Consider the following 576,716-nt stretch of genomic DNA (forward strand, 5'->3'; position numbering starts at 1 on the left):
GAGAACTTAATGTTTTTGTGCTACTCCTAACTAGAGTACTAATAGGATTACATGCAATGAACTAAACACTGCATGTCATGTTTTGTAGTCTCAAGTCATTGAAAGCATGCACGGCCCACATCTCTCATTGGTTGATATGTCACGAAATAAGAAACAATGAGGGAGTTAATGCACCGTGCCTAAGTATTTTGGGATTATTTGGTTTTCGTAAGGTGACTTACACAACATTTTTGTTTACATGCATTAACATTTTATTAGTTAAATCAAAGGTCAAAACTTGGCGCAAAATGCAAAGGGGACCAATAAACCAGTAAACATAAAACTTCTCTCGTTTGGCCCCAACTAGAGGTCCGGTGAGATGACTATACTGCACCGGCACGGAGGGGGATGCAGCTTCATTGACTTACGGCAACTGCCTTTGGGTGAATAACACGTGGCCCCAGCATACAGCCAAAGGCAGGTGCAGTAGAGGGCCGAGGAGTAGTACGATACGCACCTATGCATGCTAACCAAGGGCTGAGTGATCACTCGAATCACAAGATCAGTTGACTAGAAGCTACGCTAGACCCTTGGAGGCGATGAGCGCGAGCATCAGCCGGCTGTGCCAGATGGTCCACGACGCCGGCCTGCGGCCCGGCACCGCGGAACGTCTCTAGGTAGTATTGCTTGAGGCCGCCAGGGCGAGGGGCCGCTTGGACGACAGCTTCATCTCCTTGTTCGATGAGGTCCTCATCGGTTTCCTCGACAAGTTCACCATCGTCAAGAAGCTTGTGGACGACTTTGACGTAAGCCTCCAGCCGACGCGCCCAGGCTCTGTGATGCCCGCCACCCTCAACAACCACTATGGTAACAACCTCTTTGACACACTGGTGGCCCTGCGACTGCCCACCGTCGCGCCGGAGAATGTCCACCTCGAGGTCGTGCTCGTCACGCAGCGCCTGGCGCAGCAAGACACCATCGACATAATCACCCACGTCTACGCGCAAATCGTCCACAAGGACTACTACATGCAAGAGGAGGACGATAGGATGCTGGCCTTCTTGGAGCACATGGCAACCTTGGACGGCACTGTTCAGAAGCACGTTGAGCTCGCCGCCAACGCCGCTGCTCCTCACACGTCGGTTGGTGACCCGACGCACTAGAGCGTGAGGATGTCGTTGAACGTTGATGGATCCGTATGTATTTTTATCTTTCCGTCAAATCCATGTAGTAGTATATGATACTACAGTAATTATCTTACCTTTCGCATCAACTTCATAATTTTCGTACGTACTCCATGCATGAACGGCGCCAGAACCAAACTTCTCATTACTCTAGGCAAAATCGTTATTTTCTATCTATCGGTCGCGCCATGGAGCAGAACCAAATTTTACAAGTTACGAGTCCAAAAGGAAAAGCCTGCCGTGTTCGCGTCACACCCCCAAACGGTTGGTCCGGCATGCCGCTCAAGTGGGAATGCGTGTGGTGTTGCATTTTCACTTACAAGTGGGACCGCAGTTGAGCAAACCGACTATCGGCAAACCCCCACCCCGCCCACCACGCGAGGGCTGAGAAAACAGGAGGGAGAAGAGATGGTTGTAGCATGGACTCCAAGAAAATTAGTGTCGGATGGGACTCGTGTGGGTGGCGTGTGCCGTACTGCTAGACGTGAATGCTAGTTATGGCCCATGCCACCCCACTATATCGAGTCTATATCGAGGTACATAGAACAAATTTCCTGCAGTCTGTGCTCAGCCCTCCTCTATCTCTCTTCTCACCCAGCCAGCGGACGCGTGGAGCCCATCGTCTGTTTGCTCACATGCAGCCCCACATGTCAGTGAAAACGCAAGAGGACCCACTGAACCTGCACATCTTTCACCTCGATGTGCTGGTGATGAAAAACAAATCCAATAAAGATCTTCTGTGGCCGCTTTTGGAGTTACTCAAGAGTAGTAGGATTCTATTTACAGTTTAACCCAAGATGCACATCTCGTGGCTTCAACCACCACTCTATTTTCTTTCATGACATGACCAGGATGCTGGATTCCCACGTGTCGGCAAAAGGACGAAGAACCCGACCAAATCTTCGGTTCTGCTCTCGGATTAGACTAGTTGTGCTAACTTAAAAAATTTATTGTGTACTCCATCCGTTTCAAAATACTTGACTTCCGTTTGTCCAAAAATGGATGTACCTATATACTAAGACATGTCTAGATACATATATATTTTGACAAATAGAAGGCATGTATTGTGCAACGGAGGGAGTAGAATGGATGCAAGTTTTTGTATTGGGAAGAAGAGTACATCCATATATTGATAGAGGGCAATTTAGTAGATGTTCTATCACTTTTAGCTAGCACAGACGCAAGATCGAGCCTCCGCAGATCAACGATGAATGCATCGAGAAGGCACTAATCCAACTTACAGGAGTAGTAAAATGTATTCTTGTGGTTCTTGTTTTCTTTGGTCTTGCTTTTCTAGTCAAAATTATCGTTGGAGTTCATGCAAAATGGAGGTGCGTTTCGGGTCGTGCGTTGGAGTTGGCCTTACAAGTGGGACCGCAGTTAAGGAAACCGACTATCGGCAAACCCCCACCTCGCCCTCCGTGCGATGGCTGAAGTTAGAGAAACGATGAGGTTGAAGAGATTGCTCTAGCACAGACTCCAAGAAATAATATGGTGTCAGATGGATGTTGTGGTGGTGGCGTGTGCCGTACTCCTGGACGTGAATGCTTGTTCTGGCCCATGCCACCCTACTACTCCTACTACTTACTCCTACTATATAGTACTAGTATCGAGGATTCGAGGTGCTGGTTACATACAGCGAACACATTAACATATGGCTACAGTAAAAACACCCGCCCGACGCGCGAAGCATGTGAAGCTAGTACAAATAGTGTACTACTATTGTTGATTGGCCTCATCCGATAACCTGTTGCAATGCACGTACAATTATGTATTCAGAAAATATATTTTTGCCTTGTCGCACCACTCACTCAGACAAGCGACTCGAAAGCCATTCATAAATTTAGTAAGTTTATCACACGCATATCATTTTATTACATACAATAGGTCATCAACCCACATCGACAACGAGGATACATTATAAATACTAAAGTTTTCACCACACAACAAATAACAAGCAATGAAATGAACTTCAACTCAACCATTCCTCGGCGTTGGAAACGCTTGCTTTGAACCACAAGTGATTCTCTGGGACGGGCCATCGATTATCGATCTGGAAACCAACGCAGGACTGATCATCCAGGCTGAAGCGGCCTACTATATCCCTACCAGGGTAGGGAACCACACAAATGTCCGAGGTATAGACACAGTTGCTTCTCATAAATGGAACTGTTAACGTTGTGTCAACAGCAGTTGGATCACCTTTCACCATCATTGGATAGTTTTGTCCAAGGAAGAGCGAGTTTTCTCCAAGACTATCAATTCTGTACCAGGGAGAAGGAGTTGGCGCTAGCACACTAGTATCCATCCCGAATACCATGCAACGGGTGTTGGAATAGGTCCGGAGAGTGCGACCATGGGAGACACTTGCTTCCTTAGCAGTAACATCATCAGTGGGCTGTATACACACAAGAAGAGGTGATCCATCGGAATTAGTTGCCAGGCGCCACAGAGTATATGGGCACTGCTCGTCCTCATGCTCGTGATCATCACCATCGTCATCTCCCCCTTGGTTATAAAAAATTTCAAGTATAGGTGGTGGCATGTTCACAGGACCTTGGAAACACAAGAAGAAGGTTAATTAGTATAGGGAAACTTGCTAACCCGCATGCATGTGGATGAAACAATTATAATTATGGTGGAAGACAAACGTACCAAAACCATGAGGATGCCATGCAAAAACAGTGCCACTAGTGGTGGCAGCAAACATAAGGCCCTCGTATTGAATTGCATCACAGTACTCATCCGTGTACAGAAACTAATTTTTGAGCAATATCCATCGAGTGCAACAAGCTTGTCGAAGATAGCAACAACATCATAGTTGCTGTAATTCTAAGAGCGGTTGGGAACTCGACAAATTGCTATCTTCCGTAGAATATAGTCACCATGATCGTATTTGAACGTGCGTACATTACCGGTGTGCTCAACCTCTGGGCAGTGTGCTGAGATTTTTGGAAGTGGAACCCGGTGACGAGTGTACACATTCACAAGTTCCCACTCACAGTTGGACCCAATGTAAACAACCCAATCTCCATTTGCGCCCACCCAAGCCTTGCCCTCAAGCGATGGCATCTTAACATCACACGTATCATTATCAGGCGGCATCAACTTGCATAGGGCGAGGCCTCCGTCGTGTCGGCGCCAGTCATCATCAGGGTCACGGAGAAGAAGATAGGGGAGATCAAACCGCTCCTTGACTCTTGGGTTCTTTGTAATGATGTTATTAGTTGAGTCAAGAATGGGCTTGAACGAACCTTCCATGCTAGCCGAGGTGATGACGTCATACCGATCAATGAGTTCCACACACGCGTCATCTTTCAGATCGGGGCAAGAATAATAGGGTCGTTTCTGGCCTGTTCCCTCCATGGAGAAGACGATCGAACAATGGCAGAAGAAAGGCTGAACGGCTGAAGGAAAATGGAGGAGGGAGAGGAAGAGCGTGCGACAGCGGTTCCAAATCGAGAGGGAAAGGCGAAGAGTCGGTGGACGGTTGCGAGTTTGTCGCGGTTCACGAAGAGGCGCCCCGGCCTACATGTCTGTTCGGAAATACTCCTACTACTCGCCGTCGTCTCACTGATATGTTGGAACGGGACCACATGTCAACGAAACATGTAATTTCTCGTGCAAAATGCGATCTAGCCGCGTTGGCCCGAGGTGCCGCATTAGTTATCGACCTTTATTTTTTTAATGGCATGCCGATCAGTTTTGAAGCACGACTAACTGGTACTGTACGCAGAGAAAATATAAACTACTCTACCACTACTCCACCTCCAGTACTAGTAGTATAAAAAACATATATAGGCTGGAGCTTGAGCGCTTTCTTGCTAAGGGCTGCCCACTTGCTTCTCACACTACCACCCTCTCTCTAGATCTAAAAAAGACGGCCCCTCTCTCCCTCCTCACTGGTGGTCACAGATCCGCCGGGGAAGAAAAGGACGTGCTACATTGACGCACTCATCGTCGGGGAGCGAGGTCACGCACTGACGACAAGGCCGTCCTCTCAGACCTAGCGCCCGCGCGGGATGGCCTCCGTCCCCAACCTCGCTGCCGTAGTGTGTGCGGAGGACGACGACCACGAGCGAAGCCACTTCCCGTCGACCCTCAGGTATGCTACCTCTTTTCGAACCATACCCTTGTTCTATTTCCCCATCTGCCACGTCGTTGCATGTGGATCTTTTTCCACTCCACCATCTTCCCAATTTGCTATCCTCTGCTCTGCTGGCCACGCAGACGAAAAGCATAATTTCCACTATTAAAGGAAACCCTACTTCATGCAGACTAATCCATGTCTGGGTTGAATAAGGAAAGGAAGGGAGACTGTACTGTCCAAGAGAGTAGGCATCGAACCCGCATCTAGGTTGAAAAGGGGAAAATCAGTAGCTAAGGAACGAGTCTCGTGTCTCTTGGTTGAAGAAGGGTAGAAAGGCATGACAACGCAATAGAGAATGACCAGGTCGATCGGTTTGTTGTCCTCGCATAGGAAAAAGGTGGCTAAAGAGAGCAAAAATGGGACGTAATCCACATATGCTACCTGGATAGTTGTTGCTCTGGGCAACCATACCTCCCTCACCACTCTGCGTCCGTGGAGGTACATCGTACTGGTGCACCCACTGTCCGAATGGGCCTCCCATGCTCTTATTGCCACTTTTTTTGATGTTAGTATAACGCTAGCAGTCAAGTCAAGCAATGCTACTGCTAAAGTGATGCCACATTTAACTAATGCCGCTCTCAGTCTAATGCCACCGATAAATTTAAGCAATGCCATTTAATGTCACTGGATTATTTTAGGGTTAGCTGTTGATTGTGGATGTATTAAAGATTTTTCAGCTAAGGCATTCTAATGTTGTTGCACAGCCAGTATACCAACGATGAAACTTGTTACTACCTTTAGATTTTTGCACTATTAATGGTTATAGATTACATACCTCACTTTCATGAGATAAGTTAATTTTTTTGTACAGTGTCACCAAAATACCAAGGCGTTGAAGTCATTTTATTTTGGTTGAACTGCACAGACAATTATGAAGACAAGAGGAAAGGTCAAGAGTGGGCACCTCCTCCTCCGGTTGTTCTCTTGATTCATTCGATCAAGTTTTTATGTTTGATCGATTATCAAGATTGGGATAGCAATTTTTAAGGTCCCCCCGAGTTCGAAATGATATTTACCTTGGAGGTACATGGTTTGCAAATTTTGTATACTATCATTAGTTAATAATGCTAGTTACCTTCATACTTTTGTATTTGGTTTAATGCTCATGCAGAGCTAGTATACCAATGCTGAAACTTGTTACCTTTACATTTTGTATTGTTAATTCTTATAGAAACCTTCCAGTGCTAGAGTTTATTGAAATATGTTCAATAAAACCATTGTACTATACCCTATAGTAAACTAACTACTCTACTATTGCACTAGCCACTAGATTAGTGTATATTTGTAGTATTCGAATGGTGTTGCATTAGCGTATGGACATAAATAAAGTGTGGCAAGCTTTCCCAGATATGTGCTCAAGAAAACTACTACCTATTTTTCTAAATACTAGACGTTTCGGTACTTTAAATTGAACCGCGAAAATGTCTTATATTAAGGAACAAAGGGTGTAGAGTTCACTCAAATTATCCCGGTAAAGCTAGTCACACCTTTGTTAAAATTAATGTTCATTATGTTATCGGAGGAGGTCTGTATGCTTGTCTCTAATGCCTATCGACTACATACCTGACATCATGATGTAATGTTAATTCATTTCCTTTTGTACAGTGTCACTGAATTGTCAAGGCGGTGATGGCATTTTATTTTAATAGAACTGCACAAAATTTGCTTAAAAGAAGAGGAAAGGTCAGGAATGGCTTAGTTTTTCAGAAAAAACTATGTATGCCTTCCTGACATCAGCCGCTGTTGCTTTATTTATTCCTTCAAACAGGTGGTTAGAAACAGTCTTGCTACCTTTTCCCATTATGAAATTGGAATGCTTATATTTGTGAGTCTATGCTTCAACTAGTGCCACTTTTAGAGTAATCACACTTCCAATATCTATGCAAACAGGGATGCTCGATTTTAGTGGAACTGGACAAAAAGTCCAACTGGTTCAACATTAGGAGCATGTTTTTTTCCAAACCTTTATATCCAATTGGTGGCACTATGAGCTGTTCATTACGAAGGTACATGGTTTGCTACTATCTTGCTACTCTTTTTTTACTGTCATTAAATAGTAATACTAGTGGTTTGCATGTGAATTTATTGGCAGGGTGGACCTACATTGGAGGTGCAGGACAGGATTCAATGATTGGATCCTCAATTTCGGTTGTATTGATTTCACCTCTTCCATCACTACGAACATGGATATCCTTGGTCTGATGAAGAATAGGCGCTATATTTCTGCTCTGAACCAGCAAATCAATTCAGTATGAAATTGTCCAGGGCAAAACATAACTGTATTAGATTGTCCAGTGCAGAACATGACAGATGCTAAGTGGAAGAGACATGTTTAAACCGAAAATACAAGGTGTCGTATATGTTTACTAGCTACTTGATATTTGTGCAGACAGAGATGTCTGCCCCTTGCTATTTGGCAAACAAACAAAGTGTCCACAATTTTGGTTGAACTGCACAAGAGAATAGTATAGTCACTGCATGCAGTGCCATTTGAAAATAGACACAGAAAGATTGGATAGTCACTTCATGGACTACAGAAAAGTAGTACTGTAGTATTTGTTGGCCAACACAAGGTGCTTCATTGCTTTGGTCCGATTATACAATGGGCATCATTTTGCCTAAGTTAAAGTTTGTATTCCGAAAATAGTCTCGCGGTGTGATCGAGAGAAGACCAAATCATATTGAAGTGGATGTTCCTCCATCATGTGTGGTTCATTCTCATGGTTCTAGCTGTTGGTGAAACCACTTACGTTTGCAAGAGGAACTGTAGACTTCACAAACAAATTTGTCTTTCAGTCTATACTGAATGTTGGCCAAGAGAAGCATCCATGTTAGTAGGAAGAACATATGTTTTTTCTAGGTCTCTACTTTTGGAGCTACATATTTGTATATGATCTGTGAATCATTGAGATGCATTAACATGTTGATCTTATGTATGGGAATCGTACTAGTTAGTTTTAGTTGCGACGCGAGATCCAAAGTGGCTGATCTTTGCTTTTGGAGCTACATATTTGTATTTGATATATGAATCATTGAGATGCATTAACAGTTATTTTTTCTGTTCGCTCAGTGTTTACAAGTTACTGATCGGTCACTAGCAAGCCTACAAATGCGCTCTTGGCAGTTTTATTTGCGACGCAAGATGCGAAGTGGCGGTTTTTTGAATACAAATGCCTACCTCTGAAGAAACTGACAGGCTACACTATCGATCCTACACGGATAAAAATGCCTACCTCTGAAGAAACTGACAAGCTACACTATCGATCCTACACGAATAAATAGCGGATCACGCACGTACTACCTCCTTTCCGGTTTGCAGGACTCAATTCAAGAAACGACCTACTTGATCCTACATGAATAAATAGCGGATCACGCAGTACTAGTACCTCCTTTCTGGTTTGCAGGGCTTAATTCAAACCTCTCACCAACCAAGGTACTCCCTCCGTCCAGGATTTATTAGTCCCGTGAGCAAAGCAGCAAAACCAAGGCATGGCAATAATTAACGGCATGCAGAAGTTTAAGCCTAATTAATTCCAGCGATTTAAGTGGTTGCATGCGTGCCCTCGGCTGTGACTCGTTGCATGCTGCTTCGCGTACTGCCTGCGAGCGATTCTGAGTGCCTGCATGCAGTCGGCCGTAATTAAGGCAGCTAACTGATGCGAAAAAAGATACGTTTTAAATCCGTGGAATCATTATTGACAAGGAGGGAGATGATTCGAGTGCACTCGTTTGACCACCATGCCGGCGTGCGACCCAGACGGGACGGGACGGCACAGTCATAATTTCAGTTTCTCTAGTTTTCCATGGCAAGCTGGCGCGCTAAGCCATTATGCATTGAATTCCGATGACCGTCGCGCTACCTTCCTCCTGTAAGTACTGTTTCCCGGCCTTCTCAGGTGCCACCGTGACCCAACTCGCCATATCCTCATAAGCCCCCACCGGCCCGACGTCGCTCGCCACGTCCGCCATGCCCCCCCACCCCCCCCCCCCCCCCCCCCGTCCGCGGTAGGCGACGCCGGAGGCGGTCACCGTCGGAACTAGTGTTCGGGTTTTCACCGGAAGGCAGACGGAGGGAGGAGGCATTCTATCCGTCTTTAGATGGCAATGCGGAGATCGAGGAGTTGTTGGAGCACGACCTCATGGCGGAGGAGCAGGAGTTGTTGGAGCACGACCGCCTGGCGGAGGAGCAGCGTATCGCCGATTTGCGCCGCCAGCGGGACATGGAGCAGCAGCGCACCGACGCTCTGAGTCACGAGCAGAGCGCCCGCAACTGGGCCGACTACATGGAGGCTGGCGCCCGGCAAATAGCCCTGGAGGCTGTCGGGCACGCACACGTTCACGATGCCGATTTTTACTACCAGCTCGTCAAGTGGGTTTCCCGCTTGGAAGCCGAAGCTTCGGTGGACCACGCCAGCATGGAAAGGGCCAACGCGCGCGAGCAACGCGCCCTATCGCACCTCTGCAAGTCCGAGGCGAGGCGGAGGACGCCGGTGCCGGCGTTTAGCATGGACAGCAGATGGCGGCCGGCATCGTCTAGTTAGCTAAGAGTAAGTTAGTACTTGTACGCTACTAGAGTGTTAGTGGGAGTAGATAGTTAACTTGGCTATGATGGTTGTCAATGTGGAACTTCAGTACTCTATATGTGGATCAGACCTGTTACTTTGCTCTGAATGTTGAACTTTCCGTTTGAACGTATGGAATGGGTTGTTATTTTTTTTAATGGGTTGTATTTATCCTGCACGGTTTAGAGGCTGACTTGTGGGCCTAGCAAGTTGACGCGTACACAATCAGGAGATGATTGTACGTGGAGAGGATGATAGCAGGGACCCGCCAAGGTCATGGCAGTACGCAAGCAAATGCCTCCTTATTTCAAGCCAATAAAAAATGGCTCCTCCTAGTGGATTTCTGACATCTAGGTCCCAAGCCATTGTCAACGTAGTCAATAAATGAGAGAATTGCACAATGAGCGGCTGACACCAGGGACCCAGCAGCTCGCCCAGTTATTTTTGTTTTTGGTTAATTTGATAAATGCCACTCCAAATCTGGTGTATCCGAGAAATGCCACTGCAATTTCCAAACTTTGAAAAATGCCATTTCATGCCATTTCTAGTGGCATTTTTCGAAGTCTGGAGTGGCGTTTTTCAAAGTTTGCAAACTGCAGTGGCGTTTTTTTTAAGTTTGCAAAAATTGCAGTGGCATTTTTCAAAGTTTGGAAATTGCAGTGGCATTTTTATGAATCGCCATAATTGGAGTGGCATTTATCTAATTTGTTTTTGAGACGGAAGCAGGGTGTCAACTGGGCTGTGCGGGACACTCTGGCCTGTCTAGACAGCCTTTTCTTTTATGTTTACCACAGACCAGCCCAGTAGTTTTTTTTCTTTCTGAAAATGGCTAGCCCAGTTCTTTTGTGATTTTTCAAGTAAGTCGCTTTATCAGGCCTGTTGGGCTGCAAATCTTTCAAGACGAGGAGAGCTTCATTCGGCTGGCCGAGAAAATGGCCTATCAGTAATGAGAAATAGGATGTGCATTTTTAAAACACATCAAACTGGCAATTATTTTCAAATATCTTTTTTTCATTTCGAGATTTTAAATTGCATTGATTTTTATGCGTGGACAATTTATTGGATTTTATATTGATATACATTTATTTTTAAAATCAGTCTGAATGTGACTCAAAATTTCGGGATTAAAAACAGTTCAGACCGCACCGACAATTGCAAAATTTCATATAATTTTTTAACCGTGGGCACAATATGGGCGGTAATGCTAACATAAAGAATATGGGCTCCAAAAAACCCCGTAAGAATTAGCAAATGGGCTGTAAATTATTTGAAATAATGGCAGATGGGATGTATGCTGTTTTCCACAGATTTGAGGCTTTCCACAGATGGCATGTATACTGTTGGATGTCCATCCAACAGCCGTCGTGCTTCTTCAATCTCTGCTCTTCCTGCTCCAGCCGCTCAAACAAGCGCCGGCGGGACTGCCTGCACCCTCCTCCCCGCGGCCGGCTGTGCTGCCGCGCCGGCCTCACCGCCCCACCGTACTCCCATCGCTGGCCTAGCCATCCTCTACTCACCCACACCTGCTGTTATTCTACGGCGACGGGAGACGAACCAGTAAACCCTCGTACAGTCATACTCCCCTTCGCGTGGGAAACAAAAACAACGGCAAAGTCTTCCCTGCCTCCGTGTCGTTCCCTTCCTAGGCCTCGCCGTCATCCACCGCCCTGGTGCTCTCGGCGTGGCGTGGTCAGCGTGGTCGACGACCGACATGCATCTGAAGTGGACTATACGTGGAGAGGGTGACAGCTGGGTCCACGGCCGCACGCAAGGAAATGCCTCCTTATTATGCGCAAAATAATGATTTCCTCCACCTGACATCTGGGACCCACCGAAACGGCCTCTGTATTTCGCGAAAAAAAATGTTACCGCCGCTGACAGCTCGGACCCACCAGCTATATCTTCGCACGCAAGGAAGTGCCTCCTTATTACGCACAAAAAAAATGAATACTCCCCCTGCTAGCTGGGACCCAGTATAGTGGGCCTACTAAGTTGACGGCGACGAAGGGCTTTGTCAACTTAGTCAATATGCACGATTCTAGCTCGACTGACCGTACGATGTCCATCCAACGGCCGTAGTGCTTCTTCAACCTCTGGTCTTCTTGCTCCAGCCGCCCAAAGCAGCGCCGGTCATGCCGCCTGCTCCTGCCTCCCGTGGCCGGTTGTGCTGCCACGGAGGCCTCACCGCCCCCATACTACTCCCACCGCTGGTCAGGCCATCCCTCCACTCCACTCACCCACACCCCCTGTTATTCTGCGGCGACGGCAGCGCAGCCAAACCAGTGAACCCTCATACTCCTCTCCGTGTGGGCACACTGCCGCGTCTTCCCCGGCTCCGCGTCGTCCCCTTCCTAGGCAATACTGTACGTGGAGAAGCTGACAGCTGGGTCCACGGCAACCGCAAGGAAGTGCCTCCTTATTATGCGGAAAATAATTATTCCTCCACCTGACAGCAGGGACCCACCGGACGCCCACCAGTATATCGTGAAAAAAACGTTTGCCCCTGATTGCTGGGACCCACCCGACGGGCCACCGTATTTCGTGAGAAAACGTTCCCCCTGCTGTCAGCTCGGACCCCACCGGAAGTGCCTCCTTATTACGCACAAAAAATGAATACCCCCTGCTAGCTGGGACCCACCTTGGTGGGAGGTTGACTTGTGGGCCTACTAAGTTGATGGGGATGGAGGGCTTTGTCAACTTAGTCAATATGCATGATTCTAGCTCCAGTATCCGTACGATGTCCATCCAACGGCCGTAGTGCTTCTTCAACCTCTGGTCTTCTTGCTCCAGCCGCCCAAACCAGCGCCGGTCATGCCTCGTGCTCCTGCCTCCCGTGGCTGGCTGCGATGCGGCGGAGGCCTCACCGCCCCCTACTACTCCCACCGTTGGCCAGGCCATCCCTCTACTCACCCACACCCCCTGTTATTCTGCGGCGACGGCAGCCTCACACCGCAGCGAACCAGTGAACCCTCGTACTCCTCTACGCGTGGGCATCCACTGCCGCATCATCCCCGGCTCCGCGTCGTCCCCTTCCTAGGCCTCGCCGTCGTCCACCGCCCTGGTGCTCTCGGCGTAGCGTGGTCAACGTGGTCAAGGAACGGCTTCCATCGGACGTGGACTGTACGTGGAGAGGCTGACAGCTGGGTCCACGGCCACAGCAAGGAAGTGCCTCCTTATTACGTGCAAAATAATTATTCCTCCACCTGACAGCGGGGACCCACCAGACGGGCCACCGTATTTCGCCCCCCTGACTGCTGGGACCCACTAGCTACATCTTCACACGCAAGGAAGTGCCTGACAGTCGGGACCCACCTGGTCGAAGCGTACGTAGCGTTGTCATTCTGGTCGCGAACGTGTACGTACATATATACTAGTGGATGTAGAGGCGCGCACGTGTCGTAGTAGAGGCGGCCAGGGTGCAAGAAAGAAAATACGGCCACGTATGTGTACATACGGGAGGGGTCTCGAACGCCTACTCACGCATACGTACGGCGAGGGCCTGTTGACATGGCTGGGTCGAAACGGAGAAACAGCGTCATCATCGTGTTCATGGGGAGGCAACGGAATGCATCATGTTCATGGGGAGGCAACGGAATGCGTCGTGTTCATGGGAAGGCAACGGAACGTGTGGGAACCAACCGGCTGGGTCGGAATGGAATGCGTGGTCGTGTTCATCAGGAGGGCTTGGACGGAACAGGTGATGGAAACGAGGCCTGGCATACCGCACAACGGAGGAAACAGACCTCCTATGTTCGGAACAGGGTCCTGTTGATCGGGAGGGGTCTGGCGTACCGCAAAACGGAGGAAACAGACCTCCTATGGTCGAAACGGGGGTCCTGTTCATCAGGAGGGGTGTGGCGTACCGCAAAACGGACGAAACGGACTTGTGTTGGAGCGCTACGGTCGAAACGGGGGTCCTGTTCATTGGGAGGGGTGTGGCGTACCGCAAAACGGGACTCCACGGGATAATGTTCATCTCCACCGTCGACCCCCTCCAGCCTCCACGAGCTACTGTTCATCCACCGTCGATCTCCACCAGCCTCCACCTGCGACTGTTCATCCACGGGCACCTGTTCATCCAGCCTCCACCGCGTGCTACTCCACCAGCTACTGTTCAACCAGCCCTCTCCACGGGCTCCTGTTCAACCACCCCTCCATGGGCTACTGTTCATCCTGCCCTCCACCGTCTACCGTTCATCCTGCCCTCCACGGGGTGGTCCTGTTCATCCAGCCCTCCACGGGGTCCTGTTCATCCAGCCCCAACCGGCTCAATCGATCGGGGTCCTGTTCATCCAGAGGCAACACCACGGGATCCTATTCATCCACCCCCACCGGGAACTGTTCATCCACCCACCCCCCGCAACGCTCACTGTTCATCCCAGAGGCAGCATCGATCGGCTTCAGTTAGCAGCAGTAGCGAAGGAATCGCTCGATCGGGTTCAGTTAACAGCCATCGATCGATCGCTCGGGTTCAGTAATGCGTAGCCTGCAGTGCAATCGCTCGGGTTCAGTTAGAGCCCAACGCCTCGCTCGGGTTCAGTTAGAGCCAACACCTCGCACACACACGCGTACGTGTATGAGAGAAACGCGCATCGCTCGGCCCCCAACCTCCCGCCGTAACCGGGAACTCCCCGAAATTTTCCTCGCCCTCGCTTCTACCACAGTTTTTTCCTCATGGACGGCCCAAAGAATGTCATGCAGCTGCGTCTCCGGCCCGCCCAGGACGAAAAGCCCATTTTCTGTCATGATTTTTTTGTCATAGAAGTAGGAGCCCACCACATCTATGATGATACCGGGTTTTGTCACAATTATCATCATAGAAGTGTCATATGTATGACAGAAAAAAATTCGTTCAGCCCAAAATGTCACGGATGTGTCTTTTTTTGTAGTGTGTGCAATTGAGTGAGGGTTCAGATCCCTCAAGAAGCTATGATGAGGGCAGTAGAAGCACACCTAGTAACTTGCCCAAGGCAACCACTAGAGCAAGGAAGAAGAGAACCTCAGACTCTGAGGATCAAGACTATGTGGCTGTTGAGGATGAGGCCACCTCAAAGAAGAAAGTTCTGAAGAAGGAATATGGCACAGCTGCTACAACAAAGCCAGGGATGCACAAGAAGGCACCTGCCAAGAGAGTGCCAACATCCAAGCCTAGGAAAGTAGCCTTGGAAGAACCTATGGAGTTCACTCTTGAACTCAAAGAGGCTGGAGAAGGCAAGAAGAGAAAAGAGAGGGTCAAGAAGACCACTGCCAGAGTCCTAGGGAGATCATACATGTTTAAGGATCCAGCAGAAGAAGAGGAAGAGGATGCTCCAGCACCCAAAGCTCAGAAGCTTATGGGAGATGCTATCAAGTCAGGGGCTGCAACATCAAAGCCCAAGTATGCTCCCAAAGCTCAAGCTCGGAAGTCAAAGCCCAAGAGAAACACTAGAAGTATTCCTGCAGAAGAGAAGAACAAGGCCCCAGTGCCTCAACCTGAAGAAGAGGATGATGAGTCTCTTATTTTGAGGAAATTGAAACCCAAGATCTCAGACCACAATGATGCTCATCCAGTCGCTGAGGACATGCATATCAGGAAAGATGCTGGACTGAGAGTGTGGAGATAGTCTGATCCCTATGCTGTGAGGAGAAGGACTGCAGTTGATTACAGATTTCATACCAAAGAACAGCAAGACTTCTATGAGACAATTTTGCTTGACAAGAAGCCCATTGTTTGTGACATGAGATGGGTTGATTGGGAATTCATCAAGGAGAATGAAGATCACTTCCCAGGAGTATATGATAGCTTCAAAGCATGTGGAGTAGATGATTTTCTTGGATAAAAGCTCACAAAATGGAATGATGAGCTGATCATGCAGTTTTACTCCATTGCTCACTTTTACCCAGATGGGAAGATAGTTTGGATGTTTGAAGGTACTAGGTACCAATCCAGTATTGAAGAATGGGCCAAGCTGATCAATGCCCCAGAGGAACATGAGGATGACTTGGATGTGTATGCCAAGAAGAAGAAAGACCACAACTCCATGGCAAACATATACAAAGAGATCCCAGATAAAGCTTTGGAGACTCACAAGCTTGGATCTGTACATTACTTATTGTCTGGTCTGCCTACCATCAACACCATCCTAAGGCACACACTGCTACCCAAGTCTAGAGATCACAAGATGATTAGAGGACACTCCATCAACTTGCTGCAAATCATTGATGTCCCTCAAAAGTTTAAAGTCATGAGTTTGATTGTAGAGACAATCAAGAGGACAGCCGCTGAACAAAAGAGAAGTTGTGGGTATGCTCCACATATTCAGGAGCTCATCGATTCTAAGATGGGCACAGTAACATTCTTGTTGGACAAGGAGCATCTACCCCTATATCCTGAATTTGAAGATAATGAGTTGTCATGAATGAGAATGAACTGTCATCAGCTCAAGCACAAGAGAAGAGAGCTAAAGCTATGGTAGAGAAAGCTGCAAGGATGCCAAGTGCAGAAGAAGCATCTCAGGTATTCCTCAAGTCAAAACAGGATCAATTGGGCTATCTGATTCAACCTACACTAAGAATTTAGAAGGGCTTGGACACCCTCACTCAGAATCAGGAGAGCCTGGAGGGGATTGTTGAGATGAAATTTTATGATCTTGATCTCAAGCTAACTGAGATACAGACCGCAGTTGAGAAGCTCCAGGAGGAAGCAGAAGAGAGGAGAGGGAAGGAAACTACTGATGCTTTTCAGTGTGTGCCACGAGGTCAGAGGTCTGCCGCAGTGCCAGTACCAGTTTCTAGAACTACTGTGTCAGCACCAGTCACTACAGCCTCAGTACCACCTCCAGCAGCCACTCCACCAGCCACACCACCAGCTCCAACTACATCGATATATGCCTTCGTCCTTGGAGTTCTCTCTACACCACCTCCCTAAGACCGAGCCTGAGAGACGCATAGCACTATGCATTTTCAAACTTTTTGGTAACTTGTTGCCAAAGGGGGAGAAATATGTATAGATCATAGGCTTCGAGAGAGAGTGTTTTGCGTGTTTTTCTTTTTATCTCTCTTGTTTTTGGTTGAACCTTTTTATGCGCTTGGTTGATACACTATGTCTTTGTCTGTGTGAGATACTTGTTTGATCATGTGATTGATCATATGATACTTTAATGCTTGCTTGGATGATATTATCTCTTATATTCCATATATGATCATTCACTTTGCTTGGTGATGAGTGCATGTTTTTAATGTTTATCATTTTGAGCACTCCACCAAGATGTATGTGACATGGAAGAGTGACCCATGATCCCAATCAATTGTGCATTTGCATTCAAACGCAAATTTTAAATAATGCACAAATATAGGGGGAGCTCTTGCTTATCACATACTTCTCAAAGCGATGATGTATTTCAATCTTATTATCATTTGTCGAAGCTTTGATCTATATGTTGCCATCAATTACCAAAAAGGGGGAGATTGAAAGTGCAACTATCCCTGGGTGGTTTCGTAATTCCAAACAACATATAGCTCATTGAGCTAATACTATTTCAAGATAAATATTTCAGGAAAGCTCAATGATTGGCATGGAATGGATTAGAAATGTGGACCCCTCAAAATTCTAAGGACAAAAGATTGGCTCAAGCTCTAAAGATCAAGATTCTACATTTTACTTTTAGTGATCCAAGATCACATTGAGTCCCTAAGAAAAGCCAATACTATTAAAACAAGATGAGGTGTTGCTTAATGGGTTAGGTGCTCAAAATGCTTAGTGATATGCTACAAAACCCTCAACCACTTTCTCATATCCACATATGTCCCAAACCAAAAGTCAAACTCGGCCCCACCAAAACTTTCTATCCAGCGCCACCGAGTTCAGTTGACATAGCCAATGCCACACAACACTAGTCTTTACGGTCTCACCGGTAGGGATCTCGGTTTCACCGAAATGGGGTTGCAACCTCTCTGTTTCCCTTCGTAACATTTCGGTCCAACCGAAATGAGCGATCGATCCCACCGAGTTCGCAATGAAAACTCTCTGTTTCCCCTTCATAACGTTTTGGTCCAACTGAGATGAGCGAATCAGTCCCACCAAGTTTGCCTGACCAACTCTCTGGTTAGCTTATTACCAAAATCGGTCCCACCGAGTTTGTGTAATCGGTCTCACCGAGATTACGTTATGACCTAACCCTAATGAAATTGGTCTCACCGAGTTGACATGTTGGTCCCACCGAAAATCCTAATGTTCACATTTTGAACTAAATCGGTCCAACCGAGTTTCATTATTCGGTCCCACCGAGTTTGGTGATTTGTGTGTAACGGTTAGATTTTGTGTAGAGGCTATATATACCCCTCCACCCACTCTTCACTCGTGGAGAGAGCCATCAAAACATGCCTACACTTCCATCATTCATTTTCTGAGAGAGAACCACCTACTCATGTGTTGAGGTCAAGATATTTCATTCCAACCATATGAATCTTGATCTCTAGCCTTATCCAAGTTGCTTTCCACTCAAATCATCTTTCCATCAAATCCAAATCAGTGAGAGAGAGTTGAGTGTTGGGGAGACTATAATTTGAAGCACAAGAGCAAGGAGTTCATCATCAACACACCATCCATTACCTTTTGGAGAGTGGTGTCTCCTAGATTGGTTAGGTGTCACTTGGGAGCCTCTGTCAAGATTGTGGAGTTGAACCAAGAAGTTTGTACGGGCGAGGAGATCGCCTACTTCATGAAGATCTACCCTAGTGAGGCAAGTCCTTCGTGGGCGATGGCCATGGTGGGATAGACAAGGTTACTTCTTCGTGGACCCTTCGTGGGTGGAGCCCTCCGTGGACTCGCGCAACCGTTACCCTTCGTGGGTTGAAGTCTCCATCAACGTGGATGTACGATAGCACCACCTATCGAAACCACGCCAAAAATATCCGTGTCTACATTGCATTTGCTCCCTCCAAACTCCTCCCTTTACCTTCATTTGCAATGCTTTAAATTCCGTTGCTATACTCTTAGACTTGCATGTGTAGGTTGTTTACTTGACTAGTGCTAAGTTGCTAAAATCTGCCAAGACTTAAAATTGGGAAAAGGCTAGATTTTTATTTGGTCAAGTAGTCTAATCACCCCCCTCTAGACATACTTTCAATCCTACAAGTGGTATCAGAGCTAAGATCTCCATTTTCCTTGATTTCCATAGCTTTTGGTGATCATAGCCTTGGTTTCACAACCTAGGAGAGTATGGCGTCTAGCGAGGGAAATTACCACCGTAGAGGTCCTCACTTTGATGGTACAAATTTTGCTAGTTGGAAGCATAAGATGAAAATGCATATTCTTGGACATAACCCTGCCGTTTGGGCTATCGTGTGTATTGGCTTGCAAGGTGAATTCTTTGATGGGAGAGAACCAAACCGTGAAGCTAGCGCGGAAGAGTTGAAGATGATGCAATACAATGCTCAAGCTTGTGATATTCTCTTCAATGGATTATGCCCCGAAGAATTCAACAAAATCAGCCGTCTTGAGAATGCAAAGGAAATTTGGGATACTTTGATTGATATGGACGAAGGTACCGACTCCGTCAAGGAATCCAAATTAGATGTGCTTCAAAGTCAACTTGACAAGTTCAAAATGAAGGATGGTGAAGGTGTCGCTGAAATGTACTCTAGGCTTGCTCTCATCACAAATGAGATTGCTGGCTTAGGAAGTGAAGAGATGACCGCTAGATTCATCATCAAGAAGATCCTAAGAGCCTTGGATGGAAAATATGATACCATGTGCACATTGATCCAAATGATGCCCAATTACAAAGATCTCAAGCCAACGGAAGTCATTGGAAGAATTGTTGCTCATGAGATGTCACTCAAGGATATGGAAGAGCTTCACAACAAGTCAAGTGGTGCTTACAAAGCCTCATGTGATGCTCCCACATCATCAGGTGAGAAACAAGCCTTCAATGAAGAATTGAGCTTAATGGTGAAGAACTTCAACAAGTTCTACAAGAGTAGAAGCAAGTAAAGAAGTTCCAAGTCAAGATCCTACAATGACAAAAGATCTTCAAGTCATGAACGCAATTGCTACAATTGTGGAAGACCCGGACACTACTCCAATGAGTGTACGACTCCCTACAAAAGAGTTGAACCTCAGGCAGAGGAGATGGCTAGAGTTGATCAAGGACTATGACATGAGATTGCATTATCACCCAGGGAAGGAAAATGTTGTAGCAGATGCCTTGAGTCGTAATAGCTATGTGAACACCCTCATAGCTAGAGGATTACCTCGAGAATTAGCCGACGATCTCAGAGATCTCCAACTAGAGATAGTACCGAGAGGATTTGTCTCTACCCTGGATATTCAATCCAGTTTGACTGGAAGAATCCGCGAAGCCCAGAAGACGGACAAGGAAACTGCAGAGATAAAAGAAAGGATGAGCAATGGAAAGGCTAAAGGTTTCCGTGAGGATGAGCACGTGACTTTATGGTTTGAGGATCGTATCTATGTGCCCAATGACCCAGAGGTCAGGAAGTTAATTCTTCAGGAGGCCCACGATTCACCGTACTCGATTCACCCAGGCAACACCAAGATGTATCTGGACTTGAAGGAAAGTTTATGGTGGAGAGGTATGAAGAAGGATATTGCCGAGTACATAGCAGTATGCAATATTTGTCAGCGAGTAAAGGCGGAACATCAGAAGCTGACAGGGTTACTTCAACCTTTGCTGATACCCGAATGGAAATGGGAAAAACTTGGAATGGATTTTATCACAGGATTACCCAGGACCCGTTCAGGTCACGATTCTATTTGGGTAGTAGTTGATCATTTGACCAAGGTAGCACATTTCATTCCCGTGAAGACCACCTATACCAGCGATAAGTTAGCCAAGATATACATGACCAGGATCGTATGTCTGCATGGAGTTCCAAGGAGTATCATATTAGATGGAGGAACATAATTTACCTCAATGTTTTGGAATCAGTTGCATGAAACTTTGGGTACGAGGTTGGAGTTCAGTATAACTTTTCATCCCCAGACATGTGGACAGACCGAGAGAGTCAACTAGATTCTGGAGGACATGTTGAGAGCCTGTGCGCTAGACTATGGAGCTAGCTGGGATGATAATTTTCCATACGCGGAGTTCTCGTACAACAACAGCTATCAGACCAGTTTGAAGATGGCCCCTTCCGAAGCTCTATACGGAAGGAGGTGCAGAACACCATTGTTGTGGGATGGTGTTGGAGACCGAAAAAATTTTGGTCCCAATCTTATAAGAGATTCCAAAGAGAAGGTCAAGCTGATTAGTAACAGACTCAAGATAGCTCAGTCGTGACAGGAGAGTTATATACTGACAGTAAATGCAAGGATGTGACATATGAAGTGGGAGACCGGGCTGATACGTCTCCAACGTATCTATAATTTTTTATTGTTCCATGCTATATTATATTCTGTTTTGGACATTATTGGGCTTTATTATACACTTTTATATTATATTTGGGACTAACCTATTAACCGGAGGCCCAACCCAGAATTGTTGGTTTTGCCTATTTCAGAGTTTCGCGGAAAAAGAATATCAAATGGAGTCCAAACGGAATGAAACCTTCGGGAACGTAATTTTCGGAACGAACATGATCCAGAGGACTTGGACCCTACGTTAAGACATCAACCAGGAAGGCATGAGGTAGGAGGCGCGCCTACCCCCCCCCCCCAGGCGCGCCCTCCACCCTCATGGGGCCCACGTTGCTCCACCGACGTACTTCTTCCTCCTATATATACCTACATACCCCAAACTACCAGAGACGGAGCCAAAAACCTAATTCCACCGCCGCAACCTTCTGTACCCGTGAGATCCCATCTTGGGGCCTTTTCCGGAGCTCCACCGGAGGGGGCATCGATCACGGAGAGCTTCTATATCAACACCATTGCCTCTCCGATGATGTGTGAGTAGTTTACCTCAGACCTTCGGGTCCATAGTTATTAGCTAGATGGCTTCTTCTCTCTCTTGGGATCTCAATACAAAGTTCTCTATGATTCTCGTGGAGATCTATTCGATGCAATCTTCTTTTGCAGTGTGTTTGTCGAGGCCGATGAATTGTGGGTTTATGATCAAGTTTATCTATGAACAATATTTGAATCTTCTCTGAATTCTTTTATGTATGATTGGTTATCTTTGCAAGTCTCTTCGAATTATCAGTTTGGTTTGGCCTACTAGATTGATCTTTCTTGCAATGGGAGAAGTGCTTAGCTTTGGGTTCAATCTTGCAGTGTCCTTTCCCAGTGACAGTAGGGGCAGCAAGGCACGTATTGTATTGTTGCCATCGAGGATAACAAGATGGGGTTTATATCATATTGCATGAGTTTATCCCTCTACATCATGTCATCTTACTTAAAGCGTTACTCTGTTCTTTTGAACTTAATACTCTAGATGCATGCTGGATAGTGGTCGATGTGTGGAGTAATAGTAGTAGATGCAGGCAGGAGTCGGTCTACTTGTCTCGGACGTGATGCCTATATTCATGATCATACCTAGATATTCTCATAACTATGCTCAATTCTATCAATTGCTCAACAATAATTAGTTTACCCACCGTAATACTTATGCTCTCGAGAGAATCCAGTAGTGAAACCTATGGCCCCCGGGTCTATTTTCCATCATATTAACTCCTGTCAACAAGCTATTTCTGGTGCCGTTTTTATTTCGCTTTATTTACTTTGCATCTTTATCATAAAAATACCAAAAATATTATCTTATCATATCTATCAGATCTCACTTCTGTAAGTGACCGTGAAGGGATTGACAACCCCTTTATTGCGTTGGTTGCGAGGATTTTATTTGTTTGTGTAGGTGCGAGGGACTCGTGCGTGGCCTCCTACTGGATTGATACCTTGGTTCTCAAAAACTGAGGGAAATACTTAAGCTACTTTGCTGCATCACCCTTTCCTCTTCAAGGGAAAACCAACGCATCAAAACAGATGTCTGACTGGTACTTGGGCGGTACTTGGCCGGCACAACCGTCCTAGCTTTTGCTGAGCATGGTGGCGGTACCACCGCCCGGAAGCAGCGGTACAACTGCTCGATCAAAGCTGGTAAGCGTCAAGAACCAGCGGTACAACTTCTCCAGAGAGTGGTACAACCGCTGGGAAGCCACAATAAGCAGTAGGAGAAGAAGGGAAATGATCTCTCTCACAAGTAAGGAAGGCAAGAGAGGGGTGAGGAAGTGTACGTGAGAAGATTCCCACAACTCTTTCCAATGTGGATTCCCTCTTGATAGTATGGGTTCCCTACGACCAAAGAGATAAAAAGCATAGAAAACTCCATCTTCGATCTTTTCCTTCCAGAGAGAATAGCTATGCGATGAAAGCCTAACCACCAAGAGCCTGAAGCACTTAGCACACGATTAGACCAACAACGTGTTGTCATCATCATCCAAAACACAAAGTTGGGAAATGCACTTACAATCTCCCCCTTTTTGGTGGATGATGACAACAACATGATTTGCATGAGGGAAGTCTGGAAAATGTAGACGAGACTCCCCCTAGATGTGTGCCCCAATTTTGGCACCCATTAAGGGTGAGACTCCCCCTAGATTTTATAGACTCACCACTCCTACTAGATAAGCGAAAGTAAGCAATAAGACCATAAAAAGGACTACAACGAATAGCGCAATAATATCACAGATAATAACAATAACTGGATAGCTTAGATAGGCGCATGTCTTACACCATGCAAGAAGAGATAAGTGACAAGGTTCACAAGCTGAAGTTCAAACACAACGCACGACAAAAGGAAACACAAAAACAAGCGACACAAACCCAAGCGAGGCAACAACCACCCATGCAAATCCTGAGACCTATAGAACTCTCTCCCCCTTTGGCATCAAGACACCAAAAAGGAAAAGAGCGAAGCTAGCGCCCCAGAGCTCAGTCGTCCTCCTCTGACTCCTCGGTCGCATCTGGATCCTCATCAGCAGAATCGTCATCATCGTCGTGATAGGATTCCTCCATGGTATCATCATCTGCAGCAAAGGAGGTGGATGGCTGGGGAGGAGCTTCATCATCAATCCAGGTGCTGTGGGTAGATATCCAACGCTCCTTTGGTGTGATGCTCTTCTCAGAGCCACTCTGAACCAGCATATTGAGGTGCTTCATCATTGCAATTTGGCGACGCCGGGCATGCTTCTCATTGACATGGGCCTCATACATCCTCTTCTGGATGTCAGACTGGAGGCAGAAAGTCTTCTTCACCTTGGCAGTGAGCTTGTCCACCCAAGAGGGCTTGGCCCCTGGCTCCATCTCAAAGTCTTCATCGTCAAAAGTGGCATAGACATCCTCAGGAGCATTGGCAGGGAAGCAAGGCTCGGCGTGCTTCTTCTTCTTAAGTAGCTTGACCTCATGAACAATGAGATTATCGGGAGAGGTGAGAGCCTCTCTAGGACGGCGAACCTCCCATAATGAGTTCATAAAGCACATGACAAATGGGGCATAAATGGGGACCTTCCTGTAGATGACCATGTTGAACATCTCGTGCCACAGCCAGTTGGACACGTCAAACGTTTCCCCAGAGCCCACCTTGGTCTTCATTGCAACCATCAAGTCAACAAGATATCCATGGATTTCATCTTGATTTCCCACCTTGGGCAAAAGCACATTGCGAAACATGTGATGCATGATGTCATAGACCTTCACCAAATCCTTAGATTCTCCAATAATACCACGGCCCCGAATGTACAGGGGGCAAGCTTCTCCTTGGGCATGGACTCAGGATGATCATGAGGACGAATGCCACCCCTTCCTTCCAGACTGGCATCATCGTACCCAAGAGCATTGCAAAAAGCCCTCCAGGGAACTTGAAAGAGATCATCACGACACATGAAAGTGAGAGTGCGTGTGTCATCTTCTCCAAAGTGAACCGTGGCATAGAACTGATGGATGAGTTGAACATCAAAGTCACAGTTGACAGACATGAGCTTGACAAGATCAAACTCCTCACAGAGAGCCAATGCCTCACCAAAATACTCCAAGTTGTTCCTCCAATGGTCAAGATCGATGGTCCACTTCTTGGCATACCTGTTCTTGTTGTGCTCAAAGAGTTCATGAACAATCCGCACTTGCATCTCATTTCGGAATTGAACGGTGGTCCAACGGGGAGCAATGGGAACCTCATAAGGATTCTTCGAGCGGAAAGCTTCCCAATCCTTGGCTTTCCAACAGTGCAACGGCAACACCACACGTTGCTTGGCAGCGGCAGACTTTTCACGGCGAGTGGGCTTGGTGGGAATCACAACCTCTTCTTTGTCATCAGACGCAACCGGGCGCAAGGTCCTTCAGGCCCTCTTCTTGGTCTTGCGAGGAGCAGAGGGAGAACTAGAGCCACCTGAACACACACACGAGGAGAACACAAGAAACCCAGAAAAGATGAGAGGATTGCACACACAAATAGAGGAAAATATAATTTGCACAAACAAAGAGAACAGAAGAGGGCCACGTGGTGCAGATATCCCGGTTGAACCGGTTCTCCCACCGGTAGTACCGCTCCAGCGGTTGTACCGCCCGTGGAGGCGGTAGAACCACTGAACAGTGGTACTAACAGTAGGGAGTAGATCTAACCGCGAAATATGAATCACACTAGCCATATTCTAATATCGAAGAAGTGCAAACTAAGCAGGAGGCAAAACTAGATTTCTTCCACCCAATAGTTTAAACAATAAACGCGGAACGTCAAGTAATGCCCTAGAAGTAGGGAACAAACCCTAGAACGAAGAACGAAGGACAATGGGGCATTACTGGCATCCATGGGAAGAAATCGGGAAGGAGGTGGCCTCCTTGGAGAGGATCCACGGAGACCCCACGGATCCGAAGCGCGAGAAGCACTCCGGGGCAGAGGCAATGGCGACCGGCGGCTAGGGCACAAGATGGGTAGGGCTGGGGAAGAGAGAAAAGAAATCCCCTCCAACCCCGATGGGTATATATAGGCCCAAAGTCGTGCGGCGGTTGTACCTCTCAAGGAAGCGGTTGTACCGCTGCCTGGTACTAGTCAGTGGTAGCGGGCGGTACTTCCGTCTCCAAGAGGCAGCGGTAGTACCGCCGTATCCAACCGGTAGTACCGGCCAGACGGGCATCCTAGTGGTTGTGCGGTGGAACCGCTCAAGCACCGCTGGGAGACCATCTGGGACGGGACAGCTTGAGCGCACCAGCGGTAGAACCGCCTGAAGCACCAGTTGTACCGCCCGGTCACCATCACCTAAGCCGTGAACAAGTGGGTGCAATTGGACTAGATGGTTCAAGGAAAGGGAAGGCTTGGGATAGACAGAACATAGGGTTAAAGTGTGAGGATCTCCAAGAGCCTAAGAGGAAAACACGAAAGAAAACCACACTTAGAGATCCCAACACTTAGATCCTACGAAAACAAACTAGGGCACGGACAAGAAGGACAAACACAAAGCATAAACTCTTCAAAAAGGGGGGGTCGGTAGCCGTAGCCACCTATGTATGAGTTAATTGGTATGGCACCACGAAGAATTATCCTTGGGCCCATTACCAAAACTCATCTTTAAAACACAAGTACCATCAACAATGGCTAATGTGAAAGAGTTGATCAATTTATGCATAATGGGGGGAGGGAGAGTTCATTGATAGAACAACACTCCCCCTATGTCCATGCCCACATCTAAACAAGACAACAAGTTGAGTATGGTGGGGTGTGCAAGTGTTCAAGCAACATTGCTCAAATCAATGATATTTAGCTCATGCCTTAACTCGCGAAATCTTGCTTCATCCGACGGCTTCGTGAAAATATCTGCAAGGTTATCATGAGTGTTGACGTAGTTGAGCTCGATCTCCCCTCGCCTAATGTGATCCCGGATGAAGTGATACCGAATCTCAATATGCTTCGTCTTGAAGTGTTGCACCGGGTTGAGAGAAATCTTGATGGCACTTTCATTGTCACACCAAAGAGGCACTTTGTCACAAATGACACCATAATCCTTTAAAGTTTGCCTCATCCATAAGAGTTGTGCACAACAACTACCGGCCGCCACATACTCCGCTTCGGTGGACGAGAGAGACACACAACTTTGCTTTTTAGAAGACCAACTTACCAAAGAGCAACCAAGGAATTGGCACCCTCCAGAAGTGGACTTCCTATCCACTTTGTCTCCCGCCCAATCAGAGTCTGAATACCCTACAGGCTTGAAGTTTGCTCCTCTTGGGCACCATAAGCCAAAGTTTGGGGTATGAGCCAAATATGAAAGATTCGCTTCACCACCACAAAGTGGCTTTCCTTAGGTGCGGCTTGAAAACGAGCACAAATTCCCACACTCAACATGATATCCGGTCTAGATTCACAAAGGTAAAGCAAAGGATCCAATCATAGAGCGATATACCTTTTGATCCATCGCTTTACCATTGGGATTGATGTCAAGTTGGCACTTGGTGGGCATTGGAGTGGAAGCCGGCTTGACATCACTTAGCTTGAATCTCTTGAGCATGTCTTGAGTGTATTTGGCTTGGTTGATGAAGGTTCCTTATCTTCTTTGTTTCACTTCGAACCCTAGAAAGAACTTCAACTCTCCCATGGAATACATCTTGAACTTTGGGGACATGAGAGCGGCAAATTCCTCATTGAAAGCTTTGTTAGGGGAACCAAAGATAATGTCATCAACATATAGTTGGCACACAAACAACTCCCCTTTGACCTTCTTAGTAAAAAGAGTGGGGTCGATTAGCCCAACTTCAAACCCACGATCTTGTAACAACTCGGTAAGGTGGTCATACCACGCACGTGGGGCTTTTTTAAGGCCATAGAGTGCCTTATTGAGTTGATACACATGATCGGGAAAGTAGGGATCCTCGAACCCCGGGGGTTGCTTGACATAAACTAACTCATTAATAGGACCATTAAGAAAAGCACTCTTCACATCCATTTGTTGCAACTTAAAGTTGTGATGAGAAGCATAAGCAATCAACAAACGAATGGATTCAAGGCGAGCAACGGGAGCAAAGGTTTCACCGTAGTCGATACCCTCAACTTGGGAATAGCCTTGTGCCACCAATCTTGCCTTGTTGCGAATGATGGTCCCATGAGCATCTTGCTTGTTCTTGAATATCCACTTGGTTCCAATGACATTGTGGTTCCCCGTTGGCCTTGGCACCAATCTCCACACCTTGTTGTACTCGAAGTTGTTGATATCTTCATGCATGGCATTAAGCCAATCCGGATCTTCGAGTGCTTCATATACCTTTTGGGGTTCAACACAAGAGACAAACGCGTGATGTTCACAATAGTCTGTCAATTTTCTACGAGTGCTTACCCCCTTTTGAATGCTTCCAAGCACATTTTTCATGAGATGACCCTTGGTGGAGAGCTTGGATGCAATCTTGGTGGCACGACGCTCCAATTCCTCCTCGGTGGTGAGTTGAGGAGCGGTCACTTAATCATCTTGAGCGCCGTCGTGAGCTTGTTCTTGATCTTGAACTTGCTCGGAGGGGCGAACTTGGCCTTGGGCATCACTTGGGGTGTCAACACCGTCTTGAGGATGATCTTGCCCTTGGTCTTGTTCACGAGGTTGAGGGCTGTCGGTGTCAAAACCGGCGGATCTCGGGTAGGGGGTCCCGAACTATGCGTCTAGGCCAGATGGTAACAGGAGGCAGGGGACACGATGTTTTACCCAGGTTCGGGCTCTCTTGATGGAGGTAAAACCCTACGTCATGCTTGATTAATATTGATGATATGGGTAGTACAAGAGTAGATCTACCACGAGATCAGAGAGGCTAAACCCTAGAAGCTAGCCTATGGTATGATTGTATGTTACGGTTGTTGTCCTACGGACTAAAACCCCTCGGTTTATATAGACACCGGAGAGGGTTAGGGTTACACAAGGTCGGTTACAAAGGAGGAGATATCCATATCCGTACTGCCTAGCTTGCCTTCCACGCCAAGTAGAGTCCCATCCGAACACGAGACGAAGTCTTCAATCTTGTATCTTCATAGTCTAACAGTCCGGCCAACGGAGATAGTCCGGCTGTCCGGAGACCCCCTAATCTAGGACTCCCTCAAGGGCCTTCACTTTGTTCTTCGGAAGCGTGTGGGCCTTGGGTTGGTGATGGCTCCACTTGAGTGGAAAATTGTCCTTCTCCTTCGGCCACAAGGGGTTCCTCAATGGGTAGGATAAAACCAACACCCATTCTTCTTATGTCTTGAGGAGGAATTTCATCACCTACATCACAAGTGCCACTTTGCTCCACTTGGGAGCCGTTATTCTCATCAAACTCCACGTTACACGTCTCCTCAATAAGTCCCGTGGATTTATGGAGGACACGGTAAGCATGAGAGTTTGTAGCATAACCAACAAATATGCCCTCATAAGCTCTAGCCTCAAATTTAGACAAACGAACACCTTTCTTGAGAATGAAACACTTACACCCGAACACCCGAAAGTACTTGAGGTTGGGCTTGTTACCAGTGAGAATCTCATATGGAGTCTTGTTCAAGCTCTTGCGGAGGTAGAGCTGATTTGATGCATGACACGCGGTGTTGATGGCTTTAGCCCAAAAGTTGTATGGAGACTTGAAATCTGCCATCATGGTCCGTGCCGCATCCATCAACGTCCGGTTCTTCCTCTCCGCAACACCATTTTGTTGAGAGGTGTAAGGCGCGGAATATTGATGTTTGAACCCCTCATCACTAAGAAACTCATCCGAGGTGTAGTTCTTGAACTCGGTGCCGTTGTCACTTCTTATTGTCAAGATCTTTGCATTGTGTTGACGGTGTGCTTCATTTGCAAAGTCAATGACTGTTTGTTGGATCTCGCTCTTCCTCTTGAAGAAATACACCCAAGTGTATCTTGAATAGTCATCCACAATCACCAAGCAATACTTCCTACCCCCAAGACTATCAAAGGATGGAGGCCCAAAGAGATCCAAATGAAGGATCTCCAAAGGCCTCTTCGAGTAAATGATAGTCGTGGGAGGGTGAGCCTTCTCTTGTAGCTTTCCTTTGATACACGCACTGCAAGCACGATCTTTAGCAAAACTAACATTCGTTAGTCCACGGACATGGTCCCCCTTGAGAAGACTTTGCAAAGATCTCATATTGACATGGGCTAAACGGCGATGCCAAAGCCATCCCACGTCAACTTTAGCCATTAGGCATGTCGCGGTCTTAGTGGGTCGCTCCGAAAAGTTAATCACATATAGACCATTCTCGACATGCCCAACAAAGGCTACTTTAAGAGTCTTTCTCCACAAGAGGGCCATGGTATCAATATCAAAGAAAGTAGCAAAGCCCATGATTGCAAGTTGACGAACGAAAAGTAAATCGTATGCAAGGGACTCAACAAGCATGACCTTCTCGATCGTGAGATCATGAGAAATGACAACCTTGCCTAGTCCCAATACCTTAGAAGACGAGGCATCACCCCACTCGACATTGGTGGGCATAGATGGAATCTTGTGCACGTCCACCACCAAGTCCTTGATTCCGGTCATATGATTTGTAGCTCCACTATCGAGCAACCATGATCCCCCACCGGAAGCAAACACCTACAAGAGATCAATGCTTGGTTTTAGGTACCCATTTTGTAATGGGTCCTTTGATGTTAGTAACAAGGGTCTTAGGAACCCAAATGGACCATTCAATATACTCATGAGGAGAACCAACAAATTTGGCATAAACATGCCCATCACTAGCACGGCATAACAAATAAGAAGGATTAAAGTCGCCGGCTTTGTTGGGAGGGGTGACATTGCCCTTCTTGACACCGCCACCCTTGGCATTGTTCTTCTTCTCCTTGGAAGCACCCTCTCCCTCCTTCACAAAAGTTTGATTGAGAGGAGGAGGCCGTTTGGTCTTGTCATTCTTCTTCTTGTTCTTGGGCTTGGATGTGAACCCAATCCCTTCCTTGGCCACAACTTCCTTTTGATTGCTCAAAAGGTCGTTGAGGTTCTTCTCACCTTGTATGCATGATACAAGGCCTTTCTAAAGTTGCTCCTTCAACTTAGCATTCTCCTCAACAAGATGCACATGCTCACAATAAGGGTTAGTAGCATTTGCATTATCAATTAACACCATATGAGGAAAGGTGGCTTTCTCCTTGGTTAGCTTCACTTGGAGTTGATCATGAGACTCCTTGAGGCTAGCATGAACACCCTTCAAGACTTTGTGAGCCTTGTAGAGAATGTCAAACTCCTCTTTGAGTCTAGCAATATCAACCCCAAGCTTTGCCTTCTCGGAGTTTAGCACACGAGAAACAACAAGCGCATGATCGAGATCTTTCTTTAACTTCGCATGATCATCGTTGTGTGACTCCTCAAGAGCCAAACGAAGACCACACTCTTCCTCAAGAGCATTGGAAAGATCCAAAATATCATCGTCATAGTCTCGACTATGCCCCTCCATCTTAGAGATGGTATCTTCATGAGCCTCGATCATGTCATTGGCTTCACCAAGTTGTTCCAAGAGAGTGACAAATTGCTTCCTGGATTTATCCTTGAGTTTACCCATAAAGCATTCAAACTCATTCTCCTCCACATTAGATTCCCCATGTTCATCAATGCAATCCATCAAAGAAGGATGATTAATGATGGTAGTTTTGATGTTGGGGGTTACCTTGTTGGTGGCTTTAGCCATGAGGCACTTGGCGATGATGCTCTCATTGGGTGAATCGAAGAGAGACACCCGTGGAGTCATCGCAATGGCAACGGAGGCCATGGCCATCGACTCACCATCTTAATCATCATCATCATCCTCATTGTACTCTTCTTGTACCACCAATGCCTTGGGAGCAGTCTTCTTGGTGAAGTTGCTCTTGTTGGGGAAAGACTTGGCCTTGTCCTTTCGGATGAGCTTGCCACCATTGTCTTCCCTCTTCTCATAAGGGCACTCCGCAACAAAGTGGCTCACATTCCCAAAATTAAAGCAAGTCCTCACTCGTTGCTTGCCCTTTGTGCCACTTGAATTGTTCTTGTTGAAGTTGGGCCTTGAGTTCTTCTTGCTCCATAATTGCCTTGAAGCAAGAGCCATGTGTTCATGATAGGCATACTTCGTATCTTCGAGGTTGCTCTCCTATTCTTCCTCTTCGTCCTCTTCCTCCATACTAACCTTGGCCTTTAGAGCAAGGTTGGGCTTCTTTACTCTTAGAGAGCGTAGTACCGCATTGTCGGCGGTCTTGTCCAATATGCTCATAGCAACGAACTCATCCAACACTTCACTTGAGGACAAGGTGTGGAAGTCCGGCCTTTGACGAATGACGGAGGACATAGCTTTGTGGTAGGGCATCATTGCCTTGAGGAATTTGCGCTTGATCCAATTGTCATCTGTGTCCTAACTTCCATGATCTCGGTGAGAGACCGCGAGTTTGGTTACCCTCTGATAAAGCTCACAAGGTTCTTCATCTTCTTTCATTGCAAACTCATCGGCTTCATCTTGCACCACTTCATAGTTGGAGAGTTGAATGCTTGTTCTTCCCTGATAGAGGGAAACCACTTGGTGCCAAGCATCTTTGGCCATGGAGTAAGGCCGGAGATGAGGAAGATCTTCGGGTGGGATCGCTTCTTGGATGATGAAGAGATCATTCTCATTGAATTGATTATCCACGGCTTCTCTAGGAGTGAAGTTGCTTCGGTCATGCGGATAGAAACCTTCTTCGATGATTCTCCAAAGGTTAGTGTTCACATGATTTAAATGACACTTAAAGCGGTAGACCCAAGAATCAAAATCCACATTCTTCTCAATCTTAGGGGCTGGGCCGGCATGATTCAAGTGAGTGGAAAGAAGCGGTCCACCATAGAAAAGTGGAGGTTCCACATGGGCAAAGATGTCGGTGCCATTTTTACCACTAGAAGAAGGAGCTTTCTCGCTAGTAGCTTCTCCCTTGTCGGAGGTAGCATCCGTCACCTTGTTAGCGGGATCACCCACTTTCAACGGTGCGGTGGAAAGTTTAAGCCCTCCTAAGAATTTATTAAGCATGCTTTTGACCTTGGTCGTCATGGAGGTTTTCAATGTGTCCAATGCCACATTGAATTCCTCACGAGAGACCGCGGTTTCCCCATCTCCCGTAGACGAGACCGGATTCGCACCGGAGTGCTCCTCACCGTCTACGACGTCAACAATACTCTTCGGACGGTAAAGTCCTTAATAAAGAGACGAGGCTCTGATACCAATTGAAAGGATCGATATAGTTGACTAGAGGGGGGTGAATAGGCAACTAACAATTTCTAGCTTTTCTTTACCAATTTAAACTTTGCATCAAAGTAGGTTGTCTAGATATGCAACTAGGTGAGCAACCTATATGATGCAACAATAGCAAGCACACAATCAAGCAAGGTAAGAAACACAAGTAAGCTTGAAAAAGTAAAGGGACGAGATAACCAAGAGTGGAGCCGGTGAAGACGAGGATGTGTTACCGAAGTTCCTTCCTTTTGAGGGGAAGTACGTCTCCGTTGGAGCGGTGTGGAGGCACAATGCTCCCCAAGAAGCCACTAGGGCCACCGTATTCTCCTCACGCCCTCACACAATGCGAGATGTCGTGATTCCACTATTGGTGCCCTTGAAGGCGGCGACCGGACCTTTACAAACAAGGTTGGGGCTCTCTCCACAACTTAATTGGAGGCTCCCAATGAAACCATGAAGCTTCACCACAATGGAATATGCCTCCGAGGTGACCTCAACCGTCTAGGGTGCTCAAACACCCAAGAGTAACAAAATCCACACAAGAAAGTATGGGGGAAGCAAATATCCTTTGGTGGAAGTGTAGATCTAGGTCTCCTCCTTCAATCCCTAGCAAATCAACAAGTTTGAGTGGCTAGAGAGAGAGAGATCGGGAAAAGATAGCTTGAGTAGCATTAATGGTGGAGTGAGAGAGGTAAGAGGTGGATGTGGTAGGTGGAAGAAGAACCCTTATATAGCAACCCTAAAAATCCAACCGTTACTGCGTTTTCTGTACTACATCGGTACAACCGCTCCTTGTCCCGGTACAACCGGGACTCATGGTTGATGTGCAAAACCCTACCAGGCGGTACAACCGGGCAACCAGGCAGTAGTACCGGTTTAATAGAATAACCGGACCAACCGCCCAGCCATCGCTCGACTACCGCATAGAAACAATAGGGAGTCACCCCTGAGTGCGGTAGTCGAGCGGTACATGACCGGTGCAACCGCTTTCATTGAGCGCTCGAGAGGGCTAAGTCCTGAGCGGTACAACCGCTCCGGACACCGGTTGTACCGGTACGACCGGACCAGCCGGGCCACCACCGCCCGAGTACCGCATCAAAACAGAAGTCTGACCGGTACTTGGGCGGTACTTAGCCAGCACAACCGTCCTAGGTTTTGCTGAGCATGGTGGCGGTACCACCGCCCGGAAGCCGCGGTACAACCGCTTGATCAAACCTGGTAAGCGTCAAGAACCAGTGGTACAACCGCTCCAGAGAGCGGTACAACCGCTGGGAAGCCACAGTAAGCAGTAGGAGAAGAAGGGAAATGATCTCTCTCACAAGTAAGGAAGGCAAGAGAGGGTGAGGAAGTGTACGTGAGAAGATTCCCCCAACTCTTTCCAATGTGGATTCCCTCTTGATAGTACGGGTTCCCTACGACCAAAGAGATAAAAAGCGTAGAAAAATCCGCCTTTGATCTTTTCCTTCCAGAGAGAATAGCTATCCGATGAAAGCCTAACCACCGAGAGCCTGAAGCACTTAGCACACGATTAGACCAACAATGGGTTGTCATCATCATCCAAAATACAAAGTAGGGAAATGCACTTACACCGGGCTGATACGTCTCCAACGTATCTATAATTTTTGATTGTTCCATGCTATATTATATTCTGTTTTGGACATTATTGGGCTTTATTATACACTTCTATATTATTTTTGGGACTAACCTATTAACCAGAGGCCCAGCCCAGAATTGCTGGGTTTTGCCTATTTCAGAGTTTCGCGAAAAAAGAATATCAAACGGAGTCCAAACGGAATGAAATCTTCGGGAACGTAATTTTCGGAATGAACATGATCCAAAGGACTTGGACCCTACGTCAAGACATCAACCAGGAAGGCACGAGGTAGGGGGCGCGCCTACCCCCCCCCAGGCGCGCCCTCCACCCTCGTGGGGCCCATGTTGCTCCACTGACGCACTTCTTCATCCTATATATACCTACGTACCCCCAAACTACCAGAGACGGAGCCAAAAACCTAATTCCACCGCCGCAACCTTCTGTACCCGTGAGATCCCATCTTGGGGCCTTTTTCGGAGCTCCACCGGAGGGGGCATCAATCACGGAGGGCTTCTACATCAACACCATAGCCTCTCCGGTGATGTGTGAGTAATTTACCTCAGACCTTCGAGTCCATAGTTATTAGCTAGATGGCTTCTTCTCAATCTTTGGATCTCAATACAAAGTTCTCCACGATTCTCGTGGAGATCTATTCGGTGTAATCTTATTTTGCAGTGTGTTTGTCGAGACCGATGAATTGTGGGTTTATGATCAAGTTTATCTATGAACAATATTTGAATCTTCTCTGAATTCTTTTATGTATGATTGGTTATCTTTGCAAGTCTCTTCGAATTATCAGTTTGGTTTGGCCTACTAGATTCATCTTTCTTGCAATGGGAGAAGTGCTTAGCTTTGGGTTCAATCTTGCGGTGTCCTTTCCCATTGACAGTAGGGGCAGCAAGGCACATATTGTATTGTTGCCATCGAGGATAACAAGATGAGGTTTATATCATATTGCATGAGTTTATCCCTCTACATCATGTCATCTTACTTAAAGCGTTACTCTGTTCTTTTGAACTTAATACTCTACATGCATGCTGGATAGCGGTCGATGTGTGGAGTAATACTAGTAGATGCAGGCAGGAGTTGGTCTACTTGTCTCGGATGTGATGCCTATATACATGATCATACCTAGATATTCTCATAACTATGCTCAATTCTATCAATTGCTCAACAGTAATTTGTTTACCCACCGTAATACTTATGCTCTCGAGAGAAGCCACTAGTGAAACCTATGGCCTCGGGTCTATTTTCCATCATATTAATCTCCCGTCAACAAGCTATTTCTAGTGCCGTTTTTATTTTGCTTTATTTACTTTGCATCTTTATCATAAAAATACCAAAAATATTATCTTATCATATCTATCATATCTCACTTTCGTAAGTGACCGTGAAGGGATTGACAACCCCTTTATTGCATTGGTTGCGAGGATTTTATTTGTTTGTGTAGGTGCGAGGGACTCGTGCGTGGCCTCCTACTGGATTGATACCTTGGTTCTCAAAAACTGAGGGAAATACTTCCGCTACTTTGCTGCATCACCCTTTCCTCTTCAAGGGAAAACCAACGCAGTGCTCAAGAGGTAGCAAGAAGGATTTCTGGCGCCGTTGCCGGGGAGTCTACACAAAAGTCAACATACCAAGTACCCGTCACAAACCCTTATCTCCCACATTACATTATTTTCCATTTTCCTCTCCCCCACTTCACCCTTACCGTTTTATTTGCCCTCTCTCTCCGTCCTCCTTCTCTTTCCCTATTTGCCTCTTTTTGCCCGTTTCTTGTTTGCTTGTGTGTTGGATCGCTTGCTTGTCGTTATGGCTAGTCCCCTATCTTCTTCGTTGTCTCCCAAAAATGAAGTTCTTAATTTTAAGCAAAGGGAAGGAGAAAATCTAAAAGATGCTTGGTATAGAATTTGCAATGCTCAAAATAGATCTACCAGGAAGCAATCTACTTCCATTCTTCTCCGCAATTTTTATGTAGGCGCTACTCCTTGTGTAACGACCCGACCCAAAATCAGTCAAGTCTCTGTGTAGCTGTACCATCCCAAGATCATGTTGGCACACACAGTACATTGATGAAAAGATTCAAAGTTCAATCACACCTGAATTTATTACATGATTCTCATATCGAGTATTTATTACAATAGAATAAATTCGGCCGAAGGCCAACTCATGAGAAATAAACTAAATAAAGCTGCGGAAGCATAGACGAATAGCGAGTCCATCCGACTCCATAGGGCAATCGCCAAGCGTAGATCGTAGCATCACTCCTGGTCGGAAAACTCCTCTGCAACATAAGACGTTGCAGCCGTGTAGGTCAGCATTTTGAATATGCCAGCAAGTCATAGAGAGAACCACAATAAAATTTCTAACACTATATGCAATTTGGCTGTGGGGCTCTAAGTTTTATGTTTTTGCGAAAAAGCCAATTTTTTCCCTATAACAAAGGACTTGCTTGCAATTACTACAAAATGTTGGTTGTTATTGAGATGGTTCCGCCAACCAATATCTCATTCCCAATTATTAAATAACCCCTCAATTAATTTAGTTCGGTGTTGAGATTTCTGATATGCTCCAATTTCCAGAGGCTCATTTATCCGTAACCGGGGACACGGCTAATCGATTAGGTTGTTACTCTGCAGAGTCTTGTGCACTTTACCCGCAAGAATCATTCCCTCCTTTATGTCCTCGCACTGCTTGGTGTTTGAAGACGGGATGAACGAAACAGGGTCTTCCGTAGAGTTTCTCTGAGCACTGCCGGTACCCATCCATGTCCTACCGTTCTTCTACATCTGCTGGCACCGTCCGTCCAGAGTCACGCCTAGGGTCAACCCAGCCAGAGCCCATAATGGCTTGCGGCTGCACAGGTAAGCTTCCGGTCAAAGAGTATCCATCTGTCTCTTCGTGGCTGGGTGAAGCTTTCCGCAAGATGTCATGGCGCTCCTCCATGCATCCCGGCCATCCGCTGGTTCCTCCAGGGTGCCCGTCAACCGTCCTCCACCCAGTAGTGAATTTGAAGTCCATCTTGAGCTTGAAGTCATGGGTTTGTCATCATCTTGACTCTCACATCTCCCTTATGAAACACTCAACCAACCCCATCTACGAGCATAGCAAAATAAACTACATCGTCCCGGGCAATGGTAACAAGGGTAACTGGGTTCATCCTACCTCATGATACTACTCAAGAACATAACTTAAAATTCTCCTACTGCATGCATGGTGGGAGGAATAGTTCTAATGCAACAAAATCATAGGTATTGTAAAACATGATCAAATAACTTGCCTGGCTGACGGTCTTCAAACGCTAGTGACTCGAGATAGCAAGCTTCGCACTCCGGAAATTCTATCGAGTCAAACAATAGCACAAATAAGTATTGCACTAATGACATACCGGCAAACTGAAGGAAAACACACAATCACTCAAACCAAAATCGAAGAAAACTCGAGGAAAACAAAAATCAAGGTTTCCATCACATCAAGCTACAACAAAGAAATAGTTTTAACCTACTAAAACTTTTCTTTATAGATCCAAAACAATGGTTTTACTAACTAACATAAAGGAAAACAACATACAAACTAGGTGCAAAAAGATTCAAACCAATATCTATTATAGAACTCCTGTTATACCTAAAACAAAACTATTAAGAAAATAAAATAAAACTTTTTATTTTGCTGTAAATAAATGTTCACTCTCTGTAACTACAGAAACTAATCTAAAATAAATTATAACATAGGAAAAATAAAATTTAAAAATAACTAGAACAGCAGAAACTAACAGCAAGCTAAATAAACTAGAAAACCTTGTTTTCGCATAAAAACTATTTTTAATAAAGACTAAAAATGCCCAAATAAATTCCTACTGCTAGACAAAGTCAAAACAAAGCAGTGACAAAAAGAATCACTAAAAAAATAATCCTAACTCAATTTATAGCAGAAAAACTAATCTGACTAAAACTAATATAAAACAATTTTTCAAAACCTAAACATGGCCGAATCTAATTTCTACAGCAACTATAGGAAATTTGCAAACTAGAGCAAAAAGAATCAACTAAAAATATTAAATAACTTAAAAGATATAGATTTTTCAAGACTGGAACTATTCTGTTTTAAAAACAGAAACTAAAATAAAACTAAACAAAGCTAACGCGCTAATGGGCCGAGAGGTGAGCGATCGGAAACTAAATAGCGCTCGGGCGATAAATAGACTAAACCGTGCACGCGCTTAATAATAGAAAACCGACCGGTTCGATCTAACTAAAGCAGGTAAATAAACCGGAAACAAACCGTGAACTAAAACCGGTCTAATAAAAATAACCTAACCCTTCGCTACTCTAATCTAAGCCGTGCCTTGCAGATCGAACGGTGGAGGGGGTCCGGTGGCTTACAGCGGCGACAATGAACGACGGCGGCTCGGGCGACGGTGGCGGGGGGTCCTCCGGTGGTCCGGGGCGGCGGCGGAGTCGTCGGGCGGGTGCGGCAGCTCGAGTGGAGGTCGGGGATGGAGTCAGGGGAGCTCGGGGACGACGGAGGTGGTTGGGGCGACGTCGACTGCTCCCTGGTGAGTTGCAGCTCCGACGAGCGGCGGTCGCGCTTAGGGGCGACGGCTTCGGCGGTTTCCTGGGTGATGAAAAGGTGTCAAAGAGGTGCGGAAGGTAGTGGAGGTTCGGGTGAAGGTGCTGGGAGGGGCAGAGAGGGCTCACCGGCGTCGGGTGTGGCGGCGAACCGAGGCGGCGGCGGCAAGATGCGTTTGGCGACGGCGGTGGCTGTGGTGGGTTTTGGAGTAGGGTTTTTAGGGGGATCGACAGAGGAGGCCGAGGGGTATTTATAGGGCACCTTCGAGGAGCAGGGGGCGACTCGAGATCACGATCCCGAGAGGATCGCGGTGTCGGGCGCGCTCTGCGCGTGCTCCGGCGCGGCGTATCGTGGGCGAGGGGTTAGGGATAGGGCGGGCCCCGCGGGTCAGTGGGACAAAGAGAGAAGGGGGTGAGCGGGCGACCGAGGGGAGAGGGGTTCGGGCGTGCGCCGCGCTGGGGCAGGCCGGCTCGGTTGCTGGTGGGCTGCTGCTCAGCGCTGCTGGGCCGGTTGGCCTGGGCGTCGGCTGGGCCGGTTGGCCTGGCTCACGCCTGGGCCTTTTCCCCTTTTTTTGAATTAAGGCAGAGAGAGAAAAAAATAAAATATGTGAAATCTATAATATTTTTATATAGGACATATATATATCAAAATTCTCAGGGGAATTAATCCTATAGCGTGGACATTTTTATAGAGGCAAAACAGAAACTAAAAAAAATTCTGCAAACTCCAAATAAAATTCAAATTTGAATTCAAACCTTTTGGCAATATTTTCTTCTGACATTTTTGGAGTGTCATGTTAGCTCCTCTCATACTTTTTCTCAAGTATTTTTCAGGGATATTGAGGTAGATTTTTAAATGCCAAGTTGAATCCAAATTCAATAAAAATTCAAAAGCCTCTGAAAATTTCCAAATGCCACTCAATTCAAACAAAATGCATAGATGCTTAACTAATAATTGTAAAACATTCCAAATTGAAAATTTGGGATGTTACACCTTGGTATAGATATATCCTTGATACCATTACCGGAGGGAATTTCTTGGGTAGCCATACTTTTGATTCTTATAATGCTATGATAGATTTGTTTGGCTCACCCCCTCTTTTGGTTAATGGAACTATGTTAACTTTGGAGCATGTAATGCAAAGACTTGAAATTATTGAAAATAAAGTTGCTACCATAAAGTTAATTGAAAATTTGTATAAAAAGATCCATAACCAAATTACCCAATATGGATCTAAAGTAGGAGTCACTTTGAAAAATATTAAGGAGAAGGAACCCATAGTTAATGAAAGAATAAATCAGGATTCCACTAGAATCGGTAAACTTGAGGGTATCATTACTAACTTGGGAACTTCTTTTTCTTCCGTAAAGAATCCTCCAAGTCCTCCAACTAAAATTGCCAAGCTTATGTATGTTCCTAAAAATAAGGGTGAATCCTCTAGCAAGGAAACTGCGGATCTCAAATCTATAAGTATGCATCCCAATATTTTTGCTATCATTAAGGAACCATTTGCTACAAATGAATTTTTCAATTTTGTGCCTATAAGTTTGATAATTAATAAAAATAAAGAAACTCCAAAGGGTGATAGATTTCTCATTAAAGAAATGCCAACCAAAGATGGCAATACCTAGATCTATCCTTGCTATTATGCCTACCTAAGGGCGTTAAACGATAGCGCTTGTTGGGAGGCAACCCAATTTTATTTTTATTCCTTGATTTTTGCTACTATTTAGTAATAAATAATTTATCTAGCCTCTGTTTTGTTTGTGTTTTTTGTGTTAAATTGGTGTTTGTGCCAAGTAGAACCGTTCGGAAGACTTGGGGAAAGTCTTTTTGATCTTGCTGTAAAAAACAGAAACTTTAGCGCTCACGAGAATTGCTGCCATTTTTATTTGGAAAGTGATATTTAGTTAATTATTTTTGCAGATAATTAATAGATAAATTACTCACATTCAGAAATTTATTTTAGAATTTTTGGGGTTCCAGAACTTGCGTTAGCTACAGATTACTACAGACTGGTCTGTTTTTGACAGATTCTGTTTTTCGTGTGTTGTTTGCTTATTTTGATGAATCTATGGCTAGTAAAATAGTTTATAAACCATAGAGAAGTTGGAATACAGTAGGTTTAACACCAATATAAATAAAGAATGAGTTTATTACAGTACCTTGAAGTGGTGTTTTGTTTTCTTTCGCTAACGGAGCTCACGAGATTTTCTATTTTGAGTTTTGTGTTATGAAGTTTTCAAGTTTTGGGTTAAGTTTTGATGGATTATGGAACAAGGAGTGGCAAGAGCCTAAACTTGGGGATTCCCATGGCACCCCAAGGTAAAATTCATGGACACCCAAAATCCTAAGCTTGGGGATGCCCTGTAAGGCATCCCCTCTTTCGTCTTCGTCTATCGGTAACTTTACTTGGAGCTATATTTTTATTCACCACATGATATGTGTTTTGCTTGGAGCGTCTTGTATTATTTGAGTCTTTGCTTTTTAGTTTACCACAATAATCCTTTCTGTACACACCTTTTGAGAGAGACTCACATAATTTGAAAATTATTAGAATACTCTATGTGCTTCACTTATATCTTTTGAGTTATATAGTTTTTGCTCTAGTACTTCACTTATATCTTTTAGAGCACGGTGGTGGATTTGTTTTATAGAAACTATTGTTCTCTCATGCTTCACTTATATTATTTTGAGAGTCCTACAAAACAGCGTGGTAATTTGCTTTAATTATGATAGGCATTCAAGATTAGTAAAAAAAATCTTATGAGTGCATTGAATATTATGAGAAGTTTGATACTTGATAATTGTTTTGAGATATGGAGATGGTGATATTAGAGTCATGCTAGTTGAGTAGTTGTGAATTTGAGAAATACTTGTGTTGAAGTTTGTGATTCCCGTAGCATGCACGTATGGTGAACCGTTATGTGATGAAGTCGGAGCATGATTTATTTATTGATTGTCTTCCTTATGAGTGGCGGTCGGGGACGGCGATGGTCTTTTCCTACCAGTCTATCCACCTAGGAGCATGCATGTAATACTTTGTTTCGATAACTAATAGATTTTTGCAATAAGTATGTGAGTTCTTTATGACTAATGTTGAGTCCATGGATTATACGCACTCTCACCCTTCCACCATTGCTAGCCTCTCTAATACCACACACTTTTCGCCGATATCATACACCCACCATATACCTTCCTCAAAACAGCCACCATACCTACCTATAATGGCATTTCCATAGCCATTCCGAGATATATTTCCATGCAACTTTCCACCGTTTCGTTTACTATGACACGCTCCATCCTTGTCATATTTCTTTGCATGATCATGTAGTTGACATTGTATTTGGGGCAAAGCCACCATTCATAATTCTTTCATACATGTCACTCTTGATTCATTGCATATCCCGGTACACCGCCGGAGGCATTCACATAGAGTCATATTTTGTTCTAAGTATTGAGTTGTAATTGTTGAGTTGTAAGTAAATAAAAGTGTGATGATCATCATTTTTAGAGCATTGTCCCAAGTGAGGAAAGGATGATGGAGACTATGATTCCCCCACAAGTCGGGATGAGACTCTGGACTAAATAAAAAAAAGAGGCCATAAAAAAGAGAAAAGACCTAAAGAAAAAAATGAGAGAAAAAGATAGAAGGGACAATGCTACTATCCTTTTACCACACTTGTGCTTCAAAGTAGCACCATGATCTTCATGATAGAGAGTCTCCTATGATATCACTTTCATATACTAGTGGGAATTTTTCATTATAGAACTTGGCTTGTATATTTCAATGATGGGCTTCCTCAAAATGCCCTAGGTCTTCGTGAGCAAGCGAGTTGGATGCACACCCACTTAGTTCCTTTTGTTGAGCTTTCATATACTTGTAGTTCTAGTGCATCTGTTGCATGGCAATCCCTACTCACTCACATTAATATCTATTAATGGGTATCTCCATAGCCCGTTGATATGCCTAGTTGATGTGAGACTATCTTCTCCTTTTTTGTCTTCTCCACAAGCACCATTCTATTCCACATATAGTGCTATGTCCATGGCTCACGCTCATGTATTGCGTGAAGATTGAAAAAGTTTGAGAACACCAAAAGTATGAAACAATTGCTTGGCTTGTCATCGGGGTTGTGCATGATTTAAATACTTTGTGTGGTGAAGATAGAGCATAGCCAGACTATATGATTTTGTAGGGATAACTTTCTTTGGCCATGTTATTTTGAGAAAACATAATTGCTTAGTTAGTATGCTTGAAGTATTATTATTTTTATGTCAATATTAAAATTTTGTCTTGAATCTTTCAGATCTGAATATTCATACCACAGTTAAGGGAATTACATTGAAATTATGCCAAGTAGCATTCCACATCAAAAATTCTGTTTTTATCATTTACCTACTAGAGGACGAGCAGGAATTAAGCTTGGGGATGCTTGATACGTCTCCAACGTATCTATAATTTTTTATTGTTCCATGCTATATTATATTCTGTTTTGGACATTATTGGGCTTTATTATACACTTTTATATTATTTTTGGGACTAACTTATTGACCGGAGGCCCAGCCCAGAATTGCTGTTTTTTTTGCCTATTTCAGAGTTTCGCAGAAAAAGAGTATCAAACGGAGTCCAAACGGAATGAAACCTTCGGGAACGTGATTTTCGGAATGAACGTGATCCACAGGACATGGACCCTATGTCAAGTCATCAACCAGGAAGGCACGAGGTAGGGGGCGCGCCTACCCCCCCCCCCCCCCCGGCGCGCCCTCCACCCTCGTGGGGCCCACGTTGCTCCACCGACGTACTTCTTCCTCCTATATATACCTACGTACCCCCAAACTACCAGAGACGGAGCCAAAAACCTAATTCCACCGCCGCAACCTTCTGTACCCGTGAGATCCCATCTTGGGGCCTTTCCCGGAGCTCCGCCGGAGGGGGCATCGATCATGGAGGGCTTCTACATCAACACTATAGCCTCTCCGATGATGTGTGAGTAGTTTACCTCAGACCTTCGGGTCCATAGTTATTAGCTAGATGGCTTCTTCTCTTCTTTGGATCTCAATACAAAGTTCTCCATGATTCTCGTGGAGATCTATTCGATGTAATCTTCTTTTGCGGTGTGTTTGTCGAGACCGATGAATTGTGGGTTTATGATCAAGTTTATCTATGAACAATATTTGAATCTTCTCTGAATTCTTTTATGTATGATTGGTTATCTTTGCAAGTCTCTTCGAATTATCAATTTGGTTTGGCCTACTAGATTGATCTTTCTTGCAATGGGAGGAGTGCTTAGCTTTGGGTTCAATCTTGCGGTGTCCTTTCCCAGTGACAGTAGGGGTAGCAAGGCACGTATTGTATTGTTGCCATCGAGGATAACAAGATGGGGTTTATATCATATTGCATGAGTTTATCCCTCTACATCATGTCATCTTACTTAAAGCGTTACTCTGTTCTTTTGAACTTAATACTCTAGATGCATGCTGGATAGCAGTCGATGTGTGGAGTAATAGTAGTAGATGCAGGCAGGAGTCGATCTACTTTTCTAGGACATGATGCCTATATACATGATCATACCTAGATATTCTCATAACTATGCTCAATTCTATCAATTGCTCAACAGTAATTTGTTTACCCACCGTAATACTTATGCTATCGAGAGAAGCCACTAGTGAAACCTATGGCCCTGGGTCTATTTTCCATCATATTAATCTCCCGTCAACAAGCTATTTCTGGTGCCTTTTTTATTTAGCTTTATTTACTTTGCATCTTTATCATAAAAATACCATAAATAATATCTTATCATATCTATCAGATCTCACTTTCGTAAGTGACCGTGAAGGGATTGACAACCCCTTTATGTGTTGGTTGCGAGGATTTTATTTGTTTGTGTAGGTGCGAGGGACTCGTGCGTGGCCTCCTACTGGATTGATACCTTGGTTCTCAAAAACTGAGGGAAATACTTACGCTACTTTGCTGCATCACCCTTTCCTCTTCAAGGGAAAAAACCAACGCAATGCTCAAGAGGTAGTACGGGCATATCTCCGTGTGTCCCCACTTCGAGGAATCAAGAGGTTCGATGTAAATTGAAAGTTAGCATCCAGGTTCATAGGACCATACAAAGTCCTTGAGCACAGAGGAAAAGTTGCATACAAGTTGGAATTGCCGGATGGATTGTCCGGAAATCACGATTTCTTTCACGTTTCCTAGCTAAAGAAATGCCATGTTGAGATGGCTGACATTCCTTTGAGAGACATAGTGCCCCTAGAGGCCATAGATCTTGACAATGATTTCACTTATGAGGAGAACCCCGTTAGAATTCTCGAGACTGCGAATAGAGTTACCCGCAGCAAGATCATCAAGTTCTGCAAGTTTCTATGGAGCCACCACTCCTAGGAGGCAGCCACCTGGGAGCGAGAAGAAGATCGCCGTCGAGACCACCCGCACCTATTTGCTAGCCAACCAGAATCTCGAGGGCGAGATTCATCTTAAGGTGGGTAGGTTTGTCACATCCAAAGTGTTCAATTTGGAATGTTTCACAATTATTAGCTAAGAATCTATGCATTTTATTTGAATTGAGTGGCATTTGGAGAAATTTAGAGGCATTTGAGTTTTATTTGACTTTGAATTCAAACTGGCATTTGAAATTTATTTCAAAAATCTCAGACAAATACTTTGCATAAGTATGAGTGGAGCTAACATGACACTCCAAAAATGCCAAATGAAAACAATGCCCAAAAAGTTTTGAATTCAAATTGGCTTTATTTGGAATTTTCAAAAAAAATATTTTTTTATAAAGTTTTTATTATGCCTCTAAATAATAGTTCATCTTATAAGGTTTATTTTTCCGATCATTTTGATATATATGTCCTATATAAAACTATAATTTATTTTTATTCTCTATCTTATTAAAAAAGAAACCTCAGCGGGCGGACAGGCCAACCCACCCAGCAGCGCCGCAGTCCACCAATGCCTCGAGCCGGCCTGCCCCAGCGCGCCCGCACCCGAACCTTGTTCCCCTCGGTCGCTCGCTCTCTCCCTCCCTTCTCTCGCTGACACCCCAGTCCCGCACCTATCCCTAACCCCTCGCCCACGCTATGCCGAGCCGGAGCACGCCAGAACGCCGCCTCCTCTGATTTCTTCGCGGATTCAATCCCGAGTCGCCCCCTTCCCCAAGAACCTTGCCCTATAAAAACCCTACCCCTCCTCCCTTGAACCCCCTTAAAACCCTACCCCAACACCCGTCGTAGTCCACGCGCTTGCCACTCTAATCTCTCCGCCGCCGCTGATCAGTGACGTCGTTTGTGATGTCGGTAGGTCATCCCAAGGCTCTTCTTTCTGACCTTCGGTTCCCTGCATTAGTTTGAGAAGCTATTGCATTCTTCTTTGCCCCACAACGACGAGCCGGAGCTCTCACTCTCTCGTCGGAGCGCGCCAGACACAGGAGCATTAACGAGCTTGTTCCGCTCATCTCCATCGTCCCCGACCGTCGCCGATGTCACCACCGTCTCTGCCTCGCTCCACCGCATCCGCCCAGCCGCTTCGTCGACATCCCCGACCGCCATAGTCGCCGCTCCGCTCGACGCCGACCGTTGTCGCTGTCCTCTGTTCGCCGTTGACCCATTGTAAGACCGCCCCTCCCCCTCCACCATTGGATCTCTCATCCAGGGCGTAGATTAGATTAGTTTAACGCTTCGGTTTTTTTATTAGATTGGTTTCTTTCCCTGTTTAGTTTACGATTTTCACGGTTTAGATCTAAGGGTTAATAGATCGGTTTATTTTAGCCGTGCGGTTTCGTTAAGTTTTGCCTGAGTGCTTGATAGTTACATATCGCACCCCCTAGGCCCAATAGCGGCCTTTTTGTATTGTTGTTTCTGTTTTTGAAACAGAAAAGTTTCAATCTTGTAAAATCTTTTTCTCCTAGGATATTTAATATTTTATTTTGAATCCTTTTGCTCCAGTTTGGAAATTTCTTAAAGTTTCTGTAGATATCAATTATGTGTATGTTTGAATTTTTTAGGAACTTCATTTAGATGCAATTTCTTGAGCTAGGATTAATTTTTTTAGCGTTTCTTTTTGCTACTGTTTTCTTAGGACTTTGTCTATGAGTAGGTTTAGTTTGGTAACTTTAAGAATTAATTAAAATTAGTTTATCATGAAAACATTATTGTACCTTTGTTGTTATTTCTTTTATTTTAAATTTTTTTAAAATTATTTTTCTTTTTGTTCTTTTTGATATGTTCAGATTAGTTCTATAGATTAACAGTAGCAAATTTATTTATTGCAAAAAAATGTTTTAGTAGCTTGTTTTCTTTTTGTTTTACTAGGAAAATTGTTTTAGGCATAATACGAGTTTCATAAAAGGTTTTAAAGTAATTCTTTTTGCATAAATTATTTGTTGTTTTATTTTCTATTATTTAATAAAAACCTTATTTTTGTTCTGTTAAAGAAAATTTTAGCAGTAGAAAACTATTTTATAGCTTGTTCTACTTGTAGTAAAAAACTTTGCTTTGAGTTTATTGCTTTCCTTGGTTTTCTTTTGTGTGATTCGATGATTGTGTGATTATTAATTTTACTTGTTGTTATGTTGTTATATTGTATGATGGTATGCGTATTATGCTTTGTTTGTTTCGATAGAGTACCCGGAGTGCGAGGCTTGTTACTATGAGTCGCTAGCTTTCGAAAATCGCCAGCAAGACAAGTCTTTAACCATGAGTTTTACTACCTATGTTTTATTGCATTGGTAGTATTTCCTCCCCACCATGCATGAAGTAGGAGAAATTGAATCAAGTCTTGAGTAGTATCATGTGATAGGTTGACCTAAAATCCCTATGTTACCATTTGTCCAGGGCGCTGTAATTTATCATGCTATGCTCGTAGACGGGGTTGGTTGAGTGATTCATATGGGAGATGTGAGAGTCAAGATGAAGACAACCTCAAGATTTCAAGATGCTCAAGACGAACTTCAAATTCACTAGTGGGTGGAGGACGGATGGACGGGTACCCTGGAGCACCCAGTGGTTGACCCAGGGATGCATGGAGAAGTGCCATGACATCTTCCGAAAAGATTCACCCAGCCACAAAGAGACGGATGGATACACCTTGACCGAAAGCTTACCTGTGTAGCCACAAGCCATTATGGGCTCTAACTTGGTTGACCCTAGGCGTGACTCTGGGCGGACGGTGCCAGCAGATGTAGAAGAACGGTAGGAAATGGATGGGCACCGGCAGTGGCCCAGAGAAACTCTATGGAAGACCCTACTTCGTTCATCCCGTCTTCAAACACCAGGCAGTGCGAGGACATAAAGGAGGAAACGATTTTTGCGAGTAGAGTGCACAAGACTCTATAGAGTGGAAATCTAATCGATTAGACGTGTCCCCGATAACGGACAACTGAGCCTCTGCAATTGGAGTTATTCAAAAATGTCAACACCGAACATAATTAATTAATTGTCACGTTATAATGATTTTGGGTATGAGGCACTGGTTGGCGGAACCATCTCAATAACCACCAATATTTTGTAGTAATTGCAAGAAATTCCTTTTGTTGTAGGAAAAAATTGGCTTTTCGCAAAAACATAAACTTAGAGCCCCACAGCCAAATTGCATATTGTGTTAGTATTATATTATTGTTCTCTCTCTATGACTTGCCAGCATATTTCATAATGCTAACCTACACGGCTGCAACGTCTTATGTTGTAGAGGATTTTTTCGACCAGGAGTGAGGCTATGATCCGCACTCGGTGATTTCCCTATGGAGTCAGATGGACTCGCTTATCGTCTACGCTTCCGCATTTAGTTTTTATTATGAGTTGGCCTTCGGCCGAATTTATTATGATGTAATAAAGACTATATGAGAATTGTGTAATAAATCAGATGTTATGGAACTTTGAAATTTTCATCAATGTATTGTGTGTGCCAGCATGATCTTGGGATGGTACGGATACACAGACCATTTTCGGATTGGGTCGCTACACCATGGCCAGCCAGGAGGCGAGCATGGCAGTGGCCAAGAGGAGGTGCACGGGTGAGCGCGGGCCAGCGAGCGTGTACGGGCGACAGTCGACGCGGGGTAGAGGTGCGGCCAGGGGAGCGAGTGCGGTCAAGGCGTGGGTCGCAGCAGCGCAACAGACAGTAGGCAGCGGCGACGACAGCGTGCAGCTGCGAGCGCGGGAGGGTGGCGGGCGCTCCGTGGGTGCGACATGCGGGCGAGAAGCAGCAGGCAAGCGGGGGCGTGCGCGTGAGGGCACAGCCAAGAGCTGCCAGAGGCACGCGGTGAGCGCGGCCACGGGCGTGGTGAGGGCGGTGTCCGTAGCATGGGGGCGGTGCTATGGCGCTGGATTCGAAGCGGGTTAGGATGGGATCGACAGAGGGCTCACCGGGGAGAACACGTGAGAGCTCGAGGGGTCGGGGAGGTGTCGACGCAGCGGGTCGATGTGGCGGCCGAGGAGGATGCGCCGGAGGGGAACGACGCGAGCGACGGCGGTGTTGATCCCCGGCTCCGATCTAGCATGTGTAGGTGACGAGGACGAGTCCGCGGGGCTCCTGGACCTGCTCCTTTGTGACGGGGAACCTGGTGGCCGTGAGATCGACGACGTGCGCGGTGACAGTGGCGTCGGCTCTCCTTCCAGAATGGAAACAAGAGGAAAGGGGCGTTATGGGGATCTAGGGTTTGTTGCACGGGGATCGAGGGCGACATCTTGACCCCAGGGAGGGCCGTGGGAAGCCCAGCACGTGGCCATGGTGGCATGATGCGCGCCACGCCCTCCCCGCTACTGTAGCAGGAGGTAGGAGGAGGCCTAGGTGGGTTGGGCCAGTACTATAGCAATAGGCTTCAAGTGTACAGTGAGTTCAGGTTCTTTTTCTTCTTCTTCTTTTTTTATATTTTGCATTTAAATTTAATAGCAAATGACTTTTATTAATTATGAGATTTGGCCCAAAATTAAAATGAAAATTTAGGCACTGCCATAAATGGTTTTGGAGACATTTGAAAAAGTTTGAATTTTACATAATTAGATAAGCATTTTAAATTACTTTTTTTGGCCCTGTTTTAATTAGGTTAAGGTATTTAACTACTTTATAAAAATGTTGGTTTCTTCCTAACAACTACTCAGTGATTATTTGCAATATTTGAATATTTTTTACTGTTTGAAGAAATATTTTATTCGACTTTATTTTAAATTTGAATTTGGCTTTATAAAGTGGCAATTTGGCTTAGTTAATCTTGATGACATGACATCACTAGGGGGTGTTACATGCCTCTCCCGCATAAGTATGATAACTATCACTTCGTTTCATATTCAATTGCCTTGAGACAATTTTTTCTTTATTGTTTTTCTACAAATCAGCGATTAATTTTTATTTACAAGTTCTTATTATCTTGCAAACCAATCACATTACACCTACAAAGTAGTTTATTTCTTATTTTTAGATAAAGCAAACTATCGGTGTACGTAGAGTTGTATCAATGGTCGATAGAATTTTGAAAAAATATTAATTCTACCTTCAGCTCATCGCTGAGTTCGGCACTTTTACTTATTGAAAAGGCTACAACTGACCTCCTACCCTTGTGAATTATTGTAACAGGGACTAGAGAGGGAGATTGGTGAAATCGATGATGTATCGCTTGAGCCTCGTGGGCATATATATAAGATTACATGATCAACTTGAAGTACAAGACAAGTCAGAACAAATTCTAATCTATCTCGTATTTCCTAACTAATCACGATACTCAACAGTTATCACTCCTCCACTACGAGTATGCTCTTCGCGAGCTCTCTAGACTGTTTTTTTTTGTTATAAGAAACCTTATAGAGGAGCTCATGTGATCCTCAAACAAAGAATTGATATAAAATCCACGTGTTGCCGACAATTCCACAGCCACAAAACCCCAAACCGAAAGGACCCAACTCGTCAAAAAGCATTCCACACCAAGCTAACAAATGTCAAAAAAGATGACTTGTAACCCATGACACATATGATACTTCACGTCCTTTTCTTCTCCAAGAAAACCGGTCTGCCGGAAGTAAGATGACAAACAGCAAGATGTGAATGCTACACTAGATGATGCTGACAGAAAATTAATCATGATTAGCAATTTCACCAACACATATGGTATAGTTATTTTTTATTACACATATACCACCTTGTCTCTCTTTCCGCTAACTATGGTTAGATCCTAAGTTCAGCAAAAAAAAACTATGGTTAGATCCTCACCGACTATTGGTTGAGTGGTTTATCTGTATTGATTTTTGACTATAATATTCTAGTGGGTCCATGATCTGTGTCATTGGGTTACCAAACCACATTTATAAAATTGAAAAGCAAAGTAGCATTTGGTCGATTCGAATGCATAATACAGATAGGTTCCTCAACTAATATCATCCAAGGAATACTTTCTCGGAGTTTTTTTTTTATAATTGTATACTTATTTTTTGAGAAAAATGTTGTAACATATCCAAGTTATTAACTTGTTAGACTGATTCTTTCTATTGTTTGACATTTTCGAGTTAAATTTGTAGAGTCAATGGCCCAATAGCCAAGAGTACTGGCAGGTGTGGCATATTTTTGTGGAAATTTTAGCACTTTTCTAACTAACATTTCATCATGCACCAAACAACTCATTAAAAAAGAGATCTTACATCATTGTACTCTCAGAAGGATCGAATATTTAACATAAACTATCCGAAAACAGAAATTAAATTTTAATCCATGTGCTTTGTGCCATAGCTGCTAAAGAAAAATAATATATTGTAAATCGGCGATGAACTTCCCTTCAAACATGCCATTCTCCTGTTAGTTACAGTGAATAATCAGCAACATATACTAGTGTTAAATATTCGCACTTTACTTATATTCATGTGTTCTCTCTATTTTGTTCTGAAACAAAGAATTCAGCGATAATTAGACTATAAGAGAATATTATCCTCATACCATGCATGTCCAAGGTAGTACTCCCTCCACAAAGAAATATAAGAGCATTTAGATCACTACTTTAGTGACCTAAATGCTCTTATATATTTTAACGGAGGAAGTACAAGTCTGTGTTACTAGATTAGGCTGTTAGGATATTTTTCCCCGGGGAAAAACCCGACATACATTTGTGACCTGAGCTAGTTTGGAATCACTTGAAACTTCAAGAAAACAAAAAGTTTTTATCATACTCCTCTTGAAACAGGCTTCCACCCTATTTCTTATATATAAAGCAACTCCTAACACAGTAATTGTTCATATTGGCGCACCCACGTTTTGCAGGTCATGTTGGTAGGCCCGAGACAGCAGCTCTTGTCTCCAGTGCAAGACCTTCGTAGGTAAATTATGCATGCCAGGATAATGCAGCCCAATTTTGTATCCCAGGTCACACAGTACATGTCAGCACAGCGGGTGAGCCAAGGCGTGAGGCGACCATACCGAGCCACCGTCCGTGCCAGTTGTTTTATTATGACAAGAAAGATGCATCGGTCAGGGCAGACGAGGACTCATTGATAGCGCATCAGAAATGAACTTCGCAGTGGTCGATGTGTACTATGATGTTAACCATCCAATCCTTTTCAATGCCTCCAGGAGAAAGAGAAGGGATCCGTCCAAATTCCAAGCACAATCTTTGTCAATGCCCCTGCCGACCTCGGATTCTTTTTCCCCGCCCGGAAAGGTTTAATTCCCTGCAGGAATGAAGAAAATAATTCCGGCATTTGGAACCAGCAACAACAGATGAACAACGATTACTCCACATAGATGTAATGCTGTGTGATGCTATAATGTAATCTGCATTTAGACAGTTCACTGTGAAGAAAAATCAAGCAGTAGCAGAACTTAATCTTGAAGGACGGAGCTTAATTTTGGAATAGCAAGTGGGAACTTTACATCAATCATGGTTCATGAATCTCAAGTACAACAACAATATGTTATTACAACAACCATGAGTCGAGTCATGGAGCAACAATTTGATGTAATATCCTTCTCCCCTCCCTAGTCCTTGGTTCACAACACAACCAAAGGATAAGGGGGCAACAGATAAGATAGTACCATAAGAGTAATTCACAATCCTCATAGTGAGGAAGTCACCTTTATAAAGATCAACGAGAAAGGGGGCACCAAAGTAGAAATATAAGGAGAAATGCCTCACCTAGGCAAAGCTGGCAACTTTGATACAGTTGATTAGGCTCCATTTCCTCCATTTGCTTCACCTGTGGCCAAGCTCCAAATGGTAGAAATCTCCTCACCTTCTACACCAAACAACCCCAAAAGAATGTGGCACCAGTACTTGCTAGCATGATGTCCTGAGGCTGGTAACTTAGCAGCAGTAGGCAGTAGCAGCCGGTTGAAGCACAGCCAAAAAATTGTCATCTCTCTTCATCTGTGTGTTTGGTTGTCCTAAACTACCATCTCATCGAGCTGGAGCTGTTCGAGCCAGCCACCAATGACACCAGTGGCGGCGTCCTCCTCACCGTCGATGCCCTCACGGTGGTTCGCTGATCCACCCAAGATGGCACTGTCATCACCGGCAATGCTCCCGTGGTGGCTTGCTGATCGGCCCAAGATGCCAATAGACTCTGTTGCCATGGTCCCGTTGGTTGATGATTTCTCCGGCGTGGGCTCCTTTACTAAGGTATTGACCCATGAGAGGTCAGGCTCATCGGTGTTGGCCCCAGACCGGAGATCAAACGAGGACGACCGCTTGAGACGGCCAAGCTCGTCGTTGTCGGCACCCCAGTCTGGGGTGCCCGAGGGGAGGCCCCATTTGGACCAGCTAGAGCCCACCACCGGTGAGCCGACCAGGAGCGGGGCGCTGGAACCCAGGTCTCTTGAGCTCATGCTTCGCAGTGTCTGCTGCTGCATCTTCTCCCGCTGCGCCAACGCAGCGAGCAGCCGGGAGCTCATTGGGGAGACAGGCTCTGGGGTGGCCGCAGCCCGTGGCGAGAGCAAGCTCTGATGCTGCTGGAACTGGTTCAGGAAGGCGGCCTTGTGCGTCGGCGAGAACGCAGCGCCGCCCTGGTCGCCGTACCGCGGCGAGTGGGAGGCCGCCATCTCCGCCGAGAACAGTTCATCCAGATTTGACGGCACAAGCGCCTTCCCCCTCGCCGACCGCACAGAGGCAGGCGATCCAAGGTGATTGTCATAGTCCCCCGAGGCCAGAAGCTCGTCGACCGCCATAGCCCTCGCGCTCAGCGAGGTGCGCAGTCGGCTCAGGTGCAAGTTCCCTGCGCTCCCGGGGAGGCACAGCGCCGGCAGGTTAGGCTGCGGCCACGCCATGCCACTCCCTCCACCGGACGGCGACAGCGGTGGCGTGAACGAAGATCCCGGAGATGACAGCCCCATCCCCATGGCCGCCATCTCCATCGCCCCGCGGGGCGACGGCACGGCCGAGCCTGTGGACACGTACAGCGGCCGGAGCTCCTCCGGCGTGTGAGCGAAGAAGCAGACGCGGCGCGCGCAGCCGACGCCGTCCTTGCAGAGGCGCGTCCGGTACTGCGCCGGGTGGAGCCAGCTCTCGAACACCCCGTGCGCATACTCGCACATGTCCCCTCTCCTGCACCCGGCGCCCTTCTTGAACTCCGGGCACGGCACGCAGCTGTAGTGGTACTTCCTCGGATCCCTCCGCCGAGCGTTCTCCCCTGGGTGGACGAAGGGGCACTCCGTCCAGTCGTGGGAGTAGGCCCTGGAGCACGCGCGGACCTTGAAGGAATACATGCGGAAGTCGTCGGAAGCGTATGCGCCGTTCTTGATGTCCGGGAGTGAGGGGTCCGGTGGCCACTCCTTCCGGGCGCCAAGGAGTGAGAGGATGTGGTTCTTGAGGGGCAACGAGTTGGGCGGCAGCGCGACGAGGTCTGACGGCCGGCGGTGGAGATGGTCAAGGAGGGTAGGGTCGGCGCCGGCGGCGAGGAGGCGGGAAACGGTGGTGGGTGCGGATGGAGCGCCGCCCGCGGCGGCGAGGTGGAGCGGGGTGGAGAGCGAGGAGGCGGAGGAGCGGTTGGGGTCGGCGAGGTGGGGCGGCGAGAGGAGGGCGTCGAGGCAAGCCACGGACCCGTACGCGGCGGCGACCATGAGCGGCGTCATGGGCTCCGCGCCCCGCGCCGGAGAGTACCACGGCGCCGGCTCATCCGCGAGGAGCGGGTGCGCGGCGAGGAGGTCGACGAGCGCCGTCACATCGTCGTCGGCCACCAGCTCCAGCAACCTCGCCGATACAGCCGCCACATCCACCCCGTCATACTCGGAGGCCTCCCCCATGGGCGGCGGCGCGCGATCGGAGAAGGTGTTCGACGAAATGGTGGAAAGCGGGGAGGGGGAGGGGAAAGGGAGGGGGACTTTGGGTTTTTGGACAAAGCTAGGTTTTGGTTGGGGTTGGGTTTTGGTATTTGCTATGCTCCATGGGCAAAAAATGTCGTTTTCACAGCTTTGCTCCTCGGGACACGGTGAATTTTTGGTTGAGATGCAATGGATTCTTCAAAAAGGAAAATAAATCGAATTGAGATGCAATGGATTCGTAGCTTTTAGCTTTTACTGGCGATGGTGCTGTAGGAATTTGGGTGGAGGAGGTTACACGAAATCAATTATATAGGGCAGAGAAAAAAGGTGCTGAATAGTTTGAGTGGAGGTGCTCACATTGAAGATTCACCCTATTAGAAAAAGCACATTCTCCTTCTTTATCTTAGAAAAGTGTAGACGGTATTTACACATGCTTCCTTTAGATTGGTCAAAAACTGTACTCTGCAAACACGATCTACGCAAGCAAGATTCCAAAGCACAATTTTGACCATCAATTTTTGCATTAACGTATTTACATAGCTAATGAAATTGCATATAATTACGATAATTACTTAGATATATATTCTTTTTGTTATAGATGATTCAACTATGAGTAGTTTGATCATAACTTTGCTATAAACAAAAACTATTAGAGAATCGAAGGAGATACATTAGTAGAGTAGCAACTAACATGTATTGTGTTGGCTGGCCGGCGGCGCTGCAGTCTAGGGCATGGTGGTGGTAATCCAGATCCGGTTGGCCGGGTAGCGGTGAATATAGAGTGTGCTGCAGCGACCTCCTGCGACTCCATGATGACAATGGTCGCCGAAAGGTCTTCATAAGTGTTCATCTCTTAAGATCTGGTGGTTATGAGATGCAAATTATTGACAACGGCTTGCAGAAGAGGCCCCTCCTTTTTTTGCCCATTTTTACAGCGGTTGGTCAAAATTATGGAGGACGATTTTGCAGCGGCGGTGGTTGCATCGTATTTAGCTGCTGTGATTAAGAAAAAAGTGGAGGAGACAACACTTAAGTGACTTCAATGGTGGTGCTACTCGAGCACCTTATCTCGAGTTGCGAAGTGACAGCCTAGGTCTGACCCGAACTGGTTATACCTACAATGACGCTGTTTTTTTACGTCGTTACTTGTTGAAGGCATTGCTTGGATATGTTCGTATTGATTCTTCAGATTCTAGATTCTGGCCTTGGTGGTTGGATCCGGTGACAGTGACACTTGAGTACCACTTCCTTTCTGAAGGCGTTGCTGCTGAAGAACCTCATCGTCTATGTGGTACTATGATACACTTGATGCGTATATGGTCATTGTTGCAGTTTTTCGATCGCGTATATGGTCGCTCTAGGTTTTTTCCTCGCCTACGCATGGCTTTGGTCTTATATGACTTTGCTAATTTGCCGGCATGTTTTTGTGTGTGTTGATGTTGGCTATGTGAATCCTAACTATACAAAGATCGGGTGTGTGCTCATTGTGTTATGTAGCCTTTTAATGCTTCATCTTGAGACAATAAAATTCATCATTTGACGAAAATATGTTTTTTTTCTTGTGATGACCTAATTGATGGTTATTAAAATTTGGACTTAACATGTCTGCAATATGAAATTTTAATCTTAGCCAACCCATTGTTCATTACACCATAACAACCTTGCAACACTCCTGACGCAAGTATGTTTGACGTGGTGATGAGTGTTATTAAGTATTCCTTTGTTTGACTTTGTTGGTTTTGTGATGCTAAAGCGCTTTGGCTACGTCCACTCTTTTTAGTTTATGCGGCAAGATGATTCATTGGGGTCTAATGCTGGTCAACATGTAAGATCACGTGAATGAATTTTCGAAAAGTACTCATTTTAGTTTTCTTTCTCACTAAAAGTAGCACATGTACTACAAGCATAAGAGTTAAAAGCACCGCGATGGTAAATAAAACAGAAAAGATTGGAGAATAAATGCATCCGCTACGTGTATCTTGCTTAGAGACTAAGCGTCTTTAAACAATCACTTGGTGTCATTATCCAAATATAGTAACATACTCCATGAAGTGTATTGGTCATTTTTTTCTCATTTCCTGGCAATAAAAATCAACCTATGTTATAGGAAATGATGGGGCGCACATGCCTATTCTTGCATTCATCATTTTAGACACCAAATGCGGCGTCTACAAGGTTTTATCATCTAGGCGTTGTTTAGATAGAGCGGATTAGATATGGGTATATAGAAAAACAAGTTTTAGCTGGATTTTAGCCAAATCGGTTTTACTTGCGTTTTTTCAAATAATCAGTATATAGAAAGTCAGTTTGGGCTGGGAAAGTGTCAAAACTGGTATGTATCCTTCCTTGTGAAGGAAATATGCCCTAGAGGCAATAATAAAGTTGTTATTTATATTTCCTCATATCATGATAAATGTTTATTATTCATGCTAGAATTGTATTAACCGAAAACTTAGTACATGTGTGAATACATAGACAAACAGAGTGTCACTAGTATGCCTCTACTTGACTAGCTCGTTGAATCAATGATGATTATGTTTCCTAACCATAGACATGAGTTTTCATTTGATTAACGGGATCACATCATTAGAGAATAATGTGATTGACTTGACCCATCCGTTAGCTTAGCACGATGATCGTTTAGTTTACTGCTATTGCTTTCTCCATAACTTATACATGTTCCTATGACTATGAGATCATGAAACTCCCGAATACCGGAGGAACACTTTGTGTGCTATCAAACGTCACAACGTAACTGGGTGACTATAAATATGCTCTACAAGTGTCTCCGATAGTGTTTGTTGAGTTGGCATAGATCGAGATTAGGATTTGTCACTCTGTGTATCAGAGAGGTATCTCTGGGCCCTCTCGGTAATGCACATCACTATAAGCCTTGCAAGCAATGTGACTAATGAGTTAGTTGCGGGATGATGCATTACGGAACGAGTAAAGAGACTTGCTGGTAACGAGATTGAACTAGGTATTGAGACACCGACGATCGAATCTCAGGTAAGTAACATACCGATGACAAAGGCAACAACATATGTTGTTGTGCGGTTTGACCGATGAAGATCTTCGTAGAGTATGTAGGAACCAATATGAGCATCCAGGTTCCGCTATTGGTTATTGACCGGAGATGAGTCTCGGTTATGTCTACATAGTTCTCGAACCCGTAGGGTCCGCAAGCTTAACGTTCGGTGATGATCGGTATTATGAGTTTATGTGTTTTGATGTACCGAAGGTAGTTCGGAGTCTCGGATATGATCGCGGACATGACGAGGAGTCTCGAAATGGTCGATACATAAATATTGATATATTGGACAACTATATTCGGACACCGAAAGTGTTTCGGGTGATTTCGGAGAAAACCGGAGTGCGGAGGGTTACCGACCCCCCCCCCCCCTATACGTCTCCAACGTATCTATAATTTTTGATTGCTCCATGCTATATTATCTACTGTTTTGGACTATATTGGGCTTTATTTTCCACTTTTATATTATTTTTGGGACTAACCTATTAACCGGAGGCCCAACCCACAATTGCTGTTTTTTTGCCTATTTCGGTGTTTCGAAGAAACGGAATATCAAACGGAGTCCAAACGGAATAAAATCTTCGGGAACGTGATTTTCTCACCGAACTTGATCCAGGAGACTTGGACCCTGCTCCAAGGAACAAAAGAGGCGGTCACGAGGGTGGGGGCGCCCCCTGCCTCGTGGGCCCCTCGTTGCTCCTCCGGCGTACTTCTTCCTCCTATATACACACACGTACCTCCAAACTATCAGAAGGGGATCCAAAAACCTTATTTCACTGCCGCAACTTTTTGTATCCACGAGATCCCATCTTGGGGCCTGTTCCGGAGCTCCGTCGGAAGAGGGCCGTCATCACGGAGGGCTTCTACATCATCATAGCCTCTCCGATGAAGTGTGAGTAGTTTACCTCAGACCTTCGGGTCCATAGTTAGTAGCTAGATGGCTTCTTCTCTCTCTTTGAATCTCAATACAAAGTTCTCCCCCTCTCTCGTGGAGATCTATCCGATGTAATCTTCTTTTTGCGGTGTGTTTGTTGAGACCGATGAATTGTGGGTTTATGATCATGCCTAGATATTCTCATAATTATACATAATTCTATCAATTGCTCAACAGTAATTTGTTCACCCACCGTAGAATACTTATGCTCTTGAGAGAAGCCACTAGTGAAACCTATGGCCCCCGGGTCTATTCTCAACATATCAATCCCCATCACTTTTATATTGTTTTGCTATTTACTTTGCCTTTACTTTTTACTTTGCATCTTTATATCAAAAATACCAAAAATATTCTATCTATCAGATCTCACTCTCGTAAGTGACCGTGAAGGGCTTGACAACCCCTAATCGCGTTGGTTGCGAGTAGCTATTGCTTTGTTCAGGTACGAGGGACTTGAGCGTGGGCTCCTACTCTGCTACATCATCCCTTCCTCTTCGGGGAAAACCAACGCAAGCTCAAGACGTAGTACCCCCCGGGGAACTAATGAGCCACATGGGCCTTAGTGGAGAGAGAGAGGGCTAGCCAGGGTAGGCCGCGGGTCGCCTCCCCCTTTGGTCCGAATTGGACTAGGGAAGGGGGGCGGCGCCCCCCTTTCCTTCTCCCTCTCCTCCTTCCTTTCCCCTTCCTAGTAGGACTAGGAAAAGGGGAGTCCTACTCCTACTAGGAGGAGGACTCCTCTCCTGGCACGCCCCAAGGGCCGGCCGGCCTCCCCCCTTGCTCCTTTATATACGAGGGCAGGGGGCACCCCATAGACACACAAGTTGTTCATTGATCTCTTAGCCGTGTGCGGTGCCCCCCTCCACCATAATCCACCTCGGTCATATCGTCGTAGTGCTTAGGCGATGCCCTACGCCGGTAGCTTCATCATCACCATCATCACACCGTCGTGCTGACGAAGCTCTCCCTCGACACTCAGCTGGATCGAGAGTTCGTGGGACGTCACCGAGCTGAACGTGTGCAGATCGTGGAGGTGCCGTACTTTCGGTACTAGGATCGGTCGGATCATGAAGACGTACGACTACATCAACCGTGTTGTCATAATGCTTACGCTTACGGTCTACGAGGGTACATGGGCAACACTCTTCCCTCTCGTAGCTATGCATCACCATGATAGATCTTGCGTGTGCGTAGGATTTTTTTTTGAAATTACCGCGTTCCCCAACAGTGGTATCCGAGCCAGGTCTATGCGTAGATGTTATATGCATGAGTAGAACACAAAGGAGTTGTGGGCGTGGGTATAAACATATTGCTTGCCGTTACTAGTTGATTCTTGATTCAACGGTATTGTTGGATGAAGCGACTCAGACCGACATTACCCGTACGCTTACGCGAGACTAGTTCTACCGACGTGCTTCGCACACAGGTGGTTGGTGGGTGTCAGTTTCTCCAACTTTAGTTGCATCGGATTCAATGAACAGGGTTCTTTCTGAAGATCAAAAAGCAATCACTATACCGCGTTGTGGTTTTTGATGTGTATGTAAGAACAGTTCGTTGTGGTTTTTGATGTGTATGTAAGAACAGTTCTTGCTCAGCCCATAGCAGCCATGTAAAACTTGCAACAACAAATTAGGGGACGTCTAACTTGTTTTTGCAGGGCATGTTGTGGTGTGGTATGGTCAAGACATGATGCTAAATTTTTATTGTATGAGATAATCATGTTTTGTAACACAGTTATCGGCAACTGGCAGGAGCCATATGGTTGTCGCTTTATTGTATGAAATGCAATCGCCATGTAATTGCTTTACTTTATCACTAAGCGGTAGCGATAGTCATAGAAGCAATAGTTGGTGAGACGACAATGATGCTTCGATGGAGATCAAGGTGTCAAGCCAGTGATGATGGTGATCATGACGGTGCTTTGGAGATGGAGATCAAAGGCACAAGATGATGATGGCCATATCATATCAGTTATATTGATTGCATGTGATGTTTATCCTTTATGCATCTTATTTTTCTTACTTCGGCGGTAGCATTATACGATGATCTCTCACTAAATTTCAAGGTATAAGTTGTAACACCCCGGATGTAACTTTCCCAATTTATACTCCAACTCTTGCCGTTTTGGTGTTAAGTTATTTTATTTTCTCGGGTTCGGGTCTTTGTCTCCATGTGTTGTTGTCGTTGTCATGCATCTCATATCATGTCATCATGTGCATTGCATTTGCTTACGTGTTCGTCTCATGCATTCGAGCATTTTCCCCATTGTCCGTTTTGCATTCCGGCGCTTCGTTCTCCTCCGGTGGTCATTTCTACCTTTCTTTCGTGTGTGGGGATTAAACATTTCCGGATTGGACCGAGACTTGCCAAGTGGCCTTGGTTTACTACCGGTAGACCGCCTGTCAAGTTTCGTATCATTTGGACTTCGTTTGATACTCCAACGGTTAACAGAGGGACCGAAAAGGCCTCGTGTGTGTTGCAGCCCAACACCCTTCAAATTTGGCCCAAAACCCACCAAAACCTTCTCCATCATCTAGAGCGTTCGATCACGATCGCGTGGCCGAAAACCGCACCTCATTTGGACTCTCCTAGCTCCTTCTACCTATAAAAAGGCATCCCCTCCCGAAATTCCGGATCAAACCCTACCCTAACCTTCCCCTCGCGCCGCCGGACGTTTCCCCTCCACCGGACGGACATGTCCGCCACCCTCGCCGCCGCCACGTGGCGCCTCCTGGTTCGCTGAGGCGCCGAGCCCCACATCGCCGCGCCTCCCCGCCGCCCGGCCCGCCGAGGCCCGTCGCGGGCCCCCACGGGCCCAGTCACCGCCACCCGCACCCGGCGTGCCCGTGCCGCCCCGCTCCGCCTTCGCCGCCGCGCCGCTCGGCTGCCGCCTCGCCGCCTCGCCATCGTCACCGGCCGCCGCGCCACCGCGCCGTCCCGTCGTCCGCGGCCGCCTCTCCTCGCCGACCGGTCGCCGCTCCACCGGCGCCGCCTCCGCGCCGACCCCGCGTCAAGTCCGGCCTCCGTTTTCCCTCTTCTCCGACAAGTCCGGCAAGAACTCCGGCGAGGACGGCGTCGAACCTCGGGAACCGTGTTCCCAGATCCAGATCCAAATTTTAGGGTTGACCCCGTTTTTTTCCCCTAAGTCTCTAATTTTTTGCTCATGTTCATAGCCTCGTAACTTTGCAACCGTAGCTCCGTTTTTGGCATATAGCATATCAAAATGTTCATCTCAGAGAGTACATCATTTCATTCCATTGCATCATTTTCATTTGAGTTCATCTTGATGCCCGAAATGCTGTTAGAAGAGGGCTACTTGAGACATTTGTCAGATCTGCTACTCCATTTAGCTTTTTGTCATTTTTGCCATGATTAATGTGTGCATGATATGCCCCTGAGCTCTACATATGTTTTATTAAGGGTTTTTCCATCTTTCCAGAGGTGCAACCCATGTATTTTTGTGATGTGTGTGGTGACTAGCACAAGCTTGCAAAGTGGTGCACTTGGTAATTCTGTTTTCAGGGACTTAGCATTTCCACTAAGTCCTTGAGCTGTTTATTTCATATGGCCATATGTTCATGTTGTTTCCTAGTGATCCGTGTCTCTTTTGAGGATGATAAGTAAGGATGTTTTGTTAATCTTGTAGTGCTCTATCCATCCATGTCTTTGTTTGCAATTATGGAGCACCCTAGCTTAAGTCAATCGAGCTCTACTTTTGCTACTTTGTGAATCTGGGCAGATTGTCTACTTGTTAGCGATTTTGCCGATGATGTTGTAGTTGATCCGTGCATGCTATTCTATTGTTCTTGCCTTGTCTAGCTTGCATTTTGTGTATTCTTGATGGGTGTATGCTTAGTTTATCATGACTTGCTCCGTAGTGAGTGCATCGAGCTCGTAAACATGCCTACTTGAGTTATGTGCCAGCATGTGCCAGTTTTCACCAAGTCTGAAAACTGATTATGTTTTTGCCATGTTCACGTGCTTGCAATTGTATTTTCTGATCCCTTTTGGCTCAAGGTCACTAAGGGAATTTTGTTAAGCTCTTTGAGTAGCTCCATGCCATGCTTTACTTTGCCATGTTCAGGTCCTGTAGCATGTAGTTTTGTTGCTCCGAAGTGTGCTACCTGATCTGAAATTCCAGACAAGTGTTAATTTCACTAAGTCTGAAATCTGTTTGTCATATGCATTTTTGCCATGCTTGTTTGAACCTGTTAATGGATGATTTGGCCGTAGCTCAGTGCTAGACTTTTGTCAAGCATCTTCTATGCATCCCTGCCATGTATTTTTATGCCATATTTGGGTGCTGTAGCATGTTCATCTTGTTGCATCTAGATGGCTACTTGCTGTAAATCGCAGACCGGTGTCATATTTGAATCGCTTGCCATTTCCAAACCGTAACTCCGATTCCGACGTTCTTTATATCGTTTTCAAGCGATTTCATCTCATCTTTACAGCGGCACACTTGGATTCCCAAGTTTAGGCCAGGCTCATGCATCCCTTGTCAATTCTTGCATATGCATCCCGCATCGCATCCCGCATAGCATACCATCTTTGCATCATGTTGTTTGAGTTGCACGTGGTTGATTTGTGTCCTTGTTGCTTGTTTGTCTTGTTTGGGTAGAGCCGGGAGACGAGTTCGCTAACGAGGAGCCCGTTGAGTTTGCTTTCGAGGATCCAGTCAACTCTGACAACTGTGCAGGCAAGATGATCATACCCTCGAAATCACTACTATCTTTGCTATGCTAGATTGCTCGCTCTTTTGCTATGCCAATGCTACGATGCCTACCACTTTCTTTCAAGCCTCCCAAATTTGCATGTCAAAACCTCTAACCCACCATGTCCTAAAAAACCGTTGATTGGCTATTTTACCGCTTTGCTCAGCCCCTCTTATAGCATTGCTAGTTACAGGTGAAGATTGGAGGCCGTTCCTTGTTTGAACATTTATTTACTTGATGGGATATCATTATATTGCATTGTTATCTTAATGCATCTATATACTTGGTAAAGGGTGGAAGGCTCGGCCTCTCGCCTAGTGTTTTGTTCCACTCTTGCCGCCCTAGTTTCCGTCATATCGGTGTTATGTTTCCGGATTTTGCGTTCCTTACGCGGTTGGGTTATAATGGGAACCCCTTGATAGTTCGCCTTGATTAAAGCTTTTCTAGCAATGCCCAACCTTGGTTTTACCATTTTCCACCTAGCCTCTTTTCCCCTTGGGTTTCCAGAGCTCGAGGGTCATCTTATTTTAGCCCCCCCGGGCCAGTGCTCCTCTGAGTGTTGGTCCAACCGAGCGATGTCTGGGGCTACCAGGGGCAACTCTGGGCTGGCCTACCCGACGTCTTTCTCATCCGGTGTGCCCTGAGAACGAGATATGTGCAGCTCCTATCGGGATTTGTCGGCACATCTGGGTGGTGTTGCTGGATTTGCTTTAACCTGTCGAAGTGTCTTGAAGAACCGAGATACCGAGTCTGATCGGAACGTCTTGGGAGGAGGTCTATTGCTTCATTGACCGTGAGAGCTTGTCATGGGCTAAGTTGGGACTCCCCTGCAGGGATTTGAACTTTCGAAAGCCGTGCCCGCGGTTATGGGCAGATGGGAATTTGTTAATGTCCGGTTGTACATAACTTGAACCTTAACTTAACTAAAATGAATCAACTGAGTGTGTTACCGTGATGGCCTCTTCTCGGCGGAGTCCGGGAAGCGGACACGGTGTTGGAGTAATGCTTGCGCAGGTTGTTCTCTAGTTTCTCGCTCGCGCTTTGCCTCCTCTTCTCGCTCTCTTTTGCGAATAAGTTAGCCACCATATTTTGCTAGTCGCTTGCTGCAGCTCCACATATATTTGTACCTCGCCTTACCTATAAGCTTAAATAGCCTTGATCGCGAGGGTGCGAGATTGCTGAGTCCCTATGGCTCACAGATTACTATTACACCAGATGCAGGGCCTGATGATTCCGCTCTAGGTGACGCGCTTGAGCTCAAGTGGGAGTTCGACGAGGACTCTCAACGTTACTATGTTTCTTTTCCTGATGACCAGTAGTGGTGCCCAGTTGGGGGTAATCGGGACCGTGTCGCATGTTGGGTTATCTTTTATTTTGGCGCCGTACTCGGGCCATGAGTGTTTGGATGATGTAATGTTATTTATGTACTTGATTGACATGGCGAGTGTAAGCCAACTATGTTATCTCCCCTTTTATTATCTATATTACATGGGATGTTGTGAAGATTGCCTAACTTGCGACATATGCCTTCAATGCGATTATGCCTCTAAGTCGTGCCTCGACACGTGGGAGATATAGTCGCATCGAGGGTGTTATAAGTTGGTAATCAGAGCCTTCCCTGACCTTAGGAGCCCCATTGCTTGATCGTTTTTAGCGGCCGAGTTGTGTCTATAAAAATGTTTTGAGTCATTTAGGAATTATATATCGGAGAGTTTAGGAATTCTTTTTACTTCCCAGTCTCCTCATCGCTCTGGTAAGGCATCCTGACGTAGAGTTTTGACTCTTCTCTTCTCAAATTTCACTAAATTATTTTTAGGATCACGCGGGTATCTTGGAATCGTTCCGATGGTTTTATGATGAGAACATTGTCTTGGTGCCTCCTGTCAGCGGTTTTGTGGAAGTGTCCCGGGGAGTTGAGCTCTGAGGTGTTGTCGTCATAATTTTATCGTTGCAGTTCTGGAATACCTGAGTTTAGTACGCCGACATCGAAAATCTCTTTTATGCAGTTCGTTGGTGAGATAACCTCGACGCCACCCAGTACTGGGGCGGGAGTTCGGGAGTATCACCATAACTTGTATAACGGATGCTTTTCGAAGGTTGAGGTAGATGGTTTCCGAAGGTTTCTTGGTTATGTGTTGAAGGATGGATACAACTGGATGTAGGATTTGCTAGTTTGGGTGAGATATTATGCTTCCCCTGTATCCCCAACACCTGATTGCATAACCGGAAAGGTTCGGGAGTTTCATAGGTGGGAATTCTAGTAGCTCTAGTTCTTCTTCCATGGGTATTTGGTTTGAGATTGGGATTTCTTACCGAGTATTCGTTCTTGATCCGTACCTTGTTGATTTATTTCTCTACCTTTATTCTACGTGGCTTCTCAATTTATGGATATGTGACCATTTCAAGAGGAATGCATTCGTTCATTGTGTTCGGATGTGAGGACTATATGTTGCAATTTTCATTCCGTTGGATTCAGCTTCAATATTTGTCTATCAATGTGCTAATGGATGTCAACCTCTTCAGGATGGCTCCTCCAATGCGCACGACTCCGAATCCTGATCCGCCACCACCTCCACCTCCTCCGGAGGCATGGCAAGCTGTGATGGCTGCAACCAATGCAAACACACAGTTGATCATGCCAATTCTTCAAGAGCGCAATCAAGGCAACCAAGGCAACCAAGGCAACAATCAGAATCACTTTGCTACACTCAACCAGTTCCTTGCTAATGGGCCAAAGACTTTCAGCAATTGTGTTGAGGCAACCGATGCTGACGATTGGCTTGTGGATCTGTGCAAGCATTTCGAGTGCAGTAACGTCAGGCCTGAGGACTTTGTCAAGTTCGCTTCCTTCCAACTCAAAGATCAAGCTGCAGAATGGTTCCAGTAGTACAAGGACTCCAGAGGCGGACGTGTTATCACCTGGGATGAATTCCGTCAAGATTTTCGAGCTCATCATATCCCTCAGAGCGTGGTTGAAAGCAAGCGTGAGGAATTCCGCAACCTGAAGCAAGGCTCTTTGTCTGTTTATGACTACAACAAGTTGTTCCAGAAGCTCGCCCGCTTTGCTAAGCAGGACGTACCTGATGAGAAGAGCATGATATACCAGTTCAGGGGTGGTCTCAGAGAAGAAATTCAGCTAGCTCTTGTTCTCTTTGAGCCCTTGAGGTACGATGAGTTCTACAACATGGCACTGAAGCAAGAGGCTCCTCAATTGAGGTGTGATGCTTCCAAGAAGCGAGTCAGAGATGTTACTCCTTCTTCCTCTACTCAAGTGGCCAAGCAGCAGAAGTATTGGCTTCCTCCTCCTCCGTTCCGTCAGCCGAATCAGTAGAAGAGCAAAGGTGGCAGTGGATCTTCCCACCCACCCAACCCTGGCTTTCAGAACAAGACTTCGTCTCAACCTCCAAGATCGAGTGCTTCGTATCACCGTCCGCTTTCAGAGGTCACGTGCAACAAGTGCCAACAGAAGGGTCACTATGCCAACAAGTGTTTCAACCAGAGGCGTCTTCCTCCTCCTCCTCCTGTCAGATCGGCAAGTACAGCTATGGTCAAGCATAACCCCAAGTCCGCCAAGGTCAACTTGCTGAATGCAGCTCAGGTAGAGGACTCACCAGATGTGATCACGGGTAACCTTCCTGTTAATGACATTCCCGCAAGAGTTCTTTTTGACACTGGTGCATCCTTATCATTTTTATCGAAGCCTTTTGCATCCATGCATGATGTGCATACTATTGATTTGCCTAAGCCGATAGCGGTTTCTTCTCCGGGTTTGTTCATGAACACCAAAATGATGGCTCCGGATGTTACTATCACGTTGGGCGATTACAAGTTTCTTTCTTCTCCAATGGTTCTTGGTAACTCAGATATTGATCTTATTCTCGGAATGGATTGGCTTACTAAGCACAAGGCACATCTTGACTGTGCAGCCAGGCAGATTCAATTGACTCATTCGTCTGAGGATGTAATTGTCTTTGCCGCTCATGATGATACTATCCGTCTGTTTTCTCTTAATGAGAAGGGTGAACTCGATGCCATCTCGCAAATTCCAGTCGTTTGCGAATATCAAGACGTCTTTCCAGAAGAGCTTCCAGGAATGCCTCCGCATCGGCCAGTTGAATTCGTTATTGATCATGAGCCCGGCACGGAACCTGTGTGCAAACGTACTTACAAGCTCGGACCTGAAGAGTTGAAGGAGCTGAAGAAGCAACTCGATATTCAAGAGAAAATGGGTCTCATCCGGCCTAGTTCTTCTCCGTGGGGTTGTGGTGTTCTTTTTGTGAAGAAGAAGAATGGAACAGACCGACTTTGTGTTGATTACCGTCCATTGAACAAGAAGACCATCAAGAACAAATACCCACTTCCCAACATCAACGAGCTGTTCGAACAACTCAAAGGTGCCCAAGTATTCTCCAAGCTTGATCTTCGTATGGGTTATCATAAGATTCGAATCCGTGAGCAAGATATTCCCAAGACGGCTTTCAGATCAAGCTATGGTTCATATGAATACACAGTCATGTCTTTTGGCCTCGTCAACGCTCCTCCGACTTTCTCTCGCATGATGAACTTCATCTTCAACGCCTACACCAATGACTTCGTTTTGGTCTATCTCGACGACATTCTGGTTTTCTCCAAGAACAAGGAAGATCATGCCAAGCACTTGCATTTGGTACTCGATAAGCTCAGGGAACACCAGTTCTACGCCAAGTTCTCCAAGTGTGAATTTTGGCTCGATGAGGTTCTTTATCTTGGTCATATCATCTCTGCCAAGGGCATTGCCGTGAATCCTGAGAAGGTGTCTGCAATTGTGAATTGGGAACCTCCTCAGAACGTGAAGCAACTCCGTAGCTTCCTCGGTCTCGCAAGCTATTGCCGAAGATTCATTGAAAATTTTTCTAATATCGCGAAGCCTCTCTCTAATCTTCTCCAGAAGCACGTAAAGTACGTTTGGTCTCCGGAGTGTGACATTGCTTTCAACACTTTGAAAGAGAAATTGATCACTGCTCCAGTTCTGACTCCGCCTGATGAATCCAAGCCGTACGAGGTCTTTTGTGATGCCTCTTTCCAAGGTCTTGGCGCAGTATTGATGCAAGTGAAGAAAGTTGTTGCTTATACCTCTTGCCAGTTGAAGCCCAATGAGAAGAACTACCCCACTCATGATCTCGAGTTGGCGGCAGTTGTGCATGCTCTTTTGACTTGGAGACATCTCTTATTGGGAAGAAAAGTGGACATTTTCACTGATCACAAGAGTCTCAAGTACATCTTCACTCAGCCTAATCTCAACCTCAGGCAAACTCGATGGGTCGAAATGATTCAAGAGTATAATCCGAGTATCGAGTATACTCCAGGCAAGGCCAATGTGATTGCTGACGCATTGAGCAGGAAAGCTTATTGCAACAGTCTGATTCTCAAGCCTTATCAACCCGAGCTTTGTGAAGCTTTCCGCAAACTTAATCTGCAAGTTGTTCCTCAAGGTTTCCTCGCCAACCTTCAAGTCTCTCCTACCTTGGAAGACCAGATTCGCCAAGCCCAGCTTCTTGATGCTATGGTGAAAAAGGTGAAGATTGGGATTGCCAAGAGTCAACCCAAGTACCAGTGCTACCGCCTTGACGACAAGGATACTCTCTTCTTCGAGGATCGTATTGTTGTACCCAAAGGTGACCTCCGTAAAGTGATCATGAACGAGGCTCACAATTCTCTCCTCTCCATCCACCCTGGGAGCACAAAGATGTATCAGGACGTCAAACAGGCTTATTGGTGGACTCGAATGAAGCGCGAGATTGCTCAATTCGTAAATGAATGTGATGTCTGCAGAAGAGTGAAGGCAGAACACCAAAGGCCAGCTGGTCTCCTCCAACCTCTTGCCATTCCAGAATGGAAGTTTGACCACATTGAAATGGACTTCGTGACTGGGTTTCCAAAGTCCAAGCGTGGCAATGATGCTATATTCATTGTCATCGACAAACTCACTAAAGTGGCTCACTTTCTGCCTATCAAAGAGTCGATCACTGCAGCTCAATTGGCGGAACTCTATACATCTCGAATTATCTCTCTGCACGGTATTCCACAAGTGATCTCTTCAGACCGTGGCAGCATATTTACCTCCAAGTTTTGGGATTCTTTTCAGAAGGCCATGGGCACCAACATCCGCTTCAGCACAGCTTTCCATCCTCAAACTAGCGGTCAAGTCAAGCGTGTCAACCAGATTCTTGAGGATATGCTCAGGGCTTGTGTGATCTCCTTCGGCATGAAGTGGGAGGATTGTCTTCCTTATGCTGAATTCTCCTACAACAACAGTTTTCAAGCAAGTTCGGGCAAGGCCCCATTTGAAATTCTGTATGGCAGGAAGTGCCGTACCCCTCTCAACTGGTCTGAAACCGGTGAACGTCAGCTTTTGGGTAATGACTTAATCACAGAGGCAGAGGAAATGTGCAAAGTCATTCGTGATAACCTCAAAGCAGCCCAATCCCGCCAGAAGAGCTACTATGATAGTAAGCACCGTGATTTGGCTTTCGAGATCGGAGATCATGTTTACCTCCGCCTCTCTCCTATGAAAGGTACTCGCCGCTTCGGTATCAAAGGGAAGCTTGCCCCTAGACACGTGGGACCTTTCAAGATTGTCAGCAAGAGAGGCGACCTCGCCTATCAACTCGAGCTTCCTTCAAACTTTGCAAATGTTCACGACGTGTTCCATGTCTCTCAGCTCCGAAAGTGCTTCAAGACTCCTGACCGCACCGTCAACTTTGAGGACATTGAGCTCCAAGAAGATCTCTCTTAACGTGAGCACCCAGTTGCTATTCTTGAAGAGACTGAACGCAGGACTCACAACAAGTCAATCAAATTTCTCAAAGTCAAGTGGTCACACCATTCCGATCGTGAAGCTACCTGGGAACGCGAGGATCACCTCCGTTCTGAGTACCCGACGTTCTTTCAGTCCTAGATCTCGGGACGAGATCCTTTCGTAGTGGTGGAGTGTTGTAACACCCCGGATGTAACTTTCCCAATTTGTACTCCAACTCTTGCCGTTTCGGCGTTAAGTTATTTTATTTTCTCGGGTTCGGGTCTTTGTCTCCATGTGTTGTTGTCGTTGTCATGCATCTCATATCATGTCATCATGTGCATTGCATTTGCTTACGTGTTCGTCTCATGCATTCGAGCATTTTCCCCGTTGTCCGTTTTGCATTCCGGCGCTTCATTCTCCTCCGGTGGTCATTTCTACCTTTCTTTCGTGTGTGGGGATTAAACATTTCCGTCTTGGACCGAGACTTGCCAAGCGGCCTTGGTTTACTACCGGTAGACCGCCTGTCAAGTTTCGTATTATTTGGACTTCGTTTGATATTCCAACGGTTAACCGAGGGACCGAAAAGGCCTCGTGTGTGTTGCAGCCCAACACCCTTCAAATTTGGCCCAAAACCCACCAAAACCTTCTCCATCATCTAGAGCGTTCGATCACGATCGCGTGGCCGAAAACCGCACCTCATTTGGACTCTCCTAGCTCCTTCTACCTATAAAAAGGCATCCCCTCCCGAAATTCCGGATCAAACCCTACCCTAACCTTCCCCTCGCGCCGCCGGACGTTTCCCCTCCACCGGACGGACATGTCCGCCACCCTCGCCGCCGCCATGTGGCGCCTCCTGGTTCGCTGAGGCGCCGAGCCCCACATCGCCGCGCCTCCCCGCCGCCCGGCCCGCCGAGGCCCGTAGCGGGCCCCCACGGGCCCAGTCGCCGCCACCCGCACCCGGCGTGCCCGCGCCGCCCCGCTCCACCTTCGCCGCCGCGCCGCTCGGCCGCCGCCTTGCGGCCTCGCCTTCGTCGCCGGCCACCGCGCCACAGCGCCGTCCCGTCGTCCGCGGCCGCCTGTCCCCGCCGACCGGTCGCCGCTCCACCGGCGCCGCCTCCGCGCCGACCCCGCGTCAAGTCCGGCCTCCGTTTTCCCTCTTCTCCGACAAGTCCGGCAAGAACTCCGGCGAGGACGGCGTCGAACCTCAGGAACCTTGTTCCCAGATCCAAATTTTAGGGTTGACCCCGTTTTTTCCCTAAATCCCTAATTTTTTTCTTATGTTCATAGCCTCGTAACTTTGCATCCGTAGCTCCGTTTTTGGCATATAGCATATCAAAATGTTCATCTCAGAGAGTACATCATTTCATTCCATTGCATCATTTTCATTTGAGTTCATCTTGATGCCGAAATGCTGTTAGAAGAGGGCTACTTGAGATATTTGTCAGATCTGCTACTCCATTTAGCTTTTTGTCATTTTTGCCATGATTAATGTGTGCATGATATGCCCCTGAGCTCTACATATGTTTTGTTAAGGGTTTTTCCATCTTTACAGAGGTGCAACCCATGTATTTTTGTGATGTGTGTGGTGACTAGCACAAGCTTGCAAAGTGGTGCACTTGGTAATTCTGTTTTCAGGGACTTAGCATTTCCACTAAGTCCTTGAGCTGTTTATTTCATATGGCCATATGTTCATGTTGTTTCCTAGTGATCCGTGTCTCTTTTGAGGATGATCAGTAAGGATGTTTTGTTAATCTTGTAGTGCTCTATCCATCCATGTCTTTGTTTGCAATTATGGAGCACCCTAGCTTGAGTCAATCGAGCTCTACTTTTGCTACTTCGTGAATCTGGGCAGATTGTCTACTTGTTAGCGATTTTGCCGATGATGTTGTAGTTGATCCGTGCATGCTATGCTATTGTTCTTGCCTTGTCTAGCTTGCATTTTGTGTATTATTGATGGGTGTATGCTTAGTTTATCATGACTTGCTCCGTAGTGAGTGCATCGAGGTCGTAAACATGCCTACTTGAGTTATGTGCCAGCATGTGCCAGTTTTCACCAAGTCTGAAAACTGATTATGTTTTTGCCATGTTCACGTGCTTGCAATTGTATTTTCTGATCCCTTTTGGCTCAAGGTCACTAATGGAATTTTGTTAAGCTCTTTGAGTAGCTCCATGCCATGCTTTACTTTGCCATGTTCAGGTCCTGTAGCATGTAGTTTTGTTGCTCCGAAGTGTGCTACCTGATCTGAAATTCTAGACAAGTGTTAATTTCACAAAGTCTGAAATCTGTTTGTCATATGCATTTTTGCCATGCTTGTTTGAACCTGTTAATGGATGATTTGGCCGTAGCTCAGTGCTAGACTTTTGTCAAGCATCTTCTATGCATCCCTGCCATGTATTTTTATGCCATGTTTGGGTGCTGTAGCATGTTCATCTCGTTGCATCTAGATGGCTACTTGCTGTAAATCGCAGACCGGTGTCATATTTGAATCGCTTGCCATTTCCAAACCGTAACTCCGATTCCGACGTTCTTTATATCGTTTTCAAGCGATTTCATCTCATCTTTACAGCGGCACACTTGGATTCCCAAGTTTAGGCCAGGCTCATGCATCCCTTGTCAATTCTTGCATATGCATCCCGCATCGCATCCCGCATAGCATACCATCTTTGCATCATGTTGTTTGAGTTGCACGTGGTTGATTTGTGTCCTTGTTGCTTGTTTGTCTTGTTTGGATAGAGCCGGGAGACGAGTTCGCTAACGAGGAGCCCGTTGAGTTTTCTTTCGAGGATCCAGTCAACTCTGACAACTGTGCAGGCAAGATGATCATACCTTCGAAATCACTACTATCTTTGCTATGCTAGATTGCTCGCTCTTTTGCTATGCCAATGCTACGATGCCTACCACTTGCTTTCAAGCCTCCCAAATTGCCATGTCAAAACCTCTAACCCACCATGTCCTAGCAAACCGTTGATTGGCTATGTTACCGCTTTGCTCAGCCCCTCTTATAGCATTGCTAGTTGCAGGTGAAGATTGGAGGCCGTTCCTTGTTGGAACATTTATTTACTTGATGGGATATCATTATATTGCATTGTTATATTAATGCATCTATATACTTGGTAAAGGGTGGAAGGCTCGGCCTCTCGCCTAGTGTTTTGTTCCACTCTTGCCGCCCTAGTTTCCGTCATATCGGTGTTATGTTCCCGGATTTTGCGTTCCTTACGCGGTTGGGTTATAATGGGAACCCCTTGATAGTTCGCCTTGATTAAAGCTTTTCCAGCAATGCCCAACCTTGGTTTTACCATTTGCCACCTAGCCTCTTTTTCCCTTGGGTTTCCGGAGCCCGAGGGTCATCTTATTTTAGCCCCCCCGGGCCAGTGCTCCTCTGAGTGTTGGTCCAACCGAGCGATGTCCGGGGCTACCGGGGGCAACTCTGGGCTGGCCTACCCAACATCTTGCTCATCCGGTGTGCCCTGAGAACGAGATATGTGCAGCTCCTATCGAGATTTGTCGGCACATCTGGGTGGTGTTGCTGGATTTGCTTTAACCTGTCGAAGTGTCTTGAAGAACCGAGATACCGAGTCTGATCGGAACGTCTTGGGAGGAGGTATATTCCTTTGTTGACCGTGAGAGCTTGTCATGGGCTAAGTTGCGACTCCCCTGCAGGGATTTGAACTTTTGAAAGCCGTGCCCGCGGTTATGGGTAGATGGGAATTTGTTAATGTCCGGTTGTAGATAACTTGAACCTTAACTTAACTAAAATGAATCAACTGAGTGTGTTACCGTGATGGCCTCTTCTCGGCGGAGTCTGGGAAGCGGACACGGTGTTGGAGTAATGCTTGCGCAGGTTGTTCTCTAGTTTCTCGCTCGCGCTTTGCCTCCTCTTCTCGCTCTCTTTTGTGAATAAGTTAGCCACCATATTTTGCTAGTCGCTTGCTGCAGCTCCACATATATTTGTACCTTGCCTTACCTATAAGCTTAAATAGCCTTGATCGCGAGGGTGCGAGATTGCTGAGTCCCTGTGGCTCACAGATTACTATTACACCAGATGCAGGGCCTGATGATTCCGCTCCAGGTGACGCACTTGAGCTCAAGTGGGAGTTCGACGAGGACTCTCAACGTTACTATGTTTCTTTTCCTGATGACCAGTAGTGGTGCCCAGTTGGGGGTGATCGGGACCGTGTCGCATGTTGGGTTATCTTTTATTTTGGCGCCGTAGTCGGGCCATGAGTGTTTGGATGATGTAATGTTATTTATGTACTTGATTGACGTGGCGAGTGTAAGCCAACTATGTTATCTCCCCTTTTATTATCTATATTACATGGGATGTTGTGAAGATTGCCTAACTTGCGACATATGCCTTCAATGCGATTATGCCTCTAAGTCGTGCCTCGACACGTGAGAGATATAGTCGCATCGAGGGTGTTACATAAGTGTTCTCCCTGAGTATGCACCGTTGCTACAGTTCGTCATGCCGAGACACCACGTGATGATCGGGTGTGATAAGCTCTACGTTCACATACAACGGGTGCAAGCCAGTTTTGGACATGCAGAATACTCGGGTTAAACTTGACGAGCCTAGCATATGCAGATATGGCCTCAGAACACTAAGACCGAAAGGTCGAGCATGAATCATATAGTATATATGATCAACATAGTGATGTTCACCATTGAAAACTACTCCATCTCACGTGATGATCGGACATGGTTTAATTGATATGGATCACGTGATCACTTAGATTATTAGAGAGATGTCTATCTAAGTGGGAGTTCTTAAGTAATTTGATTAATTGAACTTTAATTTATCATGAACTTAGTACCTGATAGTATTTTTCATGTCGATGTTGTTGTAGATAGATGGCCCATGTTGTTGTTCCGTTGAATGTTAATGCCTTCCTAGAGAAAGCGAAGTTGAAAGATGATGGTAGCAACTACACGGACTGGGTCCGTAACTTGAGGATTATCCTCATTGCTGCACAGAAGAATTACGTCCTGGAAGCACCGCTAGGTGACAAACCCGCTGCAGGAGCAAAGCTAGATGTTATGAACACTTGGCAGAGCAAAGTTGATGACTACTCGATAGTTCAGTGTGCCATGCTTTACGGCTTAGAACCGCGACTTCAACGACATTTTGAATGTCATGGAGCATACGAGATGTTCCAGGAGTTGAAGTTAATATTTCAAGCAAATGCCTGGATTGAGAGATATGAAGTCTCCAATAAGTTCTACAACTGCAATATGGAGGAGAATAGTTCTGTTAGTGAACATATACTCAGAATGTCTGGGTACCACAACCACTTGATTCGGCTGGGAGTTAATCTTCCTGATGATAGTGTCATTGACAGAGTTCTTCAATCACTACCACCAAGCTACAAGAGCTTCGTGATGAACTATAATATGCAAGGGATGGATAAGACTATTCCCGAGCTCTTCGCAATGCTAAAGGCTGCGGAGGTAGAAATCAAGAAGGAGCATCAAGTGTTGATGGTCAACAAGACCACTAGTTTCAAGAAAAAGGGTAAATGGAAGAAGGGGAACTTCAAGAAGAAGAACAAGCCAGTTGCTGCTCAAGTGAAGAAACCCAAGTCTGGACCTAAGCCTGAAACTAAGTGCTTCTACTACAAAGGGATTGGTCACTGGAAGCGGAACTGCCCCAAGTATTTGGCAGAGAAGAAGGATGGCAAAGTGAAAGGTATATTTGATATACGTGTTATTGATGTGTACCTTACTAATGCTCGCAGTAGCACCTGGGTATTTGATACTGGTTCTATTGCTAATATTTGCAACTTGAAACAGGGGCTACGGATTATGCGAAGATTGTCTAAGGACGAGGTGACGATGCGCGTGGGAAATAGTTCCAAAGTCGATGAGATCGTCGTCGGCACACTACCTCTACATCTACCTTCGGGATTAGTTTTAGACCTAAATAATTTTTATTTGGTTCCAACATTGAGCATGAACATTATATCTGGATCTTGTTTGATGCGAGACGATTATTCATTTAAATCAGAGAATAATGGTTGTTCTATTTATATGAGTAATATCTTTTATGGTCATGCACCCTTGATGAGTGGTCTATTTTTACTAAATCTTGATAGTAGTGATACACATGTTCATAGTATTGAAGCCAAAAGATGCGGAGTTGATAATGGTAGTGCAACTTACTTGTGGCACTGCCGTTTGGATCATATTGGTGTAAAGTGCATGAAGAAACTCCATTCTGATGGACTTCTGGAATCACTTGATTATGAATCACTTGGTACTTGCGAACCATGCCTCATGGGCAAGATGACTAAAACTCCGTTCTCCGGAACAATGGAGCGAGCAACAGAGTTATTGGAAATCATACATACTGATGTATGTGGTCCAATGAACATTGAGGCTCATGGCAGATATTGTTAATTTCTCACCTTCACAGATGATTTGAGCATATATGGGTATATCTATTAATGAAACATAAGTCTGAAACATTTGAAAAGTTCAAAGAATTTCAGAGTGAAGTGGAAAATCATCGTAACAAGAAAATAAAGTTTCTATGATTTGAGTTACGAGTTTGGTCTTCATTTGAAACAATGCGGAATAGTTTCACAACTCACGCCACCTGGAACACCACATCGTAATTGTTGGGGATATTACTACTGGACGTAAACTGGCCAGGGGTAGCCAGGTTAACTCTATGAAGATTAGAGGCCCATAAAGACGTAAGGATGGTGGCGCTTTACGAAGGCCCAAGGCCCAAAGGCGGGTTAAGGCCTGTAGATGTAAACTGACTTTCTCATGTAACTTGTATTGTAAGATAGGGAGGATAGAGACCGAGCTGGACACATTGATGATCCGGCCTCGGGACTCTATAAACCGATGGGCGTCGACCTATGTACATAAAGGGACGACCCGACGGCGGTTTAGGGACAACATACAACAACTCGAGATCCAGGCAAAGCGGATTCGCTCCCTGGTCATCGAAACCCCAACAATTCCATCGCAACTAGACGTAGGATTTTACCTTCATCGTAAGGGGCTGAACTAGTATAAAACTCTCGTGTCCCTTGTCTGGTTTAACCCCTTTAAGCTAACCCGTAGCGATGGCTCCATGACTAAGTCCTTTCACGAGGACATCTGCCGTGACAAAACCACGACAGTAATGGTGTGTCCGAACATCGTAATCGTACTTTAATAGATATGGTGCGATCTATGATGTCTCTTACTGATTTACCGCTATCGTTTTGGGGTTATTCTTTAGAGACGGCTACATTCACGTTAAATAGGGCACCATCTAAATCCGTTGAGATGACACCTTATAAACTATGGTTTGGCAAGAAACCCAAGTTGTCGTTTCTTAAAGTTTGGGGCTGCGATGCTTATGTGAAAAAGCTTCAACCTAATAAGCTCAAACCCAAATCGGAGAAATGTGTCTTCATAGGATACCCAAAGAAGACTGTTGGGTACACCTTCTATCACAGATCCAAAGGCAAGATATTCGTTGCTAAGAATGGATCCTTTCTAGAGAAGGAGTTTCTCTTGAAAGAAGTGAGTGAGAGGAAAGTAGAACTTGATGAGGTAATTGTACCCGGTCCCTTATTAGAAAGTAGTTCATCACTGAAATCAGTTCCAGTGATTCCTGCACCAGTAAGTGAGGAAGCTAATGATGATGATCATGAAGCTTCTGATCAAGTTACTACCGAACCTTGTAGGTCAACCATAGTAAGATCCGCACCAGAGTGGTACGGTAATCTTGTTCTGGAGGTTATGTTACTTGACCATGACGAACCTACGAACTATGAGGAAGTGATGATGAGCCCAGATTCCGCAAAATGGCTTGAGGCCATGAAATCTGAGATGGGATCCATGTATGAGAACAAAGTGTGGACTTTGGTTGACTTGCCCGTTGATCGGCAGGCCATAAATAATGAATGGATCTTCAAGAAGAAGACTGACACTGACGGTAATGTTACTATCTACAAAGCTCGACTTGTTGCAAAAGGTTTTCGACAAGTTCAAGGAGTTGACTACGATGAGACCTTCTCACCCATAGCGATGCTTAAGTCCGTCCGAATCATGTCAACAATTGCCGCATTTTATGATTATGAAATTTGGCAAATGGATGTCAAAACTGCATTCCTTAATGGATATCTTAAAGAAGAGTTGTATATGATGCAACCAGAAGGTTTTGTCGATCCAAAAGGTGCTAACAAAGTGTGCAAGCTCCAGCGATCCATTTATGGAATGGTGCATTCCTCTCGGAGTTGGAATATACGCTTTGATAGTGTGATCAAAGCATATGGTTTTATACAGACTTTTGGAGAAGCATGTATTTACAAGAAAGTGAGTGGGAGCTCTGTAGCATTTCTGATATTATATGTAGATGACATATTGTTGATCGGAAATGATACTGAATTTCTGAATAGCTTAAAATGATGCTTGAATAAGAATTTTTCAATGAAAGACCTCGGTGAATCTGCTTATATATTGGGCATCACGATCTATAGCGATAGATCAAGACGCTTAATAGGACTTCCACAAAGCACATGCCTTGATAAAGTTTTGAAGAAGTTCAAAATGGATCAGGCAAAGAAAGGTTCTTGCCTATGTTACAAGGTGTGAAGTTGAGTGAGACTCAATGCCCGACCACTGCAGAAGATAGAGAGAAAATGAAAGTCATTCCCTATGCTTCATCCATAGGTTCTATCATGTATGGAATGTTGTGTACCTGACCTGATGTGTGCCTTGCTATTAGTTTAGCAGGGAGGTACCGAACTAATCCAGGAGTGGATCACTGGACAAAGGTCAACAACATCCCGAAATACCTGAAAATGACTAAGGATATGTTTCTCGTTTATGGAGGTGGCAAAGAGCTCGTCGTAAGCGGTTATGTCGATGCAAGCTTTGACACTGATCTGAATGACTCTAAGTCACAAACCGGATACGTATTTTTATTAAATGGTGGAGCTGTCAGTTGGTGCAGTTCCTAGCAGAGCGTCATGGCGGGATCTACATGTCAAGCGGAGTACATAGCTACTTCAGAAGCAACAAATGAAGGAGTCTGGATGAAGGAGTTCATACCTGATCTAGGTGTCATACCTAGTGCATCGGGCCCAATGAAAATCTTTTGTGACAACACTGGTGCAACATAGACAAACAGAGTGTCACTAGTATGCCTCTACTTGACTAGCTCGTTGAATCAATGATGGTTATGTTTCCTAACCATAGACATGAGTTGTCATTTGATTAACGGGATCACATCATTAGAGAATGATGTGACTGACTTGACCCATCCGTTAGCTTAGCACGATGATCGTTTAGTTTACTGCTATTGCTTTCTCCATAGCTTATACATGTTCCTATGACTATGAGATCATGCAACTCCCGAATACCGGAGGAACACTTAGTGTGCTATCAAACATCACAACGTAACTGGGTGACTATAAAGATGCTCTATAGGTTTCTCCGATGGTGTTTGTTGAGTTGGCATAGATCGAGATTAGGATTTGTCACTCCGTGTATCGGAGAGGTATCTCTGGGCCCTCTCGGTAATAAACATCACTATAAGCCTTGCAAGCAATGTGACTAATGAGTTAGTTGTGGGATGATGCATTGCAGAACGAGTAAAGAGACTTGCCGGTAACGAGATTGAACTAGGTATTGAGATACCGACGATCGGATCTCGGGCAAGTAACATACCGATGACAAAGGGAACAACGTATGTTGTTGTGTGGTTTGACCGATGCAGATCTTCATAGAATATGTAGGAACCAACATGAGCATCTAGGTTCCACTATTGGTTATTGACCGGAGATGAGTCTCAGTCATGTCTACATAGTTCTCGAACCCGTAGGGTCCGCACGCTTAACGTTCGGTGATGATCGGTATTATGAGTTTATGTGTTTTGATGTACCGAAGGTAGTTCGGTGTCTCGGATATGATCACGGACATGATGAGGAGTCTCGAAATGGTCAATACATAAAGATTGATATATTGGACGGCTATATTCGGACACCGGAAGTGTTCCGGTGATTTCGGAGAAAACCGGAGTGCTAGAGGGTTACCAGACGACCCCCCTCGGGGGAACCAATGAGCCACATGTGCCTTAGTGGAGAGAGAGGGCCAGCCAGGGCAGGCCGCGCGCCCCTCCCCCTCTGGTCCGAATTGGACTAGGGAAGGGGGGCGGCGCCTGTCGTGGATCTAAGACTGACAGTAGAATGGGGGGGGGGTAGGTATGAGGAGGCAAGATCCTAGCTATGGAGTAGTTGTACACACGAGTTTTACGAGTTCGGGCCCTTCTCGGAGGAAGTAACAGCCCTACGTCTCGGTGCCCTGAGGCGGTCGACTGGATTATATGTGTGTGTGTGTGAGTTTACAAAAGTTCGAAGCCTTGTCCCAGAGGAGGGGGTGGCTTATATAGAGTGCGCCAGGACCCCAGCTCCCCTCCGTTACACAGGGTTCAATGCTCGTAAAGGAAAGGCTTTACTAGTAACGTCTACAGTAAAGTGTCATAAATGCTCATAATGCTATGGTTTAAGTCCTAACCGTTGCAGAGTGGAGGGTTCCTCATCTTCTGGTAGTCGAGTGTCTTCAAGGTGGTCGAGTGAGCGCATCTCCACGGTCGAGTGGATGATGGTTTCTCTTCGACTGCTTCTGATTCTTTGTAAAGATGTCCTTGGGGAGGGTATGCTGGACAGGTCCATGACCCTACCCTAGGTACATAGCTTCATCATTAGCCCCCGAATGGATCAGGGTTTGAGTGAGGAAGGGGTTGAGAACACTTCCGACCCACTCTTTGTGCTATGAATATGCCTTGTCCTGAAACAATGAGTTGAGGTGACGACGTCGACTCCTTTCTCAATCGCCTTGGTCCATTCTTGGTTGTTGTCGAGTGAACTTTCAGTCTGACAGGTTGTTCTGCTCTCCGCGGATCTCGCGGGATTCGAATTTTGGGAAGTGCGCCAGACGGGAGGAACCGAGGTTATCGGGACGGATTAGGAAAGTCTCCTCGATCCCTGTGCCACCTTTTTTGCCACGTACTGCGCGCGCGACTGTTGCGGGATTTGTTTAGATCGCTTGGGTCCACCAGTCAGCCACTCGGTGGAAGGCCTTATAAAAGGTCTCGAGCCAGGCCTCTGCTCCGTACGCTCCCATTCTCTCTTCTCTTTCTCCCGATCCCTCCGCCACTCTCGCTTCCGCCTCGTCGCCAGACCTCCACTCGAGCTCGATCCGCCACCATGGGGAAGGATAAGACGGCGGCGCTGGAATGCGCGAAGAAGGCGACCGCGAAGGCGAAGGGCAAGCGGACCAGCCGGGGCAGATCCTCGTCAAGGTCCGGCCTGCCGGCGGGCTGGATCCAGGGCGACTGGATCCGCTCGACAATCACGCAGGACGACCTCGATGACCTGGTGGAGGGGGGATTGATCCCTCACAAGTCGGCTCAGCTCCCGGGGGACGAAACCGAGCCGCAGCCTAGAGAGGGTGAGTGTGTCCTCCTCGCAACCCACATAGATCGCGGATTCTCACTGCCTCCCCACCCTTTCTTCCGGGGTTTTTTGAACTTCTTTGGGGCTCAGCTCCACCATTTCACTCCGAACACCATAGTCTATCTGGCCGCTTTCATGTCCATGTGCGAAAACTTCTTGGGCTGTCGACCGCACTGGGGGCTTTTCAAACACATCTTCACTTGCCGTTCCCAGTCGGTCAAAAAGGCCAAGTCGAGTGACGAAAGGACGCGGGTGATCCAGATGTGCGGTGGTCTGGGGATCCAGATGAGGAGCAAGAGTACTTTCCCAGCCATGATCCTTCCTGACTCGGTCCGGGGCTGGCAGTCGACTTGGTTTTACTGCAAGGATCAGCCAACCCCTGGCCAGTCGACTGTACTTCCTCCTTTTTCCTTGGCACGAGTGGAGAAGCCTGCTCCCCTGAAGGTAGTTCCAGAAGAGAAGGCGCAGGTCAAGGAGCTGGTTGAACGGGTCGTCCAGCTTGTCCGCGACGGAGTGACCGGGATGGATCTGCTGGAGGTCTTTCTCGGTCGACGCATCCAACCTCTTCAGGCACGCAATCATCCAATGTGGATGTACTCTGGGCTCGAGGATACCACTCGGATCCACCCGGAGGAGGTTAGCGAGGATATCTTGGAGAACTGGTTGAGGGGAATCACTGGCAACAAAGACAACCCTCGGGGATCCATGAGGGTGATTCCATTCGACAACTCACACCAGCCAGGGCAGGCATATTTCTGTTTTATCAAGTATCTTTCCGATTCACCACGTGATGTCCCGTTTGTGGTCGACTTAATGTCTTTTGATTGTTATCCTTTCAGGCCCTCATTGAAATGTACTCGATGCCCAACGGAGTGCAGGACCCAGGCGCTGAAGAAGAAGGGAGCGGGGGCGAGAGCGGCGAGGAGCATTCAGAAGCCGAGGAGGACGAGGAGAGCGATGAATCGACCGATGAGGAAGAAGTCGACTCGCCTCCTCGCAGGGAGAGGAGGTCCAAGCACACTCATGACTCGGCACACGCTTCGGACTTGGTGGCTGCGCTGATTGGGCAATCCTCGAAGCGCCCCAGGACGTCTTCCCCGACGCCGACTGAGAAGCCTCCAAAGCAATCCAAGGTCGCGCCGCTTCCAGCGCCAAAAGTGCCGAAAGCCATCTCTTCCAAACCGCCCAAAGCTTTGCCCCGGATCAAAGTGACCGTTCCTACTATCTCCGGGTAACCATCTGACTTGTCCTTTATGTGGATTCGATTAACCGGGTGTAACCTATTAAATGCAGGCCTTTGCAGTGCTGCTACGTCATGGACCTCTTCATACCAGTACTGGGACGAGGAAATGGAGGATGCAGTAACCTCTAACCCAGGTATGAACTCTTACGATTTCGATTCTTGATCCTTTTAGGGTCGAGTGGTTCACTTGGGGTCGAATGTTCTGTCTTGCAGCTCCACCCAACATCATTGACCTTCCGGACAACGACGAAGATGTGGCTCCTAAGCCTAGGAAGAGCAAGAAGGTAACAACTGGCAGGGTGGCTCGGCAAGAACCAACTGCAACGCCTCCCGTCCGTCAAGCTGAAGACGCAGGCAGGGCCACTGTGACGTTCGCTGCACCCTTGCCGAGTGGGCATCCCACGCGGTCGACCGCGCCTGTGGTTCCTTCAACTATCCAACTCCACACCACGGAGCCTCAAGTAGCCGCACCTGGGTCGTCTGCACACTTTTTCACCAGCTACCCCGTCCCAGACAACCAGTCGGAAGCGGCTGCGGAAGCCATCCGACAGGCTAATATGATGATGGAGTGGATGACGATAGTGCACGAGAGCAGTCAGGCTGCCTACGACGCTAGTGCCGCCCTTCGGGCCAACGTCAAGGTGAGTAGACTTTCCGACTGTTTTTGTTCTCGAAAAATCTTCTTCTGCACAATCTCCTGTTGTTCGCGTTGAATTAGAGCACCCTCTGGGTGTTGCTATCGTTTTTGGTAGTTTCGCTCTTCCACTTGGTCTGGGCGAGTGGGATCAGAACCGGTGGGGGCACGCTAAGTGCACCCACTGGGTGTAGTCCCCGAGACTGCGGTCGACTGCTGGCAGTCGACTGTGGTCTGAGTTCTTCTTTCTTGACGGCGCAATTGTTCTTTCTCTCTCTTTTTTTACTCCTTGCACTCGACTCCGGCGGGCCGGTCGAGTCGGATCAGAACCGGTGGGGGCACGCCAAGTGCACCCACTGGGTGTAGTCCCCGAGACCGCGGTCGACTGCTGGCAGTCGACTGGGGTCTGAACAGCTTGTTGTCCACTTCTTTAGGTTTTATTCACTCGGAAATGAACTGCCTTCGAACCTATCAATTGATCTGTCTCTTGCCTCCTACAGAAGTCTTGTACTCTTATCTCCAAGTTTGCCGAACTCGAAGAGAAGCAGAGGAAACTCAACTTAGACTTGGAATTGGCTTAGTAAAATCTGAAAAAAGCTCAAGACTAGGCCGCCGGTATGGAAGGTAACTGATTGCCGACTAAATTTCGATATATCTCTTTGATCTCTTTTTTGATTCAATTATTTCTCTTGCAGAGAAAATAAAGTTGGCTCTGGACAAGAAGGACTCGGACCTCGCCGCTGCACAAAAAGCAGCCCAAGACAAAACCGCTCTCGCAGACAAGAAGCTTGCTTTAGTCGGAACGCTTGAAGGAGAGGTGACTAGACTGACATCTTGTCTTAATGAAGCTAACCGCGAAGTGACCAGCCTGAAGAAGGATAAGGTCGTCCTGAACGAAATGTTGGAGTCTGCGATCCGCAAGAGGAACGACACAGAAGCTTATCTGAGGACCCTCGCCAAGAAGCTTTATCTCGTGCTGGGAGGTATTTCTTTTAATCTGACTGTGTTGATGCTTGCAATCGGATTTTGCTCGGTTGATGAACTGACTTTTGGCTGCAGAACTCTGTCAAGACTTCGACAAAGAAACTGGAAGGGTCGAGACGGGTCTGGACCCTATCGCTTCCCCAGTCTGCGACGAAACTGCGATGAACATGCCCCGACTGGAGTCCCGTATCGCTAGCGCCACAAGCTACCTCGCACGCCTGAAGGAGGTTGTCTCTCGAATCGACTCGACACTTTGGCTGGGGGCGACACTTCAGAATGATCTGGAATCTCTGATGACTCGATTGAACGAGATCCCTGACCGAGTGCAAGAATGGAAGAAATCCTCTGCCCGGTGTGGTGTTGATGTGGCGCTGTCCCTGGTGCGAGTCCATTGCAAGGAGGCTCGTGAAGACAAGCTGGCTGCGATCAAAGTCGCTAACACCAAAAAGCACGACTTCCAGTCCTTGATGGAGACTTTCATTGCTACCGCCACTCGGATCGCTGATGGGATCGATCTGGACTCATTCGTGGAGCCTTCCAGCCCTCCTCCGGCCGAGTGAACAATCTTATGAAACTTGGATACGCTTTAAATTTGCCTCGGAATGCCGAGTGGTTTCTGTAACCGTTAAACTCCTTCGGGCTTGGTGCCTGAGTACTTTCGATTCGCTGCTTGGAACCTTTTAGTATTTATTTGAATTTGGTTTATCTCCGAATGTGCTTGTGTTTGCCTCCGGATGGACTTTGCTTGCTGCACCTCATCGTCCTTGCGGATAGGGATGGAGCGGATGTTGTATTTGTGCCGCAGCTCCGAAGGAGAAGGTTGCAGTCGACCTGCACCTCGTCGTCCTTGCGGATAAGGATGGAGCGGACGTTTTATTTGTGCCGCAGCTCCGAAGGAGAAGGTTGCAGTCGACCTGCGCCTCATCATCCTTGCGGATAGGGATGGAGAGGATGTTGTATTTGTGCCACAGCTCCGAAGGAGAAGGCTGCAGTCGACCTGCACCTCGTCATCCTTGTGGATAAGGATGGAGCGGACGTTGTATTTGTGCCACAGCTCCGAAGGAGAAGGTCGCAGTCGACCTGCACCTCGTCGTCCTTGCGGATAGGGATGGAGCAGACGTTGTATTTGTGCCGCAGCTCCGAAGGAGAAGGTTGTAGTCGACCTGCACCTCGTCGTCCTTGCGGATAGGAATGGGTCTCAAACTTAGGCGAGTACTGGACTGCAGCTAAGCCCTCGAGTGGGAGGATTGCTCTCTACTCGGTAGGATTTTTCCAAACTTAGGCGAGTGCTGGACTACCGTTAAACCTCTTAGTGAGAGAACTTAGGCGAGTGCTCGACTGCAGCTAAGCCACCCGAGTGGGAGGATTGCTCTCCACTCGGTAGGGTTTTTTCAAACTTAGGCGAGTGCTGGACTGCCGTTAAGCCTCTTAGTGAGAGAACTTAGGCGAGTACTCGACTGCAGCTAAGCCCCCGAGTGGGAGGATTGCTCTCCAATCGGTAGGATTTTTCAAACTTAGGCGAGTGTCGGACTGCCGTTAAGCCTCTTAGTGAGAGAACTTAGGCGAGTACTCGACTGCAGCTAAGCCCTCGAGTGGGAGGATTGCTCTCCACTTGGTAGGGTTTTTCAAACTTAGGCGAGTGTCGGACTGCCGTTAAGCCTCTTAGTGAGAGAACTTAGGCGAGTACTCGACGACAGCTAAGCCCCCGAGTGGGAGGATTGCTCTCCACTCGGTAGGATTTTTTCAAACTTAGGCGAGTGCTGGACTGCCGTTAAGCCTCTTAGTGAGGGAACTTAGGCGAGTGCTCGACTGCAGCTAAGCCCCCGAGTGGGAGGATTGCTCTCCACTCGGTGGGATTTTTTCAACCTTAGGCGAGTGCTCGACTGCAGCTAAGCCCCTTAGTGAGGGAACTTAGGAGAGTGCTCGACTGCAGCTAAGCCCCCGAGTGGGAGGATTGCTCTCCACTCGGTAGGATTTTTTCAACCTTAGGCGAGTGCTCGACTGCCGTTAAGTCTCTTTAGTAAGAGAACTTAGGCGAGTGCTCGACTACAGCTAAGCCCTCGAGTGGAAGGATTGCTCTCCACTCGGTGGGATTTTTTCAAACTTAGGTGAGTGCTCGACTGCCGTTAAGTCTCTTTAGTAAGAGAACTTAGGCGAGTGCTCGACTACAGCTAAGCCCCCGAGTGGGAGGATTGCTCTCCACTCGGTGGGATTTTTTCAAACTTAGGCGAGTGCTCGACTGCCGTTAAGTCTCTTTAGTAAGAGAACTTAGGCGAGTGCTCGACTACAGCTAAGCCCCGGAGTGGGAGGATTGCTCTCCACTCGGTGGGATTTTTTCAAACCTAGGTGAGTGCTCGACTGCTGTTAAGTCTCTTTAGTAAGAGAACTTAGGCGAGTGCTCGACTGTAGCTAAGCCCCCGAGTGGGAGGATTGCTCTCCACTCGGTGGGATTTTTTCAAACTTAGGCGGAACGGATTCGTGACTAAGCCCACCCACTGGGGGATTTCAAAAGTAAATAAGAACAACACAATCGAATGAGAGAACCGTAAGCTCTTGTCTTTGATAAACGAATTACAAAAGGTGTTGCTTATTACATTTTATTCGAGCGAGTGTTTAAGTATAAAAGGGGCGGAGCAGCTCCGCGTTCCAAGCCCGTGGCTCATCTTTCTGATGCTCGATGCTGTAAAGATGGTATGCTCCGTTGTGGAGAACTTTGGTGACGATGAAGGGGCCTTCCCAAGTTGGAGCGAGCTTGTGTGGTTTCTGCTGATCCACTCGAAGAACCAAGTCTCCTTCTTGAAAGGCCCGACCCCTCACATTCCTGGCGTGGAATCAACGCGAATCTTGCTGATAAATGGTCGAGCGGATCAAGGCCATCTCTCTTTCCTCCTCTAGGAGATCGACTGAATCTTGTCGGGCCTACTCTGCTTCCGCTTCGGAGAAGAGTTCAACTCGGGGTGCATTGTGGAGCAAGTCACTTGGCAGAACAGCTTCGGCTCCATAAACTAAGAATAAAGGAGTTCTTCCAGTCGACCGATTAGGAGTTGTCCTTAAGCCCCACAGAACTGACGGAAGTTCATCAACCCAAGCACCTGCCGCGTGTTTGAGATCACGCATCAATTGGGGTTTCAGTCCTTTGAGAATTATGCCATTGGCTCTTTCTGCTTGTCCGTTCGACTGCGGGTGAGCGACAGAAGCATAGTCGACTCGAGTGCCCTGAGAGGCGCAGAAAGCTCTGAACTCATCGGAATCGAAGTTTGACCCGTTGTCCGTGATGATGCTGTGTGGGACTCCATATCTGAATGTCAATTCCCTGATAAAACTGACAGCGGTGCTAGCATCAAGGTTCTTGATAGGTTTGGCTTCGATCCATTTGGTAAACTTGTCGACTGCAATGAGCACGTGAGTGAAGCCGCTTTTGCCGGTTCTCAGCGGTCCAACCATATCCAGACCCCAAACAGCGAAGGGCCAGACGAGGGGGATGGTCTTCAGGGCTGACGCTGGCTTGTGAGACATATCGAAGTAAAATTGACAGCCATCACATCTGTCGACTATATCTTTCGCCATCTCATTTTCTCGTGGCCAATAGAATCCAGCTCGGTATGCTTTAGCCACGATGGCCCGAGAGGACGCATGGTGACCACAGGTTCCCGAGTGGATGTCATTGAGGATCATCCGACCTTCTTCTGGTGTTATGCACTTCTGACCGACTCCAGTCACACTTTCCCTGAACAGCTGCCCTCTTATCATAGTAAAAGCTTTGGATCGACGGACGATCTGTCGAGCTTCTTCTTCATCCTCTGGGAGCTCTTTTCTGAGGATGTACGCAATGTAGGGCGCTGTCCAGTCAAGAGTAATGGCCAGAACCTCCTTGATCAGGTCGACCACAGCTGGGACCTCGACTTCAGTCGGATCCGTGGCGCTCTTGGGTTGCGGGGGCTCTTCAGTGAAAGGGTGTTCTTGAACTGTCGGCGTGTGAATATGCTCCAAGAACACATTGCTGGGAATGGCTTCTCTCTTGGAACCTATCTTTGCCAATTCATCGGCTGCTTGATTTTTCAATTGGGGGACGTGGTGGAGTTCTAACCCCTCGAACTTCTTCTCAAGCTTTCTCACTGCGTTGCAGTAACCAGTCATGGCCGGACTTCTGACGTCCCACTCCTTCATCACTTGATTAACTACCAAATCTGAGTCGCCATAGACCATGAGGCGATGGACGCCGAGTGAGATGGCCATGCGCAACCCATACAGGAGTGCTTCATATTCTGCTTCATTGTTGGAGGAATGAAAGTGAATCTGGAGGACATATCTAAACTTGTCTCCTCGGGGGGATACCAGAACTACTCCAGCCCTAGAACCGTTCAACATCTTGGATCCGTCAAAGAACATGGTCCAGTGCTCAGAGTGAACTTGAGTCGGCAGTTGCTGTTTGATCCACTCGGTGAGGAAATCTGCTATTGCTTGGGACTTGATAGCTTTCTTTGCCTCAAACTTGATATCCAAGGGAAGGAGTTCAATCGCCCATTTTGCCACTCGACCAGTTGCATCCCTGTTGTGCAGAATCTTTGACAATGGAGCGTCGCTGACGACTGTAACAGAGTGATCTTAGAAGTAGTGCGCAACCTTTTTCGTGGTCATGTAAATTCCATAGACAAGCTTCTGATAGTGAGGATATCTCTGCTTTGACGGGGTCAGGACTTCAGAAATATAATAAACTGGGCGTTGAACTTTGTACACCTTTCCTTCTTCTTCCCGCTCGACCGTAAGTACTGTACTGACGACTTGTCCAGTGGCTGCTATATAAAGCAATAGAGGCTCTTTGCTGATTGGAGCAGCAAGCACCGGCTGGGTGGAAAGCAGGGCTTTTAGCTCTACAAATGCTGTATCAGCTTCTGGAGTCCACTCAAACTTATCTGATTTCTTCATTAGTCGGTAAAGAGGCAGCGCCTTTTCACCGAGGCGAGAAATGAATCGACTTAGAGCGGCCAAGCAACTAGTAAGCTTCTGGACATCATGCACACGCACAGGGCGTTTCATTCGGAGTATAGCACCTACTTTCTCTTGGTTAGCATCGATTCCTCGTTCAGAAACAAGAAAACCGAGTAACTTGCCTCCTGGAACTCCAAACATGCACTTTGATGGATTGAGCTTGATATCATACCTTCGGAGGTTGGCAAAGGTTTCAGCGAGGTTGGTCAGCAGGTCGGAACCTTTATGCGACTTGACCACAATGTCATCCATGTATGCTTCCACATTCCGACTGATCTGAGTGAGCAGGCACTTCTGAATCATCCGCATAAATGTGGCTCCAATGTTCTTCAAGCCGAATGGCATTGTGACATAACAGAAGCACCCGAACGGGGTGATAAAAGCTGTCTTTATTTCGTCGGGTCCGTACAGACGGATCTGATGGTACCCGGAGTAGGCATCCAAAAAGGACAAACGCTCGCACCCAGTAGTCGAATCGACTATCTGATCGATGCGAGGGAGAGGGAAGTGATCTTTCGGGCAGGCCCGATTGATATGCTTGAAATCGATGCACATGCGGAGTGAGTCATCTTTCTTTGGGACCTTGACAACATTGGCTAACCACTTGGAGTGGTAAATCTCTCGGATAAACTCAGCTACCAAAAGCCGAGCCACCTCTTCGTCGATTGCTTTTCTTTTTTGGACGGCGGACCATCGGAGATGCTCTTTGACTGGTTTCACTTTTGGGTCGACTCGCAAACGATGCTCAGCCAGTCCCCTGGGAACACCTGGCATGTTAGAAGGCTTCCATGCAAAGATGTCCCAGCTCTCACGGAGGAACTGGATGAGCGCTTCTTCCTATTTGGAGTCGAGTGTGGTCGAAATGTGGGTCGGATATGCATTTGGGCATGTCGGGTGAATGTGAACAGACTTCGTTTCGCCAGACGACTGGAATGCTGAATCCATGGCTGGCTTCTTGGCTCGCAACAAGTCACTCGGGTCTGCATTTTTCTGGTATTCTTGCAATTCTACCACGGCCATCTGGGCATCGGCGATCTTTGAGCCCTTCTGGAAACACTCTTCCGCCTTTTTCCGATTACCAGAGATAGTGATCACTCCTCTGGGACCAGGCATCTTCAGTTTGAGGTACACGTAACAAGGTAGAGCCATGAATCGTGCATAAGCTGGCCTGCCCAGAATTGCATGATACGCACTCTGAAAATCCACAACTTCAAACATCAACTTTTCTTTGCGGTAATTTTTTCCATCACCGAAAACCACGTCGAGTGCAATCTGACCGAGGGATGCAGCCTTCTTGCCTGGGATGACCCCATGTAAACTCATATGGCTTTCACTGAGTCTGGACATCGGAATGCCCATACCTTTCACCGTTTCTGCATACAGAAATGTTCAGGCCACTGCCACCGTCCATCAGGACCTTTGTTAGTCGAGTGCCTTCGACCACCGGGTCGACCACCAGCGCTTGCCTCCCAGGGGTGGCTATGTGCGCTGGATGATCAGATTGGTCGAACGTAATGGCAGTCTGCGACCATTTCAAGTAACTGGGTGTCGCCGGAGTGACCATGTTCACTTCTCTGTTGATGACTTTCAATCGACTCTTGTTTTCAACATCAGCAAAAATCATTAGAGTGGAATTCACGTGCGGATAACCATCATCATCTTCTCCTTCACTCTCAGCTTTGTCTGCCTCCTTCTCCTTTTCCTTAGGTTGTTTATCTCGGAACTGCTGGATCAGGAGCCGACACTGTCGAGTGGTATGCTTGGGGTAAATGAAATTACCTTCTTCGTCTTTTTTGGTGTGGATATGGCACGGCAGATCCAACACATAATTTCCATCTTGATCCTTTGCTTTCTTGGGGTTCCACGGCCCTTTGGGCTTCCCCTTGGACTTTCCTTGAACCATAGCCAAGGCCTCACCCGGAGCAGCTGGTTCGGCCTTGCGTTTCTGTTTCCGACTGGAGTTTCCTCCTCCGGCTTCGTGGGCGACTGCTTTGTGCTTGTCGCTCAGCAGTCGCTCTTCCTCTTCACCATTGGCATACTTGGTGGCAATTTCCATCATCCAAGTCAGAGTCATGTTTCCTGTCCGACCGAATTTCAGATTCAACTCCCGGTACCTGACGCCTTCCTTGAAAGCACAAATTGCCTGATGATCAGACACATCTTCCACCGTGTGGTGCAGGGTGATCCACCTCTGGATATAATCTCTCAAAGTTTCATTCAGTTTCTGGACGCAACACTGTAATTCTGTCAAACCTGCTGGCCATTTGCAAGTACCCTCAAACATTCTGACAAACACTCGGGCGAGATCTTCCCAAGTATAGATGCTGCCAGGTGCCAACTGATTCAGCCACGCTCTAGCCGAGCCCTCCAACATCAAAGGAAGGTGTTTCATGGCCACCTCATCATTGCTACCACCAATCTGGACAGCCACTCGGTAGTCTTTGAGCCAGGTGTCAGGCTTGGACTCTCCGGTAAACTTACTGACTCCCGTCGCCAACCTGAAGTTGGGGGGAATCACTGCAGCTCTGATAGCTCCGCTGAAGCACTCTGGGCGAGAGACATGCACCCTATTGCTGGTTTGCGGGCCTCTATCATGGCCATCTCGGTGAGCTCTGTTTTTCTCGACCAAGCCCTGCACGAGAATAGATCTCGCATCAAAGCCTAGCTCCCTGGGGTCAACTGGAATACCTCTTCTGACGCTGTTAGGGCGCCTGTCTTCATGTGCCCGCGGCGTGTATGACCCACTCCTTGGAGGAGGCATGGGCACTCGACGGCGACCATAGAGATCGGCTCGACGATCATACTGCTCTTGGTTTCTGTACTGGTCACGCCACTCTCCACGTCCCTCACGCCTCGGGGGCGATCTCAGGCTATGGGCCGACTGGACCGTATCTGCGACCACAGATCTGCTATGGATCCTATCCCGCGACTGAGACACGACCGTATTCTGCTCTCCTGCTGCCCGGAGCAAGGCCCTGATCTGGGCCAGACCTCGGCCAGCTTCTGACTGGGAAGGTTGAATCGACTCTGTATCCGGGCAGCAGCTGCTAGGTTTTGGATCGGTGTTCGCTATACCTGAGCTGGAGGTGGAAAAAGTTGGCGTCGGCTGGACTCAGGAGCATGTTGATGAGCGCGATTGTCGAGTACGCGCTGGAGGTTCTCCAGCCGAGTGCGCTCAGCCAGATTGGCCAAGCGAGCTTGCTCCAAGGCCTGGGCCTCGGGTGTTTCTCCAACTATAGGAGTATGCAGGGCATCCATGTTTCGGCGACGAAGTTCTTCTCTCTGCTGCGATGAGAGAGGCTCGGGGCGGTACTCCTCGTGAACGCGCGACGGATCGCCGTTCCCTTCACCTCCGTCTTCACGATTGAAGCCAGGAGGACCGCGTGGTCCATTGACCATCAGGACTTCCGTTGCCGAGTCATTGCTGCCGCACTCGGATGCAGTCTCTATGGAGCCAGTCGACAGATCGAACATGCCGTAGAGAGACTTGTCGGGCTCGATCGCCGCGACTTGAGGGGTAGCCGACTGGCGAGCCACTGCATGCTTCACCCACCGTTGAATCCTTGACCGGCCGGTGCGCTTGCTCCTGCGGGTCGCAGGGAGGGGGAAAGCCGTTGGAGTCGACTGGTACTGGGTCGACGGTTGCTGCAGGAGGACGCCGCGGACGCACGCGTGAAAGTGTGTCGCCCCGCGGGCGGGGAGCGCGTCGACATCGAGTGGTGCCTCCTGAAGCCAAGCGGAGTCGTCGGCGACAAACATGAGCGCACCAAGACGGATCTCGCGGCCCTCAGCCAAACCTCCGCCTGGAACCGTGATGATGGGGATCGGAAAAAATGCAACTCCTCCAATAAGTCGCTAAGACACCGGCCCCAAGGTGGGCGCCAACTGTTGTGGATTTAAGATTGACAGTAGAATGGGGGGTAGGTATGAGGAGGCAAGATCCTAGCTATGGAGTAGTTGTACACACGAGTTTTATGAGTTCAGGCCCTTCTCGGAGGAAGTAACAGCCCTACGTCTCGGTGCCCTGAGGCGGTCGACTGGATTATATGTGTGTGTGAGTTTACAAAAGTGCGAACCCTTGTCCCAGAGGAGGGGGTGGCTTATATAGAGTGCGCCAGGACCCCAGCTCCCCTCCATTACACAGGGTTCAATGCTCGTAAAGGAAAGGCGTTACTGGTAACGTCTACAGTAAAGTGTCATAAATGCTCATAATGCTATGGTTTAAGTCCTAACCGTTGCAGAGTGGAAGGTTCCTCATCTTCCGGTGGTCGAGTGTCTTCAAGGTGGTCGAGTGTCTTCAAGGTGGTCGAGTGAGCACATCTCCACAGTCGAGTGGATGATGGTTTCTCTTCGACTGCTTCTGATTCGTTGTAAAGATGTCCTTGGGGAGGGTATATTGGACAGGTTCATGACCCTACCCTAGGTACATAGCTTCATCAACGTCCCCCTTTCCTTCTCCCTCTCCTCCTTCCTTTCCCCCTCCTAGTAGGACTAGGAAAAGGGGAGTCCTACTCCTACTAGGAGGAGGACTCCTCCTCTCCTGGCGCGCCCCAAGGGCCGTCCGGCCTCCCCTTGCTCCTTTATATACGGGGGCAGGGGGCACCCCATAGACACACAAGTTGATCATTGATCTCTTAGCCGTGTGCAGTGCCCCCCTCCACCATAATCCACCTCGGTCATATCGTTGTAGTGCTTAGGCGAAGCCCTGCGCCGGTAGCTTCATCATCACCATCATCATGCCGTCGTGCCGATGAAGCTCTCCCTCGACACTCAGCTGGATCGAGAGTTCGTGGGACGTCACCGAGCTGAACGTGTGCAGATCACGGAGGTGCCGTAATTTCAGTACTAGGATCGGTCGGATCGTGAAGACGTACAACTACATCAACTGCGTTGTCATAACGCTTCCGCTTACGGTCTAAGAGGGTACGTGGACAACACTCTTCCCTCTTGTAGCTATGCATCACCATGATAGATCTTGCGTGTGCATAGGAATTTTTTTGGAAATTACTACGCTCCCCAACACCTTGTTTGGATAAGCTCGTTCCTATTCTCCCGATGGGTGGATCTCTCTCTCTCTCTCGTTGATTTGTTGAGAAACGAGTGGGCAGATAAAAACTGTTACGATCACGCATCTGGCAATCGCGTTTGTGGAAAAGTGGATAATACTCGTTTTTCTAGAAACATGAAATCCTGGGTTGTACAGTTCCTAGTTTCCTATATACGTGGATTTGTTACAGTAGCCAAACTAATTTTTCTTCAGTTCAACCATTTTCCTAGTTTGTAGATTCTGTATACATCCTCTATCCAAACAACGCCTTAGGGAACTTGTATTATCTTGTTCAGTTCAACCGTTTTCCTGGTTTGTAGAGTATGGATTCTGTATACATCCTCTATCCAAACAACGCCTTAGGGAACTTGTATGTAATTTGTGAGCGTCCAATTCACGTATTCTAGGTTTAGACCGAAGCATTAGTACAAAGTAACTAAACTTTGTTGAAAGAGCTTCAGTCCACCACTAATCTCTAGTGCAAGGAGAAAAGGGGCTAGGTGTGCTATTCAGTTGTGTTATACTCAGTGTTAATCGAGGATAATTTTGCATCAACTCTAGAGACGAACATGAATTAGATGTGCAAGATTCAGCATGGGTGTACCCAAGTTGAGCTACCCGGGTGCACAGGACATCGGGTGCAAGATGTTTCCTTTGTAAGTTTCATGCAAAATATAGTGTGTGACACCCCATCTGTAGATGAAAAATATGACTGATCATATGCTAGGACACCTGGTCATTTTCAGTCTAGGTCCGCCCCTGAGATTGAGGTGAAGTGTGAGCGAACTATCTTTTCTTCCAGCTCCACCAAAAAAACAGCTATACTTCATAAAATAGGGTAAACTCCAAAGTCTTTGGCACAAGCGTTGGTTTCACCAGTGAAGCCATGGAGTGAAAACGGTGTTTTACCATATGTGATTCAAGGTAGTTTAAAAATTGAAATTTACTTGACAAGTGAATTATGTAGTGCTTGTGTGTTTACTGTCGGGGGGGGGGGGGGGGGGAGGCATGTATCTCAGCCCATGGTGGATCAAACTTAAAGTGGGTAATTCTTTCAAAGGTAAACAACGTAATGGTTCATAATAGCCGTTTTTGCAGAAATAAAAATAAGGAACATTCATGATGAGTTCATTTCTATATAGTATTGGTGGTTCCGGCCTTGGATAGATGTTAGATGTTCTCTGTGAGTATATATACATCGTACTTGTACTTGATGTCTCGAAAAACAAAATAAGACTGTAACATTCCGAGAATGCGCGCGTGCCCAGGAACATAACACTCGTAGGAAGAGGAGCACACTCAGTCGCCGCCTTCAGCTAAAGTGAGCTTTTCCCGTCAGCGTCCTCCGGTAGCGGTCGGGGCTAGAGAGGTGTGGGATGGTGGCCAGAGTTCACACGTGCCCCCCCCAAGACCACAATGGGGAAAATAAAAGATAATGAGCATTCATCTACATCTATATTATTTAATATATAATAAAATATAAAAAGTGAATTACGGAGATTCAACACATCTCACACGTTCAACCACGTCTATTCAATGGTCTATATTGTCCCGACGTTTAGCATATCTTATAGCAGCATTAGAGCTAACCAACTAACTATATCCTACCTAATATCAACATGTAAGTATGAACTTGCCAAAATACTAGTGTGCAATGTGATTAATATATTACCAAATATTAACATGCATTGCATACACGATTACTAGTGGTGAATGAAAGATAACGAGCGTTCACTGTGAGTTCCTTGGCTTATATTATTAGTGGTTCTAGCCATGGGTAGATGTTCTTACGATTGCCTATACAATACATTTGGACCTCGATGACAGTGTCCTGGTCGAGGGGTCCTCTCCATGTCGGTTCCCAGCCTAGGAATAGACAAACTTTGCAGAGCCGTTTCACTTAATCGACTCTGTCAGTAGATCATCCGTGTCACGAATTGAATGTCACGCATAACTCGTACTAGTTCTTCATCCTACTTTTTTCAGTTAAAGACTATCAAGTCTAGTAATGGAAACTTTGGATCCCAGTAGACAGTTTTGGGCCGGGATGAGGACCCCTAGGTCAGTTCCATCCTGGGCCACTTTGGGTGGCCCATGATTATCGGAGAGTAACCCCCGGTATGCCAAACCCACGAATCAGAAAAACAACTGAAGAAAAATCAGCTAGAAGATCGGTTGCCCGGAGGCCTCAATGGTTGGCTGTAGCCCTGGCCATTTTCGTCGGCTGCCAAGCTAGGCCTGCCAATGGTGGGCTACTCCCTACAGCCTTGGTCGGCTGCCAATTTGTGGTGCTCATGGCTGGCTGGTAGGGCAACCACGACCGTCTGCCCCCAAGCTAGCCATGGTTGCCAGCTTCCCTTTGCCATGGTGATCGGCTGCCTCCTCTTTACTTGCACCGGTTGCACAAAGTCAACATCAGGCATCCCATTGGACACGAGCAAAAGACATTATGGCTGACAGACCATAGAGATAGTTATACCGCTACAGTCGGGCACTACTGACACACAGTGCCACCCACTACGTGACCTCACGGGACGAGACGGAGCAGCCAACTAGGTCCCGTGAGCCCCCCTGTTTACTCTCTCCCTCACACTCTTGTCCCCTGGGCACCGCGCTTATAAGGTGACCCAGGGAGCCTTCACGGGGATGGTGGGTCGGCCATTCATTCACCCACCCACACACTCGAGGGAGAGAGCACAGCAGAGCCTAGAGCCCTCTTCTTCCCCCTCTGATGTAGCTCTAGGAGCAACCTTTTTTTGAAATAAAACCTGAAACTTTATTCATTAGAAATAACCGATACATCATTTGTGAGGATCATTACAATTTCATTTAAAGATTCCTCAAACCAATCAGAAATCAAAGAAAACCTAGATAATCTAGCGAGCTCATGAGCAATTTTATTGCTTCTCTATTATAGTGTTCGAATCTAGTAATTATGAAATCACAAGCATAATGATAACAATCATCGAATATGGCCGCCGCCGCGCCCATCAACCGTCCTCCATCCTTCATGGTATCAATCACCTCCAGGTTATCCAAGTTAATAATAAGGCGATTACATCCTGCCCTTTGCGCCAGTGTTATACCAAATTTGAGGGCCAAGGCTTTAGCCATCAAGACATCCATGCAATAGTCAATCTTTCCATTCCCTCCAGTGATAAATCTGCCTTTGTCGTCTCTAAGGACTGCCCCCATCGTGCCTGAGGGAGTCCGGGATTAGGGGGTCTCCGGACAGCCAGACTCTATCCTTTGGCCGGACTGTTGGACTATGAAGATACAAGATTGAAGACTTCGTCTCGTGTCCGGATGGGACTCTACTTGGCGCGGAAGGCAAGCTAGGCAGTACGGATATGGATATCTCCTCCTTTGTAACCGACCTTGTGTAACCCTAGCCCCCTCCGGTGTCTATATAAACCGGAGGGTTTTAGTCCGTAGGACAACATACAATCATACCATAGGCTAGATTCTAGGGTTTAGCCTCTCCGATCTCGTGGTAGATCAACTCTTGTAATACCCATATCATCAAGAATATATCAAGCAGGACGTAGGGTTTTACCTCCATCAAGAGGGCCTGAACCTGGGTAAAACATCGTGTCCCCTGCCTCCTGTTACCATCCGCCTTAGACGCATAGTTCGGGACCCCTACCCGAGATCCGCCGGTTTTGACACCGACATTGGTGCTTTCATTGAGAGTTCCTCTGTGTCGTCGCCGTTAGGCTTGATGGCTCCTACGATCATCAATAGCGATGCAGTCTAGGGTGAGACTTTTCTCCCCAGACAGATCTTTGTGTTCGGCGGCTTCGCACTGCGGGCCAACTCGCTTGGCCATCTGGAGCAGATCGAAAGTTATGCCCCTGGCCACCAGGTCAGGTTTGGAAGCTTAAACTACACGACCGATATCTGTGGAGACTTGATCTTCGATGGATTCGAGCCTCTGCCTTGTGCATCACACGGTCACGATGAGTACCATTTAGCTCTACCATCGGACAGTGTTCAGGAGATCGCACCGGCAGCCGCTTCGACCCTTAATTCGGAGCCAGTTGCGCCGTCCATGGACGGGTGGATGGACCCCGCCACGGAGGCCTTATCCTCAGCGGTAATCGAGCCGAACATTTACCTTACCCTGCACGAGAGCCGTGTCGTCAAACTGCCGGATCCTTCTCCGGCCACGGACTCCGAACCGCCTGCGCCCGTTCCTAGCGAATCCGATTGGGCGCCGATCATGGAGTTTACCTCCGCAGATATATTTCAGCACTCGCCCTTTGGCGACATACTGAACTCATTAAGGTCACTCTCCTTGTTAGGAGGATCCTGGCCAAACTATGTCCGGCAGGATTGGGATGCGAATGACGAAGAAATTCGTTGCCCACCCACCACCCACTTAGTAGCCACTGTCGACGACTTAACCGACATGCTCGACTTCGACTCCGAAGACATCAACTGTATGGACGACGATGCGGGAGACGAAGAGGAACCACTGCCCACAGGGCACTGGACAACCACCTCATCATACGATATATACATGGTGGACACACCCAAAGAAGGCAATGGCGATGAGACAGCGGAGGATGACCCCTCCAAGAAGCAACCCAAGCGCCCACGTCAGCGGCGCTGCTCTAAGTCCCGCCAAAGCAAAAGTGGTGATACCAGCACAGGAGATAATAACACTCCGGATAGTGCCAAAGATGGCAACAATCCCCCCAGCATGATTTAGGGCAGGAGGATGGAGAAGCCATCCCTCCAGAAGGAGCGGCAGACGAAGAGGCGGAGGATGATAATTACATGCCTCCCTCCGAAGACGAGGCAAGCCTCGACGATGACGAATTCGTCGTGCCAGAGGATCCCGTCGAACAAGAGCGCTTCAAGCACCGGCTTATAGCCACGGCAAATAGCCTCAAGAAAAAGCAGCAGCAGCTTCAAGCTGATCAAGATCTGCTAGCTGACAGATGGACTGAAGTCCTTGCGGCCGAGGAATATAAACTCAATCGCCCCTCCAAGAGTTACCCAAAATGTAGGTTGCTACCCCGACTGGAGGAAGAAGCGTATGACGCGGCTGATCGGCCACCTCATGGCCGCGACAGAGAGGCATTCCAGCCAAAAGCTCAGCCTGCACCCTGACGCCATTCAAATAAAAAGGCATGGGGAAATACACCAGACCTGTGAGACATATTGGAGGACAAAGAAAAACATGCAAGATCGATCTACGGATCACGAGGGCGCGCCACTATGCGAGACAATAATCGTCACGCTGGATACAGTAAAAGTAAATCCGACCGGGCCGAGCACAGTGGGCAGGACTCATTGGAGTTGCGTCGCGATATAGCCCAGTACAGAGGCACCGCACACCCCTTATGCTTCACAGACGAAGTAATGGATCATAAAATCGCAGGGGGTTTCAAACCCATAAATATAGAATCATACGACAGCACAACAAATCCTGCGGTATGGATCGAGGATTTCCTCCTGCATATCCACATGGCACGCAGTGATGATCTACACGCCATTAAATACCTCCCACTCAAACTCAAAGGACCAGCTCGGCATTGGCTCAATAGCTTGCCAGAAGAGTCCATTGGCTGTTGGGAAGATCTGGAAGCCGCATTCCTCGACAACTTTCAAGGCACTTATGTGCGACCACCAGATGTCGATGACTTGAGCCACATAATTCAGCAACCAGAGGAATCGGCCAGGCAATTCTGGACACAGTTCCTAACAAAGAAAAATCAAATCGTCGACTGTCCGGATGCAGAGGCACTAGCAGCTTTCAAGCACAACATCCGCGATGAGTGGCTAGCCCGGCACCTTGGTCAGGAAAAACCGAAATCTATGGCAGCCCTCACGACACTCATGACCCGCTTTTGTGCGGGAGAAGACAGCTGGCTGGCTCGCAGTAATAACATATCAAAGAACCATGGTACTTCTGATACCAAGGACGGCAATAGCAGGTCACGTCGCAACAAACATAAGCGCCGCATTAACAGCGATAATACCGAGGATACGGCAGTCAATGCCGGATTCAAAGGCTCTAAACCCGGTCAGCGGAAAAAGCCATTCAAAAGAAGCACTCCGGGCCCATCCAGTTTGGACCGTATACTTGATCGCTCGTGTCAAATACACGGCACCCCCGACAAGCCAGCCAACCACACCAACATGGATTGTTGGGTGTTCAAGCAGGTCGGCAAGTTAAATGCCGAAAACAAAGATAAGGGGCCACATAGCGATGACGAGGAAGAGCCCCGACAGCCGAACACCGGAGGACAGAAGAGGTTCCCCCCACAAGTGCGAACGGCGAACATGATATATGCAACCACATCCCCAAGAGGGAGCGGAAGCGTGCGCTCGGGGACGTATATGCGTTGGAGCCAGTCGCCCCAAAGTTCAACCCATGGTACTCCTGTCCGATCACCTTCGATCACAGGGACCACCCCACTAGTATCCGTCATGGCGGATTCGCCGCACTGGTCCTTGACCCAATCATTGACGGATTTCACCTCACTCGAGTCCTTATGGATGGCGGCAGCAGCCTGAACCTGCTTTACCAGGACACAGTGCGCAAAATGGGTATAGACCCCTCAAGGATCAAACCCACAAAAACGACCTTTAAAGGCGTCATACCAGGTGTAGAGGCCCAGTGCGCAGGCTCAGTCACACTGGAAGTGGTCTTCGGATCCCCGGATAACTTCCGAAGCGAAGAGTTAATCTTCGATATAGTCCCGTTCTGCAGTGGTTATCATGCACTGCTCGGGTGAACCACATTTGCGAGATTCAATGCGGTACCGCATTATGCATACCTCAAGCTCAAGATGCCAGGACCTCAGGGGGTCATTACAGTTAATGGAAACACAGAGCACTCTCTCCGAACGGAGAAGCACACTGCGGCCCTCGCAGCGGAAGCACAAAGCAGCCTCTTAAGGCAATCCACTAGTTCGGCGTTTAAGGACCCGAACACCTTCAAGCGCGCCCGGAATAATCGGCAACAGGACTGCCTGGCACGTTTCGAGCTCGCATAGCAATGCGACCCCCACCCCGGCCCAAGCCAAACGGCGAAACTCGTGCCACACGTACATAATTACGCATTAAAAATACCATGGGCACAGGTAGGGAGGGGGCATGATTACGGCATGCTCCAAGACGCGGCTTAAACCGAACTAGGGGCTTCCTCCTTTGTTATTTTTCTCTTTCAGCACTTTAATCTCTGGAAACCCTGTCCGGCAGCATGATTGCCGAACATATGATGCAGCAACCAAGAAGGCAGAAAGCTATGTCACACCACGGAACTCCCAGGTGGATTACGATAACGAGTGAAATACTTGCTTTAATACTATTCTTCAGCTTTCCCTTGGAGGGGACATAGTCCTACTTTTTTCTTATCGCACTACCTGTATCATTCTGCTTTAACGCACCTTTTTGAATAAACAATGCATAGCATTAAGACTATTATTGCATTCTTCTTATATATATATGTTCATTCATGACATCCAGCACCCGTACACTCTGGTACGGCTAATATGCTAGGGGCTTAAGCATACCCCACAATACGGCGTGAGAAGTCCGAACACTTTCGATAGTGCGGCACCCCGAACTTATAGCATTATATGCATCAGCTCCGAATCATGTCTTGGGTCAATAGTTGGGTTTTCCCGGCTCCCATGTTTTGGTACCTTACGTTCCGCTATATCAGCTAAGGTAGCACTGGGAGAACTACTGCGATTGTGCCCCGGTTCTGCTGGGCTAAGCACCTCAGTAGAGAAAGCTAAAACTGACTGTCATGATAAGGCGAGAGACTAGTCGCTGTTCGAGAGGTTTTCGAGTCCTTAAAGACTTATGCCGCTTAGAGCGAGGAGTCGGCCCTGTCCAGCTTAAGGCGTGTATCGCGCCCCGAATTTGGCCTTCCGAACACTAGGGGCTTCGCTGAAATTTAAAATTGTAGAATTCTATGGCTAAGTGAGAGTGATAACGGATTATAGTCCGATTGCCTTGTTCGCTGTGCTGAGCACCTCCCTCGAAGGACCCAAAAATGGGAACAAGAGTGCTCAGGTTTATCCCGAACACCCCGGCACTCGTGGCATGGGGGCAGAAGCCAATGACTAGCCATCTCTCTGGTTTGATAAACAGCCGAAAAGAAGGTAATATTTTAAATTCAAACAAGCGTTGCATAGCGCATATGAACAAGTCTTCATAATATAGGATCACACGAGCAAGTTTACTCAAATATTATATCTTTTGTACACTCGTCCGCTACAAGACGACCACCCTTCAGGACACCCTCATAGTACATCTCGGGGTGGCGATGCTCCTTGCCCGCCGGCGGCCCTTCCTTAATCAGCTTCATGGCGTCCAGCTTGGCTCAGTGCACCTTCACACGGGCGAAAGCCCGGCGTGCACCTTCGATACAGACGGACCGCTTGATGACTTCCAGCCGTGGGCAGGCATCCATAAGCCGCCTCACCAGGCCGAAGTAGCTGTTGGGAAGGGCGTCGCCAGGCGACATCCAGACTATAAAGCCCTTCATGGCCTGTTCGGCCGCCTTGTGTAGCTCGACCAGCTGCTTTAGCTGGTCGCTCATAGGCACTGGGTGTTCGGTCCCAGTATACTGGGCCCAGAACAACTTCTCCGTCGAGCTTCCCTCCTCGACCCAGTAAAACTTCGCGGCATCCGACACGCTGCGGGGCAAATCTGCAAATGCTCCTGGAGAGCTCCGGATTCGGGTAAGTAATAAGTAATTTACTTTTACATGCTTGCTTTGCATATAGAATGCCTTACCCGCCTTTATCTTCTTCATCGCATCAATCTCCTGGAGGGCCTTTTGGGCTTCGGCCTTGGCATTCTTTGCACTCTCGAGGGCCGCGGCAAGCTCGGACTCTCGCGTCTTCAAGTCAAGCTCCAACGCCTCGTGCTTCGTCACGAGAGCGTGAAGATCTTGCTGCACCTCGCCCACCCGAGCCTCCTGCCTTTCCCGCTCGGTGCGCTCCTTGGCCACTTTGTTTTCGACCTCGGATAGCGCTTGCTTCAGGGTCGCCACCTCGGTCGTGGCCCCTGGCAAATTTACGATGATCCTGTTATTTTGCAATCGCATTCTTTTTATATATATCCATAGACTAGGTACTACTTACCTTTGTTCATGTAACACCCTCGATGCGACTATATCTCCCACGTGTCGAGGCACGACTTAGAGGCATAATCGCATTGAAGGCATATGTCGCAAGTTAGGTAATCTTCACAACATCCCATGTAATATATAGATAATAAAAGGGGAGATACATAGTTGGATTACACTCGCCACGTCAATCAAGGTACATAAATAGCATTACAACAATCAAACACTCATGGCCCGACTACGGCACCAAAATAAAAGATAACCCAACATGCGGCACGGTCCCGATCACCCCCAACAGGGCACCACTACTGATCCTCAGGAAAGGAAACATAGTATCGTTGAGAGTCCTCGTCGAACTCCCACTTGAGCTCAAGCGCGTCACCTGGAGCGGAATCGTCAGGCCCTGCATCTGGTGTAATAGTAATCTGTGAGCCACAGGGACTCAGCAATCTCGCACCCTCGCGATCAAGACTATTTAAGCTTATAGGGAAGGCAAGGTAAATATGTGGAGCTGCAGCAAGCGACTAGCATATATGGTGGCTATCCTGTTCGCAAAAGAGAGCGAGAAGAGGAGGCAAAGCGCGAGCGAGAAACTAGAGGGCAACCTGCGCAAGCATTACTCCAACACCGTGTCCACTTCCCGGACTCCGCCGAGAAGAGGCCATCACGGTAACACACTCAGTTGATTCATTTTAATTAAGTTAAGGTTCAAGTTATCTACAACCGGACATTAACAAATTCCCATCTGCCCATAACCGCGGGCACGGCTTTCGAAAGTTCAAATCCCTGCAGGGGAGTCCCAACTTAGCCCATGACAAGCTCTCACGGTCAACGAAGGAATAGACCTCCTCCCGAGACGTTCCGATCAGACTCGGTACCTCGGTTCTTCAAGACACTTCGACAGGTTAAATCAAATCCAGCAACACCGCCCGAATGTGCCAACAAATCCCGATAGGAGCTGCACATATCTCGTTCTCAGGGCACAATTGGATAAGCAATCCGTACAACTAAAACCAGCCCTCGAGTTTCCCTGAGGTGGCACTGCAAGGGGCTCTAGGGTGGACCAACACTCAGAGGAGCGCTGGCCAGGGGGGGTTTAAATAAGATGACTCTCGGGCTCCGGAAACCCAAGGGAAAAAAGGGGCTAGGTGGCAAATGGTAAAACCAAGGTTGGGCATTGCTGGAAAAGCTTTAATCAAGGCGAACTATCAAGGGGTTCCTATTATAACCCAACCGCGTAAGGAACGCAAAATCCGAGAACATAACATCGATATGACAGAAGCTAGGGCGGCAAGAGTGGAAAAAAACACTAGGCGAGAGGCCGAGCCTTCCACCCTTTACCAAGTATATAGATGCATTAATATAACAATGCAATATAATGATATCCCATCAAGTAAATAAATGTTCCAACAAGGAACGGCCTCCAATCTTCACCTGCAACTAGCAATGCTATAAGAGGGGCTGAGCAAAGCGGTAACATAGCCAATCAACGGTTTTATAGGACATGATGGGTTAGAGGTTTGACATGGAAATTTGGGAGGCTTGAAAGCAAGTGGTAGGCATCGTAGCATTGGCATAGCAAAAGAGCGAGCAATCTAGCATAGCAAAGATAGTAGTGATTTCGAGGGTATGATCATCTTGCCTGCAAAGTTGTCAGAGTTGAGTGGATCCTCGAAAGCAAACTCAACGGGCTCCTCGTTAGCGAACTCATCTCCCGGCTCTACCCAAACAGACAAACAAGCAACAAGGACACAATCAACCACGTCTAGGGATCAAACAATATGATGCAAGGATGGTATGCTATGCGGGATGCATATGCAAGATTTGACAAGGAAAGCATGAACCTGGCCTCAACATGGAAATCTAAGTAAGCCATTGGAAAGTTGAGATGAAATCGCTTGAAAACGATATAAAGAACGCCGGAATCAGAGTTACGGTTTGGAAATGGCAAGCGATTCAAATATGACACCGGTCTGCGATTTACAGCAATTAGCCGTCTAAATGCAACGAGATGAACATGCTACATCACCCAAACATGGCATAAAAATACATGGCAGGGATGCATTCATGATGCTTAACAAAAGTCTAGCACTTAGCTACGGCCAATTCATCCATTAACAGGTTCAAACAAGCATGGCAAAAATGCATATGGTAAACAGATCTCAGACTTAGTGAAATTAACACTTGTCTGGAATTTCAGATCAGATAGCACCCTTCGGAGCAACAAAACTATATGCTACAGGACCTGAACATGGAAAAGTAAAGCATGGAATGGGGCTACTCAAAGAGCTTAACAAAAGTCCCTTAGTGACCTTGAGCCAAAAGGGATCAGAAAATACAATTGCAAGCATGTGAACATGGCAAAAACATAATCCGTTCTCAGACTTGGTGAAAACTGGAGCATGCTGAAACAGATATCAAGTAGGCATGTTTACGAGCTCGATGCACTCACTACAGAGCAATTCATGACAAGCTAAGCATACACCCATCAAGAATACACAAAATGCAAGCTAGACGTTGCAAGAACAATAGCATAGCATGCACGGATCAACTACAACATCCTTGGCAAAATCGCTAACAAATAGATAATCTGCCCAGATTCATGAAGTAGCAAAAGTAGAGCTCGATTGACTCAAGCTAGGGTGCTCCATAATTGCAAACAAAGACATGGATGGATAGAGAACTACAAGATTAACAAAACATCCTTACTGATCATCCTCAAGAGAGGCACGGATCACTAGGAAACAACAAGAACATATGGCATCATGAGAAAAACAGATCAAGGACTTAGTGGAAATGCCAAGTCCCTGAAATCAGCATTAACGAATGCTCCACTTTGCAAGCTCGTGCTAGTCACCACACACATCACAAAAATACATGGGTTGCACCTCTGGAAAGATGGCAAAACCCTTAACAAAACATATGTAGAGCTCATGGGCATATCACGCACACAATAATCATGGCAAAAACGACAAATATCTAAATGGAGTAGCAGATCTGACAATTATCTCAAGTAGCCCTCTTCTAACAGCATATCGGGCATCAAGATGAACTCAAATGAAAATGATGCAATGGAATGAAATGATGTGCTCTCTGAGACGAACATTTTGATATCCTATATGCCAAAAACAGAGCTATTAGGCAAAAAATTAGGGTTATGGATAAAAAGTCAACCCGAGATCCAGATCTGGATCCGGGGTACTGTAGCAACACGACTCCCGAGGATCGCCGGAATCCACGCCGGAGTTGGAGGAGTGGTGGCCGGCGCGAGGAGAGGAGGAGGCCGGAGCCGGGGGTGGTGTAGACGGCGGCGGGGCTCGGCTCCCGCGGTGCCGGCGCACGGCGGCGAGGTCCGGCCGATGCCGGGCGGTGGCCGCCGGCGAGGATGGCAGCGGGGCCACGCGAAGAGGGAGGCGGGGCCACGCGAAGAGGGAGGCGGGGCGCTAGAGAAGGGCGGCGGTGGCGCGATGGGCCGCGGGGGCCTGCCCCGGGCCGGGCGGGCTGCGACGGTGGGAGGCGTTGGTAGGCCACGTGGCATCTCCTCAGTGGCTGCGGGCGGCGGCGGTTGTCCGGACCGGGACGGACATTGTCTGGCGGCGCGCGAGGTGGACTTTAGGGTTTCAGGGGAGGAGACCCGGGATTTGGAATGGGGGTCTTTATATAGACATAGAGGGAGCTAGGAGAGTCCAAATGAGGTGTGGTTTTCGGCCACGCAATCGTGATCGAACGCTCTAGATGATGGAGAGGGTTTTGGGCCAAATTGGAGGGGTGTTGGGCTGCAACACACACAAGGCCTTTTTGGTCCCTCGGTTAACCGTTGGAGTATCAAACGAAGTCCAAATGATACGAAACTTGACAGGCGGTCTACCGGTAGTAAACCAAGGCCGCTTGGCAAGTCTCGGTCCAATCTGGAAATGTTTAATCCCCACACACAAAAGAAAGCTAGAAATGACCACCGGAGGAGAACGGAGCGCCGGAATGCAAAACGGACAACAGGGAAAATGCTCGAATGCATGAGATGAACACGTATGCAAATGCAATGCATATGATGACATGATATGAGATGCATGAAAATGATAACAACACACGGAGACAAAAACCCGAACCCGAGAAAATAAAATAACTTAATGCCGGAAACGGCAAGAGTTGGAGTATAAATTGGGAAAGTCATATCCGGGGTGTTACAACACTCCACCACTACGAAAGGATCTCGTCCCGAGATCTAGGACTGAAAGAACACCGGGTATTCAGAACGGAGGTGATCCTCGCGTTCCCAGGTAGCTTCACGGTCGGAATGGTGTGACCACTTGACTTTGAGGAATTTGATTGACTTGTTGCGAGTCTTGCGTTCAGTCTCTTCAAGAATAGCAACTGGGTGCTCACGATAAGAGAGATCTTCTTGGAGCTCAATGTCCTCGAAGTTGACGGTGCGGTCAGGAGTCTTGAAGCACTTTCAGAGCTGAGAGACATGGAACACATCATGAACATTTGCAAAGTTTGAAGGAAGCTCAAGTTGATAGGCGAGATCGCCTCTCTTGCTGACAATCTTGAAAGGTCCCACGTATCTAGGGGCAAGCTTCCCTTTGATACCGAAGCGACGAGTACCTTTCATAGGAGAGATGCGGAGGTAAACATGATCTCCGATCTCGAAAGCCAAATCATGGTGCTTACTATCATAGTAGATCTTCTGGCGGGATTGGGCTGCTTTGAGGTTATCTCGAATGACTTTGCACATTTCCTCTGCCTCTGAGATTAAGTCATTTCCCAAAAGCTGATGTTCACTGGTTTCGGACCAGTTGAGAGGGCTACGGCACTTCCTGCCATACAGAATTTCAAATGGGGCCTTGCCCAAACTTGCTTGAAAACTGTTGTTGTAGGAGAATTCAGCATAAGGAAGACAATCCTCCCACTTCATGCCGAAGGAGATCACACAAGCCCTGAGCATATCTTCAAGAATCTGATTGACACGCTCGACTTGACCGCTTGTTTGAGGATGGAAAGTTGTGCTGAAGCGGATGTTGGTGCCCATGGCCTTCTGAAAAGAATCCCAAAACTTGGAGGTAAAGATGCTGCCATGGTCTGAAGAGATCACTTGTGGAATACCATGCAGAGAGACAATTCGAGAGGTATAGAGTTCCGCCAATTGTGCTGCAGTGATTGACTCTTTGATAGGCAGAAAGTGAGCCACTTTAGTGAGTTTGTCGATGACAACGAATATAGCATCATTGCCACGCTTGGACTTTGGAAACCCAGTCACGAAGTCCATCTCAATATGGTCAAACTTCCATTCTAGAATGGCAAGAGGTTGGAGGAGACCAGCTGGCCTTTGATGTTCTGCCTTCACTCTTCTGCAGACATCACATTCATTCATGAATTGAGAAATCTCGCGCTTCATTCGAGTCCACCAATAAGCCTGCTTGAGGTCCTGATACATCTTCGTGCTCCTAGGGTGGATGGAGAGGAGAGAATTGTGAGCCTCGTTCATGATCACTTTACAGAGGTCACCTTTGGGTATAACAATACGATCCTCGAAGAAGAGAGTGTCCTTGTCATCAAGGCGGTAGCACTTGTACTTGGGTTGACTCTTGGCAATCCCAATCTTCACCTTTTTCACCATAGCATCAAGAAGCTGGGCTTGGCGAATCTGGTCTTCCAAGGTAGGAGAGACTTGAAGGTTGGCGAGGAAACCTTGAGGAAAAACTTGCAGATTAAGTTTGCGGAAAGCTTCACAAAGCTCGGGTTGATAAGGCTTGAGAATCAGACTGTGACAATAAGCCTTCCTGCTCAATGCGTCAGCAATCACATTGGCCTTGCCTGGAGTATACTCGATACTTGGATTATACTCTTGAATCATTTTGACCCATCGAGTTTGCCTGAGGTTGAGATTAGACTGAGTGAAGATGTACTTGAGACTCTTGTGGTTAGTGAAGATGTCCACTTTTCTTCCCAATAAGAGATGTCTCCAAGTCAAAAGATCATGCACAACTGCTGCCAACTCGAGATCATGAGTGGGGTAGTTCTTCTCATTGGGCTTCAATTGGCGAGAGGTATAAGCAACAACTTTCTTCTCTTGCATCAACACTGCGCCAAGACCTTGGAGAGAGGCATCACAAAAGACCTCGTACGGCTTGGATTCATCAGGCGGAGTCAGAACTGGAGCAGTTATCAATTTCTCTTTCAAAGAGTTGAAAGAAATGTCACACTCCGAAGACCAAACGTACTTGACGTGCTTCTGGAGAAGATTTGAGAGAGGCTTTGCGATCTTGGAAAAGTTTTCAACGAATCTTCGACAATAGCTTGCGAGACTGAGGAAGCTGCGGAGTTGCTTCACGTTCTGAGGAGGTTCCCAATTCACAATTGCAGACACCTTCTCAGGATTCACCGCGATGCCCTTGGCAGAGATGATATGACCAAGATAAAGAACCTCATCGGGCCAAAATTCGCACTTGGAGAACTTGGCGTAGAACTTGTGTTCCCTCAACTTATCGAGTACCAAACGCAAGTGCTTGGCATGATCTTCCTTGTTCTTCGAGAAAACCAGAATGTCGTCGAGATAGACCAAAACAAAGTCATTGGTGTAGGCGTTGAAAATGAAGTTCATCATGCGAGAGAACGTCGGAGGAGCGTTGACGAGGCCAAAAGACATGACAGTGTATTCGTATGAACCATAGCTTGTCCTGAAAGCCGTCTTGGGAATATCTTGCTCACGGATTCGAATCTGATGATAACCCATACGGAGATCAAGCTTGGAGAATACCTGGGCACCTTTGAGTTGTTCGAAAAGCTCATTGATGTTAGGAAGTGGGTATTTGTTCTTGATGGTCTTCATGTTCAATGGACGGTAATCAACACAAAGTCGGTCCGTTCCATCCTTCTTCTTCACAAAAAGAACACCACAACCCCACGGAGAAGAACTAGGCCGGATGAGACCCATTCTTTCTTGAATATCGAGTTGTTTCTTCAGCTCCTTCAACTCTTCAGGTCCGAGCTTGTAAGGACGCTTGCACACAGGTTCCGTACCGGGTTCAAGATCAATAACGAATTCAACTGGCCGGTGCGGAGGCATTCCTGGAAGCTCTTCTGGAAAGATGTCTTGATATTCGCAAACGACTGGAATTTGCGAGATAGCATCCAGTTCACCCTTCTCATTGAGAGAAAACAGACGGACGGTATCATCACGAGCGGCAAAGACAATTACATCCTCAGACGAATGAGTCAATTGAATCTTCCTGGCTGCACAATCAAGATGCGCCTTGTGCTTAGAAAGCCAATCCATTCCGAGAATAAGATCAATATCCGAGTCACCCAGAACATTTGGGGAGGACAAGAATTTATAGTCACCCGAAGTGATTGTAACATCCGGAACGCATACTCGAGATGTCATTTGATGGGCCGGAGAGACAATAGCCAACGGTTTCGGCAACACTTGAGTAACAAAATCATGCTTAGATGCAAAAGGTCTCGAGATGAAACAATGCGATGCACCAGTGTCAAAAAGAACTCTTGCGGGAATATCATTAACAGGAAGGTTACCCATGATGACATCTGTTGAATCCTCTGCCTGAGCTGCATTCACCATATTGACCTTGGCGTATTTGGGGTTATGCTTGACCACAGCTGTACTTGCCGATCTGACAGGAGGAGGAGGAGGAAGACGCCTCTGATTGAGACACTTGTTGGCATAGTGACCCTTCTGTTGGCACTTGTTGCACGTGACCTCTGAAAGCGGACGGTGGTACGGAGCACTCGATCTTGGAGCTTGAGACGAAGTCTTGTTCTGAAAGCCAGGGTTGGGTGGGTGGGAAGATCCACCGCCACTTTTGCTCTTCTGCTGATACGGCTGATGGAACAAAGGTGGAGGAAGCCAATACTTCTGCTGCTTGGCCACTTGAGTAGAGGAAGAAGGAGTAGCATCTCTGACTCGCTTCTTGAAAGAATCACACCTCAATTGAGCGGCCTCTTGCTTCAGTGCCATGTTGTAGAACTCATCGTACCTCAAGGGCTCAAAGAGAACAAGAGCGAGCTGGATTTCTTCTCTGAGACCACCCCTGAACTGGTATATCATGCTCTTCTCATCAGGGACGTCCTGCTTGGCAAAACGGGCGAGCGTCTGAAACAACTTGTTGTAGTCATAGACAGACAAAGATCCTTGCTTCAGGTTGCGGAATTCCTCACGCTTGCTTTCAACCACGCTCTGAGGGATATGGTGAACTCTGAAATCTTGACGGAATTCATCCCAGGTAATAACACGTCCACCTCTGGAGTCCTTGTACTCCTGGAACCATTCTGCAGCTTGATCTTTGAGTTGGAAGGAAGCGAACTTGACAAAGTCCTCAGGCCTGACGTCACTGCACTTGAAATGCTTGCACAGATCCACAAGCCAATCGTCAGCATCGGTTGCCTCAACACAATTGCTGGAAGTCTTTGGCCCGTTAGCAAGGAACTGGTTGAGTGTAGCAAAGTGATTCTGATTGTTGCCTTGGTTCCCTTGGTTGCCTTGATTGCGCTCTTGGAGAATTTGCATGATCAACTGTGTGTTTGCATTGGTTGTGGCCATCACAGCTTGCCATGCCTCCGGAGGAGGTGGAGGTGGTGGCGGATCAGGATTCGGAGTCGTGCGCGTTGGAGGAGCCATCCTGAAGAGGTTGACATCCATTAGCACATTGATAGATAAATATTGAAGCTGAATCCAACGGAATGAAAATTGCAACATATAGTCTTCACATCCGAACAAAATAAACGAATGCATTCCTCTTGAAATGGTCACATATCCATAAATTGAGAAGCCACTTAGAATTAAGGTAGAGAAATAAATCAACAAGGTACGGATCAAGAACGAATACTTGGTAAGAAATCCCAATCTCAAACCAACTATCCGTGGAAGAAGAACTAGAGCTACAAGAATTCCCACCTATGAAACTCCCGAACCTTTCCGGTTATGCAATCAGGTGTTGGGGATACAGGGGAAGGATAATATCTCACCCAAATCTAGCAAATCCTACATCTAGCTGTACCCATCCTTCAACACATAACCAAGAAAAACTTTGGAAACCATATACCTCAACCTTCGAAAAGCATCCGTTATACAAGTTATGGCGATACTCCCGAACTCCCGCCCCAGTACTGGGTGGTGTCGAGGTTATCTCACCAACGAACTGCATAAAAGACATTTTCAATGTCGGCGTACTAAACTCAGGTATTCCAGAACTGCAACGATAAAATTATGACGACAGCACCTCAGAGCTCAACTCCCCGGGACACTTCCACAAAACCCCTGACAGGAGGCACCAAGACAATGTTCTCATCATAAAACCATCGGAACGATTCCAAGATACCCGCGTGATCCTAAATTTTTTTAGTGAAATTTGAGAAGAGAAGAGTCAAAACTCTACGTCAGGATGCCTTACCAGAGCGATGAGGAGACTGGGAAGTAAAAGGAATTCCTAAACTCTCCGATATATAATTCCTAAATGACTCAAAAACATTTTTCTAGACACAACTCGGCTGCTAAAAATGATCAAGCAATGGGGCTCCTAAGGTCGGGGAAGGCTCTGATAGCAACTTGTAACACCCTCGATGCGACTATACTCCCACGTGTCGAGGCATGACTTAGAGGCATAATCACATTGAAGGCATATGTCGCAAGTTAGGCAATCTTCACAACATCCCATGTAATATATAGATAATAAAAGGGGAGATACATAGTTGGCTTACACTCGCCACGTCAATCAAGGTACATAAATAGCATTACAACAATCAAACACTCATGGCCCGACTACGGCACCAAAATAAAAGATAACCCAACATGCGACACGGTCCCGATCACCCCCAACAAGGCACCACTACTGATCCTTAGGAAAGGAAACATAGTATCGTTGAGAGTCCTCGTCGAACTCCCACTTGAGCTCAAGCGCGTCACCTGGAGTGGAATCGTCAGGCCCTGCATCTGGTGTAATAGTAATCTGTGAGCCACAAGGACTCAGCAATCTCGCACCCTCGCGATCAAGACTATTTAAGCTTATAGGTAAGGCAAGGTAAATATGTGGAGCTGCAGCAAGCGACTAGCAGATATGGTGGCTATCCTGTTCGCAAAAGAGAGCGAGAAGAGGAGGCAAAGCACGAGCGAGAAACTAGAGGGCAACCTGCGCAAGCATTACTCCAACACCGTGTCCACTTCCCGGACTCCGCCGAGAAGAGGCCATCACGGTAACACACTCAGTTGATTCATTTTAATTAAGTTAAGGTTCAAGTTATCTACAACCGGACATTAACAAATTCCCATCTGCCCATAACCGCGGGCACGGCTTTCGAAAGTTCAAATCCCTGCAGGGGAGTCCCAACTTAGCCCATGACAAGCTCTCACGGTCAATGAAGGAATAGACCTCCTCCCGAGACGTTCCGATCAGACTCGGTACCTCGGTACCTCGGTTCTTCAAGACACTTCGACAGGTTAAAACAAATCCAGCAACACCGCCCGAATGTGCCGACAAATCCCAACATGGCAATATAATGATATCCCAACAAGTAAAATAATGTTCCAACAAGGAACGGCCTCCAATCTTCCCCTACAACTAGCAACGCTATAAGAGGGGCTGAGCAAAGCGGTAACATAGCCAATCAACGGTTTGCTAGGACATGGTGGGTTAGAGGTTTGACATGGCAATTTGGGAGGCTTGAAAGCAAGTGGTAGGCATCGTAGCATTGGCATAGCAAAAGAGCGAGCAATCTAGCATAGCAAAGATAGTAGTGATTTCGAGGGTATGATCATCTTGCCTGCAAAGTTGTCAGAGTGGACTGGATCCTCGAAAGCAAACTCAATGGGCTCCTCGTTAGCGAACTCGTCTCCCGGCTCTACCCAAACAGACAATCAAGCAACAAGGACACAATCAACCACGTGCAAGGATCAAACAATATGATGCAAGGATGGTATGCTATGCGGGATGCGATGCGGGATGCATATGCAAGATTTGACAAGGAAAGCATGAACCTAGCCTCAACATGGAAATATGAGATGAAATCGCTTGAAAACGATATAAAGAACGCCGGAATCAGAGTTACGGTTTGGAAATGGCAAGCGATTCAAATATGACACCGGTCTGCGATTTACAGCAATTAGCCGTCTAAATGCAACGAGATGAACATGCTACATCACCCAAACATGGCATAAAAATACATGGCAGGGATGCATTCATGATGCTTAACAAAAGTCTAGCACTTAGCTACGGCCAATTCATCCATTAACAGGTTCAAACAAGCATGGCAAAAATGCATATGGTAAACAGATCTCAGACTTAGTGAAATTAACACTTGTCTGGAATTTCAGATCAGATAGCACCCTTCGGAGCAACAAAACTATATGCTACAGGACCTGAACATGGAAAAGTAAAGCATGGAATGGGGCTACTCAAAGAGCTTAACAAAAGTCCCTTAGTGACCTTGAGCCAAAAGGGATCAGAAAATACAATTGCAAGCATGTGAACATGGCAAAAACATAATCCGTTCTCAGACTTGGTGAAAACTGGAGCATGCTGAAACAGATATCAAGTAGGCATGTTTACGAGCTCGATGCACTCACTACAGAGCAATTCATGACAAGCTAAGCATACACCCATCAAGAATACACAAAATGCAAGCTAGACGTTGCAAGAACAATAGCATAGCATGCACGGATCAACTACAACATCCTTGGCAAAATCGCTAACAAATAGATAATCTGCCCAGATTCATGAAGTAGCAAAAGTAGAGCTCGATTGACTCAAGCTAGGGTGCTCCATAATTGCAAACAAAGACATGGATGGATAGAGAACTACAAGATTAACAAAACATCCTTACTGATCATCCTCAAGAGAGGCACGGATCACTAGGAAACAACAAGAACATATGGCATCATGAGAAAAACAGATCAAGGACTTAGTGGAAATGCCAAGTCCCTGAAATCAGCATTAACGAATGCTCCACTTTGCAAGCTCGTGCTAGTCACCACACACATCACAAAAATACATGGGTTGCACCTCTGGAAAGATGGCAAAACCCTTAACAAAACATATGTAGAGCTCATGGGCATATCACGCACACAATAATCATGGCAAAAACGACAAATATCTAAATGGAGTAGCAGATCTGACAATTATCTCAAGTAGCCCTCTTCTAACAGCATATCGGGCATCAAGATGAACTCAAATGAAAATGATGCAATGGAATGAAATGATGTGCTCTCTGAGACGAACATTTTGATATCCTATATGCCAAAAACAGAGCTATTAGGCAAAAAATTAGGGTTATGGATAAAAAGTCAACCCGAGATCCAGATCTGGATCCGGGGTACTGTAGCAACACGACTCCCGAGGATCGCCGGAATCCACGCCGGAGTTGGAGGAGTGGTGGCCGGCGCGAGGAGAGGAGGAGGCCGGAGCCGGGGGTGGTGTAGACGGCGGCGGGGCTCGGCTCCCGCGGTGCCGGCGCACGGCGGCGAGGTCCGGCCGATGCCGGGCGGTGGCCGCCGGCGAGGATGGCAGCGGGGCCACGCGAAGAGGGAGGCGGGGCCACGCGAAGAGGGAGGCGGGGCGCTAGAGAAGGGCGGCGGTGGCGCGATGGGCCGCGGGGGCCTGCCCCGGGCCGGGCGGGCTGCGACGGTGGGAGGCGTTGGTAGGCCACGTGGCATCTCCTCAGTGGCTGCGGGCGGCGGCGGTTGTCCGGACCGGGACGGACATTGTCTGGCGGCGCGCGAGGTGGACTTTAGGGTTTCAGGGGAGGAGACCCGGGATTTGGAATGGGGGTCTTTATATAGACATAGAGGGAGCTAGGAGAGTCCAAATGAGGTGTGGTTTTCGGCCACGCAATCGTGATCGAACGCTCTAGATGATGGAGAGGGTTTTGGGCCAAATTGGAGGGGTGTTGGGCTGCAACACACACAAGGCCTTTTTGGTCCCTCGGTTAACCGTTGGAGTATCAAACGAAGTCCAAATGATACGAAACTTGACAGGCGGTCTACCGGTAGTAAACCAAGGCCGCTTGGCAAGTCTCGGTCCAATCTGGAAATGTTTAATCCCCACACACAAAAGAAAGCTAGAAATGACCACCGGAGGAGAACGGAGCGCCGGAATGCAAAACGGACAACAGGGAAAATGCTCGAATGCATGAGATGAACACGTATGCAAATGCAATGCATATGATGACATGATATGAGATGCATGAAAATGATAACAACACACGGAGACAAAAACCCGAACCCGAGAAAATAAAATAACTTAATGCCGGAAACGGCAAGAGTTGGAGTATAAATTGGGAAAGTCATATCCGGGGTGTTACAACACTCCACCACTACGAAAGGATCTCGTCCCGAGATCTAGGACTGAAAGAACACCGGGTATTCAGAACGGAGGTGATCCTCGCGTTCCCAGGTAGCTTCACGGTCGGAATGGTGTGACCACTTGACTTTGAGGAATTTGATTGACTTGTTGCGAGTCTTGCGTTCAGTCTCTTCAAGAATAGCAACTGGGTGCTCACGATAAGAGAGATCTTCTTGGAGCTCAATGTCCTCGAAGTTGACGGTGCGGTCAGGAGTCTTGAAGCACTTTCAGAGCTGAGAGACATGGAACACATCATGAACATTTGCAAAGTTTGAAGGAAGCTCAAGTTGATAGGCGAGATCGCCTCTCTTGCTGACAATCTTGAAAGGTCCCACGTATCTAGGGGCAAGCTTCCCTTTGATACCGAAGCGACGAGTACCTTTCATAGGAGAGATGCGGAGGTAAACATGATCTCCGATCTCGAAAGCCAAATCATGGTGCTTACTATCATAGTAGATCTTCTGGCGGGATTGGGCTGCTTTGAGGTTATCTCGAATGACTTTGCACATTTCCTCTGCCTCTGAGATTAAGTCATTTCCCAAAAGCTGATGTTCACTGGTTTCGGACCAGTTGAGAGGGCTACGGCACTTCCTGCCATACAGAATTTCAAATGGGGCCTTGCCCAAACTTGCTTGAAAACTGTTGTTGTAGGAGAATTCAGCATAAGGAAGACAATCCTCCCACTTCATGCCGAAGGAGATCACACAAGCCCTGAGCATATCTTCAAGAATCTGATTGACACGCTCGACTTGACCGCTTGTTTGAGGATGGAAAGTTGTGCTGAAGCGGATGTTGGTGCCCATGGCCTTCTGAAAAGAATCCCAAAACTTGGAGGTAAAGATGCTGCCATGGTCTGAAGAGATCACTTGTGGAATACCATGCAGAGAGACAATTCGAGAGGTATAGAGTTCCGCCAATTGTGCTGCAGTGATTGACTCTTTGATAGGCAGAAAGTGAGCCACTTTAGTGAGTTTGTCGATGACAACGAATATAGCATCATTGCCACGCTTGGACTTTGGAAACCCAGTCACGAAGTCCATCTCAATATGGTCAAACTTCCATTCTAGAATGGCAAGAGGTTGGAGGAGACCAGCTGGCCTTTGATGTTCTGCCTTCACTCTTCTGCAGACATCACATTCATTCACGAATTGAGAAATCTCGCGCTTCATTCGAGTCCACCAATAAGCCTGCTTGAGGTCCTGATACATCTTCGTGCTCCTAGGGTGGATGGAGAGGAGAGAATTGTGAGCCTCGTTCATGATCACTTTACAGAGGTCACCTTTGGGTATAACAATACGATCCTCGAAGAAGAGAGTGTCCTTGTCATCAAGGCGGTAGCACTTGTACTTGGGTTGACTCTTGGCAATCCCAATCTTCACCTTTTTCACCATAGCATCAAGAAGCTGGGCTTGGCGAATCTGGTCTTCCAAGGTAGGAGAGACTTGAAGGTTGGCGAGGAAACCTTGAGGAAAAACTTGCAGATTAAGTTTGCGGAAAGCTTCACAAAGCTCGGGTTGATAAGGCTTGAGAATCAGACTGTGACAATAAGCCTTCCTGCTCAATGCGTCAGCAATCACATTGGCCTTGCCTGGAGTATACTCGATACTTGGATTATACTCTTGAATCATTTTGACCCATCGAGTTTGCCTGAGGTTGAGATTAGACTGAGTGAAGATGTACTTGAGACTCTTGTGGTTAGTGAAGATGTCCACTTTTCTTCCCAATAAGAGATGTCTCCAAGTCAAAAGATCATGCACAACTGCTGCCAACTCGAGATCATGAGTGGGGTAGTTCTTCTCATTGGGCTTCAATTGGCGAGAGGTATAAGCAACAACTTTCTTCTCTTGCATCAACACTGCGCCAAGACCTTGGAGAGAGGCATCACAAAAGACCTCGTACGGCTTGGATTCATCAGGCGGAGTCAGAACTGGAGCAGTTATCAATTTCTCTTTCAAAGAGTTGAAAGAAATGTCACACTCCGAAGACCAAACGTACTTGACGTGCTTCTGGAGAAGATTTGAGAGAGGCTTTGCGATCTTGGAAAAGTTTTCAACGAATCTTCGACAATAGCTTGCGAGACTGAGGAAGCTGCGGAGTTGCTTCACGTTCTGAGGAGGTTCCCAATTCAAAATTGCAGACACCTTCTCAGGATTCACCGCGATGCCCTTGGCAGAGATGATATGACCAAGATAAAGAACCTCATCGGGCCAAAATTCGCACTTGGAGAACTTGGCGTAGAACTTGTGTTCCCTCAACTTATCGAGTACCAAACGCAAGTGCTTGGCATGATCTTCCTTGTTCTTCGAGAAAACCAGAATGTCGTCGAGATAGACCAAAACAAAGTCATTGGTGTAGGCGTTGAAAATGAAGTTCATCATGCGAGAGAACGTCGGAGGAGCGTTGACGAGGCCAAAAGACATGACAGTGTATTCGTATGAACCATAGCTTGTCCTGAAAGCCGTCTTGGGAATATCTTGCTCACGGATTCGAATCTGATGATAACCCATACGGAGATCAAGCTTGGAGAATACCTGGGCACCTTTGAGTTGTTCGAAAAGCTCATTGATGTTAGGAAGTGGGTATTTGTTCTTGATGGTCTTCATGTTCAATGGACGGTAATCAACACAAAGTCGGTCCGTTCCATCCTTCTTCACAAAAAGAACACCACAACCCCACGGAGAAGAACTAGGCCGGATGAGACCCATTCTTTCTTGAATATCGAGTTGTTTCTTCAGCTCCTTCAACTCTTCAGGTCCGAGCTTGTAAGGACGCTTGCACACAGGTTCCGTACCGGGTTCAAGATCAATAACGAATTCAACTGGCCGGTGCGGAGGCATTCCTGGAAGCTCTTCTGGAAAGATGTATTGATATTCGCAAACGACTGGAATTTGCGAGATAGCATCCAGTTCACCCTTCTCATTGAGAGAAAACAGACGGACGGTATCATCACGAGCGGCAAAGACAATTACATCCTCAGACGAATGAGTCAATTGAATCTTCCTGGCTGCACAATCAAGATGCGCCTTGTGCTTAGAAAGCCAATCCATTCCGAGAATAAGATCAATATCCGAGTCACCTAGAACATTTGGGGAGGACAAGAATTTATAGTCACCCGAAGTGATTGTAACATCCGGAACGCATACTCGAGATGTCATTTGATGGGCCGGAGAGACAATAGCCAACGGTTTCGGCAACACTTGAGTAACAAAATCATGCTTAGATGCAAAAGGTCTCGAGATGAAACAATGCGATGCACCAGTGTCAAAAAGAACTCTTGCGGGAATATCATTAACAGGAAGGTTACCCATGATGACATCTGTTGAATCCTCTGCCTGAGCTGCATTCACCATATTGACCTTGGCGTATTTGGGGTTATGCTTGACCACAGCTGTACTTGCCGATCTGACAGGAGGAGGAGGAGGAAGACGCCTCTGATTGAGACACTTGTTGGCATAGTGACCCTTCTGTTGGCACTTGTTGCACGTGACCTCTGAAAGCGGACGGTGGTACGGAGCACTCGATCTTGGAGCTTGAGACGAAGTCTTGTTCTGAAAGCCAGGGTTGGGTGGGTGGGAAGATCCACCGCCACTTTTGCTCTTCTGCTGATACGGCTGATGGAACAAAGGTGGAGGAAGCCAATACTTCTGCTGCTTGGCCACTTGAGTAGAGGAAGAAGGAGTAGCATCTCTGACTCGCTTCTTGAAAGAATCACACCTCAATTGAGCGGCCTCTTGCTTCAGTGCCATGTTGTAGAACTCATCGTACCTCAAGGGCTCAAAGAGAACAAGAGCGAGCTGGATTTCTTCTCTGAGACCACCCCTGAACTGGTATATCATGCTCTTCTCATCAGGGACGTCCTGCTTGGCAAAACGGGCGAGCGTCTGAAACAACTTGTTGTAGTCATAGACAGACAAAGATCCTTGCTTCAGGTTGCGGAATTCCTCACGCTTGCTTTCAACCACGCTCTGAGGGATATGGTGAACTCTGAAATCTTGACGGAATTCATCCCAGGTAATAACACGTCCACCTCTGGAGTCCTTGTACTCCTGGAACCATTCTGCAGCTTGATCTTTGAGTTGGAAGGAAGCGAACTTGACAAAGTCCTCAGGCCTGACGTCACTGCACTTGAAATGCTTGCACAGATCCACAAGCCAATCGTCAGCATCGGTTGCCTCAACACAATTGCTGGAAGTCTTTGGCCCGTTAGCAAGGAACTGGTTGAGTGTAGCAAAGTGATTCTGATTGTTGCCTTGGTTCCCTTGGTTGCCTTGATTGCGCTCTTGGAGAATTTGCATGATCAACTGTGTGTTTGCATTGGTTGTGGCCATCACAGCTTGCCATGCCTCCGGAGGAGGTGGAGGTGGTGGCGGATCAGGATTCGGAGTCGTGCGCGTTGGAGGAGCCATCCTGAAGAGGTTGACATCCATTAGCACATTGATAGATAAATATTGAAGCTGAATCCAACGGAATGAAAATTGCAACATATAGTCTTCACATCCGAACAAAATAAACGAATGCATTCCTCTTGAAATGGTCACATATCCATAAATTGAGAAGCCACTTAGAATTAAGGTAGAGAAATAAATCAACAAGGTACGGATCAAGAACGAATACTTGGTAAGAAATCCCAATCTCAAACCAACTATCCGTGGAAGAAGAACTAGAGCTACAAGAATTCCCACCTATGAAACTCCCGAACCTTTCCGGTTATGCAATCAGGTGTTGGGGATACAGGGGAAGGATAATATCTCACCCAAATCTAGCAAATCCTACATCTAGCTGTACCCATCCTTCAACACATAACCAAGAAAAACTTTGGAAACCATATACCTCAACCTTCGAAAAGCATCCGTTATACAAGTTATGGCGATACTCCCGAACTCCCGCCCCAGTACTGGGTGGTGTCGAGGTTATCTCACCAACGAACTGCATAAAAGACATTTTCAATGTCGGCGTACTAAACTCAGGTATTCCAGAACTGCAACGATAAAATTATGACGACAGCACCTCAGAGCTCAACTCCCCGGGACACTTCCACAAAACCCCTGACAGGAGGCACCAAGACAATGTTCTCATCATAAAACCATCGGAACGATTCCAAGATACCCGCGTGATCCTAAATTTTTTTAGTGAAATTTGAGAAGAGAAGAGTCAAAACTCTACGTCAGGATGCCTTACCAGAGCGATGAGGAGACTGGGAAGTAAAATGAATTCCTAAACTCTCCGATATATAATTCCTAAATGACTCAAAAACATTTTTCTAGACACAACTCGGCTGCTAAAAATGATCAAGCAATGGGGCTCCTAAGGTCGGGGAAGGCTCTGATAGCAACTTGTAACACCCTTGATGCGACTATATCTCCCACGTGTCGAGGCATGACTTAGAGGCATAATCACATTGAAGGCATATGTCGCAAGTTAGGCAATCTTCACAACATCCCATGTAATATATAGATAATAAAAGGGGAGATACATAGTTGGCTTACACTCGCCACGTCAATCAAGGTACATAAATAGCATTACAACAATCAAACACTCATGGCCCGACTACGGCACCAAAATAAAAGATAACCCAACATGCGACACGGTCCCGATCACCCCCAACAAGGCACCACTACTGATCCTTAGGAAAGGAAACATAGTATCGTTGAGAGTCCTCGTCGAAATCCCACTTGAGCTCAAGCGCGTCACCTGGAGTGGAATCGTCAGGCCCTGCATCTGGTGTAATAGTAATCTGTGAGCCACAAGGACTCAGCAATCTCGCACCCTCGCGATCAAGACTATTTAAGCTTATAGGTAAGGCAAGGTAAATATGTGGAGCTGCAGCAAGCGACTAGCAGATATGGTGGCTATCCTGTTCGCAAAAGAGAGCGAGAAGAGGAGGCAAAGCACGAGCGAGAAACTAGAGGGCAACCTGCGCAAGCATTACTCCAACACCGTGTCCACTTCCCGGACTCCGCCGAGAAGAGGCCATCACGGTAACACACTCAGTTGATTCATTTTAATTAAGTTAAGGTTCAAGTTATCTACAACCGGACATTAACAAATTCCCATCTGCCCATAACCGCGGGCACGGCTTTCGAAAGTTCAAATCCCTGCAGGGGAGTCCCAACTTAGCCCATGACAAGCTCTCACGGTCAATGAAGGAATAGACCTCCTCCCGAGACGTTCCGATCAGACTCGGTACCTCGGTACCTCGGTTCTTCAAGACACTTCGACAGGTTAAAACAAATCCAGCAACACCGCCCGAATGTGCCGACAAATCCCAACATGGCAATATAATGATATCCCAACAAGTAAAATAATGTTCCAACAAGGAACGGCCTCCAATCTTCCCCTACAACTAGCAACGCTATAAGAGGGGCTGAGCAAAGCGGTAACATAGCCAATCAACGGTTTGCTAGGACATGGTGGGTTAGAGGTTTGACATGGCAATTTGGGAGGCTTGAAAGCAAGTGGTAGGCATCGTAGCATTGGCATAGCAAAAGAGCGAGCAATCTAGCATAGCAAAGATAGTAGTGATTTCGAGGGTATGATCATCTTGCCTGCAAAGTTGTCAGAGTGGACTGGATCCTCGAAAGCAAACTCAATGGGCTCCTCGTTAGCGAACTCGTCTCCCGGCTCTACCCAAACAGACAATCAAGCAACAAGGACACAATCAACCACGTGCAAGGATCAAACAATATGATGCAAGGATGGTATGCTATGCGGGATGCGATGCGGGATGCATATGCAAGATTTGACAAGGAAAGCATGAACCTAGCCTCAACATGGAAATATGAGATGAAATCGCTTGAAAACGATATAAAGAACGCCGGAATCAGAGTTACGGTTTGGAAATGGCAAGCGATTCAAATATGACACCGGTCTGCGATTTACAGCAATTAGCCGTCTAAATGCAACGAGATGAACATGCTACATCACCCAAACATGGCATAAAAATACATGGCAGGGATGCATTCATGATGCTTAACAAAAGTCTAGCACTTAGCTACGGCCAATTCATCCATTAACAGGTTCAAACAAGCATGGCAAAAATGCCTATGGTAAACAGATCTCAGACTTAGTGAAATTAACACTTGTCTGGAATTTCAGATCAGATAGCACCCTTCGGAGCAACAAAACTATATGCTACAGGACCTGAACATGGAAAAGTAAAGCATGGAATGGGGCTACTCAAAGAGCTTAACAAAAGTCCCTTAGTGACCTTGAGCCAAAAGGGATCAGAAAATACAATTGCAAGCATGTGAACATGGCAAAAACATAATCCGTTCTCAGACTTGGTGAAAACTGGAGCATGCTGAAACAGATATCAAGTAGGCATGTTTACGAGCTCGATGCACTCACTACAGAGCAATTCATGACAAGCTAAGCATACACCCATCAAGAATACACAAAATGCAAGCTAGACGTTGCAAGAACAATAGCATAGCATGCACGGATCAACTACAACATCCTTGGCAAAATCGCTAACAAATAGATAATCTGCCCAGATTCATGAAGTAGCAAAAGTAGAGCTCGATTGACTCAAGCTAGGGTGCTCCATAATTGCAAACAAAGACATGGATGGATAGAGAACTACAAGATTAACAAAACATCCTTACTGATCATCCTCAAGAGAGGCACGGATCACTAGGAAACAATAAGAACATATGGCATCATGAGAAAACAGATCAAGGACTTAGTGGAAATGCCAAGTCCCTGAAATCAGCATTAAGGAATGCTCCACTTTGCAAGCTCATGCTAGTCACCACACACATCACAAAAATACATGGGTTTCACCTCTGGAAAGATGGCAAAACCCTTAACAAAACATATGAAGAGCTCATGGGCATATCACGCAGACAATAATCATGGCAAAAATGACAAATATCTAAATGGAGTAGCAGATCTGACAATTATCTCAAGTAGCCCTCTTCTAACAGCATTTCAGGCATCAAGATGAACTCAAATGAAAATGATGCAATGGAATGAAATGATGTGCTCTCTGAGGCGAACATTTTGATATGCTATATGCCAAAAACGGAGCTACGGATGCGGAGATACGACATGATGAACATAGGCAAAAAATTAGGGTTATGGATAAAAAGTCAACCCGAGATCTAGATCTGGATTCGGGGTACTGTAGCAACATGACTCCCGAGGATCGCCAGAATCCACGCCGGAGTTGGAGGAGTGGTGGCTGGCGCGAGGAGAGGAGGAGGCCGGAGCCGGGGTTGGTGTAGACGGCGGCGGGGCTCGGCTCCCGCGGTGCCGGCGCACGGCGGCGAGGTCCGGCCGACGCCGGGCGGTGGCCGCCGGTGAGGATGGCGGCGGGGCCGCGCGAAGAGGGAGGCGGGGCGCTGGAGAAGGGCGGCGGTGGCGCGATGGGCCGCGGGGGCCTGCCCCGGGCCGGGCGGGCCGCGATGGTGGGAGGCGGTGGTAGGCCACGTGGCAGCTCCTCAGTGGCTGCGGGCGGTGGCGGCGGTTGTCCGGACCGGGACGGACATTGTCCGGCGGCGCGCGAGGTGGAATTTAGGGTTTCGGGGGAGGAGACCTGGGATTTGGAATGGGGGTCTTTATATAGACATAGAGGGAGCTAGGAGAGTCCAAATGAGGTGCGGTTTTCGGCCACGCGATCGTGATCGAACGCTCTAGATGATGGAGAGGGTTTTGGTGGGTTTTGGGCCAAATTGGAGGGGTGTTGGGCTGCAACACGCACGAGGCCTTTTTGGTCCCTCAGTTAACCGTTGGAGTATCAAACGAAGTCCAAATGATACGAAACTTGACAGGCGGTCTACCGGTAGTAAACCAAGGCCGCTTGGCAAGTCTCGGTCCAATCCAGAAATGCTTAGTCCCCACACACAAAAGAAAGCTAGAAATGACCACCGGAGGAGAACGGAGCGCCGGAATGCAAAACGGACAACGGGGAAAATGCTCGAATGCATGAGATGAACACGTATGCAAATGCAATGCATATGATGACATGATATGAGATGCATGACAATGATAACAACACACGGAGACAAAAACCCGAACCCAAGAAAATAAAATAACTTAACGCCAGAAACGACAAGAGTTGGAGTACAAATTGGGAAAGTCAAATCCGGGGTGTTATAGTTCTCCTCGAGCTGCCTCTTGGCAAGGCCGAGCTCTTCCTTGGACCCTTGGAGGTCCTGCTTCAGTGTGGCGACCTCCGCAGTTAGTGCGACAGAGGCCAGCAGCGAAGCCTGCATACACATATAGACATACTTATATTAGACTCCTGCGATATTGTTTGATCCTCTGTTTGGCTTTTCTTTGTGAACACCAAATAGAGCATCAGGGGTTACTGTCTATGCGGTAATATTTTTCCTATATTTCAAAAACTTACCTCAAAACTTGTTAGAAGGCTGGCATAGGCTTCAGCCAGTCCGCTCTTGGCAGACTGAACCTTCTGGATCACCGCACTCATAATAGTGCGGTGCTCTTCGTCGATGGAAGCGCTGCGAAGCGCTCCCAGCAGATTGTCCGGTGCCTCTGGATGGACAGAGGTCACTGGCACAGGCATCTTGCCCCTCTTGGAAGGAGGCCGCTTGCCCGAGTCCGAAACCACTGGAGGTTCCTGCGTGGTGTTCGGCTGAGGGACGAACTCGGAGCCCTTGGGAGCCTTGCTCCTTCTGCTCCCAGAGTCTGGGAGGTCGCCTTGAGGCGCCTCTGGGACTGTCTCCCCTTGACCTGGTGCCTCTTGAGACAACACCTCGGCGTTGTTCGTAGGGCAAGGGGAGGTGGCGGTCGGAAGTGGATCGCTATCCATATCCGACGAGCCGAGGGAGCCGTCCGACGAGGGTACGTCGATACGGGCTCAGGGCGGTCTGCATAATCATAACTCGGCGTTAGGAGAAGTAGTGCGACAAAAGTATGCTATGAGTTACTCTGGTATCCGAATACTTACGAATTCGCCAGGGGCTTGGCCCTGAGCAGCCACTCGTCTTCGCCTTCGGTGGCGGTGGTGGAGTAGTTCGGAAGGAGAGTCCTTCCCTTCTTGGACCCTCCGGCCCTCCCAATGGGGGCGGCCTTCCTTTTCTTGTCTCCCCCGACTGAAGGGGGAGAATCTTCATCTTCCTCCTCGTCTTCGGGTGAGGAGTGCATAGCAGAGTTATCGGACGATGAGTCCAATAACACCTGGCGCCGGGAACTCTTTCGGGTTCCCTTGGCCTTCTTGGTCTTCTCTGGCACCTGGTAAGGAGCCGGAGTCAGCATCTCCGTCAGGAGAGCGTCCGCAGTGTTTTCGAGCAGAGGGGACGGACAGTTAATCTGCCCCGACGTCTCCACCCAGTCCTGTCAAAGGCATGGAGCTCAGACCCCGCACATGGTTAAGAAAGGGGAAATAAATATCCTACCGGATGTATAGAACTCACCGAATGCACTCGGCTCTTCACGCTTAGCCCGCGGTCCTCGGTGAGAGAGGGAGGGACCTCGGCGCCCTTGAACAGCACCCTCCATACGTCCTTGTGCGTCGTGTTGAAGAGCTCGCTCAGAGTTTGGTGCTGGGCCGGGTCAAACTCCCATAAGTTGAAATCCCGTTGTTGACACGAGAGGATCCGGCGGATGAGCATGACTTGGACTATGTTGACAAGCTTGAGTTTCTTGCTTGCCATGTTCCGGATACATTTCTGGAGTCCGTCCAGCTCCACCGATGAACCCCACGACAAGCCCTTCTCTTTCCAGGAAGTGAGCCGTGTAGGGAATCCAGATCGAAACTCGGGGGACGCCGCCCAATTGGTGTCATGCGGCTCGGTGATGTTGAACCAGGCCGATTGCCACCCCTTTATGGTCTCCACGAACGAGCCTTCAAGCCATATAACATTGGGCATCTTGCCCATTGTTAAGAAAACCGTTAACTGGTAGCTGCTTGGTTGGCTGGCGAGTAGGGGATTAATCGGTGAATCGGCAAGTTAATCGGCAATTTAATCAATTAATCGGGCGATTTTTTAGTTTATCGGCTACTCGGTGACCCTACGAGTAGGGATTAATCGGCAAGTTAACTGGTTAATCGGATGAAATCTTGAACAGGGATCTTGCCCACCATGGCTCCGCCGCATTCTGCTTGTTGGCCGCCCACCACCTTCGGCTTGATATTGAAGGTCTTCATCCACAAACCGAAGTGGGGGCAGATGCGGAGGAAAGCCTCACAGACGACGATGAACGCCGAAATGTTGAGGATGAAGTTCGGGGCCAGATCATGAAAGTCCAACCCGTAGTAGAACATGAGGCCGCGGACAAATGGATGAAGAGGAAACCCCAGTCCGCGGAGGAAGTGGTGGAGGAAAACTACCCTCTCATGAGGTTCCGGGGTAGGGACGATTTGCCCCGCAGTGGGCAGCCAATGCGCGATATTCGTGGCTAAGTATCCGGCTCCGCGCAGCTTTTTGATGTGTTCCTCAATAACGGAGGAAGCCATCCACTTGCCTCCCGCTCCGGACATGTTTGGAGGAGGTTGAGGAGAAAGATGTGGACTTGGGTGTTGGGGCTCGAGTGTGCAAGAATGGATGAGCAAGAAGGAAGAAGGCGTGGGTAGAGAAAGGTTAAACCTTATCCCTTTATAAGGGCGGCCGAAACTATGCGCCCCCACTAGCCTGGTAAAACTCGCTTATCCCCCAAGCGCCGTAATCAATGGTGCGGTTGGGTTACCCATGCCCGTATTGATGAGAATCCCGTAATAAGGGGAACACGATCTCTGCTTTGACAAGATGTGTCAAGAAACTGCCTCGCGTTATGTGCGGGGCAAGTTAAAGAAAAAACGATTTGAATAATCGCCGAGCCATGGCATGATTTCATGTTGCCTAAACGTGTCAGCATATTAGATTTGTGGAAATATTATTCTCAATACAGTGGTATGTGGAACTTATTTTGCAGGGTCGGACACTATCCTTTTATTTGAACTCTTCTGTGGTATATCCGGAGGAGGAACCCACCTTGCAATGCCGAAGACAACACTGAGCGCCGGACTCATCGTCATTGAAGCCTGGTTCAGGGGCTACTGAGGGAGTCCGGGATTAGGGGGTCTCCGGACAGCCGGACTCTATCCTTTGGCCGGACTGTTGGACTTTGAAGATACAAGATTGAAGACTTCGTCTCGTGTCCGGATGGGACTCTACTTGGCGTGGAAGGCAAGCTAGGCAGTACGGATATGGATATCTCCTCCTTTGTAACCGACCTTGTGTAACCCTAGCCCCCTCCGGTGTCTATATAAACCGGAGGGTTTTAGTCCGTAGGACAACATACAATCATACCGTAGGCTAGCTTCTAGGGTTTAGCCTCTCCGATCTTGTGGTAGATCAACTCTTGTAATACCCATATCATCAAGAATAAATCAAGCAGGACGTAGGGTTTTACCTCCATCAAGAGGGCCCGGACCTGGGTAAAACATCGTGTCCCCTGCCTCCTGTTACCATCCGCCTTAGACGCACAGTTCGGGACCCCCTACCCGAGATCCGCCGGTTTTGACACCGACAGTGCCCCTGAGCAGGTCGTGGTCGAAAGAGGTGTCAATGGTAAGTTTCACAAATCTCCTAGGAGGACAAGACCAGCCCCCTTTTCATAGAGGCCTCGGGGGATGATGCATTACCGAAGTTTATTGTAAGGGCTAGAATCCCTATAGAAATCGGATCCGCATTTTGAGTTGTCTCCTTGTGCACTAATTTTCGTCTTTCCCACCATAGATACCATGCTAAGATAGCAATCATTTCACGCACATTGTCATGACCCATAATCCACAATTCTTGGTCTGGTAGAAGAAGTAAGTACTCCAACACCGCCTCTGCAGCACGTGCTATCTCACATTCTTTATCAATAATATCATCCATCCCCAGCCGTTTACAAACCTCCTTTCCTTTACTACAGATAAAGAGCATGTGCTTTGTATCTTCTGAACCCTTAGAGCAACTCCAACGGGCCGACCCAAATGGGTGGCGATTTTGTCCGCTTTTTGTCCATTTGGGTCAGCCAGGCGGACACGAACTTCCGCTTCCGCGTTTGGGTCGGCGCGTGCGCCCAACGCTGTCCCGACCCATTTTTGACGGCACGAGAAAAATAAAGAAAACATGCAATAATTATACATTAAAGCCGACCACGAAGGCCGGCAAGAGTCCACGCGTCCACATTAGCATTAATAAAAACTGAAAATAAACTAAACTACGAGGTGGCGTGCTGCCCTAGGCATCATTGTTGTCGTGCTCGGGGTCCGTGAGGTCGATGAGCATCGGCGCAAGGCCGGCCCAGGAGAACGTCGAGTTCCAGAGGGTATTCATGTCGAGCACGGGCTATGCGGCCGCCTATGCCGCCGTGGCCTGGTGCTCCTCCTCCTTGGCCTGTCACGCCTCCTCCTCGGCCTCGCGCTGCTCGACCTCGGTGCCGCGCTCGAGCATCTCGAGGTACTCGCCGTTGCGGCACTCCTCGGCCAGCCGGATGTGGCGCTAGTTCTCGAGGTACGCCGCCTCCTGTGTTGGCATCTCCCCCACCCAGACCGGTGGTGCGCTGACCCACTCGCGCACTACTCCTGTCCAGGAGTAGCACTGATGGGGGACGGCTCTGGCTCTGGCTCGGCTTTCACAGGGGATGGCGGGGTCACCGGCGGCCGGACGGAGTCGCCCGCCGCGGGGAGGGCCATGGCCTGCGCCATGGCCGCCTCGTATGCCGCCTCCTCTTCCTCTGCCGCCACCACCCTACACCACTCGTCCTCCTCGCTCTCCCGATAGACTGTCGCAAGGGCAGCCTGGTAGGCGGCCTATGCCGCCTGGTCCTCCACGCGGACAATGAGCGGCGGTGGTGGCACACTTCGGTCGACCGCGCGGATGCCGCGTCGCCTCGCCTCCTTGTGCTCGAAGGCGAACCAACGCACCTAGTTGGACGAGTCGGAGGCATAGGCGGCGTCGCGGTGCTGCTCCAGCGTCAAGAGCGCCCGCCGGCGCCACACCTCCTCCGCGTGCACCCTGGCCAACTGCGGGGCTGCTGGTGATACGTCTCCAACATATCTATAATTTTTTATTGTGCCATGTTGTTATATTATCAATCTTGGATGTTTTATAATCATGTTATAGTCATTTTATATCATTTTTTGGTACTAACCTATTGACATAGTGCCAAGTGCCAGTTGCTATTTTTTTCATGTTTTTTACATCGCAAAAAATCAATATCAAACGGAATCCAAATTCCACGAAACTTTACGGAGAATTTTTATGGACCAGAAGACACCTAATGGGCCCTGGCTACGCCTAGGGGTTCTCCGAGGAGAGCACAACCCACCAGGGCGCGCCAGGAGGCCCAGGCGTGCCCTGGTGGGTTGTGCCCACCTCGGGTGCTCCCCAGACCGCCTCTTTGCTCTATAAATACCCCAATATTCCCAAAACCCTAGGGGAGTCGACGAAATATTGATCGAGCCGCCGCAGAGTCCAGAACCACCAGATCCAATCTAGACAACATCTCGGATGGGGTTCACCACCTCCATTGGTGCCTCTCCGATGATGCGTGAGTAGCTCTTTGTAGACCTTCAAGTCCATAGTTAGTAGCTAGATGGCTTCCTCTATCTCTCTCTCTCTCCCTCTCTTGATTCTCAATACAATGGTCTCTTCGAGATCCATATGATGTAACTCTTTTTACGGTGTGTTTGTTGGGATCTGATGAACTTTGAGTTTATGATTAGTTATATCTTTTTATATCCACGAAATTATTTGAGTTTCTTTGATCTCTTTTATGCATGATCTCTTATAGACTCGTATTTCTTCTCTAATATTTTGGTTTTGTTTGGCCAACTCGATCTCTTTATCTTGCAATGGGAAGAGGTGCTTGATGTCTACTACTCAACCTTCTTCTTGTAGACTTTGTTGGGCCTCCACGTGCAGAGGTTTGTAGGACAGTAGCAAATTTCCCTCAAGTGGATGACCTAAGGTTTATCAATCCGTGGGAGGTGTAGGATGAAGATGGTCTCTCTCAAACAACCCTGCAACCAAATAGCAAAGAGTCTCTTGTGTCCCCGACACACCCAATACAATGGTAAATTGTATAGGTGCACTAGTTCAGCGAAGAGATGATGATACAAGTGCAATATGGATGGTAGATATAGGTTTTTGTAATCTAGAAATATAAAAACAGCAACGTAACTAATGATAAAAGTGAGCGAAACGGTATTGCAATGCATTGAAACAAGGCCTAGGGTTCATACTTTCACTAGTGCAAGTTCTCTCAACAATAATAACATAATCGGATCATTTAACTATCCCTCAATATGCAACAAAGAGTCACTCCAAAGTCACTAATAGCGGAGAACAAACGAAGAGATTATTCACTACAAAAAATACACTTCCGTGATGATACGTGATTGTCACAGTAGGTCACGTTTTCTGTCATGCATGTACATCCATGACAAATTTATGACAGAATCAAGATAGTCATACCTGTGCTATTGTAGAAGTGTTCCATGACATTACCAAAATTATCATCACGGAAGTGTCCACTTCCATGACGATAAATCGCGCGTCACAGAAGTGCTTTCGTCAAGGGTGACCGACACGTGGCATCCATCGTAACGGAACGCCGTTAAGCTATCGGGTCCGGTTTTGGATCCAATAACTGATAACCCGCAAGTATAGGGGCTCACAACAGTTTTCGAGGGTAAAGTATTCAACCCAAATTTATTGATTCGACACAAGGGGAGCCAAAGAATACTCTCAAGTATTAGTAGCTGAGTTGTCAATTCAACCACACCTGGAAACTTAATATCTGCAGCAAAGTGTTTAGTAGCAAAGTAATATGATAGTAGTTGTAACGGTAGCAAAAGGTAACAGTAGTAAAAGTAATGTTTTTGGTATTTTGTAGTGATGATAGCAATAGCAACGGGAAAGTAAATAAGCGAAGAACAATATATGGAAAGCTCGTAGGCAATGGATCAGTGATGGAGAATTATGACGGATGCGGTTCATCATGTAACAATCATAACCTAGGGTGACACAGAACTAGCTCCAGTTCATTGATATAATGTAGGCATGTATTCCGAATATAGTCATACGTGCTTATGGAAAAGAACTTGCATGACATCTTTTTTCCTACCCTCCCGTGGCAGCGGGGCCCTTACGGAAACTAAGGGATATTAAGGCCTCCTTTTAATAGAGTACCGGAACAAAGCATTAACACATAGTGAATACATGAACTCCTTAAACTACGGTCATCACTGGTAAGTATGCCGATTATTGTCACTTCGGGGTTAACGGATCATAACACATAATAGGTGACTATAGACTTGCAAGATAGGATCTAGAACTCTCATATATTGATGAAAACATAATAGGTTCAGATCTGAAATCATGGCACTCGGCCCCTAGTGACAAGCATTAAGCATGGCAAAGTCATAGCAACATCAATCTCAGAACATAGTGGATACTAGGGACCAAACCCTAACAAAACTAACACGATTACATGATAGATCCCATCCAACCCATCACCGTCCAGCAAGCCTACGATGGAATTACTCACGCACGGCGGTGAGCATCATGAAATTGGTGATGGAGGATGGTTGATGATGACTATTGCGACGGATTCCCCTCTCCAGAGCCCCGAAAGGACTCCAAATCATCCCTCCCGAGAGGTTTTAGGGCTTGGCGGCGGCTGATAACCCACAAGTATAGGGGATCGCAACAGTTTTCGAGGGTAGAGTATTCAACCCAAATTTATTGATTCGACACAAGGGGAGCCAAAGAATATTCTCAAGTATTAGCAGCTGAGTTGTCAATTCAACCACACCTGGAAACTTAATATCTGCAGCAAAGTATTTAGTAGCAAAGTAATATGATAGTGGTGATAACGGTAGCAAAAGGTAACAATAGTAAAAGCAATGTTTTTGGTGTTTTGTAGTGATGATAGCAACAACAACAGAAAAGTAAATTAGCGAAGAACAATATAGGAAAAGCTCGTAGGCAATGGATCAGTGATGGAGAATTATGCCGGATGCGGTTCATCATGTAATAGTCATAACCTAGGGTGACACAGAACTAGCTCCAGTTCATTGATATAATGTAGGCATGTATTCCGAATATAGTCATACGTGCTTATGGAAAAGAACTTGCATGACATCTTTTGTCCTATCCTCCCGTGGCAGCGGGGTCCTTACGGAAACTAAGGGATATTAAGGCATCCTTTTAATAGAGAACCAGAACAGAGCATTAACACACAGTGAATACATGAACTCCTCAAACTACGGTCATCACCGGTAAGTATCCCGATTATTGTCACTTCGGGGTTAACGGATCATAACACATAATAGGTGACTATAGACTTGCAATATAGGATCAAGAACACTCATATATTGATGAAAACATAATAGGTTCAGATCTGAAATCATGGCACTCGGGCCCTAGTGACAAGCATTAAGCATAGCAAAGTCATAGCAACATCAATCTCAGAACATAGTGGACACTAGGGATCAAACCCTAACAAAACTAACTCGATTACATGATAGATCCCATCCAACCCATCACCGTCTAGCAAGCCTACGATGGAATTACTCACGCACGACGGTGAGCATCATGAAATTGGTGATGGAGGATGGTTGGTGATGACGATGGCGACAGATTCCCCTCTCCAGAGCCCCGAACGGAATCCAGATCAGCCCTCCCGAGAGGTTTTAGGGCTTGGCGGCGGCTCCGTATTGTAAAACGTGATGATTTCTTCTCTCTGATTTTTTTCTCGTCGAAACTCAATATATGGAGGTGGAGTTGGAGTCGGAGACGCAACAGGGGGCCCACGAGGTAGGGGGCCGCGCCCCCACCCTCGTGGCAAGACGGTGGGCCCCCTGGCCTTCATCTTTGGCAGGTATTTTTCTTATTTTCTGAAAAGTGTCTCCGTGAAGTTTCAGGTCATTCCGAGAACGTTGATCCTGCACATAAATAACACCATGGTAATTCTGCTGAAAACAGCGTCAGTCCGGGTTAGTTCCATTCAAATCATGCAAGTTGGAGTCCAAAACAAGGGCAAAATTGTTTGGAAAAGTAGATACGTTGGAGACGTATCAACTCCCCAAGCTTAAACCTTTGCTTGTCCTCAAGCAATTCAATTGACAAACTGAAAGTGATAAAGAAAAACTTTTACAAACTCTGTTTGCTCTTGTTGTTGTAAATATGTAAAGCCAACATTCAAGTTTTCAGCAAAGATTATAACTAACCACATTCGCAATAACACATAGATCTCAAGTTACTGAGATCAATAGCATAATCAACTAGCGAGCCATAATAATAAAACTCGGATGACAACACTTTCTCAAAACAATCATAACATGATATAACCAGGTGGTATCTCGCTAGCCTTTTCTGAGACCGTAAAACATAAATGCAGAGCACCTTTAAAGACCAAGGATTGACTAGACATTGTAATTCATGGTAAAAGAGATCCAGTCAAGTCATACTCAATGTAAACTAACAGTAATGAATGCAAATGACAGCGGTGCTCTCCAACTGGTGCTTTTTAATAAGAGGATGATGACTCAGCATAAAAGTAAATAGATAGGTCCTTCGCAGAGGGAAGTAGGGATTTGTAGAGGTGCCAGAGCTCGGTTTTGAAACAGAGGTGAATAATATTTTGAGAGGTATACTTTCATTGTCAACATAACAACCAAGAGATGGCAATATCTTCCATGCTACACACATTATAGGCGGTTCCCAAACAGAATGGTAAAGTTTATACTCCCCCTTCCACCACAAGCATCAATCCATGGCTTGCTCGAAACAACGAGTGCCTCCAACTAACAAGAGTCCCAGGGGGAGTTTTGTTTGCAATTATTTTGATTTAGTTTACCTAAAGCATGGGACTAGGCATCCCGGTGACCAGCCATTTATCTCGTGAGTGAGGAGCGGAGTCCACTCCTATTGAGTATAACCCACCTAACATGGAAGATACAGACATCCCTAGTTGATACATGAGCTATTCGAGCATACAAAACAGGATATTTATTTGAAGGTTTAGAGTTTGGCACATACAAATTTACTTGGAACGGCAGGTAGATACCGTATATATGTAGGTATAGTGGACTCATGTGGAATAACTTTGGGGTTTAAAGAATTTGGATGCACAAGCAGTATTCCCGCTTAGTACAGGTGAAGGCTAGCAAAAGACTGGGAAGCGACCAGCTAGAGAGCAACAACAGTCATGAACATGCATTAAAATTAATCAACACCGAATGCAAGCATGAGTAGGATATAATCCACCATGAACATAAATATCGTGAAGGCTATGTTGATTTTGTTTCAACTACATGCATGAACATGTGCCAAGTCAAGTCACTTAAATCATTCAGAGGAGGATACCACCCTATCATACCACATCATAACCATCTCAATAGCACGTTGGCATGCAAGGTAAACCATTATAACTCATAGCTAATCAAGCATGGCATAAGAAACTATGATCTCTAGTTGTCATTGCAAACATGTTTATTCATAATAGGATGAATCAGGAATGGTGAACTAATCATATTTACAAAAACAAAAGAGGTCGAGTTCATACCAGCTTTTCTCATCTCAGCCAGTCCATCATATATCATCATAATTGCCTTTCACTTGCACGACCGAACGATGTGAATAATAATAATAGTGCACGTGCATTGGACTAAGCTGGAATCTGCAAACATTCAATAAGCAGGAGAAGACAAGGCAATATGGGCTCTTTTGTCAGATCAACAACAATGCATATAAGAGCCACTTCAACAATTTAATCATGGTCTTCTCCTATTGACCCCCAAAGAAAAGGAAAGAAATAAAACTATTTACATGGGAAAGCTCCCAACAAGCAAAAGAAGAACAGGAAATCTTTTTGGGTTTTCTTTTTAATTACTACTACAAGCATGGAGAGTAAACTAATTAAAAGATACAACTATTTTTTTGTTTTTGTTTTTCTTAAGGTTTACTAAACACATAAGAAGAAAGCATAAAAAGGAAAATAAACTAGCATGGATGATACAATGAAAAAGTATGAGCACCGACATCTAGCAATGAGTGTGTGAGCATAAATGTAATGTCGGTGAGAAATACATATTCCCCCAAGCTTAGGCTTTTGGCCTAAGTTGGTCTATGGCCACGGCTGGCCTGGCAGATATCCATAATAATAGTTGTTGGGGTCGTACTGTGATGCAGCAGCTATCGCCTGCTGAGCTGCAGCGTGGCGATGAGCAGCCTCCTCTCTCCTATCGTACTCATCTGCCTCCTCTCTGGTAATAGTATATCCTCCTCTTGCCTGATAATCAAAGAAAGCAGGAGCAGGGAGAGTAATACGGACAACACGGCGTCTGTCAAAGATTAGTCGATATTGGAGAGGTGATTCGTTCCTCTCGACAAACTGGTGGTGAACCATAACATTAAAATCTAGATAGGCAGGAGGTAATTCAATATCATCTTCACGCACATCTATACCAAGAAAATTAGATACACGGGTTGCATAAATTCCACCAAAGAAATCTCCATTACGTCTATTAAGATGCAACCTACGTGCAACAATGGCTCCCAAATTATATGATTTGTCTCCTAACACAACACTCCTAAGAATACCGAGGTCAGGGACACACACGTGGCATGCCTCATCTTTACCATTTATGCATCTACCTATGAAGAGAGCAAAATAATGTATGGCAGGAAAGTGAATGGTCCCTATGGTAGCTTGTGTAATATCTCTAGATTCTCCCACAGTTATATCAGCAAGAAAATCTCTAAATTCAGATTTGTGAGGATCCCTTATACTACCCCATTGTGGAATTTTGCATGCAGTGGTGAAATCCTCTAAGTCCATGATATAAGATTTATTATAAAGATCAAACAGGACAGTTGGAGAATTACGTGAAGTGGAAAATTCAAACTCCTCACAAAGGAGCTAGTGAGCTCATGATATTGACTGCACTTCTCTTCCTCGAAGCTCATGAGATCAGCGTTATGCAAATATGCGTTGAATTCTTCTTTTATTCCCGCTTGATCCATAAAATTATCAGAAGGCCACTCACAAGGACGCACTGGAGCGTCTCTTGGTGGATCTTCGTCAGCATCACGCATTGCAAGCCTGGGTCCTTGCTTCTTTGAAGAACCACCTTGGAACATTTTCCTAAGCATTTTTCTTCCTCTGAAAAATTCTGAAATTTTTTAGTAACTTCAAAATAAAAGTAAACCAAACTCAATAATATTGATAGCAACTACTCCTACAAGTGCCTAGGGCCTATATCATGCATCAAAACTACTTTTGACCATATAAATATGACATGCAGGCTCAAGAACAAGGTCACCTAAGAAGCAAAAATTTGCAATGAATAAAGCACTAGAACAAAAACTAATTGGACCAATGGAGGAGTCACATACCAAGGAACAATCTCCCCAAGCAGTTTTGTGAGAGGTGCTTTGAGCAATGAGATCGAAAATGGCAGCAAAACGAGCTTGGACTCGGGTTTGAGCTGGTTATTCGTGTTTGGGGGACGAATATGAAGTGTGTGGGTGCAGGAATAAGTGGAGGAGGGCCACCGTGGGCCCACGAGGCAGGGGGCGTGCCCTCCACCCTCGTGGCAAGGTGGTTGGCCCCCCCTGGTGTGTTCTTTGTTCCATAAATCCTCAAATATTCTAGAAAAAATAATATTTAATTTTCAGGGCATTTGGAGAACTTTTATTTTCGAGGTATTTTTATATTGCACGGATAATCAGATAATAGACAGAAAAATATTTATTTTTATTTTATTTAATATAAATAACAGAGAGTAAAAGTGGGGAACAGAAGGTTGTGCCTTCTAGTTTCATCCATCTCATGGTCATCAAAAGGAATCCACTAACAAGGTTGATCAAGTCTTGTTAACGAACTCATTCCGAATAACATGGAACCGGAGAAATTTCGAATAACACTATGTTACCTCAACGGGGATATGAACATCCCCAATAATAAGAATATCATATTTCTTCTTGATAGTAGGAAGAGTAAATTCAAAACCTCCAAATATAATCGATGGAATTTTTCCAATAGAGTTGATACTATGAACTTGAGGTTGTTTCCTCGGAAAGTGTACTGTATGCTCATTGCCATTAACATGAAAAGTGACATTGCCTTTAGTGCAATCAATAACAGCCCCTGCAGTATTCAAAAAGGGTATTCCAAGAATAATAGACATACTATCGTCCTCGGGAATATCAAGAATAACAAAGTCTGTTAAAATAGTAACATTTGCAACTACAACAGGCACATCCTCACAAATACCGATAGGTATAGCAGTTGATTTCTCAGCCATTTGCAAAGATATTTCAGTAGGTGCAACTTATTCAATTCAAGTCTACGATATAAAGAGAGAGAGGCATAACACTAACACCGGTTCCAAGATCACATAAAGCAGTTTTAACATAGTTTCTTTTAATAGAACATGGTATAGTGGGTACTCCTAGATCTCCAAGTTTCTTTGGTATTCCACCCTTAAAAGTATAATTAGCAAGCATGGTGGAAATTTCAGCTTCTGGTATCTTTCTCTTATTTGTAATAATATCTTTCATGTACTTAGCATAAGGATTGGTTTTGAGCATATCAGTTAATCGCATACGCAAAAAGATAGGTCTAATCATTTCAGCAAAGCGCTCAAAATCCTGATCATCCTTTTCTTGGATGGTTTGGGAGGAAATGGCATGGGTTTCTGAACCCATGGTTCTCTTTCTTTACCATGTTTCCTAGCAACAAAGTCTTTTTTTATCATAATGTTGATTCTTTGATTGTGGGTTATCAAGATCAATAGCAGGTTCAATTTCTATGTCATTGTCATTACTAGGTCGACATCATTATGAACATTATTATTAGCATTGTCACTAGTTTCAAGTTCATTACCAGGTTGTGTTTCAGCATCATAAATAGAAATATCATTTGGATTCTCAGGTGTTTCAACAATAGGATCACTAGAAGCATGGAAAGTCCTATCATTTTTCTTTTTCTTCTTTTTAGAAGAGCTAGGTGCATCTATATTATTTCTCTAAGAATCTTGCTCAATTATCTTAGGATGGCCTTCAGGATACAAAGGTTCCTGAGTCATTCTACCAGTTCTAGTAGCCACTCTAACAACATTATCATTATTTTTACTATTCAATTCATTGAGCAAATCATTTTGAGCTTTAAGTACTTGGTCTACTTGAGTGGTAACCATAGAAGAATGTTTACTAATAAGTTTAAGTTCACATTTAACATTAGCCATATAATCACCCAAGTGTCCAAGCATATTTGAATTATATTTCAGTTGCCTACCAAAATAAGCATTAAAGTCTTCTTGCTTAGCCATAAATTTATCAAACTCATCTAAGCATGGGCTAGCAATTTTAGTAAAGGGATTACATCTTTATCATATCTATAGAGAGAATTTACCTTTACTACCTGTGTCGGGTTATCAAGACCATGAGTTTCTTCAATAGGTAAAGAAGTTGGATTATATGTTTCTTCAACAGGCGGTAAATTAAGACCGTGTATTTCTTCAATAGGAGGTAAATTCTTAACATCTTCAGCTTTAATACCTTTTCTTTCATAGATTTCTTTGCCTCTTGCATATCTTCAGGACTGAGAAATAGAATACCCCTCTTCTTCGGAGTTGGTTTAGGAATAGGCTCAGGAATTGGCTCCGGAGGTGTGCAATTATCATTTGTCAACATATTATTCAATAGAATTTCAGCTTCATCCGGTGTTCTTTCCCTGAAAACAGAACCAGCACAACTATCCAGGTAATATCTGGTGGCATCGGTTAGTCCATTATAAAAGATATCAAGTATTTCATTTTTCTTAAGAGGATGATTAGGCAAAGCATTAAGTAATTGGAGAAGCCTCCCCCAAGCTTGTGGGAGACTCTCTTCTTCAATTTGCACAAAATTATATATATCCCTTAAGGCAGCTTGTTTCTTATGAGCGGGGAAATATTTAGTAGAGAAGTAATAAATCATATCCTGGGGACTACGCACACAACCAGGATCAAGAGAATTAAAACATATCTTAGCATCACCCTTTAATGAGAACGGAAATATTTTAAGGATGTAAAAGTAGCAAGTTCTCTCATCTTTAGTGAACAGGGTAGCTATTTCATTTAATTTAGTAAGATGTGCCACAACAGTTTCAGATTCATGACCATGAAAAGGATCAGATTCAACCAAAGTAATTATATCAGGATCAACAGAGAATTCATAATCCTTATCAGTAACAAAGATGGGTGAACTAGCCAAAGCAGGGTCAGGTTAATAATCTTTTAACTTCAGGGATTGCTTACTCAATTTAGCTAATAATCTTTTAACTTCAGTTCTATTTCTGCAAGCTAAAATAGCTAAAGAAGCATCTCGATCAAATACATAACCCTTAGGAATAGCAAGTGGTTCTTCATCATCACTTTCATCAGTATCATCAGATTCAATATTTTCAATTTCTCTAGCCCTAGCAAGTTGTTCATCAAGAAAAGCACTAAGTGACATAGTAGTATCAGGCATAGTGGTAGTTTTATCATAAGTATCATGCATAGCAGAAGTGGCATCATCAATAACATGCGACATATCAGAACGAATAGCAGAAGCAGGTGTAGGTGTCGCAAACTTACTCAAAACAGAAGGTGAATCAAGTGCAGAGCTAGATGGCAATTCCTTACCTCCCCTCGTAGTTGAGGGATAGATCTTGGTTTTTGGATTTCTCAAGTTCTTCATAATAATAAGCAGATATATATCCCAAGTGACTCAAAGAATATAGCTATGCTCCCCGGTAACGACGCCAGAAAATAGTCTTGATAACCCACAAGTATAGGGGATCGCAATAGTTTTCGAGGGTAGAGTATTCAACCCAAATTTATTGATTCGACACAAGGGGAGCCAAAGAATATTCTCAAGTATTAGCAGCTGAGTTGTCAATTCAACCACACCTGGAAACTTAATATCTGCAGCAAAGTATTTAGTAGCAAAGTAATATGATAGTGGTGATAACGGTAGCAAAAGGTAACCGTAGTAAAAGCAATGTTTTTGGTGTTTTGTAGTGATGATAGCAACAGCAACAAAAAAGTAAATAAGCAAAGAACAATATAGGAAAAGCTCGTAGGCAATGGATCAGTGATGGAGAATTATGCCGGATGCGGTTCATCATGTAATAGTCATAACCTAGGGTGACACGGAACTAGCTCCAGTTCATTGATATAATGTAGGCATGTATTCCGAATATAGTCATACGTGCTTATGGAAAAGAACTTGTATGACATCTTTTGTCCTACCCTCCCGTGGCAGCGGGGTCCTTACGGAAACTAAGGGATATTAAGGCCTCCTTTTAATAGAGAACCAGAACAAAGCATTAACACATAGTGAATACATGAACTCCTCAAACTACGGTCATCACCGGTAAGTATCCCGATTATTGTCACTTCGGGGTTAAGGGATCATAACACATAATAGGTGACTATAGACTTGCAAGATAGGATCAAGAACACTCATATATTGATGAAAACATAATAGGTTCAGATCTGAAATCATGGCACTCGGGCCCTAGTGACAAGCATTAAGCATAGCAAAGTCATAGCAACATCAATCTCAGAACATAGTGGACACTAGGGATCAAACCCTAACAAAACTAACTCGATTACATGATAGATCCCATCCAACCCATCACCGTCCAGCAAGCCTATAATAGAATTACTCACGCACGGCGGTGAGCATCATGAAATTGGTGATGGAGGATGGTTGGTGATGACGATGGCGACAAATTCACCTCTCCAGGGCCTCGAACAGACTCCAGATCAGTCCTCCCGAGAGGTTTTAGGGCTTGGCGGCGGCTCCGTATCGTAAAATGCGATGATTTCTTCTCTCTGATTTTTTTTCTCATCGAAACTCAATATATGGAGGTGGAGTTGGAGTTGGAGACGCAACAGGGGGCCCATGAGGTAGGGGGCGCACCCCCACCCTCGTGGCAAGACGGTGGGCCCCCTGGCCTTCATCTTTGGCAGGTACTTTCTTATTTTCTGAAAAGTGTATTCATGAAGTTTCAGGTCATTCCGAGAACGTTTGATCTTGCACATAAATAACACCATGGTAATTCTGCTGAAAACAGCGTCAGTCCGGGTTAGCTCCATTCAAATCATGCAAGTTAGAGTCCAACACAAGGGCAAAAGTGTTTGGAAAAGTAGATACGTTGGAGATGTATCAGCGGCTCCGTATCGTAAAACGCGATGAATCCTTCTCTCTGATTTTTTCTCTCCCCGAAACACAATATATAGAGTTGGAGTTGGAGTCGGAGGAGCTCCAGGGGGCCCACGAGGTAGGGGGGCACGCCCTAGGGGGCAGGCGCGCCCCCACCCTCATGGACAGGTGGTGGGCCCCCTGGCCTTCATATTTTGCAGGTATTTTTTATATTTTCCAAAAAGTTGCTCCGTGAAGTTTTAGGTCATTCCGAGAACATTTGTTTCTGCACATAAATAACACCATGGTAATTCTACTGAAAATAGCGTCAGTCCGGGTTAGTTCCATTCAAATCATGCAAGTTAGAGTCCAAAACAAGGGAAAAAGTGTTTGGAAAAGTAGATACGACGGAGACGTATCAATAACCCGTTAACAGCCCAGAACAATGGGAATTTTCCACGTGTAAAATCATCATTGGCCGAAGGAAACACATGTTGCCTCACCGTTGGGACAGATGTCATCCACTCATTGGACAGGAGGCGCCTATGATAGGTCGACACGTGGCACGGCCCAACAGTGGCCCATTCCGGTGAAAAAGGCCGGCCCAGTAAAAAATTGTAGGCCGACCAATATAAGGCCTACTTGTGTCAGGTCCATTTAAGCCCACGACCCATACGAGATGTGCCAATTCGGCCCGTCAACGACCCGTTAAAGATTTGACACCATTGCAGCCCATCATCAGTTCGAGCCCGTTAACAGCCCGCTATATATTTGGGCTCAATATCGGCCCGATGAGATTTCGGCCTGTTAACGGCCCATTCAGTGGATGGGCCAATTTTCACGATGTACATCTTTCGGCCTTTTAGCGACCCATTTAAATATTGGGCTAATTTTCGGCCCAGTGTTTCTTTCAGCCTGTTGACGGCCCATAAATTGGTTGGGCCATTTGTAGTCGGACCTGAGTTTCGGCCTTTTAGCGACCCATTTATGTGTTGGGCCAATTTCCGGCCCAGTGTGTCTTTCAGCCTGGTGACGACCCATATATCTGTTGGGCCATTTGTAGTCGGACCTGGGTTTTGGCCTTTTAGCGACCCATTTAAGTGTTGGGCCAATTCCCGGCCCTGTGTGCCTTTCAGCCTGTTAACGGACCATAAATGAGTTGGCCATTTGTAGTCAGACCTGAGTTTTGGCCTTTTAACGACCCATGCCCTTCATGGTCCAATACCAGCCCGGTTTCTCTTCCGGCCTGCTAAAGACCCACAACATAGTTGGGCCATTTACAATACAACCTGACTTTCGGCCTCTTAGCGGCCCATGCTCTTCATGGTCCAGTACAATCCCACTGTCTCTTTTGGCCTGCTAAAGGCCCACAGTATAGTTGGGCCATATCTAGCCCGAACTTAGTAACGACATGTTAACGGCCCGTGAAATCAATTGGGCCCACCTATTGCCCGCTTGGATGTTAGCCTGTTAACGACCCGAGATTTAAGAGGGCCGACCATTAACTTTCAGCCTGGTAATGGCCCATTAACTTAATGGGCCGATGTCGGTGTCAAAACCGGTGGATCTCGGGTAGGGGGTCCCGAACTGTGCATCTAAGGCGGATGGTAACAAGAGGCAGGGGACACGATGTTTTACCCAAGTTCGGGCCCTCTTGATGGAGGCAAAACCCTACGTCCTCCTTGATTTATTCTTGATGATATGAGTATTACAAGAGTTGATCTACCATGAGATCGGAGAGGCTAAACCCTAGAAGCTAGCCTATGGTATGATTGTATGTTGTCCTACGGACTAAAACCCTCCGGTTTATATAGACACCGGACGGGGTTAGGGTTACACAAGGTCGGTTACAAAGGAGGAGTTATCAATATCCGTACTGCCTAGCTTGCCTTCCACGCCAAGTAGAGTCCCATCCGGACACGAGACGAAGTTTTCAATCTTGTATCTTCATGGTCCAACAATCCGGCTGTCCGGAGACCCCCTAATCCCGGACTTCCTCAGTAGCCCCTGAACCAGGCGTCAATGACGATGAGTCCGGCGCGCAGTGTTGTCTTCGGCATTGCAAGGCGCGTTCCTCCTCCGGATATACCACAGAAGAGTTTGAATGAAAGGATAGTGTCCGACCCTGCAAAATAAGTTCCACATACCACCGTAGAGAGAATAATATTTACACAAATCTAATTTGCTGACACGTTTTGGCAACATGACATCATGCCATTTGGCTTGGCGATTATTTGAACCGTTTTTCTTTAATTAGCCCCGCTCCTAACGCAAGGCAGTTTCTTGACACGTCTTGTCAAAGCAGAGATCGTGTCCCCCTTATTACGGGATTCTCATCAATACGGTCGTGGGTAACCCAACCGCGCCTGTCGGTGTCAAAACTGGCGGCTCTCGGGTAGGGGGTCCCGAACTGTGCGTCTAGGCCGGATGGTAACAGGAGACAGGGGACACTTTGTTTTACCCAGGTTCGGGCCCTCTCGATGGAGGTAATACCCTACTCTTGCTTGATTAATATTGATGATATCGGTAGTACAAGAGTAGATCTACCACGAGATCAAGGAGGCTAAACCCTAGAAGCTAGCCTATGGTATGATTGTTGTGTATGGAGTTGATTGCCTACGGACTACAACCCTCCGGTTTATATAGACACCGGATAGGGTTAGGGTTACACAGAGTCGGTTACAATGGTCTTGCATATCCGCATAGCCAAGCTTGCCTTCCACGCCAAGGAAAGTCCCATCCGGACACGGGACAAAGTCTTCAATCTTGTATCTTCATAGTCCAGGAGTCCGGCTGAAGGTATAGTCCGGCTACCCAAACACCCCCTAATCCAGGACTCCCTCAGTAGCCCCCGAACCAGGCTTCAATGACGATGAGTCCGGCGCGCAGATTTGTTCGGCATTGCAAGGCGGGTTCTTCTCCAAATCTTGTGTACCTGTAGGAATAATGTCCGATTTTTGTAATGTAGTCCTCCTCGGCTTCCATGCCCAATAATGGCCATCTTCCACGTGTTCAAACAAATGCGAAAAGCCGGGGCGTTTTTACATCCACACCCCTAGCCGTATAAACGAGACGCCTATTTAACGGGATGGGGATTTAGGTCCAAACCACATCTTCTCCTTTCCGCGAATTATCATCAGAGCGCTTCCAGCAAAGGTCCATTCCAACATGACCAGCCGTCGCAGCTCCTCCCCTCGCCCCTCCGGTCCCAAACCCTGGGACTGGGAGAGTTGCACCATCCCGCATAGCAAGTTAGCGTCACTTCAGGCCAAGGGATTCCTCCCTCAGGCATACATGGTCCCGGTCCGAGCCGGTCTCGCCACCTATAATGGCGGAAAACAAGCGGAGAGCACCCCCAATCCTTCTAAAGGAGAGCGGGTGTGCCTCGTCCCCTATCTAATAAGGGGACTGGGATTCCCAATTCACCCATTTCTCCGCGGGCTTCTAGAGTTCTACGGCCTCCAACTGCACAATCTCACGCCCGCCTCCGTATTGCACATCGCGGGTTTCGTCACCCTTTGCGAGCTATTTTTAGGCGTTGAGGCTCATTTCGCGTTGTGGAAGAGGTTATTCTGCCTGGTGCCCCATTCTGAAAAGGGGTCTATATATCAAGTGTGCGGAGCCGAAGTATGGTGCATTGCCGGGACCGGATACCTATCCGGAACCCCAAAGAAGGCGTCCGAGGACTGGCCATCGGAATGGTTTTACATAGATGACGTCCCGCTACCGGACCCTATCCGGGTCGGTCTCCCTGAGTTCAACAGTGCTCCATTGAAGAAACGCTTGAGCTGGCGTCCGCGGAACTCTCAGAGAGAAAGTGACAGAGACGTCCTTTACCTGATGGGCCGGATAAGACTGTTGGCTCATTCCGGACTAACCATGATTGGAGTCATGGCCGCATGCATTATGCGGGGGGTGCAGCCGCTTCAATATAGAGGCCACCCCATGTGGGATTTCAACGGGGAGGATGACGCCACACGTTACGGTCGTAAGGGGCCGGACTCAGCCGCCGCCTTAGTAAAGATCTTATCCTCTTTGTATAAGGGAGAAAAGGAGGAATTCCTCCGCGTCAATCCGCAGGCCGGATTTACTATGTACGATCCTCCAAGTTGGGTAAGAGAATAATTGCACTTGCCCATTTGTTCTATAATCCCACGGTTAGATATGTAGTCTAACGACTTCAGTGCAGGAACTGCGACAGGAGGTAAAGGATATAAACAGCCGCCCTCCACAGCCCGAGGACCCAGAACGGTCCCTCGATCCGGACTCCGAAGAGGATCCGGACATATCGGTGGAGCTTATCGACGGGGTGTTCCATCAGCTAAGCAAGGACAATACCTTGGTAGCCATCACGGCTGATTACCCAGGGTTAATCCCGGCCTCCCAGGTGATAGAAGCCGGAGTCTCATTCCCTCGAGAGAGATTGCACTCTCGCGTATTCTGGTGTTTCTGACGACAACCGTGTTTTGCAGGGGAGTTTTCCAAGGCAGGAGGCTGAACCTGCGGCGGCTAGCCAACGAGGGGCCGCAGGGCCCCGTGGGGCAAAAATGAATGAAGTCCGGACTGAGATGCCGACGCAAAGGTATAGCGCACCCTCTGTTTCCCTAGTGTTATTCTGTCAGGGCATATTAACGTTCCTGCTATCTTCAGAACGAAGAGACCTCGCCGGACTACATCCAGAGAGGTTGCCAATCGCGCCTCCACCAGCCAGGCTCCAACGGCTAGCCAGGAAACGGAGGCGAGCACAAGGCGCGTACCGGACGCTCCTCTGACAAAGGATGAGGATAGGCTGTCTGCCACAAATTCTGAAGTGGAGAGTGCCATGAACCACAGGCGTCGCCAGACAGTTCTACGCGACGCTTGTTTCTCCCAAGAGGCTTTAGATGCCTTTAATTCGGGAGATGCGTACCTCCGTGCCGCTCAAAATGGTTTAGCCAGAGCCACGGAGCAGTATGTAAAAGACATACGGGTAAGAAAATTTTGGTCAAATATATATATACCAGTAGCCCCCGAGACTTGAAACAGTTAGAGCAACTAATTTAAGGATCTTTTAATATGCAGGTTCTTACAGAGAAGAATACTGTATTGTCCCAGGAGCTGGAAAAGTGCAAGGCCCAACTAGAGGCCGCACTAGCCGCAGCAGGGGAGTCCAAAGAGACCCCCTCAGGTAAGATACACTTAGAAAGATTAGTATTGTGTGGTGTGGGTGTAAATCTGACAAATCATATTGCAGATGGCGCCGGACTCGATCCGGACAAACAACAACTCTTACGCCAGCTAAAGGCCGGTGAGAGTATGTTGACAAGCGTGAGGCGAGAGAAGAATGATCTTCAGGATGCCAACACCAAGCTGGACGTCGAACTTAAAGATGTTCGTGGCCAGCTGTCGGACTCCACGAAGGAGAATCAGCGGCTTCGACGCGGCATTTTTAGTAAGTGCTTGAATGAACTTTGAAAAAAGAGTTCGGCGAAGAAGTCGACTAACAGAGTAATGTCTGTAGGTATGCTCACAGATCTTCTTGCAGAGGAGATGCCCGGTTCTACGGGTGACCTTCTTCCCGAACTCATGCAACTGCACGAGCAAATTTGGCAGGCGATGCGAGGTGTTGCCCAAGCTTTATGGCCTGCCCACTCCATGCCCGAGGGCCTTGGAGAGCTTGCGGAGAAGCTGAAGGGAGCTTGGCGGTGCTTCCGGTTGTGGAAGATATCGGCCTGCCGACAAGGCGCTAGGGAAGCCTGGGCCATGGTGAAGACCCGTTTTACGAAGTTTGACCCAAACCACATGGCCGAGGTCAGACCAGTGGGGCCTGACGGGAAGGAGATCCCTGTGAGCTTAGTATACGGCCAAGTAGAGTTGGCCGCGAAGTATTCCCAGCAGGACTGTAAATTAGACAGCCTGTTAGATGGTATAGAAGAGGAATACAATCAGTCAGAATGACTGTAATTTTGAATTGACATGTGTAATGCCTTCTAGCCGGATTGTAGATCGTTTGTCATTGCCGACCTTTTTGCTTCAACCTCGGGACCTGACAGTCCGGAGTGTGTCCGAATACCATAGCGGTTATATAAGAACCATGGTATGCGTGGAGACCAGGCGTAGGGGTCATTAGTGCTTTATCAAACAAGTGCCCAACTAGTTTTGTTATATTACATGGTTAGTAAGAAACATCTTCCAGAGAGAATAGTTCCGTTAGGGGTTCCTTTCACTGGGAGGCATGCCCTAAAGTGCATGTCCGGACTACGTAAAAAGACGCAGAAAAAAGCATCTAGGGGCACATATAAAAAAGAAAAAAGATCATCTTTTATCTCACCGACCGAATATTCCCTTAAGAACGCTAGCTTTCGGCTTCACCCAGTCTGAGGTACACATCCGGCTGACCCGGCAGTAATAATCACAGAGGTGCTCCCTTTACCACCTAGCCGAACAATTGGGAACGTAGGGGTAAGCACAGGAGCCAGGCAACCCAGCTTGGCCAAAACTTAAGTCATATCGATGCATATAATGGTGAAGAAAAAGGTACATGCGGAAGTTTGACACATGTGTTGGGCGTGAAGCCCGTATAAATAAGCTTCTGTTAAAGAAGCCCCCAGGTTTAATGAGCGCGAGTGGCGCGTCACTAGATAAGCCTTTAAGGGCTATAAAAGAAAAGAGGGGAAGGAGAGAAATATAAGACAGAAAAATGCAAAAAATGGATAGAGGAAGGAGACGAACACAGAGTCCGGCGCTAGGCATAGAATCTTCGGAGACGGGTGGCGTTCCACGGGTTCGGCTCGAGTCGGTTATCCGACGCATCTCGCAGGCGGTACGCCCCGCCAGTCAGGACTTGGTCGATTATGAATGGACCTTCCCACTTGGGCTTGAGTTTTTTATTTTTCTTATCCGGCAGGCGTAGAACTAGTTCGCCAACATTGTAATTTTTGGCCCGTACTTCTCTGCTTTGATATCTTCGGGCCTGATGTTGATAAAATGCGGAACGGGCTTTTGCCACGTCGCGCTCCTCCTCCAGGTCATCCAAGTTGTCCTGCCGATCGAGCTCGGCTTCTCTTTCTTCGTACATGCGCACTCTAGGTGAGTCATGAATTATGTCGCAGGGCAGAACTGCCTCTGCGCCGTACACCATAAAAAATAGTGTGTATCCGGTGGTGCAATTTGGCGTGGTCCGCAACCCCCTTAGCACGGAGTCGAGCTCCTCTACCCAGTGCGTGTTAGATTTCTTGAGGGACCGCACCAGTCTGGGTTTAATGCCGCTCATTATAATACCATTTGCACATTCGACCTGGCCGTTGGTTTGTGGGTGATAGACAGAAGCATAATCGAGCTTGATGCCCATGTTTTTGCACCAGAGTTTTACCTCGTCGGCGGTAAAGTTTGTACCGTTATCGGTTATGATGCTGTGGGGGACGCCATAGGGGTGTACCACCCTGGATATGAAGTCTATCACAGGTCCGGATTCGGCCATTTTAACAGGCTTGGCTTCTATCCATTTGGTGAATTTGTCCACCATGACCAGTAAGTATTTTTTCCTATCGGTCCCACCTTTAAGGGGTCCGACCATGTCAAGCCCCCAGACCGCAAAAGGCCAGGTGATGGGTATAGTTTCGAGTGCGGTGGGTGGCATATGGCTTTGGTTGGCAAAAAGTTGGCAACCAGCGCATCGTTGGACTAAGTCCTGAGCGTCTTCCCGGGCCGTCGGCCAATAAAAGCCTGTACGGAAAGCCTTGCTAACAAGGGACCGAGCAGCGGCGTGGTGACCACCGAGTCCGGCATGAATTTCAGCCAGAAGGTTCCGCCCTTCCTCTTCGGAGATGCACCTTTGAAGGACTCTGGTAGTGCTTTTCTTATAAAGCTCTCCCTCATGGACTCTATAGGCTTTAGATCGCCGCACTATGCAGCGGGCCTCGTTTTGGTCCTCCGGGAGTTCCTGCCTAGTAAGGTAGGCTAGGAATGGTTCTGTCCACGGGGCGATGACCGCCATTATTACATGGGCTGAAGGTGTGATTTCATTAGCAAAGACTCCAATTGTGTCAGATTGTTCGGCGTCGAGTGGTGCGGCTGGGTCCGGGCTGTTATTTACGGGTTCCCCCTCCCATGTTACGGATGGCTTGAACAATCTTTCCAAAAAGATGTTGGGGGGACTGCATCGCGTTTTGCTCCGATGCGTGCCAGGACGTCCGCTGCTTGATTGTTTTCTCGGGCTATATGGTGAAACTCCAGCCCTTCGAACCGAGCTGACATTTTTAGGACGGCGTTGCGGTAAGCTGCCATTTTTGGGTCCTTGGCGTCGAAGTCTCCATTTATTTGGGATATCACGAGGTTTGAATCCCCGCGTACCTCTAGGCACTGGATACCCATGGATACTGCTATCCGGAGACCATGTAGGAGGGCCTCATATTTGGCTGCATTATTGGAATCCATGTACATGATCTGGAGCACATATTGGACTGTGTCTCCTATGGGGGACGTCAGGACGATGCCAGCCCCCAGTCCGGCCAACATTTTGGAGCCGTCGAAATGCATAATCCACTTTGAATATGTGCCGTACTCTTTAGGGAGCTCGGCCTCCGTCCATTTTGCGACGAAGTCGGCCAAAACTTGCGATTTAATAGCTCGCCGTGGCTTATAGGTTATATCAAACGGGAGAAGCTCGATGGCCCATTTTGCAATCCGGCCCGTTGCGTCGCGGTTGTTGATAATATCGTTGAGTGGTACTTCCGAGGCTACTGTTATGGAACACTCTTGAAAGCAGTGTCATAGCTTCCGGGATGCCATGAATACCGCGTATGCAATCTTTTGATAATGCGGGTACCGTGATTTGCATGGAGTGAGGACAGTGGATACGTAGTAGACCGGCCTTTGAAGGGGAATTTGTGTCCGTCCGTTTCCCGCTCGTCAACGAGCACTGCGCTGACAACTTGATGTGTTGCTGCAATGTACAATAACATTGGTTCGCCGGTGTTCGGCGCGGCCAGGACTGGGTTTGTTGCCAATATGGCTTTTATTTCATCAAGTCCGGCCGTGTCGGCCTCCGTCCACTCGAAGTGTTCGGTGCGCCGAAGGAGGCGATAGAGGGGTAGTGCCTTTTCTCCCAAGCAGGAGATGAAGCGGCTTAAAGCCGCCACGCATCCAGTTAATTTTTGTATTTGTTTGAGGTCCTTTGGGATATCCAATTGTGACAAAGCTCGGATCTTGGCTGGATTAGCTTCAACTCCTCTACCGGATACAATGAAGCCCAAGAGCTTTCCGGCTGGAACGCCGAAGACACATTTTTCCGGGTTGAGCTTGATGTCGTATTTTCAGAGGTTATCGAAAGTAAGCCTCAAGTCGTCTATTAGAGATTTGACATGTCTTGATTTGACGACCACATCATCCACATACGCCTCCACTGTTTTGCCGATCTGATTTGCCAGACATGTCTGGATCATGCGCTGATATGTTGCGCCGGCATTTTTCAGCCCGAAGGGCATTGTGTTGAAGCAGAATGGGCCGTATGGTGTGATGAATGCTGTTGCAGCTTGGTCTGATTCTGCCATCTTGATTTGATGGTAACCGGAGTATGCATCGAGGAAACACAACGAGTCGTGTCCTGCGGTGGCATCGATAATTTGATCGATATGGGGGAGGGGGAAGGGATCCTTTGGGCAAGCCTTGTTAAGGTCTTTAAAATCGACACACAGGCGCCAGGATTTGTCCTTCTTTGGTACCATCACCAAGTTTGCTAGCCAGTCCGGATGTTTTATGTCTCTAATGAATCCGGCCTCCAATAGCTTGGCTAGCTCCTCTCCCATAGCCTGTCTCTTGGGTTCGGAAAAACGCCGAAGGGCTTGTATGACAGGTTTGAATCCTTTTAGGATATTTAAGCTGTGTTTGGCCAGCTTGTGTGGGATCCCTGACATGTCTGAAGGGTGCCAGGCGAAAATGTCCCAGTTCTCTCATAGGAACTCTCGCAGTGCGGCGTCTACATCAGGGCTCAGTCGTGCCCTGATGGAAGCTGTTTTATTGGGGTCCGTTGGATGGACCTAGAATTTGACTATTTCGTCAGCTGGCTTGAAGGATGTGGATTTGGATCTCTTATCGAGTATCACATCATCCCTGTTAACCATGGAGCGCAGCGCAGTCAGTTCCTCGGCCGCTAGGGCTTCAGATAGTGCCTCAAGGGCTAATGCGGCCGTCTTGTTTTCGGCGCGGAGTGCAACGTCCGGATCACTAGCTAGAGTGATAATTCCGTTCGGCCCGGCATCTTAAGCTTCATGTACCCGTAATGGGGTATTTCTTGGAAGATTGTGAATGCTTCCCGTCCCAGTAAAGCGTGATGTCCACTCTTAAACGGGGCCACTTGAAACGTGACTTCTTCGGACCTGTAATTATCCGGCGTGCCGAACACCACATCTAGTGTGATTTTTCCTGTGCAGCGCGCTTCCCGACTGGGGATTATTCCTCTAAAGGTTGTGCTTCTTCGCTCGACGCGGCTCAAGTCTATTTCCATTTTTTGAAGGGTTTCCTCATAAATGAGGTTCAGTCCGCTGCCTCCATCCATGAGCACCTTGGTGAGGCGAAAGTCGTCCACTATGGGACTGAGGACCAATGCGGCTGGTGCTCGGGCTTTTCGGAATTTAGGTTCATCACTTGCGTTGAAGGTAATAGTAGTGTCGCTCCATGGATTTATTGTTGCAACTTGATAGACTTCGGCAAGGCTGCAGAGTGTTCTTTTTCGCACATTGTTTAATGCGAAAGTCTCGAAGACTTTGAGAACGGTACTGGTGTCCTCGGGCTGGCTTTTTGCGGCCTCCAGGATTAAGAGGTCCTCGCCAATTTTGGCCACCTGCCGGAGTATCCAACATGCTCTGAGGCTGTGAGTTGGTGTGGCGTCCTCTGTACTGTGAATTCTACATGGTCCATCAAGCCACCTTTCCAGTACGGTTCCATGCCCTGTAGAGGGTTTTGGCTTTTTGGTGTTTATCCTGGGTGTCCTATGATGATGCACCCTCTTAGTTCGCACGGGATTACTATTCAAGGCCGGATTATCCCAAAATTTTATTTCGGTTTTCCAGGCGCTTTCCATCGCACAATATTTTTGTACTATGGACGCCAAGTCAGCGAAGCGTGTAATATCACGACGACTTACGGCGTTAAGGATTCCCTCGTCCGTGCAATTACTGCAGAAAATTGAGGTTGCGTCTTCCTCGCGGCAATCCTTTATCCTGTTCATAACCAGGAGGAATCTGGCCTAGTAATGATGTACTATTTCCTCGGGCCTCTGCCTGATTTGGGAGAGATCGCTTATGTTCGGGTGGGCGGGTGTCGTTGAATCTGAAACCTCACCCAATCCAAGATTCGGAGGCCGAAGAGTTTCCGAACTCTGAAGTTCGGATTCTTGGATGTTGTCCAACGAATCTAGCCTGTTGCCTGATCCTAAGCTCAGGTCTTGAGTTACATCCTCCCCTCCGCGGGTTCTGGCTTGGAGGTGTCGGGAATTCGGACGTAGCTAATCCTTAAAATAGATGAAGGGTCGCCGCACTGCGCCTCTACCACGGCAACGTGGTGGGTGACTTGGGGAGAGTTAATTTCTCTTAGATCGGGTTTAAGCCCAACCTGGTTGTAATCCGTAGCGACCCCTAGGGCGGCAATGCGATCCAAGAGCTCATTTACGGAACAGAGCTCCATTGGATCTAGCTGCTCGACGAGCTCCGAGCTGACGTGTAGGTTGCTTTTGATGACCCGAAGGTCACCGTCGGCGCAACAGCCGAACAGGTGGTCATGAGGAAACCACCAAGCCGGAGGGTCTGGCCAACAGCCAAGGCTCCCTTAGCAACGGCACCGTGTTTAAAGACGGGAAGAGGCATCCTTCCTGATTGTGACGGCACAGAGGAACCCTCAATGAAACCACCAATGTCGGTGTCAAAACCGGCGGATCTCGGGTAGGGGGTCCCGAACTATGCTTCTAGGCCGGATGGTAACAGGAGACAGGGACACTTTGTTTTACCCAGGTTCGGGCCCTCTCGATGGAGGTAATACCCTACTCCTGCTTGATTAATATTGATGATATGGGTAGTACAAGAGTAGATCTACCACGAGATCAGGGAGGCTAAACCCTAGAAGCTAGCCTATGGTATGATTGTTGTGTATGGAGTTGATTGCCTATGGACTACAACCCTCCGGTTTATATAGACACCGGATAGGGTTAGGGTTACACAGAGTCGGTTACAATGGTAGGAGATCTTGAATATCCGCATCGCCAAGCTTGCCTTCCACGCCAAGGAAAGTCCCATCCGGACACGGGACGAAGTCTTCAATCTTGTATCTTCATAGTCCAGGAGTCCGGCTGAAGGTATAGTCCGGCTACTCGAACACCCCCTAATCCAGGACTCCCTCAGCGCCTAGGACTCCTAGATTTTAGGAAAGTCCCAAACGGCTACGAGGAGGACGCTTGATATTCACCCTCTTTATAAAGGGACAAGGCTTTTACTTTTTCCCTCCCGTGCTCAATCGAATCCTTCCCCCGCCTCGAGTTCTAACACCCAAAGCCCAGGCCAGGTGCTTCGGATCTCCAATCATGTCCGGATCCAGCCTCCAGGGCCGGTGGATGCCTTCCTCCGTCATGGAGGAGGACATCAAAAAGTTGAGAGAGGCCAGATATCTGCCCGCCGAGATTTCACACAGGCTGCCCACCCGAGGGCAGGTCATTCCTACTCCCGAACCCAACGAGAGCGTCGTGTTCGTCCCCCACTTCCTCCGAGGGCTAGGCCTTCCTCTAGATCCCTTTGTCAGGGGTCTTATGTTCTATTACGGGCTGGATTTTCACGATCTAGCCCCGGATTCCCTCCTACACATATCATCCTTCGTTGTCATTTGTGAGGCCTTTCTCCGCATTACCCCTCACTTCGGCCTGTGGCTCAAGACTTTTGACGTGAAGCCGAAGATAGTCGAAGGGCAGCACGCAGCGTGCGGAGGTGCTCTAATAAGCAAAACTGCCAGCGCTTCATGGCCAAAGGGTTCCTTTCCAGAGGTATCCGGATTATGGAAACAGGTTTACATCACAGCTCCCAGAAGTGCCAAGTGGGTAGATGCCCCTGCTTTCTGCTCGGGCCCTCCACCACAACTGATGTCATGGATTTGCAGAGGGCTGAGCTGGGGACCAGCCAAGGACGTGCCTATACTGCAGAGCCGCATTCAAGATCTCTTCGAAGGGGATTTTAGTCTGGTTATGGTGGTGCAAGTCATGCTGGTTCGTCGAGTCCAGCCTTGCAAACGTCGGCCCCTCTGCATGTGAGAGTTCAACCCAGAAGGACCACGCACTATTCAGAATTTCCTCGGCCTGACGCACGAGGAGATGTATAAATCGTTCTTCGGACCCCAAATAGTGTGTCCGGATACTACCGAGGACGTGGGCCTGAGCAGCAACCGCACCGCCGACCAAGTAAGTATTCCTCTAGCCGAACACACCATCTTTTATTTATCATGACGTCATTCTGAGAAATCGCTCTCTAACCAGGACTGGCTAACAAAGGCGAAGATGATTCGGTGTTCGGCCCCCCTTCCTGAGGGTTTGGACAATCCGGTACTGGAAAAGATGCTCGAGCTAGCACCTTGCCCGGAGCCCTCAAAGGAAGATAAAGGCGGGAATAATGAGGGCGAAAGCAGGCCCCCATTGCCACCAATTCCAACCGAGGGAATGAGCGCCTCCATGAGGGAGGATAACCAAGGGGAAGAATCTGACCTTCTCTCGCTCCGGGGAAGGAAGAGGACTGCCTCTGAAGATCCGGAAACCAAGGCTTCCAAACGGGAGAAGAAGTCTCCAGCAGAGGGTCCTGCCTTGGAAGGTGCTCTTGCCGCACAAAGTCCGCATATGGATCAGCCCTCTAGCGAGCCGTAAGTGATCAAAATCTACTTAATAGTAAATATATTCTACCTTACTTCCGAGGAAAATAACCGAAGCGTTTATCTTGTAGTTCGGATCTTAGCCCTTCTCAACAGAGCTCGTCTTCAGGGGACCTTCTTCCAGAGATGATGGAGAGTTAAATGCCTCCCCCGGACTCCCCCGCTCAAGAAGCGGGCGACCTTGAAGTGTCGTCATGGAGGGCCTCTCTGGATCCGGTGAGGCCAGAAGATAATCCTATAGTCACCTGAAGTCCCCAGCATCCGGCTCTTGAAGAGGGCAAACAAAGGAGTCCGTCGCCGTCTGGTATGCGGTCGGACGTACTGAGGGAACTGCTAAAGCGAGCGACCATCTCGGAAGAGCACCGTACGTTGATGGGTACGGTGATGGAAAGTATTTCGTCCGCCGAAAGCGGCTTGCATGACGCCTTTATGAGTCTACTAACGGGCTTTGAGGTACATAAAATGATATACATTTGTGATAGTACCGTGCATTTTTAGGTGTGCCCTGTGTAGATAGTAGCCCCTGAGACTCTGGTTGTTGCCGAGAATGGCGGCAAACATCGGATCGTAGTCCCAAGTAATAACCATACTGCTTTTATGTGCAGGTGGTGGAAGCTCCGGTGGCTAGCCGGACTAATGAGTTTGCCGAACTAAAGCGGCAACTAGATGCGGCAGATGCCGACATCGAGCTTGTTAACAAGCGGCTTGACAAGGCACAGGGTAAGTGATGTTTTCTGGTGAATGTCACATAGTAAGAGCAGCGTGATGCCAGTATCTTTAATATGTTTTGACTGCAGATGGAGCTGCCACCATGGAGACCCTTCAGGCGGAACTTGCCCGAGCCAAAGAACAAGCAAGGAGTAGTAATACGGCTTCTTTGAAGGCGGCCGAAGAGTTAAGAGCCGAGAAGGCCGCGCATTGCGAGAGCAAAGAGAAGATGGCCAAGATGGCTGTAAAGTTAAAATACACTGCCGACCGTTGCCAGTTCCTTGAAGAAGAAAACCGAGCGAAGGCGACGGACCTCGAAAAGGCCACGATGGCGACCAAAGACACCCGCTCTGCCATGAGAGCGAAGAAGGAGGAGCTGCGTGAAGCCAGTGATATTGTGGCCGGGAAGCCCTTTTTGCTGCGGAGGAAGTTCGGAGATCCGCGGTATGCCCCTCTAGATCGGCTGTGTAGTTCGGCAGACGCATATTTGGATTTGACGGCGAGTGCTGTCGATGCGGCCGAATACTTAAGAGATCAAACAAATCGTGAAGTGGACAAGCTATTCTGGTCGCAGTTTAATGTTCCAGAGCGTCCTCTTCCACTAACTGATCAGCTTGCCGAATGGGCCAAACTCAATAGATTGTCCGGACTCGCCATGAGGTCCGTCGTGGATCATCTGTGGCCGCAGAGGCCGAAGCCGAACAGCTATTTCAGCTTAGTGATGCAGTTCCTTGGTGCGGTGTTGCGCATTAATGTGATGAAGAGGTTGGCGTGCATAGAAGGCTCGTGGATGGCCTTTGCCCGTGTCAAAGCATACTGGTGGAGATGGATGCCACCACTGTTGCGGCGCAGGGTTCGGCCATAGGCCGAGTGGCTGCCAAGCACTATTTCGAAGAAGTTCTTGAGGGTGCTCTTTTGATAGAGGCCCAATGCTCGAAGAATATTATGTTTGAGTGACATGTATTCCCATTGTAAAAACAAAGTTTTATGAAATTTATCAAGGTTGTATTTATACTTTTGCCCGAAAGTAATATGATGCCTCCTGTGCGGCCGTTTACGTATATATATGTATATCCTGAAAGATTGCAGTCGTTGGCTTCAGCCCCCACGCATATAATGTGGGGGTGTTCGCAAAATACGCGTGCTCACACTTAATCCAACGTCTTGGTCCTATTAAGGAGGTGATAGCGCAACGAACTAGGCAACCAGACTATGATGCTTTAACACTTTCACTTGGCCAGAGGAGTTTGACAGTGGGGTTACTATATAGCCCCTGGTGGCTCCGCACTCACCCGAATTCGGGGTGCGTACATGCCTGGCCGGGAAACGGCCCTTCGTTAAGGCGGAGGAATTCTAGGATTCTGATAGGTCATCGAGTGGTTGACCAGTCTCACGCTATATCATGACAGCCAGTTTTCGGCTTTCTCTACTAAGGTGCTCGTCCGGATGAACCAGGGCACAATCGCAGTAGTTCTCCTGGTGCCGCCTTAGCCGATAGAGCGGAACGTAAGGCAGCAAAACACAGGAGCCGGGCAAACCCAACATTTGACCAAAGACATGATTCGGAGCTGATGCATATAAGGCCAAACTCGCGACGCCGAACACTCCCTAAGGTATTCGGTCTTTATTGTGGGCCTAAACAGTGCCCTTTGTAAGAAGCCCCTGGTGTCCAGGTACGTGCATTATTCTGACGTGGCCACATGCCAAGACGTCAGCATCCTTCTCAATTCTACCGAGAATCCGAGGGATGTGTGTCAATAAGAGACAATAAGAAAGGTTTACGCAGGGTCTTAATCTGAAAAGAATCCTTGGAACGGGTCCCTGCTGCACGTCTGCGCATGTGTCTCCGTTGTGCCGTATCCTGGACGGGTGTAGTACGATGGTCATCTGTAAAAAAGGGAACTTAGGTGAAAAGTTGTCGTGCGGAAGGATAGGTTATGTTAGAGAAACCATGTACAATTCAAGATGAGCAAAAATTGCCACTTGTTTGAGCGTGTTGAGCCCCTTGTATTTGTAATGGGGGTGTGGCCACCAGACCTGTATGAATTACATATAGCTGCACTGGACTCGTCTAATTGTGTCCGTGGTCTTGACGATCTGTCAAATGCTTTATTTGGTGAGGCCGTTTTAGTGTGTGGCTGCCAAGGCAGCCGCACTCTCTTCGGCGCGCAGGGATCGCTCAATATTTCCATTTACTGTAATGATGCCACGCGGACCGGGCATCTTGAGCGTGAGGGAAGCGTAATGCGGTATTGCGTTAAAGAGAGCGAAAGCTTCGCGTCCGAGTAGTGCTTGATAGCCACTTTGGAACGGAGCGATGTGGAAGGTTAAATTTTCGCTGCGGAAGTTATCGGGGAAGCCGAATATAACCTCTAGTAACAGGGAGCCCGTGCAATGAGCCCCTGGGCCTGGTGTTACTCCTTTAAATGTAGTATTGCTGCGGCGAATTTTTGTTGGGTCTATCCCCGTTTTGCGGATTGTGTCCTGATATATCAGGTTTAAGCTACTGCCGCCGTCCATCAGGACTCATGTGAAGTGGTATCCATCAATTATTAGATCTAATACCAAGGCAGCCCATCCTGCGCACCGGATACTTGCCGAGTAATCCTGATGGTCGAAGGTGATCAGTTGAGACGGCCAGTGGCAGAATTCCGTGGTGATAGGCCCTTGGGCATATTTATCTCGGAGTGCCTCCTTGTTTCTCCCATTTATCATGTGTAACACATTTACTGTTTTGACTTCTGGTGGAAATTTCTTCTGTTCCCCAGTGCTTTGCTTGCGAGGCTCATCCTCGTCTTCGCTTGGTGTATCCTGCCCCTTATGTTCGGCATTGAGCTTGCCGGACTACTTGAAGACCCAGCATTTTCTATGGGTATGATTTGCAGGTTTATCGGGGGTGCTATGGATCTGACATATTTGGTCTAGAATTTTTTTAGGCTGGACAGTTCATCTCTGGCGCCTTTAGAGGGCGGCTTTTGCTGACCTGGCCGAGAGCTTCTGAATCCGGCGTTTACCGCCGTGCTCTTCGGGCTGTCTTCTTTATTTCGGCGCTTATTGTTTTTGCTGCGTCGTGATTTCCCATTTTCATCTCTAACTTCGGATGCACTTGGGTCGTTGGTGCTGCATCGGGCTAGCCAACTGTCCTTGCCCGCGCAAAAGCGGGTCATGAGACTTGTTAATGCTGCCATTGTTCTTGACTTTTCTTGGCCGAGGTGTCTGGCAAGCCATTCGTCTCGGACGCTGTGTTTAAAAGCTGCCAAGGCTTCGGTGTCCGGACAGTCGACTATTTGGTTCTTTTTATTAAGAAACCTGTTCCAAAGCTTTCGGGCTGACTCTCCGGGCTGTTGAGTTATATGACTCAAATCGTCCGCATCCAGAGGTCGGACATAAGTCCCTTGAAAATTCGCCCGAAAAGCGTCTTCGAGCTCTTCCTAGCTTCCAATGGAGCTTTCGGGGAGGCTTTTAAGCCAGTGCCGAGCTGGCCCTTTGAGCTTGAGGGGTAAGTATTTGATGGCGTGGAGATCATCTCCTCGAGCCATATGGATACGGAGGATATAGTCCTCAATCCAGACCCCAGGGTCTGTTGTTCCGTCGTATGCCTCTATGTTTACGGGTTTGAATCCTTCTGGAAATTCATGGTACAGCACCTCATCGGTGAAACATAGGGGGTGTGCAGCACCCCTGTATCTGGGTGTACCGTGGTGTTCGGATGTTTGTTGTGTTGCATCGTATGCTGGAGTGCGCTTGCGTGGTCCATAAATGTATCTTGTTGCGCCATCCTTTTGATGCGAGCCCTCGCGTGGATCGCGTATTGGCTTGTGTGCGGCGTTGTTTGCCTCTCTATGTTGGTCGTGAGGTCGTCTATCCGGCCAGATGGTCGTTTTAATTTTTGGTTGTGGGGGATCTAAGGCCTCCTCATCGAATTCAGGTAGCAACTTCCGCTTTGGGTAGCTCTTAGTGTGGCGATTATCGCCGTACTTTGCTGCTGTGTTGAGTACTTTACTCCATCTGATTCGGAGTGTGTCTTGCGCAGCCTTGAGCCTTTGCTTCTGCTTTTTTAGACTCCTCGCGGTGGCAACAAGCCTTTGATGGTCATTCTGTTGCTCCGGGTGTCTGTCCGGTGTGATGTCGTCCAGATTATTATCTTTGACAGAGTCAGGTTGTTCGGTTTGATTCTCCGTGTTGCCGTGGTCCGGCGATGGTTCACCCTGCTCTAACGCTGGATCTATATGATCATTGTTTCTGCCGAGGCGGGATTTGGAGCGGCGCTTACGCCACCGCTTTGACTGCTTCTCGAAGGGACAACCCTTCGTTGCGTCCTTCCGTTCCTCGTCGTCGTTTTCTTTTGGTGTGTCCACCATGTATACGTCATGTGATGAAGTGGGCATCTGGTGCCCTGTGGGCAGTGGTTCCTGTTTGTCTCCTGCATCGTCGTCCATACCGTCGATGTCTTTGGAGTCGAAGTCGAGCATGTTGGTTAAATCATCGACAGTGGCTACTAAGTGGGTGGTGGGTGAGCGATGAATTTCTTCATCATCCGTCTCCCAGTCCTGCCGGACATGGTTCGGCCAGGACTCTCCTGACAAGGAGAGAGACCTTAGTGAATTCAGTATGTCACCGAAGGGCGAGTGTTGAAAAATATCCGCAGAGGTAAACTCCATGATCGGCGCCCAATCGGATTTGATAGGAACGGGCGCAGGCGGTTCGGAGTCGGTGGCCGGAGAAGGATATGGCAGTTTGACAACACGGCTCTTGTGTGGGGTAAGGTCGATGTTCGGCTCGATCGCCGCTAAGGATATGACATCCGTGATGGGGTCTATCCACCCGTCCATGGATGGCGCAACTGACTCCGAATTCAGGCTCGGAGCGGCTGCCAGTGCGGTCTCCTGAATACGGTCCGATGGCAGAGCTAAATCGTACTCATCGTGACCGTGTGGCGCATAAGGCAGGGGCTCGAATCCGTCGAAGATCAAGTCTCCACGGACATCCACTGGGCAATCAAAGATTGATGCCAGTGCAAATAAATGAACAGAACCTAACGATCTACAACGTCACAATCTGCAACCTCAGCACGGATGACGCCCATAAGCATGTGGGCAAGTTCTTGTTGCTTTGCTACACTGTCTCTGAAAACATTGATCAGTTGTTGTGTCGCACGACTCCGCACCTCTGATTCCTCCACAATTTCCATCGTTCCTTCAGCCATTAATTGGTTCACAAACATACATTTTTCCGTTGCATTCGAGACATAGGATACTGAACAGATTCAGATGGCGATTTTGGCAGGCTTGTATTATTGATAGTGGAGAGTGTCTCAACCACTGCATCATAACATAAATTAGGAGGGGAACCAAACATATTAATCATGAGTTATTGGTATATTACCTGGCCTAGATTTATTGGAAAGAAACAATGGGGTTACCTTGCTGTTTTCCGAGTTTGTCTTCTTATCTTCAGTAGCCTGCACCAAATTAAGACACTAGCATTGCTATCATTGGCCAAGTCAGATAATAGGAAAGCAACATTGTCACAACGAACGTTTGGGCAACTAGCCAACACCAAATTAACACAATATGGCACAGCTATCATCAGCCAGGTAAGGTAATACGAAAGCAACATTGACACAATGAATGAATGGGCAACCAGAGCAGCACTACAATTCAGTAATGTGCATGATATGAGATAGTACACTCATGCAGCTCCGTATGCAAAACTACCAGGCAGTTTTCTTTACAAAAAACAACATTGGCGCCTTTAACATTTTGCTACAACTAATTTTAGATCAGACAAAGGTTGGATTCACGTCGATTAACAAAATACATGCTGATGTAAAAATATAGCGATATACAATAGGTACTTATATCAGCATTGGAGCACAGAGAATTCCCGCAAGATATTTTCCTCGAATACAATCCCAATGAAGGAAATCTTCTATCATTTAACCTTATTTTCTAAAAGAGAGATGGGTAAGAAACATGTGGAAAATATGATCAGAATGCTATAAAATTTCATGATGCGAGGATACACACACGCTTCTTAGAATGGAATTGACATTCTTTTGCTAGACTGGAGCGGACTAGTTCTTTGGCCACTGGAATCTGCTTATTATCAGTGGAAGTTGGGTTTCTCTGTGCTGGAGCAACGTTTCGCAGAAATTCAAAGATTTTCGATCTCCTTGAAATAAAATGAGTTCGATCAGCAACACCAATCTCCGCAGCACCAGGATAAAGACCTTCTTTTTACCCATAACCTTTCTCTGCAGCATTGGAACCAAGATCGGGCTTGGAAGAGTTACGTATCTATGAAAAATGGAGTTGGTTTATTATCTCCTGGCATTTTGATCTTTTGCAAAGACCTAGTTTGTAACCCTTCAGATACTAACATAGCCGTCTTCCCCTTGCATGCCTTATATAGAAGAATGGTGCTTCAATTACAAAACATGCTATAGCAGAGATGCAATAGGTACTGAAGAATAGAAAGGCATGACATATTGACATGTATTCCCTCCATCCGGAAATAAATGGATGGGTCTAGGCGTATTTCAGTTCTAGATACATCCAGTTTTATCCATTTCTGCGACATGTAATCCGGACGGAGGGAGTATGATGTAAGAGCTAGGGATACGACAGGACAACATAGTAAAAAACACTGAAAATCCACTGCAGCACCAAAGTAATCAAACCCACTGATATGAGATAGTACACTCATGCAACTCAGGATGCAAAACTACCAGGCAGTTTTCCTTACAAAAGTCAACATTGTGGCCTTTAATCATACATTTTGCTACAACTAAATTTAGATCAGATGAAGGTTGGATTCACGCCAATTAACAAAATACATGCTGATGTAAAAATATAGTGATATACAATAGGTACTTACATCTGCATTGGAGTACACAGAATTCCTGCAAGAATCTTTCCTCACAGACGATACTAGTGCAGAAATTCTTCTATCTGTTAAGCTTATTTTCTAAAAGAGAGATGGGTAAGAGACATGTAGAAAATATGATCAGCATGCTATAACATTTCATGATGCAAGGATACGCACACGCTTATTAGAATGGAATTGACATATTTTTGTTGGACTGGAGCGGACTAGTTCTTTGGCCACTGGAATCTGCTTATTATCAGTAGGAGTTGGGTTTCTCTGTGCTGGAGCAGTATCTATAAAAACCGGAGTTGGTTTATTATCTCCTGGCGTTTGGATCTTTTGCATAGATTTGGTTTGTAACCCTTCAGATTCTAACATACTCGTCTTCCCCTTGCATGCCTTGTATAGAAGAATGGTGCTTCAATTATAAAACATGCTACAACAGAGAGACGGAATAGGTACCGAAGAATAGAAAGGCATGAGATATTGACATGTAGTTCCTCCATCCAGAAAAAATGGATGGGTCTAGGCGTATTTCAGTTCTAGATACATCCTTTTTTATCCATTTCGGCAACATGTAATCCATATGGAGGGAGTATGGTGTAAGAGCTAGGGATACGACAGGACAACACAGTAAAAAACACTAGTTGAATGTAAAATTGTATGCTAGCGGAATACGTATAGAAAAAACTAAGGCAACATACACGTGTATGATTGGGAAACTAAGATGGCATTGCAATAGAGCACTAGAACAACACTAGCTTCAATGTAAAAAAACATGGTATGGTAGACAGATGAAGTAGATACTGATGAATAACAATGCATAAGATATTCGGAAGCATGATGTCCAAATTAAGCAGATGGCATTGCGATAGAGCAGAATGAAAGTACTTGAATTTGAAAACATGTTATCATGAATGGAATAGGTACTGAAAAACAGGAAGGCATGACGTATTTACATGCATGATCAGCATGCTAAGCACATGGCATTGCAACAGAGTAGATACACTCCAGGACATTATATGCATGTTGTACCCATATCACCGGCCAAGTTAGAGCAAGGACCTTGTGGGGTGAAGAGGATTCAACATCTTTCTGTAAGTCTTCTGAAGAACTACCTTTACATGTTCCATCATATTGGGTATCATTGACATCAAGTTTATTGTCCTTTACATTGCTCGGTGAGGTTCTTGTGGATATATCAGTGTGTGCAATTATATCTGACATGCATGGAAGACAACTAGTAGTTAGATTTATGTAATGAGTGCCTATAGGAGACAACATAAATAGTAGGACTGGGGTTAACTAGCAGCAACAGGTCTCATAAACTAAAGGGAGAACACAAATGAAAGCTACAGAATATGTATCGTTTGTACTCGAGATTAACTAGATGACATACAAAAGTATTAAAGAACAACATAGGAAATACTAGAAGTGGTATAATACTAGAATCACCAGCCTGTGGGATAGCATTGGCTGATGGATGATAACTATGGAACAACATTACCTAAAGAACAAGTATCTTAGCTAAACTATGGAACAGCGTTAACTCCTGAACAAGACCCATAAGAGATCAGCATGAATATACAGTGAAATGTGATAATCTATTTTCCATGCTTAGATGAATAACAAAGCCATAAATGTTGCACGCAAGTAAGATGAGGGTACAACCTATCTGGCCGCCATCCATAGGAGTGAGCATCATGTGCTGACTTGTCGATGGCCCTGCAGTTGTTGTGGCTGTCCATGTTGGGCACGCGCATTCGATGCAGGGAACTATTGAGTGGGGACTATAGCTCCCTTCTGGTGTATGCTTCCCTTGTTGGAGCAGCTGCGTTGAGTCGGAAGACGGTGTGGCTGAAGATGCAGATAATGCATAATGTTAAGAACGACACATCTCTTTGATCTAAAGAAATACACTAAGATATCAACAACAAGGTACGAGAGTGGTCACACGTCTGTTGGCTGAGACTAAATTGGGGTCACCCAATTTTATTTTATTTTGGTACTATCCGATCTACGTCCGATGGCTTGATGGCCGTATTGTGCCTCCCGGCTGACACTGTTAGGAATCTTCCCCGAAGAGCCAGCGACCAACGGCAGAGCAGCTTGCCTCCGCCGTCCGTGGCCCCGGCCAAAACCCCGCTCCCCGCCCCACCGCACTACCGTGGTTGCGCCGCCCCCTGGCCAATCCACAAAGACTCCCCGTCATCCGGATCCGGCGGCGGCAGTACCTTGAACCCATGCAACTCTAAGATAGCCATCTAAGCGCTATTTCCGCGGCGAACTTCCGGCCCCGCACCCTTACGTTAGACACCAGCCAACCGGCAGCCTAGGAGCTCCGCCGCCTCGAGGGGTGCTGCTTCCAATTGGGAATTGATTGACCCAAAATAAAAATTCAGACAACTGACGCCTAAATAAAGTGATTTGAGATGAGGGTGCGACCTATATGGCGGCATGGTGAAGTAGGCAGGTCTAGCTGCCGAGTCGGTGAGGCCGGCGCGGTTGCGGTGGCCACCGACGGCAGGGAAACAACGATGTCGCGACGGTCGACGGTACGGGGAAGCAGGGCCGGGACTCTGGATGGATCCAAAGTTGGAGCCGCTCCAGCACCGTGAACAATAGCGGGGATGAATCGGCTCTGTTACGGTTCACGAGGCCGTCGTCGAGGCAGCTCCAGCAGCACAGAGTAAGAGGCACACGGCCCAGTGCACGACGGCAAATGGACAGCGTCTCCGGCAATAGGGAGGAGGGCGGCTGTGAAATTGGTGCGGTGGGGGGTGCCGTGGAGGAGGGGCTGAGGTTTCGCGGCTCGGGAGAAGGGAGCTTCCGGGGAGAAGGTGGTTTGGCGCCCACGAGGTATGAGTGGGGGAGGGGAGTGGGAGGGGAGTGGAACCATGTTTTACGGACGCATTTGTCTGAAATGTGAGGGGGAGTTACAGTTCTACCCTTGCCTTTAGGCTTCACGGCTTGGGTCTGTCACTACTAGGAAAAGGCCTACTAATGGCGCACCAGTTTTGCGTACTAATGGCGCACTACTGGTGCGCCATTAGTATCACACCACTAGTATTTTTTTTACTAATGGCGCACCACTGGTGCGCCATTAGTATACCAGATACTAATGGCGCACCAGTAGTGCGCCATTAGTATGCCTAGAGGTGCGCCATTACTATCTGACTTAGTAATGGCGCACCACATAGAAGTGCGCCATTAGTAATAAATTTTTTTCAATTTTTTTCAATTTTTTTTTAAAAATTCAATTTTTTTATTTTTTTCTTAATCTCGGGTCACTATGGCTTAATCTCGAGTTAATATGACTAATCTTAGGTCACCCATCCTCACACTACTCCAACCCAAGCACGCTTAACTTCATAGTTATATCCAACCCCAGCACCACCTCACTTCACAGGCACTTGTTGATATATCTATCATATCAATCCTATTAAACCTCGCTGATGTCTAGGACTTTGTTCATGTTCATGAGTATGATGAAATTTTGAAAAAATATTTCAAACTTCCCGGTCATATTACATACCATATTTTGAAAAATAATTCAATTTTTTTTTCGAAACCAATTTTTTTCTGTTACTAGTGGCGCACCTAGCATACGGTGCGCCACTAGTAAGTTTAAAATTTTTTGAATTTTTTTCCCTCCGGATCTTAAAAGCCCCGTAACTTTTTTTCTGTTAGGTTTTTGGCGATTTTAAAAATGTTTAACGGGGTTCCCCCGGTTAAATTTGGATGTAACTTTTCGAGTAACTTTTCGTATGCAAAAGTTATGCCCATTTTACAAATTTCAGAGAGATTTTGCAAATATAGTCGAAATTCATATTTGTAAATTTTCCCAACAACTAGACCACATATCACATAGGAAACTTATTTTCTTTTATTTTTTGGACATTTCCATCATTTTCTTTTATTTTTTTAAACTGAAAAAGCGGTCCAAGGGGGGGTGCATTCGGTACGTTTTGGGCCAAGTTAGTAATGGCGCACCGTGGGTGTGGTGCGCCATTACTAGTTTTGAAAAAACAATAAAACAAATTCTGATTTTTTTTAAAAAAAACTTAGTAATGGCGCACCAGTTGACAGTGCGCCATTACTAGTTTTAACTAGTAATGGCGCACTGTCCACTGGTGCGCCATTACTAGTTTTGAAAAAAAAAATTGGAATTTTTTTTTGAAAATAATTTACTAGTGGCGCACCGTGGATGTGGTGCGCCATTACTAGTTTTGAAAAAAATGAAAAAAAAATTGTTACTAATGGCGCACCGTGGATGTGGTGCGCCATTAGTATTTGTACACTAATGGCGCACCACATGTCTGGTGCGCCATTAGTGTCATTTCCATCTATAGCCCTTTTCCTAGTAGTGTGTGTACTGAGGGTCGGGGATAGTAGAGTAATTTTGCTTCTCTCCAAATAGTGGGCGGGAGCGATTCCGGGCGAGGAGGGCGTGTTTTGAAATATAGTGGGCGCGAGCGATTTCGGGCGAGGAGAGCGTGTTTTGAAATAGTGGGCGCGAGCTATTTCGGGCGAGGAGAGTGTGTTTTGAAATAGTGGGCGCGAGCTATTTTGGGCGAGGAGAGCGTGTTTTGCCGACCATGGTTTATGAATTATTCGGCACATGTCATTTTGGCCTGGGAGAAGGCGCGCTTGGATGAAGTTACGAACCTACCCTCGATGCACAACGGGCCAATTAATGTGTTTCCCACATAGGACAGTAATTTCGCGTCTCCCATTTATTTGCTCGGGTGAATTCCACCGAGCAGAGGATGTTTAACGGTTCGTTCAAAATTTGGGAGAGCGAGCATCCACGTCTACCTTACCAAGTCGATTCGAATCAAATTTAGAAATATTAGCTTGCCACTTCTTTTTTAGATGGAGAGATGATGCTCGGGAGTAATGTGTTTTTACATGCTCGTTACTAGCGATTTACTATATGAAAAATAGTTGACCCACTCAAAAACGGGAAACAAACCCAAAATGAAATATCTCGATTCAATGAAATAGCTCGTTCACCAGGTCAAAATAGTGAACTAAATCCAAAATTGAACACCTCAATCGAATAGCATGTTGTACAGTATTATAGTACTCCATGAACATGTTGAAAGTCAAATTAATGAACTTATATACGCATATATCCGTTCATGTGTGGATTGCAGACAACATGTTCTCCAATTTAAATATTTGAATGCAAGTTCATATCGAAACATGGTTTATATCAGTCTTTGATGCATAAAACGTGACCTCCCCCTCTCCCGGGCTCCTGCTCTCTCTCTCTCTCTCTCTCTCTCAAAAAGTTGACCCACTCAAAAACAGGAATCAAACTCAAATTGAAATATCTCGATTCAATGAAATAGCTCGTTCACCAGGTCAAAATAGTGAACTAAATCCAAAATTGAACACCTCAATCGAATAGCATGTTGTACAGTATTATAGTAATCCATGAACATGTTGAAAGTCAAATTAATGAACTTATATACGCATATATCCGTTCATGTGTGGATTGCAGACAACATGTTCTCCAATTTAAATATTTGAATGCAAGTTTATATCAAAACATGGTTTATATCAGTCTTTGATTCATAAAACGCGACCTCCCCCTCTCCCGGACTCCTTCTCTCTCTCTCTCTCTCTCTCTCTCTCTCTCTCTCTTTCTTTCTCTCTCTCTCTCTCTCCGACAATCTTCAATTCTGTCGCACGCATCCGACACACAAACCTTGTTGGTCCTCTCTCTTTCTCTCCATCTCTCTCTCTCTTTGTGAGTGTGCATGGGGGGGGGTCTTTCTAGTTCGCATGCATATATATACTCCATCTATAGGTGTCTCTCGCACACTATGTATGATTCTCTAGTCCAAGCTAGATATCTTGAGTGCACTCATCGTACGCACACAAATTCTGTGGCTCGTTTCCCGTAACTCTCTCATGGACTGCTACCTCTTGAACACTTGTGTTGGTTTTCCCTTGAAGAGGAAAGGGTGATGCAGCAAAGTAGCGTAAGTATTTTCCTCAGTTTTTGAGAACCAAGGTATCAATCCAGTAGGAGGCCACGCACGAGTCCCTCGCACCTACACAAACAAATAAATCCTCGCAACCAACGCAGTAAGGAGTTGTCAATCCCTACACGGTCACTTATGAGAGTGAGATCTGCTAGATATGATAAGATAATGTTTTTGGTATTTTTATGATAAAGATGCAAAGTAAAATAAAAGGCAAAGGAAATAACTAAGTATTGGAAGATTAATATGATGGAAGATAGACCCGGGGGCCATAGGTTTCACTAGTGGCTTCTCTCAAGAGCATAAGTATTCATGGTGGGTAAACAAATTACTGTTGAGCAATTGACAGAATTGAGCATAGTTATGAGAATATCTAGGTATGATCATGTATATAGGCATCACGTCGAGACAAGTAGACGGACTCCTGCCTGCATCTACTACTATTACTACACAGATCGACCGCTATCCAGCATGCATCTAGAGTATTAAGTTCAAGAGAACAGAGTAACACTTTAAGCAAGATGACATGATGTAGAGGGATAAACTCATGCAATATGATATAAACCCCATCTTGTTATCCCGATGGCAACAATACAATACGTGCCTTGCTGCCCCTACTGTCACTGGGAAAGGACACCGCAAGATTGAACCCAAAGCTAAGCACTTCTCCCATTGCAAGAAAGATCAATCTAGTAGGCCAAACCAAACTGATAATTCGAAGAGACTTGCAAAGATAACCAATCATACATAAAATAATTTAGAGAAGATTCAAATATTGTTCATAGATAAACATGATCATAAACCAACAATTCATCGGTCTCAACAAACACAACGCAAAAGAAGATTACATCGAATAGATCTCCACAAGAGAGGGGGAGAACTTTGTATTGAGATCCAAAAATAGAGAAGAAGCCATCTAGCTAATAACTATGGACCCGTAGGTCTGAAGTAAACTACTCACACTTCATCGGAGAGGCTATGGTGTTGATGTCGAAGCCCTCCGTGATCGATGCCCCCTCCGACGGAGCTCCGGAACAGGCCCCACTACTAGGAAAAGGGCTACTAATGGCGCACCAGTTTTGCCTACTAATGGCGCATCACTGGTGCGCCATTAGTATCACGCCACTAGTATTTTTTACTAATGGCGCACCACTAGTCCGCCATTAGTATCTGGTATACTAATGGCGCACCACTGGTGCGCCATTAGTATAGGCCACGGTGCGCCATTAGTATAGGCCACTGGTGCGCCATTAGTATAGGCCACTGGTGCGCCATTAGTATTTTTGAATTTTGAAGGCGGGAAAATAGTAGTGGCGCACCATCTAACCCCCACTATGCGCCATTGGTATTTTTGAATTTTGAATTTGGATCTGGATCGTGATTTTTTTGCCCATTCTTTGCTCATTTTTTTGCTCATTTTTTGGCACGATATTATTTCAAATTTTGTTCCTGTTTTTGGATCTTGTACGTTATTTTGCCGTGTTCTTTTGCCGGAGAGGAGTTTGCCGGAGAGGAGGAGGAGGAGGTCACCGGAGAGGCGCTCGCCTACATCGCCGGAGAGGAGGAGGAGGTCGTCGGAGAGGAGTTCACCGGAGCATCGGAGAGGAGGAAGGAGAAACCATGAGGGGATGGGAGGAGAGGAGGGAGGAGGAGCTCACCGGAGAGGAGGGAGGAGGATCTCACCGGAGAGGAGGGAGGAGAAACCGTGAGGGGAGGGGAGGGGAGGAGAGGAGGGAGGAGGAGGAGGAGGTCGCCGGAGAGGAGGAGGGTAGTATGGTGGAGGAGAGAAGGGAAGATGGAGTGGAGGAGAGGAGGAGATGGAGTGGAGGAGAGGTGGAGTGGAGGAGAAGAATGAAGAGGTAAGGAGGAGAGGACCATGCCCAGCCATATATACGGCATAGTAATGGCGCACCGCGGGCAGCTGCGCCATTACTAACTTTTTTTATTTTTTTGATTTATTTTGAATTTTGAAGGCGGGAAGATACTAATGGTGCACCATGGGTAGGTGCGCCATTAGTAACTTTTTATTTATTTTTTGACTTATTTTGAATTTAGAAGGCGGGAAGATAGTAATGGCGCACCATGGGCAGGTGCGCCATTAGTAAGTTTGAATTTTTTTTGATTTTTTTGCCTCTCTAGATCTTAAAAGCCCCGTATCTTTTTTTCTGTTAGGTTTTTGAGGATTTTGAAAGTGTTTAACTGGGTTCCCCCGTTAAATTTGGGTGTAACTTTTCGAATAGATGATTTTTCATATAAAAAACTTTTTCATCCGAGTTCGTACGCAAAAGTTATGCCCATTTTACAAATTCTCGAGAGATTTCGCAAATAAAGTCGAAATTCATATTTGTAATTTTCACAACAACTAGACCACATATCACATGGGAAAATTATTTTCTTTTATTTTTTTTACATTTCCATCATTTTTTATTTTTTTTAAAACTGAAAAGGCGGTCAACCGGGGGGGGTGCATTCGGTGGAAGTGGTGGCCAAGTTACTAATGGCGCACCGTGGCATGGCGCGCCATTACTAGTTCAACTAGTAATGGCGCACCACTCCCACGGTGCGCCATTAGTAGTTTTGAAAAAAAATTAATTTTTTTTACTAATGGCGCACCGTGGATGTGGTGCGCCATTAGTATTTGCACACTAATGGCGCACCAACACATGGTGCGCCATTAGTATTTAGTAATGACGCACCACATGTACAGTGCACCATTAGTGTCAATTTCATCTTTAGCCCTTTTCCTAGTAGTGCCCCAAGATGGGATCTCATGGATACAGATATTTACGGCGGTGGAATTAGTGTTTTGGCTCCGTATCTGTTAGTTTGGGGGTACGTAGGTATATATAGGAGGAAGGAGTACGTCGGAGGAGCAACAGGGGGCCCATGAGGGTGGAGGGCGCGCCCAGGGGGTAGGCATGCCCCCATACCTCGTGGCCTCCTGGTTGATGTCTTGATGTAGGGTCCAAGTCCTCTGGATCACGTTCGTTCCGAAAATCATGTTCCTGAAGGTTTCATTCTGTTTGGACTCCGTTTGATATTCTTTTTCTGCGAAACTCTGAAATAGGCAAAAAACAACAATTCTGGGCTGGGCCTCCGGTTAATAGGTTAGTCCCAAAAATAATATAAAAGTGTATAATAAAGGCCAATAATGTCCAAAACAGAATATAATATAGCATGGAACAATAAAAAATTATAGATGCGTTGGAGACGTATCAAGCATCCCCAAGCTTAATTCCTGCTCGTCCTCGAGTAGGTAAATGATAAAAACATAATTTTTGATGTGGAATGCTACTTGGCATAATTTCAATGTAGTTCTTCTTAATTGTGGTATGAATATTCAGATCCAAAAGATTCAAGATAAAAGTTCTATATTGACATAAAAATAATAATACTTCAAGCATAGTAACTAAGCAATTATGTCCTCTCAAAATAACATGGCCAAAGAAAGTTCATCCCTACAAAATGATATAGTTTAGTCATCCTCCATTTTCATCACACAAGAATGCTCTCATCATGCACAACCCTGATGACAAGTCAAGCAATTGTTTCATACTTTAGTAATCTCAAACTTTTTCAACCTTCACACAATACATGAGCGTGAGCCATGGATATAGCACTATGGGTGGAATAGAATATAATGATGGGGGTTATGTGGAGAAGACAAAAATGGAGAAAGTCTCACATCAACAAGACTAATCAATAAGCTATGGAGATGCCCATCAATTTATGATAATGCAAGGAGTAGGGATTGTCATGCAACGGATGCACTAGAGCTATAAATATATGAAAGCTCAACAAAAGAAACTAAGTGGGTGTGCATCCAACTTGCTTGCTCACGAAGACCTAGGGCATTTGAGGAAGCCCATTGTTGGAATATACAAGCCAAGTTCTATAATGAAAAGTTCCCACTAGTATATGAAAGTGACAAAACGAAAGACTCTCTATCATGAAGATTATGGTGCTACTTTGAAGCACAAGTGTGGTAAAAAGGATAGTAACATTATCCCTTCTCTCTTTTTCTCTCATTTTTTTGGTCCTTCTCTTTTTTATGGCCTTTCTTTCTTTGTTTTTATTATTATTCCTCACTTGGGACAATGCTCTAGAAAATGATGATCATCACACTTCTAGTTATTTACAACTCAATGATTACAACTCGATACTAGAACAAAGTATGACTCTATATGAATGCCTCCGGTGGTGTACCGGGATATGCAATGAACCAAGAGTGACATGTATGAAAGGATTATGAATAGTGGCTTTGCCACAAATACTATGTCAACTACATGATCATGCAAAGCAATATGACAATGATGAACGTGTCATGATAAATGGAATGGTGGAAAGTTGCATGGCAATATATCTCGGAATGGCTATGGGAATGCCATAATAGGTAGGTATGGTGGATATTTTGAGGGAGATATAAGGAGGTTTATGTGTGAAAGAGCGTATCATATCATGGGGTTTGGATGCACCGGTGAAGTTTGCACCAACTCTCAATGTGAGAAAGGGCAATGCATGGTACCGAAGAGGCATGCAATGATGGAAAGGTGAGAGTGCGTATAATCCATGGACTCAACATTAGTCATAAAGAACTCACATACTTATTTCAAAAATCTACAAGTCATCAAAAACCAAGCACTACGCGCATGCTCCTAGGGGGATAGATTGGTAGGAAAAGACCATCGCTCGTCCCTGACTGCCACTCATAAGGAGGACAATCAAAGAACACCTCATGTTTCAAATTTGTTACATAACGTTTACCATACGTGCATGCTACGTGACTTGCAAACTTCAACACAAGTATTTTTCAAATTCACAACTACTCAACTAGCACAACTTTGATATCACTACCTGCATGTCTCACAACAATCATCAAGCATCAAACTTCTCTTAGTATTCAACACACTCAAAAAAAGTTTTTACTAGTCTTGAATACCTAGCATATTAGAATTATTTAAGTAAATTACCATGCTATTTAAGACTCTCAAAATAATCTAAGTGAAGCATGAGAGAATAATAGTTTCTATAAAACAAAACCACCACCGTGCTCTAAAAGATATAAGTGAAGTACTGAGCAAAAACTATATAACTCAAAAGATATAAGTGAAGCACATAGAGTATTCTAATAATTTCCGAATCATGTGTGTCTCTCTCAAAAGGTGTGTACAGCAAGGATGATTGTGGTAAACTAAAAAGCAAAGACTCAAATCATCCAAGACGCTCCAAGAAAAACACATATCATGTGGTGAGTAAAAATATAGCTCCAAGTAAAGTTACCGATGGAAGTAGACGAAAGAGGGGATGCCTTCTTGGGCATCCCCAAGATTTGGCTTTTAGGTGTCCTTAGATTATCTTGGGGTGCCATGGGCATCCCCAATCTTAGGCTCTTGCCACTCCTTGTTCCATAATCCATCAAATCTTTCACCCAAAACTTGAAAACTTCACAACACAAAACTTAAAGTAGAAAATCTCGTGAGCTCCGTTAGCGAAAGAAAACAAAACACCACTTCAAGGTACTGTAATGAACTCATTATTTATTTATATTGGTGTTAAACCTACTGTATTCCAACTTCTCTATGGTTTTTTAACTATTTTACTAGCCATAGATTCATTAACATAAGCAAACAACACACGAAAAACAGAATCTGTCAAAAACAAAACAGTCTGTAGGAATCTGTAGCTAACGCAAGATCTGGAACCCCAAAATTCTAAAATAAATTTCTGGATGTGAGGAATTTATATATTAATCATCTGCAAAAATAATTAACTAAATAGCACTTTCCAAATAAAAATGGCAGCAATTCTTGTGAGCGCTAAAGTTTCTATTTTTTACAGCAAGATTAAAAAGACTTTCCCCAAGTCTTCCCAACGGTTCTACTTGGCACAAACACTAATTAAACACAAAAAACACAACCAAAACAGAGGCTAGATAAATTATTTATTACTAAACAGGAGCAAAAAGTAAGGAATAAAAATAAAATTGGGTTGCCTCCCAACAAGCGCTATCGTTTAACGCCCCTAGCTAGGCATAAAAGCAAGGCATAAAATTAGTAGCAAATGGTTCCTTAATGATAGTAAAAAGATTAGGATGAATACTTCTAGATTTGAGATCCGTAGTTTCTTTGCTAGAGGATTCACCCTTATTTTTAGGAACATACATAATCTTGGCAATTTTAGTTGGAGGACTTGGAGTATTCTTTACGGAAGAAAAAGCGGTTCCAAAGTTGGTAATGATACCCTCAAGTTTATCGATTCTAGTTGAATCATGATTTATTCTTTAATTAACTATAGGTTCCTTCTCTTTAATATTTTTCAAATTTACTCCTACTTTAGATCCATATTGGGTAATTTGGTTGTGGATATTTTATCAAAATTTTCAATTAACTCAACAGTAGCAACTTTATTTTCAATAATTTCAAGTTTTTGCATTACATGCTCCAAAGTTAACATAGTTCCATTAAACAAAAGAGGGGGTGAGCCAAACAAATCTATCATAGCATTATAAGAATCAAAAGTATGGCTACCCAAGAAATTCCCTCTGGTAATGGTATCAAGGATATATCTGTGCCAAGGAGTAGCGCCTATATAAAAATTGCGGAGAAGAACGGAAGTAGATTGCTTCCTGGTAGATCTATTTTGAGCATTGCAAATTCTATACCAAGCGTCTTTTAGATTTTCTCCTTCCCTTTGCTTAAATTTAAGAACTTCATTTTCGGGAGACAACGGAGAAGATAGGGGACTAGCCATAACAACAAGCAAGCAATCCAACACCCAAGCAAACAAGAGACGGGCAAAAATAAGCAAATAGAGAAAGAGAGGGAGGATGGAGAGAGAGAGGGCGAATAAAACGGCAAGGGTGAAGTGGGGGAGAGGAAAACAAGAGGAAAATGGCAAATAATGTAATGTGGGAGATAAGGTTTTGTGATGGGTACTTGGTGTGTTGACTTCTGCGTAGACCTCCCCGGCAACTGCGCCAGAAATCCTTCTTGCTACCTCTTGAGCACTTGTGTTGGTTTTCCCTTGAAGAGGAAAGGGTGATGCAGCAAAGTAGCGTAAGTATTTCCCTCAGTTTTTTAGAACCAAGGTATCAATCCAGTAGGAGGCCACGCACGAGTCCCTCGCACCTACACAAACAAATAAATCATCGCAACCAACGCGTTAAGGGGTTGTCAATCCCTACACGGTCACTTATGAGAGTGAGATCTGATAGATATGATAAGATGATGTTTTTGGTATTTTATGATAAAGATGCAAAGTAAAATAAAAGGCAAAGGAAATAACTAAGTATTGGAAGATTAATATGATGGAAGATAGACCCGGGGGCCATAGGTTTCACTAGTGGCTTCTCTCAAGAGCATAAGTATTCACGGTGGGTAAACAAATTACTTTTGAGCAATTGACAGAATTGAGCATAGTTATGAGAATATCTAGGTATGATCATGTATATAGGCATCACGTCGAGACAAGTAGACCGACTCCTGCCTGCATCTACTACTATTACTACACACATCGACCGCTATCCAGCATGCATCTAGAGTATTAAGTTCAAGAGAACAGAGTAACGCTTTATTCAAGATGACATGATGTAGAGGGATAAACTCATGCAATATGATATAAACCCCATCTTGTTATCCCGATGGCAACAATACAATATGTGCCTTGCTGCCGCTACTGTCACTGGGAAAGGACACCGCAAGATTGAACCCAAAGCTAAGCACTTCTCCCATTGCAAGAAAGATCAATCTAGTAGGCCAAACCAAACTGATAATTCGAAGAGACTTGCAAAGATAACCAATCATACATAAAAGAATTCAGAGAAGATTCAAATATTGTTCATAGATAAACTTGATCATAAACCCACAATTCATCGGTCTCAACAAGCACACCGCAAAAGAAGATTACATCGAATAGATCTCCATAAGAGAGGGGGAGAACTTTGTATTGAGATCCAAAAAGAGAGAAGAAGCCATCTAGCTAATAACTATGGACCCGTAGGTCTGAAGTAAACTACTCACACTTCATCGGAGAGGCTATGGTGTTGATGTAGAACCCCTCCGTGATCGATGTCCCCTCCGGCGGAGCTCCGGAACAGGCCCCAAGATGGGATCTTGTGGATACAGAAAGTTACGGCGGTGGAATAAGGGTTTTGGCTCCGTATCTGTTAGTTTGGGGGTACGTAGGTATATATAGGAGGAAGGAGTATGTCAGTGGAGCAACAGAGGGCCCACGAGGGTGGAGTGGGCGCCCAGGGGGGTAGGCGACCCCCTACCTCGTGGCCTCCTTGTTGATGTCTTGACGTAGGGTCCAAGTCCTCTGGATCACGTTCGTTCCGAAAATCACGTTCCCGAAGGTTTCATTCCGTTTGGACTCCGTTTGATATTATTTTTCCGCGAAACTCTGAAATAGGCAAAAAACATCAATTCTGGGTTGGGCCTCCGGTTAATAGGTTAGTCCCAAAAATAATATAAAAGTGTATAATAAATCCCAATAATGTCCAAAATAGAATATAATATAGCATGGAACAATAAAAAATTATAGATACGTTGGAGACGTATCACGCACCACTCTGTCATCTCGGAGCTCTTTCCCCTCTCTCTCAAACTATCCATCTACCTGGGTCACACATACACATGCATATCTCACTCGCACTCGATAGGCCCATCTAAAACTCTATCTCTCTCCCTTGTTCTCTCTCCATCTCACACGCACACACACACAATCTCATGCCTAGCTAGCCAAGTATGATGGTCTCTCACTCAATTGTAGGCACACGTAGTCGCCTATATGTATATGACTAGCTAATCTTAGTCTCCATCACAAACATGTGCATGGTCTATCTCGATTTCTCTCAGGGCATCTTTCTATCGCGCATGCACCTCCCTCGATCTCCCACCCATATAGTCCCCTCACGATCTCGAGGGGGTCTCTGTATCACAAACACACCCTCTCGCCCTCCCCATGCGTCCATGTTCTCCATGTGTCCCTCTCGACCTTTGTTCCTTGTTGGCCAGACCTCTATTGGACATGTGCTATAGGGGTGTCTCTCTCTGTTGCAAACAATCACACACTAGCTATCTTCGTGTATCTCCTCGCCTCGCTTTTCTATCTCAGAGATGCATGCGTGATATGTTCGCCTAAGAAACAAAAAAACACACACTCTCTCTCTAATTTATCGTTTGTTGTCACTTTCTCTTTCACACACATACTCGTTTTGCACACTTACTCATTCTCCTTCACACGCACTTGATCCCTCTCGACTTAGGCACTCTCCTTGGTCCATAGCATATTGATTTATTGAAAAGTCAAACATCACAAAGTTTGACCACGGACATGGAGAAAAACAATTACATATGGAAGGCAAACATATACCATTAGATTCACCATGAGATGTAGTTTCGTATGATGTATCTTTGGTATTGAAGATATAAATAACACTTGTGTAAACCTGATCAAAGTTTCCAAAGTTTGACTTCTAAAAAAATTACATGCACTGCATTATCGAGCGGATGGAATATCTCTTTCCCCCTCTCAGCTATCTGACGCACCACTCAGCCTTATCGGGGCTCCTCAATCTCTATCAAACTTTATATCTCCCTAGTTCACACATACACATGTCTCGATCACGCTATACATATAGACCCATCCAACACTCTCTGCCCTTGTTCTCTCTCTATGTTACACGCACCCCCCTAATAAGTACCATAATCCCTCACTCCATCATAGGCGCAAGCACTCCCCCCAAAGTATGATTATCTCCCACTAGCCATCAGGAACACACGTATTGTCTCCTTCCATCCATACGTCTATCTCGATATCTCTCGGGGTATCTTCTATCGCGCACACACCTGGTCACTCGATCTCCCACCCATGTAGTCCCATCACGATCTCCAAGGGATCTCTCTATGACAAACATACACTCTCCCCTCCCCATGTCTGCATTTTCTCTGTATGTCTCTCTCGACCTCTCTCCCTTGTTTGTCAGACCCCTCTTGGCCACGTGCTAGGGGTCTTGCTCTCTCGGTGCAAACAACCACACACTATATCCTCACCTTGCTTCCATTGTCGAAGATGCGTGTGTGATATGATTGCATAAGACACACACGTTTTTTCTCGACTTTTATCGATTGTTGTCCATGTCTCTTTCACACACACACACACACACTTTTTTCACTCACTCTTTCTGTTTCACACTCTCTCTCTCTAGTTAGGGACTCTCTCACGTCCATAAGCATATGGATATTTTGAAAAGTCAAACCTCAGAAAAGTTTGACCAGGTATATGTGGAGAAAAACATTTACATCTGGAAATATCATTAGATTCATTAGAACATGTACTTACTTCATACTATCATTTATCTTTGGTATTGTAGATATAAGTAATTTCTTTATAAACTTGGTCAAAGTTTCAAAAGTTTGACTTTTAAAAAAATGTTGGAACTACATTATCGAACGGAGGGAGTAGCTCTTTCTCTCTCTCTCTGCTATCTCTCACGGGCCTCCCCTCTCACACGAACACTCTATACCGACAGATTATACGCTCACTGTGTCAGCGTATAGCTCCGTATATTGTTTAGTTGACCGGTCAACCAGTCCACATGCTGCCTTGTCAGCTCGTGTTCTGTATCTTTGTGTGCTGGCCCATGGGGCAGTGGGTGAAAATAAGTAAACCAGAGGCCCATCTAACACGCGGTGAAGTAAACAAAGTTGAAACCACTCGGGGTAGCACCCCGCACGCTAGTAAATTGAGGGTGCATTGAGGACACACTTCTTCCGCGTGGAGGATGCACTCGTGCACAATTCACCACTACGCGGCGGCATGCGCAGAAGGACGCACTCGCGCACACCCAACACACAACACACACCAGCACACGTGTACACCGGCGTCGCCGCCGGTTGAGATGGACGACAAGGCAGCCAACAAGCGGAGGCCGCTCGAGCCAAAGCCGCATCCAGCGAGCCTGGACTTCATCAGCAGCCTCCCCGACGACATGCTGCTGGTCATCATCGGCCTCCTCCCCACCAAATCTGCCGTGGGGACCACCCTGCTCTCCCGACGGTGGCGCCCCCTCTAGCGTCGCGTCCCCCTCAACCTCACCGTTGACAGATTCCTCTGCGATGGGGGTTGCAAACGCATGGCCGCAGTCTCCAAGATCCTTTCATCGCACCCTGGGACAGCCAGACGCCTTGACATCCGCATGTTTAGTACCAACTACAAGGTCCAACCCAAGTTCGACGAGTGGTTCTTATCCCCCGCCCTAGATCAGCTCGAGGAGCTCAGCTTTGAAGCTGGACGATGGCGCTCTCTGCCGCCGTCCACGCTCCGCCTCGCGCCAACGCTGCGTCACGCCAGCTTCAGCTCCTGCTATCTTCCCCAGATTAATGTCATGACCGCCCTTCTTCTCCCTCAACTCAAGCTGCTCGACCTCTTCTACGTTGTCATCTCAAAGAAGGCTATGGAGCACCTGCTCCGCAGCTCTACTGCGCTCGAGTACCTTCGTCTTGAGCAGATCCACGGGTTCATTAGCCTCCACATCTCTACGACGAATCTCTGATGGATTTATGTGTCTTGCTGGCCCCGCAACAAGGCATCAATTGGGAAGAGATCACTCCAGCTGTTCCGCTTTATGGTCATTGAGAATGCGCCATTCCTTGAGAGATTGCTTGTATCGGATCTAGAAGGTCCAACAAAAATCAGGGTCATTGACGCGCCGAAATTGACAGCGTTGGTCCACTCGTCTGCCAAATTCTCCGAACTCTTTATTGGATCCGTAATCGTTTAGGTACATCACTCATCTTCTTCTCTGTTTTCTTGAAATTCACATTTTTAAATTTCTTCTTGATGTATTTACGACCGTCTTCTAGAAAATGATTCTCACAAGCTTGACCCAGTCTATGCGCACAGTGAAGATCTTGGCAATAAAATCTATCGGCCCCATTCTGGATCAAGTTGTTGGATTCCTTACATGCTTTCCGTGCACGGAGAAGCTACTCGTCAAGGTGAAACTTCTTTCCTATTAGTAAACGGTAATCACAACATAGCTCAATTTTTTCATAATTTTCCCAAATTACGATGACAAGTGTAGTGTTCAAAACTGCATCTACGCACTGCACCGAAAGAAATGTTTTTAGTATTTTTTCTCACGTGATCACCTGCATTGCTTTTTTGTTGTACTACTATAGTAGCCTAGGCTAGTCATAGTGGAAAGTAACTTAGACTACTTCAGTAACTCTATGGTTACCCTAAGAGCAAGTACTACCTCCGCCCTTGTTTACTCATCCTATTTTGTAGTATCAAAATTTGACCATAGATTTAACTGATAGAATGTTAATGCATGTCACTAAGAACTATATCATTGGATTCATATTTGAACATAATTTCAAATGGTGTAATTTTTAGTGACATGCATTGACATTTTCTTAAGTAAATCTATGGTCAAAATTTTATACTAAATAAGAGGTAGTACAAAAGTGGGCTACAACGGCCCTCCACTATGTAGGGAAAAACACGTGCCAAATTCACTTGTGATGCATTTGGCATCGATGCCCCTCCATTTCTCACTTGGCGCCCCAATCTGGATCACATACTTTGCTCCGGTGCCAAATTAATAACTCACGCAATGAAAAAACACTTGCGTTGGAGAGAGAGAGGACTGAGGCAATAAAAAAACACTTGTTTGGGAGAGTGAGACGCTGGTGTAGTTGGTTTGATTGATTTGTTTATACATGTGGGCTTGTGTGCACAGCGGTGCCAGCTCTCTCACATCGCAAGAGCGGTGCCAAAATCTTTTGATTTGACATCGATGCGTATTACGTGGCATACTTTTGCAAAATATGGCATCGGCCACATAGTGGAAGGCAGCAAATTCCGAAGCTCTTCACGTACTCCTAGGTAAATGATAGGAAAGAGAAAGAGAGAGAGAGTGAAAAAATATCACTAGCCAGCCAACCCTATCGTATGAGCGAATGATATTGGTACCTCTTGATGACACGGCAATCTTATACAGCCAGCTGCTCTAATATGTTCTCTTCTTTTGCAGATAAAAAAGACCTGAAAGTGAAAAATGTGCTGCACTATAACAATCTCATTGACTGCCTTGATCTCCATCTTATAGAAATTGATTTGATTGACTATCGAGGCAGCACATCTGAGATTAAATTGGCCAAGTTCTTTGTTCTGGAGGCAAGTGTGCTCAAGGTAATGAGGTTTGGCGTTCTCTGGCGCAACAATGAATGGCATACTGATCACCGCAAGCGTCTAAGCCTAAATGACAAAGTCTCCGCAGAAGCTGAATTTGTTTTTGAAACATCAAGTGGCCAGAGACTCGAAAACTTATTTGCCCATTAGTGACTTGTCAGGGCGGTGGATTTTAGTTTGTACGATAATGCTGCATCCACCTAAAGTAACGAAAGTTCTGACGTAAACTTCCTAGTAATTCCCTCTTCGTAGGTGTAGCATTACTCCTAACATTTGTAATATTTGTTTAAAACTTGTAATATTGCTGTGGCCTATTCCTGCGTTTTCAAAATCCTGCGAATCAAACAGGCCCTGAGTTGGTGATGATGTTGTGCCTGCCATCTTTCACCAATAGCCGTCGAATCTAGATCTGACGCATACAAACCAAACTTCTCCAGTTTTGCAAAAAGATGCCCGCACTTGTTTCCTATTTACAAACAACTCCTTGTCTCTCACAATCAGCCTTATCTCCTCCCCACCACCTCTAGAAGGCCATGGAAAAATCTGGCGTGATGGCCGTTGTCGGCGCCGTCCACCCCCCAATCTTGGTGTTCCGTGCAATGCACGGGCATCTACACACAGGAAATTATGTCGAACATGGCTAGTTGTAAGTAGGATAGGTCTACAGCCATGATGATAGTGACTGCAGACGGTGAGGCTGACTATGGTATGCCGAACACGGCTCCTATACTCAGGTGTCATCTCCGACGTAGGGTCTTGTCACTTCACTGTGAGGAGCAGCACGTAATAATTTGACCAACGGGTAGTACAGTGCTACTACATTGGTAGTACTACTACTACTAGTACTAGCACCACCGTACGGATTTAGTAGTACTACCATGTCCATCTGGATTTAGTATTTGACTAGCAATATCTAGTAATGCATGTCACAAAAAATGTACTATCCCTCTGTAAATAAATACATGGTGTATTGTTTTATTCCTATCGGCGAGATAACTTAATGTCTTTTTGCTACTTAATAGGATTACATGCAATGAACTAACCACTACATGTGATGTTTAGTAGTCTCAAGTCATTGAAAGCATGCACGGGCATGGAGGGGGACATAGCTTCATTGACTTACTGCACCTGCCTTTGGGAGTATGACACATGGGCCCAACGGGTGGCTGGCCAACCTGTCATACAACCAAAGGCAGGTGCAATAGAGGGGCGAGGAGTAGATGGCCAACACGCACGTGAATTCAACGCAGTCTGCACTTATCATATAAAGGCTCTTGCCAGTCCAATCTATGAAATCCTACGCACCTACGCACCCAAGGCCAAGAGTGATCACTCCAATCACAAGATCAGTTGACTAGAAGCTAGACCCATGGAGGCGATGAGCGCGAGCATCAGCCGGCGGTGCCAGATGGTCCACGAAGCCGGCCTGCAGCCCGGCACCGAGGAACGTCTCCATGTAGTGCTTGAGGCCGCCAGGGCGAGGGGGCGCTTGGACGACAGCTTCGTCTCCTTGTTCGACGAGGTACTCGTTGGCTTCCTCGACAAGTTCACCGTCGTCAAGAAGCTCACGAACGACCTTGACGTACGCCTCCAGCCCACGTGCCCAGGCTCTGCGATGCCTGCCACCCTCAACGGCCTCTATGGTGACAACCTCTTCGACGCACTGGTGGCCCTGTGACTGCCCGCCGTCGCGCCGGAGAATGTCCACCTCGAGGTCGCGCTCGCCGCGCAGCGCCTGGCGCAGCAAGACACCATCGACATAATGACCCACGTCTACGCGCAAATCGTCCACAAGGACTACTACATGCAAGAGGAGGACGAAGGATGCTGGCCTTCTTGGACCGTAGGGCAACCTTGGACGACATTGTTCAGAAGCACGTTGAGCTTGCCGCCAACGCCGCTGCTCCTCACACGTCAGTTGGTGACCCGGTGCACTAGGGCGTGAGGATGTCGTTGATGGATTCGCATGTATCTTTATCTTTCCGTCAAATCCATGTAGTAGTATAAGGTACTACTAGTAATTATCTTACCTTTCGCATCAACTTCATAATTTTGCTACATACTCCATGCATGAACCGCGCCAGAACCAAACTTCTCATTACTCTAGGGAAAATCGTTATTTCTATCTATTGGCCGCGCCATGGAGTAGAACCAAATTTTACAAGTTACAAGTTCAAAAGGAAAGCCTGTCGTGTTTGCGTCGCACCCCCACACGGTTGGTCTGGCACGCCGCTCAAGGGGGGATGCGTGTTGTGTTGCATTTTCATTTAAAAGTGGGACCACAGTTGAGCAAACCGACTATCGGCAAACCCCCACCCCGCCCACCGCACGATGGCTGAGAAAACAGGAGGGAGAAGAGATGGCTGTAGCACGGACTCCAAGAAAATTGGTGTCGGATGGGATTCGTGTGGGTGGCGTGTGCCGTACTGCTAGACATGAATGCTAGTTATGGCCCATGCCACCCCACTATATTGAGGTGCTGGTTACGTAGAACAAATTTCCTAGAGTTCGTGTTCAGCCCTCCTCTATCTCTCTTCTCAACCAGCCAACAGATGCGCGGAGCCCATTGTCTGTTTGCTCATATGCGGTCCCACATGTTAGTGAAAACGCAAGAGGACCCACTGAACTTGCACATCTTTCACCTCGACGTGCTGGTGATGAAAAACAAATCCAATAAAGATCTTTGGTGGCCGCTTTTGGAGTTACTCAAGAGTAGTAAGATTTTATTTACAGTTTAGCCCGAGATGCACATCACGTGGCTTCAACTACCACTCTATTTTCTTACATGACACGACCTAGATGCTGGATGTCCCACATGTCGGCAAAAGGAGGAAGAACTCGACCAAATCTTCGGTTGTGCTCTCGGATTAGACTAGTTGTGCTAACTTAAAATTTTATTGTGTAGATTGGATGCAAGTTTTGGTATTGGGAAGAAGAGTAAAATGATATATTGATAGAGCGCAATTTAGTAGATGTTCTAGAACTTTTAGCTAGCATAGAGGCTAGAGATGAGACTAGTGCACTTGTTGATAGAATAGAGGCTAGACACGTCTAGTTCTTTACACTCGAAGAAGAAAGAAGCACACAGGATCAAGCCTCCGCAGATCAACAATGAATGCATCGAGAAGGCACTACTCCAACTTACAGGAGCAGTTATGGAAGTTGGATATCTTCTAAAATGTATTCTTGTGGTTCTTGTTTTTCTAGTCAAAATTTTGGTGATGTATTTCCATGTACCAAAAAATCAATGATGAAAAAAGATATGTGTTTGCAAAGAAAAATGTACGCGGCTGGGATGCGTCCACGCGTTCGGCGCACGGCCACCGCATCCGAGAAATGGCCCGGACACAACCCCATTGCCCTACCCAAACGGACAGAATCCAGGCAAAACGGAGGTCCGTTTGGGGTCGTGTGTTGGAGTTGGCCTTACAAGCGGGACCGCTGTTGAGGAAACCGACTATCGGCAAACCCCCGCCTCGCCTGCTGCGCAATGGCTGAGTTAGAGAAACGACGAGGTTTAAGAGATTGTTGTAGCACGGACTCCAACAAATATGGTGTCAGATGGAAGTCGTGTTGGTGGCGTGTGCCGTACTCCTGGACATGAATGCTTGTTCAGGCCCATGCCACCCTACTACTCCTACTACTTATAGTAGTAGTATCGAGGATTCGAGGTGCTGGTTACGTATAGCGAACACACTAACATATGGCCCACCTCACACTGTGGCCAAATTTCCCGGAGTCTGTGCTAGGTTAAAAAGTGTTCTTTGTGAGGATGGGTGGCTGGACTCAAGTTTAAAACTTGTTGTATTACGTACATAGATGTAGAGATAGTGCAACATGTGAAGCTAGTACAAATAGTGTACTATTGTTGATCGGACTCATCCGATAACCTGTTGCAATGCATGTACAATTATGTATTCAGAAAATATTTTTTTGCCTCGTCGCAGCACCCACTCAGAGAAACGACTCGAAAGCCATTCATAAATTTAGTAAGTTTATCACAGGCATATCATTTTATTACATACAACAGGTCATCAACCCACAACGACAATGAGGATACATTATAAATACTAAAGTTTTCATCACACAACAAATAACAAGCAATGAAATGAACTTCAACTCAACCAATCATCGGCGTTGGAAATGCTTGCTTTGAACCACAAGTGATTCTCTGGGAATGGCCAGTTACTGTCAATCTCGAGACCAACACAGGACTAATCATCCAGGCTGAAGCGACCTACTATATCATGACCAGGTGTAACACCCCGTATGTAACTTGCCATATTTGTATTCCAACTCTTGCCATTTTCGGCACTAAGTTATGATATTCCCTCGTGGTTGGGTTTTTTTCTCCGTTTTGCATTTTGTCCATGTCATGCATCTCATATCATGTCATCATGTGCATCACATTTGCATACGTGTTTGTCTCAGGCATCCGAGCATTTTCCCCGTTCTCCGTTTTGCATTCCGGCACTCCTGTGTCCTCCAGCGTCCCCTTTTGCCTCTTTTCGTGTGCGAGTGTTAAACATTCTCGGATTGGACCGAGACTTGCCAATCGGCCTTGGTATACCACTGGTAGACCGCCTGTCAAGTTTCGTGCCATTTGGACTTCGTTTGATACTCCAACGGTTAACCGAGCAACCATAAAGGCCTCGTGTTTGTTGCAGCCCAACACCCTTCCAAAGTGGCCCAAAACCCATCCAAACCCCCTCCATCCTCTCGGTCGTTCGATCACGATCGCGTGGCCGAAAATCGCACCTCATTTGGACTCTCCTAGCTCCCTCTACCTATAAATATGTGCACTCCTCCGAAAATTCGGGTCCAAACCCTAGCTCCCTCACCCCTCCGTGCCGCCGGAAGTTTCCGGGCGCCGCCGGACAAATCCCGCCGCCGCCCGCGCCCAATAGGGGCTCGCCACGTGGCGCGCCGCTGCCTCCCAACACGCCGGCCCGTGGGGCCTGACCGCGGCCCTCCCGGCCCGAGTCCCCGCGCCGCTTCGCCCGCCTACCCGCCGCCCGAGCGCCGCCTGCGCTGCGCCGCCTCCGCCTCGTCGCCGGGACCCCACCGCCACCGTGCGCCGCCACCTTGCCGGTCGCCGCGCCGCTCGCCGCCAACCGCCGGCCTCCTTCTCTGCTGCCACCCGACCCTCTTCTCGTCGCCCCTTACCGCGCCGAGCTCCGGGATCCGGCGAGCTCCCCTACTCCGGCGAGGGCAGCAACTCCGACCGCCACGTCCTTCCACTCCGGCGAACTTCCCGACCAATCTCGGTTCGCGTGCATCCAGATCTGGCTACAGTAAACCCTAGGTCGATTTTGCCTAAGTCCTTTTTCTGCATTTTTTTGCTATGTTCATCAGGCCATATCTCATCATCCGTAGCTCCGTTTCGTGCGTGCGGCATATCAAATTGTTCATCTGGTTATGCTCTTCTTTTCATTCCATTGCACCATGCTTGTTTGAGTCCATCTTGATGCCTGAAATATTATTTCAAGAGTGTTATAAAATGTTAGTTTCTGTTTCTTAACAGATTATGAGCATTTGTTAATTTTGCCATGTTTAATGTGTGCCTCCTATGAACTTGAGCCCTACGTGTGTTTTAGGCTATGCCATGCCATCTTTACAGGGGGGTATGCCATGTATTTTTGTGATCAATGTGGTGACTAGCACAAGCATGCAAAGTAGCTCTCGTGATGTTGCTGATTTCAGGGACTTAGGAATTCTTCCAAGTCATTTCCCTAATGTTATTTTTATGCCATGTATTCATATTGCTACAGAGTGATCCATGCCTCTTTTGAGAATGTTCAGTAAGGATGATTTTGAGATATTGTTATGTTCTATCCATCCATGTCTTTGTTTGCAATTATGGAGTACCCTAGCATGACTCAATATTGCTCTACTTTTGCTATAAAATGTTCCTGGCAGATTCTTTATGTGTTAATCAATTTTTGCCAAGGTTGTTGTAGTTGATCCATGCATGCTATGAACTTGGTCTTGCTTTGGTTAGCTTCTTGAGCATGTATTCTTGCTGGGTGTATGCTTAGTTTGTCATGCAATGCCTTGTGGTGAGTGCATCGAGCTCGCAAACATGCCTACGTAACTCTGTTTTTGCCATGTCGAGTTTTCTGCTAAGTCTGAATCTGTTAACAAAACTTGCTATGTTTACATGGGTGCCATCATATCTTCTGATCCTTTTTGGCTTATGGTCAGTAAGGGACTTTTGTTATATGCTTTGAGTAGTTTCATGCCATGCCTTTTGCCATGATATGTATCTATAGCATGTTGTTATCTTGCTCGAAACATTGCTTCCTGATGTTAATTCCTGACATGTTATTTTCACTAAGTCTGTGAACTTGATATCTTTTGCACTTTTGCCATGCTTGTTTGAACCTGCTATTTTGTGAATTAGCCGTAGCTCAGTGTTCATCTTTTGTCAAGCATCTTGAGTGGATCACTGCCATGTGCTTTGTTGCTATGTTAGAGTGCAGTAGCTTATTTTCTTGTTGCATTCTAGATGGCATCGTGTTGTTAAGCGCAGATTAGTGCCATTATTGTTTGCTTGCCATTTGCAAACCGTGCATCCGATTCCGGTGATCTTTATATCGATTTCGACCGAAATCAACTCATCTTTCCAGCGGCGCTCTTGGTTTGCCAAGTTGATTCCTGGTTCAATCTTTTCCTTCCGGAGCACGCATATGCATTGCATATTACATCCTGCATATCATGCCATGTTTTGCATCATGTTGCTTGCGCATTGCACCGTGGTTGATTGTGTTTGCTTTTGCTTGTGTTCTTGCCTTGGGTAGAGCCGGGAGACGAGTACGTGATCGAGGAACCCGTTGAGTACGCTTACAAGGATCAAGCTTACGTCAACTCGGAGAACTTTGCAGGCAAGATGACCATACCCTCGAAATCACTTCTATCTTTGCTTCCTAGTTGCTCGCTCTATTGCTATGCCTATGCCGCGATACCTACCACTCGCTATATCATGCCTCCCATATTGCCATGTCAAACCTCTAACCCACCTTGTCCGAGCAAACCGTTGTTTGGCTATGTTACCGCTTTGCTCAGCCCCTCTTATAGCGTTGCTAGTTGCAGATGAAGATGGAGTTTGTTCCTTGTTGGAACATGATTATTGTTGGGATATCATTATTATATCTTGTTTACTTTAATGTGCATGTATACTTGTTAAAGGGTGGAAGGCTCAGCCTTATGCCTGGTGTTTTGTTCCACTCTTGCTGCCCTAGTTTCTGTCATACCGGTGTTATGTTCCTTGATTTTGCGTTCCTTACGCGGTTGGGTTATAATGGGAACCCCTTGACAGTTCGCCTTGAATAAAACTCCTCTAGAAAGGCCCAACATTGGTTTTACCATTTGCCACCTAGCCTTTTTCCCTTGGGTTTCACGGACTCAAGGGTCATCTTTATTTTAACCCCCCCGGGCCAGTGCTTCTCTAAGTGTCGGTCCAAACTGGGCGATGTCCGGTGCCCCCGGGCAACCAGGGTCTATGCCAACCCGACGTCTTGCCCATCCGGTGTGCCCTGAGAACGAGATATGTGCAGCTCCTACCGGGATTTGTCGGCACATTCGGGTGGCTTTGCTGGTCTTGTTTTACAATTGTCGAAATGTCTTGTAACCGGGATTCCGAGTCTGATCGGGCCGTCCTGGGAGAAGGAATATCCTTCGTTGACCGTGAGAGCTTGTGATGGGCTAAGTTGGGACACCCCTACAGGGATTTGAACTTTCAAAAGCCGTGCCCGCGGTTATGGGAATATGGGAATTTGTTAATATCCGGTTGTAGAAAACATGACACTTAACTTAATTAAAATGTATCAACAGCGTGTGTAGCCGTGATGGCCTCTTTTCGGCGAAGTCCGGGAAGAGAACACGGTCTCATGTTATGCTTGAACGTAAGTAGTTCTAGGATCACTTCTTGATCATAGATTCTCGATCGTGCTTTGGCCTTCTCTTCTCGCTCTCATTTGCGTATGTTAGCCACCATATATGCTAGTGCTTGCTGCAGCTCCACCTCATACTTTTTTCCCTACCCATAAGCTTAAATAGTCTTGATCGCGAGGGTGTGAGATTGCTGAGTCCCCGTGACTCACAGATTACTTCCAAAACTAGATGCAGGTGCCGATGATTCCATTCCAGGGGATGCGACTGAAATCAAGTGGGAGTTCGATGAGGACTCAGGACGTTACTATGTTTCTTGTTCAGACGATCACTAGTGGAGCCCAGTTGGGGCGATCGGGGATCTTATGCATTTGGGGTTGTCTTTATTTTGGTTCCGTAGTCGGACCTTGATTGTATATGGATGATGTAATGCGATATTTATGTATTGTGTGAAGTGGCGATTGTAAGCCAACTTTGTACCTCTTTCTTATTCAGTACATGGGATGTGTAAAGATTACCCCTCGTGCGACATGCCTACAATGCGGTTATACCTCTAAGTCGTGCTCTGACACGTGGGAGATATAGCCGCATCGTGGGTGTTATAAGTTGGTAATCAGAGCCTTCCCCGACTTAGGAGCCCCCTGCTTGATCGAATCGCTGGCGTTGTTGAGTCTAGAAAAATGTTTTGAGTCTTATAGGATTATATATATCGGAGAGTAGGATTCTTTTTACTCCTCAGTCCCTTCGTCGCTCTGGTTAGGCATCCTGGCGTAGAGTTTTGACTCTTCTCTTCTCAAATTTCACTAAAAAAAATTTAGGATCACGCCGGTATCTTGGAATCGTTCCGATGGTTTTGTGACGAGAACATTGTTCTTGGTGCCTCCTGACATTTAGGGTTTGTGGCAGTGTCCCGGGGAGTTGAGCTCCGAGGTGTTGTCGTCACAATTTTATCGTTGCAATTCTGGAATACCTGAGTTTCGCCGACATCGAAAATCTCTTTTATGCAGTTGTTGGTGAGATAACCTCGACGCCACCCAGTACTGGGGCGGGAGTTCGGGAGTATTGCCATAACTCGTATAACGGATGCTTTTTGAAGGTTGAGGTAAATGATTTCCGAAGGTTTCTTGGTTATGTGTTGAAGGATGGATACAGCTGGATGTAGGATTTGCTAGTTTTGGGTGAGATATTATGCTTCCCCTATATCCCCAACACCTGATTGCATGACCGGAAAATTTTGGGAGTTTCATAGGTGGGAATTCATGTAGCTCTAGTATTTCTTCCGCAGATATTTGGTTTGTTATTGGGTAATCCTTACCAAGTATTTGTTCATGTCTGTACCTTGTTGTTTTATTCATCTACCTCTATCTAAGTGGCTTGTCAATTTATGGAAGTGCGATCATTTACTTTGGAATTCATTCGTTCATTCTTGTTCGAATGTTAAGGCTAGATGTTGCAATTTCGATCCATTTGATTCAACTTGAATATATGTCTTCCAAGATGCTAACGGATGTCACCCTCTTCAGGATGGCTCCTCCAACGCGTTAGAATCCGAAACCTCCGCCACCACCTCCACCTCCGGAGGCATGTCAAGTTGTGATGGTCGCTACCAACGCCAACACGCAGTTGATTATGCAACTCTTGCAAGAGCGCAACCAAGGAAATCAAGGCAATGGCAACAATCAAACTCAGTTTGCTACCCTCAACCAGTTCCTCGCAAACCAGCCGAAGTCTTTCAGTAACTGTGTCGAGGCCACAGACGCTGATGATTGGCTCATGGATATCTGCAAACATTTTGAGTGTAGCAACGTCAGGCCTGAGGACTTTGTCAAGTTTGCTTTGTTCCAACTCAAAGACCAAGCTGCTGAGTGGTATCAACAATACAAAGATTCGAGAGGAGGTCGTGTGATTACCTGGGATGATTTCTACCAAGACTTCAAAGCTCACCACATTCCTCAGAGTGTTGTTGAGAGTAAGCGTGAGGAGTTCCGCAATCTGAAGCAAGGCAGCTTGTCTGTTTACCAATACAACATCATGTTCCAGAAGCTCGCTCGCTTCGCCAAGCAAGACGTCCCTGACGAGAAGAGCATGATTTATCAGTTCAGAGGTGGCCTCAGAGAAGATCTGCAACTAGCCCTCGTGCTTTTTGAGCCGAAAAAGTATGATGAGTTATACAACATGGCATTAAAGCAAGAGGCTGCTCAGCTCAAGTGTGATGCTTCCAAGAAGAGAGTCAGGGATGCAACTCCTTCTTCAACTCAAGTGGCAGCTAAGCAGCAAAAGTACTGGTTGCCTCCTCCTCCTCCGTTCCGTCAGCCTTATCAACAGAAGAGCAAAGGTGGCAATGAATCTTCCCACCCACCCAACCCAGGCTTTCAGAACAAAGCTTCATCTCATGCTCCAAGGTCAAGTGCTCCGTATCACCGGCCACTCTCAGAGGTTACATGCAACAAGTGTCAGCAGAAGGGTCACTATGCAAACAAATGCTTCAACCAGAGGCGTCTTCCGCCTCCTCCTCCTGTGAGATCTACCAGCAATGCAGTGGTCAAGCATAATCCCCAGTCTGCAAAGGTCAACATGATAAACGCAGCTCAGGCAGAGGACTCTTCAGAAGTGATCATGGGTAACCTTCCTGTTAATGATATTCCTGCAAGAGTTCTTTTTGATAATGGTGCATATTTGTCTTTCATATCGAAGCCTTTTGCATCCATGCATGATTTGCATACTGTTGATTTGCCTAAGCCGATAGCGGTTTCCTCTCCGGGTTTGTTCATGAACACCAAAATGATGGCTCCGGATGTTTCTATCAAGATGGGAGATTATAAATTTCTGTCCTCTTCAATGGTCCTTGGTAACTTGGATATTGGTCTAATTCTCGGCATGGACTGGCTTTCTAAGCACAAGGCTCAACTTGATTGTGCTGCCAGGCAGATTCAATTGGCACACTCGTCTGAAGATGTGATCATCTATGCAGCTCGTGACGATACCATTCGACTGTTTTCTCTCAATGAGAAGGGCGAGTTGGATGCCATCTCTCAGATTCCAGTTGTTTGTGAATATCAAGACGTCTTTCCAGAAGAGCTTCCAGGAATGCCTCCTCACCGGCCAGTTGAATTCGTCATCGATCTTAAGCCTGGCACGTAACCTGTTTGTAAACATCCTTACAAGCTTGGACCGAAAGAGTTGAAGGAGCTGTAGAAAAAACTCTATGAACAAGAGCGTATGGGTCTCATCCGACCAAGTTCTTCTCCTTGGGGTTGTGGTGTTGTTTTTGTCAAGAAGAAGGATGGCACAGACCGACTTTGTGTCGACTACCATCCATTGAACAAGAAGACCATAAAGAACAAGTACCCACTTCCCAACATCAATGAGCTTTTCGAACAACTCAAGGGTGCTCAAGTTTTCTCCAAGCTTGACCTCCGTATGGGCTATCATCAGATTCACATTCATGAACAAGACATCCCCAAGACAGCATTCAGAACAAGCTATGGTTCCTATGAATACACTGTCATGTCTTTCGGCCTTGTCAATGCTCCGCCAACATTCTCTCGCATGATGAACTTCATCTTCAACCCATACACAAATGACTTTGTCTTGGTCTATCTCAATGACATTTTGGTCTTTTCCAAGAACAAGGAGGATCATGCCAAGCACTTGAGATTGGTGCTGGACAAACTTAGAGAACATCAGTTCTACGCGAAGTTTTCAAAGTGCGAGTTTTGGCTCGATGAGGTTCTCTACCTTGGGAATATCATCTCCGCCAAGGGCATAGCTGTTAATCTTGAGAAGGTGTCTGAAATTGTGAATTGGGAACCACCTCAGAATGTGAAGCAGCTCCGCAGCTTCCTTTGGCTCGCAAGCTATTGTCGAAGATTCGTTGAGAATTTCTCTAAGATCACAAAGCCTCTTTCCAACCTCCTCCAGAAGCATGTGAAGTATGTCTGGACGCCTGAATGTGACATCGCTTTCAACACCCTCAAAGAGAAGTTAGTCACAGCTCCAGTTCTGACTCCTCCCGATGAATCCAAACCATTCGAGGTTTTCTGTGATGCTTCCCTTAAAGGTCTCGGTGTTGTGTTAATGCAAGAGAAGAAAGTTGTGGCCTATACCTCTTGCCATTTGAAGCCCAACGAAAAGAACTACCCCACTCATGACCTTGAGTTGGCGGCTGTCGGTGTCAAAACCGGCGGATCTCGGGTAGGGGATCCCGAACTGAGCATCTAGGCCGGATGGTAACAGGAGACAAGGGACATGGTGTTTTTTACCCAGGTTCGGGCCCTCTCGATGGAGGTAATACCCTACTCCTTCTTGATTAATATTGATGATATGGGTAGTACAAGAGTAGATCTACCACGAGATCAAGGAGGCTAAACCCTAGAAGCTAGCCTACGGTATGATTGTTGTATATGGAGTTGATTGCCTACGGACTACAACCCTCCGGTTTATATAGACACCGGATAGGGTTAGGGTTACATAGAGTCGGTTACAATGGTAGGAGATCCTGAATATCCGCATCGCCAAGCTTGCCTTACACGCCAAGGAAAGTCCCATCCGGACACGGGACGAAGTCTTCAATCTTGTATCTTCATAGTCCAGGAGTCCGGCGGAATGTATAATCCGGCTACCTGAACACCCCCTAATCCAGGACTCCCTCAGTAGCCCCCGAACCAGGCTTCAATGACGATGAGTCCGGCGCGTCGATTGTTCGGCATTGCAAGGCGGGTTCTTCTCCAAATCTTGTGTACCTGTAGGAATAATGTCCGATTTTTGTAATGTAGTGCTCCTCGGCTTCCACGCCCAACAATGGTCGTCTTCCACGTGTCAAACGAATGCGAAAAGCCGGGGTGTTTTTTCATCCACAACCCTAGCCATATAAATGAGCCGCCTATTTAACGGGATGGGGATTTAGGTCCGAACCACATCTTCTCCTTTCCGCGAGTTATCATCAGAGCGCTTCCAGCAAAGGTCCATTCCAACATGACCAGCCGTCGCAGCTCCTCCCCTCGCCCCTCCGGTCCCAAACCCGAGGACTGGGAGAGTTGCACCATCCCGTATAGCGAGTTAGCGTTGCTTCAGGCCAAGGGATTTCTCCCTCAGGCATACATGGTCCCGGTCCGAGCCGGTCTCGCCACCTACAATGGCGGAAAACAAGCGGAGAGCACCCCCAATCCTTCTAAAGGAGAGCGGGTGTGCCTCGTCCCCTATCTAATAAGGGGACTGGGATTTCCAATTCACCCATTTCTCCGCGGGCTTCTGGAGTTCTACGGCCTCCAGCTGCACAATCTCACGCCCACCTCCGTATTGCATATTGCGGGTTTCGTCGCCCTTTGCGAGCTATTTTTAGGTGTTGAGGCTCATTTTGCACTGTGGAAGAGGTTATTCTGCCTGGTGCCCCGTTCTAAAGAGGGGTCTATATACCAAGTGGGAGGAGCCGAAGTATGGCGCATCGTCGGGACCGGATACCTATCCGGAACCCCAAAGAAGGCGTCCGAGGACTGGCCTTCGGAATGGTTTTACATAGATGACGTCCCGCTACCGGACCCTATTTGGGTCGGTCTCCCTGAGTTCAACAGTGCTCCATTGAAGAAACGCTTGAGCTGGCGTCCGCGGAGCTCTCGGAGAGAAAGCGACAGAGACGTCCTTTACCTGATGGGCCGGATAAGACTGTTGGCTCATTCCGGACTAACCATGATTGGAGTCATGGCCGCATGCATTATGCGGGGGGTGCAGCCACTTCAATATAGAGGCCACCCCATGTGGGATTTCAACGGGGAGGATGACGCCACCCGTTACGGTCGTAAGGGGCCGGCCTCAGCTGCCGCTCTAGTAAAGATCTTATCCTCTTTGTACAAGGGAGAAAAGGAGGAATTCCTCCGCGTCAACCCGCAGGCCGGATTTACTATGTACGATCCTCCAAGTTGGGTAAGTGAACAACTGCGCTTGCCCGTTTGTTTTATACTCCCAAGGTTAGATATGTAGTCTAACGACTTCAATGCAGGAACTGCGATAGGTGGTAAAGGATATAAACAGCCGCCCTCCACAGCCCGAGGACCCAGAACGGTCCCTCGATCCGGACTCCGAAGAGGATCCGGACATATCAGTGGAGCTTATCGACGGGGTGTTCCATCAGCTAAGCAAGGACAATACCTTGATAACCATCACGGCTGATTACCCACGGTTAATCCCGGCCTCCCAGGTGACAGAAACCGGAGTCTCATTCCCTTGAGAGAGATTCCACTCTCACGTATTCCGGTGTTTCTGACGACAATCGTGTTTTGCAGGGGAGATTTCCGAGGCAGGAGGCCGAACCTGCGGCGGCTAGCCAACGAGGGGCCGCAGGGCCCCGTGGGGCAAAAAGGAATGTAGTCCGGACTGAGATGCCGGCGCAAAGGTATAGCGCACCCTCTGTTTCCCTGGTGTTATTCTGTCAGGGCATATTAACGTTCGTGCTATCTTCAGAACGAAGAGACCTCGCCGAACTACATCCGGAGAGGTTGCCAATCGCGCCTCCACCAGCCAGGCTCCAACGTCTGGCCAGGAAGCGGAAGCGAGCACAAGGCGCGCACCGGACGCTCCTCCGACAGAGGATGCGGACAGGCTGTCTGCCACAAATTCTGAAGTGGAGAGTGCCATGAACCACAGGCGTCGCCGGACAGTTCTACGTGACGCTTGTTTCTCCCAAGAGGCTTTAGATGCCTTTAATTCGAGAGATGCGTACCTCCATGCCGCTCAAAATGGTTTAGCCAGAGCCACGGAGCAGTATGTAAAAGACATACGGGTAAGAAAATTTTGGTCAAATATATATATATATCAGTAGCCCCCGAGACTTGAAACAGTTAGAGCAACTGATTTAAGGATCATTTAATATGCAGGTTCTTACAGAGAAGAATACTGTACTGTCCCAGGAGCTGGAAAAGTGCGAGGCCCAACTAGAGGCCGCACTAGCCGCAGCAGGGGAGCCCAAAGAGACCCCCTCAGGTAAGATACACTTCGAAAGATTAGTATTGTGCGGTGTAGGTGCAAATCTGACAAATCATGTTGCAGATGGCGCCGGACTCGATCCGGAAAAGCAACAACTCTTACGCCGGCTAAAGGCCGGTGAGAGTATGTTGACAAAGGTGAGGCGAGAGAAGAATGATCTTCAGGATGCCAACACTAGGCTGGACGTCGAACTTAAAGATGTTCGTGGCCAGCTGTCGGACTCCATGAAGGAGAATCAGCGGCTTCGACGTGGCATATTTAGTAAGTGCTTGAACGAACTTTGAAAAAAGAGTTCGGCGAGGAATTCGACTAACAGAGTAATGTCTGTAGGTATGCTCACAGGTCGTCCTGCAGAGGAGATGCCCGGTTCTATGGGTGACCTTCTTCCCGAGCTCATGCAACTGCACGAGCGAATTCGGCAGGCGATGCGAGGTGTTGCCCAAGCCTTATGGCCTGCCCACTCCATGCCCGAGGGCCTTGGAGAGCTTGCGGAGAAGCTGAAGGGAGCTCGGCGGCGCTTCCGGTTGTGGAAGATATCGGCCTGCCGACAAGGCGCTAGGGAAGCCCGGGCCATGGTGAAGACACGTTTTACGAAGTCTGACCCAAACCACATGGCCGAGGTCGGACCAGTGGGGCCTGACGGGAAGGAAATCCCTGTGAGCTTAGTATACGGCCAAGTAGAGTTGGCCGCGAAGTATTCCCAGCAGGACTGTAAATTAGACAGCCTGTTAGATGGTATAGAAGAGGAATACAATCAGTCAGAATGACTATGTAATTTTGAATTGACATGTGTAATGCCTTCTAGTCGGATTGTAGATCGTTTGTCGTTGCCGACCTTTTCGCTTCAACCTCGGGACCTGACGGTCCGGAGTGTGTCCGAATACCATAGCGGTTATATAAGAACCGTGGTATGCGTGGAGACCAGGCGTAGGGGTCATTAGTGCTTTATCAGACAAGTGCCCAACTAGTTATGTTATATTACATGGTTAGTAAGAAACATCTTCCAGAGAGAATAGTTCCGTTAGGGGTTCCTTTCGCTGGGAGGCATGCCCTAAAGTGCATGTCCGGACTGCGTAAAAAGACGCAGAAAAAAGCATCTGGGGGCGCATAAAATGAGTAAAAAGATCATCTTTTATCTCACCGACCGAATATTCCCTTAAGAACGCTAGCTTTCGGCTTCACCCAGTCTAAGGTACACATTCGGCTGACCCGGCAGTAACAATCGCAGAGGTGCTCCCTTTACCGCCTAGCCGAACAATCGGGAACGTAGGGGTAAGCACAGGAGCCAGGCAACCCAGCTTGTCCAAAACTTAAGTCATATCGATGCATATAATGGTGAAGAAAAAGTTACATGCGGAAGTTTGACGCATGTGTTGGGCGTGAAGCCCGTATAAATAAGCTTCTGTTAAAGAAGCCCCCAGGTTTAATGAGCGCGAGTGGCGCGTCACTAGATGAGCCTTTAAGGGCTATAAAAGAAAAGAGGGGAAGGAGAGAAATGTAAGACAGAAAAATGCAAAAAATGGACAGAGGAAGGAGACGAACACAGAGTCCGGCGCTAGGCATAGAATCTTCGGAGACGGGTGGTGTTCCACGGGTTCGGCTCGAGTCGGTTATCCGACGCATCTCGCAGGCGGTACGCCCCGCCAGTCAGGACTTGGTCGATTATGAATGGACCTTCCCACTTGGGCTTGAGTTTGTCCTTTTTCTTATCTGGCAGGCATAGAACTAGTTCGCCAACATTGTAATTTTTGGCCCGTACTTCTCTGCTTTGATATCTTCGGGCCTGCTGTTGATTAAATGCGGAACAGGCTTTTGCCACGTCACGCTCCTCCTCCAGGGCATCCAAGTTGTCCTGCCGATCGAGCTCGGCTTCTCTTTCTTTGTATATGCGCACTCTAGGTGAGTCATGAATTATGTCGCAGGGCAGAACTGCCTCTGCGCCGTACACCATAAAAAATGGTGTGTATCCGGTGGTGCGATTTGGCGTGGTCCGCAGTCCCCATAGCACGGAGTCGAGCTCCTCTACCCAGTGCGTGTTAGATTCCTTGGGGGACCGCACCAGTCTGGGTTTAATGCCGCTCATGATAAGACCATTTGCATGTTCGACCTGGCCGTTGGTTTGTGGGTTATAGACGGAAGCATAATCGAGCTTGATGCCCATGTTTTTGCACCAGAGTTTTACCTCGTCGGCGGGAAAGTTTGTACCGTTATCGGTTATGATGCTGTGGGGGACGCCATTACGGTGTACAACCCCGGATATGAAGTCTATCACAGGTCCGGATTCGGCCGTTTTAACAGGCTTGGCTTCTATCCATTTGGTAAATTTATCCACCATGACCAGTAAGTATTTTTTTCTATCGGTCCCACCTTTAAGGGGTCCGACCATGTCAAGCCCCCAGACCGCAAAAGGCCAGGTGATGGGTATAGTTTAGAGTGCGGTGGGTGGCATATGGCTTTGATTGGCAAAAAGTTGGCAACCAGCGCATCGTTGGACTAGGTCCTGAGCGTCTGCCCGGGCCGTCGGCCAATAAAAGCCTGTACGGAAAGCCTTGCTAACAAGGGACCGAGCAGCGGCGTGGTGACCACCGAGTCCGGCATGAATTTCAGCCAGAAAGTTCTGCCCTTCCTCTTCGGAGATGCACCTTTGAAGGACTCCGGTAGTGCTTTTCTTATAAAGCTCTCCCTCATGGACTCTATAGGCTTTAGATCGCCGCACTATGCAGCGGGCCTCGTTTTGGTCCTCCGGGAGTTCCTGCCTAGTAAGGTAGGCTAGGAATGGTTCTGTCCACGGGGCGATGACCGCCATTATTACGTGGGCTGAAGGTGCAATTTCATTGGCAGAGCCTCCAATTGTGTCAGATTGTTCGGCGTCGAGTGGTGCGGCTGGGTCCTGGCTGTTATTTGCGGGTTCCCCCTCCCATGCTACGGATGGCTTGAACAATCTTTCCAAAAAGATGTTGGGGGGAACTACATCGCATTTTGCTCCGATGCGTGCCAGGACGTCCGCTGCTGATTGTTTTCTCGGGCTATATGGTGAAACTCCAGCCCTTCGAACCGAGCTGACATTTTTAGGACAGTGTTGCGGTAAGCTGCCATTTTGGGGTCCTTGGCGTTGAAGTCTCCATTTATTTGGGATATCGCGAGGTTTGAATCCCCGTGTACCTCTAGGCGTCGGATACCCATGGATACTGCTATCCGGAGACCATGTAGGAGGGCCTCATATTCGGCTGCATTGTTGGAATCCGTGTACATGATTTGGAGCACATATTGGACTATGTCTCCTGTGGGGGACGTCAGGACGACGCCGGCCCCCAGTCCGGCCAACATTTTGGAGCCGTCAAAATGCATAATCCAATTTGAATATGTGCCGTACTCTTTAGGGAGCTCGGCCTCCGTCCATTCTGCGACGAAGTCGGCCAAATCTTGCGATTTAATAGCTCGCCGTGGCTTATAGGTTATATCGAATGGGAGAAGCTCGATGGCCCATTTTGCAATCCTGCCTGTTGCATCGCGGTTGTTGATACTATCGTTTAGTGGCACTTCCGAGGCTACTGTTATGGAACACTCTTGAAAGTAGTGTCGTGGCTTCCGGGATGCCATGAATACCGCATATGCAATCTTTTGATAATGCGGGTACCGTGATTTGCATGGAGTGAGGACAGTGGACACGTAGTAGACCGGCCTTTGAAGGGGGAATTTGTGTCCGTCCGTTTCCCGCTCGACAACGAGCACTGCGCTGACAACTTGGTGTGTTGCTGCAATGTACAATAACATTGGTTCGCCGGTGATTGGCGCGGCCAGGACTGGGTTTGTTGCCAATGTGGCTTTTATTTCATCAAGTCCGGCCGTGGTGGCATCCGTCCACTCGAAGTGTTCGGTGCGCCAAAGGAGGCGATAAAGGGGTAGTGCCTTTTCTCCCAAGCGGGCGATGAAGCGGCTTAAAGCCGCCACACACCCGGTTAATTTTTTTATTTGTTTGAGGTCCTTTCGGACATCCAATTGTGACAAAGCTCGGATCTTGGCTGGGTTTGCTTCAATTCCTCTACCGGATACAATGAAGCCCAAGAGCTTTCCGGCTGGAACGCCGAAGACGCATTTTTCTGGGTTGAGCTTGATTTCATATTGTCGGAGGTTATCGAATGTACGCCTCAAGTCGTCTACTAGAGATTCGACATGTCTTGATTTGACGACCACATCATCCACATACGCCTCCACTGTTTTGCCGATCTGGTTTGCAAACATGTCTGGACCATGCGCTGATATGTTGCGCCGGTGTTTTTCAGCCCGAAGGGCATTGTGTTGAAGCAGAATGGGCCTATGGTGTGATGAATGCTGTTGCGGCTTGGTCTGATTCTGCCATCTTGATTTGATGGTAACCGGAGTATGCGTTGAGGAAACACAACGAATCATGTCCTGCGGTGGCATCGATAATTTGATCGATACGGGGGAGGGGGAGGGATCCTTTGGGCAAGCCTTGTTAAGGTCTTTAAAATCGACACACAGGCGCCAGGATTTGTCCTTCTTTGGTACCATCACCAGGTTTGCTAGCCAGTCCGGATGTTTTATGTCTCTAATGAATCCGGCCTCCAATAGCTTGGCTAGCTCCTCTCCCATAGCCTGTCTCTTGGGTTCGGAAAAACGCCGAAGGGCTTGTTTGACAGGTTTGAATCCTTTTAGGATATTTAAGCTGTGTTCGGCCAGCCTACGTGGGATCCCTGGCATGTCTGAAGGGTGCCAGGTGAAAATGTCCCAGTTCTCTCGTAGGAACACTCGCAGTGCGGCGTCTTCATCAGGGTTCAGTCGTGCCCCGATGGAAGCTGTTTTATTGGGGTCCGTTGGATGGACCTGGAATTTGACTATTTCGTCAGCTGGCTTGAAGGATGTGGATTTGGATCTCTTGTCGAGTATCACATCATCCCTGTTAACCGTGGAGCGCAGCGCAGTCAGTTCCTCGGCCGCTAAGGCTTCGGATAGTGCCTCAAGGGCTAATGCGGCCGTCTTGTTTCGGCGCGGAGTGCTATGTCCGGATCACTAGCTAGAGTGATAATTCCATTTGGCCCGGGCATCTTAAGCTTCATGTACCCGTAATGGGGTATTGCTTGGAAGATTGTGAATGCTTCCCGCCCTAGTAAAGCGTGATATCCGCTCTTAAACGGGGCCACCTGAAACGTGACTTCTTCGGACCTGTAATTATCCTGCGTTCCGAACACCACATCTAGTGTGATTTTTCCTGTGCAGCGCGCTTCCCGACTGGGGATTATTCCTCTAAAGGTTGTGCTGCTTCGCTCGACGCGGTTCCCGTTTATTTCCATTTTTGAAGGGTTTCCTCATAAATGAGGTTCAGTCCACTGCCTCCATCCATGAGCACCTTGGTGAGGCGAAAGCCGTCCACTATGAGACTGAGGACCAATGCGGCTGGTGCTCGGGCTGTTCGGAATCTAGGTTCATCACTTGCGTTGAAGGTAATGGCAGTGTCGCTTCATGGATTTATTGTTGCAACTTGATAGACTTCGGCGAGGCTGCGGAGTGTTCTTTTTCGCACATTGTTTGAAGCGAAAGTCTCTAAGACTGTGAGAACGGTACTGGTGTCCTTGGGCTGGCTTTCTGCGGCCTCCGGAATTAAGAGGTCCTCGCCGATTTTGGCCACCCGCCGGAGTATCCAACATGCTCTAAGGCTGTGAGTTGGTGTGGCGTCCTCTGTACTGTGAATTCTACAGGGTCCATCAAGCCATCTTTCCAGTATGGTTCCATGCCCTGTAGAGGGTTTTGGCTTTTTGGTGTTTATCCCGGGTGTCCTGTGATGATGCACCCTCTTAGTTCGGACGGGATTACTATTTAAGGCTGGATTATCCCAAAAATTTATTTCGGTTTTCCAGGCGCTTTCCATCGCACAGTATTTTTGTAGTATGGACGCCAAGTCAGCGAAGCGTGTGATATCACGACGACTTACGGCGTTAAGGATTCCCTTGTCCGTGCAATTACCGCAAAAAATTGAGATTGAGTCTTCCTCGCGGCAATCCTTTATCCTGTTCATAACCAGGAGGAATCTGGCCCAGTAATGATGTACTGTTTCCTCGGGCCTCTGCCTGATTTGGGAGAGATCACTTATGATTGGGTGGGCGGGTGTCGTTGAATTTGAAACCTCACCCAATCCAAGATTCGGAGGCCGAAGAGTTTCCGAACTCTGAAGTTCCGATTCTTGGATGTTGTCTAGTGAATCTGGCCCGTTGCCTGATCCTAAGCTCAGGTCTTGAGTTATATCTCCCCCTCCGCGGGTATCCGGCTTGGAGGGGTCGGGAATTCGGACATAGCTAGTCCTTAAAATAGATGAAGGGTCACCGCATAGCGTCTCTACCACGGCAACGTGGTGGGTGACTTGGGGAGAGTTAATTTCTCTTAGATCGGGTTTAAGCCCAACCTGGTCGTAATCCGTAGCGACCCCTAGGGCGGCGATGCGATCCAAGAGCTCGTTTATGGAAGAGAGCTCCATTGGATCTAGCTGCTCGACGAGCTCCGAGCTGACGTGTAGGTTGCTTTTGATGACCCGAGAGGTCACCATCGGCGCAACAGCCGAACAGGCGGTCATGAGGAAACCACCTAGCCGGAGGGTTTGGCCGACAGCCAAGGCTCCCTTAGCAACGGCGCCGTATTTAAAGACGGGAGGAGGCATCCTTCCTGATTGTGACGGCACAGAGGAACTCTCAATGAAAGCACCAATGTCGGTGTCAAAACCGGCGGATCTCGGGTAGGGGGTCCCGAACTGTGCGTCTAGGCCGGATGGTAATAGGAGACAAGGGACACGGTGTTTTTTACCCAGGTTCGGGCCCTCTCGATGGAGGTAATACCCTACTCCTGCTTGATTAATATTGATGATATGGGTAGTACAAGAGTAGACCTACCACAAGATCAAGGAGGCTAAACCCTAGAAGCTAGCCTACGGTATGATTGTTGTAAATGGAGTTGATTGCCTACGGACTACAACCCTCCGGTTTATATAGACACCGGATAGGGTTAGGGTTACATAGAGTTGGTTACAATGGTAGGAGATCTTAAATATCCGCATCGCCAAGCTTGCGTTCCACGCCAAGGAAAGTCCCATCCGGACACGGGACGAAGTCTTCAATCTTGTATCTTCATAGTCCAGGAGTCCGGCGGAAGGTATAGTCCGGCTACCTGAACACCCCCTAATCCAGGACTCCCTCAGCGGCAGTTTTCCATGCTATTTTAACATGGAGAGATCTCTTGTTGGGAAGGAAAGTGGACATCTTCACTGATCATAAGAGTCTCAAGTACATCTTCACTCAGCCCAACCTCAACCTCAGGCAGACTCGTTGGGTCGAAATGATTCAAGAGTATAATCCGAGTATTGAATATACTCCAGGCGAGGCCAATGTCATTGCTGACGCTTTGAGCAGGAAGGCTTACTGCAATAGTTTGATTCTCAAGCCCTTCCAACCGGATCTTTGTGAAGCTTTCTGCAAACTTAATCTCCAAGTTGTTCCTCAAGGATTCCTTGCCAACCTCCAAGTCTCTCCTACTTTGGAAGATCAGATTCGTGAGGCTCACCTTCTTGATTCCATAGTGAAGAAGGTAAAGATTGGGATTGCCAAGAGCCAACCCAAGTACAAGTGCTATCGCCTTGATGACAAAGATACTCTATTCTTCGAGGATCACATTGTTGTTCCTAAGGGTGACCTTCGTAAAGTCATTATGAACGAGGCTCACAATTGACTCCTATCTATACATCCTGGAAGTACAAAGATGTACCATGACATCAAGCAGTCGTATTGGTGGACTCGAATGAAGCGCGAGATTGCTCAGTTCGTGAATGAATGTGATGTATGCAGAAGAGTGAAAGCAGAACACCAACGACCAGCTGGTCTCCTCCAACCTCTTGCCATTCCAGAATGGAAGTTTGACCATATTGAGATGGACTTCGTGACTGGATTTCCCAAGTCCAAGCGTGGCAATGATGCTATCTTCGTTGTCATCGACAAGCTCACTAAAGTGGCTCATTTTCTTCCTATCAAAGAATCTATCACAGCAGCTCAGTTGGCAGAGCTAGATACCTCCAGGATTGTCTCTCTGCACGACATTCCGCAGTTGATATCTTCAGATCATGGAAGCATCTTCACTTCTAAGTTTTGGGACTCCTTTCAGAAGGCCATGGGCACCAGCATTCGCTTCAGCACATCCTTTCATCCTCAAACTAGTGGACAAGTCGAGTGAGTAAATCAAATTCTTGAAGATATGCTCAGGGCTTGTGTCATTTATTTCGGCATGAAGTGGGAAGATTGTCTTCCATATGCCGAGTTCTCCTACAACAACAGCTTCCAAGCGAGTTCAGGCAAGGCCCCATTCGAGATTCTCTATGGCAGAAAGTGTCGTACTCCTCTTAACTGGTCAGAGACTGGTGAACGCCAACTTCTTGGCAATGACTTGATCACAGAGGCTGAAGAAATATGCAAAGTCATTCGTGAAAATCTCAAAGCCGCGCAATCGTGCCAGAAGAGTTACTATGATAGCAAGCATCGTGACTTGGCTTTCGAGATCGGAGACCATGTCTACCTCCGCGTCTCTCCAATGAAAGGTACTCGTCGCTTCGGTATCAAAGGGAAGCCTGCCCCTAGATACGTGGGTCCTTTCAAGATCATTGGCAAAAGAGGCGATCTCGCCTATCAACTTGAGCTTCCATCCAACTTTGCAAATGTGCACGACGTGTTTCACGTGTCTCAACTTCGCAAGTGTTTCAAGACTCCTGACCGCACCATCAACTTTGAAGAGATTGATCTCCAAGAAGACCTGTCTTATCATGAGCATCCCATTGCTATCCTTGAAGAAACTGAGCGCAAGACTCGCAACAAGTCTATCAAATTCCTGAAAGTGAAGTGGTCACATCATTCCGACCGTGAAGCCACCTGGGAACGCGAGGACCACCTCCATTCTGAATATCTGGAGTTTTTCCAGTCCTAGATCTCGGGACGAGATCTTTCGTAGTGGTGGAGTGTTGTAACGCCCTGTATGTAACTTGCCATATTTGTATTCCAACTCTTTCCATTTTCGGCACTAAGTTATGATATTCCCTCGTGGTTGGGTTTTGTCTCCGTTTTGCATTTTTTCCATGTCATGCATCTCATATCATGGCATCATGTGCATCGCATTTGCATACGTGTTCGTCTCAAGCATCCGAGCATTTTCCCCGTTGCCTGTTTTGCATTCCGGCACTCCTATGTCCTCCGGCGTCCCCTTTTGCCTATTTTCGTGTGCAAGTGTTAAACATTCTCGGATTGGACCGAGACTTTCCAAGCGGCCTTGGTATACCACCGGTAGACCGCCTGTCATGTTTCGTGCCATTTGGACTTCGTTTGATACTCCAACGGTTAACCGAGGAACCGTAAAGGCCTCGTGTTCGTTGCAGCCCAACACCCTTCCAAAATGGCCCAAAACCCATCCAAACCCACTCCATCCTCTCGGTCCTTCGATCATGATCGCGTGGCCAAAAACCGCACCTCATTTGGACTCTCCTAGCTCCCTCTACCTATAAATATGTGCACTCCTCCGAAAATTCGGGTCCAAACCCAAGCTACCTCACCCCTCCGCGCCGCCGGACGAGTCCGGGCGCCGCCGGACAAATCCCGTCGCCGCCCGCGCCCAATCAGGGCTCGCCACGTGGCGCGCCGCCGCCTCCCACCGCGCCGGCCCACGGGGCCCGACCGCGGCCCTCCCGGCCCGAGTCCCCGCGCCGCTTTGCCCGCCTCCCCGCCGCCCGAGCGCCGCCTGCGCTGCGCGGCCTCCGCCTCGTCGCCGGGACCCCACCGCCACCGTGCGCCGCCACCTCGCCGGTCGCCGTGTCGCTCGCCGCCAACCGCCGGCCTCCTTCTCCGCCGCCGCCCGACCCTCTCCTCGTCGCCCCTTTCCGCGCCGAGCTCCGGGATTCGGCGAGCCCCCCCTACTCCGGCCGCCACGTCCTTCCACTCCGGCGAACTTCCTGACCAACCTCAGTTCGCGTGCATCCAGATCTGGCTACAGTAAACCCTAGGTCAATTTTTCCTAAGTCCTTTTTCTGCATTTTTTAGCTATGTTCATCAGGCCATATCTCATCATCCGTAGCTCCGTTTCATGCGTGCGGCATATCAAATTGTTCATCTGGTTATGCTCTTCTTTTCATTCCATTGCACCATGCTTGTTTAAGTCCATCTTGATGCCTGAAATACTATTGCAAGAGTGTTATAAAATGTTAGTTTCTGTTTCTTAACAGATTATGAGCATTTGTCAATTTTGCCATGTTTAATGTGTGCCTCCTATGAACTTGAGCCCTACATGTGTTTTAGGCTATGCCATGCCATCTTTACAGGGGGGTATGCCATGTATTTTTGTGATCAATGTGGTGACTAGCACAAGCATGCAAAGTAGCTCTCGTGATGTTGCTGATTTCAAGGACTTAGAATTCTTCCAAGTCATTTCTCTGATGTTATTTTTATGCCATGTATTCATGTTGCTACAGAGTGATCCATGCCTCTTTTGAGAATGTTCAGTAAGGATGATTTTGAGATATTGTTATGTTCTATCCATCCATGTCTTTGTTTGCAATTATGGAGTACCCTAGCATGACTCAATCTTGCTCTACTTTTGCTATAAAATGTTCCTGGAAGATTCTTTACGTGTTAATCAATTTTTGCCAAGGTTGTTGTAGTTGATCCATGCATGCTATGAACTTGGTCTTGCTTTGGTTAGCTTCTTGAGCATGTATTCTTGCTGGGTGTATGCTTAGTTTGTCATGCAATGCCTTGTGGTGAGTGCATCGAGCTCGCAAACATGCCTACGTAACTCTGTTTTTGCCATGTCCAGTTTTCTGCTAAGTCTGAATCTGTTAACAAAACTTGCTATGTTTACATGGGTGCCATCATATCTTCTGATCCTTTTTGGCTTATGGTCAGTAAGGGACTTTTGTTATATGCTTTGAGTAGTTTCATGCCATGCCTTTTGCCATGATATGTACCTGTAGCATGTTGTTATCTTGCTCGAAACATTGCTTCCTGATGTTAATTCCTGACATGTTATTTTCACTAAGTCTGTGAACTTGATATCTTTTGCACTTTTGCCATGCTTGTTTGAACCTACTATTTTGTGAATTAGCCGTAGCTCAGTGTTCATCTTTTGTCAAGCATCTTGATTGGATCACTGCCATGTGCTTTGTTGCTATGTTAGAGTGCAGTAGCTTATTTTCTTGTTGCATTCTAGATGGCATCGTGCTGTTAAGTGCAGATTGGTGTCATTATTGTTTTGCTTGCCATTTGCTAACCGTGCATCCAATTCCGGTGATCTTTATATCGATTTCGACCGAAATCAACTCATCTTTCCATACGCGCATTTGGTTTGCCAAGTTGAGGCATGGTTCAATGTTTTCCTTCTGGAGCACGCATATGCATTGCATATTACATCCCGCATATCATGCCATGTTTTGCATCATGTTGCTTGTGCATTGCAATGTGGTTGATTGTGTTTGCTTTTGCTTGAGTTATTGCCTTAGGTAGAGCCGGGAGACGAGTACGTGATCGAGGAACCCGTTGAGTACGCTTACAAGGATCAAGCTTACGTCAACTCGGAGAACTTTGCAGGCAAGATGACCATACCCTCGAAATCACTTCTATCTTTGCTTGCTAGTTGCTCGCTCTATTGCTATGCCTATGCCGCTATACCTACCACTTGCTATATCATGCCTCCCATATTGCCATGTCAAACCTCTAACCCACCTTGTCCTAGCAAACCGTTGTTTGGCTATGTTACAGCTTTGCTCAGCCCCTCTTATAGCGTTGCTAGTTGCAGGTGATGATGGAGTTTGTTCCTTGTTGGAACATGATTATTGTTGGGATCATTATTATATCTTATTTACTTTAATGTGCCTATATACTTGGTAAAGGGTGGAAGTCTCGGCCTTATGCCTGGTGTTCTGTTCCACTCTTGCCGCCGTAGTTTTCGTCATACCGGTGTTATGTTCCTTGATTTTGCGTTCCTTACGAGGTTGGGTTATAATGGGAACCCCTTGACAGTTCGCCTTGAATAAAACTCCTCCGGCAAGGCCCAACCTTGGTTTTACCATTTTCCACCTAGCCTTTTTCCGTTGGGTTTCGCGGACTCAAGGGTCATCTTTATTTTAACCCCCCCGGGCCAGTGCTTCTCTAAGTGTTGGTCCAAACTGGGCGATGTCCGACGCCCCCTGGGCAACCAGGGTTTATGCCAACCCGACGTCTTGCCCATCCGGTGTGCCCTGAGAACGAGATATGTGCAGCTCCTATCGGGATTTGTCAGCACATTCGGGTGGCTTTGCTGGTCTTGTTTTACCATTGTCGAAATGTCTTGTAACCGGGATAGTCTGATCAGGCCGTCCTAGGAGAAGGAATATCCTTCGTTGACCGTGAGAGCTTGTGATGGGCTAAGTTGGGACACCCCTGCAGGGATTTGAACTTTCGAAAGTCATGCCCGTGGTTATGGGCAGATGGGAATTTGTTAACATCCGGTTGTAGAAAACATGACACTTACCTTAATTAAAATGTATCAACAGCGTGTGTAGCCGTGATGGTCTCTTTTCGGCGGATTCCGGGAAGAGAACACGGTCTCGTGTTATGCTTGAACGTAAGTAGTTCTAGGATCACTTCTTGATCATAGATTCTCGACCGTGCTTTGGCCTTCTCTTCTCTCATTTGCGTATGTTAGCCACCATATATGCTAGTGCTTGCTGCAGCCCCACCTCATACTTTTTTCCCTACCCATAAGCTTAAATAATCTTGATCGCGAGGGTGTGAGATTGCTGAGTCCCCGTGACTCACAGATTACTTCCAAAACAAGATTCAGGTGCCGATGATGCCATTCCAGGGGATGCGACTAAACTCAAGTGGGAGTTCGATGAGGACTCGGGACGTTAGTACGTTTCCTTTCCAGACGATCATTAGTGGAGCCCAGTTGGGGCGATCGGGGATCTTGCATTTGGGGTTGTCTTTATTTTGGTTCCATAGTCGGACCTTGATTGTATCTAGATGATGTAATGCGATATTTATGTATTGTGTGAAGTGGGGATTGTAAGCCAACTTTGTACCTCTTTCTTATTCAATACATGGGATGTGTAAAGATTACCCCTCTTGTGACATGCCTACAATGCGGTTATGCCTCTAAGTCGTGCTCCGACTCGTGGGAGATATAGCCGCATCGTGGGTGTTATACCAGGGTAGGGAACCACCGCAATGTTCGACGTATAGATACAGTTGCTTCTCATAAATGGTAGTAACATTGTGTCAACAGCAGTTGGATCGCCTTTCACCATCATTGGATAGTTTTGTCCAAGGAAGAGCGAGTTTGCTCCAAGACTATCAATACTGTACCAGGGAGAAGGTGTTGGCGCTAGCACAGTAGTATCCTTCCCGAATACCATACAACGGGTGTTGGAATAGGTTCGGAGAGTGCGACCATGGGAGACAACACCTGCTTCCTTAGTAGTAACATTAGCAGTGGGCTGTATACAGATAAGAAGGAGTGATCCATCGGAAGTTGTGAGGTGCCACTGAGTATATCGACCCTCCTCGTCCTCATCTCCCCCTTTGTTATAAAAATTTTCAAGTATAGGCTGTGGAATGTCCACAGGACCTTGGAAACACAAGAAGAAGGTTAATTAGTAGAGAAGGGAAACTTGCTAACTCGCATGCATGTGGATGAAACAATTATAATTACGGTGGAAGATAAAAGTACCGAAACTACGAGGATCTCATGCAAAAACAGTGCCATGAGTGGTGGCAGCAAACACAAGACCCTTGTATTCAATTGCATCACAGTACTCATCCATGTACAGAAACTGATTTTTGAGCAATATCCATCCAGTCGAACCACGAAGGACGGCAACAAACTTGTCGAAGATAGCAACAACTTGATAGTTCTTGTAATTCCAAGAGCGGTTGGGAACTCGAGAAATTGCTATCTTTTGTAGACGACAGTCACCATGATCATATTTGAACGTACGTAGATCATCTCTGTGCTCAACCTCAGGGCACTCAGAGATTTTTGGAAGTGGAATCCGCTCACGAGTGTACACATTCACAAGTTCCCACTCGCAATTGTACCCAATATAAACAACCCAATCTCCATTTGCGCCTACCCAAGCCTTGCCCTCAAACGATGGCACCTTAACATCATACGTATCATTATCAAGCATCATCAACTTGCACAAGGCGAGGCTTCCCTCGTCCCCGCGCCAATCAGCAGGGTCACGGCGAAGAAGATAGGGGAGATCAAACAGCTCCTGGACCCTTGGGTTCCTTGTAATGATGCTATTAGTTGAGTCGAGAATGTTCTTGAATGAACCTGCCATGCTAGCCGAGGTGATGACGTCGCACCGATCAATGAGTTCCCCCACCATGTCATCTTTCAGATTAGGGCAAGAATAACGGGGTCGTTTCCGGCTTGTTCCCTCCATGGAAAAGACGATTGAACAATGGCAGAAGGAAGGGTGAAGGCAAATGGAGGAGGGAGGAAGAGCGTGCGACAGCAGATCCAAATCGAGAGGGAAATGCGAAGAGTCGGTGGACGGTTGCTAGTTTGCCACGGTACACGAAGAGGCGCCCCGGCCTACATGTCCTTTCGGAAATTGTACAAAAGGACTCGTCGTTGTCTCACTGACATGTTGGAACGGGACAACATGTCAACAAAACATGGTGTGTAATTTCTCATGCGAAATGTGATCTGGCCGCGTTGGCCCGAGGTGCCGCATTAGTTATTGACCTTTATTTTTTTAACATACAATCTGAGTGGATAGCTCCTATGGTCATCACACCTGAGCGGATATATAGGTGGGCTAGGTGGGCAGGCGGCAACAATCTAAGTGCTAAAAGAGTTGAGCTCGAAAAAATAGTTGATCTAATGCTTGGTTTTGTTTGGATTTTCCAACTGTGACCATTGGATAGGGTGAATCAATGGCTTATGTTCAAAGTTATTCTCATAGTACTATAGAATGGTATAGGAACGTGGAGAGATTTGTTGATTTTATATCGCTGAATAATATATAAAATTATGAGTGCAGACGCTCCACCCCGAGGTTTGTAGCTCCTTCTCGGTCGTCGGGAATCTATGTTCTTCCACTCTTTCGTTTAAGATATGAGCTTTGTTCATCTTTTTGCCGGCACGCGGGACATCTATATGCCTCCATTTTATGAAATCATACTATATGCCTCCATGACACGCGGGACATCTAGCATCAAGGTGGCATGTCATGCAAGAAAATGGAGATATGCAGTGCGTAAGTGAGTCGTGCACTTCAATGGCACCTAGAACAATACGCAATATTTTTTTCTCCTCGATGGCACGTGAATAGTGCACGTACTCAATGACAGAGCACAGGATGGTAGCCATGGACATGGTCGGCCCTTTTTGAAGAGAGTACTAATAAATACGTAACTTTGATGTGTCCCGTCAACTCGTAGAATGACGAGAAGCTTGCTTACTACGCCTTCTCCCTCGCCAACGCATGCGCGGTGGCTCACAGCACAAGGAGAAACTTTTGCTTACAAGCGGTGGACGTGCAACAGTTCATTTGGTGCCAGATTGCCAGAAGTAGTACCATCATTATTGTTCGACTTCCGAAAGAGGAGAAGAGCCAAGCGCAAGGTCACCTACTAACCTAGTATAGTACTACTATAGCCAAAGCTGGTCCACCTTTTTAGAGCATGGTTAATTAATATAGGCGGCTCTTGCAGCGGCACATCATTTAGAGCAAGTACTCTCTTCGTAGGATCAAAGGAAGTGAAACAAAAGTTGGAGCGGATGCTAGATTGCCAATTAAAACATGATTACATAGGAAAAAAATCCTATAGCATTCTATCCTATGAATCAAACGACCAATCTAGGAAAATTATGAGGGGGGTCTCTCCAACAGTGTTCCTCGGTTCGCACCTAGCATCACGGTGGTCGAACTTGGAGTCATTCATCTGGTACACATGGCATCTCAGATCTGGTACTCCAATGTTAGGTTGGCTCTATGTGATGTGGCAACTTCATATACTAACCGGATGCTGGCTATACTACTATGGTACTCACACTCCAAGAAGTGACTCGAAAACCATTCATAAATTGAGTCTATGACACACATTTGAAAATGTACCAGTCATTACATACAACAAGTCATCAACACACAACGACAACGATGATACATGTTGGATTATAGATTATTTCCAGCAAAACATTCTAGTAAATACTGAAGTTTTCATCACACAACAAATAACAAGCAATGAAATGAACTTCAAATCAACCAATCCTCGGTGTTGGAAACGCTTGCTTTGAACCATAGGTGCTCTGGGAAGGGCCAGCTATTGTCAATATCGAGAGTAATGCATGACTAATCATTAAGGCTGAAGCGGCATATATCAGGACCAGGGTAGGGAACCACCGCAATGTCCGAGGTATAGATATAGTTGCTTCTCATAAATGGTAGTAACGTTGTGTCAACAACAGCTGGATCGCCTTTCACCATCATTGGATAGTTTTGTCCAAGGAAGAGCGAGTTTGCTCCAAGACTATCAATACTGTACCAGGGAGAAGGTGTTGGCTCTAGCACACTAGTATCCATCCCGAATACCCTGCAACGGGTGTTGGAATAGGTCCGGAGAGGGCGACAATGGGAGAGAACACCTTCTACCTCAGTAGTAATAATCACAGTGCACTGTATACAGACAAGAAGAGGTGATCCATCGGAATTAGTTGCCAGGCGCCACTGAGTATATAAGTTCTGCTCGTCCTCATGCTTGTGATCATCACCATCGTCATCTCCCCCTTGGTTATAAAATTTTTGAACTATAGGTGGTGGAATGTTCACAAGACCTTGGAAACACAAGAAGAAGGTTAATTAGTAAAGGGAAACTTGCTAGCCCGCATGCATGTGGATGAAACAATTATAATTACGGTGGAAGGCAAACATACCAAAACTACGAGGATCCCATGCAAAAACAGTGCCACGAGTGGTGGCAGCAAACACAAGATCCTCGTATTCAATTGCATCACAGTACTCATCCGTGTACAGAAACTGATTTTTGAGCAATATCCATGGACGAACCGTGGAATCAGTAAGGAAGGCAACAAGCTTGTCGAAGATAGCAACAACTTGATAGTTCCTTTAATTCCAAGAGTGGTTGGGAACTCGAGAAATTGCTATCTTCCGTAGACGACAGTCACCATGATCGTATTTGAACGTACGTAGATCATATGTGTGCTCAACCTCAGGGCACTCTGAGATTTTTGGAAGTGGTATCCACTGATGAGTGTACACATTCACAAGTTCCCGCTCGCAATTGTACCCAGTATAAACAACCCAATCTCCATTTGCGCCAGCCTAGGCCTTACCCTGAAGCGATGGCATCTTGACATCACACGTATCGTTATCAAGCAGCATCAACTTGCACAAGGCGAGGCCTCCGTAGTCTGCGCCCATGCGAACATGCCTATAGCAAAGAAGATAAGGGAGATCAACCCACTGCTGGACCCTTGGGTTCCTTGTAATGATGTTATTAGTTGAGTCGAGAATGTTCTTGAATGAACCTGCCATGCTAGCCGAGGTGATGACGTCGCACCATCAATGAGTTCCCCCACCACGTCATCTTTCAGATCGGGGCAAGAATAACGGGGTTGTTTCGGCTTGTTTCCTCCATGGAGAAGACGATCGAACAATGGCAGAAGGAAGGGTGAAAGCAAATGGAGGAGGGAGGAAGAGCGTGCGACAGCAGTTCCAAATCGAGAGGGAAAGGCGAAGAGTCAGTGGACGGTTGCCAGTTTGCCACGGTACACGAAGAGGCGCCCCGGCCTACATGTCCTTTCGAAAATTGTACAAAAGGGCTCGTCGTCATCTCATTGACATGTTGGAATGGGTCCACATGTCAATGAAACATGGTGTGTAATATCTCGTGCAAAATGCGATGTGGCCGCGTTGGCCTGAAGTGTCGTATTATTTCTTGACTTTATTTTTTTAATGGCATGTCGTTCAGTTTTGAAGCACGACTAACTGGTACTGTTTGCAGAGAAAATACAAACTACTCTACCACTACTCCACCTCTAGTAATAGTAGTATAAAAAGATATATAGGCTGGAGCTTCAGAGCTTTCTTGCTAAGGGCTGCCCACTTGCTTCTCACACTATCACCCTCTCTCCAGATCTAAAAAAGACGGCCTCTCTCTCCCTCCTCACCGGTGGTCACAGATCCGCCGGGGAAGAAAAGGACGTGAAGCGTTGACGCACTCGTTGTCGGTGAGCGAGGTCACGCACTGGCGACAAGGCCGTCCTCTTAGACCTAGCGCCCGCGCGGGATGGCCTCCGTCCCCAAGCTCGCTGCCATAGTGCGTGCGGAGCACGACGACCACGAGCGAAGCCACTTCCCGCCGACCCTCAGGTATGCTACCTCTTTTCGAACCATACCCTTGTTCTATTGCCCCATCTGCCATGTCGCTGCATGTGGATCTTTTTCCACTCCACCATCTTCCCAATTTGCTATCCTCTGCTCTACTGGTCATGCAGACAAAAACCTTAATTTGCACTATTAAAGGAAACCATACTTCATGCAGACTAATCCATGTCTGGGTTGAATAAGGAAAGGAAGGGAGACTGTACTGTCCAAGAGAGTTGGCATCGAACCCGCATCTAGGTTGAAAAGGGGAAAATCGGTAGCTAAGGAACGAGTCTCGTGTCTCTTGGTTGAAGAACGGTAGAAAGGCATGACAACGCAATAGAGAATGACTAGGTCGATCGGTTTGTTGTCCTCACATAGGAAAAAGGTGGCTAAACATAACAAAAATGGGACGTAATCCACGTATGCTGCCTGGATATTTGTTGCTCCGGGCAACCATACCTCCCTCACCACTCTATGCGTCCATGGAGGTACATCGTACTAGTGCGCTCACTGTCCGAATGGGCCTACCATGCTCTTATTCTCACTTTTTTGTTGTTAGTATAATGCCAGCAGTCAAGTCAAGCAATGCTACTGCTAAAGTGATGCCACATTTAACTAATGCCGCACTCAGTCTAGTGCCACCGATAAATTTAAGCAATGCCATTTAATGTCACTGGATTATTTCAGGGTTAGCTGTTGATTGTGGATGTATTAAAGATTTTTTAGCTAAGGCATTCTAATGTTGTTCCACAGGCAGTATACCAATGATGAAACTTGTTACTACCTTCAGATTTTTGCACTGTTAATGCTTATAGATTACATACCTCACTTTCATGAGATAAGTTAATTTTTTGTACAGTGTCGCCAAAATGCCAAGGCGCTGATGTCATTTTATTTTGGTTAAACGGCACAAAAAATTATGAAGACAAGAGGAAAGGTCAAGAGTGGGCACCCCCTCCTCCGGTTGTTCTCTTGATTCGTTCAATCAAGTTTTTATGTTTGATCGATTATCAAGAGTGGGATAGCAATTTTTAAGGTCCCCCTGAGTTCGAAATGATATTTACCTTGGAGGTACATGGTTTGCAATTTTTTTATACTGTCATTACTTAATAATGCTAGTTACCTTCAGACTTTTGTATTTGTTTTAATGCTCATGCACAACTAGTATACCAATGCTGAAACGTGTTACCTTTACATTTTGTATTGTTAATTCTTATAGAAATCTTCCAGTGCCAGAGTTCATTGAAATTTGTTCAGGAAAACCATTGTACTGTACCCTGTAATAAAATAACTACTCTACTGTTGCACTAGCCACTGGATTAGTGTATATTTGTAGTATTCAAAATTTCGAATGGTGTTGCATTAGTGTGTGGACATAAATAAAGTGTGGCAAGCTTTCCCAGATATGTGCTCAAGAAAACTACTACCTGTTTTTCTAAATACTAGACGTTTGGGTACATTAAACTGAACCGCGAAAACGTCTTATATTAAGGAACAGAGGGTGTAGAGTTCACTCAAATTATCCTGGTAAAGCTAGTCACTCCATTGTTAAAATTAATGTTCATTATGTTATCGGAGGAGGTCTGTAAGTTTTTCTCTAATGTCTGTCGACTACATACCTGGCATCATGATGTAATGTTAAGTCATTTACTTTTGTACAGTGTCACTGAATTGTCAAGGCGGTGATGGCATTTTATTTTAGTTGAACTGCACAAAATATGCTTAAAATAAGAGGAAAGGTCAGGAATCGATCATTCTTTCAAAAAGAACTATATATGCCTTCTTAACATCAGCTGTTGTTGCCTTATTTATTCCTTCAAACAGGTGGTTAGAAACAGTCTTGCTACCTTTCCCCATTAAGAAATTGGAATGCTTATATTTGTGAGTCTATGCTTCAACTAGTGCCACTTTTATAGTAATCATACTTTCAATATCTATGCAAACAGGGATGCTCGATTTTGGTGGAACTGCACAAAAATTCCAACTAGTTCAACATTAGGAGCATGTTTTCTTCCAAACCTTTATATCCAATTGGTGGCACTATGAGCTGTTCATTAAGAAGGTACATGCTTTGCTACTATCTTGCTACTCTTTTTATACTGTCATTAGATAGTAATACTAGTGGTTTGCATGTGAATTTATTGGCAGGGTGGACATACATTGGAGGTGCAGGACAGGATTCAATGATTGGATGCTCAATTTCGGTTGTATCAATTTCACCTCTTCCATCACTGCGAACATGGATATCCTTGGTCTGATGAAGAATAGGCGCTATATTTCTGCTCTGAACAAGAAAATCAATTCAGTATGAAATTGTCCAGGGCAAAACATGACTGTATCAAATTGTCCAGTGCAAAACATGATAGATGTTAAGCGGAAGAGACATGTTTAAACCGAAAATACAAGGTGGGGTATATGTTTACTAGCTGCTTGATATTTGTGCAGACAGAGATGTCTGCCCGTTGCTATTTGGCAAACACACAAAGTGACCGCAATTTTGGTTGAACTGCACAAGAGAATAGTATAGTCACTGCATGCAGTGCCATTTGAAAATAGACACAGAAAGATTGGATAGTCACTTCATGGACTACAGAAAAGTAGTATTGTACTATTTATTGGCCAACACTAGGTGCTTCATTGCTTTGGTTTGATTATACAATGGGCATCATTTTGCCTAAGTTAAAGTTTGTATTCCGAAAATACTCTCTACGTGTGATCGAGAGAAGACCAAATCATATTGCAGTGGATTTTCCTCCATCATGCGTGGTTCATTCTCATGGTTCTAGCTGTTGGTGAAACAACTTACGTTTGCAAGAGGAATTGTAGACTTCACAAACAAATTTGTCTTTCAGTCTGTACTGAATGTTGACCAAGAGAAGCATCCATGTTAGTAGGAAGAACATATGTTTTTTCTAGATCTTTGCTTTTGGAGCTACATATTTGTATATGATATGTGAATCATTGAGATGCATTAACATGTTGATCTTATGTATGGTAATCGTACTAGTTGGTTTTATTTGTGGCTGATCTTTGCTTTTGGAGCTACATATTTGTATATGATCTGTGAATCATTGAGATGCATTAACAGTTCCTTATATTTGTTCGCTCAGTGTTTACAAGTTACTGATCGATCAATAGCTAGCCTACTAATGCGCTCCTAGCAGTTTTAGTTGCGACGCAAGATCCAAAGTGGCAGTTTTTTGAATAAAAATGCCTACCTCTGAAGAAACTGGCAAGCTGCTCTGAAGAAAATGCCATGCGAATCTGAAGAAACTGCCAGCGAAAACATTCACAAATGCCTTATCTCGCAGCTAAAGTTCATCAACTAATGCCCTCGGCTGCGACTCGTTGCATGCTGCTCCGCGTACTGGCTGCGAGCAATTTTGAGTGCCTGCATGCAGCCAGCCGTAATTAAGTCAGCTAACTGATGCGAAAAATATGCGCTTTAATTGTTGTGGGCCTTTTAAATCCGTGGAATCATTATTGACAAGGAGGGAGATGATTCGAGTGCACTCGTTTGACCGTCATGCCGGCGTGCGACCTAGCACGGACGGGACGGGATGGCACAGTCAGAATTTTAGTTTCTCTAGTTTTCCACGGCAAGCTGGCACGCTAAGCCATGCCTGCTTAATTATGCATTGAATTCCGATGACCGTCGCGCTACCTTCCGCCTATAAGTACCGTTTCCCGGCCTTCTATGGTGGCACCGTGACCCAACTCACCCTATCCTCATAAGCCCCCACCGGCCCAACGTCGCTCGCCACTTATCCTCGCTCTCGGCACATCCACCATGCCCCCGCCCGTCCGCGATAGGTGAGGCCACAGGCGGTCACCGCCGGAACTAGTGTTCGGTTTTTCACCGGGAGGCAGACGGAGGGAGGAGGCATTCTATTGGTCTTTAGATGGCAATGCGGAGATTGAGGACTTGTTGGAGCGCGACCGCCTGGCGGAGGAGCAGGAGTTGTTGGAGCGCGACCGCTTGGCGGAGGAGCAGCGTATCACCGATTTGCACCACCGGTGGGACATGGAGCAGCAGCGCACCAATGCTCTGAGTTGCGAGCAGAGCGCCCGCAACTGGGCCGACTACGTGGAGGCCGGTGCCCGGAAAATAGCCCTGGAGGCTGTCGGGCACGCACGCGTTTGCGATGCCGATTTTTCTACCAGCTCATCAAGTGGGTTTCCCGCTTAGAAGCCGAAGCTTCGGTGGACCACGCTGGCATGGAAATGGCCAACGTGCGCGAGCAACGCGCCCTATCGCACCTCTGGCAAGTCCGAGGCGAGGCGGAGGACGCCGGTGCCGGCGTTTAGCGTGTACCGCAGATGGCGGCCAGCATCGTCTAGTTAGCTAAGAGTAAGTTAGTACTTGTACGCTACTAGAGTATTAGTGGGAGTAGATAGTTAACTTTGCTATGATGGTTCTCAATGTGGAAGTTCAGTACTCTATATGTGGATCATACCTGTTACTTTGCTCTGAATGTTGAACTTTCCATTTGAACGTATGGAATGGGCTGTTATTTTTTAAAATGGGTTGTATTTGTCCTCCACAGGTTTAGAGGCTGACTTGTGGGCCTACCAAGTTGACGCGTACACAATCAGGAGATGATTGTACGTGGAGAGGATGACAGCAGGGACCCACCAAGGTCATGGCAGTATGCAATCAAGTGCCTCCTTATTTCAAGCCAATAAAAAATGGCTCCTCCTAATGGATTTCTGACATCTGGGTCCCATGCCATTGTCAACGTAGTCAATAAACGAGAGAATTGCACAATGAGCGGCTGACACTAGGGACCCAGCAGCTCGCCTAGTTATTTTTGTTTTGGGTTAATTTGATAAATGCCACTCCAAATCTGGTGTTTTTCAGAAATGCCACTGCAATTTCCAAACTTTGAAAAATGCCATTTCATGCCATTTCCAGTGGCATTTTTTGAAGTCTGGAGTGGCATTTTTTAAAGTTTGCAAATTGTAGTGGCGTTTTCCAAAGTTTGCAAAAATTGCACTGACATTTTTCAAAGTTTGCAAATTGCAGTGGCATTTTTATGAATCGCCATAATTGGAGTGGCATTTATCTAATTTTTTTTAGACGGAAGCAGGGTGTCAACTGGGCTGTGCGGGGCACTCTGGCCTATCTAGACAGCCTTCTCTTTTATGTTGACCACAGACCAGCCCAGTAGTTTTTTTTCTTTCTGAAAATGGCTAGCCCAGTTTTTTTGTGATTTGCCAAGTAAGTCACTTTGTCAGGCCTGTTGGGCTGCAAATCTTTCAAGACGAGGAGAGCTTCATTTGGTTGGACGAGAAAATGGCCTATCAGTAATGAGAAAGGGGCTGTACATTTTTAAAACACATCAAACTGGCAATTAGTTTCATTTTTCTTTTTTTCATTTTCAGATTTTAAATTGCATTAATTTTTATGCATGGACAATTTTATGGATTTTATATTGATATACATTTATTTTTTAAATCAGTTTGAATGTGACTTGAAATTTCGGGATTAAAAACAGTTCGGACCGCACCAAAATATGCAAAAATTTCGTATAATTTTTCAACCGTAGCCACAATATGGGATGTAATGCTAACAAAAAGAATATGGGCTCCAAAAAAACCTTAACATTAGCAAATGGGCTGTAAATTATTAGAAATGATGGCAGATGGGCTGTATGCTGTTTTCCACAGATTTGAGGCTTTCCTAAAAAAATGGTTGACGCACAAGCAGTGATTGTTGGATGTCCATCCAACGACCGTCATGCTTCTTCAATCTCTGCTCTTCCTACTCCAGCCGCTCAAACAAGCGCCGGCAGGACTGCCTGCTCCCTCCTCCCCGCGGCCGGCTGTGCTGCCGCGCAGGCCTCGCCACTCCACCGTACTCCCATCGCTGGCCTAGCCATCCCTCTACTCACCCACACCTGCTATTATTCTCCGGTGACGGCAGACGAACCAGTAAACCCTCGTACAATCGTACTCCCCTCCGTGTGGGAAACAACTGCCGAGTCTTCCCTGCCTCCATGTCGTTCCCTTCCTAGGCCTCGCCGTTGTCCACCGCCTTGGTGCTCCCGGCGTGGCCTGGTTAACGTGGTCAACGACCGACATGCATCTGAAGCGGACTGTATGTGGAGAGGCTGACAGCTGGGTCCATGGCCGCACGCAAGGAAATGCCTCCTTATTATGCGCAAAATAATGATTCCTCCACCTGACATCTGGGACCCACCGAAAGGGCCTCTGTATTTCGCGAAAAAAACGTTACCGTCGCTGACAGCTCGGACCCACCAGCTATATCTTTGCACGTAAGGAAGTGCGTCCTTACTACGCAGAAAAAAAATGAATACTCCCCCTGCTAGCTGGGACCCAGTATAGTGGGAGGCTAACTTGTGGGCCGGCTAAGTTGACAGGGACGAAGGGCTTTGTCAACTTAGTCAATATGCACGATTCTAGCTCCAGTGACCGTACGATGTCCATCCAACGGCCGTAATGTTTCTTCAACCTCTGGTCTTCTTGCTCCAGCCGCCCAAACCAGCGCCAGTCATGCCTCGTGCTCCTGCCTCTTGTGGCCGGCTACGATGCGGCGGAGGCCTCACCACCCCCTATTACTCCAACCGTTGGCCAGGTCATCCCTCTACTCACCCACACCCCCTGTTATTCTGCGGCGACGGCAGCCTCACACCGCAACGAACCAGTGAACCCTCATACTTCTCTACGCGTGGGCATCCACTGCCGCGTCTTCCCCGGCTCTGCGTCATCCCCTTCCTAGGCCTCGCCGTCATCCACCGCCCTGGTGCTCTTGGCGCGGCATGGTCAATGTGGTCAAGGAACGACTTCCATCAGAATAGTACTGTACGTGGAGAGGCTGACAGCTGGGTCCACGGCAGCCGCAAGGAAGTGCCTCCTTATTACGCGGAAAATAATTATTCCTCCACCTGACAGCAGGGACCCACCGGACAGGCCACCGTATTTGGTGAAAAAACATTTTCGCCCTGACTGCTGGGACCCACTGGACGGGCCACCGTATTTCGCGAAAAATAGTTCCCCCCGTTGTCAGCTCGGACACACCGGAAGTGCCGCCTTATTACGCACAAAAAAAGGAATACTCCCCCTGCTAGTTGGGACCCACCTTGGTGGGTGGCTGACTTGTGGGCCTACTAAGTTGACGGGGACGGAGTGCTTTGTCAACTTAGTCAATATGAACGATTCTAGCTCTAGTGACCGTACGATGTCCATCCAACGGCCGTAGTGCTTCTTCAACCTCTAGTCTTCTTGCTCCAGCCGCCCAAAGTAGCGCCAGTCGTGCCGCATTTTCCTGCCTCCCGTGGCCGGCTGTGCTGCCGCAGAGGCCTCACCGCCCCTACTATTCCCATCGCTGGCCAGGCCCTGCGGCGACGGCAGCCTCACACCGCAGCTGAACCAGTGAATCCTCGTACTCCTCTCCTCGCGGGCTTCCACTGTCGCGTCTTCCCCGGCTCCACGTCATCCCCTTACGAGGCCTCGCCGTCGTCCACCACCCTGGTGCTCTCGGCACGGCATGGTCAACATGGTCAAGGAACGACTTCCATCGGAAAAGTACTGTACGTGGAGAGGCTGACAGCTAGGTCCACGGCCGCAACAAGGAAGTGCCTCCTTATTACGCGCAAAATAATTATTCCTCCACTTGACAGCGGGGACCCACCGGACGGGCCACCGTATTTCGCGAAAAAAAACGTTTCCCCCTGACTGTTGGGACCCACCAGCTACATCTTCGCACGCAAGGAAGTGCGTTCGAGCAAAAAAAAGATTCGCCCCCCTGACTGCTGGGACCCACCAGCTACATCTTCACACGCGAGGAAGTGCCTGACAGTCAGGACCCACCTAGTCGAAGCATACGTAGCATTGTCATTCTGGTGGCGAACGTGTACGTACATACTGGTCGATGTAGAGGCGCACACGTGTCGTAGTAGAGGCTCGCACCTAGCATGTACATGTACGTACAGCGGCCAGGGTGCAAGAAAGTAAATACGGCCACATACGTACATATGGGCGGGGTCTCGAACGCGTACTCGCCCGTATGTACAGCCAGGGCTCGTGTACATGGCTGGGTCGGAACGGAGAAACTGCGTCGTCGTCGTGTTCATGGGGAGGCAACGGAATGCGTCGTGTTCATCAGGAGGCAACGGAACGCGTGGGAGCCAACCGGCTTGGACGGAACAGCCGATGGAAACGAGGCCTGGCATACCGCAGAACGGAGGAAATGACCTTGTGTTTGACCGGCCACGTTTGAAATGGGATCCTGTTCATCGGGACTGGTCTAGCGTACCGCAAAATGGAGGAAACGACCTCCTACGATCGAAACAGGGGTCCTTTTGATCGGGAGGGGTGTGGAGTACCGCAAAATGGAGGAAACGGACTTGTGTTGGAGCGCTACGGTCGAAACGGGGGTCCTGTTCATCGGGAGGGGTGTGGCGTACCGCAAAACGGGACTCCACGGGATACTGTTCATCTCCACCGTCGACCCCCCCTCCAGCCTCCACGTGCTACTGTTCATCCACCGTTGACCTCCTCCAGCCTCCACCTGCGACTATTCATCCACGGGCTCCTGTTCATCCAGCCTCCACCGCGCGCTACTCCATCGGCTATTGTTCAACGAGCCCTCTCCACGGGCTCCTGTTCAACCACCCCTCCACAGGCTACTATTCATCCATCCCTCCACCGTCTACTTTTCATCATGCCCTCCACGGGGTGTTCCTGTTCATCCAGCCCTCCACGGGGTCCTGTTCATCCAGCCCCAACCGACTCGATCGATCGGGGTCCTGTTCATCCAGAGGCAACACCACGGGGTCCTGTTCATCCACCCCCACCGGGAACTGTTCATCCAAACCCCCAGCAACGCTCACTGTTCATCCAGAGGCAACACCACGAGGTCCTGTTCATCCACCCCCACCAGGAACTGTTCATCCAAACCCCCCAGCAATGCTCACTGTTCATCCAGAGGCAGCATCGATCGGCTTCAGTTAGCAGCAGTAGCGAAGGAATTGCTCAATTGGGTTCAATTAACAGCCATCGATCGATCGCTCGGGTTCAGTAACGCGTAGCCTGCAGTGCAATCACTCGAGTTCAGTTAGAGCCCAACGCCTTGCTCGGGTTCAGTTAGAGCCCAACGCCTCGCACCCACGCGCGTGCGTGTATGAGAGAAACGCGCATCGCTCGGCCCCGACCACCCATCGTAACCAGGAACACCCCCATATTTTCCTCGCCCTCGCTTCTACCACGGGTTTTTCCATCATGGACGCCCCAAAAAATGTCATGCAGCTGCGTGTCCGGCCCGCCTAGGACAAAAAGCCCATTTTCTGTCATGATTTTTTGTCATAGAAGTAGGACCCCGCCACATCTATGATGATACCGGGTTTTGTCACAATTATCGTCATAGAAGTGTCATAAGTATGACAGAAAAAAATTCGTTCGGCCCAAAATGTCACGGATGTGTCTTTTTTTTGTAGTGATTGTAGGGTACGAAACCACCTCAAAGTTATTCTTTCTGATCGATCTATTCAAGAGTCTGTAGTAAAATAACATGAAGCTATTCTTTCCATTCAATCTATCCTAGAGTTCATACTAGAATAACACCTTAAGACACAAATCAACCAAAACCCTAATGTCACCTAGATACTCCAATGTCACCTCAAGTATCCGTGGGTATGATTATACGATATGCATCGCACAATCTCAGATTCATCTATTCAACCAACACAAAGAACTTCAAAGTGTGCCCCGAAGTTTCTACCGGAGAGTCAAGACGAAAACGTGTGCCAACCCCTATGCATAAGTTCACGAGGTCATGGAACCCGCAAGTTGATCACCAAAACATACATCAAGTGGATCACGTGCATATCCCATTGTCACCATAGATAAGCACATGCAAGACATACATCAAGTGTTCTCAAATCCTTAAAGACTCAATCTGATAAAATAACTTCAAAGGGAAAACTCAATCCATTACAAGAGAGTAGAGGGGGAGAAATATCATAAGATCCAACTATGATAGCAAAGTTCGCGATACATCAAGATCGTGCCAAATCAAGAACACGAGAGACAGAGAGAGAGAGAGAGATCAAACACATAGCTACTGTTACATACCCTCAGCCCCGAGGGTGAACTACTCCCTCCTCGTCATGGAGGGCACCGGGATGATGAAGATGGCCACCGGAGAGGGACTCCCCCCTCCGGCAGGGTGCCAGAATGGGTCTAGATTGGTTTTCGGTGGCTATAGAGGCTTGCGGCGGCGGAAGTTCCGATCTAGGTTTCTTTCTGGAAGTTTGGGGTTATATAAGAGGTGTTGGATTCGGGAACAAGTCAGGGGGTCCCCGAGGCGGCAACGAGGTAGGGGGCGCGCCCAGGGGGTAGGGCATGCGCCCGACCCTCGTGGTGTCCTCGGGACTCTTCTGGCCCATCTCCGGTACTCTGTGGGCTTCTTCTGGCCCAAAAATGATCTCCGTGAAATTTCATGTCAATTGGACTCCGTTTGGTTTTCCTTTTCTGCGATACTCAAAAACAAGGAAAAAACAGAAACTGGCACTGGGCTCTAGGTTAATAGGTTAGTCCCAAAAATCATATAAAATAGCATATAAATGCATATAATACATCCAAGGTTGATAATATAATAGCATGGAACAATCAAAAATTATAGATACGTTGGAGATGTATCAGTGCTTTGTAGTGGGTTCGATCTTACGGTGCTTGATCCAAGTGACAGAAGGGGAACCGGCACATATGTATCATTGCTACTAAGGATAAAACGATGGGGTCTATCTCTACATAGATAGATCTTGTCGACATCATTTCATCGTTCTTATTGCATTACTCCTTTTCTCCATGAACTTAATACACTAGATGCATGCTGGATAGCGGTCGATGTGTGGAGTAATAGTAGTAGATGCAGGCAGGAGTCGGTCTACTAATCTTGGACGTGATTCCTATGTAATGATCATTGCCTGGATATCGTCATGATTATTTGAAGTTCTATCAATTGCCCAACAGTAACTTGTTCACCCACCGTTTGCTATTTTTCTCGAGAGAAGCCACTAGTGAAACTTACGGCCCCCGAGTCTGTTTCTCATATATTTGCCTTTGCAATCTACTTTTCCTTTGCATTTATTTTCAGATCTATTAATCCCAACAATAAAAAAATACTTTGCTGCACTTTATTTTATTTGCGATCTATTTATTCAATCTATTACAACTTTCTCCCGTCCGCGCACCAATTTCTGGCGCTGTTACACGAAAGGGATTGACAACCCCTTTAACACGTCGTGTTGCGAGTGGTTGTTATTTGTGTGCAGGGGCTGTTTACATTGTGTTTCTTGGTTCTCCTACTGGTTCTATAACCTTGGTTTCATATCTGAGGGAAATAGCTACCGCCGCTGTGCTGCATCATCCCTTCCTCTTTGGGGAAATACCGACGTAGCTTCAATCGACATCAAAAGGAATTTCTGGCGCCGTTGCCGGGGAGGATCTTCAACATATACCAGGTTCGTAATCAAAAATCTCATCTCCTCCCAATTTACATTATTTTCCATTTGCCTCTCATTTTCCTCTCCTCCGCTTCACAAAAAATTTGCCGTTTTATTTGCCCCTCTTTTTCGTTCGCCGTTTTCTTGTCGGATCTGTTTTTGAGTGCAATCTTGTTGTGTGGTCATCATGACTTGAGAGAACACGAGGTTGTGTGATTTCTCAAATACCAACAACAATGATTTTATCGGCACTCTGATTGCTCATCCCACCACTAATGCAGAGTCTTGTGATATTAATACTGCTTTGTTGAATCTTGTTATGAAAGATCAATTTTCCGGTACTCCTAATGAGGATGTCGCATCCCATCTTAATACCTTCATGGAATTATGCGATATACAAAAGAAAAAGGATGTGGACAATGATGTGGTGAAGATGAAATTATTTCCATTTTCTTTCCATGATTCTGCAATAAATTGGTTCTCTTCTTTGCCTCGCAATATTATAGATTCTTGGAATAAGTGCAAAGATGCTTTTATCACTAAGTATTTTCTGCCCACAAAAATTATTTCCCTTAGAACCCAGATCATTAATTTCAAGCAACTTGAACATGAGCATGTTTCACAATCTTGGGAAAGGATGAAAATGATGATAAGGAATTGCCCAACTCATGGGTCAAATCTTTGGATGATCATACAATTTTTTATGCAGGATTGAATTTTGTTTCTCGTAATCTTTCACATTCCGCCGCAGGTGGTACTTTATGGAAATTACTTTGGGTGAAGCCACCAAATTTCTTGATAATATTATGGAAAATTATTCGCAATGATATACCGAAAGAGCTCCTACTAGTAAAAAAGTTAATTCGGTTGACGAAATTTCTTCTTTGAGTGAAAAAGTTGATGCTCTTGTGAAATTGGTTGCCAGTAGAAGTGCTCCTATTGATTTTAATGATATGCCTTTCTCTACTTTGATTGAGTAAAATAGTGATGTCGTAGATGTGAGTTTTATTTCTCAAAATAATTTCAACAACAATGCTTATAAAGGTAATTTTAATCCTAGGCCTTTTCCTAGTAATTCCTCTAATAATTATGGTAATTCCTATGGAAATCAATCTTATAATAATAATAGGAACACCTCTGATCTTGAGAATAATATTAAATAATTTATCAACATGCAAAAAGTTTTCAACACTTCCATAGAAGAACAATTGAGTAAGATTGATGATTTGTCTAGAAGTGTTGATAGAATTTCTCATGATGTGGAAAATCTCAAGATGAAAATTTTTGTGCCTAAGGTTTATGAATCAAATAAATCTCTATATTTTTCTATGGATGAAAGTAAGAAAAGAACCGCTATGCTTAGAGCTAAAAGAGATTTTTTAGAAAAAGCGTTTTCTAGTCATTACTTTCGCAAAAGTGATGAAGATCTTAAAATGATTGGTGTTTCTTCTATTGATTCCTTGTTTAGTAAAGTTAAGATTGATGAAAAAGGGACTGAAGAAGAGTGTACTTTAGCTAGAAGGCGTCCCAATAATTCGGAGGGTGAAAATCTTGTTGAGAAAATTGATAAAAGTTGGTTTGAAGAGGTTAAAACTTTAACTAGTGATGTGCCCACTCTTTTGGATTACAAAGACTTTAATTATGACAGTTGCTATTTGATTGATTGTATTTACTTGTTGCAATCCATGATAAATTCACCCAATTCCTACGAACAAAATAAAGCTTTTGTTAAACATATTGTAGATGCTATGATGAATGCTTTAGAAGATAAGTTGGAATTGAAAGTTTCAATTCCTAGAAAATTACATGATGAATGGGAACCTATTATCAAAGTCAAGATTAAAAATTATGAGTGTTTTGCTTTGTGTGACTTGGGTGCTAGTGTTTCTACAATTCCGAAATCTTTATGTGATGTGCTTGGTCTTACCGATTTTGAAGAATGCTCTTTAAATTTGCACTTGGCGGATTCTACTATTAAAAAGCCTATGGGATGAATTAATGATGTTCTTGTTCTTGCAAATAGGAATTATGTGCCCATAGATTTTATTTTTCTTGATATTGATTGCAATCCGTATTGTCCAATTATTCTTGGTAGACCGTTTTTTACGCACTATCAGTGCCGCGATTGATATGAAAGAAGGGAATATTAAGTTCCAATTTCCTTTAAGGAAGGGTATGGAACACTTCCCTAGAACAAGAATTAGGCCACCATATGAATCAATCATGAGGGCATCTTATGGATCTCGAACCAAATATGACAAAACTTAGATCCTTGCTTTATGCCTAGCTAAGGGCGTAAAACTATAGCGCTTGTCGGGAGGCAACCCAATAAATAAAATCTATTTTTGCTTTTTGCTTCCTGTTTTGAGTGTTAGCACAATTATGCTAATGTTATGATTGTATTTTTTATGTTTTAATTAGTGTTTGTGGCAAGTAAATCCTTTAGGATCTTCTTGGGTGATAGTTGTTTGATCTTGCTGAGAAAAACAGAAACTTTTGCGCTCGCGAAAATAATTCTCATTTTTAAACAGGGAGCGATAAAATACCCACTCATTTTGCAGTAGATAAATATACAAATTTCTTAGGACGACCTAAGTTTTCAGAATTTCTGGAGTTATATAAGTATTTGAAACATCGAGATTACTACAGACTGTTCTATTTTTAATAGATTCTGATTTCTTTGCGTTGTGTGCTTATTTTGATGGCTCTATGGTTTTCTTTGATGATTTTTTTACATAGAAAAGTTGGAATACAGTAGATATAATTGAAGAACAAAATATGAATTGGTTTTATACAACACTTATAGTAGTGATTTATTTTCTTATACTAACGGATCTCACGAAGGTTTTGTTGACTTTTGTGTGATTGAAGTTTTCAAGTTTTGGGTTATCTTACGATGGATGAAGGAATAAGGAGTAAGTAGAGCCTAAGCTTGGGGATGCCCCGGCATCCCCCACTATTATCCAAAAGACAGCAAGCAACTAAGCTTGGGGATGCCACCCCCGAGTGGCATCCCCTCTTTCTTCTAACGACCATTGGTATTTTACTCGAAGCAATATTTTTATTCGTCACATACTATGTGTTTTACTTGGAGCGCCTTGTATGATATGAATCTTTTCTTGTTTTATTTTGTGTTTTAAGTCTTGATCCCTTGCTGGACACACCTATTTGGGAGAGCCAAAATTATGTCATAACTTGTTAGAATTGCTCTCTATGCTTCACTGAAATCTTTTATGAGCTATGGACTTGCTCTAGTGCTTCACTTATATCTTTTTGAGCACGGTGTGATTTAGTATTTTTGAAGAAATGCTCTCTTTCTTCACTTAGATTTATTTGAGAGTTAGTAAAATTTTCATGAAATTCTCTCTTGCTTCACTTAAATTAATTTGAGAGAAAGAAAAATTATGCTCGTGATCTTCACTTATATTTGTTTGAGCTTGTCAAAAGCAACACATGAAAATTAGTCCCAAAGTGATAGATATCCAAGAAGGATATAATAAAAACTGTCATGAAGATCATTGGACAAAATAAATTTGATTCTTAGTAATAGTTTTGAGATATGATGATGTGATATGTATGTTATATTGATGAGTAATTATGCTTTAGTAAGAATATTGGTGTTAAGTTTTGTGATTCCCTATGCAAGCACGAAAGTTAATAATTATGCAATGAAATTATATCCTACTTGTGATGCATTATTTGGTGTTAATTATTCTTAATGCTCACTTATGAGATTATTCGTTTCTTGGTTAGTCACTTCTCAATCTTTTGCTAGCCTTCACTTTGCACTAAGTATGATCTCTACTTGTGCATCAAAAAACCTTTAAACTAGTTTTGCCACATGAGTCCACTATATCTACCTATATGTGGTATTCTTTTGCCGTTCTAAGAAAATTTGTATGTGCCATCTCTAATTTTCAAATAAACTACTTTTTAGTGTGTTCATTTCGCTCGTGGAGCGGTGAGGGGTGGCCAATATTTTCCATGCTAGATGTGTTACTCTCATGATGAGTGTTTATTCATTTGTCATTGCACGAGAGTAAGGCAAAGGTATTAGGGATTCCCAGTCCTGAAATGAAAAATGAATTTACTTTAAGTTGTCAAATAATAAATTCCTTGGAAAGTGTTGGTATGGAGGGCAACCATGGATACGGCTAGCCATGGAAAGTGAAAGTATAGTTGAAAAAGGAATAAACTTTATTTTCTGTTTGGGAACCACCTATGATGTATCTAAGCATGGAAAGTGTTGGGAACTCTAAGTCGTTTTCGTTGGTGGGATGGATACATCTCCCAAAATGTTTTTATCTCTAAGTTTTTCGCTTTGAGCTTTGGCACCTCTACAAATCCCTACTTCCCTCTGTGAAGGGCCTTTCTTTTACTTTATGTAATTTTTATTTTTGAATTTGAGTCTCCATATTCTCTTATAAAAGCACCAACGAGGAGGCAATATGATCATACTTTATTATTGGGTGTAGTTAATACGCGAGTGTGTTTCATGAATGGATCAATGGTTGAGCATGATGGTCTAGGGATAACTTATTTTAGCGTTGATATTTTGAAAGACATAGTTGCTTGTTGATATGCTAGAGTATTTAAGTTATCATGTGAAAACTAGACTATTGCTTTGAACAATATAAATGTCCAAATGTCCATGCTATAAAGAAAAGAAATATGATATGACATTTTAGGCAGCATTCCACATCAAAAAATATGTTTTTATCACTTACCTACTCGAGGACGAGTAGGAGTTAAGCTTGGGGATGCTGATACATCTCCAACGTATCTATAATTTTTGATTGTTCCATGTTGTTATATTATCAATGTTAGATGTTTTATAATCATTTTATAGTCATTTTGTATCATTTTTTGTACTAACCTATTGACATAGTGCCAAGTGCCAGTTGCTGTTTTTTCCATGTTTTTTACATCGTAGAAAATCAATATCAAATGGAGTCCAAATGCCACGAAACTTTACGGAGATTTTTGATGGACCAGAAGACACCTAATGGGCCCTGGCTGCGCCTAGGGGGTGCTCCGAGGAGAGCACAACCCACCAGGGCGCGCCTGGAGGCCCAGGTGTGCCCTGGTGGGTTGTGCCCACCTCGGGTGCCCCCGCCGCCTCTTTGCTCTATAAATACCCCAATACTCCCAAAACCCTAGGGGAGTCGACGAAATATTGATCCAGCCGCCACAAAGTCCAGAACCAGCAGATCCAATCTAGACACCATCTCGGATGGGGTTCACCACCTCCATTGGTGCCTCTCCGATGAAGCGTGAGTAGTTCTTTGTAGACCTTCGGGTCTGTAGTTAGTATCTAGATGGCTTCCTCTCTCTCTCTCTCTCTTGATTCTAAATACAATGGTCTCTTGGAGATCCATATGATGTAACTCTTTTTGCGGTTTGTTTGTTGGGATCTGATGAACTTTGAGTTTATGATCATTTATATCTTTTTATATCCATGAAAGTATCTGAGTTTCTTTGATCTCTTTTATGCACGATCTCTTATATCCTCGTATTTCTTCTCTAATATTTGTGTTTTGTTTGGCCAACTCGATCTATTTATCTTGCAATGGGAAGAGGTGCTTTGTAGTGGGTTCGATCTTACGGTGCTTGATCCTAGTGACAGAAGGGGAACCGACACGTATGTATCATTGCTACTAAGGATAAAACGATGGGGTCTATCTCTACATAGATAAATCTTGTCTACATCATGTCATCGTTCTTATTGCATTACTCCGTTTCTCCATGAACTTAAGACACTAGATGCATTCTGGATAGCGGTCGATGTGTGGAGTAATAGTAGTAGGTGCAGGCTAGAGTCGGTCTACTAATCTTGGACGTGATGCTTATGTAATGATCATTGCCTGGATATCGTCGTGATTATTTTAAGTTCTATCAATTGCCCAACAATAATTTGTTCACCCATCGTTTGCTATTTTTCTCGAGAGAAGCCACTAGTGAAACCTAAGGCCCCCGGGTCTCTTTCTCATATATTTGCCTTTGTGATCTACTTTTCCTTTGCATTTATTTTCAGATCTATTAATCCAAAAAATACAAAAATACTTTGCTGCACTATTCAATCTATTACAACGTTCCCCCGTCCGCACACCAATTTCTGGCGCCGTTACCCGAAAGGGATTGACAACCCCTTTAACACACCGGGTGGCGAGTGGTTGTTATTTGTGTGCAGGGGCTGTTTACGTTGCGTTGCTTAAATCTCCTACTGGTTCGATAAACTTGGTTTCATATCTGAGGGAAATACCTACTGCTGTTGTGCTGCATCATCCCTTCCTATTTAGGGAAATACCGACGTAGCTTCAAGCGACATCAGCTGGCACCGGGATCCTCTCCGGGTCTAGGTGCCAGTCGTGCGACCGGGTGGCATCGAGGTAGGGGAGAGGCACGCGGTGCTGCTAGTGCCACTCATCCTGGTGCACGAGCACGTTGACACGATGCCTTAGACGCCGATCTGGCGTCGGCGGAGGCAGGAGAAACTCCGGGGGAAAGGGGGTGGCGGGCGACTTGCCCTTGGCCTTGCTGCTGCTGCCAGCGCCGGAGAAGAGCCCCATTTGGCATGGCCGGGGTGGCTAGGGTTGGCTAGGGTTTGCTGGCGATGGGGGAGCGAGTGTGGGTAGATGGGGACGGGGGCTGGCTGGATGAGGACGGCCCCGCCGCACGGTCGGCTTAAAAAAGGACGACCGTCATCGCTGACGTGTGGGCCTGAGGTCATAAATTAAGCAGACCAGGTAGGTGGCGGGCGATTGGACGACCGCCAGGTGGGGCCATGACGGACACCGAGAAGGCGCGCGTGGCATCCGTTCCGCATCCGCGCTGACGCATTTGGGGCGCAAATTTAGGCCGCAAAAGCATTGGTGCGGACGCGAAGCGGACTCCATTTGGGTTTGGGTCGCCGCGTTGGGCCTCCTCTTTTGTCCACTCCGACCCAAAGGGAGGACGGCGGACGAAATGGGTCGACCCATTGGATTTCCTCTTAGAGTAAGTAGGACAAATGAATGAGATCTTCATATGTCTATTTGCAAGGTTAAAACGGCACGGGGTGTGCCATCTAGCATACGCCAAATGAAAATTTTGACCTTTGTCGGGCAAGATAATTTCCATACCTTCCTCCAAATAGGGTTTATTGTGGTTCGTCCCATCTCATTAGAATGTCTCAGTTTACTTCCATACTGGTGGTCCCACTCCATAGAGTAAGTAGCCGAACCAAAAACATACCATGTGTACACCAGGAGCAACCTTGTACACCATGTGTTCATCATATAGATCAATGCAGGAGTAGGGGCGTTACGTCCACAAGAGGGCCCTGAACCTGGGTATATCATGTGAGTTGTTACCCGATCCTATCCCAAATCTCCACCATAGCCTTGCTCTCACCTCGCTTAGCCATCCATGGCATCTACCTGCAAATACCATGATAGTTGGCACCCACCGTGGGGTGTTTCTATGGCCGGAGTCGATCATGGTCTGGGCGGGACCCTCTTCGTCATCGCCAGTGTGGCATCTCCACCATATCTTCCACGAAGCTCGGGGGCTTGACATCGATATCACCCCTGCGTGACCGTGCAGGATAGCACAACCTTGCCATCTACCCTTGGGTGCACTCGCCGCCATCCAGGCGCGCCATTCGCTGCCACCATCTTCCTCGGGCGCACCATTCATGTAGTCTCCCTTTTAGACCACCCGAAGCTCTCCAACGCACTCGTGCGGTCAGGCGCGCGCTGGGCAATAGGTGTCGAGCTCCAGCGGTTTATGTCTGTCACTCTGGAGCAACGGCAATGCTTCACACATGGCGCCTGCTACCTCCCCGCGGACACGAGCTCCATTCGTTTTCCTCGGCTCCTACTTCGTTGCCTCACCTCGGGCCACGCCCGGCCCGCTCGCCTGCGCACGCATCCATCCAATCATCAGTGGGTCCCATCCTAGCTACATCCAACATCCACCCCGTGTAGCCGCCCACGCCTGCTGCTGGCCGGCTGCAGGCATGCGCCCGGTGGAGAACACATGACGTGCCAAGCATAGAAGCAGCCCGCGCGCACCATCTCCTCCTCCTATAAGGTAATACTGATATTGTGTGGCCTAGTCAGTTGTTGTCTGGTCGGCTTCCTGGCCGCCGACTGACTGCTTGGCTGCTTGGCTCCTCCTCTTCAAGCTGGCGCCCACATTCACGTCCATGCCCACCGGACGGACTTCGCGTCCGCGCACACCATTCGCGTCTGCACATAGCAGTGCTCTGCATCCATTAGCTGACGGACTTCGCGTCCGCGCACACCAGCCGGCGGAATCTGCGTCCGTGCCTAGCAGCGCTCCGCGCCCGTCAGCCAGCGGACTCCGCGTTTGTGCACGGTAGCACTCCGCGCTCATCAGCCGGCGGACATTGTGTTCGTGCCATGCAACGCTCCGTCCCCGTCAGCCGGCAGACTCCACGTCCGCGCACGATAGCACTCCATGCTCATCAGCTAGCGGACTTCGCATACGTGACCGGCAACGCTCCGCGCCCACCAGCCGACGGACTCCGCGTCCACGCCTGGGAGCGCCCAGCTCCCGGCAGCCAGCGGACTCCGCATCCATGCACAGCAGCGCTCCGCTCCCATCAGCCGACTGACTCCGCGTCTGCGCCTAGTAGCGCTTGATACGTCTCCAACGTATCTATAATTTTTGATTACTCCATGCTATATTATCTACTGTTTTGGACATTATTGGGCTTTATTTTCCACTTTTATATTATTTTTGGGACTGACCTATTAACCGGAGGCCCAGCCCAAAATTGTTGTTTTTTGCCTGTTTTAGGGTTTTGAAGAAAAGGAATATCAAACGGAGTCCAAACGGAATGAAACCTTTGGGAACGTGATTTTCTCAACAAACAAGACCTAGGAGACTTGGACCCTACGTCAAGACACAAAAGAGGAGGCCACGAGGTAGGGGGACGCGCCTACCCCCCCCCCCCCCCAGGCGCGCCCTCCACCCTCGTGGGGCCCCTATTGCTCCAACGACGTACTCCTTCCTCCTATATATACCTACGGACCCCCAAACGATCAGATACGGAGCCAAAAAACTAATTCCACCGCCGCAACTTTCTGTATCCACAAGATCCCATCTTGGGGCCTGTTCAGGAGCTCTGCCAGAGGGGGCATCGATCACGGAGGGCTTCTACATCAACACCATAGCCCCTCCGATGAAGTGTGAGTAGTTTACCTCAGACCTACGGGTCCATAGTTATTAGCTAGATGGCTTCTTCTCTCTTTTTGGATCTCAATACAATGTTCTCCCCCTCTCTTGTGGAGAACTATTCGATGTAATCTTCTTTGTGCGGTGTGTTTGTTGAGACCGATGAATTGCAGGTTTATGATCAAGTCTATCTATGAACAATATTTGAATCTTCTTTGAATTCTTCTATGTATGATTGGTTATCTTTGCAAGTCTCTTCGAATTATCAATTTGGTTTGGCCTACTAGATTGATCTTTCTTGCAATGGGAGAAGTGCTTAGCTTTGGGTTCAATCTTGCAGTGTCCTTTCCCAGTGACAGTAGGGGCAGCAAGGCACGTATTGTATTGTTGCCATCGAGGATAACAAGATGGGGTTTTCATCATATTGCATGAGTCTATCCCTCTACATAATGTCATCTTGCTTAAGGCGTTACTCTGTTTTTAACTTAATACTCTAGATGCATGCTGGATAGCGGTTGATGAGTGGAGTAATAGTAGTAGATGCAGGCAGGAGCCGGTCTACTTGTCTCGGACGTGATGCCTATATACATGATCATGCCTAGAAATTATCATAATTATGCTCAATTCTGTCAATTGCTCAACGGTAATTTGTTGACCCACCATAGAATACTTATGCTCTCGAGAGAAGCCACTAGTGAAACCTATGGCCCCCGGGTCTATCTTTATCATATTAATCTCCTACTACTTAGTTATTTCCTTTGCTCTTTACTTTGCCTTTATTTTACTTTGCATCTTTATCACAAAAATACCAAAAATATTATCTTATCATATCTATCAGATCTCACTCTCGTAAGTGGTTGTGTAGGGATTGACAACCCCTATTTGCGTTGGTTGCAAGGATTTATTTGTTTTGTGCGGGTACAAGGGACTCGCGCGTAGCCTCCTACTGGATTGATACCTCGGTTCTCAAAAATTGAGGGAAATACTTAGGCTACTTTGCTTCATCATCCCTTCCTCTTCGGGGAAAACCAACGTAGTGCTCAAGAGGTTGCAAGAAGGATTTCTGGCGCCGTTGCCGGGGAGGTCTACGCAAAAGTCAACATACCAAGTACCCATCACATACCCTTATCTCCCACATTACATTATTTGCCATTTGCCTCTTGTTTTTCTCCCCCACTTCACCCTTGCCGTTTTATTCGCCCTCTCTCTCTCTATCCTTCATCTCTTTCTCTATTTGCCTCTTTTTGCCCGCTTGCTTTTTGTTTGCTTGTGTGTTAGTTTGCTTGCTTGTCACGATGGCTCTAGATAATACTAAATTATGTGACTTCACCAATACCAACAACAATGATTTTATTAGCACTCCGATTGCTCATCTTACCGATGCTGGATCTTGTGAAATTAATATTGCTTTGTTGAATCTTGTTATGAAAGATCCTTTTTCCGGCCTTCCTAGTGAAGATGCCGCTACCCATCTAAATAGCTTCGTTGATTTGTGTGATATGCAAAAGAAGAAAGATGTGGATAATGATATTGTTAAATTGAAACTATTTCCCTTTTCGCTTAGAGATCATGCTAAAGCTTGGTTTTCGTCTTTGCCCAAAAATAGTATTGATTCATGGAATAAGTGCTGAGGGAGTCCTGGATTAGGGGGTGTCCAGATGGCCGGACTATACCTTCGGCCGGACTCCCGGACTATGAAGATACAAGATTGAAGACTTCGTCCCGTGTCCGGAAGGGACTTTCCTTGGCGTGGAAGGCAAGCTTGGCGATACGGATATGTAGATCTCCTACCATTGTAACCGACTCTGTGTAACCCTAGCCCTCTCCGGTGTCTATATAAATCGGAGAGTTTTAGTCCGTAGGACGAACAACAATCATACCATAGGCTAGCTTCTAGGGTTTAGCCTCTCTGATCTCGTAGTAGATCTACTCTTGTACTACCCATATCATCAATATTAATCAAGCAGGACGTAGGGTTTTACCTCCATCAAGAGGGCCCGAACCTGGGTAAGACATTGTGTCCCCTGCCTCCTGTTACCATCTGGCCTAGACGCACAGTTCGGGACCCCCTACCCGAGATCTACCGGTTTTGACACCGACATTGGTGCTTTCATTGAGAGTTCCTCTATGTCGTCACTTTTAGGCCCGATGGCTTCTCCAATCATCAATAGCGATGCGACCCAGGGTGAGACTTTTCTCCCCAGACAGATCTTCCTATTCGGCGGCTTTGCACTACGGGCCAATTCGCTTGGTCATCGGGAGCAGATCGAAAGCTACGCCCCTGGCCATCAGGACAGATTTGGAAGTTTGAACTACACGGCCGACATCCGCGGAGACTTGATCTTCGACGGATTCGAGCCACAGCCGAGCGCGCCGCACTGTCACGATGGGCATGATTTAGCTCTGCCGCCGAACAGTGCCCTGGAGGCCGCACCTGTGTCCGCTCCGACCCCTAGCTCGGAGCCGATCACACCAATCGAGGATGGGTGGTTAGACACCGCCTCGAGGGCTGCAATCTCTACGGCGATCGAGCCGAACACCAGCCCTATTCTCTGCGAAGCCCGTGACTCCAAGGAGCTGGACTCCTCTCCAGACTCCGAGCCCTCCGCGCCCCGACCGATCGATTGGGTGCCTATCATGGAGTTCACCGCCGCGGACATCTTTCAGCACTCGCCCTTCGGCGATATTCTAAATTCACTAAAGTCTCTCTCTTTATCAGGAGAGCCCTAGCCGGACTATGGTCAACAATGCTGGGATGCGGATGATGAAGAAATTCAAAGCCCACCCACCACCCACTTCGTAGCCACTGTCGATAATTTAAATGACGTGCTCGACTTAGACTCCAAAGACATCGACAATATGAATGACGACGTAGGAGATGAACACGAACCAACGCCTATAAGGCACTAGACAGCCACCTCATCTCATGATGTATACATGGTGGACACACCCAAAGGAAGCAACGACGAGGAACACAGGGATGCAACGAGGGATCGTTCACTCGAAAAGCAATCAAAGCGGCGACGTAAGCGCCGCTCCAAGCCCCGCCTTGACAGAGACAGCAGCCATACAGACCCAGCCATAGAGCAGGACGAGCCGGCGGACGACGAACATGCCTTCGAGCAAGCGTCCTAACAGGGAAACTTGGATAAACAAACCGAACACCCCGTCCCCAGCGAAAACAACAGTCCGGATGACCTTACGCCGGATAAACTCATGGAGCAGAAGAACCTCCACAAAAGGCTCATCGCCACTGCGCATAGCCTGAAAAAGCAGAAGCGGAAGCTCAAAACTGCGGAAGATGCACTCAAAATCAGATGGAGCAAAGTACGCAACACCGCAGACAAATATGCCGGCAGTCGCCGCACAAAAAGCTATCCAAAGCGAAAGCTGCTGCCTGAATTTGACGAGGAGGCCTTAGAGCCCCCGTAGTCAAAAAATAGGAAAGCCATCCGGTCAGATGGACGACTGCATGGCCAGCATGGAGCGGCAAGCGGCGCCGCACACAAGCCGGCACGCGATCCACCAAAGGATCTGCATCAAAAAGACGGCCCAGCCAGATCTATATACGGGCCAAGAAAGCAAGCTCTAGTAAGCAATGCAACACAACAAATATCCGAACATGATGGCACACCCAAATACAGGGGTGCCGCACACCCCCTATGTTTCACTGATGAGGTGCTGGACCATGAATTTTCAGCGGGATTCAAGCCCGTAAACATAGAGGCGTACGACGGAACAATAGACCCTGGGGTCTAGATCAAGGATTATATCCTCCACATACACATGGCCAGAGGAGATGACCTCCACGCCATAAAATACTTACCCCTCAAGCTTAAAGGGCCAGCCCAGCATTGTCTCAAAAGCCTTCCCGAAAACACCAACGGAAGTTGGGAAGAGCTTGAGGATGCTTTCCGAGCAAATTTTCAAGGGACCTATGTCCGCCCTCCGGATGCAAACGATCTCAGTCACATAACTCAACAGCGCGGAGAGTCAGCCCGGAAATTCTGGAACAGATTTCTTACTAAAAAGAATCAGATAGTCGACTGTCCGGACGCTGAAGCCCTAGCAGCTTTTAAGTACAACATTCGAGACGAATGGCTTGCCAGACACCTCGGCCAAGAAAAGTCAAGAACAATGGCCGCATTAACAAGCCTCATGACCCGCTTTTGCACAGGAGAGGACAGCTGGTTGGCAAGATGTAGCACCAGCGACCCAAGTACATCTGAAGTTAGGGATGGAAACGGAAAACCCCGACGCAGCAAGGACCAGCGCTAGAATAAGGGAAACAACCCAAAGAGCACGGCGGTCAACGCCGGATTCAAAAGCTCGCGGCAGAATCAGAGAAAGCCGTCCCTCAAGGATAACAGGGATGAGCTATCCAACTTAAACAAAATCTTGGACAAGATATGTCAAATACACAGTACTCCCGGGAAGCCTGCGAACCATACCCACAGAGATTGTTGGGTTTTCAAGCAAGCCGGCAAACTCAATGCCGAACACAAGGGGCTCGACACACCAAGTGAGGACGACGACGAACCCCACAAGCAGAGCACCAGAAAACAAAAGGATTTCCCACAAGAAGTCAAAACAGTACACTTACTTCACGTGACAAACAGAACGGCGCCACCAGAGGTACGCGCCATACGGCCTATCCCAAAGGAGTCTTGCCAATGGTTGTAAAAACCGATCACCTTCGACCATCAGGATTACTCTAGAAGTATCCGGAATGCAGGCTGGACTGCCTTGGTATTAGATCCAATAATCGGCGGACTCCATTTTACAAATGTCCTGATGGACGGCGGCAGTGGTCTAAACCTGTTATACCAGGACACAATCCGCAACATGGGGATAGACCCAACCAAAATTCGCCATAGCAAAACCTCCTTTCAAGGGGTAACGCCAGGCCCGGATGCCCGTTGCATGGGTTCTCTCTGGCTAGAGGTTATGTTCGGCTCCCCCGATAACTTCCGTTGCGAACAGCTAACTTTCCACATCGCCCCATTCTCAAGTAGCTATCAAGCACTGCTGGGACGCGAAGCTTTCGCCCGCTTTAATGCAATACCGCATTATGCATCTCTTACGCTTAAGATGCCAGGTCCACGAGGCATCATCTCATTAAAGGGAAAACATTGAGTGTTCCTCCCGCGCGGAAAATAGTGCGGCTGCCTTGACAGCCCCACAATAAAGCGGCTTCACCAGCCAAAGCATCTAAACAGGTCGTCAGGACCACGAACACAGCTAGACGAGTCCGGCATAAACATACAATTGATAAAGGCTTAATAACCGTATACCCCTGCACTAGGGGCTCCGCGCATATAAAACAAGAGACAATAAAGCTCAATTTTACCCATTTTGATTTATACTTTGTTTATTTAGTATAACTCATGTTTGGCACGATCTTTCTTTAACTAAGTTCCTCTCTTTTACAGATGAACAACGTGCTACGCCCGTCCACGATACGGCACAACGGAGACACAGGCGCAGACGTGCAGCAGGGACCCGTTCCAAGGATTCTTTTCAGATTAAGACCCTGCGTAAACCTTTTTTACTGTCTCTTGTTGATACACATCCCCTGGTTTCTTGGTATAACCAAGGAGGAGGCTGGCGTTTTGGCATGTGGCCACGTCAGAGTTTTGCGCGTACCTGGACACTAGGGGCTTATTACTAAGGGCGTTATCCCCCCCTGCCCTCATAAAGACCGAATACCTTAGGGAGTGTTCGGCGTCGCGAGTTTGGCCTTATATGCATCAGCTCTGAATCATGTCTTTGGTCAAATGTTGGGTTTGCTCGGCTCCTGTGTTTTGCTGCCTTACGTTCTGCTCTATCGGCTAAGGCGGCACCAGGATAACTACTGCGATTGTGCCCCGGTTCGGCCAGGCGAGCGCCTCAGTAGAGAAAGCCGAAAACTGACTGTCATGATATAGCGTGAGACTGGTCAACCACTCGATGACTTACCGGAATCTTTAGGATTCCTCCGCATTAACGAAGGGTCGTTTCCCGGCTAGGCACATACGCGCCCCGAGTTCGGGCGAGCGTAGGCGCCACCAGGGGCTATATAAGTAGCCTCAATGTCAAACTCCTATGGCTAAGTGAAAGTGATAAAGCATCATAGTCCGATTGCCTAGTTCTCTGCGCTATCACCTCCTTTGTAGGACCAAGACATTGGATCAAGTGTGAAAATGCACCTTCTGCGAACACCCCCGCATTATGTGTGTGGGGGCTGAAGCTGACGACTGCCATCTTTCAGATTATATACACGTATATGTTAAACAGCCACACAGGAGGTATTCCAATACTTGCAGGCACAAGTATAAAAAGCTTCTACAATTTATCAAAATATTGTTTTACAATAATACATGCTATTCGAATATAGTATCCTTCGAGCACTGCGTCTCTATTAAATGAGCGCCTTGCAGAACTTCCTGAAAATAGCGCTCGGCAGGTACTCGGCTTGCATCCGAGTCTGGGGATGCAACAGCGGTGGCTTCCATTTCCGCCCAGTATGTCTTGACACGGGCAAGAGCCATCCACGCACCCTCTATGCACGCTGACCAAGTGTCCGGCCGCATCTGCGGCACTCGCTGCTAAATCCAGATAGGTGTCCGCCGTACTCCACATCTGGTCTAACGGAGCATGTTTAGGATCACAGAACTTCCTCTGCAGCATAAAGGACTTTCCAGCCGTGATCTCTCCGGCCTGACGTAGCTCCTCCTTCATAGCTCTCATCGCAGAGCGAGCATCCTTGGCATCGGCAACGGCCTTTTTCAGGTTCGTCCGTTCCGCCCGATCTTCTTTATCAAGAAGCTTGCAACGGTCAGCAGCGTTCTTCAGCCTCATGGCCATCTCGGCCATTTCCTTCTTGCTTCGGCAGTGAGCAGCATGTTCGGCTTTCAGCTCTTCAATTGCCTTTCCGGCAGCCACATCACTTTTCCTGGCTTGCTCCTTGGCTCGGGCAAGTTCCGCCCAAAGATTCTCCATGGCAGCAGCACCATCTGCATCAAGCGCACACATTGTAAGATACTGGCATAAAGCTCCTCTTACCAGGCGCCGCCGACGGAATTACATACCTTGTGCCTCGTCAAGCTGCTTGTGGACAAGCGCGATGTCGGCATCTGCCACGTCAAGTTGCCGCTTTAGCTCGGCAAATCCATCAGTCCGGCTGGCCACCGGACACTTCGCCACCTACGTATAAAGGCGGCATATTATACCTGGGATTATGATCCTCTGTGTGCCGTCACTTTTGACAACACACAGAGTCTCAGGGGCTACTATCTACACAGGGCGCGTCTTATTTATGCACAACTGTCCAAAAAGGGTACATTATTTCGCGTACCTCAAAACTTGTCAATAAACTCCTGACGGCCTCGTGCAATCCGCTTTCCGCGGATGAAATCCTCTCAATCACCGTACCCATCAATGCACGGTGCTCCTCTGAGATGGATGCTCGCCCTAGCAGATCCTTCAGCTCTTCCGACCGTGCACCACATGGCGCCGGACTCGTCCGATGGCCCTTTTCGAAGGCCGAACACGGAGGGCTTTAGGGGGACATATGACTACCTTCCGGCCCCGCCGGATTTGGAGAAACCCTCCGCGACGATACCTCAGGGTCGCCCGCCTCGCAAGGCGGTACGGCAGGGGGAGGCGTTCCGCTCTCCATCATCTCCGGAAGAAGATCCCCCGAAGACGAGCTCTGCTGAGAAGGGCTAAGGTCCGAGCTACAAGGTAAATTTTCAATTACTTTTGTCAGATATAAAGCAGGGGTTTCTCTCGTTTCTTAAAAAGAAAACTCCTCTCTACTTATGGCTCGGTGGAGGGCTGATCCCCTTGAGGGCATAATTCAGCCGAAGTATCCCCCAGCACAGGACCCTCTAGCGAAGATTTCTTCCCCCGCTTTAAGGCCATGGTCTCTGGGTCTTCAGAGGCGGTCCTCTTCTTCCCCCGAGGAGAGGAATTTTCGATTCCTCCCTTCCGGACAACCTCCTTTGAGAAGGCTGTAGCTTCCTTGTCCCCTCCCTCGCTTCCCTTTGAAGGCACAACCTCCAACATCCTGACTAGCACGGGACCCGGTGTGGTCACGGGAAGGGGGGCCGGACACCTGATTAGCTTTGCTTTTGCTACCCACTCCTTTTTAAAGGACAACTCTTTTAGGGGCAATTTTATGATAAATATACGGATAGCGGGTCCGGGCACAAGGCTACTTACTTGAGTATCCGGACGATTGCAGCTCAGACCTGCGTCCTCCGTAGAATCCGGACACACTACTTGTGGTCCGAAGAACAATTTGTACATCTCCACGGGCGTCATGCCAAGAAAATGTTGGAGAACTCGTGGTCCCTCCAGGTTGAACTCCCACAGGCGGAGGGGGCGACATTTGCAGGGCAGAACTTGGCGAATTAACATAACATGCGTCACCACGACCATACTGATGTCTCTTTCTAGGAGATCTCGGATGTGGCCCTGCAATAGGGGCACGTCCTTTGCCGGCCCCCAGTGCAGCCCCGTATTGAACCATGACGCCAGTCATGGCGGGGGACCCGAGCGAAAGGTAGGTGGCGCCACCCGCTTAGGGGCCCTGGGAGCGGTAATATAAAACCACTCTCGTTGCCATAAGCTGGACTCCTCTTGAAAAGAGCCCTTGGGCCATGGAGTACCAGCATTCTTGCTTATAAAAGCACCTCCGCACTCTGCGTGCCGTCCCTCGATCATCTTCGGCTCTACTTTGAAGGTCTTGAGCCATAGTCCGAAGTGAGGAGTGATACGGAGGAAGGCTTCACACACGACGATGAATGAGGAAATATGGAGGATGGACTCTGGGGCTAAGTCGTGAAATTCCAGCCCATAATAATACATGAGCCCCCTCACGAAGGGATCCGTCGGGAAGCCTAGCCCCCGAAGGAAGTGAGACATGAACACCACACTCTCATCGGGCTTGTGAGTGGGAATGACCTGCCCTTGAGCAGGCAGCCTATGCGAGATTTCGCCGGTCAAGAACCTGGCCTCTCTCAACTTCAGCACGTCCTCCTCCGTGGCGGAGGAGGGCATCCATCGGCCTCGAAGGTCAGAACCGGACATTGTCGTAGGTCCGAAGTGCCTGAAATCTGGAACCATGGGTGTTGGAACTCGAGGCGAAGGGCGAACTCGTTTGAGATTGAAAGAAAGGAGTAAGGCCTTGGTCTCTTTATAAGAGGTTGAATACCAAGGGCCTTCCTCGTGACCGTTTGGGACTCGCCTTTGATCGAGAAAATATACCAACGGGTACGGTTGGGTTACCCACGCCCGTATTGATGAGAATCCCGGAATAAGGGGACACGATCTCTGCTTTAACAAGACGTGCCAAGGAAACCGCCTCGCTAAACGCGCTGAGGTGGGACAATAAAATGATTCGAATAAAGACTTGGCCATGGTGTGATGTCACGCTACGGAATACGTCAACAGATTAGATTTGTGTAAATATTATTCTCTCTATGGCAATATGTGGAAACTTATTTTGTAGATCCGGACACTACCTTTGTGTTCAAAATCTTCTATGAAGTACTTGGAGGAGGAACCCGCCTTGCAATGCCGAAGACAATCTGTGCGCCAGACTCGTCGTCATTGAAGCCTAGTTCAGGGGCTACTGAGGGAGTCCTAGATTAGGGGGTGTCCAGATGGCCGGACTATACCTTCGGCTGGACTCCCGGACTATGAAGATACAAGATTGAAGACTTCGTCCCGTGTCCAGAAGGGACTTTCCTTGGCGTGGAAGGCAAGCTTGGCGATACGAATATGTAGATCTCCTACCATTGTAACCAACTCTGTGTAACCCTAGCCCTCTCCGGTGTCTATATAAACTGGAGAGTTTTAGTCCGTTGGATGAACAACAATCATACCATAGGCTAGCTTCTAGGGTTTAGCCTCTCTGATCTCGTGGTAGATCTACTCTTGTACTACCCATATCATCAATATTAATCAAGCAGGGCGTAGGGTTTTACCTCCATCAAGAGGGCCCGAACCTAGGTAAAACATTGTGTCCCCTGCCTCCTGTTACCATCCGGCCTAGACGCACAGTTCGGGACCCCCTACCCGAGATCCGCCGGTTTTGACACCGACAAGTGCAAAGATGCTTTTATCTCTAAGTATTTTCCTCCCACTAAGATCATCTCTCTTAGAAACGATATTATGAATTTTAAGCAACTTGATCATGAACATGTTTCACAAGCTTGGGAGAGAATGAAACTTATGATACGTAATTGCCCTACTCATGGTTTGAATTTGTGGATGATTATACAATTTTTTTATGCCGGACTGAATTTTGCTTCTAGAAATCTTTTAGATTTGGCCGCGGGAGGCACTTTTATGGAAATCACTTTAGGAGAAGCTACTAAACTCCTAGATAATATTATGGTTAATTATTCTCAATGTCATAATGAAAGATCTACTAATAAAAAGGTGCATGTGATAGAAGAAATTAATGTTTTGAGTGGAAAGATGGATGAACTTATGAAATTATTTGTTAATAAGAGTGTTTCTTCTGATCCTAATGATATTCCCTTGTCTACTTTGATTGAGAATAATAATGAATCTATGGATGTGAATTTTGTTGGTAAGAACAATTTTGGTAACAACGCGTATAGAGGAAATTTTAATCCTAGGCCTTATCCTAGTAATCCCTCTAATAATTATGGTAATTCCTACAACAATTTTTATGGAAATTATAATAATATGCCCTCTGATTTCGAATCTTATATTAAAGAAATTATTACTTTGCAAAAGAATTTGAATGCTTTGATTGAAGAAAAATTGCTTAAGATTGATGAGTTGGCTAGGAACGTTGATAGAATTTCTCTTGATGTTTTTTCTTTGAAACTTAGATCTATTCCACCTAAGCATGATATCAATGAGTCTCTCAAATCCATGAGAATTTCCATTGATGAGTGCAAAGAAAGAACCGCTAGGATGCGTGCTAAGAAAGATGCCTTTATAAGAGCGTGTTCTTCTAGTCCCTATGAAAATAATGATGAAGATATAAAAGTTATTGATGTGTTCCCTATTAAATATTTGTTTTTCAATATGAATCTTAATAATGATGGGACTGAATATGATCCACCTTTACCTAGAAGACGTTCTAAGAATTCGGAATTTTTTGATCTTGATGCTAAAATTGATAAAAGTGGGATTGAAGAAATTAAAACCCTAGATGTTGCTAAACCCACCATTATGGATTTCAAGGAATTTAACTATGAAAATTGCTCTTTGATTGATTGTATTCCCTTGTTGCAATCCATGCTAAATTCTCCTCATGCTTATAGTCAAAATAAAGCGTTTACTAAACATATCGTTGATGCCTTGGTGCAATCTTATGAAGAAAAACTTGAATTAGAAGTTTATATCCCTAGAAAGCTTTATGATGAGTGGGAACCAACTATTAAAATTAAAATAAAATATCATTAATTCTATGCTTTATGTGATTTGGGTGCTAGTGTTTCCACGATTCCAAAGACTTTGTGTGATTTGTTAGGTTTCCGTGATTTTGATGATTGCTCTCTAAACTTGTACCTCGCGGATTCCACAATTAAGAAACCTATGGGAAGAATTAATGATGTTCTTATTGTTTCAAATAGGAATTATGTGCCCATAGATTTTATTGTTCTTGACATAGATTGCAATCCTTCATGTCCTATTATTCTTGGTAGACCTTTCTTTAGAACGATTGGTGCAATTTTGATATGAAGGAAGGAAATATTAGATCCCAATTTCCATTAAGGAAAGGCATGGAACACTTTCCTAGAAATAAAATTAAATTAACTTATGAATCTATTATGAGAGCCACTTATGGATTACCTACCAAAGATGGCAATACCTAGATCTATCCTTGCTTGTTATGCCTAGTTAGGGGCGTTAAACAATAGCGCTTGTTGGGAGGCAACCCAATTTTATTTTTATTTCTTGCTTTTTTTCTCCTGTTTAGTAATAAATAATTTATTTAGCCTATGTTTTGGTTGTATTTTTTGTGTTTAATTAGTGTTTGTGCCAAGTATAACCATTGGGAAGACTTGGGGAAAGTCTTGTTGAACTTGCTGTAAAAAACAGAAACTTTAGCGCTCACGAGAACTACTGCCATTTTTATTTGTAAAGTGCTATTTAGTTAATTCTTTTTGCAGATGATTAATAGATAAATTCATCACGTCCATCAATTTATTTTATAATTTTTGGGGTTCCAGAACTTGCGCTAGCTACAGATTACTACAGACTATTCTGTTTTTGACAGATTCTGTTTTCCGTGTGTTGTTTGCTTATTTTGATGAATCTATGGCTAGTAAAATAGTTTATAAACCATAGAGAAGTTGGAATACATTAGGTATAACACCAATATAAATAAAGAATGAGTTCATTACAGTACCTTGAAGTGGTATTTTGTTTTCTTTCGCTAACGGAGCTCGCGAGATTTTCTACTTTAAGTTTTGTGTTGTGAAGTTTTCAAGTTTTGGGTAAAGATTTGATGGATTATGGAACAAGGAGTGGCAAGAGCCTAAGCTTGGGGATTCCCATGGCACGCCCAAGATAATCTAAGGACACCTAAAAGCCAAATCTTGGGGATGCCCCGGAAGGCATCCCCTCTTTCGTCTACTTCTATCGGTAACTTTACTTGGAGCTATATTTTTATTCGCCACATGATATGTGTTTTGCTTGGAGCTACTTGTATGATTTGAGTCTTTACTTTTTAGTTTACCACAATAATACTTTCTGTACACACCTTTTGAGAGAGCCATACATGATTTGGAATTTGTTAGAATACTCTATGTGCTTCGCTTATATCTTTTGAGTTATGTAGTTTTGCTCTAGTACTTCACTTATATCTTTTAGAGCACGGTGGTGCATTTGTTTTATAGAAACTATTGATCTCTCATGCTTCACTTAGATTATTTTGAGAGTCCTAAATAGCATGGTAATTTGCTTAAAATCCTAATATGCTTGGTATACAAGATTAATAATAAAACTTTCTTATGAGTGTGTTGAATACTATGAGAAGTTCGATGCTTGATAATTGTTTTGAGATATGAAGATGGTGATATTAAAGTTGTGCTAGTTGAGTAGTTGCGAATTTGAAGAATACTTGTGTTAAAGTTTGTGATTCTAGTAGCATGCACGTATGGTGAACCGTTATGTGATGAAGTCGGAGCATGATTTATTTTTTGATTGTCTTCCTTATGAGTGGCGGTCGGGGATGAGCGATGGTCTTTTCCTACCAATCTATCCCCCTAGGAGCATGCGCGTAATACTTTGCTTTGATAACTTGTAGATTTTTGCAATAAGTATATGAGTTCTTTATGACTAATGTTGAGTCCATGGATTATACACACTCTCACCCTTCCACCTTTGCTAGCCTCTCTAATACCGCGCACCTTTCGCCGGTATCATACACCCACCATATAGCTTCCTCAAAACAGCCACCATACCTACCTATTATGGCATTTCCATAGCCATTCCGAGATATATTGTCATGCAACTTTCCACCGTTCCGTTTATTATGACACACTCCATCATTGTCATATTGCTTAGCATGATCGTGTAGTCGACATCGTATTTGTGGCAAAGCCACCGTTCATAATTCTTTCATACATGTCACTCATAAGTCATTGCATATCCCGGTAAACCGCTGGAGGCATTCATATAGAGTCATATTTTGTTCTAAGTATCGAGTTGTAATTGTTGAGTTGTAAGAAAAATAAAAGTGTGATGATCATCATTATTCGAGCATTGTCCCAGTGAGGAAAGGATGATGGAGACTATGATTCCCCCACAAGTCGGGATGAGACTCCGGACGAAAAAAAAAGAGGCCAAAAAAAGAAAGAAAAAAGAGAGAAAAGGCACAAATAAAAAATGAGAGAAAAAGAGAGAAGGGACAATGTTACTATCCTTTTACCACACTTTTGCTTCAAAGTAGCACCATGATATTCATGATAGAGAGTCTCCTATGTTATCACTTTCATATACTAGTGGGAATTTTTCATTATAGAACTTGGCTTGTATATTCCAATGATGGGCTTCCTCAAATTGCCCTAGGTCTTCATGAGCAAGCAAGTTGGATGCACACCCACTTAGTTTCTTTTTGATCTTTCATATACTTATAGCTCTAGTGCATCCGTTGCATGGCAATCCCTACTCACTCACATTGATATCTATTGATGGGCATCTCCATAGCCCGTTGATATGCCTAGTTGATGTGAGACTATCTTCTCCCTTTTTGTCTTCTCCACAATCACCATTCTATTCCACCTATAAGTGCTATGTCCATGGCTCACGCTCATGTATTGCGTGAAGATTGAAAAGGTTAGAGAACACCAAAAGTATGAAACCATTGCTTGGCTTGTCATCGGGGTTGTGCATGATTTAAATATTTTGTGTGGTGAAGATGGAGCATAGCCAGACTATATGATTTTGTAGGGATAACTTTCTTTGGCCATGTTATTTTGAGAAGACATAATTGCTTTGTTAGTATGCTTGAAGTATTATTATTTTTATGTCAATATTAAACTTTTGTCTTGAATCTTTCGGATCTGAATATTCATACCACAATTAAGAAGAATTACATTAAAATTATGCCAAGTAGCACTCCGCATCAAAAATTCTGTTTTTATCATTTACCTACTCGAGGACGAGCAGGAATTAAGCTTGGGGATGCTTGATACGTCTCCAACGTATTTATAATTTTTGATTGCTCCATGCTATATTATCTATTATTTTGGACATTATTGGGCTTTATTTTCCACATTTATATTATTTTGGGACTAACCTATTAACCGGAGGCCCAACCCAGAATTGCTGTTTTTTTTGCCTATTTTAGTGTTTCAAAGAAAAGGAATATCAAACCGAGTCAAAACGGAATGAAACCTTCGGGAATGTGATTTTCTCAACAAACAAGACCTAGGAGACTTGGACCCTACGTCAAGACACAAAAGAGGAGGCCACGAGGTAGGGGGCGCGCCTACCCCCCCCCAGGCGCGCCCTCCACCCTCATGGGCCCCTGTTGCTCCACCGACGTACTCCTTCCTCCTATATATACCTATGTAGCCCCAAACGATCAGATACGGAGCCAAAAAACTAATTCCACCGCTGCAACTTTTTGTATCCACGAGATCCCATCTTGGGGCCTGTTCCGGAGCTCCGCCGGAGAGGGCATCGATCACAGAGGGCTTCTACATCAACACCATAGCCCCTCCGATGAAGTGTGAGTAGTATACCTTAGACCTACCGGTCCATAGTTATTAGCTAGATGGCTTCTTCTCTCTTTTTGGATCTCAATACAATGTTCTCCCCCTCTCTTGTGGAGAACTATTCGATGTAATCTTCTTTTTGCGCTGTGTTTGTTGAGATCGATGAATTGTGGGTTTATGGTCAAGTCTATCTATGAACAATATTTGAATCTTCTCTGAATTCTTTTATGTATGATTGGTTATCTTTGCAAGTTTCTTCGAATTATCAGTTTGGTTTAGCCTACTAGATTGATCTTTCTTGCAATGGGAGAAGTGCTTAGCTTTGGGTTCAATCTTGCAGTGTCCTTTCCCAGTGACAGCAGGGGTAGCAAGGCACCTATTGTATTGTTGCCATCGAGGATAACAAGATGGGGTTTTCATCTATTGCATGAGTCTATCCCTCTACATCATGTCATCTTGCTTAAGGCGTTACTCTGTTTTTAACTTAATTCTCTAGATGCATGCCGGATAGCGGTCGATGAGTGGAGTAATAGTAGTAGATGCAGGCTGGAGTCGGTCTACTTATCTCGGATGTGATGCCTATATACATGATCATGCCTAGATATTCTCATAATTATGCTCAATTCTGTCAATTGCTCAACAGTAATTTGTTCACCCACCGTAGAATACTTATGCTCTTGAGAGAAGCCACTAGTGAAACCTATGACCCCCGGGTCTATCTTTATCATATTAATCTCCTACTACTTAGTTATTTCCTTTGCTCTTTACTTTTCCTTCATTTTACTTTGCATCTTTATCACAAAAATACCAAAAATATTATCTTATCATATCTATCAGATCTCACTCTCGTAAGTGGCCGTGTAGGGATTGACAACCCCTATTCGCGTTGCTTGCGAGGATTTATTTGTTTTGTGTAGGTACGAGGGACTCGCGCGTAGGCTCCTACTGGATTGATACCTTGGTTCTCAAAAGCTGAGGGAAATACTTACGCTACGTGAGGTAGTGCTCAAGAGGTAGTGCTCAAGAGGTAGTGCTCAAGAGGTAGCAGCGCTTCGCGCCCGTCAGCCAGCGGACTTCGTGTCTGCACATGACAGCGCTCCGCATCCATTAGCCAGCGGACTTCGTGTCTGCGTCCACTAGCCGGCAGACTCCGTGTCTGCGCCTAGCAGTGCTCCGCTCCCATTAGCTAGCGGACTTCGCATTTGTGCACGACAGCTCTCCACGCTCATCAGCTGGCAAACTTTGCGTCCGTGCCTGGCAGCGCTCCGTCCCTATCAGCCGGCAGACTCCACGTCCATGCACGGCAGCGCTCCACGCTCATCGGCTGGCAGACTTCGCGTCCGCGACCGGCAACACTCCACGCCCACCAGCCGCTGTACTCCGTGTCCGTTCCTGGCAGCACACCACTCCCGTCAGCCGGCAGACTCCGCATCCACGCACGGCAGCGCTCCGCGCCCATAAGCTGACTGACTCCGCGTCCGTGCCCGACAGCGCTCCGTGCCCATCCATCGGCAGACTCCGCCTCCGTGCCCATCAGCCGGTGGACTCCTCGTCCACGCCTAGTGGGGATCCTCTCCCATGAGCCATCGGATCCCGTGTTCGCACTTGGCAAGACTCAAACCGCAGAACAAGCATGAAGACATGCTGAGAAAATGACATCACCATCCATGACAAATCAGAAGGTTGGGAAGGTTCGACCCAGCTGCAGCGCAGCCGACCCAAACCTTGGGGGCTACACCCAGTGGGTGTGCTGGCACGTCCCCACTGGAAAAAGTTGCCCTGGCTAAGGCCCGCAGGCGGCTACCATCGACAACTTCAAAGACAAAACAACGAGGACCCTCCGGCCGGCTTTTCAAGTCATCCGGATGCTCGGGGCTAATGTCGGGGGAGTAACCCCCAGTATGCCAAACCCCATGAATCAACAAAACCACCAAAGAAGAAATCAGCAAGAAGATCGGCTGCCAGAGACCTCCCATGGCCGGCTGCAACCCTGGCCATCTTGGTCAGGTGCCAAGCTAGGCCTGGCCATGGCCGGCTACTCTCTTCAGCCCTAGCTGGCTGCCACTCGTGGTTCTCATGGCTGGCTGCTAGGGGCTGCCATGGCATGCCACGATCGGCTGCTCTTGGGCAGCCATGGTGGTCGGTTGCCCCCAGGCTAGCCATGGTGGCCGACTTCCCTTTGCCATGGTGGCTGGCTGCCTCCTCTCTATTTGCACTGGCTATGGAAAGTCAACATCAGGCATCCCATTGGACACGAGCAGAAGACATTGTGGCTGATAGACCGTAGAGACCACCATAGCGCTACAGACGGGCACTATTGACCACATAGTGCGACCCACTATGTGACTTCAGAGGACAAGACGGAGCAGCCAACTGGGTCCCATGACACCCCCTTTTTACTCTCTCCCTCACTCTCTTGTCCCCTAGGCACCATGCTTATAAGGTGACCCAAGAAGCTTTCATGGGGATGGTGGGTTGTCCACTCATTCACACACACACACACACAAGGGAGAGAGCAGAGCAGAGCCTAGATCCCTATTCTTATTCCTCTGATACAACTCTAGGAGCAACCTTGTACACCATGTGTTGGGGATATTACTACCAGTATGACCCGCCCAGGAGGGGCCGGGTCAGCCCTAATGGCGGGTTACATAAGAAGCCCAATATACAGTCAAGATGATAGATTATTAAACATATAGAAAGCCCAAAGGCCTCGGGCCGGCATAAGGCCCGTTATTATAAACCGCCATATGGGCAGCAAGACTTTTAAAGAAAGGCATGTAAAAGAAGTCACCAAGCCGGACACGGTTATGAGCCGGCTGGGACTCTGTAGGCCACCGGGCGTCAACCCGTGTATATAAGGAGACGACCCGGTGGCGGTTTAGGGCAAGAAAACAACCAAGTCGATAGCCAAGCCGGCGAGTTAAGCCTCTTGGAGATCGAAGCCTCAGCAATACCAATCCCAACTAGACGTAGGCTTTTACCTTCATCGTAAGGGGCCGAACTAGTATAAAAACCCTCTCGTGTCCTTTGTCCCGATTAACCCCTTTAAGCTTCCTAGTGCGATGGCCCTACGATTAAGTCCTTGCTCTAGGACATCTGTCGTGACAACTCCACGACAGTTGGCGCCCACCGTGGGGCCAGCGCACGATGGATTTGAGTTCTTAAAGGGCAACTTCAAAGGGCTCAAGGGATACGCTGTGGGCCGGATGACCAAGAGTCATCGCGGCAAACTCTACATCGACAACGAAGGCTGGGGCCCCGAGGCCGTCTCGATCGAGTACGGGTACCGGGTCCCCTTCGGTGGAATTCACGTCTTCATCGGCCGGATCGGCGAGACAGGCCCTGAGCCGGACGTCCACACCGATCTTGTCGAAACGGCTCAGCGCGCCGGGTCTGCCCGTGTTCAATCTGTTGTGAAGCATGCCTTTGTAGGCTGTGTCCATGGCGGTGAATACTCCAAAGGATCGATGGAAGGCGGGGAGACAGCCATCTGCTCCAATACTGCATCATCAACAGGTGAAACGGACTCGTTGTACCAACTGCAAGACGGCATGCTCGGGGGCTGTTCTGATGGAAGCAGTATTCCAGACCCTCTTGAGCCGACGAATTGGGCTGGAGTCTTCATGGCAGGAACGCAGCCCGGGCAGAACTCCACCGCAACAATAGCGGCAGCCACCGGGTCGGCAGCGGCCGGGTCATGGGACCCCGCACGCCCCGGCTCAGGTTCTAATGGACCTCATGGATAAACTGACGGCTCTGTTAACCGCTGTGGTAGAATCGGCGGATAAAGCCCAGCATGATGCGGAAGTGGCACGCGTATGGGAGGAGATGGTGCAAGCAAAGGAAAATCTAGCCACGGAAGAAACCCGGATGGCAGCAGAACGAGCGGCTCTGGATGCTCGTGCCCAACAGCTTCAAGCAGAAACTTTCCGGCTCTCGGTGGATCTTAATGCATCGAACGAGGTCATGAGGAGGAGGCATAAGAAAACTCAGTCGCGTCTACCTCTAACGCTGGATCCGAGGAACCTGTTCCATACACCCGGAGCTGGGGGGAGCAACCCGCCGGAGGCAAACCGGGTCGCAACACCCGGTGCGCTGATCCAGCCACGCACCATGGAGCCGCCTCGTGTAAATACAGCTCCTCCTCGTTATATAGAGACTCCTCCGGGTCACTTCTCCAACCCCATGGAGAACCTCGTCGCAGCGTCGGCCCGTTTGGCAGCTCTCCAAATGGAAGGCGACTCACCAGCAGCCATTGAAACCTGGAGGGTAAGAGAACTACTTCAGACAGCTTTGGCTCAGCAGGATGCATACTCTTATAGTCGAGACAGGATTCATTCAACCCCTCGCCCAAGCCGGAGCCCAAGCTACAGTAGGCACATGGAATCCACAGAAATGTCAAGTAACGCTCAGCGCCACAACCGGCCGTATAGGCATGAGCCGGTGCGGGCGGATCAAGAGAGGATTCGTCAAGAGGCGGAACGACCGGCTCAGATAGCGGCAGAGCAGGCGGCTCACCAAACCTTTCCGGCTTATCCAGCAACCTCGGTTGAGGCAGGAGTGGACACGAGAACCGGAGGCGTACCTTGCTTGGTACCAACCATACGCAATGTGCGGTTGCTGAAGGATTTCAAGGGGCCTCGTAAGGTGCCTAACTACACGGTCGGCCTACAGCCGGGGGCTTGGATTGAGAGTTATGAGATGGCTATGGAGCTATTGGATGTGAGTGACGCTGCAATGGCCAAGTACTTTACCATGATGTTAGATGGAACAGATCGGACATGGTTGAAGGGATTGCCACCCAATTTCATCGGCTCATGGGCAGAGTTGAAAGCGCGGTTCATCCAGAACTTTAAGGATACATGTAAGCAGCCAATATCGATTGTGGACCTGACCAATTGCAAGCAAGAGGATGGAGAATCTACAATCCATTGGGTGCGCTGAGTCAAGGAGATAATACATTCATCTGATAAGATGGATGCCGGCTCAACAGTTTTGATGTTGGAGAAAAATTGTCGTTTTGAACCTCTAAAGCAGAATTTGGGACGGCTTAAAAGTGACTGTAATGACATGGGGACATTGATGGCGGCTCTTGTCAAGTATGCTGACTCTGATACCACCAAAGACCCGGTGTCTGATGAAGAAAAGGCAATGAAGGGAAAGAAGAATGGCAATGGCAAGGGTCACTAGTATAACCCGGCGAATCAAGGAGGTAATAAACATAAGGCTGATGAGTTTTTGCTAAACTAACGCACAGGGTAATCAGCGGCGCTAAGGCAGGCAACCCCCTCGGTCGGGCGGGTCAGGCCCTACCCTTGAACAATTGTTGAATGAACCTTGTCTGAAACACGGTACCCGTGAGAAGCCGGCCACCCACATGTGGAAGGACTGCACGATCATGAAGGCATTTAAAAATTCAAACGCATTTGATGGGGGGTCATGGCCCAGGTGGCGGTTCAAGTGGCGGCGGCTTTCATGGCCCGGGCGCCGGTTCAAGTGGAGGAGGTTTTCACGGTCAAGGTCATCCTGGTCACCAAGGCGGATATAATCAGCAACCCGGCCAAGGGAATCAGCAGCAGCAATCCGGTTATCAGAGCAACCCGAAGCAGTTGAGTAGTGGGCAGTATCATGTATTTACTACTAGTTTATGCAAGAGGGACCAGAAGCTTCACAAGAGGGCCGTCAATGCCGTGGAGCCGGCAATTCCACATTATCTACGTTGGTCAGAGCAGCCCATTGCGTGGAGCAAAGAGGATCACCCACCCTGGGTTGATAATTCGGGTCACTTGGCCTTGGTAGTGGCACCTCAGGTTGGTGGGTATAAGTTTACTAAGGTACTCATGGATGGAGGCAGCAGCATCAACATCCTTTACTATGAGACGTTCCGCCGGATGGGATTAGCGGACAAGAATCTTAAACAATCCAACACTATTTTTCATGGTGTGGTACCCGATAAGTCAGCATACCCAGTTGGTAAGATCGAGCTGGAAGTAGCCTTTGGGGATGAGTATGACTCCAGAGCAGAAAAATTAACCTTTGAAGTGGTTAAAATCAAAAGCCCATATCATGCTCTGTTTGGGCGGCCGGCTTATGCCAAATTTATGGCTCAGCCGTGTTATGTATATTTGCAACTCAAGATTCCGGGTCACAAGGGCATCATTACAGTTCATGGGAGCCGGAAGATAGCCTTGGAATGTGAGGAAGGGGATGCTGCCTATGCTGAATCTGTTTGTGCAACAGAGGAGTTGAAATTCTACAAGGATCATGTTGACCCGGCGGACATGACGTCATTAAAGAAACCGACGACAGAGCATGAGCCAGAGTTAAAGTTCAAATCAGCTGATGATACTAATATGGTTGATTTTGTGCCTGGCGATTCGTCCAAACAGTTCATCATTAGCGCAAACTTGGATCCAAAATAGGAAAGCGCGCTCATCGAGTTCATCCGTGAGAACCGGGACATCTTTGCATGGAAACCTTCAGACATGCCGGGTGTCTCGAGGGAACTCGCTGAGCACACTCTTAATATCGATCCAAAGTTTAAACCTGTTAGACAGTTTCTCCGGCGGTTCAATGAAGAAAGGCGCAAGGCCATCGGAGAAGAGGTGGCCTGGCTCTTGGCAGCCGGGTTCATTGTGGAGGTCTTTCACCCAGAATGGTTAGCTAACCCGGTGCTGGTACTCAAAAAGAATGGCACCTGGCGTATGTGTGTGGATTACACAGACCTGAACAAAGCATGTCCGGCTGATCCTTTTGCTCTTCCCCGTTTTGATCAGATCATTGATGCTACGGCAGGTTGCGCACGGTTGAGTTTTTTAGATGCTTACTTTGGTTATCATCAGATTAAGATGGGAGTCAAGGATCAAGAGAAGACGGCGTTTATAACTCCTTTTGGGGCTTTTTGCTGTGTGTCTATGCCCTTTGGACTTAAGAGTGCCAGGCGACTTACCAATGGTGTGTACAGAATTGTCTTCACAATCAAATTGGGCGCAATGTTCATGCCTATGTGGATGCTATAGTGGTGAAATCCAGGGAAGAAGAAACCTTGGTCACAGACCTGAAGGAGACTTTTGATAATCTCCGGGTTTACAAAATGATGCTTAACCCGGCCAAATGTGTTTTTGGAGTGCCGGCCGGCAAGCTCCTGGGTTTTTTGGTGTCTAACCGAGGTATTGAAGTTAACCCGGAGAAAATCAAGGCAATTACATCCCTAGCCAAACCAACCTGCATCAATGATGTTCAGCGACTGGCGGGTCATGTGGCTGCTTTGAGCCGGTTCATAAGCCGGTTAGGGGAAAAGGCTATGCCTCTGTATCAGTTGATGAAGAAAACAGATGTTTTTGTTTGGAGCGATGCTGCGAACGCTGCCTTTGAAGATCTGAAGGCACAGCTGGCTGAGCCGCCGGTTCTGGCTGCTCCAGTTGAGAAAGAACCTCTATTGTTATACGTGGCTGCCAAGTCATGGGCTGTCAGTGTGGCTACGGTGGTAGAGCACAAGGAGGCTGGCAAAGAGCATCCGGTTCAGCAGCCGGTTTATTATGTCAGTGAAGTGCTAATTGAATCTAAGCAACGATATCCACATTGGCAGAAGCTGGTTTATGGGGTGTTCATGGAAAGCCGGAAGCTTAAGCATTACTTTCAAGGACATCCAATCACTGTGGTTAGCTCTGCTCCTTTGGGAGACATCATTCAAAACAGAGAAGCCACAGGGAGAGTCGCCAAGTGGGCAATTGAGCTTGGGTCTCATGGGCTGAAGTATGTTCCACGTACTGCGATTAAGTCTCAAGCTTTGGTTGACTTCATCAATGACTGGACAGAGATGCAGATGCCAGAAGAGAAGCCGGACAACACATATTGGACTATTCATTTTAATGGATCCAGGCAATTGGAAGGCTCGGGGGCTGGAGTTGTATTAACTTCCCCACGAGGTGATAAATTTTGTTATGTATTGCGGTTGATGTTTTCATGCACTAACAACACAGTAGAGTATGAAGCATTGCTCCATGGTCTTCGAGTGGCAAAGGAGATGAGCTTGAGCCGGGTTAGATGTCTTGGTGACTTAGATCTAGTGGCTCAACAAGTATCTGGCAAGTGGGATTCCAAAGACCCTCTCATGGCGGCTTATCGCCGAGAGGTCGATGCTGTTGCAGGATATTTTAAAGGTTATCAGGTGGAACATATTGACCACCGAAAGAACAAAGCAGCTGATGCATTAAGCCGGCTGGGGTCGCAGCGTAAGCCGGTACCACCCAACACCTCTTTAGATGTTTTGCATAACCCCTCTGTCAAGTTGCCCACAGAAGAAAATTTGGTTGTTCCTGATCCGGAGGCGCAGTTAGTGGCGGCTCTTCATGTCATCCTAGATTGGACAGTGTCGTTCCTGGCTTACATGACCCGGGGAGAGTTGCCAGCAGATGAGACTCTGGCTCGGCAGATAACCCGGCGATCTAAGTCCATGACAATTTCGATGGAGAGTTGTTTCATCGTAGTGTTTCCGGAGCGTTCCAACGATGTGTTTCCCCTGAAGAAGGTCAATAAATTCTTCGTGAAATCCATGAAGGCGATTGTGGTCATCATGCCGGGTCAAAATCTTTAGTGGCCAAGGCGTTTCGTCACGGTTTTTACTGGTTGACGGCTCATGCTGATGCAGAAGATCTGGTCAGTAGATGTGATGGATGTCAAAAGTTTGCACGACGAGCGCATGTGCCGGCTCAGGAACTCCGGATGATTCCAATCACTTGGTAATTTGCAGTATGGGGGCTTGACATGGTAGGACCTTTCAAAAGGTCTAAGGATAAAAAGATGCATCTCCTAGTAGCGGTTGATAACTTCACTAAGTGGGTTGAGGCGGAGCCTGTGAGTAAGTGTGACGTAGCCACGGCGGTTCAGTTCATGAAAAAATTTATCTTCCGTTTTGGTTTTCCACACAGTATCATCACAGACAATGGCACCAATCTGTCTAAAGGAGCTATGGAAGAATTTTGTGAGCGAGAGCACATCCAGCTTGATGTTTCTTCGGTAGCTCATCCTCAATCCAATGGTCAAGTAGAGAGAGCCAATCAGGAAATCTTGAAAGGGCTAAAACCCCAGCTTATGGTTCCTTTACAGCGAACACCGGGTTGTTGGGTCGAGGAGTTACCTTCAGTGTTATGGAGCATCAATACTACACCCAACAGGTCTACGGGTTACACACCCTTCTTCATGGTTTATGGAGTAGAAGCAGTATTGCCCAGTGACATCCGTCATGACTTGCCCCATGTGGCGGCTTATGTTGAAGCTAACAATGAAAAATCCAGACAAGATGCGCTTGACTTGTTGGATGAAGAAAGAGACTTAGCAGCAGCGCGGTCAACAATTTATCAACAGGACCTGCGTCGTTATCACAGCCGCCAGGTTAAGTCCAGGACCTTTCAAGAAGGCGACTTGGTGCTTCGGCTCATCCAGGATCTGTCAGACGCGCACAAGCTATCCCCGCCTTGGGAAGGACCTTTTGTGGTCAGTAAGAATTTAAACAATAGGTCATATTACCTCATTGACGTTCGAGAGCACCAAGACTCACGTAAGTCGGAGGAAGAGACCCGCCGGCCATGGAACATTGCTCAACTCCGGCCATACTACACATGAGCCACCGGCTCTCATCATGTACATACGTTCACCTTGTATATACTATGATAAGCAATAAAGTAAGACCATCGGTCTCTTTTCTTTTCAAAGACTATGCATCTTTATTATTATTATTTCTTACAAATGACTATTAAGGAGCTGATCATATTTGAATCAAGTTTAACCTTTTTGGTCCAGCTCAGGATCGTATCCGAATCCAGCTGCAAATCTCATGGTCACTTGGGGGCTTCCTGTTCAAACATAGGTCGTATTCGAACCAAAGAGAACATAGCTATCGTAACCCTCTTGATCGGCTCAAGGCCAAACTCACTTGGGGGCTTCTTGATCGTATCCGAATCATAGCTCAACCCCTTTTGAGTCCGACTTGGATCGTATTCGAATCAGGGTCGTTAAAAACCTCTCAAGGTCATTTGGGGGCTTCCTATTCAAACATAGGTCATATTCGAACCAAAGAGAACATAACTGTCGATACCCTCTTGATCGGCGCAACGCCAAAGCCACTGGGGGCTATATGGTCGTATTCGAACCTTAGCTTAACCTCTTTGGTCCAGTTTACTGATCGTATTCGAATCAGAAACCCCCAACCTTTTGAAAACAGAGTTAAAATTATATTATTATCCGTTGCTTTCCTTTGAGTTCTTGGCGTTTCAAATAAGATAGCCTAGTTTTCTTCGCCGGCTCAATTATTGGACAACACAGCCGCCGTGGTTATTCAAGCCGATGGTTCAAGGATTCAAAGGTATGAGCTATTAAGTTATGATGATCATTGAGTAGTCAAGGAGTATTAACTCTTCATGCATATTGAATTATCAATTCATCACCCGGGTTATTTAAACCGGCAATCTCAGGATCAACAAGGAAAAGGTATGTTTTTGCTTATACGTGCTTACCTGCTGCGTTAACTCAAGAGTTAGTATTAAACCTTATCCTTTATTTACATTTTTCCCTATTTTTTCTTGTTGAAGTAACTTTATGGGTTGTACATTAGGGGTTTAAGCCTAGTCGTTTCTAAACCGCCTTGCCAGTCTTTTCCTTGTATTCATAGGAACAGAGTTCAACCATTGCAGAAACAAACATTAAATAATGCATACATTGACATCTGAAACACAGATTCACATATAAGTATTTTGTGCACGATGGCACAAGCAAACAGGCAGTGTTTTAGCAGATAAGTTATTACAAGGCTTTATAAAGCCTATGAAGATGATCATTGTCCCTCCCTCGCCGGCTCAACATCTGGAATCTGCTGGAAGTTGGGTTTTGACTAGTCATAACCGTTCATGGCGACAAATTCAGCTTCGTCGTCAATCAGGCCGACCGGGTCAACCTCCGGGGCAAATGTGTCTTCTCTCACCAGTGGGATCGAGTCTGTTACTTTATAGGAAGGAGGGGCCATCTTCTTATTCTCACTGTCAAAACCCGGCTGGTACTTGTCCACATTGGTATCATCTCCAAGGCTAGTCGCCTGAGGCCGGACTTCACGGACGCAGGCTACAAAGTCATCCTGATCAAAAGGAGACCCGTCATCCTTCACAGTAGGATAGCCCCTTGCCATGTCTGCCGGGTCTAAATCTGGCACCCAAGCCTTGGAGCGGCTTAGGGCAGTCAAAGCTCCAGCTCGCGCGCAGGAGCGTTTCACTTCTTGGAATCTGGCAGGGAGAATGGACAGCTTCTTCAGGACGTCACTTATCCGGTTAGACCCTTGATTAGTAGGAGAGATGGCAGCCAGAGCTCATTGTGCGCCGATATACAATTATGCAGTTAAAGTATATACTGCCTTCATCTTAATCAACGGGTCTTGGTTCAGATTCTTACTTCGCGGACCTGCATATATTTTTCACAGAGTCAGTTGGCAGATCATATTCCGGTTTGACAAGAGAAATATATGAAAAATCAAACCAGGAAGCTTGCCAAAGATAGCAGCGACCATCTGAGACACTCGGCCCTTTAAACCGTTCAGTTCGGTTGATATTTCCTTCAGAGCTGTTTCGGTTGTCTCAGCTCGCCCGGTCAGAAGTATTTTCTCATCTACCCAAGTTTTCTCTTTGGCAGCAAAGTTGGTCTTCAACTTCTCCATTTTAGAAAGGCTTATGTGCAGTTGGGAGGTGGAAGACTTGATTTCTGATTCCTGGTTCGCTAGCCGGGTCTTTGCGTCAGTCAATTGAGAGTTCAGTTCAGACAATGCATTCTGTGGAAACATTCAGATAAGTCAAGACTTGGTTTCAAAATCCAGTATCCAATTTCAAGATTCAAGTCTCAAGTACTTTATGAATAAACCACTTGACACTTGGGGGCTAATGTATGCCAAATCAAATTTTTACGACTCTACCAACATATTTGAAGTCCCAAGTCCTTTACAAAGTAATAGCACTTGGCACTTGGGGGCTAATGCACGCAGTTCAGCAAGTTTTTCAAGGTTAAACTGGAGTGTTAAGTATTTTGAAGGTGGTTTTAAATTCTAAAAGTACTAATTCATTAATGTTCAAAATAAACCGGTCCTTGGGGACTATGGGTGAAGTCTTGTTTCTATCAGGCAATGATTCAGAGGTAACAGTCTCGGCCTATATTTTAAGTCTACAGGTTATTCCGTTTCTCTCATAAATCTAAAGACTTGGGGGCTGAAGGAATATTGGTAAACCGGAAATAACATACCTCATACTTCAACTGAAGTTGCTTGACCATCTCGATCTCAGACTCACGACTGGAGTGTACATGACTGAGATAGCCGGATAAGATATCACTGGCATTAAGACGGTCGTAGTTGGCAACATCAAAGCGAACCTTTTGCCTTTCCAATGCTTCTTGCTTAGCTGTGCATCGAGCCAACACCGTTGGGTTCCTAGGCTCAACAAAGCGACTCCCGGTAATTTGAACATCTTGAACACGTGGAGACGGCGGGTCAGTTGAGCTTGACGGTCCAACTGTGGAAGGATTCATAGTGGTGTTGTCAAGGGACGGCTCCGAAGGATTTTCCTCGTTGATAATAGGCGGGTCTTCTGGGGTGGCTGTTAATGGAGAAGGCGGCCTAGCCGGCTCAGATGCTGGTACTGGCGGGTCTTCCGCCTGTTTAGTCACCTTCGATTTCTTGGATTTAGCCTGGCCACTAAAGAATAATATGGCAGAATTGTCAGCGTAAAGATACAATTGAGCAACCTGGAAGAAGGAAGGAGTTCTGATTACCCAGGAGCAGTCTTGAAAGCTGGCATTTGTGTTTGAGATGAGTCATCTGAAGAACGAGACACCTCCTGAAAGGATAAAGGAAAGAGTTAAAAGAATTGTAAGGAGCGGGATTCATTAAAACGGCTTAAAGACATTAATAATTAAACCTCGTTCGGGCGTTTCCGAGGGGTCTGTTGAAGGACAACAGACGGTTCATCCTCAATTCAAACTTCACGGTGGCTTTCATGTTGCTGCTTTTTCAAATGAAAGTGGGGATCCAAGTGAGCTAAAGGGTTAGAAAACCTTACTTTACGGATCACTCGTCGAACTTTGTGTCTTGGTAAGGGCTCTGAGTCGGAGGAAATGATAGTTACCTCTACTTCCTCGGCCTGACTGGCGCTAGTGTCGTCCTGGTAAGGATCAGTGTCAATAAGATTGTTAAAAAATTGGCCAAGAGAGTCAAGGGCTACCTCCGAGTCAGACGTGTCATCAAGCTTCATTAAATCTTCAGCAGTGGTTTTCTTCTTCTTCTTTGATTTCCGGGATGTTCTCTTGGCGTTCATGGCGGCGAGTATCGCCTTCTTGGCAGCTTCGTGATCATATTTCACTTTCCAAAAGTCAGAATTGGCCTACAAAGACAAGAGGAATGATCAATAAATAAACAAATACGACTAGACAAAATACAAAGGAAAAAGGATCAGCGTATCCTTACTTCTGGTACCGGGTTAAGCATACAAAAGGGACTTAACCCAACAACACTGGAGTCTCCATATTGTGCATTTACCAAAAGGTTTGACATTGCGACAATATCCTCTTCAGTTAGATCAACCGGGGAATGACAGAGTGAATCATTCGGTTCTCCGCCATATTCATACATCAATTTTGAACGATGGCTTAATGGGATAATCCGCCATGAGATCCAACAGCGGGTTAGATCGACTCCGGTTAAACCGTTCCCCAGTAAACCGTTGAGTCTTCTGATAGATGGAAGCAACTTCTTGCGTTCAGCAACGGTAAGTTTATCTGGCAGAGCGAACTTGGCGTCAAGACGATCGGGGCGGTAACCCGGCAGTGGCTTCTCATTGGCAGGTGAGATGTCCTGACAGTAAAACCAAGTTTGATTCCAATCCTTTGGGTGACTTGGCAAAACTATGAGAGGGAAAACAGCACCCTGCCGGCGCTGAATTGAGATGCCTCCAAGCTCTAAGCTAAGGCCATTGGTGCACTCGTTCTGCCGGTTCAGATAGAAATACTCTCTAAATAGTTCCACAGTCGGCTCTTGCTGAAGATATACCTCACAGAGCACTTGGAAGTTGCAAATATTGGATATGGAATTGGGCCCGATATCCTGAGGATGGAGTTTGAAAAAGTGAAGAACTTCTCTGAAAAACTTTGAACCAGGCGGTGAGAAGCCCCGGTTCATGTGGTCAGTAAAGACAATTACTTCACCGGCTTTTGGATTTCCTCTTCCGGGTCAGGAGCACGATAAGACATGATGTTTTGTGAGGGCAGAAACCCGATGAGGAAGAACTTTTTTAAACGCTCCTCGGTTATGGTTGAGGGGACCCAATTGCAGATGGTGGGTGTTTTTGACGGCATGGTGTACAAGAGACTGAAAAAGAAAAAAAACAACTTGCCGGTTCAAGTTTACAGCAAATTAACAGTTAAAGGTTGAAGGTGTAAAACAAGTTACGGCGACTTAACTAAGGGCTAATGACATATATGGAAAAGAAAGCCGGCACGGTAAGCCGCCATGACTACCGATCCTATCAGAAAACAGATTCAGCTAAGTGTTGGCATAAACAATTTTCACCAAGCTATCACTATTATTTTGGATCAAATGGCTGTTCTAAAAAGGAAATATTCTAGACCTAAAACCTGGTACAGATGAGTTCGTCGGCTATAAAGAAGCATCTATACAGAGAAAAAGAGATCTACTGATATCAGAAATGAATGCCAAACATCTACCGCGTGAGTTATATCTCTTTTTTGGATCAAAAGAAGTTGCGGAGGAGATCTACAAGATGATCTATGGCGAACAGGTGAAGAACACTGAAGAACTCGCAAACCTAGAACACATCTGGGTGCGTAAGAGAGAAGAAACTTACAAGATGTAGGCCTGCCGCGAAGAGTCACCGTGTTCTCTGGACGGACTCAGGGTGATGCAGCGGCCAAGCTTGACGACGACGATCAAAGTTGCAACGGCGGCGGAGTTCGAGCAGCGGCGGTGGTTGCGAGAGGAAGAAGATGAGGGAGAAAGGAGAATGAGAAGGACCGGCTGCGTGCCTATTTATAAGGACAGATGCGAACAGACGGGCGCGAAAATCAAGGGAGAACCAGATAATGGATATCCAGCTAGATAGACGCCTCAACTCTTGGGAAGCATTAAAGATCAAAGATCCGTTGGAAGATGACATCATGAAAGTTTTTGTGTTTTCAAAAGATGATGTCACGACGGGTTACAAGGTTTTTTCAGGCAGAAGATGGATTTCGTCTAAGTATTGAAGATTGACAAAGAACAAGGTTCAGAGTCAACCTGGGGCCTAATGTTGGGGATATTACTACCAGTATGACCCGCCCAGGAGGGGCCGGGTCAGCCCTAATGGCGAGTTACATAAGAAGCCCAATATACAGTCAAGATGATGGATTATTAAACATATAGAAAGCCCAAAGGCCTTGGGCCGGCTTAAGGCCCGTTATTATAAACCGCCATATGGGCAGCAAGACTTGTAAAGAAAGGCATGTAAAAGAAGTCACCGAGCCGGACACGATTATGAGCCGGCCGGGACTCTGTAGGCCACCGGGCGTCAACCCGTGTATATAAGGGGACGACCCGGTGGCGGTTTAGGGCAAGAAAACAACCAAGTCGATAGCCAAGCCGGAGAGTTAAGCCTCTTGGAGATCGAAGCCTCAGCAATACCAATCCCAACTAGACGTAGGCTTTTACCTTCATCGTAAGGGGCCGAACTAGTACAAAAACCCTCTTGTGTCCTTTGTCCCGATTAACCCCTTTAAGCTTCCTAGTGTGATGGCCCTACGACTAAGTCCTTGCTCTAGGACATCTGCCGTGACAACTCCACGACACCATGTGTTCATCAGATCAATGTAGGAGTAGGGATGTTAACTCCACACGAGGGCCCTGAACCTGGGTATGTCACGTGAGCTGTTACCCGATCCTGTCCGGGATCTCCACTGTAGCCTTGCTCTCACTTCTCTTAGCCGTCCCATGGAATCTGCCATGCAAATAGCACGACAATGATGGATTACATGGAAGCTCCAAAACACTTGATGTACAAGAAAAGTGGACGGAGTCATGGAGGGATCTACCTCCACCTATGTAGCCGACTAGGATTTGTAACCCTAGGACCCCCGGGTATGGTATATAACCCCGGGGTGGGCTCGTAGATAGACACATTACAATCCCTTGGTACTTTGTACTTTGTATACATCCCAATGCAACAAACAAAGAGTAGGACATAGGGTATTATCTCCTCCACGAGAGCCCGAACATAGGTAAAAACCCTTGTTCCTGTTTCACCCTACCAAGTCGGCTAGTTAGGATACTGTACCAAGGTATCTACCCGAGACAACTCCGATAGTGGTGGACCATGCAAATCCTACTAGGTGAACACTGCGGCTTAATGGGAATCAAGATGGACGCTCAAATGGGTTCCAACAAGACCATCATGGCGTGTCAGATGCTCATTTTCCGCGTCACCACATTCATCGCTGACTGGGCCGACCACCTCGACCTGGTCGAGACATTTACTCCAAGTTGGATTGTTAGATTTGGCAATCTAGAGTACTCCATGGATTCCCTTAGAGAGTTGATCCTCTAGGGTTTGGTGTCAAGACAGGCCCAGGAGTAGCAGAAACCGGGTTTTCTGGATTCGACCTGGGAGATTCTAGAAGAAGTCGAATTTACTAACCCATCCACCACCCATGTCATCGCCAACATAGAATATCTCATCGAGGTCCTCGAGGGAGCCATGGAGGAGGCAGAAGACATGGAAGAGGAAGTCACCGAGTCTGCGGATAGCCGACCTCCAGTCATGGTGCCCTCACATAAGTGGCAGACGATCTCTACCTACGATTGCTAGATGGTCGACATGCCAAACGCCAGTCTGGGCAACGATAAAAACAACCGTAACGACCCTGATGGTGACCCTGAGAGGGAAAACTAACCACATGGTGAACCATGCGACAAGGTGGGGGAACCTCGGTCGATGAGGTGAGGGAACCTTGGTCGGTGCCTGTCGCCGGCACCGCAAATGTGGAGGCGCTGCGCATCGGACTTGAGGTCCATGATGTTCGCGACGCAGAGGACAATGACGGCAAAGAGAGCCGCACGACTAGTGAGGGAGCAAGCTCGCGCCACTCGGAGCATGGTGGGGATTATCAGTTCCTCCTCCTCATTGGACAGCGACATGATGAACAATGATCAACTTGCAGCCAACGCCTACACCAAGGACAACCGCCACTCTCGAGACCCCAAGGGAAGCGGCCTGCGAGGAAGTGGTTCACTCTGGCCCGCTTCCTATGTTTAAGTACTTTTTAATCTTGCATTTTAGTTAAGTTATGAGCTTATCTATGTGCGATGACCCTTTTGGACCGGCTGATATTAACTTATCTATGTTGGATTCTCCTATCTATGTCTGATTATTGTGTTTGTATGGACGATCCGCGTAGCGTGCATGTTTTTGTATGGATTTGGGTGTGAACATATGGGGGTTGCGGTTGTTGACAGGGACAAAAGGATTGTGTCCCATCACTTACCGCAATCGCATGTGACCTCGTCCGCAAGCGTATATGACCCCAAATTAGGCAACAAGGGTTGTTGATGCTTTTACCACGAAAGTGGATTTTTGAAGCCCGGGTGCCTTGGAGGAACCTTATTCTAAATAGTTTATTAAAAATCATATTTAAAGTTTCAAAAAATTCTGAAAAGAATTCTATGTGTTCGTATGGATGTATATTACATATGTATAAAGTTTGGTGATAAGATAAGTAAACATGTGAGCTATACAAAAGTGACAAATTGGCGATTTCTAAATAGTGAAAATACGCATTGTTCATATTTCCAAAATCATAATTTTTGTCCTTCTTATGTAACTCACATGGTTATTTATTTAAGCATCAAAATTTCCATATGTGTAATATACTTTCTCCGCTTTTATTTGCTCCACATATTAGGTGTGACCTAAGTCAAACTTTATAAGGTCTGACCAAGTTTATCGGAAACAATCTAAACTTTCACGATAAAAAAATATTGTATGAAAATATATTGAATGATGATTCTAGTGGTATTGATTTGGTTTTGTGGATGTTAATTTTTTGTATAAACTTGATCAAAATTTAGAAAATTTGACCCGATACAAAGCTAATATGAAGGGAGTACATCCATAAACATGTTGATTTTTTAAAACATTAAAATGCTATTTTGACACTATTCAAAATATAGGGCCATCTCGTCCTCCAAAGTGAATTTGTTGCTCTTGCCACTTCATTATACCTGAGAATGGGAGTGGTAAGTTCAAATACAACAGGGTGATGTAGGCTGATTATAAAAGATGCCACATTAGATTTTGCCTAGCTGGAGAAAAAAGAAGGGGGGAGAGAAGAGAAGTTTTTTTTTTTTGAAAGAATCGGTGTATCACCGGCGTTCATATATTAAGCAGAGAGATAGCGGAAAATATGTTCATGATCAAGTGATCATGGTGGTTTATAAGAACGCGGAGGCACAGGTGCCTCCACTTTAACTGGGAAAAGAGATGACTCTTCCAACACTTTTTATACGAGAAAAAGATGAGCCATGTATTAATACGGAAATTGCTTTTGGAGCTCGGCCTCCATTGAAGCCAGTTTTTGAAAAGTTCAAAATTCCTAAAAAACATATTTTACCTTAAAAAATTCAAAAAAATACAGACATACATGAAGACATAACACATGTGTGTAAATTTTTAGGACGAAATATGTTGAAATGAGGGTTGTGCAAAAAAACAAATCTATGGCTTTTTAGCACATGATACTATTCATCCCAAAAGTCCACGATTTTTTTCTTTTTGCACTGATCGCATCTCAAGGTATTTCACCCAGAAATTTTGTACACATACACATCACATCCTTATATACTTGTACAAATTTTTTCAGATTTTTTTGGGACCAAAAAAATATGAATTTTGAATTTATCTTAAAAAGGGCATCCATGAAGGCCGAGCTCCAAAATGTCATTCTTGTATTAATAGCACCAGCATACAAATATTATTTACCTGTATCAGTGGGATATTAGGTTGGCTATTCCGACATGACAACTTCATATAACTTGCCGTGGGCTATACTGTTAACCATGTTCCAAGTCCAACTCCAAATGGACGTCCAATTTATTCGGATTTTGTCCGTTTAGGCCAGCAAAATGGACGCCCGTGTCCAGTTTGGCCCGTCGGCCAGTCGGTGCACCCGACGCACGACCGCGTTGCATTTTGTCCGGCTCGCGATGGAAAAATATATCGGTCACACATTTTAAACATATAGAAACAAATTTAATTAAATAGTTCTAAAATATTTAAACCGTTTACACAAGTCTCGGCCGCACATTAAACTTAATTTCAAACTTAAAATAACGTAAAAAAAAGTTACGCCACTGCCGCCGTGGCCGCCTTCGATGCCGTCGCCGTCTTCAGGCGCCGCTGTTCTCCTAGTCATCGTCCCTGGTGAGGTCGATGTACGGTGGTGGCTGCCAAAGATGGGCAGGTGGCCCCTACGTCGGTTGCATGGCCTGAGGCGTCTGCATGACCTCTTCCCGTGGCGGGGACAGCAACCACGCCTCAGCACCCACCCACAAGGGCGGCACGGAGACGAACTCCGGTGTGCATGGCATCGTGTCCATCCAGGGACACGTCTGCCCGACAATTGTCGCGAAGTGCGGCTCAATGACGGCCTCCTCCTCCTTGACAACAGCGACCTCCTGCAGCTCCAGGGGGTGGTGACGTCGCCCGAAGTGGAGAGGGCCATCATGTAACATCCAAAATTTGGGATTTTATACATTAGATCATCATTGCATATCATATTTTATCTGCTTTTGGTTTTGATCCTAGAAATTCTAAGCAACTCAAGGACCCACGGAGAGAGTTGGGGATTTCGCTATTTTCATATTGGAGTTTTCTCAAATTTCGAGAATAGGATTATTTGATTTTAATTATTTTATCATCAATTATTTCTATTACAAAAATATGAGAGAGGGAATAAAATGACTTTTCCAAAATAAAGAAATATTGAGGATTTAATAATAAAATCAAATAAGATTTTGTTTCGGAGTTTTTCATTATTTTATTTGAATTTAGGAAAAATGTGCGTTTTTCAAAATTGCATTTAGGCCCCAAATAAATGTTCACCTTGTGCGGCTTGATTTTAGAAGCCCGGAAAAAATTATTTCGGGATTTTTGGAGTCCGTTTAGTATTTCTTTTTATTTTTCTTCTGCGCGTAATTATTTAAAAAAAAGTCGCACCGACCTACGGGCCGTGTCCGACCGGGACTCCGACCCGCTAGGCTTTATAAGCCGGGGGGAGCCCAGCCCAAGCCAGCCCGCCCGCGCCCCCGAAACCCTAGCCGCCGCCGCCTCACCGACTCGCCGCCGAGGTCGCCTCGAAGTCCGCGCTGCCGTTTTTTTTCTTTTCGAAAAAAACAATCGTTCGGTTTTTCCGTCGATTTTTCGTCGGTTTTTTTTGTTTCGGTTTTTTAATAGATCGATTTTTCCGATTTATTTATTTAGCGAGCATTTCGTCCGTTCGTTCGTTCTAGCGAACGTTCGTCGTTTTTTTTCTCGGATTAAATCCGCGATTTTTCTGATCGCGATTTCTGATCCGATTTTCGTTTTAGTATAACTTTTCGCTCGTTTATCGGAATCAGGCGATTCAAGCGCCTGGAGTTTCATCTCGAAACCCTCTATCCGTTTAACCAACTTAAATAAGTTTTTGCTACTGTAAAAATTGACTTAGATCCAGATTAGTAGAACGAAGTTGTTTTCTTTCGCCGTTTGACTTTCGTTGCTTCGTTTGATTTGATTCTTTTTGCCAACCAGAGTTCTTAAGTTGAACCTTCTGGTTAGTTTCTCTTATTTGAGTTTTACCTGTGCATTAGATGAGTACTTATTGTATGCTTGTTTGTTTGTCCGTGATAGAATATCCGGAGTGCGCCGCCTATTACTTCGAATCTCTAGGTTTCACGGATCATCAGCAAGGCAAGTAACACTTTGATCATACCTCCTACTACCCAGTCTTATTGCATTAGATCAATCCTCACACTTTGCATGATTAGGATCTAATTAAATTGTGGGTTTGGGAAGTAGTTGAGGTAGTACCTATTACCTGTTATACTATCAAACCTTTGAGAGTTACTTCTACGTTTGCCATTATGCCATGCTATGCTAGTAGACGTGGATTGGGTGAGTGATATCCGTGACAGATGTGAGTTTGTTAATTAATGGTTTATCTAAGGTGGCAACTTAAATACACATCTGGGTGGATTGAGGTACTTGGGTATTCCAGGATTGCCTGTTTTTCTTTATGGACCGCCACCCAGGCTCAAAGGGATCATGAGATTATTCATACTAGAAACTTTCGTGTGCAGCCACAAGCCATTATGGGCTCTGACATAGTTGATTAAGTCGTGCGAACTCTTACAGGGTAGACTAGCAGATGTAGGGGAAAGTAGGTGTAACGGTCTATCCATCGTAAGGTGCTAGTGCTTCTGAAAGACTGTGTCTCGGTCATCCATCTTCTCAAACACCATGTAGTGCGAGAAACCAAACGGAGGTGATCGAGTCTTGTGGGGAAAAGTGCGCAAACCTCTGCAAAGTGTAATAAACTAATCATGATTAGCCGTGTCCCCAGTTATGGACATCTTGAGTATCTAGTACCTGGATTATCATGTGAATCTCAACATGTTACTCTAAAAATTAATTTTGTTGGGTTTTGTTAATGATGATGCTTAATTGGGATTGAGAATGCTGTCAACCATTCTTAATGTTTAACAACTACCATGATAGTTAAATATATTTATTCCTTTGTAGTAGGGAAAAATTGGCTTTACGCAAAACTGTAACCATAGAGCTTTCCACCAGCCAAATATGCATATAGTATAGCTGTTTCATTCCATTACTCTCTATGTGTTACATTGCCAGCATATTCCATGTGCTGACCCGTTTCGGGCTGCAACATTAATGTTGCAGACTTTTCAGGCGACGATTAAGGAGTTTTTAGGTCGTGGTTCTATACTCAGTGATGCAGTTGGAGTTGATGGACTCACTTATCTTCCAAGCCTTCCGTTGTTATCGTTATTAGATGGCCTTAAGCCATATTTATTGTAATAAGTTCTCTCTTGAGACACGCGATGTAATAAGTGTGTGATTGCTACTCTGTTATAAATCCTCCGAGTACTGTGTGGTGTCAGCATTACTGATCCAGGGATGACACCGGAGCACAGAGATCAGACTATTTGAGGTCTGGTCGCTACAGAGATGGTATCAGAGCACACGCTGACTGTAGGACACGACCACTAAGCTAAAGACCTAGATTACTATTCACTCTCTTCTCTTCTGACCTCTCATCTTCTCTACTCTTTAGGATGGCGGATGCAAGGAACAAGTTCACGCAACCGGATGAAGATACACCCTTTGGACGTCACTTGAAGTCACGAGATACCTGAACATAGGAGTACCAAGCTTCACCGGAACCTACAATGCCACTTTACCTGAAGAAGAGCGCTGGATGATTCAAGTTCAAGTTCCAGGAAGGACGTTCATGCCAGTCACTGAGCCCATAGAGTTTTCATTTGATGCACCAACTTGGAGTCTAGGAAAGAGCATGGTAGCACACATCGCCATGGGACGCATTGGAGAAGTCTACCGCAATGATCTCAAGGATACTATCTACCAGATTTGTGGGCGTAGAGATGAGCACTGGGAGATGATCAGCACCAGAAAGGATAGATCAATTGCAGTTTTTATCCAGGAGTTAAACCAGCACATTCGATGACAGGAGAACCAGATGTGCGCCGGCATGATAGACCTGAAGAAGGCAATGACAAGAATCAAGGAACTGGAGGAAGAACTCAAAGCTACACATGAAGATTATGAAGAGGAAATTGAAGTATTGGTGGAGAAGAATGATGATCTGATCAAGAAGATCAGGATATTTATGGGAGGCCCTACACCAGTAGATAAAGACGAAGAACCCAAGGAGATTAGCCCGGAAGACTACATCATCATCGACGACACCGACTCGGATCCAGATGATAGCGATGATGACTATGTTGATGAAGCCGGAGCAGATATCATGGAGTCTGCAACCGAAGAATATTTCTAGTAGACCACCTCATCAGTAGTAGTAGTCCACCATGTAAATACAGTAGTCCGAGCACTTTTGCGATAGTTAGATTGATTGTATGCCCTTGTTTGATTGAATGAAGTGAATTGTTTGCTTTTGCCTCATGTGCATATGGGTAGTGTTTTCTCCTTAGACCCCCTCTATTCTTAACACTCATCTTTTCTAAACCCTCAGATGCCTCCGAGACATGACCCCGGATTTACCTTTCCACCGGAGCTCACCCAGTTGATTCAGCAGCAGAACACATTGATGCAGTTGCTAGTCCAGAATCAGAATCAGGGGAACAACAACAACAACCCACCACCACCACCACCACCACATGTTGATCACTTAGCCCGTTTTCTTAGGCTGAATCCGCCGGTGTTTTCCAGTAGCACCGAGCCGATAGTAGCAGACGATTGGCTCCGCAAGACAGCTAGAGAGTTGACCACAGCAGGGTGCACAGATGCGGAGAAGGTGAAGTTTGCCGCACATCAGCTTGAAGGACCCGCAGCATCATGGTGGGAGAATTTCACAGCCACTTTCCCTGTCGACACTGTCACATGGGACTAGTTTTAGCAGGCCTTTCGTACTGCCCATGTTTCAGCAGGAGCTATGGCCATGAAGAAGCGTGAGTTTCGCAACTTGCGCCAAGGAGGACGGACGGTTGGCCAGTATGTGGAGGACTTTAGTAAATTAGCACGTTATGCCCCAGATGACGTTGCTACGGATGCAGCCAAGCAGGAGAAGTTTCTGGAAGGACTGAATGACGAATTGAGCATGCAGTTGATAGTAGCAACCTTCAACAACTACCAGGAGTTGGTAGACCGTGCTCTTATGATTGAAGGCAAGCAGCAGCAGATTGAGAACCGCAAGAGGAAGTATGGACAAGGAAAGTACAATTCAGGAGCTCAGCAGAAGCCACGTTTTACCCCTAGATCGGGAGGACATTTTCATCATACCCATGGAGGAGGTAGCTCGCACAATCACAATGGCACCAAGAATGGTAATGGCAATGGAGGAAGCAATGGCCAGAATCGCACCAACCTATCAACCCCAGCCAAGAAGGACCTGAGCCAAGTCACTTGCTTTAAGTGTCAGAAGACCGGACATTATGCCAATGAATGTCCTGAAGGCCAGAATGGCAATGGAAGTTCTGGGAAGAAGCCGAACCCTTTCAAATGGGACCGGTGAACCACGTTAACGTGGAGGAGGTTGAAGAGCAGCCGGATGCCGTAATCGGTAAGTTTTTGGTTAAGTCATTTACTGCACTCGTTCTTTTTGATATTGGTGCATCGCATTCATACATATAAGGGGATTTGTGGATAAGTATAACCTGCCCTCTAAGTTTCTTAGAACACCTATGCTAGTAAGCTCACCAGGAGCGGAGTATATGGCCAGTCAAGGATGTTTTCAAGTGCCATTGAGTATAGGTAGGCATGTGTTTCCCTCGGATTTGATCATTTTGGAATCACAACGATTGGATGTAATTCTGGGTATGGATTGGCTGTAGATGTATGGAGGAAATATTGATTGCGCCAGTAAGTCAATTTTGCTTACCACCCCAGAAGGGAGAAGGATCAAGTATGTATCCCGGCATGTGCCAAAAGGGACTCAAGTAAATTGTTTAACAGGAGTTGTGTAGGAGGAAATACCAGTGGTAAGGGATTTCCCTAAAGTATTTCCAGAAGAGTTGCCAGGCATGCCACCGGATAGAGATATTGAGTTTTTGATTGAGCTAATGCCAGGCACAGGGCCAATATCAAAGAGACCATACAGGGTGCCTGCAAAGGATTTGGTGGAAATTAAGAAGCAGATTAAGGAGTTACTGGATAGGGGATATATTCGCCCAAGTTCTTCACCTTGGGGATCGCCAGTACTTCTAGTGGAGAAGAAGGATGGATCGTTAAGGATGGTTGTTGATTATCGAGGATTGAATGAAGTAACCATCAAGAACAAGTACCCACTACCAATGACCAATGATCTGTTTGATCGATTGCAAGGAGCTAAGGTATTTTTCAAGATCGATCTGCGATCAGGATACCACCAGTTGAAGATTCGATAATAGGATATTCCTAAGACAACTTTTACCACCAGATATGAGCTGTACGAGTATACCATTATGTCATTTGGTCTGACTAACGCACCTGCTTATTTTATGAACATGATGAACAAAGTGTTTATGGAGTTCTTGGATAAGTTCGTCGTGGTGTTCATTGATGATATCCTGGTTTACTCGAAGAATGAAGAGGAGCATAAGGAACATTTGCGATTGGTACTTGAGAAGCTCAGAGAACATCAGTTGTATGGAAAGTTCAGCAAATGTGAGTTTTGGTTGAAGGAAGTAGGATTCCTCGGACACGTTATATCCGGAGAAGGTATAGCAGTAGATCCCACTAAGGTTGACACTGTGACAAATTGGGAAGCACCAACCACGGTTGGAGAGATACGGAGTTTTCTTGGACTCGCAGGATACTACCGGAGATTTATTGAGAATTTCTCAAAGATTGCGAAGCCTATGACGGAGTTATTAAAGAAGGATACCAAGTTCAAATGGACCGAGGAATGTGAGGCTAGTTTCCAGGAGTTGAAGAAACGCTTGGTTACTTCACCAGTGTTGATTTTGCCAGATCAGACCAAGGACTATGAGGTGTATTGCGATGCTTCATGTCAAGGACTTGGAGCAGTGCTTATGCAGGAAGGGAGAGTTGTTTCATATGCCTCAAGACATCTTAAGCCTCATGAGTTGAATTATGCTACACATGATTTGGAGTTAGCAGCCGTAGTGCATGCATTGAAAACATGGAGACATTTCCTCATTGGAAATCATTGTGAGGTGTACACGGATCATAAGAGTTTGAAATACATCTTCACACAGAAGGAGTTGAACCTCAAACAAAGGAGATGGTTGGAGCTCATTAAGGATTATGATATGAGATTGCATTACCATCCCGGAAAGGCTAATGCAGTAGCTGACGCATTGAGCCGTAAGAGCCATGTCAATACACTAATGACGGGAGAAATACCAAGGGAGTTAGCCGAAAATCTTCAAGAGTTATGTTTAGAAATAGTCCCGAGAGGCTATGTAGCAGCATTGGAGATTCAGTCAACCTTGATGGATAGAATCAGAGAAGCTCAGAAGACTAACAAGGAGATTGCCACTATAAAGGAGAAAATAAGCGAAGGAAAGGCTAAAGGATTTCATGAGGATGAGCACGACACCCTATGGTTTGAAGACCGTGTTTATGTGCCCAACGACCCGAAGATCAGGAAGTTGATTCTGCAAGAGGCACACGATTCACCCAGGAAATACCAAGATGTATTTGGATTTGAAGGATATTTTCTTGTGGACCGGAATGAAGAAGGATATTGCGAAGTATGTAGAAGTTTGTGATGTGTGTCAGAGAGTAAAGGCAGAGCATCAGAAGCCAGCAGGATTGTTACAACCATTGCCGATACCCGAATGGAAGTGGGATAAGTTAGGCATGGATTTTATCACGGGATTACCCAGGACTCGTTCAGGCTATGACTCGATTTGGGTTGTAGTCGATCGGTTGACGAAGGTAGCTCATTTCATCCCGTTAAAGACCACGTACACCAGTGCTAAGTTGGCAAAGATATACATGACCAGGATCATATGTCTGCATAGATTTCCGAGGAGTATCATATCAGATAGAGGAACCCAGTTTACCTCAAAGTTCTGGAAGCAGTTGCATGAAACTTTGGGTACCAGGCTAGAATTCAGTACGGCTTTTCATCCACAGACAGATGGACAGACCGAGAGAGTCAATCAGATTTTGGAGGATATGCTAAGAGTTTGTGCGCTAGATTATGGATCTAGTTGGGACGACAATTTGCCATATGCAGAGTTCTCTTAGAATAATAGTTACCAAACCAGTTTAAAGATGGCCCCTTTCGAAGCTTTGTACGGAAGAAGGTGCAGGACACCGTTGTCATGGGACGAAGTTGGAGACCGCCAATTGTTTGGGCCTGATTTGATTAAAGAGTCTGAACAGAAGGTGAAGTTGATTCGCGATAGGCTCAAGGTAGCTCATTCCAGACAGAAGAGCTACGCAGATTCTAAACGCAAGGAGACAGTTCACGAAGTCGGAGACCGAGTTTATCTTCGAGTATCCGCACTTCGAGGAACAAAGCGTTTTGGTGTTAAGGGAAAGTTAGCGCCACGATTTGTAGGGCCATATCGAGTATTGGAACGTATGGGAGAAGTGGCCTACAAGTTGGAATTTCCTGAAGGATTGTCAGGAGTTCATGATGTGCTCCATGTTTCTCAGTTGAAGAAGTGCCATGCGGAGATGGCTGACATACCGTTGAGAGACAGGGTGCCATTGGAAACAATCCAGTTGGACAATGATTTGACCTATGAGGAGAAACCAGTTAAGATTCTCGAGCTTGCCAGTCGAGTCACTCGCAGCAAGGTTATCAAGTTTTGCAAAGTTCAATGGAGCCACCACACGAAGAATGAAGCCACCTGGGAACGAGAGGAAAATTTGCTCAAGGACCAGCCTCACCTATTTTCTAGCCAATCCGAATCTCGAGGGCGAGACTCATCTTAAGGGGGGTAGGTTTGTAACATCCCAAATTTTCAATTTGGAATGTTATACATTAGATCATCATTGCATATCATATTTTATCTGCTTTTGGTTTTGATCCTAGAAATCCTAAGCAACTCAAGGACCCACGGAGAGAGTTGGGGATTTCGCTATTTTCATATTGGAGTTTTCTCAAATTTCGAGAATAGGATCATTTGATTTTAATTGTTTTATCATCAAATATTTCTATTACAAAAATATGAGAGAGGGAATAAAATGACTTTCCCAAAATAAAGAAATATGGAGGATTTAATAATAAAATCAAATAAGATTTTGTTTCGGAGTTTTTCGTTATTTTATTTGAATTTAGGAAAAATGTGCGTTTTTCAAAATTGCATTTAGGCCCCAAATAAATGTTCACCTTGTGCGGCTTGATTTTAGAAGCCCGGAAAAATTTATTTCAGGATTTTTGGAGTCCGTTTAGTATTTCTTTTTATTTTTCTTCTGCGCGTAATTATTTAAAAAAAAGTCGCACCGACCTACGGGCCGTGTCCGACCGGGACTCCGGCCCACTAGGCTTTATAAGCCGGGGGGAGCCCAGCCGAAGCCAGCCCGCCCGCGCCCCCGAAACCCTAGCCGCCGCCCTACCGCCGCCGCCTGCCATCGCCGGAGCCGCCGCACCGCCGCCTCGCCGACTCGCCGCCGAGGTCGCCTCGAAGTCCGTGCTGCCGTTTTTTTCTTTTTTAAAAAAAATCGTTCGGTTTTTCCGTCGGTTTTTCGTCGGTTTTTTTAGTTTCGGTTTTTTTAATAGATCGGTTTTTCCGATTTATTTATTTAGCGAGCATTTCGTCCGTTCGTTCATTCTAGCGAACGTTCGTCATTTTTCTTTTTCTCGGATTAAATCCGCGATTTTTCTGATCGCGATTTCTGATCCGATTTTCGTTTTAGTATAACTTTTCGCTCGTTTATCGGAATCAGGCGATTCAAGCGCCTGGAGTTTCGTCTCGAAACCCTCTATCCGTTTAACCAACTTAAACAAGTTTTTGCTACTGTAAAAATTGCCTTAGATCCATATTAGTAGAACGAAGTTGTTTTTTTCGCCGTTTGACTTTCGTTGCTTCGTTTGATTTGATTCTTTTTGCCAACCGGAGTTCTTAAGTTAAACCTTTTGGTTAGTTTCTCTTATTTGAGTTTTACCTGTGCATTAGATGAGTACTTATTGTATGCTTGTTTGTTTGTCTGTGATAGAATACCCGGAGTGCGCCGCCTGTTACTTCGAATCTCTAGGTTTCGCGGATCATCAGCAAGGCAAGTAATACTTTGATCATACCTCCTACTACCCAGTTTTATTGCATTAGATCAATCCTCACACTTTGCAGGATTAGGATCTAATTAAATTGTGGGTTTGGGAAGTAGTTGAGGTAGTACCTATTACCTGTTATACTATCAAACCTTTGGGAGTTACTTCTACGTTTGCCATTATGCCATGCTATGCTAGTAGACGTGGATTGGGTGAGTGATATCCATGACAGATGTGAGTTTGTTAATTAATGGTTTATCTAAGGTGGCAACTTAAACACACATTTGGGTGGATTGAGGTAACTGGGTATTCCAGGATTGCTTGTTTTTTTTATGGACCGCCACCCAGGCTCAAATGGATCATGAGATTATTTATACTAGAAACTTCCGTGTGCAGCCACAAGCCATTATGGGCTCTAGCATAGTTGATTATGTCGTGCGAACTCTTACAGGGTAGACTAGCAGATGTAAGGGAAAGTAGGTGCAACGGTCTATCCATCGTAAGGTGCTAGTGCTTCTGAAAGACTGTGTCTCGGTCATCCGTCTTCTCAAAAACCATGTAGTGCGAGAAACCAAACGGAGGCGATCGAGTCTTGTGGGGAAAAGTGCGCAAACCTCTGCAAAGTGTAATAAACTAATCATGATTAGCCGTGTCCCCAGTTATGGACATCTTGAGTATCTAGTACCTGGATTATCATGTGAATCTCAATATGTTACTCTAAAAATTAATTTTGTTGGGTTTTGTTAATGATGATGCTTAATTGGGATTGAGAATGCTGTCAACCATTCTCAATGTTTAACAACTACCATGATAGTTAAATAAATTTATTCCTTTGTAGTAGGGAAAAATTGGCTTTACGCAAAACTGTAACCATAGAGTTTTCCACTAGCCAAATATGCATATAGTATAGCTGTTTCATTCCATTACTCTCTATGTGTTACATTGCCAGCATATTCCATGTGCTGACCCGTTTCGGGCTGCAACGTTAATGTTGCAGACTTTTCAGACGACGATTAAGGAGTTTTTAGGTCGTGGTTCTATACTCAGTGATGCCGTTGGAGTTGATGGACTCACTTATCTTCCAAGCCTTCCGCTGTTATCGTTATTAGATGGCCTTAAGCCATATTTATTGTAATAAGTTCTCTCTTGAGACACTCGATGTAATAAGTGTGTGATTGCTACTCTGTTATAAATCCTCCGAGTACTGTGTGGTGTCAGCATTACTGATCCAGGGATGACACCGGAGCACAGAGATCAGACTGTTTGAGGTCTGGTCGCTACACATCATCACCTCGAGCCTGTACCACTGGGCCTCGTCGTGGTCGTGGATGGACTCCTCCAGAACCCGCTGCATGAGCTCCTCCTCCTCCTCGGCAGTCATGGGAGGTGGTGGTGGCGGGAACGGGGACGGCGTCGGGGTGAGCCCGCGGATCCACGCACAGCCGCGCCCATGGCATGCTCGGACCACGACCGGCGAAATTCGTCTGCCGCTGCAGGTCGTGCTCGTCGTGGAACCACATGTCCCACATCGGGGAGTTGACGGCGTACCTGGCGTCATCGACGAGGGGTCGGGGGGTGTGTAGAAGGGCGCGATCGTGCTGGATCTCCTCGCGACGGGCTCGATTGCCGACGGGGACCGGTGGGATGGGCACACGATCCGCCGACAAGTTCCAGTTGTTGGGGCGGTGGACGTCGCTCCGTGGCAGCGGCTTTCCCGTTTCCGAGTAGCGCTTGCAGATATCGGCCTTCACATACATCCGATTGCGAGGGTTGGCCGTTGGCGGGGCGATGAAGAACGGCGCATGAGGAGGAGGGGGTGGAGGGGTGGAGCAGCTGCGGTAACCAGAGGAGGACCCAGCCTCATGGTCATGCTGCCCCTTGTGGCCGTCGATCCAGTGCCACCCCATGGCCGACGGTGAGGACGGGGTGGAGGAAAGGGGGTGGAGCTTCGGCGGCCGGTGGCTAGGGTTTGGCCGTGCCGGGTTTTAAGGAGGCAGGCGTCGCCGAGAGTGGAAGTTTGGACTGGCTGGTCCACGGCTTCCACGATAAAAGGACGAGGCCTTGCGCGGCTGGTAGGCTAACAGGTGGGTCCGCCCGCATGTGCGCAATTAATTTGAGGGGTGGGAGTTAAGTGGCCAGCCCCACGCGGCTGTGAAAATGAAACGGACCAGATGCAAAACGGATAAATTTTACAGATATGACTGTGTGACCAAAATGGACACCAGGTGACTAGATAGGTCCGGTTGGCCTAAGATCGGCGACGCCAAGAGCCCAAGATGCCAGCTCAGAAGACGCAACGCAAGAAACTACTTCGCAGACGACTGGTGAATGGACGATGCATGCACGATGTACAATCGAACGGTGTCCTGCAAAGAGCTTGATGACACCAACGGCTTGATTATTAGTATCGCAACGCAAGCAGGTGCAGCCGGTGGGTGCCGATGAGGACCAATCAGAAATACCGTTCGTGCGCGTGGGTTGGTCCGCTGCCCGCCCGCCCCGCGAAAGCCGATTTACCGGGGCCCACTGACCTTGTCGGCTGGCTTGAAACCTGTTTAAAAACATCCGGGGGACGTGCATACGTGTCAGCGCACTTGGTGGCGAGAAACGCTTTTCCGGGCGAACGCAGAGACTCGAGATGGAGGCTATCATATCGGGCCCGCGAGGCCGTGGGATAGTACGCACTTCCGAGTTCCGATCCAACTGCCTCCTCCGCTTGTCATCCGGCGCGGCGGGTCCAGCTCGGCGTAGTATTGCCTCGGTCGGATTCTAGTCCAACAAGACCCTGTACCTGTGGTCCGTGCGTTACATGGAGTTTATTTGCTGTGGCTGTCTTTGCAATCGAGATTCAGGACATCGTCCGGAGAAAACAATCCGTTTAGCTTCGGACCACAAAGTGCTACTCTTGAGATTTGTCATGGAACGTGCACAGGTAAACACGCTGACCGCCGCATAAATAGAATATGGGCATCTTCACCATCGACCATCAAACCACCCTTATACTTCTGGACCGAACAATCCAGATCCGGGAAACCCTTCAACGCGGTGATGTATCGGTCTGCTTAGTGGTGTGGACACACTTTTTTTTTGCAAACCAAAGATGAGGGGCTTCATGGGCGTCTGGACCGTTGCCACGCCCGCTCCTCACTATCCTGACCCATCAAAAATCCTCCTCCCGCGCCCGCGTGCGTTCCCACCCAGCGCCAGCTGCCCGCATTCATGCCACTGTAGAGCGGCTGCTCTGCACTGACGTCGGCATAGAGTGGACGTGGCCTCTCACTGGCGCCGGCTAAGAGCACCGCCCACGCCATGCCCTGGTGTCCACGTCTTTGCAATGCCGGAGCAACGTTTGTTGTACGGGACGGGATGAATATCTACCACACCTGTCAATGCTCGTCCGTCCGTATGCTGTCATTAAGCAGGCTTCCCAGCCGAGGAACCAACTCCGGTGCCGCGCATTAACGCACCCGGACGATTGGCCTCATCGAAATCCACTATTTAAAGGCAGCCACACCCGGCTAAACTCCACACCATAACACATCCGCTCCACATCCTCATCCCTTGCACCAGATCCATCATGACCGCGAGCGGGAAGGCTTTGTGGGAGAGCCTGTACAAAGATGAAGAAGGAGATCGCCGCCCGTGCTGCTACCTGGCAGAGCCGCCGTGCTGGGAGAATCGAGGCCCGCTTGCCGGCCATACCCCTTGAGCTCTTCGAAGACGACCCCACAATGGAAACGGGGGTCGACACCGACACCACGTCGGAGCCGGCACTGGTGCATGCTGGCATGACCATGGAGCAGGCGCACTACGATGTCTCCATGGTTGATGTGGAGCAGCCTGCGTCGGCTCCTATGTCGATGTTCCGGCAGGCGCAGGAGGAGCAGAGGTACAAACTGCTCCTCCTCAAGCAGCACCAATTGGCAGAGGGCCAAATCTACGACAAGCGCGCGAACAAGGAGGCCATGGCCATGACAAACCCCAACTTTGTTGCGGAGCAGATGGCGCTCTACGAGACCGCGCGTGCTCAACGCTCCGCTCTCAACGTAGTGTCGACGCAGCCAGACGCGACCGCATAGCAACGCAGGCGGTCAAGGAAGAGAACACCGCCAGTCGCGACTCCTACGTGTCGCCGTCCAACTTTCGGGAGCGCGTGTGGCAGGTGGATAGTGAGTGACCGTCCACGTCCTGTTGGGAATTGTTGCATGGAAAACAAAAAATATATGCGCACACGCAATGATCTATCCATTGAGATGCATAGCAACGAGGGAGAGTATGTCTACGTACCCTTATAGATCATAAGCGGAAGCGTTTAACAACGCGGTTGATGTAGTCGAACTTCTTCATGCTCCAACCGATCAAGTACCGAACATACGACACCTCCGCGTTCTACACACGTTCAGCTCGGTAACGTCCTCCGCCTTCTTGATCCAGCAAGACGACGAGGTAGTAGATGAGTTCCGGCAGCACGATGGTGTGGTGATGGTGATGGTGATAGTGAAGTGATCTTCGCAGGGCTTCGCCTAAGCACTACGAAAATATGACCGGGGTTGTAAACGATGGAGGGGGGCGCCACACACGGCTAGGAAATTGTCTGTTTTTTGCTAGGCGCCTCCTCCCACATATATATAGGTGGGAGGGAGGGAGGAGCAGCCAAAGGAGGCGCCCAAGTAGGAGGAATCCTACGTGGGGTCCCTCCCAAGACGCGCCCCCCTTTCCTTATATGGAGTGCAGGGAAAGGCAGGGGAGGGTGCCCCCTTCCTTTCTCCCATGAGAGGGAAAGGCGGGAGGGGCTAGCCCAAAACAAGTGAGGGGGCGCACCAGCCCCCTTGTGGGCTGGTCTGTTGATACGTCCATTCTACATCATGCTTTTATATTGATATTTATTGCATTATGGGCTGTTATTACACATTATATCACAATACTTATGCATTTTCTCTATTATTTTATAAGGTTTACATGAAGAGGGAGAATGCCGGCAGCTAGAATTCTGGACTGGAAAAGGAGCAAATATTACAGACCTACTCTGCACAACTCCAAAAGTCCTGAAACTTCACGGAGAATATTTTTGGAATATATGAAAAATATTGGGCGAAGAAAGCAACAGAGGGGGGCCACCTGCCATCCACAAGGTTGGAGGGCGGCCCCTACCCCCCTGGGGTTGCCCTCCGGTCTTGTGGGCCACCTGGCAGGCCCCCGACGCCCATCTTCTGCTATATGGTGTGCTTTTACCTGAAAAAAACCAGAAAGAAGTTTTCGGGACGAAGCGCCGCCGTCTCAAGGCAGAACCTGTGCAGCACCAATCTAGGGCTCCGACGGAGCTGTTCTACCATGGTAACTTCCCTCCGGGAAGGGGAAATCGAAACCATCGTCATCACCAACGATCCTCTCATCGAGAGGGGGTCAATCTCCATCAACATATTCACTAGCACCATCCCCTCTAAAACCCTAGTTCATCTCTTATATCCGATCTTTGTCTCAAAACCTTGGATGGTACTTGTGGGTTGCTAGTAGTGTTGATTACTCCTTGTAGTTGATGCTAGTTGGTTTATTTGGTGGAAGATCATATGTTCAGATCCTTAATGATAATTAATACTCCTCTGATTATGAACATGAATATGCTTTGTGAGTAGTTACATTTGTTCCTGAGGACATTGGAGAAGTCTTGTTATAAGTAATCATGTGAATTTGGTATTCGTTCGATATTTTGATGAGATGTATGTTGTCTTTCCTGGAGTGGTGTTATGTGAACGTCGACCGCATGACACTTCACCATGATTTGGGCCCAGGGGAAGGCATTGGGAAGTAATAAGTAGATGATGGGTTGCTAGAGTGACAGAAACTTAAACCCTAGTTTATGTGTTGCTTCGTAAAGGGCTGGTTTGGATCCATATGTTTCATGCTATGGTTAGATTTATCTTAATTCTTCTTTCGTAGTTGCGGATGCTTGCGAGAGGGGTTAATCATAAGTGGGAGGCTTGTCCAAGGAAGGGCAGCACCCAAGTACCAGTCCACCCACATATCAAATTTTCAAAGTAACGAACGTGAATCATATGAGCATGATGAAAACTAGCTTGACAGTAATTCCCATGTGTCCTCGGGAGTGCTTTGCTTTATATAAGAGTTCGTCCAGGCTTGTCGTTTGCTACAAAAAGGATTGGGCCACCTTGCTGAACCTTAGTTACTTTTCTTACTTATTACTTGTTACTCGTTACGAATTATCTTATCACACAACTATCTGTTACCGATAATTTCAGTGCTTGCAGAGAATACCTTGCTGAAAACCGCTTGTCATTTCCTTCTGCTCCTTGTTGGGTTTGACACTCTTACTTATCTAAAGGACTATGATAGATCCCTTATACTTGTGGGTCATCAAGACTCTTTTCTGGAGCCGTTGCCGGGGAGTGAAGCATCTTTGGTAAGTGGAATTTAGTAAGGAAACATTTATATAGTGTGCTGAAATTTACTGTCACTTGTTACTATGAAAAATAATCCTTTGAGGGGTTTGTTCGGGGAATCTTCACCTCGACCGGAAGAGCAAAGAGTTGCTCCTCAACCTACTGCACCTACTGAAAATATTTATTATGAAATTGCTTCGGGCATGATAGAGAATCTGCTAGCTAATCCTTATGCAGGAGATGGAACATTACATCCCAATATGCACCTAATCTATGTGGATGAAGTTTGTGGATTATTTAAGCTTGCAGGTATACCCGCGTATGTTGTCAAGAAGAAGGTCTTCCCTTTATCTTTGAAGGGAAAGGCGTTGACATGGTACAGGCTATGTGATGATATTGGATCATGGAACTACAACCTATTGAAATTGGAATTTCATCAGAAGTTTTATCCTATGCATCTGGTTCATCGTGATCGGAATTATATATATAATTTTTGGCCTCGTGAAGGAGAAAGTATCGCTCAAGCTAGGGGGGGGCTTAAGTCAATGTTATATTCATGCCCCAATCATGAGCTCTCAAGAGAAATTATTATTCAAAACTTTTATGCTCGGCTTTCTCATAATGATCGATCCATGCTTGATACTTCTTGTACTGGTTCTTTTATGAAGAAGGATATTGAGTTAAACTGGGATTTATTGGAAAGAATTAAATGCAACTCTGAAGATTGGGAACTCGATGAAGTTAAGGAGTCAGGTATAAACCTTAAGTTTGATTGTGTTAAATCTTTATGGATACCGATGTTTTTTGAGATTTTAGCACTAAATATGGACTTGACACTGAGATAGTAGCTTCTTTTTGTGAATCATTTGCTACTCATGTTGATCTCCCTAAGGAGAAGTGGTTTAAATATAATCCTCCCATTGAAGTGAAAGTAGTAGAACCTATTAAAGTTGAAGAAGAAACTATTACTTATAACGTCGATCCTATTGTTCCTACTGCTTATATTGAGAAACCACCTTTTCCTGTTAGAATAAAGGAACATGCTCAAGCTTCAACTGTGGTTCGTAAGAGTTATACTAGAACACCTGCACCCCCTGAGAAAATTAAAGTTGAACCTAGTATTTCTATGGTTAAATATCTCTTGGTTGATAATATTGATGGGCATGTTATTTATTTCTGTGATGAAACTGCTAGCATTGCTAAACCTAATATTAAAGATAAACATAGACCAGTTATTGGCATGCCTGTTGTTTCAGTGAAAATAGGAGATCATTGTTATCATGGTTTATGTGATGTGGGTGCTAGTGTGAGTGCAATTCCTTTTACTTTATATAAATAAATTATGAATGATATTGCACCTGCTGAGATAGAATATACTGATGTTACTATTAAGCTTGCCAATAGAGATACTATATCACCAATTGGGATTGTTAGAGATGTTGATGTCTTGTGTGGGAAAATAAAGTACCCTACTGATTTTATTGTTCTTGCTTCCCCACAAGATGATTTTTGTCCCATTATATTTGGCAGACCTTTCTTGAATACTGTAAATGCTAAGATAGACTGTGAGAAAGATATTGTTACTATCGGCTTAGTGGATACGTCTCATGATTTTAATTTCTCTAAATTTCGTAGACAACCCCATGATAAAGAAGCCTAGTAAGGATGAAATTATTGGTCTTGCTTCTATTGTCATGCCTCCTACTGATCCTTTAGAACAATATTTGCTAGATCATGAAAATGATATGTTTATGAATGAAAGAAGGGAAATAGATGAAATATTCTTTAATCAAGGGCCTGTGTTGAAATACAATTTGCCCGTTGAAATCCTTAGTGATCCTCCTCCACCCAAGGGTGATCCCATGTTTGAGCTTAAACAATTAACTGATACTTTTAAATATGCTTATCTTGATGAAAAGAAGATACATCCTGTTATTATTAGTGCTAACCTTTCAAAGCACGAAGAAAAGAAATTATTGAAAACTCTGAAGAAGCACCATGCCGCTATTGGATATACTCTTGATGTTCTTAAGGGCATTAGGCCCACTCTATATCAGCACAAAATTAATTTGCAATAGGATGCTACACCAGTTGTTGATCACCAACGATGGTTAAATCCTAAGATGAAAGAAGTGGTAAGAAACGAAATACTAAAGCTTCTGGAGGCAGGTATAATTTATCCTATTGCTGATAGTAGATGGGCAAGTCCCGTTCATTGTGTCCCTAAGAAGGGAGGTATTACTGTTGTTCCTAATGATAAGAATGAATTGATTCCACAAAGAATTGTTACATGTTATAGAATGGAAATTGATTTTCGCAAATTGAACAAAGCTACTAGAAAAGATCATTACCCTCTACCTTTTATTGATCAAATGCTAGAAAGATTATCCAAACATACACATTTTTGCTTTCTAGATGGTTGTTCTGGTTTCTCTCAAATACATGTGTCAAAAGAGGACCAAGAAACGACCACTTTTACTTGCCCTTTCAGTACTCTTGCTTATAGACATATGCCTTTTGTTTTATGCAATGCACCTGCTACCTTTCAAAGATGTATGAATGCTATATTTTGTGACTTTTCTGAAAAGATTGTTGAGGTTTTCATGGATGATTTCTCCGTTTACGGAACTTCCTTTGATGATTGCTTCGGCAACCTTGATCAAGTTTTGTAGAGATGTGAAGAAACTAATCTTGTTTTGAATTGGGAGAGGTGCTACTTTATGGTTAATGAAGGTATTGTCTTGGGGCATAAAATTTCTGAAAGAGGTATTGAAGTTGATAAAGCTAAAGTAGATGCTATTGAAAAGATGCCGTGTCCTAATAAGGATATCAAAGGTATGAGAAGTTCCTTGGTCATGCTGGTTTCTATAGGAGGTTTATTAAAGACTTCTCTAAAATTTCTAGGCCTCTCACTAATCTCTTGCAAAAAGATGTTCCTTTTGTTTTTGATGATGATTGTGTAGAAGCATTTGAAATACGTAAGAAAGCCTTGATTTCTGCACCCATTGTTCAGCCACATGATTGGAATTTACCCTTTGAAATTATGTGTGATGCTAGTGATTATGTTGTTGGTGCTGTTCTAGGACAAAGAGTTGATAAGAAATTGAATGTTATTCATTATGCTAGTAAAACTCTAGACAATGCCCAGAGAAATTATGCTACTACTGAAAAAGAATTTTTAGTAGTTGTATTTGCTTGTGATAAGTTCAGATCTTATATTGTTGATTCCAAAGTAACTGTTCACACTGATCATGCTGCTATTAAATATCTTATGGAAAAGAAAGATGCTAAGCCTAGACTTATTAGATGGGTTCTCTTGTTACAAGAATTTGATTTGCATATTATTGATAGAAAGGGAGCTGAGAACCCCGTTGCAGACAACTTGTCTAGGTTAGAAAATTTTCTTGATGACCCATTGCCTATTGATGATAGCTTTCCCGATGAACAATTAGCTGTCATAAATGCTTCTTGTAATACTCCATGGTATGCTGATTATGCTAATTACATTGTTGCTAAATTTATACCACCTAGTTTCACATACGAGCAAAAGAAAAAGTTTTTCTATGATTTAAGACATTACTTTTGGGATGACCCACACCTTTATAAAGAAGGAGTAGATGGTGTTATTAGATGTTGTGTACCTAAGCATGAACAAGGATAGATCCTACGCAAGTGCCACTCCGAGTCTTACGGAGGACACCACATTGGAGATAGAACTGCACACAAGGTATTGCAATCTAGTTTTTTTATTGGCCTAATCTCTTCAAGGATGCTCATAAGTTTGTCTTATCTTGTTATGAATGCCAGAGAATTGGTAATATTAGTATATGTCAGGAAATGCCTATGAATTATTCACTCGTTATTGAACCATTTGATGTTTGGGGCTTTGATTATATGTGACCTTTTCCTTCCTCTAATGGGTGTACACATATTTTAGTTGCTATTGATTACGTTACTAAGTGGGTAGAAGCTATTACAACTAGTAGTGCTGATCATAACACTTCTATTAAGATGCTTAAAGAAGTTATTTTTCCGAGGTTTGGAGTCCCTAGATATTTAATGACTGTTGGTGGTTCACATTTTATTCATGGTGCTTTCCATAAAATGCTTGCTAAGTATGATGTTAACCATAGAATTGCATCTCCATATCATCCTCAGTCTAATGGTCAAGTAGAATTGAGCAATAGAGAGATTAAACTAATTTTGCAAAAGACTGTTAATAGATCTAGAAAGAATTGGTCTAAGAAACTTGATGATGCATTATGGGCTTATAGAACTACTTATAAGAATCCTATGGGCATGTCTCCGTATAAAATGGTTTATCAAAAAGCTTGTCAATTACCTCTCGATTAGAACATAAAGCTTATTGGGCTATTAAAGAGCTCAACTATGATTTCAAACTTGTCAGTGAAAAGAGGTTATTTGACATTAGCTCGCTTGATGAATGTAGAACCCAAGCCTATGAGAATGCGAAGTTGTTTAAAGAAAAAGTTAAAAGATGGCATGACAAGAGGATACAAAAGCGTGAGTTTAATGTAGGTGATCATGTTTTGCTATACAACTCTCGTTTAAGATTTTTTGCAGGAACACTTCGTTCCGGTGCCATCAAAATCAACAACATCGAAGGAACAAATCCGAAGGTGGTAAACGTACAAAGAATCAAACATTATATCTCAGGTACTCCCATGAAGGTCGAGACCAATATAATTAATACCATAACATCGAAGGAGTACATAAGGGATACTTTCCAGAATGTTTCAGGCTTCGAAAATGAATAGGTATGTGGTACAGTAAGTAAACCGACTCCAAAACTGTTCTAATGGCAATTTTTCTCTGTTTTGGAATATTTAAAAAGTTAGGAAAATTAAAAGTAGTCCGAAAGAGACACGAGGAAGCCATAAGGGTGGAGGGCGCGCCCTACCCCCTAGGCGCACCCCCTGCCTTGTGGCCGCCTCGTGTGCACTCCGGTCTCCTTTTCTTGCACAATACTTCTTTCAGTCGGTAAAAAATCATTATATAATCTCCCGAAGGTTTTTACCACCGTACCATGGCAAAAATCCCCTGTTTTCGTTTTGAGTTGTTTCTACAGCAGATTTAAAGCAATATGTCGTCCCAAGATTCGGAGGAAGAGGGCTACCACATCAACAACTCCATCATTACCACCTCCGAAGAAAGAGACATAAATACATGGGTATGGGCACTCCCCTTGGCAGCTGCCAAGCTTGGGGGAGTTACCCCGGTATCATATCACCATCACACCTTTATCTTTATTGTTTTTCTTAGTTCGATCCTTTTGGTTATATCTTGATCTAGTAGAATAAAGTTTTTAGTATGATCTATCTTTGAGTTTTGTTTTGATCTCTATCTATGTAATCGAGTCTGTGAGTTATAAATAATAAAGAGTAGTTTTGGGTTGAGGGCTTTGAGTTCTTGCTATGAACTTGAGGGAATTAAATTAAAAGAAGGAATAAAAATAAATAGAAAGATCATATATTGATCTTATGGAGAGTAATGACTTCACATATACAGAGTATGATGAATAAAATTTGTTGAGAGTTGACAAACATAGTTTTGGTCATTTGCAATTAATAGGAAGTAATAAATAAAGAGAGGCTTCACATATAAATATACTATCTTGGACATCTTTTGTAATTGTGAGCACTCATTAAAATATGACATGATAAAAGGTTGATGTTGGAGAAGGAAGACAACATAATGGGTTATGTTTTCTTATATCCGAATAGAAGTTATATTGTCATGGATCCTCCAACATGTTGAGCTTGCCTTTCCCTCTCATGCTAGCCAAATCCTTCGCAGCAAGTAGAGATACTACTTGTGCTTCCAAACATCCCTTAAACCAGTTCTGCCATGAGAGTCCACCATACCTACCTACGGATTGAGTAAGATCCTTCAAGTAAGTTGTAATCGGTGCAAGCAATAAAAATTGCTCTCTAAATATGTATGATCTATTAGTGTGAGGAAAATAAGCTTTATGCGAACTTGTGATATGGAAGAAATAAAAGCGACAGACTGCATAATAAAGTTCTTCATCACAAGCGGCAATATAAAGTGACGTTCTTTTGCACTAAGATTGTGTGCATCCAACCATAAAAGCGCATGACAACCTCTGCTTCCCTCTACGAAGGGTCTATCTTTTACTTTTATCTTTAACCCTTATACAAGAGTCATGATGATCTTCACCTTTCCTTTTTTACACCTTTTCCTTTGGCGAGCACTACATGTTGGAGAGATCCAGATATATCCACTCGGATGTAGGTTTTCATAAAGTATTATTGTTGACATTACCCTTGAGGTAAAAGGTTGGGAGGCGAAACTATAAGCCCCTATCTTTCTCTGTGTCCGACTGAAGCTTCGAACCCATAAGTATCGCGTGAGTGGTAGCAATTTTGAAAGACTAAATGATAGTTGAGTATGTGGACTTGCTAAAAAGCTCTTATTTTGACTCTTTCCGATGTTATGATAAATTGCAATTGCTTCAGTGACTGAGATCATAGTTTGTTGGTTTTCAATAAAGTTTCTAATTCATACTTTACCTTGTGAATGAATTGTTACTTTAGCATAAGAAATTATATGACAATATGTGTTGCTGTTCTAAAGATGATCATGATGCCGTCATGTCCGTATTTTATTTCATCGACACCTCTATCTCTAAACATGTGGACGTATTTTTCGATATCGGCTTTCGTTTGAGGACACACGAGGTATAACCTTGGGGGAGTTGATACGTACATTTTGCATCATGCTTTTATATTGATATTTATTGCATTATGGGTTGTTATTACACATTATATAGCAATACTTACGCCCTTTCTCTCTTATTTTATAAGGTTTACATGAAGAGGGAGAATGCTGGCAACTGGAATTCTGGACTGGAAAAGGAGCAAATATTAGAGACCTATTCTGCACAACTCCAAAAGTCCAGAAACTTCACGGAGAATATTTTTGGAATATATAAAAATATTGGGCAAAGAAAGCAACAGAGGGGGTCCCTACCCCCTGTGTTGCCCTCTGGTCTTGTGGGCCACCTGGCAGGCCCCCGACGCCCATCTTCTGCTATATGGTGTGCCTTGACCTGAAAATAATCAGAAGGAAGCTTTCGGGACGAAGCGCCGCCGTCTCAAGGCAGAACCTGGGAAGAACCAATCTAGGGCTCCGGCGGAGTTGTTCTACCATGGGAACTTCCCTCCGTGAGGGGGAAATCGAAGCGATCGTCATCACCAACGATCCTCTCATCGAGAGGGGGTCAATCTCCATCAACATATTCACCAGTACCATCCCCTCTCAAACCCTAGTTCATCTCTTGTATCCGATATTTGTCTCAAAACCTCAGATTGGTACCTGTGGGTTGCTACTAGTGTTGATTACTCCCTGTAGTTGATGCTAGTTGGTTTATTTAGTGGAAGATCATATTCAGATCCTTAATGATAATTAATACTCCTCTGATTATGAACATGAATATGCTTTGTGAGTAGTTACGTTTGTTCCTGAGGACATGTGAGAAGTCTTTTTATAAGTAATCATGTGAATTTGGTATTCGTTCGATATTTTGATGAGATATATGTTGTCTTTCCTATAGTGGTTGTCAGCGTTCTAGGAGCGGGGGTACCCAGACTTGCCTGCCTGCGGCCCATGGCGTGGCTCCGTCGACGACCTGGTACGACCCAGCTTCAACATCGACAGCTCAAGACCCTCGCGAGGGGCCATGCCTCGCAAGGTGGACGATACCAAGACCTTCATGTGGGGCAGCCTCCCCAGGCTGGTCCCGAGGAGCGGAGATATCTATGCAAGGTGCACCTCGCGAGTTTCAGATGACGTGAGCCATGATGACCAAGGCCAGGTGGGCGCCAGTGGGTGCCGTGTACCAGTTTCCTCTTTGGTGCTAAGGAGGCACGCGCAGGCGCGGAGTCCCGAGGAATCAAGCATAGGTTTCCATTCCGGTGCAACAAGAGCAAGACCGCCAGGACGGCAGGACGGAGGTCATCGCCGAGCCCACCACAGCGTCACAACTAGAGGCTTTTGCAGGCCAAGACTATTTTTGTCAGGATAGCATGTACTAGTTGTCTCCCTTTAAATTTAGCCGTTGTGGGATCCCTTCCCGCTTTTATTTGGGAAGAGGACCAAGGCCACTATAAATAGGACCTATCCACCACCATAGAGGAAGAGGGATCATTCGGATCATCCACACACCCACCAGCTCATCGAGCTCAAGAACACCTCTCCTCCTGAGGCTGTTCTCCATCGTACTAGTTCATCCTCAGCCCCTCGAGGCCAATCCACCACAAAGCAGGAGTAGAGTTTTACACCGCATGGTGGCCCGAGCCTGGGTAACTTCCGTGTCTCTTGTCCATTCGGTTCATCGAGCTAAGCCGTGAGATTAGCGAGCCGGCAGAATGGGGAGGACGAGTTCTTCGCACGCACCCCAGAGTTCGATCCTTTCAAGGGTCTGCGTAACCCGAAATCCGACATTTGGCGTGCGTCGGAGCCTCTCTTCCACCAATCGACCTGCCACCGCTCCACCGCTTCCATGGCCGACGCCTGTCGAGCCCGTGCTGAGCGTCGAGTCGCCCTCGCCGCTCGCGTCGCCCAGACGGAGCCCGTAGGCGGGCCTCCTCGTCGTTCTTCATCGCCTGCTACCAACGCCGCCACCGGCCCGGCAGGGCATGAGCAGCAAGCTTCGTCGCTGCACCCGTCCGTGCGGCGTGATGGACGCACCGCCACCCCGTCGCTGACTCCGGCCGGTTCATCGTCCCATGCTCGTCGCAGCTTGGCGGATGCGCAACCTGCACTGCTCATGACGCGCGAGCTCCTATGCTACCGCTCCATTGACGACCTCTACGAAGACTAGCTGGACCGCATCGCCGAGCTCGTCAGCGCCGTCGGGAGCTCTCCTGCACCGTCTCTCTCGCTACTGTGACGCCCCCGATTTGACCGTACACTAATCATGCACGCAAATGTGTACGATCAAGATCAAGGACTCACGGATAGATATCACAACACAACTCCAAATAAAATAAATCATACAAGCATCATATTACAAGCCAGGGGCCTCGAGGGCTCGAATACAAGAGCTCGATCATAGACGAGTCAGCGGAAGCAACAATATCTGAGTACAGACATAAGTTAAACAAGGTTGCCTTAAGAAGGCTAGCACAAACTGGGATACAGATCGAAAGAGGCGCAGGCCTCCTGCCTGGGATCCTCCTAAACTACTCCTGGTCGTCGTCAGCGGGCAGCACGTAGTAGTAGGCACCTCCGGTGTAGTAGGAGTCGTCGTCGACGGTGGCGTCTGACTCCTGGGCTCCAACATCTGGTTGCGACAACCAGGTAGAAGGGATAGAGGGAAAAGAAGGAGAAAGCAACCGTGAGTACTCATCCAAAGTACTCGCAAGCAAGGAGCTACACTACATATGTATGCATTGGTATCAACTGGAATAAGGCTATTATATGTGGACTGGACTGCAGAAAGCCGGAATAAGAGGGGGATAACTAGTCCTTTCGAAGACTACACTTCTGACAGCCTCCGTCTTGCAGCATGTAGAAGAGAGTAGACTGAAGACCTCCAAGTAGCATCGCATAGCATAACCCTAACCGATGATCCTCCCCTCGTCGCCCTGTGAGAGAGCGACCACCGGTTGTATCTGGCACTTGGAAGGGTGTGTTTTATTAAGTATCCGGTTCTAGTTGTCATAAGGTCAAGGTACAACTCCAAATCGTCCTGTTACCGAAGATCACAGCTATTCGAATGGATTAACTTCCCTGCAGGGGTGCACCACATTCCCCAACACGCTCGATCCCATTTGGCCGGACACACTTTCCTGGGTCATGCCCGGCCTCGGAAGATCAACACGCCGCAGCCCCACCTAGGCACAACAGAGAGGTCAGCACGCCGGTCTAAACCTAAGCGCACAGGGGTCTGGGCCCATCGCCCTTAGCACACCTGCACGTTGCGAACGCGGCCGTAAGCAGAACTAGCCCCCTTAATACAAGAGCAGGCTTACGTTCCAATGCGGCGCGCGCCACTCAGTCGCTGATGTCACGAAGGCTTCGGCTGATACCACGACGCCGGGATACCCATAACTACTCCCGCGTAGATGGTTAGTGAGTATAGGCCAGTAGCCAGACTCAGATCAAATACCAAGATCTCGTTAAACGTGTTAAGTATCTGCGAACGCCGACCAGGGCCAGGCCCACCTCTCTCCTAGGTGGTCTCAACCTGCCCTGTCGCTCCGCTTCAAAGTAACAGTCGGGGGCCGTCGGGAACCCAGGCCCACCTCTACCGGGATGGAGCCACCTGCCCCTTCAGCCCCCATCTCCGAACAGTATCATAAGTAATGTAACTGTGTAAAGTATATAGTATATGCCCGTGATCACCTCCCGAAGGGATCACGGCCCAGTAGTATAGCATGGCAGACGGACAAGAGTGTAGGGCCACTGATGGAACACTACCATCCTATACTAAGCAGTAGGATAGCAGGTAATGATAACAACAGTAGTAGCAAGGACAGGCTATGCATCAGGATAGGAATAAGGAAAGCAGTAACATGCTACACTACTCTAATGCAAGCAGTATAGAGAAGAATAGGCGATATCTGGTGATCAAGGGGGGGGGGCTTGCCTGGTTGCTCTGGCAAGAGAGAGGGGTCGTCAACACCGTAGTCGTACTGGGTAACAGCGGCGTCGGTCTCGGTGTCTAGCGAGAGAACAGGGGGAAGAAACAATAAATATAATGCAAGCATATGCATAGTGATGCATGACATGATAAGTAACGGCGTTAGAGGTGCCCTAACGCGGTAGTAGGTGATACCGGTGAAGGGGGATGACATCCGGGAAAGTATCCCCGGCGTTTCGTGTTTTCGGACCGGTGAACCGGAGGGGGAAATTTGCATGTTCGCTATGCTAGGGATGCGTGGTGGACGAACGGGCTGCGTATCCAGATTCGTCTCGTCGTTCTGAGCAACTTTCATGTACAAAGTATTTCCATCCGAGCTACGGTTTATTTTTTATTCATTTTCTAAGTTTAAAACATATTCTGAAAATATATATTAATTCATAAATAAAAGGGGGTAAATGCTATGGGTACTCTTCTATGTATCCAGGAAGTTGGCTTAGTAGCCGACAGGTGGGGGTCCAGTGGCAGGGTTGACCCAGTCAACATTGACTAGTCAAAAGGAGAATAGTGCAGGCGGGACCCGGCTGTCATTGACTTAGGCAATTTTAATCAAATTTAACACTTAACTAACAGCAGTGGGGGTCCACATGTAATTGACTCATATTTTTATCCAAGGATTACTTAACCCATGGGGTCCATCTGTCATGGGTGGTTAGTGATGAAGGTTAGCATTAGAGGGGAATTAGCCCCCTAATTAAATTGCACAGAGCCGGCCAAAGGCTCAGCCGTGTGCACACGCACGCACGTACAGGGGCGTTCGGCCATGGCCGCTCGAGTAAGCCACCGGCAACAGGTGTCCGGCGGTAGCAACCCAGTAGGGGAGTGCGGCAGCGGTCGGTGGCGGTCAGGCGCGGCATAGGGGGCGCGGTTGCACAAGGCGGCGAGCGCAGCTGAGTAGGGAAGGCCCGGGGCCAGCGCGGGCGGCGTGGTCTGTGGCGACGGGGCTCGGGTGGCTGGGGCGATGGCAGAGCGGGCGTGGGGCGCGCAAGGGGAGGGGCGAGCGGCAGGCTGTGGGCGCTGGCTTGGCCGCATCCGGAGGCGGAGTAGAGCGGGGGGAAGAAGGGGCGCGACGACTGCGGTCGCCGGCGGCAGCGGCGAGGGAGGAGAAGCAGGGGGTGCGCGAGAGTGGGTGCGGGGGAGGCAACGGCAGCGGGCGGTGCCGGTGGCCGAGAACCAGGGAAGAGAGGAAGGGAGGCCAGAGCTCACGGCGGGGTCGTAGGGTCTTAGGCAGCGGGGCGCAAGGTGGAGGTTGGAGACGACCGGGCGACGGGGTCGGGGCAGTCTGGCACGACGAGGTGGAGGCCGTTGGGGAGGAGGACGGGGATGCGAAGCGGCGGATCCGGCGAGCAGTGACGGCGGTCCGGGCGGCGATCCAGTGCGAGGGGCGACGGGCGGTGAGCGACCGCATCGGGGGCGGGGCATGCCCCCGATCCAGATCGCGCGGGGAGGGGGGAGGAACGAGGAGGGGAGTGGGTGTCGTGTGTAGTGGGGGGTTAGGGTTTCTGGGAAGTGGGGTAGGTGTAGTGGGGGGGTGTTGGGCCGTCCTGGTGGGGTGGCCGACTGGGTCGAGGCCCGATGGGGAAGCGGGGGTTCTTTTCCCCCTTTATCTTTTGTTTTCTGATTTGTATTTTCCTTTTATTTTATTTATTCTTCCTTTTCATTTTCTTTTATTTCTAAAACGGTTATAGTTTTCTAAAATACACAAATGGTTCCTAAATTAGTATTACTATATTTACTACTGCCACATCAATTTGGGTAACTAAATAAAATAGTTTTGTAATTATTTATTATTTAAAGGTATTTAAATAATAGTTTTTACTATTGCTTTATTATCATTTGAATATTTAAACATTTTATTAAAGTGTGGTTTCTCCGTTATAATTACCTATGCATTATTTGGATCACTCAGAACATTTTAGTTTTAACATTTGAAAACTTTTATTGTTTGCTTTATTTTGAATTTGAATTTGAATGGGTTTCGAACTAACACGAGATTAGTAATAGTAATCGAGGTGACGTGGCATCGTTAGGGCGGGATTACTGTAGCTTGATTACCCGGGCGTCACAATTCTCCTCCACTACAAGAAATCTCGTCCCGAGATTTAGGAGGGAGTAAGGGGGAGGGATTGGGTTACGAAAAATCTAACAGATCTTCTCGGTCTTGGTTGCTCTTCTTGAAGAGGTCGATCCATTACATTGACGTCTTCATTTCCCTGCTTCAGGTCATCATGGTGATGTCGTCCTTTTCTCGGGAACTCCAACATACTTATGAATAGGTAAGGGGCAGCTCGGCTACGACAGAATGCTTATGAGGGAAACAATCTGGGGGTTAACCCATGAATGAGCGTAAGATTATCTCTCGAGCTGAACATATCGAATACATCAAGAGTAAGGTACAAAGGTACAATAAAAGGTTCCAAGCGGATAGATAGTTGCTCGAAGTCTGAACCAGAGTGAGAAAGGGTTCAGAGTAACGAGAGTAAGTATTGCGTCCGATACCAGAATTGATCACTAGGAATGTGGCTCGCAAATTACATACGAAACGAAGCGCAAGGGATAACTTCGAAACAGGGATGTACAGGAGATTCAGGTTCCGATCCTGTGGAACTGTGGGTTATGGGTCCACCATGTGGGTTAAAAGTAGAAGGAGTGGTGACATCTTGCTCGGTCATGACAGCAAGGCATGTCAAAAGGGTAGCCTGTCAATTATGTCGGCAACAACGTTGGTACCAAGGGCGAGGGGCGAAGAGAACTATCTTCCTGCTTGTTGAACGAGGCGGACCAATAGGCAAGGTTCTCGTCCATCGGTGGTTACCAGAATGTCAACAACAATAGTAACAGGGTCTTACTGACAGAGTTGTACACTGAGGTGCGTATAAAAGCGGTGACTTATTACTGCTTAGATCATATAAACCTCAAGAAGGCTAAACAGAACAATGGAAAGGAAAATGTGATTATTAGGTTAAACAGGTCAATGGGAAGGAAAATGTGTTTAAACACATATTTCAGGGGTATATCCTTCCCAAGAACAAGCAGAGCATGATATCCATGATAGGATATAATTGTAGAAAACCATTTTGGTAACAGGAGAGAAATTTCATGACATTACCCAAACAACGGTGTTAGGATAACTGATGAAGAAAATGCAGCATTGTGCTTCAAATGTTCCTTTTGAAGATCGAAGTACCACATACATGCTTCGAGATAGCATTGACATGGTCATCAGGTAAGGATCAGGCTATGGATACAGAAAGGATCCATCAGGAACAACTTATAGAATAAGTCTTACCATTTTCTCATGGAAGAAAGGATAACCTTACTAAAATGGAAACTATAACCACAAGTCCTCTGGCCAGGTGTGATGGGTATGACATCACCTTACCAATATATAAGGACCAGTGTTATAACTCTTGGAGATATGTCCCAACCATCATATCTGACCGGGATTCATATCTGATTGGTGTTAGGATATCTCAGACTCGGGGTGCCTGAGAAGAAGAGGTGCAACACAAGTGATGAGATGACATTATATGACTCTTGGGAAATGAACTATGAAAGCGAGTCCCGATCAAGGGTTCATCATTAAGCCAAGGGGAGGATGAGGAAGTGGCTGATGGACTCAGCAATAATTGAACGAGGTATCCAAAAGGATGCATCTCCACAATTATGTGGATAAGGAGATAGCATTTGTCAGATCAAATAATATAATGAAGTATGCTCGAGGAAAACATACACAATTAAACATTGGTTGAAAGGTGCGCCCAAAATATGGGTTGGGTTGCACGACCAATGTCAGAATGGTGATTCAATAATCAATAGTCTAAGAACGAACAAACGACCATTAATTTCAAAGCAATAGGGATGCTAGAAGGCCAGAATCCAAACAGCACCGTTCACTTGTTGGTACACCGGTTGGAATCAACACGAGGATCAAGAAAGAATGGTGATGACGAGAAGCATCACTATACCAAGAATTATTAAGAGGTGGATCAATTCTCACAACATCCACGACATAACAGATGGTGATACTCCAAGGTAGAACATATCATAAGCTAGATAGTAAGGAAATCAAGATACAACACAAAATATGAACAAGTTTGTGTTGGGGGAAGGCAAGAATTGTTGTAGATGATAACACAATTCATCGAGGGGCAAGGATGGTACTTCTCATCCTGAATTTTGACACACAACTTGGAAGAAGTCAAATTGTTGACAATGATCATGACAAATTTGTCGAGAGGTTTTCAAGAAGATGTAATTGATCGATGACGACATCAAGTCAAAGGAATGATCAAAGCGAAAGGTTATTGGAACCACGGGTAGGACACAAACTCGAAATCAAGTTTGCTATTCAAGGAGAAGTGATATGATGAGGAAGATCGACGCAAGATTAGCTCACTGTCGAAATTTGTGCTCTGGGAAGAAGGACCAGGTAGCACAGTTAAAATTTGGCACGATAATGATATAGCCGAGTAGGCTCAGAATGACGTGATCGAGTTCAGACTCATAAGTAATGAAGGTTACCAGGAGTTGTTGAATCGTAATGCAGACTCAATTCAGTTGTCGGTGTCCTTGAGGGGTTCTAACAACTGAGAACCCGTTGGAAAAATGGAATCGGCAAGAATATTAGTTGATGAAGAACTCATAAGAAGTTATGTATCCCGTGGTATCCTCGAGATACCAGGGGGTAATACTCGACGACAGATCAAAGTAGAGGTTGGACTGGGGTATTTCTCTGCAGAAGACAAGTGCTTAAACTTCCACGAGAAATGGTACCTAAAAGAGAACATGGTCGAAACCACGATTGCAAAAGGCCAGATCCCAGATATAAGATGAACTTATACCAAAGGAGTAATTAATTTTAAGAGAATCTTTAATGATAAGATCTACATCGTGTCCATGGGCATGAACACAAAGTTCAAGGTCGACTCCCACTTCTCCAATGCATAACCTTTCATTCACTTCTCACTTTCGAAGAAGTTGTAGTGTTGAGATTTTATCTGGCAAAATACCAGAAGTGTATGACTCGTGAAAAGTTTTGAGTTCACACAGTTTAGAGAAGGCATATGTTCAACCCATAGGGGCTTCTTTGAAACATATACCACAAGCTTTAAGAGTAAATATCACAAGCTCGAAAGTAGAGCAAGGTTGAGAAAGTAGATGATACAATTTACCAAAGGCATTATGTATCCGAGGGAAGGCTCACAAGGTTATTGAATATGAAGGACGCTGTCGGTTAAAGTCCATTAAAGGGTCTGCCGGTCCATAACAGAGCTGACGTGAGCATTGGTACTCAACCATAGGAAGAAACAATGCAAAGGCAGAAACAACTAACTAATTCAAAGCTCAACTGCAAAGGAATTCTGATGTCCAAATCAAGGGATCAGAAACAAACGCTCTGATTAAGGATGGATAATTTGAGTAGGCTTAGGGATACCATCGATGGTAAGTTGATTGGTCGAGATCCAGCTCATGTTCAAACTGACATCTGAGCTGGAAGGATGAATTCTATGATCTGAGTGAGGATTGCGAGCATTCGCAACATATTGAGTCAATGGACTCAAGATGATATTGACAAAGGTTGCCAATAAGATTACTATACTTATGGGATTAACCATAATGCAAGCAAGCAAGAATTTCAGAAGCAATAGGTTGCTCAGGATTTTCGGAAGACCGAAATGGTATTTCGAAGAATTTTGTGAACTTCATGAATACCTGGGGATGAGCGGATACTCGATAAATGCGAGTAATTATCCGTAGTGGTATGCATGTGGCAAAGAACTGCAAGGCAGTAGGCACAAAGTATTCTCGGGGTATCTTATAATAACAAGATCGACTGGGAATAAAAGTAAGAACGACATGTGTAAGTATTTATCCATAGGGATTTTTCGGTGGTAGGGAATTGCAAAAGCAACAGGCACAAGGTATCGAGAAAATATCGGAGAGTATTGTCAGAATCTTCTGTTGAAGCAGTCGACCATCCGTAATGAAAGGGTTCTCCGGCAGGAAGTGGTAACGAGAACCTAGAGTTAGATTTGAGCAAAATCATTTAACCCGAATAGAAGAGAGATCAGAGTCCCCGAGTATAGATCGAGGAATAAAAGATCCTAATAACACCCGATGGCGACGTGGGCCCAAGGGCCGCACAGCCAAGTTAGTAAAACAATTTTCATCGACTAGACTCAACTTCGGCTAAGGAGTGTGGAAGGGGGATTCCTACAGGCAGTCGGCTCTGATACCAACTTGTGACGCCCCCGATTTGACCGTACACTAATCATGCACGCAAATGTGTACGATCAAGATCAAGGACTCACGGATAGATATCACAACACAACTCTACAAATAAAATAAATCATACAAGCATCATATTACAAGCCAGGGGCCTTGAGGGCTCGAATACAAGAGCTCGATCATAGACGAGTCAGCGGAAGCAACAATATCTGAGTACAGACATAAGTTAAACAAGGTTGCCTTAAGAAGGCTAGCACAAACTGGGATACAGATCGAAAGAGGCGCAGGCCTCCTGCCTGGGATCCTCCTAAACTACTCCTGGTCGTCGTCAGCGGGCAGCACGTAGTAGTAGGCACCTCCGGTGTAGTAGGAGTCGTCGTCGACGGTGGCGTCTGACTCCTGGGCTCCAACATCTGGTTGCGACAACCAGGTAGAAGGGATAGAGGGAAAAGAAGGAGAAAGCAACCGTGAGTACTCATCCAAAGTACTCGCAAGCAAGGAGCTACACTACATATGTATGCATTGGTATCAACTGGAATAAGGCTATTATATGTGGACTGGACTGCAGAAAGCCGGAATAAGAGGGGGATAGCTAGTCCTTTCGAAGACTACGCTTCTGACAGCCTCCGTCTTGCAGCATGTAGAAGAGAGTAGACTGAAGACCTCCAAGTAGCATCGCATAGCATAACCCTAACCGATGATCCTCCCCTCGTCGCCCTGTGAGAGAGCGACCACCGGTTGTATCTGGCACTTGGAAGGGTGTGTTTTATTAAGTATCCGGTTCTAGTTGTCATAAGGTCAATGTACAACTCCAAATCGTCCTGTTACCGAAGATCACGGCTATTCGAATAGATTAACTTCCCTGCAGGGGTGCACCACATTCCCCAACACGCTCGATCCCATTTGGCCGGACACACTTTCTTGGGTCATGCCCGGCCTCGGAAGATCAACACGTCGCAGCCCCACCTAGGCACAACAGAGAGGTCAGCACGCCGGTCTAAACCTAAGCACACAGGGGTCTGGGCCCATCGCCCTTAGCACACCTGCACGTTGCAAACGCGGCCGTAAGCAGAACTAGCCCCCTTAATACAAGAGCAGGCTTACGTTCCAATGCGGCGCGCGCCACTCAGTCGCTGATGTCACGAAGGCTTCGGCTGATACCACGACGCCGGGATACCCATAACTACTCCCGCGTAGATGGTTAGTGAGTATAGGCCAGTAGCCAGACTCAGATCAAATACCAAGATCTCGTTAAACGTGTTAAGTATCTGCGAACGCCGACCAGGGCCAGGCCCACCTCTCTCCTAGGTGGTCTCAACCTGCCCTGTCGCTCCGCTTGAAAGTAACAGTCGGGGGCCGTCGGGAACCCAGGCCCACCTCTACCGGGATGGAGCCACCTGCCCCTTCAGCCCCCATCTCCGAACAGTATCATAAGTAATGTAACTGTGTAAAGTATATAGTATATGCCCGTGATCACCTCCCGAAGGGATCACGGCCCAGTAGTATAGCATGGCAGACGGACAAGAGTGTAGGGCCACTGATGGAACACTAGCATCCTATACTAAGCAGTAGGATAGCAGGTAATGATAACAACAGTAGTAGCAAGGACAGGCTATGCATCAGGATAGGAATAAGGAAAGAAGTAACATGCTACACTACTCTAATGCAAGCAGTATAGAGAAGAATAGGCGATATCTGGTGATCAAGGGGGGGGGGGCTTGCCTGGTTGCTCTGGCAAGAGAGAGGGGTCGTCAACACCGTAGTCGTACTGGGTAACAGCGGCGTCGGTCTCGGTGTCTAGCGAGAGAAGAGGGGGAAGAAACAATAAATATAATGCAAGCATATGCATAGTGATGCATGACATGACAAGTAACGGCGTTAGAGGTGCCCTAACGCGGTAGTAGGTGATACCGGTGAAGGGGGATGACATCCGGGAAAGTATCCCCGGTGTTTCGCGTTTTCGGACCGGTGAACCGGAGGGGGAAAGTTGCGTGTTCGCTATGCTAGGGATGCGTGGTGGACGAATGGGCTGCGTATCTAGATTTGTCTCGTCGTTCTGAGCAACTTTCATGTACAAAGTATTTCCATCCGAGCTACGGTTTATTTTTTATTGATTTTCTAAGTTTAAAACATATTCTGAAAATATATATTAATTCAAAAATAAAAGGGGGTAAATGCTATGGGTACTCTTCTGTGTACCCAGGAAGTTGGCTTAGTAGCCGACAGGTGGGGGTCCAGTGGCAGGGTTGACCCAGTCAACATTGACTAGTCAAAAGGAGAATAGTGCAGGCGGGACCCGGCTGTCATTGACTTAGGCAATTTTAATCAAATTTAACACTTAACTAACAGTAGTGGGGGTCCACATGTAATTGACTCATATTTTTATCCAAGGATTACTTAACCCATGGGGCCCATCTGTCATGGGTGGTTAGTGATGAAGGTTAGCATTAGAGGGGAATTAGCCCCCTAATTAAATTGCACAGAGCCGGCCAAAGGCTCAGCCGTGTGCACACGCACGCACGTACAGGGGCGTTCGGCCATGGCCGCTCGAGTAAGCCACCGGCAACAGGCGGCCGGCGGTAGCAACCCAGTAGGGGAGTGCGGCAGCGGTCGGTGGCGGCCAGGCACGGCATAGGGGGCGCGGTTGCACAAGGCGGCGAGCGCAGCAGAGTAGGGAAGGCCCGGGGCCAGCGCGGGCGGCGTGGTCTGTGGCGACGGGGCTCGGGTGGCTGCGGCGATGGCAGAGCGGGCGTGGGGCGCTAGGGGAGGGGCGAGCGGCAGGCTGTGGGCGCTGGCTTGGCCGCATCCGGAGGCGGAGTAGAGCGGGGGGAAGAAGGGGCGCGACGACTGCGGTCGCCGGCGGCAGCGGCGAGGGAGGAAAAGCAGGGGGTGCGCGAGAGTGGGTGCGGGGGAGGCAACGGCAGCGGGCGGTGCCGGTGGCCGAGAACCAGGGAAGAGAGGAAGGGAGGCCGGAGCTCACGGCGGGGTCGTAGGGTCTTAGGCAGCGGGGCGCAAGGTGGAGGTTGGAGACGACCGGGCGACGGGGTCGGGGCAGTCTGGCACGACGAGGTGGAGGCCGTTGGGGAGGAGGACGGGGATGCGAAGCGGCGGATCCGGCGAGCAGTGACGGCGGTCCGGGCGGCGATCCAGTGTGAGGGGCGACGGGCGGTGAGCGACCGCATCGGGGGCGGGGCATGCCCCCGATCCAGATCGCGCGGGGAGGGGGAAGGAACGAGGAGGGGAGTGGGTGTCGTGTGTAGTGGGGGGTTAGGGTTTCTGGGAAGTGGGGTAGGTGTAGTGGGGGGGTGTTGGGCCGGCCTGGTGGGGTGGCCGACTGGGTCGAGGCCCGGTGGGGAAGCGAGGGTTCTTTTCCCCCTTTCTCTTTTGTTTTCTGATTTGTATTTTCCTTTTATTTTATTTATTCTTCCTTTTCATTTTCTTTTATTTCTAAAACGGTTATAGTTTTCTAAAATACACAAATGGTTCCTAAATTAGTATTACTATATTTACTACTGCCACATCAATTTGGGTAACTAAATAAAATAGTTTTGTAATTATTTATTATTTAAAGGTATTTAAAGAATAGTTTTTACTATTGCTTTATTATCATTTGAATATTTAAACATTTTATTAAAGTGTGGTTTCTTCGTTATAATTACCTATGCATTATTTGGATCACTCAGAACATTTTAGTTTTAACATTTGAAAACTTTTATTGTTTGCTTTATTTTGAATTTGAATTTGAATGGGTTTCGAACTAACACGAGATTAGTAATAGTAATCGAGGTGACGTGGCATCGTTAGGGCGGGATTACTGTAGCTTGATTACCCGGGCGTCACAGCTACCTTGCCCGTCGCCTGCTGCGGGTGACGTGGCCCATGGGGCACCTCCTCCACCTTCCCGTCAAGACGCCATCGTCAAGCCAAGGCGCGAAGTCCTGCGGCGTGACCCGCCGCGCAGGGTGCCGGCGCATGAAGAAGAAAGTTGCCAGGTGGTCCTGCGGCCGCAAGGATAGGCGCGTGCGCTTCCAGCACCGCCGCGTCAAGACCGTGCGCCGCCTGTGACGGTGGCGCACGAGCACCAAGATCAAGATCCACCTCCACGACGGGCCCCGTGACCACAACAAGTTGCCGCACCTTCACGCCGGAGCTACGCAGCATCGTCTGGCCGGGGAAGTTCAAGCCCGACCTGCCGCCACGCTACGACGGCACCCCCGACCCTGCTGAGTTCCTGCGGCTCTACGAGCTGAGCATTGAGGCGGCCAACGGCGATGAGAAGGTTATGGCAAACTGGTTTCCCATGGCCCTCAAGGACGGCGCGTGCTCGTGGCTCCTGAACCTGCCTGTAGGATCGATCTCCTCCTGGGGCGAGATGCGTGAGGGTTTCGTCGCCAACTTCCAGGGCACTCACAACCGTCCGTCGGCTGCGGGTGACCTACGGCATGATACGTGTCCAACGTATCTACTTTTTCTCACGCTTTTCCTCTTGTTTTGGACTCTAATTTGCATGATTTGAATGAAACTAACCCTGGACTGATGCTGTTTTCAGCAGAACTACCATGGTGTTGTTTTTGTGCAGAAATAAAAGTTCTCGGAATGGAACGAAACTTTGCGAGGATATTTTATACCAATAATAAGAATTTCTGGAGCTAAGACCCATCAGAGAGGGGCCCGTGGGTGGGCACAACCCACCAGGGCGCGCCCCCTCTCCTGGCGCGCCTAGGTGGGTTGTACCCACCTATGGCTCCGCTGATGACCCCCCTGATACTATAAAATCACATTATTCCAGAAAAAATCAGGGAAAAAGAATTATCACGATCCATGAGACGGAGCCGTGATGACCCACAAGTATAGGGGATCTATCGTAATCCTTTCGATAAGTAAGAGTGTCGAACCCAACAAGGAGCAGAAGGAAATGATAAGCGGTTTTCAGCAAGGTATTCTCTGCAAGTACTGAAATAAGTGGTAACAGATAGTTTTGTGATAAGATAAATTGTAACGAGCAACAAGTAACAAAAGTAGATAAAGTGCAGCAAGGTGGCCCAATCCTTTTTGTAGCAAAGGATAACCCGGAACAAACTCTTATAATAGGAAAAGCGCTCCCTAGGACACATGGGAATATCGTCAAGCTAGTTTTCATCATGTTCATATGATTCGCGTTCGATACTTTAATAATTTGATATGTGGGTGGAACGATGCTTGGGTGCTGTTCTTACTTGAACAAGCATCCCACTTATGATTAACCTCTATTGCAAGCATCCGCAACTACAACAAAAGTATTAAGGTAAACCTAACCATAGCATTAAAACATGTGGATCCAAATCAGCCCCTTACGAAGCAACGCATAAACTAGGGTTTAAGCTTCTTTCACTCTAGCAACCCATCATCTACTTATTACTTCCCAATGCCTTCCTCTAGGCCCAAATAATGGTGAAGTGTTATGTAGTCGACGTTCACATAACACCACTAGAGGCTAGACAACATACATCTTATCAAAATATCAAACGAATACCAAATTCACATGACTACTAATAGCAAGACTTCTCCCTTGTCCTCAGGAACAAACGTAATTACTCAAAAAGCATATTCATGTTCATAATCAGAGGGTAATAATATGCATATAGGATTTAAACATATGATCTTCCACCAAATAAACCAACTAGCATCAACTACAAGGAGTAATCAACACTACAAGCAACCTACTAGCACCAATCCGGGACCTTGTGACAAGAATTGGATACAAGAGATGAACTAGGGTTTGGAGATGAGATGGTGCTGGTGAAGATGTTGATGGAGATTGCCCTCTCCCGATGAGAGGAGCGTTGGTGATGACGATTGTGATGATTTCCCCCTCCGGGAGGGAAGTTTCCCCGGCAGAACAGCTTTGCTGGAGCTCTAGATTGGATCCGCCAAGGTTCCGCCTCGTGGCGGCGGAGTCTCGTCCTGAAAAGTTCCTCTTATTTTTTTCTCATCGAAAGACTTCATATAGGATAAGATGGACGTCGGAGAGCCACCAGGGGCCCACGAGGTAGGGGGGCGTGCCCTAGGGGGGGGGCGCCCCCACCCTCGTGAGCAGGGTGTGGGCCCCCTGGCCTTCATCTTTGGCGAGGATTTTTCTTTATTTATTTTAAGACGTTCCGTGGAGTTTCAGGACTTTTGGAGTTGCGCAGAATAGGTCTCTAATATTTGCTCCTTTTCCAGCCTAGAATTCCAGCTGCCGACATTCTCCCTCCTTATGTAAACCTTGTAAAATAAGAGAGAATAGCCATAAGTATTATGACATAAAGTGAAATAACAATCCATAATGCAATAAATATCGATATAAAAGCATGATGCAAAATGGACGTATCAACTCCCCCAAGCTTAGACCTCGCTTGTCCTCAAGCTAAAAGCCGATAACAATAAATATTTCCTCATGTTTAGAGGTAGAGGCGTCGATAAAAATAAAATACGGACATGAAGGCATCATGATTATTCTTCATAACAGCAACATATATAGATTTTGTCATATTATTACTTATGTTCAAGTGATGATCTATTCACAATGCAAAAGTATAAATCATAAACCTTATTGGGCTCCGACAAACTATAATCTCAGTCATTGAAGCAATTGCAATTTATCATAACATCAGAAAGAGTCTATGCCAGAGCTAAAAAGCAAGTCCACATACTCAACTGTCATTTAGTCCTCCATAATTTCTAACACTCACGCAATACTTGTGGTTATGGAGTTTTAATCGGACACATAGAAAGGTAGGGGCTTATAGTTTTGCCCCACAACCTTTTACCTCAAGGGTAATGTCAACAATAATGGTTCATGCTCCCCTACATCCAATTAGATATATATATATATATATATATATCATGTTCTTTCCAACATGCTGAGCTTGCCAAAGGATAAAATGAAAAAGAAAAGGTGAAGATCACCATGACTCTTGCATAAGGTAGAAGATAATGATAAAGGATAGGCCCTTCGCAGAGGGAAGCAGAGGTTGTCATGCGCTTTTATGGTTGGATGCACAAAATCTCAATGCGAAAGAATGTCACTTGCCCTCGAAAGACAGGAGTTGTGATTGTGATACGATACCGGGGCACCTCCCCCAAGCTTGGCAGTTGCCAAGGGGAGTGCCCATACCCATGTGATTATATCTCCTTGGTTGTTGAAGAAGGTGGTGGTGATGTTGGCTTAGTTGATGGCTTAGGCTTCTCCCTTAATTTGTGCTTGAGGACGACATTTTGATCCCTCAGATCATCAATCTCCCACTCCGGGGTTAATATCTTTTTGCATAGGTCCTACTTATTTTCCTGCAAGAGACGAAAAGGGATAAACTCGAACTTGGGTTTCTTTACCCTATCAGGGAGGCTTGACTTTTTGAACTCCACGTGCATGTCCCCAGGTTGAGGTAATGGTGCTTCATCTTCATCTGAGCTCGTCTCCTCCTTTCCCTTGGGTTCATAGTCCTCTTCTTCCTCCGTGGTCCATCCATCGTGTTCCACATCTCCATAGACCTTGGGATTTGCTAAGTAATCATCCACATAGCTTTCTCCTTCCGAATCCTGGGAAGACATGTTGATTTAATCTGCAATGGGACAGCTCGAAATGAAAATAGAGGATATTTGCGTGATACAGGAGTCAAAACCTTCGAGAGAATATATAATGAATTTTTACCGACCAAAATACGTATCGTGCAAGAAAACGGAGTCCGGAAGGCACACGAGGTGCTCACGAGGTAGGGGGGCGCGCCCAAGGGGGTAGGGCACGCCCACCACCCTCGTGGGGCCCTCGTGTCCTTCCAGGACTGCTACTTATTTTTCTATTTTTCTAAATATTCCAAAACAGAGAAATATTGCCTTAAAAATTGTTTTGGAGTCGGTTTACTTACCGTACCACATACCTATTCCTTTTCAGAGTCTGAAACGTTCCGGAAAGTGTCCCTTATGTATTCCTCCGGGGTTACGGTTTCAATAATATTGGTTTCAATATTTATGGGATTACCTGAGATATAATGTTTAATTCTTTGACCGTTTACCACCTTCGGATTTGTGCCCTTGAAATTGTTGATTTTTATGGCACCGGAATGATAGACCTCCTCGATAACATAGGGGCCTTCCCATTTAGAGAGAAGTTTCCCTGCAAAAAATCTTAAACGAGAGTTGTATAGCATACATAATCACCTACATTAAACTCACGCTTTTGTATCCTTTTGTCATGCCATCTTTTAACTTTTTCTTTAAACAACTTGGCATTTTCATAAGCCTGGGTTCTCCATTCATCAAGTGAGCTAATATCAAATAACCTCTTCTCACCGACAAGTTTAAAATCATAGTTGAGCTCTTTAATAGCCCAATATGCCTTATGTTCTAGTTCGAGAGGTAAGTGACATGCTTTTCCATAAACCATTTTATACGGAGACATACCCATAGGATTTTTATATGCAGTTCTATAAGCCCATAATGCATCATCAAGTTTCTTAGACCAATTCTTTGTAGACCTATTAACAGTCTTTTGCAAAATTAATTTGAGCTCTCTAGTGCTCAACTCTACTTGACCACTAGACTGTGGGTGATAAGGAGATGCAATTCTATGATTAACATCATATTTAGCAAGCATTTTACGGAAGGCACCATGAATAAAGTTTGAACCACCATCAGTCATTAAATATCTAGGGACTCAAAACCTCGGAAAAATAACTTCTTTAAGCATTTTAATAGAAGTGTTATGATCAGCACTACTAGTTGGAATAGCTTCTACCCACTTAGTAACATAATCAACAACGACTAGAATATGTGTGTATCCATTAGAGGCAGGAAAAGGTCCCATATAATCAAAGCCCCAAACATCAAACGGTTCAATAACAAGAGAATAATTCATAGGCATTTCTTGACGTCTACTAATATTACCAATTCTTTGACATTCATCACAAGACAAGACAAACTTACGGGTATCCTTGAAGAGAGTAGGCCAATAAAAACCAGATTGCAGTACCTTATGTGCAGTTCTATCTCCAGCGTGGTGTCCTCCATAAGACTCGGAATGACACTTGCGTAGGATTTGTTCCTGTTCATGCTCAGGTACACAACATCTAATAACACCATCTACTCCTTCTTTATAAAGATGTGGGTCATCCCAAAAGTAATGTCTGAAATCATAGAAGAACTTTTTCTTTTGCTGGTATGTGAAGCTAGGTGGTATAAACTTGGCAACAATATAATTAGCATAGTCAGCATACCATGGAGTACTACGAGAAGTACTTATAACATTTAATTGTTCATCAGGAAAGTTATCATTAATAGGTAGTGGGTCATCAAGAATATATTCTAACCTAGACAAGTTGTCTGCAACGGGGTTCTCAGCTCCCTTTCTATCAACAATATGCAAATCAAATTCTTGTAGCAAGAGAACCCATCTAATAAGTCTACGTTTAGCATCTTTCTTTTCCATAAGGTATTTAATAGCAGCATGATCAGTTTGAATAGTTACTTTAGAATCAACAATATAAGATCTGAACTTATCACAAGCAAATACAACTGCTAAAAGCTCTTTTTCAGTAGTAGCATAATTTCTTTGAGCATTGTCTAGAGTCTTACTAGCATAATGAATAACATTTAATTTCTTATCAACTCTTTGCCCTAGAACAGCACCTACAGCATAATCACTAGCATCACACATAATTTCAAAGGGTAAATTCCAATCAGGTGGCTGAACAACAGGTGCAGAGACTAATGCTTTCTTAAGTATTTCAAATGCTTCTACACAATCATCATCAAAGACAAATGGTATATCTTTTTGCAATAAATTAGTTAAAGGCCGAGAAATTTTTGAGAAGTCCTTAATGAACCTCCTATAAAATCCAGCATGACCAAGGAAACTTCTTATACCTTTGATGTCCTTGGGACATGGCATATATTCAATAGCATCAACCTTGGCTTTATCAACTTCAATACCTCTTTCAGAAACTTTGTGCCCCAAGACAATACCTTCATTAACCATAAAGTGGCACTTTTCTCAATTCAAGACAAGATTAGTTTCTTCACATCTCTGCAAAACTCGATCAAGATTGCTCAAACAATCATCAAAGGAGGAACCATAGACGGAAAAGTCGTCCATGAAAACCTCACAAATCTTTTCAAAAAAATCAGAGAATATAGCCATCATGCATCTTTGGAAGGTAGCATGTGCATTACATAAACCAAAAGGCATACGTCTATAAGCAAAAGTACCAAAAGGGCATGTAAAAGTAGTCTTTGATTGATCTCTAGCTGACATAGGTATTTGAGAGAAACCAGAATAACCATCTAGAAAGCAATAATGTGTATGCTTGCATAATCTTTCTAGCATTTGATCAATAAAAAGTAAGGGGTAATGATCTTTCTTAGTAGCTTTATTTAATTTGCGGAAATCAATTACCATCCTATAACCTGTGATAATTCTTTGTGGAATCAATTCATCTTTATCATTAGGAACAACAGTAATACCTCCCTTCTTAGGGACACAATGGATAGGACTTACCCACTCACTATCAGCAACGGGATAGATTATACCTGCCTCCAGAAGCTTAAGTATTTCTTTTCTTACCACTTCTTTCATTTTAGGATTCAGACGTCGTTGTGGATCACGAACTGGTTTGGCGTCTGCTTCCAAATTTATTTTATGTTGACATAGAGTGGTACTAATGCCCTTAAGATCATCAAGAGTATATCCAATAGCAGCACGATGCTTCTTCAGAGTTTTCAATAATCTTTCTTCTTCATGCTCTGAAAGGTTAGCACTAATAATAATAGGATATATCTTCTTTTCATCAAGATAAGCATATTTAAGATTATCAGGCAAAGGTTTAAGTTCAAACACGGGATCACCCTTGGGTGGAGGAGGATCTCCTAAAATTTCAACAGGCAAATTGTGTTGCAGAATAGGTTCCTATTTAAAGAATACTTCATCTATTTCCCTTCTTTCATTCATGAACATATTATTTTCATGGTCTAGCAAATAGTGTTCTAAAGGATCACTAGGAGGTGCAGCAATAGAATCAAGACCAATAATTTCATCCTTACTAGGTAATTCTTCCTCACGATGTTGTTTACTGAATTTAGAGAAATTAAACTCATGAACCATATCATCCAAGCCAATAGTAACAACATTCTTTTCGCAGTCTATCCTAGCATTAACAATGTTCAAGAAGGGTCTACCAAATATAATGGGACAAAAGCTATCTTGTGGAGAAGTAAGAACAAGAAAATCAGCAGGATATTTAGTTTTCCCACACAAGACTTCAACATCTCTAACAATTCCAATTGGTGAAATAGTATCTCTATTAGCAAGTTTAATTGTGATATCAATATCTTCTAACTCAATAGGTGCAATATCATGCATAATTTCTTTGTATAAGTCATGAGGTATAACACTAGCACTAGCACCCATATCACATAAGCCATGATAACAATGATCTCCTATTTTATCAGAAATAACAGGCACGCCTACCATAAGTCTATGTTTATCTTTAGCACAAGGTTTAGCAATTCTAGCAGTTTCACCTTCGAACTGAATAACATGCCCATCAATATTATCAGACAAGAGATCTTTAACAATTGCAATATTAGGTTCTACTTTAACTTGCTCAGGAGGTGTATAAGTTCTAATATTGCTTTTACAAACAACAGTTGAAGATTTAGCATGATCCTTTACTCTAAAAGGGAAAGGTGGTTTCTCAACATAAGAAGTAGTAACAATAGGATCATTATAAGTGACATTCTTTTCTTCAACTTAATAGGTGCAACTACTTTTACTTCTATGGGAGGATGATATTTAAACCACTTCTCCTTAGGGAGATCAACATAAGTAGCAAAAGATTCATAGAAAGAAGCTACTATCTCAGAGTCAAGTTCATATTTAGTGCTAAACTTACGGAAAATATCGGTGTCCATAAAAGATTTAACACAATCAAACTTAGGTGTCATACCTAACTCCTTACCTTCGTCGAGGTCCCAATCTTCAGATTTGCGTTTAATTCTATCCAATAAATTCCATCTGAATTCAATAGTCTTCATCATAAAAGAGCCAGCACAAGAAGTATCGAGCATGGTGCGATTGTTTTTAGAAAGCCGAGCATATAAATTTTGCATAATTATTTCTCTCGAGAGCTCATGATTGGGGCATGAATATAACATTGATTTAAGCCTCCCCCAAGCTTGAGCGATGCTTTCTCCTTCGCGAGGCCATAAATTATATATATAATTGCGATCACGGTGAACAAGATGCATAGGGTAATACTTTTGATGAAATTCCAACTTCAATCTTTTATAGTCCCATGATCTCATATCATCACATAGCCTATACCATATCAATGCGTCTCCCTTCAAAAATAAAGGGAAGACCTTCTTCTTAGCAACATCATCGGGTATACCTGCAAGCTTAAATAATCCACAAACTTCATCCACATATATTAAGTGCTCATCAGGATGCTTTGTTCCATCTCCTGTAAAAGGGTTAGCTAGCAGTTTTTCCATCATAGCCGAAGGAAATTCAAAAGGAATTTCATTTTCAATAGGTTCAGTAGGTTGAGGAGCAACTCTTTGCTCTACTGGATAGGGTGAAGATACCCCAAACAAGCCCCTCAGAGAATTACTTTCCATAGTAACAAGTGACAGTAAATTTCAGCACACTATATAAATTTTTCCTTACCAAATTCCACCTACCAAAGGCGCTACACTCCCCGGCAACGGCGCCAGAAAAGAGTCTTGATGACCCACAAGTATAGGGGATCTATCGTAGTCCTTTCGATAAGTAAGAGTGTCAAACCCAACGAGGAGCAGAAGGAAATGATAAGCGGTTTTCAGCAAGGTATTCTCTGCAAGTACTGAAATAAGTGGTCACAGATAGTTTTATGATAAGATAAATTGTAACGAGCAACAAGTAACAAAAGTAGATAAAGTGCAGCAAGGTGGCCCAATCCTTTTTGTAGCAAAGGATAAGCCGAAACAAACTCTTATAATAGGAAAAGCGCTCCCGAGGACACATGGGAATATCGTCAAGCTAGTTTTCATCACGTTCATATGATTCGCGTTGATACTTTGATAATTTGATATGTGGGTGGACCGGTGCTTGGGTGCTGTTCTTACTTGAACAAGCATCCCACTTATGATTAACCTCTATTGCAAGCATCCACAACTACAACAAAAGTATTAAGGTAAACCTAACCATAGCATGAAACATGTGGATCCAAATCAGCCCCTTACGAAGCAACGCATAAACTAGGGTTTAAGCTTCTGTCACTCTAGCAACCCATCATCTACTTATTACTTCCCAATGCCTTCCTCTAGGCCCAAATAATGGTGAAGTATTATGTAGTCGACACCACTAGAGGCTAGACAACATACATCTTATCAAAATATCAAATGAATACCAAATTCACATGACTACTAATAGCAAGACTTCTCCCTTGTCCTCAGGAACAAACGTAATTACTCACAAAGCATATTCATGTTCATAATCAGAGGGTAATAATATGCATATAGGATCTGAACATATGATCTTCCACCAAATAAACCAACTAGCATCAACTACAAGGAGTAATCAACACTACTAGCAACCTACTAGCACCAATCTCGGACCTTGAGACAAGAATTGGATACAAGAGATGAGCTAGGGTTTGGAGATGAGATGGTGCTGGTGAAGATGTTGATGGAGATTGCCCTCTCCCGATGAGAGGAGCGTTGGTGATGACGATGGTGATGATTTCCCCCTCCGGGAGGGAAGTTTCCCCGGCAGAACAGCTCTACCGGAGCTCTAGATTGGATCCGCCAAGGTTCTGCCTCGCGGTGGCGGAGTCTCATCCCGAGAAGGTCCTCTTATTTTTTCTCATCAGAAGAATTCATATAGGAGAAGATGGACGTCAGAGAGCCACCAGGGGGTCCACGAGGTAGGGGGCGCGCCCTGGGGGGGGGGGGGGGCGCCCCCCACGCTCATGAGCAGGGTGTGGGCCCCTGGACTTCATCTTTGGCGAGGATTTTTCTTTATTTATTTTAAGACGTTCCGTGGAGTTTCAGGACTTTTGGAGTTGCATAGAATAGGTCTCTAATATTTGCTCCTTTTCCAGCCCAGAATTCCAGCTGCCGGCATTCTCCCTCCTTATGTAAACCTTGTAAAATAAGAGAGAATAGCCATAAGTATTGTGACATAAAGTGAAATAACAGTCCATAATGCAATAAATATCAATATAAAAGCATGATGCAAAATGGACGTATCAAGCCGCCGCCAAGCCCTGTTCTTCCTCGTGAGGGCAAATCTGGAGTCCGTTTGGGGCTCCGGAGAGGGGGATCTTTGTTCTTCGTCATCACCAACCCTTCTCCATCGCGAATTCCATGATTCTCCACACCGAAAGTGAGTAATTCCTTCGTAGGCTCGCTGGTCGGTGAGGAGTTGGATGATATTCATCATGTAATCGAGTTAGTTTTGTTAGGGCCCGATCCCTAGTATCCACTATGTTCTTAGATTGATGTTGCTATGATTTTACCGTGCTTAATGCTTGTCACTTTGGGCCCGGGTGCCATGATTTCAGATCTAAACCGTTTATGAATTCATCATTATATCCATGTTTTAGATCCTATTTTGCAAGTTATAGTCACCTACTATGGTTATGATCGGGCAACCCCAGAGTGACAACAACCGGGCCCACTCCCGGTGATGATCGTAGTTTGAGGAGTTCATGTATTCACTATGTGTTAATGCTTTGTTCCGGTTCTCTATTAAAAGGAAGCCTTAATATCCCCGAGTTTCCAATATGGACCCCGCTGCCACGGGAGGGTAGGACACAAGATGTCATTCAAGTTCTTTTATAAAGCACGTATGACTATTTACGGAATACATGCCTATATTATATCGATGAATTGGAGCTAGTGCCGTATCGCCCTAGGTTATAACTGTCACATGATGAATATCATCCAACAAGTCACCGATCCAATGCCTACGAATTTATCTTATATTGTTTTTGCTAAGTTTCTACTGCTATCATCACTGTTACGCTTGCTACAAAATTACTGCTATCACTGTTACTGTTACCATTGCTACTGTCACTACTATCAAAACTATCAAACTACTTTGCTACTGATCATATTGCTGCAGATAATTAATCTCTAGGTGTGGTTGAATTGACAACTCAGCTGCTAATACCTTCAAATATTCTTTGGCTCCCGTTGTGTCAAATATATAAATTTGGGTTGAATACTCTACCATCGAAAACTGTTGCGATCCCCTATACTTGTGGGTTATCAAGACCTTTTTCCGGCGCCGTTGCCGGGGAGCATAGCTATATTTGTTGAGTCACTTGGGATTATTATCATGTTATCACTATGAAGAATCTGAAGGATCCAAAGACTAAGATTTATCCCTCTAAGGCGAGGGGAGGTAAGGAACTGCCATCCAGTTCTGCATTAGATTCACCTTCTGTTATGAGGAAACTTGCAACACCACCACATGCTATCAATTCTGATATGTTGCAAGTTATTGATGATGCTACTTCTACTATGAATGATGCTTATGATGATGCTAGTACCTTGCTTGATAATGATGATGTGCCACTTGGTGAATTTATTGATAAACAAATTGCTAGAGTTATACAACATGATGTTGTTGAATCTGATGAAGAGCTTGAAACTGAAACTCCTGAAACACCTGCTAGAACTAGCCTTGCTAGATATGAATTGCCTAAGGTACCGGAAGGTTATTTTATGAGTGAAGAAGCAACTAGAGATATTATTGCTTGTAATGATAGAGATGATCTAGAGAAATTATTACACAAGTATAAAAAAAATCTCTGAATGCTAGAATGAAATGTGATCCTAAGTTTGCTACTTCACCTATCTGTATTGATGATAAGGATTATGACTTCTCTGTCGACCTAGAGTTAATTACTATGGTTGAATCCGATCCTTTCCATGGTTATGAAACTGAAACTATTGTGGCACATCTTACTAAGTTGAATGATATAGCCACCCTTTTTACTCATGATGAGAAAACTCGCTATTACTTTATTCTCAAATTATTTCCTTTCTCATTAAAGGGTGATGCTAAAGCTTGGTACGATACTCTTGCTCCTGGTTGTGTGCCTAGTCCCCAGGATATGACTTATTATTTCTCTGAAAAATATTTTCCTGCTCCTATGAAACAAGCCGCCTTACAGGAAATATTTAGCTTTGTGCAAACTAAAGAAGAGAGTCTCCCACAAGCTTGGGGGAGGCTTTGCCAGTTACTTAATGCTTTGCCTGATCATCCTCTTAAGAAAAATGAAATACTTGATATCTTCTATAATGGACTAACCGATGCTTCTTGGGACTTCCTAGATAATTGTGTTGGTTGTGTTTTAGGGAACGAACTATTGCTCAAGCTGAAGAATTATTGAATAACATATTGAAAAATTATGATGATTGGACCATTCCTGAACCACCACCTAAACCCACTCCGAAGAAGAGGGGGGGGGTATATTATATGTTAGTCCTGAAGATATGCACAAGGCAAAGAAATCCATGAAGGAAAAATGTATTAAAGCTGAGGATGTTAAAAATTTACCTCCTATTGAAGAAATACATGGGCTTAATACACCACCACTACCTAAGGTGGTAGAGGTATATTCTCTTATGAAGTTTAATGATAATGATAATCCTCGCAATATGCATCCTAGTCAATGCCTTTATGAGTTTGAAAACTACATTAGAAAACAAGATCACTTCAATGCAAATGTTATGAAACAATTGAAATATAATTCTGATATGATTGCTCGCTTGAGTGACTTGTTATTTAGAATATCAAATGATGTTAGAGGTGTTAGAAACCATGCTTCTATGGTTCAAACTCAATTAGAACAAGTTGCTAAATATCAAAGAGAATTGCTTGATGAATTGAATCATAATATGAATGACTTTGCTGTTAGAGTTGCAGGAGGAGGTAAAATGACTCAGGAACCACTTTATCCTGAGGGGCACCCTAAAAGAATTGAACAAGATTCACAAAGAAACAACACTAGTGCAACTAGTCCTTCTAGAAATAAAAGGAAAAAGAAAAATGATAGGACTTTGCACACTTCTAGTGAACCTGAAATAGAAAAACCTCCTGATAATGGAAATGAAGTTTCTATATCAGATGCTGAAACTCAATCTGGTAATGAACACTGACCTAATGATAATGAAAAAGATAATGATGAGGTTCATGAAGACTCTCAACCAACCAATGATAAAGAGCCAGATAATGATGTTGAGATAGAACCACCTGTTGATCTTGATAACCCACAAGCTAAAAATAAAATGTATGGCAAAAGAGACTTTGTTGCTAGAAAACACGGTAAAGAAAGAGAACCGTGGGTTCAAAAACCAATGCCTTTTCCACCCAAGTAAACTAAAAATAATGATGATGAAGAATTTGAATGCTTTGCTGAAATGCTGAGGCCAGTCTTTTTGCGTACTCGCTTGACTGATATCTTGAAAATGCCTCCTTATGCAAAGTATATGAAAGACATCATCACAAATAAGATAAAAATACCGGAAGCTGAAATCTCCACTATGCTTGCTAATTACACTTTCAAAGATGGAGTACCTAAAAAACTTGGAGATCCGGGAATACCAACTATTGAAAGTGCAACTATCCCTGGGTGGTTTTGGTAATTCCTAACAACATATAACTCATTGAGCTAATGCTACTTAAAGATAAACATTTTAGGAAAGCTCAATGATTGGCATGGCATGGATGAGAAAAGTGGATCCCTCAAAATTCTAAGGATGGAGAATTGTCTCAAGCTCAAAGCTCAGGACTCTACATCTTTTCATTTTAAGTGATCCAAGATCACATTGAGTCCATAGGAAAAGCCAATACTATTAAGAGGGGATGAGGTGTTTCCTAATGGCTTGCTTGCTCAAAATGCTTAGTGATATGCTCCAAAAGCCCTCAACTACTTTCTCACATCCACATATGTCCCAAACCAAAAGTCAAACTCGGCCCCACTGAAATTTTCTATCCGGCGCCACCGAGTTCAGTTGACATAGCCACTACCAGAAACCCTAGTCTTTTCGGTCTCACCGAGATGGGATTGTAATATCTCTGTTTCCCTTCGTAACATTTCGGTCAAACCGAGATGAGCAATTGGTCCCACCGAGATTACAATGCAAACTCTTTGTTTCCCTTTCGTAATGTTTCGGTCCAACCGTGAGCGAATCGGTCCCATCGAGTTTGCCTGACCGACTCTCTGTTAGTCCATTATCAAAATCGGTCTCACCGAGATTACGTTATGCCCTAACCCTAACAAAATCGGTCCCACCGAGTTGACATGTCAGTCCCACCAAAAATCCTAACGTTCACATTTTGAACTAAATCGGTCTGACCGAGTTTCATGATTCGTTCCCACCGAGTTTGGTGATTTGTGTGTAACGGTTAGATTCTGTGTGGAGGCTATTTATACCCCTCCACCCACTCTTCATTCATGGAGAGAGCCATCAGAACATGCCTACACTTACAACATACATTTTCTGAGAGAGAACCACCTAACTTGTGTTGAGGTCAAGATATTCCACTCCAACCACATAAATCTTGATCTCTAGCCTTCCCCAAGTTGCTTTCCACTCAAATCTTGTTTCTACCAAATCCAAATCCTTTGACAGAGAGTTGAGTGTTGGGGAGACTATCATTTGAAGCACAAGAGCAAGGAGTTCATCATCAACACACCATTTGTTACCTCTTGGAGAGTGGTGTCTCCTCGATTGGTTAGGTGTCACTTGGGAGCCTCCGTCAAGATTGTGGAGTTGAACCAAGGAGTTTGTAATGGCAAGGAGATCGCCTACTTTGTGAAGATCTACCCGAGTGAGGCAAGTCCTTCGTGGGCAACGACTATGGTGGGATAGACAAGGTTGCTTCTTCGTGGACCCTTCATGGGTGGAGCCCTCCGTGGACTCGCGCAATCTTTACCCTTCGTGGGTTGAAGTCTCCATCAACGTGGATGTACGATAGCACCACCTATCGGAACCACGCCAAAAATCTCCGTGTCTCTAATTGCGTTTACACACTCCAAACTCCTCCCTTTACCTTCATATGCAATTGTTTTACTTTCTGCTGCTATACTCTTAGAATTGCATGTGTAGGTTGATTGCTTGACTTGTGCTAAGTTGCTAAAATCTTCCTAGAACTAAAATTGGGAAAAGGCTAGATTTTTATTTGGTCAAGTAGTCTAATCACCCCCTCTAGTTTCGATCCTACAAGTGGTATCAGAGCCAGGTTTCCATGTGCTTTGATTTCCATAGCTTTTGATGGTCATAGCCTTGGTTTCACACCCTAGGAGAGTATGGAGTCTAGAAAGGGAAATTACCACCGTAGAGGTCCTTACTTTGATGGTACAAATTTTGCTAGTTGGAAGCATAAGATGAAAATGCATATTCTTGGACATAACCCCGCCGTTTGGGCTATTGTGTGTATTGGCTTGCAAAGTGAATTCTTCGATGGGAGAGAACCAAGCTGTGAAGCTACCATTGAAGAGTTGAAGATGCTAAAATACAATGCTCAAGCTTGTGATATTCTCTTCAACGGATTATGCCCCGAAGAATTCAACAAAATCGGCCGTCTTGAGAATGCAAAGGAAATTTGGGATACTTTGATTGATATGCACGAAGGTACCGAATCTGTGATGAAATCCAAATTGGACGTGCTTCAAAGTCATCTTGACAAGTTTAAAATGAAGGATGGTGAAGGCGTCGCTAAAATGTACTCTAGGCTTGCTCTCATCACAAATGAGATTGCCGGCTTAGGAAGTGAAGAGATGACCGATAGATTCATCATCAAGAAGATCCTAAGAGCCTTGGATGGAAAATATGATACCGTGTGCACATTGATCCAAATGATGCCCAATTACAAAGATCTCAAGCCAACGGAAGTTATTGGAAGAATTGTTGCTCATGAGATGTCACTCAAGGATAAGGAAGAGCTTCACAACAAGTCAAGTGGTGCTTACAAAGCCTCGTGTGATGCTCCCACATCATCAAGTGAGAAGCAAACCTTCAATGAAGAATTGAGTCTAATGGTGAAGAACTTCAACAAGTTCTACAAGAGTAGAAGCAAGGAAAGAAGTTCCAAGTCAAGGTCCTACAATGACAAAAGATCTTCTAGTCGTGAGTGTAATTGCTACAATTGTGGAAGACCCGGACACTACTCCAATGAATGTATGGCCCCCTACAAAAGAAGAGAAGATTCTCCCAAAAGAAGGAGTAGAAGAGAAGAATCACCATCAAGAGAGAGAAGGAGTAGAGATGATCGTTATGAACGAAGGCCCTCTCGGAGAAGCAAGGACTCGGAAAGGAAGGACAAGTCATCAAGGAGCTACACAAAAAGAAGACATCAAGCTCATGTTGGTGAATGGGTATCCGGTTCCGACTCCGACAATCACTCCGAAAGAAGTTATCACTCCGTCTCTGAATATACTCAAGATCAAGGTGGTGCCGGACTAGCACTTGTGACAACCAACTCCTTCGACATATTTGACTCACCAAATGAAGGAATTGGGAGATGCTTCATGGCTAAAGGTCCAAAGGTAACATATACCCCGATTATGTTTATTTCAATAGTGATGAAAATGATTTGCTAGGAGATGATGATTTACTTGTTGACAACTCTAGTTATGAAAACTATGATGAGCTTGCTATTAATCGTGATAATCAAGATAAAGCGAATGACGATGATAAGAAGGAGATTGAGCGCCTAACTAAAGAACTAAACACTCTTAAGTTAGCTCATGAAACCACCTTGGAAGATCATCGAGAACTTTTAAAGACTCATGATAAGCTCTGCTTTGAAAAGCTCAACCTTGAGCAAGAACATGAGTTTTTAAAGGCAATCAATGATGATCTTCGCAAGAAAAGATCTTCTTACATTGCCAAGCTTTTACTCTTGTCTACTTACATACCACAAGTTAAATCTAGCAACAAGAACAAGAAAGATTCTTCATCTAGTAGTAACAACAATCATGCTAAATCCAATGTTGTTGCTTCTAGTAGCTCTCTTGATTCCACTAATGATTCTCTTAGCCAAGTTACACTTGATCAAGAAAATAGCTTATTGAAGGGAATTATAGAGAAAGGTGTTTACAAGAGCCTTGCTGGAAGTAAGCAATTTGAGGAAATTGTACGCAAGCAAGGAAGACACCGGAAGAATCAAGGTGTTGGTTTGAACGAAAGTTCAATGCCAATGGAGTTGAGTGGGAGGAAGATCAATACCCAAGACGAAGTTTGTTCCTCAACAAGAGAAGTATGATCCTACTTCTTCCAAAGGAACACAATCTCAAGATGATCTTCCACCACAAGACCACAAGCAAAAAGGCAAGGACAAGCTTCAAGAGGAGATTGATGCATTCGAGGAAGTTCCCAAAGCCTTGGTCAAGTGGGTTCCCAAGACTACATCAAGTTCTACTTCATCAAGTACGACTACAACTCCAAGGATTTTCATCAAGATTGTGTGGATCCCTAAGAAGAAGAACTAGAGAGTTCTTGAGGGTGACTCCGCCAACATACTTCACTCATATCATTTTGGCGAGGACAAGTGCAAACAACTTCCATATCTTGCACTAGTTCAAGGAGTCGCAAACCCTCTTGTTGGTAAGACAAGGGACAAGGAAACCTAATGCTTCCATGGTCATCATCTTGTGTACACATCACTCTATGTCTATGGATATCCTTGTTTGTTCTTTGTGGGACTAACCCATGTAGGTATTGAAAGTGCAACTCACTCTAAAGGATTGCTCCGAATGATCTACATCAACATTGAGCTTCCACATCTTCAACACCTATATGAAGTCATCATCGACAAACCCAAGGTTAGTTGATCCCTCTTAGGGAGGAATATCACATCTAGGGGGAGCTTTACTCTAATCAATTGGGTTAAAGCAACTCTAATGGTGTGAGTACAACAATGCTCTATGTAAAAGTGGTAACCCCACTTGTGCTTAAACGATGAGTATGACCTATGATCAAATGTTCTCATTTGACTCCTAAGTTAATATACTCATATATAGATGACCTAGTCATCGTAAATTGCTTGATAGATGCTAGAGTGATTGTGCATGCTTCGTCACATATTTCATTTGCCATTTTAATTGTGTGAGCATGTTGAATGCATATTTTTCTCATTCCAGGACATCCATTTGTTGCTTTGATTGTTTGTTTTTTTCCCTTTTGCCAAATGGATGGACAAGAATGCCTAAGAACTCCCTCCAGCTATCTATGCTTTTCTCGTCTCAAACTCTATTCATGCTACATCACAAAGTTTGATCAAGTCAGATTCGAACCACTCTATGTGAAGAGCACTCGGAGTTCTCAATTCCTCATAGACTTAAACTTCCAAAACCTCTTTGTGCATTTTGGTCTGACCGACTCATCCTTTTTGGTCCTACCGAGATCACTTAGTTGATCTACGTTTTCAATCTCGGTGCAACCGATTAGAACCATTCGGTCACACCGAGTTGCAGTAACTGCCTGTAGTTTTGCATCTCGGTGCCACCGAGTTGTTCCACTCGGTCACACCGACATGGTCAGGTTATATATACTGACGGGCCAAATTTTGGAAATTTTTCCGAAACCCCTTCGCCCGTGCATAACCTACTCTGCCACTTCGGGTCTCCAGATCGTCTTCTCGCCGCCAGCGACCTCCCGCCGCTGGTCTCCGCCGCCGTCAACGGCAATCTGCTCCGCCGTTGCCGCCTTAGCGAACACTCGCCGCATTAGGGTAAGTGTTCGATCCCTTGTGCTGTCTTTTTCACTACAATTCCTAGCACAAGGTCAATGCCATGGTTCTTGCCACGATTGAGATTCATCCATCCAGCTAAAACTTCCTTAGGTCTAGATTGATTCGAAAATTTTAGGGTTAGCTCTCCGCAGAACTCATCTCGGACCGACCAAACTGTAGAAATCGGTCTCACCGATTCGGCCTTGGCCATTGCACATGCGCTCTTCGGTCTGACCGAAACGCGCAAATCGGTATGACCGAGTTCAGGACTCTGTGAAACCCTAGCAATCTCGGTGCCACCGAACTATGACTCGTCCCTACCGAGTTCACTAGTTTAGGTTCCAAGTGTTGCTTCGGTATCACCGAGTTTGTCAATTCAGTAGCTCCGAGATCACTTCTGTAGAGAACTAAAACTAAACTTTTTGACTCAATTGTTTTGCAAAACTCCTGTACTTTGTGATGCTCATCTTCTCTACCTCATCTATAATCCATTCACACGGTCTGCTGACAGTTTGCCTACATGATGTCTGACCAAAGTGTCAGCTAGAAAAAATCTGAAGAACAAGTCCAGATGAGCGAGGGCACTAGTCCCTCTAGCTCTTATGATGATGGCAGCAGGAGCACACCAAGCAACTTGCCAAAGGAAGCTACCAGGACAAGGAAGAAGAAAACTTCTGATTTAGGGGATGAAGATTATGTGGCTGTTGAGGATGAGGCCACTTCAAAGAAAAAGGTGCTGAAAAAGTAGTATGGCTCAGCTGCTACAGTTAAGCCAGGGATGCATAAGAAGGCACCAGCAAAGAGAGTTCCCATGTCTAAGGCCAGAGCATCCACTGCTGAAACCTCCAAGCCATCTGAAGAGGCAGTTGGAGAAAGGAAGGAAAGGGTCAAGAAGAACACTGCCAGAGTGCTTGGCAGATCATCAATAATGAGAGGCTCAGATGAAGAGGAAGAGGATGCTGCACCAGCACCCAAAGCACAAAAGCTCATGGGAGATGCAATCAGATCAGGGGCTGCTCCATCTAAGCCCAAACCTGCTCCCAAGGCTACTGCTCCAGCTCAGAAGCCTAAACCCAAGAGAAGCACTAGGAACATTCCTGCTGAGGAGAAAAACAAGGCCCCAGTGCCTGAAGATGCTGAAGAAGAGGATGATGAATCCCATGTTTTGCAGAAATTGAAGCCCAAAATTCCTGACCATAATGATGGTCATCCAGTCACTGAGGACATGCACATCAGGAAGGATGCAGGATTGAGGTTATGGAGACAGTCTGATCCATATGCTGTCAGGAGGAGGACTGCTGTGGACTACAAGTTTCACACCAAGGAACAGCAAGACTTTTATGAGACAATCATGCTTGACAAGAAGCCCATTGTGTGTGACATGAGATGGGTTGACTGGGAGTACATCAAGGAGAATGAGGATCACTATCCAGGTCTCGATGACAGCTTCAGGGCATGTGGAGTTGATACCTTTGTGGCCGAGAAGCTCACCATGTGGAATGATGAGTAGATCATGCAATTCTACTCCACTACCCATTTCTATCCAGATGAGAAGATCGTTTGGATGTCTGAGGGTACCAGGTACCAATCTTCTGTTGATGAATGGGCTCAGCTGATCAATGCCCCTGCAGAGCATGAAGATCACTTGGATGTATATGCTGAGAAGAAGATGTTGGGGAATGTAGTAATTTCAAAATTTTCCTACGCACACACAAGATCATGGTGATGCATAGCAACGAGATGTGAGAGTGCCATCCACGTACCCTCATAGACCGTTAAGCAGAAGCATTATAACAACGCGGTTGATGTAGTCGTACGTCTACACGATCGACCGATCCTTAGCACCGAACATACGGCACCTCCGCGTTCAGCACACGTTCAGCTCGGTGATGTCCCGTGAACTCACGATCCAGTAGAGCTTGGGGAAGAGTTTCGTCAGCACGATGGCGTGGTGACGATGTTGATGAAGCTACCACAGCAGGGCTTCGCCTAAACACCGCTACAGTATGACCGAGGTGGATTATGGTGGAGGGGGGAACCGCACATGGCTGGAGAGATCTCAATGATCAACTTGGGTGTCTAGATGTGCCCCCTGCCCCCGTATATAAAGGAGCAAGGGGGGAGAGGCGGCCGACCAGGAGGAGGCGCGCCACGAGGAGTCCTACTCCCACCGGGAGTAGGACTCCCTTCTTTCCTAGTTGGAATAGGAGAAGGGGGAAGGAGGAGGGAGAGTGGAAGGAAAGGGGGGCGCCGCCTCCCTCCTTGTCCAATTCGGACTAGATGGAGAGGGGGCGCACGGCCTACCCTGGCAGCCCCTCCTCTCTTCCACTAAGGCCCATCATGTCCCATTAACCCCCCCCCCCCCGGGGGGGGGGGGGTTCCGGTAACCCCCGGTACTCCAGTAAAATCCCGATTTCACCCGGAACACTTCCGATATCCAAATATAGGCTTCCAATATATAAATCTTTATGTCTCGACCATTTCAAGACTCCTCTTCATGTCCATGATCATATACGGGACTCCGAACTACCTTCAGTACATCAAAATATATAAACTCATAAAACCGATCGTCACAGAACTTTAAGCGTAAGGACCCTACGGGTTCGAGAATTATGTAGACATGACCGAGACACGTTTCCGGTCAATAACAAATAGCGGAACCTGGATGCTCATATTGGTTCCTACATATTCTACGAAGATCTTTATCGGCCAAACCGCACAACACTATACGTTGTTCTCTTTGTCATCGGTATGTTACTTGCCCGAGATTCGATCGTCGGTATCCAATACCTAGTTCAATCTCGTTACCGGAAAGTCTCTTTATTCATTCCATAATACATCATCCCGCAACTAACTCATTAGTTGCAATGCTAGCAAGGCTTAAGTGATGTGGATTACCGAGTGGGCCCAGAGATACCTCTCCGACAATCGGAGTGACAAATCCTAATCTCGAAATACGCCAGCCCAACAAGTACCTTCAGAGACACCTGTAGAGCACCTTTATAATCACCCAGTTACGTTGTGACGTTTGGTAGCACACAAAGTGTTCCTCCGGTAAACGGGAGTTGCATAATCTCATAGTCATAGGAACATGTATAAGTCATGAAGAAAGCAATAGCAACAAACTAAACGATCAAGTGGTAAGCAGACGGAATGGGTCAAGTCAATCACATCATTCTCCTAATGATGTGATCCCATTAATCAAATGACAACTCTTTGTCTATGGCTAGGAAACATAACCATCTTTGATCAACGAGCTAGTCAAGTAGAGGCATACTAGTGACACTCTGTTTGTCTATGTATTCACACATGTATCATGTTTCCGGTTAATACAATTCTAGAAAGAATAATAAAACATTTATCATGATATAAGGTAATAAATAATAACTTTATTATTGCCTCTAGGGCATATTTCCTTCAGTCTCCCACTTGCACTAGAGTCAATAATCTAGTTCACATCTCCATGTGACTAATACCCAAAAGGGTTTACTAGAGTCTATAATCTAGTTCACATCGCTATGTGATTAACACCCAAAGAGTGATCATGTTTTGCTTGTGAGAGAAGTTTAGTCTACGGGTCTGCAACATTCAGATCCGTATGTATTTCACAAATTTCTATGCCTACAATGCTCTGCACGGAGCTACTCTAGCTAATTGCTCCCACTTTCAATATGTATCCAGATTGAGACTTAGAGTCATCTAGATCGATGTAAAAAGCTTGCATTGACGTAACTATTTACGATGAACTCTTTTATCACCTCCATAACCGAGAAATATTTCCTTAGTCCTCTAAGGATAATTTTGACCGTTGTCCAGTGATCTACTCCTAGATCACTATTGTACTCCCTTGCCAGAAATATGCTAAGGTATACAATAGGACTGGTAAACAGCATAGCATACTTTATAGAACCTATGACTGAGGCATAGGGAATGACTTATCATTCTCATTTTATTTTCTGCTGTGGTCGGGTTTTGAGTCTTTACTCAACTTCACACCTTGCAACACAGGCAAGAACTCCTTCTTTAACTGTTCCATTTTGAACTACTTCAAAATCTTGTCAAGGTATGTACTCATTGAAATAACTTATCAAGCATCTTGATCTATCTCTATAAATCTTGATGCTCAATATGTAAGCAGCTTCATCGAGGTCTTTCTTTGAAAAACTCCTTTCAAAAACCCCTTTATGCTTTCCATAAAATTCTACATTCTTTCCGATCAAAAATATGTCATTCACATATACTTATCAGAAATGTTGTAGTGCTCCCACTCACTTTCTTGTAAATACAGGCTTCACCGCAAGTCTGTATAAAACCATATACTTTGATCACTTTATCAAAGCATATATTCCAACTCCGAGAGGTGCACGAGTCCATAGATGGATCGCTGGAGCTTGCTCACTTTGTTAGCACCTTTAGGGTCGACAAAACCTTCTGGTTGCATCATATACAACTCTTCTTTTTAAGAAATCCATGAAGGAATACAGTTTTGACATCCATTTGCCAGATTTCATAAAATGCGGCAACTGCTAACATGATTCAGACAGACTTTTAAGCATCGATACAAGTGAGAAAATCTCATCGTAGTCAACACCTTGAACTTGTCAAAAACACTTTGCGACAATTTGAGCTTTGTAGATAGTAACACTACCATCAGCGTTCGTCTTCCTCTTGAAGATCCATTTATTCTTAATGACTCGCCGATCATCAGGCAAGTCAATCAAAGTCCATACTTTGTTCTCATACATGGATCCAATCTCAGATTTCATGGCCTCAAGCCATTTCGCGGAATCTGAGCTCATCATCGCTTCCTCATAGTTCATTGGTTCGTCATGGTCAATTAACATGACCTCTAGAACAGGATTACCGTACCACTCTCATGCGGATCTCACTCTGGTTGACCTACGAGGTTCAGTAGTAACTTGATCTGAAGTTACATGATCATCAACATTAGCTTCCTCACTAATTGGTGTAGGAGTCACAGAAACAGATTTCTGTGATGATCTACTTTCCAATAAGGGAGCAGGTACAATTACCTTATCAAGTTCTACTTTCCTCCCACTCACTTCTTTCGAGAGAAACGCCTTCTCTAGATAGGATCCATTGTTAGCAACGAATGTCTTGCCTTCGGATCTGTCATAGAAGGTGTACCCAACTGTCTCCTTTGGGTATCCTATGAAGACATATTTCTCTGATTTGGGTTTGAACTTATCAGGGTGAAACTTTTTCTTATAAGCATCACAACCCCAAACTTTAAGAAACGACAACTTTGGTTTCTTGCCAAACCACAATTCACACGGTGTCGTCTCAACGGATTTAGATTGTGCCCTTTTTAACGTGAATGCAGCTGTCTCTAATGCATAACCCCAAAACTATAGTGGTTAATCGGTAAGAAACTTCATAGATTGCACTATATCCAATAATTGTACAGTTATGACGTTCGGACACACCATTATGTTGTGGTGTTCAAGGTGGCACGATTTTGTGAAACTATTCGACATTGTTTTAATTGAAGACCAAACTCGTAACTCAAATATTTGTCTCTGCGATCAGATCGTAGAAACTTTATTTTCTTGCCATGATGATTTTCCACTTCACTCTGAAGTTCTTTGAACTTTTCAAATGTTTCAAACTTATGTTTCATCAAGTAGATATACCCATATCTGCTCAAATCATCTGTGAAGGTCAGAAAATAACGATACCTGCCGCGAGCCTCAACACTCATCGGACTGCATACATCAGTATGTATTATTTCTAATAAGTCAGATGCTCGCTCCATTGTTCCGGAGAACGGAGTCTTAGTCATCTTGCCCATGAGGCATGGTTCGCAAGCATCAAAATGATTCATAATCAAGTGATTTAAAAAGCCCATCAGCATGGAGTTTCTTCATGCGCTTTACACCAATATGACCTAAACGGCAGTGCCACAAATAAGTTGCACTATCATTATTAACTTTGCATCTTTTGGCTTCAATATTATGAATATGTGTATCACTATGATCGAGATCGAAGGAACCATTTTCATTGGGTGTATGACCATAGAAGGTTTTATTCATGTAAACAGAACAACAATTATTCTCTAACTTAAATGAATAACCGTTTTGCAATAAACATGATCAAATCATATTCATGCTCAACGCAAACACCAAATAACATTTATTTAGGTTTAACACTAATCCCGAAAGTATAGGGAGTGTGCGATGATGATCATATCAATCTTGGAAGCACTTCCAACACACATCGTCACTTCACCCTTAACTAGTCTCTGTTCATTCTGCAACTCCCGTTTTGAGTTACTACTCTTAGCAACTGATCCAGTATCAAATACCGAGGGGTTGCTATAAACACTAGTAAAGTACACATCAATAACATGTATATCAAATATAGCATTGTTCACTTTGCCATCCTTCTTATCCGCCAAATACTTGGGGCAGTTCCGCTTCCAGTGACCAGTCCCTTTGCAGTAGAAGCACTTAGTCTCAGGCTTAGGTCCAGACTTGGGCTTCTTCACTTGAGTAGCAACTTGCTTGCCGTTCTTCTTGAAGTTCCCTTTCTTTCCCTTTGCCCTTTTCTTGAAACTATTGGTCTTGTTAATCATCAACACTTGATGCTCTTTCCTGATTTCTACCTTCATCGATTTCATCATCATGAAAATCTTGGGAATCGTTTTCGTCATCCCTTGCACACTATAGTTCATCACGAAGTTCTACTAACTTGGTGATGGTGACTAGAGAATTCTGTCAATCACTATTTTATCTGGAAGATTAACTCCCACTTGATTCAAGCGATTTTAGTAGCCAGACAATCTGAAAACATGCTCACTGCTTGAGCTATTCTCCTCCATCTTTTAGCTATAGAACTTGTTGGAGACTTCATATCTCTCAACTCGGGTATCTTTTTGAAATATTAACTTCAACTCCTGGAACATCTCATATGATCCATGACGTTCAAAACGTATTTGAAGTCCTGATTCTAGGTTGTTAAGCATGGTGCACTAAACTATCAAGTAGTCATCATATTGAGCTAGCCAAACGTTCATTACGTCTGCATCTGCTCCTGCAATAGGTCTATCACCTAGCGGTGCATCAAGGACATAATTCTTCTATGCAGCAATGAGGATAATCCTTAGATCACGGATCCAATTCGCATCATTGCTACTAACATTTTTCAACTTAGTTTTCTCTAGGAACATATCAAAAATAAAACAGAGGAGCTAAACGCGAGCTATTGATCTACAACATAGATATGCTAATACTACCAGGACTAAGTTCATGATAAATTAAAGTTCAATTAATCATATTACTTAAGAACTCCCACTTAGATAGACATCCCTCTAATCATCTAAGTGATCGCGTGATCCAAATCAACTAAACCATGGTCGATCATCACATGAAATGGAGTAGTTTTCAATGGTAAACATCACTATGTTGATCATATCTACTATATGATTCACGCTCGACCTTTCAGTCTCAGTGTTCCGAGGCCATATTTGCATATGCTAGGCTCGTCAAGCTTAACCCGAGTATTCTGCGTGTGCAAAACTGGCTTGCACCCGTTGTAGATGGACGTAGAGCTTACCTCACCCGATCATCACGTGGTGTCTCGGCACGACGAACTTTGGCAACGGTGCATACTCAGGGAGAACACTTTTATCTTGATATTTAGTGAGAGATCATCTTATAATGCTACTGTCAAACAAAGCATAATAAGATGCATAAAGGATAAACATCACATGCAATCAATATAAGTGATATGATATGGCCATCATCATCTTGTGCTTGTGATCTCCATCTCCGAAGCACCGTCATGATCACCATCGTCACCGACGCGACACCTTGATCTCCATGGATGCATCGTTGTCGTCTCGCCAACTATTGCTTCTACGACTATCGCTACTGCTTAGTGATAAAGTAAAGCAATTACAGGGTGATTGCATTGCATACAATAAAGCGACAACCATATGGCTCCTGCCAGTTGCCGATAACTCCGTTACAAAACATGATCATCTCATACAAAAATATAGCATCATGTCTTGACCATATCACATCACGACATGCCCTGCAAAAACAAGCTAGACGTCCTCTACTTTGTTGTTGCAATTTTTACGTGGCTGCTACGGACTGAGCAAGAACCATTCTTACCTACGCATCAAAACCACAATGATAGTTCGTCAAGTTGGTGCTGTTTTAACCTTCTCAAGGACCGGGCGTAGCCACACTCAGTTCAACTAAAGTTGGACAAACTGACACCCGCCAGCCACCTGTGTGCAAAGCACGTTGGTAGAACCAGTCTCGCGTAAGCGTACGCGTAATGTCGGTGCGGGCCGCTTCATCCAACAATACCGCCGAACCAAAGTATGGCATGCTGGTAAGCAGTATGACTTGTATCTCCCACAACTCACTTGTGTTATACTCGTGCATATAACATCAATGCATAAAACCAGGCTCGGATGCCACCGTTGGGGAACGTAGTAATTTCAAAATTTTCCTACACACACGCAAGATCATGGTGATGCATAGCAATGAGAGGGGAGAGTGTCGTCCACGTACCCTCGTAGACCGTTAAGCGGAAGAGTTATAACAACGCGGTTGATGTAGTCGTACGTCTTCAAGATCGACCGATCCTCAGCACCGAACGTACGGCACCTCCACGTTTAGCACACGTTCAGCTCGGTGACATCCCGTGAACTCACGATCCAGTAGAGCTCGGGGAAGAGTTTTGTCAGCACGCCGGCGTGGTGATGATGTTGATGAAGCTACTGCAGAAGGGCTTCGCCTAAACACCGCTACAGTATGACCGAGGTGGATTATGGTGGAGGGGGGCACCGCACTCGGCTGAAGAGATCTCAATGATCAACTTGTGTGTCTAGAGGTGCCCCCTGACCCGTATATAAAGGAGCAAGGGGGGAGAGGCGGCCGGCCAGGAGGAGTCCTACTCCCATCGGGAGTAGGACTCCCTTCTTTCCTAGTTGGAATAGGAGAAGGGGGGAGGAGGAGGGAGAGAGGAAGGAAAGGGGGGCACCGCCTCCCCTCCTTGTCCAATTCAGACTAGAGGGAGAGGGGGCGCGCGGCCTGCCCTGGCAGCCCCTCCTCTCTTCCACTAAGGCCCATCATGGCCCATTAACCCCCCCCCCCCCCCCCCCCCCGTGGGGGGGGGGGTTCCGGTAACCCCCGGTACTCCGGTAAAATCCCGATTTCACTCAGAACACTTCCGATATCCAAATATAGGCTTCCAATATATAAATCTTTATGTCTCGACCATTTCGAGACTCCTCTTCATGTCTGTGATCGTATCCGGGACTCCGAACTACCTTCGGTACATCAAAACATATGAACTCATAAAACCGATCGTCATAGAAATTTAAGTGTGCGGACCCTACGGGTTCGAGATCTATGTAGACATGAACGAGACACGTTTCCGGTCAATAACCAATAGCGGAACCTGGATGCTCATATTGGTTCCTACATATTCTACGAAGATCTTTATCGGTCAAACCGCACAACACTATATGTTGTTCTCTTTGTCATCGGTATGTTACTTGCCCGAGATTCGATCGTCGGTATCCAATACCTAGTTCAATCTCGTTACCAGAAAGTCTCTTTACTCGTTCCGTAATACATCATCCCGCAACTAACTCATTAGTTGCAATGCTTGCAAGGCTTAAGTGATGTGGATTACCGAGTGGGCCCAGAGATACCTCTCTGACAATCGGAGTGACAAATCCTAATCTCGAAATACGCCAACCCAACAAGTACCTTCGGAGACACCTGTAGAGCACCTTTATAATCACCCAGTTACGTTGTGACATTTGGTAGCACACAAAGTGTTCCTCCGGTAAACGGGAGTTGCATAATCTCATAGTCATAGGAACATCTATAAGTCATGAAGAAAGCAATAGCAACAAACTAAATGATCAAGTGCTAAGCTAACGGAATGGGTCAAGTCAATCACATCATTCTCCTAATGATGTGATCCCACTAATCAAATGACAACTCTTTGTCTATGGCTAGGAAACATAACCATCTTTGATCAACGAGCTAGTCAAGTAGAGGCATACTAGTGACACTCTGTTTGTCTATGTATTCACACATGTATCATGTTTCCGGTTAATACAATTCTAGCATGAATAATAAACATTTATCATGATATAAGGAAATAAATAATAACTTTATTATTGCCTCTAGGGCATATTTCCTTCAGAAGAAAGACCACAACACAATGGCCAACATGTACAAAGAGATCACAGATGCTACTTTGGATACTCACAAGTTTGGATCTGTCCACTACTTGTCGTCAGGTCTGCCTACTATAAATTGGATCCTCAGACACACATTGCTACCCAAGTCAGGTGATCGCAAGATGATCAGAGGACATGCCATAAACTTGCTACATTTTTTTGATGTGCCTAAAAAATTCAAAGTCATGAGTCTGATTGTGGAGACAATCAAAAGGACCGCAGCTGACCAGAAGAGGAGTTGTGGGTATGCCCAACAAATTCAGGAGCTCATCAACTCAAAGATGGGCACATGCAAGTATCTTTTGGATAAGGAGCACCTGCCCATCTACCCTGATTTTGAAGACAATACTATTGTAATGACTGAGGAAGATCCATCATCTATGAAAGCACATGAGAAGAGAGAGAAGGCAAGGGCATAGAAAGCTGCAAGGATGCCAACTGCTGAAGAGGCATCTCAGGTTTTCCTGAAGAGCAAGCAAGATCAGCTTGGATATCTGATTCAAGCTACACTGAGGATTGAGAAGGGCTTGGCCACCTTGACTCAGAATCAGGAGAGCCTGGAGAGGATTGTGGAAACAAAATTCTATGATCTTGATCTGAAGGTGACTAAGATTCAGACTGCAGTTGAGCAGCTTCAGGAGGAAGCAGAGGAGAAGAAGGGCAAATCAACTACTGATGCTTTCAAGCGTGTGCCACGAGGTCCAAGGTCTACTGGAGTGCTAGTCTCATATGCTCGAGCTTCAGTGTCAGCACCAGGAGCCACAGCTCCAGTGCCACCTCCAGCAGCCACTCCATCAACTCCAACTACTTCATCGGAAGCCTTCGTCCTTGGAGTTCTCTCTACACCACCTCTCGAAGATCAAGCCTGAGAGTCGTTTATAACTATGCATTTTTGAACTTTTTGGTAACTTGTTGCCAAAGGGGGAGAAAAATGTATAGATCATAGGCTTAGAGAGAGAGTGTTGTTCTTTTTATGTCTCTTGCTATTTTGGTTGAACTTCTTTATTGAGTACTTATGTGAGACACTTTATGTACTTCTGAGATACTTGTTGATCATGTGTTTGATCATATGCTACCCTTAATGCTTGTTGGATAATATCATATCTTATATCCTTATTTGATCATTCACTAGCTTGGTGATGAGTGCATGCTTTTAATCTCTATCATTTTGAGCGCTCCACCAAGATGTGTGTGACATGGAAGAGTAACCCATGATCCTAATCGATTGTGCATTTGCATTCAAAAGCAAATTTTAAATAATGCACAAATTTAGGGGGAGCACTTGCTTATCACATACTTCTCAAAGCGACGATGTTTTTTTAATCTTATTTATCATTTGTCGAAGCTTTGATCTATATGTTGTCATCAATTACCTAAAAGGGGGAGATTGAAAGTGCAACTATCCCTGGGTGGTTTAGGTAATTCCTAACAACATATAACTCATTGAGCTAATGCTACTTAAAGATACACATTTCTGGAAAGCTCAATGATTGGCATGGCATGGATGAGAAAAGTGGATCCCTCAAAATTCTGAGGACAGAGAATTGGTTCAAGCTCAAAGCTCAGGACTCTACATCTTTTCATTTTAAGTGATCCAAAATCACATTGAGTCCATAGGAAAAGCCAATACTATTAAGAGGGGATGAGGTGTTGCCTAATGGCTTGCTTGCTCAAAATGCTTGTTGATATGCTCCAAAAGACCTCAACTACTTTCTCACATCCACATATGTCCCAAACCAAAAGTCAAACTCGGCCACTGCCAAAAAACCTTGTCTTTTCAGTCTCACCGACAGGGATCTCGGTCTCACCGAGATGGGCTTGTAATCTCTCTGTTTCCCTTCGTAACGTTTCCGTCAAACCGAGATGAGCGATCGGTCCCACCGAGATTACAATGCAAACTCTCTGTTTCCCTTTCGTAATGTTTCGATCCAACCGAGATGAGCGAATCGGTCCCACCGAGTTTGCCTGACCAACTCTCTGTTAGTCCATTATCAAAATCGGTCTCAACGAGTTTGTGTAATCGGTCTCACCGAGATTATGTTATGCCCTAACCCTAACAAAATCGGTCCCACCGAGTTGACATGTTGGTCCCACCGAAAATCCTAACGTTCACATTTTGAACTAAACCAGTCTGACCGCGTTTCATGATTTGGTCCCACCGAGTTTGGTGATTTGTGTGTAACGGTTAGATTCTGTGTGGAGGCTATTTATACCCCTCCACCCACTCTATATTCATGGAGAGAGCCATCCGAACATGCCTACACTTGCAACATACATTTTCTAAGAGAGAACCACCTACACTTGTGTTGAGGTCAAGATATTCCACTCCAACCACATAAATCTTGATCTCTAGCCTTCCCCAAGTTTCTTTCCACTCAAATCTTCTTTCTACCAAATCCAAATCCTTTGATAGAGAGTTGAGTGTTGGGGAGACTATCATTTGAAGCACAAGAGCAAGGAGTTCATCATCAACACACCATTTGTTACCTCTTGGAGAGTGGTGTCTCCTAGATTGGTTAGGTGTCACTTGGGAGCCTCCGTCAAGATTGTGGAGTTGAACCAAGGATTTTGTAAGGTTAAGCAGATCACCTACTTCGTAAAGATCTACCCGAGTGAGGCAAGTCCTTCGTGGGCAACGGCCATGGTGGGATAGATGATACGTCTCCAACGTATCTATAACTTTTGATTGCTCCATGCTATATTATGTACTGTTTTGGACATTACTGGGCTTTATTATCGACTTTTATATTATTTTTGGGACTAACCTACTAACCGGAGGCTTAGCCCAGAATTGCTATTTTTTTCCTATTTTAGGGTTTCGAAGAAATGGAATATCAAACAGAGTCCAAACGGAATGAAACCTTCGGGAACGTGATTTTCTCACCGAACATGATCGAGGAGACTTGGACCCTATGTCAAGCAACCAATAGGGAGGCCACGAGGTAGGGGGGGCGCCTACCCCCAGGTGCGCCCTCCACCCTTGTGGGACCCTCCTTGCTCCATGGACGTACTTCTTCCTTCTATATATACCTACGTACCCCCAAACGAGCAGATACGGAGCCAAAACCCTAATTCCACCATCGTAACTCTCTGTATCCACGAGATCCCATCTTGGGGCCTGTTCCGGAGCTCCGCTGGAGGGGGCATCGATCACGGAGGGCTTCTACATCAACACCATAGCCTCTCCGATGAAGTGTGAGTAGTTTACCTCAGACCTATGGGTCCATAGTTATTAGATAGATGGCTTCTTCTCTCTGTTTGGATCTCAATACAATGTTCTCCCCCTCTCTTGTGGAGATCTATTCGATGTAATCTTCTTTTGCAGTGTGTTTGTTGAGACCGATGAATTATGGGTTTATGATCAAGTTTATCTATGAACAATATTTGAATCTTCTCTGAATTCTTTTATGTATGATTGGTTATCTTTGCAAGTCTCTTCGAATTATCAGTTTGGTTTGGCCTACTAGATTGATCTTTCTTGCAATGGGAGAAGTGCATAGCTTTGGGTTCAATCTTGCGGTGTCCTTTCCCAGTGACAGTAGGGGCAGCAAGGCACGTATTGTATTGTTGCCATCGAGGATAACAAGATGTTTTTTTTATCATATTGCATGAATTTATCCCTCTACATCATGTCATCTTGCTTAAGGCGTTACTCTGTTCTTATGAACTTACTAGCACATATGCCCGTATGTTGCAACGGGAGATAAAATAGTATGCAGTTAAAGTCAGTCAGAATTATATGTGCAAGCAAAACCCTATGTGCACACGAAGAAAAGAAATGATTAGCTTCTCGGTTTCGTAGCATGTGAAGGAATCAATCCGTTATTTTTCCATTCATTGATCGATGGTGTTTAAGAGTTTTGTTATGTCATCGTACGTCGGGGAAGACCCATGCCTATTTTGAAGCATATTTTTCGAATATTTTTTGAATTTGGAGCATTTTTGAAATGCTATTTTCTTTTTAGACATCTCAAACTATTTTGAAAAACTATTTTGAAGAGTGGCCTTGAGTTTCTCGCCCCTTTGCCTTAGGATTCGTTAATTCTCTTTCTCGATGGGACAGGGAAGGGATATAACTCAGTGGTAGAGTGCCACCTTGATGTGGTGGAAGTCATCAGTTCGAGCCTGATTATCCCTAAACCCAATGTGAGTTTTTTCTATTTTGACGAAATAAGTTCTAAAATAAAAATAAACGTGGAAGGGAAAAAATAGATAGGAAAGAGAATAAAAATAGAAGTAAAACACAAAAATAAAGAAAATTGGTCCAGCCCATTATTGGTTGTCCTGTGCGAAACTCCAACTAAAAATATGAAAATTATTTAAATTTGTGAACATTTTCTAAAAACATGAACATGTGTTGAAAATTCAAAAAATAGAAAATGTGTATCTCTTTTAAAAGAACATTATTTTTTATTATGAAAATTTCACAAGAATAAGAATATTTTTCGAATTTGGAGCATTTTTTAAATGCTATTTGATTTTTAGACATCTCGATTTTTTTTGAAAAAATAATATTTTCTCAAAAAATGGGAAACTCTTTACAAGTGCGGAATATTTTTTAAAATAGTAACAATTTTTTTGAATTTTGAACATTTAAAAAAAATTATTTCGGAACATTTTTGAGGATTTTTAAATTTAAGAAATAAATTCTAAAAGGACAATAAACTTGGAAGAGAAAAAAGAGATACGAAGAATAAAAGTAGAAGTAAAACACAGAAAAAAGAAAAATTGGCCAGCTCAATATTGGTTGTCTTGTGGGAAAATCAACTATTTATCGCCCTATGCAGAAAATAGAATTTTCCCAAGTGCGTGGGCAGAAAAATACGTGGGTTGGCTTTGCTGGGCCATAGCGTGCGGCCCACGTACGAAAATTCTTTTTCTAGCTGACAAACATATATAAATTTAGTACCACCTCGGATATAGAAAACAAAATTATTTTTAGCGGTGAATGGATGAAAAAATTGGCGAAACGCACCTTGCTTTATTAGTAGGTATAGAATACTCTAGATGCATGCTGGATAGCGGTCGATGTGTGGAGTAATAGTAGTAGATGCAGGCAGGAGTCGGTCTACTTGCCTTGGACGTGATGCCTATATACATGATCATACCTAGATATTCTCATAACTATGCTCAATTCTGTCAATTGCTCAACAATAATTCGTTCACCCACCGTAAAATACCTATGCTCTTGAGAGAAGCCACTAGTGAAACCTATGGCCCCCGGGTCTATCTTCATCATATTAATCTTCCAACACTTAGTTATGTCCTTTGCTTTTTTTACTTTGCTTTTATTTTACTTTGCATCTTTATCATAAAAATACCAAAAATATTATATTATCATATCTATCAGATCTCACTCTCATAAGTGACCGTGTAGGGATTGACAACCCCTTACCGCGTTTTTTGCGAGGATTTATTTGTTTTGTGTAGGTGCGAGGGACTCGCGCGTAGCCTCCTACTGGATTGATACCTTGGTTCTCAAAAACTGAGGGAAATACTTACGCTACTTTGCTGCACCACCCTTTCCTCTTCAAGGGAAAACCAACGCAAGTGCTCAAGAGGTAGTAAGAAGGATTTCTGGCGCCGTTGCTGGGGAGGTCTACGCAAAAGTCAACATACCAAGTACCCATCACATACCCTTATCTCCCGCATTACATTATTTGCCATTTGCCTCTCGTTATCCTCTCCCCCACTTCACCCTTTCCATTTTATTCATCCTTCTTCTGTTCATATTTTTGTTTGCTTTTATGTCTTACTTGGCTCGTTTGCTTGTTTGGTTGGAATAGTTGTTTATTTATTACTAAACAGAGAACCTAAGATCTATGGATCCTCATCCGCTTGCTAATCTTTTTAAGAGATGCAATTATGATCAACCAATTGCTAGTGAGTTTTGTGCACTAGATTATCTTTATGAAGTTTTGCTTGAAATTCTTCAATATGAAAATTGTGATGAAGTACTTTATGGAGTGATTCACGATAGATTTTTGAATAAAAAGCATGATTGCAATGATTTTACTATAAATTCTCTTGATGTCAATTGTGCTAATATCATGCAAAACCCTAAGCTTGGGGATGCTAGTTTTGCTATGTCAACTACTTGTTGCTATCATGATTGGGGTGATTCTTCATTTGATCTTGAAAATTTATTTAAGCCCCATGATGAATATGAGATTGATAATAGTGTTTGCAATATTATTGAAAGTGGGTTTGGAAGAGTGTCAACTTCAGATCCCACTATTTTGGAAGAGTGTCAACTTTGCATGCATGTGAATCGTGTTGAAAATATTTTATGTGATAGCTATTTTGTTGAATTTGCTTATGATCCTACATGTAATTATTATGAGAGAGGAAAATATGGTGGTAGAAATTTTCATGTTACTAAATTACCTCTCATTATGTTGAGATTGCTATTGTTTCTTTCCGCTTCCTTGCATATGCTAGTTTTTGCTTACCTTGATAATTTGTTTGCCTATAAGATGCCTATGCATAGGAAGTATGTTAGACGTAGATGCGTTTGTCATGTTTTTTATGATGTTCTCTTTGTGCTTCAATTCTTGTCTTTCATGTGAGCATCACTGAAATATTATACCCAGCTATAAGGCTTTAAAGAAAAGCGCTTGTTGGGAGACAACCCAATATTTTCCTTGCTGTTATTCAATAAATAATTTATCTAGCATATGTTTTGGTTGTGTTTTTTGTGCTTAATTAGTGTTTGTGCCAAGTAGAACTGTTGGGAAGACTTGGGGAAAGTCTTGTTAATCTTGCTGTAAAAAACAGAAACTTTAGCGCTCACGAGAACTGCTGCCATTTTTATTTGGAAAGTGCTATTTAGTTAATTGTTTTTGCAGATGATTAATAGATAAATTCCTCACGTCCAGCAAGTTATTTTAGAATTTTTGGGGTTCCATATTTTGCGTTAGCTACAGATTACTACAGACTGTTCTGTTTTTGACAGATCCTGTTTTTCGTGTATTGTTTGCTTATTTTGATGAATCCATGGCTAGTAAAATAGTTTATAAACCATAGAGAAGTTGGAATACAGTAGGTTTAAAACCAATATAAATAAAGAATGAGTTCATTACAGTACCTTGAAGTGGTCTTTTATTTTCTTTCGCTAACGGAGCTCACGAGATTTTCTTCTTTAAGTTTTGTGTTGTGAAGTTTTCAAGTTTTGGGTAAAGATTTGATGGATTATGGAACAAGGAGTGGTAAGAGCCTAAGATTGGGGATGCCCATGGCACCCCCAAGATAATCTAAGGACACCTAAAATCCAAAGCTTGGGAATGCCCCGGAAGGCATCCCCTTCGTCTACTTCTATCGGTAACTTTACTTGGAGCTATATTTTTATTCACCACATGATATGTGTTTTTCTTGGAGCGTCTTGTATGATTAGATTCTTTATTTGTTAGTTTAACACAATAATATTTCCTGTAGACATATTTTGCGAGAGACACACATGATTCAGAAATTATTAGAATACTCTATGTGCTTCACTTATATCTTTTGAGTTATATAATTTTTCTCTAGTGCTTCACTTATACCTTTTTGAGCACGGTGATGGATTTTTTTTATAGAAACTATTGATCTCTCATGCCTCACTTAGATTATTTTGAGCGTCTTAAATAGCATGGTAATTTTCTTAAATAATCCTTATATGCTAGGTATACAAGATCAATAATAAAATTCTCTTATGAGTGTGTTGAATACTATGAGAAGTTTGATGCTTGCTAATTGTTTTGAGATATGGAGATGGTGATATTAGAGTCACGCTAGTAGAGTAGTTGTGAATTTGAGAAATACTTGTGTTAAATTTTGTGATTCCCGTAGCATGCACGTATGGTGAACCGTTATGTGATGAAGTTGGAGCATGATTTATTTATTGATTGTCTTCCTTATGAGTGGCGGTCGGGGACGAGCGATGGTCTTTTCCTACCAATCTATCCCCCTAGGAGCATGTGCGTAATACTTTGCTTTGATAACTTGTAGATTTTTGCAATAAGTATATGAGTTCTTTATGACTAATGTTCAGTCCATGGATCATACGCACTCTCACCCTTCCATCATTGGTAGCCTCTATAATACCGCGCACCTTTCGCCGGTATCATACACCCACCATATACCTTCCTCAAAACATCCACCATACCTACCTATCATGGTATTTCCATAGCCATTCCAAGATATATTGCCATGCAACTTTCCACCGTTCCGTTTATTATGACACGCTCCACCATTGTCATATTGCTTTGCATGATCATGTAGTTGACATCGTATTTGTGGCAAAGCCACCGTTCATAATTCTTTCATACATGTCACTCTTGATTCATTGCATATCCCGGTACACCACCGGAGGCATTCACATAGAGTCATATTTTGTTCTAAGTATCGTAATTCTTGAGTTGTAATAAGAAAATAAAAGTGTAATGATCATCATTATTAGAGCATTGTCCCAAGTGAGGAAATGATGATGGAGATTATGATTCCCCCACAAGTCGGGATGAGACTCCAGACGAAAAAAAGAGGCCATAAAAAAGAGAAAAGGCCCAAAAAATGAGAGAAAAAGAGAGAAGGGACAATGCTACTAGCCTTTTACCACACTTGTGCTTCAAAGTAGCACCATGATATTCATGATAGAGAGTCTCCTATGTCATCACCTTCATATACTAGTGGGGATTTTTCATTATAGAACTTGGCTTGTATATTCCCATGATGGGCTTCCTCAAAATGCCCTAGGTCTTCGTGGCGAGTTGGATGCACACCCACTTAGTTTCTTTTTGAGCTTTCATATACTTATAGCTCTAGTGCATCCGTTGCATGGCAATCCCTACTCACTCACATTGATATCTATTGATGGGCATCTCCATAGCCCGTTGATATGCCTAGTTGATGTGAGACTATCTTCTCCTTTTGTCTCCTCCACAACCACCATTCTATTCCACCTAAAGTGCTATATCCATGGCTCACGCTCATGTATTGCGTGAAGATTGAAAAAGTTTTGAGAATGTCAAAAGTATGAAACAATTGCTTGGCTTGTCATCGGGGTTGTGCATGATTTAAATACTTTGTGTGGTGAAGATAGAGCATAGCCAGACTATATGATTTTGTAGGGATAACTTTCTTTGGCCATGTTATTTTGAGAAGACATAATTGCTTAGTTAGTATGCTTGAAGTATTATTATTTTTATGTCAGTATTAAACTTTTGTCTTGAATCTTTCTGATCCGAATATTCATGCCATAATTAATAAGAATTACATTGAAAATATGCCAAGTAGCATTCCACATCAAAAATTCTATTTTTATCATTTACCTACTCGAGGACGAGCATGAATTACGCTTGGGGATGCTTGATACGTCTCCAACGTATCTATAATTTTAGATTGCTCCATGCTATATTATCTAATGTTTTGGACATTATTGGGCTTTATTATCCACTTTTATATTATTTTTGGGACTAACCTACTAACCGAAGGCCCAGCCCAAAATTGCTGTTTTTGCCTATTTTAGGGTTTCGAAGAAAAGGAATATCAAACGGAGTCCAAACGGAATGAAACCTTCGAGAACGTGATTTTCTCACCGAACATGATCCAGGAGACTTGGACCCTACGTCAAGCAACCAACAGGGAGGCCATGAGGTAGGGGGGCCGCGCCTACCCCCCAGGCGCGCCCTCCACCCTTGTGGCCCCCCTGTTGCTCCACCGACGTACTTCTTCCTTCTATATATACCTACGTACCCCCAAACGATCAGATACGGGGCCAAAACCATAATTCCACTGCCGTAACTTTCTGTATCCACGAGATCCCATCTTGGGGCCTGTTCCGGAGCTCCGCCGGAGGGGGCATCGATCACGGAGGGCTTCTACATCAACACCATAGCCTCTCCGATGAAGTGTGAGTAGTTTACCCTAGACCTATGGGTCCATAGTTATTAGCTAGATGGCTTCTTCTCTCTTTTTGGATCTCAATACAATGTTCGCCCCTCTCTTGTGGGGATCTATTCGATGTAATCTTCTTTTGCGGTGTGTTTGTTGAGACTGATGAATTGTGGATTTATGATCAAGTTTATCTATGAACAATATTTGAATCTTCTCTGAATTCTTTTATGTATGATTGGTTATCTTTGCAAGTCTCTTCGAATTATCAGTTTGGTTTGGCCTACTAGATTGATCTTTCTTGCAATGGGAGAAGTGCTTAGCTTTGGGTTCAATCTTGTGGTGTCCTTTCCCAGTGACAGTAGGGGCAGCAAGGCACGTATTCTATTTTTGCCATCGAGGATAACAAGATGTTTTTTATCATATTGCGTGAATTTATCCCTCTACATCATGTCATCTTGCTTAAGGCGTTACTCTGTTCTAATGAACTTAATACTCTAGATGCATGCTGGATATCGGTCGATGTGTGGAGTAATAGTAGTAGATGCAGGCAGGAGCCGGTCTACTTGTCTTGGACGTGATGCCTATATACATGATCATACCTAGATATTCTCATAACTATGCTCACTTCTGTCAATTGCTCAACAGTAATTCGTTCACCCACCGTAAAATACCTATGCTCTTGAGAGAAGCCACAAGTGAAACCTATGGCACCCGGGTCTATCTTCATCATATTAATCTTCCAACACTTAGTTATTTCCTTTGCTTTTTTTACCTTGCTTTTATTTTACTTTGCATCTTTATCATAAAAATACCAAAATATTATCTTATCATATCTATCAGATCTCACTCTCTAAGTGACCGTGTAGGGATTGACAACCCTTTATCGTGTTGGTTGCGAGGATTTATTTGGGTTGTGTAGGTGCGAGGGACTGCGCGTAGCCTCCTACTGGATTGATACCTTGGTTCTCAAAAACCGAGGGAAATACTTATGCTACTTTGCTGCACCACCCTTTCCTCTTCAAGGGAAAACCAATGCAAGTTCTCAAGAGGTAGCAATAGACGAGGTTGCTTCTTCGTGGACCCTTCGTGGGTGGAGCCCTCCGTGGACTCGCGCAACCGTTACCCTTCGTGGGTTGAAGTCTCCATCAACGTGGATGTACGATAGCACCACCTATCGGAACCACGCCAAAAATCTTCGTGTCTCTAATTGCGTTTGCACACTCCAAACTCCTCCCTTTACCTTCATATGCAATTGTTTTACTTTCCGCTGCTATACTCTTAGAATTGCACGTGTAGGTTGATTGCTTGACTTGTGCTAAGTTGCTAAAATCTGCCTAGAACTAAAATTGGGAAAAGGCTAGATTTTTATTTGGTCAAGTAGTCTAATCACCCCTCTAGACATACTTTCGATCCTACAACTATACCTTGCTCTATCAAAAAGAATTATGTGAAAACAGCTTTGTGTGATTTAGGAGTTGCTGTTAGTGTTATGGCTTTATCTTTATATAAAAGACTTGACTTGAATAAACTCACACCTACTGAAATATCTTTGCAAATGGCTGATAAATCAACTGCCATACCTATCGGTATCTGTGAGGATGTGCCCGTTGTTGTTGCTAATGTTACTATTTTGACTAACTTTGTTATACTTGAGATTCCCGAGGACGACAACATGTCGATTATCCTTGGTAGACCCTTCTTGAACACTGCAGGGGCTTTTATTGATTGCAATAAAAGCAAGGTCACTTTTCATATTAATGGTAATGAGCATACGGTACACTTTTCGAAGAAACAATTCCAAGTGAATGGTATTAATGTTATTGAAAAATCTCCGACAATCACTATTGGAAGTTTTCAAATACCTCTACCTACTGTCAAAAAGAAACATGAAATGCTTATTGTTGGGGAAATGCAAATCCCCATTGAGGTAATCCAGTGATTTATGAAAGTTCTTCAGTTTCATGCTAATCGAAGGTGGTTGTTAATAAGACTTGATCAACCTTATTAATGAATCATTTTTGAACGGCATGCAGTTGATGAATTTAGTAAACACTACCTTCTGTCCCTACTTTTTATTCTCTGTTTTTATTAGTTAAATAAAATAAAAGGCCATGTTTTGTCTGTTTTGTGAATTTCTCGTGCAATAAAAAATGAGCCAAAAATAAAAGTTCCTAGAATGCTCTGAAAATTTTATATGATTATTTCCTGAATATTTAAGATTTTTTGGTGCAAAAATAACCAGAGGGGGGTGCACCAGGTGGGCACAACCCACCTGGGCGCGCCAGCACCCCCTAGCGCACCCTGGGAGGTTGTGCTCCCCACGTGGGCCCCCTCACTTATCTCTTTAGCACACATTGTCACCTACCTCCAGAAAAAAATCACTCTTTCTCTCTCTCCCGTGTTCTTGAGCTCAAACCCGCAGATTTCGATCTCTTTGCTCGAAGCTCCGTTTCCGAAATTGTTTCGGGGGATTGTTGCTTGGTATGTGACTCCACCATTTGTCCAATTAGTTTTTGTTTTAGTGGTTTATACTTTGAATAAATAGTTACTCTTGGTGCTGCTGTAGATGTGCTTGCATGTTCAATTCTTAGTGTTCTAAGTAGTTTGAATGCTTGCTATGGCCCTATGAGTAGTTGCTATTAGTTTTGTTGGAAAGATTTTGTGAACTAAAAATTCAGATTTTTGTTAATAGGAAAAATTGTACACGAACATGAATATCTTTAGGAAATATGGCTCTAAGAAGAACTCCAAGGGTGTTATTGGGGAGTTTTCTGACAGTGATCTCCGCCCTCGGAGGTTGTCGGAGGTACGACCATGCGAATGGCCGCACACCCCGTTCCTGCATGAGGATGGAATTCATGAGGAGTTCATGCAATATATTGCCAATGCCGGTCTCACCGACTTAATCGCAGATGAATGTGACCAACACCAAATCCTCACAAATATGTTTGTTCAAAGCTTTACTTTCCTGCCTAGAAATAATCCCCTTGAAGTGAGCTTTAATTTATATGCTAAAAACCATGAGATACCACTTACTGAGTTTTGTGACATATGCATGATCCTGTCTGATGGGAGCTTGGCTGAGCCTAGACCGGCTAGATTTGAGGATTTTTATCGCACTCTGACTGTGGGTGACGAGAGAGGAGTGTCAGCCACTATAGCTGCTAGCATACCCTTTCCTGTTGTTCATTATTTTGCTTTATTTGTTGCTAAATGCTTGCTTGCTAGAAAGAAAGTAGGTGCGCTCAATGCACCAGACTTTGTTGTTTTACGTCGAGCACTAGAGGGCGACAAGACCTATAGCTTCGGAGCTCTTGTGGCTCGTCGCCTCCATCTTAATAAATCACATGGTGAAATACATGGTGGGATTTGTGCTACTCGTTTGGTGGCTCACTTTGAGGTTGAGATACGCCCTCATGATTTCCCTTTGACCAAAGTTTACCTAGACCGTGCAGCCATGGATCACCACAATTTTACTGATATCGAGTCCCCTCACATCCCTATTCCGTATAACCTTGTTTTTAGTGTGAGGACTCATGATGTTATTCCATTGCCTGCTCCTGCTTTTTTTGATTCTGTTGCTAGGGGCGGATATAGGATTATGCCTGCAGACATCATTGCCTATCGGAACGCTCAGGCTGCTGAGGAGGCAGCACACCAGGCACCTCCGCAATGGGATGAGTGGATGCCCGCTCCTCAGGATCCCTACTACCCTCCAGGCTACTGACCGACTACCAAGTTAGGCCAAAAGCCTAAACTTGGGGGAGTACGTGTTTCTCACCGACATTATATTCATGCTCACATATCATTCTATTTGTCGGTGTTCACACTTTTTCATTGTATCATCCATGCTTAGATTTATTTTTCTTGCTTTCTTCTTGTGTGTTTAAAAAACCCTTAGAAAAACTAAAAAAAATTAGTTGTAGTAATTTACTTTCTATGCATGCTTAGTAGTACTAAAAAGAAAATCTAAAAAGATTTCCTTTTTCTTCTTTTGCTTGTTGGGAGCTTTCCCGTGTAAATAGTTTTTCTCGTTTTTTTATTTGCTTGTTGAAGAAAACCAAAAACTCAAAAAATATGTTAGTGTGTTTCTATGAATTTATTTTCTTTGTATTCGAGTTGTACCGAGGAGAAGACCACGATGAAAATGTTGAGTGGCTCTCATATGAATAACTGTTGAACTAATAAGAGCCCATTTTACCTTGTCTTCTCCTGTTGAATATTTTTTTTGTAGATTCCAGCTTAGTCCGTGGCACTCTTGCACTATTATTATTTTCATATCATTCGGTCGTGCAAGTGAAAGGCAATAATGACGATATTTGATGAGCTGGCCGTGGCAAGGAGAAACTGGTATGAATTCGACTTGTTCTGTCTGTGTAAATATGTTTAACCTAGTATCCAGGCTTCAGCCCATTATGATTAAACATGTTTGCAATGACAATTAGAGATTATAGTTTCTCATGCCATGCATAAGTAGCTGGGAGTGGATAATGATTTATCTTGGATATCAACATACCGTTAAAATGATTGTGATGTAGTATGATGATATGGTATCCTCCTCTGAAAGTTCGAGTGGCTTGACTTGGTACATGTTCATGCATGTAGTTGAATCAAAACCAACATAGCCTCTATAATATTTATGTTCATGGTGATCATATCCTACTCATGCTAGTGTCCGATGTTACTTATGCACAATGCCTGGTTATGATCGTTGTTGCTCTCTAGCTGGCCGCTTCCCAATCTTAAATTGTTAGCCTTCGCCTGTACTTAGTGGGAATTCTGCTTGTACATCAAAAACCTTGAACCCAAAGTTATTCCAGATGATTCCACCATACCAACCTATATGCGGTATTACCATGTTGTCCTAAGTAGATTTTCATGTGCCACCTCTAAAAACTTCTAAAAATTATCCTTTTCGTGTGCCTGGATCATTCATCGAATGACAGGAGGTGGTCGATATCTTCTATGCTAAGCATGTTATCCTCGGGTCGAGTGTTTATTCACTCGCCATCACACAAGGAAATGGGCGGTAATAGGGATGCCCAGTCCCAAACTGCAAAATACAAAAAGAGTTCATCTCTTAAATAATCAAACAAAAACTCCCAATGGAGTCAAAACCTTTACTTTCCGCTTGGGAACTGCCACTAGCGTGCTTAGCAGGGAATATGTTGATAACTGATGGTCGTGGAGTGAATGAGAAGGGTGCAGGTCTCAAAATAATCATTTATCTCTGTTTTAAAAACTTGAGCTCTGGCACCTCTGCAAATCACTGATTCCCTCTGCGAAGGGACTTTCTATTTACTTTTATGTTGTGTCGCCACCTTCTATAAACAAGCGGCAGAAACTGAGTAGAGCACAACTGGCATGATTAAATGCATTGTGTATAGCTAATGTTGGGTGCATCATGACTGGATCTTTTCTACCATGAATTACAATGTCTAGTCGCTGCTTGAACTTCGGAGGTGCTCTGCATTTATGTTTTGCGGTGTTAGAAAGGGCTAGCGAGATACCATTATTGTCATATTATATCATGGTTGTTTTGACAACGTGTTGCTATTTGAGATAACTTATTATTGCTCGCTAGCCGATTATGTCATTGGTATGAATCATTATAATCTTTAAGATTTATTGTTGACATGGTTAGTTATAATGCTGGCTAAAAACCTGGGTGCTGTTTAAGCTTATTTATGCAAACAAGAGCAAAAGAGTTCGTAAAAGTTTTTGTTTCTCACTTTCAGTTTATCAACTGAATTGCTTGAGGACAAGAAAGGTTTAAGCTTGGGGGAGTTGATACGTCTCCAACGTATCTACTTTTTCTCATGATTTTCCTCTTGTTTTGCACTCTAATTTGCATGATTTGAATGAAACTAACCTCGGACTAACGTTGTTTTTAGCAGAACTACCATGGTGTTGTTTTTGTGCAGAAACAAAAGTTTTCGGAATGGAACGAAACTTTGCAAGGATTTTTATACCAATAATAAGAATTTCTGGAGCCAAGACCCACCAGAGAGGGGCCCCTGGGTGGGCACAACCCACCAGGGCGCGCCCCCTCTCCTGGAGCGCCCAGGTGGGTTGTACCCTCCTGGTGGCCCCGCTGATGACCCCCCTTATACTATAAAATCACATTATTCCAGAAAAAATTAGGGAAAAAGAATTATCGCGATCCACAAGATGGAGCCGCCGCCAAGCCCTATTCTTCCTCGGGAGGGCAGATCTGGAGTTTGTTTGGGGCTCCAGAGAGGGGGATCTTTGTTCTTCGTCATCACCAACCCTTCTCCATCGCCAATTCCATGACACCCCCACCGGGAGTGAGTAATTCCTTCGTAGGCTCGCTGGTCGGTGAGGAGTTGGATGAGATTCATTATGTAATCGAGTTAGTTTTGTTAGGGCCTGATCCCTAGTATCAACTATGTTCTTAGATTGATGTTGCTATGACTTTGCCATGCTTAGTGCTTGTCATTTTGGGCCCAGGTGCCATCATTTCAGCTCTGAACTGTTTACGAATTCATCATTATATCCATGTTTTAGATCAGATCTTGCAATTTATAGTCACCTACTATGGTTATGATTTGGCAACCCCGGAGTGACGACAACCGGGCCCGCTCCCGGTGATGACCATAGTTTGAGGAGTTCACGTATTCACTATGTGTTAATGCTTTGTTCCGGTTCTCTATTAAAAGGAGGCCTTAATATCCCTTAGTTTCCAATATGGACCCCGCTGCCATGGGAGGGTAGGACAAAAGATGTCATGCAAGTTCTTTTAGTAAAGCACATATGACTATTTACGGAATACATGCCTACACTATATCGATGAACTAGAGCTAGTGCCGTATCACCCTAGGTTATAACTGTCACATGATGAATATCATCCAACAAGTCACCAATCCAATGCCTACGATTTTATCTTATATTGTTTCTGCTAAGTTACTACTGCTATCATCACTGTTACTTTTGCTACAAAATTACTGCTATCACTGTTACTATTACCGTTGCTACAGTCACTACTATATAAACTATCAAACTACTTTGCTACTGATCATATTGCTGCAGATAATTGATCTCCAGGTGTGGTTGAATTGACAACTCAACTGCTAATACCTTCAAATATTCTTTGGCTCCCCTTATGTCGAATCTATAAATTTGGGTTGAATACTCTACCCTCGAAAACTGTTGCGATCCCCTATACTTATGGGTTATCACGTCGCATCAAGCAGCAGCCAGGAGAGACCCTGCAAAAGTACACCCAGCGCTTCAACAGTGTTCGCCTCAAGATCCCCAAGGTGTTGGACAAGGCCATCATCTCCGCGTTCACTGATGGCGTCCGCGACGTCAAGATGAAGGAGGAGCTCGCCATACACGAGGACCTATGCATGGCCCTGGAGATGTTCAACATGGTGACCAAGTGTGCGAGAGCTGAGGAAGGACGCCTCTCCCTCCTCGAGCTCCCTAAAACTGATCCAGAGGACAAGAAAGCCAAGGACAAGGACGTGAAGTGCAAGGGGGCAGCCGTGCTCGCGGTCGAGCTAGAGATGAAGCGCGGCTGCGATCACCCGGAGTCATCCAAGGGCAGCCGCCCATTCCGCGTCTTCCACAACGTGCACAACCACAAACACCAACGACTGTCAGGAGCTCAGGGCCATCCGCGACGGGCGCCTCGGTCGTCGCCCCGACCGCAATGATCGAGGAGACGACTGCGGAGGAGGCCGAAGTGGAGGATGCTGGGACGATCGCAGCCCCTGCCAGGAGTGGTGCGATCAGCCACGTGAGGAACTCTGGCAGGGCCAGCCTCGCGAGGGCCCCTGGAGGGACCGGCCTCGTGAGGACCATCCTTAGGGCAACACTGGCCTCCCTCCGCTGCCACCACCACCAAGGAGGAACGACCACCACCACCAGGACAAGGGGGCTGGGGGCTTCCAGGAGCCTCGTGCCATCGCCTGCATCCTGGGCGGCGCTCAAGCCCCTGCCTCTCATCGCATCTTCAGGCAGTTTTCCCGTGAGGTGAACGCAACCCTCCCCAAGCTCGAGGCCACGCACCCGCTCAGGTGGTCCAAGTGTGCCATCACCTTCAGCTCGTCCGACCTGCTCAAGTGCGCGACAACTACCGGCGCCCTCCCGATGCTTTGCTCACCCATCATCAGCAACGTCCTCGTCACCAAGACCCTCATCGATGGCGGTGCAGGGCTCAATGTTCTGTCCATCGAGACCTTCGACCGACTCCAGGAACTACAAAAAAATACACTTCCGTGATGATACGTGTTTGTCACAGTAGGTCGTGTTTTTTTGTCATGCATGTACATCCATGACAAATTTATGACAGAATCAAGATAGTCATACCTGTGCTGTCGTAGAAGTGTTCCATGACATTACCAAAATTATCATCACGGAAGTGTCAACTTCCATGACAATAAATCGCGCGTCACAGAAGTGCTTTCATCAAGGGTGACCGATACGTGGCATCCACCATAACGGAACGTCGTTAAGCTATCGGGTCGGGTTTTGGATCCGATAACCCGTTAACAGCCCCGACCAATGAGAAATTTCCACGTGTAAAATTCTTATTGGCCGGACGAAACACGTGTCAGCTCGTCAGTGGGTCAGATAGGCGCCTATGATATGTCGACACATGCCACGACCCACCACTGGCCCATTTAGCTTACAAAGCCGGCCCATTTGACTTGGTCAAAAGTTAACGGGTTGGCCCATGAAAAGCCTGTTAACGGTCTCTTCGCAAATAGCCCATTTTACGGCCCGTTAACTCACGACCCATTAGGCCCTAAAGGAAATCGGCCCAACAACATCATGTGGGCCGTCGAATATAACACCAGCCCATTTCACTTTCGGCCCATGTATGGCCCACGACGTCTTTCGGCCCATATGAGGCCTTCATATCTTTCGGCCCTTTACAGGCCCACGGTGACTCTAGCCCATAATGAACAATAATTTTCTTTATACCCGTTAATGTCCCATCATTTACATGGGCCGTTTCCAGCCGGTGTTAGCTTTCGGCCTATTGACGGCCCATACGTTCTTGGGCTCCTTTTCTGGCCCATTAATGAACCATTATGCCTATGACAGAATTATGCCTTTGCTGTCCTACGGCCTGTTACCATGCTTGGCCGATACCAATTACGCCCGATTACGGCCCATGTAGACCCATTTATCCGACGGCCCGAGGCCCACCGATTACAGCCCCATTTATCGACAGCCCGTAGGAGACCCATGGATCCTATGACCCGTTATGGCCCATGGTAGTTGCGGCCACTAGCAAACCAGGGAAAAAGAAGACTAGGAAATAAATAAGGCCAAAACTAACGCTAGGCTATTAAGGCGATTGCACAGATTACTTCCACTCGGCATCAAAGATCGCTACCAGTGCAAATATAGGGAACACCCTACAATATACAAAAATGGCTTGCTAGTTTCTTCAGCCGGTGGCTGCACATTAAGAATAAATTTTGTATCGCACCAAAACAAATTACAACTATATAACAAAAGTAAGGTTGGTATAAAACTTAACAGTCTAGCAGATAAATGCACCACCAGAAGTTCAGAAGCTCCGTTCATTTGACCTGACTGTTACATTTTCATGCTGTATTGTCCGATGGAGCACCATAACCCTCGCCTTCATTTCCCCTAGGCTCCTGAACAACATAGCAAATGTCTGATAGTCTGGTTTCAAAACCATGCATATCTTGACGACATTGAGCAATGTTTCTCCTTGTTTCACAAAGGGTCTCTGCTAGGGAATGGACTTGTGTCTGGAGCGCAGATACAACATTGCTTTGAGCTTGCATATCTTGATCATGAGGCAGTTTGGACGATATTGCCTTAACAACCAACCCAGTATTATGCAGGAACGTGCTTTTGGCACTGTTAGTGGACAGGTACTAACCCACTGTAGCAAGAGCTGACATTGCGGTTATAGTTGCCTCGCCACCTTCAGAAGGTGGCGGTTCCACCATTTTTTCCATAGCTCGCTGAAAATTTGAGGTTTTACATTAGTAGTACCAGAACAGAAGATATTAAGGAGGCAGCAAAACCAAACAAAATAGCTTTGGTCTATATACAGAACTTATTCTGGTGAACCCATGTAAAATATTAGTTGTATTTTATTGCAAAGTACATAATAAAACCAGGTTCCAAACATATAACCATGTTCCATCGCTAATGTATTGTCTATTTCTTCGGAGGGCTAAGGATAAAGAGACAAAGTTTATAATACAGTAAGCATAGTATGACATCATTCATATCACAAAACAACTGAGAACAGACAAACATGCAATTGTAACGTTGTGTGGGCAAGTCCAGCACGGAACTAGATTATGGGTCAAGATCAAAGGAACATCACTCCTCTCTTTTAAACCTTGTAAGGTGCAATGATACGCTAAGACAATTGTGTATAAAATTGAAAAGAGTAATAGACATTGGCTGCAAACCATGCAGTTCAAGGCACAAGTCAGAGTAAGTAGTAGTTAAAAGGCATGAGGATTAAGGACTTACAACAACGGCTTTGACTAGTGTAGTCATGCCCTTCTTCTTGCTGGTGTGACAGTCCTTGAAGATTTCCACAACATTTGGTTCAGGTACTTTTTGGTCCTTGCGGGCTTTCATCTGCATTTCGAACAAGTCAATATAGATGTGATAATATGGTACAGCGAAAAGAGTGAAACAACAACTAATTACAAGAGCCTCGCAGTGTGCAATATAGCTACGAGATCCTGTCGTCTGTTGGAATTCCACTTTTGTATGGTTGGCCTTGTTCTTTGAATAGTTCACCTACAAGAAGATATATTTGTGTGGCACATGCATAAATTGGACTTCAACATGTGATCTGATCACATATATATAATGTACCTGATACTTCAGATCAGACCAGTGTTTAACAAGGCCCCTCCAGTCTTCATCCGATATATTTTCCACTGGAGATGTTTGGGAAAGTTCACTGTTAGCCTTGCCTTCAAAGTGAATTTTCCTCAAGTTATACCGATACTGTCGCAGAGTAGACTTGAAAACATGGGTGCAAGCTTGTCTGGTTGCATCATCTTGGCTATCCAACTTGAACCTCATCTGTTGAAAATTATGGGAGTCTCATTATCAGCAACCTACAAAGTATGGGACAGAGCAAGACGATATTACTAGTTTCCATACATAACCATACTATAGATAAATGGTTGAGGAAGGTGTTGAACTGGGTTTCGTCTTTGTCATTCCTGTACTAAATCCATGTTGGGAGGATACGTACATGACACCTAACGGCAACCGCTGCCTCTGATACTAACTTGGCTGACTCTGTAGCACCACGTGGCGTTTTTAAACCTGCCTCAAAACGGATCTCCATTCTTCCTCCTCTAGATTTAGTTAACCTATCGAGCATTATCCCTGATGTTTGTTTCCTCTTGCGCCTAGGTGCTAGTCCCAACGAACATAGGAAGTGTTAGTGTACATCAAACTGTGAGACTACATATAAAGAAGAATGCAACTGTAACTTGACTCCAGCAACTACCTTCTTGATGTTGAAGCTCACAAGGTTCATCTGATATTGCCAACTCGTCTTGTGTCAAGAGTGCTTGGGGAGTAGTGTCAGGTGGCAAGGGAGCTTGGGAACATGCTGCTAGCTCAGTTGACGCATGAGTAAGTCATGCAGTTGGTAGTACTGTGGTAGGTGTTGCAAGAACTAGGGCTGTCTCTGCTTGTTTGGTGGCAGCTATTTGTTTCTGTTTGGCTTTTTTTTGCAACTTTTGTAGCATGGGATGCCTTGTTTGTAGAATTTTCCGCTGGACTTTGACCTTCTATTGCACCATCAGTACCAGCAGAACCTGCAGGATTCATCCGCTTCTCATTCCCTGCCATTATGTGTGTCTTCCTCTTTCTCTGTGCAATGTTAAGTCAAGCCGACAAGAAAAATGAATAACAATTTAGTTCTTCAGAACAAATTGATGCGTGATGCAGACGAACTAAACTTTGATGTTAGACAACCACATGATAGGAGGATGTAATATGTATGAAAAACAGGACGGAAGAGATAACCAGAACTATGATGTGTAAACTAAGAAGAAGACATTCACCAAATTAGAAGCAATGCAATGGAAGGTAGACACCATATGAAAGATGCTAAAAATATCGTTCTGCCAAGTTAATAGTGTCTCATCATAAATGGCGTTTAAACAAATGTGAAGCAATACAATAAATAAATCATATGCAAGATGCAAACAACATCACACTACCATGTTAGAGGTCTCTCATCATTAGTGCCATTGCATATTCACAGCTTATGATGTGTAAACTAAGGAGAAGGCATTTCAACAAATTAGAAGCAATGAAAGCTAGACATTATATGAAAGATGCAACGAATATCACTCTACCAAGTTAAAACTGTCTCGTCATAAGTGCCATTTCAACAAATTAGTAGTACAAGCTAGAAAAGAATGTGAGATGTAACATATATCACACTCCGAAGTCAAACGTGTCTTATGATAAGTGATTGTTGCAGGTTACACAACAGTAGTAATTTGATGTAAGAACATGGTGTGATAGATAGATATTGTATGTTCTAGAAACAGGAACACGTGTCTTATTCAAGTATAATGTGTAAAGTAAGCAGATGGAATTCAACAAAATTAGAAGCAATACAAGCTAGACATCACACATAACATGCAACCACATATAACAGTGCCAAGTTAGAGGGAGCACCGGTGATGCTGCACTAGGGGAGACGTGCTCATCATAAACACAGCTTTGTTGAGTGTCTATGCATGTGTTGTCATGGAAATCATCTTGGGGGTGTGGAGGAGTAGAAACTGTAGAGGCCCTCCGTTCGGAAGGAGCACCTTTACCCGCTGCCTTGCTAACTTCCTTCCGCTTTATTGATTTTGAATTGCCAAGTAAAACCGACAAGAAAAAGCAATAAAATTCTCTCTTCAGAACTCATTCATGCATGATACTGACAATCACTACTTTGATGTAAGGAAAACACATGATACCAAGATGGAATATGTACGAAAAATAGGACGGCATGGCATGTTTACAACTGTTTGTGTAAACTAAGCAGAAACCATTTCAGCAAATAAGAAGCAATGCAAGCTAGACACCACATGAAAGATGCAGCCAATATGACTCGCCAAGTTAAAAGCGTCCCATCATAAATGGAATTTCAACAAATTAGAAGCAGCGCATGCTATAAATCATATGAAAAATGCAACTAAGATCGCACTGCATATACTAAAGGTGTCTCGTCATGTTGATTGATGCGGGATACAAAAAAACAATAGTTTTATGTAAGGACATGCTTAATAGACATATGTACTATGTACTAAATACAGGAAGGCATGTCACATTAACAGGTATAATGTATAAGCTAAGCAGACTAGCACATGCAGTTTAACCAGATTGGAAGAATTACAATCTAGACACCATATGCAACATGCAACCACATATCACGCTGCCAAGTTAGAGCAAGCACCTGCGATGCTAGTGTAGGGGAAATGCTGTAATCAACTACAGAGCTACGTTCACTATCTTCATCTAGCATTTCTATTTCTTGAGAATCATGTCGGGAGGCTGATGCCGCATTCTTTAAATGAGTAGTAGTCCCCTTGCCTGCCTGCCTCATCATAAGTGATTGATGAGGGATACACAAGAACATTAGTTTGATGTAAGAACATGGTTAATACACAGATGTACTAGTATGTACCAAAAATAGAAAGGCATGTCATATTCAAAGGTATAATGTGTAAGCTAAGAAGATGCAGTTTAACCAAATTGGAAGCAATACAAGCTAGACATCCGGCTGGAGTGGTGAGCATGATCATCTAGGACCTAAGAGCCTGGTGGGAGGCGGGCTGCTTCGCCACCATCACAGCTTTTTAGTTGGCTTCCAGGTGATGCCTATCTTTGCTGGGCTTGTCACTGGCTCGGCCAGTGCCCTGACTAGCTATTTGTCTTCTGGTGCTCACGGGATGGTGGTTCATGTAAAAAAATATCTTTCCTTATCTTACCGACTTCGGCCTTTCGAATACAAGCTAGACATCATATGGAACATGCAACCACATATGACACCGCGAAGTTAAAGTAAGCACCTTGGATGGTGGTTCATTGCGAGCGAGGTCATCAACTCCAGAGCTACGTTTACCGTCTCCATCTGCTGACATTGCACCCTTTATAGCGCTGTAACGTGTCTTGCCTACCCGCATACGAAGCTGGAGCGACTTCTCTCTTTTCTTTTTGGCTTCTCTCATGGCAGCAAAGTCTGAAATACCCTTGCATAAAAACACAATAGTGAGAGTAAGGGTGAAGTTTGTGCAGAACTAGTGCACTATAAAAGTAGCAGATAGCAGGTGGCTGAAAAATAAATGACAGGAGACATATGATAGCTCTACAACATTGCATGGCAAACAAAATTAGATTCTACTCCGTATGATTTTTTAATATATGAGCACAGGAAATGCAGGTACTCCTCCCGCACACCACCACATGTGGTCATATTTAAGATAGCAGTCAACTGAAAATAAATAGGTCAGTCGATTTTTTTAATGAACTGTCCGATCTATAAGGAACGGGCATGTAACGCCCCATATGTAACTTGCCATATTTGTATTCCAACTCTTGCCATTTTTGGCACTAAGTTATGGTATTTCCTCGTTGTTGGGTTTTTGTCTTCGTGTTGCTTTTTTCTTTGTCATGCATCTCATATCATGTCATCATGTGCACCGCATTTGCATACGTGTTCGTCTCATGCATCCGAACATTTTCGCCGTTGTCCGTTTTGCATTCTGGTGCTCCTATGTCCTTCGGTGTCCCCTTTTACCTCTTTTCGTGTGCGGGTGTTAAACATTCTCGGATTAGACCGAGACTTGCCAAGCGGCCTTGGTATACTACCAGTAGACCGCCTGTCAAGTTTCGTGCCATTTGGACTTCGTTTGATACTCCAACGGTTAACCGAGCACCGAAAAGGCCTCGTGTGTGTTGCAGCCCAACACCTCTCCAAAGTGGCCCAAGACCCACCTAAACCCCCTCCATCATCTCGGTCGTATGATCACGATCGCGTGGCTGAAAACTGTGCTCAATTTGGAGCCTCCTAGCTCCTCCTATGTATAAAAAGGCATCTCCCCCGAAAATCTCGGGTCATTTCAACCCTAAACCTAGTCTTCTTCCACCTCCAGCCGCCGGACGTGTCCGATCGGGCCGGACACGTCCGCCCCGCTCCCCCCGTCCAACCACCGCTCGCCACATGGCGTTGCTGAGCCCCACATCGACGCCGGCCCGCCGAGCCCAGGGCGGGCCCTCCCTGGCCCGCGCGCCCGCCGCCGCCTTCGCTCGCCCGCGCCTCGACCCCGCCGCCTTCGCCCGCCGCGTCGCCGCCTGCCACCCACGCTGGCGAGCGCCGCCTCCGCCGTCACCAGCCGTTGCGCGCCGCCCGGTCGCCGCCTCCGCCGTCGCCAACCGCGACGTCGCGCCCGTCCGCCGTCCGCTCCGGCGAGCCCGTGGCCGGATCCGCCCCGCCGTGGCTCCCCGTCCAGCTCCAGCCGCCGTCGCCCCGTCTCCAGCGAGATCTTCCCTGGCCATTCTCGTGCAGCGTGCCGCCTGATCCGGATATGAGATTAGGGTTGACTTTTGCCCTAAGTTTTCATATTTTTAGCATATTTCATCATGCCATAACTTTGCATCCGTGGCTCCGTTTTGGGCGTGTAGCATGTCAAATTGTTCATCTCGATGTGTAATTCATTTCATCCCATTGCACCATGTTCTTTTGAGTTCATCTTAATTCCCTAAATGCTGTTGCAAGAGTGCTATGTAATGTTAGTTTCAGATTCTTAACACATATTGGACATTTGTCATTTTTGCCATGTTTAATGTGCGCCTCCTATGAACTTGAGCCCTACATATGTTTTGAAGTATGCCATGCCATCTTTGCAGGGGTGTATGCCATGAATTTTTGTGATCTTTGTGGTGACTAGCACAAGCATGCAAAGTAGCTCCCGTGATATTGCTGATTTCAGGGACATAGAAATCTCTAAGTCTTTTCCCTGTTAATGTTTTTATGCCATGTATTCATGTTGCTACAGAGTGATCCATGCCTCTTTTGAGCATGTTCAGTAAGGATGATTTTGAGATATTGTTGTGCTCTATCCATCCATGTCTTTGTTTGCAATTATGGAGCAACCTAGCATGACTCAATCTTGCTCTACTTTTGCTATAAAATGTTCCTGGCAGATTGTTTACATGTTAAGCAATTTTGCCGAGGTTGTTGTAGTTTATGCATGCATGCTATGAGGTTGTTCTTGCCATGTTTAGCTTCTATGCCATGTCTTCTTGCTGGGTGTGTGCTTAGTTTGTCATGCAATGCCTTGTGGTGAGTGCATCGAGCTCGTAAACATGCCTACGTAAATATGTTTTGCCATGTTCCAGTTTTCTGCTAAGTCCGAATCTGTTAACGAAACTTGCTATGTTCACATGGTTGCCATTGTATTTTCTGATCCCTTTTGGCTTATGGTTAGTAAGGGACTTTTGTTGTATGATTTGAGTAGCTTCATGCCATGCCTTGATTTGCCATGATATGTTCCTGTAGCATGTTGTTATCGTGCTCTAAACATTGCTTCCTGATGTTAAATTCCTGACATGTTATTTTAACTAAGTCTGTGAACCTGTTATCTTTTGCACTTTTGCCATGCTTGTTTGAACCTGATATTGTGTGATTTAGCCGTAGCTCCGTGTTCATATTTTGTCAAGCATCTTGAGTGGATCACTGCCATGTGCTTTGTTGTTATGTTAGAGTGTAGTAGCTTGTTGTTCTTGATGTATTCAGATGGCCTCGTGCTGTTAATCGCAACTTTCTGCCATTATTGTTTTGCTTGCCATTTGCAAACCGTGCATCCGATTCCGGTGATCTTTATATCAATTTCGACCGAAATCAACTCATCTTTCCAGTGGAACTCTTGGTTTTCCAAATTGAGGCCTGGTTCAATCTTTCCTTTCCGAAGCATGCATATGCATCGCATATCCCATCCCGCATATCATGCCATGTTTTGCATCATGTTGCTTGCGCATTGCACCGTGGTTGATTGTGGTCCCCTTTGTTTGTGTTATTGCTTTGGGTAGAGCCGGGAGACGAGTACGTGATCAAGGAACCCGTTGAGAACGTTTACGAGGATCAAGCTTACGCCAACTCGGAGAACTTTGCAGGCAAGATGATCATACCCTCGAAATCACTTCTATCTTTGCTTGCTAGATGCTCGCTCTTTTGCGATGCCTATGCTACGATACCTACCACTTGCTTATCATGCCTCCAATATTTCCATGTCAAACCTCTAACCCACCTTGTCCTAGCAAACCGTTGTTTGGCTATGTTACCGCTTTGCTCAGCCCCTCTTATAGCGTTGCTAGTTGCAGGTGAAGATTGGAGTTTGTTCCTTGTTGGAACATGTTTTATTGTTGGGATATCATTATTATATCTTGTCTATTTTAATGCATCTATACACTTGGTAAAGGGTGGAAGGCTCGGCCTTATGCCTGGTGTTTTGTTCCACTCTTGCCGCCCTAGTTTCCGTCATACCGGTGTTATGTTCCTTGATTTTGCGTTCCTTACACGGTTGGGTTATAATGGGAACCCCTTGACAGTTCGCATTTAATAAAACTCCTCCAGCAAGGCCTGACATTGGTTTTACCATTTGCCACCTAGCCTCTTTTCCCTTGGGTTCCATGGACTCAAGGGTCATCTTTATTTTAAACCCCCTGGGCCAGTGCTCCTCTGAGTGTTGGTCCATACTGAGCTGCCTGCGGGGCCACCTCGGTGAAACTTGAGGGTTCGTTTTACTCGTAGCTAGTCTCATCCGTTGTGCCCTGAGAACGAGATACGTGCAGCTCCTATCGGGATTTGTCGGCACATTCGGGTGGCTTTGCTGGTTTAGTTTTACCATTGTCGAGATGTCTTGTAACCGGGATTCCGAGTCTGGTCGGGTTGTCCTGGGAGAAGGAATATCCTTCGTTGACCGTGAGAGCTTGTGATGGGCTAAGTTGGGACACCCCTGCAGGGATTTGAACTTTCGAAAGCCGTGCCCGTGGTTATGGGAAGACGGGAATTTGTTAATGTCCGGTTGTAGAAAAACGGAATCTTAACTTAATTAAAATGTATCAACAAAGAGTGTGGCCGTGATGGTCTCTTTTCGGCAGAGTCCGGGAAGAGAACACGGTCTCGTGTCATACTTGAACGTAGGTTGTTCTAGGATCACTTCTTGATCATAGTTTCTCGACCGTGCCTTTGCCTTCTCTTCTCGCTCTCATTTGCGTATGTTAGCCACCATATCTGCCAGTGCTTGCTGCAGCTCCACCTCATACCTTTTACCATAGCTATAAGCTTAAATAGTCTTGATCGCGAGGGTGTGAGATTGCTGAGTCCCCGTGACTCACAGATTACTTTCAAAACTAGATGCAGGGACCGATGATACCGTTCCAGGAGATACAACTGAGCTCAAGTGGGAGTTCGATGAGGACTCAGGACGATACTACGTTTCTTTTCCTGACGATCAGTAGCGGAGCCCAGTTGGGGCGATCGGGAACTTTAAGCTTTTGGGGTTGTCTTTATTTTGGTTCCGTAGTCGGACCTTGATTGTATCTGGATGATTGTAATGATATATTTATGCTATTTGTGTGATGTGGCGATTGTAAGCCAACTATGTACCTCTTTCCTTATTCAGTACATGGGATGTGTAAAGACTACCCCACTTGCGACATTGCTTACAATGCGGTTATGCCTCTAAGTCATGCTCCGATACATGGGAGATATAGCCGCATCGTGGGCGTTACAGGGCAGATGGCCTTCGTCTACCTCCCGCCAGTCACTGTTGACGATCTTTCTTGAATCGCCAGCAACCACTGGCCCAAACCCCTGCCTCCTCCGCCCCGCCCTCCCATCGACCTCACACCACCGCCGTGCTTGGCAGCGCCCCCAGGCCATCCCTTTAATCCCGGCCGACCTCCAGATCAGGCGCCAATAGCTCTAGGCCGCACATGCCCCTAAGATAAACACCAATGCGCTGCTTCCCCGGCATAATAGGCGTACTAGCGCCTGTTACACCGGGGAATGCTTCCGTTATTTGGGAAACAACTGGCCAAAAATTGAAATTCAGGGGGGCGATAGACCTCTGGCTAATGTGAAATAGTATATGAGGAGAAACCTTGTGCATCGCGAGTTACTAGGAACATCTAGTATCAAGAGGAAGCGGTCAACTAGTGTCTTCTGTGGGATGAATACCGTGCAAGCAGAGATGTAAGATTTGCACGAATAAGGGAAGAGGAGTACCTTTTTCGGTTGCCGGTGTGCTCACCTCCACATGTCGCGCCAATCTTCTTATTTTTAACGGGGAAACCAATGTTCTGGAGAGTGCAGGCTTGGACGAACCCATGGCCAAATTGTTGACTATGTTGCCGTGGCCGTATGTCGGCGGAGGGGAAGCAGATCTGAGGCAGTGAAGGACGGCGTAGCAGGAACATCTTCGGTGCGGTGGAGGTTGGCGAAGTTGGAGCGGCAGCGGTGAGGCGCAGGACGGCGTGGTTGAACTGGCTCAGGTACGGACGGCTCGGCCTCGGCTTCAACTACTAGCCATGGAGGGAATTGCGGTTGAGGTTGCGGTGGACGACGATGTCGGGGTATCGGCTCCGACGTGATGGAGGAGGGCGGCGATTGATGGGTGGGATGGGGTGGCGGACGCAGGACGCCGGGGTTTCGCGGCTGGTGGAGAGGTAGTTTTGGCGCCCATGGAGTACGAATGGGGAATCGAACGGGTGGGGGGGGAACCATGTTTCGGTCTGGGACGCGCTTGTTTTTGGCTTTTTTGAACAGAAGATGGGACACTCTTGTTTGAAATTTGGGGAAAGTACAAACTTTGCACCCCCTCTTAAATTTCGGACCTACTACGGGTCGGGGGTAGGATGGTAATCCCAGGTGTCCCAAATAGTGGGCGGGAGCGATTTCGGCCGCGCGCATGTGTGCTTATTCGGCCATTGTGTATGAATATTTTTCGGAGGCGGTTGTGTGGCGTCTAGATGAAGCTACAAACCTACCCCGGTTTAGACCTTTGGACGTCGGGCCGGTAGGTTTCACGGGTCGGAGTTATTAGAAAAGTAATTTCCTTGTACTACCAAACATTGGTCTCACGCGGTTTCGGGTGAGTAGAGGCTCTTTTGGCGCTTCGTTCGAAATTTTGAAACACGAGCATTCACGTTTAGAGTACTCTTGAACTATGAGGATTGACCTAAATAGACAACGTTATATTTGACCTTGTATGTTTGAAAACCTCATTAAATTATCTGCTTCTTTTTGAAATTTTGACACATGAAAATCCTATAACTACAATTATTTTGGAATGGAGGAGCTAAATTTGAATATATTTTGTACACGACTACATATGCTATTATGTACAAAATCAGAGCAAAGATTGGTGCCCCCATAATTTAGGTATGGTTTACAAATGCCATGATATCAAATTCAAATAATTGAATGGACTTCATGTTGAATTCGATTTTTTAAAACCACCTTAAGTTGAATTCAAGTGTATGCTAGTTCATAGGTAGCTATTTATAATGTCCATTGTGTAACTTTTGTATGTATAATGTGCTTTACACACAACATGAACTATACTCATGTTTATATTCGATTGCTAAAGCGATGCATTGTCTGGAGTTCAGAATACTAACTATGTGGATCAATTGTGTCGAATAATAACATAGACATGCTCAAATTCGATAGAATCTAGATGTCCGATGGATCAATGACCGCTCCTTACGCGAATTGCAAATATCATTATCCCATCCTAATATTTGGATACAATTTATATCTTTAATCAATGTGTAGAGCAGTATTTTACGTGTAGTTTCACTCTCCATCGGTGGCCTCTCACACATGCTCACACACTCTCTCCCGAGGTGTCTTTCTCGCACACATGCTCTAGATATAACCTTCCCTCCCTCTCGTAACCATTTACAACTGTTTCCACTAACCTTTATCACAAGCACTCTTCCTCTCGCAAACATACACACGCACAATCCTCATCGACCCTTTCTATATACATGGACCTGCCTACGTGTCTCATGTACGCACATTATCTTTACGCCTGTCTCTCACGCATTGTCTCACACCTCTCTTCCTAATTGACGAGTATGATTCTAGCAGAGCATTCTGTAGGATGCCCCTTAAAGTTAGGTTGGATGAATAGTAATATCAGAGATAAAGGGGTTACCTTAGTCCGAGAACCTAGGGTTACAAATCCTAGCCGGCTTTGTCAATGGACACAGAGTCCTTCAAAATTCTGCTATCTTTTTCTTGTACGACTAGTCATCCATGGGTCTTCCTAAATGCGTCACGGGCCGACCAATGTGGCGCAGGACGGAACTGAACGAAGGGCCTCACCTCGACCCACCGGACCTCACGCGGTGACACACCCTCTGCCCCACGTCTCATTATCTTCTCACACCCACACATACCAACACAAACACCACACACACAGAAATTTTCTCCTGGTGCCTCTATTCCCTCCCCCCTTGCATATACACACTCAAGGGAATGGAATCTCTTGTCATGACGTCATATTCGTCTCTCTCTCTCTAGACCACTCTCATTTCTCGTGCTATCTCTCCCACGCCCCCCCGTCGGCCCCTCTATCCATGCCTCTCTCGAATACGTAATACACACACATACCTCTCTAGGCCCCGCCAAATGCATCAACTACACATTCACACATGTTACATCACGTACCCCATTGATCTAAAAAGCCCTCTCTTCACGTTTATTTCGCATACAACATTCCTTTTGAATAAAGTGTGGCCAAAAAATTATTTTAGAGTTTCTACATATATACAACATTACAAAGTTATATGGAGGAGTACGAACGCTAATTTGCATTGCATGGTGCCGACAATGATATTTATTCCGCACTGTGAATTTGTATATTTTTATACTATATACAAAGTTAGTCATAATAAAGACAAACAAAGAGCATCTCTCTCTCTCTCCATCGCATACCCCCCTGTACGCCCCTTTCACGTATGCACACAAAACTATCTCCAGGTCCTCTAAAAGTAAGGCCCCAGAAAATTCACGCATGTTTCATCTTTCTCTCGCGGTATATGCAATGACGATCATTGTATTTGAAGCGAAAGCACGATACGTACATTGGACATCAGAATCCACTCATTACAGCCACTGAGGGAGTCCTGGATTAGGGGGTGTATGGATGGCCGGACTATACCTTCAGCCGGACTCCTGGACTATGAAGATACAAGATTGAAGACTCCGTCCCGTGCCCGGAAGGGACTTTCCTTGGCGTGGAAGGCAAGCTTGGCGATACGGATATGCAGATCTCCTACCATTGTAACCGACTCTATGTAACCCTAACCCTATCCAGTGTCAATATAAACCGGAGGGTTTTAGTCCATAGGATAACATATACATCAACAATCATACCATAGGCTAGCTTCTAGGGTTTAGCCTCTTCTGTCTCATGGTAGATCTACTCTTGTACTACCCATATCATCAATATTAATCAAGCAGGATGTAGGGTTTTACCTCCATCGAGAGGGCCCGAACTTGGGTAAAACTTCGTGTCCCTTGCCTCCTGTTACCATCCATCCTAGACACACAGTTCGGGACCCCCTACCCGAGATCCGCCGGTTTTGACACCGACATTGGTGCTTTCATTGAGAGTTCCTCTGTGTCGTCGCTGTCAGGCTCGATGGCTCCTACGATCATCAATAGCGATGCAGTCCAGGGTGAGACCTTCCTCCCCGGATAGATCTTCGTCTTCGGCGGCTTCACACTGCGGGCCAATTCACTTGGCCGTCTGGAGTAGATCGAGAGCTATGCCCCTGGCCTTCAGGTCAGATTTGGAAGTTTAAACTACACGACTGACATCTGCGGGGACTTGATCTTTGACGGATTCGAGCCACTGTCGAGCGCGCCACACTGTCACGACCAGCATGATCTAGCTCTGCCACCGATCAGTGCCCTGGAGGCCGCACCCGCATCAGCTTCGATCCTTAATTCGGAGCCAACTGCGCCGATCGAGGATGGGCGGTTGGACACCATCTCGGGGGCTGCGATCCCAACAGCGATTGAGCCGAACACCAGCCCCGCACTCTGCGAAACTCGTGACTCCAAGGAGCCGGACTCCTCTCCGGACTCCAAACCCTCCGCGCCCCTGCCGATCGAATCCGATTGGGCGCCGATCATGGAGTTTACCGCCGCGGGCATCTTTCAGCACTCGCCTTTTGGCGATATTCTGAAGACACTGAAGTCTCTCTCTTTTTCAGGAGAGCCCTGGCCGGACGACAGTCAGCAAGGTTGGGGTACGGACGATGAAGAAATTCAAAGCCCGCCCACCAGCCACTTTGTAGCCACTGTCGACGACTTAACCGACATGCTCGACTTCGACTCCGAAGACATCGACGGTATGGACGCCGATGAAGGAGATGATGAAGAACCAGTGCCTACTAGGCCCTGGAAAGCCACCTCGTCATATTACATATACATGGTGGACACCCCAAAAGAAGGAGATGGCCATGGAACAGCGGAGGATGACCCCTCCAAGAAACAGCCTAAGCGCCAGCGTCAGCGGCGCCGCTCAAAATCCTGCCAAAACAAATACGGTGATTCCAGAACAGGAGATAATAACACTCCGGAAAGTGCTGACGAAAATCCCCTCCAGCAAGATTTAGCACAGAAGGACAGAGAAACCAGCCCTCATGAGAGAGCGGCAGACAGAGAGGTCGAGGATGATAATTATATGCCTCCCTCCGAAGACGAGGCAAGCCTCGACGACGACGGATTCGTCGTGCCAGAGGATCCCGTCGAGCAAGAGCGTTTTCAACGCAGGCTTATGGCCATGGCAAGAAGCCTCAAGAAAAAATAGCAACAACTTAGAGCTGATCAAGATTTGCTAGTCGACAGATGGACTGAAGTCCTTGCGGCTAAAGAGCATAAACTCGAACGCCCCTCCAAGAGCTACCCAAAGCGCATGTTGCTACCCCAATTAGAGGAGGAAGCAGTTGATGCGGCCGACCGGCCACATTGTGGCCGCGACAGAGAGGCCTCTCGGCCCTCCACTCAAGCCGCACCCCATACAAAGGCACGGGAATATGCGCTGGACTTACGAGATATGTTGGAGGACAAGGCAAGGCAAACAAGATCGATCTACGGATCGCGGGTCCGCCCCACGGTGCGAGACGGTAACCGTCACGCCGGCCACAAATTCGGCAGGGCCGAACACAGTAGACAAAGCTCATTGGAGCTACGTCATGATACAACCCAGTACAGAGGCGCCGCACACTCACTATGCTTCACAGAAGAAATAATGGACCATCAAATCCCCGAGGGTTTCAAACCCGTAAACATCGAATCATATGATGGCACAACAGATCCTGCGGTATGGATCGAGGATTATCTCCTTCATATCCACATGGCCCGCGGTGATGATTTCCACGCCATCAACTACCTCCCACTCAAGCTTAAAGGACCAGCTCGGCATTGGCTTAACAGCTTGCCAACAGGGTCAATCAGTTGTTGGGAGGACCTGGAAGCCGCATTCCTCAACAATTTCCAGGGCACTTATGTGCGACTCCCAGACGCCGATTGTCGTGGTTCTAACTCTGACAGTGATGTAGGGGGGTGAGTATGGAGAGGCGAGATCCTAGCTATTGGGAAGTTGTTACACGCGAGGTTTACGAGTTTAGGCCCTTCTCGGAGGAAGTAATAGCCCTACGTCTCGGAGCCCAGAGGCGGTCGACTGGATTTATGCGTGTATGGATTACAGGGGTGTGAACCCCTCCTACTGAGGAGGGGGGTGGCTTATATAGAGTTCGCCGGCCCCCTCCTGCCCTCAGTAATGCAGAGTTTAAAGTACATTTAAGACTGGGCGTTACTGGTAACGCCTCTAATAAAGTGCTATAATGACCATGAAGACTACTTAACGGCTGACCGTTTGCCTACAGAGCGACTGCTGATCTCCTGGCGGTCGAGTGATAGCTTCTTAGTCGAGTGATAGCTTCTTGGTTGAGTGTCTTGAGCCCGTCGAGTGGGATGCCTTCAAGTCGATTGAAAGGTGATTTCTCCCAGGGGTGTCCTAGAGTAGGACTCTTGGGTCAGGCCCGTGTCCCTACCCTAGGTACATGTCTTCATCATTAGCCCCCGAATGGATCGAGGTTAGAGTGGGGAAAGAGTTGGAGATCTTTCCGACTGGTTCTTGGGCTATGTGAGCGCCTCGTTTTGGGACAATCGTCACGGATGACGTTGCCAACCTTTTTCAGTCGCCTTGATCCATTCCAGGCCTTCCGTCGAGTGAATTTATTTGTTTGTGCCATACCGAGTGCCGGCGTGATTGGGGTCTTCTGTTTTTTAGCAAGTTCTTCTGCGGCCCGCGGATGTCGCGGGATTTGGATTTTGGGAAGCGTGCGGGACGGGAGCGGCCGCAGTAATCGGAAGCGATAAAGCGGAAGTTCCTCGATCTCCGCGTCGCCTTTTTCGCCACGTACTGCGCGCGCGTCTGTTGCGGGATTTGACTGGATGGCCTGGGCCTACCGGCCAGCCACTCGGGAGCGGCCCCTTATAAGTTGCCGGCTCGGGGTTTCTAAGCCGTGTGCTCTCTTCTGCTTCCTTCTTTCTTTCTTCCTCTCTTCCTTCGCCAGCCCTCTTGCGACCCTCGGCCGTACCCTAGCGCCGCGAGCCCGTGCGAGATCTCCCCGGCGACAATGGTGAAGGGCGAGACCACTGCTTTGGAGCGCGCGAAGAAGGCGGCGGCGGCGGGGAAGGGGAAGAAGTCTTCGCGAGGTGGATCTTCGTCCCGGACCACCCTGCCCAAGGGTTGGATTCAGGGTGATTGGATGCCATCGGTGCTCCGACAGGAAGACCTCGACGACATGGTCGAGGGAGGAGCCATTCCCCACGAGGCCGCGCGTCTCCCGGGGAGGGAGATCGAGCCGCAACCCCATGACGGTGAGTGCGTGCTCCTCGCCACCCACATCGACCGAGGGTTTTCTCTGCCTCCCCATCCGTTCTTCCGGAGTTTCTTGAATTTCTTCGGAGCGCAGCTCCATCACTTTACCCCCAATTCCATAGTCTACCTTGTCGCGTTCATTTCCATGTGCGAGGCTTTCCTGGGTTGCCGTCCGCATTGGGGGCTTTTCAAGCATATCTTCACTTGCCGCTCCCAGTCGGTGAAGAAGGCCAAGTCGAGTGACGAGAAGACGCAAGTTATCCAGTTGTGCGGGGGTCTGGCGATCCAGACGAGGGGGAAGAGCTGTTTCCCCTCTATCACCTTCCCGGAGTCGGTCCGCGGCTGGCAGTCGACCTGGTTCTACTGCCAGGACCAGGCGAGCCCCGGGCAGTCGACCGGTCTTCCTCCTTTTTCACTCGACCGAGCCGAGAAGCCTATCTCTCTGAAGGTCACGCCAGAGGAAAGCGCCCAGGTCAAGGTATTAGCGGGTCGAGTGGTTGAACTTGTCCGTGAGGGGGTGACTGGGATGGACCTGTTAGAGGTCTTTCTCCAGAGGCGCATCCAACCGCTCCAGGCGCGAGACCATCGATGTGGCTGTATTCTGGCCTTGACGACACCACTCGGATCCACCCGGAGGAGGTCACCGATGAGATGCTGGAGGGGTGGTTGTCAAGCATCACGGGGAATAAAGACAACCCCCGAGGAGCCAGAAGGGTGATTCCACTCGACCACTCATATGAAGTGGATCAGGTATGTTTTTGTGTCGGATATCTGATCTTCTGTATTAGTCTTCTTTGTGTAAGTCGACTGACTTTCGTCCTGTCCGTTGTCTTCCAGGCTACCACTGAGATGTACTCGACGCCCAACGGAGCCCAAGGGCCGACCGAGGAAGGCGAGGGGAGTGGAGGCGAGAGCGGGGACGACCAGGTCGAGTGGGAGTCCGACAGTGAGGGAGAGGAGGGCGACGACATCTTCTCCAGTGAAGAGGAGGAGGAAGCTGAACCCTCCCGCCCGGAGGGATGATCCAAGCTCGCCCACGATCCAGCGCAGGAACGTGGCAAGGCGACCGCTCCTGTCGGGCAGTCGTCGAAACGCCCTCGGACTTTTTCTCCTCCGCCGACCGGGAAGGCTCCCAAGCACCCACGAACGGCGCCATCTAAGCCGCCCAAGGCCTTGCCCAAGATGAAGATAGCTGTTCCCACCATTTCGGGGTAACAACAACACTTGCTTTCCTTTGTCGACTGTGGACGGATCCTTGGTCGATTCCCTGGGCCAACTGACTAATCTTTTCTGATTTGTAGTGGAGCAACTTCTGAGGTCTCTGCCAGGAACGATGACCAAGAGATGGAGGACGCTGTCACCTCCAACCCTGGTACGATCACTGCCGTCCTGCTTACGAGTCGACTGAAGTGTTGGTCGATTGAATGTTTTCCTTGCAGCTCCTCCTCATGTTATCGACCTCCCGGACGACAACGACGACGCACCATTGAGGGTGAAGAGGAAGAAGAAGGTGTTGGCTGGCAAGACTCCGCAATCCACTCCCGCGCCTGAGGCTGCAGTTCGGGATGATGGCGAACCCACTCGGGCTTCCGTGACCTTCGCTGTTCCTTTGACGAGTGTGCAGCCTTCAGCGTCGACTGCAGATCCGTCTTCGCTTTTTGCTGCGTACCCCGTCCCTGAGGACCAAGCGGCTGCTGCGAAGGAGGCTGTACGCCAGGCTGGAGTCATGATGGAACAGGTAAAAGTGGCTCGGGAGGCTTGCCAGGCGGCTTACGACGCAAGCTCGGCTCTTCAGAGCAATCTCCAGGTCAGTCGACTTCAACACTTGGTCTGTTTTGGTATGTCCTTTGAAGATTCTCTTTCCCGAAGGTCTTTAAGTTTGTACACCCACTGGGTGTGTGTTTTTTTTTTGACGAGTGGGGGCACGCTAAGTGCACCCACTGGGTGTAGTCCCCGAGACTACGGTCGGCTGCTGGCAGTCGGCTGTAGTCTTTAAATTGAGTCATAGTTGAGTTTCTTCGCTCTGTCTGATCGGGACATGTCGAATGGAACGGTATCCCGTCGACTGCGGGCAGTCGACGGCTTTCTCTCTCTTCTTTTTTTACTGGGTGTAGGCTTATTATCTCTTAGCTGCTCGGAAGCAACTTGTCTTTGACTCGACTTCAGGGGTCGGTCGGGTGGCCTTTGACTCGACTTCGGGGGTCGGTCGGGTGGGATAGGAACCGGTTGGGGCACGCTAAGTGCACCCACTGGGTGTAGTCCCCGAGACTATGGTGGACTGCTGGCAGTCGACCGTAGTCTTAGTGTTTACTGCCTTTGTTGCTTTTTCCTTTTTACTGAAATTGTAACTCCTCCTCTCTGGCTTCAGAATTCTTGTGATCTTGGAACCCACTTGGCTGACTTGGAGAAGCAACAAATTCAAATGAAACTTGATCTGGAGCTGGCCAAGACAGAACTGCAGACGGTCAGAGATGGCGCCGCAGGTAAGACGCCTTTGTCAACTGGTTAGTATTTCTTCGCTTTCTCCGACTCAATCATCGTTTTTGTAGAAACACTGAAAGAAGCTCTAGCGAAGAAGGATCAGGACTTGGCTGCTGCCCGCAAGGAGGCTGAAGACAAGACCGCTCTGGCCGCGCAGAAGCTATCTTCGGTCGACCACTTAGAACAAGAAAATACCAAGCTCAAGACTGCTCTGAATGAAGCCAACAGGGAGTGTTCACGTTGGAAGAAGGAGAACCTCACCCTGAGCGAGAAGCTGGAAGGCCTCGCTCGCGGGAGAAACGACCTGGAGAGCTACTTGGGGGACCTCGCGAAGAAGTTGTACCTTAGGCTTGAAGGTGCGCATTCGGTTCCGACTGGTTTTTGAGTCGACTCATTCTGTGAAAATTGTCTTATCCTTGAATCTTGTATGCAGAGCTTTGCCAGAATTTTGAAGAGGAGACCAGTCGAGTGGAGCCGAGCTTGGACCCTGTTAACTCTCTTGTGAAGGACGAGGCCGCAATGAACGTGCTCCGTCTGGAGTCTCGTGTTGACGGCGTCGTGGATTACTTGGCTCGACTGAAGGTTGCCATGATGCGGATCGACCCGACACTTTGGCCAGAATCTACGCTCCAGAATGATCTCGAGTCTCTGATGACTCGACTCAATGGAATCTCTGACCGAGTGCAGGAGTGGAAGAAGTCTTCAGCTCGGTGTGGCGCTGACGTGGCTCGGTCCCTGGTCCACGTCCACTGTAAGGAGGTGCGGGAGGAGAAGCTGGCCACCATCCAAGTCGCCAACACCAGGAAGCACAACTTCCAGGACTTCATGGAGACATTCATTGCTGCTGCTACCCGCATCGCAGATGGGATCGACTTGGATGAGTTCGTCGCCCCTGCAAGTCCTCCTCCTCCTGAGGAATGAAAAAACTTGCCTCGGGATGCCGAGTGTATTTTGTAATCCGTTGAACTCTGCCTTAAATTCGCCTCGGAATGCCGAGTGGAAGTGTAACAGTTTAACTCTGCCGAGCTGTGGGCTCGAGTACTTTGATCTGAGGTCTCTCGGATCTTTTAGGCTTTATTTGAACTTGATTTGTCGTTGAATCTCTTTGTGGATGACCCGTCGAGTGGGAGGTTTGCTCTCCACTCGGTAGGATTTTTAAACTTAGGCGAGTGCTGACCGCAGCTAAGTCTCTTTGTAGGAGAGCTTAGGCGAGTGCTGGACTGCAGCTAAGCCCCCGAGTGGGAGGTTTGCTCTCCACTCGGTAGGATTTTTTAAACTTAAGCGAGCGCTGACCGCAGCTAAGTCTCTTCGTAGGAGAGCTTAGGCGAGTGCTGGACTACAGCTAAGCCCCCGAGTGGGAGGTTTGCTCTCCACTCGGTAGGATTTTTTAAACTTAGGCGAGTGCTGACCGCAGCTAAGTCTCTTCGTAGGAGAGCTTAGGCGAGTGCTGGACTGCAGCTAAGCCCCCGAGTGGGAGGTTTGCTCTCCACTCGGTAGGATTTTTTAAACTTAGGCGAGTGCTGACCGTAGCTAAGTCTCTTCATAGGAGAGCTTAGGCGAGCGCTGAACTGCAGCTAAGCCCCCGAGTGGGAGGTTTGCTCTCCACTCGGTAGGATTTTTTAAACTTAGGCGAGTGCTGACCGCAGCTAAGTCTCTTCGTAGGAGAGCTTAGGCGAGTGCTGAACTGCAGCTAAGCCCCCGAGTGGGAGGTTTGCTCTCCACTCGGTAGGATTTTTTAAACTTAGGCGAGTGCTGACCGCAGCTAAGCCTCTTCGTAGGAGAGCTTAGGCGAGTGCTGAACTGCAGCTAAGCCCCCGAGTGGGAGGTTTGCTCTCCACTCGGTAGGATTTTTTTAAACTTAGGCGAAACGGGTTCGCGGCTAAGTCACCCACTCGGGGTTCTCGTATGTAAACAGAAGTGATAGCAATCATTGGAACACTCTTGACTTTGATAAAAATGGACTGCGAAAGTTTCTCTTATTACATCTTTATGGGAAGGAACTTAAGTGTAAAAGGGGCGGAGTAGTTCCGCATTCCAAGCTCGCGGCTCATCGATCTGGCGATCAACATTGTAGAGGTGATACGCTCCGTTGTGGAGGACTCTGGTGATGATGAAGGGGCCTTCCCAAGTAGGAGCAAGCTTGTGAGGTTTCTGTTGATCCACTCGGAGGACCAAATCTCCTTCTTGGAAGGCTCGACTCTTCACATGTCGGGCATGGAATCGACGCAAGTCTTGCTGATAAATGGTCGATCTGATCATGGCCATGTCTCTTTCTTCTTCCAGGAGGTCTACTGCATCTTGCCGAGCCTGTTCTGCTTCATCTTTGGTGTAAAGCTTGACTCGGGGAGCGTTGTGAAGGAGATCACTTGGCAAAACGGCTTCGGCTCCATAAACAAGAAAGAATGGGGTTCTTCCAGTCGACCGGTTAGGGGTGGTCCTTAATCCCCATAGAACTGACGGAAGTTCGTCGACCCATGCACCTGCTGCGTGCTTGAGATCACGCATTAGCCGAGGCTTTAGTCCCTTGAGGATCAGACCATTTTCTCTTTCAGCTTGTCCATTCGACTGGGGATGGGCGACTGACGCATAGTCGACACGAGTGCCTTGAGAGGCGCAAAAGGCTCTGAACTGGTCTAAATCGAAGTTTGACCCATTGTCAGTGATGATGCTGTGAGGGACTCCATATCTGAATGTTAGTCCTCTGACGAAACTAATAGCAGTGCCAGCATCGAGGTTCTTGATGGGTTAAGCTTCAATCCACTTGGTAAACTTGTCGACTGCCACAAGCACATGGGTGAAACCGCTCCTGCCTGTTCTCAGAGGACTGACCATGTCCAGTCCCCAGACAGCGAAGGGCCAGACGAGTGGAATGGTCTTCAGAGCTGATGCGGGCTTGTGGGGCATGTTGGAGTAGAACTGACACCCCTCACACTTGTCAACTATCTCTGCCATCTCATTTGCTCTTGGCCAGTAAAATCCCGCCCGGTATGCTTTGGCCACAATGGTTCGGGAGGACGCATGGTGACCGCAGGTCCCCGAATGGATCTCATCAAGGATCATCTGACGTTCTTCCGGAGTTATGCACTTCTGACCGATTCCAGTCGCGCTTTCTCTGTACAACTGCCCCTTTATGACTGTGAAGGCCTTGGATCGGCGGACGATCTGTCGAGCCTCTTCCTCGTCCTCTGGGAGCTCTTTCCTTAGGATATACGCGATGTATGGTATCGTCCAATCGGGAGTGATGGCCAAGACTTCCATGATCAGGTCGACCACAGCAGGAACTTCGACTTCAGTCGGATCTGTGGCACTCTTTGGTTGTGGGGCTTCTTCTGTGAAAGGATCCTCCTGGACTGACGGCGAGCGGATGTGCTCCAAAAACACATTGCTGGGAATGGCTTCTCTCTTGGAGCCTATCTTTGCTAGATCATCGGCTGCTTGATTTTTCAGTCGGGGGATGTGATGAAGCTCTAACCCCTCGAATTTCTTTTCTAGCTTTCTCACTGCATTGCAATAACCAGTCATAGCTGGACTTCTGACGTCCCACTCCTTCATCACCTGATTAACCACCAAATCTGAGTCGCCATAGACCATGAGGCGACGGACGCCGAGTGAAATGGCCATGCGCAACCCATACAAGAGTGCTTCATACTCTGCTTCATTGTTGGAGGAATCGAAGTGAATCTGGAGAACATATCTGAGCTTATCTCCTCGGGGGGAGACTAGAACTACCCCAGCATCGGAACCATTCAGCATCTTAGATCCGTCGAAAAACATGGTCCAGTGCTCCGAGTGAACTTGAGTCGGAAGTTGCTGTTCAATCCACTCGGCGATGAAATCTGCGATTGCTTGGGACTTGATAGCCTTCTTTGCTTCAAACTTGATATCTAAGGGAAGGAGTTCAATCACCCACTTGGCCACTCGACCAGTTGCATCTCTGTTATGCAGAATCTCTGACAGTGGGGCGTCGCTGACGACTGTAATGGAATGGTCAGAGAAGTAGTGTGCAACCTTCTTCGTGGTCATGTAAATCCCATATACGAGCTTCTGATAGTGAGGGTATCTTTGTTTTGAAGGGGTCAAAACTTCAGACAGATAATAGACTGGGCGCTGAACTCTGAAGGCCTTTCCTTCTTCTTCCCGCTCGACCGTGAGTACTGTACTGACGACTTGTCCCGTGGCCGCAATGTACAGCAGCAGAGGCTCTTTGCTGATTGGGGCGGCAAGCACCGGCTGTGTGGAGAGCAGAGTTTTGAGTTCTGCAAACGCTGCGTCAGCTTCTGGAGTCCACTCAAACTTGTCAGACTTCTTCATCAGTCGGTAGAGAGGCAACGCCTTTTCACCGAGACGAGAAATGAATCGACTTAAAGCGGCCAAGCAGCCTGTAAGCTTTTGGACATCGTGCACGCGTACAGGACGCTTCATCCGGAGTATGGTGCCAATTTTCTCAGGATTGGCGTCGATCCCTCGTTCGGAAACGAGAAAACCGAGTAACTTTCCGCCTGGAACTCCGAATGTGCACTTTGTTGGATTGAGCTTGATATCATACCTCCTGAGGTTGGCAAAGGTTTCGGCAAGGTCAGCTCGCAGGTCGGAACCTTTGCGTGACTTGACCACAATATCATCCATGTATGCCTCCACATTCCGACTGATTTGAGTGAGTAAACACTTCTGAATCATTCTCATGAACGTGGCTCCGGCGTTCTTGAGGCCGAACGGCATAGTGACATAACAGAAGCATCCGAATGGGGTGATGAAAGCTGTTTTGATTTCGTCGGGTCCATACAGACGGATCTGATGGTATCCGGAATAAGCATCTAGAAAAGACAACCTCTCGCACCCCGCAGTTGAGTCGACTATTTGGTCGATGCGAGGGAGAGGAAAATGATCCTTTGGGCAGGCCCGATTGATATGTTTGAAATCAATGCACATGCGAAGAGACTTGTCCTTCTTGGGGACCATGACGACATTGGCGAGCCACTCGAAATGGTAAATTTCTCGGATGAACTCTGCTGCTAAAAGCCGAGCCACCTCCTCGCCAATGGCTTGCTTCTTCTGGACGGTGGACCGTCGAAGATGTTCCTTCACAGGCTTGAATTTTGGGTCGACCCGTAGACGGTGCTCAGCCAGCCCCCTGGGAACTCCAGGCATGTCGGAGGGTTTCCATGCGAAGATGTCCCAGTTCTCTCGGAGGAGCTGGATGAGCGCTTCCTCCTATTTGGAGTCGAGCATCGTTGAGATATGAGTCGGGGCAGCATCGAGGTCGGTCGGGTGAATGTGGACTGTCTTCGTTTCACCAGTCGACTGAAAAGCTGACTCCGAAGCGGGCTTCTTGGCCCGTAGCAATTCACTCGGATCGGCAGTCTTTTGGTACTCTTGCAGCTCGACCACTGCCATCTGAGCATCTGCAATCTTTGAGCCCTTCTGAAAGCACTCTTCCGCCTTCTTCCGATTGCCTGTGACAGTGATCACACCTTTGGGGCCAGGCATCTTCAGTTTGAGGTACACGTAACATGGCCGGGCCATGAAGCGTGCGTAAGCTGGCCTGCCCAAAATGGCGTGGTAAGCACTTTGGAAGTCCACGACTTCGAATGTCAACTTTTCCTTGCGGTAATTCTTTGAATCACCGAAAACCACATCAAGAGCGATCTGGCCGAGTGATTGGGCTTTCTTCCCAGGAATGACTCCATGGAAACTCATGTTACTGGTGCTGAGTCTGGACATCGGAATGCCCATTCCTTTCAATGTTTCAGCATACAGTATGTTCAGGCCACTGCCTCCATCCATCAGGACTTTAGTCAGTCGAGTGCCTTCAACAATTGGGTCGACCACCAAAGCTTGCCTCCCAGGGGTGGCAATGTGCGTCGGGTGATCAGACTGGTCGAATGTGATGGCAGTCTGTGACCACTTCAGGTAACTGGGTGTTGCCGGGGCAACCATGTTCACCTCTCGGTTAATGACTTTCAGTCGACTTTTGCTCTCGACATCGGCAAAAATCATCAGGGTGGAATTGACTTGGGGGTATCCATCGTCGTTGTCTTCCTTGTCCTCGACCCTGTCCGACTCTTTTTCCTTATCCTTGGACTGCTTTCCTTGGAACTGCTGGATCAGGAGTCGGCACTGTCGAGTGGTATGCTTTGGGTAAATGAAATTACCCTCTTCGTCCTTCTTGGTGTGGATGTGACATGGCAGATCCAAAACATCATTTCCGTCTTGATCCTTGACTTTTTTGGGCTTCCAGGTGCCCTTGGGTTTTCCCTTGAAGTTTCCCTGGGCTACGGCCAGGGCCTCCCCAGGAGCGGCTGGTTCGGCCTTCCGCTTCTGCTTCCGACTGGAATTGCCTCCAGTTTCCTGGGCGACTGCTTTCTGCTTGCCACTCCGGAGTCGATCTTCGTCTTCTCCGTTAGCATACTTGGTGGCAATCTCCATAATCCGATTCAGAGACATCTCTCCAGTTCGACCGAACTTCAGATTCAACTCTCTGTATTTAACACCTTCCTTGAAGGCACAAACTGCTTGATGGTCCGGCACATTCTCAACCGAGTGATGCAGCGTGATCCACCTCTGGATGTATTCCCTCGGAGTTTCATTTGGCTTCTGCACACAAGACCGTAACTCTGTAAGGCCTGCAGGTCGCTTGCATGTTCCTTCAAAGGTTGTGATAAACACTCGGGAGAGGTCCTCCCAAGTGTAAATGCTGCTGGGTGCCAACTGATTTAGCCATGCTCTGGCCGAGCCCTCTAACATGAGAGGCAAATGCTTCATGGCCACCTCGTCATTGCCACCACCAATCTGTACAGCCACTCGGTAATCTTCGAGCCAGGTGTCAGGCTTAGATTCACCGGTGAACTTGCCGATTCCAGTCGCCAACCTGAAATTGGGAGGTATCACTGCGGCTCTGATGGCTCGACTGAAACACTCTGTCCCTGAAGTACGTACTCTGCTGCTGGCAGGCGCGTCTCTGTTGTGGCCTTCCCGATGAGCTCTGTTCCTGTCGACCAAACCTTGAACGAGGATGGATCTCGCATCAAAGCCTTGGTCTCTGGGGTCAACTGGAATCCTCTGCCCAACACTATGAGGGCGTCTGTCATCTTGCCGTCGAGGCGCATATGACCCACTCCTCGGCGGAGGGGTTGGCACTCGACGTCGATCATCACGGTCGAATCGATGATCATACTGCTCATTCCTCCTGTACTGACCATGCTGGCCACCACGTCCTTCACGCCTCGGGGGCGATCTCGGGCTGTGAGCTGACTCGACTGTATCGGTTGCGACGGACCGACTGTGGATCCTATTCCGCGACTGGGAGACAGCGGAATTCTGGTCTCCCACCGCCCGGAGCAATGCTCTGATCTATAACAAGCCCCTGCCAGCCTCCGACTGGGAGGGCTGAATCGATTCTGCTATACGGGCCGCGGCGGCCAGATTCTGAACTGGGGTTCGATATACCTACGTCGGCGGGAAGAGCTGGCGTCGACTAGACTCAGGAGCCCGCTGACGCGCTTGTTCGTCGAGTGCTCGTTGGAGATTCTCCAGTCGAGTGCGCTCGGCCAAGTTGGCCAAACGCGCGTCCTCCAAGGCCCGGGCCTCGGGGGTCTCTCCGACGATGGGAGTGTGAAGCGCGTCCATGTTCCGGCGGCGAAGCTCCTCTTGCTGCAATGACGTGAGAGGTTCGGGGAGATACTCGTCGTGGGGATACGACGGATCGCCCCCACCCGCGCCCCCATTAGTGCGAGGGAAACCAAGGGGACTGTGTGCTCCATCGACCGCCAGAACCTCAGCCGCTAGATCGCTGCTGTCGCACTCGGATGCGGTCTCCACGGAACCAGTCGACAGGTTGAAGAGGCCGTAGAGGGATTCGACGGGCTCGATGGCCGCGACTTGCGGGGCTGCCGATTGGCGGGCCACGGCGTGCCTCACCCACCGCTGAAGTCTTGACCGACCGGAGCGCTTGCGCTGGTGGGAGACAGGGCGGGGAGACGATGCGGGGGCCGACCCATATTGGGTCGACGGTTGCCGCAGGAGGACGCCACGAACGCATGCGCGGAAATGTGTCGCACCGCGGGCGGGGAGCGCGTCGAAGTCGAGCGGTGCCTCCCGAAGCCAGGCGGAGTCGTCGACGATGAAGGTGAGCGCGCCGACACGGATCTCGCGGTCCTCCACCAAAACTCCGCAAGAAAACATGATCAAAGGGATCGAGAAAAATCACAACTTCTCCAACTAAGCGCTAAGATTCCAGCCCCACGGTGGGCGCCAACTGTCGTGGTTCTAACTCTGACAGTGATGTAGGGGGGTGAGTATGGAGAGGCGAGATCCTAGCTATTGGGAAGTTGTTACACGCGAGGTTTACGAGTTCAGGCCCTTCTAGGAGGAAGTAATAGCCCTACGTCTCGGAGTCCAGAGGCGGTCGACTGGATTTATGCATGTATGGATTACAGGGGTGCGAACCCCTCCTAGTGAGGAGGGGGGTGGCTTATATAGAGTTCGCCGGCCCCCTCCTGCCCTCAGTAATGCAGGGTTTAAAGTACATTTAAGATTGGGCGTTACTGGTAACGCCTCTAATAAAATGCTATAATGACCATGAAGACTACTTAACGGCTGACCGTTTGCCTACAGAGCGACTGCTGATCTCCTGGCGGTCGAGTGATAGCTTCTTGGTCGAGTGATAGCTTCTTGGTCGAGTGTCTTGAGCCCGTCGAGTGGGATGCCTTCAAGTCGATTGAAAGGTGATTTCTCCCAGGGGTGTCCTAGAGTAGGACTCTTGGGTCAGGCCCGTGTCCCTACCCTAGGTACATGTCTTCATCATCGATGACCTAAGTCACGTAATTTAGCAGCCAGAGGAATCGGCCAGGTAATTCTGCACACGGTTCCTAACAAAGAAAAATCAAATAGTCGACTGTCCAGACGCTGAGGCCCTAGCAGCTTTCAAGCACAATATCCGTGACGAGTGGCTGGCCCGTCACCTTGGACAGGAAAAGCCGAAATCTATGGCAGCACTCACGACACTCATGACCCGCTTTTGTGCGGGAGAAGACAACTGGCTTTCTCGTAGCAACAATATGACCAAGAACCCTGGTAATTCGGACACCAGGGACAGTAGTGGCAGGTCGCGTTGCAACAAGCAGAAGCGCCGCATTAACGGCGACAATGCTGAGGATACGGCAGTTAATGCCGGATTCAGAGGCTCTAAATCCGGTCAGTGGAAAAAGCCATTCAAAAGGAATCCTAGGGGCCCGTCTAGTTTGGACCGAATACTCGACCGCTTGTGCCAGATACATGGCACCCCCAAAAAGCCGGCCAATCACACCAACAGGGATTGTTGGGTGTTCAAGCAGGCAGGCAAGTTAAACGTCGAAAATGAAGACAAGGGGCTGCATAGCGATGACGACGAGGAGCCCCGGCCGCCGAACAACAGTGGACAAAAGGGTTTTCCCCCACAAGTGCGGACGGTGAACATGATATACGCAACCCACGTCCCCAAAAGGGAGCGGAAGAGCGCGTTAAGGGACGTATACACGGTAGAGCCAGTCGCCCCAAAGTTCAAGCCATGGTCCTCCTGCCCGATCACCTTTGATCGAAGGGACCATCCCACTAACATCCGTCATGGCGGATTCGCCGCATTGGTTCTAGACCCAATTATTGACGGATTTCATCTCACTAGAGTCCTTATGGACGGCGACAGCAGCCTGAACCTGCTTTACCAGGATACAGTGCGGAAAATGGGCATAGATCCCTCGAGGATTAAGCCCACCAAAATGACCTTTAAAGGCGTAATACCAGGTGTAGAGGCCAACTGTATAGGCTCAGTCACAATTGAAGTGGTCTTTGGATCTCCGGATAATTTCCGAAGCGAGGAGTTAATCTTCGACATAGTCCCGTTCCGCAGTGGTTATCACGCACTGCTCGGGCGAACCGCATTCGCCAAGTTCAATGCGGTACCGCACTACGCATACCTTAAGCTCAAGATGCCAGGCCCTCGAGGAGTAATTACGGTCAATGGAAACACCGAATGCTCCCTCCGAACGGAGGAGCACACGGCGGCCCTTGCAGCGGAAGTACAAAGCAGCCTCTCCAGGCAGTTCTCCAGTCTGGCCACTAAATGACCGGACACCGTCAAGCGCGCCCGGAGTAACCTACAACAAGACCGCCTGGCACGATCCGTGCAGGCGTAGCAATGCGGCCCCAACCCCAACCCTCGCAAAAAGGCGACGCCAGTACTTCGCGTACATAACTATGCTCTAGAGATACCATGGGTACAGGGGGAGGGGCACCATCACGGCATGCCCGAAACACGGCTTAAACCGCACGAGGGGCTGCCAATTTTTTAATTTTCTCTTACTTTCAGGACTCCACTATTCGGAAGGCCTATTTGGCAGCTCAATTGCCGCACAAACGATGCAAGAACCAGGGAAGCAGACAAGCCACGTCGCATTACGGAACTCCCAGGTGGTCTCTATCATGAGCAGCATACCCGTTTCGCATACTATTCCGCAGCTTGCCCCTGGAACGGACATGTTACATTGTCCAACCTTTTGCTTATCGCATTATTTGTATCGTTCTACTTTGATCGCAGCCCTTTTTAATAAACAATGCATAGCTTTCGTCTATTTTTGCATTATCTTTTTTCTTTATATGTTCCTTAACGACATGTTGCACCCGTACACGTTGGTACGGCCAAAATACGCCAGGGGCTTTAGTACCCCTCAATATGGTATGAGAAGTCCGAACACTTTAACAAGTGCGGCACCCCGAACTTATAGCATTATATGCATCGGCTCCGAATCATGTCTTGGGTCAATAGTTGGGTTTGCCTGGCTCCTATGTTTTGGTGCCTTACATTCCGCTATATCGGCTAAGGTAGCACTAGGAGAACCACTGCGATTGTGACCCAGTTGAGCTGGGTCGAGCACCTCAGTGGAGAAAGTTAAAACTAACTGTCATGATGAAGCGAGAGTTGGTCGCTGTTCGAGAGGTTTTTCGAGTCCCTAAAGACTTATGCCGCTTAGGGCGAGGAGCCAGCTCTGTCCGGCCAAGGCGTGGATAGCGCCCCGAACTCGGTCTTCCGAATACTAGGGGCTTCGCCGAAATTTAAAATTATAGAATTCTATGGCTAAGTGAGAGTGTTCACGCATTATTGTCCGATTGCCTTGTTCGTTGGGCTGAGCGCCTCCCTCGAAGGACCCAAACATGGGAAAAAGAGCGCTCAGGTTTATCCCCGAACACCCCAGCACTAGCGGCACGGGCGCAGAAGCCGACGACTCGCCATCTCTCAGAATTGATAAACAGCCGCACAGAAGGTAATATTTTAAATTCCAACAGCATTGCTTAGCGCATATGAACAAGTTTTCAGCGTACAGGACAAAACGAGCAAGTTTCACTCAAAAATTACATCCCTAGAACATTCATCCGCCACAAGGTAGGCACCCTTCAGAACATCGTTATAATAATTCTCGGGCTTGCGATGCTCTTTCCCCAGCGGTGGCCCGTCCTTCATAAGCTTCTCAGCATCCAGCTTGCCCTAGTGCACCTTAGCACGGGCAAGGGCCCTACGGGCACCTTCAATGCAGACGGAGCGCTTGATGACTTCGAGCCTTGGACAGGCCTCCACCAGCCGCCGCACCAGCCCGAAATAGCTCCCAGGCAGAGCCCCTCCAGGCCACAGCCGAACAATGAGGCCCTTCATGGCCTGTTCGGCCGCCTTGTGGAGCTCGACCAGTTGCTTCAGCTGGTCGCTCAGGGGCACGGGGTGTCCGGCCTCAGCATACTGAGACCAGAACACCTTCTTTGTCGAGCTGCTCTCCTCGGCTCGATAGAATGCGGCGGCATCGGAAACACTCCGGGGAAGATCTGCGAACGCTCCTGGAAAGCTCCGGATTCGGGTAAGTAACAAGTATCTCACGTTTATGTGTTTTCTTTGCATAAAGAATGCCTTACCCGCCGATATCTTCTTCACTCATCCAACTCCTGGAGGGTCTTCTGGGATTCGGCCTTGGCAGACTTGGCATTTTCAATAGCTACCGCGAGCTCGGACGCTCGCGTCTTTGAGTCAAGCTCCAAACTCTCATGTTTTTCCAAGAGAGCCTGGAGCTCTTGCCGTACCTTGCCAACCTCGGCCTCATACTTATCCCGCTCGGTGCACTCCGAGGCCGCCCTCTTCTCGGCCTCGACCAACGCTTGCTTAAGGGTCGCCACCTTAGACGTGGCCCCTACAATAGCCACGACAATCCTGTCATTCTTTGCAATTGCACCTTTTTATATATATTTAAAAACAAGGTATTTCTTACCTTCATTGTCCTCGAGCTGCTTCTTGGCACGCCCGAGCTCTTTCTCGGACCGCTCGAGGTTCTGCTTTAGCGTGTCCACTTCCACAGTCAATGTGGCGGACGCAAGTAGAGAAGCCTGCATACGCATATTGACTCATTTTTGTTAAACTCCTGTGAATTTTATTTGATCCTCTATTCGGCTTTTCTTCCCGAACGCCAAATAGACCATCAGGGGCTACTGTCTATGTGGTAATATTATCTACACATTCTTTACTTACCTCAAAGCTTGTTAAAAGGATAGTACAAGCTTCAGTTAGTCCGCTCTTGGCGGATTGAACCTTCTGGACCACCGCACTCATAATAGTGCGGTGCTCCTCGTCGATGGAGGCGCCTTGGAGTGCCTCCAACATATTGTCCGGCGCCTCCGGTTGGACGGGGGCCACCGGCACGGTGGACTTTCTCCTCTTGGAAGGAGGTCCCCCGCCGGACTCTAGAACCTTTGAAGGTTCCGGAGCGGTGTCCGGCCTAGAGCCGGACTTGGAGCCCTGGGGGGTTTCATCCCCTTTACTCCTGGAGTACGGGAGGTCGCCTTGCGGCGCCTCCAGGACCACCTCCTCCCGACTTGGAACCTGTTGGAACAACACATCAGTGTCGTCCGTAGGGCGGGGGGAGGAAGCCGTCGGAAGCGAGTTCACATCCGACGAGTCCAGTGAGCCGCTCGACGACGCGTCGAGCCGGTCTTTGGGTGGGCTGCATAAACATGTTTGACATAAGGGAAAGCTGTGCAATAGACGAATACTATGAATTACTCTGGTATCCGGATACTTACGATTTTGCCAGGGGCTTGGCCCTGGGCTGCCACTCCTCTCCGCCGTCGTCGGGGTCGGTGGAGTAGTCCGGAGGAAGGGTTTTCCCCTTCTTGGACCCTCCGGCCTCCCCAGAGAGGGCGGCCTTCCTTTTCTTCTCTCCTCCCGCTGGAGGGGGAGAGGTCTCTTCTTCTTCCTCCTCGTCTTCACGGGAGGAATTCGCCTCGGAACCGTCGGATGATGGATCCGACACCTCCTGGCGCCGGGCACTCTTTCGATTCCCTGCGGCCTTTTTCACGGCCTTCTTCTCCGGCACCACATAGGGTGCCGGAACTAGCAGCTTCGCCAAGCGAGCGTCCGTTGGGCCTTCGGGCAAAGGAGCCGGACAGTTGATCTGTCCAGATGTCACCTGCCAATCCTGTCAAAGGTAAGGGAGCTTAGATCCTGCATGGAGTCAAACTATGAAAAACTGATACCCTGTAAAAGGAAAAAATAGCTTACCGCGAGAGCGTGACGCTGCGCACTGAATCCGCGATCCTCGGTAGCGGATGCGGGAGCCTCGGCGCCCTTGAAAAGCACCTTCCAGGCATCTTCGTACGTCGTGTCGAAGAGCCTGCTCAGAGTTTGGTGCTGCGCCGGGTCGAACTCCCACAGGTTGAAAGCCCGTTGTTGACACGGGAGGATCAAGCGGATGAGCATAACCTGGACTACGTTGACAAGTTTGAGCTTCTTGTCCACCAGGGTTTGGACGCATGTTTGGAGTCCGGTCAGCTCTCCTTTCTTACCCCACGACAAGCCCGTCTCCTTCCAGGAGGTGAGCCGCGTAGGGGGTCCGGATCGAAACTCGGGGGGTGCGACCCATTCGGCATCGCGCGGCTCGGTGATGTAAAACCACCCCGATTGCCACCCCTTCAGGGTCTCCACAAAGGAGCCCTCGAGCCATAGGACATTGGCCATCTTGCCCACCATGGCGCCTCCGCACTCCGCCTGGTTGCCGCGCACCACCTTCGGCTTGACGTTGAAAGTCTTGAGCCATAGGCTGAAATGGGGGCGGATGCGGAGGAAGGCCTCGCACACAATGATAAACGCCGAGATGTTGAGGATGAAGTTCGGCGCCAGATCATGGAAATCCTGGCCGTAGTAGAACATGAGCCCCCGGAAAAATGGGTGGAGAGGGAAGCCCAGTCCATGGAGGAAATGGGGGAGGAACACCACCCTCTCATGGGGCCTAGGGGTGGGGATGAGCTGCCCCTTTTCAGGAAGCCGGTACGCGATGTCGTTAGACAGGTATCTGGCATTCCTCAGCTTTTTGATGTGTCCCTCCGTGACGGAGGAGACCATCCAATTGCCTCCCGCTCCGGACATGGCTGGAGAAGGTTGAGGTGGGGAGTGCAGACTTGGGCGCTGGAGCTCGAGTGCGCAAGAATGGATAGGCGAAGGAGGAAGAAGGCGTAGGTGAAAAGGTGGATCCTTATCCCCTTATATGGGTGGACGCAACTACATGTCCCCACCAGCCTGGTAAAACTCGCTTATCTCCAAGCACCGTAATCAATGGCGCGGTTGGGTTACCCACTCCCGTATTGATGAGAATCCCGGAATAAGGGGACACGATCTCTGCTTTAACAAGACGTGCCAAGGAAACCGTCTCGCATGACGCGCTGAGGTGGGATAATGAAATGACTCGGATAAAGGCTTGGCCATGGTGTGTCACACTACGGAATACGTCAGCAGATTAGATTTGTGTAAATATTATTCTCTCTATGGCAATATGTGGAAACTTATTTTGCAGAGCCGGACACTATCTTTGTGTTCAAAATCTTCTACGAAGTACTTGGAGGAGGAACCTGCCTTGCAATGCCGAAGACAATCTGCGCGCCGGACTCGTCGTCATTGAAGCCTGGTTCAGGGGCTACTGAGGGAGTCCTGGATTAGGGGGTGTCCGGATGGCCGGACTATACCTTCAGCCGGACTCCTGGACTATGAAGATACAAGATTGAAGACTCCGTCCCGTGTCCGGAAGGGACTTTCCTTGGCGTGGAAGGCAAGCTTGGCGATACGGATATGCAGATCTCCTACCATTGTAACCGACTCTATGTAACCCTAACCCTATTCGGTGTCTATATAAACCGAAGGGTTTTAGTCCGTAGGACAACATACACATCAACAATCATACCATAGGCTAGCTTCTAGGGTTTAGCCTCTTCGATGTCATGGTAGATCTACTCTTGTACTACCCATATCATCAATATTAATCAAGCAAGACGTAGGGTTTTACCTCCATCGAGAGGGCCCGAACATGGGTAAAAACTTCGTGTCCCTTGCCTCCTGTTACCATCCATCCTAGACGCACAATTTGGGACCCCCTACGCGAGATCCGCCGGTTTTGACACCGACAGTCACCATTTACGTTTAGTGGTTATTATACAGTCACGGGCTCACCGTACAACTCTGTATTTGCTCATGACATGACTAGTTGACCAGTTAAACGCTCCACGTGGCACCTCTAGTGTTGCATCACATTATCTCACTACCATCGCGCCGACCTGTCGACTTGTATCTACTCTACATCTACACTCTTATAAAATACATAAAATACACTCTTATAAAAAACAGAGTTGGTGATGATGGTGTGCCTGCCATCGTGCAATATATGCCGTCCGATTTATATCTGACGGATAGGAATGAAACTATGGCAATTTTGCAAAAAGGTACCCACACACCTCTCCACATTTGCAAATAAGGCCTTCCCTCGTTCATCCTTTTCTCTCACAAGATAAACAAGTCATACAAATGCATCTTGATGTTACGTGCAATGCACGGGCATCTTGCTAGTAAGAATGAAAACAAATGACAAAAAAAATATTTGGACGGTGGTTCGAAGTCATGACCGCGGGCACAGCGGACAAGGTGGCCTTGTATTGGTATGCTGAGCCATCTGTTTTAACACACAAGAGCTGGTGTGGTGATTATACACACACACGCGCATGCACACGAACTACATACACAAAACACTCACACAAACACATGCACCCACGCACACACGCAACACTCACACATACACACACAGCCACGCACGCACGCAACACTCACACGCACGCACACAACACTCACATGCACACACGCACGCATGCATGCACACACCAGTACACCACACGACCAACACACACTCTCATGCTCAAGTGCTCAACCTACACGTGCATGCGCACACACCAGGCCCTGACAGACACATACACAACCAGGTGATTCTCGTGCATGGGTTGGAGCCTTGTCGCGACTGCGTAAATTTGTGTTTATCTGACCTTTTGCCTATGTGAACTGACAGGTGGGACCCACAAGGAACGTGGTCAATTTAACTAGTCAACATGGCGCCACGCAGACTATTTGGCCGGTCAACAGAGTGTAATCCAATGCTGAACTGTGAGCAAGTGACCGTATAATCACCGCAAAACGTATATAGTGACCGTAATCAGCTTATTCTGAAGTTCGGTGAACGTATTATGCTTTTCTCTCTGTAGGCCCTCCAAAACTACATCTCTACACGTTCTCGCATGTTACATCTAACAACTATGCAATACAACACTACTACTACACTCTAACACAATAAATCATATGTGTTTTTAGTTTTACTAGATATCATATTGTTACTTATAATTATTCAGTTTGCATACATTAAAATTGCCTTTGAAATGTATGGCCAGTATCATCTACCGCACGGGAAAAATCCCGCCCTTTCCTGTTTAATCGGGTTTGTATCGATGGATCTTGCGAAACAGCAAAACTATAGTACTATACAGTACAAGTGACAGTTGACTGGGCCGTCGTTTCGTCTACTCCTCCGTCGTAAGAGTGGAGCGCTCGCTTTCATAAATATTCTAGTCCCTTTCGCCGACATGTGGGACATCAAGCTACCGGGTCCACGTGCCATATCGGAATACAGGGCAGAGCAGCCGGGGTGAAGCACCCCAGTCATGGCGCCGGCATAGTAATGAGCAATGAGGCGTCAAATCACAAAGCTGCACCTTTCCCGCAGTTAAGTTGGAGGGACGAAGCAACCATCATTTCACTCGTTGCTGAATCCGCTTCTCCCTCATCTTCTTCAACTTAACCACGTGTTGCTTCTGTCGTTGTTCTGCCTCATGTGGGACATGGATCGGCTTGGTAAAGCACTGACACGTGTGACCACATGTTAGAAAATCGGCAGGACAAATTCCTCCAAAAATAAGAAGCCTAATCCTAGACTTACAAAGGGCTATGTAGCTGCTACGTATACTCTCCATCTAATCTATATATGCCCTCCTGATTTTCAGGTGGGGTGGGCCTAATCCTCTCCTTTAATCCAATCAAATAGTCCCACATCACATCACTTTGTAACTTTACGTAAACCATTACGTGGATGTAGCATTGCTCAAATAAGAAACCTCCCCCGCCATCCGCACGGCAAAATCACCTCCTTTTTATTAATCTTGATTCTATAATTTTTTAGATCAATATAATTGAGATTTGTATACATAGCACACAGGAGCAAAACCAAGTGGTACGGTTAAGGGCATCCACAATGTGTAGCCAAATGTGAAAATAGCTTTTGGCATCGTGGGAACCATTGTGGACGGTGTTGCCAAAGCCAAAAAGATGGAACCGAAGCTCCCTGATTGATTGATTGAAGGAATAGAAAAATGCAACGTCTCTCCTCTTTCTCCCATGCTTGGACGCATGTAGTACAATATAGAGCACAGAGTCTACTCCCCCGTCCCTTGTATCACAAATCACAAAGTAGTGAGGCATCAAATCAAAAAAGCATGGACGAAGCAACCATCATTTCACTCTTCGCTAACTCCGCTTCTCCATCGTCTTCTTCGAGAAACCATCTCACCGCACTAGTACTCCTAGTAGTACTAGTAAAGGACTTCCTGGATGCAAATAAGGTGGTTGTCTCGGCTTGCAGGCGGCACTTGCGAACGACTTACCGTGGTCTCCCTCAATGGTGTTCTCCGTCGAACGCACTTCGCCAATCCACCCAAAAAAAGATATCGTCGATGTCACCGCAATGGGGAAGGAAGTCAAATATAGTTACTACCTCCATTTTTTTGTACACAAGGCCAGTATATCAAAATTACAATTTACAAAGGGCCACTAACACTAATCGAGCCAAAATTGATGGGGTTAGCAACCAAGGACATTAATATCCCCTGCATGCATGCAGAAGTGAGAAGGTTGGTTTGCATGGCGCTGCATTAATCAAGCGATGAGGAGTGAGATGGTTAGCTCTTTGGTCTTTGGAGAAAAAAATACGCATTAATTGACACGTGAAACGAGGATTTGTATCGGTTAAATCCCGCGAAGGAAAACCCCGCCTTTCTTTTTTAACACCAATACTCCTAGTATGTACGTACTTATCCAATTTGGGTCTAGGCCTTGCATTGCTAAACTTCGCCACACATTTTTTCCAAGCTTGCCTAAAGTTTTCAAAATGACAAGGAGGTACACTTGCGCACGGCTGTCACGGTCGCACCGCACCCTCACACGGTCGCTCCTGCACGCCGCGGTCGCACCGCACCCTCACACAGTCGCTCGTGCACGCCGCAAACCCAACCAAGGGAACGCACCCTCACTGACACGTGTTGTCGCATGTGAAAAAACCAAACTCAGCCATCCTATCGCTGACACATTTTTCGTTCATAGAGTATGTTTATCCAACTGCATGTTGGGGAGTATCCGTACGGCCCGTGCGATGGTCTTGGGGAAGAAGAAGAGGTGAGGAAGAAGGAAAGAAGGGTCAGGAGACGTAGGATATTCATTCAACCGCCTGAAATGGTAGACTGATCAAGTCAGGCGACTTGCATAACAAATATATGTTTTTACATAGCAAAAGATCCATAAAAACAACAACATAAAGAAAAACTATCACTGCTCGTGGAAAGAGACAGCCTTGTCGTCTTTGGCTGCCGGCGCGAACCAGCCGTCGCTGCCGACGTGTGTCTCCCCACCGTGGTTGTCCTCGGCCTCCAGCTACTCGTTCAAGCGGAGCGTGCGGGCGCTCAACTCGGATGAGAGCACAGCCCGGTTCAAGTCAAGGACGTCAGGTTCGGCCTGCAGGAGGGCCTCGATGGCAGCGGCATCCGCGCGCTCTGCCTCAAGTTGAGCCTCCACCGCCCGGTTCACATCCACGACATCCGGTTCTGCCTGCAGGAGAGCCTCGATGGCAGCGGCATGCGCGCGCTCTCCACCATGAATATTGGATTGGCTTCCTCCTCCTCGTAGGTTGGCTCCAGAGAACTCAAGGATTTGCCCGCCGCAAAGCGAGCTTGGGAACGGAGGTCTGTGGCGCCGACCGCCGCCGCAATTTCTGCGCGGCGCTCCGGCTTCAGCATCTTATAGTAAGTGATCTTGCGGCACACCATGGCTTTCCGGCGAACTAGGGGACGCTTGATGCGGGCTAGGGGATCGAAAGGTGGGGGAATGGGCTGGAGTTTTGGTGTGGTTTTAGGGCAGTGGCTGGCGTAGGCCGAGCAGCGAAGGTTCTGGTGTGAATAGTGGTTCTGGTGACAACCGGTCAATCAGTTTTGACTGTACATCGCTCTTGTCGCGTTCGCGTTGCAGCCCGGCACGCTGGACCCTCCACGTTGCTCACCGAATGGAACACGCTTCGTCTTGCGTTTTCACTCGCTTGTGGGACCGCAGTTGAGAGCAAACCGACGTCCCTCCCCCTCCCCCGCCCGCGTCATTTATTATACTACCACTCCCTCCATTTTATGCGGAGTAAATAAAAACAGAGGGAGTATACTACGGATGAGGATCCCATGACGTGGCCGAACCCATTGAGTAACTGACATGCGGGGCCTAGCAAGCATGGGGTCCGCCAGTAAGTGACCGAAAGGGAGGGTAAGGCAGGGATGCCAACGTCAGAGGATCCACTTCCACTATACTACTCTGACCAAATGTTAGAGTAATAATATATGACATGCAACTTACACAAATGTTAGAGTAATATTATATGACATGCAACTTACACAAAGCATACAAGGTCTAATGCGTTTTTCGAGGCTAACTTTGACCAAATGTTAGAGTAATAATATATGACATGCAACTTACACAAAGCATACGGTCTAATTCGTATGTGAAAGGAGTTTCCAATGATATAATTTTCACATTATACATCTCATGTACTATTAATCTTGTCAATAGTCAAATTGGAAACCATCTCGAATACAAATCTAGGAGTATGTACGAATCTAACAATATTGATTGGGCGTTGTTGAATGTTGATACCTTTTTGATCAAAGTAGAGATACTTTGACTACACATAAAACTTATATGTATACTAGAAAGGATAGGAGGAAGTATATTGTACGATCAAAAATGAAACGAACATTGAATACCTTATATATATGATTTGCGGATGCTATGATCACCGGTTCAAAATTTTGAATCCACCTTAGGTATCACATGCCCCCACTCGTTCCCTCTCGATTTCATCTAGGGGTCCGGAGATCTATTGAAAGAGGACTAGGGTGCGTACGTGCGAATGATACTCGGCGGAATGTTCAAATGAGGCATGCGGGAGGATAGGCTCGACTGGAGGGCGACATGATCGATAGAGAAGAGGGTTGGAGAGGAATGAGATATAAGAAAACACCACATGATTATACTTGAATGGCTCAAATAAACAATAAGTTGTCTCGCTTGGCCTACATAGTGAAAGGCCTAATGCGCAACGCGGAGCACTGACGCTCAAATATGGCCGGGAAAACAGGGAAACCGACATGTGGGGCACACCCGTCGGGATGACGTAGCGTAGACTAGTCCAATGGAGGAGCTGGCCCACGACCTCCTCGCCACCGACAACCGTTCATGTGGGTCATTGGGGCCAACAACGAGGCGCAGCTCCAGCACTGCCTCTGGACACGGCGACCGCGGTTAGCGACATGCTCATATCGTAGCTAGACACTATTGGTTTCAGTGTGCCGAGGTTGGCGTTAGTGTTGTGGCACGACCAACGGTATGTTTGGTTTGTTCCCAAGGTTGCCCCATCAAATCATTGGGTAGCCAAAATTTTGGCTGAGGTATTGGTTGCCCATGATTTGGCTGACATTGGCAAGAAAAATGAACTAGAGTTGGCTAGAGTTCATTGGCATGCCAAAGAAATGGAAACCATCCAAACAAAGACCAATCTTTGGGTCATGGCCAAAATTTTTGTTAAGGTATTGGTTGCCCATGATTTGGCCGACATTGGCAAGAAAAATGAACTAGAGTTCATTGGCATGCAAAAAAATGGCAACCATCCAAACAAAGACCAATCTTTGGGTCATGACCAAAATTTTGGTAAGGTGCACTTTGGCCACAATCCAAACACACCCCAACACCCAGCTCGTCGAGGATGCACAGGGCGCGCGACGCGTCCACGGAGTGGTGTAGCGCGGCCAACTGCATCCTCTGGACCTGAGACCATGCCGGGTCATCTTGCTTTTTCAATGACATGCGGGGATCCCATGTGAGCAAAGGGCATCTCCAACGTTGCCACGACCGTAGCTGACTACCCTGGCACACCAAAACCCTCGTCCCTCGCGCCGTCGCGCGGTGTGTTCCCAGCCGGCGCCAGCTGCCCGCATTCATGTCGTCCGTTCCTATGTTGCCATTAAGAGGCTCGGTGCCCGAGGAACCAACTCCGGTGACTTAGTGAAGCACCCGGACGCTTGGCCTCACTGGAATGCGCTACTTAAAGCGGCAACACCCAGCTAACCTCCACACCATAACGCATCGTCCTCCTACCTGGCACCACATCCGCCATGACCGCAATTGCGAACGCTCTGCGGGAGAGCTTGTCTTCGGGGATGAAGCTCGAGGTCGCCACCCTCGCTCAAGTCGCCTCTCGCGACGCAATAGCGGCATAGCCGGACGCAGACGCGACCGCACAAGCGGTGGCCATGCTGGCGGCCGACGATGGGAGCACCGTCAGCCATGCGTCCTACTTGCCGCCGTCCAACGTCTGGCACCACCGAGGTCTGGGACTTCTCCGAGGATGAGTAGGGCATGGGAGGCGGCAGGGCATGGCGTGCCAACTGGCCGGTCTGTATCCCGTGTTCTACTCTTCCTCGCCGGAGACTGCACCTTCACTTCACAGGTCTTGAACCCCGCCCCCGTACATAGAGATCACAGATGGAGGACGTCGGTCACCACCGTAGAATAGGTTTAGTGTCGGGTTTCTTTTATTTTTCTGTCCTATAAAAGTTCGAAATGTAATGAAAATCTGCCGTGTTTGCATTAATCTCGGCCGGTGTATATGAACTTTCACAATAATATACATATTGTAGGAGTACTAGCAAGATGCCCGTGTGTTGCACGGAAGATCAATATCTTGTGGGAGAAAAGGATGAACGAGGGAAATCCTTATCTACAAATGTGGAGAGGAGTGCGGGTAAATTGTCATAGTTTCCTTCCTATCCGTTAGATATAGATCGGACGGCCTATATTGTAGGATGACAGGCACACCATCATCACCAACTTTGCTTTTTATTGAACCGAGACAAATCTAACATGCGAAGTAAAATAAACACATAGGGTCTATACATACACAAATTATCTTAGGCACTCCAATAGTACGTCCACTACACATTCACACATTTCACATGTTTCTACATCTACGGGAACCTACGAAAGGGTTAACGTAAATTACCTCTCTCTCTCTCCTCCCCTAATTTTCATGGTGGTGGGCCCCTCCCTCCCCCAATCTACAATCAACAGCTCACATGTTTCACATTACATTACTTACGTAACTGGGATTACATAGGTGTAGCATTACTCGTCCTAAAAAACCCAACTAAGCCAACCTCCCAGCATATCGCGCGGGAAAAGACTCGGCCGCGCCGTTTTAGTCGGGATTACCGGATTACTAGTAGTAGTATCGATGGATCGCGCGAAGCAACAAATTTTTTTGAGGGGGCGAAGCACCTAGTTTAAAAGGAAAAAAGGCGGTACACTCACATCACTCCTGTCGCGGTCGCATTGCACCCCACACACATTCGGTCCTGCACACGGCTCACGCCAACGGAACGCGCTTCGGCTTACCTCTTCACTGACACGTGGGACTGCACTTGGAGGAACCGACCATGCGCCAAACTCCCCCCGCCCACCGCGTGAAAATCCTCCCCCCCACACCCAAAAATTCCCCCCCAAATCTGATTCAACCGCCCTTCGGCCAACTAGCCAATAATATTCCCCAACCCCCCTCCCCCCTGTCCTCCTCCACTCCATTCGCTCCTCCAAGGCCACCCTCCCTGCCGCGCCGATACGTCGGCGCCGCGGTTCGGCGATCCTCTCGCTCCCACAGTACACTCTCGTAGACTGCCGTCCTCTGGCCGCGCCGCCACCTCTGGCTACATTCTTGTGGAGGCGCACGGCGGTCAACGCCACCACCGCTGGTGACGTTCGTGTGGAGACGCACGGCAGTCAGCTTCTCCCACGGTTCGCGCATTCTAGACTGAGGTCCCGTTCATGTCGGTGTAGCGCTGAATGTTAGCTGATAGACGCTGTTAATCTCACTGTTTGCCGAAGTAGTTTACTGTCAATATGCTCTGCTTAAGAAGCTTCCTTGCCCTGTTCTGCACTCAATCTGCTTAGCTGAGATGGCATCCAAGGCCAATTAGTTGCTAAAATATCCCGCCATATATTTATTGTGACGTAGATTGCCATGGTCTAGTAGCCAATCTGTTAGGTGAAATAGCTCTACACCGTTTTATACTCGATCTTTGTTGCTGCGATGGCCTTCGTTAGTTCGATGGCTGTGTGCCCGGCCTCATTGACTGCTGAAACAACCTGCCATAATTTGGCACTCAAATCTGTTTGCTGAATTAGCTTTACATATATTTCGTTACTTAGACCTACTCGTCCAAATAACTTGCCATAGCTTTAGACATCGACCTAGGTATTTGTTTGGACTTCATAAAAAAGCATATATGTTTTTCTTGTAATATCTAGTAGAAGAACTAATTTGTATGTCTAACAGATGGACAAGACTTGGATAACTTCTGCTCGAAGATTCCCCGCTGCATATGTCGAGGGGGTTGAAAACTTCATGAACTTTATCAGAGCTGAGTACGGTGGTCCGAAATCAGATGTGCTCTGCCCGTGTAGCAGTTGTATGAATTCAGTTACAAGACCCCAGTCAACTGTGCAAAATCATCTACACTTGTATGGGATGTCGGTCACATATACTAGGTGGGTTCATCATGGTGAAGCTGTGAACGTCAATGTTATTGACTATGTGGAAGCAGCAGATCACCATCTTGATCTGCTTGATGCTCAAGCGGAAGAGGAGGAGGAGGAGGTGGTGGCGGAGCCAGTGAGTTTGACCAACATTGAAACAATGCTACGAAATGCTCGTGCATTTCGTGAACTTTCACCTGTAGAAGAAAAATGGTGGGCCCTCATGTTGGAACAATGCAATGTTGCTGTCACCCCAGGAAATAAGCTGTCAGTATTCTCAGCTATGGTCACCTTTCTTCAGGTGAAGACATCTGAGCGGATGACCAACAAATCATTCGATGCGATGTTGGCTGCTTTCCGCAAATCTTTCCCAGATGTGTCTGAGCTTCCACACACCTACAGTAAAATGAAGAATTTCCTTCGTGCAGTTGGAATTGGATATGATATGATCCATGTTTGTAAGAATAATTGTGTTCTGTTCTGGAAGGATTATGCCAACTTAAGTGAATGCCCGAAATGCAAATCATCAAGATGGAAAGATGGCGATGCTGTGAAGAGGATTCCTCATAATGTTCTGAGACATTTTCCAATTACACCAAGATTGTAGAGGTTGTTTCATGATGCTGAAACAAGAGAGGATGTACTGTGGCATTCTAGGAACCAGGAGTACAGAGATCAGAATGTAATGAGCCATCCATCTCATGGTAGTGAGTGGAAAAGCTTCAATGATGAACACAAAGAGTTTGCTGCTAGCCCGAGAAACATTATACTTGGCTTAGCTTCAGATGGATTTAACCCATTTGGCCACCAGAGCGCCACATATAGGATGTGGCCAGTGCTTGTTATCCCTTACAACATGCCTCCAAATGTCTGCACCAAAGAATGAAACTACATGATGGCCTTGCTCATCCCAGGTCCAAAAAGTCCTGGAAAGGATTTTGATTTGTTCATGGAGCCTCTTGTGGAGGAACTTCAACAGCTATGGAAGGGTGTTCTCACTCGAGACCTATATAGCAGCCCACCAGCTAATTTCTTTCTGCGTGCTGTTATAATTTGGTGCATCCATGATTATCCGGCTTTGGGCACTATGTCAGGGCGAACGACACATGGTTACAATGCATGTATTCGCTGTGACAAGAATCCACTGTCATACGCAATACTTAGCAAGATCTGTTACATTGGACACCGCCATTTCCTTGCCAAGGACAAGCCGCATCCTAGAAAATACCGAAGACATGTGTTTAATGCAAAGCATGAAAACCGTGATGCACCAAAGAGGCTCACCACCAATGAGTTGAAAGTGGAATTAGAGAAGGTCAGGCATATTACACCAGGAAACCATCCTGGTAATGGTAGCAGGAAAAGGAAGTGTGGCAGGGTAGAAGAGAGATTATTGTTTACCCGCAGGTCCACTTTGTGGGACTTGGAGTATTGGAAAGATTTGGATCTGCGGCATAATCTTGATGTGATGCACATCGAGAAAAATATATGTGATAGCATTATCGGCACACTTCTTAATATTGAAGGCAAGACGAAAGATACATTAAAATCTAGGATTGATTTGACACACCTGGGTATCAGAAAGGATTTGCAGGTGCAAGATGAAGGTAAACCACGGGATATGGCACCAGCTGTGTACGTCTTGGACAAGGTAAAAAGAAAAGAATTCTGCGAGGTCCTGTCAGGTGTGAGATTCCCACATGGATTTGCTTCCAACCCTGAAAGGAGAGTCAGTGCAGATGGAAACAAGGTACAAGGGTTGAAAACTCATGACTGCCACGTCCTACTTCAAAGGGTTTTACCTGTTATCCTTAGAGGATTGGGCCGCCCTGACTTATACAGAGCAGTTGCAGAGTTGGGACAATTCTTCAGGGAACTCTGCAGTAGGAATATCAGGATAGATGCTTTGGAGCATCTTAGAGACAAGATACCAACTATCCTATGCAACCTTGAGAAGATATATCCTCCAGCCTTCTTTGATGTGATGGTGCATTTGGCTATTCATCTACCTGATGAGGCACTACTTAGAGGTCCAATACAGTATGGCTGGATGTATCCTATTGAAAGGCGGCTAGGCACTTTCAAGGGCTATGTTAGGAACAGAGCTAGACCCGAGGGTTCCATTGCAGAGGCCTACATTGCTACAGAAGCGTTGACATTCTGCTCAAAATACATTGAAACAGCTGATCAGCTTAGCAAAGAGGTGGGTGAAGACAATCCCGGGCTCAATGTTTTCGATTATTCTATTCGAGTTACAGGGAAGAGTCGACAAGAGGACAAACCTAAAGATTTGGACAAAATGGTTTGGTATGTGTTGAATAACTGTCCTGAGATACTACCATATATCAAGTAAGTGCAATACTGCAGCTTATACATCGTAATCTACTAAACTTGCAGCACATTCTTATATATTTAGATGTTTGACGCGATCACTATGTTGTGCAGCATCTACAAAGAGGAGTTACTGCCGCAAAATCGAAGAAACATTGACAAACTGGTTATGGCAGGAGTTACAAAATGGTTCAAGAACCATGTAAGCTTTTGAAGTGCACTGTCAGTTTTTTTAATATATTGAGTACATACGATGATCAGCTTGTCTATTTTCTAACCATAGGTTAAGAATATGCGGGAGGATGGGCAGGCAGTTGATGATGCCCTTTACTCACTAGCAATGGGTCCTGATACTCGGGTAAGACATTATGAATCTTGTGTTGTTGGAGATGTGCGCTACAACACCCTTGCACAAGATGAAGGCAGGAAGACACAAAACAGTGCCATCATGAGCACGGATACGTATGACAAAGAGACGACTAAAATGTATGCTAACATAACAGACATTGTTCAGTTGCAGTATATCTCCAGTTTCGAGGATCATCGGTGTGTGGTTCTGTTGTGCTCTCGTTGGTATAACCTGTTTTCCAGGATCGCAAAACCCAGAGCTGATGATTATTATAAATCCATCAATGTTAAGGCGGCGTACCATACCAACGAGCCTTTTATTTTGGCAAATCAAGCAACACAGATATTTTTCTCGGAAGACACATTTGCACGTAGCGATGATTGGAGAGTATTGCAAAGGTTTGATCAGAGGAATTCATTTAATGAAGTTGCACAACAAGATGATGCTTACACTGCTCCTGATGTACAAGATAACACAGTTGTTCCTAATATCTTTGAGAACCATCACGTCAATGACGCCGGCGAAAAGATTGTCTGTCATGCTGTGGACATACAAGAGTTGATCAAGAAGAAGCCAACGTTCGAGGACATTGAGGACGAAGAAGAAGATGACACCATGGGGAATTACGATTCAGACTGATACACATGGCGAAGATGTTGATGCTACTGCTGCAGATGATGATTACATTGCTTTTGTCGTATTTGCCTGTCAGAAGACGTTTTTTATCTACTATGTGAAATTGTGTTTGCTATGACAACTGAAACCTGATGAACATGTTGTTTAGTATTTTACTGTGAGAACATCACTTGTTATGTATGCTGATTTGTGTTTGGTGATTGTATGACAACTAAAACATGATGACCTTGTTTTTTAGTTGTACTCATATTTGGCCGTGAAACTTGAATTTGATGACATAGATTGTTGTTGGACTACAATTTGCTCGACGTCTTTGAATGAGAACAAAGCTGACCCGACAGGGCCTCTGCTATTTATTTATTTATATGAGCAAAAGGGATACCCCCTGATTTCCGTTAATAGAAATCATTAGGTGTTCACAACACTACGCCCAGCCTGCTACACAGGTTTCATTCATTACTAGTTTTATCAAAGTGCTCATGTCGTAGCCACTGAATACATCACAAGTGCTACATACACTGCAAATAAAGAGACAATCATCCTACAGAGCACATCGATTGCCCATTATCTTCACAAGCTCTTTCATCTCCTCATTGCTTTCAAGTCCGTTCAGCAGCTGTTGCTTGGCCATGATCAGAGGAATTGCATCTTTAACATTCTGCTCTGCATCTTCCTCTTCTGCCATTCCTCCAGTTACTTGTCCAACATCCCAACCTGCTGGTATTGGGATTCCTCGGCTAACCAAATAATCAGTGTAGTTGTATTCCCCCACATCAGCAACTTCTTAGAAATAGAAATCACACGAATCTTCCCTTTTTTGCACGAATCAAATTGGAAGATCATCAACCAAACTATTAAAAAAAATCAGCAACTGAAAGCAGTAGAACAACACTTAAACATATTATTACCCCATGATGCGGGCATTTGTAGAAGACTCGGCCAGGGTTGCGGATTGTGGTTGAGACGCGACAGATGACTCTGTGTGATTTGCAGCAGTGGCACCACACCAACGGCAACGGGTTGCGATGAGCAATCGACTCCGGTGCGCGTGCCGGCGGGGGTGTGATGAGACCCATAGGCGATGGTACGGGTGGCGACTTGGCGCATATCTGGTTGTTGCCTCCTGAAGAGCAGGTGGAGGAGCAGCCATTGAACATGGCTGCTGCGGTCAGAGCTTCTGATGCTAGGCAGAGTAAGTAGAGAAGAGGAGAAGCGAACGTTGGATATGCCAGTTTCATTACTTGCAGAGTAGCATAGCACCATATATAGTCATAGTCTAGGTTTGGATTCAAACCAGCTACAGGAGCACGTCTTTCTTTTTTCTAAAACTCGGCAACGTCTCTTTACTGGTACACTAGCTTGTTCTGTACGCCTTCCGAAGTCTTTGATTTTCTTTCTATATATAAAAATGTATGCTACTTGGTTTCCACTTAGTCAACAAATGATTGTGCCAACCTTGACCGTTGGATTGACATTCAACATCTGTCGTGTTTCTTCAGTCTCTTCTTCCTCGAGCCGCCAAAGCCAAACCAGCGCCGGCGGGACCGCCTGCTCCCGCCTCCCACGACTGGCTGTGATCTTCCCCGGCTCTTGTTTGTTCCCGTCCGAGGCCTCACCATCATCCTCCGCCTTGGTTCGCTCGTCACGGTGCCGCCCTCCGGTGTTGTCAACATGGTCAACAACCGAGAGGAATAAGGAGATGACTGTACATTGTGAGGATGACAGTAGGGACCCAGCAGCGCACGCAGTAATTTTGTTTTTCGGGACGGAGAAGGGTATCAACTGGGTTGTGCGGGACCCGTGGCCCGTCTAGCCCAGGCTTTTATTTCATATGTTTAGCACATGACCAGCCCAGTTTGTTTTTTTCCATTCTGAAAATGGCTAGCCAGCTATTTTTTTTTGCAGAATAACCAACGTAGGCCTACTTGCTTTTCTATGCCCTGCTGGGCCGGAAATCTTTCAAGACGAGGAGGGATGCATTTTGCCCAGAAAATGGGCTATAAGTATTAAGAAATGGGCTGTAAAATGAAAAAAATACAACAAACATGCAATTAGTTCCAAAATACTATTTTCTTTCAGATTTTGATATTTTAAATTTCATTGTTTTTGTGCGGGTAAAATTTAATTGAATTTAAATTAAGGTATATTTAGATTTAAAATTAATTTGAGTCTGGCTAGAAATTTCGGGCTGTATGCTGTTTGGGACAGATTTAGAGGCTGACTTGTGGGTCTACTAGGTTGACGTGTACTTTGGCTTTGTCAACTTAGTCCACAAACGATTGTAGCAGCAGTGACGGTTGGATGTTAATCCAACGGTCGTGCTGCTTCTTCAATATCTGATCTTCTTGCTCCAGCCGCCCAAACCAGCTCCGGTGGGATTGCCTGCTCCCGCCTCCCGTGGCCGGCTGTGCTGCCGCACAGGCCGCACCGCCCCACCCTACTACATTGCTGGCCAGGCCATTCCTCTACTCACCCACACCTCCTGTTATTTTCCGGCGACGGCAGCCAGACCAGTAAACCCTCATACTCCCCACCGTGTGGGCAACCATTGCCGAGTCTTCCCTGACTCCGTGTCGTTCCCTTCCTAGGCCTCGTCGTCGTCCACCTCCATGGTGCTCTCGACGCGGCCTGGTCAACATGGTCAAAAAACGACATCCATCGGCCGTGGACTGTACATGCAAAATAATGATTCCTCCACCTGACAGCTGGGACCCACCGGAAGGGCCTCTGTATTTCGCGAAAAAAATGTTCCCCCCGCTGACATGTTGGACCCACCAGCTATATCTTCGCACGCAAGGAAGTGCCTCCGTATTACGCACAAAAAATGAATACCCCCTGCTAGCTGGGACCCACCATTCTGGGAGGCTGACTTGTGGGCCTACTAAGTTGACGAGGGCGGAGGGCTTTGTCAACTTAGTCAATATGAACGATTCTAGCTCCAGTGACCGTACGATGTCCATCCAATGGCCGTAGTGCTTCTTCAACCTCTGGTCTTCTTGCTCCAGCCGCCCAAAGCAGCGTCCGTCGTGCCGCATGCCCCTGCCTCCCGTGGCCGGCTGTGCTGCTGCGGAGGCCTCACCGCCCCCTACTATTCCCACCGCTGGCCAGGCCCTGCGGCGACGACAGCCTCACACCGCAGCCGAACCAGTGAACCCTCGTACTCCTCTCCGCACGGGCTTCCACTGCTGCATCTTCCCCGGCTCCGCGTCGTCCCCTTCCTAGGCCTCGCCGTTGTCCACCGCCGTGGTGCTCTCCGCGCGGTGTGGTCAATGTGGTCAAGGAACGACTTCCATCGGAAGAGTAATGTACGTGGAGAGGTTGACGGCTGGGTCCACAGCCACAGCCCAGTTTTTTTGTGATTTGCCAAGTAAGTCGCTTTGTCAGGCCTGTTGGGCTGGAATTCTTTCAAGACGAGGAGAGCTTTCATTTGGCTGGCCGAGAAAATGACCCACCAGTAATGAGAAATGGGCTGTACATTTTTAAAACACATCAAACTGGCAATTAGTTTCAAATATCTTTTTTTCATTTCGAGATTTTAAATTACATTAATTTTTATGCATGGAGAATTTGTTGGATTTTATATTGATATACATTTATTTTTAAAATCAGTTTGAATGTGAGTCGAAATTTTGGGATTAAAAACAGTTCGGACCGCATCGAAATATGCAAAATTTCGTACAATTTTTTAACCATGGCCACAATATGGGTTGTAATGCTAACAAAAAGAATATGGGCTCCAAAAAACCTTAAGAATTAACAAATGGGCTGTAAATTATTAGAAATAATGGCAGATGGGCTGTATGCTGTTTTCCACAGATTTGAGGCTTTCCTTAAAAAAGGTTGATGCACAAGCAATGACTGTTGGATGTCCATCGAACGGCCGTCGTGCTTCTTCAATCTCTCCTCTTCCTGCTCCAGCCGCTCAAACAAGCGCCGGTGGGACTGCCTGCTCCCTCCTCCCCGCGGCCGGCTATGCTGCCGCGCAGGCCTCACCGCCGCACCGTACTCCCATCGCTGGCCTAGCCATCCCTCTGCTCACCCACACCTGCTGTTATTCTCCGGCGACGGCAGACGAACTAGTAAACCTTCATACAGTCGTACTCCCCTTCACGTGGGAAACAATTGCCGAGTCTTCCCTGCCTCCATGTCATTCCCTTCCTAGGCCTCACCGTCGTCACCGCCCTGGTGCTCTCGGCGCGGCCTGGTCAACATGGTCAACGACCGGCATGCATCTGAAGTGGACTGTACGTGGAGAGGCCGACAGCTGTGTCCACGGCCGGACGCAAGGAAATGCCTCCTTATTACGCGCAAAATAATGATTCCTCCACCTGACATCAGGGACCCAACGAAAGGGCCTCTGTATTTCGCGAAAAAACATTACCGCTGCTGACCGCTCGGACCCACCAGCTATATCTTCGCACACAAGGAAGTGCCTCCTTATTACGCACAAAAAAATGAATACTCCCCCTATTAGCTGGGAGCCAGTATAGTGGCAGGCTGACTTGTGTGCCTACTAAGTTGACGGGGACGGAGGGCTTTGTCAACTTAGTCAATATGCACGATTCTAGCTCCAGTGACCGTACGATGTCCATCCAACAGCCGTAGTGCTTCTTCAACCTCTGGTCTTCTTGCTCCAGCCGCCCAAACCAGCGCCGGGCGTGCCTTGTGCTCCTGCCTCCCGTGGCCGGTTGCAATGCGGCGGAGGCCTCACCGCCCCCTACTACTCCCACCGCTGGCCAGGCCATCCTTCTATTCACCCACACCCCTTGCTATTCCGCGGCGACGGCAGCCTCACACCACAGCGAACCAGTGAACCCTCATACTCCTCTATGCGTGGGCATCCACTGCCGTGTCTTCCCTGGCTCCGCGTCGTCCGCTTCCTAGGCCTCGCCGTCGTCCACCTACCTGGTGCTCTCGGCGCGGCGTGGTCAACGTGGTCAAGGAACGGCTTCCATCGGACGTGGACTGTACGTGGAGAGGCTGACAGCTGGGTCCACGGCCGCAGTAAGGAAGTGCCTCCTTATTACGTGCAAAATAATTATTCCTCCACCTGACAGTGGGGACCCACTGGACAGGCCACCGTATGTCGCGAAAAAAACGTTTGCCCCTAACTGCTGGGACCCACCAGCTACATCTTCGCACGCAAGGAAGTGCGTTCGGGCAAAAAAAAAAGATTCACCCCCCTGACTGCTGGGACCCACCAGCTACATCTTTGCAGGCAAGGAAGTGCCTGACAGTCGGGACCCACCTGGTCGAAGCGTACGTAGCGTTGTCATTTTGGTCGCGAACGTGTACGTACATATATACTGGTGGATGTAGAGGCCCATACGTGTCGTAGTAGAGGCGCACATGTACCATGTACACGTACGTACAGCGGCCAGGGTGCAAGAAAGAAAATATGGCCATGTATGTGTACATACGGGCGGGGTCTCGAACGCCTACTCGCGCATACGTACGGCCATGGCTCGTGTACATGGCTGGGTTGGAACGGAGAAACAACATCGTCGTCGTGTTCATGGGGAGGCAACAGAATGCGTCGTGTTCATGGGGAGGCAACAGAATGCGTCGTGTTCATCGGGACGCAACGGAACGCGTGGGAGCCAACCGGCTGGGTCGGAACGGAATGCGTGGTCGTGTTCATCGGGAGGGCTTGGACGGAACAGGCGATGGAAACGAGGCCTGTCGTACCGCACAACGGAGGAAACAGACCTCCTACGTGCAAAACAGGGTCCTGTTGATCGGAAGGGGTCTGGCGTACTGCAAAACGGAGGAAACAGACCTCCTACGGTCTAAATGGGGGTCCTGTTGATCGGGAGGGGTGTGGCGTACCGCAAAACGGATGAAACGGACCTCCTACGGTCGAAACAGGGGTCCTGTTGATCGGGAGGGGTGTGGCGTACCGCAAAACAGACGAAACGGACTTGTCTTGGAGCGCTACGGTCGAAACGGGGGTCTTGTTCATCAGGAGGGGTGTGGCTTACCCTAAAACGGGACTCCACGGTATACTGTTCATCTCCATCGTCGACCTCCTCCAGCCTCCATGGGCTACCGTCGACCTCCTCCAGCCTCCACGGGCTCCTGTTCATCCAGCCTCCACCGCGTGCTACTCCACCGGCTACTGTTCAACCACCCCTCCACGGGCACCCCTCCACCGTCTACTGTTCATCCATCCCTCCACACCACGGGGTCCTGTTCAACCACCCCTCCACGGGCACCCCTCCATCGTCTACTGTTCATCCAGCCCTCCACCACACCAGGGGGTCCTGTTCATCCAGAGGCAACGCCACCGCTCACTGTTCATCCAAAAACCCCCGCAATTCTCACTGTTCATCCCAGAGGCAGCATCGATCGGCTTTAGTTAGCAGCATTAGCGAAGGAATCGCTTGATCGGGTTCAGTTAACATCCATCGATCGATCGCTCGAGTTCAGTAACGCGTAGCCTGTAGTGCAATCGCTCCGGTTCAGTTAGAGCCCAATGCCTCACTCGGGTTCAGTTAGAGCCAACACCTCGCACACACGCACGTACATGTACGAGAGAAATGCGCATCGCTCGGCCCCAGACCTCCCACCTTAACCGGGAACTCCCCGAAATTTTCCTCCCCCTCGCTTCTACCACGGTTTTTTCCATCATGGACGGCCCAAAGAATGTCATGTAGCTGCGTCTCCGGCCCGCCCAGGATGAAAAGCCCATTTTCTGTCATGATTTTTTGTCATAGAAGTAGGAGCCCACCACATCGATGATGATACCGGGTTTTGTCACAATTATCATCATAGAAGTGTCATATGTATGACATAATTTTTTTTTGTTTGGCCCAAATGTCACGGATGTGTCTTTTTTTTGTAGTGAGGTGCCCTACGACCAGCTGCAACCCACCAAGCCCTTCTCAGGAGTCACCGACGGCTCCACCACCCCGATAGGGCAGATCCGCCTCCTCGTCACCTTTGACACCCGCGACAACTACCGCACGGAGCTCATCGACTTCGACGTTGCCCACATCTGTCTTCCTTACAACGCCATCCTTGGGTATACGACCCTGGCCAAGTTCATGGCAGTGACTCATCACGGTTACAACATCCTCAAGATGCCCGGAAGCCGTGACGTCATCTCAGTCACCCTCGAGGAGAAGGACACAGTGTGCTCTCTTGAGCGCGCATACCAGGCTGCGGCAGTCGAGAATCTAGACGATGAAGGCATCGTCTACCCTCCTAAGGCTGTCCCTAATAAGAAGAAGCAGCTGCTCCGCCAAGAGCCTCAAGAGAGCAGTGTGTCTAGCGGAACCACCTCAGGTGCTGTGCCCGCGGATGGGGCGCCTCCCTCTCTCACGTAGGAAGAAGAGGCGCCCGGTGCCCCTCTCAGGTCGGGCTCGAGTGCTCTCCTCTAGAGGGCCTTTGACTTAGCCAACGTCATGAGGGAGGCGCTCGGGCACCACATGGAGGCGTGCTTCAGCGTGCGTCTCCGCCAGGAGGCACAAGGCATGGGGCGCCATGTGCTCAGGAGTTTATCACCAAGGCAACCGAGGAGCTTCAATAGGCGAGAGCCATGGGCGGCGACCGCCGCCCACCTCCCGACGCGGCACCTTGTCCTGGCGAGGACAGCGAGCTGTGCGCCGGCGTCAACATCCCTAGGATCAACAGAGCTGCGTCTCAGGAGAACTTCTGGCCATCATGGCTGGCCGATGCGAGGGTCCCCCTCACAACTATGTTTGCATGCCTTTTGGCTTGCCGAACGCGGCTGTTACATTCCAGTGACACAAGGGGAGCACCCTCGCGGCTCAGGAAGACATGCACCAGGCGGTCTTAACTGAGATGGGGACTGTCCTTCACGAGCCTACCGGGTCTCCAGAGTCTCTTGAGTTGGGGGCGCTCCTCAGGCTGCTTTATCCCTAGGTCGCGTGGGTCTATCCCCATGACACGTATCTTTCTTACATCTTCTAGTCGTTCAGTTGGGGGCGCCCCTCGGGCTGCATCATCCCGAGGCTGCATGGGTCTGTCCCTGTGGCATGTGTCGTTTTCCACATCTATTAGAGCTGGCTTACCTCTTTCCATGAGTTACTTTATGGTTATCATCTGCCTGTCCGGCACTTCGTTGCCACGAATGTCTTACACCCTTGCAAACCCGCCCACGACCGCCTCATGATTAAGGGCGGGCACAGCGTCTGTGCTCGGGTCCGTCCCTGCAGCATTTCTAAACCCAAGAGGCTGAGCTCTGGCGGTGGGCCAGCTCCTATGCACGTCACTTCCCATGGTTCTTGGTGCCTTTCTCTCGCATGAGCTAATCATGGGCGGATGAGCCAGGGCGCGTGACCCGGTGCCTCATCACCATGGGAGCCGCGCGCCGGCTGTCTTTCTTCAGGACTTTCGCGTGATAAGATTGGGCACGGCGTCTATGCTTGGGTCCGTCCCTGCAGCATCAATAAACCCAACGACTGAGCTTTGTCTGGTGTGCCGGCCCCATTCATGTCACCTCCTGGGGTCGTTGGTGTTTGGCCTTCTCATGTGATAACCATCTCGGTGTAGGCCGCCTAACCATCTCGCAGGACCGACACAAGTGTTCTGAATCAAATTCTTATGCAACCCTCCTTGAGGTAGGGCCTCGTGAGTCCCACGCTGGCTCACGAGTGCCCAGACACACCTCCTCCAGCCCTGCCATGCAAGCCATGTCTCAGGGCAGGGCTGTACACGCCCCGGGGGACCACTCAGAGGGATCCCCCACCCACACACTAGTGGAAGCACCATGCTTTGTGTTGGCAGTCGACACGGTCGAGGAGCGGCTATGCCCATGCAAATGCGGTAGTGCCATGTTCCGCGCTGGTGGTAAACAACTCAGGGCGGCCCAATGGCCGCAATAACCTCAGGGAGCCCCAGGCTCAGTGTTCAGCCTCACCGCAACGCTTTCCCCCCGGGAGAGTCACACGAGGGGGCTAGGCACGGGGGCCTACGCTCAGCTCACGCCTAGCGTACGCCACCCTGCCAGGTCCCTTGGACCTGGTCTTCGCGCGCCCCTCCCGAGTGGGACCTCGGCGAGGAAAGGTATGGAGGTCTGTTTGCACATCAAGGGAGACTCCTGAGCATCGCGACTTAGGAGCCTAACTGGTCGCGTAGCCCCTCACTCCTGGTCTCTTCCTGGTGATCCGGACGACCCAACGGCGGCTGAGGTATGCGTGGGGCGGGGCCCTGCCGATGCAGAACGCTAAGGCCTACTCTCGCATCTCCTCTCTGAGGGTTGTTTGCATGTCAAGGGGGACTCTTGAGCATCGCGATTCAGGAACCTAACTGGTCGTGTAGCCCCTCACCCTTGGTCTCGTCCCGGTGATCTGAATGACCCAACGGCAGCTGAGGTATGCGTGGGGCCCTGCCGACATAGAACATCAAAGCAAACGGGAAGGAAATCACAGAATCCTAGCAAATTATTACAAAACATATTGTCTCTTAAAAATGCCAAGCATAAGTTTTTACGCCTCCACGAGGCACGATACATATTGCAAGAGTCAAGCGGGGGGAGTGCCATCATCGAGCCTCTTCTTTAGCCTTGGGTGCTGCCATCGCCCATAAAGGGAGCCCTGTCGTCGACAACGTCGCTGCCGCCCGTGCCGTTAGCCGTGGTCGTGGGGTCGGTGGCGCCATCATCCGTGGTCGTGGAGTCGACGACAAGGAACTTCCACAGTAGGGCCTCCACCTGGTTCTCCCCGGCTTCGGCAGCTGCGGTGCGGCGCTCCAGGTCCACGCGCTCAAGCAAGGCACCGAAGTCGATGCTGGGGTCGCGAAGATGGAGGTGGCTGAAGATGCGCGTCATGGCCGAGGTGCAGAGCGTGTGGGCTTCTCCTTCCACCATGGCGCCAAACCCAACGACAACACCCTCGAGCGCCGTGACAAGCTAGGGGAGCAGCTCGGCGGGGCCTTCCTTCGCAGTCACCAACGACTCCTTCAACCCCCTCCCGTAGAGATCCGTAGTGCCTTGCGGGACCTCTACTCGAGGGAGTCAAAGATGGCATGCCCTCAGAAAGAAGTTTTGCTTTGGCCTCCAGCTGGGCCTTCTCCACCTCCACCTCCTTCTTCAACTTCTCCAGGAAGCCGTGCTCCACGGCCTGCCTTTGGGCCACCTGTGTCGGCGTCCTAGGAACGGGGGTCCCCAGACTTGCCTGCCTGTGGCGTGGCTGAGCCTGCAGGCCATACGACCCATCTTTAGCAACAAAGCATCCAAGACCCTCGCGAGGGTCCAAGCCTCGCGAGGCGGACGACACAAGACCTCCTATGGAGTAGCCTAGCAAGGCGGTCTCACGAGGAGCGGAGATATCAAGGTGGGGCAAACCTCACGAGACCCTCGTGACGTGAGCCGTGACACATGACACCAGGCGGGCGCCAGGGCGCGCATCGTCCTTGTTTCCTCTTTGGTGCTAAGGAGGCCAGCGCAGGTGAAGAGTACCGAGACATCAGGCAAAGGTTGCTATATTGGTGCAATGAGACCAAGACCTAGAGGACGACAAGACGGAGGTCATCGTGGAGCCCAAGATGGCGTCACCACTAGAGCTTTTGGCAAGCGTAGACGCTTTTGTCAGGATAGCTTGTACTAGCTGCCCCCCTTCAAATTAGCCCGCCATTGTTGGCTCCCTTCCCGCTGGATATTTGGTAAGAGGACCAGGGCCAATATAAATAGGACTAGCTACCACCCTAGCAAGGGACGGATCATTCAGACCATCCTCACACGCACAAGGTCACCGAGCTCAAGAACACCTCAACCTCAGGAGGCTATTCTTCCCTTGTACTTTTCATCATTATCCCTAGAGGCAATCCAGCACCTCCACACTGGAGTAGGGTATTACACCACAATGGTGGCCCGAACCAGTATAAATCTTGTGTCTTTTTGTGTTGCGAGTTCGTCGAGTTCGTCCGCGAGATCTTAGCAAGCTCGGGCGTTGATTGGTGGGAAGGAAAGACTTCGCGCGTACCCCAGTGTTCGAAGCTTAAGGGTTTGCCGGAACCCCACATACGACATTTGGCGCGCTAGGTAGAGGTGCTCCGGAGCTCCTCCTCCACCGGCCAGCTCGTCAACGCTCCTCAGCCACGATGTTCGGCGACTCAAGGGCCAGCTCCGACCGCTGGGCAGCCTGGCCAGCCCAGGCAGCGCCGCCTACCCATGAAGGTCTGGACCCCGCACTCCAGGTGGCACGGGCGCCGCCAAACTCCGCCGGGCGCACGCAGCACGGCTAGGCGTCATCCACCCTCACCCCATGGCAGGTACAGGCCACCGCAAGAGCGGCGAGCCATGCCGCAGCAACAACGCCACACTCACGGCAGGAGCAAGCGAACATGCAGGCAGCGCTCACCGTGGCGAGGTAGCTGCTGCGGTGCAGACTGATGGAAAGCGGTCAGGACACACTGCTGGACCGTGTTGCTGAGTTGCTGGATGCAACGTCGTCAGGAGCACCACCCTTCTCCTATTGACTTCCTCCCCAGGCCACTGCAGGGGCGCGCGGCGAACCTCACCACATCCGCGCGCCATCAACTACGCCTGGGGGCTTCATCAACATCAGCACGGCCAGCAGCGTAGGGGGCTCCAACTCCCCCATGCCGCACGCGGCGGGCACGGGCGCAAGCGTCGCTCCCCACGGTCCCAGCCGGATGCCGTGCTGTCATCCCCAGGGCGTCACCATGGGTCAAGCAACATGGAGCGTGGGGCACCACGGCGAGGTGTTCGGGGTGATGGCCCCGTAAGTCTACGTGCCCCGCATGATGGACCAAGGTTACGCACCAGAGGACGACCCAGGCTCATTCATTGGAGAAGGTTGGGGAGAGAGGGCACTAGGAGTCGAAGCCTTCCAAGAACCAACGGAGAACCACAACAATCGCGTCGACAATGGCAACTTGGGTACCTCTAATCTCTCAGGAACAGGCTTATGCTAACCATGGGCTGCAGATGAATCAGGTTGCAGCATCGATCGACGACCCTGGCACGGCGGCGCCCGCTCCGACAAGGGAAACACGCTGGGGGCTGCCGGGAGGAAGCCAGGAGCAAGGCCCCTCCCCAAGGCACGCGAAACCAGGGGACACCCGGAGGTAGGCCCTCTGCCGGGGTGGCTTCGACAACCCTTCCCCCGGCAGAGGACCCGTGGTCGCCGAGGGAACCGCTGGCGTCCCCTTTCCCTCCTTTGTGTCGTCCTGGTGACCGGTCGGCTCAAAGGAGGTCGAGGGTGGCGCAAGGCGAGGCCCTCGACTGGCGATATGAAGCAAGGCCAGTACCTATGAAGCTCGCCATCCGTGACACTCTCACATAATAATGAGTTGGTGCTGTACACGCCCCGGAGTCTCGGGAGCGCTGGCCTCAGGCCCTGGGGCTCCCTCCCACGCCTAGTGGCAGCACTTAGTTCCGTGCTGGTGAGAAGACTTGAAGACCTGAAGACTAGACTAGGTGCCGGACGCGGCCTTTTGCTTTGGATCTCTCTTTCTATGGCTTTGCTTTCTGGATCTGGACTTCAGTTGAAGCTGAATTTTTATTGATGCGCACGGGGGGTGCCTCTTCTTGTTCGAGCCATTTCTTGCCTTCTGGATCTCGTTTGGTTTGGGACTCTTGTCCATTGCCTTTTCCTCGCAAAGCTCCTCGCAAGCCGGACCGCGCAAAGCACATGCTCATATAGCACGCGCTAGCACTACGCCTGGTGCTCACCTCTTACGGGCCCCCTCAAATGGGGCGGTAAGCTCCGCATGATTCTTAGGAACTCGTCGCCTCGCAACCTAGCCCTAATCTGGTGCTGACTAAGGTAAACCGCATCAGGAAACTCACCCCCGGCCTCATGAGCTCATGAGGACATATACCCACAACACATGGGAAAGTAAAAAAATGCAATTTACTTACACGAGGGGCTCCCCCTCTCAAAATGCTCTTACAGGTCTTCCAAGGGCCACGCCCGAGTTTTCTGTGCAGGATGAAACAACAGGCGAACATGGGATCAGCCAGAGATATCACTCGCTACATCACCCGCGGACGCGTCACTCGCGTCGTCATCATCTTCGTCGGAATCGCCGCCGCCGTTGGCAACGCCCCCATCACCGTCATCGACCACGTCACCTTCATCCGCGACGACCGCCACCGCGTCATCCTCCAAGGTGAAGGCCCTGACCAACGCATCGACATGGTCCTCTACCCAACGCGCCAGGTCGCCCCGGACGGCCGTGGGTACGGGGGCAATGGCGGCATCGAAGTCGAAGTTGGGGTCAGCATTCAGAAGATGGCTGAAGACACTACTGTCGGCGTCTTGGGAACGGGGGTCCCCAAACTTGCCTGCCTGCGGCCCGCGGCATGGCTGAGCGTGCAGGCGTACGACCCATCTTCAGCAACAAAGCATCCAAGACCCTCGCGAGGGTCCAAGCCTCGCGAGGCGGATGACACCAGACCTCCTCGGGAGTAGCCTAGCTAGGCAAGCTCACGAGGAGCACAGATATCAAGGCAGGGCAAACCTCACGAGACCCTCGTGACATGAGCCGTGACGCACGACACCAGGCAGGCGCCAGGCGGGCGCCAGCGCGCGTAGCGTCCTTGTTTCCTCTTTGGTGCTAAGGAGGCCAGCGCAGGCGAAGAGTACCGAGGCATCAGGCAAAGGTTGCTATATTGGTGCAACGAGATCAAGACCAGGAGTACATCAAGATGGAGGTCATCGTGGAGCCCAAGACGGCGTCACCACCAGAGCTTTTGGCAGGCGAAGACCGCTTTTGTCAGGATAGCTTGTACTAGCTGTCCCCCTTCTAATTAACCCGCCATTGTTGGCTCCCTTCCCGGTTGATATTTGGTAAGAGGACCAGGGCCAATATAAATAGGACTAGCCACCACGCTAGCAAGGGACGAATCATTCAGACCATCCTCACACGCACAAGCTCACCGAGCTCAAGAACACCTCAACCTCAGGAGGCCGTTCTTCCCTTGTACTATTCATCATTAGCCCTAGAAGCAATCCACCACCACCACACTAGAGTAGGGTATTACACCAAAACGGTGGCCCGAACCAGTATAAATCTTGTGTCTTTCTGTGTTGCGAGTTCGTCGAGTTCGTCCGCGAGATCTTAGCGAGCTAGGGCGTTGATTGGTGGGAAGGAAAGACTTCACACGCACCTCATTGTTCGAACCTTCAGGGTTTGCCGGAACCCCACATCCGACAGCTTGCTCCAGCTCGGTGTTGCAGTCGGCGACTGTAGTTACTCGGGCCTTTAGCTCCTCCTCCCGCACCTCAAGCCGACGGGCCTCGGCGGCCTGCCTGTGATGGAGGGTCTTCAGCTCGGCCATCGCCGCTCGGCAGCGCTCCTCGGTGGGCTTGGCGTCCTTCAACGCCGTGTTGCGAGCGGCCGTGGCTAGGGAGGCTACCTGCTCGCCCTCCTCTGAGGCCGCCACGGCCTGGCCCCAGGCCACCGTCATAGACGCGCCAGCCCGCAGCCATCCTGAGATCAGCTCTAGACGCACCGAGACCATGCGACGGTCGGGGCCCTGAAGATCATCCCAAAGCTGGTCCAATACGGAGCGAGCCTCTTGCAGAGTACTGAGCGCGGCAGAAGGACCACTGTTCAGTAGCGAGATGGACGGGGAGGAGACGGCGCTAGCGCCCGGACCGGAGAAGCAGTAGCGGCAGAGAGGGCCGGGGCTCCCAAGCCTTCGTGACCTCAGCAGGCTAGCTGAGGATGGGCGCCTCTGGAGCTGGCTTGGCCGCTGAGGTTGCCTCCTCCTGAGGACGTCCCGAGTCTCGGGAGGACGAACCAGCCGCGGGAGCGTTCGGGCCGGTCCCATCCTCCTGTGCCGGAGATGGCGTGGCCGCGCAAGCTGCTTGGCCTTGGTGGTTCCGGCCAGCTCCTTCTTCTTCGCCACCGACGTTGGCCTGGCCACAGAGGAGGAAAACGTCAAGACACTATGACAAGAACATGAAGCGAAGACAAGACGGCGCGCTAACTGGTCCATGGCGACATAGTCCCTCGTCGTCTTCAGGAGCGCGAGACCCGCATGCTTCGTTGGAATGGGGCCCGCCGTGCCCTCAGGGGCAAACGGGCGCACGGCCGGCTGCGCCATGGTGGCAGCTGGCGGCGAGGCGGAGGTGTCGTCTCGGGAGAGTAGCGCCGACCAGCCCTTCTTCAGGATCCCCCTAGCTTCAGCCTCTTCGGAGCGGTGCCCCTGGACCTCGTGGTGACCCTAGTAGAGTGCGGGGAATCCCTGACTGGGTGCTTGTCGGCGTCGTCGGCGTTGGAAAGGACGCGGAGGAGGTCGGTCTAGCACGGGGGAGAAGTCTGCCCCGCACCTTCCAGGGTCGCCTTCAAATCCAGCCTTTCCTCCTTGTCGTACTCGCCAGAGGAAACCATCACCGGGGAGACCGGGGATCAGGAAGGCTCCAGAGGCACGAGCCCGTGCTCGTCGAAGACAGCCGTGGCGTCGGTGATGTTCTCACCGTCGGGGAGGCGATACAGCGGAAGATGGGTGTCTGGGGGGCAACCCTGGTCCTGCCCGAGCAAGGGGCGCACAGCCTTGTTTAGCTCCTTGTCGGACAAGTTGTCCAGGCGCAGCTGGAGGTCGCCTTCTGCACTCTTGAGCCTCCACAGGGCGCGCGAGCACGCCTGGAGCGGAGCCAGGCGCTGCGTCAGGAACTCCTTGACGATCATGGCTCCCGTCAGCTTCTCCGCCTTTGGGTCATCCGGCTTCAGATCGGACACCATCTTCTCCATCAACTGACCCACCCGAGGATCGGTGAGCTTCTCGTGAGACCTCCTTCTTGGGGTGTCGACAACCTGGGCAGCAGCTCCAGCCGAGGGTAGGAGCGCTTGGCATCCATGAAGATCCACTTGTTCCGGAAGTCTTCCACCTTCTTCCCGGCCCGCAAAATCATGTTTCTTCCGTTGTCCATCATGAAGTTTGCGCACCCCGAGCACTGGCCGCCATTGACCCGAAGGTAGAAGAAGTGGCAGAGCAGCGCCACGGAGGGCATCACCCCCAGAAACGCCTCACAGTAAAAGGCAAAGATTGTCTGGAGGAGGATGGAGTTGGGGTGAAGATGGAGGGCGTGGAGCTTATAGTGGCGAAGAACGGCATAGAAGAAGTTGGAGAAAGGGGGAACCAGCCCCGTGAAGACACTGTGAAAGAAGAAGGGTAGAAGGTGCCGCCCAAGGTTTCCGGCTTGGCGTAGCCAACTTGAAGCGCCATCTCTCCCCCTCATTGCTGCTACCTGCTGTTAGTTGGAGCGCGGCGGCGAGGTGCTTCTCCTCAGCGATGGTGGACATGCTTAGGGCAGGCTCGAACCAAGAGGGTGAGCGCATGGCCGTGGCTGAGGACTTTGCCTTGTCGGTGGCCATCAGTCGCGGGCTTGGGTAGGAGGTTTGGCAAATATGGAGTTTTTCTGAGAAGGAGGAGAAGGGGATCTAGAGCAAGATGAAGGAAGGGCAATGAAGGCTTTGTAGCGGGCGCCGGACTTTTTTGTCGGCCAAGAGCAGTTGCCGAGGCACTGTGGGGAAGCGGAGGCTCCCACGTCCCATCAATCTCTACGCGTCGACCAAGGCCATAGGCGGTTAGGGCCCGCGGTGCTCCGCACTTGCCCTTTGGCTTCGCCTCAGAGCCAAGTTCGAGCGCGCCTTGGGCCCGGGGGCTACTGTCGGAGTTCTGGGAATGGGGGTACCCAGACTTGCCTGCCTGCGGCCGATGGCGTGGCTCCGTCGATGGCCTGGTACGGCCTAGCTTCAACATCAACAGCTCAAGACCCTCGCGAGGGGCCAAGCCTCGTGAGGCAAACGACACCAAGACCTCCACGTGGGGTGGCCTCCCCAGGCTGGCTCCCGAGGAGCGGAGATATCTATGCAAGGTGCACCTCGCGAGGTTCAGATGACGTGAGCCATGACGACTAAGGCCTGGAAGGCGCCAGTGGATGCAGTGTACCAATTTCCTCTTTGGTGCTAAGGAGGTACGCGCAGGCGCGGAGTGCCGAGGAATCAAGCAAAGGTTTGCATTCCAGTGAAACAAGACCAAGACCGCCGGGACGGCAGGACGGAGGTCATTGCTAAGCCCACCATGGCGTCACGACCAGAGGCTTTTGCAGGCGAAGACTACTTTTGTCAGGATAGCATGTACTAGTTGTCTCCCTTCAAATTTGGCTGTTGTGGGATCCCTTCCCGCCTTCATTTGGGAAGACGACCAAGGCCACTATAAATAGGACCTAGCCACCACCATAGCGGAAGAGGTGTCACTCGGATCATCCACACACCCACCAGCTCATCGATCTCAAGAACACCTCTCCTCCTGAGGTTGTTCTCCACTATACTAGTTCATCCTTAGCCCCTCAAGGTCAATCCACCACAAAGCAGGAGTAGGGTTTTACACCGCAAGGTGGCCCGAACCTGGGTAACTGCTGTGTCTCTTGTACATTCGGTTAGTCGAGCTAATCCGTGAGATTAGCGAGCAGGCAGACTGGGGAGGACGAGTTCTTCGCACGCACCCTAGAGTTTGAACCTCTCAAGGGTCCGCGGAACCCGAAATCCGACAGTGGTGTGATGTGAACATCGACTACATGACACTTCACCATGGTTTGGGCCTAGGGGAAGGCATTGGGAAGTAATATGTAGATGATGGGTTGCGAGAGTGACAAAGGCTTAAACCCTAGTTTATGTGTTGCTTCGTAAGGGGCTAATTTGGATCCTTATGTTTCATGCTATGGTTAGATTTATCTTAATTCTTCTTTCGTAGTTGCGGATGCTTGTGAGAGGGGTCAATCATATGTGGGAGGCTTGTCCAAGGAAGGGCAGCACCCAAGCACCGGTCCACCCACATATCGAATTATCAAAGTAACGAACGCGAATCATATGAGCATGATGAAAACTAGCTTGACAGTAATTCCCATGTGTCCTCGGGAGCACTTTTCTTTATATAAGAGTTCGTCCAGGCTTGTCCTTTTCTACAAAAAGGATTGGGCCAACTTTATGCACCTTAGTTACTTTTTTTACTTGTTACCCATTACGAATTATCTTATCACACAACTATCTGTTACCAATAATTGCAGTGCTTGCACAGAATACCATGGTGAAAACCACTTGTCATTTCCTTCTACTCTTCGTCAGGTTCAACGCTCTTACTTATCGAAAGGACTACGATAGATCCCATATACTTGTGGGTCATCATCTGTCCCCTCCTTTGGCCCATAAGGCCCATAACTTGCCGGGGGGGGGGGGTGCCCGAACCCCTTCCGGTGACCCGATTCCTTCCCGGTACGTCCCGAAACACTTCCGGTGTCCAAATACCATCATCCTATATATCAATATTTACCTCTCGACCATTTCGAGACACCTCGTCATGTTTGTGATCTCATCTGGGACTCTGAAAAACATTCGATCACAAAAACATATAACTCATATAACACTATATCGTTAACGAACGTTAAGCATGCTGACCCTACGGGTTCGAGAACTATGTAGACATGACCGGATACCTCTCCGGCCAATAACCAATACCAGAACCTGGATGCCCATATTGTCTCCTACTTATTCTACGAAGATCTTTATCGATCTAACCGTTATGACAACATACATAATTCCCTTTCTCCATCAGTATGTTAGTTGCCCGAGATTTGATCATTGGTATCTTCATACCTAGTTCAATCTCATTACCGGCAAGTATCGTTACTTGTTCCGTAGTACATCACCTTGTGACTAACTCCTTAGTCATTTTCTTGCAAGCTTATGATGTGTATTACCGAGAGGTCCCAAAGATACCTCTCCGATACTCGGAGTGACCAATCCTAATCTCGATCTATCTTCTGCCGTGATTGGGTTTTGAGTCTTACTCAACTTCACACCTTGCAACACAGGCAAGAACCCTTTCTTTGACAGATCCATTTTGAACTTCTCTGAAATCTTGTCAAGGTATGTGCTTTGTGAAAGTCCTATTAAGCGTCTCAATCTATCCCTATAGATCTTGATGCCCAATATATAAGTAGCTTCACCGAGGTATTTCATTAAAAAATTCTTATTCAAGTATCCTTTTTATGCTATTCAGAAATTCTATAGCATTTCCAATAAATAATATGTCATCCATATATAATATCAGAAATGCTACAGGGCTCCCACTCTCTTTCTTGTAAATACAGGCTTCACCATAAGTCTTTATAAAACCATATTCTTTGATCACCTCATCAAAGTGTATATTCCAACTCCGAGATGCTTGCAGTCCATAGATGGATCGCTGGAGCTTGCACACTTTGTTAGCACCTTTAGGATCGACAAAAACTTCTGGTTGCATCATATACAACTCTTCTTTAATATCCATTAAGGCATGCAATTTTTGACATCCATTTTCTAGATTTCATAATTATAAAATGCGGCAATTGCTAACATGATTCGGGCAGACTTAAGCATCGCTACGGGTGAGAAAGTCTCATTGTATTCAACCCCTTGAACTTCTCGAAAACACTTTTGTGACAAGTTGAGCTTTGTAGAGAGTGATATTACTATCAGCGTCTGTCTTCCTCTTGAAAATTCATTTATTTTCATTGGCTTGCTGATCATTGGGAGAATCCACCAAAGTCCACACTTTGTTCTCATACATGGATCCTATCTCAAATTTCATGGCCTCAAGCCATTTATCGGAATCTAGGCTCATCATAGCTTCTTCATAGTTCGTAGGTTCGTCATGGTCTAATAACATGACTTCCAGGACAAGATTTCCGTACAACTCTGGTGCCGAACGTGCTCTGTTCGACCTACGAAGTCCTGTAGTAACTTGATTCGAAGTTTCATGATCATCATCATTAGCGTCCTCTTTAGTTGGTGTTGGCATCACGGGAACAGATTTCTCTGATGTGCTACTCTCCAATTCGAGAGAAGGTATAATTACCTCATCAAGTTCTATTTTCCTCCTACTCACTTCTTTCGAGAGAAAACTCCTTCTCTAGAAAGAACTCTTCTTAGCAACAAAGATCTTGCCTTCGGATCTGTGGTAGAAGGTCTACCCAATAGTTTCTTTAAGGTATCCTATGAAAGCGCACTTCTTCGATTTAGGTTCGAGCTTATCAGGCTGAAGCCTTTTGACCTAACAATCGCATCCTCGAACTTTAAGAAACGACAACTTAGGTTTCTTGTAAAACCATAGTTCATATGGTGTCCTCTCAACATATTTATACGGTGCCCCATTTAACGTGAATGCAGCTATCTCTAATGGATAACCCCAAAATGATAGTGGTAAATCGGTAAGAGACATCATAGATCGCACCATATCTAATAAAGTATGGTTAGGACGTTCGGACACACCATTATGCTGTGGTGTTCCAGGTGGTGTGAGTTGTGAAACTATTCCACATTGTTTTAAATGAAGGCCAAACTCGTAACTGATGTCTACTATGCAACTTTATTCTTGTAGACTCGTGTTGGGCCTCCAAGCGCAGAGTTTTGTAGGACAGTAGCAATTTTCCCTCAAGTGGATGACCAAAGGTTTATCAATCCATGAGAGGTGTAGGATGAAGATGGTCTCTCTCAAACAACCCTGCAACCAAATACAAGAAATCTCTTGTGTTCCCAACACACCCAATACAATGGAAAATTGTATAGGTGCACTAGTTCGGCGAAGAGATGGTGAAAAAAGTGTAATATTGATGGTATAAATATATTTTTATAATCTGAATACATAAAAACAGCAAGGTAGCAAATAGTAAACGGGCACAAAGACGGTATTGCAATGCTCAAAAATAAGGCCTCCACGTTACTGATACGTCTCCAATGCTCAATAGTAAATGGATAAATATTTGCTACTATTTGCTACCTTGGAGACGTATCAGTAACTCAAATATTTGCCACCACGATCGGATCATAGAAACTTTATTTTCTTGTTACGATAATTCTCCACTTCACTCTGAAATAATTTGAACTTTTCAAATGTTTCAGACTTGTGTTTCATCAAGTAGATATACCCATACCTACTCAAATCATCTGTGAAGGTCAAAAAATAACAATACCCGCCACGTGCGCCAACACTCATCGGACCGCATACATTGGTATGTATTATTTCCAATAAGTCATTAGCTCGCTCCATTGTTCCGGAGAACGAAGTTTTAGTCATCTTGCCCATGAGGCATGGTTCGCAAGTTTCAAATGATTCATAATCAAGTGATTCCAAAATCCCATCTGCATGGAGTTTCTTCATGCGCTTTACACCAATATGACCTAAATGGCAGTGCCACAAGTATATTGCACTATCATTATCAACTTTGCATCTTTTGCATCAATATTATGAATATGTGTATCACTACAATCGAGATTCAATAAACCATTCACATTGGGTGTATTACCATAGAAGGTTTTATTCATGTAAATAGAACAACAATTATTCTCTGACTTAAATGAATAAACATATTGCAATAAACATGATTGTCTGTTCAATATCCGGCATATCTCATAGTAGGGGTCCTTAGCTAGGCGTCTTGGAGCGATGGTAACATGGACACGGGATTTTACCCAGGTTCAGGCCCTCTTGATGGAGGTAAAACCCTACGTCCTGCTTTTGATTGTATTCATATGGGTGTAGTACATAGTACATATGTCTACCACGAGACTAATCTAATGAATATGAGATTGTCTATTGACTAGCCTGGCCTCGGTTTATATAAGACACCGGAGGCCTAGGGTTTAGGAGAGTCCTTGTCTTGGGCACCATGTCTTATGGAGTCTTCCTTGTATGCGGCAGGGGTTGTCCGAACTGGCCCACGAGTATGCGGCCATGGGGTCCTCGGCCCAATCTAATTGATCGGGAGATGACGTGGTGAGTACCCCCTAGTCCAGGACACCGTCAGTAGCCTCCTGAACTGGTCTTCAAGTTGGGGACGCTCCTCGATTCTTCTGAACTGTTCTTCATCTTCGGTCATCGGTCTTGAAAACTGGTTCAACAAATCTTCCCATCTTCGATCTTGAGGATCGCCAATGTGCATCCGAAGAGTTTACACGTCGGGTATCCGAGGAGCCCCTTTAAGTTTCCGGCCTTTATTGCCTTGTTATTTTCACGCACACCTCAGGTTTGAAGTTGTCCCCGTGCGGCGGTGTCCTCTTGCATCCGAGCTCCAACGATGGATTGCATTTGAGGTATCTTTTGCAGCCGAGCACCAACGTCGGACTGTATCCGAGCTCCAACGCCGGACTAAATCTAAACTCCAATGTCGGATAGTATCCGAGCTCCAACGCCGGACTGTATCCGAGGTGTCATAGATCACCTTGGCTCAAAAAAATCGAAGGAGTTTAGCCGAGCTTAATGCTAGAAATTCCCTCTACGAAGCCAACCACTAGCGTCCGAGCTTTATGTCGGACTGCTTCCGGGGTATCTATTGTAGTCGAGCACCAATGCCGGACTGTATCCGAGGTAGTACACCACCTCGTCCATGGGCTGATTTTTATGAATTTAATCTCCAATTGTGCAATGTAATCTCTGCTGAGATTTATAGCCAGTAGCCCTCAAGGTGCGTGTTGTCCTAATATCTGGGATGCACCTGAAGGAAAAAATCAAACCGCTGACCCTAGTAGCCCCTGAGACTCAGGTCGATTCATAAAATCAGCATGAGGATCAATTCCCAGCTCGGCAGCATATTTAGGAATAGAAATGCGGTGTGCAAAGTCCTCAAGACTCAGGTTGGGTGGAAACTCCAAATCAGGGGAACTATGTACCCCTTTAATATTTGTAAATAATAAGCACGAAGCCCTGTAGCCCCCGAGCCTTAATGTGGGCACGGGTGGCCGAATGAAGGATCGATATCCAAAGTAAAATCACAAATTATGTGTAATGATTCTATGTATGCAAATACTTTTCATCATCAATGCTCGGATATGCATTGTACAAAACTTTGTTGACTGACCATCGGCTTCCACCTCCTTGGCCAGTAGCCAACGAGTGTTTGTCCTACTTTATAAAGAATTTACAAGGGCAAAGATTTATGACAAACAAGGCAATCCGGCCATACGGTTTTATAAAAAAAGGTACGCAGAGAGATATGTTGTATTATTGTTTAATATAAGATATGTCTTCCAAAGAAAATAGTCCCGCTATCGGTTCCTTTCTTTGGGTTGTCATGCTAAGCATGATCATGAAACCTCAGCTCTAATGTAAGAGCAAAATATTGAGGATTTAGTTTGGGAGGCCAGCTACTAGCCCCGGTAGTGTTCGGCGACAGTCGAGGTCAAGCCATAAACACTTCGTCCAATGTTATGAATGGCCCGTCATTTAACACAGCCTTCGGATCGCTGACAAGTTTACACTTATTGTGACAGTCAGCTTTCGGTTTTCTCCACTGAGGTGATTAACCATGTGAGCTGGAAGCACAATCGCAGTGGTTCTCCCTTTGCACACCTAGCCGAACAAAGTGGAACGTAGGGGGCAAGCACAGGAGCCGGGCAACCCAACTATTGACTAAAGACACAATTCGAAACCAATGCATATAAAGCAATACCCGAGAATTTTTTGCCGAATCTCTAAAGAAGTCCGACGCTGCACTTTGAGACTTGTGCTGGAAACACACAAATAGTTTAAAAGTGCCAAAAGCTTGGAAAACCAAAAAACGCCAGTAAAAACATGACGTCCGAAAAAGATCAAGTGTTTGGTGCCAATCCGAAAAATTGGTTTGAGAGAAAAAAAGTGCTTCTGTCATGCTTTAACATAACGCGTCCTATCTCAAGACGTCAAGCGGGTGAGCCATCGGCTTCAACCTCCCTATCCCGAAGGCGGGGTGTTTCTCGTTAGGCTACCTGGCTATTGACCACACACTCGCGTCGAAAAAGGAGTGATAGAAGAAGACTTTGCAGCAACTGAGAAGAAAAAAATATTGTAAAACGGCTCATGCAAATTTAAGAGCCCCCAAGTGACTTGGGTAAAATAATTTTATGTATAATGATTGTATATACCAAAGTACTTGTATCATATCTGTGTTCACCCGAACTTTAAACGCGTCTTAACCGACCGTCGGCTTCTCCCTCTTCGGTCAAGGACCCAAAAGTGTCATGTACTCCACCTGTCGAGAGTATCAACGGTGTTTCCGATGACCAGGCAATCAGGCCATAAGGCTATAACAGACAAAGCGCGCTCAGAGAACTTATGCTATATTACTAACGAAGTGTAAGAAGCATCTTCGAAGAAAATAGTACCCCCACCGATACCTTTCTTCGGTGCTCATTGTTACTATGACATACTTGTGCAATATATTTTTTGTACTCATGAGTTCCGTTGTGTGCCGACCAATGTTGGGGATATCGCTTATCGGGAACTTATCGGTCGACCCATGATAAGGGGTAAATCGGCAAGTTTATTGGCATATCGGCCGATTTATTGCCATATCGGCTGATTTATCGGTCGATTTATCTTATCGGCCAGACAACAATAAGTGATAAATTGGCCGATTTATCGAAATATCGGTAGATATCTTGAACAGTGGTGCCGACCATAATTGAAAACAATAAGAGCGCTAGCTTTCAGCTTCACCCAGTCCGAGGTCCGGCTCGGATGACCCGATCGTAACAATCGCAGAGGTGCTCCCTTTACTCCCTAGCCGAACAATCGGGAACGTACGGGTAAAAACAGGAGCGAGGCAACCCAGCTTGCAAATCGCTTAAGTCAATATGGTGCATATTGTGGCGTAATACACGAACAAGGAATGAAGCCGTACAAGTATAACCATATGCAAGAAGAAAGGCTTCCTGAAGGAAGCCCCCAAGTGAATTGGGTGTTTGAATTTGTATGCCACAAACAAGGTTATGACAAGGGATTTTTTAATAAACAACTTTCTGCCAAAAAGGTATAATGCTTGGCTGAACCGAACAAAATTTAAAACTGAAAGTTTTTGAGCATGAAAGCGACTTAGCTAGTTAATGTGTTTGGTATTGATGACGCGGTCCGAGCTTGAAGTGGGACAAGGTTCCAGCCCCCAAGATGGTCCCGAGGTGGCTGAGAAGCGAGTTCGGCACTCCAAAAATATGAAGCCCCCAGTCCAGTCGCGGTGATGGAGCAGATCGGCGGGTGACAACGGAGTCTCCGGCTGAGTAGGTTGACGAAGCGACGACGCGGGGTTGCCAACATAGGACAGCGCACCAAGGTGACAACACAATTTGGTCGACGGAGGGCCCGAACCTCAGACTAGGTAGATGGCTCCAGCGCGGCTCAGTCTAAGTCAATTGGCTGCACAGATAAAATAGTGCAAACCAAATGTAATGACAAATAATAATGTATATATAAAAAAATTCTTCTACATAATTAATATAAGTGAAGTAAATAATGAAAGAGATATGGCCTGGGCGACAAGGTCAGCTCGGCGGAGCCGCAATGTGGAAAAGTTGACACAGGGACATGCGTCGACGCGATGCAACGACTTGGTCAACGTCGGCGGGACGATGATATCTCCTTGCCGAAGAGTTAGAGCGGCCCAACCTAAATAGATTGCCTGCTTACACAAAGTAGTGCAACCAAGAAATAATAATAGTGAAAAAAGGTGCATAATTAATTTATGCGATGTAAAAAAAGTTTGGTAAATATGGCCTGAGCGTGGAGGCTGGCTCGATGGTATGACGGCGTTGTGGCGCGGCGATGTCGACACAGGTCCGCCAACCTCAGTGACGGCTAGACGCCGGCTAGACCGACGTCATGCACAAGTGTCGACAAAATTCCCTTGCAAAAATAATGCATTACAAAACAACAGAAAATATTCTGTGTCAATAATTTAGGGAGCTAACCGAATAGTTAGGAAAAATAAAACCTGGCATTGGTGCTCGGCAGGGTGGTAATGTGGCGCGGTCGAGGTTGATTCAACGCGGACCATCGGCGGGGGACAATGAAGGCATGACGAAGTCCCAACTCGTATAGCAGTGCAGATTCCAAACACGGTGTTCATCAGACCGCGAACAGAAAATATGTCAGACCATCACGTTAGCCGAACTATGACCTGCGTATACAAAAGATAGTCCAAACAACAGGGAAAATACTGGAACAAGCAATTTGCACAGTACAAATTGAGCAACAGGAACAATGCCACCTTTTTTTATTTTGGCGTGTGTGTAGCTTGGTCTTCACAAGAAACTACTAGTAAAGTAATTGTACGGCTTCAAGTGCTACTATAGTACTACTTTTCACACAGGGATCAAATCAATCTCCCATGAAAAAGATGCATCGGGAGACACCAAAGGTTAGATGTGTAGCTGACCTCCATACTTAATAAAATAATAAAGGAAAAAGGGAAGGATTGATCTCGCTGTGGTTGCCGTATAGATGAGTTCCTGTCGGCCTTGGTGTATCAGGCGTAGGCGTGCGTGATCTCCGCGGCCACAGCGCCGAACTCGGACCCGTACTGCCAGACGCGGACACGGCCGTCGCTAATTTTTTTATTCGGATCTAACTGCAGGCAAAGTAGTACGACACGGCTGCCATGATCTTGCAAAAAAGATCATCTATATGAAACCAATCTTACTGAAAAAACATCACTTGATCATCCCATCGATCCACGATGAACACCCAGCAGGCTCTCAATGAAAGCACCAATGTCGGTTCAATATCCGGCGTATCTCATAGTAGGGGTCCTAAGCTAGGCATCTTGGAGCGATGGTAACATGGACACGAGATTTTACCCAGGTTCGGGCCCTCTTAATGGAGGTAAAACCCTACGTCCTACTTTTGATTGTATTCATATGGGTGTAGTACAGAGTACATATGTCTACCACGAGACTGATCTAATGAATATGAGATTGTCTATTGACTAGCCTGGCCTCGGTTTATATAAGACACCGGAGTCCTAGGGTTTAGGAGAGTCCTTGTCTTGGGCGCCAAGTCTTGTGGAGTCTTCCTTGTATGCGGCAGGGGTTGTCCAAACTAGCCCACGAGTATGTGGCCATGGAGTCCTCGGCCCAATCTAACTAATCGGGAGACGACGTGGTGAGTACCCCCTAGTCTAGGACACCGTCAATGATCTAATCATATTCGTGCTCAACGCAAACACCAAATAACATTAATTAGGTTCAACACTAATCCCAAAGGTAGAGGGAGTGTGCGATGGTGATCGTATCAACCTTGGAGTCATTTCCAACACACAGCGTCACCTCGCCCTTAACTAGTCTCTGTTTATTCTGCAACTCCTGTTTCAAGTTACTCATCTTAGCAACTGAACCGGTATCAAATGCCCAGGGTCTACTATTAATAATAGTAAGGTACACATCAATAACATGCATATCAAATATACCTTTGTTCACTTTGCCATCCTTCTTATCCGCCAAGTATTTGGGGCGGTTCCGTTTCCAGTGACCATTTCCTTTGCAGTAGAGGCACTCGGTTTCAGGCTTGGGTCCAGATTTCGGCTTCTTCATTGGAGCGGCAACTTGCTTACCATTATTCTTAAAGTTCCCTCTCTTTCCCTTGCCCTTTTTCTTGAAACTAGTGGTCTTGTTAACCATCAACAGTTGATGCTCTTTCTTGATTTCTACCATCACCGATTTCAGCATCGCGAAGAGCTCGGGAATCATTTTCGTCATCCCTTACATATTATATTTCATCATGAAGTTCTAGTAGCTTGGTGATAGTGACTAGAGAACTTAGTAAATCACTATCTTATCTGGAAGATTAACTCCCACTTGATTCAAGCGATTGTATTACCCAGACATTCTGAGCACATGCTCACTGGTTGAGCTATTGTCCTCCATCTTGTAGGTGAAGTACTTATCAGAGGTCTCATATCTCTCGACAAGGGCATGAGTCTGAAATACCAATTTCAGCTCTTGGAACATCTCATATGCTGTGTGGCATTAAAAATGTTTTTGAAGTCCCGGTTCTAAGCTGTAAAGCATGGCGCACTAAACTATTAGGTAGTCATCATATTGAGCTTGTCAAACGTTCATAACGTCTGCATCTGCTCCTGCAGTAGGTCTGTCACCTAGCGGTGCATCAAGGACGTAATTCTTCTATGCAGCAATGAGGATAATCCATGGATCACGGACCCATTCTGCATCATTGCTACTATCATCTTTCAACTTATTTTTCTCTAGGAACATATCAAAAATAGGGTAGCTATATTGCGAGCTATTGATCTACAACATAGATATGCAAAAAATTATTAAGACTAAGTTTATGATAAATTTAAGTTCAATTAATCAAATTACTAATGAATTCCCACTTAAATTAACATCCCTCAAGTTATTTAAGTGATACATGATCCAAATTAACTAACCCATGTCCGATCATCACGTGAGATGGGGTAGTCATCAATGGTGAACATCTCTATGTTGATCATATCTAGTATATGACTCATGTTTGACCTTTCGGTCTCCAGTGTTCCGAGACCATGTTTGTACATGCTAGGCTCGTCAAGTTTTACCCAAGTATTCTGCATGTGTAAAACTGTCTTACACTAGTTGTATGTGAACATAGAGTCTATCACACCCGATCATCACGTGGTGTCTCGAAACGACGAACTGTAGCAACGGTGCATACTCAGGGCGAACACTGTTATCTTGAAATTAAGTGAAGGGATCATCTTGTGACATGATATGGCCATCACTATGATTCCATTCTATGCAAAATAATATGCATAAAAGATAAACATCACATGCAATCGAAATATGTGACATGATATGGCCATCATCTTGTGCTTTTGATCTCCATCATCACCGGCTTGACACCTTGATCTCCATCGTAGCGTCGGTGCGACGAGGTCGTCACGCCAACTATTGCTTCTACAACTATCGCTAATGCATAGTGATAAAGTAAAGCAACTACATGGCGCTTGCACTTTAGACAATAAAGAGACAACCCTAAGGCTCCTGCCGGCTGTCGATATTACAAAAGATGATCATGTCATACATCAACATATATCACATCATATCTTGACCATATCACATCACAACATGCACAGCAAAAACAAGTTAGATGTTCTCTACTTTGTTGTTGCAAGTTTTACATGGCTGCTACGGGCTACTAGCAAGAACCGTTTGTACCTATGCATAAAACCACAACGGTGATTCATCAACTTTGCTGTTTTAACCTTCTTCAAGGAATGGCCTCAGTCAAATTCGATTCAACTAAAGTAGGAGAAACAGACACCTACTCGCGACCATTATGCAAAACTCGTTGCATGTCAGTTGGTGGAACCGGTCTCATGTGTGTGGACATGTAAGGTTGGTCTGGGCCGCTTCAACCCACAATATCGCCGAATCAAAATAAGACGTTGGTGGTAAGCAGTATAACTATCACCGCCCACAAATCTTTGTGCCCTACTCGTGCATATCATGTACGCATAGACCTAGCTCATGATGCCATTGTTGGGAATCGTTGCATGGAAAAAAAATCTATGCACATGCAATGATCTATCCATGGAGACGGATAGCAACGAGGGAGAGTATGTCTACGTACCCTTATAGACCATAAGCGGAAGCCTTTAACAACATGGTTGATGTAGTTGAACTTCTTCGCGCTCACACAGATCAAGTACCAAATGTACGGCACCTCCGCGTTCTGCACACGTTCAGTTCGGTGACGTCCTCCGCCTTCTTGATCCAGCAAGACGGCGAGGTAGTAGATGAGTTTTGGCAGCACAATGGCATGGTGACGGTGTTGGTGAAGTGACCTCTGTAGGGCTTTGCCTAAGCACTACGAAAATATGACAGGGGTTGTAAACGGTGGAGGGAGGCACCACACACGACTAGGCAATTGGGGTTGTAAACGATGGAGGAGGGCGCCGCAGAAGGAGAGGCAATTGTCTGTTTTTTGCTAGGCGCCCCCTCCCACATATATATATATATATAGGTGAGAGGGAGGGAGGAGCAGCCCAAGTAGGAGGAATCCTACTTGGGGTCCCTCCCAAGCCACGCCCCCTTTCCTTATTTGGAGTGTGGGGAAAGGCATAGGAAGGTGGCGCCCCCTTCCTTTCTCCCATGAGAGGGTAAGGCAGGAGGGGCTAGCCCTCCCCTTTTACCTTCACTAGGGCTGGCCAAACAAGGGAGGGGGCGCACCAGCCCCTTGTGGGCTGGACTGTCCCATCCTTTGGCCCATAGGGCCCATAACTCGCCGGGGGGGGGGGTGCCTAGAACCCCTTCCAGTGACCTAATTCCTTCCCGGTACGTCCCAAAACACTTCCGGTGTACAAATACCATCGTCCTATATATCAATCTTTACCTCTAGACCATTTTGAGACTCCTCGCATGTCTGTGATCTCATCCGGGACTACGAACAACATTCGGTCACCAAAACATATAACTCATATAACACTATGTCGTCAACGAACGTTAAGCGTGTGGACCCTATGGGTTCGAGCACTATGTAGACATGACCGAGACACCTCTTCGGTCAATAAACAATAGAGGAACCTGGATGCGCATATTGTCTCCTACATATTCTACGAAGATCTTTATCGATCAAAGCGTTATGACAACATACGTAATTCCCTTTGTCCATCAGTATGTTACTTGCCCGAGATTTGATCGCCGGTATCTTCATACCTAGTTCAATCTCATTACCGGCAAGTCCCTTTACTCGTTCCGTAATACATCACCTTGTGACTAACTCCTTAGTCATTTTCTTGCAAGCTTATGATGTGTATTACCGAGAGGGCCTAGAGATACCTCTCCGATACTCGGAGTGACAAATCCTAATATCGATCTATGCCAACTCAACAAACACATTCGAAGATACCTGTAGAGCATCTTTATGATCACCCAGTTACGTTGTGATGTTTGATAGCACACAAGGTATTCCTCCGGTATCCGAGAGTTGCATAATCTCATAGTCGAAGGAATAAGTATTTGACATGAAGAAAGCAATAGAAATAAATTGAACGATCATTATGCTAAGCTAACGGATGGGTCTTGTCCATCACATCCTTCTCCTAATGATGTGATCCCGTTATCAAATGACAACACATGTTTATGGTTAGGAAACGTTAACCATATTTGATCGAAGAGCTAGTCTAGTAGAGGCTTACTAGGGCATGGTATTTGTTTATGTATTCGCACATGTATTTAAGTTTCCAATCAACACATTTCTAGCATGAATAATAAACATTTATCATGAATAAGGAAATATAATATAAAATAACAACTTTATTATTGCCTCTAGGTCATATTTCCTTCACGTCCATCATCGACCTTACGTCCACCGACACCGGCGATGAACTAGTCGACGACGCTGATACGTCTCCAACATATCTATAATTTTTTATTGTTCCGTGCTATTATATTATCTGTTTTGGATGTTTTGTATGCATTAATATGTTATTTTATATTATATTTGGGGCTAACCTATTAACCTAGAGCCCAGTGCAAGTTTCTATTTTTCCTTGTTTGTGAGTTTCGCAGAAAAGGAATATCAAACGGAGTCCAAACAAAATGAAACTTTCGCGATGATTTTTCTTGGACCAGAAGACACCTACAAGACTTGGAGATGAAGTCAGAAGACCCATGAGGTGATGACAAGCTGTAGGGCGCCCCTGGCTTGTGGCCCCCTCGGGAGTCCCCTGACCTCCTACATTGGCCAATAAATTCACATCTATTCCCAAACCCTCAGAAGCATCCACGAAAATACTTTTCCACCGCCGCAACCTTCTGTTCCCATGAGATCCCATCTTGGGGCCTTTTCCGGTGATCTGCCGGAGGGGGATTTGATCACGAAGGTCATCTACATCAACCCTATTGCCCTTCCGATGAAGCATGAGTAGTTTACCTTGGACCTATGGGTCCATAGCTAGTAGCTAGATGGCTTCTTCTCTCTCTTTGGTCTTCAATACAATGTTCTCCTCGATGTTCTTGGAGTTCTATCCGATGTAATATTATTTTGCGGTCTGTTTGTCGAGATCCGATGAATTGTGGATTTATGATCAGATTATCTATGAATATTATTTGAATCTTCTCTGAATTCTTATATGCATGATTTGATATCTTTGTATTTCTCTTCGAATTATCGGTTTGGTTTGGCCAACTAGATTGATATTTATTGCAATGGGAGAGGTGCTTAGTTTTGGGTTCAATCGTGCGGTGTCCTCACCCAGTGACAAAGTAGGGGTAGCGAGGCAAATATTGTATTGTTTCCATCAAGGATAAAAAGATGAGATTTTCATAACATTGCTTGAGTTTTTCCCTCTACATCATGTCATCTTACTTAAGGCGTTTCTCCGTTCTTTATGAACTTAATACACTAGATGCATGCTGGATAGCGGTCGATGTGTGGAGTAATAGTAGTAGATGCAGGCAGGAGTCGGTCTACTTGACACGGACGTGATTCCTATATGCATACTCATTGCCTTGGATATCGCCATAACTTTGCGCTTTTCTATCAATTGCTCGACAGTAATTGTTCACCCACCGTATTATTTTCCTTCAAGAGAGAAGCCTCTAGTGAAATCGATGGCCCCCGGGTCTATTTTCTATTATATATTTTTCAAATCTATGTCCAAAAATACCAAAAACACCTTGCTGCAATTTATTTACTTTTATTTTGTTTTATGTTTTAGAAATCTTTTATACCTATCTCTATCACATCTCACCTTTGCAACTGACTGTGAAGGGATTGACAACCCCTTTATCGCGTTGGGTGCAAGTGTTTGATTGTTTGTGCACGTGCATAGATTGGAGACTTGATTGTACCTCCTACTGGATTGATACCTTGGTTCTCTAACTGGGGGAAATACTTATCTCTACTTTGCTGCATCACCCTTTCCTCTTCAAGGGGAAAACCAACGCAAGCTCAAGAAGTACCAGGAAGAATTTCTAGCGCCATTGCCAGGGAGGTCTACTTCAAACCTACCAAGTACTCACCATAAACTCTCATCTCTTGCATTACATTATTTTCCATTTGCCTCTTGTTTTCCTCTCCTCCACTTCTAAAACGATTTTCAGATAAACACAAAAATATTTGCCTTTTTATGCGCCCTTCTTTCCACATGCCTTTTTGCTTATTTGCTATCTTTGCTTGTGTTGCCATGTGCCTTCTATTTGCTTGCATCTTTGCTTGCTAAAAATCTATTGATATGGATCCACTTAAAGTTTTTTACTTGGATCATCTTCGATCCATATGTGCTTGGGCTGAAACCCCAACTAGTTTAGTTGAGGGAAAAATCTTTAGATGAGCATGCTCATTTTGTGCGTCACCATTTGTCTGAAAAAGGGAGAGTCTTATGGTATCAAATAAATTGTTTCCTATGTTATGCTTGGAATCTTTGTGAACTTTGTGATTTCACTTGTTGCTGTATGAACCCTAAAAAATACCTTCCCTACCTATGTGAGTTTAATGATAATAAAAGCTTATCTTCTTATGAAAAGGGTGTTTATAGTTACTATGATATCGAACATTGAAGAATTTTTTGCTTTTAAGGGTGCTTATTTATAACCCACAAGTATAGGGGATCGTTTGTAGCCTTCTTCAATAAATACGAGTGTCGAACCCAACGAGGAGCTAAAGGCAGAACACATATTCCCTCAAGTTCTATCGACCACCGATACAACTCTACGCACACTTGACATTTGCTTTACCAAAAACAAGTATGAAACTATTTTGCAAGGATAAAACTACGAGTACTTTGCGAGAATAAAACTACGGATAAATTGCAAGGTAATAAAAGTGTATAGCTTTTGTCAACAAGAAAGTCATTTGTCCCTAGGCAATCGATAACAAGTACCCTGATCCATGGACGACACCTACGAAAACATGCCTTGCCTCGGGCTGAACCGGCGAAGAACTTGCACGCCGAGCCGTTTCGATGATGTCGGTGCAGATGTCCAGCTCGAGGCCGGTTCGCCGATCTTGCCGATGAAGACGTGAATCCCACCAAAGGGGACACGGTACCCGTATTCGATTGAATCGGCCTCGGGACCCCATCCCGCGTTGTCGATGTAGAGCTTGCCGCGGCGACTCTTTGACATCTGGCCCACAGCGTATCCCTTAAGTCCATCGAAGCTGCCCTTCAAGAACTCGAAACCATCGTGCGATAGCCCCACGGTGGGCGCCAACTGTTGTGGGTTTGTAATGGTAGATGTCCTCGTGAAAGGACTTAGTCGTGGAGCCATCGCAACGGGTTAGCTTAAAGGGGTTAAACCGGACAAGGGGACATGGGAGTTTATACTAGTTCGGCCCCTTCGATGAAGGTAAAAGCATACGTCTAGTTGTGATTGGTATTGCTAGGGTTTCGAAGGCCAGGGACCGAATCCGCTTTGTCTGGCTCTCGAGTTGTTTGTCTGTCCCTAAACCGCGACCGGGTCGTCCCTTTATATACATAGGTTGACGCCCGCCGGGCTACAGAGTCCCGAAGCCGGTTTATAAACATATCCGGTTCGGCCTCTCTCTTTCTATCTTACTATACAAGTTACATGACTAGGCTAGTTTACATTTACAAACTGTAACCCGCCTTTAGGCCCTCTGTAAAGCGCCATCATCTTTACATCTTGATGGGCTTCTAATCTCCAAAGAGTCAACCCGGCTACATAAGGCCGGTTTACGTCTAGTAGTAATATCCCCAACAGTAATCATTCTTGCAATTTTACATGAGCGAGAGGCATGAGCTAACATACTTTCTCTACTTGGATCATATGCACTTATGATTGGAACTCTAGCAAGCATCCGCAACTACTAAAGATCATTAAGGTCGTGAAACCCAACCATAGCATTAAGTATCAAGTCCTCTTTACTCCCATACGCCATAACCCACTTATCCGCGTTTAGGCTGCTGTCACCCCTACAACACTGACAATAAGCAAACCATGAACATATTGCAACACCCTACAGTGGGGGCCCCTCACGTTTGTGCGAGATGGAGGGCACCGTAGGACAGCACCATAAATAAAATATACAATCATACCAACCAAGATCACGATTAACCTACATGACAAAACAGATCTACTCAAACATCATAGGATAGCCACATATCATTGGGAAATAATATACGAAGTTGAGCACCATGTTTAAGTAGAGATTACAGCGGGGAGAAGAGGTGTTACACCGCTGCATAGAGGGGGAGAAAGTTGGTGTTGACGGTAGCAAGATAGTTGATGTAGATCGCCGTCATGATCCTAGCCCCGGCGGCACTCAGGCGCCACCAGGAGAGAGGGGGTGAGAGCCTCCTCCTTCTTCTTAGATGGGAGGAGAGTTCCCCCTCTGGTTCATGGCCTCCATGGTGGTGGAGGGGCCGGAGCCCCTCCGAGATTGGATCTCCCTCTCTGTTCTCTTTTGTTTTGCGTCTCCCAGATCTGGCCGAAAACCGTTTCTTATATTCTAGGAGATTCATAACTCCGATTGCGCTGAGATTTTAACGCGATTTTTTTTCTGGATATAAGCTTCCTTGCAACCGAAGTAGAGCTACAACCGAAGTTCGAGGAGGGCACAACCCACCACCACGCGCCAGGGGCCTTTGGCACGCCCTGGTGTCTTGTGGGCTGCGTGGGCCTCCGTTTGCGGTGATTCCAACTCCCAAAAATCACATATATTCCAAAATAATTCTCTGTAAAATTTTATTGCATTTGGACTTCGTTTGATATGGATTTTCTGCAATACAAAAAACATGCAAAAAACAGGAACTGGCACTGGGCACTGGATCAATAGGTTAGTCCAATAAATCATATAAAAAGTTGCCAAAAAATGTGAAAGTTGGATAATATTGGCACGAAATAATCAAAAATTATAGATACAACAGAGACGTATCACTTATGAAGTTGCTTCTTTGATTGAAAAGTATGATATTACTCTCTACAAATCTGAAAATTTTGACATACTTAAATATTGCTATGAAAACTATGCTCATAATGCCTATGTCAAATAATTTATTGAGAGAATGACCATTGCTTTGGAATAAAATAATGATATGCATGAATCTATAGATAATTATGATTCCGTTGATTTGATTGAGATATCTTCCCTTGATGAACATGATGCTTGCTATTCTTGTGGCCATGATGCCAATATTTATGGAGATGAATTTGCTATAGTCCCTTATGTTAAACATGAGATTGTTGCTATTGAACTCGTACTTGATAGTTCTTTGAATCAAAAGAATGATTGCAACGATGTTATTATAAATTCTATTAATGTCAATTGTTCTAATAATATGCAAAACCCCAAGCTTGGGGATACTAGTTTTGCTATGTCCGCTACTTATTGCAATGATTATGATTGGGGTGATAATGCTTCTTATGATCTTGAAAATTTATTTAAGCCTCATGATGAATATGTTTGCTATAATATTGAAATTTGGTTTGGAAGAGTGTCAAATTTAGGAAATAATGATCCCACTACTTTGGAGATTGATAAATCTTATGAAATGTTCGATAAAAGTGGGCTTGGAGAAGTCATGACTTTGTTTGATGATAATCCCAATATTTTGGAAGAGTGTCAACTTTGCATGCATGTGGATCATGTTGAGAATATTTTATGTGATAGCTATATTGTTGAATTTGATTATGATCCTACATGTAATTATTATGGGAGAGGTAAATATGGTTGTAGAAATTTTCATTTTACTAAATTACCTCTTGTTATGTTGAGATTGCTATTGTTTCTTTCTTTTTCCTTGCATATGCTAGTTTTTGCTTGTCTTGATAATTTGTTTGCTTATAAGATGCCTATGCATAGGAAGCACGTTATACTTAAATTTGTTTTTCACATGTTTTATGATGCTCCCTTTATGCTTCAATTTTTGTCTTTCATGTGAGCATCACTGAAATCTCAATGCCCAGTAAAAAGGCTTTAAACAAAAGCGCTTGTTGGGAGACAACCCAATATTTTTATTTTCTATTTTTGAATAAACTGATCATCTTGCCTATGGTTAGATGTTTTTGTGTGTTTTAATTTAGTGTTTGTGCCAAGTAAGACCTTTGGGATGGCTTAGGATGATAGTGGATTTGATGTTGCTGAAAAACAGAAACTTTTGCGCCCAGTAAAATAATTTTCATTTTTAATAGAAGTGCGCTAAAATACTGATTCTTTTTGCACAAGATTTATATGCAAATTGCCTCTGTTGTCCTAAGTTTCCAGAATTTCTGGAGTTACAGAAGTATTCGAACTTTACATATTACTACAAACTATTTTGTTTTTGACAGATTATGTTTTCTGTGTGTTGTTTGCTTATTTTGATGAATCTATGGGTAGTATCGGGGGGTATGAACCATGGAGAAGTTGGAATACAATATATATTGCACCAATATATATAAAGAATGAGTTCACGGCAGTACCAAAAGTGGTGATTTATTTTCTTATACTAACGGATCTCATGAGTTTTCTGTTGAGTTTTGTGTTGTGAAGTTTTCAGGTTTTCGGTAAAGATTTGATGGACTATGGAATAAGGATTGGAAAGATCTTAAGTTTGGGGATTCCCAGGGCACCACAAGGTAATATTCAAGGACAACCAAGAGCCTAAGCTTGGGGATGACCCGGAAGGCATCCCCTCTTTCGTCTTCAATCAATCGGTAAATTTACTTGAGGCTCTATTTTTATTCACCACATGATATGTTTTGCTTGGATCATCTTGTATGATATGAGTCTTTTCTTTTTAGTTTTCCACAATCATGCTTGCTGTACACACCTTTTGAGAGGGACATGCATGAATCCTGATTTATTAGAATACTCTATGTGCTTCACTTATATCTTTTGAGCTAGGCAATTTTTGCTCTAGTGCTTCACTTATATCTTTTTAGAGCACGAGGATGGCTTTATTTTACAGAAATTATTGAACTCTCTTGCTTCACTTATATTATTTTGAGAGTTTCTCTGAACAACATGGTAATTTGCTTTGGTTATGAATTTAGTCCTAATATGATGGGCATACAAGAGGGATATAATAAAAACTTTCATATAAAGTGCATTGAATACTATGAGAAGTTTGATTCCTTATGATTGTTTTGAGATATAAAGATGGTAATATGAGAGTCATGCTAGTGAGTAATTGTGTATTGGTAGAAATCCTTATATTGAAGTTTGTGATTCCCGTAGCATGCACGTATGGTGAACTATTATGTGATGAAGTCTGAGCATGATTTATTTATCGATTGTCTTCCATATGGGTGGCGGTCGGGGACGAGTGATGATCTTTTCCTACCAATCTATCCCCCTAGGAGCATGCGTCTATTACTTCATTTAGATAACTAATAAATTTTTGCGATAAGTATGTGTGTTCTTTATGACTACTGTTGATTCCATGAATTATACGCACCCTCACCCTTCCACCACTGCTAGCCTCTCTAGTACCGCGCAACTTTCGTCGGTGCATTTAACCCACCAACACCTTCCTCAAAACAGCCACCATACCTACCTATTATGGCATTTCCATAGCCATTCCGATATATATTGCCATGCAACTTCCACCGTTCCGTTTATTATGACACCCTTCATAATTGTCATATTGCTTTGCATGAGCATGTAGTTGAGATCGTATTTGTGGCAAAGCCACAATTCATATTTTTTTACATGTCACTCTTGAGTCATTACACATGCCGGTACACCATCGGAGGCATTCATATAGAGTCATATATTTGTTCTAGTATCGAGTTGTAATTCTTTAGTTGTAATTAAATAAAAGTGCGATGATCATCATTATTAGAGCATTGTCCCATGTGAGGAAAGGATGAAGGAAGCTATGATTCCCTCACAAGTTAGGATGAGTCTCCGGACTTTACAAAAATATAAGAGGCCATATAAGCCCACCATAAAAAGGAGAGGAAAGAGAGAAGGGACAATGTTACTATACTTTTGCCACACTTGTGCTTCAGAATAGCACCATGATCTTGATGATAGAGAGTCTCCTATGTTGTCACTTTCATATACTAGTGGGAAATTTTCATTATAGAACTTGCCTTGTATATTAGAATGATGGGCTTCCTCAAATTTCCCTAGGTCTTCGTGAGCAAGCGAGTTGGATGCACACCCACTTAGTTTCTTTGTGAGCTTTCATACACTTATAGCTCTAGTGCATTTGTTGCATGGCAATCCCTACTCACTCACATTGATATCTATTAATGGGCATCTCCATAGCCCGTTGACATGCTTAGTTGATGTGAGACTACCTCCTTTTTGTCTTCTCCACAACCACCATATTCTATTCCACCTATAGTGCTACATGCATGGCTCACGCTCATGTATTGCGTGAAAGTTGAAAAAGTTTGAGAACATCAAAAGTATGAAACAATTGCTTAGCTTGTCATCGGGGTTGTGCATGATTTAATACTTTGTGTGATGAAGCTGGAGCATAGCCAGACTATATGATTTTGTAGGGATAAGTTTCTTTGGCCATGTTATTTTTGAGAAGACGTGATTGCTTTGTTAGTATGCTTGAAGTATTATTGTTTTTACGTCAATATTAAAATTTTGTTTTGAATCTTATGGATCTAAATATTCATTCCATAATAAAGTAAATTACATGGATAAATATGTTAGGTAGCATTCCACATCAAAAATTCTATTTTTATCATTTACCTACTTGAGGACAAGCAGGAATTAACCTTGGGGATGCTTGATACGTCTCCAACGTATCTATAATGTTTGATTGTTCCATGCTACTATATTATATGTTTTGGATGTTTTATATGCATTAATATGCTCTATTATATTATTTTTGGGACTAACCTATTAACCTAGAGCCAAGTGCTAGTTTCTGTTTTCCCTAGTTTTTGAGTTTCATAGAAAAGGAATATCAAACGGAATAAAACTTTCGTGATGATTTTTCTTGGACCAGAAGACACCTACGAGACTTGGAGATGAAGTCAGAAGATCCACGAGGCAACAACAAGCTGTACGGGTGTGCCCTAGGGGGGCATGCACCTTGGCTTGTGGCCCCCTCGGGAGTCCCCTGACCTCCTACCATGGCCTATAAATTCACATATATTCCCAAACCTTTAGAAGCATCCACGAAAATACTTTTCCGCCGCCGCAACCTTCTGTTCTCGTGAGATCCCATCTTGGGGCCTTTTCCAGTGATCTGCCGGAGGGGGATTCGATCACAGAGGGCATCTACATCAACCCTATTGCTCTTCCAATGAAGCGTGAGTAGTTTACCTCAGACCTATGGGTAAATAGATAGTAGCTAGATGGCTTCTTCCCTCTCTATGTTCTTCAATACCATGTTCTCCTCAATGTTCTCAGAGTTCTATCCGATGTAATTGAAGCAAATATGCCCTAGAGGCAATAATAAAGTCGCTATTTATATTTCCTTATGTCTGGATAAATGTTTATTATTCATGCTAGAATTGTATTAACCAGAAACTTGATACATGTGTGAATACATAGACAAAACAAAGTGTCCCTACTATGCCTCTACTTGACTAGCTCGTTAATCAAAGATGGTTAAGTTTCCTGACGATAGACATGTGTTGTCATTTGATGAACGGGATCATATCATTAGGAGAATGATATGATGGACAAGACCCACCCGTTAGCTTAGCATAATGATCGTTAAGTTTTATTGCTATTGCTTTCGTCATGACTTATACATATTCCTTTGACTATGAGATTATGCAACCTCCGAATACCGGAGGAACACCTTGTGTGCTATCAAACGTCACAACGTAACTAGGTGATTATAAAGATGCTCTACAGGTGTATTCGAAGGTGTTTGTTGGGTTGGCATAGATCGAGATTAGGATTTGTCACTCTGAGTATCGGAGAGGTATCTCTCAGCCCTCTTGGTAATGCACATCAGAATAAGCCTTGCAAGCAATGTGACTAATGAGTTAGTTGCGGGATGATGCATTACGGAACAAGTAAAGAGACTTGCCGGTAACGAGATTGAACTAGGTATGAAGATACCGATGATCGAATCTCGGGCAAATAACATACCGATGACAAAGGGAATGACATATGTTGTCATTGTGGTTTCACCGATAAAGATCTTCGTGGAATATGTAGGAACCAATATGAGCATACAGGTTCCGCTATTCTTTATTGATCGGAGATGTGTCTCGGTCATGTCTACATAGTTCTCCAACCAGTAGGGTCCGCACGCTTAACGTTAGATGACGATTTGTATTATGAGTTATGTGTTTTGGTGACCGAAGATTGTTTGGAGTCCCGGATGAGATCAGGGACATGACGAGGAGTCTCGAAATGGTCGAGAGGTAAATATTGATATATTGGGCGATAGTATTTGGACACCGAAATGGTTCCGAAGTGTTTCGGGTTTTTATCGGAGTAACGGGGGGGGGGGGGGGGGGGTTACCGGAACCCCCGGGGGAAATATATGGGCCATATGGGACATAGAGGGGAGGGGAGGCAGCCCACAAGGGGTGGCGCACGCCCCCCCCCCCACAGGGAGTCCTAGTTGGACAAGGGAAGGGGGCGCGGCCCCCCTTTCCTTCTCCTCCTCCTACTCCTTCCCCCTTTCCCCTCCCGGTAAAAGGAAATGGGGGCCGAATTGGACTAGGGGTCCAAGTGGGACTACTCCCACTTGGCACACCCTAGGCCAGCCTCCTCCCCTCTCCCTCCTTTATATACGGGGCAGGGGGGCACCTCCAGGCACATCAATTGTTTCTTAGCCGTGTGCGGTGCCCCCCCTCCACCGTTTACTCCTTCAGTCATGTTGTCGTAGTGCTTCGGCGAAGCCCTACGTGGATCACATCACCATCACCGTCACCACGCCATCACGCTGACGAAACTCTCCTCGACAGTTTGCTGGATCAAGAGTTCGAGGGACGTCATCGAGCTGAACGTGTGCTGAACTCGGAGGTGCCGTACATTCGGTACTTGACCGGTTGAATCGAGAAGACGTTCAACTACATCAACCGCGTTAAACTAACGCTTCCGCTTTCAATCTACGAGGGTACGCGGACACACTCCCCCCTCTCGTTGCTATGCATCTCCTAGATAGATCTTGTCGTGATTGTAGTATTTTTTTTGAAATTGCATGCTATGTTCCCGAACTGTGGTATCAGAGCCAGGTCTATGCATAGATGATATGCACGAGTAGAACACAAAGAGTTGTGGGCGATCATAGTCATACTACTTGCCACCAACGTCTTATTTTGATTCAGCGGTATTTGTTTGATGAAGCGGCCCGGACCAACCTTACATGACCACGTTCATGAGACCGGTTCCACCGACAGACATGCAACTTGTTTTGCATAAAGGTGGATGGTGGTTTTCTATTTCACCAACTTTAGTTGAATCGAATTTGACTACGGCCGGTCCTTGTTGAAGGTTAAAAAAGAAAACTTGACGAAACATCATTGTGGTTTTTGATGCGTAGGTAAGAACGATTCTTACTAGAAGCCCGTAGCAGCCACGTAAAACTTGCAACAACAAAGTAGAGGACGTCTTACTTGTTTTTGCAGGGCATGTTGTGATGTGATATGGTCAAGACATGATGTGATATACATTGTTGTATGAGATGATCATGTTTTGTAAAAGTTATCTGCAACTCGCAGGAGCCTTATGATTGTCGCTTTATTGTATGAAATGCAATCGCCACGTAATTGCTTTACTCTATCACTATGTGTTAGCGATAGTTGTAGAAGCAATAGTTGGCGAGACGACAACAGCGCTACGATGGAGATCAAGGTGTCAGCCGGTGGCGATGGAGATCATGACGGTGCTTTGGAGATGGAGATCAAAGGCACAAGATGATGATGGCCATATCATGTCACATATTTTGATTGCATGTGATGTTTATCTTTTATGCATCTTATTTTTCTTAGTACGGCGGTAGCATTATAAGATGACCCCTCACTAAAATTTCAAGGTATAAGTGTTCTCCCTGAGTATGCACCGTTGCGACAGTTCGTCGTGCCGAGACACCATGTGATAATCGGGTGTGATAAGCTCTACGTTCACATATAACGGGTGTAACACAGTTTTGCACGTGCGGAATACTCGGGTTAAACTTGACGAGCCTAGCATGTATAGACATGGGCTCGGAACACTGAGACCGAAGGGTCGAACGTGAATCATATAGTAGATATGATCAACATAGAGATGTTCACCATTGAAAACTACTACATCTCACGTGATGATCGGACATAGTTTAGTTGATATGGATCACGTGATCATTTAGATGACTCGAGGGATGTCTATCTAAGTGGGAGTTCTTAAGTAATATGATTAATTGAACTTAAATTTATCACGAACTTAGTCCTGATAGTTTTTGCATATCTATGTTGTAGATCAATGGCCCGTGCTACCGTTCCCTTGAATTTTAATGCGTTTCTAGAGAAAGCTAAGTTGAAAGATGATGGTAGCACCTACACGGACTGGGTCCATAACTTGAGGATTATACTCATTGCTGCATAGAAGAATTACGTCCTTGATGCACCGCTAGGTGCAAGGTGAGGTCGGTGGAGCACCAGGGGGCCCACGAGGCAGGGGGTGCACCCAGGGGGTAGGCGCGCCCTCACCCTTGTGGACAGGGTGTGGGCCCCCTGGCCTTGCTTCTTTCGCCAGTATTTTTAATATGTTCCAAAAATATTCTCCATTGATTTTCAGGTCATTCTGAGAACTTTTATTTCTGCATAAAAATAACACCATGGCAATTCTGCTGAAAACAACGTTAGTCCGGGTTAGTTCCATTCAAATTATGCAAGTTAGAGTCCAAAACAAGGGCAAAAGTGTTTGGAAAAGTAGATACGATGGAGTCGTATCAACTCCCCCAAGCTTAAACGTTTGCTTGTCCTCAAGCAATTCAGTTGATAAACTGAAAGTGATAAAGAAAAACTTTTACAAACTATGCTTGCTCTTGTTGTTGTAAATAAGTAAAGCCAGCATTCAAGTTTTCAACAAAGATTATGAACTAACCATATTCACAATAACATTTAGGTCTCATGTTTACTCATATCAATGGCATAATCAACTAGCGAGCAATAATAAATCTCGGATGACAACACTTTCTCGGAACAATTATAATATGATATAACAAGATAGTATCTTGCTAGCCCTTTCTGAGACCGCAAAACATAAATGCAGAGCACCTTTCAAGTTCAAGGACTGACTAAATATTGTAATTCATGGTAAAAGAGATCTAGTCACAGTCATACTCAATATAAACTAATAATAATACATGCAAATGACAGCGGTGCTCTCCAACTGGTGCTTTTTTAATACGAGGATGATGACTCAACATAAAAGTAAATTGATAGGCCCTTCGCAGAGGGAAGCAGGGATTTGTAGAGGTGCCAGAGCTTGGTTTTTTAAATAGATATGAATAATATTTTGAGCGGTATACTTTCATTGTCAACACAACAACCGAGAGATCTCGATATCTTCCATGCTACACACATTATAGATGGTTCGCAAATAGAATGGTAAAGTTTATACTCCCCCTACCACCAACAAACATCAATCCATGGCTTGTCCGAAACAACGGGTGCCTCCAACTAACAACAATCCTAGGGGAGTTTTGTTTGCAATTATTTTGATTTGATTTGAGCATGGGATTGGGCATCCTGGTTACCAGCCATTTTCTCGTGAATGAGGAGCAGGGTCCACTCCTCTTGAGAATAACCCGCCTAGCATGGAAGATATAGACAACTCTAGTTGATACATGAGCTATTCGAGCATACAAAACAAAATTTCATTTGAAGGTTTAGAATTTGGCACACACAAATTTACTTGGAACGGCGGGTAGATACCGCATATAGGAAGGTATGGTGGACTCATATGGAATAACTTTTGGGGTTTATGGAGTGAATGCACAAGCAGTATTCCCACTTTGTACAAGTGAAGGCTAGAAAGAGACTGGGAAGCGACCAGCTAGAGAGTGACAACAGTCATGAACGTGCATTAAAATTAATCAACACTAAGTGCAAGCATGAGTAGGATATAATTCACCATGAACATAAATATTGTGGAGGCTATGTTGATTTTGTTTCAACTACATGCGTGAACATGTGCCAAGTCAAGCCACTCAAATCGTTCAAAGGAGGATACCACCCTATCATACCACATCACAACCATTTTAATAGCATGTTGGCACACAGGGTAAACCATTATAAACTCCTAGCAAATTAAGCATGGCATGAGTAACTATAATCTCTAATTGTCATCGCAAGCATGTTTCATTCATAATAGGCTGAATCAGGAATGATGAACTAATCATATTTACAAAAACAAGATAGGTCGAGTTCATACCAGCTTTTCTCATCTCAATCAGTTCATCATATATCGTCATTATTGCCTTTCACTTGCACCGAATAGTGTGGATAATAATAATAGTGCACGTGCATTGGACTAAGCTGGAATCTGCAAGCATTCAATTCAAGGGAGAAGACGAGGTAATATGGGCTCTTTGTTAGATCAACAATAATGCATATGAGAGCCACTCAACATTTTCATCATGGTCTTCTCCTCTCGACCCCCAAACAAAAGAAAAGAAACAAAACTATTTACACGGGAAAGCTCCCAACAAGCAAAAGAAGAATGACAAATCTTTTTGGGCTTTCTTTTTAATTATTACTACTACAAGCAATGAAGATAAACTAGCTAAAAGATAAAACTAATTTTTTTGGTTTTTCTAAAGGTTTTTCAAACACACAAGAAGAAAGCTTAAAAATAAATTAAACTAGCATGGATAGTACAATGAAAAAGTATGAGCACCGACAACTGGCATGAGTGTAATGTCGGTGAGGAATACGTACTCCCCCAAGCTTAGGCTTTTGGCCTGAGTTGGTCTATGGCCACGGCTCAAAGCCGCCCTCTCCGATGTATGGAGGAGTGTCCTCTGTTGTGACGCCCCAAGACCGGAGCTTCAGATGCCTTCCAGGGTTTCTGAGTTTCGTCATGTGATTTGTTTTGCTTGTTTCTTTCCTCTTTGCATCTTTTGCATTGCATCATGTCATCATACCATTTTTTTCTCATAGCTAACTAAAACTCTCTAAAATAAACCGTATGGATCTTTGGTCCATTTAAACCGAGGGATTTCACATGGTGATTTTATTTATAACATATCCTCCCAATATTAGGGAGCTATGATAAATATTCCATTCTTATGGAATCACCTAAAACACACTTGCAAATATTTCCCATTGCCTTTGTTATCTCGCTTCTTGACCTCGAACTTTGTTCGTAAAATCCTTTCGGCATGTTCCCGTGCTCCACCAAATTTCCCAACATTTTTGGACTCTTCAAAACCTTGAACTTACTCAAACCATTTGAATTAAATTCAAATGGATGGGAATCCAGCTCTTTCAATCATGCCACTTTTATTTTCGGGATCGAGCTCATTATTTTGTGAGTCCGGGAGATAATCCCCATGCTCTAATTCTTGTCCACTCATTCTTTCTCTCTCTTTTCTTTATTTTGCTTTATCTGTTTTTGGAAGAGTCTAAAGGAGGGAGGGTGAAAGAGAGCAGCCCATCCCAGAAATCAGGCCCGCCCGTTTGTTCCTGGAGGCCCAGCCGCAACCCCTGTCCTTAACCCTAGCATCTCCCCTCGACCCCTCCTCCTCGTGCCCTTCCATCCAGCGCCGCCAGGAGCCTCGCTCCCCTTCTTTCCCTGCGCCCGATCCCCCATCTCACTTCTCTGCCTCGTTCCTCCTCCACCGCGCCAAGCATCACCTTCTCCTTCCCGAGACCGCCACTGGCGCCCCAGCAGGCTGCTGCCGTCCGTCTCCTCTGCCTGGTGCCTGCGCAGCCGCACGTCCAGAGGCCGCCGGCCGCTCCTCCCTCGATCCAGCCGGAATCAAGCAACGTCGAGTAGCTCCCTCTCCTCGAGTACCTGCGCTGGTAGCCGTCGCCCTCCGTGCCCGGCTGCAGCTGCTCTTTCCATGCGTCGCCGGACCTCCCCAACCACCAGCGCCTGACTCTGCCGCCGTCAGAACTCCGGAACTCGATGCCACGGACCTCCCCGTCGCCGGCCAAGGCCTGCAGCCGTCGTACTTCTCTATCGTGCTGGGTCCCTGACCTCTGCTGCGAGCCTCGTCGCCCCTGCGTCGCGCGAGTCGCCGATTCCTTGCCTCCCCTACGACCAAACCAGACTGCCACTGCGTCCTCTTCAGCGATCGCTTGCCTCCTCTATATCCTCTGCGTCACGTGACCGTGGCCACCCTCAAACCCTGGATCGGTCAAAACTTGTATAGGAAACAAGACGATGGAAGACCACTGTGGACGTGTGCCTAGAGCCACTCGGATTCATCAAGATCGCCAAGACCTATGAGAACGTCTTCATGGAACGACGAGTACCACGAAGACCGTTGTTCGCCAAGCACACCTTCGGTGTACGCCAAAACTCGGACCACCAAGTACCACGACATCGATGACATGAACATCTACGAAAATGTTGCACGATTACTACCATTGCCGAAGGCCATTGAGTGAACGTCTACCCACATCATGTATTTGACCAAGTTCTATGACGACCTCCGGAGAACTCGGATTCGCCAAGTTCCACTACCGTCGCCCCCGGGAACCTTGGATTCATCAATTACCTCTCCGAAAACGAACGTGAACCACTACTTCCCTCGACGACCCGTGAATGACTACTTCCTCCACTTCCCTCGACAAACTCGAACCGTCCCGTTTGCATGCTTTATAGGTATACCGCCGAGAACGACCGCCCATGGACGAATGCATGTGTGGTGTATGAGATGCCCGTGTTTGCTTCGTGTCAGAGTTGTTCGTTGCACGAAGCCCCTCTTTTGCCTTGCCACCGTCATGTGGGACACCCGGTATCTGGGAGCACCCCACCATCCTTGCATGACATGCTCCCGTCACTTTTCCTTTTGCACCGGTATCCCCATGAGCTACCGGATCATCGGAATGTTGCCGTGGCATCATTTCCGTTTCGCCGCCGTGGCACCAGTCCCGTTATCGTTGCCGTGCACCCCTTTTGTTTCTGCTACGATGACAAATGCTTCTTAATATGCTCTTATCAACTTATTCATAAAAATTGCATAAACGTGTCCATGTCAGCCGCATCATGATAAAAACAATTAAAATGTTTAAATTGTTGTTGCAATAAATTAATAAGGCATATGGGGATTTACAAGATTTGTTGTTTGTTATATCTGGCCTCATTTAAAATTGTTTAGATAGATAATTCCTTTATGCTTCACCTCTTGCCATGCTAACAACATTTAATCTTGTTGGGTACATAAACGAGAGAGAACTAAATAAGTCATGTGGTGTTTTCTTCAATATGCAACTCCGTTGCATAATGAGCTCCACTTAATTTGTAGGATTGTTTGTGCACTTTGCCATGCCATGCCTCATTAAATTGGACATGCATCATACTTGTTTGCGCATCATGCCATGCTTATGTGGTCGTTGTTTACTATGTTGTTTGCTTTCTTTCCGGTGTTGCTTCTTCGGGTTAGTTCTGATAACGTCGCGTTTGTGAGGATTCTTTGACTACGTCCGTTTGTCTTCTTCATGGACTCGTTCTTCTTCCTTGCGGGATTTCAGGCAAGATGACCATACCCTCGAAATCAATTCTATCTTTTCTTGCTAGTTGCTCGCTCTTTTGCTATGCCTATGCTGCGATACCTACCACTTGCTTATCATGCCTCCTATATTGTTGAACCAAGCCTTTAACCCACCTTGTCCTAGCAAACTGTTGTTTGGCTATGTTACATCTTTGCTCAGCCCCTCTTATAGCGTTGTTAGTTGCAGGTGAATATTGAAGTTTGTTCCTTGTTGGAATATGGAGATGTTGTTCCTTGTTGGAACATGGTTACTTGTTGGGATATCACGATATATCTTATTTAATTAATGCATCTATATACTTGGTAAAGGGTGGAAGGCTTGGCCTTATGCCTGGTGTTTTGTTCCACTCTTGCCGCCCTAGTTTCCGTCATATCGGTGTTATGTTCCCGGATTTTGCGTTCCTTACGCGGTTGGGCTATTATGGGAACCCCTTGACAGTTCACCTTGAATAAAACTCCTCCAGCAATGCCCAACATTGGTTTTACCATTTGCCACCAGCCCTTTTCTTTTCTCTTGGGAGTCGCGCTCCTGAGGGTCATCATTATTTTACCCCCCCCCCCCGGGCCAGTGCTCCTCTGAGTGTTGGTCCACCTCGTCAGCCGTCGGTGGCCACCAGGGGCAACTCTGGGCTGGCCTACCGGAAGTTTAGACAATCTGAGTGTGCCCTGAGAACGAGATATGTGCAGCTCCTATCGGGATTTGTCGGCACATTCGGGCGGTGTTGCTGGACTTGTTTTACCATTGTCGAGGATGTCTTGTAACCGGGATTCCGAGTCTGATCGGGTCTTCCCGCTAGAAGGAATATCCTTCGTTGACCGTGAGAGCTTGTGATGGGATAAGTTGGGACACCCCTGTAGGGATTGAACTTTGAAAGCCGTGCCCACGGTTATGGGCAGATGGGAATTTGTTAACGTCCGGTTGTAGAAAACCTGAAGTTGACCTTAATTAAAATACATCAACCGCGTGTGTAACCGTGATGATCTCTTTTCGGCGGAGTCCGAGAAGTGAACACGGTGTTGGAGTTATGCTTGACGTAGGTTGTTCTAGGATCACTTCTTGATCATAGTTTCTCGACCGTGCTTTTGCCTTCTCTTCTCGCTCTCATTTGCGTATGTTAGCCACCATAAATGCTAGTCGCTTGCTGCAGCTCCACCTCATACCTTTTACCTTACCTATAAGCTTAAATAGTCTTGATCGCGAGGGTGCGAGATTGCTGAGTCCCCGTGACTCACAGATACTTCCAAAACCAGTTTGCAGGTGCCGTTGAACCGTGCAGGTGACGCAACCAAGCTCAAGGAGGAGCTCGATGAAGATCTTTTCCTTTGTGTTGTTTCATTCTAGTTGATCAGTAGTGGAGCCCAGTCGGGACGATCGGGGATCTATGTAGCATTTGGGGTAGTCTTCTTTTGTTTTGGCTCCGTAGTCGGGCCTTGATTGTATTTGGATGATGTAATGCTTTATTCATGTAATTGTGTGAAGTGGCGAGTGTAAGCCAACTATGTATCTCTTTCCCTTATGTATTACTTGGGTTGTGTGAAGATTACCTCACTTGCGACATTGCCTTCAATGCGGTTATGCCTCTAAGTCGTGCTCCGACACGTGGGAGATATAGCCGCATCGAGGGCGTTACAAGTTGGTAATCAGAGCCTTCCCCGACCTTAGGAGCCCCCATTGCTTGATCGAATTAGCTGACGAGTTGAGTCTAGAAAAATGTTTTGAGTCATTTAGGAATTATATATCGGAGAGTTTAGGAATTCTTTTACTCCCCAGTCCCTTCATCGCTCTGGTAAGGCATCCTGGCGTAGAGTTTTGACTCTTCTCTTCTCAAATTTCACTAAAAAAAATTTAGGATCACGCGGGTATCTTGGAATCGTTCCGATCGATTTGTGACGAGAACATTGTTCTTGGTGCCTCCTGTCATTTAGGGGTTGTGGCAGTGTCCCGGGGAGTTGAGCTCTGAGGTGTTGTCGTCACAATTTTATCGTTGCAGTTCTGGAATACCTGAGTTTAGTTTCACCGACATCGAAAATCTCTTTTATGCAGTTGTTGGTGAGATAACCTCGACGCCACCCAGTACTGGGGCGGGAGTTCGGGAGTATTGCCATAACTCGTATAACGGATGCTTTTCGAAGGTTGAGGTAGATGATTTCCGAAGGTTTCTTGGTTATGTGTTGAAGGATGGATACAGCTGGATGTAGGATTTGCTAGTTTTGGGTGCGATATTATGCTTCCCCTGTATCCCCAACACCTGATTGCATAACCAGAAAGTTTCGGGAGTTTCATAAGTGGGAATCCAAGTAGCTCTTAGGATATCTTTCCGACAGGTGTATGATATAAAATTGGGGTTCGACGTCTAGTGGTCCGCCTATTCACGGTCGGTTTTACAATGGTCTCGTTGTGTCTTAAAGAGTCCTTGGCTATGCCGAGTCGGGGATGCTTCGTATGTCATGTGCACTGCCTTGTACATGATGGTGTTGTACGATCGAGCCCGTGTAGGCCCCACCACGAAAACTTCGGACGAAATATCTATCATATGTTTGTTCCGGCTTACTCTGGAAGCTAATCCTTTGTTTTGTTTTGAGTTGTGGTATTCGAGTTGCTTCGAAGTCAAATGTTGATTCCATACTTCTCTAAACGGTGTTCTCATACTCCGACGTGTATACCAATCCTTCATGATAATCGAGATTGTCATGTTAATTCTTTTCAACCGGCGTGTTTTCTCTTCAAGCGGATCCGAATATTTCAACATCCGAAAGCTAAAGTATCAGTTGTTCTCAACGGTGTTTGTTTCATCCGTTCCAAGTTGTCTTTGTTTTCCCGCTCACCCACCCTTTTTCTTCGATGACTCAGATTTCTTAATCTAGTATCATCTTATTGATGAGAAGACTCTCCATTCTTTTTCCTTCAATATTCTTATTTGGTGATTCTCATGAAGATCCTAACGGAGCTTCTAGTTTATCATTCTTCGTTCTTTTCTTCTCCGGTGGATTCAAGTCAAGCCTTGTCGATCATATCTTTTCCTTGTTCCAAATGTTTTCTCTTGCCGGTGCACCTCATATTCATTCACCTCTCGCTATCCATTTGTTCCGTAGTGCTCAAGATATCTTGAAGATTCGTGTTTCCACTCTTCTTTCATTCAAGCTATTTCGAGGATGTTATATCATTCAAGCCTTTTTATTCAACCGAAGCATTCTCCTTCTCAAGTAATCTTTTCAACGGTGTTTCTTTTGAGTGGGCCCTAACCCACAGGTCTTTTCCCAGGATCTTACCTGACTCTTCTTATTCTCCCGGAGTTATTCTCAAATTCTTTTCCAAGTTTGACGTAAGAATGATTCATCATCAGCCATATGCTTTTCTCCAAGATCTTTCAATTCTTTTCATCATTGGTTCAACTTTTCTATTCTTCTCATCCCGGAGTATCTCAACTATTTGGTGGTGTTCCTCGTCGTCATTCTCTACATTTTAAGACCGAAGAAGAGTTTTCCCTTGAATCTTGTTTCGTTCTATCAAAGATTCGTGGTTCTAGCTTAATGTCATCCTCTCATAATTATTTTGTTTGTGAGTATTCTTTTCACCTATCCGGAGCAATTCAGGATTCTTTTCAGTTTGTTTCTCCGGATCCCATCATCTCAGAATTTATTCATTCTTAGCTTTCAACTATGGTTCTCCAAATCTTACCAGTGCTTCATTGAAATATCCTCTAATCAGATCGCGATCTCTTCGTTCAATTGCATCTAAACTCTCTCATGTATCTTCGATCATTTGCTAATTCTTACCGGTGATTCACCCCTTTTACTTCGTTCGTTTTCAATTCTTACCGGTGGCTCGTTCAAGATTTCTCTTCCTTTGTTATTGTATCGATTCATTTGTTATTTTTATCCTATCGGTGGTTCATTCAATATTTTCCCATGTTGGCGCTATATCTATCTTAATGCTCTCTATGAGAATAAGTAGTATGTCAAATCCGCTGCTTATCATCAATTTAAATTGGTGAAGGATAAGCATAACGTAATTCTTATTCCTGTTCATCCAAGTGATTAATTCCTTATTCCAGAGGTGCATCAACTTCTTGATTCCAATTATGTTCAGCTTTTTCTTTTCCTGGAGTTTCAAGATCTCTCTTTTATCTCGTCGCAAGCTTCATCTAATCATTTCAAGGCTTCAATCTTATTCTTTTCATCCTTCACTTCTTTGTGATTATTCTTTTAACCGGAGTTCTTCATGAAGGTTCTACATGATGGTTCATCAAGGATTTATATTCCTTCTCGAAGTGTTCATTGAGGTTCTTTTTTTAAGGAGCTCAAGCATTCTTCATCTTGCATTCCGAAGTGCAATTCCTTCTACCGTATCATTGGAGGTGGTATTATGTCATTCTTGATAATTTGAGTTCAAGTTTCATGATTCACATGTTGTTAAGAATGGGGTATTTTAAATCCATCAACCTCTTCGTTGGAGTTATCTTGGGTTATATTTCACCTAAAGCTTCCCCTAAGGATTGTTGCTATTATGGTGTTTATAATTAACCCAAGTTCTTTTATCCTTCCGGTGAGTAAGTTTATCATCTCCTTCTTGTTATCAAGTCAATCTATCATTCCGTTAGTGGCAAAATTTCACCTCATAGTTTTGAGAAGTTTTTTTCATAAGCCCACTACCTACTTACTCTTTTCGTTGTTGGTTTTCCAACAATTCCGTTCGACCCTTCTCCTAAAAGATGCCTTGCCAAGCTCTTTTGTGACAGAACTTGGCATTTTCTTCTCCATTCTTTTCTCTCAATTACCTATCTTCCATTCTTTCGTTCCGGAGGCATTGTGATGATGCTCTTTTCGACCCATCATCTTGTTTGTCAAGATCATGTTCTATTCCTTCCATTTACAGTCGGAGTGCTGTCCAAATTATATCATTCTTAATCCTTCTCTATCTTGTTTTAACCGGAGTGGTTTCAATATATATCTTGCCCTTCAACCTCACTGTTTTCGCAATGTTCTTTCTTCCTCTTTTCTAAAAGAGTGTTTTCGACTTTGTTCACCTTCGTTGTTTTCTTTCTCGAATTTGTTCAACCTCGCAAGGTTCTTTGGTTTCACTCGTTTGTCAAAGAAGCAACTTAGCTTTACCTCTTCTCTTTCTCTTCCGTTTTCCCTCCGGTGCCATTCTAGATCTCGGGACGAGATCCTCTCGTAGTGGTGGAGTGTTGTGACGCCCCAAGACCGGAGCTTCAGATGCCTTCCAGGGTTTCTGAGTTTCGTCATGTGATTTGTTTTGCTTGTTTCTTTCCTCTTTGCATCTTTTGCATTGCATCATCTCATCATACCATTTTTTTCTCATAGCTAACTAAAACTCTCTTAAATAAACCGTATGGATCTTCGGTCCATTTAAACCGAGGGAATTCACATGGTGATTCTCTTTATAACATATCGTCCCGATATTAGGGAGCTATGATAAATATTCCATTCTTATGGAATCACCTAAAACACACTTGCAAATATTTCCCCATGCCTTTGTTATCTCGCTTCTTGACCTCGAACTTTGTTCGTAAAATCCTTTCGGCATGTTCCCGTGCTCCACCAAATTTCCCAACATTTTTGGACTCTTCAAAACCTTGAACTTACTCAAACCATTTGAATTAAATTCAAATGGATGGGAATCCAGCTCTTTCAATCATGCCACTTTTATTTTCAGGATCGAGCTCATTTTTTGCGAGTCCGGGAGATAATCCCCATGCTCTAATTCTTGTCCACTCATTCTTTCTCTCTCTTTTCTTTATTTTGCTTTATCTGTTTTTGGAAGAGTCTAAAGGAGGGAGGATGAAGGAGAGCAGCCCATCCAAGAAATCAGGCCAGCCCGTTTGTTCCTGGAGGCCCAGCCGCAACCCCTGTCCTTAACCCTAGCATCTCCCCTCGACCCCTCCTCCTCGTGCCCTTCCATCCAGCGCCGCCAGGAGCCTCGCTCCCCTTCTTTCCCTGCGCCCGATCCCCCATCTCCCTTCTCTGCTTCCTTCCTCCTCCACCGCGCCAAGCATCACCTTCTCCTTCCCGAGACCGCCGCTGGCGCCCCAGCAGGCTGCTGCCGTCCGTCTCCTCCGCCTGGTGCCTGCGCAGCCGCACGTCCAGAGGCCGCCGGCCGCTCCTCCCTCGATCCAGCCGAAATCAAGCGCCACCGAGCAGCTCCCTCTCCTCGAGTACCTGCGCTGGTAGCCGTCGCCCTTCGTGCCCGACTGCAGCTGCTCTTTCCACGCGTCACCGGACCTCCCCAACCACCAGCGCCTGACTCTGCCGCCGTCAGAACTCCAGAACTTGACGCCACGGACCTCCCCGTCGCCGGCCAAGGCCTGCAGCCGTCGTACTTCTCTGTCGTGCCGGGTCCTGGACCTCCGTTGCGAGCCTCGTCGCCCCTGCGTCGCGTGAGTCACCGATTCCTTGCCTCCCCTACGACCAAATCGGACTGCCACTGTGTCCTCTGCAGCGATTGCTTGCCTCCTCTGCATCCTCTGCGTCACGTGACCATGGCCACCCTCGAACCCTGGATCGGTCAAGACTTGTATAGGAAACAAGATGATGGAAGACCACTGGGACGTGTGCCTAGATCCACTCGGATTCGTCAAGATCGCCAAGACCTACGAGAACGTCTTCATGGAATGACGAGTACCACGACGACCGTTTTTCGCCAAGCACACCTTCGGATACGCCAAAACTCGGACCACCAAGTACCACGACATCGATGACATGAACATCTACGAAAACGTTGCACGACTACTACCGTTGCCGAAGGCCGTTGAGTGAACGTCTACCCACATCGTGTATTTGACCAAGTTCGATGACGACCTCCGGAGAACTCGGATTCGCCAAGTTCCACTACCGTCGCCCCCGGGAACCTTGGATTCGTCAAGTACCTCTCCGAAAACGAACGTGAACCACTACTTCCCTCGACGACCCATGAACGACTACTTCCTCTACTTCCCTCGACGAACTCGAACTGTCCCGTTTGCATGCTTTAAAGGTATACCGCCGAGAACGACCGCCCGTGGACGAATGCATGTGTGGTGTATGAGATGCCCGTGTTTGCTTCGTGTCAGAGTTGTTCGTTGCACGAAGCCCCTCTTTTGCCTTGCCACCGTCATGTGGGACACCCGGTATCCGGGAGCACCCCACCATCCTTGCATGACATGCTCCCGTCACTTTTCCTTTTGCACCGGTATCCCCATGAGCTACCGGATCATTGGAATGTTGCCGTGGCATCATTTCCGTTTCGCCGCTGTGGCACCAGTCCTGTTATCGTTGCCGTGCACCCCTTTTGTTTCCGCCACGATGAAAAATGCTTCTTAATATGCTCTTATCAACTTATTCATAAAAATTGCATAAACTTGTCCATGTCAGCCGCATCATGATAAAAACAATTAAAATGTTTAAATTGTTGTTGCAATAAATTAATAAGGCATATGGGGATTTACAAGATTTGTTGTTTGTTATATCTGGCCTCATTTAAAATTGTTTAGATAGATAATTCCTTTATGCTTCACCTCTTGCCATGCTAACAACATTTAATCTTGTTGGGTACATAAATGAGAGAGAACTAAATAAGTCATGTGGTGTTTTCTTAAATATGCAACTCCGTTGCATAATGAGCTCCACTTAATTTGTAGGATTGTTTGTGCACTTTGCCATGCCATGCCTCATTAAATTGGACATGCATCATACTTGTTTGCGCATCATGCCATGCTTATGTGGTCGTTGTTTACTATGTTGTTTGCTTTCTTTCCGGTGTTGCTTCTTCGGGTTAGTTCCGATAACGTCGCGTTTGTGAGGATTCTTTGACTACGTCCGTTTGTCTTCTTCATGGACTCGTTCTTCTTCCTTGCGGGATTTCAGGAAAGATGACTATACCCTCGAAATCAATTCTATCTTTTCTTGCTAGTTGCTCGCTCTTTTGCTATGCCTATGCTGCGATACCTACCACTTGCTTATCATGCCTCCTATATTGTTGAACCAAGCCTCTAACCCACCTTGTCCTAGCAAACCGTTGTTTGGCTATGTTACCACTTTGCTCAGCCCCTCTTATAGCGTTGTTAGTTGCAGGTGAAGATTGAAGTTTGTTCCTTGTTGGAATATGGAGATGTTGTTCCTTGTTGGAACATGGTTACTTGTTGGGATATCACGATATATCTTATTTAATTAATGCATCTATATACTTGGTAAAGGGTGGAAGGCTCGGCCTTATGCCTGGTGTTTTGTTCCATTCTTGCCGCCCTAGTTTCTGTCATATCGGTGTGATGTTCCCGGATTTTGTGTTCCTTACGCGGTTGGGCTATTATGGGAACCCCTTGACAGTTCGCCTTGAATAAAACTCCTCCAGCAATGCCCAACATTGGTTTTACCATTTGCCACCAGCCCTTTTCTTTTCTCTTGGGAGTCGCGCTCCTGAGGGTCATCATTATTTTACCCCCCCGGGCTAGTGCTCCTCTGAGTGTTGGTCCACCTCGTCAGCCGCCGGTGGCCACCAGGGGCAACTCTGGGCTGGCCTACCGGAAGTTTAGACAATCTGAGTGTGCCCTGAGAACGAGATATGTGCAGCTCCTATCGGGATTTGTCAGCACATTCGAGCGGTGTTGCTGGACTTGTTTTACCATTGTCGAGGATGTCTTGTAACCGGGATTCCGAGTCTGATCGGGTCTTCCCGCTAGAAGGAATATCCTTCGTTGACCGTGAGAGCTTGTGATGGGCTAAGTTGGGACACCCCTGCTGGGATTGAACTTTCGAAAGCCGTGCCCGTGGTTATGGGCAGATGGGAATTTGTTAACGTTAGGTTGTAGAAAACTTGAAGTTGACTTTAATTAAAATACATAAACCGCGTGTGTAACCGTGATGGTCTCTTTTCGGCGGAGTCCAGGAAGTGAACACGGTGTTGGAGTTATGCTTGACGTAGGTTGTTCTAGGATCACTTCTTGATCATAGTTTCTCGACCGTGCTTTTGCCTTCTCTTCTCGCTCTCTTTTGCGTATGTTAGCCACCATATATGCTAGTCTCTTGCTGCAACTCCACCTCATACCTTTTACCTTACCTATAAGCTTAAATAGTCTTGATCGCGAGGGTGCGAGATTGCTGAGTCCCCGTGACTCACAGATACTTCCAAAACCAGTTTGCAGGTGCCGTTGAACTGTGCAGGTGACGCAACCAAGCTCAAGGAGGAGCTCGATGAAGATCTTTTCCTTTGTGTTGTTTCGTTCTAGTTGATCAGTAGTGGAGCCCAGTCGGGACGATCGGGGATCTGTGTAGCATTTGGGGTAGTCTTCTTTTGTTTTGGCTCCATAGTCGGGCCTTGATTGTATTTGGATGATGTAATGCTTTATTCATGTAATTGTGTGAAGTGGCGAGTGTAAGCCAACTATGTATCTCTTTCCCTTATGTATTACTTGGGTTGTGTGAAGATTACCTCACTTGCGACATTGCTTTCAATGCGGTTATGCCTCTAAGTCGTGCTCCGACACGTGGGAGATATAGTCGCATCGAGGGTGTTACATCTGTGTGCCACTGGTTGGCAATCTCCTCTGGATCCCACTGATAAACTGACTGCCGATAAGTATCAAGGGGTGGCTCCGGCTCGGGCTCTGGAGCTGATGTCAGGCTCTGGTAAGCATGAATGGCCTCTAGCAGAACAAGGTACATGCCTGAAAATATGTTGAACAAAGAAGGAGCAGAAAAGGTAATAGTCTCAAGTAATCTTTATCAAATATCAATCTATATTTAAGCATCTTCTTCTTATTCTTAACAATAAAATCATGTGCTACCATACTCTTATAATCTAGAAAAATAGGAGGAAACAACTTTTCCTCTTTCTCATAATGCCTAATAGGTATGTTAAAGTGTGCAGCAAGGCGCGTGGCAAAGATGCCTCCAAAGATGGGACCCTTTGTACGGTTCAGATTTAACCATTTAGCAACAATAGCGCCTAAACTAAAAGTGGTATCACGAAACAAAGCATGGCGCAAAATAACAATATCAGGGGCACTAAGATTTCCAGTGTTCCCGCGACCAATTAAGCATCTACTAGCAAATATTGCAAAGTAACGTAGAACAGGAAAATGTATGCTAGTAATTCTTGCATTGGAAACCTTCCTTGTTTACAACAATCATATCAATAAACCCCTCCGCATCATTACGATATGGTTCCTCTATGCTGCCCTCAAATGGCAACTTGCAAACCGCACAAAAATCATAAAGTGACATCTCCTTATACTCATCATACAAATAAAAATCCACATAAGGTGGCGACCTCCTAGCATGGAAATGAAAATTTTGCACAAAGATATTAGTCAGTAAGATATACTGTTCGTGCTGGTCGCGGAGGAAGTCGATGAGGCCCACATTCTTAGCCAAATAATAGAAGTCATCATGAATCCCGGCTGCTCTCAAGAACTCATCACAAGGCCATTCGCACGGCCGAACCTCCATAGTGCGAGGGAGATTATATTTGGGCTTCTTATTCTCTTCACTTTGCTTATCCTTCGAGCTTCGGCTAAAGAGCCCCTCAAAAATCTCTTCATCAATTTCTGAAAATTTCTGAAAATTTCAGTAACTTAAAATAAAAGTGAATCACACTCAACAAGATTGATAGCAACTACTCCTACAAGTGCCTAGAGGCCATATCATGCATTAAAACTACTTTGGACCACACAAATTTGACATGCAAGCTCAAGAACAGGGTCACCTAAGCAGCAAAAATTTGCAATAAATAAAACACTAGAGCAAAAACTAATTGGACCATTGGAGGAGTCACATACCGAAGAACAATCCCCCAAAGCAGTTTTGTGAATGGAGCTTTGCGCAAGGAGATCGAAAATGGCAGCAAGATGAGCTAGAACACGGGTTTGAGTTATGTGGTGATTTTTCTAGAGGAAGGAGTGCATGGGTGCAAGAATAATTGGAGGGGACCCACGTGGGGTCTACGAGGCAGGGGCGCACCCAGGGGGGTGGGCGCACCCTTCACCCTCATGGGCACATGGTGGGTCCCCTGGTTGTGTTCCTAGTGCCAGTAATTCTTAAATATTCTAGAAAAAATCATATTTCATTTTAGGGACATTTGGAGAACTTTTATTTTCGGGGTATTTTTTATTGCAAGGATAATTCAGAAAGCAGACAAAAAAAATACTATTTTTGCTTTATTTACTCTAAATAACTGAAAGTAAAAGGAGGGTACATAGAGTTGTGCTTTATAAATTCATCCATCTCATTCTCATCAAAAGGAATCCAATAACAAGGTTGATCAAGTCTTGTTAACAAACTCTTTCCGAATTGCATGAAACCAAAGAATTTTCAAATAACACTAGGTTACCTCAATTGGGATATGCACATCCCCAACAATAAGAATATCATATTTCTTCTTAACAGTAGGAAGAGGAAATTCAAAACCTCCAATAGTAATCATTGAAATTTTCCAATAGAATTGATACTATGGACTTGAGGTTGTTTCCTCAGTGAGTGTACCATATGCTCATTACCATTAACATGAAAAGTAACATTGCCTTTGTTGCAATCAATAACAGCCCCTGCAATATTCAAAAAGGGTCTACTAAGAATAATAGACATACTATCGTCCTCGGGAATATCAAGAATAACAAAGTCCGTTAAAATAGTAACGTTGTGCAACCACAACAGGCACATCCTCACAAATACCGACAAGTATAGTAGTTGATTTATCATCCATTTGCAAAGATATTTCAGTACATGTCAACTTGTTCAAATCAAGTCTACGATATAAAGAGAGAGGCATAACACTAACACCGGCTCCGAGATCACATAAAGCAGTTTTAACATAGTTTCTCTTAATGGAGCATGGTATAGTTGGTACTCCTGGATCTCCTAGTTTCTTTGGTATTCCACCCTTAAAAGTGTAATTAGCAAGCATAGTGGAAATTTCAACTTCTGGTATCTTTCTTTTATTAGCATAAGGGTTCATTTTAAGCATATCAGTCAAACGCATGGGCAAAAAGATGGTTTAGGAGGAAAAGGCATGGGTTTCTGAACCCATGGTTCTCTTTCTTTACTGTGCTTCCTCGCAACAAAGTCTCTCTTGTCATAATGTTGATTCTTTGATTGTGGGTTATCAAGATCAACAACAGGTTCAATCTCTACATCATTGTTATTGCTAGGTTGGGCATCAACATGAACATCATCATTAATACTATCACTAGGTTCATGTTCATTACCAGATTGTGTTTCAGCATCAGAAATAGAAATATCATTGGGATTCTCAGGTGTGTCTACAACAGGTTCACTACAAGCATGCAAAGTCCTATCATTTTTCTTTTTCTGCTTTTTAGAAGGACTAGGTGCATCAACATTAGTTCTCTGAGAATCTTGCTCAATTCTCTTAGCGTGGCCCTCGGGATACAAAGGTTCCTAAGTCATTGTACCCCCTCTAGTTATAACTCTAACATCATTATCATTTTTCTTATTATTCAATTCATTGAGCAAATCCTTCTGAGCTTTAAGCACTTGTTCTACTTGAGTTGTAACCATAGAAGCATGTTTACTAATAAGTTTAGGTTCACCTTTAACTCTAGACATATAATCACTCAAGGGTTCAACCGTATAAGCATTGCGTTTCAATTGTCTACCAACATAAGCATTGAAGTTTTCTTGTTTAACAATAAAATTATCAAACTCATCTAAGCGTTGGCTAGTAGACTTATAATGAGGAATATCACCTTCATCAAATCTATAGAGAGAATTTACCTTTACTACATGTGTCGGGTTATCAAGACCATGTATCTCTTCAATAGGTGGTAAATTCTTAACATCTTCAGCTTTAATACCTTTTTCTTTCATAGATTTCTTTACCTCTTGCATATCTTCAGGACTGAGAAATAGAATACCCCTTTTCTTCGGAGTTGTCTTAGGAGTTGGTTCAGGAAGTGTCCAATCATTTTCATTACTCAACATATTATTCAATAGCAATTCAGCTTGATCATCAGTTCTTTCCCTGAAAACACAACCATCACAACTATCCAGGTGGTCTTTGGAAGCATCGGTTAGTCCATTATAAAAGATATCAAGTACTTCATTTTTCTTGAGAGGATGATCAGGCAAAGCATTAAGTAATCGGAGAAGCCTCCCCCAAGCTTGTGGGAGACACTCTTCTTCAATTTGCACAAAATTATATATTTCCCTTAAGGCAGCTTGTTTCTTATGAGCGGGGAAATATTTAGCAGAGAAGTAATAAATCATATCATGGGGACTACGCACGCAACCAGGATCAAGAGAATTAAACCTTGTTTTACCATCACCCTTTAATGAGAACGGAAATAACTTAAGGATAACGTAATAGCGAGTTTTCTCATCATTAGTGAACATGGTGGCTATATCATTTAATTTAGTTAGATGTGCCACAACAGTTTCAGATTCATAGCCATAGAAAGGATTAGATTCAACCAAAGTAATTGACTCAGGATCGACAGAGAAATCATAATCCTTATCGGAAATACAGATAGGTGAAGTAGCAAAAGCAGGGTCATATTTCATTCTAGCATTCAAAGACTTTTCCTTCAGCTTACCTAATAATTTCTTAAGATGATATATCATTGCAAGCTAAAAAGTCTCTAGCAGTTTCTTCATCTATAACATAACCCTCAGGCACAACAAGCAATTCATATCTAGGGGAGAATCTTCATCATCACTTTCATCAATATTATCAGTTTCAATAATTTCATTCTCTCTAACCCTAGCAAGTTGTTCATCAAGAAATTCACCTAGTGGCACAGTATTGTCAAGCATAGAAGTAGTTTCATCATAAGTATCATGGAAAGCAGAAGTGGCATCATCAATAACATGCGACATATCAAAATGAATAGCAGGAGTAGGTGTCGCAAGTTTACTCAAAATAGAAGGTGAATCAAGTGCAGAGCTAGATGATAGTTCCTTACCTCCCCTCGTAGTTGAGGGAAAAATCTTAGTTCTTTTATCTTTCAAGTTCTTCATAGTGATCAGCAGATATAAATCCCAAGTGACTCAAAGAATAGAGCTATGCTCCCCGGCAACGGCGCCAGAAAATAGTCTTGATAACCCACAAGCACTACAAAAAAAGACACATCCGTGACATTTTGGGCCGAACAATTTTTTTTTCTGTCATACATATGACACTTCTATGATGATCATTGTGACAAAACCCGGTATCATCATAGATGTGGTGGGCTCCTACTTCTATGACAAAAACTCATGACAGAAAATGGGCTTTTCGTCCTAGGCGGGCCGGAGACGCAGCTACATGACATTCTTTGGGCCGTCCAAGATGGAAAAAACCATGGTAGAAGCGCGGGCGAGGAAAATTTTGTGGAGTTCCCAGTTACGGTGGGAGGTCTGGGGCCGAGCGATGCGCGTTTCTCTCGTACACGTACGCGCGTGTGTGTGAGGCATTGGCTCTAACTGAACCCAAGCGAGGCGTTGGGCTCTAACTGAACCCGAGCGATTGCACTGCAGGCTACGCGTTACTGAACCCGAGCGATCGATGGATGGCTGTTAACTGAACCCGATTGAGCGATTCCTTCGCTACTGCTGTTAACTGAAGCCGATCGATGCTGCCTCTGGGATGAACAGTGAGCGTTGCGGGGGGGGGGGGTGGATGAACAGTGAGTGGTGGCGTTGCCTCTGGATGAACAGGACCACGTGGTGTGGTGGAGGGATGGATGAACAATAGACGGTGGAGGGGTGCCCGTGGAGGGGTGGTTGAACAGGAGCCCGTGGTGTGGAGGGCTGGATGAGCAGTAGACGGTGGAGGGGTGCCCGTGGAGGGGTGGTTGAACAGTAGCCGGTGGAGTAGCGCGCGGTGGAGGATGGATGAACAGGAGCCCGTGGAGGCTGGAGGAGGTTGACGGTGGAGATGAACAGTATCCCGTGGAGTCCCGTTTTGCGATACGCCACACCCCTCCCGATGAACAGGACCCCTGTTTTGACCATAGGAGGTCTGTTTCGTCCGTTTTGCGGTACGCCACACCCCTCCCGATCAACAAGACCCCCGTTTCGACCATAGGAGGTCCGTTTCGTCCGTTTTGTGGTATGCCACACCCTTCCCGATCAACAGGACCCCCGTTTCGACCGTAAGAGGTTCGTTTCCTCCGTTTTGCGGTATGCTAGACCCCTCTCGATCAACGGGACCCCATTCCGAACGTAGGAGGTCTGTTTCCTCCGTTGTGCGGTACGCCAGGCCTCGTTTCAATCGCCTGTTCCATCCAAGCCCTCCCGATGAACACGACCACGCATTCTGTTCTGACCCAGCCGGTTGGCTCCCACGCGTTCTGTTGCCTCCCGATGAACACGACGCATTCCGTTACCTCCCCATGAACACGACACATTCCGTTGCCTCCCCATGAACACGACGACGACGCTGTTTCTCTGTTTCGACCCAGCCATGTACACGAGCCCTGGCCGTACGTATGCGCGAGTAGGCGTTTGAGACCCCGCCCGTATGTACACATACGTGGCCATATTTTCTTTCTTGCACCCTGGCCGCTGTACGTACGTGTACATGCTACGTGCGCGCCTCTACTACGACACGTACGCGCCTCTACTACAACACGTGTGCGCCTCTACATCCTCCAGTATATATGTACGTACACGTTCGAGACCAGAATGACAACGCTACGTATGCTTCAACCAGGTGGCTCCCGACTGCCAGGAACTTCCTTGGCCGCGAAGATGTAGCTGGTGGGTCCCAGCAATCAGGGGGGCGAATCATTTTTTTTGCCCAGACGCACTTCCTTGCGTGCGAAGATGTAGCTGGTGGGTCCCAGCAGTCAGGGGCAAACGTTTTTTTGCGAAATACGGTGGCCCGTCTGGTGGGTCCCCGCTGTCAGGTGGAGGAATAATTAGTTTGCACGTAATAATGAGGCACTTCCTTGCTGCGGCCGTGGACCCAACTGTCAGCCTCTCCACGTACAGTCCACGTCCGATGGAAGCCGTTCCATGACCATGTTGACCATGCCGCGCCGAGAGCACCAGGGCGGTGGACGACGGCGAGGCCTAGGAAGGGGATGACGCGGAGCCGGGGTAGACGCGAAAGTGGGTGCCCATGCGTAGAGGAGTACTAGGGTTCACTGGTTCACTGCGGTGTGAGGCTGCCATCGCCGCAGAATAAGAGGGGTGTGGGTGAGTAGAGGGATGGCCTGGCCAGCAGTGGGAGTAGTAGGGGGCGGTGAAGCCTCCGTCGCATCACAGCCGGCCACGGGAGGCAGGAGCACGAGGCTCGACCAGTGCTGGTTTGGGCGGCTGGAGCAAGAAGACCAGAGGTTGAAGAAGCACTACGGCTGTTGGATGGACATTGTACGGTCACTGGAGCTAGAATCGTGCATATTGACTAAGTTTACAAAGCCCTCCGTCCCCGTAAACTTAGTAGGCCCACAAGTCAGCCTGCCACTATACTGGGTCCCAGCTAACAGGGGGAGTATTCATTTTTTTATGCGTAATAAGGAGGCACTTCCTTGCGAGCGAAGATATAGCTGGTGGGTCCGAGCTGTCAGCGGCGGTAACGGTTTTTTCACGAAATACAGAGGCCCTTTCGGTGGGTCCCTGATGTCACGTGGAGGAATCATTATTTTGCGCGTAATAAGGAGGCATTTCCTTGCATGCGGCCGTGGACCCAGCTATCGGCCTCTCCACGTACAGTCCACTTCAGATGCATGTCGGTCGTTGACCATGTTGACCAGGCTGCGCTGAGAGCACCAGGGCGGTGGACGACGGCGAGGCCTAGGAAAGGAACGACACGGAGGCAGGGAAGACTCGGCAGTTGTTTCCCACGCGGAGGGGAGTACGACTGTACGAAGGTTTACTAGTTTGTTTGCCATCGCCGGAGAATAATAGCAGGTGTGGGTGAGTAGAGGGATGACTAGGCCAGCGATGGGAGTACGGTGGGGCGGTGAGGCCTGCGCGGCAGCAGAGCCGGCCGCGGGGAGGAGGGAGCAGGTAGTCCCGCTGGCGCTTGTTTGAGCGGCTGGAGCAGGAAGAGCAGAGATTGAAGAAGCACGACGGCCGTTGGATGGCCATCCAACAGTCACTGCTTGTGTGTCAACCTTTTTTTAGGAAAGCCTCAAATATGTGGAAAACAACATACAGCCCATCTGCCATTATTTCTAATAATTTACAACCCATTTGCTAATTATTAAGGTTTTTTTGGAGCCCATATTCTTTTTGTTAGCATTACAGCCCATATTGTGGCCACGGTTAAAAAATTAAATGAAATTTTGCATATTTTGGTGCGGTCCGAACTGTTTTTAATCCAGAAATTTTGACTCACATTCAAAATGATTTTAAAAATAAATGTATATCAATATAAAATCCAACAAATTCTCCACACATAAAAATTAATGTAATTTAAAATCTCGAAATGAAAAAAAAGATATTTGAAACTAATTGCCGGTTTGATGTGTTTTAAAAATGTACATCCCATTTCTCATTACCGATGGGCCATTTTCTCGGCCAGCCGAATGAAAGCTCTCCTCGTCTTGAAAGATTTGCAACCCAACAGGCCTGACAAAGCGACTTACTTGGTAAATCACAAAAAACTGGGCTGTGGTCGTGGACCCAGCTGTCAGCCTCTCCATGTATAGCACTCTTCCGATGGAAGTCGTTCCATGACCACGTTGACCACGCCGCGCGGAGAGCACCATGGCGGTGGACGACAGCGAGGCCTAGGAAGGGGACGACGCGGAGCCGGGGAAGACGCGGCAGCGGAAGCCCGCGCGGAGAGGAGTACGAGGGTTCACTGGTTCAGCTGCGGTGTGAGGCTGCCGTCGCCGCAGGGCCTGGCCAGCGGTGGGAATAGTAGGGGGCGGTGAGGCCCCCGTGGCAGCACAGCCGGCCACGGGAGGCAGGAGCATGTGGCACGACCGGCGCTGCTTCGAGCGGCTGGAGTAAGAAGACCAGAGGTTGAAGAAGCACTACGGTCGTTAGATGGACATCGTACGGTCAGTGGAGCTAGAATCGTTCATATTGACTAAGTTGACAAAGCCCTTCGTCCCCGTCAACTTAGTAGGCCCACAAGTCAGCCTCCCACCAAGGTGGGTCCTAGCTAGCCGGGGGAGTATTCATTTTTTTGTGCATAATAAGGAGGCACTTCCGGTGGGTCTGAGCTGACAGCGGGGGGAATGTTTTTTTCGCGAAATACGGTGGCTCGTCAGGTGGGTCCCAGCAGTCAGGGGGCAAACGTTTTTTTTGCAAAATACGGTGGCCCGTCCAGTGGGTCCCTGCTGTCAGTTGGAGGAATCATTATTTTCCGCGTAATAAGGAGGCACTTGCTTGCTATGGCCGTGGACCCAGCTGAGACTCTCCACGTACAGTATACTTCCGATGGAAGTCGTTCCTTGACCATGTTGACCTTGCCGCGTTCCGTTGCATGCATGCGTCCATGGGCGTGGTGGGCGTGGTGCGTCCCCACTGTCAGCCTCTCACGTATAGTCATCTTCCGATGACTCTCGGTTGTTGACCACGTTGACCACACCGTGCCGAGCGCACCCAGACTGGAACGACCCGGAGATGGGGAAGGCGGGGCAGTGGAGTCATAGATGGAGAGGAGTGGGAAACTTCACTGGTTCGGGTGCGTGGTAGCACAGCCGCGGTGCCACCCACGGGAGACAGGAGCAAGAACAGAGGTTGAAGAAGGAGCATGGCTGTTGGATTAGCATCCAACGGTCCAGGTGCTAGAATCATTTGTTGATTAAGTTGACAAAGTCATGCATACACGTCCGCTTAGTAGGCCCACAAGTCAGGCACCAAATCTGACGGGTCCCAGCTGTCAATGGGATGAATATTTTTTCGCAAAACAAGGTGGTACTTCCTTCTGTGCGAAGATACAGCCGGTGGGTCCCAGTTGTCAGGTGGAGGAAACATTTTTTTCAGCTTAATAAGGAGAAACTTTCCTTGCGTGCGACCATGGACCTCGTGGGTCCCAGCCGTCAGGCTCTCCACAGACACTCCTCTTCCGATGACTCTCGTTTGTTGACCATGCCGCACCGAATGCAGCGAGGCAGTGGACGATGGTGAGGCCCCGGACGGGAATGACTCAGAGATGGGAAAACGCCGCAGTGGAGTCGCAGATTGAGAGGAGGAGAAGGGTTATAACTGGTTCTGTTGCGGTGTGGGGCTGTAGTCTGTGGAGAATAACAGGAGGTGTCGAGGGGTGGAGGGATAGCCTGGCCGGCGGTGGGGTAGCGCTTCGCAGCGATGCGTGCTAACCAGAGCCGCTAGCCGCCGGAGGCCGGACCAGGCGGTCTTGGCGACACTAGAAGAAGAAGACGAGAGATTGAAGGTGCATGCTGGCCGTTGGATATAAATCCAATGGCTGTGGATGACACAATCATTTGTTGACCAAGTTGACAACGCCCTGCGTAGGCTTCGACCTATTGGCCCACATGTCAGCTTGCAAAAATGTGGCATATATTTAACCCATGTTTTCTAGAATGTACAGTCCATTTGCTAGGTTGGGTGAACAAATAATTTTGCGTCAATCAGGCCCATTTATATTTTCTAAGAAATCCCAGCCCATTTGCACTTCCTTGAAATACACATATTAGGTGGGCTCGTTATATATATAATGTTATGTTAGAAGGAGCAAATAATATCAAAGAATAAACCGGAGAGGCACATTATATATATAATTAAGAAATTAGCGAGTTATTGCTCAAAATAAAAATGAGCGCGTTATTATTAAATTGGTCCTTAAAATCTTCCCAAGCTTTTGTACGCAATCACCAGGATTCTCCTTGCTTGTGAGTCAAAAACAACCATGATTTTCCTTGCAAACTTCCGTTAAACATTTACTTTTATAAGTTAATAACACGTGGGATGCTTTTATAATGTGTATATAAGTCTCTATAAAATATACGATAATAGTAATAATATAAATATATATAATGTGGTTAGAAGGGAAAACATAAATTGGACACATCATTACTTTTATAAGAGACCTGTGTTTTATACCCCACAGTAGGCATACTAACAAGTTCACACACAAATACAACAGAAAAGGTAAACATTCATATCAAACTCAGGTTCACAGGACACATTCATATTCATAGCCAACATTCACTATCAACAACTCAAAAGATTCATATATACACAAGCTCGGCATATCTATGCATCCAAATGATTGATAGATCACACGATAATATTCATACATAATTCACAAAAAGATTCAGATATACACATGTTTAGTATGTTTATGCATCCAAATGATTGAGATCATAGCCAATATGATCCATGACGTACTTTAATTACCTAGGGTACAGACTGGTAAATGGTGTTCAATCGGAGGTACTTCTTGCTAAAATTAGTTCTTGTACGAGTAAACTTTCGAGTACATAAGAGGCAGCACAGACAATCTGAACTTTGCTTGTAGGTTTATCCTCAAATAGTGGCCTCGTGCCGAGGGAGGTTTGAGCAACTTGGCCACTACTTTCATCCAACTAGTTTACTGTCTCATCTTGGTCCTGTATCTCGCCAAAATTCTATATTGCAGACGAGAAAGGAGGCAGTTCAGAAAATGAACCACCCAAATTTTTTGTGCAGTTCAACTGAAATGGAGCATCCTTGGCGTGTAGACTGATTAAGTGCCAGATGAATATACGTGTCAACCAACTTGTCTGAAATCTTTAGACTCCATGCCATATAGTTCGCTACCATATGTGTTGATAACCAAAAGGCGCAAGTTGGGACCAAAGACTGGACTGCGTTTTTCTAGGCTATGCACCAAGCAATATTTTTGGCGTTCACTCTCCTAATACTTGGAGTTTGACAATTGGTTGACGCCGGTTGATACTCGAATGAATATAGGCACTTCTTGTCAACATCGATGCTTGTCTGAGTGAACTTTGGAGTACATAGCAGAAGCATAAGTACATGTCCATCTGATCATTTTGTGCAGTTCTACTGAAATCACCCGATGTAATGATTTGCCTGCGAGTTCAGGCTCCAAATTACTCCTTTATGAAATCGGCAAATAGTAGCACAATACCAAATTACCAATACATATGACAGGCACAATAATCAGGATAAAGACCAGTACCAACCTGTGTGAGGTAGCATATCAATTACTATTTCCTTTGACTGGAAGCCGAGATAAGCCAAGCGACTGACAGCAAAGGAAGAAAGCAAGTGGAGATTAGCGACTGACAGGAAAGGACGGAAGCTATCGAGGCAATGAAGAATCCAAAGTTTTTGTGTAGTTCCACCAAAATCGAGCATCCCTATTGGCACATATATTGAGAGAGTGAGATTACTGTAATAGTGGGACAAGTTGATGAAACGTACACTAACAAATAGAAGCACCCTCATTATCTTAATGGGTAAAGTTAGCAACATAGTAGTCTTGCTTCAAGAGAGGTATTAGTTTATTTAATCAATGCCAATTAGCTCAACTCAACACTCAAAGCATTGCCATTTATCATAGGTTGCAAAACTTTAATGTGCAAAGATAAAGGAGTTTCTCATGACAGTAGCATGATACAAATAGAGATGACAGCAAACTAATATGGATGAAGGCCTTAGGCCCATACCAACCTGAGAAAAAAAGCTTATTCATGTAGTCCCATAAGAGATGATAACGCACTCACTGGAATCACACAATAGTATATATTTTTGTTCACTTCAAATGTATGGTTGAAATCACTCTTGTTTACCAGTGCTGAGATTATATCGAAAGATTATCAAGAACTTCCAGCAGAGTTAAAGCATTGGCTGGGATACAGTTCATTGTATTGTCTTGTGTAGTTCCACTAAAATGTATGATTGGCACAACATGATCCCTGTTTGCACAAGTAGGAACAAGGAGAAACCTTCATTAGCTTAGTGAGAAATGATAGGAAGACATTAGCATATTACTCAAACAGTAGCATCAAATTCATGATGGACAATACGCAAAACATTGCCTCATTGAACCAATGGCAATAAATTGACATGCAAAACAATAGCACTATTATGACATGACACTAATAATATTCCCTCCCAGCTCCACCACATGATTCACCTCCATAGACAAACATACACACGTACATGATTCAGCATAGGGTCCTACTAATGATTTTTTTAACTCCAACAGGAAAATTAGGCAGTAATAAATTAGTGGTACTTAAGTACTCCTAATTAATTAAGGGAGACAGCAGAAGTGGAAGGGCTCCTTGGAGGATCGTCTCACATGTAAGGTAGTCATTGCCGGAGCCCTTGAATGGCCGCGACTGAGGCCTCTGGCTTCAGCAATATCGCCTTGGCACTGTTTATTCTTCTTCCTCTTCATGCTCTGTTTCTCTTTCTCCTCACCAGTTGGTGAAACCAGGTACATGATTGGCCTTCCAATTCAGAATTGGTTTTGTCCGCGAGGGAGTACAAGTGTACTAGTAAAAAACAACATTATTTTCTCATGGCAGTCGGAAAATAGAGATGAACACATGCATTAAATATCATTCTTACCTAAAGGAAGGTTATGGCGCAAATATGGATGATGAGGATTGGAACACAGATCTCCCTTTGTGCAGTTCCACCAAAATGAACCAACTATTCCATTCTGACATTCCAGTTAAACATCACAAAATTCACTTCTTTTAAGAAGAGTTTTGTGTAGTGCACCAAAAGGTCACAATAGCAACTAGGTGAATTGGATATCCCTGTTTGCACAAAAAGGCACAGAGGAAACAGTCAGAGTCTCAAACAATTACAGGCAAAAACATTTGGCTAAACTTGTCATGGCTTATAACAGTGGCATGGCTTCATTTTTTCCAGGAATTAGATTAAGAACATCTAAGGCTGCGTTCGGTTCACAGGTTTGGTGCAGGATTTTCGTAGGAACACAATTCCTATGGTATTGTTTCCCTTCCAACCGTCCGGAACGCGGGAAAGGTGAATAATGTTTCATAGGAAAGCTGGTCTGGTAGTACTGATACCATAGGATTAGAAACATCCACGCACTACTCATTTTTTGGGCGGAAGCCCGAGGCAGGTGCTCGCTGCCATGTGTTAGACAGGTTGCTGTGCTATGTTGCCGGAATAAAAAAATCAACCTATGTGTGGTACATGAGGTGAGGACAAGAGTAGTCACTGTGCAGCTGAATAAACAAATAGCATCTGATACTGCCAAGCATGCTACTCTAAAAAAACAAATCTGCAGATTTCGTAGTCCATCCGAACACATTCTCTTGAGAGTTTCCTCCGGTTTGTTGTTCCATAGTTCTATACCTACATTCCTTTCCTATTCCTCTATTTTCATCAAGACCTATGTTTTCTGCCCCTTTATTCCGAACGGAGCCTAAATATTTGGTATAAGGGCATGGGACAGTGGGTGCACCAGTAGTCCAGCACCATGTACGTAAACAGGGGCATAAAGTGGTGATTCATAGTTTGTTGCCCCGAGAAACAAGCATCCAAGAAACAGATGTGGGTTGGTCCCATTTTTGTTCACTCTAGCCACCTACTCCTATGTGTGGATAGCAAATCTAGTCCTGGTCATACCATTGTGTACAGCATTCCCCCTATATTTCCCTTTTCGACCAAGAGACCGGTTGGATGACCAGTCTGTTCTACTTTCACCCCCTTTCCTTCCTGTTTGTACCAAGTCCGATGTACATACTAAATTCCCCCACACCCACTTTATTTCTTGTTTGAACCAAGTAGTCCCTTCGTTCGGAATTACTTGTCATCAAAATGGATGTGTCTAGAACTAAAATACATCTAGATACATCCATTTCAATGACAAGTATTTTCGGACGGAGGGAGTACAAGATTCGATTCCATGAAGTAGCTTTACCTCTAACAATAGAAGAAAAAAATGTGACGTTGGACCATCCGATGGAGAGGGGCTGAGAGGTAGAAAATGATGCACATGCAGCAACGTAGCGAGCTGGGGAAGTAGAGCTAAGGTGGTTTCGAACGAAGATATACCTGAAGGTCGTCGGGATGTGGATTGGTGGGCGGCGAGAGGCCGGATCCGCCCACAGGCAACGACGAAGGGATCGAAGGACATCCCGCGCCGGTGCTCGGCCAGAGATAACGATGCGGCCAGCTGTGGGTCTCCTCCCTCGCTATCGACGACGGCCTAAACGTTGCCCCTCCTCCCCTTCACCGGCGGAGGGGCATACATCCGGATCTGTAACCAGCTGTGAGGATAGAAAGCCAGTGTTTTTTGAAGGGAGAAATACAGTGTTACTACCCCTATCTTGTTTAGATCTGGAGAGGATGAGAGTGTGTGAATAGAGCAAGCCTAGCAAGCAAGCGCGGAGGCTCCACCCTATATATACGTAGCGGGGTAGTTTTCCTTTTTCACTCCATCAAAACAATCGTTTAAAATTGTGTACTACTACATGCGAGGTCGCATTTTTTAGTTGTTGATTGTTTTTTGAAATAGCTACCCGCTTGTTCCAAGTGGTGTTACGGTGTGCCAGGTCGCACTTTGTATCTTTCAAGTCTGGTACTACAAGTCCCTCCATTAAATGAACAACCACCCCCTCGTAAAAATTGTGAACAAGCCCACGGCTAAAATTAGCGGAAACGTGGGTTGCCCCAACATGCATTATTATTTATATTTTCTACTCCCTCCATTCCTAAATATAAGTCTTTTTTATTAGCCACACCTAAGACAAGAATTTTTTATTAGCAGTGAACCCCACATGTCATAGACACAAAAATTGTGGCAAGATTCCCTTAGGCAAGCCAAAGTGTGTCTAACAATTTGAGCAACTCAGGTTAGGCAAGTGTGGCAAGTGTGGGAAAAATAATGTGGCAACATAAGACAAACATAGTCACAATCCAAACAGCCCCGTAATTTTTTGTGACATGCATGAAAATTTGGTTAGTTAAATTTATAGTCAAAATTTGGCAAGGTGCATCAAATCAACACATGCAAGTATCAAAAGGAAAGTCACGACATGCATGCATGCGTTGTACTCCCTCCATTTCCAAATATAAGTCTTTTTAGAGATTGCAACAAGTGACTACATACGAAGCAGAATATGTCTACATCTACATACGAAGTAGCCCATTTGAAATGTGTAAAAAGACTTATATCGAGTGCAGTGCTTTGACGTGTCGCGTCAACTCGTACAAGACCGATAAATTTGATTACTATAACGCCCTCTCCCTCGCGGACTGAGCTCCGGTGCCTTAACTGCACCTGCCTTTGGCTGCATGACAGGAGGGCCAACCACCTGTTGGGCCCACCTGTCATAGACGCAAAGGCAGGAGCAGTAAGTAGAAGCTTTCGCTACACGCTATCCCTCCCGCACGAGGTGGACGGACATGCAGTAGTGGATTCGATACTGTAGAAGTAGGAGTAACATTATTGTTCGTCTTCTCGAAGAGGCGAAGAGCCAAGCGCAACCCGAACGTTGCAGTTGCGAACGCTCGCGTGGTGCAGTTCCTTGGAGTACTAGCCAGGCTCTTGCATGAGACAAAGTTGGTATTGTTTAACAATCAAACTCCATTATCCATGGTTGATACTCATTCTGCATAGGTCCACGCGCTTAGCACCGTTTCCTCCTGGGGTCACCAATGTTTATTTGCTAATTAATAGCATTGCATGCAATGAACTAGCCATTGCAAGTCATTAAAAGCATGCACACCTCTCATCTCTTATTGGTTGATATGTCAAGAAACAAGAAACAAGGTAGAAGTTAATGCACCGTGCCTAAGTGTTTTGGGACTATTTGGTTTTCGTAAGATGACTTACACACCTAGACAGAGGGAGTAGTATAGCCCTGTAAACCGGAAAGGAGTATTTGCCTTTATAGAGATTTCAACAATGACTAGACTACACCGTGTGCAGTACTCCCTTCCTTCTGGTTTATAGGGCTCAAATCTCAAATCTCATGAACCAAGGCATTTTGCGATTGGAGGAATGTATCTCGTACTTTACAAAACTACCCTAATTAAACTCATGCACTAATTACGTAGTTCTCTCGTTTTCCTCTCCGCCTTGGTCGCGGTGCACATGCGGGACATTTCAAAGCATACGGGCCCGCGTGCCATCCACCAAATCACAGCGAAGTGCTACAGTCGAGACTCACCTGTCACCCCGGTGTGGCCGTCATGACCCGTCATATCACAAAACACACACCTTTACTAGCAGTGGTAAGGTGGCCTCCAAGATGGACTACACGAAGCAACCATCATTTCACTGGAACGCTCGTTCAAGCCCTTTCTTCCCTTTCTTGAAGAAAACCTCACTCCAGGCTACTCACTTCTGTCATTTTTCTTCTGTACCGACGAAGGAAAGGTGGGCAAATCAGTTACATTGCTATATTTTCATTCCAAGAATCTTCTTTTGGCGAAGCACCGACCGATTCTCACATCCTATTCTTTTCCCGTTTTCATTGCGATTGTGGTTTCCTTTCGATTGCTTTTTGTTTGTTAGTTCATTGATGGATCCTGGAGCACTAGGCAAAGAGTTGCCGGCGGACAACCCACTAGAGATAGCGATCTCCAGGAAGCGAGCACCGACCAACGAGTTGACCATGTTGGCGGGCCAACCCATGGAGACGAAGAGCTCCAAGAAACAAGCACTGGCCAAAGAGTTGAGGATGTTGGCGGACGAACTCCTCAAAGAAAGTTGGAAGAACAGCAAGGGCCCCACCGTGCCTACCCCAGGAACTCTGATTGCCACCTATGTGAGGCTCAAGACCGAGTTTGAGGAGATAGTCGCCGTTGAGAAGCAGTATTCCCCTGGCAAGGTGATGGCCCCCATCGAGGACGAGGAGATGGCCCCTGGAGGGATGAGATCCCCCGGTGAGCTGCACAAGTTAAAAAATAATGGCTTATTACCATAGTTGTGGTTTTTGATTATTTGCAATGTGCTTGCTAATATGTTCGGGTTGTGCAGGTGCCGGTGAACGTCCTTGATGATTCCGATGTCGTGGCCCGTCCTGTTGGCATCGCCCCGGAGATCGATTCCGATGCCGCTGTCCATCCTATGGACATCGCCCCAGAGATCGATTGCGATGTCGCGGCCAATCCTGTGGACATCACCCCAGAAATCGATTCCCATGCCACTGTCCGTGTTGTGGTCATTGCCGGAGAGATCGATGAGAAGAAATAGTTAGTCGCGCTAATCCTTTAGGGTAGTTTGCATTGCCCTGTGTTTAATTACCAGAACGATGCATGTTATCAAACCATCTTAGGGCTAGTGCACTGTCTTGTGTGGGCGGATCTTGCTATTTTGTTTGATAGTGAATCATGCGATGAATCATGTGAACCCTCTCTGAGTTATGGAAACAGATGTACCCTCACTAGCTTTTGATGTCGAGTTATGGAAACAGATGTATCCTCACTTTGTATCGTTCAAGTCGGTAATAAATGACCAGGATTGAAGGGGAATCCAAATTTGCTTCGTCTTCTGTCCTTGAGCTCTTGACAAACCAATGCACTATACGGTTGTCCGGCCACTCCACCCCAGAGCTCTCACCAAGCGTCGTTCATGTCACCGTGCCGCACACTAACCGGTAAGGCAGCGATGGCATCCCGCTGCGCCGAGTTCCTCGCCGCCCACGACCGCACACAAAATGGTAGGGAAGCGATGGCATCCCGCCGTGCCGAGTTCATCGCCGCTCGCGACCTCACAACTATGTGGGAGGAGTTTTAAGATGCCAAGGCCGAATGGGCGGTAGAGCAAGAGGCGGACAAATCCGCACAGAGGGAGCGGAAAAGTCAGAAAGCACTCATGAAAAGAGAGGCCCGCCGCCGCAAGAAAGAAAAAGACGCACGCGCTGCTGCGGAGAGGTCGGCGGAGATCCAAGCACGGTGGGGTGTCGCCGACAAAGCCGAGAAGGAGAACGACGGCATCTAGCCAGCATGTGAGAAGTAGTAGTACTAGTAGTTAGTGTGTGTGTCTGTTCTGAGTATGAGCATGTACCAATACTACTAGTTACTACTGTAGTTTTTAGAGCAAATTACCAGTACATTAGCCTAGACTAAATGGAAAAATTCTTATCCTAAGCATCAAAAGACATCTCTTTCTCTATAGGAATTGAGATGCATGTCATCTCACTTCCTATGATTTTCATATTCCTATCCTATGAACGAAAGGAGGCCTCTGTTGGAGTAACTACTGTAGCTAGCAGTACTACTGGTACAATAGTTTTCTTCAAGAAGCGGAATTCAACGAAGTCATGATGGTTCATTTGTCCGAGCAACTTCAAAGTGGGAAGTGGTCCTGTGATTTGACAGCTCATTAGTCATTGTTACTGTGGCGTGACGACCTGGGTGACTCTCCCTTGGAGTTCCTCGTGCATGGAAAGTGGACCAGGATGGTCGACGTCCCACATGTTGGTGAACGGAAGTATTCTTTCCGATATCGAGGAGCAAGGAAACCGCGTGGTATAGTATCACTGCTAATTGGTTCGCCAAAAAGAGTATCACTGCCGATTTACAATTATTTTTTATTTCCGTTGAATGCTAGCGTTTCAACTCTTACGATGAAGGGTGCCAAACACGGCACGTGCTGGATGTCCCACACGTCAGTGAAAGGAGTGGGACATGAACAGTGTGGTAGAGCCCAGCGTAAAAAAACAGCGTGGTAGAGTGTCTCCACTTCTTCCACTTCTGGGTCGGAGACCACACGTAGTAGTACTTACTGGTATGAACGATACAAAGTGCAACCTGGAGAGAAAGACACGTCTAGTTGGAAGGTCTCCGGGCATACACGTAAACAAATATAAAAGTTAATATGTGCCTCCAACTAATATAGTAGTAGTAGAGTACTCAGGCACGTACTCCATAACATCACCGTGCATTGCACGGACAACATTTAGTGGTAGTACGTAGTAAGAGACAAATGCCGCCCAAGAGTTCCCTTCTCGACCTACTTTTGGGTGTTTGGTAGAGTGTATGGAGGGTGCATGAGTCCACACTAGTTTAGCACAAATACACTAGAATCATGCATGAAGAGAGCATGCATGAAGAGGGGTGTTGAGTTGAGCATGCATGAAGAGGGAACAACTATGCTGACACGAGAACGTAACCAAACACACCCTATATGCCACGCATGTTCATACCATTTGTGCCTTTCTACTTCACTTACTGCGCTACATTACTCAGGTTCGTACGTCCACTCCTGGGTACATGTCCATCTCATAGTTCCAGTCCCACGTGTTCTTCATATGGATGGAGCGATCCTTGCATAACACGTGCACCTTGATGCTAGATGTCTCGCGTGTTGGCAAAAGGATGAACAAAGCTCACGTAAAAAAATAGAGTGGAAGAACATAGATTCTGGACGACCGAGAAGGAGCAAGGAACCTCATAGTGGAGCGTCTGCACTCATAATATTTAATATTATTCAGCGATATAAAATTAACCAATCATCTCCACAGTGGACTGGAAGAGTACGAAACACGGTAGCCCAGTGTAGTTACATCATACTAGTACATGGCTAACCCACGCTATCACCATATTTCTTGGCTTCTGTGCGACACTATCTCTAGTAATCTAGCAGCCTGTATCGCTTCTCCCTCCTCGTCTCTATCAAAGTGCGGTGGGCTGGCGTTTCTGCCGTCTATTGAGGTCGGTTAACTATCACATGTTAGCAACATGCCAAGAGCATTCTAAAAAAATTCCTTTCACGTTCTGTTTTCAAAAAGAAAAAATCCTTTCATGTACGAATTTTCCTGTATGCTTTGAGCAACTTGCATGTCCTATACTACTCCTATTTGATACTCTAACTTAGCTAGAGGTTAGACTAACTCATGACTAACCCTGAACTAACTGTAGCCAAAGCGGTGTTTGGGTGACAGGGTTAGATTGACAATAAATGCACTTCATGGAGAGAGAAAAGTGATTTTTCAGTGGTCCCAATGAGAACTATCTCCAGTTAGCACCTCTTGGGTGGGATAGTTTTTTTTGGTGGGTTCGGTGCAACTTGCTCCAATTTAAGCCCTCATGCTTGGATACTTTAGGGCAATTTGATCCCCAACTAGCTCAAACTAACTCTAACCCATGGATCCAAACAGGGCCTATGGCCAGTCTCGACGCGGAGCAGTCGTGTGCACCGGGAAGCGGCGCTCTCTCGGCCGCCGCGCCACTTCAAAGCTCGCGCCAGTGAGAGGCCGCCTCCACTCTGGCCGGGCATTAATGCGGCACTGACGCTCCAGGGCGACGCTGATCGTTTCAAGCGGGAAGCGCGCGCTGGCAAGGGAGTATAGGTTTTGAACCATTTCAGGTGTAGTATTGGTAGTTTGCAAAACTACTCAATTATTGCACTCAGTTTCCTAAGAAATTGTGGTAAAAAACGTTACTCCACAGCCCGCTTCCCTTCTCTTTCCTCTTCCACCGCCCGCGCACGCCCGCGGGAATCGACCGGTCAACCCTTATATAGGAGTGCTAGCAGAAAAAGATGCATGCATGACCACTAAAATTTCCATATTAAAGCACCGCTCCGACAGGAGTATGGCGTATGTTGTTACCTTCGGCCGGCCCATGGCTACCGGGCGGCAGCGACCAGAGAAGAGTCGGCGGCAGGGGAATGAATGCAGCTACTGTTTCGGTTCGCCTTCCGACTTAAATAAATGCGCAGCATCACATGTACCCGCGGGTGCACAAATTGTAACATACGTGTCTGCTTAAGTGGGCGTCACGTAACTGGTGTGTGTGTGAGAGAGATCCTGAGAGACAGAGTGTGTGTGTGCGACTCTACTCTTCGGACATGTAGTCAACCTTTTGCATCCGGATATATGTATAATGGTATTTACTTTAGCTAGTGATTTATGTGGCCATGTTAACGTGGTTGTGTCAAAAAAATGTCACTTCCTTCTTGTGATTTGCGTTATATAATTACAAGCAAGATTCTCGTGCATTGCAGGGAACATCAATATGCATTTTTTTACAAAACACCTGTTGTGATTGACCCATGCAGGAGTAATCCCATGTGTAAAAACTAATGATATCTCGAGAATTTTATTGGAAAACTGGTATCTCGAGAATGTCATTAAAAAAATGAAAGATGAGAGATAAGGCGAGGAGGAGTGGAGCGTGGTGGTGACTGGTGGTCGGAATGGGCGGAGGCATGGGGATGGACGGCGCCGGCAGGCGGCAGCGGCCACCATGCATGCTAGATTGTTCCAGAGACTTATACCTTTTTTAATTGCTGAGCAATGAGGTTGCGGGAGATAATGATGTGGAGAGAGGTGCGGGTATCTTTTGTAAAATTATCATAGTTTGCTGCTTTCTATCCTCAAATATAGATCATACAGTTTGTATTACAAGTTGGCAGACACACCATCACCGCCAACTCATTTTTTTATAAGGGTACAGATGATAAGTTTGCTGACTACTAAAGTAAAGTGGAATCTGTCCATGTTATGCAAGTAAATAAAGGTGATTGTTTATCATACGGGTAAGGTTGGATGAAGGGTGGTAGGAACAAATGCTCCGCCTAGAGCATGTTTGTGTGAGATGGAGTCTTAGTGTGTGTGTGGGGTCTATGTGTGTGAGAGAGAGAGAGAGGAGAGAGAGAGATGGAGTCTTAGTTTGTGTGTGTGTGAGAGAGAGAGAGATGGAGTCTTAGTGTGTGTGTGTGGGGGGGGTGTGCGTGCGTGCGTGTGTGTGTGTTTGTGTGTGTGTGTGAGAGAGAGAGATGGGGTCTTAGTGTGTGTGGGGGGGTGCGTGCGTGTGTGTGTGTGTGCGTGTGTGTGTCGCGGGGTCCTCTGTGGCGGATGTAATTTAAGTGTGCATGGCTTCATCATAGAGAGGTGATGTGTATGGCAGAGGCCACCAACGATGGGGTGTGAGAGAGAAAATCCCCGTAGAGAGGGAAGAGAAGGTGTCTGCGCGTGAGAGGAGTTGACATCGAGAGAACGTGTTTGTTCAAGAGACACCGAGGAAGACTACTATATATCGAGGGTGCATGTAGGCAGGAATTAAACAAAGGGATGGTATTATTGGTTTAGGGGATATAGAGGAAGAGTGAGAGGCGGGGGGGGGGGGTAGCTAGAAGGAGATTGTTAAGTGTGAGTGTGTGTTTTACCCATCCAGGCGGAAGTTATGTGACAAAAGAGGAGAACGATTCGATGTGGTGTTAGGATTGAGGGTAATTAACTACGTATGGAGACATAGAGACCTTGAACGTGCATGTGTGAGAGGTATACATGTATAAGTGGGATGTCTGTGTGTGCGCGCGCATGATCGAGATAAAAGAAAGAAGACATAAGTCATAAGATCAGCGACATGGGAGAGACGGATTGGTATGACAATATGCATGCATGTGAGAATGCAGGGAAGAAGGCCGGACAATTGAGCATGTGTTTTTGTCTTTAAGAGATAGTGGCGTGGGCTGGAGCATGCATCTATGGTGAGTAGAGGGATTGAGGCGCAACAATTGTGCAAAAGAGACCAACCTATAAATGCATATGTATGGAGAGACATATATAGTGTGGGTGCTAGGAAGCAAGACTCCGTGCGAGAAAGAAATGTTGACGAAGAAACTACAGATAGATACATAGATGGAGATGCTAGCTAGAGGGACATCCGCTAGTTTGGGTGTTGGAGATGACCGTCGGGTGGTTCAAAGGGTGAAGTTATATATGTGTGCGAGAGGGCACTTGACTGCATGTAGATAGAAACATATGTAGTGTGCATGATAGGAATCAAGAGTGAGGGCGAGAAAGAAGGTTGATGGACAAACAGATAAATAGAAAGATAAAGATGCTAGCTAGTGTGCATTAGAGATAGGAGTCGAGTGGATCAGAAGGCTGGGTTATGTGTGTGTGTGTGAGAGATATAGAGAGAGGGTGCATGTGAGTCACATACAAACAGATATCAGAGAGAAATGAGATCAAGAGAGACGGAGTTTTGTGTCTGTGAGAGAGAAAGATATTTCACAACGAGAGTGATAGCTAGAGAGACATACGAGGGAACGCAAGATGTCTCTAGGGAGAGAGGGTGTGTGTGAGCGACATACAAGAGAACAATGGAGAAATATGAGACCCTAGGAGACAGAGTTTGTGTTTGTGTGTGAGAAAGAGATATTGAAGAGGAAGAGTCGTAGGTTCTCATATGTAAGGAGAGAAAGACATCTCTGTATGAGGGGTGTGCGAGTGGCAGACATGGGAATAGTAGAGAGAAATGAGACCCCGGGAGACAAATTTTGTGTCTGTGTGAGAGAAAGAGATTCCACATGGAGAATCATAGTTAGAGACACATAGCAGGGAGCGAGATATACTTAGAGAGAGATAGAGTGATGAAGGTCGAGGGAGAGAGTACCATCAGTGTGTTACAAAGATAAAAGATCATTGTCGACATACATGTAGCACGAGAGATACCCGAGAGACGATGAACGCATATAGGTCCAGAGAGATAGTCCTATATAAGCATGAGTGATAGCTATATGAGATGAATATCTAGATTAAAGGGGATTCAAATATTTAAACTGGAGATCATGACATCGATAATATCATAACGCAAATTGGTGTATCAAACATGCATATTCATTTGAATTTGGGCACACGTGTAATGTTATATAGTTTATCAATATTGGTGACCCATAGATTCTTCAATTACAAACAATGCATGGTTTATATGTAATTAATGTCTAAACGGGATTACACTATATGTTGCGTGTGTGAAAACCATTATACATATTTGAAAAGTAAAAAAAACCCGCATGAAACACACATTAATTGGAGACAGTTAGCGACGAATGCATACATTGGATTTCAACATAAAGTGGTTTCAAATATTTGAAAATCCAAATTGATGGATACAACCATATGAATCTGAGATCATGCCATTTGTAAACCATATTTATGTATAAATGGTGTTGTGCTTTTGAAAGTATATATAAAAAATGATGTATATAGAATGTAATTCCAATTGAAAATGGATCCCGCCCGAAAAAATAGAATACAAACGGGATTCGAATTGAGTTGGCATGGTAAACGTGCACTCTGCAAAATTTGAACGAAGCGGGGAAAGTCACAGTAACCGCCCGAAACCAAAATCTGTGAGATGGAAATCACTACTGCCTATCCCTGCCACGCAAAGCCTATCTGCTGGATTTCTATAGGTTTCGGTAGGGGTAGGTTTGTAATTTCACCCAAAGGTGACGTAACCGCCTCTCACCCGGATTCATACACGGTGGGCGCCAAAACACAGTGTGTCCTCGGCCGAAATCGACTCCCTCCCCGATTCATATTCATACACGGTGGGTGCCAAAAACAAACTCTCGTCGGCAAATATTTGGTGTGTGCGAGCTTACCGTCCTATCCCCAACCGACTAATGTTGTTGTGATGTAGTAGAAATTTGAAACGGGGGCTAAGTTTGTAAATTTCCTCGCATGTGAGACAAGCGCGCCCTGAATACATGGTTCCCCCTTCCTCTCTACCTCCCTTTGCCCCATTCGTACTCCGTGGGCGCCAAAACACCCTCTCCACCCCACCCTCCTCCGTCTGCTGCCCCATCCACCACCGTCCTCCTCCACCATGCCAGAGCGGATACCCCGACGCCGCCGTCCATTACAAGAGATCAACCTCTCTCATCCACGGCTTCGTACTGGGATCCTTGCATCCTGTCCTCTCGCTTCATCCCCGCCGTCGTCCACCTTACCGGTGCCGCTCCTATGACCGTCTTGTCCTAGATCTGCTTTCACGCCGCCGACAACCATCGCTACCGCAGCACTGTCAAATTCTCAGCAGATGCATACACGGCGCCGCACCAGAGGTGGTACTCTTTCGTATCTGCTCAAATTATTAATCGCAGCATTAAAATAGATCGCCACTGCTTTACTCTGATTTCTTGTCTTGGTTGCGAAGTTGCCTTTGTTTGGTTTGCACCTTCAGATCCGCCATGGCACGCTCGACACTATACTCCCAATGCTTATGGTTTTCCCCTTTTATATTCCACACTAATTAAATCATAGTAGACTAAATTTGAAAATTGGGTCAGTCGATTTTTCAGAGCTCGCCGGAGTTCGCCGGTGCGATCGAAGGGGCTCGGGTGGTTGTGGGGCCTCGCCGAATGAAGAAAACTCGACGCGGGTGGGGGTTGGGGTGGGGGTGGGGGGTGGGGGTGGCGAAGGAACACAGGCGGTGGGAGCCGGTGGTCCGGCCGGCGGCCCGTGCGGTGTTCTGTATGGGAAGAATCAGAGACGAGGAAGAAGAAGGGTTAGGAGACGTAGGATCTTCATCCAACCGCCTGGAATGGCCGAGAGACAGCTGGGAGTTGCATTCTTAATGTGCTCTGGTTCATCATGTGTGGGCACTGCGCAACCAACATTTTATTATCCAAAATCTGCTTGCTCTTCTTTACCATGTTCCTCTTCCGTTCTTCTTTAATATGTACTCTCTCCGTTCCTAAATACAAGTCTTTGTATAGATTCCACCATGGACTACATATGGAGCAAAATGAGTGAATCTACACTCTAAAATGTATCTGGATACATCTGTATGTGATCCATAGTGGAAATCTCTACCAAGACTTATATTTTGGAACGGAGGGAGTATGATAGTAGTACAGTATGTTCCTTGTACTGAAGATGACCATGGACATTTGCAGTGTAGAGGTCTATACGGTCGGTTGTGATGGACACTTTGAGCCTCTTTGATTGGTAGGATCTTTTAAACGTAGGAATAGGATTTGTAGTGGCCTGCCCACTTGAATCCTATAAGAATAGCAAGGAAATGCGGGGAGGTGTGTCGCCTTTGAGAGTTACACTGATATTAACAGTACCGCACCTTCACTTGAAGAGATCTGGTATCCGAAACCTTTCTAGCCATACCGGCAATACTAGCACATATATTCCAGCAAGTTCCACTTTGCTGATTTTACTCTGATGCTTAAGGTTTTCCCGGTATATCTATACTATGCTCTGTGTAGCTGCTTTGTGTCGCACTAGCAGCAGTCCACTCTTGAAGCTAAACACTGCAATGACTTACAAAATTGGAACCAAGGCATTGAGTGCCATTTTGGATGCAATGAAACTCATACGCTCCCCACCTGTTGATTCTTGTTCAGAATATGATCCTAATGGCTATTCTAACCTCGAGGAGTCAAAGGCAGATGGCCTGTCCTGTTCACCCATCAAGGTGCCTATTCTAATTTGGCAATGTTTTATTGATTGCGGGTATCTTGCATATGTTGTCTTGCATTTCTTCTACTTTTTTGCACCTCCATCTGCTTAGTTTACTCATCATATATGTCGAGATGCCATGCCCATCCATTATCAATACATATTCCATCTGTCATCATACCAAGTTTTTCCACTCAAATGTTGTTCTTGTGCATCAGACATAAAAAATGAAGAGGGTGATCGCTGAACCTGAAGGAGCACCAGCAAAGTCCTTGAAAAACGTGGTGGTGCCGGAGAAATCAGACATCACCCCACTTATATTGGCTGTACAACCAGTGACACAAAACGTAGGACCGACTCCAGCAGACTATACCCATACTTCACTAGCCACACCACTAGCCCCACCACACAGGACCTGCACTCCAGCAAAAGGTATACCGATTTCATTTGCCATAGCACCAGCTGTACCACAGAAAAATCCCACTCCAGCAAAAAGTACAACAAGTCCACCGGCCGAAGACCTATCCCAACTGCAGAGACGACCAATTCCTGTAGATTGGAACCCCATTCCATTTATTCCCAATTTAAAAGGCAATGCTTTCAATGTTGTTAGGGACTACGAGCATACATTCCCATCATGGGAAGATTATTTTGAAGACAAACACCATTTTCACATCTTCCTGTCCAACTTACGTGTAAGTGCTATTATTCATGGTTATTATTTTCCTATTTTCTGCTGATTGAACACATCAATGATTTACATTACATTGTTGTAACTAGGCGAGGGTCAATCTGGATAGTCACGACGAGCAAAGCTTGCTTGTGCTTTTCAAGGAAGCATTGCAGCAGTATCGGTGTTACCTGAGGAAATCACACTTTGATGGCTAGTCTATAAACGAATTTCCGGTGAAGTCTCCTGTGCTAAATTTAGAAGACACTGAATGGAAAAACCTTGTTATGCACTGGTCTCGTTCCCAGGATGAGGTACTGTCTAGGAAATCACATGACAATTTGAACTTCTACTTTTCCGCATGTGCCTTATGGATCTTTTTTGTAGGAAATCTGCTCGAAGAAGAATTCCGGTTTGACAAGAACGACAGGATATCGCAAATATGCTGCTCGCTGCTTTACTCTTGTTAGTACCTATTGTCCTGTATCACTGTACTTGCATACATACCTGGTTCATTATGTGACAGCAGTATGCATGATAGCTTGCTTATCAATTGTTCGCTCCAAATTATCTGATCTATATGAATGGTTACATTAGTGTAGAGTATATCCAATGCCAATGTTTTTTTAGCTCTGCATTGTTCTTGTAAGTACATGCTATCCTTTATCAGTGTACTTATAATGATAGGTAGTTGTTCATGTACCATCACTCTGCAGCTTATTTTCCTTTGCCCTCCATTTTCTACACATCAGTTCTATATTTACTCTTACCATAAGGTTGGTACTGAAGAAGTTTAGCTGTGCATTGCTCTTGGCTGTACCTTTTGCCTGTATCGATGCACTTACATTTATAGCTACTTGGTTATGTAGCATCACTCTTCATCTTATCTTAAATATTCTCCATTTTTTCGTATATTATCACATCTATATTTACTCTTAACAAAATGTAGAATAAAGGCAATGCTTTTGAAGAAGATTCTGTAGTAAACTTCTTCAATTGCCCCCCATCAGCATGGACAAGGCCTTTATAGAGCCTGTCTTCACCAATAATGTAAGTTTGCCCATCTCCAGCCTTCAAACTTTGTTGTATATATTTGGTTAGGCCTGACTACAACAACTGTTTATTTTTGGTGTTTGCATCAAATTGCTTGTTTAAAGTTTATTATGTAGTTCATAAACAAAAGTTTGTCCTTTCTCAATTTAAGTTTTCAGTTGTACAACCAAGTTCCTTCTTCATACCATGTAAATTCAACTATACAGAGCAAGTGATCTTCTTTTGCACTGCATGTATGCTTCTGTTCCTCATCCGTAATCCAGTGGTGTGGTGAACCTACCCACTACAGCACAATGTCATATTCTGCAATGTCTTAACTATGAACAATGTCATATCATTCTACTATTATTTAAACCGTCTCTTTATTTGCCAATCTGAAATGGTATAAATTGACAGCACACTAACCATTGATACTTATGAGTTCTTGATCTGTAATCCAGTGGTGTCGTGAAGCTGCCAAGTCCTTCACAATGTCATTACCTGCCATGTCTTGACCTGAACAATACCATATTGTGTTAATGCAATTTTAAACTGTGTCACTTTATTCGTCAGTAAGAAATGTGATGAATTGTCAGTACTGATACTTTTATGTGCTAAACTTATCATCTGTCTGCTTGTTTATCTTTCAGAGTGAGGAAGAGATAATTGTTGAACAAGCACAGTCTCATCATCTTGCTCAGCTGCTTGCGCTGCAGCTCCCCAGCAGGGCAAACCTTTCTTGAACTCTATTGAAGTGCTGTTGGTTTTGTATATTATTTTGTCGGCGTGTTTATTTGCACTGGTGGCGATCTTTGATGCCCACTGTATGTAATCTGCCGTCTGCTTGTGCTTTCTTATCATAGTGGCGAACTTTGATGCCCAGTGGATGTAATATGCCATAATTTCTTTATTGTATAGTCTAGGTTTTTTCTTATTCACGATGATGCAGTTATTTTACTGTATATATATCCTGTCTTTGCAGTAAACTGGCCAAACCGTAAAATTACGGTACATAATCGGGCCGTCATGCAATCACGATGTAGGTTGGGCCTGAAACATGCCGAACAGTTCATGGGCCGGCAGCATCCCGAAATGAACCCCGACCCATGATTGTGCGAATCAAATCACGGGCTTTTAACAGGCCAAAATTGTCTCGGTCCTTGTTTGGCCCAATCAGATATCGGCTGTGAGCAGGCTGGATGCAAACCGGGCCGTAGTTAGGCCCAACTATATTATGGGCTTTTAACAGGATGAAATTAATATAGGGCCAAAATGTTAAACGGGACTTAATAGGCCAAAACTAATATCAGGCTGAATTACTAAGTGGGCCTTTAGCAAGTGGACGCAAAAACATAGTGTCCAGTTGACGGTCCGAATCTGATATGGGCCATAATTGAGCCCAAAGCCTCTTAAAGGGCCGGACCTAATCTGGGCCGTAATTTGGCCCAGAACATGGTAGGCTTTTAACGGGGTGTATCTCATATGGGCCACTATTAGGCCCGGAGCGTGGCATGTCATTAATGGACCAGATCAAATATGGGCTGGCATTTGGCCGACAACTTGGCAGCCAGTTAATGGGCTAGCCTACTAGGGTCCTCAAAATCTTGTGGGCCCACAGTTGGGCCGGCCCATTAATGTCGGCGAAATCTCGTGGGCCTTTAGCTGGGCCGGCCCATTATGATCCGCAAGAATCTTGTGGGCCTTTACCTAGGCCGGCCCATTATGGCACACAAAAATCTTGTGGGCCTTTACCCGGGCCGGCCCATTATGGCCCGCAAAATCTTGTGGGCCTTTAGCTGGGCCAGCCCATTATGGTCCACAAAATCTCGTGGGCCTTTAGCTGGGCCGGTCCACATGTCAACATATCATAGGCGCGTCTCGCCCATTGGATGAGTGACACTTGTGTCAACGCAGACCTGACATGTGTCTCCTCCAGCCAATGATGATTTTACACGTGGAAAATCCCCATTGGTTGGGGCTATTAACGGGTTATCGGATCCAAAACCCAACCTGATAGCTTAACGGTGTTCCGTTATGGTGGATGCCACGTGTCGGTCACCCTTGACGAAAGCACTTCTGTGACGCACGATTTATCGTCATGGAAGTGGACACTTCCGTGATGATAATTTTGGTAATGTCATGGAACACTTCTATGAGAGCACAGGTATGACTATCCTGATTCTGTCACAAAATCGTCATGGATGTACATGCATGATAGAAAACGCGACCTACTGTGACAAACACGTATCATCACTGAAGTGTATTTTTTTTGAAGTGAAGTATAGGGGATCGCAACAGTTTTTGAGCATAGAGTATTCAACCCAAATTTATTGATTCGACACAAGGGGAGCCAAAGAATATTCTCAAGTATTAACAATTGAGTTGTCAATTCAACCGCACCTGAAAGACTTGATATCTGCAACAAAGTATTTAGTAGCAAAGTAATATGGAAGTAAAAGTAACAGTGGTAAAGGTAACAATATTGGTTTTGTAGTGATTGTAACAGTGGCAACGGAAAAGTTACTAAGCAAAGATCAATATATGAAAAGCTCGTAGGCAATGGGTAAGTGATGGATAATTATGTCGGATGTGATTCCTCATGCAACAGTTATAACATAGGGTGACACAGAACTAGCTCCAGTTCATCAATGTAATGTAGGCATGTATTCCGAATATAGTCATACGTGCTTATGGAAGAGAACTTGCATGACATCTTTTGTCCTACCCTCCCGTGGCAGCGGGGTCCTATTGGAAACTAAGGGATATTAATGCCTCCCTTTAATAGAGTACCGGACCAAAGCATTAACACCTTAGTGAATACATGAACTCCTCAAACTACGGTCATCACCGGTAAGTATCCCGATTATTGTCACTTCGGGGTTAACGGATCATAACACATAATAGGTGACTATAGACTTGCAAGATAGGATCAAGAACTCACATATATTCATGAAAACATAATAGGTTCAGTTCTAAAATCATGGCACTCGGGCCCTAGTGACAAGCATTAAGCATAGCAAAGTCATAGCAACATCAATCTCAGAACATAATGTATACCAGGGATCAAACCCTAACAAAACTCCGGAGCCCCGAATGGACTCCAGATCAGCCCTCCTGGGAGAGATTAGGGCTTGGCGGCGGCTCCATATCGTAAAACTCTATGAATCCTTCTCTCTCATTTTTTCTCCCCGAACGTGAATATATAGAGTTGGAGTTGAGGTCGGTGGATGTAACACGCACAATGCGGCTATATCTCCCACGTGTCGGGGCATGACTTAGAGGCATGGTCGCATGGTAGTTTTCTCGCAAGAGGGGTAATTGTCACACAATCCCACGTACTGAATAGAAAGGGATAGAGAGTTGGCTTACAATCGCCACTTCACACAATACATAAATAATCCATACATCATCCAATGTACAATCAAAGGTCTGACTATGGAACCAAAATGAAGGAAGACAACCCCAAATGCTAAATCCCCAATCATCCCAACTGGGCTCCACTACTGATCATCAGGAATGGAAACATAGTAACGACCCGAATCCTCGTCGAACACCCACTTGAGTTCAGTAGCATCACCTGCACTGGTATCCTCGACACCTGCATCTGTTTGGAAGTATCCGTGAGTCACGAGGACTCAGCAATCTCACACCCGCGAGATCAAGTCTATTTAAGCTTATGGGTAGGAGAAGGTCGTGAGGTGGAGCTGCAGGAAGCACTAAGCATATATGGTGGCTAACATACGCAAATAAGAGCGAGAAGAGAAGCAACGCAACAGTCGAGAAGCTAGAAGTGATCCTGAAAACTACTTACGTTCAAGCATAACACAAGACCGTGTTCACTTCCCGGAATCCGCCGAAAAGAGACCATCATGGCTACACACGTGGTTGATTCATTTTAATTAAGTTAAGTGTCAAGTTCTCTACAACCGGATATTAACAAATTCCCATCTGCCACATAACCGTCGGCACGGCTCTCGAAAGTTTATACCCTGCAGGGGTGTCCCAACTTAGCCCATCACAAGCTCTCACGGTCAACGAAGGATATTCCTTCTCCTAGGAATACCCGATCAGTCTCGGAATCCCGGTTACAAGACATTTCGACAATGGTAAAACAAGACCAGCAAAGCCGCCCGAGTGTGCCGACAAATTCCGATAGGAGCTGCACATATCTCGTTCTCAGGGCACACCGGATTGTCCAAACATCCGATAGGCTAGCCCATAGTTGCCCCTGGTGGCCACCGATGGTTGACAGGTTGGACTAACACTCAGAGGAGCACTGGCCTGGGGGTTTAAAATAAAGATGGCCCTTGAGTCCGCAGAACCCAAGGGAAAAAGGCTTAGGTGGCAAATGTTAAAACCAAGGTTGGGCCTTGCTGGAGGAGTTTTATTCAAAGCAAACTATCAAGGGGTTCCCATAACACCCAACCGCGTAAGGAACGCAAAATCAAGGAACATGACACCGGTATGATGGAAACTAAGGTGGCAAGAGTGGAACAAAACACCAGGCAAAAGGCCGAGCCTTCCACCCTTTACCAAGTATATAGATGCATTAATTAAAATAAGAGATATTGTGATATCCCAACATATCCATGTTCCAAACATGGAACCAACTTCAACTTCACCTGCAACTAGCAACGCTATAAGAGGGGTTTAGCAAAAGCGGTAACATAGCCAAACAACGGTTTGCTAGGAAGGTGGGTTAGAGGCTTGACATGGCAATATGGGAGGCTTGATATAACAAGTGGTAGGTAGCGCGACATAACGATAGAGCGAACAACTAGCAAGCAAAGATAGAAGTGATTTCGAGGGTATGGTCATCTTGCCTGCAATGTTCTCAGAGTTGTGAAAGCTTGATCCTCGTTAGTGTACTCAACAGGTTCCTCATTCACGTACTCGTCTCTCGGCTCTATCCAAAGCAGGAACACAAGCAAAGGACCAACAATCAATCACGGTGCAATGCACAAGCAACATGATGCAATACATGACATGATATGCAAGATATGATATGCAATGCATATGCGTGCTCCGGAAGGGAAAGAATGATCAAGGCATCAACTTGGCAAACCAAGTATGCCACTAGAAAGATGAGATGCTTTCGGTTGGAATCGATATAAAGATCACCGGAAACGGATGCAAGGTTTGCAAATGGCAAGCAAAACAAGAATGACGCAAAACTGCGATTAACAACATGATGCCACTTAGAATGTAACAAGAAACTAAGATACTGCACTCCAACATAACAACAAAGCATATGGCAGTGATATACAAGAGATGATTGACAATACATGAATACTGAGCTACGGCTAAATCACACTAGAACAGGTTGAAACAAGCATGGCAAAAGTGCAAAAGATAACATCTTCAAAGACTTAGTGAAAATACTAACATGTCAAAACAACATCAGTAAGAAATGTTTAGAGAAAGAAAACAACATGCTATAGGAACATATTGTAGCAAACAAAGGCATGACATGATTCTACTAAATGCATAGAACAAAAGTCCCTTACTGAACATGAGCCAGAAAGGCACAGAAGATATGATGGCACCCATGTAAACATAGCAAGTTTCATTAATAGTTTTAGACTTGGAAGAAAAGGAGCATGTCATAAACAGATTTATGATAGCAACTTTGCGAGCTCATGCCACTCACCACAAAGCATTGAATGGCAACATAAGCATACCAACAGCAAGATGACATGTTCATGAAGCTAAACATGGCAAGAGCAAGTTCATAGGGTACATGCATCACTAGCAATAACCATGGCAATTTTGATTAACATGTTAACATTCTACCAGGAACATTTTATAGCAAAAGTAGAGCAAGAAATTGACATGCTAGAGTAATCCATAATTGCAAAGAGGGGCATGGATATATAGAGCATGACCACATGTTCCAAACATCCTTTCTGAAGTATCCCGAAATAAGTATGGATCTCACGGTAGCATCAAGTTTACATGGCATCAAAATAACAGTAGAAAAGGACTTGGCAAAATCCAAAGTCCCAGAAAAGAGCACCATTGTGGAGCCTACTTTGCATGCTTGTGCTAGTCACCGCCTAGATCACAAAAATACAAGACTTGCACCTTTGTAAAGATGGCATGGTGTAGTTCAAAACCCATGTAGACCTCATGGTCATATGATGCACACATCAAATGCAACAAAAATTACAAAACATCATGTTTTGATAAGTACCAGTAGTTAAAATTTTATAGCACTCTTTCATCGATGAAAATGGCATCATAATAGACAGTAACATGCACGGAAATGCTTCTAACATGAATAGCTCAACGAGACGAACATTTCAACATACCACATGCATGATTTGGAGAAACGGTCACCGAGATATGACATGTTGAAGGAGGCATAAAAATATTAGGGAGTTACGGGACTTTGTGAAATAAACACCTCATGAAAAGTCAACGGTGGACGACGAGATCCCAGGACAGAGGGGAACCGGGACGGGGTGATGTTTGGTTGGACGAACTGGTGGATCTGGTCCAATTTACCAGATCTGGCCGGAGACGGTCGACGGGGTGGCGCCCGGCGAACTTGGCGTCAAGGCGGCGGCAGCGCGCAGGACCGGCGAGGCCGAGCGGCCGGCGGCGAGCGGAGGCGAGCGCTAGCGGTGGTCGTTGACGGGGCGCGGCGATCGGCCGCCGTTGGCGGTGGGGAAGACGACATGCGGCGGTGCGACGAGCGGCGGCACGGCGAAGGAGGGCGGCGCCGACGGGCAGCGTCGCTCGGCCAGCGCGGGCGGAGGCGACGAGAGACAGCGGCGGAGCGAATGGGCCAGGGAGGGCCTGACGCGGGCTTTGCGGGTCGCGGCGGCGGTGGGCAGCGTGATGCCACGTGGCGACTGGCGATTGGAGGAGGGCGTCGGCGGACGTGTCCGGCGGCGTGGATGTGTTGGATCTAGGGTTTCATCCACGAATTTTTCGGCGAGGGGCACATGTTTATAGGTAGGTGGAGTTTGGAGTGTTGAAATGGGGTGCGGTTTTTGCCCACACAATCGTGATCCAACGACGGAGGACATGGAGATGGTTTAGATGGGTTATTGGGCCGTTTTTGGAGGGGTGTTGGGCTGCAACACAAAAGAGGCTTTTGCGGTTACCCGGTTAACTGTTGGAGCATCAAACGGCCTCCAAATGGAACGAAATTTGACAGGTGGTCTACCGGTGGTGTACCAAGGCCACTTGGCAAATCTCGGTCCATTCCGAGAACATTTAACACTCGCTCATGAAAAGAGACAAGAGGGGTGCGCCCATGCATGTGGGAGTGTCGGATTGCGAAACAGGCAACGGGGAAAATGCTCGGATGCATGAGACGAACATGAATGCAAATGCGATGCACATGATGACCTGATATGAAATGCATGACATGAATAAAATGCAAAACGAAGACAAAACCCCAACCGCGAAGGGAATCTTATAACTTAAAGCCGAAAATGGCAAGAGTCGGAGTTACAAATATGTCAAGTTACACCCGGGGTGTTACAGTGCAGCACCAGGGGGCCCAAGAGGCAGGGGGCGCACCCAGGGGTAGGAGCGCCCCCACCCTCGTGGACAGGGTGTGGGCCCCCTGGCCTCAATTCTTTCTCTAGTATTTTTATATATTCCAAAAATATTCTCCGTTGATTTTCAGGTCATTCCGAGAACTTTTATTTCTGCACAAAAATAACACCATGGCAATTCTGATGAAAACAGCGTCAGTCCGGGTTAGTTCCATTCAAATTATGCAAGTTAGAGTCCAAAACAAGGGCAAACGTGTTTGGAAAAGTAGATATGACGGAGACGTATCACAAGGCCCGCTGCAGGAGCAACTGCTGATGTTATGAAGGTCTAGCAAGCTAAATCTGATGACTACTCAATAGTTTAGAGTGCCATGCTTTACGGTTTAGAATCGGGACTTCAAAGACATTTTGAACGTCATGGAGCATATGAGATGTTCTAGGATTTGAAGTTAATATTTCAAGCAAATGCCCAAGTTGAGAGATATGAAGTCTCCAACAAGTTCTATAGCTGCAAGATGGAGGAGAACAGTTATGTCAGTGAACACATACTCAGAATGTCTGGGTACCACAACCACTTGACTTAGCTGGGAGTTAATCTTCCAGATGATAGTGTTATTGGCAGACTTCTTCAACCACTACCACCAAGCTATAAAGGCTTCGTGATGAACTATAATATGCAAGGGATGAACAAGACAATTCCGGAGCTCTTCGCAATGCTTAAAGCTGCAGAGGTAGAAATCAAGAAGGAGCATCAAGTGTTGATGGTTAACAAGACCACTAGTTTCAAGAAAAAGGGCAAAGGAAAGAAGGGGAACTTCAAGAAGAATAGCAAGCAAGTTGCTGCTCCCGGGAAGAAGCCCAAGTCTAGACCTAAGCCTAAAACTGAGTGCTTCTACTTCAAAGGGATTGCTCACTGGAAGTGGAACTGCCCCAATTATTTGGCGGATAAGAAGGATGGCAAAGTGAAAGGTATATTTGATATACATGTTATTGATGTGTACCTTACTAATGCTCGTAGTAGCACCTGGGTATTTGATACTGGTTCTGTTGCTCATATCTGCAAATCGAAATAGGGGCTACGAATTAAATAAAGATTGGTTAAGGACGAGGTGACGATGCGCGTTGGAAATGGTTCCAAGGTCGATGTGATCGCCGTCAGCACACTACCTCTACATCTAACTTCGGGATTAGTTTTAGACCTGAATAATTGTTATTTGGTGCCAGCGTTGAGCATGAACATTATATCTGGATCTTGTTTGATGCGAGACAGTTATTCATTTAAATCAGAGAATAATGGTTGTTCTATTTATATGAGTAATATCTTCTATGGCTATGCACCCTTGATGAGTGGTCTAGTTTTGTTTGAATCGCGATCGTGGTGATACACATATTAATAATATTGATGCCAAAAGATGCAAAGTTAGTAATGATAGTGCAACATATCTGTGGCACTGCCATTTAGGTCATATTGGTGTAAAGCGCATGAAGAAACTCCATGCGGATGGGCTTTTGGAATCACTTGATGCTTGCGAACCATACCTCATGGGAAAGATGACAAAGACTCCGTTCCGCAGAACAATGGAGCGAGCCACTGACTTATTGGAAATAATACATACTGATGTATGCGGTTCGTTGAGTGTTGAGGCTCGCGGCGGGTATTGTTATTTTCTGACCTTCATAGATGATTTGAGCAGATATGGGTATATCCACTTAATGAAACACAAGTCCGAAACATTTGAAAAGTTCAAAGAATATCAAAGTGAAGTGGAAAATCATCATAACAAGAAAATAAAGTTTCTACAATCTGATCGCGGAGGCAAATAGTTGAGTTACAAGTTTGGTCTTCATTTAAAACAATGTGGAATAGTTTCACAACTCACGCCACCTGGAACACCACAGTGTAATGGTGTGTCTTAACGTCGTAACCGTACTTTATTAAATATGGTGCGATCTATGATGTCTCTTGCTGAATTACCACCATCGTTTTGGGGTTATGCATTAGAGACAACTGCATTCATGTTAAATAGGGCACCATCTAAATCCATTGAGATGACACCGTATGAACTATGGTTTGTAAAGAAACCTAAGTTGTCGTTTCTTAAAGTCTGGTGTTGCGATGCTTATGTGAAAAAGCTTCACCCTAATAAGCTTGAACCCAAATCGGAGAAGTGCGTCTTCATAGGATACCCAAAGGAAACTGTTGGGTACACCTTCTATCACAGATCCGAAGGCAAGTATTTATTGCTAAGAATGGATCCTTTCTAGAGAAAGAGTTTCTCTCGAAAGAAGTGAGTGGGAGGAAAGTAGAACTTGATGAGGTAATTGTACCTTCTCTTGAATTGGAAAGTCGTTCATCATAGAAAATTGTTCGCATGATGCCTACACCAATTAGTGACGAAGCTAATGATGATGATCATGAAATTTCAGATCAATTTACTACCGAACCTCATTGGTCAACCAGAGTATGCTCCACACCAGAGTGGTACGGTAATCCTGTTCTGGAAGTCGTGTTACTATACCATGATGAATCTATGAACTATGAGGAAGCGACGATGAGCCCCGATTCCGCAAAATGGCTTGAGGCGATGAAATCTAAGAAGGGATCCATGTATGAGAACAAAGTATGGACTTTGGTTGACTTGCCCAATGATCGTTAAGCCATAGAGAATAAATGGATCTTCAAGAAGAAGACTGGCGTTGATGGTAATGTTACTATCCACAAAGCTCGACTTGGTGCGAAAGGTTTTCAACAAGTTCAAGGAGTTGACTACGATGAGACCTTCTCACCCGTAGCGATGCTTAAGTATGTACGAATCATGTTAGAAATTTTCGCATTTTGTGATTATGAAATTTGGCAAATGGACGTCAAAACTGCATTCCTTAATGGATTTCTTAAGGAAGAGTTGCATATGAAGCAACCAGAAGGTTCTGTCGATCCTAAAGGTGCTAACAAAGTGTGCAAGCTCCAGCGATCCATTTATGGACTGGTGCAAGCATCTCGGAGTTGGATATATGCTTTGATAGTGTGATCAAAGCATATGGTTTTATACAGACTTTCAGAGAAGCCTACATTTACAAGAAAGTGAGTGGGAGCACTGTAGCATTTCTAATATTATATGTGGATGACATATTGTTGATTGGAAATGATATAGAATTTCTGGATAGCATAAAAGGATAATTGAATAAGAATTTTTCAATGAAAGACCACGGTGAAGATGCTTATATACTAGGCATCAAGATCTATAGAGATAGATCAATATGCTTAATTGGACTTCCACAAAGCACATACCTTGATAATTTTTTGAAGAAGTTCAAAATGGATCAGTCAAATAAAGGGTTCTTTCATGTGTTACAAGGTGTGAAGTTGAGTCAGACTGAATGCCCGACCACTGCAGAAGATAGAGAGAAAATGGAAGTCATTACCTATGCCTAAGCCATAGGTTCTATCATGTATGCAATGCTGTGTACCAGACCTGATGTGTGCCTTGCTATAAGTTTAGCAGGGAGGTACCAAAGTAATCCAGGAGTGGATCACTGGACAGCGGTCAAGAACATCATGAAGTACCTGAAGAGGACTAAGGATTTGTTCCTCGTTTATGGGGGTGACAAAGAGCTCATCGTAAATGGTTACGTCGATGCTAGCTTTGGCACTGATCCGGATGGCTCTAAGTCACAAACCGGATACATATTTATGTTGAATGGTGGAGCTGTCAGTTGGTGCCGTTCCAAGCAAAGTGTCGTGGCGGGATCTACATGTGAAGCGGAGTACATAGCTGCTTTGGAAGCAGCAAATGAAGGAGTCTGGATGAAGGAGTTCATATCCGATCTAGGTGTAATACCTAGTGCATCGGGTCCAATGAAAATCTTTTGTGACAATACTGGAGCAATTGCCTTAGCGAAGGAATCCAGATTTCACAAGAGAACCAAACACATCAAGAGGCACTTCAACTCCATCCGCGATCAAGTCAAGGAGGCAGACGTGGAGATTTTGAAAATACATACGAATCTGAATGTTGCAGACCCATCGACTAAGCCTCTTCCACGAGCAAAATATGATCAGCACCAAGACTCCATGGGTGTTAGAATCATTACAATGTAATCTAGATTATTGACTCTAGTGCAAGTGGGAGACTGAAGGAAATATGCCCTGGAGGCAATAATAAAGTTGTTATTTATATTCCCTTATATAATGATAAATGTTTATTATTCATGCTAGAATTGTATTAAACGGAAACTTGATACATGTGTGAATACATAGACAAAAAAAGTGTCCCTAGTATGCCTCAACTTGACTAGCTCGTCAATCAAAGATGGTTATGTTTCCAGACTATAGACATGTGTTGTCATTTGAAGAATGGGATCACATCATTAGGAGAATGATGTGATGGATAAGACCCACCCGTTAGCTTAGCATAATGATCGTTAAGTCTTATTGCTATTGCTTTCTTCATGACTTATACATATTCCTTTGACTATGAGATTATGCAACTCCCGAATACTTGAGGAACACCTTGTGTGCTATCAAATGTCACAACGTAACTGGTTGTTATAAAGATGGTCTATAGGTGTCTCCGAACGTGTTTGTTGGGTTGGCATAGATCAAGATTAGGATTTGTCACTCCAATTATTGGAGAGGTATCTCTGGGCCCTGTCGGTAATGCACATCACGATAAGCCTTGCAAGCAAGGTGACTAATGTGTTAGTTGTGAGATGATGCATTATGAAACGAGTAAAGAGACTTGCTGGTAATGAGATTGAACTAGGTATTAAGATGCCGACAATCTAATCTCGGGAAAGTAACATACCGATGACAAAGGGAATGACGTATCTTGTCATTGCGGTTTGACCGATAAAGATCTTCGTAGAGTATGTAGGAACTATTATGAGCATCCTGGTTCCGCTGTTGGTTATTGATCGGAGATGTGTCTCGGTCATGTCTACATAGTTCTTGAACCCGTAGGGTCCGCACGCTTAACGTTCGATGACGATTTGTATTATGAGTTATGTGTTTTGGTGACCGAATATTGTTCGGAGTCCCAGATGAGACCACGGACAAGACAAGGAGTCCCGAAATGGTTGAGATGTAAAGATTGATATATTGGACGATAGTATTCAGACACCATAATGGTTCAGAAGTGTTTCGAGTTTTTATCAGAGTACCGGGGGTTACCGGAACCACCGGGGGAAAGATATGGGCCATATGGGCCATAAAGGGGAGGGGAGTCAGCCCACAAGGGGTGCCCCCCCCCGTGGGGAGTCTGAATTGGAAAGGGGAGGGGGCGCGGCCCCCCTTTCCTTCTCCTCCTCCTACTCCTTCCCCCTTTTCCCTTCCGGTAAAAGGAAATGGGGGGGGGGATTGGACTAGGGGTCCAAGTGGGCCTCCTCCCACTTGGCGCACCCTAGGTTGGCATCCTCCCCTCTCCCTCCATTATATACGGGGGAAGGGGGCACCTCTAGGCACATCAATTGTTTCTTAGCCGTGTGCGGTGCCCCCCACCACCGTTTACTCCTCCGGTCATATTGTCGTAGTGCTTAGGTGAAGCCCTGTGCGGATCACATCACCATCACCATGTCATCGTGCTGACGAAACTCTCCCTCTACAGTTTGCTGGATCAAGAGTTCGAGGGATGTCATCGAGCTGAATGTGTGCTGAACTCGGAGGTGCCATACGTTCGGTACTTGATCGGTTGAATCGAGAAGATGTTTGACTATATCAACCGCGTTAAACTAAGGCTTCCTCTTTCGTTCTACGATGGCATGTGGACACTCTCCCCCTCTCATTGCTATGCATCTCCTAGATAGATCTTGCATGATCGTAGGATTTTTTTAAATTGCATGCTACATTCCCCAACAGTAATATTCTTTTGTGGTGTGTTTGTCGAGATCCAATGAATTGTGGATTTATGATCAGATTATCTATGAATATTATTTGAATATCCTCTGAATTCTTATATGCATGATCTAATATCTTTGTATTTCTCTTCAAATTATCGGTTTGGTTTGGCCAATTAGATTGGTAATTCTTGCAATGGGAGAGGTGCTTAGTTTTGGGTTCAATCTTGTGGTGTCCTCACCATGTGAAAAGTAGGGGTAGCGAGGCACATATTTTATTGTTGCCATCAAGGATAAAAAGATGTAGTTTTCATTGTATTGCCTGAGTTTAGCCCTCTTCATCATGCCATCTTACTTAAGGCGTTAATCCGTTCTTTATGAACTTAATACTCTAGATGCATGCTGGATAGCGGTCGATGTGTGGAGTAATAGTAGTAGATGTAGGTAGGATTCGGTCTACTTGACACGGACATGATGCCTATATGCATAATCATTGCCATGGATATCGTCATAACTTTGTGCTTTTCTATCAATTGTTCGAAACTAATTTGTTCACCCACCGTATTATTTGTCTTCAAGAGAGAAGCCTCTAGTGAAACCTATGGCCCCCGGGTCTATTGTCCATTATATATTTTCAGATCTATAAACCAAAAATACATTGCTGCAATTTATTTACTTTTATTTTGTTTTACATTTTAGCAATCTTTTATACCTATCTCTATCAGATCTCACCTTTGCAATTGACCATGAAGGTATTGACAACCCCTTTATCGCGTTGGGTGCGAGTGTTTGATTTTTTGTGTAGGTGAATAGATTGAAGACTTGCTTGTACCTCCTACTGGATTAATACCTTGGTTCTCTAATTGAGGGAAATACTTATCTCTACTTTGCTGCATCACCCTTTCCTCTTCAAGGGAAAAACCAACGCAAGCTCGAGAAGTAGCAAACGCCTCCGACGGTGAGTAGGGCATGGGGCGCGTTAGGGCATTCTATCCCAAGTGGGCCAGTCCGTCTCCCATATTCTACTATTCCTCGCCGGAATCCGCACCTCCACTTCATAGGTCTTGAACCCCACCGCCATTCATGGAGACGAGAGATGGAGGATGTGGTCGCTGATACGTCTCCAACGTATCTATAACTTTTTATTGTTCCATGTTGTTATATTATCAATCTTGGATGTTTTATAATCATTTTATCGCCATTTTATATCATTTTTGGTACTAACCTATTGACATAGTGCCAAGTGCCAGATGCTATTTTCTACATGTTTTTTACATCGTAGGAAATCAATACCAGACAAAGTCCAAATGCAATGAAACTTTACGGAGATTTTTTATGGACCAGAAGACACCCAATGGGCCAAGGCAGCGCCTGGGGGTGCTCCGAGGGGTGCACAACCCACACTACAAAAAAAATACACTTCCGTGATGATACGTGTTTGTCACAGTAGGTCGCATTTTCTGTCATGCATGTACATCCATGACAATTTTATGACAGAATCAAGATAGTCATACCTGTGCTGTCATATAAGTGTTCCATGACATTACCAAAATTATCATCACGGAAGTGTCCACTTCCATGACGATAAATCCCGCGTCACAGAAGTTCTTTCGTCAAGGGTGACCGACACGTGGCATCCACCGTAACAGAATGCCGTTAAGCTATCGGGTTGGGTTTTGGATCCGATAACCCGTTAACAGCATCGACCAAATGGGGATTTTCCACGTGTAAAATCATCATTGGCTGGAGGAAACACGTGTCGGCTCATCGTTGGGACAGATGTCATCCACTCATTGGACAGAAGGCGCCTATGATATGTTGACACGTGGCATGGCCCAACAGAGGCCCATTCCTGTGAAAAGGTCGGCCCATTTGACTTGGTCAAAAGGTGGCGGGCCGGCCCATGTAAAGCCTGTGAACGGCCTGTTCGCATATAGCCCATTTATAGCCCGCTAACCCAAGGCCCGTTACGCCCTATCCGAATTAGGCCCAGTAACGTCATCTGGGCCACCCAATATGATTCCAGCCCGTTTTCACTTCTGGCCCATGTATGGCCCATGACGTCTTTCGGCCCATATGAGGCCCTATGTAACTCTTGGCCTATTAACGGCCCGTGGTGAAACTGGCCCGTAATGAATAGTGTATCACTTTACACCCATTAATGGCCCGTGGTGAAACTGGCCCGTAATGAACAGTGTATCACTTTATATCCATTAACGGCCTGTTATTCTGTTGGGCCGTTTCTAGCCCATTTATTCTTGGGCTCATTTCCAGCATTCGTTTACTTACGGCCCGTTACTGTCATTTTCTGCTTGTGGGACAAATTCAGCACGTGGTTACAGTCGGCCCGTTTGTGGTCCGTTAATACGTTGGGCCGTTTTCATAGCGTCATCAAATATGGCCTATTAACGATGGCCCATTATGGTCGGCCCATGAATGGAGATTCCAACTCTAGACCATTTACGACCATAATGCGGTCTGTTTGGGCCATGTTTGGCCAATCGATCATACGACCCGTATAAGGCCCATTGATGATACGGCCAGCAGAAGGCCCATTGTTTCTACGGCCCGTAGAAGGCCCATTGTTTCTACGGCCTGTAGAAGGCCCACTGTTTCTACGGCCATTAGGTGGCCCAATGTCACTATAGTAAATATTAGCCCATGGTTATTGTGGCCTAGTTTTAAAAAATAGGTTATTGCAGCCACTTTCTAACCGCGGAAAAAGAACTACAATGACTACAAGCAAACAAATAAACAACACAACAAGGAAATAAATAAGCAAGCAACTAACGTTAGGCTATCACGGCTATTACACATATTACATCCACTGGGCATCAAAGTTCGCCACCAGTGCAAATATAGGGAACAAAGCAGCATATCATATACACTGGTTGTCAAAGTTGGCGACCAGCGCAAATAAACGTCGCAGCAAAACAAATCCAGAAGTGAAACCACTTCAGAAGATCTCAAGAAACAATATCCTGGGTACCCATAATGCTGTCAAGATGCTTAGCAAGCTTATTAACTTTCTCTTGTTTGGCGCTTAAATCCTCCAGCGCTTGCTGTTGCACCAGAAAATATGCATCTGAATTCTGCAGGGACTTCCTCAGTTCTTCAACTTCCTGTTGCAGCACATCTGATTGATGTCTTTCAACTTGAAGTTGAGACTCAAGAAGATGAACTGATTCAGGCAGCGAGTTCGAAGAGCTTGTGCCACCAGTAGTGGCCAGTAACTCAAACACTACATCAAGACAGGACTTTTGGGTTCCCTCACTGTCGTCAAGATAGTTTTTATCAGGTTTCTTGGAGACCAACAGGGATGTCTCACTATCTTGAACCTTATCTGCATTACTTCCTTTACCATTGGATAACGCGGTACTGTTCTCCAATATTTTGTCCGCATTCTAAAAGAGAAACAAGCAAACACATCACATGTTTACCATGTTGTATATGAAACACATTTTGGTAAATGAGTTTAGTAGTAAAGTGGACAGGATAACAACATGAAAGAAACATATATCTATGTACCATGGTCACTTTATGATCTATATCATTCTAGTTTTTGTTGCCAAATCAAGATAGAGACACAGTTCAAATAATATTTGTTCAAGACAAAGCAGAATAGACAAAATATAAGTGTGGGTAACTATAGAGCAATAACAACACTTGTAATGTGCATGACATGAGAACATGACTATTTATTCAATTGAAACTGAAATCAACATAGAGAAGGTTACAACAGCAAACCAGTCAAAGAAACAGGTTTAAAACATACCTGTCGCACCATTGGAGTTTCAATTCCGTCCTTCAAATTTGAAAATAGTTGGTATGAGTAAATACAGTAATGCAAGAGCAAAGGAGTATGAACCATAGCTATAGAACCTGACCTGGGAACAAATCTTCTTCTCCTTTAAGCGTTGAGTTGGGATTCGGAGTGGTGGTCCTCGTGCTTTGGGCACTGCAGTTCCCTTACTAACTGTTCGTGTTTGGGTGCTCTGTGGTGGAGATGGTGCTGTGTCAACTGGAACTGGGTTACTATCTGCCGGGGTTGGGGTTAGAAGGGGTGTAGCTGGTTCTCTGTCCAACTGGGTAGGGGTACAATCTGCGAGAGTCTGGGTTATGTGTGGTGGATCTGGTCCTTGGGCAAGTACAACCGTGGTTCTATTTGCATCAACTGGTAGCACTATCTTTTCTGAAGACCGTGTTGTTACTCCCTTAGATACTGCCATCACGCTCTTCAATTCAAATGGCTCATAAACAAGAAAAGTAATTGAAAGTATAGACATTGTATGATAGACAGGTGCAATGGATAGTGGGGAATAAAAGAGGGCATGAAATAATTCATATTTATGTTGTCTAACCAAACAGGATAGCATGACACAATTTCACATATATAATGGCTAACTAAACAGGATAGCATGACACAATTTCACATTATGATGGCTAACTAAAAAAGATGGGAAGACATAGTTCAAAATATGAGACTATGTAAACATGATGACATGACATAACTATATAATGTGTTTATTAAATAGGTTGGCATGCCATAATTCACATACATTCACGGATAGAATGCCATAATTCAAAATATGATGACTGTAAACACTAAACATGATGAGATGATATAACCATATGATGTCTTCATTAAATGGGTTGTCATGCCATAATTCAGATAGATGATGTGTATGTACTATGTAAACATGATGGCATGATATAATTCAAATATATGATTTATATAGTAAGCAAGTAAGCAGATCGCAATCCATATATGATGTAAAAACTAAGCAATGCAAGACAACATGCATGACATGGGTAATATAACCCTGCCAAGTTTGAGCATAGACCTCAGGGGGAAAATAGGACTGGTCATCAGTCTCAGAATCCTCCTCCGAGGAGCTCTCTATAACCAGCAAGATGTCTGCTTCAGCAAGTAGCATTGTCTGCTCTGAATACCTTGTTTTCACTCCAGATACTTCCATCACCGCTTCAAATGGCTGATGCACAGGAAGAGTAGTTGAATATACAAATGTTGTCGACAAATGGAACACGTAATACAAAAAAATGATAGCATGATACAATTCACATACATGATGATTCACTAAACAGCATGGCATTGCATAATTCAGATATATAATGCCTTTGCAACGAGATAGCATTGCATAATTCACATATATAATGTCTTGCAACAAGATGGCAATGCATAATTCACATATATGGTAATTAGACACTGAACATGTGGCATTCACACAAAGCATGTCTAAACTAATCAAATTAGATACCAATGTGAGACACCATACGCACGATATGAGCAACATAACCCTGCCAAGTTAGAGCATACACCTTGGGGGGGGGAATAGGACCGGTCTTCTGTCTCTGAATCCTCCTATGAGGAGCTATCCGGAACCAGCGAGATATGCGCTTCGTCAGATAGCATAGTCTACTGTGAAGACCTTGTTTTCACTCCGGAATTTGCCATCACCGTGTCAAATAGCTGATGCACACGAAGAGCAGTTGAATGTACTAACATTGTTGACAAATGTAATATGTAACGAAAAAAAGGATGGCCTGATGTAATTTACATATAAGATGACTGGCTAAGCAGGATGGCATTGCAAAATTCACATATATGATGCCTGGGTAAAAAAGATGGTGTTGCATAGTTCACATAAACGATGAATAAACTAAACATATGGCATTCGCACAAAGGATGTCTAAACCAAGCAGATGACATATTTGATGTATAAAGTAAGCAATGCAAGACACCATATGCATGATATAACCAACATCAGCATGCCAAGTTAGAGCGAAGACCTCAGGGGGTAAATAGGAGTTGTCTTCTCCTTTTGAATCCCCCTCAGAACAGATATCTTCCTCTCGATTACAATTCGAAATGCATGGAGGGGGGGGGCTGCCTTTGCGCCTACCATGGAGCGACGTCTGCATGAAATTTTATTGCCATGCAAGGCTTGTCTCTTTTGCTCTACATGTTCAGTTCCATTGTTTACAATAACTGTCATGCATAGGAATAAAACATAGTGAGATTATGTAAGGAGTGCATGCAGAAATCCAGAGTGATGGTAGCAACCTATGGATAGACCCAAAGCCAATAATAGCAGGCAGATAATGGCTTCAGTTAAAAATACAGATAATGGCTTCTTTACTGTTTGTTTCCCACCCAACATGAAACTCATAGTAGACACTGGAGATTAACCAGATAGTAGAGAGATACTATTGATAGCGGCCCCAATATGTACCCCACAACCATTTAAAAACTCAAGTTAGACCATTAGTTTGGAGCTGACTCAGAGTCTAATCGGTGAACAGTATGATAAAGTAGCATGTAATATTAAGCGAAGCATAACGTAAGCAGACACGAAAGAGTGCGACCTCTCTTGCGGACCCGTGTAGTCCTCGAGGTCATCTGCTCGGTTGATGATGGTAATGCAGTTTTCATGGCTGCCAGCAGCGAGGAAGAAGATCTGAGGCGGCGAAAGACAGTCTGGAGGCCGGATCCCTGTTGTGCTGGACCCTTCTGTCGTTGGAGCAGCTAAGCTAGGGTGGACGACGGCGCAGCAGGAGCGGGACAAACCACGCAAGGTTTTCTTTGACAACTATCTATTAGAGAAGTAATTCTATAAGGGCTCGTTTGAATTGGAGGATTCCAACAATGCAGGGATAGGAAATAGACAGGAATATGATAGGAATGCACGTGCAAAATAGAGAATTTAAAAACACAGGATTTCTGCCAATCTGGGTGATTGATTCACAACAATTGGAAGATCATAGGATGCAAAGAAGCATGGTGAGATTAAGTCAAACCACAAGAAAATGTACGGTTATAATGCTATTATGCTACTATCTCTTAGTCTTGTGCTTCATGAATAGGAATTTGAAAAGGAGGACAAGTGAAAATTAAAATTCCTATGTTTTTTCTTTCAAGGAGACACTAAAGCACAAATCCGTGTGCTCAGTGGACAATATATATAACATGTAGAGTAAAAAAGATATGCAACAAGTGTACAACCTCTTTGGCGAAGCCATGTCGATCTCAGCGTGATTGGGTTGGCCCGTGAGGATGCTCCGGCTGACTTTGCTGTCGGAGGAGGGGAAGAAGATCTTAGGCATATGGAGATGGAGCCCGAGGTATTGCTCCGCTATGATGGAGGGTTTCATCGTTGGAGCAGCTCCGGTGAGTTGTACGACGCCGAGGCTGAAGCAGGACAAGAGAGACAACGAACAACGTTAACCTGAGTGGAATTCCAATAGTATCTCCAATACATGACATAAAATACATAACCACAAAGTGCTAGATGTAAAATACATAACCGCTCATCTCTGAACTTAGCTGTCGAAACTGAACTTAACTGTCGAAACTGAACTTAACTATCGAAACTAAATTTAGCTGTCGAAACTGAATTTTGCTGTCAAAACTGAATTTTGCTATCAAAACTAAATTTTGTTGTCGAAACTGAACACACTAGCAAGGTGAGGCTACATGTTGGTCGACTGACTTTTTCATCTCTGGTCAGCCGATTTTGCAACCATTGGATACGAAATCAAGGGCCTGTGGTTCATCTTCAACCTCCACCCCCCTGAGCCGCCAGCCACCACCGGCCAAACAGCAGCCCCCCACTGCCCGCGGCCGGCGGTGCGCCGCCCCGCCCGCCCCGAAAACACTCCCCACCGCCGGTCCACCGCCGCCCCGGCCATCCCTCTAGGCCCCTCCGTGCCAAGCTTTTTCTCCGGCGATCCCCACGCCACCGCCCCACCAACGCCCCGCCACTGCTGGCGACCACCGCCCCATCCTGAACCCTAAGAAAGATAGTGGGGTACCTCTCTGGCGAGCCCCCTCCCCGCTGCGGCTGGTTCTTCCTTCACCCCGGCGAGCCGCCCCCCCTGAAAATCGACTGACCCAAAAATCGATTCAGTCGATTGAAGTGTAGCTAAATCGGAGCAGCATCGCAAGCAAGAGCAAGAGCGAGAGTAGCAGCGCGAGCAAGAGCAATAACAAGAGTAGAACAGGCAGGGGACCGAGAGCAAGAGCAGAGCAGCAGCGCGAGCAAGAGCTAAAGCACCAGCAACTCCTACTGATGTGGACGTTGCCACCGAGGGAGCGACGCCGTGGAGGAAGTGGCCGGCGACACCGCCGTGGATGGAGCAGCGCCGTGTCGGCTCGGGACCGAGCGCCGGCAGCACCGTGAGATCAAATCAAGAAGAAAATGCGGCGATTAGTGTACAACCTCTTTGGTGGCACCGATTATGCCGCAGCTTCATCCGAGGAAACCGTGATGATAATGCTCTTCCAGTGGTGCAGGTGAAGACGGCGGTGTGGGAATGGAGGTGGCGCGAAAGACGACGGGAACGTCAGGGAAGCTCCTTGGAGGTGGAGGACGGGGTGGCTGAACCGATGGGACGATGAGATCGACGACGGATCCTCATCCGGTACGTTGGATGAGGGACGTCGAGGTGTTGCTGTGGACGACGTCGTCGGGGAAGAGGCTCCGGCTGGGTGGCAGACGGAGCATGGTGTGGGATTTCATCGCGGGTTTTCGCGGCCTCGGTGTATGAATGGGTGGGAAGATGGGATGGCAGTGGGGAACCATGGCTTAGAGACACGCTTGTCCGAAATGTGGGGTAAGTTACGAAACTACCCCCACCGATTTGAGGCGGTTCTTTCGGTTTAGGTGTACCACAGGCATTTTGCGTGTCGGGATTTCACAGGAGGTTGGAGTTTTCGCGCGCGTTGTAATTTCGGAATAGCAAGGCGCGGGTTGAGATGGAGGGAGTTGTCGGAGCACAACGAGACAAAGATATATCTTAAATATTTCGGGCTAACAAGGCGGAGGTTGAAATTTCCGGACAAGCCTAACATGTACTGTACCAAATCAATGCGCACTACAAATGTCATTCAAAACTTTGAATTCATGTTATGTTCAATTAAAATATTTCGCTACGTGTATAATGCATGCAACCTACTAGTCAAATGAACGTTTTAGTGCATTCCAAACGTACATACTACCGCTTCAATATGAACTAAATTTGAATTCGTTTCTCTATTTGAATAAGATCTACAGTAATGATTGTTCTGAAGTCAAAGCATTTGAATTCGTTTCTCTATTTTAATAAGATCTACAATCATCATTATTGTCAAGTTAAACCATCGTTTGTGTATTATCTTCACAGCACACCACATGATTAGTCTCGAGTTACATATGAACTATGTGTACTATATGAACTCGAACTAGATTTTTTGAATCCATTTTCTTTTGATTTCAAATCACATTACATTTCTTGATCTAGCTAGATCTTCATAATCTAAACCATGTCTCACATGTATAATGTCTTTATCACATTATGTATGGTGCCCCGCCCCCTACGCCTACAAGTATTTAGATGTGAGTTGCAAACACCACACATTACCACAAATTCAAATAAAATGTGAGAATGTTCGATATATAGTATTGTTTAGATTGTTTGATATTTAGTTGTAAGCGGCAAACGCCACACATTATCACAAATTCAAATAAAATGTGAGATTGTTTGATGTATAGTATGGTTTAGATTGTTCGGCATTTAGCTGTGAGTTCAAATGCCATGGATTATCACATTATGGTATAACATGTGCATAGCACGTGTATCACTGCTATATTCATGCATGCAATGTTTAAAACACTATGATCTCCTATTCAAATATATGAATCCGCTTTCATATCAAATTATGATCTTTGTTAGTCTCTTACACCCACACAATCCTCTAACCTTTGTAGCTACCACTAACTTTCTCGCGTGCATGCACATGCCCTCCTCGCCCTCCCCCTCCCTCAGCATTCTATACACCGGGCACATTCATTTTTTTCTTTAGGTCGTTCTCCCAGAGTCTCCACAACTCCTTTTTGACACACACCGATCGATAAACCTCTCCAGCGATGCCTGCCTACGACATACACACACACACACACCTTCAATCTCCTCCTTTATGTGTCCTTGCCTCGTGTCTCTCATACGGTCAGACACACGTGTAAACTATCGCCCCTCTTTTCATAGATCTCACAACCGCACACTCCCCCCTATCTAGCTAGTAGTTGGGCCTCTCGCACCACCTCCTAGCTCCATTCTCTCTGTCTATCCGTCTCGCTGAGCCTTATTTGCCTCTAACAAATGGACATACACCAACTGATCTCTCGCTATACATATAGCTAGCTAGGTCCTTATAACTCATTTCTACCCACACGTCAATCGATCTACCTCATTAGTTCTGTCTCTCCCTTCCTCCGACAAACAACAATTGATCTACCGATCTAGTTAGGTTTGCTTACCAAACACATGGTTCCTCTTCATCATCCATGGATGCGTCCCAACAGATCTATCACGCACAGGCACACACAGAAACACATCCCCACTCTTATTGATAACATTGCAGTTCCACCCTCAGTTTGTCTAGTAGGCCTCTCCCACCATCTTCGAGAAGCAACTCCATCACCCATCCAGCACTGTACCCCTCTCCCTCCCTCTCCCTCCCTCTCTCTCTCTCCTCTCTCTCTCTCTGTCCCATCATATTTCCCGTCCTTCAGTTATGTATGGATGTCGACCGATCTCCCTCAAGACATAGCTGGGTCTCTCCTTCTCAACACATATACGAGTCGTTCTACCTATATAGTTAGGCCTCTGCCTACCCCTCCCCCCACCCCCTCCCCCCACACACACCGATACATCGAGCGCTCTAGTCATGTCTCCCTGCCACACACAAACTTGACATGTGCCCTCTAACGTTCCGGTAGGCCATTCTCCCTATATCTTTGACTTGCACACACACACAATTTCGATGGCTCTCTTCACCGATCTCGCACCCACCCACTTGATCCTCTCTTCGACTCTATCGATAGCTATGACCCCTCCCTCTCTTCTCGTGGATTGCCCGACCCTCTATGTATGATATGGATAGGCCTCCATTTCACACACATCGCATGCAAAATTTTGTTTGAGATGTCATTGACACATATTCCCACAAATAATTCATGAAATCAACACCCACCCACCCCCACCCCAAAACAAAAAACACTCACGAACATGGTTTGTATCTCTCACACACCCCCACATAGGTGGGGGACGTGCATGAAGAGAAGAGGTGCATGCACGGCGCATGTACTCCCGTCTCTTTCCCAACCACACCCGCGTGGGTACACGGTGGAGCTCATTTCGGTACGAAAAAGGCAGCCCACGTGGTAATTTGGCACGTGTACTGGTTGTCCACTTGGTGGAGGGAGGATCATCTACCATGGGTGAACAAACAAATTGCGACTTGACGTGTTATGTTAAAAAAAGAGGCAAACCATGTGGGGCCTGTCGTGGTTCTAAGTCTGACAGTGATGTAGGGGGGTAAGTATGGAGAGGCAAGATCTTAGCTATAGAGGAGTTGTAGGAACGCAAGATTTACGAGTTCAGGCCCTTCTTGGAGGAAGTAATAGCCCTACGTCTCGGAGCCCGGAGGCGGTCGACTGGATTATGCGTGTGTGAATAACAGGCGTGCGAACCCTTGTCTCAGAGGAGGGGGCGGCTTATATAGAGTGCGCCCAGACCCCAGCCAACCCACGATACAAAGGGTTCAATGTACATTAAGGCAGGGCGTTACTGGTAACGCTAGTAATAAAGTGCTATGATGACCATAAAAGCTACTCAATAACCGAACGTTAGCATGTGGAGCGCCTTTAGGTCACCTGACCGTTGAGTGGCTTGGTCTTGGTCGAGTGATTGCTTCTTGGTCGAGTATCTTCAAGTCTGTCGAGTGAGACACCTTCAAGTCGATTGAAAGATGAATTCTTCTGGAGATGTCCTTGGGTAGGTTAGTTTGGACAGGTCCATGACCCTACCCTAGGTACATAGCTTCATCATTAGCCCCCAAATGGATCGAGGTTTGAGTGGGACAGGGTTTGAGCATTTTTCCGACTCGTTTTTCATGCCGCGAGCATACCTTGTTCTGGACCAATGAACCCGAGTGTTGACAGTGACTTCCTTTCCATTCGCCTTGATCCATTCTTAATTCTTCGTCGAGTGAGTTTCTTTACTCGAAAGACTCCGTGTGACGGTGCGGAGGAGATCTTTGGTTTGACAAGTTGTTCTGCTTCCCGCGGATTTCATGGGATCCGAATTTTGGGAAGCGCACGGGACGGGGGAGGCCGCAGGTATCGGATGGGATAGAGCGGAGCCGCCTCAATCCCCGCGCCACCTTTTTCACCATGTATCGCACGCGCGATTGTTACAGCATTTGACAGAGCCGCCTGGGCCTACCCGTCAGCCACTCGGAAGCGGCCTCATATAAGGCGTTGGACCGGAGTCTCCCGAACAGTGCGTTCCCATTAACTCTTCTCCTCTTCACGCCTCTCCGCTGCGCTCGCTCTCGCCCCAGTGCCACCGCTCCGTACGCGTCTCACCAGCGACAATGGGGAAGGAGAAGACGGCGGCTCTGGAGCGGGCAAAGAAGGCGACGGCGAGGTCAAAGGGGAAGGCGACCAGCCGGGGCGGATCTTCCTCGCGAACCGGCCTGCCGAAGGGCTGGATCCAGGGCGACTGGATCCACTCGAGGATCACCCAAGAAGACCTCGACGACCTGGCCGAAGGGGGGCTAATCCTCTATGACTCGGCGCCGCTTCCGGGGAAGGAATCTGAGCCGCAACCTCGGGAGGGTGAGCGTGTTCTTCTTGCCACCCACGTCGACCGTGGATTTTCCTTGCCTCCTCACCCTTTCTTCCGAGGGTTTCTGAACTTCTTTGGGGCACAACTCCACCACTTTACTCCCAACACAATCATTTATCTCGCCGGTTTCATTTCTTTGTGTGAGAACTTCTTGGGTTGCCGGCCTCATCCGGGTCTTTTCAAGCACATTTTCACTTGTCGCTCCCAGACGGTGAAAAAGGCTAATCCGAGTGACGAGAGGACGCAAGTGATTCAGATGTGTGGGGGTCTTGGTATCCAGATGAGAGCAAAAAGTTCTTTTCCGGCCATGATTCTTCCCGACTCAGTCCGTGGATGGCAGTCGACCTGGTTTTACTATAAGGACCAGTCGACGCCAGGGCAGTCGACTGGCCTCCCTCCCTTTACCATGGACCGAGTGAGGAAACCCTCCCCTTTGAAGGTGCTCCCGGAGGAGAAGGCGCAGGTGAGGGTGCTGGTCGATCGAGTGGTCCAGCTTATCCGTGACGGGGTCACTGGTATGGATCTCTTGGAGGTCTTCCTTCAGCGGCGCATCCAGCCTCTTCAAGCCCGAGACCATCCGATGTGGATGTATTCGGGTCTTGAAGACTCCACTCGGATCCACCCGGAGGAGGTCGATGACGACACACTGGAGAAGTGGCTGTCGGGCATTACCGGGAACAAGGACAACCCCAGGGGAGCTAGGAGAGTCCCTCCATTCGACCAGTCTCATGCACCAGAGAAGGTCTGATTCTGAGTTTTTGCTTTGTAATTTGAATTCGCTCCTGCATACACTGCGTCGACTGACTTTGTTTTCTCTGCTTTCTTTTAGGCCATTATTGCAATGTATTCAATGCCCAACGGAGAGCAAGAGCAAGCTCTGGAAGGCGAGGCGAGCGGCGGCGATAGTGGCGAGTGGACTTCCGACGGTGAAGGGGGTGGAGGAAGCGACGACTCAAGTGATGGAGAAGAAGTCGAGTCACCTCCTCGCCGGAAGAGGCGATCCAAGCTCGACCAAGAACGACCGAGTGCCCGTGAAAAGGTAACTGCTCAGGCTGGTCAGTCTTCGAAGCGTCCTCGGGTCTCTTCACCAACCCCGACTGAGAAAGCGCCAAAGCACCCCAAAGTTGCAGAGCTGAAGACTCGGAAGGCATTGCCGAAGATTAAGATTGACATCCCCGTTGCTTCCGCGTGAGTGTCTCCTTTCGTATTCACTCGACGCTTCATGCTGTTTGTTTTTCTTGTTTTAACTGGTCGGATTTTGGGATTGTCAGTGCTCCCACTTCCGGGACCTCAGCTTACAGGGACGAGGACGAGGTGATGGAGGATGCGGTCACTTCTAATCTGGGTATGATTTCTGCCGTACTGTCTTTGTTTGGTCGATCCAATTGCAATGTGCATCATTGGGTGATGTGACTTTGGCAATTGCACCCTACACAGCTCTCAACATTATTAACCTCCCTGACGATGATGAAGAGCCCAAGAGGCCTTTGACGAGGAAGAGTAGGCAAGCTCCTACAAGCGAGGCGCTACAGTCGACACAGAGGGCAGAACCAGTCGTTCAGGACGCTGGCGATGCCAATCGGGGTTCTGTTACCTTCGCCGTGCCGCTGTCGAGTGCCTTGCCTTCTTCGTCGACTGCTCAAGCCCCTGTTGACCCACCTTCGGTTTTTGCGACCCATCATGTCCCAGAAGACAAAGTGAATGCTGCCAGGGAAGCTATACGCCAGGTGGGTGTCATGATGGAGAAGATGAAGATGGTGCGAGACGCCAGTCAGGCTGCCTACGATGCCAGCTCGGCTCTCCAAAGCAACGTTCAGGTTAGTTGGTCGCCGCTTGTTCTGTTGGGATATGATATCTGAAGACTCCTTTCTGAAAATCTTTGCATTAGTACACCCACTGGGTGCGTTGCTTGAACTTTCAATTAGTGGGGGCACGCTGAGTGCACCCACTGGGTGTAGTCCCCGAGACCGCGGTGGACTGCAGGCAGTCGACTGTAGTCTTTGTATCTTGTCGAGTGTAAACCGAATTGATAGTTTGTCTCTTCCACTCGGTCTGGTCGAGTGGGGTCAAAACCGGTGGGGGCACGCCAAGTGCACCCACTGGGTGTAGTCCCCGAGACCGCGGTCGACTGCTGGCAGTCGACTGTGGTCTGAGCTCTTCTTTTTACTCCCTGCACTCGACTCTGGCAGGCCGGTCGAGTGGGCTCAGAACCGGTGGGGGCACGCAAAGTGCACCCGCTGGGTGTAGTCCCCGAGGCTATGGTGGACTACGGGCAGTCGACCATAGCCTTAGTAACTTTTTTTTGCTGTAAAAATATCTTCTCCCCTTTGATTTCAGAAATCTTGTGATCTTGGGGCTCGCTTTGCTGACTTAGAGAAACAGCAGATCCAACTGAACCTTGACTTGGAGCTGGCCAAGACAGAGCTGCAAAGGGTCAAGGACGATGCCACTGGTAAGACTAATTTGTCGACTGGTTCGTCTTAAGCTTGTGTTCCCTTTTGCTCTTTCTGAATCAGGCATCATTTCTTTGTAGAAAAACTGAGAGAAGCTCTGGTGAAGAAGGACCAGGATTTGGATGTTGCTTGAAAGGAGGCTGACGACAAAACCGCTCTAGCTGCACAGAAACTGGCTTCGGTTGGCCAGTTGGAAGAAGAGAATACCAGGCTGAAGTTTGCTCTGAATGACGCCAACAAGGAGTGCTCACACTGAGGAGTCTTGCCAAGAAGCTGTTCATCAAGCTTGAAGGTGCACATTTTGTTCCGACAAATTTTTTTTGTGTCGACTCGGGGGATGTAAATTGACTTATCCTGGGATCATGATGCAGAGTTTTGCCAGAACTTCGAGGAGGAGACTGGGCGGATCGAACCTGGTTTGGATCCAATCAATTCTCCTGTGAAAGATGAAACTGCCATGAATCTGCTCGGACTGGAATCCCGCATTGACGGTGTCGTGGACTACTTGGCTTGACTGAAGGTCGCCACGTCGCGGATTGACCCGGCACTTTGGCCAGAGGCTATGCTCCAAAATGATGTTGAGTCCCTGATGACTCGACTAAATGAAATCCCAGACCGAGTGCAGGAGTGGAAGAAGTCTGCTGCTCGGTGTGGCGCTGACGTGGCTCTGTCTTTGGTTTGTGTCCACTGCAAGGAGGTGCGACAAGACAAAATGGCAGCAATCAAGGTCGCCAACACCCAGAAACATGACTTCCGAACTTTTATGGAGACTTTCATCGCTGCAGCCACTCGGATAGCCGACGACGTCGACCTGGATGAGTTCGTCGAGCCTGCCAGCCCTCCTCCTGCGGAGTGAACAAACTTTTATGCCTCACCTTAAATTTGCCTCAGAATGCCGAGTGGTTTTTGTATCCATTAAACTTTTTCGGGCTGAATGCCCGACTACTTTGATCTGTGGTCCGGAAACCTTTAGGATTTTTCCGAACTTGGTTTATCGTCGAATATCTTTATGCGTTCCCAGTCGAGTGGAAATCATTCTTTATTCGAGACAACTTTTGTATTTGCGGCGCAGTTCCAAAGGAGACGGTAGCAGTGGACCTGCACCTCGTCGTCTTTGCGGGTCAGCGATGGATCGTACGTTGTATTTGTGGCGAAGCTCCCCATGGAGGAGGCGGCAGTCGACCTGCCCCTTGTTACTGCAGAGCAGGATGAAGTGTGTGTTGTATTTGTGGCGAAGCTCTCCAAGGAGGAGGTGGTGGTCGACCTGCCCCTTTTTGCTGCAAAGCAGGATGTGTTTCAAACTTAGACGAGTGCTGGACTGCAGCTAAGTCCCCGAGTGGGAGGGCTACTCTCCACTCGGTAGGATTTTTTCAAACTTAGGCGAGTGCCTGACTGCAGCTAAGTCCTCAAGAGAGAGAGAACTTAGGCGAGTACTGGACTACAGCTAAGACCCCGAGTGGGAGGACTACTCTCCACTCGGTAGGATTTTTTCAAACTTAGGCGAGTGCCTGACTGCAGCTAAGTCCTCAAGTGAGAGAACTTAGGCGAGTACTGGACTGCAGCTAAGCCCCCGAGTGGGAGGACTGCTCTCCACTCGGTAGGATTTTTTCAAACTTAGGCGAGTGCCTGACTGCAGCTAAGTCCTCAAGTGAGAGAACTTAGGCGAGTACTGGACTGCAACTAAGCCCCCAAGTGGGAGGACTGCTCTCCACTCGGTAGGATTTTTTCAAACTTAGGCGAGTGCCTGACTGCAGTTAAGTCCTCAAGTGAGAGAACTTAGGCGAGTACTGGACTGCAGCTAAGCCCCTGAGTGGGAGGACTGCTCTCCACTCGGTAGGATTTTTTCAAACTTAGGTGAGTGCCTGACTGCAGCTAAATCCTCAAGTGAGAGAACTTAGGCGAGTACTGGACTGCAGCTAAGCCCCCGAGTGGGAGGACTGCTCTCCACTCGGTAGGATTTTTTCAAACTTAGGCGAGTGCCTGACTGCAGCTAAGTCCTCTAGTGAGAGAACTTAGGCGAGTACTGGACTGCAGCTAAGCCCCCGAGTGGGAGGACTGCTCTCCACTCGGTAGGATTTTTTTTTTCAAACTTAGGCGAAACGGATTCGCAGCTAAGCCACCCACTGGGGGATTTCATTCGCAAACAAAAACAATAACAATCACTGAGAAAATTATAATGCTCTTGTCTTTGAAAAATAAACTACAGGAGTTTTTTCTTATTACATCTCATCCGAGTGAGAATTCAAGTATAAAAGGGGCGGAGTAGCTCCGCATTCTAGGCTCGCGGCTCATCAATCTGGCGATCGACATTGTAGAGGTGGTATGCTCCATTGCGAAGGACTTTGGTGACTATGAAGGGGCCTTCCCAAGTAGGGGCGAGTTTGTGTGGTTTCTGCTGATCCACTCGGAGGACTAAGTCTCCCTCTTGGAAGGCTCGACCCTTCACATTTCTGGCATGGAATCGGCGCAAGTCTTGTTGGTAGACGGTCGATCGGATCATGGCCATTTCTCTTTCTTCTTCCAGGAGGTCGACTGCGTCTTGCCGGGCTTGTTCTGCTTCATCTTCAGAGTAGAGCAAGACTCGGGGAGCATTGTGAAGCAGGTCACTCGGCAAGACTGCCTCGGCTCCGTAGACCAGAAAGAATGGGGTTCTTCCGGTTGATCGGTTCGGGGTTGTCCTCAATCCCCAAAGGACTGATGGAAGCTCGTCGACCCATGCACCTGCTGCGTGCTTGAGATCGCGCATCAACCGGGGTTTCAGTCCTTTGAGAATTAGGCCGTTTGCCCTTTCTGCTTGCCCATTCGACTGGGGGTGAGCGACCGAAGCATAGTCGACTCGGGTACCCTGAGAGGCGCAAAAGGCCCTGAATTTGTCAGAATCGAAGTTTGACCCATTGTCAGTGATGATGCTGTGCGGAACTCCATATCTGAATATCAACCCTCTGACAAAACTGATAGCAGTGCAAGCATCAAGGTTCTTGATAGGCTTGGCTTCAATCCATTTGGTGAACTTGTCGACTGCTACTAGCACATGAGTGAAGCCGCTCCTGCCTGTTCTCAGTGGTCCAACCATGTCCATCCCCCAAACAGCGAAGGGCCAGACGAGTGGAATGGTTTTCAGAGCCGACGCGGGCTTGTGCGACATATTGGAGTAATACTGACATCCTTCACACTTGTCGACTATCTCTTTTGCCATTTCATTGGCTCTTGGCCAGTAGAATCCTTCTAGGTATGCTTTAGCCACAATGGTCCAAGAGGACGCATGGTGACCACAGGTCCCCGAGTGGACATCATCAAGGATCATGCGACCTTCTTCTGGTGTAATACACCTCTGACAGACTCCAGTCACGCTTTCTTTATATAACTGTCCTTTTATGACTGTATAGGCCTTGGATCGTCGGACGATCTGTCGAGCCTCTTCTTCGTCTTCTGGGAGCTCTTTCCTTAGGATGTATGCAATGTACGGTACTGTCCAGTCGGGAGTGCTGACCAAGACTTCCATGATCAGGTCGACTACAGCTGGAATTTCAACTTCAGTCGAATCCGTGGCGCTTTTTGGCTGCGGGGCCTCTTCACTGAAGGGATCCTCCTGAACTGATGGTATGTGAATGTGTTCCAAAAACACATTGCTGGGGATGGCTTCTCTTTTGGAACCTATTTTTGCCAGATCATCAGCTGCTTGATTTTTCAATCGGGGTATGTGATGAAGCTCTAACCCCTCAAATTTCTTCTCCAGCTTTCTCACTGCATTGCAATAACCAGTCATGGCTGGACTTCTGACGTCCCATTCCTTCATCACCTAATTAACCACCAAATCTGAGTCGCCATAGACCATGAGGCGACGGATGCCGAGTGAAATGGCCATGCGCAACCCATACAAAAGTGCTTCGTATTCTGCCTCGTTGTTGGAGGAATCAAAGTGGATTTGAAGAACATAACTGAGTTTATCTCCTCTGGGGGAGACCAACACTACTCCAGCACCGGAACCATTCAGCATCTTGGAACCGCCGAAGAACATGGTCCAATGCTCCGAGTGAACCTGAGTTGGCAGCTGCTGTTCAATCCACTCGGCGACGAAATCTGTGATTGCCTGGGACTTAATAGCTTTCTTTGCCTCAAAGTTGATATCTAGAGGAAGGAATTCAATCGCCCATTTTGCCACTCGACCGGTTGCATCCCTGTTATGCAGGATCTCTGATAATGGAGCGTCACTGACGACTGTAATGGAATGATCAGAGAAGTAATGAGCAACTTTCTTTGTGGTCATATAAATCCCGTATACAAGCTTCTGATAATGAGGATATCTTTGCTTCGATGGGGTCAAAACTTCAGAAATATAATATACTGGGTGCTGAATTTTGAAGGCCTTTCCTTCTTCTTCCCGCTCGACCGTAAGTACCATACTGACGACTTGTCCCGTGGCTGCAATGTAAAGCAGCAAAGGCTCCTTACTGATTGGGGCAGCAAGCACCGGCTGGGTGGAGAGCAGAGCTTTGAGCTCTGCAAACGCTGCATCAGCTTCAGGAGTCCACTCGAACTTGTCGGACTTCTTCATCAATCGGTAAAGGGGCAATGCCTTTTCACCGAGACGAGATATGAATCGACTTAAAGAGGCCAAGCAACCAGTAAGCTTCTGGACGTCGTGCACTCACACAGGACTTTTCATTCGGAGTATAGTGCCGACTTTTTCTGAATTGGCGTCGATTCCCCGTTCGGAAACGAGAAAACCGAGTAATTTTCCGCCAGGAACTCCGAATGTGCACTTTGATGGATTAAGCTTGATATCATACCTCCTGAGGTTGGCCAAGGTTTCAGCAAGGTCAGTCAGCAGGTCGGAACCCTTCCGTGACTTGACCATAATATCATCCATGTATGCCTACACATTCCAACTGATTTGGGTGAGCAAACACTTCTGAATCATCCTCATGAAGGTGGCTTCGGCATTCTTGAGGCCGAACGGCATGGTAACATAACAGAAGCACCCGAATGTAGTGATGAAGGCTGTTTTGATCTCGTCAGGTCCATACAGACGGATCTGATGGTACCCGGAATAGGCGTCTAAAAAAGACAGTCGCTCACATCCCGTAGTCGAGTCGACTATCTGATCGATGCAGGAGAGAAGAGGAAAATGATCTTTCGGGCAGGCCCGATTGATATGTTTAAAGTCAATGCACATGCGAAGTGACTTGTCCTTCGTGGGGACCATAACAACGTTGGCGAGCTACTCGGAGTGGTAGATTTCTCGGATGAACTCTGCTGCTAAGAGCCGAGCCACCTCCTCGCCAATGGCCTTTCTCTTCTGGACAGCGGACCGTCGGAGATGTTCCTTGATAGGTTTTACTTTTGAGTCGACTCTTAGGCGGTGCTCAGCCAGCTCCCTGGGAACACCCGGCATGTCAGAAGGCTTCCATGCGAAAATGTCCCAGTTCTCACGGAGGAACTGGATGAGCGCTTCTTCCTATTTGGAGTCGAGTGTTGTCGAGATATGAGTTGGAGCAGCGCTGGGGTCGGTCGGGTGGATGTGAGCTGTCTTCGTATCGCCAGTCGACTGAAAAGCTGATTCTGTAGCGGGCTTCTTGGCTCGCAACGAATCACTCGGGTCTGCAGTCTTCTGGTATTCCTGCAACTCCACCACTGCCATCTGAGCATCGGCGATCTTCGAACCTTTCTGAAAACATTCTTCCGCTTTCTTCCGATTGCCCGTAATAGTGATCACACCTTTGGGGCCAGGCATCTTCAATTTGAGATACACATAACATGGTTGGGCCATGAAGCGTGCATAAGCCGGCCTGCCCAAAATAGCGTGGTAGGCACTCTGGAAGTCTACAACTTCAAATGTCAACTTTTCTTTGCGGTAATTCTTGGAATCACCAAAAACCACATCAAGAGCAAACTGGCAGAGTGATTCAGCCTTCTTCCCAGGAATGACTCCATGGAAACTCATGTTGCTGGCACTGAGTCTGGACATCGGAATGCCCATCCCTTTCAACGTCTCAGCATATAATATGTTCAAACCACTGCCACCATCCATCAAGACTTTGGTCAGTCGAGTGCCTTCAACCATTGGGTCGACCACCAAAGCTTGCCTCCTAGGGGTGGCAATATGCGTTGGGTGATCGGACTGGTCGAACGTGATGGAAGTCTGAGACCATTTCAAATAACTTGGTGTCGCCGGAGCAACCATATTCACCTCTCGGTTGATGACTTTCAGTCGACTTTTGCTCTCAACATCAGCAAAAATCATCAGGGTGGAATTGACTTGGGGGTATCCATCATCGCTATCTTCCTTGTCCTCAACTTTGTTTGACTCCTTCTCTTTATCTTTGGACTGCTTGCCCTGGAACTGCTGGATCAAGAGTCGACACTGTTGAGTGGTATGTTTTGGGTAAATAAAATTACCCTCTTCATCTTTCTTAGTGTGGACGAGGCACGGCAAATCCAACACATCATTTCCTTCTTGGTCTTTAACTTTCTTGGGGTTCCAAGGTCCTTTGGGTTTCCCCTTAAACTTTCCTTGAGTCACAGCCAAGGCTTCCCAGGAGCAGCTGGCTCGGCTTTCCGCTTCTGTTTCCGATTGGAATTTCCTCCGGCTTCTTGGGCGTCTGACTTCTGCTTGCCACTCCGGAGTCGATCCTCGTCTTCTCCATTAGCGTACTTGGTGGCAATCTCCATCATTCGGTTCAGAGACATATCTCCGGTTCGACCGAATTTCAGATTCAGTTCTCTGTACTTGACGCCTTCTTTGAAGGCACAAACTTCTTGGTGGTCAGGCACATTCTCTACGGTGTGGTGCAACGTGATCCATCTCTGGATGTAATCCCTCAAGGTTTCATTAGGCTTCTGCACGCAGGACCGCAGTTCTGTCAACCCTGCCGGTCGTTTGCATGTTCCTTCGAATGTGGTGACAAATACTCGGGCGAGATCTTCCCAAGTGTAAATGCTACTGGGTGCTAACTGGTTCAGCCACGCTCTGGCCGAGCCCTCCAACATGAGAGGCAGGTGCTTCATGGCCACCTCATCATTGCCACCGCCAATCTGGACGGCCACTCGGTAGTCCTCAAGCCAAGTATTGGGCTTGGACTCACCAGTGAACTTGCTGACTCCAGTCGCCAACCTGAAGTTGGGAGGAATCACAGCGGCCCTGATGGCTCTACTAAAGCACTCTGGCCCCGAAACATGTGCTCTGCTGCTGGTAGGAGCATCTCTGTCGTGTCCTTCTCGGTGAGCTCTGTTCCTGTCAACCAAACCTTGAACGAGAATGGATCTCGCATCGAAGCCTGGCTCCCTGGAGTCGACTGGAATCCTTCGCCCAACACTACGAGGGCGCCTATCATCCTGTTGTCGAGGCGCATACGACCCACTCCTCGGGGGAGGGGTGGGCACTCGATGTCGATCATCACGATCGAATCGTTGATCATATTTCTCACGGTTACCATGCTGATTATGCCAGTCCCCACGTCCCTCACGCCTCAGTGGCGATCTTGGGCTATGAGCCAACTAGACTGTGTCTGCAGCAACGGATCTACTGTGAATCCTGTTCCGCGACTGAGAAACAGCGGAATTCTGGTCTCCTACTACCCGGAGCAACGCTCTGATCTGCAGCAAGCCTCTGCCAGCCTCCGACTGGGAAGGCTGAATCGACTCTGCTATGCGGGCTACAGCTGCTAAATTCTGAATCGGAGTTCGATATACATGCGGGGGCGGGAAGAGCTGACGCCGACTGGATTCGGGAACCCGTTGTCGCGCACGCTCGTCGAGTGCTCGCTGGAGGTTCTCCAGTCGAGTGCGCTCGGCCAGGTTTGCCAGGCGCGCATCCTCCAAGGCACGAGCCTCGGGGGTTTCCCCAATGATAGGAGTGTGCAATGCATCCATGTTCCGGCGGCGAAGTTCTTGTCTCTGCAGCGACGTGAGAGGCTCGGGAAGATATTCCTCATGAGGACGCGACGGGTCGCCTCCACCCGCGCCTCCGTCGGTGCGGGGAAAACCGGGAGGACTGGGCGGTCCATCGACCATCAGAACCTCCGCCGCCGGATCGCTGCTGCCGCACTCGGATGCGCTCTCTGCGGAGCCGGTCGACAGGTTGAACAGGCCGTAGACGGATTCGTCGGGCTCGATCGCCGTGACTTGAGGGGTGGTCGACTAGCGTGCCACCGCGTGTCTCACCCACCGCTGGAGTCTCGACCGACCAGAGCGCTTGCGCCGGCGGGAAACTGGGAGGGAGGACAACACAGGAGCCGACCGGTAGGGGGTCGACGGTTGCCGCAGGAGAACGCCGCGGACGCACGCGCTAAAGTGCGTTGCCCCGCGGATAGTGAGTGCATCCACATCGAGCGGAGCCTCCTGAAGCCACGCGGAGTTGTCGGTGATGAACGTGAGCGCGCCGAGATGGATCTCGCGGCCCTCCACCAAAACTCCACCGAAAACCATGATGATTTGGGTCGGAAAAGATCGCAACTCCTCCAACAAAACGCTAAAACACCTGCCCCACGGTGGGCGCCAACTGTCGTGGTTCTAAGTTTGACAGTGATGTAGGGGGTAAGTATGGAGAGGCAAGATCTTCGCTATAGAGGAGTTGTAGGAACGCAAGATTTACGAGTTCAGGCCCTTCTCGGAGGAAGTAATAGCCCTACGTCTCGGAGCCCGGAGGCGGTCGACTGGATTATGCGTGTGTGAATTAAAGGCGTGCGAACCCTTGTCTCAGAGGAGGGGGCAGCTTATATAGAGTGCGCCCAGACCCCGGCCAGCCCACGATACAAAGGGTTAGATGTACATTAAGGCAGGGTGTTACTGGTAACGCTAGTAATAAAGTGCTATGATGACCATAAAAGCTACTTAATAACCGACCACTAGCATGCGGAGCGCCTTTAGGTCACCTGACCTCGAGTTGCTTGGTCTTGGTCGAGTGATTGCTTCTTGGTCGAGTATCTTCAAGTCTGTCGAGTGAGACACCTTCAAGTCGATTGAAAGATGATTTCTTCTGGAGATGTCCCTGGGTAGGTCAGTTTGGACAGGTCCATGACCCTACCCTAGGTACATAGCTTCATCAGGGCCTACCTTAGAGGCAAGGCTCTATACACTGGAGTACTTTTGATGTGTCCCGTCAACTCGCAGAACGAGGAGAAGCTTGCTTAGTACGCCGTCTCCCCCGTTCCAAAATATAAGTCTTTGTAGAGATTTCACCATGAACCACATGCGGATGTATATAGATACATTTTAAGTGTAGATTCATTCATTTTGTTCCGTATGTAGTGGAATCTCTACAAAGACTTATCTACTAGTAATAGCTAGCCCCCACAACTAGGAATTCTCTATCCTCTCCTTGAGTCACATCATCAAAATTGATGTAGCCGTTAGATGAAGAAAACCAGTCCATAATAGTCGTCTGATCTAGACATTGAGAGGCTCCGCACTAAGCCACATGCAAGCATGCAGAAATACCGTGGCACATGCATCTGAGTGGGTTTTGAATCACATCAAATGTCTGCATGCAAGCATGCACCGGTAGCATGCATGTAAGTGAGCTTTTAAGTCCCATTAACATGTCAAAAAGTAAAATATAATCCCATTATGCAATAGGAGTTGGCTGATCTTTTTTCCTTACGTGGGATGACCTAAATGATGATGGGAGTTTATTTAGTTTGGCTACCACATTTGTCATGCGGTTATAGAGTTTTTTTAGTTCTATGAAATCGATAATTTTGTGCAGAGAGATATATCGTTGTTCCGCGGCAATGCGCGGGGATTCATCTAGTAATATTTAGGAATGGAGGGAGTACTATGTAAAGAGTTAGGTGTCGCACGGTGATAGTGTGAGGTGGGCCATGTAATCACTGAGCCTGCATGTTTTCACTGCTCTTGCACGCCTCCGCTGTAAGAGTGGAGAAAATTGTAATCTAGTAGTAGTACCTCCTTTCGCCGAAAGTGCGGGACATCCAGCAGTCCTACCACCTCAGTAATAAAGACCAATGAGCCGTCAAATCACATAGACCCAGCAGTAAGTTGGACGGACGAAGCAACCATCACTCTTGCGCTAGTGAGAGGTCGCGTCCGCTCTGCCCGGGCATGAATGCGGCACCGATACTTTGGAGCGGCGCTGACCGTTTCAGGTGGAAAGCGCGCGCGGGCGATGGATGGGCTTTGGGTGGGCCAAGCTAGTCAAGAGCGGGCGTGGTAGATGTCCGCATGTCCCTACCGAACACGCCTAGAAACGAGAGGATGTATCAACTCACGCGACTAAAATCGTACAGTACACAACATCTCTCTGTAGGAGTAGGTCGATCTGTCGCTCTCTCTAACACACACATGCTGTTAAACACACACACACACACATGCACACGCACGTACCTTGGTCCCGTTGGACCTTCTAACGTGACTTACTACACCTATATGGAGGGAGTAGTAAGTATACGAGATACGGTGGCACACTGACTTAAGTCGAATACAAGTGCCCAAAATTTGTGTGCATGTTATAATAAGGATTCAGTTAAAATAGTACGTGAGCGAACAGAGTGATCAATTGGACAATGTTCCCGAGCAGTAGCGAGATGTGTGAGGTAAGAAACACCGCTGGCGCTTTTGATTTTTCTTATTAATTTGTTTATTTCACCCTCTGACTGGTGGGACCCAACGTACTACATGGAGAGAGGTAAGGTGACTAAGGCTGCATTATTTCTGCACCACTGTGGATAGTCTTACCACCAAAGCCACATGACACGATTATGATTGAAATCCCAATGACTCCCACACACACAAAAAAACACGGCATGCTTGTCACATGAATGCATGAATGTATAAAAGGTTATTTCCCTCTCGTTGAACATAACCGGAGGGTTGTGTAGCTGGTTAGCCTGTTCGCCCATCAAACTTGAGGTCTCGGGTTCGATAACTACACTTGAGCATAATTTGTGCCAGGAGGATTCTTTGACTAGTCAAAATGTTTTCTAGGGTTTGAACGCTTCACACTCTCTCTCTCCAGTATGTATATACACGCTGGAGCCTCAGCGCTTGTAGTTGCTCTCTTCACACTCTGTCGCCCTCTCCTGCTGGAGCCTCGGCGCTTGTAGTTGCTCTCTTCACGCTCTCTCGCCCTCTCCAGATCTAAACAAGACTTCGTTGGCCTCTCTCTCCCCTCATGCTGCTTAAAGAACCAGCAGGATCCGTCCGCCGGGAAGGGAAGGAGGCTTAACACTGTCGCCATCGGCGAGGGACTACCAGTGTAGCTGTTCACTTTCCACCCAGCGGCGGCACGGGAGGGCCTCCGACCCCTTCTTCTTCACCGCCATCCCGTCGCCCACCGAACCACGCCCCAAGAACCTTGAGGTATAATTTACTTACTCCACATGCATTGCTCTAGCTGCATGTATACCATGAATCTAGGACGTGGTTCAAAGAGGAAAGGAGTGGGGGAAAGTAGTGGGAAAAGTTGTATATAGCATGAATCTAGGACGTGGTTCAAAGAGGAAATGAAGGGGGAAAGTTGTATAACATGAATCTAGGACGTGGTTCAAAGAGGAAAGGAATGGGGGAAAGTAGTGGGGAAAGTTGTATCGCATAAATCTAGGATGTGGTTCAAAGAGGAAAGGAAGGGGCGAAAGTACTAGTTCAAAAAGGAAAGGAAGGGACAAGGCTGTAGAGTTTGAGCAGGACTAGATTTGCTGCGCTCACATAGGGAAAGGTGTCTAAAGATAACAAAACTGGGACCAACACAAATATGCTCCTTGGTTGTTTGTTCTTTATGCAACAGACTGTGCATGACCATAGTAAATCGGTAGATGCACATGGTGCTGGTGCATCTGCTGTCCTGTGCAACTCATTAGCTGTTGTTAATCTAAGGCCATGTTTGGTTAAAAACTCCCTAGTCCCTACCTGCTTCGTTCCAGGGACTAAACATGGACTAGAGGTTATTAAATGACATGCTAAAAGACCATGTTACCACTAGTAATGAACTAATAGAGACAAGGTGCGATGCGTGGCTGGGGCAATTGTTGGAAAAAGTCCCAAAAAGACTCCCTCGGGGTCTTCTTTCTTTAGTCCCAAATGCCCACTTTAGTCCTGAAAAGTCCCTCCTATTTGGTTTAGATGGGACTGACACGGAGTTTTTTTAGTCCCTACACCAAAATGTCCCTGTAAACAAACACCCTCTAATAATGCCGCTGGAAAATTCATGCAACGCCATAGTTAAAAGCAAATTACATCTTGAACGAATTTTACTGTTAATATAATCTCTCTGTTAATATTAATCAATGTCACCGTTTGAGAAATGCTACTGTCTTGCTTTCTTTCCCATTTAGATAAGGTAGATGCTTCTTTTTGTTGGCTTCTGTGTCATCCACCTTTATTGACCACTAATTGTTTCCTTTGCACCTCTGTGTAAACAGGGTTATCTACTTCACCTCGTTGCCATTGTGACCTTTTGTTGCACTGCACAAAACACTTGTGTTTTAAGAGTGTTTTGTGCAGTTCAACCAAAATGTCACACCGACAATGTTGCTTGATCTTAGTGGAACTGCACAAGAGGAGATCTTACTTCCTATCCGTTAAGGCGAATTTGGTTCAGTTCTTCTTCTTGTGAGTTGTTTGAATTCTGCATCATGAGAGGTCAGTACTAGCCTTCTTTCACATGATTCTGTAGTGTGATTTCTTATGTTGTGCTACTTGTATGATAATGTTGCTTGATTTTAGTGAACTGCACAAATGGAGACAAGACTTCCAATCTGTATGTGCACCATAATATCACATTGAGGTAAGATAAGGATATTTCACAACTGCTGGCCTGTATTTTGCCACTTTCATGAGAAAATTAAGTTTGGTACTATACTTGTGCTCCCTAATTGACATGCCAAATCTTACATTGAAGGCGAAGCTTGTCTGTTATTGAACCAAGTGATGAAGGGGAAGAATAAGCAGAAGAAAAACAAAAATCAACTTCTGGTGCTGTAATGAAGCACTGGAACTGTGATGACACAAGTAATGATATAGTTCTTCATCTTAATTTATTGATATGGCTGGAACGAGCAATTGTTTTGCCACTGATTTGATGCCACTCTTAATGTAATATGTAATTATCTCTACTTGTGCAAACAGGGATCTTCTTTGAAGATACCATATATTTTAGTGGAACTGCACAAGAAGATGTTGGAAACATTAAACTAATCGAGGAGTATATAGTAAGCATGGCCACCGCCGTAGATAGCAATAGATGGTTCCGGAGAAGTGCTTCATCTGTATGCTCTACACAATAAGCCTCCTGACAAAGGTTGGTACTCGCCCACTGATTTCATCCATATGATTGAGCTCTGTCATCTCTATTGGTGTTGTGCCACTATTTAGATACTGTCATGAAAAAGTGGTATTGTCCTTGAGAAGTGCTTCATCTATGCTGTTTTAAATATTTCCTTTCCTTTTTTTGGAGTAAACAGAGATGCTAGCATTTAGTAGTCCTCTTGTCTTTGCACAACAGGATCATCTTCCTCTGAAGAAGAATATGGAGTACGTGAAGTGACTAGTTCCGATTATGCCAGGATGAAGAAGCCCTATCTATCTTCCCATCAGAAGGAGTAGTTGAAGGATGGTTACGTTACTCCCCACAAGACCAAACTAACTTTAGCTTAGAAGGACTGACAAATCTCCATTTTTTGCTGTGATGCGCGAGTACAATGTTGTTCTAGGATTCTTTCTGGTGAGTTCCATTTTTCTAAAAGTGTGCTCTACATGGACCATGTATGTGCCTATTGAAACTGTCAATTCATAGTACAGTTTGCTTTATACTAATCACTTTTTTGTATTTGTGCAAATAGGGGTGCTCAGCTTGATTTCAATGGGAACTGCACAAAATGTTCATGAATACATCGAATCATTCATTTCCACCACAAGAAAGGAGGTGTCGATAAGTTCAAGGTGTTGCAACATATAAGGGCGAAATCATACAGGCTACGCGCGAATTTGGTTGATTTTGGTGGAATTCCACAAAAAGAACAACTGGTTTATTTAGCACGAGGTGCCATGTCAATGTCCGAACTGATGGCAAACCCTGCCCATTCCACAATCTTAGGCATTTGATATTTTGCAATGGGACAACCTTGTCAAACTTTGCTCATTGATTTTAGCAAGACATGCGTTTGATATTTTCGAATGGGACGCCCTTTGCTGTCAGCAGCGTCGATCAATTTTTTCTTTATTCTTTAGTTGTGAAGTAAATATTGCCTCTGACATGTGAGTCGCCGAGATGCATAATCATCGATTGTTTTGAATGTTCTCTATGAATTGTCGGGCCTGTGTGTTTGATTGCAATGTACAGAAACGCTAAAAAGCTGCTCAAACTCTTTGTACTCCTTCTGTTCCTTTTTACTTCGCACATTGTGAAAGTGCATACCTTTTTGTATAAGATTGGTCAAAGTAGAGATACTTTGACTGCAGACACAACTTGTATGTAGACTAGAAAGGACCGGAGGGAGTACATGTGAAACTGCTGCAAACGAGGTGATCACCCTGGGAATAATGCTAGTATGTATGTTTTGCATGTTCATCCAATGCCAGTGATACAGGAATTTGAACTAATCGAAATAAATTCATTCATACACGGTCGGATTTCATATAAACATGCCAGATTTCATTACATTTCATACATTCTTCAACTAAAAAGGGGTGCGCTAGAGGTATAATTAATTAACCGAAGCTACCCACCTGTGTCCCGCTGAGCCGAACAAAAGCTTCAGTGACTTAACTGCAGGTGCAGTTGCGTAACTGACATGTGGCCGGTTGGGCCCACGTGTCAGTCAGCCAACTGCACCAGCAGTTAAGTAGAAGCAGAGTTCTTCTCCAGCGCAGCTCTTCGACTCCACATTGCCGCCAAGAAGCTAACCGGCCGTCAATGGTCAACCCGCATAGCTTGGCTTCAACCGGAGGGTAACAGCGGTGGCCTTACTTGGACCCGAGCGGCGGCAACCTACCGTGTTCTACTCTTCCTCGTTTTCTGTGTGGCGTGGCCTCGTTGGCAGCGGGCGGGGCCTCGGCGGAGCCGGCGATGTCCTCTGTCTCGTTGCCGGCGGGCGGCGCCTCAGCGGAGTGGTGGAAATCCTCCCCCACGTTGCCGGCAGGGTGGGGCCTCGGCTCAGCCGGCGATGTCCTCTGCCTCGTTGTTGGCGAGGTGGGGCCTTGGCGGAGCCGGCGGTGTCCTCTGCCTCGTTGTTGGCGCCGCGGGGCCTCGTCGGAGCAGGGCCTCATCGACGCCAGCGGAGCGGGAACTCGTCGGAGCCGGCATTGCCCTCTGCCTCATCCTCGGTCTCGCCAAACAGTGCCTCGCCCGCTTCATTGCCCTCTTTGCTAGCCTCTTTGCAGGCGCCCGCAGCCTCCGCCACCTGCATGCGGTACCGCCAGCGCTCGAGGCGGCCCTTGCGGGCGGAGCGGTACGAGTCGATCAGCACCTCCTGCTCCGCCCGCTCCGCGGTGATCTACTCCTCCGCCTGCAGGTGCTCCTGGAGGAGATGGTGGTTGTAGGCGGCGTCGGCCTGCGCCTCCCAGAACTGCTCCTCCCGCATCTGCCTCACCCTGTCCATATACTGGGCACGAGACTCGCTGATGGTCATGGTGCAATGCACCGGCGAGGATGGCGCGGAGGAGGGGGTTGGCATCGGATCGTCGACTACCATGTTCTCCATTAGGATGTCGTCGTCCTCCGGCTGCCTGCTGGCCAGCCGGTCGGCTGCAATGGCTACCATCTCCTTGTGGTCCGTCGTCCGCCCGTCCTGAAGAGTGCTAGAGCGCGAGGAAGCCATGGTGGGCAGTAGTGGTGTGGGCAGGAGAAAGGGAACATATGCGGATGACTGCGGCTATGGCCGACGCAGCAGTTTATATAGCAATGGTGGGCGGGCGGAGGGACGGACGTGTGGCGCCGGAGTAGCCACCTCGACAACCGTGTATCATTAATTTATTTTGCTTCCTCCTGGTTTCCTAACATCACGGTCCCACACCATTGTCAGCCTATGTAGTACTCCCTCCTTTCCGGTTTATAGGGCTTATCTCAAAATTTTAGTTTTTCCATTTTATAAGGCTCAATTTGGTTGTTCCCCATCACATGTTCAGACTTCAAGGTGCATTAAATCATTGCATGGAAGTATTAAGAGAAAACTGACCAATGCATGCACTTTATGCATGCATGCATTGCAATTAATGCATTCGTAAACATAATTTTTTGAGGAAAACAAGAGCATTAATTGGGTGCTTTTGCAAACTACAAAAAATATTCCAGCACTCATCATCTACCTTGGTTGGTGAGATTTTTGAATTAAGCCTTATAAACAGGAAAGGAGGGAGTAGTCAATAAACGAGAGAATTGCACAAGATGCGGCCGACAGCTGGGACCAAGCAGCTCGAACAGTATTTGTGTTTTTGAGGTGTGAGCACTGCAGAGTTTTTTAATGTTTAGCCTAGATATTAATATTTCTCCTCTGAACAACAATGAAAACATCGCTGCAGGTATTAATTGGGTGGGCTCTGGCCTGTCTAGCCCAGGCCAGATATCCAGCCCAGATATTAATTTTTTCAAGTTGAAAATGGCTAGCCCAGCTATACTTTCTTTTAGGAATACCCAGGCAAGGTCAAGTTGTTATTCTCCGCCCCGCTGGGGTGCAAATCTTTCCTAGGAGGGATGCATTAGGCTTAACAAGAAAATGGGCTTTAAGAAATAATAAATGGGTTGTAATGATAAAAATTGGGCAGTAACTATAAAAAATGCACCAAACACGTGATTACTTTATAAAATATTATTTTTGGATATTGAAAATTTTAATTTCATTAATTGTTGCGAGCGCAATGTTTCGTTGGATTTTTACGTAATATAAATTTATATTGAAATTGTATTCAATCTGACTAGAAATTTCGGGATAAAAATATTTCGGATCCCATCAAAATATGGGAAATTTTATTGAATTCTTTTTTGAACGGTTGGTTGAAATGGGCTGTACTTTTAACAAACTGTAAATGGGCTGTAGTAAATTCCATTAGAATTCAAAAATGGGCTACACATTCTTACAAATCTCAAATGGGCTATAAGTTCTCTACCACACACTTCTGGCCTTACTAAGTTGACGCGTCCTATAAAAAAATAGAGTTGACGCGTATGCAAGGCTTTGTCAACTTATAGTCAACACACGGTTCTAGCAGCAGTGGCCGTTGGATGTCCATCCAACGGATGTCGTGCTTCTTCTTCAATCTCGGATATTCTAGCTTCACCCGCCCAAAAAATGATTCCTCCCCCTGACATCTGGGGCGCACCGTTTCGGAAGCTGACCTGTGGGCCTACTAAGTTGACGTACCAAGGGCTATGTCAACTTAGTCAATATAAACGATTCTAGCTGCACTGACCGTACGATGTCCATCCAACGGCCGTCGTGCTTCTTCAAGCTTTGGTCTTCTTGCTCCAGCCGCCCAAAGTAGCGCCGGTCGTGCCGCCTGCTCCTGCCTCCCGTGGACGACTGTGCTACCACGGAGGCATCGCCGCCCCCTACTACTCCCACCGCTGGCCAGGCCATCCCTCCACTCACCCACACCCCCTGTTATTCTATGGCGATGATAGTGCAGCCGAACCAGTGAACCCTCGTACTCCTCTCCGCGTGTGCATCCACTGCCACGTCTTCCCCGACTCCGCGTCGTCCCCTTCCTAGGCCTCGCCGTCGTCCACCGCCCTGGTGCTCTCAGCGTGGCGTGGTCAACGTGGTCAAGGAACGACTTCCATCGGATGTGGACTGTATGTGGAGAGGCTAACAGCTGGGTCCACGGCAGCCGCAAGGAAGTGCCTCCTTATTACGCGCAAAATAATTATTCCTCCACCTGACAGCGGGGACCCATCGGACGGGCCACCGTATTTCGTGAAAAAAATGATTCTCCCCCTGACTGCTGGGACCCACGAGCTACATCTTCGCACGCAAGGAAGTGCGTCCGAAAAAAAAACGATTCACCCCCCTGACTGCTGGGACCCACCAGCTACATCTTCGCACGCAAGGAAGTGCGTCCGGAAAAAAACGATTCGCCCCCCCCCCCCCGACTTCTAGGACCCACAAGCTACACCTTCGCACGCAAGGAAGTGCATTCGAGCAAAAAAAACAATTCGCCCCCCTGACTGCTGGGACCCAGCAGCTACACCTTCGCACGCAAGGAAGTGCGTCCGGGCAAAAAAAAACAAAACAATTCGCCCCCTGACTGCTGGGACCCACCAGCTACATCTTCGCAGGCAAAGAAGTGCCTGACAGTCGGGACCCACCTGGTCGAAGCGTAGCGTTGTCATTCTGGTCGCGAACGTGTACGTACATACTGGTCAATGTAGAGGCGCGCACGTGTCGTAGTAGAGGTGCGCACGTAGCATGTACATGTACGTATAGCGGGCAGGTTGCAAGAAGGAAAATGCGGCCACATATGTGTACTTACAGGCAGGGTCTCGAACGCCTACTCATGCTTACGTACGACCAGGGCTCGTGTACATGGCTGGGTCGGAACGGAGAAACAACGTCGTCGTCGTGTTCATGGGGAGGCAACGGAATGCTCCGTGTTCATGGGGAGGCAACGGAATCCATCGTGTTCATGGGGAGGCAACGGAATGCATCGTGTTCATGGGGAGGCAACGGAATGTGTCGTGTTCATCAGGAGGCAACGAAGTGCGTCGTGTTCATCGGGAGGCAATGGAACGCGTGGGAGCCAACCGGCTGGGTCGGAATAGAATGCGTGGTCATGTTCATCGGGAGGGCTTGGACGGAACAGGCGATGGAAACGAGGCCTGGCGTACCACAGAATGGAGGAAACGGACCTCCTATGGTCGAAACGGGGGTCCTGTTGATCGGGAGGGGTGTGGCGTACCGCAAAACGGACGAAATAGACCTCCTACGGTCGAAACGGGGGTCCTGTTCATTGGGAGGGGTGTGGCGTACCACAAAACGGGACTCCACGGGATACTGTTCATCTCCACCGTCGACCTCCTCCAGCCTCCACGGGCTACCATCGACCTCCTCCAGCCTCCATGGGCTCCTGTTCATCCAACCTCCACCACGCGCTACTCCACCGGCTACTGTTCAACCACCCCTCCACCGTCTACTGTTCATCCAGCCCTCCACACCACGGTGTCCTGTTCAACCACCCCTCCATGGGCACCCCTCCACCGTCTACTGTTCATCCAGCCCTCCACACCACGAGGTCCTATTCATCCAGAGGCAACGCCACCGCTCACTGTTCATCCAACCCCCCCCCCCCCCAATGCTCACTGTTCATCCAATCGATCGGCTTCAGTTAGCAGCGGTAGCGAAGGAATCGCTCGATCGGGTTCAGTTAACAGCCATCGATCGATCGCTCGGGTTCAGTAACGCGTAGCCTGCAGTGCAATCGCTCGGGTTCAGTTAGAGCCCAACGCCTCGCTCGGGTTCAGTTAGAGCCAACGCCTCGCACACACGCACATACGTGTACGAGAGAAACGCGCATCGCTCGGCCCCGACCTCCCACCGTAACCGGGAACTCCCCGAAATTTTCCTCGCCCTCGCTTCTACCACGGTTTTTTCCGTCATGGACGGCCCAAAGAATGTCATGCAGCCGCGTCTCCGGGCCGCCCAAGACGAAAAGCCCATTTTCTGTCATGATTTTTTGTCATAGAAGTAGGAGACCACCACATCTATGATGATACCGGGTTTTGTCACAATTATCGTCATAGAAGTGTCATATGTATGACAGAAAAAAAATTCGTTCGGCCCAAAATTTCACGGATGTGTCTTTTTCTGTAGTGCCACCGGGGCGCACTAGGAGGCCCAGGCATGCCCTGGTGGATTGTGCCCACCTCGGGTGCCCCCGGACCTCCTCTTTTCTCTATAAATACCCCAATATTCTAGAAACCCTAGGGGAGTCGACAAAAATCAATTCAAGTCACCGTAGAGTACAGAACCACCAGATCCAATCTAGACACCATCACGGAGGGGTTCACCACTTCCATTGGTGCCTCTCCGATGATGCGTGAGTAGTTCTTTGTAGACCTTCGGGTCCGTAGTTAGTGGCTAGATGGCTTCCTCTCTCTCGTTTGATTCTCAATACAATGGTCTCTTGGAGATCCATATGATGTAACTCTTTTTGCGGTGTGTGTGTTGGAATCAGATGAACTTTGAGTTTATGCTCAGATCTATCTTTTTATATCCATGAAAGTTACTTGAGTTTATTTGATCTCTTATATGCATGATTGATTATAGCCTCGTATTTATTCTCCAATATTTGGGTTTTGTTTGGCCAACTTGATCTATTTATCTTGCAATGGGAAGAGGTGCTTTGTAGTGGGTTCGATCTTACGGTGCTTGATCCTAGTGACAGAAGGGGAACCGACACGTATGTATCATTGCTACTAAGGATAAAACTTTGGGTTCTATCTCTCCATATATAGATCTCGGCTACATCATGTCATCGTTCTTATTGCATTACCCCGTTTCCCCATGAACTTAATACACTAGATGCATGCTGGATGGCGGTCGATGTGTGGGGTAATAGTAGTAGATGCATGCAGGAGTCGGTCTACTAATCTTGGACATGATGCCTACATAATGATCATTGCTTGGATATCGTCATGATTATTTGAAGTTCTATCAATTGGCCAACAATAATTTGTTTACCCACTGTTTGCTATTTTTCTCGAGAGAAGCCACTAGTGAAACCTACGGCCCCTGTCTCTTTCTCATATTATTTGCTTTTGCGATCTATTTTTGATTTTATTTTTAGATCTATTAAACCAAAAATACAAAAATACCTTGCTGAAATTTATTACTATTTATTTTATTTTGCATTTGATCTATCAATCTACTACAACTTATTCACGTATGTTTGCCTATCTTGGGGCGCCGCTACCCGAAAGGGATTGACAGCCCCTTTTACACGTCGGGTTGCGAGTATTTGTTATTTGTGTGCAGGGGCTGTTTACGTTATGTTGCTTGGTTCTCCTACTGGTTCGATAACCTTGGTCTCACCACTGAGGTTAATACCTACCGCCGCTGTGCCGCATCATCCCTTCCTCTTTGGGGAAATACTGACGTAGCTTCAAGCCGCATCAGTCGCCGATGTGGAATACAAAGGAAGTGGACGACGACGGCCACCATAGGATAGCTTTAGGGCCAGGTCACTTTTTTTGTTTTAAACGTTTGAAATTTAATGAAAAATATTCGAAAAGTAACTGAATTTCTTCTAGTTTATATGAAAATCCGTTGTGTTTGTACAAATGCCGTTCGGTTAGTTAAAACACGGCTTGAAATGTATGCATGCAGTGTTGGGTGGTCGGCTTCCGCATCCTGTCCGTGGACTAGTCCCCCCTGTCCACGGACAGATGCAGGAGAAAATTTGCGGCTCAGCATTTGAGATTCCCTAAGTACTAGATTGTATCAACCATTGGAGCGAATGGATTTTGGAGCCTCTTTAACAGTTGAACTTCGCTTCAGTATACCCTCAGAAAAGGAGTAAAACCTACAAAACCACCACAATCGTGTCACACAATATAAAAAATCATCACTTTACAAAACGTGACAGTTTGCACTGCACTGAATTTTTTATAGTGGCAAAAACTATCGAGCAAAATATTGACCGGGTTTTGACATGGATGATTCGTCACGACCCAACAATGGCGATGGCGTGCCGTAAACATCTATTAATAGTAGTCGAGTGCTCAGTTGGAAGCGGTTGGGTCGAGCCGTCGCGTTCGCTTGTTAGAAAGTTAGCGATTGGGTCCTTCACGTTGGTATCGGGACGGCCATTCGCGCGATACCCTTGCCGCTCGTTCGGTTTCACACTTTTTCTGATAAGCCTGTCATCGACGCTGTCAACCACTGCATTTACTCGCGTTCATGTCTGACATATAAAACCACCCCAGCACTTGCCCCTGCTCTCGTACACACCTTGATCTGCCCGACCGTTTCTTTGGTGTTGCCTTATCACAAACAGTTCATCCGTGTGAACTGTATGCCATATATCGCACACACCTTCATCTGGCTGACCGTTTCTGTTGTTATGCTCATCACAAACAGTTCATTCTAGTGAACTGTATGCCACGCATCACACACACAACTATAATCTGAATCGTGTTTGATGTCTCCGCCACCGCAAATGTTTCGTATCATTTTTGATGGTTTTATTACATTACCCTTTGCGATTCATGTATCGCACACGGTTTTGTCAAAGGGTCTTTGATTGTAGTATCGCATTGGCAGTATCATGCAATAGTGAATGCCTCGCAATACTTCCAATTTAGCTCTGAAAGATGGGAACTATAAAGATTGGATCCACACTTTGAGAGATGTTCTCAGAAGTGTTGAGAAATATGATTTTCGCTCAAAGTCCTTGGAGGATGGGATGCTCTCAATGACAAGTGTCAGTTTCTCTCAGAGGACTCCCTCACCCCGACGAGGCCCTTGAGCCAATACCGTCAAAATACAACCACACTGATCAACCAGACCGACGACCACGTGGACGGGACAAAGCGGCTACTTATGCTGAACACTAGCCAGCGCCACCTCGCCATAGAGGCAAAGAGACAGTGGATCCGGGCTACACGTATGAGTTACACCAGGACCTGGACAATAGAGCTGGCCAGACAAGATCAATCTATGGATCAAGAGGACGCGCCTCTGCGCAAGATGACGACCATCAGGCCTGGCACAACAAACATAACCAAACCAGGGGTCAGCCCCGAACACAAATGTCATCCGAGCTCTGTCGCGATGTTGCCCAATATAGAGGTGCCGCACACCCCAGGTGCTTTACTAATGAGGTAATGCAGCACCAGTTTCCAAAGGGGTTTAAACCCGTAAACATCGAGCCTTACGATGGAACGACAGATCCTGCTGTATGGATTGAAGATTTTCTTCTCCACATTCACATGGCTCGTGGAGATGATCTACACGCCATCAAATACCTTCCCTTAAAATCTAAAAGGACCAGCACGGTAGTGGTTGAATATCCTCCCGGAGAACTCCATTGGCAGTTGGGAGGACTTAGAGGATGCTTGTCAGGACAACTTCTAGGGCACTTATGTCCGGCCATCGGACGCTGATGACCTGAGTCGCATAGTCCAGCAACCCGGAGAGTCAGCCTGCAAACTCTGGACCCAGTTCTTAATTAAAAAGAACCAAATCATCGACTCTCCGGATGCCGAAGCCTTAGAGGCCTTTAAGAAGAGCGTCTATGATGAATGGCTCACCCGACACCTCGGCCAAGAAAAGCCAAAAACTATGACAACTCTTACTGCACTTATGACCCGCTTCTACGCAGGCGAAGATAGCTGGTTGGCTCGTAGAAGCAACAGTACCAGCGACCCAGGCACCTCTAAGGCCAGGGATGACAATGGAAGGCCACGGCGCAAAAAGATAAGCGTCGGAACAACAATGAAGAAACCGAGGACACGACAGTAAACGCCGGATTCAGCGGCTCAAAATCCGGTCAACGGAAGAAGCCGTTCAAAGGAAATAGAAATGGTCCATCCAATTTGGAAAAAATATTGGATAGGCCCTGCCAGATTCACGGCACCCCTGACAAGCCTACCAACCACACCAATAGAAATTGCTGGGTTTTCAAATAGGCAGGTAAATTAAATACCGAACATAAGGGGAAAGGACCTCAAAGCGAGGACGACGATGAACCCCGCCCTCCGAACACCGGGGGATATAAAAGCCCCCCCCCCTGAGGTGAAAACCGTGAACATGATATATGTCACTCACATCCCCAAAACGGAGCGCAAGTGCGCATAAAGGGAAGTGTACGCCGTAGAGCCTGTCGCCCCAAAATTCAACCCATGGTCGGCTTGTCCGATCACTTCCGATCACAGGGACCACCCAACTAGTATCCGTCACGGAGGTTCGGCGGCCCTGGTACTAGATCCTATAATCGACGGGTACCATCTTACTAAAATCCTAATGGACGACGGCAGTAGCCTCTATTTGATCTATCCGGACACTGTCCGTAAGATGGGTATCAACCCTTCAAGAATCAAGCCTAGCAACACTACCTTTAAAGGAGTGATACCCGACGTGGAGGCCCGTTGTACGGGCTCCTTAACATTAGAAGTTGTCTTCGGTTCCCCAGACAACTTCCACAATGAAGACTTGATCATTGACATCATCCCTTTCCGCAGTGGTTATCATGCACTGGTCTGACAAACTGCTTTCGCCCGCTTTAATGCAGTCCCGCACTATGCTTATTTAAAACTAAAAATGCCAGGACTTCGTGGCGTCATCATAGTTAATGGGAATATGAAGAGCTCCCTCCACACTGAGGAGCACACAGCGGCCCTAGCAGCCAAAGCACAAGGCGTCCTGATCAAGCCAAACAACTCATCGACCATCAAGACCCTCGACACTGCTAAACGTGTCAGACCCACATTACAACTCAATAGCTCGGTGGATCCGGAGCTTGAATAGCAGTTCAGCCTCCGCCAATCGCCCTATAAGGTTGCGGCATACATACCACGCGTGCATATTTACGCACTTAAATTACCTTGGGCAGCGCTGGAGGTATACTGTGGAAAAGTTCTATTGTATGGCTTGACCTTATTCGAACCTTAAGCCTCTTTTTTTATTTTTTTTCTTTCACTACAGGTTCATTAAAAATCCACCTACTCTACGGTTGTACGGGACTCCTTTCTAGGACCCCCTATATTGCAGACGACCATCGACTCCTCCTCTCAACGGATTTCTAACCAAGGAGAAACAGCGCAGACGTGCAACAGGGCATCATTAGGATCTTTAAGCCACTATTTTCTCAGAAAGCCCAGTATACACCTTTCCCTTGTGTAAATTTTCGACATGTAAAATGACCTTGGCCTTCGGGCATTATCTGTAATGACACGTCTTGACGTATTAAACAGGGTATAAAGGAAGCTGTTGATCACCATGTTTGTTGGGTACTTATCTATTTCATACTATCATCTGTATTCCCTCCCTACTCTTGACTGCCACACGTGCTTTAGTCCGGCCTCAGACACCGGGGGCTGTATCCGGCTCGGCACATTTTCAAGTCCGAACTCCTATGGGGTACTCTTCGGCATCCCGAATATTGCATTATATGCATCGGCTTCGAATCATGTCCTTGGTCCATAGTTGGGTTGCCCGGCTCCTGTGTTTACCACCTTATGTTTCGCTTGTTCGGCTAAGGTAGTAAAGGGAGAACTACTGCAATTGTATTTCTAGTTCATCCGGTCAAATACCTCAGTAAAGAAAGGCGAAAACTGACTGTCATGATAAAGCGAGACCTGGTCGGCGATTCAGTGACTTATCTTATACTAAAATCATTCGCGATTCACTCCGTGTTATACGAGGGGTTGGTCTTCGTCCAACCACGTGGAAAAATGGCACCATATTCCGGATAGCCGCACACGCACCAGGGGCTAGTACTTAGCCCCGCCGTCAAACTCATATGGCTAAGTAAAAGTAATAAAGCCGCATAGTCTTATTGCCTCGTTCATCTCGCGGACACTTCCTTTACGGACCAAGACGTTGGATAAAGTGTGGTCATGCGTCATGATGAACACCCCCGTAGTATCCACGTGGGGGCTAAAGCTGACGACTGGCAACTTATATAAGTAAAAACGACCGCACAGGAGGTAAACATCACTTGAAACAAAAGGCGCAACACATAGATATATTACAAGAATGGGTTCATAACATAGTTTTTACAACCTGAATACATCTACTCAAATATGACATCCTTTGAGCATTGGCCATCTACTATTCGAGCGCAATCTAGGACGTCATCGAAGTATCTCTCTGGCTTCCGATGATCTTTGCCTTCGGGCGGGCCTGTGGTTGCCACGTCGGTGGCCTTCATCTTTTCCCATTGCATTTTGATGCGGGCGAAGGTCATCAGGGCACCTTCTATGCTGGCCGAGCGCTTCACAGCATCAATCCGAGGTAGCGCGTCGACAAGGCTCCTTACCAAACCGAAGTAGCTACTGGGAATGGGTTCGGTCGGCCAAAGCTGGACTATTAGATCCTTCACGGACAAACTTCCCACCCTATGCAGCTCTATTAGCTGCTTCAGCTGGTCGTTCAGGGGCGTCGGGTGCTCTGGCGCAAGAAACTGCGACAAGAACGAATTCTCGGTCGAGTTCCCCTCCCAGGCTCGGAAGAACTGTGCAGCATTGGCGGCACACCTCAGAAGATCCACAAACGCATCTAGAGAACTCCACACTTCAGTGAGAAAATCATATCTTTGACCTCCAAAAATACTCTACAAAAGAAGGGCCTTACCAACTGTCGGCGTTCTGGGAATGGGGGTCCCCAGACTTGCCTGCCTGCGGTCCATGGAGTGGCTCCACCAGCGGCCCTGTACGGCCCATATTCACCAGCAAACATTCAAGACCCTCGTGAGGGGCCAAGCCTCGCGAGGCGGACGATGCAAGACCTCCTCAGGGGTGGCCTCACTGAGGGAGTCCTGTACTAAGGGGTCCTCTAGCGTCCAGCCTGTTATCCATGGGCCGGACTGATGGGTTGTGAAGACATGAAGGCCAAAGACTATACCTATGTCCGGATTGGACTCTCCTTGGCGTGGAAGGCAAGCTTGGCAACCGACTATGAAGATTCCTTCTTATGTAGCCGACTCTATGTAAACCCTACATCCCCCCGGTGTCTATATAAACCAGAGGGGTTAGTCCGGAAAGGATACTCATTACCATAGTCATACAGGCTAGGCTTTTAGGGTTTAGCCATTACGATCTCGTGGTAGATCAACTCCTGTAACACTCATATTCATCAAGATCAATCAAGCAGGACATAGGGTATTACCTCCATAGAGAGGGCCCGAACCTGGGTAAACATCATGTCCCCCGTCTCTTGTTACCATCGATCCTAGACGCACAGTTCGGGACCCCCTACCCGAGATCCGCCGATTTTGACACCGACATGGGTGCTTCCATTGAGAGTTCCACCGTGCCATCGATGAAAGGTTCGATGGCCGCTTCAATCGTCTATAGCGACGCTGTCCAAGGAGAAACCTTCCTCCCTGGACAGATTTTTGTGTTTGATGAAATGCAGCAGGACGCCATGCGGGGGATGGATCTCGTGTTATTGGAGGAACGCCGCCGTGAAGCCTCGCTCTGAGCTGCGAGGTACCAGTAGGCGCTGCGGCGGTACCACTGCTACAGCGTTCGCTCCAAGACCCTCGAGGTGGGTGATCTTGTCCTGAGCGGGTGCTCTCTAGGGAAGGACTGCATAAGCTCTCGCCCATGTGGGAGGGCCCGTTTAGGGTCGCCCATGTCTCCAGGCCTGGCGTTGCGCGCGTGGAGACAAAGGACGAGATCCCCATGCAGAATGCCTGGAACATCCAACACCTCCGGAGGTTCTACCCATGAAGCAAGGCCCGGTGCCTGTGAAGCAAGGCCCAGTGCCTGTGAAGAATCTCCGCTCGTGACACTCTCACGTAATAATGAGTGGGGCTGTACATGCGCCGGAGTCTCAGGAGTGCCGCCCTCGGGCCTCGGGGGCTCCCTCCCACGCCTGGTGGCAGCACTTAGCTCCACGCTGGTGAGAAGACAAGAAGATTAGACTAGGTGCCAGACGCAGCTTTTCATTTTCTTTCCGCAGTTGGTTCGCCCCTCTTTAGTAAGAATTTTCTCTCTAGTGTTCCTTGCTGGCCCGGTTCCATTGCCTTTTCGCCTCTTTTCTGCTCTTGGTTCCTCATTTTTGACCCCTACTCTCCCTCGCATGCCCCGCGAGGGGGCTGGACAGGTACCCTTGTGAGCGTTTTCGTGTTCCTGTGTTTCGCAAGGCACCCTCGCTCGAGTTCGCAAGCTGGCGCACCCCTCTCAATCTGTGCCCCCAGGTACCATGATACGAAGCACTGGGTCATCACTGACAGTGCCTTCGACCAAGATCCGGAAGGATAAGAATTTCCTACCGAATTTTTGCAGTTCTCGGGCGCCTTCCGAGCATAGGAGGCCTCGTCAGGCATTGGGGGACGCATGTCTCGCGAGGCGAAATCTACTTCCGGCACATCAAGCTAAGTTATTCCTACACGCATACATAAAACATGATGCTGCAATACAACACAGGAATGACAAACATAGCACAACCACTTAGAAATCATAATTGTTGCACGCCCCAGCGGGGCCCCATACTTGTCTCTCTCTTAATGCAGGAAGGAAAGGGAAAATGAAACAAAAGCGGAACATGCTCCCGCAAGAGGTCTCGAGGACGGGCCCGTGGCGCTCTCCTGAGCTCATCCAGACCCCTCCTCGCGCTTCACCAGAGCACGGAGGCGAGTCGACCCGCTACCACCTTCGAAGTGGGCGCGGCAGCATGGCGGCTAGTCGTAGCCGCCACTGCTGGAGCTGTTGCCGGAAGAGGAGTCGCCATAGCTGGACGAGCCATGGCCAGCACCGAGGATGAAGCCTCCTTCCTCCTCGTCACGACCTTCGCCAAGGCCGAGCACCTCGTCGCCATCGTTGTCCTCGGGGCAGCGCCCGACATGGCGACCATCTTCCCCAAATACCCTCACGAAGAGGGTCGCGTCGCCGTCGTACTTGAAGTGGAGGGCGCGCCGCCTGCCTAGCCCGCACGTGTGGGTGAACGTCTACCAGACGCGGGCCAGGACCGTATTGCCCGCGGTGGATACTTCCATCACGACCCACGAAGCCCTGCTGCATCAACCGTCCGCCTGCAGCCAGAGACCGCCTGGACCTGCGGACGGCAGTTCGCCGACAAAGAACCGCGGGTGCTGAAGCCAGGTGCCAGTAGGGTTCTCCGGCCACACGATGAACTCCGGCATCACCTCCGCCAAATGGAAGTGTGGCCGAGGAGGCCGAGCAACCATGACATGCCTCACCTCATCAACATGACTGCCACGACATGGGCGGCTGCCACCACGAGAAGAGGCTCCACTGCAGCCACGAGGGGCCGCGCCGGGGGTCGCAGTGTGCTTGCGGGGACGGCCGCGCCCCTTCTTGGGCGGCGGTGAGCCGAGCCCGTCCTGACGAGCCTTCCCTTTCTCCGCAGCCGAGAGCCTCTTCGCAGGCGCCATGGGTGTCGCTGATGGCAGTGGAGCAAGGACGAAGAAGAAATGGGAGAAGCAAAGGAACAGATGGGTGACGGGGGCTCCTCCCCCTTCCCATTTATAGCCAAGGGGAGGCCAACCGCTGGCCTCCATGATCTAAGGTAATAATGATCTTTTTCTGCATGCAGCAAGGACCTGTCAAGTTGGGCAGTTGCCGAGGCGGCGTGGGAAGCAGAGACGCCCATGCCCAATCGATTGCCACATGTCAGTAGGGCCACAGGCTATTAGGGCCCACGATGCTTTGCACTTGCCATTTGGCTTCGCCTTGAAGCCAAGCCCGATCGCGCCTTGGGCCCGGCGGCTACTGTCGGCGTTCTGGGAACGGGGGTCCCCAGACTTGCCTGCCTACGGCCCATGGCATGGCTCCACCAGAGGCCCTGTACGGCCCATCTTCATCAGCAAACATTCAAGACCCTCGTGAGGGACCAAGCCTCGTGAGGCGGACGATGCAAGACCTCCTCAGGGGTGGCCTCACCAGGCTGGCTCACGAGGGGTGGAGAGATCAAGGAAAGGGACACCTCGCGAGGTTCATGTGACGTAAGTAATGACGACTAGGGCCAGGCGGGCGCCAGCGCGCGCAATGTCCTCATTTCCTCTTTGGTGCTAAAGAGGCAAGAACGGGTGAGGAGTCCCGAGGCATCAGGCAAAGGTTTCCATATCGGTGCAACAAGACCAAGACCAGCAGGACGGAGGTCACCGTGGAGCCCAAGACGGCATCACCACCAGAGCCTTTGGCAGGCGAAGACTACTTTTGTCAGGATAACTTGTACTAGTTGTCTCCCTTCGAATTTGGCCGTTGTGGGATCCCTTCCCGCTAAACATTTGGGAAGAGGACCAGGGCCTCTATATATAGGACTAGCCACCACCATAGAAGGGGATCAGCTCATCCCCAACCACACAAGCTCACCGAGCACAAGAACACCTCTGCTCAGGAGGCTGTTCTTCCCTTGTAACTGTTCATCCTCAGCCCAAGAGGCAATCTACCACACTAGAGTAGGGAATTACACCACAATGGTGGCCCGAACCAGTACAAATCTTGTGTCTCTCGTTCTTTGGGTTCGTCGAGCTAGGCCATGAGATCGTGTAGTGTGCGAGCTAGAGAGGGGAGAGATCTTTGTGCGCACCCCAGTGTTCGAACCTCAAGGGTTTTGCCGGAACCCGAAATCCGACACCAACCGCTATCGGCTTCGCCTGACGAATCTCTTCGCAAGCACTCCAGGACTCGACCCGCGCCACTTTAGCCTCCTGGAGAGCTTTGGTGAGTTCGGACAATTGGGATGAAGTCTTGTCCTCCAAATCCTCACATTTTCTGATGGCATCCTTCAGCTCCTACTTGACTTCGGTCTTCAGTTCCGCAACCGCATTGTCAGCGGCTGCCTTGTTTGCCTTCGCCTCCTTCCGGGCTTGGGCAAGGGTACCTTTGAGGGTCTCGACCTCGGCTGCACCAATGCTACCTCTTGAGCTTGCATTGGTTTTTCCCTTGAAGAGGAAAGGGTGATGCAGCAAAGTAGAGTAAGTATTTCCCTCGGTTTTGAGAACCAAGGTATCAATCCAGTAGGAGACAATGTGACAAGTCACCAAATACCTGCACAAACAAACACCAACTTGCACCCAACGTGATAAAGGGGTTGTCAACCCCTTCTCGATTATTTGCAAAGTGAGATCTGATATAGATGGATAAACGGTAAAGTAATATTTTTCGTATTTTTGGTTTATGGAACGGAAAGTAAAAGATTGCAAAGAATGTAAATCGGAAACTAAAATTATAGATCGGAAACTTATATGATGGAAAATAGACCCGGAGGCCATAGGTTTCACTAGAGGCTTCTCTCAAGATAGAAAATATTACGGTGGCTGAAAAAATTACTGCCAAGCATTTGATAGAAAAGCGCATAATTTTGACGATATCTAAGGAAATGATCATGAATATAGGCATCATGTCCGTCCCAAGTACACTGAAACGATTCTGCATCTACTAGTATTACTCCACACATCGACCGACTCCTACCTGCATCTAGAGTATTATGTTCATAAGAACAGAATAACGCATTAAGTAAGATGACATGATGTACATGAATTAACTCAAGCAATATGATGAAAACTATCGGATTTCAGGTTCCGGCAAAACCCTTGAGGTTCGAACACTGGGGTGCGCACGAAGATCTCTCCCCCCTCTAGCTCACACACATCATGATCTCACGGCCTAGCTCGATGAACCCAAAGAACAAGAGACACAAGAATTTACTGGATCAGGCCACCGATGTGCTGTAATACCCTACTGCAGTGTGGTGGATTGCCTCTTGGGCTGAGGATGAACAGTTACAAGGGAAGAACAGCCTCCTGAGGTGAGGTGTTCTTGTGCCTGGCGAACTTGTGTGAGGCTATGGATGGAATGGCTCCAATCCCATCTCTCCCTCTATGGTGGTGGCTTGTCCTATTTATAGAGGCCCCGGTCCTCTTCCCAAATATTGACCGGGAAGGGATCCCACAATAGCCAAATTCGAAGGGAGACAACTAATACAAGTGATCCTGACAGAAGCAGTCTTCGCCTACCAAAGGCTCTACTGGTGACGCCGTCTTGGGCTCCACGGTGACCTCCGTCCTACCGTCCTACTGGTCTTGGTATTATTGCACCGATATGTAAACCTTTGCTTGATGCCTCGGGATTCCTCGCTTGCGCTTGCCTCTTTAGCAAGAAAGAGGAAACTAGGACACTGCGCGCGATGGCGCCCGCCTGGCTCCAGTCGTCATGGCTTGCGTCACAGAAACCTCGCGAGGTGTCCCTTGCCTTGATCTCTCTGCCCCTCGCGAGCCAGCCTAGTGAAGCAGCCCGCAAGGAGGTCTTGTGTCATCCGCCTCGCGAGGCTTGGCCCCTCGCGAGGGTCTTGAGTGTTTGCTGGTGAAGATGGGCCATACAGGGCCGCTGGTGGAGCCATGCCACAGGCCGCAGGTAGGCATGTCTGGGGACCCCCATTCCCAGAACGCCAACAATAGCCCCAGGGCCTAAGGCGCGCTTGGACTTGGCTTTGAGGTGAAGCAAAAGGGCAAGTCCAGAGTGCCGCGGGCCCAAACAGCCTGCAGCCACGGTTGGTGCGTGGTGATTGATTGGACGTGGGCGTCTCCACTTCCCCATGCTACCTCGGCAATTGCCCGTCTGACAATGGCGCCCCGAAAGGCCAAGGTCGCTTTGTCACCTGCCTGGTACGAGCCGGCTCTGCAGGCCCTCCATCTCCATCCCAACTCCGTTCTTCTCTTGTCCATCTTTTCCTTCTACTGTGAGGCATATGTCAGGGTGATGTCGTTTGTGGCACTACTGTGCCACTTCTTCTTCCTACGAATCAATGACGGCCACACCTCTGGGTGCGCCAACTTCGTCCCAGCCGTCAAGGCCAATGCGATCTCGAAGGCCGGAAAGAAGGACGATGGCTTCAGGAGCAAGTTGGTCATGATGGATGCCAAGTGTGTCCACCCACGATTGAAGCTGTCGGCGGAGATTCCCCTGTCTGACTACGGGTGGTCCCGCACGAAGCTTACTGACGACCGAGCGATGTCAGTGCTGGAGAAGATGACTGCCGACCTGAGGCCGGGCAATGCAAAGGCGGCGAAGCTGACGGGGGCCATGCTCCTGAGGGAATTCCTGGTGCTGGGGTGGCTCCTCTAGAGAAGACAAGCTTCTCTTGAGTCTGGAGGCCTTGTCTGAAGAGGAGCTGGCTGTGGATCTCCGCCTCTTGGTCGGGGACGACCAAGAGTATCCGCTGAGTGCCCACGTTCCCTTGTTCCTTCGGAAGGATGGGGCGAAGGTCGTGGCCGCCATGCCCACTTTTGACGGGCGTGGCCTGGTGCTGCCGGTGCCCCCTGGGGTCTCGGTGGCGACGGTGATGGTGGACGTGTCTTCGGGTGATTCCCGCAGGGAGGGGGAAGAGGAGGAGGGCGAGGAGCGCGACTCGGAGGCGACCCCCGAGGGGATGGGGGAGACCTCCCCCTTGTGCAAGGCCGACATCCTCTGCACCCTTCCTGATGATGATGACGAGGCTGGCATCCTTCCGAGAGAGGGGAGCCGCCCGACGTTCCAACGAGGGGCAGGTCGGTGCTGATCTCACAAGATGACGCTCCTACTCTAACTTCGCCTGGAGCTGCTTCCGGTCCATCTGCTGCCCCTGCTTCTGCTCCCAGAGCCTGTGCGTCTGCGCCTTAGGCTGTGCCGCGGTGGACCAGTAAGTGTTCTTGTCCTGCGTTGTTCTTTCTTCTGCTGCTCGTCCTTGATGCTTCTCCGTTGTGCAATTAGGCCGACGCCCGCGGCGAAGAAGAGAAAGGAGGACGAGGTGGTACTGCTCAAGCCCAGATCACCTCCTACTGCCGCACCCCTCTCCATGGATAAGGGCAGCAACGGCGCTCATGCTTCTCCAGCCCGATCATCCTCACAAGGCTTGGTGGAGCATCCTCGGGAGGAGTCGGCCCCCGTGACCCCGCTGGCTCCGGAGGTGCCAACGTCCGGCTCGGGCGTTGGGGTCCTTGAAGCTCATGAGCTTCTGGCCTCCCAGGCCATGGTGACGACGTCGCCTCCTCCTTCTACCGCATTTTTGTATCCAGGTTCTTCCGCCTCTCCCAACGTCCTGGGGTGTGCTCTTTCTGTGATGACCCTGCTGCGAGAAGATCTTCAAGGCACCGACCGTCGCCTGGTGGCCGGGCGCCTGGAGCTGGTCTCTGGTTGGCTTCACTCCGATGTGTCTGTCCGGGCGACGCTGAGCCAAGCTGCTGTCGACTACAAGAAGGACAGGGAGGCCGTCGCCCAAGCTATGGCCGCACACGAGGTGGTACTGAAGGATGCCCGGGCCGCCCAGGACCGCTGTCGGTCGCTCGAGGCTGAGCTGGAGACCATGCGGAGGGAGCGCGCAAAAGAAGCCCGAGGCCGCAAGGCGGAGGAGGAGAAGATGAAGGCCCGAGAGGACGCCGTCAAGGATCACGATGCCGAACTAGAGCAGTTGGCGAAGGCTCATCCCACGGAGTGCAGCCGGCTGGAGGAGGTGGAGCAGAAGCTGAAGGCCGAGAAGGCCGATCTTGACGCCAAGGCAAAGGTCCTGGCTGAGGACTGTGCGGCCTTCAAGCTCCTTGAGGAGAGGTCTCGGACGGCGCTGCAGTCACTCTACGACAAGGGCTTGGAGGAGCCATTGTTCGCCAGTGACGATGGCCCCACCCAGCTGCTTCCTTATCTGGTCGGTGCGCTGGAGGACGTCATGAACGGTATCGGCCCCATGGCGGAGGAAGAAGCCCGCATTCTTTCCTCAGCCGCGCTGACGAGCGTCTTCAGCCACCTCCATCTTCGCGATCCTACCACCCGCCTTGACGAGATGTTGGAGCCTATGGACGACGATCATTGCGCGGCCGCTGCTGCAGCCGTGAAGGGTCAGGTGGAGGCCCTGCTGAAGAGGTTCCGCGCATTTGCTCCTGCGCCGCCGACCAGAGGTGCTACTGATATCGCAACTCTGGCTGGTGATACAGGTGAAGGCGACGCCGTTGAAGAAGAAGCATCCCTTGCAGGCGACGGCGGTGTCTAGGGATGACAGGATGACTTGTTGGCGGCTCCTTTCCTGTTTAGTTTCTGCAATATGCAGCATGCCTTGTGGAGGCGTTAAACTCACGTTTGGTTTCAGGAGAACAATATGTCTTGTAATATTTGCTTTGCAATTTTGTGATTTCCTTTCCATTTGCTTTACGTTCTACGTTGGCAGGGCTCGACCCCGCACATACCTCAGCTGCCATTGGGCCGTCCGGATCACCAGGACGAACCAAGGAGTGAGGCGCTACGTGCAGTTAGGCCCCTGAGTCGCGATGCTCAGGAGTCCCCTTTGACGCACAAACAGTCTATAGAAAGGAGATGTGGGAGTAGGCCTAGTGTTCTACGTCGGTAGGGCCTGACCCCGCGCATACCTCAACTGCCATTGGGCCGTCCGGATCACCAGGACAGACCAAGGAGTGAGGGGCTACGTGGTCAGTTAGGCTCCTCAGTCACGATGCTCAGGAGTCCCCCTTGATGTTCAAATGACCTTTGTACCTTGGCTCCGCTTGGGAGGGCGCGCGACGACCAGGTTCGAGGGACCTGGCAGGGTGGCGTACGCTTGGGCGTGACCCGAGCGCAGTCCCCGTGCCTAGCCCCCTCGCACGACTCTCTCGAGGGGAGGTGTTGCGATGAGGCCAGATATTGAGCTCGGAGGCTTCCTAAGGTTGATACGGATGTGAGGCCGCCCTCAGTTGTTTATCACCAGCGCGGAGCATAGCGCTTCTGCACTTGCACGGGCATAGCCGCTCCTCGGCGGTGTCAACTGTAGCGCGGAGCATGGTGCTTCCACTGGCACATGGGAGGGGACTCCCTACTGCGGAGAGCCCCCGGGGCATGTACAGCCCTGCCCTGACACGTGGCTTGCACGATAGGGCTAGACGAGGTGTGTCTAGGCACTCGTGAGCCAGCGCAGGACTCACGAGGCCCTACCTCAAGGCAGGTTGCGCCTGGTCTTGGTTCTGGATGGCTGTGGCGTTCCTGCGAGATGGTTAGACAACCTATGTCGAATCAATTTCCTGACGTTATCGCATGAGAAGGCCAAGCACCAAGGACCCCAGGAGGTGACATGAACGGGGCCGGCCCGCCAGACAGAGCTCAGCCGTTGGATTTACCGACGTTGCAGGGACGGGCCCGAGCACAGACGCCGTGCCAAGCCTTCTTATGCGAAGGATCCTGAAGAAAGGCGATCGGTGCGCGGCTCCCATGGCGGGTGACAATCATGCAAGTGATAACCATAGATAGATTTTGCATGGAAAGGAAACTGTCTTTAGGTAAATGCAAGAACGATACATGCCACTGGGTCGGACCCAAGCGGCCTGGGGATGATGTGGCCCGAGGGGCGCCCCCCAGCAAGGTGAGCTAAAGAAGTAAAGGGATACATGCCGCAGGGACATACCCACATGGCCTGGGAATGATGCAGCCCAGGAGGCGCTCCCAGCCAAATTAACTTGGAAAATGTCACCTGGTTTGGTTGTTGAAGGAGTGTTAGGGTAGCTGAAGACGTGCGCCGAAGAAGTCGCTCCTCACGAGCCGTCGAGACCCAGAGCCTCGGGAGGCTCAGGTGGCCTCCTGAGGACCGTCTCCATCTCTGCCAGGACTGCGTGATGCCTGGCCTCCTAACCTACCAGGATGCTCCACAGATTGCACTAGAAGGCGGCTGCCACGCTCGGCAGGCCAAACGGCATGCGAACGTAGCTATGAGGTGGACCCTTACACCGGCAAGCATGCAAAGGCCAGAAGCACTCCTGAGATGCGGCCCTGTTGAGCCCTGGGATGTCGATGCAGACACGCAGCTCACCACCCTCACCTGGATGGGAAGCAGCGCCAGGTGGGCGACGGTCGCGGTGTATTGCCCTTGCTTCCTGAAGCTCCTGAGTGGTCTTGATGATGAACTCCTGAGCGCCGGGAGCTCCTCGCCCTATGCCCTCCTGAGGGAAACGTGTCGTGAAGCACGCCTCCACCTGGTGCCTGAGCGCCTCCCTCGTGATGTTGGCCAGGTCTGAGGCCCTCCAGAAGAGAGCCCCCGAGCCCTGCCCGAGGAGGGCGCCGGGCGTGCCTCCCTATGTGAGGGAGGGAGGCGCCCCAGGCGCGGGCGCCGATCCTGAGGTGGCGCCGCTGGAGGTGCCGCTCCCCTAAGGCCCAGTGCGGAGTAGCTGCTTCTTCTTCTTGGGGTTGGCCTCAGGAGGGTACTGCACACCCGCGCTGTCAAGGTCTTCGATTGATGCAGCTTGGAAGGCGCGCTTGAAGGAGCACACCGCATCTCTTTCTTTGCAGGGGACTGTGATGATTCTGCCACTTCATGGCATCTTGAGGACGTTTTAGCCATGGTGGGTGACTGCCATGAATTTGGCTAGCGTTGGGTACCCGAGGATGGCATTGTACGGCAGGCAGATGTGGGCGATGTCGAAGTCGACGAGCTTAGTGTGGTAGTTGTCGCGCCGACTGAAAGTGACAGGGAGACGAACTTGACCTATCGGGGTGGTGGAGTCGTCAGTCACTCCTGAGAAAGGCTTGGTGGGCTGGAGCTAATCGTATGGCACTTGAAGGCTATCGAACATCTCGACGGACAAGACACTAAGCCCTGCACTGCCGTCGATGAGGGTCTTGGTGACTTGGACATTGCTGATGACGGGTGAACAGAGCATCGGGAGAACGCCGGCGGTTGCCGCACATTTGAGTTGGTCCACCGAGCTAAAGGTGATGGCGTAGTTGGACCATCTGAGTGGGCGCATGGCCTCGAGCTTGGGGAGGTCTGCGTTCACCTCACGAGAGAACTACTTGAAGATGCGCTGGGAAGCTGGGGCCTGAGCGACACCTATGATGCAGGCGCTGGCGCACGGCTCCTAGAAGCCCCCAGCCTCTTCGTCCTGTTGGTGGTCGTCGTTCCTCCTTGGTGGTGGCGGCATCGGAGGGAGACCAGGATTTCCCTGAGGACAGTCCTCGCGAGGCTGGTCCCTCCAGGCTCCCTCACGAGGCTGGTCCTGCCAGCAGTTTTCGCGAGGCTGGTCACGCCACTTCTGGCAGGGCCCTGGTCGTCCCAACGTCCTCCACCTCCTCGGCCGTAGCCCTGGTCGTTGCGCTTAGGGCATCGACCGAAGCGTCCATCTCGAATGGCCCTGAGCTCTTGACAGTCGTTGGTGTTGTGGCCACGCACGTTGTGGAAGGCGCAAAACATACGGCTGCCCTTGGACGACTGGGGAGGTCTCGGCCGCGCTTGGTGTCTGGTTCTGCCGCGAGTACGGCCACCCCCTGCGCTTCACGTCCTTCTCCTCTGGATCTGCAACGGGGAGCTCGAGGAGGGAGAGCCGCCCCTCCTCAGCTCTTGCACACTTGGTTGCTATGTTGAACAGCTCTAAAGTCATGCACAACTCCTCATGGATGGCGAGCTCCTCCTTCATCTTGATGTCGCAGACGCCATCGGAAAACATTTAGATGATAGCCCCGTTCGTCACCTTGGGGATCTTGAGACGCACGCTGTTGAAGCGCTGGATGTACTTCTGCAAGGTCTCTCCCGGTTGTTGCTTGATGCGGCACAGGTCACCCGCTACCGGGGGGCGGTCTCGAGTGCCCTAGAAGTTGGCGATGAAGTGGACATGCATCTCATCCCAGGAGGAGATCTAGCCCAGGGGCAGGTCAGGAGCCATGAGCGAGCGCCGTCCTTGACAGCCATGGGAAACTAGTTCGCCATGACCTTTTCGTCGCCGCTGGCTGACACGACTCCAACGTATCTATAATTTTTTATTGTTCCATGCTATATTATATTCTGTATTGAACATTATTGGGCTTTATTATACACTTTTATATTATTTTTGGGACTAACCTATTAACCGGGGGCCCAGCCCAGAATTGTTGTTTGTTTTGCCTATTTTAGGGTTTCGCAGAAAAAGAATATCAAACAGAGTCCAAACGGAATGAAACCTTCGGGAACGTGATTTTCGGAACGAACATGATCCAGAGTACTTGGACCCTACATCAACACATCAACCAGGAGGCTATGAGGTAGGGGGCGCGCCAACCCCCCCACCCCCGCCCAGGCGCACCCTCCACCCTCATGGGCCCCCTGTTGCTCCACTGACGTACTCCTTCCTCCTATATATACATACGTACCCCCAAACAACCAGATACAGAGCCAAAACCCTAATTCCACCGCCGTAAGTTTCTGTATCCACGAGATCCCATCTTGGGGCCTGTTCCGAAGCTCCGCCGGAGGGGCATCGATCACGGATGGCTTCTACATCAACACCATAGCCTCTCCGATGAAGTGTGAGTAGTTTACCTCAGACCTACGGGTCCATAGTTATTAGCTAGATGGCTTCTTCTCTCTTTTTAGATCTCAATACAAAGTTCTCCCCCTCTCTTGTGGAGATCTATTCAATGTAATCTTCTTTTGCGGTGTGTTTGTTGAGACCGATGAATTGTGGGTTTATGATCAAGTTTATCTATGAATAATATTTGAATATTCTCTGAATTCGTTATGTATGATTGGTTATCTTTGCAAGTCTCTTTGAATTATCAGTTTGGTTTGGCCTACTAGATTGATCTTTCTTGCAATGGGAGAAGTGCTTAGCTTTGGGTTCAATCTTGCGGTGTCCTTTCCCAGTGATAGTAGGGGCAGCAAGGCACGTATTGTATGGTTGCCATCGAGGATAACAAGATGGGGTTTATATCATATTGCATGAGTTTATCTCTCTACATCATGTCATCTTGCTTAAAGCGTTACTCTATTCTTATGAACTTAATACTCTAGATGCATGCTGGATAGCAGTCGATGTGTGGAGTAAAAGTAGTAGATGCAGGCAGGAGTCGGTCTACTTGTCTCGGACGTGATACCTATGTACATGATCATACCTAGATATTCTCATAACTATGCTCAATTCTGTCAACTTCTCAACAATAATTTGTTTACCCACCGTGAATACTTATGCTCTTGAGAGAAGCCACTAGTGAAACTTATGGCCCCCGGGTCTATCTTCCATCATATTAATCTTCCAATACTTAGTTATTTCCTTTGCCTTTTATTTTACTTTGCATCTTTTATTTCTCTTTATCATAAAAATACCAAAAATATTATCTTATCTATCAGATCTCACTCTCGTAAGTGACCGTGTAGGGATTGACAACCCCTTATCGCGTTGGTTGCGAGGATTTATTTGTTTGTGTAGGTGCGAGGGACTTGTGGGTGGCCTCCTAATGGATTGATACCTTGGTTCTCAGAAACTAAGGGAAATACTTACGCTACTCTGCTGCATCACCCTTTCCTCTTCAAGGGAAAACCAACGCGAGTGCTCAAGAGGTAGCAAGAAGGATTTCTGGCACCATTGCCACAGAGGTCTACGCAAAAGTCAACATACCAAGTACCCATCACAAATCCTTATCTCCCGCATTACATTATTTGCCATTTGCCTCTCGTTTTCCTCCCCCCCCACTTCACCCTTGCCGTTTTATTCGCCCTCTCTCTCCGTCGTCCCTCTCTTTCTCTATTCACCTCTTTTTGCCCGTTTCTTGTTTTCTTGTGTGTTGGATTGCTTGCTTGTCATGATGGCTCAAGATAATACTAAATTGAGTGACTTTACCAATACCAACAACAATGATTTCCATAGCACTCCGATTGCTCCTCTTACTGATACTGAATCTTGTGAAATCAATGCTGCTTTGTTGAATCTTGTCATGAAAGATCAATTCGCCGGCCTTCCTAGTGAAGATGCCACTACCCATCTGAATAGCTTCGTTGATTTATGTGATATGCAAAATAAGAAGATGTGGATAATGATATAGTTAATTTTAAGCTATTTCCTTTTTCGCTTATAGATCGTGCTAAAGCTTGGTTTTCGTCTTTGCCTAAAAATAGGGAAAACTTTGTTTTTGCCACTCTAGTTTTTGCCAACTTTGCTTATGCCACTCTAGAATTTGACATTTCACTTTTGCCACTCTTAGCTTTTGGCAATATATCACTTTTGCCATTCTGTGGCAAAAACGATAATTTTAGAGTGGCAATTGTGATACATGTCAAAAGGTAAGAGTGGCAAAAGTGAAATAAAAAATTATCATTTTTGCCACGGAATGGCATTTGTGATGTATTGTCAAAAGCTAAGAGTGGCAAAAGTGAGATGTCAAATTCTAGAGTGGCATAAGCAAAGTTGGCAAAAACTAGAGTGGCAAAAACAAAGTTTTCCCCTAAAAATAGTATTGATTCTTGGAATAAGTGCAAAGATGCTTTTATCTCTAAGTATTTTCCTCCCGCTAAGATTATCTCTCTTAGAAACGATATTATGAATTTTAAGAAACTTGATCATGAACATGTTGCACAAGCTTGGGAGAGGATGAAATTAATGATACGTAATTTCCCTACGCATGGTTTGAATTTGTGGATGATTATACATAATTTTTATGCCGGATTGAATTTTGCTTCTATAAATCTTTTAGATTCGGCCATGGGAGGCACTTTTATGGAAATCACTTTAGGAGAAGCTACTAAACTCCTAGATAATATTATGGTTAATTATTCTCAATGGCACACTAAAAGATCTACTAATAAAAAAGTGCATGCGATAGAAGAAATTGATGTTCTGAGTGGAAAGATGGATGAACTTATGAAATTATTTGCTAATAAAAGTGTTTCCTCTGATCCTAATGATATGCCTTTGTCTACTTTGATTGAGAATAATAATGAATCTATGGAAGTGAATTTTGTTGGTAGGAATAATTTTGGTAACAACGCATATAGAGGAAATTTTAATCTTAGGCCGTATCCTAGTAATTCCTCTAATAATTATGGTAATTCCTACAACAATTCTTATGGAAATTATAATAAGATTCCCTCTGATTTTGAATCTAATATTAAATAATTTATTACTTTGCAAAAGAATTTCAATGCTTTGATTGAAGAAAAATTGCTTAAGATTGATGAGTTGGCTAGGAACGTTGATAGAATTTCTCTTGATGTTGATTCTTTGAAACTTAGATCTATTCCACCTAAGAATGATATCAATGAGTCCCTCAAAGCCATGAGAATTTCCATTGATGAGTGCAAAGAAAGAACTGCTAGGATGCGTGCTAAGAAAGATTGCTTTATAAAAGCGTGTTCTTCTAGTTTCCATGATAATAAAGATGAAGATCTAAAAGTTATTGATGTGTCCCCTATTAAATCTTTGTTTTGCAATATGAATCTTGATAATGATGGGACTGAATATGATCCACCTTTACCTAGACGGTGTTTCAAGAATTTGAAGTCTTTAGATCTTGATGCTAAAAATGTTAAAAGTGGGATTGAAGAAGTCAAAACTTTAAATATTAATGAACCCACTATTTTGGATTTCAAGGAATTCAATTATGATAATTGCTCTTTGATAGATTGTATTTGTTTGTTGCAATCCATGCTAAATTCTCCTCATGCTTATAGTCAAAATAAAGCTTTTACTAAACATATCGTTGATGCTTTGATGCAATCTTATGAAGAAAAACTTGAGTTGGAAGTTTCTATCCCTAGAAAAATTTATGATGAGTGGGAACCTACTATTAAAATTAAAATTAAATATCATGAATGCTATGCCTTGTGTGATTTGGGTGCTAGTGTTTCCATGATTCCAAAGACTTTGTGTGATTTGTTAGGTTTCCGTGATTTTGATGATTGCTCTTTAAACTTGCACCTTGCGGATTCCACCATTAAGAAACCTACGGGAAGATTTAATGATGTTCTTATTGTTGAAAATAGGAATTATGTGCCCGTAGATTTTATTGTTCTTGACATAGATTGCAATCCTTCATGTTCTATTATTCTTGGTAGACCTTTCTTTAAAATGAGTGGTGCAATTATTGATATGAAGGAAGGGAATATTAGATTCCAATTTCCGTCAAGGAAAGGCATGGAACACTTCCCTAGAAAGAAAATAAAATTACCTTATGAATCTATTATGAGAGCCACTTATGGATTGCCTTCCAAAGATGGCAATACCTAGATCTATCCTTGCTTTTATGCCTAGCTAGGGGCGTTAAACGATAGCGCTTGTTGGGAGGCAACCAAATTTTATTTTTATTCCTTGCTTTTTGCTCCCGTTTAGTAATAAATAATTTATCTATCCTCTGTTTTGGTTGTGTTTTTGTGTTTAATTAGTGTTTGTGCCAAGTAGAACCATTGGGAAGACTTGGGGAAAGTGTTTTTAATCTTGCTATAAAAAACAGAAACTTTAGCGCTCACGAGAACTGCTGCCATGTTTACTTGGAAAGTGCTATTTAGTTAATTATTTTTACAGATGATTAATAGATAAATTCCTCACGTCCATCAATTTATTTTAGAATTTTTGGGGTTCCAGATATTGCGTTAACTACAGATTACTACAGACTGTTCTGTTTTTGACAGATTCTTTTTTCTGTGTTGTTTGCTTATTTTGATAAATCTATGGCTAGTAAAATAGTTTATAAACCATAGAGAAGTTGGAATACAGTAGGTTTAACACCAATGTAAATAAAGAATGAGTTCATTACAGTACCTTGAAGTGGTGTTTTGTTTTCTTTCGCTAACGGAGCTCACGAGATTTTCTACTTTAAGTTTTGTGTTGTGAAGTTTTCAAGTTTTGGGTAAAGATTTGATGGATTATGGAACAAGGAGTGGCAAAATCCTAATCTTGGGGATGCCCATGGCACCCTCAAGATAATCTAAGGACACCTAAAAGCCAAAGCTTGGGGATGCCCCGGAAGGCATCCCCTCTTTCGTCTACTTCTATCGGTAACTTTACTTGGAGCTATATTTTTATTTACCACATGATATGTGTTTTGCTTGGAGCGTCTTGTATTATTTGATTCTTTATTTGTTAGTTTTCCACAATCATCCTTGCTGCACACACATTTTTGAGAGAGACACACATGATTCGGAAATTATAAGAATACTCTATGTGCTTCACTTATATCTTTTGAGTTATATAGTTTTTGCTCTAGTACTTCACTTATATCTTTTAGAGCACGGTGGTAGATTTGTTTTATAGTAACCATTGTTCTCTCATGCTTCACTTAGATAATTTTGAGAGTCCTACAAAACAGCATGGTAATTTTCTTTAATTATTTTAGGCATTCAAGATTAATAATAAAATTTTCTTATGAGTGTGTTGAATACTATGAGAAGTTTGAAACTTGATCATTGTTTTGAGATATGGAGATGGTGATATTAGAGTCGTGCTAGTTGAGTAGTTGTGAATTTGAGAAATTCTTGTGTTGAAGTTTGTGATTCTCGTAGCATGCACGTATGGTGAACCATTATGTTAAGAAGTCGGAGCATGATGTATTTATTGATTGTCTTCCTTATGAGTGGCGGTCGGGGACAAGCGATGGTATTTTCCTACCAATATACCCCCCTAGGAGCATGCGCGTAGTACTTTGCTTTGATAACTTGTAGATTTTTGCAATAAGTATATGAGTTCTTTATGACTAAGGTTGAGTCCATGGATCATATGCACTTTTCTTTCTTCCACCATTGCTAGCCTCTCTAATACCGCACACCTTTCACCGGTATCATACACCCACCATATACCTTCCTCAAAACAGCCACCATACCTACCTATCATGGCATTTCCATAGCCATTCCAAGATATATTGCCATGCAACTTTCCAACGTTCTGTTTACTATGACACGCTCCATCATTGTCATATTGCTTTGCATGATCACGTAGTTGACATTGTATTTGTGGCAAAGCCACCGTTCATAATTCTTTCACACATGTCACTCTTGATTCATTGCATATACCGGTATACCACCGGAGGCATTCACATAGAGTCATATTTTGTTCTAAGTATCGAGTTGTAATTGTTGAGTTGTAAGTAAATAAAAGTGTGATGATCATCATTTTTAGAGCATCGTCCCAAGTAAGGAAAGGATGATGGAGACTATGATTCCCCCACAAGTCGAGATGAGACTCCGAACGAAAAAAATAAGAGGCCAAAGAAGCCCAAATAAAAAAAGAGGCCATAAAAAAGGCCCAAATAAAAAAATATGAGAGAAAAAGAGAGAAGGGACAATGCTACTATCCTTTTACCACACTTGTGCTTCAAAGTAGCACCATGATCTTCATAATAGAGAGTCTCCTATGTTATCACTTCCATATGCTAGTGGGAATTTTTCATTATAGAACTTGGCTTGTATATTCCAATGATGGGCTTCCTCAAAATGCCCTAGGTCTTCGTGAGCAAGCAAGTGGGATGCACACCCACTTAGTTCCTTTTGTTGAGCTTTCATATACTTATAGCTCTAGTGCATCCGTTGCATGGCAATCCCTACTGACTCACATTGATATCTATTGATGGGCATCTCCATAGCCCATTGATATGCCTAGTTGATGTGAGACTATCTTCCCTCCTTTTTGTCTCTTCCACAACCACCATTCTATTCCACCTAAAGTTCTATATCCATGGCTCATGCTCATGTATTGTGTGAAGATTGAAAAAGTTTGAGAACACCAAAAGTATGAAACAATTGCTTGGCTTGTCATGAAGGTTGCGCTTGATTTAAATAATTTGTGTGGTGAAGATGGAGCATAGCCAAACTATATGATTTTGTAGGGATAACTTTCTTTGGCCATGTTATTTTGAAGATACATTATTGCTTAGTTAGTATGCTTGAAGTATTTTTATTTCTATTTCAATATTAAAATTTTGTCTTGAATCTTTCTGATCTGAATATTCATACCAAAATTAACAGAATTACATTGAAATTATGCCAAGTAGCATTCCACATCAAAAATTCTGTTTTTATCATTTACCTACTCGAGGACGAGCAGGAATTAAGCTTGGGGATGCTTGATTCGTCTCCAACGTATCAATAATTTTTGATTGTTACATGTTATATTATATTCTGTTTTGGACATCATTGGGCTTTATTATACACTTCTATATTATTTTTGGGACTAACCTATTAACTGGAGGCCCAGCCTAGATCGGGGGTGTCGTCATAGCAAGGATGCAGATCCAGCTTGAACTTGCCTGGCCAGACGATGCTACGCAGCTCAGGAGTGAAGGCGCGGCAGCCTGCCGTGGCCACCGGGGCCCGTCGTGGATGCACAGCTTGATCTTGGTGTCCCTGCGCCGCCCCGGCAAGTGGCGCATGGCCCTGCCGCGGCAAGCGATCCTGACGTGGCGGTGCTGGGAGCGGTGAAGCATTTTCTTGCGGACGGGGAACCTCTTGGCAGCTTCTTTCTTCGTGCGCGGGCACACGGCGTGGTGGATCATGCTGCGGGACCGCACATCTTGGAGCGAGGACGCCGTCATGACGCGGAGGAGGCGGAGGCGCTCCATCAGCCGCGTGTCTCGGCGCGAGGGCACCGTCTTGATGTGGAGGGGGCAGAGGCACTCCGTGAGCCGTGCGTCTCGGTGCGAGGGCGCCGTCTTGATGCGGAGGGGGTAGAGGCGCTCCGTGAGCCACATCGCCCGTGGCCGGGGGCGGGCGAGGCAGCGGGAGGGATGGTGCAGGAGAGACCCCCGCGGTGCTGACGAGCACGGCGATGCGGTCCAACCAGTCCTCGTAGAGGTCGTTGACCGGGCGGTAACGCAGGAGCTCACGTGCCATGAGTAGCGCGGCCTACACGTCTGTGGGTGTGCGGCGAGCGTGATACCATGAATCGGCCAGAGTCAGCGACGGGGTGGCGGTGCGGCCGTCTCGCCGCACGGAGGGGTGCAGTGAGGAGGCTTGCTGCTCATTTGCTGCCGGACCGATGGCGGCATTGGCGGCCGATGACGGAGAACGACGGGGAGGCCCGCCGACAAGGGTTGTCTGAGCGACACGGGTGGCGAGGGCGGCCCGGCGCTCAGCGCGGGCCCGGCGTGTGTCGGCCATGAACTTGGTGGAGTGGCGAAGCGCGGATCGATGAGGAGAAAGCTTCGGCGCACCCCTACCTGGCTAGCCAAATGTCGAATTTTGGGTTCCAGCAAAACCCTTGAGGTTCGAACACTGGGGTGCGCATGAAGATCTCTCCCCCATCTAGCTCGCACACATCATGATCTCATGGCCTAGCTCGACGAACCCAAAGAACAAGAGACACAAGAGTTTATACTAGTTCGGGCCACCGATGTGGTGTAATACCGTACTCCAGTGTGGTGTGGTGGATTGCCTCTTGGGCTGAGGATGAACAGTTACAAGGGAAGAACAACCTCCTGAGGTGATGTGTTCTTGTGCTTGGCAACTTGTGTGAGGCTATGGATGGAATGGCTCCGATCCCATCTCTCCCTCTACGGTGGTGGCTAGTCCTATTTATAGAGTACCCAGTCCTCTTACCAAATATTGAGCGGGAAGGGATCCCAAAATGGCCAAATTCAAAGGGAGACAACTTATAGGATCGAAAGTATGTCTAGACGGGGGGTGATTAGACTACTTGACCAAATAAAAACTTAACCTTTTCCCAATTTTAGTTCTTGGCAGATTTTAGCTATTGTAGGACAAGTCAAGCAATCATCACACAATTCAAGCAAGCATGCAAAGAGTATATTGGCAGCGGAAAGTAAAGCATGCAACTTGCAAGAATGTAAAGGGAAGGGTTTGGAGAATTCAAACGCAATTGGAGACACGGATGTTTTTCCCGTGGTTCGGATCGGTGGTGCTATCCTACATCCACGTTGATGGAGACTTCAACCCACGAAGGGTAACGGTTGCGCGAGTCCACGGAGGGCTCCACCCACGAAGGGTAATGGTTGCGCGAGTCCACGGAGGGCTCCACCCACGAAGAGTCCACGAAGAAGCAACCACCCACGAAGGGTCCACGAAGAAGCAACCTTGTCTATCCCACCATGGCCATCGCCCACGAAGGACTTGCCTCACTAGCGGTAGATCTTCACGAAGTAGGCGATCTCCTTTCCCTTACAAACTCCTTGGTTCAACTCCACAATCTTGTCAGAGGCTCCCAAGTGACACCTAGCCAATCTAGGAGACACCACTCTCCAAGAAGTAACAAATGGTGTGTAGGTAATGAACTCCTTGCTCTTGTGCTTCAAATGATAGTCTCCCCAACACTCAACTCTCTCTCATAGGATTTGGATTTTGCGGAAAGAAGATTTGAGTGGAAAGCAACTTGGGGAAGGCTAGAGATCAAGATTCATATGGTAGGAATGGAATATCTTGGTCTCAACACATGAGTAGGTGGTTCTCTCTCAGAACATATGAGTTGGAATTGTGTATGTGTTCTGATGGCTCTCTCCACGAATGAAGAGGAGGTGGAGGGGTATATATAGCCTCCACACAAAATCCAACCATTACACACAGTTTTCCAATCTCGGTGGGACCGAATCAACAAACTCGGTCGGACCGAAAAGGTAAACCTAGTGACCGTTAGAGATTTTCGGTGGGACTGACATGCAACTCGGTAGGACCGATATGGTTAGGGTTTGGGCATAACGTAATCTCGGTGAGACCGATTACACAAACTCGGTGAGACCGAGTTTGGTAATAAGCTAACCAGAGAGTTGGTCAGGCAAACTCGGTGGGACCGATTTGCTCTTTCGGTGAGACCGAAAAGTTACAAAAGGGAAACAAAGAGTTTACATTGCAATCTCGGTGGGACCGATTCGCTCTTTCGGTGAGACCGAAAAGTTACGAAAGGGAAACAAAGAGTTTGCAATCCTATCTCGGTGAGACCGAGATCCCTATCGGTAGAACCGAATTGCTAGGGTTTGGCAGTGGCTTATGACAAGTGAAACTCGGTGGCGCCAGATAGAAAGAATCGGTAGGACCGAGTTTGGCTTAGGGTTTAGGTCATATGTGGATATGGGAAAGTAGTTGAGGGTTTTGGAGCATATCACTAAGCACATGAAGCAAGAGGCTCATTAAGCAACACCTCATCCCTCCTTGATAGTATTGGCTTTTCCTAAAGACTCAATGTGATCTTGGATCACAAAAATATAAAATAAAGAGTCTTGAGATTTTGAGCTTGAGCCAATCCTTTGTCCTTAGCATTTTGAGGGTTCCACTTTCACATCCATGCCATGCCAATCATTGAGCTTTCCTGAAATAGTCATCTTGGAATAGCATTAGCTCAATGAGCTATATGTTGTTATGAATTACCAAAACCACCTAGGGATAGTTGCACTTTCAATCTCCCCCTTTTTGGTAATTGATGACAACATATAGATCAAAGCTTCGGCAAATGATAATAAGCATGAAATAAATCGTCGCTTTGAGAAGTATGTGACAAGTAAGAGCTCCCCCTAAATTTGTGCATATTTAAAATTTGCTTTGGACTGCAAATGCACAAAGAGTTAGAGTCATGGGTTACTCTTCCATGTCACATACATCTTGGTGGAGCGCTTAAAATGATAAGAATGAAATACATGCACTCATCACCAAGAATAGTGAATGATCACATAAGATTGATAAGATGATAATATTAAGCAAACATTAAGTGTAGCTTATGATCAAACACATGATCATCAATGTCTCACGAGCAATGACATAGTATCTCACACAAAAGCAAACAAAGTTTGAAAATCCACCAAATAAAACAAGAGAGAATAAAAGCAACACTCTCTCTCGAAGCCTATGATCTATACATTTTCTCCCCCTTTGGCAACAAGTTACCAAAAAGTTCCTAGAAAATGCATAGTGCTAAGTCGACACTCAGGCTTGATCTTCAGGTGGTGGTGGAGTCCGGAGCACTCCAAGACGAAGCCTTCTGTAGACGTGGTCGGAGTCGAGGCTGAAGTGGACGCTGGAGCTGGTGGAACTGAGGCTGTAGCTGGTGCAGACGCCTCTTCTTCTTCATCCTCATAAGAAAAATCTCTCCTCATGGAAGGCTTGCCAACAACTCTGGCAGTGTTAGTTCTGGCCCTCTTCTTTTTCTTGTCCTGGCCAATTTCTTCCTCTTCAGATTCCATAGTGAGTTTCATAGTTTCCTCAGGAACAGCCTTCCTAGGCTTGGAGGTAGGAACTCTCCTAGTAGGTGCCTTTTTGTGCATTCCTGGCTTGATGGCTGCAGCTGAGCCATACTCTTTCTTGAGCACAACTCTCTTGGAAGTTGCTTCCTCTTCTGCCACATAATCCTCATCTTCTGAGTCTGAGGTTCTCTTCTTTCTCTGTCTTGTGGCAGCTTTAGGCAGATTGCTAGGGGTGCTCCTGCTGCCATCATCTAAGGAACTTGAGGGACTAGTGCCCTCACTCATCTGCACTCGCTTCTCTGACAAGTTCTGGCTATCACTTTGGTCTGACATGATGCAAACTCTGACTGCTGACCCTGTGAATAGGTTATAGATGAGATAGAGTGGATAAGCATCACAAAATGCAGAGATTTTTGCAAAAGAATAATTCAAAAACTTAGTTTTAGTTTCCCACTGAAAGCATCTTGGATCTACCGATTTCTAAACTTGGTGATACCGAAGCAGTTTTGGCACCTAAACTAGTGAACTCGGTCAGACCGAGTCACAGTTCGGTGGCACCGAGACTGCTAGGGTTTCACAGAGTTCCAAAATCGGTCACACCGATAAGTAATTCTCGGTCAGACCAAGTCTCACTTGTGCAATGGCATAAGCCAAATCGATGGGACCGAGTTTTTCAACTCGGTGGGTCCGAGATGGTTTCGGCGGAAACCTAACCCTAAAATTTTCGAATTAAACCTAATCTACGAGTTCATTGACTGGATAGAAGTTTAACAAACGTGGCAAGAATCATGATGATCACAATGTGCTAAGAATCGGATTGGGGAATAGCACAAAGATCGAGTCCATACCCTAGTTCGGCGGAGACTCGCTACGGCGGCAATGGCGGGGTTGAATTTCCGTTGACAGCGACGGAGACCAAGTTGGCAGAGCAGGCTATTGCGCGGGTGAAGGGGTTTGGAGAAATTTCCAAATTTTTGCCCGTGACTATATATAGCCCGACCCTGTCGGTGTGACCGAGTGGAACGACTCGGTGGCACCGAGATGCAAAACTGTATACAGTTGTTGCAACTCGGTGTGACCGAATGGTTCAAATCGGTTGCACCGAGATCGAAAATTCAGATCAACTTAATGATCTCGGTTGGATCGAAAGTATGATATCGGTCAGACCGAGAATCATAAAGAGGTTTTGGAAGTTTAAGTCTATGATGAATCGGGGACTCCGAGCGCTCCTCACACAGAGTGGTTCGAATCTGACTTGATCAAATTTTGTGATGTAGCATGAATAGAGTTTGAGACGAGAAAAGCATAGATAGCTAGAGGAGGTTCTTAGGCATTCTTGTCCATCCACTTGGCAAAAGGAAATAAAACCAAACAATCAAAACAACAAGTGGATGTCCTCGAATGAGTAAAATATGCAACCAGCATGCTCACACAATAAGATGGCAAATGAAATATGTGATAAGGCATGCACAACCAATTCTAGCATCTATCAAGCAATTTGCATGACAAGGTCATCTATATATGAGTATATTGACTTAGGAGTCAAGTGAGAACACTTGATCATAGGTCATACTCATCGTTTAAGCTCGAGTGGGGTTACCACTTTTACATAAAGCACTGTTGTGTTCACATCTTTAGAGTTGCTTTAGCTCAAGTCTTAGAGTAAAGCTCCCCCTAGATGTGATATCCCCCCTTAGAGGGATGAACTAACCTCGGTTTTTGTCGATGATGAATTCATGTAGATGTTGAAGATGTGGATGCTCAATGTTGATGTAGATCACTTGGAGCTATCCATTTGAGTGAATTGCACTTTCAATACCTACATGGGTTAGTCCCACAAGGAACAAACAAGGATATCCATAGACGTAGAGTGATGCACACACAAGATGATGTCCATGAAAACTTTTAGGTTACCTTGTCCCTTGTCTTACCAACAAGAGAGTTTGTGACTCCTTGAACTAGTGCAAGATGTGGAAGTTGATTGCACTTGTTCTTGCCAAAATGATAAGAGTGAAGTATGTTGGCGGAGTCACCCTCAAGAACTCTCTAGTTCTTCTTCTTTTGGATCCACACCATCTTGATGGGAATCCTTGGAGTTGTAGTCGTACTTGATGAAGTGGAACTTGAAGTAGTCTTGGGAATCCACTTGACTAAGGTCTTAGGAGCTTCTTCAAATGCATCAATTTCCTCTTGAAGCTTGTCCTTGCCTTTTTGCTTGTAGTCTTGTGGTGGAAGATCATCTTGAGCTTGTGTCCCCTTGAAAGAAGTATCATACTTCTCTTGTTGAGGAACAAACTTTGTCTTGGGGTATTGATCTTCTTCCCACTCAACTCCATTGGCATTGAACTTTCGTTCAAAACCAACACCTTGATTCTTCCGGTGCATTCCTTGCTTGCGCACAATTTCCTCGAATTGCTTACTCCCGGCAAGGCTTTTGTACACTCCTTTCTCTATAATTCCCTTCAATAAGCTATTTTCTTGCTCAAGTGTAACTTAGCTAAGAGAATCATTAGTGGAATCAAGAGAACTACTAGAGGCAACAATATTTGATTTAGCATGATCATTGTTACTGCTAGAGGAAGAATCTTTCTTGTTCTTGTTACTAGACTTGACTTGAGGCATGTAAGTGGATAAGAGTAAACGCTTGGCAATGTAAGAAGAACTTTTCTTGCGGAGATCATCATTGATTGCTTTTAAGAACTCATTCTCTTGCTCAAGATTGAGCTTTTCAAAGCGTAATTTCTCATGAGCTCTTAAAAGTTCTCGATGATCTTCGAAGATAGTTTCATGAGCTAACTTAAGAGTGTTTAGTTCTTTAGTTAGAGCCTCAATCTTCTCCTTATCATTGTCATTCGTTTTATCTTGATTAGCATGATTAATTGACGTTTCATCATAGTATTCATCACTAGAGTTGTCAACAAGCAAATCATCACCTAACAAGTCATCTTCATCACTATTGAAATCAACATACTCGGGGTGTATTACCTTAGGACCTTTGGCCATGAAGCATCTTCCAATTCTTTCATTTGGTGAGTCAAATATGTCGTAGGAGTTGGTTGACCGGCAACACCTTCATCTTGAGTATCTTCGGAGTCGGAGTGATAACTTCTCTCGGAGTGGCTGTTGGAGTCAGAGCCGGATACCCATTCACCAACATGAGCTTGATGTCTTCGTTTTGTGTAGCTCCTTGATGATTTTTCCTTCCTTTCCGAATCCTTGCTTCTCCGTGAGTATCTTCGTTCATAACGATCATCTCTACTCCTTCTCTCTCTTGGTGGTGATTCTTTCCTTCTTCTTTTTGGAGAATCTTCTCTTCTCTTGTAGGGAGCCGTACACTCATTGGAATAGTGTCCGGGTCTTCCACAACTGTAGCAGTTTCGCTCTCGACTAGAAGATCTTTTGTCATTGTAGGACCTTGACTTAAAGCTTCTATCTTTGCTTCTACTCTTGTAGAACTTGTTGAAGTTCTTCACCATTAAGCTCAATTCTTCATTGAAGTTTTGTTTCTCACTCGATGATGTAGGGGCTTCACATGAGGCTTTGTAGGCACCACTTGATTTGTTGTGAAGTTCCTCTTTATCCTTAAGTGACATCTCATGAGCAACAATTCTTCCAATCACCTCCGTTGGCTTGAGATCTTTGTAATTGGGCATAATTTGGATCAATGTGCACACGGTATCATATTTTCCATCCAAGGCTCTTAGAATCTTCTTGATGATGAATCTATCGGTCATCTCTTCACTTCCTAAGCCGGCAATCTCATTTGTGATGAGAGCAAGCCTAGAGTACATTTCAGCGACACCTTCACCATCCTTCATTTTGAACTTGTCAAGTTGACTTTGAAGCACATCCAACTTGGATTCCTTGACGGAGTCGGTACCTTCGTGCATATCAATCAAGGTGTCCCAAATTTCCTTTGCATTCTCAAGACGGCTGATTTTGTTGAATTCTTCGGGGCACAATCCGTTGAAGAGAATATCACAAGCTTGAGCATTGTATTGCAACATCTTCAACTCATCCGCGGTAGCTTCATGGTTTGGTTCTTTCCCATCAAAGAAGTCACCTTGCAAACCAACACACACAATAGCCCAAACGGTGGGGTTATGTCCAAGAATATGCATTTTCATTTTATGCTTCCAACTAGCAAAATTAGTACCATCAAAGTAAGGACCTCTACGGTGATAATTTCCCTCGCTAGACGCCATACTCTCCTAGGTTGTGAAACCAAGTCTATGACCACCAAAAGCTATGGAGATCAAAGCAAATGGAGACCAAAACTCTGATACCACTTGTAGGATCGAAAGTATGTCTAGAGGGGGGTGATTAGACTACTTGACCAAATAAAAACTTAACCTTTTCCCAATTTTAGTTCTTGGCAGATTTTAGCTATTGTAGGACAAGTCAAGCAATCATCACACAATTCAAGCAAGCATGCAAATAGTATATTGGCAGCGGAAAGTAAAGCATGCAACTTGCAAGAATGTAAAGGGAAGGGTTTGGAGAATTCAAACGCAATTGGAGACACGGATGTTTTTCCCGTGGTTCGGATAGGTGGTGCTATCCTACATCCACGTTGATGGAGACTTCAACCCACGAAGGGTAACGGTTGCGGCTCCACCCACGAAGGGCTCCACCCACGAAGGGTCCACGAAGAAGCAACCACCCACGAAGGGTCCATGAAGAAGCAACCTTGTCTATCCCACCATGGCCATCGCCCATGAAGGACTTGCCTCACTAGCGGTAGATCTTCACGAAGTAGGCGATCTCCTTGCCCTTACAAACTCCTTGGTTCAACTCCACAATCTTGTCGGAGGCTCCCAAGTGACACCTAGCCAATCTAGGAGACACCACTCTCCAAGAAGTAACAAATGGTGTGTAGGTAATGAACTCCTTGCTCTTGTGCTTCAAATGATAGTCTCCCCAACACTCAACTCTCTCTCATAGGATTTGGATTTTGCGGAAAGAAGATTTGAGTGGAAAGCAACTTGGGGAAGGCTAGAGATCAAGATTCATATGGTAGGAATGGAATATCTTGGTCTCAACACATGAGTAGGTGGTTGTCTCTCAGAACATATGAGTTGGAATTGTGTATGTGTTCTGATGGCTCTCTCCACGAATGGAGAGGAGGTGGAGGGGTATATATAGCCTCCACACAAAATCCAACCGTTACACACAGTTTTCCAATCTCGGTGGGACCGAATCAACAAACTCGGTCGGACCGAAAAGGTAAACCTAGTGACCGTTAGAGATTTTCGGTGGGACTGACATGCAACTCGGTAGGACCGATATGGTTAGGGTTTGGGCATAACGTAATCTCGGTGAGACCGATTACACAAACTCGGTGAGACCGAGTTTGGTAATAAGCTAACCAGAGAGTTGGTCAGGCAAACTCGGTGGGACCAATTTGCTATTTCGGTGAGACCGAAAAGTTACCAAAGGGAAACAAAGAGTTTACATTGCAATCTCGGTGGGACCGATTCGCTCTTTCGGTGAGACCGAAAAGTTACAAAAGGGAAACAGAGAGTTTGCAATCCCATCTCGGTGAGACCGAGATCCCTATCGGTAGAACCGAATTGCTAGGGTTTGGCAGTGGCTTATGACAAGTGAAACTCGGTGGCGCCGGATAGAAAGAATCGATAGGACCGAGTTTGGCTTAGGGTTTAGGTCATATGTGGATATGGGAAAGTAGTTGAGGGTTTTGGAGCATATCACTAAGCACATGAAGCAAGAGGCTCATTAAGCAAGACCTCATCCCTCCTTGATAGTATTGGCTTTTCCTAAAGACTCAATGTGATCTTGGATCACTAAAATATAAAATGAAGAGTCTTGAGCTTTTGAGCTTGAGCCAATCCTTTGTCCTTAGCATTTTGAGGGTTCCACTTTCACATCCATGCCATGCCAATCATTGAGCTTTCCTGAAATAGTCATCTTGGAATAGCATTATTTCAATGAGCTATATGTTGTTATGAATTACCAAAACCACGGGATAGTTGCACTTTCACAACTAGTACAAGTGATCCTGACAAAAGCAGTCTTCGCCTGCCAAAGGCTCTGGTGGTGACGCCGTCTTGGGCTCCACGGTGACCTCCGTCCTACCGTCCTGCTGGTCTTGGTCTTGTTGCATGGATATGGAAACCTTTGCCTAATACCTCGGGACTCCTCGCCTTCACTTGCCTCTTTAGCACCAAAGAGGAAACGAGGACACTGCGCTGGCACCCGCCTGGGTCCAGTCGTCATGGCTTGCGTCACAGAAACCTCGCGAGGTGTCCCTTGCCTTGATATCTCTGCCCCTCGCGAGCCAGCCTGGTGAAGCATCCCCCAAGGAGGTCTTGTGCCGTCCGCCTCGCGAGGCTTGGCCCCTCGCGAGGGTCTTGAGTGTTTGCTGGTGAAGATGGGCCGTACAGGGCCGCTGGTGGAGCCACACCGCGGGCCGTAGGCAGGCAAGTCTGGGGACCCCCGTTCCTAGAACGCCAACAAAAACCCCATCTTGTTATCCTCAATGGCAATAATAAAATACATGTCGGTTCCCCTTCTGTCACTAGGATCGAGCACCACAAGATTGAACCCAAAGATAAGCCCTTCTCCCATTGCAAGAAAAACTAATCTAGTTGGCCAAACCACATCGATAGTTCGAAGAGACTTGCAAAGATATCAAATCATGCATATAAGAATTCAGAGGAGATTCAAATAATATTCATAGATAAGCTGATCATAAGTCCACAATTCATCAGATCTCGGCAAACACACCGCAAAAGAGTATTAAATCAAATAGATCTCCAAGAACATCGAGGAGAACATGGTATTAAGAATCAAAGAGAGAGAAGAAGCCATCTAGCTACTAGATATGGACCCGCAGGTCTGTGCTAAACTACTCATCCTTCATCGGAGAGGCAATGGTGTTGATGTATAAGCCCTCCATGATCAAATCCCCCTCTGGTAGGACGCCGGAAAAGGCCCCAAGATGGGCTCTCACGGGTACAGAAGGTTGCGCCGGTGGAAAAGTGGTTTGGTGGCTCCCCCGGAAGTTTTCGGGGTATATGAGAATATATAGGAGGAAGATCTAGGTCAGGGGGCCACCGAGGGGCTCACAAGGTCGGGGGCGCGCCCTACCCCCTGGATGTGCCCTCCAACCTTGTGGCCGCCTCGTGGCTCTTCTGACTTGCACTCCAAGTCTCTTGGGTGTCTTCTGGTACAAGAAAAATCGTCGCGAAAGTTTTATTCCATTTGGTATTCCTTTTCTGCAAAACTCTAAAACAAGGAAAAAACAAAAACTAAGACTGGGCTCTAGGTTAATAGGTTAGTCCTAAAAATCATATAAAATAGCATATTAATGCATATAAAACATCCAACACAAATAATATAATAGCATGGAACAATAAAAAACTATAGATATGTTGGAGACGTATCAAGCATCCCCAAGCTTAATTCCTGCTCGTCCTTGAGTAGGTAAATGATAAAAACAAAATTTTTGATGTGGAATGCTACCTAACATATTTATCCATGTAATTCTATTTATTGTGGCATGAATGTTCGGATCCGTAAGGTTCAAAACAAAAGTTTAATATTGACATAGAAACAATAATACTTCAAGCATACTAACAAAATAATATGTCTTCTCAAAATAACATGGCCAAAGAAAGCTTATCCCTACAAAATCATATAGTCTGGCTATGCTCCATCTTCATCACATAAAATATTCAAATCATGCACAACCCCGATGACAAGCCAAGAAATTGTTTCATACTTTTGATGTTCTCAAACCTTTTCAACTTTCACGCAATCCATGAGCGTGAGCCATGGACATAGCACTATGGGTGGAATAGACGGTGCTTGTGGAGAAGACAAAAAGGAGATAGTCTCACATCAACTAGGCATATCAATGGGCTATGGAGATTCCCATTAATAGATATCAATGTGAGTGAGTAGGGATTGCCATGCAACAGATGCACTAGAGCTATAAGCTTATGAACGCTCAAAAATAAAACTAAGTGGGTGTGCATCCAATTTGCTTGCTG

The 576,716-nt window shown here is 46.5% G+C and overlaps 1 protein-coding gene and 1 non-coding gene across 3 annotated transcripts; one reads left to right on the forward strand and one right to left on the reverse strand.

Moving 5' to 3' along the window:
• Positions 1–52,244: 52,244 nt before the first annotated feature.
• Positions 52,245–55,491, reverse strand: LOC125508270 (zinc finger CCCH domain-containing protein 67-like). Of its 2 annotated transcripts, XR_015604185.1 has the most exons (2): positions 53,279–55,491; positions 52,245–52,814 (listed from the first exon to the last, which is right to left on the reverse strand). XR_015604185.1 is itself a non-coding variant. In XM_048672918.2 (1 exon), the coding sequence occupies exon 1, from the start codon at positions 55,378–55,380 to the stop codon at positions 53,527–53,529; it is 1,854 nt and encodes a 617-aa protein (XP_048528875.2). In that variant the 5' UTR covers positions 55,381–55,491; the 3' UTR covers positions 52,972–53,526. The 2 variants fall into 2 exon arrangements, 1 of the variants encoding a protein (XP_048528875.2); XM_048672918.2 differs by lacking the exon at positions 52,245–52,814 and having other exon boundaries at positions 52,972–55,491.
• A 287,420-nt stretch (positions 55,492–342,911) lies between these two features.
• Positions 342,912–342,983, forward strand: TRNAI-GAU (transfer RNA isoleucine (anticodon GAU)). The gene has a single exon. It is a non-coding gene; the product is annotated as a tRNA-Ile (tRNA).
• The last annotated feature ends 233,733 nt before the right edge of the window (positions 342,984–576,716 follow it).

The sequence above is a fragment of the Triticum urartu genome, chromosome 5A (assembly GCF_056163025.1).
Source record: "Triticum urartu cultivar PI428250 chromosome 5A, HENAU_Tu73, whole genome shotgun sequence".
In the NCBI taxonomy this organism is placed as follows: Eukaryota; Viridiplantae; Streptophyta; class Magnoliopsida; order Poales; family Poaceae; genus Triticum; species Triticum urartu.

What these genes read in the sequence shown, in the direction of transcription:
- LOC125508270 (XM_048672918.2), bottom strand. Translation starts at nt 55,380, where the DNA reads ATGGGGGAGGCCTCCGAGTATGACGGGGTGGATGTGGCGGCTGTATCG.